Raw genomic sequence first — 576,716 nt, forward strand, 5'->3', positions numbered from 1 at the left:
AGGTGTAATGTCTGTCCCTAGGTATCACAAAATGCTGGAGTAACTCAGCAGGTCAGGCAGCATCTCAGGAGAGAAGGAATGGGTGACGTTTCGGGTCGAGACCCTTCTTCAGTCTGAGAGTGGGGGAGGGAAGGGGTGGAGAGTGGAGGGGGGAGGGAAGGGGGGAAAGTGGAGGGAAGGGGGGAGAGTGGTGGGGGAGGGAAGGGGGGAGAGAGTGGTGGGCAGGGAGGAGAGTGGAGGGAGGAGGGAAGGGGGAAGAGCGGAGGGAAGGGGGGAGAGTGGAGGGAGGAGAATGGAGGGGGAGGGAAGGGGCGAGAGTGGAGGGAGGAGGGAAAGGCAACCTGAAATATCACCTATCCATGATCTCCACAGATGCTGCCTGACCCGCTGAGTTACTCCAGCACTCTGTGTCCTTTTGTTTAACAATAAAGGAATTAAAGGAATGTCTTCAGTCTGAAGAAGGGTCTCGACCCGAAACGTCACCCATTCCTTCTCTCCTGAGATGCTGCCTGACCTGCTGAGTTACTCCAGCATTTTGTGATACCTTTGATTTGTACCAGCATCTGCAGTTATTTTCCTCCACATCTGTCCCTACATCTCCTCCCTCGCCCTCATTCAGGAACCTAAACAGCTCTTTTATATAAAACGGGCTTGATGCACCAACTCCAAATTCATTTATTGCAGTTACTCATAATGTGGCTCCTTTAAACGCAGACTTTCCTGAGCACCTGTGCTCTGCGGCAATCTGGATCTGGTTCCAGCCATTGAGTTCTGCAATCTCTTGTACCTCCAATTTTTAGCCATTAATTCTTTTCACTTTCAACCGTTACCTGTGCAGCTGTACCTGGGACTGAGGAAGAGTGGTTCAAGGTGTTGAATGTTTCCAGTGTGCACAAGCTTTGTGACACAGTGCTGAAGTTTAAAGTACAAATTGAATAGAAACTGCAACTTCCCCTCGATACACGGATGAGGAACTGATTCGGGAAAAATACACATTTGACTTTGTTTACCACAGCCAGTTGAATCCAACAGCCCAAAACGTGGACATGGGAGTATTGTGAACAGTCATGGATCAGTTTTCATAGCCATTACCATAAATTAACTAAGGATTAAAGGAATGTCTGAAGAAGGGTCTCGACCCAAAACATCACCCATTCCTTCTCTCCCGAGATGCTGCCTGACCTGCTGAGTTACTCCAGCATTTTGTGAATAAATACCTTCGATTTGTACCAGCATCTGCAGTTATTTTCTTATACTAAGGATTAAAGGAATAGGATTCAGCAGCTGCCACCAACCAATGCTGCAGAGACAGGCTGTTTATTAATCAAATGTAACTGGGAGAGCAAACTCTGTTTGAGGACAGACACAAAGTGCTGGAGTAACTCAGCAGGTCAGGCAGCATCTCTGGAGGACATGGATAGGTGATATTTTGGGTCGCGAACCTTCTGACCCTTAGGACAGCAGGACAGCAGCAGAGATGCTGCCTGACCCACTGAGTTACTCCAGCACTTTGTGTCCTTTTCTGTAAACCAACATCTGCATCCCAACTTCAAATAAGTTTGTTGTGTGTAATGGGACGGCTTAATTTTTTCCTTCACTGCCATTGATCTGCCCTCAAATACATATCCAATTGTTTAGTTTATCGTCATGTGTAGCGAGGTACAGTGAAAATCTTATTTGTTGCAATCTATTCAATCAGCAGAAAAACTATACATGATTACTATCGAGCCATCCACAGTGTACAGATATATAATAAAGGGAATAACGTTTAGTGCAAGGTAAAGTCCGATTAAAGATTGTCCAAGGGTCTTCAATGAGGTAGACAATAGCTCAGAATCATATTCCTACTCTAGTGCTCAACGAGATCTGGTGTTGGGTCGACAAAGGAGAATGTGGAAACAAGGAGCATCTGGCAAATTGATTTGTAGGTATGTTTATTGTGCCTGACCTCTCAAATAAAGGAGCCACCTAATTCAGCTTTCAGGGAAAAGTATCAGGACCCTTTCCAGCCAGGCCACTCTTCCTTTGTTGTCTAATATGTATACAATGACAAATACTCTGGATATGTCTCTAATGGATTGGTGCAAATCTTTGTCAGATTAATTAGGTAACCATTTAGTGGGTGTGATTATAGTTTAATTGCTAGGGTCCTTTACTGTTCTAAAATGCCTTAATCCCATCCGCTAGGAAGGTGTACCTAGAAATAAGTCTCTGATTTCTCTCCTTCAATATTTGTCTACTCTGAGCAATGCCCTTCCCATTCCTTCTCTCCAGAGATGCTGCCTGACCCACTGAGTTACTCCAGCTTTTTGTGTCCATCTTCGATTTAAACCAGCATCTGCAGTTCACTGGGGTACACTGGAATTTAGAAGGATGAGGGGGGATCTTATTGAAACATATAAGATAATTAGGGGATTGGACACATTAGAGGCAGGAAACATGTTCCCAATGTTGGGGGAGTCCAGAACAAGGGGCCACAGTTTAAGAATAAGGGGTAGGCCATTTAGAACGGAGATGAGGAAGGACTTTTTCAGTCAGAGAGTGGTGAAGGTGTGGAATTCTCTGCCTCAGAAGGCAGTGGAGGCCAGTTCGTTGGATGCTTTCAAGAGAGAGCTGGATAGAGCTCTTAAGGATAGCGGAGTGAGGGGGTATGGGGAGAAGGCAGGAACGGGGTACTGATTGAGAGTGATCAGCCATGATCGCATTGAATGGCGGTGCTGGCTCGAAGGGCTGAATGGCCTACTCCTGCACCTATTGTCTATTGTCTATTGTCTATTGTCTATTGTTCCTTCCTACACCCTTCGCATTCTGATGGCTTTCAGGATGGGACATAAGTGTTCTCCACTTTTTCTAGTAACCTTCCCAGTCTCCAAGGCTTAAGTAAAGTTAAAATGTATCCCATGTTTTTGTCCATTCGTACATCCTTGTAGAGTAGGATATTTTGAAGGAAAGGAATAGATGATGTTTCGGGTCGAGGCCCTTTTTCAGTCTCGACCTGAAACATCATCTATTCCTTTTCTCCAGAGGTGCTGCCTGTCCCACTGAGTTACTATTTTGAAGGAAAGGAATAGGTGATGTTTCAGGTCGAGACCCTTTTTCAGTCTCGACTCGAAACATCATCTATTCCTTTTCTCCAGAGGAGAAGGGTCTCGACCCGAAACGTCACCCATTCCTTCTCTCCCGAGATGCTGCCTGGCCTGCTGAGTTACTCCAGCATTTTGTGAATAAATACCTACATCCTTGTATCTGTTTATTTTGAAGGAAAGGAATAGGTGATGTTTCCGGTCAAGACCCTTTTTCAGTCTCGACCCGAAACATCATCTATTCCTTTTCTCCAGAGATGCTGCCTGTCCCGCTGAGGTACTCCTGCCTTTTGTGTCTGTTTTCGGTTTAAACCAGCATCTGCAGTTCCTCCCTACACACTCGGTTTATTTTGTATTCCCCAGCAGATGGCGCACATGATCCATCAAGATTCTTCACCCGACCCGAATGAATTACCAGCATTCAGAAGTGTGGAAAGGAAAATACAAAATGAAAACACAAGGAGCTTTCTCAGGGATTTTCAGATAAGACAAATTTTTGAAAAAGATTGTAGGAAATCTTAAATAAATCATGTTAGCAAGTTATATGCTGATCCTCTGCCCTCTGAGAAAATACAGTGGCACTGTGTTTTGATCTGACGGATTATGAAATATCCTGAATTATGAGCCTCCTGGTTTCAAATTCTATCCCACATTTAATGTTATGCTGATTTCTTGTGTTTAATTGCTGGAAAAAACCTGAATGTTACATTAACAAATATATTTTCTTGCAATCATGTATCTGTACGCTGTAGAAGGCTTGATTGAAATCATATATAGTCTTTCCCCTGACTGGTTAGCATGAAAGAAAAGTTTTTAACTGTACCTTGGTACGCGTGTCAATAAACTAAACTAAACTAAACACAATCAGCTATCTGATTTTCTATTAGGATCAGGGAAACATCAGCTGCCAGGATTTTATTAATCTCCTGTATGGAGGAGGACTTGCCCATTCTCATTTTCATTACATTAGGTCAAAAAGTGTCACCTTCATTCAACCAGCTGGTTAAAATTCAAGTAATCACTGTTCCGGACAACTGATGGTCTTCATTCAATGACCAAACAAGGTCAGGGCCTAATCTGTGGCACCAAAGGGCTATACTTTAGACTAGACATACAGCACGGGAACAGGCCCTTTGGCCTACCGCGTCCACGCCGATCAGCAATCACCCCGTACCCTAACATTATCCTACACACTACGGACAATTTACAATTTTAACAAAGTCAATTAACATACAAACCTGTATGTGTTTGGAGTGTGGGAGTAAATCGGAGCACCCGGAGAAAACCCACAAGGTCACGGGGCGACTGTACAAACTCAGTACAGTCAGCACAGAACCCGGGTCTCCTCAACTGTAAGGCAGCAACTCTACCTCTGTGCTGCTGTGCCTCCCCAAACCAGTTTAAATATTTAAATGTGTCATTATGCAGCTGATATGAGTCTGTGTACCTGGAGGCTTTCTTTTTAATGGGAGGACAACATTCAGTAGTTGCCACGTGTGTAAGTCTGAATAAGAGTCACGACCCAAAACGTCACCCATTCCTTCTTTCCAGAGATGCTGCCTGTCCTGCTGAGTTACTAATTTGTGTCTGTCTTCTGTGAGTATAACATGACTGCCTTAAAACTCAAAGTTCCAGCCAATTCAAGGATATTATTTTTTTATTGTTACACACAGCCAGCTCCTACAAGCCAAATCCAAAAAACACCTTCAGGGTCGGTGGACTGGTCAAGCCAGATGCTGAAGAGCATCCTTCCCATGGTTGACTTTCTTTCCTGAGACCAGTGTGGATTGACCTTAGACCTGAGGTAACATCGTCCATGTACAAGGTGGCATTCATGTACAAGGTGACTCCACCACTCATCAGCTAGCCAAGTATAAATCATTCCAGTCAGGTCTATAATAGTCACTATAGATCTGTCAAGCAATGGATTGGGTTTATTATTGTCACAGATAATACCATACATAAATACAATCAAGTCAAACTCAAGTACAGTAACAAAGCAAAGCGGAAGATACAGAGAGCAGAATATATTTTCAGCATTGTAGCACATCAGTTCTATAGACTATTGACCAACATCTACCACAAACCTACTGACTCCCATAGCTATCTAGACTACATTTCTTCCCACCCTGCTTCCTGTAAAGACTCTATCCCCTACTCTCAATTCATCCGTCTAGGCCGCATCTGCACCCAGGATGAGGATTTCCAAACTAGATCATCAGAGATGTCCTCATTCTTTAGGAAACGGGGGTTCCCCTCTTCCATTATAGATGAGGCTCTCACTAGGGTCTCCTTGATATCCCGCAGGTCTGCTCTTGCTTCCCATCCCCCCATTTGCAACAAGGACAGAGCCCCCCTTGTCCTCACCTTCCACCCCATCAGCCGTCGCATACAGCATATAATCCTCCAACACTTGTGCCACCTCCAACGATATCCCACTACCGGCCACATCTTCCCATCTCCACCCCTTTTTGTTTTCCGCAGAGACCGTTCCCTCCGCAACTCCCTGGTTAACTCATCCCTTCCCACCCAAACCATCCCTTCCCCAGGTACTTTCCCCTGCAACCGCAGGAGATGCAACACCTGTCCCTTTACCTCCCCCCTTGACTCCATCCAATGACCCCGACAGTCTTTTCAGGTGAGGCAGAGGTTCACTTGCACCTCCTCTAACCTCATCTACTGTATGCACTGTCCAAGGGGTCAACTTCTGTACATCGGCGAGACCAAGCGCAGGTTCAGCAATCGTTTCGCTGAACACCTCCGCTCAGTCCGCCTTAACCTACCTGATCTCCCGGTTGCTCAGCAATTTAACTCCCCCTCCCATTCCCAATCTGACCTTTCTGTCCTGGGCCTTCACTATTGTCAGAGTGAGGCCCAGCGCAAATTGGAGGAGCAGCATCTCATATTTCGCTTGGGTAGCTTACACCCCCGCGGTGTGAACATTGACTTCTCTAACTTCAAATAGGCCTTGCTTTACCTCTCTCTCCATCCTCTCCCCCATCCCCGTTCTCCCACCAGTCTTACTGTTTCCGACTACATTCTATCTTTGTCCCACCCACTCCCCTGACATCAGTCTGAAGAAGGGTCTCGACGCAAAACGTCACCCATTCCTCCTCTCCGGAGATGCTGCCTGTCCCGCTGAGTTATTCCAGCATTTTGTGTCGACCTTCCAGTTCTATAGACAAAGTCCAATGTCCTCAATTGGGTAGAGGTGAATCAGACAGTACCCTAGTTTATTGAAGGACCATTCAGATGCCTGATAACAGAGAGGAAGGAGCTATTCCGGAGTCTGGTGGTATCTTCTGCCAGATGGGAGCAGGGAGAAGAAAGAATGACCAGGGTGGGGCAAGTCTTTGATTATGTTGGCTGCATTTTCAAGGCAGCGTGAGATGTAGATGGAGTTGATGGTGAGAAGTCTGGACTGAGAAATGGACTGGGCTGCATCGACAACTCCTTGCAAATGACCTTGGCCTTGGGCAGAGCTGTTTCCAAACCAAGCTGTTATACAATCCAATAGTATGCTTTCTATCTGTAGAGGTTTGTAAAAGTTATTGAATACATGCCAAATATCCTTCTTGGTGCACCTTCTTGGCTATTGCTTCATTATGGTTGGTCCATGACAGTCTGATGACACCAAAAAGCTTGAAGCTCTCAACCACTTCCACATCGGCACCATTGTTGCTAAAGCGTGTGCTCCACTCTGCTTCCTGAAGTCGACAACTTGCTCTTCATCTTGCTGACATTGAGGGAGAGATTATTGTCCTGACATCATGTTAATAAGTTCTTTATCTTCTTCCTGCACTCTGTCTTGTCATTGTTCATGATGACACCATCCCAGTGCTGTCACCTGCAAACTTGCAGATGGAGTTAGAACCAGATTTGGCTGTACAATTGTGAGTGTACAGGGAATAGAGTAGGGGACAGAGAATGCATCCTTGCAGGGCATCAGTGTTGAGAATTACTGTGGAGGAGGTGTTATCACCTATCCTCCCTGATTGACTGTGGGTCAGAAAGTCAAGGATCCAGTGGCAGAGGGGTGTTGTTGATTCCTTGGTCCAGGATTAATTCATTGCAAAATCTTGAACATGCAATGATAATTTACATAAATCATGTTAAAGGTACTGTATTCTCCAAGATCATTTTATTATATTTTGTTTAATTTTGCATTGTTCCTTTTTGGTAGGATTATTGACATTGCAAATATTTCCATGCAAATATTTATCATTGGGGCGGCACAGTGGCGCAGCGGTAGAGTTGCTGCTTTGCAGCGCAAGGGGCCCGGGTTTGATCCTGACCACGAGTGCTCTCTGTACGGAGTTTTTTACGTTCTCCTTGTGACCCGCGTAGGTTTTCTCCGGGTGCTCCGGTTTCATCCCACACTCCAAAGCGACAATTAGACAGGACAGGTTTGTTGGTTAATTGGGCTGTAAATTTTGGGGTGGCACGGTGGCGCGGCGGTAGAGTTGCTGCCTTACAGCGCTTTTAGCGCCGGAGACCCGGGTTCGATCCCGACTATGGGTGCTATCTGTATGGAGTTTTTACATTCTCCCAATGACCTCGTGGGTTTTCTCAGAGATCTTCGGTCTCCTCCCACACTCCAAGGACGTACAGGTTTGTTGGCTTTGTATAAATATAAATTGTCCTTGGTATAGTGTTAATATGCGGGGATCGCTGGTCGGTGCGGACTCGGTGGGCTGAAGGACTTGTTGACACGCTGTATCTTTAAACTAAACTAAACTAATTTAGTAGAATGCAATTTATTTCATAAAATGCGTTGCTATTTAACAATGAAATAAAAACCGTGATAACATGTGTCAATGTCGGTATCACACTAGCAGGAAGCTTAATCACCATGACATGCTGTTTGCATTTCATAGCTCTTCGTCCCCGAAATGTCTTTCCAATCCTCCAGCTGCAGCTTCATAATTTTACTTCAATTTTTGCCACTGGAGACCAATGTAAATGTAAGCAGACATTAAATCCTTCAATATGTTCCTAGAAATAGTTTTTAACATCTCACATTGTATGATTGAAACACTCCTAATAAAAGAGAATTATGTAAAATAAATAAACCATAATAAATTTCTCTTTGAGAATACAGTACTTTTAACATGTTTATATTTATGTAGATTCTTATTGTATGTTGAAGATATTTTTGAATGTATTGCAATGAATTACTTTTGAAGTATGATCTTTTCATATATAGATACATAGACAATAGGTGCAGGAATAGGCCATTTGGCCCTTCGAGCCAGCACCATCATTCAACGTAGTCATGGCTGATCATCCACAATCAGTACCCTGTTCCTGCCTTCTCCTCATATCCCTTGATTCCGCCGCTAGCCCCAAGAGTTCTATCTAACTCTGTTTTGAATGCATCAAGTGAATCGGCGTCCATTGCTTTCTGAGGCAGAGAATTCCACAAATTCTCTGGGTAAATTAGTCCAACATTTGGACCCAGTCCCTAAATCTTTCAACTTCCTACCCAACAACAGTTTGAGATTGTCAAGACTAGAATTTCAAAAGGAGGCTCCCCATCATTTTATCAGGAACACTTCGTGATGGCCTTGCCAGTGATGTCCAAATTCTGTAAATGAATATTTATCTAATTAGTCAGCTAATGTATATGGTGGACAACATGATCCTAAAAGAACATCTGAATGAAGGATCTATTATTCAGTTTTAGTATTTTTAATGTTTCGTTTTTAGTTTTAAAGATACAGCGCAGACCAGCAATCCCCGCACATTAACACGATCCTACACAGTAGGGACAATTTACAATTGCACCAAGCCAGTTAGCCTACAAACATGTACATCTTTGGAGTGTGGAGGGAAATCAGAGATCCTGGAGAAAACCCATGCAGGTCGCGGGGAGAACGTACAAACTCCATACAGACAGCACCCATAGTCAGGATGGAACCTAGTTCTATGATATCCCACTTTCTCATCCACTCCCAACACATTGGGGCAATTTCACAGAGGCCAATTAACCTACAAACCTAGATGTCTTTGGGATATGGAAAGAAACTGAAGTACCCGGGAAAACCCACGTGGTCACGGAGAGAACATGCAAACTCCACACAGGTCAGGATTTGAACCTGGTATTCTGGTGATGTGAGGCAGCAATTCCACCAGCTGCACCACTGTGTCATCCATTTTACAAGATCACCCTCTGCAAACGATCCTTTGGATTATATATGCCTACCCAATAGATTTAAGGTGAGCTAGATAGAGCTCTAAAGGATAGCGGAGTCAGGGGGTATGGGGAGAAGGCAGGAACGGGGTAATGATTGAGAATGATCAGCCATGATCACATTGAATGGTGGTGCTGGCTCGAAGGGCCGAATGGCCTACTCCTGCACCTATTGTCTATTGTCTATTGTCTATAAGGTGAGGGTGGTAAGAATTAATCTTAGTAGGGTAGAAACCTGAGGGGCAACTTTCTTTACACATAGGGTGGTAGGTATATGGAATGAGCTGAATGAGGTAGTTGAGGCAGGTACTATCACAACGTTTAAGAAACATTTAGACGGGTACATGGATAGAATAGGTTTAGGGGGATATTGGCCAAATGTAGGCAGGTGGGACAAGTTCAGATGGAGCATTTTGGTTGGTGTGGGCAAGTATGACCGATGGCCCTGTTTCCATGCTGTATGACTATATGAATTTATGACTAATAGGTAAGGTGGACTCTGGTTTGATTCATTGTTAAGTCTAAGAGGAAACAACTCAATACTGCATTGATATTCCAAATTCCTGAAGATTACAAAATGTGATCAAAGATCCAACTCGAACCATAATCTGCCTCTCAACACAGATGTCAAATGGCCCTTTCTGCACTTCATATTTTTTTGTTTTATAACCAAACAATATCATTTCACTTAATTCGAACATCACTCTGATTGTATTCAGATGTGAAGGTGCAACAGAGTTATTAAGATTAATAGGATGGTTAAAAAGATATATATTTTCTCAATCCTTCAGTGTCAGCTTTGCATTCTGCTCCTACTTCAATCACCAGTGACTGACATGATTTTGGACAGCAAAACCGATTGTGGAAATAGTTCTAACAACTTGGAAAACTCAGGTAATCTTAATAAAAGTAAAAAATACCAAGTTAGAGGGGTGAAATGAGCACGTGTCAGAAAACCTTTCAGCTAAATGCTTGTGGTGTGTAACTTTCACAGAGCCATGTAAGAATAGACTGGAGTGCAGATGGCAGGAAGAATGGATTCGATTTTCAACTGCTTCCTTAGAAGGTTTTCATTGCATTCCATCCACTTTCTACATGTAACATGCATCGGACAGATTTGAGTTTACTACTTTGAAATAGAGACTATATTTCAAATAATATAATCGTCTGTAAAGCACTTTGGGATATCCTTAGAACACTTCTGCCTTTACATTTTATTTTTAATATTGAAAACAGGGTTTCACAGTGCTTCACAGATATTCGTAAAGAGAATGAATGGTACGTCAGGACAACGTATAAGAATCTTTGCAAGTTGGATTTAGTTAAAGAGTCTTGAATGTGCTTGTTTAAAGCAGGAGAGAGATAGAGCCATTTAGTGGGCAGCTAAAGTACAGGGAATGAAAGGGCAAGGAGAGAGGCCACGTAACAAGCCAATCAGGAGAGTAGAAGAAGGGACATAGAGGCGAAGATGATTGCAAGGGATTTGTAGACAAGCATTAAGATTTAGCATTTGATGAGTTGGGAAAGTAGAGCCAGGCTTTCATCAATCAGGATAATAATCGTGAGGGACATGGCTGAGAAATGGATATATGTTGCAGAGTTTCAAACAGGTTGTTGTTTAGAGACAGGGCTGTGCATTGGTAATCTGATGAAAGTGTAGATGAAAGTTTGTATAAAGATTTCAAGATTATGTTGGAAAATGCAAGTTATGGTAGGAGAGAGAATGTGGACATCTAAGCGGCGCTCTAATTAGGCCTACATTATAAGTGATCAACCCTAAGACAATTGCAGAGGAGGGTAAAGACAACCAATTTCTAGTTTAGTTTAGTTTAGTTTACTTTGGTTTAGTTTATTGTCACATGTACGAGGTACAGTGAAAAGCTTTTTGTTGCATGCTAACCAGTCAGCAGAATGCCAATACATGATTACAATCAATCCATTTAATAAGGAATAATGTTTAGTGCAAGGTGAAACTAACAAAGGCCGGTCAAGGATAGTCCGAGGGACATCACAGAGGTATAATAGTTAAAGTAGGAAATGTTGCTGTTGGAATACAGATTTAAGAGTGTGGAGAGATTGTAATGTAAGTTTATAGATCTGCTTCTGTGGCTAGCACGCAAATAATCGCCTGTGTTGGGTACCAACTTGGAAGTGTCAAAAGTTTAACCTGAGATAAGTTGCGCAGGTATCCCAATGTTGAGCTGGAGTAAGTTGTGAATCAACCAAGAACCAATTAAACAAATATGACAATCAAGAAGGCATCGAGCTTTGAGTGCTACGATGGAGAGGCAGAGCTGGTTGTCATATGGAAATATTTGTACCAATGAGTAATACCCCTGACATTCACCATGGGATAGTGGAGAGCAGAGAACTGAGGATCGAAATGTAATTTTGTTTAGTTTAGCAATACAACGTGGAAGCAGGCCCAAGATGACAAGGACAAAGCGATGACGGACAGGACAATGCGGCAGCTAGTGAGAGGGAAGGGAGCTTCACGGTGACCGAGTGCATCCTGTCACTGTCAGCGGCTTGAAGAGAGAGCCAAGGATTACAACGTGAGCCGTAACAACAGTGGCATCCACCCACCGGGCCGTGGGGTAGCTGGTGAAGAAGGGCTCGCTGGTGCAGTCCAGCAGCTTCAGCACCTAGTTTAAGGTGAAACGATACAAAGTGCTGAGTTACCTCAGCCGACTGAAGCAGTCTGAAGAAGGGTTGCAACGTCACCTATCCAGAGACGATGCCTGACCCATTGCATTACTCTAGCACTTTGCGTACTTTTGTGTATTAACCATCATCTGCAGTTCTTTGTTTCAACTACATACAATGGTAATGCCATACTCAGTTATAGCAGACCATCGGCAATAACAAACACCATCCCCCCCCTTCCTATGGTTCATTATAATGAGGATTTACTGTGCTCTAAATGTATTCATGTTTTTTTGGGGGGCCCCTTTTTTCTGAGGAAGGATGTGCTGATGTTGGAGAGGGTCCAGAAGAGATTTATGAGAATGATCCCAGGCATGATTGGGTTAACATATGATGAGCGTTTAAAGACACTGGGCCTATACTTACTTGCTGGACATTAGAGGATGAGGGGAGACTTCATTGTAACTTACTGAAGAGTGAATATGGAGAGGAAGTTTCCATTAGTGGGAGAGTCTAGGACCAGAGGTCATAGCCTCAGAATAAAAGGCATGCTTTTAGAAAGGAGATGAGAAGGAATTTCTTTAATCAGAGTGTGGTGAATCTGTGGAATTCATTGCCACAGGCAGCTGTGGAGGCCAAGTCAATGGATATTTTTTAAGGCGGAGATTGACAGATTCTTGATTAGTAAGGGTGTCAGGGGTTATGGGGAGAAGGCAGGAGAATGGGGTTGAGAGGGAAAGATCGGTCAGCCATGATTGAATGGCGGAGTAAACTTGATGGGCCTAATGGACTAATTCTGCTCCTAGAACTTATGATTTTATGAACTTATGAATGGAGTTTGTTAGAAACTAATATCAAATAATCAACTTCTGTAGTTTTCAGGTCCCAGTTATAAACTAGTATAGGTTTATTTGTGTAAGGCACAGAATATACATGTAAATGAGTGAATGGATAATTAAAAGTAATAATTTTGAGGCTGGGAATTGGTAGATAATCAAACAATTTAAAATAACCAATGTTCAACATTGAACTTGTTTGCCCACTTACTTTAATTTGCATTTGCAAAATTTCAGGATGGAGTCATTAGCTGTCTTGGAATTTATCAACATTCATTACACATTGGAATGTTACAAGGAGATAATGAAATAACTCCCAGAATTGTACAAGCAACAACAGCAATGCATGGCATCTGTAAAATTGACTTTCTAAATCAGTTTTTGTTTTATAGAACTGGGGTTTTTTCCGCCTCTGTTTTTTCTCAAGGTTGCAGTACAGTTCCATGGGGAATAGTCAGCCCCTGATGCTAGCCCAGGTGCTTATTTCACTTGTCAGAGCCAATTCAAAGTGTCTGTTAGTAACATCCCCCAGTGTTAATAATATCCCCCTACCTTCCCCTCACCCTCCCATACAGAAATATACCGAAAAACACACAGGCAAACCCACACACAGAAACCTAAACAACCTCAAACAACCACGTAACCCACAGACACTGGCAAACAAGTACACACACACTAAGTACACACACAGAAAGATGTTTGCACAAATGCACAAACTTCTCCACTCCACAAATTAAGTTGCCAGACATAAATACAAAGTAACTCAGCAGGTCAGGCAGCATCTCAGCAGGTCAGGAGAAAAAGGATGGGTGACATATCGGGTCGGGTCCTTTCTTCAGACTGAAAGTCTAGGGGACAGAACAGGAGGTAAGAAAAGCCAGAACAAAGCAGGACCGGCAACAGATGACCAAGGAAGGGTAGAGCCCATAATGATCCACCGTAGGCCAGGGATTACATAGGGAGACAAGTAAGCGAACAGTGAAACTAGTAGATAGACACAAAAAGCTGACAGATAGACACAAGAAGCTGGAGTAACTCAGCGGGACAGGCAGCATCTCTGGAGAGAAGGAATGGGTGATGTTTCGGGTTTCTGAAGAAGGGTCTTGACCGAAACGTCACCCATTCTTTCTCTGTAGAGATGCTGCCTGTCTCGCTAAGTTACTCCAGCTTTTTGTGTGTTTTTGGTTCAAACCAGCATCCGCAGTTCCTTCCTACACAGTGGAACTAGTAGGATGACTAGGGTTGGGGAGGGAGGGAATGCAAGGGGTACTTGAAATTAGGGAAATCAATGTTCATTCGCTGGGTTGACAAGTTCTTTACTGCAAAATGGATGCTTTGTACTAAAATAACCTTCAGCATAGTAGTGATGACACATTAATGACTTACACTTTATTTGAGAACAATAATGGTATTCCAGAATCCAAATACTACTGGCAGATTACTAAAGTAATCTTCTTTTTAAAACATTAGAACATGAGTATTATTATTACTTCCGCATCACTCTTGTACCAGCACCTTACGTTGCAAGACGTCACTGGATCCGACCATTCTCTGAGTGATGTTCCAGAAGATGGTCTATTGTACTCATGTTCCAGTATGACTTGACTGGATGGCCTGCAGAACAAGCATTTCACCGTACATGTGTACACAGAATAATAAATAAACTAAACCAACCAAATGATTGCTGAATCTAATGAAAGTCTGTTTCATAATATACTTTGAGTCAAAGGATAGAGGAGGAGGCCAGAAGTGGGCAAAGAATCCATCAAGCCCAGTGATATCCTGCCAAATTTAAGGGTTGGACTACTTGGATATTTCTTCTATTATCGACCGCAAGAATAGCCAGGCCAATGGATGGGGGCAAACAATACCAACTGGAAGCTGCAGATGGGATGTCCTGGAATGGGTTTAAAATAATTAGTAAATGGTTGGACAGTTCACAAGTTGATGAGTTCATAAGTGATAGGAGGGGAATTCGGCCATTCGGCCCATCAAGTCTAGTCCGCCATTCGATCATGGCTAATCTATCTTTCCCCCGTAACACCTTTCTCGTGCCTTCTCCCCCTAACCCCTGACACCCATACTAATCAAGAATTTATCAATCTCGGCCTTACAAATATCCATTGATGGCCTCCACAGCTGTAGGAATGAATTCCACAGATTCACCACCCTCCGACTAAAGAAGTTCCTCCTCACCTCCTTTCTAAAGGTACGTACTTGTACCATGAGGCTCTGGCCTTTGGCCCTAGACTCTCCCACTAGCGGAAACATCCTCTCCACATCCACTTCATCCAAGCCTTTCACTATTCTGTAAGTTTCAATGAGTTCCCCCTTCACCCTTCGAAACACCAGTGAGTACAGGCCCAGTGCCGTCAAACACTCATCATATGTGAACCCAATCATTCCTGGGATCATTCACGTAAAGCCCCTCTGGACCCTCTCCAGAGCCTGCACATCCTTCCACAATTATGAAGCCCAGAACTGTTCAAATACTCCACATGCGGTCTGACCAGGCCTTACAAAGTCTCAGCGTCACACACCTGCTTTTATATTCTAGTCCTCTCGAAATAAATGCCGGCAGAGATTGTCCGCAGTTGAAAGAATCATGAGCTGCGAGAGATGTTGAAGCTGGCAAGTGGTTGGAAGTGTCTGAAAGCGTCCTTGGGATTTCCTCCCCCACCTCTTCCAGTCCGTCGAGATTTGGTAAATGCTGGCATCACTGATTTCTCAAGCAGAAAGTGAGTATAATTATTTTTCATATTTATTTTGCTATTGGAATAGTTCACTGGTTGGTCAATCACTCAGTTAATAGCTTGCCCAATATGGCACCACACAAATAGACCCTTAAAAGAATATATAAGAATAGAGTATAAAAAAACTGTGAAAGGCATAGATAGCGTAGAAAGTCAGAACCTTTTCCCCAGGAGGATTAAATCCTTTGGCCCACAATGTTTGTGCCAAATATGAAGCCTAGACCCTCCATGCCCTGCATATCCATATGCCTGACCAAAAATCCCTTAAATGCCACTGTTGTATCTGCCACAATCTCCATCCCTGGCAGCGTCTTCCAGGCACTCACCACCCTCTGTGTGAAAAACGTGCCCTGCACATATCCTTTAAACTTTGTTCCTCTCAATTTAAAGCTATGTCCTCTGATATTTGACTGTTCCATCTCAGAAAAAAATTCTGACTGTCTATCCTATCTACTCTTCTCAAAAAACGCACACCTCCAGATTCAGGGGCAGTTTCTTCCTAGCATTTAGACAATGGACAATGGACAATAGACAATAGGTGCAGGAGTAGGCCATTCGGCCCTTTGGCCCTTCGGCCCTTCGGCCCTTCGAGCCAGCACCACCATTCAATGTGATCATGGCTGATCATTCTCAATCAGTACCCCGTTCCTGCCTTCTACCCATACCCCCTGACTCCGCTATCCGTAACAGCTCTATCTAGCTCTCTCTTGAAAGCATTCGGAGAACTGGCCTCCACTGTCTTCTGAGGCAGAGAATTCCACAGATTTACAACTCTCTGAATGAAAAAGTTTTTCCTCATCTCTGTTCTAAATGGCCTACCCCTTATTCTTAAACTGTGGCCCCTGGTTCTGGACTCCCCCAACATTGGGACCATGTGTCCTACCTCTAACGTGTCCAACCCCTTAACAATCTTATATGTTTCGATAAGATCCCCTCTCATCCTTCTAAATTCCAGTGTATACAAGCCTAGTCGCTCAAGTCTTTCAACATACGACAGTCCCGCCATTCCGGGAATTAACCTAGTAAACCTATCCTGCATGCCCTCAATTGCAAGAATATCCTTCCTCAAATTTGGAGACCAAAACAGCACACAATACTCCAGGTATGGTCTCACTAGGGCCCTGTACAACTGTAGAAGGACCTCTTTGCTCCTATACTCAACTCCTCTTGTTATATAGGCCAACATTCCATTGGCTTTCTTCACTGCCTGCTGTACCTGCATGCTTCCTTTCAGTGACTGATGCACTAGGACACCCAGATCTCATTGTACTTCCCCTTTTCCTAACTTGACACCATTCAGATAATAATCTGCCTTCCTATTCTTACCACCAAAGTGGATAACCTCACATTTATCCACATTAAACTGCATCTGCCATGCATCCGCCCACTCACACAGACTGTCCAAGTCACCCTGCAACCTCATAGCATCTTCCTCACAGTTCACACTACCACCCAGCTTTGTGTCATCTGCAAATTTACTAATGGTACTTTTAATCCCTTCATCCACGTCATTATCAAGGAACTGAACCATCCTACCACAACTAGAGAGCATCTGAACTATTATCTAGCTCATTGGAGACTCTGGGACGATCTTTGATCAGACTTTACAGGCTTTTTCTTGCACTAAACATTATTCACGTAATTCCCTTTATCATTTACCTATACTCTGTGAATGGCTCGATTGTAATCATGTATTGTCTTTCCGCTGAGTGGATAGCACGCGATACAAGCTTTTCACTGTACCTCGGTACATGTGACAATAAATTAAACTCAAACTCAAACTCAAACAATTCTTTCAGGTCTCCCCACAACCTCCGAGTGTTCCAGAGAAAACAAACCACGTCTGTCCAACCCCTCCCTGCAGCTAACACACCCTAATCCAGACATCATTCTGGTAAACCTCTTAACTACATCAAGAATACCTTGTAGAAATTATGTTTCTTTCTGTAAGAAAAGATGCTAATCCATTAGAACCGGTCGGTCAGAGAAGGTTTCCTGGACCGATGCCCAGATTGTCTTATGCGGAAACACCGACAGGCTAGACCTGTACCCGCTGAAGCTCAGAAGAGTGAGAAATGACTTTATTGAAATATGCAAGATCCTAAGAGAAAATGACAGGATTTTATCCAACCTTTGCAGCGTCTGGAGATTCTTTCATTGTTTAGATCTAGAGATACAGATTTAGATTTTAGATTTAGAGATACAGCGCGGAAACAGGCCCTTCGGCCCACAGGGTCCGCGCCGCCCAGCGATCCCCGCACATTAACACTATCCTACACACTCTAGGGACAATTGTTTTTTTAACATTTTGCCCAGCCAATTAACCTACATACCTGTACGTCTTTGGAGTGTGGGAGGAAACCGAAGATCTCGGAGAAAACCCACGCAGGTCACGGGGAGAACGTACAAACTCCGTACAGACGGCGCCTGTAGTCAGGATCAAACCTGAGTCTCCGGCGCTGCATTCGCTGTAAGGCAGCAACTCTACCGCTGCACCACCGTGCCCATTGTAACACTCTTTCTTTTCGATCACAATGTTTGTGCCGAACGATGCCAAGGTAAACTGGTCTCATCTGCCAGCACATGATCCATATCCCTCTATTCCCTGCACTTCCACCTGCCTGTCCAAGAGCCTCTTAAACACCCTTATCATATCTCCCTCCACCACCACCCCTGGCAATGCGTTCCAGGCCTCCACCACTCTCTGTGTAAAAAAACCTGCCCCGCACAGCTGAATGAAACTTTTCCCCACTCACCTTATAGCTATGCCCTCTCATGTTGGACATTTCCACCATGAAAAAAAGATTCTGACTGTCTACCCTATCTATGCCTCTCATAATTTTATATAGTTCTATTAAACTCCAACGTTTCAGAGAAAACAATCCAAGTCTATCTGACTTCTCCATGCAGCTGAGTCCAGGCAAGATTCTGGTAAACCTCCTTTGCACCCTCTCCAAACCTTCCACATCTTCCCTGTAACGTGGTGACCAGAATTGTACATGGTACTCCAAATGTGGCCGAAACAAACTGCTGTAAAGCTGCACCACGACTTCCTGACTCTTACATTCAATGGCCCCAGCAATGAAGGCCAGTGTACCATACGCCTTCTTACCCACCGTACCTACTTGTGCTGCCACCTTCAGTGAACTATGAACATGGGCTCCAATAACATGGGATATAAGAATAAAACATGGACAAAATATTGATTGACTGCAAATCAAACTTTCGAGTTCACCAAGTTTTATCAATCAGATAAAGTAAAGTTCTGTCAATTCATTTGGTTAAATTGCTCATTTCCATTAAACAATATTTACAATAGTGATATATCATTAACATACAATCTAAGAAGCTGAAATATTGATATTTTATTCTTTTCATGTGACACTTGTAAAATTAGAGTAAAAGCTATCGCACAGAACAAAATGTCAATGTACCAGTCATACCAGGCAGACTGTACTACTCAGCACATCTCAAACAGCATCCTAAAGTTTGCTGACGACACGACCATCTTGGGCCTCATTACAGACAACAATGAGATGGCCTACAGAGAGGAGGTAAAGGCACTAAACAGCTGGTGCCAGGAAAATAACCTCTCTCTCAATGTCAGCAAAACTAAAGAGATGATGGTGGACTACAGGAGACAGTGGGGGAGTGGACACCTCCCCATCCACATCGGTGATGCTGAGGTTGAAAGGGTCAGCAGCTTTAAGTTCCTCGGTGTGCACATCACTGAGGACCTTTCCTGGACACTGCACACGGACACAATAACAAAGAAGGCCCACCAGCGGCTCTTTTTCCTGAGAAGACTGAGGAAGTTTGACATGAACGCCAGCATCCTCACAAACTTCTACAGATGCACCATTGAGAGCCTGCTGACAGGCTGCATTACAGTCTGGTACGGGAACTGTTCTGCCCACAGCCACAAATCACTACAGAGCGTGGTGAAGACGGCACAGCACATCACTGGCAACTGTCTCCTGGCCATTCCGGACATTTTCTACCGGCGGTGCCTGCGGAAGGCACGCAGCATCATCCAGGACCACAGCCACCCAGCACGCAGGCTGTTCTCCTTGTTACCGTCAGGCAGACGATACAGGAGTATGGCTGCGCGTACCACCAGACTTAAGAACAGTTTCTACCATCAGGCCATCAGGCTTCTGAACTCATAAACACATTTCAAATCATATATGTTGATTAATTTTAATATTGTCTTTTTGCCTATTTTTAATATTGTCTTTTTACCTTACTAATGTCATTTAAAAAATCTTATTTATCCTTGGAATATTACTGCTGAGGTGACCTGTTGTCTTGTCAAATACATTTCATTGTACCATTGACCCTGTGCCAACCAACATGTAACAAATAAAATTAATTATTATTATTATTATTATTATTATTATTATTACAGAAATATACAGAAAAACACACAGGCAAACCCACGCACAGAAACCTAAACAACCTCAAACAACCACGTAAACCCACAGACACTGGCAAACAAGTACACACACACACACACTAAGTACACACACAGAAAGATGTTTGCACAAATGGACAAATGCACAAACTTCTCTACTCCATAAATTAAGTTGCCGGACATAAATACAAAGTAACTCAGCAGGTCAGGCAGCATCTCAGGAGAAAAAGGATGGGTGACACATCGGGTCGGGACCTTTCTTCAGACTGAAAGTCTAGGGGACAGAACAGGAGGTAAGAAAAGGCCAGAACAAAGCAGGACCGGCAACAGATGACCAAGGAAGGGTAGAGCCCATAATGGTCCACCGTAGGCTGGGGATTACATAGGGAGACAAGTAAGCGAACAGTGGAACTAGTAGATAGACAAAAAAAGCTGACATAGACACAAGAAGCTGGAGTAACTCAGCGGGACAGGCAGCATCTCTGGAGAGAAGGAATGGGTGACGTTTCGGGTCGAGACCCTACAGTCTGAAGATGGGTCTTGACCGAAACGTCACCCATTCTTTCTCTCCAGAGATGCTGCCTGTCCTGCTGAGTGACTCCAGCTTTTTGTGTATCTTCGGTTTAAACCAGCATCTGCAGTTCCTTCCTACACAACTAGTCCATGCCAAGCAAGATGCCTCATCTAAGCCAGTCCCATTTCAAAGGTTTCATATCATATCATATCATATATGTACAGCCAGGAAACAGGCCTTTTCGGCCCTCCAAGTCCGTGCCGCCCAGTGATCCCCGCACATTAACACTATCCTACACCCACTAGGGACAATTTTTACAGTTACCCAGCCAATTAACCTACATACCTGTACGTCTTTGGAGTGTGGGAGGAAACCGAAGATCTCGGAGAAAACCCACGCAGGTCACGGGGAGAATGTACAAACTCCTTACAGTGCAGCACCCGTAGTCAGGATCGAACCTGAGTCTCCGGCACTGCATTCGCTGTAAAGCAGCAACTCTACCGCTGCGCCACCGTGCCGCCCACAAAGGTCTTTTATTGTCACGTGTACCAATTAAGGTACATTGATATGCAAATTACCATTAAGCCACACAAAAAAAAAGCAACAAGACACACATCTACATAAAAGTTAACATAAACATCCACCACAGCGGATTCCCCACATTCCTCACTGTGATGGAAGGCAATAAAGTCCAATCTCCTTCCTCTTTATTCTCCTGTGGTCGGGGCAGTCGAATATTTATTCCTAAGGAATATTTATTCCTTAAATATCATTAATTCCAACTCAATTTACAAGTTCGCAGACGACCACACCGTTGTGGGCCGAATATCAAACAATGATGAAACAGAGTAGAGGAAGGAGATTGAGAACCTCATGACTTGGTGCCAAGACAACAATCTCTCCCTCAATGTCAGCAAGACAAAGGAAATTGTGAATGACTTCAGGAAACAAAGCGTCACACACAGCCCAGTATACATTGATGGCACCAACAACAATCACCAAGTTCTACAGATGAGCCGTAGAAAACATTTTGTCAGGATGCATCATACCAAGGTTTGGGAACAGCTCCATCCAAGAATTCAAGAAATTGTAGAGAGTTATGGATGTAGCCTAGACCATCACGCAAACCAACCTTCCTCCCATTGACTTCATCTACACTTCACGCTGCCTCGGCAAGGCCACCAGCATAATCAAGGACCAGTCTTTCTATGGTCACTCCCTCTTCTCCTCTCCCATCAGGCAGGAAGTACAGAAGATTGAATATGCACACCTCCAGATTCAGGGACAATTTCTTCCCAGCTGTCATCAGGAGACCGAACCATCCTCTCATCAGTTACAATGCGGTCCTGTCCTCCCATCTCCCTCATCGGAGACCTTTGAACTATCTTTAATTGTACTTTATTGGACTTTATCTTGTACTAAATGTTGTACCCTTTATCCTTTGTCTGTAGACTGTGGATGGTTTGATTGTATTCATATATAGTCTTTACTTTGACTGGATAGCATGCAACAAAAAGTGTTTCTCTGTACCTTGGCACATGTGACAATAATAACTAAACTAAACTAAACTAACCTAACCTATAAACTAAACATAAATATTTCATACTATGAAGAATACTCAAGAATTTCCTTGCTTAAATATATATTTGTGCTGATTTCTTATTAATTTATTGAGATCTAGGCATTGTTGATTTATTTCCCATCCCTCTCTGTTCGTGAGAAGGTAGGGAATCGCCTTCTTGAACCACTGCAATTCTTCTAGTGAAACACAATTGGCTAAAAGGAAAGAAGTAACTGAATTTGATTCAGTGGCAACATATTTCCAATTCCTGTGCAGTGCATCAGTGGGGAAGAATATACAATCGTGGTACTTCCACGTGCATTCAGAAGAGAAAGAGGACATGCCTTAGCAAATGCTACCAAAATTGGGTTGATGATAACTGCAGTGCATTTTGTAGATTGTACACTACACCCACAAAATACCATGGTGAAGGTAATGACTCTTAAGGTTGTGGACTGGGTGTCAGTTCAGATCATGTCAAGCTTCTGTGTATTGTTGGAACAGCACCCATTCAGGTAAGTGGTGCTGTGGGACACTGTGCCCTCCTGTTCCCTCAAATATTGACTGAAAAACTAACTGGCATTCCTCTCAAATGCAAATCAACCGTTCTGAGATTATTTTTTGCCACATATTGCACTTAAATCACACTAGTAAATTACCCTATCAATTGGATGGAAGCTGGATGCATCCAGTGGAAGCCACACAATTACAGGGGGTAGACACAAAATACTGGATTAACTCAGCGGGTCAGACAGCATCTCTGGAGAGGAGGAATGGGTGATGTTTCGGGTCGAGACCCTTCTTCAGACTGATGTCAGGGGAGAGAGCGATACTTAGATAACTCTCGTCAAAGAGAGGAGTAGAACTTCTTCAAAGTAGACATACCTTGTGGAGATTTCGCAGTGGAGCAGACGAAATGTGTAGGAAGGAAATGCAGATGATGGTTCAAACTGAAGATAGACACAAAATGTTGGAGTAACTCAGTGGGACAGGCAGCATCTCTGGAGAGAAGGAATGGGTGATGTTTCGGGTCGAGACCCTTCTTCAGACTGATGTAAGCAGGGGGAATGTGCAAACTTCCCGCAAGGAGTTTCAATCCTTGCCTGAAACTGTGAGTTAGTGATCTAACTGTTGCACCACCATGATCTCGTTGTTATCCAGAATTCTACGTGATGTTTAACAGTTGATTAAAGATTATCGCCTGGCTTCTAGTTGGTAAAAATGTTCTAAGGTGATTGACTGCTCAGCTACCCTGAAAACATTACAAATGCTGGAGAGTTGTGATCCTGTTGGACTAATGTTCTGACCACAGAGGTCACTAGACCATTGTGCCAAAATGGCTTTAAGTTGAATGGGAACTGTTATCAGTTTGCTCATGACCATAAGTTTTGCATGATTGATTTCATAAGTTCTAGGAGCAGAATTAGGCCATTTGGCCCATTAAGTCTACTCCACCATTCAATCATGGCTGATCTATCTTTCCGTCTCAACCCCATTCTCCTGCCTTTTACCCATAACCCCTGACACCCTTACTAATCAAGAATCAGTCAATCTCAGCCTTAAAAATACCTGGTGACGGCCTCCACAGCTGTCTGTGGCAATGAATTCCGCAGATTCACTACCCTCTGACTAATGAATTTCCTCCTCATCTGTTTTCTAAAGGTGCGTCATTTTATTCTGAGGCTATGGCCTCTGGTCTTAGACTTTCCCACTAGTGGAAACATCCTCTCCACATCCATTCTATCCAGGCCTTTTATCCGGTCCATCACCTGAAAATTAAGTATAGTCGGATTTCCAACTACTGCAACTTTCATCTTATTATTACTGCACAAAAATGAATAAAATGAGCGAATGAATGAATAAGTTTATTGGCCAAGTATGTGCATATGTGTAGAAATCTCCCTCTTTTTCATTCTCTTGCAATTCTCCCCAGGGCCGTAGCTGCTATGAACTGGTCCTGCTGAGCCGGATGGTCACATCGCACAGTGAACCGGCACAGATCTACTTGCACTTTATTCTGTTTTTAAAACTGTTCCAATTTGTTTCATTGGGTTGTTTAAATTAATACTGACTAGCTAATTACTTTATTGCATCCTACGGGAGGCGCATTCCCAATCTTGTTGTACCCCTGTACAATGACAATAAAGATGTATTGTATTGTATTGTATGTTAATCATTGTAAGTGGCTTCACTATTCGTTAATATGTATGACGTCCATATATCGTATATACAAGGTGCTTTATTCGCCTACCCCGTGAAAACAATGAACAAAGTAAGCACATATTCTTATGTCAGAATGTACAGATTATTTTTCTGTAATTTTGCACCTCTGATGTCAGTTCTCTTTTGTGTTGTCGCACCTGGGATATTGCAAGTGTTATTCTTCATTACCATTGACCTCCCTCACCTGTGCTCACAACTCATCGTATCCTAAAGCTAAGATATTTTTTATGAGTTGGAAAATAACAGATGGCAAATGTGAGAATGAGTGTCTGACATGTACAGTATTCATCCTTCTTTCATTTGAGACACGTCTATGTATGGGCAACATTAAGGGAGAGCTGCACAGACCACCTACACATCAATACGTCGCATAGACCATCCATTATTCAGTACCTGGGGACAGCACAGTTAGAAACATGGGATTATGAAGCCTAACCTGAAAATTAAGTTGATGAACTAACTGCTTGTGATAACTATCCATTACCCTCGTATCTCATTTAGTAAATGCCTTGTCTGGAGTGAGTCAAAGGGGTGGTGTAAGTGCCTCTCGCCACTCCAGTGACCAAGGTTCAACCTTTGATCTTTGATGCTACTTGTGTGTAAGATACATGTTTGCCTTCTCACTACACGGGTTTACCCCGGTGATCCAGTTTTCTCCCACATCTCAAAGATATTTTAGGTTACTTTAAATTACCCATGGCATTGGTGGACCGTAGGAGAATCGGGAGTGAGGCTGGGCAATGACGGACGTTTAAGAGAAAATGGATTAGCGGAGAATAAATTGGGGAAATAGTTTTTTTTGTGTCGGGGATAGGGGTGGCACGGTGGCGCAGCGGTAGAGTTGTTGCCTTACAGCGAATGCAGCGCCGGAAACCTGGGTTCGATCCCGACTACGGATGCTGTCTGTACGGAGTTTGTACGTTTGTACGGAGTCAGGGGGTATGGGGAGAAGGCAGGAACGGGGTACTGATTGAGAATGATCAGCCATGATCACATTGAATGGCGGTGCTGGCTCGAAGGGCCGAATGGCCTCCTCCTGCACCTATTGTCTATTGTCTATTGTTCTCCCCGTGACCTGCATGGGTTTTCTCCGGGATCTTCGGTTTCCTCCCGCACTCCAAAGATTTCTAGGTTAATTGACTTGGTAAAAGTAAAAAATTGTCCCTTGTGGGTGTAGGATGGTGTTAATGTGCGGGGATCGCTGGTTGGCACGGACCCGGTGGGCCAAAGGGCCTGGTTCCGCGCTGTATCTCTACACTAAATATTTGTTTTCCAGAGCGCCAGCTGAGTCTCAGTGGGCAAATGGCCTTCTTCTCTGCAATGAGAAAATATGAGAAAATAGAAAAACATCCTCCAGTTGTCAAGCACTATGGTCAGATCATAATTTGAGAAATGTTTCTCCATGTGTCCCCCATAATATAGCAAAGGCATTCAAACACAGGAGGCAGCTTAAACGACAACAAGACTGATTCTGGTAGACATCAAAAACTGCGAATACTGGTCTACAAAAAAAGATACAAAGTGCTGGAGTAACTCCACAGGTCAGGCAACATCGCCGGAAAATGTGGATAGATGACAGGTCGAGCGGGGTTTCGATCGACAAATGGGTGGACAAAGACCAGAGATGGAGACAAGATGCTGTGAGATAAGCAGAGAATTGGCGTGAAATGTGAAGCCAGAGAAAAGTATACAGGTGGAAGGGTTCAAGGAAAGGGAAAGAGGGGGTGGAACAGTGGGAGAAATGCTTGTGCATCCAGGTGGGACACAGCGTAGCAAGAGGGGGAAAAAGGGGAGCGGGAGTGTAGCTGGTGAGATGTAAAATTAGAGAATTTAATGTTCATACCATTGGGTTGTAAGCTACCGAAGTGGAATATGTGGTGCTGTTCCTCCATTTTGCATGGCACTCTGGCAAAGGAGGAGGCCCAGGACAGAAGGGTCATAATGGGAATGAGAAGTGGAGTTAAAATGGCTACAGGGGAAAGTACCTGGGGACGGGTCGGTTTGGATGGGAAGGGATGAGTTGTGGAGGGAGCGATCTCCACAGAAAATGGAAATGCATAGGGATGGGAGGGATGTGACCGGTGGTGGGATCATGTTGAAGGTGGCAGAAATGTTGGAGAATGATGTATTCAATGCGGAGTCTAGATATAGATTCAAGGAACTACAGATGCTGGCTAATGCAGACACGGACACAAATTGCTGGAGTAACTCAGCGGGTTACAGAGGCAGCATCTCTGGAGAACATGAATAGGTGACATTTCAGATTAGGACCTTTCTTCAGACTGATTGTAAGGGGAGGAAGAAAACTGCAAGAGGGGAGAGGCAGGACAAAGCCTGGCAGGTAGTAAGTAGACACGAGCAGAGTCTAATGGGATGAAAGGTAAGGACCAGGGGAACTCTATCCTTGTTCTATCTGCTGGGAGGGGGGAGTGAGAGCAGAATAAAGGGTCACACAGGAGATGCAGATGAAGAATTCATCTCTGACAGCATGGGGTAAAATACGTTTACTAAAGGACTGGAATATCTCAAATCCCCTAGAGTGTAAAGCCTCATGTCTGAATGAGAAACCTAGATAAAGATGAGCCATAACAGCCACAGGATGTTAAATGAACACCAACTTGGGACTGTTACTATAATCTGTCATCAGGGGTATTAAGCAAACACTTGGACAAATGTGAGACCAAGTCAGCAGGAATTAGCGAAGAAAAGGTCATGTCCAAGCAAATGTTTTGCTTTTTGTTCGTTGGTCGCCATGGTGCACAGAGGGACCTGGGTGCCTTTATAAATAAATCACTGAAAGGCAACATGCAGGCTTCACAAATGGTTTTGCTTTCCCACTTGATTGCAAGAAATGAGAAAACGAGAATGCAGACATTTTGCACAATCATAGGAATCATAAAGCCGGAACAGTAGGCTATGTTCCGTTGATGGAGACGATAAGTGGTGTTGCGTACAGTTATGTACTGTGGCTTTATCGTTTCAACAAGTCTATTAATAACGACATAAAAGAATAGGAAGATTTTAGTTTAGTTTGGAGATACAGCGCGGAAACAGGCCCTTCGGCCCACCGAGTCCACGATTCCCGCACACTAATACTATCCTACATACACTAGGGACAATTTCCAAATTTACCAAGCCAATTATCCTACAAACCTCCACGTCTTTGGAGTGTGGGAGGAAACCGAAGCACCCATGGGAAACCCACACAGGTCACAAGTAGAATGTACAAACTCCGTACAGACAGCACCCGTAGTCAGGATTGAACCCTGACACCTCTATAAGATCACCCTTCTTTTATACACCTCTATAAGATCACCCCTCATCCTCCTGTGCTCCATGGAATAGAGACCCAGCCTACTCAACCTCTCCCTGTAGCTCACACCCTCCTGTCCTGGCAACATCCTCGTAAATCTTCTCTGAACCCTTTCAAGCTTGACAATATCTTTCCCATAATATGGTGTCCAGAACTGAACACAATATTCTAAATGTGGTTTTACCCAATGTCTTATACAACTGCAACATAACCTCCCAACTTATATACTCTATACTCTGACTGATGAAGCCCAATGTGCCAAAAGCCTTTTTCTAAATGAATATTCCTTATAATAGGAGTATTCTTTCTCACTAGTTCTCTTCTTTATTTGCCTTGATGACCAATCTATGAATATCTGATCCACAGAAAATTTAAAGGGGATTGAAATGGTCGTACGATAAAGGAATCTATAGCTCTTATACTCATTGCTGGTTAACATTTCATCACCACATCCCAAAGTGATCTCAGCACTCCATGGGCAATGCACCACCTCATATTACCAGGAAATATTAACTCAATGAATACAGCATCTGAATATTTTGTAAGATAGGCAGACCCACCAGCACTGCTTCTGAGATGGAATATGAGAACACAGTTGGCTTATGCAAAACCAGTATTACATGTACCTCACTGATAGAACATTAATAGTTAGATGCAAAATATATTAATTGAAAAATATATTCAAAGTTTATTATAAAATAAATAAAACATGCCGAGATGTTATTTGAGGCCAAAATAAGTTTGGGGAGGTTGTATTAATACAACTGTCTATATGAAATTTAAAGGCTTTTTATACAAATGTGTGCAGTACAGGTGTGGTGTACCAGTGTTCAGAATTAATAAGAGCTCAGCTTCTCTGGGTAATTGAAGCTCTACCAGGGCTATTAACTTAATGAAGTTAGAAGCCCGGTACGGTGGCGCAGCGGTAGAATAGACAATAGACAATGGGCAATAGACAATAGGTGCAGGAGGAGGCCATTCAGCCCTTCGAGCCAGTACCACCATTCAATGTGATCATGGCTGATCATTCTCAATCAGTACCCCGTTCCTGCCTTCTCCCCATACCCCCTGACTCCGCTACCCTTAAGTGCTCTATCTAGCTGCCACACGATGCCTCAGAAAAGCCACCAGCATCGACAAAGACTCTTCACATCCCTGCAACAGTCTGTTCGAAATTCTACCATCGGGCAGACGATACAAGGCCTTCTACGCCCACACCTCCAGACTCAGGAACAGCTTCATCCCCAGGGCCAAAGCTGCTATGAACCGGTCCTGCTGAGCCGGATGGTCACATTGCACAGTGATCCGGCACAGATCTACTTGCACTTTATTCTGTTTCATTGGGTTGTTTAAATTAATACTGACTAGCTAATTAAATTATTGCATCGTATGGGAGGCGCATTCCCAATCTCGTTGTACCCCTGTACAATGACAATAAAGATATATTGTATTGTATTGTTACAGCGCCAGAGACCCAGGTTCAATCCTGAGTATGGGTGCTGTCTGTACGGAGTTTGTACGTTCTCCCCATGACCTGCATGGATTTTCTCCGGGTACTCCGGTTCCCTCCCACACTCCAATTGGATTCGGTAAAAATGGTTAAATTGTCGCTAGTATGTAGGGTAGTATTTAGTGTGCGGGATCGCTGATCAGTGCGGACTCGGTAGGCCGAAGGACCTGTTTCCATGATGTATCTCTCAACCAAACAAAAAATAGCTCGTTGAGATTCTCACTCATTGCGTTCCCCATAATGTTAATGTGATGTTGAAGACTGTCCCATTTCCAACATTTGAGCATTGATATTAGTCCATGCTGGGTGAGTCCATGCTGAATATGTTATTTTCTAAGTGTTTGTCAATTATTAGAGTGTTTAGAATTGTAATCTGAAGAAGGGTCTCAACCCAAAACATCACCCATTCCTTCTCTCCGGAGATGCTGAGTTACTTCAGCATTTTGTGTCTAGCAACAGATTGATGTGTTTGCACCATTCATACATGAGAGCTAGAAAATATTGCCAAGGTAATTTATCTTAAAAGATTGCAGTTTGGATTAATCGCAATTAAAGAAAGAAGAAAATGTGGTTTACCTCAGGTTTAAGTTCACACTTCCGAGACAATCTGTATTAAACTCATAAGTAGCATCTTTAATGTTTCATATATTCAGTTGCTGACTAAAAATTGACAAACTTGTAATATATTAAACAGGATGCATATCATGGTTATATCACTGAATCAGATGATAACTGTTCAAAAGAGAAGTGAATAAGGATGAAAGAAGAACATATATTGAATAAGGAAATGGCAGGAAAATGGCATCAGAGTGAATTGAGTTGGATGATGTTGTTGACAAGCTTGCCACACACAGTTGAGTTCGTTCTTTAACTCATTAGATGCAAGTGGTGTGGAGCACACCCAATGGACACAACCTATCATGACAGCTGAAAACATGAAATAATTCTGCCCGAGAAATGTACTACCATACTATCCAACTCCTGTATTTTTAACTGTTTCATACTGAGCATTTGCTTCTGTAAACGTGCAGTTGAAGTATTTTTTTAGTTGTAGTTTGAAATTATGAGGATCCCACTCCACTGTTAGAAACATGGGAGGAGAGTAAGGGTGGGGCAGGGGACACTTTACATAGAAACATAGAAAATAGGTGCAGGAAGAGGCCATTCGGCCTTTCGAGCCAGCACCGCCATTCATTGTGATCATGGCTGATCGTCCACAATCAATAACCCGTGCCTGCCTTCTCCCCATATCCCTTAATTCCACTAGCCCCTAGAGCGCTGTATAACTCTCTCTTAAATCCATCCAGTGATTTGACTTCCACTGCCCTCTGTGGCAGAGAATTCCATAAATTCACAACTCTGGGTGAAAAAGTTCCTTCTCACCTCAGTTTTAAACTTTAATCAGTACATGTACAGTACAAACTTTAATCAGTACATGTATCTCAGGGACATGGGTAAATTTTAGAATGGGTCCATTGCAGCAAATACACTGGTGTGTCCAAAGACCCAATTACCTAAAATGTGTTTCATTGCTGTTATTTCACTGGTTTGCTCATTCCACTTTTGACTTTAGAATTTAGAGGTACAGTGCAGAAACAGGCCCTTCGGTTCACTGAGTCCACGCCGACCAGCGATCACCCCGTACCCTAGTACTATCCTACACACTAGGGACAATTCACAATTTACAGAAGCTAATTAACCAACTCCATCTTTGGAGTGTGGGAAGAAACCGGAGCACCCATTGAAAACCCACGTGGCCACAGGGAGAATGTACAAACTCTGTACAGGCAGCACCTGTAGTCAGGATCAAACCCAGGTCTCTGGCAGCAACTCTATCACTGCACCACTGTGCCGCCCATTACTGTTTACAATGTCATAATGGACACCCTCAGAATTCCTGTAGGGAAATAATACTTGTTCCACAGCCATGTTGGAATGATAACTAATGAGATTTGTGTGAACATTGTATTAATTGACAGCTCCACGTTAACTAGTGCCGCTGGTGTTGTATAACTAAAAGCACATGATCTACCATCCCTCAAACAAAATCAATTTACCCAGGGAACTAAAGAGTGGAGGAATCCAAAGCCACATTAGATTCTGATAAATGCAGGCTAATTTTCCCTTAAAGCTCCCCTGAATGGAGGATGATCACAAGGAAATTATTTGCATACAATTACACAGTAGCGTACAGAGGAGGAACTTGATTGAAACTGAAACATTAACTATGTTTCCCCTCAATACTATAATGTATTTTCCAGCATCTTCAGCAGATTCGTGGCATTTGCAATATTTTGGATTACTGTTTACCTCACTGCTATCTTTCTTCCAGAAATGCCAATCACAAGTTCACAAGGTATAGGAGTAGAATTAGGCCATTCGGCCCATCGAGTCCACGCCGCCATTCAATCATGGCTGATCTCTCTCTGCCTCCTAATTCCATTTTCCTGCACCTCTCCCCATAACCCTTGACACCTGTTCCAATCAAGAATTTGTCTATCTCTGCCCTAAAAATATCCACTGTCTTGGCCTCCACGGTTCTCTGTGGCAATCTTGAAGGTTCCCTGTTCCTCTCTCCAACAAAATTACAATTTGTCTCTTTTACCTTGTTCACCTTCATTAGTTTCCGTTTTTCTTCTTGTTCTTAATATTTTAGAAAGCGTTCACCATCTTTCACTGGCTCCATCATTTTATCTATCATTACGTCTTGCCTGCCATCCTATCACATACTCAAAAGACACTCCCTTCTGTTCTCTGCGCCCCTCCCCTGTCTCTGCATCTTATAACTTGTTTTACCTCCAGCATTTCCCAATACTGATGACAGATCATAAATTTGAAATATTAGCTCTCGTTGTCTCTTCAAGGACAAATATTTCCAATACGTTCTGCTTTACCTTTTGGTTGCCAAAAGAACAATCCAATGAACTCTGCTTGCCTATGTTTTTATTGCTATATGGAACTTTCTAAGAAAACATGGTTCACATTTGCTCTGCTTCCAAAGTAGGGATACACTTGAACGATTGAGGGTGGGCTGGGTGTGGGGTGGGTGAAGGGGTGCATAAAGGGTGCAGAAATGGATTCTGGCCTCTGCACACACAGTGCCAGATTTCAGCCTTCTGAAATACTGGTATTTCTAACAAATCACATTTAGAATGCAGTTTCTGCCTCACACATTTTTCTTGCATATTCAAACACATTTGTCCAGTATCATACAAAACTTTCAGTGCCTCAACTTAAAGAAACATAAAAAACAAAAGACATTTTACTTAGAAGTAAAATAGATAACAAACCAGTGCTAACCATGCAGCCTGCAGTTAGATAATAATTAAAGTGTGACCTCATCCATCGTTTGGTTAATTGTTATTAATATTTATGTCAGTAATGACAAGATCAGGCAAATTCCAGTGCCTGACATAATGTTCTTGTGAACACAAAAGCAGTATATCATCTGAATTGAATCATGCATAAATTATTTTTTGCTGTTGTGAAAAGTAGACGTTAGTTAGCAGATCGCCCTTCTGTCCTACACAATGCCCGATTTGCCTTTCCGTTTAATTCAAAAAGCTGCAATGAGCCAGAAATTGGATAGCACTAGCCTGCTAGCACAAACTGAGAGCACAAAATAATCCGTACACAAGAATGATTAGGCCTGAAGCCTAACTGCAATTAGGCTTGAGGCTCCAGTTTAATTAGATGGGGACATAGTGACCACCTGCTTTATGTATCTGAGCTGATTGCCAGCAAAGCAGTCATCAATTTTTATTTCTGCAGCAAAGATTACATCTATCAGGTAAGTCCTAAGACAGGACGGAGAAGTTTTAGTTCAGTTTTAGTTTAGTTTAGTTTAAAGATACAGTGCAGAAACAGGTCCTTTCTGCCCACCGGGTCCGCGCCGACCAGCGATCCCGGCACATTAACACTATCCTATACTCACTAGGGACAATTTTTACATTTACCAAGCCAATTAACCTACATACCTGTACGGGTCTTTGGAGTGTGGGAGGAAACTGAAGATCTCGGAGAAAACCCACGCAAGTCACGGGGAGAACGTACAAACTCCGTACAGACAACACCCGTGGTCAGGATCAAACCCAGGTCTCCGGCGCTGCATTCGCTGTAAGGCAGCAACACTACCGCTGTGCTACCGTGCCACCCTCAGGTTAATAACTACTTCCAGGAGGTTGGACAAACAAGGATTGTTTTCTCTGGAATGTTAGAGGTTGAAGGAAGACCTGACAATTATGAGAAGCATAGATAGGGTAGACAATCAGAACCTTTTCCCCAATGTCAAAGACTAGAGGGCACAGCTTTAAGATGAGAGGGGCAAAGTTTAAAGGACATGTGCAGGGTTCATTTTTTTTAACACGGAGAGTGGTGTGTGCCTGGGATGTAGAGGTGGTGGTGGAGGCAAATACAATCGAGGCATTTAAGAGGCTTTTATACAGACACTTGGATATGCAGGAAATTAGAGATGTTGATCATGTGGGTGCAGAGATTAGTTTAACTGAGAGTCATAGAGTCAGACAGCATGGAAACAGACCTTTGGCACAATGTGTCCATGCCCACCAACATGATCCATCCAAGCTAGTGCCAGCATTTGGTCCATATCCCTCTCAACCTTTCCTATCAATGTATCTGTCCAAGTGCCTTTTAAATGTAGACTGGACCAAGTGTACCCATTGGGCCCAAACCTCTCATGCATTGGTTCAGCACCCCCTTCTCTCCCCCTCCCCCCCTCCCCCACCCTACCCCCCTCCCCTCCTTCCCTCCCCCTCAACCCCCCTCACTCGCTCCCTCCTCCTCACCCCCCTCCCTCCCCCCTACGCCCCTCCACCCCTCCCCCTCCCTCCTCCCCTCCCCTCCCTCCCCCCTCCACACCCCACTCCCCCCACTCCATCCCCCTCAACCCCCCTTATCCTCCCTCCCTCCCTCCCTCCCTCCCTCCCTCCCTCCCTCCCTCCCCCCTCCCTCCCTCCCCCCCCCTCCTTCCCGAGGAGATAGATTTAAACTTTAAAATGTTAATAATTAAAAAAATATAACACCCATTTCAATGAAACTTCTTCCATTAACACCAAAGGGACGACGGCGAGTAAGGTGGGCCTAAAATTGTTGCGCTATCGTGTGCCATTTTGGCTGTAGTTCAGGAACAAACAAACAGACAAACGAGGGTTTTAGTATATAGATATTGTACCTGCTTGAACTAACTTCTCTGGCAGCTCATTCATTCCATATACCCACCATCCTCTGAGTGAAGAAGTTGCCCCTCAGTTTCCTATTAAATCTTTCCTCACTCACCTTAAACCTATGTCCCCTGGTTCTTGATTCTCCTACCCTGGGTTAAAGACACTGTGCATTCACCCTATCAATTCCCCTCATAATATTAAACACCTTTGTAGGATCACCGCTTACCGTCCTGTGATCCAAGGAATAAAGTCCTAGCTTGCCCAATTTCTCCCTGTAGCTCAGACCCTCAAGTCCTGGCACCATCCTTGTATATCTGCATTACACCTTTGACACTAATGACATCCCTCCTATAGCAGCATATATAAGACCAGCTTCTTCCAAACACCCATCAGGATATTGAACGCCACAAACTCCAACTAAAATCCAAACTGTCTTGGTTGCTTTATGGACTTTGGGCTTTGTTTTGTTTTGCACAATATTGTTTTATTCAATTTATTGAACTTGTTTTGTTTGTTTACTATGTTATCTATTGAGTACGGGGTTTACAATCTTGTTGTATTGCTGCAATTACAAATTACATTGTTCCGTTTCAATACATATGACAATTAAACACTCTTGACACTTGACCAAAGCTGAACACAATACTCCAAATGCAATCTCACCTGCAACATCTTGTACAAAAGTAACAGAACATCCCAACTTCTATATTCAATATCCTGACTGGTGAAGGCCAATGTACCGAAAGCCTTTTTTATTTATAAGAAGGAACTGCAGATGCTGGTTTAAACCGAAGATAGACACAAAAAGCTGGAGTAACTCATCTCTGGAGAGAAGGAATGGGTGACGTTTCGGATCGAGACCCTTCTTCAGAAAGCCTTTTTATATCACCAATTTATATCTATCTGTAACGCCATTTTCATCGAAATGTGCACCTTTACTCCGAGATCCCTCTGTCTACAACACTCTCCAGGGCTCTACCATTCACTGTGAAGGTCCTTCTCTGGTTTGACTTCCCAAAATGCAACATCTCACACTTATCTGCATTAACCATGCCTCAACCCATTTGCCCAACTGATCAGGATCCTGTTGTAATTTTTCATAACCATCTTCACTGTCCACGATACCACCCACATTAGACATCTGCAAACTTACCAATCATGCCGTGCACATTGCCATCTAAATTGTTACCATAAACTACAAACAACATTTGGCACAGCACCAATCCCTGAGGCACATCACTAGACACAGGCTTCCAGTCCGTAAAAACAACTTTTCACCACCACCCTCTGCTTCCTTCCATGAAGCAAATATATCCAGGCAGCTAGCTTTTGGATGCCGTGTGATCTAACCTTCCAGAGCAGCTTACCATGTGGACCTTGAACCATTTCCATACAGAATGTTTCATAAGGTCATGAGTGATAGAAGCAAAATTAGGCCATTTGGCCCAACAAGTCTACTCCGCCATTCAATCATTGCTGATCTATCTCTCCCTCCGAACCCCATTCTCCTGCACCTGTACTAATCAAGAATCTATCTAACTCTGCCTTAAAAATATCAAACTCTGCCTTAAAAATATCAAATTGACGGCCTCCACAGCCTTCTGTGGCAAAGAATTCGACAGATTCACCACCCCCTGACTATAGAAAATTTTCCGCATCTCCTTCTTAAAGGAACATCCTTTAACATCCTCTCTACATCCACTATCCAAGCCTCTCACTATTTGATACTTTTCAATGAGGTCCCCCTCCCCCATCCAAAAGTTTCATGAGTTTGTTACAGCCTAGTGCCGTAAAACCTCATCATATGTTAACACACTCATTCCTGGGATCATTCTTGTAAACCTCCTCCGGACCCTCTCCAGAGCTCCATCCTTCCTCAGATTTGATGCCCAAAAGTGTTCACAATACTCCAAATGAGGCCTGGCCAGGGGGTATGGGGAGAAGGCAGGAACGGGGTACTGATTGAGAATGATCAGCCATGATCACATTGAATGGCGGTGCTGGCTCGAAGGGCCGAATGGCCTCCTCCTGCACCTATTGCCTATTGTCTATTGCCTATTGTCTATTGTCTATTGTCTATTGCCTTATAGAGCCTCAGCATTACATCCCTAATGAGAGGAAAGCCATAAAATGCTGGGATATCTCAGTGGGTCAGTCAACTTCCCTGGAAAACATGGATATGTGATGTTTAGGGTCAGAACTCTTCTTTAGACCTGAGTTTGAAGTAGGGACCCAAACCAAAACATCCACCTATCCATGTTCTCCAGGGATGCTGCCTGACTTACTGAGTTACTCCAACATTTTGTGTCTTTCTTTGATAAACCAGCAGCTGAGGTTCCTTGTTTCGAATGAAATGTTGTCAATTAGAAACTTTAATGGTTCTCTCTTAACAGATGAAGCCTACCATTTTATTTTTAGCTCAGTTTTCCAGCATCCACAGTTTTTTTGCTCTTTTGGATTGATGCTCAAAGCAGAGCACTGGGTAAGCAATGATTCCTCTTTGCAGATGAACACCACTACTACACTCCTGACTGAGTGAATATCATCAGAGCTCTGCTAATACATAAAGGCATCCGTGAATGGATTCAGAAGATCATTATAAACTGTTTCATTTTCTCTTTGTCCGTGGTTCGCCAAGTCATTTAAAACTTCCTAGATATTCGCTTCTGTTGTATTTCCATTTGATTGATGCTCCGTGTACTTCTGTCCTCCCTGTCCTGAAAATAATGCTCAAGTATCATGATGGTTCTCTCAGCAGAAGGAGGCTTTGGGTCCGCAGCCAAATAACAATTGATATTAGCAACCATTCAATAACTTAGGGCAGTAGGAATAACAGGACAGTAGGAACATGGATGAATTTCACCAGCTGCACACATACATTTTCCAGTAGGGGTCACTGGATGGCAATCAGGAGTGGGAATTCTGGCTGAGTTTTATTTCACCCGTTCAATGGATCTGGAGACACTTACTGCCATTGACCTGGAACAACTAACCTTGGGATCCAAGTTACACTGCAGTGCAAGTATTTATTGCATTAGTTTCTCTGTCCACCCTGAGATTCAACAGTGGTAAAAGACTGAACAGCACTGGTTATATCATTAGCTCAACAGCTACAGAAGTGGGAACAGACTGATCAGTAACTAAATAGCTGGTTGTATCATTAGCTCGACAGCTACAGATCACCAATGTGGGCTATTTATGTAACAAGATGTATAAACTTTGATTAGATTATCACAAGACATCAGATTTGATTTTGCTGACAGCAATCTAATTCGAAGCAGTTTGTACAGATTCCCTGTCAAGTCGGGAGCTCTTGTACATCTGGCATTGTTTATCACAGTAGCTGCGCCCTGTCTTTATCTCCTGCATATATATCATATTTAGTCAATACAAATACAAACTCAGCGAAAGCGGCTCGTGTTAATTACTCAGGCAGCGGCCAAACCTGTTGCGTAATGAAGTTTTTTTTGTGCGGTGTTGGTGGCAGCGAGCTGTTTATTTTCGACATTCAATTCGAAGATATTTATATAACTCTGTGAAACAAAAAAAAAACCCATCTCCAGTCGCAGCGATTTTACAAGGGGCACTATTTGACTATTCCACCCTTTATTTTGCTTCGTTGGTTACTGTCAATAAAACAAACCCCATCTGTTTTCTGCATTTCTAAAACTCGCTGAATGTTTGATGTTTAAATATCTCAGCTTCCTGCCCCTACCGATCTCATACTTTACAAGCCCCAACCACACCCAGCGCTGTCGGTGTAAATTTCCCATATGTTGAGGGATCAATAGGTTTTACGGCTGTCACAACCTACCTACCCACCCACCCCCAAGGCCTGGCACTCCCTGATATTATATATATATATATATACACAACAGATACAATCCATTACTGAGCCTCAGAATCTCAACTCTACAGAACAATCGCTGTATGGGGAGCTTCTGATTGCAACTATATCGCGGATGCATGTTTCCATCCTTGACATAAGCTTTTGTCCCAGTTACACTGATGTTAGTACATTGATGTGTATCTGTGTCCTGAGATTGGTGTTGGGGGTGGGTGCAAGGGATGGTGAGGCGACGTGGGCATGAAGTTCTCTCCTCTCCTCTCCTGCTCAACACTACCTGGTCCCCTCCCCTCCCCTCCCCTCCCCTCTACCCCTGGCTGGCAACAGCGAGAGAGGTCCGGCAGTCGCCGGCGTACCTGCCGCATTTACTGCCAACCGACCGCTTTGTCCCCGAACTTCACCTGATGTCAACTCTTTGCCAAATAGCCTCCGCCTCCAGAAATGACCAGCAAACAACCAACAAAAAAACAACCCTCTGCACATTTAAAGGGGGGGGGGGGGGTCAGATTGCACGCCGATGCACACGGGAGATTAGTAAGAGATGAATCAAGTGAGACGAGGGTGCATTTCCCCACAGCGCTCTCTCTCTCTCTCTCTCTCAGTCTCTCTCTCTCAGTCTCTCTCTCTCAGTCTCTCTCTCTCAGTCTCTCTCTCTCAGTCTCTCTCTCTCAGTCTCTCTCTCTCTCTCTCACTCTCTCTCTCACTCACTCCCTCCCTCCCACCTCAATAAGACCGCTGCCGCTTCTATTTATCAACAAATTGACGTGTATTTAGCAAATGGGAGCAGAGGTCTGGTTCTGTCAGACCAGGTTACGCAAGCGCCCCAGCCACTTGTTGCAATCCGAGGCCGATATTTAATGGTTGGCAGCAATATACGTGTGTATACTAACACACACACACACACACCTCTGTTTTTGTATGCATGTTAAATGGTCTAAGAGAAAAGGAGAGAGACCCGAGAGGGATTACTTCGGGGATAACGAAATCAATAAGGGAAACCTATGCTTTCCGAAGGGATTACACATGTGGATAACGAGCGAGGAAAGTAAAACATAGCAAGAAACAAAACTAATACATAGATCATGGTTGACAACGCGAGTGTAGTGACTAAAGCAGCGATGGTGAGGGTTTATTTTTTATTATTATTTATATGATATGCATTGTTTAAATTTTACTCTATCGCGCTCTCTCTCTCTCTCTCTCTCTCTCTCTCTCTCTCTCTCGCTCTCTCTCTCTCTCTCTCTCTCTGGTCTCTGATCGCCCGGAGGCGTAACTCGGCAGCTCTCTCTCCTTCTGTAAATATTTTAATCAGGTTTGGCGGTCGAGGGAAGCGATTTTTACAGAGATAAAGTGTTACTAAACAGGAGTCGTGACAGGATCTGCAAATCCTCAGAGAGGAGAGAGAGAGAGCGAGCGAGAGAGGGGAAGCAAATACAAAGAAAGATTGTTTAATCTGGGGGAGGAATACAACCGATTTGGAGATTGCATATGTATATATATAATATCTATATATATATATATAACAGGAGCCGGATTGTGAGAAAATAACATCAGATAAAAGCCGAGCGTTTTGTTTTGTTCGACTTGGTTCCAGCCTTGAGTTGTTTTTTTAAGCGAAGGTAAATTTTGAGACAACGTTCACATTCTTTTAAATTAAATAAAAGTCAGCGGCGATAAAACGATGAAGCTTGTGATCAAAGATCGTGGGACACAGGGATTAATTGTGTGAAAACGACCGGCAGCGAATTGAATGAATGAATGAATGAATGGAGGGGAAAGTGGACGTTCTCTGCCCCTCCCCCCCCCCCCCCCCCCAAAAAAGAGAACATGATTGATAAAAACAGGCCCATCTAAAAGCAAGTTTAGCGGCGATACAACTAATCTGACCCCTATCCCTTTTTAAAAGCAGTGCTGAATGGGGCTCGATAAACTTCTGGGAAAGAGTAACTCTAACGTGGGGACAGGGGAAAAGGTTAGTGTTTGAACATTCAAGAAAACACTGGCAGGAGTAGCCTTGCGAGGATAGTTCTGTTGATTGCAGAAAGATCACGGGGAGAGCAAAAATATATAAAAGCTTGGTAAGTTATTTTTGAAAAAAAAAGACACTTCCTGTAGCTGGGGAGAGGCGAAGTCGCGGTGCAACCGATTCTGGGATTCGTAGATAGGAGTTTCCACTTTACAAATGAAGATCTATATCCTGTAGTGTGTTCCTGGAACACTTGGAAAAAGAAGACTGTAGTCTTTGCAGAATTACATTCTGGAAGGGCTTTGGGGCAGGTTGCAATATGCTGGAGTCACGGTTTTTAAAGATAGGGTTCCTTTGGGCGGTGCACATTGACTCAGGTAATATTTAATTTGGCAATTCAGTATTTGCTTTGATTGGGGTTGCCGACGAACAAATATCCGATTAACAGATTGATCAGCGATCGCTCGTTGTTTGACGATCTCACCCGCCCTTTTTTTCCCCCCAAGGAGTGGACAACCAACTTCCTAATTTAAAAAGAAAAGATACACCAGGCGAAGCAAATCTTAATCTGTTGTGCGGGTTGTGCTGAGAATTTCATTCGGCTAAATTTTGGATTTCAGAACAAACTGGTGTAACGAATCGAACAGTTGCGATTTGTTTCTTTAACAAAAAATATTGACCCAAAGAAAGTACGACCCGTTTTTAAGCTCCTGTTAAAAAAATAGCAGCGAGGGAGCAGGGTTTAAAAAAAAAAAAAAGGCCATCTATGCATTTCTAAATAAGTTTGCAGGGTTTTTAATTCGCAATCTGGGAGATGCAAACAATCGCGTTCTGCAATTCGGATTAAGTTAACAATACAGTAGAACAAAGTTGAGTCGGTTTCCTCTCTCTGAACGTATTGCAGTTTATTTGTGATAAACAGGGGGCGATTGTCGGACACAAACGATCAGAGAGCAAGTGGGCTAAGGGGAGTTTTGTTAAGTTTTTTTGCTGTATGACTTTTTTTGGCCTTCCCCTTTACTTTTATTATCTTGTAAGCAGCAAGGCTTGGCGGTCTCCTCTAATGGACTCAGCCTGATCTCTTCTGGAAGTGCACACTGCCAGACTCCCCACGGCATGAAGCTAGAAGCGGTGATGGAAAACCTGCAGAGGCAGCAACAGGCCAGACTGGACATGGAAGAGAGGCAGAGGAAAGAGAGGGAGCGGGATGCAAGACGAGCCGGCGGCGACACACAGCAGCAGCAGCAGCAGCAGCAGCAACAGCAGCAGCAGCAGCAAGCCATGACCGCAGCTGTTCACCAGCAGCTGGCTGCAGCCCAACAAGCCGCCGCACTGGCAGCGGTCCGAGCCGCGGCCATGGCCGGTCTAGGGGACGCGGGGCTCGGGTCGAGTGGGGCCACTCGACCGCTCATGTCAGCGGAGCGCCGCCGCCGCCGCCGCGTCCTCTCAGGGCTGTCTGGATCCGAAGAGGAGGCACTGGGAGGCGAGCCTGACCCCGGGGAGGACGCGGGAGAGCTGCCAGAAGAAGAGGAGGAAGAAGAAGAGGAAGAAGAAGTAGAGGAGGAAGAGGAGGAGGAGGAGGAGGAGGAGGATGAGGAGGAGGGAGTAGTGATGGACGCCGGACAGATACACCGCTCTGCTGGGCTGCCTAACCCCGGACACTCTCTCAAAGGGACCGCAGCGCAGCTCTCCAGATTCGGACAATGCCACTACCACCTCCCCGGCCAATCTCACTCTCCAGTCGGCATCCCCCAGCAGGCACAGTCCCAGCAACAGGAGTGGACCTACGAGGAACAGTTCAAACAGGTAGGAGAGTCTTCGGGCTCCTGTGTGTCTTGCATTTGGATAACTCACCTGTATCTTCTACTGTCTGTCGCCGGCTGCAATAGACACAGGGGCAGGCAGGCAGCAAGGTCGCTTCAGGTGCCTTTAGAGTTTCTCTCCTCAGCATGTCTTGGTGTGTAGTTATTTTGGACTATTGTAGGCAACAGGAATTTGATGGATACCCTCAATACCTAGAGTTTATGTGATGTGCTTCATTATAGATATATCTACCCTTCACAGAGTAATGTGCTACATTGTACTTTTTGATATTTGAAACGATATTGAGGATATGGAAAATTTGGTTATAAATATGCATTCGAATGGAAAATTTGAGCCACGATTGACAAGTCAATATTAACAGATTGATGTGAACATGTATTGGTGAAGTGTGAGCACAGACTTTTAACTGCTCTGCTCTGTACATCATGTTACTTTATATTGCATAATCAACCGCTAGTCACTTGGTTAAAACACGGGTATCATGTACATTGCAACAGGTAGCTTTATTTCATGTTCCCTTTCACCTTAACAGTTTCATACTGTCGAACATTTGTAATGCGTGTTACATTCAGCAAAACTGGGGACAGGGTTTAAGAACGTATTATCCTGATAATAAAGCTCATTATTAATTACTTCATTTTTTTTACCTCTAAAAGTCAAACCAACTTGTAGTCAATTTTCTCTCATCGATTTTCTGTCACAAGATGTCGATAGCATGCATCACTAAAGCATTCCCTTCCAGTCCTATGGTGTGGTGTTAATCAAATGTGAGAAATGGATCTGATGGCAGCAAGAATTTATACAATATTCTAACATTTACGATTTCAAAGTTATTTTTGGTGCCTTTATATTCAGTGTTTTAATGTTAACTTCTTATACATAAGCAAATTAATTAATTTGCTGATTCTGAAAAGATTGAAATTGTTACAAACCTATTGTTGCTATCTGTCATTACAAAAACTGTTTTTCAGTTAAATGATACTGCAGTTTAAATCTCGATTTGGCCAAGACTAAGAGGATGATTTCTAGTTCAATCACAGGGAAATCTAATTCACTCAGATATGTGCTATGTTTTGGTATTTCAGGCCAGGATAAAGTTTGCAGCAATTTGCGAAAGCTTGTTTGGAAACTCGGCAAATTCATCAGAAGAGTCAGTAAGATGATGATGTCTGGAGGTTTGAAACCAGGGTCTACACAGAGCTAAGCAGAGTCTGATCAAGTGTGTTGGGTCCACTACATTTAGTATTCCAGTGCCAGGAACCAGAAGATTGTCCAAACTTGGTGCATACTTTCGATTGAAATCCAACAACTATTGATGGAAGTAAACCTGCATGGACATGCTGTGAGGCTGGAATAACATTTTATTCTGATGCCTTAATTAAATAGCCTGCCAACCATGCCATTGGCACATGGAGAGTTGTAGCAACTTAAAAGATGTAGTCGTTAGTGACAATGTTTGTGGAACGCTGATGCTGCAATTCAGAAAAGGAATTGAGGGGGAAAGCAGGCATTTGGGAAAGAGAATACAATTATTGTGTATTTTATCAGTCCTACTATGATTGTTGTATTTTATCATTACCTTTTTAAGCAGGTCTGTTTAGTTGTTATCCGCCACGGAGATAGTTTAATTGCATCAGATGAACTCCAATTTTGTTTACATGCATTTAGTCTTTAAAACACATTAGGGAAGATTGTATTCTATTAGGACGAGTTAATTTAACTACCTTGTTGCCTTGATTTGTCACAGTATTACTAATCAAACTTAATTGTACAGGTTTAAAAAGTAAGACGATACTGTATATGCTAACCTTTCAGAATGATAATACACTGATACTCAACTCTTTCATTGTACATGATTTCCTGTTGTGACCAGGATTTGTCTTGTCATGGCTACTTTAAATGTGTAAGAAGGAACTGCTGATGCTGGTTTACACAGAAGACAGACACAAAATGCTGGAGTAACTCTGCAGGATGGGCAGCATCTCTGGATAGAAGGAATGGGTGACGTTTTTTCAGTCTGAAGAGGGTCTCGACCAGAAAAGTCACCCATTTCTTCCATCCAGAGATGCTGCCTGTCCCGCTGAGCTGCTTTAAATGTTCTGTATTCAATTCTCTATTGTGTGTTGTATATTTTATTGATATTGGTTTATTAATGTGAGGTGAGATGCAGTGAAAAACTTTGTTTTGAGTGCTATGCAAGCAAATCATATCATCAGGTAGTGCAAAAGAGAAAATAAACAGCGTGCAGAATATGCAGCTTGGTTTGAGAACAGCTCTGCCCAAGAACACAAGAAATTGAAGAGACTTGTAGAAGTAGCCCGTTCCATCACACAGATCAGACCTCCCACCATTGACTCCATCTACACTTCACATTGCCTTGAAAAAGCAACCAACATAATCAAAGACGTCCTATCTCGGTCGTTCCTCCTTCTTCCTGCTCCCATTCGGCAGAAGATACAGAAGCTTGAAAGCATGCAGTACTCAGAAACAAAATTTTCCCCTCTGTTATCAGGCTCTGCATGGTCTTTCCGTAGGCTGGGCCGCTTTCTAATTCACCTCTACCATTGCAGACATTGGACGTTGATGTGCTACAATGCTGAGAACTATATTCTGCACTCTTCCCCTTTGGTCTAACTATTGTACATGAGTTAGACCTGATTGTATTTATATATAGAATTATCTGATATAATTATATAGCATGCAAAAACAAAGCTTTTCACTGTACCTCAGTACACTTGATAATAAAAAAAAACTAAACCTAAAAAAATACTTAGCTAGTGTTACAGCTACAGAAAAGTTAACCAGGTATTTAGACAGTTGCTGTCTCACTGCACCAGAGACCAGAGTTTGATCCTGACCTTGGATACTGCCCGTGTTGAATTTGTATATTCTCCTGGTGACTTGTGTAGGTTTCCTCCGGTTTCCTCCCACATCCCAAAGATGTGGCCGGTTTGTAGGTTGATGGGCCTCTGTAAAATTGCCCCTGATGTGCATAGAGTGGATGAGAAAGTGGGATAACATAGAACTGGCGTGAATGGTTGATCGATGGGGGGGTCGGTGTGGGCTCGGTGGGAAGAGTCTGTTTCCATGCTGTATCTCTGAAATAAACTAAACTAAAAGGATTAGATAGATACAATTGGGATTAACGTAGATATTCGCCATGGTCAGCATGGAGGAAGGGGGTTTGTAAGAGCTTCTTTTATATGTTGTACATTTTATGAATTTATGAACATTCTAAGAACAGTTTACTGTAATTCTTAACAATCATTATACATTTTTGTCCTCTTGTTTATTTTGTTGCTTGTATGCTCCTTGTTCAATAACATCGACATTATCTGTATAATTAAGTCAATATGAAGAAAATACCGTGAAAATTAATACAAAGAAAATACTGAAAACTATTGGGTAGCAGTTACATTGGGCAACAATTTTTAAAAGCCATCGCTGCAAGCAAAGTAAATGGACTTTAGCTTAGTTAACAAGATAACTAACAAGATATTGCTCTTTTCTACAATTTTAGTTATTTCGCTTATTATCAGTTAATCCTTTTGCAGTTCAGTTTCACAAGATTTAATATGAACTGAAAATAGACAGTTTCAGTGCAGTATTTTGCATTTGATGACCACAATTCAAATTTGTTTGAAAGGAAGGCAAGATGGGAAGTGAATTGTTTTGAAATGAGAAATGAGAACTTTATTTAACCAACCTATCCAGTTCTGGGAGTTTCAGAAAAATATAGTAAAAATCTTTCGCTGTACCTACACGGACAATAAAGTAAACTGAACTGAACTGAATGAAGTATTCCTGCAGGGAAATGTTATCTAATCTTAAGATTCAGATAGTCGATGTGTAATCCCTTCTGTTATCTTTATATGTGCACTAATTCAATTTATTATTTTTGTTTATCTCCACTTATCATGTACAATAGAATTTTTAATTATCTTTGTGCTTCGGCAAATGAACATAAAACATAGAACAAAAAATTGCTCTGCACTTCTGCAAACATTGCCCCTCTCACCTTAAAATTGTGCCTTCTAGGATTTGATGTTTCCATCCTCTATCATTATTTTGTTATACTTCTATCAGGTTTCCTTGCATCCTCAGGCATTCCAGAGAAAACAATCCATAAGAATACAACCAACAATCTAAAATTCTCCAAATTTGACCTAACGAAAATCATATTAAGCTGCATCATGACTTCCTGACATATACTCAATCCCCCAACCAATGAAGGCAAGCATATCATATGCCTTCTTTACCACTCTACATACTTGTGTTACCAATTTCAGGGAGTTATAGACTTGCACCGCAAGATCTCTCTGTAGAACAATGCTGTTAAGGGTCATGCCATACACTCTATATTTTCCCCTTATATTCAACCTCCCAAAGTGCAACACTTCTCACTTGCTCAGCTTAAACTCCTTGTGCCATTTCTCCGCCCATTTATTTAGGTGATCTATAATCCTGCTGTATACTTTGACAGCCCACCTCACAGTCCATGACCCCAACAATCTTGGTGTCATCTGCAAATTCACTAACCATCCCGCCTATGTTTACTTCCAAGTCATTAATATATATCACAAACAGCAGAGGTCCCAACAAAGATCCCTGAGGAACTACACACATAACAGACCTCCAGCCTGAATATCAATCTTCCACCAAAACACTTTCTTCTATCAGTAAGCCGTTGCTGAACCCATATGACCAAGTCACTGTTAATGCTGCACACTTTAATCTTCTGGATCAACCTGCAATGCGGGATTTTATTAAATACCTTGCCAGAATTAATGCAGGCAACATCCACTGGCCTACCCTCATCAATCACCCTTGTCATCTCCACAAAAATCTTGATCAAATTAGTAAGACACAATCTGCCATGCACAAAGCAATGGTTTCTGATCCTAATTTACCTGTTCTCCTCTGAATGGAAGTAAATCCTATCCTGAGGAATCCTCTCCAATAGCTTCCCTACCACTGACGTGAGGCTCACCAGCCTATAATTCTTCCACCTTTACATTCCTCAAAGTTCCTGTCTGATTCTATCATCTGAAACCGTGCATGCACTTCATTTTCATTTTTGACCAAATTTACAACCTCTTTGGTCATCCAAGGTTCCCTTACTTTGCCATCCTTATCCCTCCTTCTCACTGGAACTTGTCGGTCCTGAACCTTGATCAATTGCCCTTTAAACAACTCCCACATCAGATGTGACCTTACCCAAAATTAACTTCTCCCAGTGTACCTTCCCAAGCTCCTGCTTAATAATGTTGTAAATTACCTTACTCCAATTTAGTATCTTCCCACAAGGTCTACCCTTCTCCCTATTCAAAACAATTATGGAATTGATCACTATCCCCCAAATGCTCTTCCACTGAAACACCAGTCACCTGGTAGGGCTCATTTCCCAATACAAGGTCCAATACATTCTCTTTCTGAGTTGGACGACCTGCATACTGTTTAGAGAATCCTTCTTAGATACACTAAACACATTCTGCACCATTGAGCAAGTCCCAGTTAAGATTGGGGAAGTTAAAGTCACACACCAAGACTACCCTGTTGCTTTGACATCTTTTTGTAATCTATCTACATATTTGTTCCTCTATCTCCAACTTTCTATTGGGGGGGGGGGGGGGGGGGGGCCTATAGTAAAATCCCACGAGAGTGCTTACACCTTTCTTATTTCTGAGCTCTGCCCATATCGCCTCATAGGATGAACCGTCTAATATGTCCTCTCTGAGTGCAGCTATGACATTCATAGTCCTGATTAGTAGCGCAACCCCTCCACCTCTTTTGCCTCTCTCTCTATCACATCTGAAACATTAATATCCCAGAACATTGAGCTGCCAGTCATATCCCTCCTGCAACCATGTTTGTGCAATGGCCACTACATCATAGTCCCAAGCACGTATCCAGGCTCTAAGTTCATCTGATTTCCCCACAATATTTGCATTGAAATAAAAGCATTTCAGCCCATCAGTTTCACGATATTCCTGTCTGCCTGTCCTTCCTACGAGGATTACTGCAGCTATCCTTCACCTTCCCATCACTCTGTCTATTTTCTGACCTACTAACCCTGGTTCCCACCCCCCTGCTTCTTTCCATTAAACCCTCCCATGTACACCAGCAAACCTTCCTGCAAGGATATTGGTTCCCCTCCAGTTCAGATGCAACCTGTTCCCCTTGCACAGTTTAGTTTAGATAAGTTTAGTTTAGTTTATTGTCACGTGTATTGAGGCAGAATGAAAAGCTTTTTTGTTTTCAAGTCACCTCTGCCCCAGAAAAGATGCTAATGGTCTAAAAATCTGAATCCCTACCCACCGAATAAAATGAATGGTACAAAACAGTAATCGCAAGGACAGATATATAGAGTTGCCCGCAGCTACAAAGAACCTATAAATTCTTTGGATTACAAAAGTCCATTGACATTTTTTATACACCGAATGCAAAAAAAAACAGTCAGTTGTTGCTTATACTGTGTGATATCAAGCCATGCACACCAACAAGTCTAATGCTTGATAAGGAGTTTGCAGATCTCATACAACCAGATCCTGTGGTTGGAAACAAGGGGAAATAAGCCAAGATTTCTGTTTCTGATCATTATCTAGCGATCCTTCATGGAAAATGATCAGTGATCAGTTTATGAAAGGATTGGAATTAGCTGCCATGCCTCACATGACCAAATTGTTTGCTGTCACTGCGAAGAACAGTAATTCGAACAGGATTTCCAGGTAGCTTTGAATTATCATTCAGCGCAAGAGAGGAGTTTCAGGAGAGCAGGAGACAAAATGGAAAAAAAAATAATACTTCCACTTTTACCTTTCAGTTCCCATGGCTGTAAGAATACAACGAATGATGTAACAATAAAAGTATACACTTAAAAAATAGCTGTACATGAATTAGAGTGGATGTATTCATGAATTAGTGTTGCACATTTTTTATCTTTTAAATTATTAGGTGAAGGAGGAACAACCAAGGCTATTAACCACAGCTATCAAAAAATAGTTTCCAGCAGTGAGGAACTGCTTTGCCATCTGCTTCTAATTTGCAAAGTACCAGGTATCAATTATAGGCAGAGCTTAATTTGACATGGAAAATAGAAGCACTAACAATCTCTGATCATTAGGATTATTTTGCAATAGTTTTCCCCCTGACCTCTCCTTAGTATGCATTGTTCATCAGGCTCATTTGGAATTGCTTAGGACTATATGTGAACAGTTGCTTAAATGTGAGTGTAGCAGGAGGTAATTGTTAACAGAGGTTTGGCTTTTGTATGAACATATCTGCTCCTCACACAAGAAAAGAAAACGATTGGACTTGGAATACTTGGAGGTTGATCTGCAAAGCATAAGATAAGGACTGTCTGAATTACGCCTTGGAAGTAATTTGATTCAAATGATCAAATATAGACAGAAGTTAGATTGATTACATTGCAGTAATTATGTCTTTATTGCAGTAGAAATTCTGATATCAGTATTCATTTTAATAAAATGCACAATTTCTGCTTTGAAATCATGCTCGTTTGAGGCAATTCAGACATTTGGCAATTGTTAAAATAATTTATGTCTTAAATGTCTTCCTGAAGCCCATTTATTTGATAGATAATTGTTCGATCGGATTTGATTACTTTACGACACCTTGCCCATGTGGCCATTCTTTTTGGATCAAAACGTGCTCACCTCTGGCCTATGGTTCCTCGAGGAAGAGTAGAGATATCCACCTCTCAGGTTGGATAGCTTCTCCATGCCTGTGCATTGCATTGGTGTCAGATCAAGGTAGAGGTCAGAAGCCAATGCATCTGTTTTCTGAGCCCAAGAGCAGGTGTACAAATTCCCTGAGCTGAGAGACCTGATGCACCATGTATACAATCCCTCAGTTTATATCGTGACTTATTTCAGTAGCGCAGTCATTTATAGAGTGCTGGAGGCGAGAAAAAAAAGTGAGTGCGGTTGGCAGACCAGTTCAAGTGTAATCTAAAAATGAGCCGTGGTGGTAAAGTTAGTGACTGTATAATTAGTGGTGGGCATCCTCAAGAAGGTAATCTGCTGCAAATGCGATCCTCATAGGAGAAATAAAGTCAAGTCAAGTCAAGTCAAGTCAATTTTATTTGTATAGCACATTTAAAAACAACCCACGTTGACCAAAGTGCTGTACATCTGATTAGGTTCCAATGGAAAAAAAATGAAACATACAGTAGCACGCAAACAGTTCACAGTGCCTCCTCAATGAGCCTCAAACGCTAGGGAGTAGAAATTGGTTTTGAGTCTGGACTTAAAGGAGTCGATGGAGGGGGCAGTTCTGTTGAGGAGAGGGATGCTGTTCCACAGTCTAGGAGCTGCAACCGCAAAAGCGCGGTCACCCCTGAGCTTAAGCCTAGACCGCGGGATAGTGAGTAGCCCCAAGTCGGCCGACCTGAGGGACCTGGAGTTAGAGAGGGGGGTTAGAAGATTTTAAAGAGCAAAAAGCACGGAGTACTAGAAATTAGGAAGTTGAAAAGTGGCTTCTAACACCATAGACAAACTATGGATTTGAATGAGCTCTGAAACCTTGTTCATTTTTGTCTTATTTCTTGTCATTCGATAATATTAAAGAATGGACGTAGATATTTATTTTTCCTGCACCAGATTTATTGTGGCCATTGTGAATCGTGAATGAAACTAACATAATTTCTCGTTCAAGCACTACCATAGACATAAAAAAACATAGACAATAGGTGCAGGAGTAGGCCATTCGGCCCTTCGAGCCAGCACGGCCATTCTATATGATCATGGCAGATCATCCAAAATCAGTACCCCGTTCCTGCTTTCCCCCCATATCCCTTGATTCTGTTAGCCCTAAGAGCTCTATTTAACTCTCTCGTGAAAACATCCAGTGCTTTGGCCTTCGCTGCCTTCTGTGGCAGAGAATTCCACAGATTCACAACTCTCTGGGTGAAAACGTTTTTCCTCATTTACCATTGCCACTGATTCAAGATGAAGGAAATGGCATGAGCAGGTTTTGACAGTTTTCACAGAAATCACCTACGGATAAATACGGATAACTGAAAAATGAACCATTTCACTGTGCCAAGGTAGATGTGATAATAAAATATCATTGGAGTGAGATGCAGCAACTCTGATACACAGTTGGAAGAAGCATTACTGCTCTTAACTGCTTTTTCCGTATAATGACCGCGTGGGTGTAACCTTGCAGTCTAGTGCTGCTCTCGGGAAATGAGGAATGATTAAATTGGGAAAAGCATCAAAATGCAAAACTGGTGAGACACAAGAAACTCCAGATGCTCGAATCTTGAGCAAAACACGAAGTGCCAGAGGAACTCAACAGGTCAGGCAAATTTTCTGGGAGGGATTGGATGGACAACCAGTCTGAAGAAGGATCCCGACTCTCTAATCCAGGCATCGTTCTGGTAAACCTTTTCTGCACCCTTTCCAAAGCCTCCACATCCTTCCTGTACTAAGGCAACAGAACTGCACACAATACTCCAAATGCAGCCTAAACGAAGACCTATAAAGCTGTAGGAATAAAGAACTGCAGATGCTGGTTTATGTCAAAGATAAACACAAAGGTCTGGAGTAACTCAGCATCACTGGAGAAAAATGATTTGTGACATTTAGGGTTGGGGAACGAGCCTTCACCATTTCTGCATCAGTTCTGTAACTGATCTATGTCCCGCTGTATACTTTGACAGCCTTACTAACTTACTAATCAACCCATCTTCATTTACGTCCATGTCATTTATATTTACAGTCTTCCATGCAACATGATGCATAGATCCCAGGACTGATCCCTGTGGAACTCAACTGGTCACAGACCTCCGGCTTGAATATTGTTCTTCCATCACCAGCCTCTTCCTGTAAGCCATTTCTGAATCCATATGACCAAGTCACGTTGAATCCCATGCATTTTAATCTTTTGGACCAGCCTACCGTGGGGGATTTTTTTCAAATGTCTTAGTAAACTTGACATAGTGACATCTAGTGGCCCAGCCCCATCGATCATCTTCATCACCTCCTTAAAAACTTGATCAAGTTAGTAAGACGTGATCTGGTGTGGACGTAGCCTTGCTGACTGTCCCTTAATTAACCCATGCTCTTCAAATGGGAGTAAATCCAATCCCAATGTATCCTCTGCAATAGCTTCCCCACTAGTGTCTTGAATGGCATTAGCTCCTTGCCAGTCCTCTTGGGACCTTGCCTGTGAGTAGAGAAGATACAAAGATCATAGTCAAGGCTCTCACAATCTTCTCTCTTGTCTTTCTCAATAACCTGGGGTAGATCCTATCAGGTCCTGGGGGTTTATCCACCTTAATGCTCTTCAAGAGCCCCAACACTTCCTCAATGTTAATCTGCACTTGCATTTTACTATTTTCCACACATATCTCACTGTCCTTCATGTCATAGAGTCATAGAGTGATACAGCTTGGAAACAGGCCCTTCGGCCTAACTTGTCCACACCGGGCAACATGTCCCAGCTACAGTAGTTCCACCTGCCTGTCCATATCCCTCCAAACCTGTCCTATCCATGTACCTGTCTAACTGTCCTTCCCCTTGGTGAATACAAGAGCAAAGTTCTCATTTAGTACCTTGTCTACATACTCTGACTCCAAGTAGTTTTCCTCCTTTATCCTTGAGTAGTCATGCTTTCTCCCTGGTTATCCTCTTGTTTTTAATGTATGTATAAAAAGCACTGAGATTTTCTTAAATCCGATGAACCATAGAATGACCTTTCTATGTAACTCTGCCTCTCTTATCTGCTTCACCCCACCTCTTAAGGCTGTTTGTATTTTCTATGTTTTTGAGAAATAATAATCCCTCTGTGCATGGTGGCGCAGCAGTAGAGTTGCTGCCTTCCAGCACTTATGGCACCAGAGACCTGGGTTCGATCCCGACTACCAGTGCTGTTGATATGGAGTTTATACGTTCTCCCCGTGACTGCGTGGGTTTTCTCTGAGATCTTCGGTTTCCTCCCACACTCCAAATACATACAGGTTTGTAGGTTAATTGGCTTGGTATATATGTAAATTGTCCCTTGTGTGTGTAGGATAGTGTTAATGTGTGGGGATTGGGAGTTTGGCGTGGACACGATGGGCCAAAGGGCCTCTTTCCATGCAGTATCTCTAAACTAAACTAAGGCACAGCGGGCCACATGGCCAGATGCACAGAAGACTTGGCGGCCGCAGCCTGTAGGAGGGAAGCTGCCAAACCAGCCTCTGCTCATCCCCCACGACCAGAGACCAGAGAGGATGGAGCTGGTGATGATGTATGCGAGGAGCAAGGCAGGTAGAGGAGGGAACCGGTGTCTGGCCTACTGTGCCCTCAAGGTCGACTGCTTGAGGCACCCTCGGGGTGAGGAGAGGGACGTCAGTTCGCTGGTCGATCCCGATGCCCAAGGAAGTCGATGGCTGGAGGCCCTGCAGCAACCTGAAGTTTGCCTCCAAAGGGCACCACTCGAAAGACCTGGAGCATGGGCTGGACTTTGTAAAAGGCACCAAGACCTGGAGCCTCTTGCATGTGGTCTCAGTGGACTATTTCTTTACACTTTGCTAATCGGGGACTGTGCTTAGGTATGGCAATACTTTACTGGACCGTGTGTAAGAAAATAATGTCACTATGCACGTGACAATAAAGCACCATTGAACCATTAAACCATTGAACCATTCATTCTTCTCTGGGTCTACATAACGTTCAGGCTGAATTTTATTCCCTGAAGCACCGGAAGGTCTTTTTCTTTCTGTATATTATGCACAAAATAACTGCAAAATAAATAGAGATAACAATAGAAGTAGTAAGTCAGACAGTATCTGTGGCGAGGGCAGAGGAGTTGCTGTTTGGACTGAGTTTCCTCTTTCTCCAGCTGACTCCGGCACCAGTGGCATCTTGCTTTGTGGCTGGGTTACAGGATATCTGTGCAGGCCAATCGAGTTTTGTTTCAAGCCAGTCAGGAAGTCACAGCAACAAAACATGGCTGTAAATAATGATTCTCAGGCAGTTGTGGATGTGAAAAGTTGAATGTGGATAGTTAGATACGGAGGGCGGCAGAATCCATGCCATGTCATAAAAAGGAATAGAATTAATCGCACCGGTAGATTTGGCCAATGTTGCAGAACCAATTCAGAAAGCAGTTGAGTGGTACAATGATAGCATTAATCTATCTCAGTACCACATAAAATATAAAGAGGGCATTCAATCAATATCAAGAGGGCATGAGATCAGAGGTAATTGATCTCAGTGCTAAATGCTGGTGTAAAAATATCTCTGGAGGAACAAATGGATTTAAACAGATTAATTCAGTCATCTGTTTCCTTTTGATATTTTTTAATATTTTAAGAAAGTACTTTGATCCAATTCCAGGGGAGTTTTGCATCATTATGCCTTTCCCTCCCATTTTAACTGTGGACTTCTTCTTCTTTCTTGTCTGCAACCGTTGATTTGATCAACTGTTTCTCTGCGGAATCCTGCTAAATAGATTTATCGCTGCCTTTGCTTGCAGAAGAATTATAGAGTCATATTTTTGTGCCTCTGCTGTGACGTTTAGCTTGTTCAATATTTTACATAATTCCTGGTCAGGCAGCATCGTTGGAGAAAAGGAATTCAGGTGTTCTTTTTCATCTTTTCTATTCCTTTTCTCCAGAGATGCTGCCCGACCTGCTGAGTTACTCCAGGATTTTGTGTCTGTCTTTGGTGTAAGCCAGAATCTGCAGTTCCTTCCTGCAGTTTTGCATAATTATGACCTCCCAACATGCAGAAAGGTATCTTGTAGATTTTACATTCACAGAGAAAATAATATGGTGATGGGGGCCAATTGGTACAAAGATAGCATTAATTAATCGATTCACATTGGTTGTGAGATTAGGGTGGGAAGATGAAATGCACTATTAAAATAGAAGAACAAAAGAAATGGTCTAAGAAACTCTGGCTTGGAGGGAACAAGGCGATGGTCAATGCTGTCTGCTTTGTGTTTGGAAGAAACTCCTAAGCATATGATCTTGACTGCCTGGAAAGAAAGGAGCAATATGGGAACACTGCCACAAGCAACTCCCTCATACTCACCCACCATGTTGAAAATGGACAGGTGTATGTTGGGCATTTCACAGAGCTAAGGTGCAGTGGTCTCAGTAATAGGACAGAGGTGACGCCATGGCAAAGCCCATATTAAACTAGTAGAAGATAGCCATAGCACACAGAGGCTAAGGCGATCACTAAGATAGATAGATAGGGAAGAGACCCAAAATGGATTTGATGGTGAGAATGAGGTTGAATAGGAAAAGTTTGGAGGGGTATGGGCCAAGCGACAAGGAGAGCAACCGGTTTTCATTGCATATAGTCAGTTACAATGAACAGGAATAGACATGTGAACGTCAAGGCTGTGAACGTTGCCTCAAGACTGTGAAGGGATCTGAATTTAGCGGGAAGGCGCACAGTGGGGGAAGGAGGATGGGTGCTTCACAAGCAGACAGAACACCGAGTGCACCCAACACCTACAGATATAGGTTCATCGTAGATCAGTGGATGGTGACCAAGAGAAAGGGACGACTGGATCGTTGTCATGGCCATTGCTGGTGATGTGATTTGAAATTCAGCAATGATCAAAAGGCCATTATTGGACAGGTGCTGATGTTTAGGGGTGTTTTGTACTGCGGCAGCAGTGAGGTTGTTGGTTTCCACAGCCTTCTGTGGCAAATGATTCCACACATTCACCACCCTCTGGCTAAAGAAATTTCCCCTCATCTTCCTAAAGGAATGTCCTTTAATTCTGAGGTGATGACCTCTGGTACATGACTCTCCCACTAGTGGAAATATCCTCTCCAGGTCCACTCTATCCAAGCCCTTCACTATTCGGTCAGTGGAGGTTCCCCCTTCATTCTTCTAAACTCCAGCGAGTACAGGCCCAGTGACGTACTGTTTGAAAATAAAAGGTTACTCAATTCAGACAGAGATGAAGCAAATATTTTCTGCCAGAGGGTCATGGGTCTTTGGAACGTTCTCCTTCAAAGGTCGGTGGAAGCAGAATGTTTGAATATTTCTAAGGCAGAGGGAACTAGAAATGCAAAGGGGTGAAAGATTCTGGCGCCCTGGAGCTGTTTCAGTACTGTGATGGGTGAAGTTTCAATACTGTAGCACCGTGTGTTGTTTCAGTCGTAGCAGATTTGTGGTTGTTTTAGTGCACTGGCAGGGGTGGGTGGGTGGGGTTGTTGTAGTATTGTTGCAGGGATGGGGCTGTTTTATTTCTATGGCAAGGGTGGACCTGCATTATTACTGTTGCAGGGATGGCGCTGTTTTATTACTCTGGCAAGGGTGTACCTGCATTATTACTGTTGCAGGGGTGGGGCTGTTTTAGCGTCGTTGCAGGGGTGGAACTAATTAATTACTGTGGCAGTGGTGCAGGTTTAGTTCTGTGGCAGGGCTGGTGTTGTTGTATTACTGAGGCAGGGATGGTGCTGGTTTGTAGTGGAGTTGTTATTGTACTGTAACAGGGATGGGACTATTTTATTACTGGAGCAGTGAGTGTGCTGTTTAAGTACTGTGGCAGGAGCGAGATTGATTTTGGTGCTGTGGTGGGAGTGAATTAGAATTTCATATTTTCATAAGTTATAGCAGCAAAATTTGGACATTCGGCCTGTCAAGTCTAGTCTGCATTCAATCGTGGCTGATCTATCTTTCCATCTCAACCCCAATCTCCTGCCTTCTCCCCATAATCAGAACATAGAACATAGAGAAAGTACAGCATAGCAACGGGCCCTCTGGCTCGTAATGTCGAACTAAACTAATCTCGCCTTCCTGCATGACCCATATCCCTCCATTCCCTGCACATCCATGTCACTTTCGTGTATGAGTGCACCACCATTCCCAGCAGCGAGTTCTAGGCACCCATCACCCTCTGTGGGAACATTTTATTACTATGGCAGGGATGGACTACGTTAGTATTGTGGCAGGGACAGTGCTGTTTTAGTATTGTGGCATGGGTGGGGTTGTTTTAATGCTGTAGTAGTGGTGGAGTGTTTTATCACTGTGGTTTAATTTTGTTGCAGTGTTTGGGCCATTTTAATACTATGGCAACAGTGAGGTTGTTTTAGTACTGTGACAGGTGTGAGTTTGTTTCATTACAAAAGCAGGGCTGGGGCTGTTTTAATACAATGGCTGGGGTGGGAATGTTTTATTGACAAGTGTGACTTGAAACTTTAGACTTTGGAGATACAGTGCAGAAACAGACCGTTCGGCTCACCGAGTCCACACTGACCAGCGATCACCCCGTACGCTAACACTACCCTACGCGCTAAGAACATTTTACCGAAGCCAATTAACCTACAAAGATGTATGTTTTTGAAGTGTGGGAGGAAACCGGAACACCCAGAAAACCCCCTGAAATCACGGGGAGAACATACATACTATCTATCTTTCCATCTCAACCCCATTCTCCTGCCTTCTGGCCTTCAGCCAGCACCTGATGTCAGGATTGAACCCGGGTCTTTGGTGCTGTAAGGCAGCACCTCGACCATTGCCCCACTCCGCATTCCCAGTTTGAGTACTGTGGAGGGGTTGGGATTGTTTTAGTACTGTGACAGGTATGGAGCTGTTTGACACTGTGGCAGTGGTGGTACTCTGCTTGTTAACAGTTCTCAACAGCTAGTAGTGACACATTCAAAGCTTAAGATCAATGCACTCAAATGACCTGGAAAACATCTTGGTGCCAAATCCCTCCATCGTGGGAAGATGCAGGCAAGACTTTTTTTCTGGCAAGAAAATAGGAAATTTCATTGGGAAATGCTGTGTGATCTGGCTCGAACCCAAGAAAATTAAATCTCAAGATGTCCCACTTCAATGCTTTCTGATAACTGGAATTCTCTGCCACAGTATGTAGGTTAATTGGTTATTGGTATGTAGGTTAATTGGCTGGGTAAATGTAAAAATTGTCCCTAGTGGGTGTAGGATAGTGTTAATGTACGGGGATCACTGGGCGGCACGGACTTGGAGGGCCGAAAAGGCCTGTTTCCGGCTGTATGTATATGATATGATATGATATGATAGTAGGCAGTTGAGGCCAATTCACTGGATGTTTTCAAGAGAGAGTTAGATTTAGCTCTTAGGGCTAAAAGAATTAAGGGATATGGGGAAAAAGCAGGAACGGGGTACTGATTTTAGATGATCAGCAATGATCATATTGAATGGTGGTGCTGGCTCGAAGGGCCGAATGGCCTACTGCACCTATTTTTCTATGTTTCTATGTAACTGTATTAAAATAGTAGATGCATGCTAATCAGTATAATGGAAGAAATGGATTTTAAAACATATTTTTTTGAAGTTTGAATGCATTAATGGTAACAAGCTCTGTATAACACACATTTAATGTTAGAAAGTAATAAAAATTAAGAATAGCAGACATAAAATAAGTGCTTCAATCCCACTTTACCAAATATTTCACCTTTATGCCGTGCTCATATGTGAGAGAGTTGCACTGAAACACAAATATTCGATGTACTTACCAAGATTCCAACATTCAAAGCAAAGTATTGGCAAATTATTGTACTGACAAAACCATCTCAGCTTATTTTAAAATTTGTTAAATTTGCGGTTAAAATCACCAAATGCTGGAAACACTCAGCAGATCAGACTGTAACTACTGAGAGGGAAGTCGTGTTTCAGATTAGTTTAGTTTTTAGTTTAGTTTAGAGATATAGTGTGGAAACAGGTCCATCGGTCCACCAAGTCCTCGCTGACCAGCGATCACCCGTACACTAGTTCTATCCTACACACATAGGGACAATTTTACAGAAGCCAATTAATCTACAAACCTGCACATCTTTGGAATGTGATAGGAAAAAGGAGCACCTGGAGTAAACCCACGCGGTCACAGGGAGAACTACCAACTCCATACAGATCGCACCCGTAGTCAGGATCAAACCCAGGTCTCTGGCGCTGTAAGGTAACAATTCTACCGCTAAGCCCTTGTGACGATGGGTTTCATTCATGGCTTGAAATATTATCTCTAATATACTCTCTTCGCAGATTTTGTTTGACCATTGTTTCCAGCATACCTTGTTTTTACTTCAGATTCCCAGTATTTGCAGTAACTTTTCTTTTCATCTCTGCTACCAAGTTGCACAGTGGAAGGCCAACCCTCTAACAGATGGAAAAAGGGAACAGGAACAGTTTTTTTCTGGGAAAGTACTGGGGAAAGAAAAACAGAATTTCATGAGTGGTAGAATCCATTGCAATGTTTTGCACTATTTTGAAGAGGAGCTGGGGAATTGGCCAGTGTCCTGGCCAATGTTTATCCAGCAGTCAACAGCATCAGAAATAGATTGTCTTGTCACAAACACATTGCTGTTGGACCTTTGTCTTCACGAAAGATCTTCAGCCTGAAACGTTAACTCTGTTTTGGTTCCATGAGAAGCTACCTGTAGCTTAGCTAAGACATACTACGTGGAAACAGGCCCTTCGACCCACCGAGTCCACGCCGACCATTGATCACCAGTAGTTCTATTCGACACACAAAGGACAATTTACAGAAGTAAATAAACCTACAAAGCTGCACGTCTTTGGAATGTGGGAGGAAACCGGAGCACTCGGAGAAAACCCACGCAGTCACAGAAAGAGCGTACAAACTCCCTACAGACAGTACCCATAGTCAGGATCGAACCAGGGTCTCTGGCACTGTACGGCAGCAACTCTACTACTCCGCCACTGTGCCACCCACTGTACTGCAGTTTATTTCATAAAGTCAAAGAAGTTTAATACACAGAAGTCCATCCAGCTCATCCTGTCTATTTTTGATGACTTGAAGATCTGTCATCCTACTTCTCTCCCATAACCTGCAGAATATTCACCATCAGGTGCCTGTTTAGTCCTTTGAGGACTCTGACTGGTTCAGTTTCCTCCACAGGTAATTCACTTCTGATCAAGGGTTATTGCCTTTCTTATTCTGGAGGGACCCAGCACAGGGAGAGACCTGGGTATCATAATCAAAGAGAGAAGGGGAAGTAGGACCCAGAAAGGACACACGCTGGGATTGTGACCTCAACCTCAGAAGAAGAAACTTTCCGTTTTAAAAAAAAATAATCTTTTAAAACACACAATGTGTGGGCGAACATAAAGTTACATCGAAGGGGAAACAAACCTAGAGTCTCTTTGCTTCACACGCCAGAGAGACCAAGGTTCGACCCTGACCTCGAGTGCTCTGTGTGTGGAGGTTGTACGTTCTCCCTGTGACCGCGTGGGTTTCCTCTGGGTGCTCCGGTTTATTCCCACATTCCAAAGACGTGCAAGATTGGTCACTGTAAATGTGCAGGGAGTGGATGCAAAAGTAGGACAAGATAAAACTAGTGAGATGATTGGTGTGGACTGGAATGAGAAGGTTTATTATTTGTTGTTTTCAGGCAACTTACTCCCAAAACTTTAAAGGAACACTTTTTGTATCCCTCGTCTACAAACACTTGTTGGCACAAAGTTCGAACTTGCAGAAATTACATTTAAGTACCCCGTGCATTAGTTTCTGAACAGCATCAGTGATGAGAAAACCAGTTCTGCCAAGTAAATGAGGTAAATTCCAAAGTTTCAATAATTGACTCCAATGCAATAAATGAATATGATGGTTTAACCTGGTCACTGCTCTTCTTAATCTGGAATGTGTGGGTCAGTGGTCAGGGCATTGTAGAAATTTATTTCCACTTTGTTTGAATGGTGGAATCTTACCTATCGCCCTTCCCTAATTGTGTGGTCCGGCAAAGAATGGCCCTTTGTCAGGACTAATTAGCCCCAAGCTGTGATGATGTGTGGTGGAGTTTTGTTGAAGTCATGCCAAGGTAAATATTCACACGACGACCTACTCACCATCCCCTTGTGTCTCTTGTCTTGTCTTGTATCTCAGGTACCAGGCAATATGCCAAGCCTTTAAAAAAAAAAAGAGAACTTCTTCTTGGTACACAGGTTTTTGGGGAATATTTTCCCAAATTATGATTGCAGAACATTTCTCAAAAGCAACAATTTTCTCACTAAGGTCAGGTACCTACGTGAGGAGCTGTTTAGTCTTATGATACAAAAAAATAGGTTAAATAGTGTCAAGAGTCAAGAGTGTTTTATTGTCTTATGTCCCAAAATGGAACAATGACATTCTTACTTGAATCAGCACAACAGATAGGTATACATAGTGCTCTGTAAACACCATAATAAACAACAACAAAAGTTCAATCAATCAAACAAGCAATATTAGTGGAAAGACAAAAATAATGCCCCCACGTCTATATAGTTCACAGTCTATTTGGAGATTGTAGCCTCATGGTTGTAGGCTAGAAGCTGCTCCTGAACCTGGACGTTACAATTTTCAGGCTCCTAGACCTTCTTCCCAATGGCAGAAGTGAAATGAGAGTGTGGCCAGGATGTGTGGGTCTCAGATGATGCTGGCTGGACTTTTGAGGCAGCAACTCTTGCAAATCTCTCCGATGGTGGGGAGGTCAGAACCTGTGATGGACTACGCAGTGTTCACCACTTTTTGCAATCTTCTTTGTTCCCGGGCATTCGAGTTGCCGAACCAGGCCGTGATGCAACTAGTCAATATGCTCTCCACTGTACACCTGTGGAAGTTCAGAAGAATATTCATTGACATACTGAATCATCCCAATCTTCTATGGAAGTAAAGGTGGTGATGGGTTTTTAAAAATTCAACTAATTGTTCAAGCACTCAACATGGGGATGAATTGGCTATTTTATTAATTTATCATCACTGTAACCTCCACACTCATCACCTTTGCATCTACTGTTTTCAATATCAATACCTCAACCCTCACCCCTTTCACAAAGTGTTGAAATAACTCAGCAGGTCAGGCAGCATCTGTGGAGAACATGGATAGATGATGTTTTGAGTCGGAACCTTCTTATGTCCCAACCCAATCTTTGTGTATTTGTTTGTAAATCAGCATCAGTAAGGGGTGGCATAGTGGCATAGCAATAAAGCCACTGCCTTTATTTTTTTAGAGATACAGCGCAGAAACAGGCCCTTCGGCCCACCGGGTCCACACCGCCCAGCGATCCCCGCACACTAACACTATCCTACACCCACTAGGGACAATTTTTTACATTTGCCCAGCCAATTAACCTACAAACCTGTACATCTTTGGAGTGTGGGAGGAAACCGAAGATCTCGGAGAAAACCCACGTAGGTCACGGGGAGAATGTACAAACTCCGTACAGACAGCACCCGTAGTCAGGATCGAACCTGAGTCTCCGGCGCTGCATTCGCTGTAAGGCAGCATCTCTACCGCTGCGCCACCGTGCCGCCCTCTACAGTACCAGAGATGAGGCTTTGATCATGACTATGGGTACCGCCTGTATGGAGTTTGTACGTTCTCCCCGTGATCGTGTGGGTTTTCTCCGGGTGTTCCCATTTCCTCACACATGTTTGTAGGCTAATTGGGTTCTGTAAATTGTAAATTGTCCATGGTGTGTAGGAGAGTGCTAGTGTGTGGCAATCGATGGTTGGTGTGGACTCGTTGGGCCGAAGGGCCTGTTTCTGTACTGTATCTCTAAACTAAACTAAACTAAACTAAAACTGCCAAGTATGCAATGTTGAGGTATATTAATGGAACCGAGCGAGCTATTTGAGTGAGACACCACAGGTGCTCATCACCTATGCAACTGCCAAGTAATTGGAATAGTCAGGAGAGGATGGACAGGCCTCCAGCAATAGGTTATAAATGGGCAGTCACACATCAATGGAAGTGGAACACGATTGGTGCAAGCTACTTCTCGTCCATAATACAACATGGAACACTACTTCAACAACCAGAATCAGCTGTGTCCATGTTTCCAGAGATTTATCTCCACTATAAAAAGTGGCTGGTATAAATACCCTTTTGGAGGGAGATATAGAATATTAATCAACTGCCAATATTAATTTCATTATTGCTGTATTAACAAGGTTCATATTCCTCAATGGGTCAGCATATTTAATGTAATCAAAGAGCAAATTGCTGCTTATAAGATAACATTACAGGGTCCCTTAAACTGGAACTGGAAGCAGAATCATTTTACAAGCAGCAAATGATGCCACCTGATACTACTTGCATCTGCCAGATACCAGATGCTCGGTGTCCAATAACCTCTATCTTAATCTCAAACAGCGGTGTGAGATGCACGGACCTGCAACACACTTTGAATAAAACGGCTCAGAGTACGCACTGCGACTTGTAATTACCATTTTACCTCCACTTTCCCAATGTGTTAACAGTATTCTTGCTTACTGCATGCTCTTCTTTCAGTGGCTGGTTAGATTGTAAAGTGAAATCTATTGGCAAAGTACTTGTAGCCGAGAAAGCCAGCAGGCTTATTTTGTGCTTAAAATGAATGGGTGGCCAATGTCATCAAGAGATGGAAAGGTGGTTTTTAACTTCCCCTATCTGTCAGAAACACAACTGGTCTCTTTCCTGTCCGCACATGGGAATCAACATCAAGTGGTTGGACTTGTCACTGCCTTCTTTTCTGCCCAAAATTTAACACAATTGGTCCATACTGGCAATGAGGAAGAGATTTAATTTAAAACACGCTACGATTAATTAATTTACTACATACCGCAAGAGAGACCAATATCATTTTATTGTCAAATAGATAGAGTACTCTGCTCAATTAATATTTTTTCTCATGCAAGAAAAAGACATACATGTATGTAGGTTAATTGGCTGGGCAAATGTAAAAATTGTCCCTAGGGTGTAGGATAGTGTTAATGTGCGGGGATCACTGGGCGGCACGGACCCGGTGGGCCGAAGGGCCTGTTTCCGCGCTGTATCTCTAAATCTAAAAAAAAAATCTAAAAAAAAGAAAAATCCTGAATCTGTTTTGGTTCAGTTTAGAGAGAGAGTGAGGAAACAGGCCCTTTGGCTCACTGAGTCCACGCCGACCACCGAACACTATCCTACACACTAGGGACAATTTACAATTTTACCAAAGCCAATCAACTACAAACCTGGTACAGTGCCCTCCATAATGTTTGGGACAAAGACCCATCATTTATTTATTTGCCTCTGTACTCCACAATTTGAGATTTGTAATTTTAAAAAATCACATGTGGTTAAAGTGCACATTGTCAGATTTTAATAACGGCCATTTTTATACATTTTGGTTTCACCATGTAGAATTTACAGCAGTGTTTATACATAGTTCCCTCATTTCAGGGCACTATAATATTTGGGACACAACAATGTCATGTAAATGGAAGTGTCATGTTTAGTATTTTGTTGTATATGCTTTGCATGCAATGACTGCTTGAAGTCTGCGATTCATGGACATCACTTTGTTGGGTGTCTTCTCTGGTGATGCTCTGCCAGACCTGTATTGCAGCCATCTTTAGCTTATGCTTGTTTTGGGGGCTAGTCCCCTTCACTTTTTCTCTTCAGCATATAAAAGGCATGCTCAATTGGGTTCAAATTGGGTGATTGACTTGGCCACTCAAGAATTTACCATTTTTTAGCTTTGGAAAACTCCTTTGTTGCTTTAGCAGTATAGAAACATAGAAACATAGAACATAGGTGCAGGAGCAGGCCATTCAGCCCTTCGAGCCAGCACCGCCATTCAATATGATCATGGCTGATCATCCAGAATCAGTACCCCGTTCCTGCTTTCTCCCCAAATCCCTTGATTCCATTAGCCCCAAGAGCAAAATACAACTCTCTCTTGAATTAGTGACTGATGGCCGGCATGGACTCTGTGGGCCGAATGGCCTCTTTCCATGCTGTATCTCCAAACTAAATTAGGCTCCCCACCCACCCCCTAACAAATTCTACCACCCGTTCCTGAACGAGGGACACTTCAGCAGTGAACCAAGCAACCAACCCTGACGTCTTTGGGCTGTGGGAGGAAACTGGAGCACCAGAGGGGAAACCCATGAAGCCGCAGGGATAATGTGCAAACTCCACACAGACAGACAGCAGTGACGGTCAGGATTGAAACTGAGTTGCTGGAGCTGTGAAGCAGGAGGGCAACTGGACTGCGAAAACCTTGACAAAGGGAACGCGGGAAATGAAAATTTATTTTAGAATTTTAAAACCATATAATCAAGGATGATTTAGATTTAGATTTAGAGATACAGCGCAGAAACAGGCCCTTCGGCCCACCGTGTCTGCGCCGCCCAGCGATCCCCCCACACTATGCGATACCCACTACGGACAATTTTTACATTTACCAAGCCAATTAACCTACGTACCTGTACGTCTTTGGAGTGTGGGAGGAAACCGAAGATCTCGGAGAAAACCCACGCAGGTCACGGGGAGAACGTACAAACTCCGTACAGACGGCGCCCGTTGTCAGGATCGAACCTGAGACTCCGGCGCTGCATTCGCTGTAAGGCAGCAACTCTACCGCTGCGCCACGTATAGGGAGAGGGGAACAGACTAATTCACCCACTACATATAAAGTCCTTGATTGCTGGCAGATAGCACAATTGGAACCTAGTCTGTTACATGTCCAGAGGCAGTGGATATGCGTTAGAGGCAGGGGAAATAGGACAGGAGTTGATCAGGATTGAGTCGATTTGGGATCATTGTCTTGCTGCAGAATGAACCGTCGGCCAATGGGTTTTGAGGCATTTGTTTGATCTTGAGCAGATAGGATGTGTCTACACACTTCGGAATTCATTATGCAACTACCATCAGCAGTTGTATCATCAATGAAGATAAGTGAGCCAGTGCCTTCAGCAGCCATACATGCCCAGGCCATAACACCCCACCACCGTGTTTCACAGATGAGGTGGTATGCTTCGGATCTTGGGCAGTTCCTTCTCTTCTCCATACTTTGCTCTTGCCATCACTCTGATATAAGTTAATCATCTGTTCACAAGACCTTTTTACAGAACTGTGGTTATTCTTTTAAGTACCTCTTGGCAAACTGTAACCTATCCATCCTATTTTTGCGGCTAACCAATGGTTTGCAACTTGCAGTGTAGTGTCTGTATATCTGTTCATGAAGTCTTCTGCGGACAGTGGTCATTGACAAATCCACACCTGACTCCTGAAGAATGTTTCTGATCTGTCGGACAGGTGTCTGGGTTTTTTCTTTATTATAGAGCGAATTCTTCTGTCGTCAGCTGTGGAGGTCTTCCTTGGCCTGCCAGTCCCTTTGCGATTAGTAAGCTCACCAGTGCCCTCTTTCTTCTTAATGATGTTCCAAACAGTTGATTTTGTTAAGCCTAAGGTTTGGCTGATGTCTCTAACAGTTTTATTCTTGTTTCTCAGTCTCATAATGGCTTCTTTGACTTTCATTGGCACAACTTTGGTCCTCATGTTGATAAACAGCAAAAAAGGTTTCCAAAGGTGATGGAAAAACTGGAGGAAAGACTGGGTGCTGAGAGCTCTCTTATACCTGCATTAAGGAGGCAATTCAACACTGAGCAATTACAAACGCCTGTGAAGCCATGTGTCCCAAATATTATGGTGCCCTGAAATGGGGGGGGACTATGTATAAACACTGCTGTAATTTCTACATGATGAAACCAAAATGTATAAAAACGGCCTTTAATAAAATCTGACAATATGCACTTTGACCACATGTGATTTTTTTCTACTACAAATCTAAAATTGTGGAGTACAGAGGCAAATAAATAAATGATGGGTCTTTGTCCCAAACATTATGGGGGGCACTGTACATCTATGGAGTGTGGGAGGAGGAGAACACTTGGAGAAAACCCACATGGTCACGGGGAGAACATACAAACTCCGTACCGACAGTACCCGGAGTCAGGATTGAACCCGAGTCTCTGGCGCTGTAAGGCAGCAACTCTACCGCTGTGCCACCATGCTGCCCTGACCCCGAGGTCCTGTGGAGCCCACAAATAAGTCTGGAGTTCAAATTGCTGGAGGAACTTCAGTGAGTTGGGCAGCGGCCGCGAATGTGGGAGCTGTGGAAGGAGCTGCGGCTGTGGCGGCGAGTCTGGATCAGAGTAGGAGTGACGGAGGGGAGGGGAGAGAGAAGGTCTCATGGTGGGGAGAGAACTTCCTCATAGGAGGCACACTTTGAGGAAGTTCTACAGTGGAGCAGATGCTGGCCGAAAAAGGGCCTCGACCTGAAATGCCGACTGTCCGTCCTCCATTCTCTCCACAGCTGCTGCCTGAACCATTGAGCTTCTCAGCTTTTTGTTTTCTATTCAAGAATCTAGAGTCTGTAGTTTCTTGTGCCCTACTATTTTAATAGTGGAGCTCCTTTCAACAATATGCTCACCCTCCAACTCCGTAGCTTCCTACTCAACTGAGTCCTTGGGCTCTACTGTTCTAATTCCACTAACCCCCATCCCACCCCCACCACTCCTTTCCTATGTCATGATCCTGCCAACAATGTGCTCACCCACTACCAATCCCATGCCTTCCTACTAAACTGACTATTGTCAACCAGTCTTTATTTTTGGGCATGAATCTCAACTAAAATTAAACAAAATGAGCTAATGTGGAAAAGGTCTCTTGGAGAGATTATCAGGTGCCACCTACCAATGTCTAGTTTAGAGATACAGCCTGGTTTAGATTAAAGATTCAACGTGGTTTATTTTAGAGATATAGCGTGGAAACAGATCCTTTCGGACCATCGAGTCCGCGCCGATCAGCGATCACCCTTACACTAATTCTATCCTACAAATTCGGGACAATTTACAGAAACCAATTAGCCTACAAACATGCACATCTTTGGAATCTGGTAGGAAACCGGAGCACCCAGAGAAAACCCACACGACCACAGGGAGAACATGCAAACTCCACACAGATCAAACCTGGGTCTCTGGAGCTATAAAGCAGCAACTATACTGCTGTGCTCTCCTGTTGTCCAGGGAGGCTGCCTGATCCACTGAGTTCCTCCAGCACTTTGTGTCCTTCAGGAGCATTGCCCACATGTTCCCTAACTTGCACTGAAGTTAAAATTGCAACAACATAGATCCTGGGGAAGAAATTTGAAGACATGTGAATGTCACTGTTGTCAATTCTCGCATTCAGTTCCAATGACCACTGTAGAGTTGAGCTTATAGGACTTGATATTACAATCCCTACTATAATTGGCACCTTCTTAATATTATGAGTGGGGGTAGGGGTAAAGGAATATACACACATGCTCAGCAGAAGTTACCAAACAATAGATTGCCACTTATTTGTCTGAAGAAGAGTCCACACACAAAACTATGCCTATCCATATCCACCAGAGATGCTGCCTGACCTGCTGAGTTACTCCAGCACTGTCTTTTTCTGTTCTGGCTGATATTTGGAAATCTCCTTAGTTTAATAATAAACAAGATTTTGCAAAGTTGTAGATTTTTAGTGCCATTTCTGAATTTATGCAATATTTTAGAAGGGCGCCCTTTATTTTCCATCCCCATCTATCAAAATCTTTCCCTTTTCTCTTTTTTATTTTCACTCTTTTATCTCATTATCTCCCAATTTATCTGAGGGTGAAGCCTTTGATCCAAAGACATGAGTCTGAAAGTTTGGTCAGTTGCTCATCTAAAACAAATTTTACAACCGAACTCCTTTCTATTTTTGCTTCCCTCTTACACTTTTAGTTTTAGTTTTTAGTTTTAGAGATATAGCGTGGAAACAGGTCCTTCAGCACACTGAGTCCATGCTGACCAGCGATCCCCGCACACTTACACTATCCTACGCACATTAGGGACAATTTACAATTTTTGCGGAAGCCAATCAAACTACAAACCTGCACGTCTTTGAAGTGTGGGAGGAAACAGGAGCACCCGGAGAAAACTCCCACAGGTACAGATTCCGTACAGACAGCACCCGTAGTCAGGATCGAACCCGGTTCTCTGGCGCTGTGAGGCAACAACTCTACCGCTTTGCCACCATGCCGCATTTGTAATGGATAGTCAGGAACCATATTTAGTTGTTCCACTTAGCCCGAGATGAAACAACAGCATCGAGTTGGATAGAATAACGTTTTGCCGCCTAATACCCGTTTATAAGTGTAGTTTACATTAGATAGCCAAGCTATCAGAAACCTTATGAACATTTTTTTTTAATACTACATGAGCCTGCCAGAACTGTTTGTCGGGTCACACTCCTACCAAGAGTTCCAATTCCTTCTGTTCCAATGGGAATTATAATTCTGCTCTTCTCTCTAAGGTAATGACCCAGCTGCCTTTTGGATATCAAATTCTGGGCAATGGGGGAATGCGTTCCAAATACCTCTTAATGGTGCATTCTGTTGAAATGACATACAGGGGCAGAATATTAACAGATGTGGTCTGTAAGATAACTGGAAATCTCAACTGCACAAACATAATCATTTTACCAGGCAGAGTTGGGAAACATTGATGTGCAATGCTGCACATAAGCTATGTGATATTAGCTAATTTGGGCATCGTCTTTGGAGTTTAAGACAGGAGGCATTAGTTTAATTTCCTGAAGAGATTTCAGTCCACGGATTCTCTCCTGGCTCAATTGATTAATGTGGTATTGAAATGGAACTACTGTTCTTCAGTGCAAGTCTATTTTGCTTGGCAGGCTTTTCCTTTGAGGGGTTATTACACATTTGGAGTTGACTCATTGCGAAGAATCTGTGAAAAGGTGACAAAGTATATAGGTATAAAGTGCTTGTTAGATGTTAGATGTAATCCATAAAAAATAATGTAGTAAAGTTGATGAAAGATGAAATGTGCTATCACTTTCAGCATCTCTCAACCCAACAGCCCTTCTCTTAAGGCTTTATGTTCAGTTAGCTTTCTTTGGGTAGGCATGTTGTTTGATAATCTAAAAACAGATTCCTGAAAGAGATGCAATATTTTGATCTCAGCTATGGCCAGAGACGACCAAGTGGACAAGAAAACCTCAATTTAGTACCCACAGAATTGGGCAGGAAGTGAGTCATCCCTGTTATGGAGTGGCTGCTTCAGGAGATTCATGCATTTAACTAGTTATCTACTTTCATTTTTATAATCATGTCTGGAAGAGTATGCCGTTAATAAGAAGTCATGTCTCTTTGTGAGCCTTTGACTTTTGGAAAATGGAGGAAAAAAAAGATAATCTAGAAAAATGACACAGAGAGCAACAGGTGGCTGGGAATATGTTTGAAGAATTCAACAATCAAGGAGTGCAGATGATATCATAAATCACAAACGTGTAACTTGAGCAAAGTACTAATGTCATCCGAACCTCAAGAGCCTATTATAGCTTTGAACATTGGTTAATTAAAAAAAAATCATGTATTTTCTTTCTTCCTTTCTCAGCCTTCATTTATAATCTTTTTCAGATTCAGATATTATTAACAAACTCGCAGTTGTACAAATGTATAACAACTTGGGCATTAAACTTCTGATTTTGTACAGTTGACTGTGGAATGGACTCAATATAATTTATGCAATTTACACCCCTGGACTATCATTGATCAGACTTTACTGGACTTTATCTTGCACTCAATGTCAATCATGTTATTCCCTTTATTATGTATCTGTTCGCTGTGGATGGCTCGATTGTAATCATGTATTGTCCCTCCGGTGACTGGTTAGCATGCAACAAAAGCTTTTCACTCTACCTTGGTACACGTGACAATAAATTAAACTCATTAAACTCATTACTCTCTGCACATGCTGATTCAAGTATGGGCTTCAAACCTCCTTGAAAAAATGCAACCTTCTCATTGACTCTTGGAACTCTCTGATCCTTGCTTTAGCAACACAAAATGGAGGAGAGAAATATTGAAAACTCCAATCTATGCAATGGGGTACACAGAAAGACCCATATAAATATCAGAATGAACCATATAAATTATCAATCACCTGCCCGTCTCATTAAACACCTCCAGCCCCATGTGTGAAAGAGTCCTCAGTTCACTCAGAAACCGCAAACCCAGAGAGGAGGCAAATCCCAAGAGAAAATGTGTAAGATGAAGAAGTATGAAGAAACAATATTGTGGGAGTTGTCTGAAGTTCCTCTTTGTGTTTTCCCTTCATTCTTTTGAGAAGAGCCATGAGATAACGTTCCACTTTTGAGATGGTATATAGATTGTAATTGCGATTCTGGAAATGTCGTTCAAATGCTTTCCGCTGTAGTTTGGCAGTGGATGTGGTGTTGTTGGATTGATTTTGCGTATTATTGCTTCATTTTATTGGTGGAATGCCAATTGTTATCTGGTACTAACTGTAGTATATTCACTAGTGGTATTAAAGATGTGGGAAACATATTAAGCACAGGGTCATTTTTTTTCCCACCTGAAATAAAACAGGAATAAAGAAGAAACGAAGTAAATTTACTGTATATCATGCTTTTCTTATTCTTTCTTGGTCCCAAGCACTATACAGCTAATGAACTACTCTTAAAATATAATCATTGTTGCCTTGCAGAAAATGGTGCAGCCAATATGTCTTTGTCAAGGTCCTTCAAACAACAGGGTGATCTTGATGAGATATTCTACATTGAATAATGTTGAGTGAAGGACTAATATTCCCAAGACCATTGAGGAGACCTCCTGTCTTGGTGCTTTTAGGTCCTTTGCTTCCATCTGAGAGGACAAATAGATCCCCTCAGTTTAATCTCTGACCTAACAGCATTCCCTTAACTATGCAATGAATTGTCAACCTATGTTACATGACAATTGTCATGTATGTTACATGACATACAGTTCAGTTGGCAGGTTAGGCTGGAGTTTGCCATCTCAACTAAAAGAAGACACCTTCAACATTGCAACGCTCCTTAAGATCTCAACTGAATGTTCTGATTATGTATTTTCAACCTGGATCTCCTCATTTCTGAGAATAAGGGATCAGGAAAATGCAGGACATTTAGCTTCCTGATGATCTGCAACTTAACTCCAAAGCTATCTTTTCTCTTCCATGTCATTTTAATATATTTGTTCAATAAACTTGTTCTGAATGCCACATTTAAAATTAAGTTGATCGAGCATCAGTAGTTGTTGAAACATGAGTTCAAATCTTCAACCACATTCTGCTTGTTGAGAATTGCTTCCAAACTTCACTTCTGAGAAGCTTGGCACTAACCTTTAACTCGACCTTTTATTTTCGACTTCCCAACTACTGGGAATAGTTTCTATTCATTCCATTCTATCACTTCTTCATAATATCCGAAAATGTTTGGTGTTAACATAATTTAATCTTTTAAATTTCAAGCAATAGAACTGGTTTGTATAATTGTTTCTTGTAACTTAATCCTCATGTGCAGTATCATCCTGGCAATTATACATTCTGCTCTCCTCAAGGGCAATATATCCTTTTCAAGATGCGCTCCATTGAAATAGTGTAGTTTTCAGTTTAGTTTAGAGATACAGCGCGGAATAAGACCCTTTGGCCCACCAAGTCCGTACCGACCAGTGATCCTCGCACACCAACACTATCCTACACTCATGAGGGACAATTTACATTTATACCAAGCCAATTACCCTACAAACCTGTGCTTCTTTGGAGTGCGGGAGGAACCGAAAATCTTGGAGAAAACCCACGCAGGTCACAGGGAGAACGTACAAACTCTGTACAGACAGCACTCGTGCCCAGGATCGAACCCGGGTCTCTGGCGTTGTAACGCAGTAGCTCTACCGCCAGGCCACATACTGCACGCCTTAGTATTAAATAGTTTTGGTATTTCAAGTGTCCAACCAAGGATTTGAATAGCTGTGCTGTAACCTCTATTAATTTGCTATTGTGCTCTTCTCCACTGCATTGGCTGCACTTTAATAATGCGAAAGTTATAAAAAAGTGATATGGGAACTACGTAAAGATCGATGAATGCTCCCTGAATTCAAGATTCCTCTTCGGTTTCTTTGCTTCATTTCACAGCCACCTACCTACCTGCTTATTCCTATGCACCATGATCAGGTCAGGTTATTTTATTCACTGTAAAGAGCCCGTTGTCAAATTTACGGTGTTTTGCATTTTGTCCGATCATCAATAATGTAACAATTTGCAAACACATGCAAATTTTAAATTAACTGAAATTGAAACGTGGCACTAATAGGGTGTAGGACAGTATTTGATGAGCCAATATATGTTTTTAATCCATTTCAATATTCATCTAGCATAGGAAGTGCTAGAGTGGAGGAGGGGGGGGGGGGGGGGGGGGGGGGGGGGTTGTATAAAGCACAGAGGTGGAGGTAAGGACCAGGACAGGTTAGGTCAAGTGGATGGTAGTGGAGTTGGTCTCTTGGCACCAGCAGGGGTTGTAACCCCTTACACAGGGGTTACATGTCAACCCATATGTAAAGGCTGGGACAGCAAGTCTCTCGGGTGGCAGGAGCAAAGGTCAGCTGTTGGGAATTGATAAAGAGGATTAGATGAGAGTCAACCATGGAGTTAGTGAGGTGGAAGGACAATTGAGTGTTGGATAAGTAGCTGAGTGGGGTGGGACGAGGCAGCCAGTTGTCTGGCTATGAATGGGAGATTCTAGGCTGCAGGGCAGAGAGATGTGCGTGGGTCAAGATTGGAGAGAGAGAGAGAGCCAGGACACATTCATTGCGGGGAGATAGGTTTGTTAAAATTGTTACATACATTGCAATGCTAATGGAGGCTGAACTGGGCAATTAGCTGCTGTAGGGACTATTATTTGTCTTGTGGAAATGAGCCAGGCTCTGATTTTCAGATAAGAAATAATAAAATGCTTCCATAGAAACATAGAAACCTAGAGAATAGGTGCAGGAGGAGGCCATTAGGCCATTTGAGCCAGCACCGCCATTCATTGTGATTATGGCTGATCGTCCACAATCAGTAACCTGTGCCTGCCTTCTCCCCGTATCCCTTGATTCCACTAGCCCATAGAGCTCTATCTAACTCTCTCTTAAATTCATCCAGTGAATTGGCCTCCACTGCCTTCTGTGGCAGAGAATTCCACAAATTCACAACTCTCTGGGTCAAAAGGGTTTCTTCTCACCTCAGTTTTAAATGGCCTCCCCTTTATTCTTAGACTGTGGCCCCTGGTTCTGGACTCCCCCAACATTGGGAACATTTTTCCTGCATCTAGCTTGTCCAGTCCTTTTATAATTTTATACGTCTCTACAAAATCCCTTCTCATCCTTCTAAATTCCAATTTTTCCAATCTTTCCTCATATCACAGTCCCACCATCCCACGGATTAACCTCGTGAACCTACGCTGCACTGCCTCAATAGCAAGGACGTCCTTCCTCAAATTAGGAGACCAAAACTGCATACAATACTCCATATGTGGTCTCACCAGGGCCCCATACAACTGCAGAAGAATCTCTTTGCTCCTATGCTCAAATCCTCTCGTTATTCATAATGGCCAACATGCCATTAGCTTTCTTCACTGCCTGCTGTACCTGCACGCTTACTTTCAGTGACTGGTATACAAGGACACCCAGGTCTCGTTGCACTTCCCCTTTACCTAATCTGACACCATTGAGATAATAATCTGCCTCTTTGTTTTTGCCACCAAAGTGGATAACCTCACATTTATCTACATTATACTGCATCTGCCATGCATTTGCCCACTCACTCAACCTGTCCAAGTCACCCTGCAACCTCCGAACATCCCCTTCGCAGTTCACACTGCCACTCAGCTTTGTGTCATCTGCAAACTTGCTCGTGTTACTTCTAATTCCATCATCCAAATCATTAATATATATTGTAAATAGTTGTGGCCCCAGCACCGAGCCTTGGGGTACTCCACTCGCCACTGCCTGCCATTCTGAAAAGGACCCGTTTATTCCTACTCTTTGCTTCCTGTCTGCCAACCATTTCTCTATCCATGTCAACACTCTACCCACAATACCATGTGCTCTAATTTTGCTCACCAATCTCCCATGTGGGACCTTATCAAAAGCTTTCTGAATGTCTAGATACACTACACCCACTGGCTCACCTTCATCCATTTTATTTGTCACATCCTCAAAAAATTCCAGAAGATTAGTCAAGCAGGATATCCCCTTCATAAATCCATGCTGACTTGGACCAATCCTTTTACTGCTATCCAAATGCACTGTTATTACCTCTTTAATAATTGAATCCAGCATCTTTCCCACCACCGATGTCAGGCTAACTGTTCTGTAATTCCCCATTTTCTCTCTCGTTCCTTTCTTGAAAAGTGGGATAACATTAGCTACCCTTCAATTCACAGAAACTGATCCTGAATCAATTGAACATTGGAAAATGATCACCAATGCGTTCACGATTTCTAGAGCTACCTCCCTGAGTACCCTGGGATGCAGACCATCAGGCCCTGGGGATTTATCAGCCAGTCCCATCAGTCTATCCAATACTATTTCTTGCCTAATGCAAATTTCTTTCAGTTCCTCTGTCTTCCTAGATCCTCCGTCCTCTAGTCCATCTGGGAGATTGTTTGTGTATTCCTTAGTGAAGACAGATCCGAAGTACCTGTTCAACTCTTCTGCCATTTCCTTGTCACCCATAATAATTTCACCCGTTTCTGCCTTCAAGGGACCCACATTTGTCTTTACTACTCTTTTTCTCTTAACATATCTAAAGAAGCTTTTACTGTCCTTCTTTATATTCTTGGCCAGCTTCCCCTCGTGCTTCATCTTTTCAGCCCGCATTGCCCGTTTTGTTATCTTCTGTTGTCCTTTGAAAGTTACCCAATCCTCTGGTGCCTGCTAGGATCCTTTTCCAGTCGACCTTGGCCAGCTCCTCTCTCATGCCTTCATAGTCCTCTTTGTTTAACTGCAACACTGACACTTCTGATTTAACCTTCTCTCTCTCAAATTGCATTCTGTTTTCTTTAGTAACCTTTGAATCTCAAAACAATACACCAAGGATGGTGATTCAAATCTCATGGGGAAACTCAGTTTATTAATTCACAAAAAAATGTAATAAATCCAAAATCTTTTGGATTTCAATCTCTAGTCTGGTGGACCTATGTTCCAAGCCCATTCCTATAAGTGCAGAATAAATCCCTGTGTAGACTTAAACTTGGTGATATTTATGGCAAATAGTTACATTTCTTTTTAAAGTACTTCCCTTGGAATGATGAATGTACTGAACAATACCCATTCGTACTCTAGAAAAGTATCCTCTTTGTTTTCAATCACAATATTGTCAGCTAAGTGGTATTTCACCAAGCACAAACAAATAATCTTCACCCTTCAAGACCACTCCGTCATTTAACAGCATGGCTGATCCGATTGTATCTTCAACTCCTTCATTCCTGTCCACCTGTGGTAAACTTTCATCCTAAGCTTATCACATATCTATCTACCTACCGCTGCCTTAAAATATTCAAAAGCTCTGCTACCACCTCCCTATAAAGAAGAACGTTGAAAGTCTCACATCCCACTGGAAGAAAGAGTTTTGCTTCTAAGGACATAGTGCTGGAGTAACTCAGCGGGTCAGGCAGCTGAGTCTGAGGAAGGGTCTCGATCTGAAACGTCACCCATTCCTTCTCTCCAGAGATGCTGCATGTCCCGCCGAGTTACTCCAGCATTTTGCGTCTAGCATCTTTAGAGAACATGGATAGGTGATGTTTTGGGTCGGGTGCCTTAATTAGACTGAATATGACTAAGGGTCCCGACCCGCAACGTCACCTATCCATGTTCTCCAGAGATGCTGCCTGACCCACTGAGTTACTCCAGCACTTTGTGTCCCTTTTGTGTAAACCAACATCTGCAGTTCCTTGTTTCTACAGTTTTGCTTCTTCTGTATTAAATGGGTGACGTTATATTGTTAACTGAAGACATGTAGTTATTTATATTCTTGTGTTGATCACTTCCTCTGCTGAAGGTGCTGATTATGTCAATGAGATATAGTATAATCAGACCTCTGGTATCTTGCCAAAGAGCCCCTTCTTCATGCAATAAATTGCAAAAATGTGGAGATATAAGAATAACTTGAGAATGCCTTCACCTGTTATCCAGTGGGTGATAGGAAATAGAAGTGCTGCAGTTCAAGAAATCAGGTCCCCTCCCCCGACCCCAAACCTTCACAAGGGCATTCATGGACAGGCAATTAAATGCTGGCTCAGACTATGAAGCCCACATCCCTGGAATGAATGAAAAAAATCTTTTGTGATACTGTTGAGGTCAGCTCTGATCCATTTTGGAAAAGATTAGCCAGCTTAGAATCACAGAATGGTTACAACATGGCTATTCTGCCCTTTAACTTTGTGCCGTCTCTTTGCAAGAATCATCCAGTTAGTCCAGTTCCGCTCACCTGCCATTGCCCAACAAATTATTTTTGTCATTTACCTACTCAGCGCCCTTTCTGAATGCTGCAGCTGAATCTATGTCCCCTTCCGTCTACATTCCTCACCCTGTCACTCTGAGTAAAACAAAAATCTTCCTGTCTTTTTCTTTGCCAGTTGCCTTTTTCTATGACCCCAAGTTCTTGACCTCCCTGCCAACGGGAACAGTTGCTTTCTGATTTCTCTGTCTATACCTTTCATGATGTTACATACCTCTATCAGATAAACTTTTTTTTTAGTGATACAGCAACGAACAGGCCCTTTGGCCCACCGTCCGCGCCAATCAGCGATCATCTCGTACACTAACCTACACACACAGTAGGAACAAGTTTACAACTTACCGAAGCCAATTAACCGACAAACACGCATGTCTTTGGAGTGTGGGAGGAAACCGGAGCACTCGGAAAAAACCCACGCGGTCACAAGGAGAATGTACAAAATTCCAAAATTCTAAGCAACACAATCCCAGATTAGCCCGTCTAAACAAATAACTAAAGTCCTCCATCTCTAAAATCATTTTAGATTTAGATTTAGATATACAGTGCAGAAACAGGCTCTTCGGCCCACCGGGTCCGCGCCGCCCAGCGATCCCCGCACATTAACACTATCCTACACCCACTAGGGACAATTTTTACATTTGCCCAGCCAATTAACCTACAAACTTGTACGTCTTTGGAGTATGGCAGGAAACCGAAGATCTCGGAGAAAACCCACGCAGGTCACGGGGAGAATGTACAAACTCCGCACAGTACAGCACCCGTAGTCAGGATCGAACCTGAGTCTCCGGCGCTGCATTCGCTGTAAGGCAGTAACTCTACCGCTGCGCCACCGTATTTTTAACAAAACACGTCTGCAATCTTTCTATGGTTTTCAATATTTTTTCAGGTGTGAATCCCAGCGCTCCAGTTGTGGTTGAACTAGCATTTTTGTAGTTCATTATAACTCCTTGTTATCTTATGCATAGAATCATCTGTCACGTTAACGACTTTCCAGATCTGCCCTGCCACTTTAACGAACTATGTACATGTTCTCCTCATCTCTCTCTTCTTGTGCCCCTTTCAGAATGGAGCCCTTTGATTTAGACTGTCTCTTAATTTCATCTAATTTACGTGGGATTTATGAATCATTAATGTATACTTTATATTTTGTGTGTTTTCTGAGAATTTTGTGCTGTGGTGTTGCGACAAGCAAGTCTTTTGTTGCTTGTTTATGACAATAAACTTGACTTGACTTGATTTGCCACACACATCCATTCTCTCCATAAACCGATCCTTGAAATTTATTATTATCCTCTTCACAGTCTATTACACCAACAAGTGATGTGCCATCTGCATATTTGGAAAGATGGCCTTGTGTACCCAGTGCCATGTCATTGATATGTATCAAGAATGGCAAGGCAATTAAAGTTCAATGGCACTTTATATCTGTTACATGTACCGGGGTACAGCGACATTCATTTTTGTATACAGTTCAGTAGACGTATCACTATACATAAACACCTAGATACATCTCAGAAAAGCATCTCAGATACAGTACGTGTATGGTAGTCGTGCACAGAGACAGTATACAGAGTCGCCAGATTTGGCAGCATTTTCAAGTCCCAGTTGTTTTCGGTGTGTGGTTTGTAACCTGACCATGATCGCCTGTTGCCCTGGTGGCGTTGCAGGGTCGGCCTGGCCATGGGTGGCCATTGGTGTCCTCCATTGCTCCGTGGCGCTGCAGGCCGCGTCCGGTCCACACACTCGGCCTCTTGCAGTGGCGCCTGTCTCTGGCGAGCCCCAGGTTGCTGCAGGGCCTCCAGCGGCCCATGCGACCTCCAGGCGCCGAGTGTGTGGGTCTTGTGCACTGTGTTCCGGAGCCGGCCTGCAGAAAAGTGATGAGTCTTGCGCCGACCCCAGGAAATCCACTGGGCATTTGCCTTCAGATCACAATATGGCCTTCAATCTATGACTTCTTCACACCTGCGATTCTGTAATCTGTACGAGAGCAAAATAACTGCAGGTGCTGGAAATCTGAAATAAAAACAGATGATGCTGGCAGTACTCAGCAGATTATACGGCATCTGTGGAGGCATAATCTGAATTGACATTTAAGTTCAACTAGACCAAGTGGACCCGTTGGGCCCAAGCCTCTCCTGCATTGGTGCAGCACCCTCTCCTCCCCCTCCCCTCTCCCCCCACTCACCCCTCCCGTCCCCACTCCCTCCTCCACTCCCCACTCCCCCCCCCACTCCCCCCTTCCAACTCCCCCTCCACTCTCCCCCCACTCCCCCCTCCCCTCTCCCCCCCTCTTCCCCTTCCCCCCTTAACCCCTTCCCCTCCCCCTTCCCCTCCCCGAACTCCATTCCCCTCAACCCCCCTTATCCTCCCTCCTTCCCCCCTCCCTCCCCCCCCCCTCCATCCCCCTCCCTCCCTCAGAGATAGATTTAAACTTTAAAATGTGAATAACTTAAAAATATATAACATCGATTTCAATGAAACGTCTTCCATTCAATGTGATCATGGCTGATCATTCTCAATCAGTACCCTGTTCCTGCCTTCTCCCATACCTCCTGACTCCGCTATCCTTAAGAGCTCTATCCAGCTCTCTCTTGAATGCATTCAGAGAATTGGCCTCCACTGCCTTCTGAGGCAGAGAATTCCACAGATTCACAACTCTCTGACTGAAAAAGTTTTTCCTCATCTCAGTTCTAAATGGCCTACCCCTTATTCTTAAACTGTGGCCCCTTGTTCTGGACTCCCCCAACATTGGGAACATGTTTCCTGCCTCTAACGTGTCCAACCCCTTAATAATCATACGTTTCGATAAGATCTCCTCTCATCCTTCTAAATTCCAGTGTATAGAAGCCTAGTCACTCCAGTCTTTCAACATATGATAGTCCCGCCATTCCGGGAATTAACCTAGTAAACCTACGCTGCACGCCCTCAATAGCAAGAATATCCTTCCTCAAATTTGGAGACCAAAACTGCACACAGTACTCCAGGTGCGGTCTCACTAGGGCCCTGTACAACTGCAGAAGGACCTCTTTGCTCCTATACTCAACTCCTCTTGTTATGAATACTGAAGGGGATGCTGATTGCTGTTTGTTTTTTTGCCTTTGCCAAGTAATGATACAGTACCCACAGGGCGCAGTAGTTGGAAGTTTGGGCACGGCATCAATAGTCGCATGCAGCTCACTATACACACTGCCGTCAGGGGACAAACCTCAGGATATTGGATGATGAAGACCACACGGCTGTTGTGCAACCCACTCTGCATTCATCTGATAAAAATACAAGACTGAAAATACTTACCCAATATAGACACCACAAAAAGCTGGAGTAACTCAGCGGGAGAGGCAGCATCTCTGGTGACGTTTTGGGTCGAGACCCACTTGCCCAATATCCTGATTTGCACTCGTAGCTCATGAACCTTTACGCAGTGAGGACAAGCGTGAAAGGTTTACCCCTGCATTTAACGGGTAAAAACTCCCCTGGAGCCTGCCGACCTCCGCACCTGAATTCCTGCTTTGTGTTTCCTGTGGGCAAATCTCGGGTCAGGAGCAGAAAGCTGCAAGAATCCCCCTGCGCGTATGTGGTCCTTCAAGAACAGCTACAATATTTTTCATACTTTCTAAACACAATCTTTCCCATACTATGAGTTCATACATGTATTTGTTTTGTTAAAATTTAAATAAAATTTTTAAAAATTAAAAAAAAGAACAGCTACAATACGAGGGCAGCTGTAATTGGTACGGAATAGTTGATGAGACCCCTAAGATTCACAGAATGTCAGCAAAAACACAAAAAAATGGTCTCAGAGAGCAGTCTTACACAAATAAAGTTTTCATATCCTCTTTCAGCCAAGTCTGCTTGATTTATGCACTTTAATAAATAGAGAAATAAATTGATGTGCTCTCTATATTTAGAGCATTGCAAGTATGCAAAGTCTCAACAGTGCCAGTTGACATTTTCTATTTAGGTACTGAATGAGAACTATCAGGGCCTGTCATGTATAATTTAATTCACAGATGTATACAAGTGCATTTGGCGTTAAGATCAGATTTCTGGCTTTTAGATTCCTGGCCCATGCTGTCATATATAGGAAATCTCCCAGCTCATCCGAACTCAGAGATCATTGTTCCACGCAACATTGGAAACGCCGTTAATTTCCTACATGGCCTTAAATTAGCTGAGAATGGCAGCTTGAAACTGTAGCTCGTGACAGATTAAAGCACAAAAGCTTTCCTGTATTAACCCTTACCTCGCCAAGAAGTGCGCTATTGTGCACATTGGGTTCCTGTTTTCCCTTTGTTTCACGGGGGGTTTTATCCATTACAAATTAAGTAAATTTCATGCTATCTGAGCTCTATACACACCCCAGCCTCATTAGTTTCTGGGGTAACTCAGCGGATCAAGCAGCATCTGGAGAACATGGATAGTTGACGTTTTAATCCAAGACCCTTCTTCACCACTGATTGTGGTGGAGGAGGGGGGGGGGGGGGGGGGTGGAAGAAGGCTGGAAGAGAGATGCGGGCAGGGCAAAGCCTGGCAAGGAATAGTTAGATATAGGCGAGGGTGGGGGGTGGGGGAGGTTTAATTGAATAAAGATAAGAGATGAAAAGACAGGTATGAGACAAAAAGATTGAAGGGTTGCGAATTGTGAAGCTGAATGAAGGTACTCCCATTGAGGTGACCACACCTGATATGTGGGAGTAGCTTAAAGGCCAGTTGATCAAAATTCAGGAGTGTGAATGTGGAGAGGATATTTCCACTAGTGGGAGAGTCTAGGACCAGAGGCCAAGGCCTATAGAAAGGAGATGAGAAATAATTATTTTAGTCAGTGGGTGGTTAATCTGTGGAATTCATTCCCACAGATGGCTGTGGAGGCCAAGTCGATGGATATTTTTAAGACAGAGATTGGCAGATGCTTGTTTAGTAAGGGTGTCAGGAGTTATGGGGAGAAGGCAGGAGAATGGCATTGAGAAGGAAAGATAGATCAGCCATGATGGAATGGAGGAGTAGACTGATGGCCTAATTCTGCTCCTATCACTTATGAACTGACTGTCATGTCCTAGTAAGAAGGAAGGATAATGATAGTAAGGTAGTGGTCCGAAATGTCCTGTTCCTGTGATATACTGTTCTATGTTCTTTGAGCAACCATTTGGAAGACCGGCTGGTGTGGATTTGCAGGCCTCCTTGCAATATTCGAACTGGAATTTTGTTAATCGAACTAAAGAAGAATACTTTCTAATCAACACATTGATGTCCATTTTGTGGAATTCCATCTAGCCTTCGGAGTAAAAGAATATTATTTTTAGCTTGAAATAGGTTCAAGCAAAATTTGTTGATATTAACTTTCTTATTAAGAATAACAAAACGAGATTTAAAATGCTTCTCCAAATTAACCATTTCTATGGGACAACCCACATCGGCAGGCATCTTGTGCCATGTTCAGTGGGTTCCCTGGTAAATGTTGATGAAAACAATATGGCGTCCACAGATTCCACCTTTTGGGGGACCTGCAATCTGCAATCTGCAATCCCATTCCGGTTTTCTCCTACACTCCAAAGATGTACAGGTTAGTAGGTTAATTGGCTTCTGTAAATTGTAAGTTGCCCCTAGTGCTAGTACACGAGGTGATCGTTGGTCAGCGCGAACTCGATGGGCCGAAGGGCGTGTTTCCATGATGTATGTCAAAAATCTAAAGTGACGTCAATGGAGTCTGTTGGTTATAATTGTGAGATCATGTTTTGGAAACCACTCCAATGATTTTCAGGATTGTTAATTTGCAATTTTAGGTATCACAGGGATAAAACTCCATCCTGAGACTGGAAACTTCCTGTGGCTACATGTGCAGGATCCTTAAGAAGTAACTTCTAATTGCACTGCATCACTTTGCCCTTTTTCTTGTCTGCCCCCCCAGTCACTTTGAAAATGTTAAAGTCCGAACTTTATCTATAATGTGTGACATGCTTTTTTAAATTTTAAATGTGTGACATGATTTTTTAATTTAAGAATATAGTCATGATTTGGCACTCTCAGAAATCATATTTCCTGGAAAAGTATTCATGAATTAATAATTGGAAGGAAATATTGGTTTGCTGAAAGAGAAATTTCACTTTAACTCAGCATACTTGGGGAAAAAAGAAACCTGTTATATGTACTAACAAAGAACTGCAGATGCTGATCTACACCAAAGAACGATACAGAAGTGCTGGAGTAACTCAGTGGGTCGGGCTGCATTTCAGAAAAAGGATAGGTGATGTTTTGGGTCAGGACCTTTCCTCAGACTGAAAGTAGGGGGTGGAGAGGGAGCCGGGGGGAGGGGGGGGGAGGGTGGGGGGGGTTGGTGTGGGATGAATAGCTGGAGGTGAGAAAAGACCAGGACCAATTAGGGCCAGCAACAAATAACCTCAGGCAGGTTGGAGCCCTGGTAGGCCAATTGTTGGAGAGGGAAGGTGTGATCTTAAGAGGGATACAATGTGGTGAACTTTGGAACTGGTGAAACAACTAAGGTGGAGGAAGGGGGGAAGGGAGGGGAGTTTTTGTAGGTTACTTAAAATTAGAGAATTCAACTTTCATATCACTAGTTTATAAGCTACCCAAGAAAAATATGAGGTGCTGTTCCTCCGAGACCCAAGACAGAAAGGTTAGTATGGGAATGGAAAGGGAAGTTGAAATGGATGACAACCGGGAGATCCTGTAGATCTCCACAGAGTGACCGTTATGTTCAGTGTAACAGTCGCCAAGTCTACATCGATCACAATGGCCGGATAATTTTAAGGATGTAAGAAGTTCACTATTTTGAATTTTTTTTCTTTCATTTTCATTTCTTTGTAAGGAAACACAAAGAATAGCTAACCAAAAAATGAAAACTGATCAACATAATTCCATTTAGATCAGCAATTTGGCATACTTGATACTATTGCGACTTGGTCAATGGAGAGAATAACAATCATTTCATTTTATACATAAGGAATTCAACATAAGGACTGAAGAGATAGTAAATAGGGAAATGCTCAGCAGATCATGCAGCTCGTATGACTCCAATGTTGTAGAATCATACGGTCCACTGAGTCCATACTGAACATGCTCTAAACCTACACCAAACACATTTTATTCATCCCACATTCCCATGAATATCTCCCGGATTCTGCCATTCGCCCACACACTGGGGACATTTTACAGTGGCCAATTAACTTAGCTATCCACGTTTCTTCGGAGTGTGGGAGGATACTGGAGCATCCAAAAGAAACCCACATGGTAACATTGTGTGCGAACTTCACTGTCGGTCATGACTCTACACTTGGTCAGTGTGACGCAGTGGCTCTACTGACATCCCCACTGTGTCTCTTCTGTGGACTGAGAAACAGGGTTAACATTTTCAAATGAATGAGGTTTTATCGGAACTGGGAAGATATGGAAAAGGGACACGTTTTAAGTGCAGAGAGGGGTAAGGGGTAGGTAAACAAATAGCAAGAGAAAGAAGCAAGATGAAAGAGGTAATGTAAATTCATTACAGAAGTATTGCATGTACATCTATAGGCTGTAAATTGAGGTATATAATGAGACAGATAAAGTCATGTGAATATATAATGATTAGGTTAGAGATACAGCGCGGAAGCAGGCCCTGTGGCCCACCGAGCCCACACCAACCAGCGATCCCCGCACATTAACACTATCTTACACACACATACCAAACCAATTAACCTACACCAAACTGGGCAATCGTTTTGCGGAACACCTTCGCTCAGCCCATGTGAACCTACCTGATCTCCTGGTTGCTGGACACTCTAATTCTCCTTCCCATTCCTACACAGACCTTTCTGTCCTCGGTCTCCTCCATTATCAGAGTAAGGCTAAATGCAAATTGGAGGAACAGCATCTCGTATTTCGCTTGGGCAGCTTACAACCCAGTGGTATGAATATTGATTTCTCTCACCAGCTATCTCCGGCATTCCTTCTATCTCTATCCCCGTCCCAAGTCACACAAGCTTCTCATTTTCACACTGCAAACAGCTTACAATGGCCAAAACGTCACCCATTCCTTCTCTCCAGAGATGTTGCCTGTCCCGCTGAGTTACTCCAGCTTTCTGTGTCTATCTTCAGTTTAAACCAGCATCTGCAGTTCCTTCTTACACAATTAACCTACAAACCTATATGTCTGGAGTGTGGGAGGAAACAAAAGATCTTGGAGAAAACCCACGCAGTTACGGGGAGAACGTACAAACTCCATACAGACAGCACCTGTAGTCGGGATCGAACCCTGGTCTCTGGCGCTGCAAGCGCTGCAAGGCAGCAACTCTACTGCTGCGCCACCGTGCCACCCTGACATTACATGTAATGTAATAATAATAACAACAATAACTTTATTTGTACAGCACTTTTCATACAATTTGAAGGCAACCCAAAGTGCTTTTCACAAAAACCCATGTCTAAACAAAAATACAATTTAAAACAGTAAGGACATAGACAGTTAATAACATAAAAAGCACAGATTTATATAAAAATATAAAATTGAGAGTGTATAAGGACAAAAACAAAAACACTGAGGTCAAATACAGAGTCCCATATCATTATTTGAATATAATATAAGCACAGAGATTTTGGGCTGAAATAAAATACAAGGAAAGCTCCTGAAGTCTTGTAGAATTATTGCGATTAGATCATTCATAGTATTGTCCAAGGACTGTCCAAAAACCCATTACAGCGTGCCATTGAAGAAACCCATTCTCGGCAGAGCAGAGAAGCTTGGCATTCCAAGGGTTAACATTATCGTGTGAAAATATGGGGATTTCAGGTCTGAATGCAACCAGACACCTGTTTTAATGAGGGTGGGGCTGGCATTAATAACATGAAGTAAGGGACAATTTAATCCATAGGTGGGGAGGAATTTCAATTGAGACACTCATCCATGACTGATTTCCTTTAAGCAGATCCTGTTGCGGGGCATGTTCTCATGTTTTGATTCTCAGGCAACTGTTTCATGTGATTTGTAGATGCTGATGAAGCATTTTATGATCCAGTGATATAAATGGGTTCTCCTTCCGATGATTGCCATTTTATTTTTATTTGATGGGAAGAACTGAATCTCTGACCCATATATCCAGGCCGGCTAAAGAGCTTAAAGTCATACAAATGATTCGACATTGGTTTAAGGAGAGAGGGAGAGATTTGATAGGGATCTGAGTTGGCAACCTTTTCGCAGAGAGGGTAGTGGGTGCATGAAATGAGGTGCCAGAGGAGGTAGTTGAGCCAAAGATAGGCACAAAAAGCTGGAGTAACTCAGCGGGTCAGACAGCATCCCTGGAGAATAGGAATAGGTGACGTTTTGGGTCGAGACCTTTCTTCAGATCTTTCTGAGGTCTCGACCCGAAACGTCACCTATTCCTTGCCTCCAGAGGTGCTGTCTAACCCGCTGAGTTTCACTCTAGCTTTTTGTGTTTATCTTTGGTTTAAACCAGCATCTGCAGTTCTTTCCTACACAGCTAGTTGAGCCAGTTATGACAACAACATTTAAAAGATATTTGGGCAGGTACATGGACAGGAAAGATTTAGAGGGATATGGTCCAAATGCGGGTAGATGGGGTAGTTGAGGCATTTACTACCACAACTTTCAAAAGACATTTGGACAGGTACATGGACAAGAATAATGTAGAGGGATATGGGGCAAAATGAGGGTAGATGGGACTAGTGTAGATGGGGCACCTTGGTTGGCACGGGCAAGTTGGGCCAAGTGGCCTGTTCCAGTGCTGTATGACTGTGTGACTTTAATAACATAAATCATTCATAAATGTGGCATCTATAATTGCCTCTCCAAACAAACAATTGACAGTTTGACATTGAAAGGTAAGGTGACAGATTAACTGATTAAATTGTAGCCTCAGCAGAGGTTCCAAATAGAGTTGCTATCTAATATGATGCTTTCAGTAAATCTACTGATATAAGATTTGTTTCGCGGAGCCCAATGTTTCTTTCCTAGTTATTATTTTAGAGGCTTTATTGTCGTCTGAAGAAATCCCATTAAGAGTCATACTGATTTTGCCCAAAGACATCTTTAGCCACCGGCTTCCATGCGCAGAAGACCAAGAATGCTCACATCTTCACAGCTACCTATTAGGCAGTTCAATTGTGCATTTATTTCGTTTAGTTTAGAGATACAGCACGGAAACAGGCTCTCCAGCCCACCAAGACCACACTGACCAGCGATCCTCATACACAAGCACTATCCTACACACCAGGGACAATTTATAACTTATACCGAACCCAATTAACCTACAAACCTGTACGTCTTTGGAGTGTGGGAGGAAACTGGAGCACCCGGGGAAAACCCATGCAGTCATGGGGAATGAATGAATGAATGAATGAATGAATGAATGAATGAATGAATAAGTTTATTGGCCAAGTATGCATATACAAGGAATGTGCCTTGGTGCTCCCCTCACAAATGACAACACAAACATACAGTTAACAATTGAGAATAAAGCATAAACACATCAAAACAATAAGGATACACCATTACGGTCTAAACATGTGGGTGAAAATAAACCAGAGCAAAAAAGAGACTACAGACTTTGGTTATTGAGTAGAACTATCACTCGTGGAAAAAAAGCTGTTTTTATGTCTGGCTGTGGCTGCTTTGACAGTCCGGAGTCGCCTTCCAGAGGGAAGTGCTTCAAAGAGTTTGAGGTCAGGGTGAGAGGGGTCAGAGATGATCTTGCCTGCTCGCTTCCTGGCCCTTGCAGTGTACAGTTCGTCAATGGGGGGAAGGTTGCAGCCAAAAACCTTCTCAGCTGTGCGAACGATCCATTGCAGCCTCCGGATGTCATGCTTGGTGGCTGAGCCAAACCAGACCATGATGGAGAAGGTGAGGATGGACTCAATGATAGCAGTATAGAATTGGACCATCATTGCCTGTGGCAGATTGTGTTTCCTCAGTTGCCGCAGGAAGTACATCCTCTGTTGAGCCTTTTTGACTGTGGAGTCGATGGTGGCCCTCCATTTAAGGTCCCTTAATGTACAAACTCCTTACAGACAATGCCCGGAGTTAGAACCAAACTCTACTGCCGCACCACCATATATTTGGAGGGTTCATTTAAATGGGGCACTCAGATAGTTGGGATTCTGCAGCAGACATTTTAAAGGGTGTTGATGATGTTTAGCGTGCACTGTTCGTGTAATGACGGTAAGGGTCTCTGTATGCTGATGTTGCCACACATCCAAATGCTGATTACACATGAATTCTCTGCAGGTCTGCTGCATACGTCCTCATGGTGGACGTCTTTTAAGTGTATTGATGGCAAGTGCAGAGACTGTGGTTTACTGTATATATGTGCAAATAATAGGGTGGTTGTACATCCACAAACAGATTATTGATGATTGCTGCATTTGGGATGGTAAAAGTAAGAGGTTTATTTTGTCATTTGGAAACTGGATTTCAACAGAAATGGGAAGTAGTCCAGTTTCCAGATGATAGGTCATTGAGTGGAGCCGCACGCATTGTCCATTAAACTAGAGCAAACCTGAATGCAGCGTGGACATCTTGTGCGGTGGGCTATTTATATATGCTTTAACCAGGAAAACTGTAGACAGTGTATTTTTAAACAGCCTCTAAAGAACTATTTTCTTTGAATATGAAATCATTGTATTTATCAAGTTCTACCCATTTTCCTGTTTCATATAGAATCAGCCTAGCAGTCAAAGGCATCACTTTGTGTAGGGAGAATCACTAAGACTCAGAAGGTCCCAGAATCAATAGAAGATAGACACAAAAAGCTGGAGTAACTCAGCGGGTCAGTCAGCATCTCTGAAGAAATGAAATAGGTGACGTTTCAGGTCGAGACCTTCCTTCAGACTGAATCGGGTATGGCTGAGTTTGGTGATTCTACCTCTCGCAAAGCCAACTTTGCCTCTCTTATCTCTGAGAAGAGAAGCTTTAGTCAGCATGGCCAATTCCTGAATGCTCTCCATATGCCTGGAGAAGTAATTAATATTCATCTTTGCAGAGCTTCTGTGGATCAAACTGCAGGAGTAACCTGAACTTCCTGTTTCTTGTCACTTTAATTGCCCATTCCACTGTATCTTGGAGTCATTTAGCACAGAAACAGGCCCTTCAGCCCCATTCATCCATGCCCACCAACGTGCCTTTTTGAGCTCAGCCTAATTATCTGCATTTGATCCAAATCACACTAAATGCTTGCTTTCCCTCTCTCTCTGTCCCTCTCTTTCCCTAGTCCTCTGACTAGTTTCACTGCCCTCCTGATTAATTTTACTGTTTGCCTTGTTGTCCCCTTCCCCTCAGCCAACAATGAACCATTCTACATTTCCTTGATCATCGTCTGTTTTGATCTGTCCTTTTCACACCCTACATTCACTTTGTACCCTTCCATTCTCTAGTTTCCCTCTCCCCAGACTCTCTGTCTGAAGAAGGGGTCTCAACCCGAAACGTCACCCAATCCTTCTCTCCAGAGATGCCTGTCCTGCTGAGTTACTCCAGCATTTTTGTGTCTATCTTCGGTGTAAAGCAGTATCTGCAGTTCCTTCCTTCACTCTAAATCATTCCTGGATGAGCATTTTGATTCCTTACAATGGGTTCTCGATAGTAAATTTAATTCACTCAGGTAACCTTTTTTTTCCTATTTGCGTCAGTAATGGTAAATTCTATAATAAAGTAATCTCTTTGCAATATTAACTGTTAGCTTTGCTCTCTCCACAAACACTGCCTGATCTGCTGGGCATATCCAGCATTGTCCTTTTAGTGTCATCAACGGTTCTACCTTAACTTTTGCAACATTAATATGACCCTTTATTTGCCTTTTATCTCTCTAACAGTCCTCATTAATTTATTAATTTAATGTTTCTGTAAACTTCAGGATTACCATGCCAACTCAGGTCTCAACCTATCAGAGTGATTCTCTTTGTTTTGTTCTCTCTGCAATTTACAATTATTTTTTTCTTCTGTTATTCCCTGTACTGATGAAGGATCATCGATCTGAAACATTAAATGTTTCTCTTTCCACAGTTGATGTCTGACTGGCTGAGTGTTCCCTTTGTATTCTGTTTCTGAGCCTAGATGGGTGACAGGATATGTTTTGGGCTCTGATGCTCCCTCAGAGTAAATTATTTGCCCAAATTCAAGGGAAGGTGTCTGTGTTCACTGTGTGAAACAGGGCAGCAACAGCAGGCCCATAGTGCAATAACAGTAGCTTGTATTTACACAGCACTTTCAACAAAGTAATGCATGTCCAGGGTAACTTGGCGCAGTGGTAGAGTTGGTGCCTCACAGCGCCAGAGTCCAGGGTTCAATCCTGACTATAGGTGCTCTTTGTGTGGTGTTTGCATGTTCTCCCTGGGTGAGCGCATGGGTTTTCTCCGGGTTCACAGATTTCCTCCAAGATGTGCAGGTTAGGAGGTTAATTGCCTTCCGTAAATTGCCCCTAGTGTGTAAGATGCAAAAGTGGGATTACATAGAACTAGCTTAGGGGTTCACAAGTTCACAAGTGACAGGAGTAGAATTCGGCCATTAGGCCCATCAAGTCTACTCCACCATTCAATCATGGCTGATCTCTGCCACCTAATCCCATTTTCCTGCCTTCTCCCCATAATTCTTAACACCCGTTCTAATCAAGAACTTGTCTATCTCTGCCTTAAAAATATCCACTGACTTGGCCTCCACTGCTCTCTGTGGCAATGAGTTCCACAGATTAACTACCCTCTGACTAAAGAAGTTCCTCCTCACCTCCTTTTAAAAGAGCGGCCTTTAATTCTGAGGCTATGACCGCTGGTCCTAGACTCTCCCACCAGTGGAAACATCCTTTCCGCATCTATCTATGCCTTTCATTATTCTGTAAGTTTCAACCTTCTAAACTCCAGTGAGTAGAGGCCCAGTGCTGTCAAACGCTTATCATATGCTCACCCACTCATTCCTGCATTGAGGTCGGCATGGACTCGGTGGGCCAAATGGCCTCTTTCCATGCTGTATTTCTAAACTAAACTAAACTTTATAGAAGCAAGAATCAAAGAGAACCACAAATAGAAACAAGTAGACAAAAGGTTGGTCAAAGGGGTAGATTTTAAAGAGTCATTGGAAGTTTAGAAGTAGAGAGCTTTGTTGGAATCTCTAGAGCTTAGGAACTTGTCTGATACACCACAGTCTTCTTTTAGATTTATGCTAAAACTGATGGCCTAACTTAGATTTCCCCTTCCTATTATGTTTTTTGAATGATGGCTTTGTCAGGATCAGCCAACGTATTTTTTTCTCTGACTGATAGTCAGTCTTCTACATTGCTGCCTTAATGGTATCAGAGCAGAGCTTTGGATGTATATTCTCATAACCAGGTTCAAATCCACAAGGCGCATTGACCATGAATTATTTCTTGAGTATTGTGCAGTGAAATGTCATTTGCTAACTCTCTTGATGAAAAGCGATATAAACGTTGGTAACATTTAGACTCATAGAGATATACAGCACAAAACAAGCTCTTTGGCCCAACTCGTCCGTCCCGACCAAGTTGCCTAACCAAACTAGTCCCAACTTGTTCATGCCTGGCCCATATCCCTCCAGGCCTTTACTGTCCATGTGCCCATCCAAGTGTCTTTTAAAATTCTCATTGTCATTTTCATTTCAAAATCTCTGCAGCTCTGATTCCAGGTCACTCCAGTTCCTTCATTATTGTTGGTTCTGAGATCTGGAGCTTCTTCCCTCGCCACACTGTGAAAGTATTTGTGGCTCAAGAAGGTGGTTCACCTCTACTTTCCAAACGTCAGTTATAGACCGACAATAAATGCTGCCTTTGCCAGCAACATCCTGAAAACGGAATAAATAAAAGCAATGATTTTTATAAATGTTTTTCATAAAACATTAATACAGTAAAGATATTATATTTTATTATATTAATACAATATAATGCACCGCAGCGTATTATATTGCATTATATACACTGCGCACAGTGGCACAGCGGTAGAGTTGCTGCCCTACAGCACCAGAATCCTGGGTTCGATCCTGACTACGGCTGTTGTCTATACGGAGATTGTACGATCTCCCTGCGACTGCGTCTGTTTTCTCTGGGTACTGCGGTTTCCTCCCACATCCCAAAGACGTGCAGGTGAATTGGCTTCTGTATATTGTCCCTTGTGTAGGATAGAACTGGTGTGCGGGTGATCATTGGTCGGCACGGACGCGGTGGGCTGAAGGGTATGTTTCCACACTGACCTAAACTAAACTAAACTAGATTTGAAGCCATGGTCCAACAAGAATTGAATTCCGGAAATGAGAAGAATAAAATGCCAAAATAAATTATGATTAGTTACATCAATCGTAACTTGGGTTGCACCTGCGTTTACAAAAACAATGAAAGGTTTAACTGCCCAAACTAAGAAACTTCATAATTGAATTTTCCATGGAGGATAATATATTTTATTCAGATCTTGATCAGTTGTTCAATGCATCAAAGCTTCATGAAGGTTGAAGCTCAATGTTGAAGTAAGTGATGAAAAAGTGGAATTAAAGAGCCATTTTGTACTGGTGTGGCCATGAGCAGCTTCATCAGTGGATCCCAATCCAGCAATAACCCTGACTCCTGCAAGTCGAGGAAACATTTTTAGTCTCTAAACTGTCTATTTTAACATATATTTGATCTTTTACAGTCTTGATCTTTTACAAGATCTGTTATTTCAATATGCGAATCTCCAGTGAATAGGACGTCAAGTACACAGAGATTTGTTTCACAGCAGAGCCGGGGGACAGCTGTTATTTAAGCAGTAAGTTCCCCTTTGGATTTTATATTGCTGCTTTTGGCATATCACGAACATTCTTCGCTTTAACTACGATCTGAGTACTGGACGACAGTTTAATCAGTGATTTACTTTTGACTTTGTTACATAATGGGAGACACACCCTCCATTGAAAGTGAAGTGGCAGTGAAGGGAGAGTGGTTGTGCATCCATCCTCCTCTGCCTCACATGCATCATCAGTCTTTGATGTGGACAGCAGGGGAGCGCACCAGGTCACATGCTCATGACTGCCGTTTCCAGCAGCGATCAGTGAATGATCAGGAAGAATGATATGTAAATTAGAGGCACGTACGCCAAGAATAGATGTTGTTATAACGAACGGTTGTTAATTAAATGGCCGTACATTGAGAAATTCATTGCACCTTCACAACAGCAGAATATCCCAAACCCACTTTTCACCTCACGAAGTGCTCAGGTAACAGCTGTCATGTCAGGAAAGAAAACATCAAATTTAAACATAGCAACCTCCCAGCAAAATATTGAGATCAACAGCATACGGGTTTGTAGGTTACAGATTGGCCTCTGTAAATTGTGCCTAATGTGCAAGGAATCGATGAAAAAGTGGGATAACATTGAATCCTTGTTCATTCATTCCTTTCCCACCCACACCACCCACTCCCCAGGAATGTTCCTCTGCAATTCCATAGGAGATGTAATACCTGTCCCTATACCTTCACTCTCACACCCATACAGGAATGATAGCAGTTCTTCTGTTCACACTAGCTTTATGCTATCCCACCTTTTCATCTACTCTTTGCACACGAGCAGCAATTTACAAAGCCGCACGTCTTTGGGATGTGGGAGGAAACCGAAGCACCCGGAGGGAACCCACACCATCACAGGGAGAACATGCAAACTCCACTCAGACAGCACCCAAAGTCAGGATCGAACCCGGGTCTCTGGAGTTGGGAAGGCAGCATCCTTGTGCCGCCCACTAAATATTATCCCGTAATGCCGCACAACTAAATATTAACGGGCAGATTATGTAGAGAAATTGAGTTATTTGCACACATGTGTGAATTTATGATCCGGGCAAATTCATTTGTTACCTGGGTCACTGCACTGCGATCTGAAAATTGGTAATTTAGGGGGATTAGTATTCAAACACTTGGCGAGTATGTTGGAAATTCCTTGCGCTGCTAACAAAGCAGACATAACAAAATCACTGGTGTAGGAAGGAACTGCAGATGCTGGTTTAAACTGAAAGACACAAACAGTCAGAGTAACTCAACTGGTCAGGCAGCAGCTCTAAAGAAAAGGAATATTTGACGTTTTAGGTCGAGATCTTCTTCAGAATTCATATATTACCATTCCTTGATGTAACTGCAGTGGATAATTTTGAACTTACTGGTGATAATAGAGTTATCTTTAACACGGTCATCCCGAGCAGACTGGTCACCAAACTTTCCGACCTTGGATTTTCCCAAACCATCTGCCAATGGATCAAGGACTTCCTGACCAACCGCCCCCAGACCGTCAAAATAGGCCCTCACCTCTCCTCCACCATTACACTGAGCACCGGCTCACCACAGGGCTGTGTGTTGAGCCCCATCCTTTACTCCCTCTACACTCACGACTGCGCCCCCACCCATCCCACCAACACCATCATCAAGTTCGCGGATGACACGACTGTGGTTGGACTCATCTCAGAAGGAGATGAGACAGCCTATAGGGATGAAATCCAAAGGCTGGCAGCATGGTGTTCAGTGAACAATCTGGTCCTGAACTCTTCCAAAACAAAGGAACTTATAATTGACTTTAGAAAAACCAGTGGAGATTACGACCCACTCTACATCAATGGGGTCTGTGTGGAAAGGGTACCAGCTTTCAGGTTCCTGGGTACGCACATCGCAGAGGATCTTACCTGGTCTACCAACACCATCACCACAGTAAAGAAGGCACAGCAGAGACTCCACTTCCTGAGGATCCTCAGGAAAACCAACCTGCAGGAGAAGCTCATGTTGTCCTTCTATCGTTGCTCCATCGAGAGTGTGCTGGCATACTGTATAACCACATGGTATGCCAGCTGCTCAGAAAAGGACAGGAAGGCCCTTCAGAGGGTCATCACGATGGCCCAGAAGATCATCGGCTGCTCACTGCCCTCCCTGGAGCACCTGTTCAGCCTACGCTGCCTCAGTAGAGCAGGCAAAATAATAAAAGATCCATCCCACCCCGGCCACCGTCTGTTTGTTCATCTGCCCTCTGGTCGACGTTTCAGGTCGATCAAATCCCGAACAAACAGACTTAAGAACAGTTTTTACCCCAGGGCCATACGAGAACTGAACACTACCTTTGCACTAGGCAACACCGTTAAAAAATCTTGTTATTAATATAATTGTATTTAATTGTATTTATGTATTTATTTGTTTTTGCATTTATTGCATATATGTTTGTACGCACCGTCAGGATTGGCTATTTTTTTAATTTCGTTGTACTCGTTGCAATGACAATAAATGAATATTATTATTATTATTATTATTATTTACTGTCATGAGTACCGAAGTACAGTGAAAAGCTTTTGTTGCGTGCTAACCAGTCAATAATAAGATCATACATGATTACAATCAAGCTATCAATGGTGTACAGATACATGATAAAGGGAATAATGTTTAGTGCAAGGTAAAGTCCAGTAAAGGTAGTCTGAGGGTCTCCAATGAGGTAGATAGGAGCTCAGGACTGCTCTGTAGATGTGGATAGGATGGTTCAGTTGCTTTGTTCACGAGTTGCCTTAAAAGAAAAATATCTGTCATGATAGCATTTAATGAACTTTAAAAAAAAATGAAGCTTTGGATTTATATTTGCTCCAATGTCACAGTGTGCATGCAACAGGTTCTTCTTGAGGTGTGCACTTGTAAAAACATGATTGAGTGAACAATTCGTATTGATAACATTTTCGCACCCTTGGAAGCATTTGTGACTGGCTGTCTGTCGAGCTGCCAGACTGTCAATGGATTAAAAAAATCCCATTCATGTTGTGTTGGAAGCCACAGGCAGTCTAATGGGATGCCATCATAGCTGCACAGTTGCACACAGTGCCCAAGACAAATAGTTGTGCAGTGGATGTGTCAGCTGCATGCTCAGGAGACCGACTGACAGCAAAACACATCTACAGTGCATTTGTTCACTCTCACCTACATATTGTCAACAATGACCCATGTTAAGAGAGACAATGGCAAGTGAGGTATTAATGACCCAGAAATGAAGCAAGAATAGAATTGGTCTGTTTTATGCTGTAAACCCATCACAAATAGGTAGTGCAGTTAATGCAGCTTAAGAAGTTGTTATTGGTAAGTTGGTAAGTTGTAAAGAAGGTTATAAAGTTAAAAGGTTATGGGGCGGAGACAGAAGAATGGGGTTTGGAGAGAGAGATAGATCAGCCATAATTGAATGGCAGAGTAGACTAGTTGGGCCAAATGGCCTATTTCTCCCCTATCACTTATGACCGACATGATGGGCCGAATGGCCTAATTCTGCTCCTATCACTTATGAACATGAATAATAGCTGCATTTGAATTTCCTTCATTTAGTTTTATTCCACTCCAGTAAATGCTTTGAAAGTAAAGCTTCCCTTTTTGATGCTTGAGGTGCAGTACAGGGGCATGGGTGTGATGTCTGGGCTGGAAATCAGAGCCAGTCAGAGCTGGCTTTGTCAGGTCAGCGGAAAAGTCTTGGTGATATCTCAGGATTCTCCCTTTTGCAAATCAAAACATCAAGGTTTTCATGCTCGGGACCGAGCTGTGCGTTCAGCAGGCTGACGTCAAATCATGATAACTGTATCCGAGCTGATCCACACACTCTGGAGAGAGGTTGAGCAGGCTAGGACTTTATTTTTGGAGTGCAGGAGGATGAGGGGTGATTTTATGGAGGTGCACAAGATCATGAGGTGAATAGATAGGGTAAATGCACAAAGTCTTTTTACCCAGAGTAGGGGAATCAAGAGCCAGAGGTCGTAGGTTTAAGGAGGGGGGGGCGAGATTTAATAGGAACCAGAGGGGCAACATTTTTACATAAAAGGTAATGGTATACGGAACAAGCTGCCAGAGGAGGTAGTCAAGGCACGCATTATCACAACATTTAAAAAACATTTGGACAGGTACATGGATAGGATAGATTTAGTGGAATATGGGCCAAACGCAGGCAGGTGGGACTAGCATAGATGGGGCATGTTGGTTGATGTGGGCAAGTTGAGCTGAAGCACTTGTTTGCATGCTGTGTGACTCTATGACTCTGTGACTCTATCTGCTCAACAGGCATAAGAGCATGTGTGCATTTTGCCAAGTATGAAATGGACAATTTTTATATGTCCTCCCCCGAAAAATGTTGATGCAAATGTTCAGTTATTGGGGAACTGGGGAAATTTTAACTCAGCTTATTCCACCACCTTGAAATAAACAATGGGGGAGATCTTTGAACAGGTGGGTGGGTTTGACTGTGTGTTCATTTTCATCTAGTTTCACACTATTGAATAAATCGTGACTCTACGGGGAACTACGTAGAATATAGAACAGTCCAGGAATAGGCCCTTGGACCTATAATGTCTATGCAGGACATGATGCCAGGTTAAACTAATATTATCCACCTACACGTGATCCATATGCCGCCATTTCATGCACATCCATGTTCCTATCTGAAAGGCTCTTAAATGTCCCAATCTTATCTGCCTCAACCAGCACCCCTTGCAGTTCAATCCAGGCTCTCACCACTCTGTGTAAAAAAAAAACTTGCCATCTGCTTTAAACTCACCCCTCGCACCTTAAAACTATCGCTGCTAATCTCATTTCCACTCTGGAAGAAAGATTCTGACTGAATACCTTATCTATGCCTCTCTTGCTGGTAAACACATGCCAAGGAAAGATTTTCAAATGCATCTGTAATCTGTATTTTGCACCTAAACATCCTGCATCCAGTAGCACCCCTCAGCTCAGGAGTCCAGGCAACTCCCAGGTTATGTAAGGATTCCATTCCTGAGAACTCGTCCTATACCGATTTCTCCATGTCAGAAAAATATGTTTTCTACAGCTATCCATGTCATATCGGGGTGTCATGGTGGCACAGCGGTAGAGTTGGTGTCTTACAATGCCAGAGATCCGTGTTCGATCCTGACTATGGGTGCTGTCTACATGGAGTTTGTACGTTTTCCCCCGTGACCGTGTGGATTTTCTCCAGATGGTCTGGTTTCCTTCCCACACTCCAAAGACGTGCAGGTTTGTAGGTTAATTGGCTTGTTAAAATTGTAAATTTTTCCTAGTGTGTGTTGGATAGTGTTAATGTGCAGCGATCGCTGGTCAGTGCGGACTCGGTGGATCGAAGGGCCTATTTCTGCACTGTATCTCTAAACTAAACTAAACTAAACTAATGTCACTTGCTGTAACTCTTTCAAGTCATTGAATATTTATCTTTATGTTACCCATAATTAAACAAGTAGAATATGTACAGTATCCATTCATTAATGAACGCCACAAGACATTTTACTATTATGATTATGATTATGAAAACGTCTTTAAAAGTTAATAGGTTAACTTGTGTCGTGTTGGATTTCCCTAAGTCAGGTTATCCGTAGGCCAGGAGACCCCTGTCTACCCCTAAAGGGCACAAAGTGCTGGAGTGACTCAGCGGGTCAGGCAGCATCTCTGCAGAACATGGATAGATGAGGTTTTGGGTCGGGCCCTTTCTTCTGTATATGAAGGTAGATGGAATCGATGGTGGGGAGTCTGTTCTTTGTGATGGAGTGAGCTACATCCACCACTGTCTGCAATTACATGCGGTGTTGGGGAGGAGCTGTTTCCAACCCAAACTGTGATGCAACTTCATTTGTTGTCTATCTGCAGACGTTGGTACAAGTTATTGGATATATGCCAAACTTCCTTAGTGTAAGAAAATAACTGCAGATGCTGGTACAAATCGAAGGTATTTATTCACAAAATGCTGGAGTAACTCAGCAGGTCAGGCAGCATCTCAGGAGAGAAGGAATGGGCGATGTTTCGGGTCGAGACCCTTCCTTAGTCTCTTGAAGAAATCGAGGCATCAATGTGCTTTTATGGGCTTAGTTTTGGTGTAGTTGGTCCAGGACAGATTATTGGTGATATTTATGGTTCTGAACTTGAAGTTCTCGATCATTTCCTCTTCAGCACCATTGCTACTGATTGGGGCATGTAATGCACCACACGTCCCAAAATCAGTAGCTTGCTCCTTCGTCTTGCTGATATTGAGGGAGATGTTATGGTCTGATATTTTGCTGTTCAGTGAGCCTGAAGAAGGGCTTGGGGGGGGGGGGTCTAGTTTAGTTTGAAGCTTGCAGATGTGAGGTATGAGCTCTCACTGAGGGAGTTAGTTGGGAAGTAAGTGATGAATTTTGCAGTGCCTCTGGTGTTTGGTGACATTGGTAAGAAGTGAAAACACATTCATCAGCCTTGAATAATTGGTGAGTCCATTTCATTGAGGTTAGGGTACTTCATTCAACGCCTTAATAATTGGCTCCCAACACTGTCCGCCTCAGGTATCTACTCCCACTGCCTTTTGAAGTCTGGAAGACTTCCAGATTCTCAAAGCTTCTGGCTTAGTGTGCAAAAGCCATTGAGATTGAGCATTGTGCCATTCTTCTAAACTTTCCAGTCAAATTTGCTCACTGCACAACCACAGACTCCAGTTCTTGCTGCAATGCACACCCTATTGAAGCAGTGATGTACACAGCCAAACACAGTTCGGTTCGTCCTGACTGCCTCTTCGCGACCATTGAAATCAACAAGGAACATGAAATTCTTGTGCCACCAGCCTTTCAAGTAACGGGCTCAGGTTAATTGCACATCAGTGTCATTCGATTCTGTAGTCTATCAGATTTAGCTGCTATCTCTTCAACCACAATAATACAAGATAGTTTCTGCCTGATTGCATCAAGCCAGCTGGTTAGAAGAGTGGGTGAAGCCAGTGCTGTTTGCTGGACTGGATCCAGTCACTCTGTGTTAGTGTAATTCCCTGGCATCTAGCCAGTGCTTACAGAAGATCTGTATTTCACTTCGCTTGCCTCGAGGTTTTAAAGATTACAGGACCGATGTTTTGCTTAACAATCTGTCCCGCTGGCAGGCTGCCTATGTCCTAATCCATTGAGTCAGCTCTTTACCACATAATCAAGGGTTTGTGCATGCAACAAATACGAGTCCATTCAGCCAGAAATTATTAGAAAGATGTTTTTGTATGGCTGAACTTCTGATCAAGCAAGTGTGCCAAGGCACTGTATTTTTTTAAAATCTTTCTTTTCAGTATCTGAGCATCACTGGCAAGGCTAATATTTGCAATCCAAGCCTAATTGTCCTTGAACTGAGTGGTTTACTTGGCCGTTTGAGCGGCAAGTACCTGAGGAAGGTCCAGACCCAGGTCCAATCACATATAAATTTGGCAGTTTTCTCCTGAAGGGCATTAGTAAACCAATTTTCCAATAATGCAGTCATTTTTTTGTGGCCTTCTTTACCAAGGCTAGTTGTTATTTTCCAAATTCCAGATTATTAAATTAATGTAAATTGCACAGCTGCCCCAGTGAGATTTGAACCCTGGACGCCAGATTGCTAGTCTAGCAATTAACTGCAGGACCCACCTTACTGCAAGAAAACATTGTATTCTCTTTTTTGGTTTAGTCAGTTTATTTTTCTATTATTGCTCCCTGCTCATGCCACTTCATGTTCGCAAACTGATACTAATAAAGTAAAAGGAGTACAACCACCCATAAACACAAGCTAAAATGCTTGGATTATCGGATTAGGTTCTCATAGAATTCAAACAATCAGGCTACCATCACTGGAGTCTAATAGAAGCACTTAATACCTTAGCCGGGCCGACACTTAAGAGCTTGAGTGTAAAACCAGGCAAGGACAAAGACACTATTGGCAGGAGAATTGATAAATTGATAAACCTGCCACGGGTTTGGCCAGATCGCCAGTAATGGATGTAAAAAAGGGCAAAAAATCTTCAATCTAAAATTATCAGAAGGTTAATTTCAAAGGATAATAACTTTTTCCTTTGTTGAGGATGGATGATATTAAACTGTGAGCCATGCCCCATAGAACGCAGCATGGTGCCACACCCAACTAAGCAAACCATGAAGTATTTATCTGGTGGTGGGAAGGGGGAGGGGGAGGCAGAAGGGAAGAGAAGGTTGATTGTTTAAATGAAGACTGCACATTCTTTTTTGTGTCGACCAAAAAAGTTGTACTGCGCAGAGAGTGAGTGAGAGAGAGTGAGAGAAAGACTTACAACACAACAATCAATAGATTTTTTGAATATTAAGGGAATATGGCACTGCGATAAATGATCAGCCATATTCTTATTAAATGGTAGAGCAGAAAGTGAGGAGCTAAATAGCCCATCCCTCCATCTATTTCATGCCCTTATCTTCTTTAGCTGTCTTTATATTATCTCCTCAAGCTGCTGGCTGCTGCCAATGAGTCCCCAAAGGAATGGATTTTGGAAAGGAGAGGATATGTCAGAAGAAATAACCGAGATGCGAGGAGGGGGGGAGGGAAGTTTTGCTGAGGTTGATTTTCAAGTTAGGAACTAAGTTTAACAAGTAGACACAAAGTGCTGGAGTAGCTCAGCAGGTCAGGCAGTATCTCTGGAGAACATGGATAGGTAATGTTTCGGGTTAGGACATTTCAGACCCAAAGCATAACCTATCCATGTTGTCCATGCCGCTTGAGCCGCAGAGTTACTCTGGCACTTTGCGTCTTTTTTGTAAACCAGCATCTGCAGTTCCTTGTATCTACAACTTTAAAAAGTGGACACTTAATACAGACCCTCGAACCCTTCCGAATTTGGCGGAAAGTTTCCGCTTTCTTATTTCATTTCCGCCATTCCGATCTCGCCTCACATTTTTCCACAAAACATAAGCCTCGCTGCTCACCCCGCCCCGCCGCTCGCCTGGCCTGGCCCCACCGCTCGCCCGGCCTCGCCCTACCGCTCGCCTGGCCTCACCTCGCTGCTCGCCGGGTCTCGCCTGGCCTCGTCGCTCTCCGGGCCGGGCCTCATTGCTCGCTGGGCCTCGCCGCGTAGCGTGAGGCCCGTTGATGTTGAGAGGGGATGGGGTGGGTGAATGCAGGGGGGTGGGGGGAGGGGGGGGCAGGGGAGGGGGAGGGGAGGGGAGGGGGGAACGGGAGTGGGGGTGGTGGGGGGTGGAGGAAGAGAGGGGGAGGTGGGAGTGGGAGATGAGGGGGAGTGGAGGTGGGGGGAAAGGGGGGCAGGGGAGTGGGGTGGGGGGAATGTGGGGAGGGGTGGGGGGAGAGTAGTGGGGGGGTGGGGGAGGACATGGACCGTTGTGATTTGTAGTTGAAGACCACTGGAGCAAGTATGTCTTCAATTAAATTAGGTATGTGCAGTTTTAAATGAAACTCTTTCTTCATAACTTAGTCATACATTTTATGACCATTGTTTTATTGGGATTGAATTGGGATGTGTAAGGAAAAAGGAAAATAGTACAAAATTGAAACAAAACAATATTTTCTTTGTGTTGTAAAAAAATATTTCTATTCAATAACCTTTCTATAAATAGACAATAGACAATAGGTGTGGGAGTAGGCCATTCGGCCCTTCGAGCCAGCATCAACATTCAATGTGATCATGGCTGATCATTCTCAATCAGTACCCCGTTCCTGCCTTCTCCCCATACCCCCTGACTCCGCTATCCTTAAGAGCTCTATCTAGCTCTCTCTTGAATGCATTCAGAGAATTGGCCTCCACGGCTTTCTGAGGCAGAGAATTCCATAGATTCACAACTCTCTGACTGAAAAGGTTTTTCGTCATCTCCATTCTAAATGGCCTACCCCTTATTCTTAAACTGTGGCCCCTGGTTCTGGACTCCGCCAACATTGGGAACTTGTTTCCTGCCTCTAACGTGTCCAACCCCTTAATAATCTTATATGTTTCGATGAGATCCCCTCTCATCCTTCTAAATTCCAGTGTATACAAACCTAGTCGCTCCAGTCTTTCAACATAGGAATTAACCTAGTAAACCTACGCTGCACGCCCTCAATAGCAAGAATATCCTTCCTCAAATTTGGAGACCAAAACTGCATACAGTACTCCAGGTGCAGTCTCACTAGGGCCCTATACAACTGCAGAAGGATCTCTTTGCTCCTATACTCAACTCCTCTTGTTATGAAGGCCAACATGCCATTGGCTTTCTTCACTGCCTGCTGCACCTGCATGCTTACTTTCAGTGGCTGATGCACTAGGACACCCAGATCTTGTTGTACGTCCCCTTTTCCTAACTTGACACCATTCAGATAATAATCTGCCTTCCTATTCTTACCACCAAAGTGGATAATCTCACACTTATCCACATTAAACTGCATCTGCCATGCATCCGCCCACTCACACAACCTGTCCAAGTCACCCTGCAAACTCATAGCATTTTCCTCACAGTTCACACTGCCACCCAGCTTTGTATCATCTGCAAATTTGCTCATGGTACTTTTAATCCCTTCATCCAAGTCATTAATGTATATTGTAAATAGCTGTGGTTCCAGCACCGAGCCTTGCAGTACCCCACTAGTCACTGGCTGCCATTCTGAAAGGGACCCATTTATCCCCACTCTTTGCAACCAATTTTCTATCCATGTCAGTACCCGACCCCCAATCCCATGTGCTCTAATTTTGCCCACTAATCTCCTATGTGGGACCTTGTCGAAGGCTTTCTGAAAGTCGAGGTACACAACATCCTCCGGCTCTCCCCTGTCAATTTTCCTAGTTACATCCTCAAAAAATTACAGAAGATTAGTCAAGCTTGATTTCCCCTTCGTAAATCCATGCTGACTTGGAACGATCCTGTTACTGCTATCCAAAATGCTCTGCAATTTCTTCTTTTATAATTGACTCCAGCATCTTCCCCACCACTGATGTCAGACTAACTGGTCTATAATTTCCCATTTTCTCTCTCCCTCCTTTCTTAAAAAGTGGGATAACATTAGCTACCCTCCAATCCACAGGAACTGATCCTGAATCTATAGAACATTGGAAAATGATCACCAATGCGTCCACAATTTCTAGAGCCACCTCCTTTAGTACCCTGGGATGCAGACCATCAGGCCCTGGGGATTTATCAGCCTTCGGTCCCATCAGTCTACCCTACACCATTTCCCGCCTAATGTAAATTTCCATCAGTTCCTCCGTCACCCTAGGATCTCTGGCCACTAGAACATCTGAGAGACTGTTTGTATCTTCCTTAGTGAAGACAGATCCAAAGTACCAGTTCAACTTGTCTGCCATTTCCTTGTTCCCCATAATAAATTCCCCTGCTTTTGTCTTCAAGGGACCCACATTTGCCTTGACTTTTTTTCCTCTCCACATACCTAAAAAAGCTTTTACTATCCTCCTTTATATTATTGGCTAGTTTACCCTCGTACCTCATCATTTCTCCCCGTTTTGCCTTTTTAGTTATCTTCTGTTGCTCTTTAAAAGAGTCCCAAATCCTCTGGCTTCCCACTCTTCTTTGCTATGTTATAATTCTCTTTTATTTTTATGCTGTCCTTGATTTCCCTTGTCAGCCACAGAAGTTCTAGAGCGGAAAAGAAATTAAGGGCAGGGCCAATTGTGAACGATGTGAGAGGGGAGGTAAATACAGAAGTTAAAGTGTTGTACTTAAATGCGCGTAGTATAAAAAATAAAGTGGATGAGCTTGAGGCTCAGTTAGTCATGGGCAAGTATGATGTTGTAGGGATCACTGAGACATGGCTACAAGAGGACCAGGGCTGGGAACTGAATATTCAGGGGTACACAATGTATAGAAAAGACAGACAGGTGGGCAGAGGGGGTGGGGTTGCTCTGATGGTAAGGAATGATATTCATTCCCTTGCAAGGGGTGACATAGAATCAGGAGATGTTGAATCAGTATGGATAGAAATGAGAAATTGTAAGGGTAAAAAGACCCTAATGGGAGTTATCTATAGGCCCCCAAACAGTATCCTCGACTTAGGGTGCAAGTTAAATCAGGAGATAAAATTGGCGTGTCAAAAATGTAATGCTACGGTGGTTATGGGAGATTTCAACATGCAGGTAGACTGGGAAAATCAGGTTGGAAATGGACCCCAGGAAAGAGAGTTTGTAGAGTGCCTTCGAGATGGATTCTTAGAACAGCTTGTACTGGAGCCTACCAGGGAGAAGGCAATTCTGGATTTAGTGTTGTGTAATGATCCTGATCTGATAAGGGGACTAGAGGTAAAAGAGCCATTAGGAGGCAGTGATCACAACATGATAAGTTTTACTCTGCAAATGGAAAGGCAGAAGGGAAAATCGGAAGTGTCGGTATTACAGTATAGCAAAGGGGATTACAGAGGCATGAGGCGGGAGCTGGCCAAAATTGATTGGAAGGAGGCCCTAGCAGGGAAGACGGTAGAACAGCAATGGCAGGTATTCCTGGGAATAATGCAGAGGTTGCAGGATCAATTTATTCCAAAGAGGTGGAAAGACTCTAAGGGGAGTAAGAGACACCTGTGGCTGACAAGGGAAGTCAGGGACAGCATAAAAATTAAGGAGAGGAAGTATAACATAGCAAAGAAGAGTGGGAAGACAGAGGATTGGGACTCTTTTAAAGAGCAACAAAAGTTAACTAAAAAGGCAATACGAGGAGAAAAGATGAGGTACGAGGGTAAACTAGCCAATAATATAAAGGAGGATAGCAAAAGTTTTTTTAGGTACGTGAAGAGGAAAAAAATAGTCAAGGCAAATGTGGGTCCCTTGAAGACAGAAGCAGGGGAATTTATTATGGGGAACAAAGAAATGGCAGACGAGTTAAACCGTTACTTTGGATCTGTCTTCACTGAGGAAGATACACACAATCTCCCAAATGTTCTAGGGGCTGGAGAACCTAGGGTGATGGAGGAACTGAAGGAAATCCACGTTAGGCAGGAAATGGTTTTGGGTAGACTGATGGGACTGAAGGCTGATAAATCCCCAGGGCCTGATGGTCTGCATCCCAGAGTACTTAAGGAGGTGGCTCTAGAAATAGTGGAAGCATTGGAGATCATTTTTCAATGTTCTATAGATTCAGGATCAGTTCCTGTGGATTGGAGAATAGCAAATGTTATCCCACTTTTTAAGAAAGGAGGGAGAGAGAAAACGGGTAATTATAGACCAGTTAGTCTGACATCAGTGGTGGGGAAAATGCTGGAGTCAATTATAAAAGACGAAATTGCTGAGCATTTGGATAGCAGTAACGGGATCGTTCCGAGTCAGCATGGATTTACGAAGGGGAAATCATGCTTGACAAATCTACTGGAATTTTTTGAGGATGTAACTAGGAAAATTGACAAGGGAGAGTCAGTGGATGTGGTTTACCTCGACTTTCAGAAAGCCTTCGACAAGGTCCCACATAGGAGATTAGTGGGCAAAATTAGGGCACATGGTATTGTGGGTAGGGTACTGACATGGATAGAAAATTGGTTAACAGACAGAAAGCAAAGAGTGGGGATAAATGGGTCCCTTTCGGAATGGCAGGCAGTGACCAGTGGGGTACCGCAAGGTTCGGTGCTGGGACCCCAGCTATTTACGATATACATTAATGACTTAGACGAAGGGATTAAAAGTACCATTAGCAAATTTGCAGATGATACTAAGTTGGGGGGTAGTGTGAATTGTGAGGAAGATGCAATAAGGCTGCAGGGTGACCTGGACAGGTTGTGTGAGTGGGCGGATACATGGCAGATGCAGTTTAATGTAGATAAGTGTGAGGTTATTCACTTTGGAAGTAAGAATAGAAAGGCAGATTATTATCTGAATGGTGTCAAGTTAGGAGGAGGGGGAGTTCAACGAGATCTGGGTGTCCTAGTGCATCAGTCAATGAAAGGAAGCATGCAGGTTCAGCAGGCAGTGAAGAAAGCCAATGGAATGTTGGCCTTCGTAACAAGAGGAGTTGAGTATAGGAGCAAAGAGGTCCTTCTACAGTTGTACCGGGCCCTGGTGAGACTGCACCTGGAGTACTGTGTGCAGTTTTGGTCTCCAAATTTGAGGAAGGATATTCTTGCTATGGAGGGCGTGCAGCGTAGGTTCACTAGATTAATTCCCGGAATGGCGGGACTGTCGTATGTTGAAAGGCTGGAGCGATTGGGATTGTATACACTGGAATTTAGAAGGATGAGGGGGGATCTTATTGAAACATATAAGATAATTAGGGGATTGGACACATTAGAGGCAGATAACATGTTCCCAATGTTGGGGGAGTCCAGAACAAGGGGCCACAGTTTGAGAATAAGGGGTAGGCCATTTAGAACGGAGATGAGGAAGAACTTTTTCAGTCAGAGGGTGGTGAAGGTGTGGAATTCTCTGCCTCAGAAGGCAGTGGAGGCCAGTTCGTTGGATGCTTTCAAGAGAGAGCTGGATAGAGCTCTTAAGGATAGCGGAGTGAGGGGGTATGGGGAGAAGGCAGGAACGGGGTACTGATTGATAGTGATCAGCCATGATCGCATTGAATGGCGGTGCTGGCTCGAAGGGCTGAATGGCCTACTCCTGCACCTATTGTCTATTGTCTATTGTCTATTGCCTCTAACTCCCCTTAGAATCTTTCCACCTCTTTGGGATAAATTGACCCTGCAACTTCTGCATTATTCTCAGGAATACCTGCCATTGCAGTTCCACTGTCTTCCCTGCTAGGGCCTCCTTCCAGTCAAATCTGGACGCTTGGCATGACAGCCTCGCAGTAGGTCCTGTCCAGGAAACTCTCGCATTCCCAGATGGCCCTGAGGTCATCCAGCTGCTTTTCCAACTCCACCACACGTCCATTCAGGAGCTGCACCTGAAGTTCTTGCAGGTGTAGCTCCCAGAAGCTCCAGCGGTGTCCCTACCTTCCCACATCTTGCAAGAAACACACTGTACCAACTTGTCTGCCATTACTTTAATGACAAAAAAAAAAAAATCAGGCTCCAAAACAAGTGTATCCTCCTCACCTCAGCCTCCTCGCAGCCAAAGCCTTGCACTTTTCTCACAGGGCACTTTTCTCACAGGGCACTTCCCTCGACAGGGCCGCACCCCTTGTGCAAGCCTTGTCTATGTAAGTCACTAAACTAATTGGCCAATTTACCAAGCTTCTAATTTAATTGCTCAGCCAATCCCCGCACTCACTCCTATCCTGCCTTCCTCTGACGAGCTTGGAGGTATGCGCTTCACTGATTGACTGCTAGCGTCCCTTTGGCGCTCTTCTTTAAACGGACTTTTACCTGCAATTAACACTTACTTTCCTTCAGCCAACGGTCGTCCTTGCTCCTGCTGCTGTTCTCCCGACCTTTACTGACTGACTGCTAGCGTCCCTTTAGCGCTCTTTTTTAAAAGGACTTTTACCTGAAATTAACACTTACTTTCTTTCAGCCAACGGTCGTCCTTGCTCCTGCTGCTGTTCTCCCGACCTTTACTGACTGACTGCTAGCGTCCCTTTAGCGCTCTTTTTTAAAAGGACTTTTACCTGCAATTAACACTTACTTTCTTTCAGCCAACGGTCGTACTTGCTCCTGCTGCTGTTCTCCCGACCTTTACTGACTGACTCATATACTCAGAAATAGTAGAATATACTCATGATAGGACTGATATTGTACATGTAGTCCAAGAACTACAGACTATTGGAAATAATAGTAATTTTTCACACATGAATGTAGCGCAACGTGTATGCGCATTTGGCGTGCATACTTTTTTTTTTGCTGAAAAGTTACATTACGCGCCATATTATGAATTTTGTTGTAAAATTCTGAATTTTGGACATCAAAATTATGAATTCGTAAAATCAAATGTTCGGAGGTCTGACCAGGATTTAGTCCAGTTTCTTAGTAGATCATGCTCTTAGTGCAAACTCTCCATGCCTGACATTGTACTGCAGTGTACACGGGAGAATGTGCAAACTCTACACAGACAGCACCTGAGGTCAGGATCAAGCCCGAGTCTCTGGTGCTGTAAGGCATCAGCTCTACTAGCTGTGCCCCTGTGTCAATCTGCCTCCAACTGGTTAACACAAAACAAAAACTTTTCACTGTACCTCGGTACAAATGACAATAAATTAAACTGAACTGATGTAAAATGTATTGCAGCTGTAAATTAAAGGTAGAAATGCATGCATATTAAGACAAAGAATATATAATATATTCTATCTTAACATGCATGTTTTTTTTTTTTGATTTATAGTTACAATATACCTACACTGGATATGGGTTCCTAATTCTACTTATTCACGTGAAGCAGCAAAAAAAATAAAATTATGAGTAAGTGTTCTAGGTTGTAAGCTTCTTTCATGAGCTATGATTTCTGCTGTCAGTAGAGGAAACATGCATTGTGCAGCCCTGTGACGAGATGTATAAGTGATGCCGATGATACATCATCAGCAGATAGACACAAAAGGTGGAGTAACTCAGCGGGACAGTTAGCATCTCTGGAGAGAAGGAATGGGTGATGTTTCAGGTCTCGACCCTTCTGGTCTGAAGAAGGGTCTCAACCTGAAACGTCACCCATTCATAAGCTCATAAGATCATAAGTGATAGGAGTAGAATAAGGCCAATCGGCCCATCAAGTCTACTCCACCATTCAATCATGGCTGATCTATTTCTCCCTCCTAACCCCATTCTCCTGCCTTCTCCCCATTACCCCTGACACACCGGCACGGTAGCGCAGCGGTAGAGTTGCTGCTTTACAGCGAATGCAGCGCCGGAGACTCAGGTTCGATCCTGACTACGGGTGCTGCACTGTAAGGAGTTTGTACGTTCTCCCCGTGACCTGCGTGGGTTTTCTCCGAGATCTTCGGTTTCCTCCCACACTCCAAAGACGTACAGGTATGTAGGTTAATTGATTGGTTAAATGTCCCTAGTGGGTGTAGGATAGTGTTAATGTACGGGGATCACTGGGCGGCACGGACTTGGTGGGCCGAAAAGGCCTGTTTCCGGCTGTATATATATGATGATATGATATGATGATGATAATCAATAATCTATGTATCTCTGCCTTAAATATATCCATTGACTTTGCCTTCACAGCCTTCTGTGGCAAAGAATTCCACAGATTCTTCACCCTCTGACTAAAGACTCTTCTCTCCTTCTCTCCAGAGATGCTGCCTGTCCCGCTGAGTTACTCCAGCATTTTGTGTCTAAAATCAGTTTAAACCAGCATCTGCAGTTCCTTCCTAAACATCATCCACATCAAGGTGTATCAGGGTGGACACTCAATGGCCAGTTTGGTCACTAATTGATGCTTAAATTGTCAATAAGGGCAAAAAGGCTTTGATGTACAAATTCCACGTAAACTTAAAGTGCATGTAAAGTGTGTCCGATTCCTAATATCAGATATTGCAACAACTTGTGGAACTGCAGGAGAGATGGAACTACCCATCGCAAGGTATAATATTTAGAAAAGATAGTGTGGGAATCAGGGAATGTAGTGTATCTTATTATAGATAGCATGGTGGCTGTAGCTAAAGAATTGAAGCAATTATCAGAAAAAAGAAAGGTTATCTTTGTGGTAAAGATTAGGTCATACTATAAGGGGCACCTTTTACACCATCTGCTTGTAGAAAGGAGGCGGAGGAAGAAAAATGTAAGGGAAGCACAGTATCGAGGGGATTTCATTTCCTTAAAACATTTAGTACTGTTTCATTGTGGGTTTTAGCCCCAATTGTAGAGACTTTAGTAGAAAAACCTAGGCTGACACTTTTTGCTGACAATTGCAACTTCTGCTTAACCACAGTGACAAAATAAAACCATCGCAGTTCAACTTTCCAAATTGTATTTATAAATCCAACAATGTTGGGGTGGCACAGCGGTGCAGCGGTAAATGCTGATGAGAACAATGAGGTGCCCACAGATTCCATCACCCATGGGCAGGATGAGTTTGCCAGGTGTTTGGGAGCAGCACAGTGGCGCAGTGGTAGAGTTGCTGCCTTACTGAGCCAGAAAAGCTGGGATCGATTCTGACTACGGGTGCCATCTGTACGTTCTCCATGTGATCGCATGGGTTTTCTCCGGGTGCCCAGGTCTCCTCCCACACTCCAAAGATGTATAGGTTTGATGGTTAATTGGCTTTGGTAAAATTGTAAATTGTCCCTGTAAGTGTGTAAGATAGTGCTACTGAATGGGAGTCGCTGGTCGATGCGGACTTGTTAGGCTGAAGGGCCTGTTTCTGTGCTGTATCTCTAAAGTCTAAAATATGTATCAACCATATAAACATCAACGTAATGGGAACCGAAGAGTAGGGGTTAGATTCTTGCTCTGAAAATCCACTGCCTTTCTCCTGGAGCAACTGCTCAGCACCATTAGTCATCTGCTGGACCTTGAACTGGTGCAGCCCACTCACAGGTCTGGCCCCTTGATCATGCACTAAGACATTCAGTGGAACAGGTCAGTCTGGACTGGCTGCTGAACTCATTCAAATGAATAGACAGGACTAATTTCATGCATGGCCGATGCTGGGTTGAATGGGCAGGAACTAATTGCACATTGGGATCCTAGTACCTGCCATTCACCACAATATACTGTACCATGCATGTTGTTGAGGCTGAAAACGGAAAACATCCTATTTTTTGGGGTCAGTCATTACCTTCAAGGAAAAAGGTGCAAGTTTTATCGAGGGATAAAAAGTAAACCGCATTCCCTCTCTCTCCGTCCCGCCTCACCCTTATCATCGTACTAGTTTTACTGTCATCCTGTTGAATTGCACTATCTGTATTACAATACAATACAATACAATACAATATATCTTTATTGTCATTGTACAGGGGTACAACGAGATTGGGAATGCGCCTTCCATACGATGCATTATCATTATCATCTATCCCACAGACAACAATGGCCCATTGTGGATTCCACATATTCTTGATTATTGATGCTTTCTGTATATCTTCCATTCATTTGTCCTTAGTACCGTCTATATCTCTCATTCCCCTTTCCCCTGACTCTCAGGCTGAAGAAGGGTCTCGACCCGAAACGTCACCCATTCCTTCTCTCCAGAGATGCTGCCTGTCCCGATGAGTTACACCAGCTTTCTGTGACTGTCTTTGGTTTGAACCAGCATCTGCAGTTCCTCCCGACACAAAGTAAACTGGTGTAAGTGCAAAATAACAGACAAAGCAATATTAACTTGGATAATGAACAACGATGATTATTTTCCCTTTCTCTGCTGCTCCCTGTAGATGATACAATGCAGCAGGCTTTTAATAATAATATTAATTGAAGTATTTGCTGGAGGCTCATTTGTATTGAAAGACTCTTGTTATGAGGTACACAAGACTGTGAGTCTGCCCTCTCTGTGTTTATGGTTCGCCAGCTGCTGCCAAAATCCTTGCTGATATCAGGGAGTGTGACTGTCAGAGTGAAGAAACTGGTGGGTCAGGGAGGTTAAATTGAACAAATCCGGTCATTGACTTTCTGTCTTTTTCACCTTCGATTAATATCATTATCCCAAATCAGCAGCCTACAAACTTATTTGTTGTGGCAGGTTGCTGGGACTGAGGGAGGGGAGGGGAGGGGAGGAGGTGGATGTTGGATGTTGGGATAGGGGGAAGGAGGCTTGAAGAAGGAGGGGGATGGGGCCTTTTCTTAAGGCAGACCTCCCACCGAGCAAGCTTTTTGTTTCTCTCTCTGAGCTATTGTGAAGTGGCTAACTCTGGGGCCAAGGATCAGGAAGCCTTTGGTACAGTGAGGAGTTCAAAATGACTGAAAACAAACAGAAGCTTAGAGGCCTGATCTCCCGAGACAGGAATGGTGGTGTTGGCCAAAGTTGTTATAACAGTGGCTCAGAGGAGGATTACTACATATGCAAAGACATGTAAAATTGGTCAAATTAGATAACATTATCTGTTATAGTTCATGTTATGACCCTTCTAATGACATATCTTTGTTAACTGCTTGCAGTGTGTTTTACTCCTTTGAGTTCCCTGCTGTTTCGAAGGGAGTGGCACAATTGCTGGCTTGGCCCTTAACATGTTATGTGACCCAGATAGTGACAGTCAAGGAGCAAATCATTCCCTGTCCCCTCACCATCCTTGAGGATGTAGTTGCATCACCGCAGAGTGATTAGCAGCATAATCCTGGCTAATATTGTTTTCTTATCAACCCGAGGACTGTCAGACATTTTATAGTATTTTATCCGAATCTGTGTAGTTCAGATTAGAGTCATATAGCACGGAAACCCCAACAAAGATACCCCTTCTACACTCGTCCCACCTACCCACTTTTGGCCCTTATCTCTCTAAACCTTTCCGATCAATGTACCTGTCCAAATGTCTGTTAACTATGAGGAACTGAGATGAGGAAAAACCTTTTCAGTCAGAGAGTTGTGAATCTGTGGGATTCTCTGCCTCAGAAGGCAGTGGAGGCCAATTCTCTGAATGCATTCAAGAGAGAGCTGGATAGAGCTGTTAAGGATAGCGGAGTCAGGGGGTATGGGGAGAAGGCAGGAACGGGGTACTGATTGAGAATGATCAGCCATGATCAGATTGAATGGCGGTGCTGGCTCGAAGGGCCGAATGGCCTCCTCCTGCTCTAAAATAGATATATACAGGTAAATCAATACAGGTACATGAATACAATTGTCTACAATTGTCTACTATAGTTATTGTATCTGCCTCATCTACCCCTTATTGCAGCTCATTCCATATATCCACCAACCACTGTGTCAAAAGGATTGCCCCTCGGATTCCGATGAAATCTTTCCCTTCTCTCCTTAAACTTATGTTCTCTGGTTCTTGATTCCCCTGCTCTGGGTAAAAGACTCAGTGAATTCACTCCATTCCCCTGATGATGTTAAACTATAATATCACCCCCATCCTCCTGCACTTGTGGATTACTTTGCATCGAAAAGGATTCTAAATATTCCCAATTTAAATACCACCGAGTACGCACTGACCAGCGATCCCCGCACATTAACACTATCCTACACACACTAGGGACAATTCACATTCATACCAAGCCAATTAGCCTATAAACCTGTACGTCTTTGGAGTGTGGGAGGAAACTGAAGATCTCGGAGAAAGCCTCAGAAGGCAGTGGAGGCCAATTCTCTGAATGCATTCAAGAGAGAGCTAGATAGAGTCTTAAGGATAGATGTGAGATGTGAGGCGAGGCGAGAGGGGTAAGGGAACGACTGAGGCCGGGCGGGCGGCGGCGCTGCCGGCGGCCATCTTGTTTTGGTGAGTGAGGAGCAAATGAAGTAGAACGTGGCCGATTGTGACGTCATACGCTGCGGACTTTCAGGAAATGGGTTAGAAAGTGAATTTGTAAACTTTAAAATGTCTGTAGCTTTTAAAATGTAGCTTCAATTTGAATGAGAGTTGTTAGACATTATGCCCAGGATAATGGTGAGTCACATGGCGCAAAAATTCTTGATTAGTACGGGTGTCAGGGGTTATGGGGATAAGACAGGAGAATGGGGTTGAGAGGAAAAGCTAGATCAGTCATGATTGAATGGCAGAGTAGATATGATGGAATGGATGGCCTGATTCTGCTCCTTGATCTTATGAACTTATACTACTTTTTGAAGATGTTCAGAATTGACGCATTCAATATCTGAAAATCTGAGTTGATGGATCTGTTGCTGGATCAAAGTGTTCACATGGATGGTAGAAGACAGCTGTGGGAGGGTGCCTTTAAAGCTACCGAATGACCGTGAGATGATACTTTTACAGATACAAAGCTCGAGTGCTTTATTAATATTACCTGAACTCTCAGATCAAGTTACAGCTTCTCACTTAATCCCTCAATCTGTTCCTCTATGCGTTGCCACCATGTTTCTCATTATTATTTGCAGCAAGGGCTTTATCCCAATTGTTAATGCATCGCCACATTTCCAAGAAGTGATAAATTGCATTCAGGTGGTCTGTGTGCTTGTTTGCGTGTATGTGTGTTATGTATGTGAGTATGTGTGTACATGTGTCCACACATGTGCGGTCCTTGTGAACTGCTTTGCAAATTTAGTTTAGTTTAGTTTAAAGATACAGCGCGGAAACAGGCCGTATGATCCATCGGGTCCACGCTAACAAGCGATCCTGGCATATTAACGCTATCCTACACACACTAGGGACAATTTTACACTTATACCAAGCCAATTTACCCACACACCTGTACGTCCTTGGAGTGTGGGAGGAAACCGAAGATCTCGGAGAAAACCCACACAGGTCAAGGGGAGAACGGAAGAAAACTCCGTACAGACAAGCAGTACGTAGTCGGGATCTTTCAACTCCATCCCCTAATCCCACCAAGCTCCCACCTTAAACTCCAGGGAACTGAGTTACTGCTGCATTACATTCTCTCGTGACATCCAATAATTCTCTGAGCATTGTTCCTAATCATGGTTGTTTTATCTGAGTAAAGTTTCCCTGAAGGTATTCTACCTTTCCTGGTGCTCTCCAATCCATGCAGCTGAGTTGACAGCGGTTTAGTGGTAGGTGTGCCCTTCAGGGCAAGATCATCTGGAAGCTGTTGCTAATTAATTTCAAACCAGAAACCAAAGGAGCTTACTTCATCGCACTCCCATTTCTTGATAGGCCAGTGAGAGAAGATTAAAGCAATTGTGGACAAGTTTAGTTCAGTTTTGTTTAGAGATACAGCGTGGAAACAGGCCATTTGGCTAACACTATCCTACACCCACTAGGAACAATTGACACATGGAGCCAATTAACCTACATGCCTCTACGTCGTTGGAGTGTGGGAGGAAACCGAACATCTCAGAGGCAACCATAAGTGATAGGAGCAGAATTAGGCCATTCGGCCTATCAAGTCTATACCATTCAATCATGGCTGATCTATCTCTTCTAACCCCATTCCCCCCATAACCCCTGACACCGTATTAATCATTAATATATCTATCTGCCTTATCTATACTGATCTATCTATCCATTGGTGCCCTACCCTAATTCCCCATTTATGTGCGCCCTACCCTAATTCACCATTTATGTGTGCCCTATCCTAATTCCCCATTAATGGGTGCCCTACCCCAATTCCCCATTAATGGGCGCCCGACCCTAATTCCCCATTTAAGGGTGCCCTACCCTTAATCCACCATTTACGGGTGCGCTGCCCTAATTCTCCATTTAAGGGTGCCCTACCCTAATTCCCCATTTACCGGTGCCCTACCCTAAATTGCCATCCGGACCAAACTCAGATCCTGGGGGGACAGGGCTTTCTCCATCGCTGCTCCCACCCTATGGAACTCACTACCTCAAACCGTCAGAGACTCCTCCACACTCACCACATTCAAAACATCACTGAAGTCTCACCTATTCAGTACTGCCTTCAACCACTGAAGGTCACCCCACCTTCTGTCTCCTTTCTCTGTTCGTTTACTTATTTATCTATTTATTCCCTATGTTCTCTAAATCCCTGTAAAGCGTCTTTGAGTATATGAAAAGCGCTATATAAATGTAATGTATTATTATTATTATTATCTAAAAGACGATGCTGAAATCTTGAGCAAAACACGTGCTGGAGGAACCCACGCGGTTATGGGGAGAACGTACAAACTCCGTACAGACACCACCCGGGTCTCCGGCACTGCAAATGCTGTAAGGCAGCAACTCTACCGCTGCGCCACCAGGCCGCCCAGTTGTAGAGAAAGAAAACTCTGTAAATATACTAAGAAGAATTATGCATGCACATGGTGGACATTACAGCGACACAGTTGGAGGAGCCTTACTGCACCAGAGGCCAGGGTTCGATTACAACAGGTGCTATCTTTGCGGTGTTTGTATGTTTTCCCTGTGACCACATGGGTTTCCTCTGGGTGCTCTGGTTTCCTCCCACATCCCAGACTTGAGGATTTGTAGCTTAATTGGCCTCTGTAAAATGTTCCTAGCATTTGGTTGAGAAAGTGGGATAACATGGAACTTGTGTGAATGGATGATCGATGGTCAGTGTGGACTCGGTGGGCTGGAGAGCCTGTTTCCATGCTGTATCTCTAAATTAAACTAAACTAAACTAAGCTGAACTAAATTAGACTAAACTAAACTTATTTCTGTGGTACAGTGATGAACCAAGCAGATTCACATCAGTTACTGTTGCCATGTCCATATCAATAACTTGCTAAGCTGTGCCCTTCCCATCCCCACCACAGAGACAGGGCAGTGGGTTTACAGTGTGCATTGGTAAATGAGAGGCCACATAACAGGGGAAGGAGAAGATGCAGGGCGGGAGGAAGGGCACTCAACAGCATACTGTTTCTGACTGGGGTATTCGGGAAACTGTCCTCCTATTTTAGCTCTAATGAAGATCAATGTATGGGGCATGTGCACTCAGTGAAGTCTTTTAATTGATAATTGCCATCAGCCACAGCTTCAGGACAAGAGCTGTGTTGTGAATGGCCATCACGGACATCCTAGAGCTGGAGATATTTCTAACATTGTGTAATGTCTGATCCACGAATGCACAAGAAATTCCCTTGTCAAAGAGAGATAACTACGTTTCAATCCCCACCACCAGACATCAGTGGGCAGAATGAGCCGTTGTCTTTTCTAGGAATGCAGGAATCTACATGGTACAGGGTACCGTTGATCGCATGTGTAAATAAGGAACTCGTATCAAAGTGTAATCTTTGCTACAGAAGAGGATTCCAGTTCCTGAATGCTCGCTCAGCTGGTGTGAGGCTGAGACAGTGATTCAGGCTGGTCAGTGCTGAGTTACCACCCACAAACATGACATTGTGCTTCTGCAATGGTCCCCCGTCCCTGCAGTCCGTCAGCCAGTGGAGAGGCAACCATGGCAGTAAGGGCTGATCACCTGCTTTGTTGTTCTCTGTTCTATCTTCTATGACTGCCAGCATTTTATTTACCTGTCATGAATTTCCACTTTGAGAGAAGCAGGTTTGTTTTAAGGAGTGTAGGAAGGAACTACAGATGCTGGTTCACACCGAAGATAAACACAAAGTGTTGGAGTAACTCAGCGGGTCAGGCAGCATCTCTGGGAATAAAGGATGGGTGACGTTTCGGGTCGGAGCCCTTCTTCAAAAGTTGGGCTGGCGATCTTTATTTTGTAACAACGGGTTAGGATATTTCATTCCTGCTGACTCATGCATCTGTAACAACAGCTTTGGCACCGTCTGTTTGCAGGAATTATCATAACGATCAAGCACCAGTGATCTGGCACACACTCTCTGTGTGCACGTATCAATCAAGCACCACAATCCCTCGCACCTATTTTTATGATATCCAGCGTAGACGTACATTTCTGCAGCGATTCTCAATTGCAATGCTGCTTCCAACACCATGACAGTGAGTAATGAGCCACAAAGACACTTGCTTTCCTGGGTCATTCTGGAGTCAATGTTGAGTTGTCTAATTCTCCTGAACGACATCAGGTCACAAACCTGGATCACCGACTTTGAACTTAAATCATGTAGAGTGTAATACTTTCATATTATACAGCAACCATTAAGCGGTACTTCCTACAGAGTTTCCAAAGTCCACAATATTTCTTCTGACTCCTGTGTGCAAAGCATGGGATAATACCTCGAGACAGCCAACCATGCACAAAGGAATTAAGTAGCAGACAGCAGGTGTCTTAATACCATTTCTGCAACGCACTGTGTGGCCGACTCTTTGAGAAGCAAATGCTCGATATAACTGTTGGGTCCTGCTTCAGAACTAGCACATATTGATGTGAATCTAACTGAGCAGTTCCCACACTCTGGAGTGTGGGTCTGAAAACCAGCTTAGAGCGGGAGCCCTTTGACTAAGAATCTCTTGCCCAGAGTAGCTGAATCGAGGACCAGAGGACATAAGTTTAAGATGAAGGGGAAATATTTAATAGGAATCTGAGGGGTAACTTTGCTGCAAGTAAGAATTTCATAGTTCTGTTGTTGGTACATTGGACAATTAATCACTGTTGACTCCTGACTACAGTAAGGTTCATTACAGGGCATTTAGATTCTGGAATCACACATCTCCAGAGAGGTATTGTTTTGCTTTGGGTTGGAGATGTTTCAACACTAACTGAAAATAACTGGTGGATCTAAAAATAAGGAGCAGACCAACAATATTTCCAACCCTTAATAGCATGCGATGCTGCCAACCTGCTCCTGACATCACATCATGCCTGATTTTGTCTCCACACCACCCTCTTTTCCTCTCTCTTTTTTTCTTTTTTTCTTTTTCAAAGACTTTATTCAGCACAAACGCATGATACATCACATCAAAACCACATTCAGAGGTTACAATACATCAAGTAATCATTATAATACAATGTTGCCTTCATTATTTACAATGCTCTCAACCCCCCGCGGTTTTCTCTCTCTCTCTCTCTCTCTCTCTCTCTCTCTCTCTCTCTCTCTCTCTCTCTCTCTCTCTCTCCTCTCCTCTCTCTCTCTCTCTCTCTCTCTCTCTCTCTCTCTCTCTCTCTCTCTCTCTCTCTCTCTCTCTCTCTCTCTCTCTCTCTCTCTCTCTCTCTCTCTCTCTCTCTCTCTCTCTCTCTCTCTCTCTCTCTCTCTCGTTTTGATGTGTTTATGCTTTATTCTTAATTGTTGACTGTATGTTTGTGTTGTCATTTGTGAGCGGAGCACCAAGGCACATTCCTTGTATATGCATACTTGTCCAATAAACTTATTCATTCATTCATTCATCTCTCTATCTATGGTCCCCTGTTCCTGCAGTCCATCAGCCAGTGGAGAGGCAACCGTGCAGCCATGGCAGTAAGGACCTGCTTTGTTGTTCTCTGTTCTATCTCTCTCTCTCCATCTCTCTATCTCTCTATCTCTCTCTCTCTCTCTCGCTCTCTCTCACACACACACACACACACACACACACACACACACACACACAGGATGCTGAGGAAATTCCCATTGTAACTGAAGCCAGGAAATTTATTTAATTTTCTCTCTTGTTTTAGGTGGTGGTTTCCTTTGGTTTATTCTGGTCTCAGTTTATTAGCAAATAAAACATTTTCAGCTCATGTGAGATGGAAAGTGGGGGAGGGGAATCTTTGCTGCTGTTTGCCAAGTGTGAAACGGATCTCTGCAGCTAATTGTTTAACTGGAGCATCGTTGTCCTTATGTTCATCCTCGAGCTGAAAAAGACATGCATTAATTACTTCTTCATTGTTCAAGTCATGCCAAGGCATTCTGCAGACATGTAATTGGAGAATTGAATAACATAAGCAGGACGATTACTCTTTGTCTAAGGAGGCCGGTGGTGTGGAGGAGAAGGGATATAGTGAGGACACTACAGCCATTTGGCCTGGACAGGATAACACCATTGGGAGGAAAGGATATTCCTGCAACCAGGCATGGCGGATACAATTTTCTGAGATTTGTTTGGTATTTATGCTGGAGAAATGAGCATTGCCGGCAAAGAATAAACTACTTTGGTGGGTCTGGAATCAGAATTCATTGACTTGGCCTCCACAGCTTTAAGGTCATAACTGATAGGAGCAGAATTAGGCCATTCAGCCCATCCAGTCTACTCCGCCATTCAACTATGACAGATCTATCTCTCCCTCTCAACCCCATTCTCCTGCCTTCCCCCATAACCCCTGAATTAGGCCAAACAAATTAAGTCAGCAGATTTCATAAGTGACAGGAGCAGAATTAAGTCATTCGGCCCATCGCGTCTATTCCGCCATTCAATCATGGCTGATCCATCTTTCCCTCTCAACCCCAATCTCCTGCCTTCTCCCCATATCTTTTGACACCCTTACTAATCAAGAATCTATCAATTTCCTGTTATAAAAATACCCCAAGACATGGCTTTGTCTGTGGCCGTCTGTGGCAATGAATTCCACAGATTCACCACCCTCTGACTAAAGGCATTCCTCCTCATCTCCTTTCTAAAGGTACGCCCTTTTATTCTGAGGCTGTGCCCTCTGGTCTTAGACTCTCCCACTAGTGGAAACACCTTCTCCACATCCACTCTATCCAACCCCTTTCACTATTTGGTTGGTTTCAATGAGGTCCCCCCTCATCCTTCTAAACTCCAGTGAGTACAGGCCCAGTGCCATCAAACACTCATCATACGTGAATAGGGTTGCCAACTGTCCCCTTATCAGCCGGGACATCCCGTATTTTGGGCTAAATTGTTTTTCCCATACAGGGCCACCCTAGTCCTGTATTAGGCCTGGGGGATGCTGTAAGTCGGACGCTGTAGGCCCTGACGCTGTAGGTCCAGTTGCTGGAGGCTCGGGGACCGCTGTAGGTCCGGAGGCCCGGGCGCTGCCTGGCGGAGGTTGCATAGCAACCTGCCTCCCGGCCCGGGCGGCCGCCATTGGTGGAGCAGGAGCACACGGCCGCTGGCTAGGTGAGGTCACGTGGGGTGCGGGGCGGTGACGCCACCTCGTCCCTTATTTGGGAGTGAGATAGTTGGCAACCCGATACGTGAACCCAATTATCCCCGGGATCATTTAAAAGACAATTGGATGGGTCCATAGATAGGAATTCTTTAGAGGGATATGGGCCAAACACGGGCAGTGGGACTAGCATGGATGGGACATTTTGGCTGGCTTGGGCAAGTTGGGCCCAAGTGCATGTTTCCATGCTGTGTGACTCTACGACTAAGACCTGAATCACTGTTGCTGCCTTACAGGGCTTACAGCACCAGAGACCCTGACAACCATTTTTTTGCGACAATCCAGTAGTTTCATGTTTATCCCCCCGCGCCGTTGTGTTTGGCTGCCTGCCACTGTATGTTTCTTTTTTTCCTAGTCAGATGTGCAGCACTTTGGTCAACGTGGGTTGTTTTTAAATGTGCTATACAAATAAATTGACTTGACTTGACTTGACCAGTTCTTTTTTGGGGGGGGAAACGATTCACTTGATTGAATTTTAATGACTCAGTTGACATGATGGGATTCAAACTCTTGTCTCTGTCGAATTGAAAAAGACACACAGTGCTGGAGTAACTCAACCAGAACCAGAACGGTTCAGACAGCACCTCTGGAGAGTATGGATTGGTGACATTTTGGGTCGGAACCTTTCTTTGGACTGATCCTTCAATCTTCCCACTGCCCGTCTCTCACTCATAGTTATTTCCTTCCCATCTTCTCTCCCTCTGCCTCTGCACTCGTTCCACTCCACCTTTCTTTTACTATTTTGTTTTACAAATCCCCACCTTCCCTTATCCCTTGTCACTCGCTTGTCATCTGCTGGCTGCACACACTCTCTCTCAGTGTGAAGTGACTCCTCAACTCTATTTGTGTAGGAAGGAACTGCAGATGCTGGTTTAAATCGAAGGTAGACACAAAATGCTGGAGTAGCTCAGCAGGACAGGCAGAATCTCTGGAGAGAAGGAATGGGTGACGTTTGACGTCGAGACCCTTCTTCAGACTCAATTCTATTTGACGACTCCTCTCTGTGAGTGGGTGCTGTTTTCAGGACGGTTTGACACAGACCGAAGGGGTGCTTGTGAGAGACAAACAACACCCACAGGATGTACTCCAAAGACGTACAGGTTTGTAGGCTAATTCGCTTCGTAAAATTGTAAATTGTCACTCGTGTGTGTAGGATAGTGTTATTGTGCGGGAATCGCTGTTCGGCGCGGACTTGGTGGGCCGAATGGCCTGTTTCCGCACTGTATCCCTGAACTAAACAAAACTAAACTAAGGATGAATCCTCAACTATTGCCCTCCTCAACTATTGTTTGGTTGCAAATTTTAGGAGGCACAGTTTGGCAGTAATAAGCAGATTTAGAGAGGAGAGTCTATGAGGAGCTGATGTTGCACAGTGATTTCCAATACTTATAAGTTTTGCACCATATTTTTGAACAAGGTTTTGCTCTTTGAATTGAACAAGTGAAGATGAACGAAGTCGTGATATGGGGATTAAGCAAGATTAGGGAGAGGAAAGAAACCTGAAAATAGGACTCTGAATATTTGCCGGCTCACTGTCATCAGATCATCTGTCATCAGGCGGCACGGTAGCGCAGCGGTAGAGTTGCTGCTTTACAGCGAATGCAGCGCCGGAGACTCAGGTTCGATCCTGACTACGGGTGCTGCACTGTAAGCAGTTTGTACGTTCTCCCCGTGACCTGCGTGGGTTTTCTCCGAGATCTTCGGTTTCCTCCCACACTCCAAAGACGTACAGGTATGTAGGTTAATTGGCTGGGTAAATGTAAAAATTGTCCCTAGTGGGTGTAGGATAGTGTTAATGTACGGGGATCACTGGGCGGCACGGACTTGGTGGGCCGAAAAGGCCTGTTTCCGGCTGTATATATATGATATGATATGATATCACATTTTAAATATTATCTCTCTCAATTGGCAGTATGGTTTACTCAGAGATTAAATGTGACTTCCTTGAACTTACTAGAGAAAATAATTTCCATTTACATGGCACCGTTCATGACACGGACTTCATAATGGATATAACTGCTATTAAAATAATTATGGATTGTAGTCACCCTTATAAAATGTCAATGAATTTGCATTTAGCAAGATTCCAGATTGTAAGAATATTAATGATGAAATAATCTGATCTTTACTGACTCCAACTGAAAGAAAAATAGGCACCACTTTTCCTCTGACAGCAACAGGTGTGATCTTTTACATCCCCGTGAGAGAGCAGACTCATGTTAACTTGAAAACCATAATATGGCATTTCACATGTCTCTCATTACCTCACCAAAATAGTGTTGACATTTGTCTTTTTTGAATGTTGCTTTTTGACTGGGTTTATTAATTATTATCCTTGTCACTTCCTCTTTTAACTGAGCTCCTTCAGCGCTATTTGTGGACTGTATGTTTTGCCCTTTTTTTCCATGTCCATATTTGTTGATACTGAATTTCAGTGGTGGGCGCTACTACAGACTGGATCTGAATTCAGTTTGCACTTTAAAAACTGGTTTATTCGCATTTCCCTTTCCACTGCATTTTAGTTTTTATATCTGCATTGAGGTCGTGTAAACGATATATTGGGAAGAAAGAGCATTTAGTGTACATATTAAATTGCTGCCTTAACTGATCCATTGGTGAAATCTAGAGCATGAGACTTTTGGAGGGCATCCTGTTCCCTTTTAACCAGCTTTCTATAGACTAGAAACAAGTGGTTAACCATGTGTTTCCTTTAACATTCATCACATGGCTGTCAGTGTTTCAGCCATGTTCAACAGAGAGAATGACAGTAAGCCTTGAAATAACTGCTTTTGTGCAGCTGCTGACAACGTGATTTAGGAAACCACTCTTGGCATTAACGTCGAGTCCCTCGCTCCATTCTTAGCTTCGTACCAGTCACTTCCTTAATCAGCCGAATTAAACCAATCTGATGAGTTGCTTAAAGCTGGGTTACATTTCCCTCGTTTACCATAGAAGCATTTTGGAAACAGGTAGCAAATTGAACTGTTGAGCCCATGTCATTTGCAAGTCAGGTTGCCACATTCCCTAATTTGCATTGGTAACTGCTCTCCAAAAATATTTTATTAGCTTTAGGTATCCTAAGGCCTTAAACACACTTCATCTGCTCCCTTGACTGCTACTGTTTATAGATTGTGTTAAGTAGCTCAAACTTCTTGATCTAGTTCATTTAAAAAATTGAAATATTTCAATACCATTTGCAGACTGGATGTTTAAAGTATGTACGTTATGAGATGACCTTATATGTTTGATTGATTCCCTCCCCTTTTTGTCCAGTGTTATAACTTTTGTGGAGTCCTGCAACTGCAATGTAACAATAAAGCAGCTCTATGTCGATTAAATAACCACTGCACCATTCTTGTCGAATACAAATTACTTTTTTATGCAGAGTTTCTGTGCATGTATCAGGATTTGCAAACTAATTAAGTGGAAAAGTACAACTCATACATAAAGAACATTACAGGTAGTCCTCCAATTACTTCATAGCCACTGCATAGTTTCACAGAGCAATCGCTTTATCAATGTAAGAAACAAGGTAGCTAGTTTAGACTTTAGACTTTAGAAATACTGCGCGGAAACAGGCCCTTCAGCCCACCAAGTCCGTGCCGGCCACTGATCACCCTGTACACTAACGCTACCCTACGCACGAGGGATAATTTACAATTTTACCTAAGCTAATTAACTAAGGAAGCTAATTAGCTAAGGAAGCGGCAAACAGGACAAGGTGTTAATTAAGAGGGGGGAAAAAACATGAAAGAAAGCTCGTGGGGAATATAAAAACTGACTCTAAAAGCTTCTTTAGATATGTAAAAGGAAAAAAGATTAGTGAAGACAAATGTAGGTCCCTTACAATCAGAGACGGGTAAATTTATAATGTGAAACAAAGAAATAGCAGAACAGTTAAACAAGTACTTTGGTTCTGTCTTCACTAAGGAAGACACAAACAATCTCCCAGAAATACCTTAGGGACCGAGGATCGAGTGGGAGGGAGGAACTGAAGGGAATCCGCATTTGTCAGGAAATGGTGTTGGGTAAACTGTTGGGACTGAAGGCAGGTAAATCCCCAGGGCCTGATGGTCTGTATCCCAGAGTACTCAAGGAGGTGACCCCAGAAATCGTAGATGCTTTGGTGATAATTTTCCAATGTTCTCTCGACTCTGGATCAATTCCTGTGGACTGGAGGGTAACCAATGTAACCCCACTTTTAAATTTTTAATTTTAAATCTGCAACTGCATGCATGAGGGACTGCACGTTTATAGCCCAACAGCAGTATCAACAAGACAAGAAAAGACCACTTTTTAAGAAAGGAGGTCAGAGAGAAAATGGGGAATTATAGACCAGTTAGCCTTACATCGGTAATGGGGAAGATGCTTGATTCAATTGTTAAAGGTGCTACAGCGGCACATTTGGAAAGTAGTGACAGGATCGGTCAAAGTCAGCATGGATTAATGAAGGGGAAATCATGCTTGACTAATCTTCTGGAATGTTTTGAGGATGTAACAAGTAGAATGGGTAAGGGAGAGCCAGTGGATGTGGTGTATCTGGACTTTCAAAAAGCCTTTGACAAGGTCCCGCACAAGAGATTAATGTGCAAAATTAGAGCACATGGTATTGGGAGTAAGGTATTGACATGGATAGAGAACTGGTTGGCAGACAGGAAGCAAAGAGTAGGAATTAGCGCGTCCTTTTCAGAATGGCAGGCAGTGACTCGCGAAGCTCGGTGCTGGGACCCCAATTATTTACAATGTATATTAACGATTTAGATGAGGGAATTAAATGTGACATCTCCAAGTTTGCGGATGGCAAAGCTGGGAGGCAGTGTGAGCTGCGATGAGGATGCTATGAGGCTGCAGGATAACTTGCATAGGTTGGGTGAGTGGGCAGATGCATGTCAGATGCATGGCAGATGCAGTATAATGTGGATAAATGTGAGGTTATCCACTTTGGTGGCAAGAATTGGAAGGCAGATTATTATCTGAATGGTAGACACAAAATGCTGGAGTAACTCAGCGGGGCAGGCAGCATCTCAGGAGAGAAGTAATGGATGACATTTCGGGTCGAGACCCTTCATCGGATTATCTGAATGGTGTCAGATTAGGAAAAAGGGAGGTACAACAAGACTTGGGTGTGCTTGTACATCAGTCACTGAAAGTAAGCATGCAGGTAGAGCAGGCTATGAAGAAAGCTAATGGCATGTTGGCTTTCATTGCGAGATGATTTTAGTTTAGGAGCAAGGAGGTCCTACTGCAGTTGTACAGGGCCCTGGTGAGACTGCACCTGGAGTATTGTGTGCAATTTTGTTCTAATTAACCCAGGTTAGTTCCTGGGATGGCGGGACTGATATATGATGAAAGAATGGGTCGATTGGGCTTGTATTCCCTGGAATTTAGAAGGATGAGAGGGGATCTTATAGAAACATATAAACTTCTGAAAGGATTGGACAATGTTCCTGATGTTGGGGGAGTGCTGAATCACGACAAACCTCTACATATTTGGAGTGCGAGAGGAAACCAGAGCACCTGGAGAGAACCCACGTGGTCACAGGTAGAACGTACAAATTCTGAACAGACAGTCCCCATAGTCGGGATCGAACTCAGGTCTCTGGCGCTGTCAGGCAGCAGCTCTATCGCCACGACACTGTGCTGAACAATGTTTGAGCACAAGAAGCTTTCGCAATGATACTGGAAGAAGTCGGAGCAGGTGGAGGCCATTAATGGATGATCCAAAGTTTCCTGAAGTCCATTTTTCTGTCCATTTCCCGTAAGTGCTGTTTGGAAATCAGCAATGTACTACTTGATGCTTAATGTTGAGGGACAAGTATTAGATAGGACATCAGAGAGAACTCGTCCACTTCATGTTAACATTCGCCTGAGAGAGCAGGCATGGCTTCAGTTGTTTCACTTTGTACCTTTTTCCATATAATATTCATTGAGCAAATCAACCAAGAAAGCTCTCAGGTGTAAGCCTTGGTCAATGTTGGCCTGTTAGCTGAGCGGTAGTAGGAAACTGCATTTGACTTTTGAATCCCAGGCCATTCAAGGGGAAACCAGTGCAAACATAAGAAATAGGAACATAATCTTTCCCTGAAAGATTCCTGAAATAATTCCCTGAAAATGTTGTCATAGGTAGAAAGGATGGTAAAGAGGTATTTTGGGTCATTGGCCTTCATCAGACAGGGTACTGAGTATATAATTTGGTACAGTTTTACAAGACGTTGGTAAGGCTGCCATTGGATTATTGTGTTTACTTTAGGTCAGCGTGCTGTTGGAAGGATAATGTTAAGCTCTTCACGGAAGATTTATGAGGATGTTGCCAGGATTTGTGGACCTGAGCTATAGGGAAAGATTAGGGTAGGCTAGGACTTTATTCCTTGGAGCACAGGAGGCTGAGGAATGATCTTGTAACAATGTATGAAATCATGCGAGGAATAGATAGGGTGATGGCTTGTCTTTTACCCAGAGTAGAGGAATCAAGAACCAGAGGACATGGGTTGGAGGTGAAAGAGGTAAAAATTTTAATAGAAACGTGAGTGAGTGGCAACTTTTTCAGAGAGAGGGTGGTGGGTATATTGAATGAGCTACCAGAGCATGTAGTTGAGGCAGGTACTGTAACAGCATTTAAAAGATACTTGGACAGGTACATGTAGAGGGAAGGTTTTGAAGGATTGGGGCCAAACCCAAGCAAATGGGACCAGTTTAGTTAGGGCCTCTTGGTTGGCATGGACATGTAAGGTTGAAGGCTCTATATCCGTGCAAACCAACTGTGATAGGATAGTTCTGAGAACCAGAATGGATTTGATGGGCTGAATGTCCTCTTGCATTGTGGGGAAAATGAGGCTGAGTGTTAGTGGATAGTATGAGATCTCAGATTTCATACTTCCCATTTGCCCTTAACTCGAGATCATCAGCCAATGATTCCCAGACTGTTACTGACTAGTGTAGATGGGACATGACATGTGGGCAAGTTGGGCCGAAAGGCCTGTTTCCACACTGTAAGACTCTATGACTCTTCTTTGCCCATTTGTCCAGGGCCCCTCACTTATTTCAAGGAGATCTCTTGTGCCTTCTGCCATTTTTCACTGTTTCCAGTTCTCTGATGCCAACTTTCTCCATTATTCCAACCCACATGGGGAAGTCTTGACGTTCCTTTGCTTCTTCCCTGAACAGACGTCCTCTTCTCCTCCACTGCCCTTCTTTGCCTGGCTGAATGCTCTCATATTGTCTGAGACATCGCATTGTCTGTATCAGGTAGCTGCCATTTTGCACTGATATCTGTTCAGTATGGATTCCCAGGGATTGACGTCTAGGTGCCCACAGTTGTAGTGGTGAATCCAGTTTCCAGTTTTGAAACAGTGTGCAGGAGTAAGTCAATGGAGATAGAGTATTTTTTCCCCTCTCTAATAGTGGACAAAGGAATAAGTAGCAAAGGGAGGGGAAAGGTGAATGAGGGTGGAAATTGATTTAAGAAAGTGACCAGGTATGTCCGTATATGTTATTTTAAACTTTAGACTTTAGAGATACAGCATGGAAACAGGCCCTTTGGCCCACCTGGTCTGTGCCGACCAGCGATCACACTTACACTAGCACTATCCTACACACTAGGGACTATTTTACAATTTTTACCCAAGCCAATTAACCTACAAACCTGTACATCGTTGGAGTGTGGTCGGAAACCAGAGCACCCGGAGAAAACTCACGCAGTCACGGAGAGAACATGCAAACTCTGTACAGACTGCACAAGCGGCCAGGGTCAAATCTGGGTCTCTGGCGTTCTGAGGCAGCAACTCTACCGCTGTGCCACCGTGCACTAGTAGGCACCAGGCACCTGAGGGGCTTGGGAAGGGGTTGAAATTAATTGAAGATTGATACAAAATGCTGCAGTAACTCAACGGGACAGGCAGCATCTCTGGATAGAAGGAATGGGTGATGTTTCGGATCGAGACCCTTCTGATTGAAGTTGCCTTTAGAATATAATATCACGCTGCAGTCAAATGTAGGCTAGATGCACAGAGAAGTCCAGCCACAGATGAAAGCAAGAACTGGGCATGGTCAAGAGATAGACACAAAGTGCTGGAGTAACTCAATAGACAATAGACAATAGGTGCAGGAGTAGGCCATTCAGCCCTTCGAGCCAGCACCGCCATTCAATGCGATCATGGCTGATCACTCTCAATCAGTACCCCGTTCCTGCCTTCTCCCCATACCCCCTCACTCCGCTATCCTTAAGAGCTCTATCCAGCTCTCTCTTGAAAGCATCCAACGAACTGGCCTCCACTGCCTTCTGAGGCAGAGAATTCCACACCTTCACCACTCTCTGACTGAAAAAGTTCTTCCTCATCTCCGTTCTAAATGACCTACCCCTTATTCTTAAACTGTGGCCCCTTGTTCTGGACTCCCCCAACATTGGGAACATGTTTCCTGCCTCTAATGTGTTCAATCCCCTAATTATCTTATATGTTTCAATAAGATCCCCCCTCATCCTTCTAAATTCCAGTGTATACAAGCCCAATCGCTCCAGCCTTTCAACATACGACAGTCCCGCCATTCCGGGAATTAACCTAGTGAACCTCAGCGGGTCACGAGGCATCTCTGGAGAAAAAGGATGGGTGACATTTCGGGTCGGGACCCTTGTCGTGGCCATAAATGTCATCTGTGTAACACCTGCTGCATCCTCCTCAAACTGACTAGTTAAATCCTTTGTAGAGTTATATTGAAGTTGTTCCTTGCTGCCGTCAGAGTGGCTGACGCATGATGCTCAAGGGGTGCTGCTTAAAGAGTGACAGGGTCCGAGAATCAGTTTTTGTTTAAACCATTGAAAGGGGCACGGTGGGATATCTGAAGAGTTCCAGAACAATTCTGCTGCTCCTGGGTTAAAAAAAAAAGCATTTTATTGAAAATCTGCGCATCACTTTGTGAACAATTTTACACTGTCCCTGCTTTTATCTTGTAAAGAGGCTCTGCTGTAACTGTAGAGGTGAACAGTTGCTGTCTGCATTGACCTTGTGCCCTTGCCATAAATACGCTGTAAATGAGATTTGGCAACCACATCACATTGGTCAGAAAATAATTTGTACAAATAGCTGATTCAGTTTGTATCGTCGAGCGATATCAGCAATGTTGTCTATATTTTACATGAAGTACTTGCGATTGAGCAACAGTATGAAATTTGCAATGTTGGAAGCTGATTGTGGGATTACTTTCCTCTTCGCTCCGTGTTTCATGGCAGTAATAACACGGTCTTTTATATAAACCCTCTGACCTTCACTAAGCTTTGCCCCTTCCCCCCCATTCCTCTCCCCTTCCTGCTGCCCATCATCAGAAACTGGCCCACCTTGTCTTTTGTTTCCTATTCTCCCTTCCCGCATTTTTGACAGGATCGTTTTCCACAAGTGCAGACACTATGGCATCTCACTCAAGTAAGCATGGGCAGTAAGCTTTGGCAGAACGCATGAGGCACCATGACCCAAGCATGACCTTCCCTGGTCGTCACATGTGCATTCTTTGTGTCAGGAGTCACTAGGTGGTAATCAGAAGCAGGAATCCTGGCTGACTTTAGTTCCAAGCATACACAGGGGTTGCTGCGACCAACACTTCCAGGCCTTTCATCATCCTATTTGAGTGGAACTAATTCAAAGCAGGACTGTGGTTCAACTGAAGCCTTTACTCCATATGTGGCTCACCCTGCCATAAATTTTGTTTTTCCATCTATTTATCATTTGGGATCTGGACATTGCTGTCTCGGCCAGCATTTATTGTAGAATCTGAATTGGTCTTAGGAAAGTGGCCACGAACTGTCCCTTGAACCACTGTAATCCTTTTGGTGAAATAACTTCCATAATGCTGTTGGAAAGGGTGTTCCAGGACTCTTGTTACGTTGAAGGTGATGGACTGGCAATTCCTTTCTAAACCAGATGGTGTGCAGCTTGGAGGGGAATGTGCAGGTTTTAATGGCCCTGCTGCCCTTGCCTTTCCTGGTAGTAGATTTTGTGGACTTGGAAATGCTGTTAGAGCATTCTCAGCAAGTGGCTGCATTTTATAGTTGGTGCACACTGCAGTTACGTAGCACCGGCGATGAAGGGGGAAATGAATGCTTAGGGAGATTGAAAGAGTGTCAGTCAAAACTGATGCTTTGTTCTTGTTGGTGTCATTTTTTGAGAGTTGTCACGAGTTGTTTTCCAGGCAAGCAAAGTATTCTTTCACACTCCTGACTTAAGCCAGGATGGTAGAATGACGTTTGATTGCCAGGAGGTGAATCATTCACTGCAGGATATCCAGCCTGTGATCTATGCTCTGGTTACCTAGTATTACTGGTCATTAACTTTTTATATTATTAATTATTGTATATTTATTTGTGTGATATTGTGTTAATGAGCCTGAATAGCTGCAACAAGGAAGAATTCCCTTGTCAATCCAAGTCAAAGGATATTTTTTAGGTGGAGACTGACAGATTCTTAGTAAGGGTGTCAGGGATTATGGGGATAAGGCAGGAGAAAGGGGTTGAGAGAGAAAGATAGATCTGTCATGATCGAATGGCGGAGTAGACTTGATCATGGCCTAATTCTGCTCCTATAACTCATGAACTTCTGAATTTCATTGTTCCATTGCCAGTACATAAGGCCATTACATATTCTTGATTCTTCACTCATGAGTCTCTTGCTTCTGTAGACATGGTATATATTCACTGGTCCAGTTGGATTTTTGGTTATTGGTGAACCCTGGAATATTGACGGTGGAGGGGTTGTTAATGGTAATGCCCTTGAGTTTTAAGGATAGGTGGTTCGTCTATTTCTTGTTTGGGATGATCACTAATACTTGCCGTCACAAAGTTTGCTTGCCATCTTTAGCTCATGCCTGAACATTGTCTAGGTCTTTCTGCTTCTCATTTACTGAAGAGTAGCGAGTAGGGCATTGAACATTGCGGAGCAATATTTTTTAGCATGGCGAGTTTTTAACACAGAGGGCGTTGAGTACCTGGAATGCTCTGGTTTGGTGGTTGAGACAGATACGATAGTGACATTTCTGAGACTTTTGGATAGGCATTTGGATATGCAGGGAATGGAGGGATATGGATTATGTGCAGGGTGATATGAGATGGTCTTATGAACTTCTGAATGGCTGTGCTGAAGGACCTGTTCTTGTGCTAAGCTCATCTATGTGCTATGTTCTATTGTGCAATCATAGGCAAACATCCCGCTTCTGATTTTATGACGGAAGAAATGTCATTGTTGAAGAAACTGAAGATGAACTTAGTCCATGAACTCTCAAACTCTGAAAACATAATCTCACAAATTATGACAGGTTTTATGCGATTGAAAACCAATTGGCCACCAGTTTCCTGAAAAGCCTTTGTCCATCGCCCTGGCTTAAAGCAACAGCCCAAGCGATCTTTTGTTCTGTTATGCTTACTCATTATTTTCCTCTTTCCCCGTCCTTTTTTTTCATACGGGCTTTCCCACTGATACCCTATTTGATCAAAATTACCTCCCTTTGTTCTTTATAAATGCATATTGTAATAATGCGACTTATGTACAGAAACGGTGCAGTCAGTGAGATAAGCTAAATTTGCGTAACAATGCAGTTCTAGAAGTCTCGTACTGCTGTGAATGATCACGCTGCCCTGAGTACTGATGCGGGGAGTGTTGGTGTCGACTGCTTATTTTGCCTGGCCGGTTGTATAACTTTTACCGAGCTACAGTTGAATAACTTGACAAGGCTTGTCATAGTTTTCATTTTTGAGCCCTTGTTCAATACAAACTAATTGACAAGCCTCCTGGGAACCCAGCTGACTGAAAGTAAGATGAGGGCAAATAAGTTGGAAAGATGCCATGTTTGTTTCTTGGTCAAGTTAAATGATTTCACTCAGAAATTGCCCAAACATGCCAGGTATATTTTAGAAGCTCTCGGAGGAAGTGGTAAAGGAGACACTTGGACATGTACGTCGATTTATACAGCACAGAAACAGGCCCTTCAGTCCAACTTGCCCATGCTGACCGTGATTCCCTATCTATGCTCGTCCCACATGCCCCTGTTTGGCACATTTCCCTCCAAACCTTTCCTATACAAGTGCCTGTCCAAATGTATTTTAAATGTTGTTATAGCACCCTCCTCAACTACCTCCTCTGGCAACTCGTTCTCCCGATCTCTTCCCCTCATCAATTTATACATGTCTATATGATCACCCCGCATCCTGCAAAATAAAGTTCCAGCCAGCCCAACATCTCCTGTAGCTCAGGTCCACAAGTCCTGGCAACATCCGCGTAATCTTCTCTGCACCGTTTCCAGCTTAATAACATCCTTCCTCTCGCACGGTGAACAAAACTGAACACAATACTCCTAGTGTGGCCTCTCTGACTTCAATCCATCTATGAACGCTGTGGTGGAGCTGTACACACAGAATGAGCGATGGGATGGGGTTCCTTTCGTCCAGCGTTGCAGTAAGGCGTTAAATGAGAGCAAGACGGAGGTGCAGCAACAGTTTGCGGCTTAAGGAATAATGGAGCTATATTTCAAGCTGATTATCACTGCTCTTAGATTGCCATTGGAAGGAACCGTGTGTAAATAAAGGGGTCGCAGGATCTCACAAAGACATTCTCCCATTTTTACATAATCATTTGAGTTATACAAAGAAATATCCACTCAGTTACTGAAATATGATGAAATACAGTCCCAGGTCTAGTTTAGTGTTGAGGTGCAGCACGGAAACAAGCCTCTGGGCCCACCGGGTCCACGCCATCCGTGGACCACCCATTCACACTAGTTCTGCGTTATCCCACTTCCTCATCCACTCCTGACACACTCAGGGCAATTTACAGAGGCCAATTAACTCTACAAACCCGCATGTCTTTGGGATGTGGGAGGAAACCCATGCGGTCACAGAGAGAACGTGCAAACTCCATGCAGACAGCACCCGAGGTCAGGGTCAAACTCAGGTCTCTAGCGCTGTGAGGTAGCAACTCTACCGCTGCACCACTGTGCCGCCCCTATGTTTGCACTGCCACCACTGCACCCCACCTGTTCCCCCCACCCCTGGCCCACCATGAAAACTCTGTGGCTGGCCAAGCTTTTGGGCCTTAGAAATTATTGTGCAAATTATTCATGGGGTATAATCCTGACCCTCATCAACATTCTCCCCATGGTCATAATCCATGCTTTTCCTGCAGTTTCTTCCCAAAGTACACATTCCCATTTCCTGCTCTTTTATCCAACAGTATTTTTTATCCAACATATCCAAATGTCATATGTACACAATTATGTAAAAGTTACGATATTTAATAATGTGTCAAATGCTGCAGCTTGACGTAAACCCAAACGTGACACCTAAATAGAGTCATGGAGTCAAACAGTGTGGAAACAGGCCCTTTAGCCCAACTTGCCCTCACTGGCCAACACGTCCTATCTACACTAGTCCCAATTGAAGACTTGTAAATTTCAGCCAGGGCTCCCACAATATCCTCTCTAGTTTCAGCCAGGGCTCCCACAATATCCTCTCTAGTTTTCCACTACAGTTGGCTTATAAAAGTGTGTGGCTTTAGTTTCAGTGCTAGCATTTTTTTTCCCTAGTGAGGGAATACAATGATACACTAATACTGCACAGTCAGTATTAGTGAAATTTCCAGCCCCAGCACAGTTAATAATTTAATTTGTGTTTTACGTTGCTCCAATGAAATGAATTCATCAGTACTGTCGTGGCCTTGGAAGGTTTATCTTTTAATGGCCCTTTTTTTTGTTGCAAAACCATCATCCTGTTGTCTGTCAGTTAGCCAGTGTGTGATGTGCTGGTTCTCTGAAAGCCCTTTGCACTCTTCCACTCAGTGGGGGTTTTTTTTTTTGAACGCATCAGCGTTTTGCCAGTTAGTGACTGCTGAGTAGCATTGTGATCACAGCCCCTGGGCTGCTGCAATTAAACCAGTCACTGGTTTAACTATCAATGACATCTGACTATTGTTTGACATTCATGCAGGTCACTGGGCATGCCGAATGGAAGGGGACAGGGCTACCCGCTCACAGTCACCTGATAACTGTGTCTTTTTAAAGAAGGATGCTTTTAAGGGAAAGTTGACACCTGTTTGGACAAAAAACTGGTCGGGCTGTAGTTGCACTTAGGGTTGATGATCTGCAGTGTCCTGTGTAACTCGAGTACTGTGAGGACATTCCCTGTTTAAACATTAACCCTTTAATCCTTTGAAGACAGTGGTATTGTTTTGATGCCACAAACAATAACAATACAAGATTTAAGAGTTTCCCATTTTCTGCAGGGTATTGCAGAGGTATGGTCCCAACAGTCTTTGATCTCCTGATGTTGGGTCCTATATAAAGTTACATTCTCACTCTGGGGAGGGCAACAGGCAAGGTGTTCCAACCAAATGTTCCTGAGAGATGATTACACAGAGCCTCAATTGTTGATCATCTTAGGACTCCAGAAGTACCTTTCCATTTATTTTCCAATTAGCATGTTCTTCCTTTTTCACCCTACCCATTTAATTGGGATGTCAGCCACCTGGTTGTTATAAACATAGAGTCATAGAGCCATAGAGTGTGGAAACATGCCCTTCAGCCCACACAGACCAACATGTCCCACCTACACGAGTCCCACCTGCCTGCGTTTGGCCCGTATCCTTCTAAACCTGTCCTTTCCATGTACCTGTCTAAATGTTTCTTGAACGTTAATAAAATATTTGAAGTATAAACTGAACACAGACCATTCTGCTGTTTTAAAACGGTTAAAATAAGGAAATAATCCATTCAACGTTTTGATCCCATACCAGCCCTTTATGGATGCACTACACAAAGCATACTGCCAGGTTCCATCACAGCTAAGCTGTGGGAACAGCTCTGCCCAAGACTGCAAGAAATTGCAGAGATTTGTGGATATAGCCCAGTCCATCACACGGACCAGACTCCCCACCATTGACTCTATCACAGTTCACACTCGGAAAGCAGCCAAAATAATTAATAACCCACCCCCGGTCATTCCTTTTTCTTCCTGCTCCTGTCAGAAAATGCAGAAGCTTGAAAGTGTACACCACCAGACTCACCTTCATCCCTTCTGTTATCAGGCTTCTGAATGGGCCTTCCATAAGCTGGGGTACAGTTCAATTATGCAATACAAGACTATAGGATAGAACTTTATTTATCCCAGGAGGGAAATTGATCTGCCAACAGTCATAAAAGCCAAGATACATGAAACATGAAATTAAAGCGATGAATGGAAAGGGTTGGGGATGTGCAAAGATTGGGGCGAGGAGAGGGGGAGAGTCAGTCGACCCCACGACAGAAGGGGGACAGTTGTCCAGTTTGACAGCCTCAGGGAAGAAGGATCTCCTGTGGCGTCCTGAACTGCATCTTGGTGGAACCAGTCTGTTGCTGAAGGTACTCCTCGGGTTGACCAGTGTGCCATGGAGGGGGTGAGCTGTATTGTCCAGGATGCTCTGCAGTTTGAGGATCATCTGCCCCTCCAAGACCACCTCCCATGAATCCAAGTCCGCCCCCAGGACGGAGCCAGCCTTCCTGGTGAGCTTGTTAATGCTGTTGGCGTCCACAGCCTTCGTCCTGCTGCCAATTCACCTCTACTTTATTGTGACATTGACCTTTGTCTCTGGCACTGGTGCACCACAATGCTGAGGATTATATTTGGCACCCTGTATGTTTCCCCAGCACTCTGTGTCTTTTCTATTATACTTGTTTGGCATGATTGTATTTACGTATAGCATTATCTGATTTGATTGATTAGGATGCAAAGAAAGCTTTTCACTGCACCTCAGTGTACACGACAACAATAAACCTAAACTTAAACTTGCGTCATTTAGGCAGCAACAGTCTTTTCCCAAGGGGCAATTGATATTTTACTCCCTCACATTCATCCAGTTCCCTTTTGAAAACAACAATATAATTTATTTCTAGCAGGTGGTGAACATCATGTTTTTATTTTCACTTAACTTTGTCTTGCCATTCAGAATCTGGTATGTGGAGACATTCATTCGTAAGGAATTTAATGAAATAACATTAGAACTGAAACAAACTTCAAGCTCCATCCTGGCGGTTCCTCCATTTGCTGTGAGCTGTGAGTGCAGGACTGCAAGGATAAGACTTTGGTGGGTGGAAGGAGAAGTTGTACTGGCTCTGATACATTGGACAGTTTGTTGCATGGATAGAGTCACAAGATGCTTCAGATGGTGGAAACATAAGTGAGAAACAAATTGCAGAAGAACTTAGGGTGGCGCAGCGCTAGAATTGCTGCCTTACAGCTCTAGCAGGTTTGATCCCGACTACGGGCGGGGAGTTGTACGTTCTCCCCGTGACCTCATGGGTTTTCTCCAAGGCTCCGGTTTCCTCCCACACTCCATAGATATACAGGTTGCGGGTTAATTGGCTTGGTGTAATTGTAAATTCTCAGCAATGTGTGTAGGAGAGCATTAGTGTGCAGGGATCGCTGGTCAGCACGAACTCGGTGGGCTGAAGGGCCTGCTTTTCTGTGCTATATCTCTAAACTAAGCTAAACTCAGTGGCTCAGGCTGCATCCTCCTCCAGCAGTGTTTCTTGAATATAGATATAATCTGATATCCCCACTCGCTTTCACCACTTCCAAATTGTTTACCGTTTTGAGACTAACAGAGGGCTGTTCCGTCTGTAGGTGAAAGACATTTATCTCCAACGTAAATTCTGATCAATGTTCAATAAATACGTGAATCTCACTCATTGCCAGTAGACCATGGAAGATTGCAGGAACACCAAAGGACATTTTCTGCTAGATATTTAGTTTAGTTTAGAGATACAACATGGAAACGGGCTGACCGTTGATCACCCATTCATACTCTCTCTCTGAAGTAGGCTTCCAACCCGAAATGTCACTTATTCCTTTTCACTGGGGATGCTGCCTGACCCGCTGAGCTACTCCAGAATTTTGTGTCTATCTTCAGTGTAAACCAGCATCTGCAGTTCCTTCCCACACAATTTCTATGTTATTCCCACTTTCTCATCCTTTCCCTACATACTAGGGGAAATTGACAATGGCCAATTAACCTACAGGCTTTTCGGATGTGGGAGGAAACCAGAAACCCACACAGGAAGGATCTGCACACTCCACACTGACGGCACTCAAAATTAAGATCGAACCCAGCACAGTGAGGCAACAGCTCTACCAACTGCACCGCTCTGCTGTATTGGATGAGTTTTCTTCCTTTTAGAAGGGGGACACTAAAGATGAGATTCTACTCACTTGGGACTGATAATAAGAATTGCCAAGCTTAAGGCTAATCAAGAGCCAGGCTTCACAAACTGAAAATCAGATGATTTAGAGTTCAATGGTGTCAGCGTCCCGTGTTTGTGTAAAATTATATGTTGTACTGTGGAATCATCACCATAGCACCGGGCGGCACAATGGCGCAGCGGTAGAGTTGCTGCCTCCCAGCGCCAGAAACCCGGGTTCAATCATGGGTGCTGTCTGTACGGAGTTTGTACGTTTTCCCTGTGATTGTGTGGGTTTTCTCCGAGTGTTCCAGTTTCGTCCTACACTCCAAAGGCGCACTGGTTTGTAGGTTAATTGGCCTCTGTAAATTGTAAGTTGTCCCTAGTGCGTTGGATAATTTCTTGTGTACGATCTAGCGATCGCTGATCGGCATGGACTCGGTGGGCATGTTAACAAAGTAATTTGGGCATGTTAACAATGTAATGAGTGTGAGGTTTTGGGACTGTTCTGCTCTATGCTAACTGCTCTGAGAATTGAGATTAATTTGCAGCAAATCACAAACCAGGAATATTGCAGCATAATTCTGCGATTACTGTCTAAGCCCACAGTTAATCTTCTCAAAGTTCTTGGGCTTTGTTTTACTTGAAATTTTACGGGATTTGATTTAGGCTAAACGCTCAGCTTATTAAATGCATGGTTAAAAAAAAATCAAGAATTACTGTTATTGTAAACTGTTGGTCTTTTATTGATAATTTACAAAATTGATACAGGATAATAAAATTTTGCAGCAATGGCTAAATCGTTAAATGCATTGTCTTCTGTGGGACTAATCCATACTGATCAGAATAGAACATAGAACATAAAACAGTAAACCACAAGGACATACCCTTCGGCATACTATGTCTATGTCAAACAGGAGACCAGATTAAATTGATTCCTTCTGCATGCAGGAGATGGCCTCAGCCTTGTAAATTATGGAGGTGCAGAGTTATGGGTACTTAGCTTCACGTTAATTTAATTGGAAAAGGATTGAACTAAGACAATGTGCTCCCTTCGTGATATGGGACACATTGGTAGAAAGAATGAACTACCATGATTCATGGAGTACACAGCATCTCAGTAACTCGTTTGTGGAGTCAATATGCATTCTGACAAACATGTGAACATAATTTATGTTAAATATAAAACACAAAATGCTGGAGGAACTCAACGGGCCTGGGAATCGAATGGATAAAGCAATGTTTAAGATGATGACCCTTCTTCAGACTGAAATGTTATTTGTCGATCCCCTCCACAGATGCTGCCTGACCTGCGGAGGTCCTTCAGCACTTTGCGTTTTGTTCAAGTTCTAGCATCCGCAGTTTCTTGTGTTTCTTCTAGAGAGTGGTCCTGAGCTACTATCAACCTCATTGGAGACCCTCGGACTATCTTTAATCAGATTTTCTGGACTTTATCTTGCACTAACAGTTATTTCCTTTATCATGTATCTGTACATTGTGGATGGCTCGATTATTATCATGTATTGTCTTTCTGCTGACTGGTCAGCACGCAACAAAAGCTTTTCACTGTACCTCGGCACACGTGACAATATACTAAACTAAACTGAACAAATCTTTGCTATTTTGGACCCATGATGGGAAGCTATTCAGTTTTTTCTTTCAAGAAGGTTCACCATGTAGGCGACCCATGTGTTCATGGATCGCACTCCCATATCCCTTGATTCCTTTAGCCCTAAGAGCTAAATCTAGTTGACACAGTTTAAAACATTTGGACAGGTACATGGATTGGAAAGTTTTAAATGGACATGGGCCATATGTGGGCAAATGGGACTGCCTTGGATGGGCCCTTTTGCTCGGCATGGATAAATTGCGCTGAAGGGCCTGCATCCTACTACATGACTCATTGTCTCTATGGCTCTATGTTAGAGATGAGAGTTAAAAATGGGATTGGGTTATTGTACATTATCATCACCTGTTTGGTATTTGAATAAACCCATTATTTCTAAGGCATGACCTGATGGCTCGAGTTCCTGAGTTCGCTGAGCCTTTAAGAAAACGTAAAAAATTACGTTACATTTACAGCTTGTTCATTTACCAGGATTTATTGGCAACAAGCAATATTTTACAGCCCTTATAATTATCAGTTATAAAAGTTAATGATTATGGCATTAAACTGTGCTGAAATTGTATACATCAAGGGGTTTATAATCTGGGTAGACACAATAAGACGATGGACATAAACCTGAAAGCATTTTACCTCTGGGTTTATTTGGCAAGGAATGTGCTGAGGTTACCAGTTTTTCCAGTCTGGGTGCAGTGATTGCGTAATGCCATTAGATCAAGTTTATGTGTGTTTGCAGGGCAAGGCATGGGAGGATTTTCATGTGCGTTGCAGATTCTGTCAATATAAGGTGTTTGGAGGGAGTAGAGATCATCTGCTGATCTGAACCGAAAAGCCCCGAACTTGAATGAAAAATGTTGTCATATTTTAATTCATTTTAGTTTATGGTTACGTGTACTGAGGTACAGTGAAAAGCTTTTTGTTGCATGCCATCCAGTCAGTGGAAAGACTGTACATGGTTACAATTGAGCCATCTAAAGTGTACGGATACATGATGAAGGGAATAATGTTTAAAGATCTGATTCAAGATAGTCCGAGGATCTCCAATGAGGTAGATAGTAGCTCAGGACCGCTCTCTAGTTGTCCAGCCGTCCAGTGCTTGTCTAACTGGAGATGCTGGTGGGTGAAAATTGAAGGGGATCTCAAAGCACAGAGTATTAGAGAGTCAACACGGGCAGGTTAGCTGAGAAATGACGGCATTGCCAGTGGCAGATTTAACTCCAGGAGTAGATGACATATTAAAGGCGTAGGAGTGGACACCCATATTCAATGTATAGGACACAGTGGACAGCAGGATGGCACTGCTAGTGGAGCTACTCTCTCTAAGGTCTAGCGATTCAGGTTCAGACCTGACCTTTGGTGCTGTCAGTGTGAAGTTTACATGTTCTATCTCTGCCTTCAAAATATCCACTGACTTGGCCTCCACAGCCTTTGTGGCAAATAATTGCACAGATTCACCACCATCTGACTAAAGAAATGTCTCCTCGTCTCCTTCCTAAGAGAACGTCCTTTAATTCTGAGGCTACGATCTCTAGTCCTAGACTCTCCCACATTAATCATGTTGTTCATATTCAATACTCAAATAGCTCTCCTTCATATCAGAACACATGCACAATAATTTTTTAGATCATAAACTTTAAGAGTTTTTACCTTCGGATTCAGCCGGGCAAATATTTTGCTGAATTTACCTGCTTTTCCAGCAGATATATTGGATGTTAGGTGCTGTTCTCTTCCAACATGTGTGTGCGTTTTCTAGGCAGTGACTTACACAGTGTTGATGTCCAATACGAAAGGCATTGGTATTTGCTATTGGTTTATTACTGTCACTTGTACCGAGAAACAGTGAAAAATATGGTCTTGAGTGCTATCCATATGAATCCTTCTTTCTATACATCAGGTTTTCAAGTCGTGGTGTCATAGAACTATGCAGTACAAAACAGACCCTTTGAACTACCATATCCAGTCTGACCAATACTGAGCTCGTCCCATCGACCTGCATTTGGCCCAAAGCTCTCTTCCTATCCACATATCTGACCAAATGTGTTTTAACAGTCGTTCCTGATTGCCTTCCAGTGATTCTTGGGAGCATGTCTTGGATCATGACAGAGGTGAATTTGACTGTTTGCATTTGAGCAAACAAAATGTAGAAATAAAGAACTGCAGGTGCTGGTTTACGCCAAAGGTAGGCACAAAGTGCTGGAGTAACTCAGTGGGACAGGCAGCATCTCTGGAGAAAAAGATGGGTGATGTATCGAGGACCCGAAATGTCACCTATCCATTTTCTCCAGAAACGCTGGCTGACCCGCTGAGTTACTCCAGCACTTTGTGTCTATCTTATGACTGTTTGCATTAACTGGTGAAATAGCTTACAAGCACGGTTAAAGCTCACAGGTTCATTATGAACACCTTGCTGAGGTACTTGGCCCTCAGCATCAAATGAACTATTCATGTTTAAGGGCAATGGAGCAAAACAATAAAATGATTCAATACCAGTAGAATTAGTCACAAGTAAGTTAAAAACAAATGACATTGAACTAAATCTAATTCCTTAGCTGGTTTATTTACATGAATGTAATTGAGCTTATCATTGAAGTTGCCACATATCATTTTTGTTTGACCAATAAAATAAGGTTCAAGAAGTTCAAAACCTTGAAGTTCTCTATCAATGTCACAATGGTGCTCGGTTATCTCTTTAACACATCTAGCAGACTACTCATGTTAATTGTGGCAGGTAGTTCTGTCAGTATTCCAGAGTTTCTTTATCAACTGTTTTCGCATCCACTATACGATAAATCAAGGATAAATATATACAAAGTATCCATTGGGTCGGATTTGCTGAATGTGATGTAGGTAAGAATACGAGGGACACATTTGACTTCTTGTTCGGTCCCTGGACTCAGTGATGAGCCCTGAGCCGAACATCCAGAGAGGCGTTGTATCTCTGCTGTCAGCATTATGCCAGCCGTGGCTGATGCAGCCAGCTCAGCACCATTCCTCCAGTCATCAATCTCCACTAAAGTAGTATGTTGAGGTAAGTGATTTTCTTCTTTATTGTAATTAAGGTGATAGAGTCATACAGGATGGAAACATGCCCTTTGGCACAACTGATTCATGTTGAACAAGATGCCCATCTGAGCTACTCCCATTTGCCAGTGTCTGGCCCATACCCATTTAAACCTTTCCTCTCCATGTAGGTGTCTAACGTTCATTTGAATGTTGTTGTTGTACTTGTCCTCAACCACTCCTTTAGACTTTAGGGATATAGAGTGGAAACGGGCCCTTCAGTCCACTGTGTCCACGCCGACCACAATCACACTGCACACTAGAACTATCCCACATACTGGGGACAATTCACAATTTTTACCAACGCCAATTAACTTAAAAACCTGCACGTCTTTGGAGTGTGGGAGGGAACCGGAGCACCTGCAGAAAACCCACGTGGTCGCATGGAGAGCGTACAAACTCCGTACAGACGGCACCCATGGTCAGGATCAAACCTGAGACTGGCTCGATAAGGCAGCAAGCCCAAATGCATACAACCCTCTGCATGAAAAAGATGCCCCCCAGAATCCGACTAAATCTTATTCCTCTCACCTTAAACCTTTGCCCTCTGATTCTTTATTACCCAACCCTGGGAAAAAGATTGTGTGCATTCACCTAGTCTATGCCCTTCATGATCTCCTGCACCTCTATAAGGTCAACCGCCATTCTCCTTTGCTCCAAGGAATAAAGTCCCATCCTGCCCAATGTCTTCTGCTAACTCAGTCCCTCAGGTTCTAGCAACATCGTCATAATTTTTTTCTTTTCTCGTTCCAGCTTAATGGCATCCTGCCAGAGTGACAATTCAATCAGACACAATCTCTCACAGTGCTGACTATGCCTCATCATCCCCTGTCTATCCAAATGCATCTTTATTTTATCCCTCAGAATTCTCTCCAGTAACTTACCTACTACAGATCTCAGACTTTCTGGTCTACAGTTCACAGGCTTTTCTTGGCAGTCTTCTTAAATAAAGGGTAATTATTTTCCAAAACATAGTATGTTTTAAAGTAGACAATAATTTATATTTATATTTTTTCTAAAATAATTGTTTGCATTGTCCCTGATTATCAAATACATTTAGAAAGAATGGAAAAAGTCTTTGACAGTATGAGCTATCGAAGGTTTAGCGGGGTGGTTTTGCTTCAGCTAATTCACTTGCCATTGATACCTTAGAAAAATAGGTGCAGGAGTAGGCCATTTGGCCCTTTGAGCTAGCACCGCCATTCAATATGATCATGGCTGATAATCCGAAAATCAGTGCCCTGTTCTGGCTTTTTCCCCATATCCCTTGATTCCCTTAACCCTAAGAGCTACATCTAACTCTCTCTTGAAAACTTACTCCACATTGTGGAAGGGCATGGCTGCAGAGAGGTCCTTGAGAATCTCACAACACAAGGTCCTTGAGAATCTCACAACACAACATGTGGAATGTTAACATGTGGAATGCCAGACAAAGATGGAGTGCAGGACAAGTGCAGTGAGATCCAACTGTTCCTTTATATGTCTTACTAACATAAATTCGGCAGCAATGTATCAAAGTGTTGTGGAGCTGCATTTGACCAATTGGCTGAATTGCTCCTCCGCTTAGGAGAAATGTGATATCCAAGGTTTTGTTTCTCATGTGAACAAAAATCAAAAAGCTGCAGATGTTGGATATCTGAAATAAAACCAAACATTCACACTATGGGTGGTGGGTGTATGGAACAAGCTGTCCGATGAGGTAGCTGAGGCTGGGACTATCCCAACGTTTAAGAAACAGTTAGACAGGAACATGGATAGGACAGGTTTGGAGGGATATGGACCAAGCGCAGGCAGGTGGGACAAGTGTAGCTGGGACATGTTGGCCAATGTGGGCAAGTTGGGCTGAAGGGCCTGCTTCCACACTGTATCATTCTATGACTCTATGCCCAACTCCCAACAGCTCATTTGGCCTTTTGATGGAAAGAAAAGCAGAATTCATGTGTCATATCAAAACAGCCAAAGGGTTTTTGATTTGAAACATTAACTTTGTTTCTCTTTTCTACAGATAGCACCTGATTTGCTGAGTGGTTCTAATATATTTTTATTTTATTTACAATTCTCACTTCTGCCCAGTTTACACGATGTTGGACATCGACATGAATTACTTGACATTCCCATAATTGGGAAAATTAATCTTAATCTACAGTTTCTGGCTTCCCACCTGTTACATGCTAGGAAAAATACAATGGGAATGAGTGTGAGAAGTTGTAATTAACTCTTTGTCTAACCACGGTCCTTTTTTTAGATTGAGATTGATTGTCCTTGTTTCAATTCCTTTAATATATATTTTTTTTCTAATGTGTTTCCATCTTTGTTCTCGAATATTCTACTTTTGTGTGTTGATCTGCAGAGGATTCACTTTACATCATCAGCTAGCATGCGGTTCTGACCTCCCATCTAGCTCATAGGAGGCCCTTGAACTATCTGTAATCGAACTTTATCTAGCGCTAAATGTTTTACCCATTAGCCTTCATCTGTAATCGTGTATAGTCCTGTCTGTGACTGGATAGCATGCAAAGGAAAGCTTTTCACTGTACCTCAGTACACGTGATAATAATAAACTAAACTAAACCTAAACGAATATAGTCCCCAATATACATGAGGGAACTTACTGTGGGTAATAAAACATGCCAATACCAGCAAGGCAATGACACTCTGACTGCAGTGACATACAGTGCTCCACCCCTCCATCTCCTTTATTAAGCCTCAGTGTGAATGTTTCAGCATGCAAGCCACCAAACTATCCATTCCCCTAACATTCCTGACCCCAGCTCTGACCGCAAGCCGACTATTAATATTTCACTAGATGCCAGCAGATCAAATGTGATGCATCACGTGGAGTACAGGACTCACCAGCCACCACATGCGAGGGTACTAGAGGAAGATGCTATATTTTCCAACACTCCATGTAAGACATGACCAACCTCTTGTCTACCTGCACCTGCAGATAGTAAGTCAAGAGATAACATGGACATAATACATTAATACATAACCTTTGTCCTTTTCTTCCTTTGCTCAATCATATCGTTAGAAGGAGGGGGGTGGGGGAGGAGAGATTGCAGTGGAAGAGCTAATTTATGTGTTACAACTTGATTGGGTAGTCAATGACAACCAGTGTTCACAATGAGTTCAACGTCCATAAAATATCTGGGGTTGATCAATGTTGCCTGCATTTGATGTTGTTTGCCTTTAACTGGACTCTTTGACTTTAGGGTCAGCAGTCAGGTCAGTTTATCAAACATACAGGTTTCTGAAAGTGACTTCCCAATATGTAACTGGCTGAGAAATCCTGGGTGGAACAGGAATGATTCAGAGCATTTTTACATGTTCTGCAGAGATTTTTTAGAGTCCGCCAAAGGAGCCTGCAAGGTCAGTGAGGGAGAGCTGATTCCCAGTGGAGCATGGCACACTGCTATTAAAGAGTGAGTCACGGTTGAATGGATCACACCACCAGACAGCATCATGTCTGTGGTGAGTGCAGAGGAAAGGCGAAAAGCCAAATGAGCAGTTCAGCCCATCTAGATTTTTCTATTTCTAAAAGCGAAACAGAGACACAAGTACAAAATCATGAGAGGAATAGATTGGGAAGACGCACAGCGTCTCTTGCCTAGAGTAGGGGAATTGTGAACCGTAGGGCATAGGTTTAAGTTGAGGGGGGAAAGATTTAATAGGAACCCGTGAGGTAACGTTTTCACATCGAGGGTGGTGTGTTTATGGAACGACCTGTTGGAGGAGATAGTTGAGGCAGGTAGCATTGCAACGATTAAGAAACATTTGGACAGGTACATGGATAAAACAGGTTTAGAGAGATATGGGTCAAATACAGGCAGGTGGGATTAGTATAAATGGGACATATTTGTTGGTTTGGGAAAGTTAGGCCGAATGGCCTGTTTTCACACTCTACGGCATAACTTTTCAGAATGTTGTGGTGCTAGTTTGAGGTGCGAAAATGTCAGATCACAATAGATATTTATAAAAATGTTAAGGAGAATTTATATACTTAAGAGAGAGGAAGCCCCTTGGATGCTGGTTTATACTGAAGATAGACACAAAGTACTGGAGTAACTCAGCAAGTCAGGCACCATCTCTGAGGATGGTCCGAGGAAGGGTTCCGACCCGAAATGTCACCTATTCTTTTTCTCCTGCTGAATTATTCCAACACTTAGTGTCTATCGTACCTACCACCTTGATAGGACACGAGCTCTGTTATTCTTTCAGAACAGCTGTACTTACTTTGCTGCTTTTATGTTTCTTTGTGAATGGATGCTAATATTTGATATGTATGGAGGAGACAACTATAACCTTATAAAGCACTAAGCTATCAACACCACTGCTTATCAGGAAAAGACCAGGATGAGCGAAGGCATTACGCCTCCATTCCCAGGAAAATCAGGCAAGTGTGGGAATGAGCGCATGGTGACTGAGGTATTGTGGGGTTGGATGCTCCGTTCTGTGTTCAAACAAGACATCAACGTTTTGCATGGTCTGTTTCAGTCAATATCCGAGGAGTGTGTTAGAATTAGTAGCAATGGATTAAAGTTCATGGTGAAGACCTGAGATGGCAACGTTCTGCTTCTTAATAGAGACAATATTTGCCTCTAAATAATGTTTGATGGATAAGAAGATGGATACGAAGAGGATTAAATCAGACACTAAGCAGTTATTTGTTATTTTCTGTTATTTTCAAGTTATTTTGAATTATTCAGATCTACATAGCAACAAAACTGGCCTCTCGCCCGAATGAATCCAAGCCAAACATTAGTCACCCATTTACACTAATCCCACATCAATCTCATTGAGTCTGAAGAAGGGTCACCTATTCCTTTTCTCCAGAGATGCTGCCTGATCCGTTAAGTTACTCTATTTTTTTTTGTTTACCTTTGATATAAACCAGCAGCTGTAGTTCCTTCCTACACATTTATTATTCTCACTTAATCTTCATCTTATGAAGTGATTTCAATTCTGATCACAGTTGTAACATAGGAAAAACAGCGACTGGCTTGTGCAGAGCAACCTCTTGCACACAGGAACGTGGATTGCCATCAGATCTAGGGTTGCCAACTGTCCCGTATTAGCCTGGACATCCTGTATTTTGGGCTAAATTGCTTTGTCCCATACAGGACCGCCCTTTTCCCGTATTAGACCCAGACAGCACTGTAGGCCCAGACACTGTAGGGGCCGCTGTAGTTCCGGACAGTGTAGGCCCGGGCGCCGCCTGACGGAGGTTGCATAGCAACCCGCCTCCCAGCCCGGGTGGCCGCCGTTGGTGGAGCAGGAGCACGTGGCCTCTGACTGGGTGAGGTCACGTGGGGCATGGGGTGGCGACATCACCTTGTCCCTTATTTGGGAGTGAGGAAGTTGGCAACCCTAATCAGATCATTTGTTTTATCAAAGCTCTTTGGCACCTAACACATCCACCTAACAGGTTAGATTGAGACTCAGTCAACATCTCGTTCTAAAAAAAGGCAGTGTCACTGCAACATAATACTCCCTGTAGCATTCCCTCGTTACTACTGTGAAGTGTCAGCCAAGACCACATGCTCAAGTCTATAGAATAAGATTTGAATACATAGCCTCCAGAATTAGAGGCAGGAGAGCCACCTCCAAGCTCTCCACATTTAGCCGCGCAGAATGTAAATTAACTCTAACATTTTAAGTTAAAGTTCACCTGCTAAGTCACTGCGTCACTTGGAAAACTGCAGTTTGCTAGCACTGCCAGTTTAAAGCTATCACTTTCCATGAGTGTGGCCCTAACTAAAGGAGTCTATAACTGAGAGAATTGCTGGAGGTAGCTTTTACAGAAGTCAAATCTGCTTTTAAGCCACCGTGAAATAAAACAATTATTATTTGTAACAACTGGATAAGAGAATGGCTCTGTTGCAGTCCAGCTTGTCTTGGTAATACTGGAGCGAGAATTGGTATGATTCTGTGGTGTCAGCATGAGAGCAGATTGGGTAACTAAGTTTAACACTGTGGCCCCCTCAAATGTGCAACATCAAAATTGCCCCACAGAAATACCAACATAATATATTTTACACTTTTTTTAAACTTAGAGAGTCATAGAATCAGAGCGTGATACAGTGTGGAAAAAAGGCCCTTTGGCCCAACTTGCCGACACCAGTCAACCAGTCCCAGCTATACGAGTCACTAGCTACTAACCTGATCCTCAAATAAAAAAGTAGGAAGAGGTGTTGAATGAAATAAAGGATTTTTTTTCCCCACCGGAAAGCCGCAAAATGCTGGAGTAATTCAGTGGGTCATGCAGCATCTCTGGACAACATGGCTGGGTGACATTTTGGGGTCAGGCCGGGTCTGAAGAAGGGTTCTCAAGTCAATTTTATTTGCATAGCACATTTTAAAAACAACCCACGTTGACCAAAGTGCTGTACATCTGATTAGGTACTAAGGAAAAAATGAAACATACAGTAGCACACAAACATAACAGCACATACAAAACAGTTCACAGCGCCTCCTCAATGAGTCTCAAACGCTAGGGAGTAGGGTTCTGACCCGAAACATCATCTATCCATGTTCTCCAGGGATATTGCCTGACCCGCTGGGTTACATTAGCATTTTGTGTCTTTCCTTGGTAAACCAGCACCTGCAGTTCCTTGGTTCTCACATTTTATTTCCATGCACCATCTTCTATTCTTTCCACAGTAGCTTCAAAAGAGTGTGACAGTGTAATGATTATGTTACTGTTAATATCTTAGCCTAGAATGAACAATCCACAGACTGTAAGCACAAATCCTGCATGCCACTTTAGACCATAGACCATAAACAGTGCAGCACAGGTACAGACCCTTGTTCTGCGCTATCCTTGTTGTTAAAATTAACGTCTTGAGAATGAATATAAGAAGCAGTAAAGCTGAACTCCTCTTTAGGATCCACCATATGTTTTTTCTTCTTGGTGCTTGAGATCAGCTACAGTTGATCTCATTGGATTATTGTGACTATTTCACAGTGAAATCCACAGTGTCTTCTACAGACATCGAACTGACAATCTACCAATCATTAGCATTCATGAGAGTAATTTTACCTATTTACACTCCTGCCCAGAGCTTATGTGAAAACTTTTGATACGATTTCCACAAACTTTTCCAGTCATTGAAAATAGTGATAATAAAATTACGTATAAAATTATAAAAGGACTGGACAAGCTAGATGCAGGAAAAATGTTCCCAATGTTGGGGGAGTCCAGAACCAGGGGCCACAGTCTGAGAATAAAGGGGAGGCCATTTAAAACTAAGGTGAGAAAAAACTTTCTCACCCAGAGAGTTGTGAATTAGTGGAATTCTCTGCCACAGAAGGCAGTGGAGGCCAATTCACTGGATGAATTTAAAAGAGAGTTCGATGGAGCTCTAGGAGCTAGTGGAATCAAGGAATATTGGGAGAATGCAGGCACACGTTACTGATTGTGGATGATCAGCCATGATCACAATGAATGGAGGTGCTGGCTCGAAGGGCCAAATGGCCTCCTCCTTCTATGTTTCTATGTTTCTAATACGATGAAAGAAAGTTTTGATGGAATGCGTGCGTCTGATGTATATTCCTGGTGGATGAAAGAGCAGAAAGTGAAAAATTCTCTGCTCGAAGGTATCACAAAATGCTGGAGTAACTCAGCGGGTCAGTCAGCATCTAGGAGAGAGGGTAATGGGTGATGTTTCGGGTCGAGACCCTTCTTCAGACTCACTACTCAGTCACTTCAAACGCCACCCATCCATATTCTCCAGAGATGCTGCCTGACCTGCTAATTTACTCCAGCACTTGTGTCTATCAAAGAACCTTTAGGTATGCATAGGAATATGCGGCATTGCCTGACCTCTGGGTATTCTTCCACCTTCAGTAATTTATTATTTGTGGAAAGAGCATCAGCATTTAGAGAATTCTTTAAAGAATCTTTAAAGATTATTGGGGTGGCACAGTGGCGCAGCGGTAGAGTTGCTGCCTTACTGTGCCAGAGACCCGGGTTCGAGCCTGATTAAGGGCGCTGTCTGTACTGAGTTTGTACATTCTTCCTGTGTCTGTGTGGGTTTTCTCCAGGTGCTCCGGTTTCCACCCACACTCCAAAGACATACAGGTTTGTAGGTTAATCGGCTTCAGTAAATTTGTAAATTGTCCCCAGTGTGTAGTATGGTGCTAGTGTACGGGGTGGTTGCTGGTCGGCATGCATTCGATGGGCCAAAGGGCCTTTTTTTCCTGCTGTAGTCTAAAGTCTAAATCTGCATTGTAGAATATCTGCTAAACTGAAGTAGGGCCTCCAACCCAGCAATTGCCTGACACTCGACAAAATGGATGTGCACAGTATCTGGAATGTGTCAAGAATCTTCTTTTATTAGTTTTTTTTTGTGGCTGTTTATTTATCTGTAAACTGCAATTCCTGGTGTGGATGCTCATACAAGCCCAAACTGTGATATGAGGTTGGTGCACTCACACCCTCTGTGTTCAGATGTGTGTGATAATAAATGAATCAACTGTAAAAACACGGAGGCAGCAAAATATCCTCATTGTGTGTTTCAATACCTCTCAGGTAGATATAATAAAGATTACCAACTAAGTAGTTCATTTTATGACCTCAAGATATCCATTGTGCTTTACAGCTGGTTAAGTATTTTAATGATCTCGTCGTTGATATAGTTTACCAATTTGGCAGCCAGCTTGCTCACTGGAAGTATATATAAACATCACTTTAGTTTAGTTTTGTTTAGAGGTACAGCGCAGAAATAGGCCCTTCGGCCCACTGCACTGACCAGCGATCCCCGCACATTAACATTATCCCACACACACGGGATAATTTTACACATACACCAGGCCAATTAACTGATATACCTGTACATCTTTGGAGTGTGGAAGAAAATCGAAGATCTAGGAGAAAACCCACGCAGTCATGAGGGGAATGTACAAACTCCATACGGACAGCACCAGCAATCGGGATCGAACCCAGGTCTCCGACACTGCAGGCGCTGTAAGGCAACAAATCTACTGCTGCGCCACTGTGCCGTCACTTGTGAAGAAGAGTATTTAACCTTCTTTGATGAGAGACAATTATGCACTTTTACTCAGTGGAAAATATTTTAAGTGGCATCACCTGATTTATTTTACAGTTATAGCTGCCGTATGAATAGTAAAATTGTTGAATGTATAGTTATGCCCCTGTGCTTTATTAAAGTTTGAGATGCAGCAATTAAATATTCAATAGAATACTCTTTATCTTTGTGCCACCAAGTGCATTTACTTACCCTATTGCTGTTAGTCTGTCTGAACATGAACATGCACACAAACATGTTTGCATTAATGATTGATTGCCCATGAATTTATGATTTGCTGCTTTTGCAGAGGTGGAAGATTTTGATTCCAGAGTTCCAACGTCCATGGATTTATCATGCAATCTGTTGCATCAACTTTAAGCTCACAGCAGAAACCTATCAGCAAGAATTTTCAATTTGCTTGTGTCTTTTGGATGCCGATCTTGGTGAAATAAATGCCAAAGCTTCCGACAAACGACTCGCCATTCCACACAAGCTACATTGTGGATTGATGTCTCACTGAGGACCAAGACTCTAACAGTGCAGCAATTAGTCTGGACATAACAATGAAGTCAATGAGCAAAGCAAAAAGTCAACAAAGTAGAGGATGATTTAAAATAGTTATTTAAACAAAATGTACAATTATGGACACCAAATGCTGGAGTAACTCAGCGGGAGAGGCAACATCTCTAGATAGAAGGAATGGGTGATGTTTGCGGTCAAAGAAGGGTCTCGACCTGAAACGTCACCCATTCCTTCTCACCAGAGATGCTGCCTGTCCCGCTGAGTTACTCCAGCATTTTGTGTCTATCGTCGGTGTAAACCAGCATCTGCATTTGTAATGTGGTGTGCAAAGAGTAGGAATAAACGGGTCCTTTTCGGAATGGCAGGCAGTGACTAGTGGGGTACCGCAAGGCTCAGTGCTGGGACCCCAGTTATTTACAATATATATTAATGATTTGGACGAGGGAATTGAATGCAATATCTCTAAGTTTGCGGATGACACGAAGCTGGGTGGCAGTGTTAGCTGTGAGGAGGATGCTAGGAGGCTGCAGAGTGACTTGGATAGATTAGGAGAGTGGGCAAATGCATGGCAGATGCAATATAATGTGGATAAATGTGAGGTTATCCACTTTGGCGGCAAGAACAGGAAAGCAGAGTATTACCTGAATGGTGACCGATTGGGAGAAGGGGAGATGCAACGTGACCTGGGTGTCATGGTGCACCAGTCATTGAAAGCAAGCGTGCAGGTGCAGCAGGCAGTGAAGAAAGCGAATGGTATGTTGGCATTCATAGCACGAGGATTTGAGTATAGGAGCAGGGAGGTTCTGCTGCAGTTGTACAGGGCCTTGGTGAGACCGCACCTGGAGTATTGTGTACAGTTTTGGTCTCCTAATCTGAGGAAAGGCATTCTAGCCTTAGAGGGAGTACAGAGAAGGTTCACCAGATTGATCCCTGGAATGGCAGGACTTTCATATGAAGAAAGACTGGATAGACTAGGCTTATACTCGCTGGAATTTAGAAGACTGAGGGGGGATCTTATTGAAACATATAAAATTCTTAAGGGGTTGGAGAGGCTAGATGCGGGAAGATTGTTCCCGATGTTGGGGAAGTCCAGAACCAGGGGTCACAGCTTAAGGATAAGGGGGAAGTCTTTTAGGACCGAGATGAGAAAACATTTCTTCACACAGAGAGTGGTGAGTCTGTGGAATTCTATGCCACAGAAGGTAGTTGAGGCCAGTTCATTGGCTATATTTAAGAGGGAGTTAGATGTGGCCCTTGTGGCTAAAGGGATCAGGGGGTATGGAGAGAAGGCAGGTACAGGTTACTGAGCTGGATGATCAGCCATGATCATATTGAATGGCGGTGCAGGCTCGAAGGGCCGAATGGCCTACTCCTGCACCTATTTTCTATGTTTCTATGAATAATTCACATACATCATTAAACACCTGCTTCCTACGCAAAATGTAAATTATGTTTCACTTTAATCATCTAGTTCATATGCAAATAATATAGTGCATTAGGTTTAAATTGTTATATTCCTGATTTCAATGGCACAATATTTAAACTGAAGAACAAAATTAGTGAGACGAGGGAGGTACAAATTTTTCTGAACATTAATGTTAGTCTCAAGTTAAACTGCATTTGTTCATCTGGCTACAATGGGTTAATGGATAGGGTTAATGCATTAATTCAGTGGCAAGAATCACAAGATACGGCGAATGGTGTTTAATGATGTATGTGAATTATTCGCACACCACATAACAAATGCAAATTATGTTGGATTAAACTGGATATATCAGAGTTTGTTAAAAATTAAGCAGAGGATTAATGAATGACATCACGTACTAAATGCACAACTTTGCGCTTGGATGCAAAAGATTTCAGTCATTAAGTTCACCTGAATAAAAGCAACTAGTACGTGACCATATTAAGTATAAAATCACATTCAAAGGTTACTGGTAAAATAGTACAGCTTAGAGTATAAACATTGATTCAAATTTAACAATTTATAAAGCAGTTTTGTGTTAAACAGGCCTCCCGTTCTTCTTTTGAGGAAGGGCCCCAACTCGAAATGTCATCTACCCATTCCCCCCGCAGATGCTGCCTGGCCCACTGAGGTGCTCCGGCACTTTCTAGTTATGTTCAAGGCTCCATCATCTACAGTCCCTTGCATCTCCTCTTCTTCTTCCAATTTTTATTCTCCTCTCCTTGGGTAATGATTTGTACAATTTTAGGAAGAAATTGCAGATGCTGGCTTACACTGAAGATAGACAGAAGGTCCTGGAGTGACTAATGCACTGTAGATAGACACAAAATGCTGGAGTAACTCAGCGGGGCATGCAGCATCTCTGGAAAGGTCCTTCTGCAGTTGTACAGGGCCCGAGTGAGACCGCACCTGGAGTACTGTGTGCAGTTTTCGTCTCCAAATTTGAGGAAGGATATTCTTGCTATTGAGGGCGTGCAGCGCAGGTTTACTAGGTTAATTCCTGGAATGGCGGGACTGTCGTATGTTGAAAGACGGGAGGCGACTAGGTTTGTATACACTGGAATTTAGAAGGATGAGAGGGGATCTTATTGAAACATATAAGATTATTGAGGGGTTGGACACGTTAGAGGCAGGAAACATGTTCCCAATGTTGGGGAGTCCCGAACCAGGGGCCACAGTTTAAGAATAAGGGGTAGGCCATTTAGAACGGAGATGAGGAAAAACTTTTTCAGTCAGAGAGTTGTAAATTTGTGGAATTCTCTGCCTCGGAAGGCAGTGGAGGCCAATTCTCTGAATGCTTTCAAGCGAGAGCTAAATAGAGCTCTTAAGGATAGCGGAGTCAGGGGCTATGGGGAGAAGGCAGGAACGGGGTACTGATTGAGAATGATCAGCCATGATCACATTGAATGGTGATGCTGGCTCAAAGGGCCGAATGGCCTACTCCTGCACCTATTGTCTATTGTCTATTGAGAAGGAATGGGTAACGTTTCGGGTCGAGATCCTTCTTCAGCTCAGTCTGATTCTGCTCATTCTGAAGAAGGGTAACGACCAGAAACGTCATCCATTCCTTCTCTCCAGAGGTGCTGCCTGTCCCGCTGAGTTACTCCAGCATTTTGTGTCTATCTACAGTGCATTGGCCACTGGAATATCTCACTAGTGCTTGTTACACATACAAGCCTAGACATTGAAAGTTATTTGACAATGGGATTACCACTGAGGACTTTATCTGATGCTAGTTCATATGCACATTGCAACATCAACCAACATAAATCACATTGTGCTTTCCCCTTCGTAGTCATGTAGCATGATTTTTGAAGTGTGGGCGCCAGCATCCAGGACACTGATTTTGAATGAACCAGGCATCCAACCTGAGTCCTCTTGGATCTGTGCACATTTGTTCCATTTTACTCACTGTACAAATCATAAACAAAATGTTCATCACTGAAATTGTCAAATGATAAAAATAATGTTTCCATTGGATCCGGGGCTTTGTCCTGTTGTACATAAAGCTTACTTTCAGTTTAAGGTAATACTGGATCACATAGACTGGGAAGACTGGGAAGTTATCAGGCTAAACCTCTGCCCTGTGCTTTCATATTTTTATACTTCCCAATGATATTGAAGATGAGAATGGGGTTAGGAGGGAGAGATAGATCAGCCATGATTGAATGGAGGAGTAGACTTGATGGGCCGAATGGCCTAATTCTACTATCACTTATGACCTTATGAACATGGATCGCTGGCAGAGTGAGATAGCAGCACTACATGCTGGCTGAGTGACTGCTGTAGGATACAGACGTTAGTCTATCCTGGTTAATTTCCCATTAGATGAGTTAGATGAAAGTGCGTGCGACAAATCAGAGGACTGACTGAGGAGTTCTTCAATCTAAATCGAATCAACAAGATAATGAAAAGGGCATATTAGATTGGATAAAGGGCTGCAAATGCATTGAATAAATAAATTATGAATCACAGTGAAGTTCCCTATTTTTTAGCAAAGACGATGCAGTCTCAAGTGCACAACCACGAAGAGGCTGATCCAGTGGAGTCTCTTCATGCTTATCTTCCATCACAATACATATACCTCAGCCTTCACATTTCACACATGTACTAATTGCACTGAGCAGCAAGGACAGTTTAAATCCTCCTAGCTGGAGGCCCGTACCAGTGGCTAAATCACAAAGATTGAAATTCTTCTGACAATGGATTCTGTAAAGAAATAGTCCAAGACAGCAGTTTTCCATGTAATTGTAAGCGTGCGAGCCCAACACACACCTTAATCCATGACCCCACCGTCTCACTCACACACGCACAAGCACGCACACTGAGCTGTCAATTGACCATACTGTCGTAACAGAGTCTCCCTGGGAGATTACTGCAGAATAATTGGATGTTAAATCTATGCTTGTGGAGGTGCAAATCATTTGAAAATTGCTCCCGTGACCAGAAGCCATGAAGTCACTATTTATTCAGTGAGTTGATAACAAAGGAGGTCCCATGCCTCGTTTTAATTGACTGCAGTGTCGCATTTTAGTTGAAATAACATGGCACTAAACAAGAGCTGATCTTTGACTACTCTTTACATCTGGGGTATTTTGTTGTGCAATGGGCAAGTCGGTTTGGGTTGTGGAAAACAAGTGGCTGATCCAGCATCAAAGTTCATCGTAAAATTTGACTTGATCCAGGTAGAATTCCTCAATCAAACATGCTGTACATGTTACGAAAGGCCACTGCAAGGAGTATTTCAGGAACAATTGTCTTCTTCAGGGATGACAAGAATGTCATGTGATGAGAAGATAGATTATTTTTTTAGATTTGAGTCATAGAGTGATACAGGCCCTTCAGCCCAACTTGCCCACACCGGCCAACATGTCCCAGCTACACTAGTCCCACCTGCCCGCCTTTGGTCCATGTCCCTCCGAACCTGTCCTATTCATGTACCTGTCTAACTGTTTCTTAAAGGGTTGGATAGTCCGACTCAACTACCTCCTCTGGCGGCTTGTTTCATACACCCACCTCCCCTTTGTGTGAAAAGGTTACCCCTCAGATTTTTAGTAAATCATATGCCCTTCACCTTAAACCTCTGTCCTCTTGTCCTCGATTCCCCTACTCTGGGCAAGAGACTCTGTGCACCTACCCGATCTATTCCTATCATATGTTTCTTTTTCCCTTATGGTAAAAGCATTATTGAAAGACAAGTTGTAGTTCTTGCATACGTCACTGAGTGATGGTATCCCGACAAAGAATTGGGCAGCTGGATATGTTTGGAAACAGATAGCACGTGTTGATATGTCATTTTTAATATTTCCTGCCTCTGAGAAAAATATCTTTCACAGGTTAGGAAAATTGTTGATCCAGAAATTGAGTTTAGGTCATTTTTGGTGCACCTACCAAAAACAATTGTTGAAATGGAGCATACCAATTCTCCTTTCTGCCTGTGAGACGTATCAAAATTCAAACTATGCAAATGGGTAGCTTCAATCTCTTGCTCAATAACATCATGGGCTGCATGGTGGCACAGTGGTAGAATTGCTGTTTTGCAGCGCCAGAGACCTGGGTTCGATCCTGCCCATGTCTGAACAGAGTTTGTACGATCTCCCCGAGACTACGTGAGTTTCCCCAGGGTGCTCTGGTTTTCTTCCTCACTCCAAAGACGTACAGGTTTGCAGGTTAATTGGCTTTGGTAAAAATTGTAAATTGTCGCTAGTGTGTAGGATAGTGTTAGTGTACGGAGATCGCTGGTCGGCGTGGACTCTTTGGGACGAATAGCCTGTTTCCTTGTTGTATCTCTAAACCGAACTATAATGAAACTTCAGGTGCATGAAGTATACTTATGTAAATGGCACTAGTGTTAGGTTTATCGTCCAGCTTCCCAAAGACTGGGACTTCAACACTAATGAGTACAAATCCTTCAAAGTGTGCAAAATGATTTTCTTGCATGATTTACACATTCAAAAATAATTGCAAATGGGTTTAGTCTTCAGGAGGAGTATCAATTTTGAGTAACTATTCAGATCAGTTACTCCTTCTGACTTAGCCCATTTATCATCCCCTGCTCTGCAGTACTGACTGAATGCCATAAACAGGGGAGGGAAATAAAATTAGAATTTGAGTTGGATTTTTGTTTGTCAGCACGAACAGTTCCAGTTCTCCACCTGTCAATGCATCTCAGTTCCTTAATCTTGTGTGTGCCTGTCACACTGCAGATATAGAACATAGAACATAGAAACATAAAAACATAGAAAATAGGTGCAGGAGTAGGCCATTCGGCCCATCGAGCCAGCACCGCCATTCACGGCTGATCAAGCAAAATCAGTGCACCATTCATGCTTTTTTCCCCCATATCCCTTGATTCCTTTAGCCCTAAGAGTTAAATCTAACCCTCTCTTGAAAACATCCAGTGAATTGGCCTCCACTGCCTTCTGTAGCAGTGAATTCCACAGATTCACAACTCTCTGGGTGGAAAAGGTTTTTCCTCATCTCGGTCCTAAATAGCATACCCCCTATTCTTAAAATGTGGCCCCTGGTTCTGGACTCCCCCGACATCGGGAATTTTTTTCCTGCATCTAGCCTGTCCAATCCAGGTAATTCAGGATTCAGGTAATAATCTGCCTTCTTGTTCTTATAGAATTGTACAGCACAGGAACAGGCCCTTTGGCCCACAATTTTGTGCTGAAGATGATGGCAAGATAATCTAATCTCAACTGCCTGCGCATGAACTATATCTCTTCGTTCTCTGTATATCCATGTGTCTCTATAAAAGTATTTTAAATGCCATTATAGTATCTGCCTCTGCCACCACACCCAGCAGCATTGTCCAGACACACACCACTCTCTGTGTATTCTCTCTGCCCCACAGCTCTCCTTTACATTTTGCCCCTTTCACCTTCAAGCTTTGCCCTCTTTGACTTTTAATTCCTGGGAAAAAGGTTCTGACTGTCTACCCTATCTATGCCTCTCACAATGTTATATTCTTCTATCAGGTCTCCCCTCAACCTCCGGTATCCAGGGAAAACACTCCAATTCTGTGCAACCTCTCCTTGTAGCTAGTGCCGGATATCGTGCTTCTTCGTGTTAAAGTATGAAAAAAAAGCCTGTCGGTGACAACTGGTTAATTTTCAATAAGAGTTTCACAAGTGTCTGCAAATCTTTCCCACCTGCAGCAATTAACCTTCAATCGATGCAGCCTTTGGCCTTTGAAACTTAAAAGTCCTAAAGCACGCAGAATTGGAATAAGGTATTGTGCAATTCTAAATGTCCAGCTTTGTTTTGTCTTACCTATTGTGATCAATGTTGCAGGAGTTCACTAGTCTAGAATGAATTATATTTATTTTAAAAAACTATTCTTAAAATTGCTATTAGAATCCACCTAGGCCAAAAATAAATCCTAATTGCAATGTCTAACGGAATTGGAGTCAAAGGTGTCATAGATTATAGAACAGTATCGCGGAAGTACAGGCCCTTCGGCCCACTATGTCGAACGTGTCAAACGTGATACTAACACCAATTCTTACCTGCCTGCACATAATCCATATCCCTCCATTCCCTGCATAGGCGGGGAATATGCATGCCTATCCAAAAGTCTGGTAAATGCCACTATTGTATCTGCTTCAACCACCACCCCCCACAACATGTTTCAGGCACCTGCCACCCTCTGTGTAAAAAAACCATGTTCCGCACATCTCCTTCAAACTATGCCCCTCTCACCTTAAAGCTCTGCCCTGTAGTATTTGATTTTTCCATCCTGTAAAAATGGTTTCGACTGTCTCCGTTATCTATGCCTCTCATAACTTTATATACTCCCCATCAGATCTCCCTGCAACCTCTGGCATTCCAGAGAAACAATCCAAGCCTGTCCAACCTTCCCAATAGCTTGTACTCCCTAATGTAGGCATCATTTTGGTGAACCTCATCTGCACCCTTTCCAAAAGCTCCACAACTTTCCAGTAATGGGGAGACTGGACCTGCATTCAATACTCCAAATGAAGCCTAACTGATGTCCAAAAAACCTGTATCATGACTTCCTGACATTTATACTCAAAATGCCCTGACCTTTGAAGGCAAGCATACCATATGCCTTCTTTACCACTCTATCTATTTGTGTTGCCCCTTTCAGGGAGTTATGGACTGGGTCTCCAAAATCCCTCTGTACCTCTGTCTGAAGAAGGGTCTCGACCCGAAATGTCACCCATTCCTTGTCTCCAGAGATGCTGCCTGACCCGCTGAGTTACTCCAGCTTTTTGTGTCTATCTTCCCTCTGTACACCAATGCTGTTAAGGGTCATGCCATTAATTGTATACTTTCCCCTTACATTTGACTTCCCAAAGTGCAACACCTCACACTTGCTCGGATTAAACTATATCTGTTATTTCTCTACTCGTTTCTGTCATTGATCTACATCCTGCTGTATAGTTTGATTTCCTTCGTCATGGTCTGCAACCCTAGCAATCTTGGTATCATCTGCAAAATTACTACCTAACCCATCTACGTTTACATATATAATATAGATATAAGGTCATAGCCTCAGAATTAAAGGGCGCTATTTTAGAAAGGAGGTGAGGAGGAACGTCTTTAGTCAGAGGGTACCTTATCTGTGGAACTCATTGCCACAGAAGGCTGTGGAGGCTAAGTCAGTGACTATTTTTAAGGCAGATATCGACAAATTCTTGCTTGGAACAGGTGTCAAGGGTTATGGGGAGAAGGCAGGAAACTGGGATTAGGAGGCAGAGATCAGCCATGATTGAATGGCGGAGTAGACTCAATAGGTCGAATGACCTAATTCTACTCCAAAAACTTGTGAACTTGTGAATATTATTCAGGTGATCCCACATTTGGGCAAGGAATGCTTTCTTATCTAAAGATTTGCAAATTGAATGAACCGTTATGCAATCTTTGGCAAACGGCGCATTTCTGACCTGATTGATGAATCATTTGATGGTTGGTTCTAAGAGATTTGCCAGACGGACTCCTGCAATGTCCTGTAATGAGGATGATAAGATTCCTGCCGACAATGCTCTTTGTGCTGGGTATCACACTACCCTCTGCAAAGTTAGTTCCCTAAGCCCCATTAAACAGACTCATTAAAGTTCCGGTGTCTCACGATAAATGTTATGTAGTCAAGTCAAGTCAAGTCAAATTTATTTGTCACATACACATACTGTGCAGTGAAATGAAAGTGGCAATGCCTGCGGGTTGTGCACAAAAAAGAATTACAGTTACAGCATATAAATAAAGTTAATAAGTTACTATTAGTGTCGACAAAAATTTAGTCTCTGGGGTTATAAAAGTTGACAGTCCTGATGGCCTGTTGGAAGAAGCTCCGTCTCATCCTCTCCGTTTTCGCAGCGTGACAGCGGAGGCGTTTGCCTGATCGTAGCATCTGGAACAGTCCGTTACTGGGGTGGCAGGGGTCCCTCATGATCTTGCTTGCTCTGGATCTGCACCTCCTGATGTATAGGTCCTGCAGGGGGATGAGTGTAGTTCCCATGGTGTGTTCTGCCGAACGCACTACTCTCTGCAGGGCCATCCTGTCCTGGGCAGAGCTGTTCCCAAACCAGACTGTAATGTTGCCGGACAGGATGCTCTCTACAGCCCCAGAGTAGAAGCAATGAAGGATCCTCAGAGACACTCTGAATTTCCTCAATTGTCAAATGTCAAGAAAGGAGACTCCAAGTCACTTAAGTAACAACAGGCATTTAGCTTACATGCATAACTCCTATTAGAAATGCTGCATTATGACCAAGCATGGTTGACTCTTCAAATGTTAATTGTAAGGATACTGCACCCTTCTCCTGTCTGCACCCTCACCGACCACGCACCCCAACTATAATTAGCTTAATTTGCCCATAGAAATTTTCCCAGAAAGGTGTTAACATTTGAGGAACAGAGGAAGTGAAGGAACTTGACAGGTTTAAGCCTTGGACAGGTTGTGTCCCCTATTTTCCTGATACTGTAATTACTCTACAGTTAACAGCTCTTTGGAGACAAGCTATCTCAATATAAATTGGGTTTTGTTGGCAACCAGACACAGCTCTAACAGCTCATCCATATCTGGCAGATTTCCAAATAAGTGTGTCGGGACAAGGGCAATTTGTTTCTGCTTTGTAACCAAATACCACAAGGTGATATGCTGCACTTACTAATAAGTATAAATAGACAATCATTTCCTAACAGACTGATTGACCCACTTGTTACTCAGCCTTGTAGTCCATTAAATAAAATAACAAACACAGCAGTTTGAAATTTAGCCTGTCCTGATTGTCTTTATTATTTGCAGTTTCTTTGAGCTTGAGTTTGTCAAAAATGTATCAGTAAGTGAGCAGTCCTTCACAAATCTTCAAGTATTTATTCTGTTCTGGGACTTGAAAACAGAAACTATTTCCTCTTCTTCTAACCTCGTCCTTTAGTTCAGTTTAGTTTAGTTTATTGGCACCTGTTCCGAGGTACAGCTTTTTGCTGCATGAGGCAACCAGTCAGCGGAGAGGCAATGCACGATTACAACCGAGCCGTCCACAATGTACACATACACGATGAAGGGAATAACGTTTCCTGGCCAGTCTATCCGTTGATAGACACAAAAAGCTGGAGTAATTCAGCGGGACAGGCAGACTTTCTGGAGAGAAGGAATGGGTGACATTTTGGGTCCAGACCCTTCTTCTGAGACAAGCTATCTTAATATAAATTGGGGTTTGTTGGCAACCAGACACAGCTCTAACAGTTCATCCATATCTGGCAGATTTCCAAATGTGTGTCGGGACAAGGGCTATTTGTTTATTCTGAAGAAGGGTCTCAACCCGAAACGTCACCCATTGCTTCTCTCCAGAGAGGCTGCCTGTCCCACTGTGTTACTTCAGCTTTTTGTGTCTATCTGCGGTTTAAACCAGCATCTGCAGTTCCTTCCTGCACATTAAGTCTGCCGTTGACCTCATCTTTTGTCCTCAGTGTTTCGGACTTCTCTACCTGTGTAGCTCCTTCCACCAGATTTCCCTAAAGACTGTAATTCTGGTGGGGGTGGAGGATAAGTAGTGCTGAATTGCCTCTTCTTCTATACTCTTCCCAATTCTCTCTAAACTATCAGTGGATTCATGCCCACATGTCTGTTGCAGCATTAACCTCCATGATGTTTCCTGAGCAGGATGTTTTGCTGCCGGTCTTTCCAAGATTAAGGCAGGGTGCCATTCCTGGGAGCTCTTTGTAACCTGGATCATCAGAAAGTTGGAAATGCGACTGACCAGCGATATATACAGTTAAGTTTAGTTTAGTTAATAGACAATAGACAATAGACAATAGGTGCAGGAGGAGGCCATTTGGCCCTTCGAGGCAGCACCGCCATTCAATGTGATCATAGTTGAGAGAAACAGTGTGGAAGCAGGCCCTTCGGCCCACCAAGCCCACGCTGACTCATGATCAGCCATACACCAGTTCTATCCTACACACTAGGGACAATTTACAGAAGTCAATTAACTAATAAACCTGCATATCTTTGCAATGTGGGAGGAAGCCGGAGCACCCGAAGAAAACCCACATGGTCAAAGGTTTCAAAGGTCTTTTATTGTCACATGTACCATTTAAGGTACAGTGATATTCGTATTACCATACATACAACCATACTAAAATAAAGCAACAAGACACACAACTACATCAAAGTTAACATAAACATTCACCACAGCGGATCCCACATTCCTCACTATGATGGAAGGCAAAAAAGTCTAATTTCCTTCCTCTTTATTCTCGGGGCAGTCAGACCAGTTAGGGCAGTCAGACCTTCCGCAGTTGGGGCGATCGAAACCTCCCCGTCGAGGCGATCGAAGCTCCTACGTCGGGGCGGTCGAAGCTCCTGCAGCTTGGAGCTCCCGATGTCAGTTTCTAACCAGAGACCGCGAGCTCCATGATGGTAGGTCCGCAGGCTCCCGCAGTCGGAGCTCCAAGGTCGATCCCCGACAGGGATTGTGAGGTCCGCGATGGTAAGTCCACAGGCTCCTGCGGTTGGAGCTCCCGAAGTCTGTCACCAGCAAGAGCCCACCAGCTCCTCAATGTTAGGCCGCAGTGCGGACCGAGATATGATAGGGAAAAAAAATAATTGCATCTCCGTCGAGGTAAGAGATTAAAAAAAAAGTTTCCCCATCCCCCCACCAACCCCCCACATAAAACAAGCTAAAGAGCACTAAAAACATATATTTAACACATACTAAAAAACAACAGAGAAGGAAGGGACAGACAGACTGTTGGCGAGGCAGCTATTGCTGGCGCCACCCGGTGGTCGAACAGGGAGAACATGCAAACTCCATATAGACAGCACCCGTAGTCAGGATTGAACGCAGGTCTCTGGCGTGGTAAGTCAGCAACTCTACCACTGCGCCACTGTGCCACCCCAATTTAAATAGAAACACAGGTTAACCAAGGGCAACGTGCAGTTAAGGGCTGAAGAAGCGTCTCGACCTGAAACGTCATATGGTCACAAACGCGCTCAGTCGCATCTTTGGGCTGTTTATAAGTTTGGCCTTTGTAACCTAGCGAGGAGCTGTACCTAACTCAGAATGGCTGCCTTTGCATTTTGCACTGTGACCATGATATATTTTTGCATTAATTTTGTTCCTTTTGAAAAAAAGATAAATCTGTGGTGATTATCGGTTTGTATTGCATTACAGTTCATTGTGTGTAATGCATTCAGAAATGTATGAAAAGTAAGGTCATGTTTGATCCTACCAAAAATCATGATAACGGTCAATATTTGCAGGTGTACAGAATCATTGAAGTTCTAGACCAGGAGGAAGCTGTTCAACCCTTGTGTGCAATGGGAATGTCAGTGGAGACTAAAACGAGAACCTGTATTTAATTGGCAGCAGATGCCATTGGTTAATGTAAAAAAAAAACATATATATATATATACACACACACACACACGTTATATATATATATATATATATTATGCATGTGCGTGCGCGCGTGTGTATACATATTTAAAATATTGAGATATTTTTACTTTAACCAATTGCATCTGCTTGGCTGGCAATTAAGCACATAATGTATATAACATATATACATTATATATATATATATATATATATATGTGTGTGTGTGTGTGTATGTATCATAATCAGAATCATAAGCATACTTTATTAGCCAAGTATGTTTTGTAACATACGAGGACTTTGATTTGCCATACAGTCATACCAATAGAAAGCAACAAAACACACAAAATACATTTTAACGTGAACATCCACCACAGCGACTCCTCCACATTCCTCACTGCGATGGAAGGCAAAAAAAAAGTTCAACTTCGTCCCTTTGTTCTCCCAAGGTCGGGGGCCTCGAGCCTTCCGTTGATGGGATTATCTTGGCTCCCGTAGCTGGCAGTCGGGCCCTCCGCGTCGGGGCGATCAAGCTCCTGCATCGGGGGGGGGGGGATCACAGCTCCCCTGCGCCGGGAGATCAGACCCGGGTCGGGGCTAGTCGAACCTCCTGCGACTTTGGAGCTTCACGACATCAGTCTCTCCCCGAGACTGTGAGCTCCTCAATGTTGATATCCGCAGCGTCGATCCCCGCCAAGGGATCGCAGGCTCCGATGGTAAGTCCACGGCCCCACAGTGGGGCTGAAAGTCAGTCTCGAGCAAGGCCGCCAGCTCCATGATGTTAGAACGCAGAACGACCGGAGATACGATCCGGAAAACAATCGCATCTCCAGCAAGGTAAAAGATTGAAAAAAGTTTCCCCCGACCCCCTCCCCCACCCTCCACATAAAACAAACCAGAGAACATTAACACCATTTTTTAAAACACATTAAAAATAACAAAAAGATGAAAAGACAGACAGACCATTAGTGAGGCTGCCACACACACACACACACACACACACACACACACACACACACACACACACACACACACACACACACACACACACACACACACACACACACACACACACACACACACACACACATATGCAGCCAATGACCATTAGTGCCTCAGCCAATTCAGCAAACCTGTCTGAGTTTAAGTTGAGACTTTAAGCCATTCAATATACAGCGCAGTGTATTCACATTGATCTTATCTTTACTCGATCTGGCTCGTGTCTGTGCCCATCGACCCATTTAGATGAGGCTGCTCTGAAATCTGGCCTAAAAGAGTTCTGGTTAGCGATGAGTAGAATATTGCAGTCTTTAGCAGTCTTTGAGTGCAGGTTGGCAAAGTAGCATCAAGAACGACCGTTGGCTGGACTTGGTGAGTCACAGGTAGAGCAGTTATAAAAAGGGTGCAAACGGCGCTTTAGCAGTCTTTGAGTGCAGGTCGGGCAAAGCACATAACTTCAAGCTGATCAGAGGAAGGAAGGTGAGGAGTGAGTGTGGGGATTGGCTGAATAATTAGATTGGAAGATTGATAAATTGGAGAATTAGTCAATTTAGCATCTGATATAAGCAAGGCTTGCTTAAGGGGTGCGGCCCTGTCGAGGGAAGTGCCCTGTGCGTAAAGTGTGAGTCTTTGGCTGCGAGTCTTCGATGGGGAGGCTGAGGGAGGACGCCACACCAAACGCTGGAGAGGGTGAGACGCAAGAAGGAAATGCTAAGCAAGCTGATTCAGTGTGATGCTTGCAGGATGTGGGAAGTCAGGGACACTGCTGGTGCCTCTGGCTGCTACAAGTGCGAGAAGTGTATCCAGGTACAGCTCCTGAAGGACCGTGTTGGGGAACTGGAGAAGCAAGTGGATGACCTCAGGTTCATCCGAGAAACTGAGTCGTTCCTCGACAAGTCCTACAGTGAGATTGTTACACCGAAGGTACTGGAAGAGAGAAGGTGGGTGATGGTGAGAAAGGGAAGGAAACATGGAATGCAAAGGTCCCCGGGTGTTGTACCTCTTGAGAACAGGTTCACCCACTTGGAAGCTGTCGGGGAAGAAGACGTTACCACACTGAGCGGCAGACTGGTCTGCGAAGCAAAAAGTGCTGTTGAGCCAAAACCAAAGAGGACGACGTCAGGCAACGCCGTGGTAGTAGGAGACTCCATTTTGAGAGGTACGGACAGGGGTTTCTGTGGCAACAGATGGGATTCGAGGATGGTGTGCTGCCTCCCTGGTGCCAGGATCCAGGATGTCACGGACAGACTGCATGAAATCCTCAAGGGCGAAGGTGAACAGCCGGAAGTGGTAGTGCATGTTGGCACAAACTATGTCGGAAAGAAGGGGATGAATATTCTGCAGCGTGACTTTAGAGAGCTCGGAAAAATGCTGAAAAGCAGGACTTCCAGGGTGGTTATCTCCGGTTTGCTTCCAGTTCCTCGTGCTGGCGAGAGCAGGAACAGGGAGATACAGGACCTGAATGTGTGGCTGAGGAAATGGTGCAGGGGTCAGGGATTTAGATTCTTAGATCACTGGGATCTGTTTTGGGGTAAGGGGGAATTGTTCAAAAGGGACGGATTGCACCTTAACAGGTGGGGGACCAGCATTCTGGCAGGCAGGTTTGCCACTGCTTCACGGGTGGTTTTAAACTAAATAAGGGGGGGAGGGTGTCAAATGGGATAGTCAAGGATGGAGTTAAAGGGAAAGAGAGTAAAGGGATAGTTAATGACCCCAGAATTAACGGGAAAGAAAGCTCACAAAGGGATAGGAGAGTATGGCCAAGTGTAATAGGGATCGATGTGAAGGGTGAGATGAATAAGGAATTAAAAGTATTGTATATGAATGCGAGAAGTATAAGAAGTAAAGTAGATGAGCTTGAGGCTCAGTTAGAGGTTGGTAGATATGACATTGTGGGGATTACAGAGATGTGGCAGCAGGAGGATCGGGCCTGGGAACTTAATATTCAGGGTTATTCATCCTATAGAAAGGACAGGCAGGTGGGCAGAGGCGATGGGGTAGCTCTGCTGGTGAGGGATGAAATTCAGTCCCTTGCGAGGGAAGACATAGGGACTGACGAGGTAGAGTCACTGTGGATTGAGTTGAGGAATTATAAAGGCAAGAAGACACTAATTGGTGTTATCTGCAGACCCCAAAATAGTAGCCCGGATATAGGGTGTAAGATGCAGCAGGAGTTAAAACTGGCATGAAAGAAAGGTAATGCCACTGTGGTGATGGGGGATCTCAATATGCAGGTAGACTGGGAAAATCAGGTTGGTTCTGGACCCCAAGAAAGAGAGTTTGTAGAGTGCCTCTGAGATGGATTCTTAGAGCAGCTTGTAATGGAGCCTACCAGAGAAAAGGCAATTCTGGATTTAGTGTTGTCCAATGAACCAGATTTGATAAAGAGAACTCGAGGTAAAAGAACCGCTTCGAGGTAGTGATCATAATATGATTAGTTTTAATCTGCAATTTGAGAAGCAGAAGGTTAAATCGGAAGTGTCAGTGTTGCAGTTGAACAAAGGGGACTATAAAGGCATGAAAGAGGAGCTGGCCAAGGTAGACTGGAAAGGGATCCTAGCAGGATTGACGGTGGAACAGCAATGGCAGGAATTTCTGGGCATAATCCGGAAGAAGCAGGATCATTTCATTCCAAAAAGGAAGAAAGATTCTAAGGGGAGTAGGAGGAAACCGTGGCTGACAAGGGAAGTTAGGGATGGAATAAAACTAAAAGAAAAGATGTATAACACAGCAAAGAGTAGCTGGAAGCCAGAGGATTGGGAAACTTTCATAGGACAACAGAAGGTAACAAAATGGGCAATACGGGCTGAAAAGATGAAGTATGAGGGGAAGCTGGCCAAGAATATAAAGAAGGACAGTAAAAGCTTCTTTAGATATGTTAAGAGAAAAAGAGTAGCAAAGTCAAATGTGGGTCCCTTGAAGGCAGATATGGGTGAAATTATTATGGGTAACAAGGAAATGGCAGAAGAGTTGAACAGGTACTTCGGAACTGTCTTCACTAAGGAATACACAAACAATCTCCCAGATGTACTGGAGGACAGAGGATCTAGGGGGGGGGGTAGAGGGACTGAAAGAAATTTTCATTAGGTGAGAAATAGTATTGGGTAGACTAATGGGACTGAAGGATGATAAATCCCCTGGGCCTGATGGTCTGCATCCCAGGGTCCTCAGGGAGGTGGCTCTAGAAATAGTTGATGCATTGGTGATCATTTTCCAATGTTCAATAGATTCAGGATCAGTTCCTGTGGATTGGAGGATAGTTAATGTTATCCCACTTTTCAAGAAAGGAGCGAGAGAGAAAACGGGGAATTACAGACCAGTTAGCCTGACTTCGGTGGTGGGAAAGATGCTTGAGTCAATTATTAAAGAGGTAATAACGGTGCAATTGGATAGCAGTAAAAGGATAAGTCCAAGTCAGTATGGATTTATGAAAGGGAAATCATGCTTGACTAATCTTCTGGAATTTTTTGAGGATGTGACAAGTAAAATGGGTGAAGGGGAGCCAGTGGATGTAATGTATCTAGACTTTCAGAAAGCCTTTGATAAGGTCCCGCGCGGGAGATTGGTGACTAAAATTAGAGCACATGGTATTGGGGGTAGAGTGTTGACATGGATAGAAAACTGGTTGGCAGACAGGAAGCAAAGAGTAGGAGTAAACGGGTCCTTTTCAGAATGGCAGGCATTGGCGAATGGAGTGCCGCAAGGCTCGGTGTTGGGGCCGCAACTATTTACCATATATATTAATGATTTGGAAGAGGGAATTAGAAGCAACACTAGCAAGTTTGCGGATGACACAAAGCTGGGTGGCAGTGCAAAACTGTGAAGAGGATGTTAGGAGGTTGCAGGGTGACCTGGACAGGTTGAGTGAGTGGGCAGATGCGTGGCAAATGCAGTATAATATAGATAAATGTGAGGTTATCCACTTTGGTGGCAAAAACAAGGAGGCAGATTATTATCTCAATGGAGTTAGGTTAGGTAAAGGGGACCTGCGAGACCTGGGTGTCCTTATACACCAGTCATTGAAAGTTGACGTGCAGGTACAGCAGGCAGTGAAGAAAGCTAATGGAATGTTGGCCTTCACAGCAAGAGGATTTCAGTATAGGAGTAAAAAGGTTCTTCTGCAGTTGTATAGGGGCCTGGTAAGACCACATCTGGAGTATTGTGTACAGTTTTGGTCTCCTAATGTGAGGAAGGACATCCTTGTAATTGAGGCAGTGCAGCGTAGGTTCACGAGATTGATCCCTGGGATGGCGGGACTGACATATGAGGAATGATTGAAAAGACTAGGCTTGTATTGACTGGATTTTAGAAGGATGAGAGGGGATCTTATAGAAACATATAAAATTATAAAAGGACTGGACAAGCTAGATGCAGGAAAAATGTTCCCAATGTTGGGCGAGTCCAGAACCAGGGGCCACAGTCTTAGAATAAAGGGGAGGCCATTTAAAACTGAGATGAGAAAAAACTTTTTCACCCAGAGAGTTGTGAATTTGTGGAATTCTCTGCTACAGAGGGCAGTGAAAGCCAAATCACTGGATGGATTTAAGAGAGAGTTAGATAGAGCTCTAGGGGCTAGTGGAATCAAGGGATATGGGGAAAAGGCAGGCACGGACTATTGATTAGGAACGATCAGCCATTATCACAATGAAAGGCGGTGCTGGCTCGAAGGGCCGAATGGCCTCCTCCTGCATCTATTTTCTATTGTTGCAGGTAAATAAACCTGCAACACACTTACTTGCGAAAACGATTGGGTTAATTTGCAAACATCCAAGGTATTTTAAGTGATGGACCTGTTTTCTAATATTCATTTGTTAAACCCACATAATTGTAATTAATATGTAATAAATAGGACAATGAAAATAGCTGCGTGGTTGAAACATTCCAATTGGTGGGTTGGCTAGTTAACCTTGAACATTTTGGTTAACTGCTTTTAAAAAGACTGCAGCTGATGTCATAATACAACCTGATTAGCCACAAGTAGTCAAAAAATCTCTTTTTAATTCCTTTCAAATATATTTCCAGTGGTTACTAAGTAGCTCAAATTTAAATGCCGTGACCAATATATTCCATTATATTAAGAAATTTCCCATTGTATCGGAGCTCTTTAGGATATGAAGCTACCACATCAGATGACCTTGCAGCTTTTGTACTGGCACAGGATGTCAATGTTGACCTCTTGCCCTTGAGCAGTAATGTATCTCTCTTCCTTCTGCCTGTGCCTTCATGCTGTAACACTGTTGTGGATTGCTCCTTCGTGTTTCCCTTTGCAAGAAATTTTATCTGTGACTCATCCACTTTATAAACGTCTCATCCACTTTAGAAACCTTTCTTGAATGAAAAGAGAAGGTTGGTTGGGAATCAATTCTAAACACCATAGTTACATTACTAGTCTAGTACCCAGAGACCTTAATATCCCCCCTAACAACCTCCCTTCCGAAAAAAAGCTATCTGGGGATTTTAAATTAAAGTAGTAAGCCAGAATCATAATTTGGCTTTGTAACAATAGACATTAGACAATAGGTGCAGCAGTAGGCCATTCGACCCTTCGAGCCAGCACCACCATTCAATGTGATCATGGCTGATCATTCTCAATCAGTACCCCGTTCCTGCCTTCTCCCCATACCCCCTGACTCTGCTATCCTTAAGAGCTCGATCTAGCTCCCTCTTGAATGCATTCAGAGAATTGGCCTTCACTGCCTTCTGAGGCAGAGAATTCCACAGATTTACAACTCTCTCAGTGAAAAAGTTTTTCCTCATCTCCGTTCTAAATGGCCTACCCCTTATTCTTAAACTGTGGCCCCTGGTTCTGGACTCCCCCAACATTGGGAACATGTTTCCTGCCTCTAACATGTCCAACCCCTTAATAATCTTGTACGTTTCGACAAGATCTCCTCTCATCCTTCTAAATTCCAGTGTATACAAGCCTAGTCAATCCAGTCTTTCAACATATGATAGTCCCGCCATTCCGGGAATTAACCTAGTAAACCTACGCAGCACGCTCTCAATAGCAAGAATATCCTTCCTCAAATTTGGAGACCAAAACTGCACACAGTACTCCAGGTGCGGTGTCACTAGGGCCCTGTACAACTGCAGAAGGACCTCTTTGCTCCTATACTCAACTCCTCTTGTTATGAAGGCCAACATTCCATTGGCTTTCTTCACTGCCTGCTCTACCTGCATGCTTCCTTTCAGTGACTGATGCACTAGGATACCCAGATCTCGTTGTACATCCCCTTTTCCTAATTTGACACCATTCAGATAATAATCTGCCTTCTTATTCTTCCCACCAAAGTGGATAACCTCACACTTATCCACATTAAACTGCATCTGCCATGTATCCGCCCACTCACACAACCTGTCCAAGTCATCCTGCAACCTCATAGCATCTTCCTCGCAGTTGCCACCCAGCTTTGTAACATCTACAAATTTGCTAATGGTACTTTTAATCCCTTCATCCAAGTCATTAATGTATATTGTAAATAGCAGTAGAAAATTCCAGTAGATTAGTCAAACATGATTTCCCCTTTGTAAATCTGGCCACTAGAACATCTGGGAACGACCGATTTTTGTTGAAAACAACCTGAGTTGTTTACAGTGCCCTCCATAATGTTTGGAACAAAGACCCATCATTTAGTTATTTGCCTCTGTACTCCACAATTTGAGATTTGTAATAGAAAAAAAGCACATGTGGTTAAAGTGCACATTGTTAGATTTTAATAAAGTTCATTTTCATACATTTTGGTTTCATCATTTAGAAATTACAGCAGTGTTTATAAATAATCCCCCCATTTCAGGGCACCATAATGTTTGGGACACAACAATGTCATGTAAATGAAAGTAGTCATGTTTAGTATTTTGTTGCATATCCTTTGCATGCAATAACTGCTTGAAGTCTTCGATTCATGGACATCACCAGTTGCTAGGTGTCTTCTCTGGTGATGCTCTGCCAGGCCTGTATTGCAGCCATCTTTAGCTTATGCTTGTTTTGGGGGCTAGTCCCCTTCAGTTTTCTCTTCAGCATATAAAAGACCTGCTCAATTGGGTTCAGATCTGGTGATTGACTTGGTCACTCAAGAATTGACAATTTTTTAGCTTTGAAAAACTTCTTTGTTGCTATGGCAGTATGTTTCGGATCATTGTCTTGCTGCAGAATGAACCGCCGGCCAATGTTTTGAGACATTTGTTTGAACTTGAGCAGATAGGATGTATCTATACACTTCAGAATTCATTATGCTACTATCATCAGCAGTTGTATCATCAATGAAGATAAGTGAGCCAGTACCTTCAGCAGGCATACATGCCCAGGCCATAACACCTCCTCCACCGTGTTTCACAGATGAGGTGGTATGGTTTGGATCTTGGACCGTTCCTTCTCTCCTGCATACTTTGTTCTTGCCATCACGCTGATATGTTAATCTTTGTCTCATCTGTCCACCTTTTTCCAGAACTGTGGTTGCTCTTTTAAGTACTTCTTGGCAAACTGTAACCTGGCCATCCTATTTTTGCGGCTAACCAGTGGTTTGCATCTGTATTTCTGTTCATAAAGTCTTCTGCGGACAGTGCTCATTATCAAATTCATACCTGACTCCTGAAGAGTGTTTCTGTTCTGTCGGACAGGTGTTTGGGGATTTTTCTTTATTATAGAGAGAATTCTGTCATCAGCTGTGGAGGTCTTCCTTGGCCTGCCAGATCCTTTGCGATTAGTAAACTCACCAGTGCTCTCTTTCTTCTTAATGATGTTCCAGACAGTTGATTTTGGTAAGCCTAAGGTTTGGCTGATGTCTCTAACAGTTTTATTCTTGTTTCTCAGTCTCATAATGGCTTCTTCAACTTTCATTGGCACAACTTTGGTCCTCTTGTTGATAAACTGCAATAAAAGTTTCCAAAGGTGATGGAAAGACTAGGTGCTGAGAACTCTCTTATACCTGCATTGAGGCAATTAAACACACCTGAGCAATTACAAACACCTGTGAAGCCATGTGTCCCAAACATTATGGTGCGGTGCCCTAAAATGGGGGACTTTGTATAAACACAGCTGTAATTTCTCCATGGTGAAACCAAAATGTATAAAAATGGCCTTTAATAAAATCTGACAATGTGCACTTTAACCACATATGATTTTTTTCTATTACAAATCTCAAATTGTGGAGTACAGAGGCAAATAAATAAATGATGGGTCTTTGTTCCAAACATTATGGAGGACACGGTTGGTTCCAAAGGGAAAGAATTAAGCCTTCCTTGCCAAGTCTGGGCAGAATGGTGATTACGGAGCACAGCATTCTGAATCGACCCTCAAGCCTGTAAGACCAACTAGAGATGGGCAGTGTATGTGGGCAGACCAGTGTAGGAAAATGCCCGTGAACATATAGAACAATGTCATGTCAATGTTAGCTTACACCCCAGCGGTATGAATATTGACTTCTCTAACTTCAAGTAACCCTTGCCTTCCCTCTCTCTCCATCCCCATCCCAGTTTTCTGACTCGTCTGACTATCCTCATTTACATTTTAATCTCCATTTGCTTTTGTTGTTACCTTCTCCTAGCTAACAATGATCTATTCTACATTTTCTTTGAATTCCAGCCCCTTTGTAGTGTGAACTGTGAGGAAGATGCTTTGAGGTTGCAGGGTGATTTGGACAGGTTGTGTGAGTGGGCGGATGCATGGCAGATGCAGTTTAATGTGGATAAGTGTGAGGTTATCCACTTTGGTGGTAAGAATAGGAAGGCAGAGTATTATCTGAATGGTGTCAAGTTAGGAAAAGGGGATGTACAACGAGATCTGGGTGTCCTAGTGCATCAGTCACTGAAAGGAAGCATGCAGGTACAGCAGGCAGTGAAGAAAGCCAATGGAATGTTGGCCTTCATAACAAGAGGAGTTGAGTATAGGAGCAAAGAAGTCCATCTACAGTTGTACAGGGCCCTAGTGAGACCGCACCTGGAGTACTGTGTGCAGTTTTGGTCTCCAAATTTGAGGAAGGATAGTCTTGCTATTGAGGGAGTGCAGCGTAGGTTTACTAGGTTAATTCCCGGAATGGCGGGACTGTCATACGTTGAAAGACTGGAGCGACTAGGCTTGTATACACTGGAATTTAGAAGGATGAGAGGAGATCTCATCGAAACGTATTAGATTATTAAGGGGTTGGACACGTTAGAGGCAAGAAACATGTTCCCAATGTTGGGGGAGTCCGGAACAAGGGGCCACAGTTTAAAAATAAGGGGATGGCCATTTAGAACTGAGATGAGGAAAAGCTTTTTCAGTCAGAGAGTTGCGAATCTGTGGAATTCTTTGCCTCAGAAGGCAGTGGAGGCCAATTCTCTGAATGCATTCAAGAGAGAGCTGGATAGAGCTCTTAAGGATAGCGGAGTCAGGGGGTATGGGGAGAAGGCAGGAACGGGGTACTGATTGAGAATGATCAGCCATGATCACATTGAATGGCTGAATGGCTGAATGGCCGAATGGCCTCCTGCACCTATTGTCTATTGTCTATTGTCTATTTGCCTCGTTTTCACACATTACTCTTCCTTATCCCTGTATCTCCCTCTCCCCCTGACTCTCAGTCTGAAGAAGGGTCTCGACCCAAAAGGTCACTCATTCCTTCTATCCGGAGATGCTGCTTGTCCAGCTGTGTTACTCCAGCATTTTGTGTCTATCTTCGGTTTAAACCAGCATTTGCAGTTCCTTCCTAGACCAATGTCATTGCATTCGGACAATGTGGAGGTCATTCCACAATCTGTGACCATCTTTATTCAGAGGGTGGTGAATCTGTGGAATTCTTTGCCACAGAAGGCTGTGGCAGCCAAGTCAGTGGATATTTTTAAGGCAGAGATTAGATAGATTCTTGATTAGTACAGCTGTCAGAGATTACGGGGAGAAGGCAGGAGAATGGTGTTAGGAGGGAAAGATAGATCAGCCATGCTTGAAAGGCAGTCGGAGTAGACTTGATGGGCCGAATAGCCTAAATCGAAACCTGTCCCTTATGACCTTATGATCAGTACTCCAGTGGGGAGTGGAGGCTTTCTGGCAGCCATTTCAAAAAGCCACTGGGAACTCCGCTTCTACTTTTCATCCATTTATTTCCAGACATCATAAAAATAGTAAGTGCCGTTTTGCAGCCAGTAAGAGCCCCCAACAAAAACACGCTGACTCTTCGACCAAAGGAGAAGCTGCCATTTTGACCAAAGGAGGAGCAATTGTCAGGACACCAGGAGAACACTCTGTCTTTCTCCCACAATGCCGCAGGGAAGCGATGTTCCCCAGCGACCGGTGCTGATTCCACTTGCATGAATTATTTTGACTTATGAATTGGAAGCACTAGATTTTTTAATTTATAATTGACCTGGAATTACAGTGTGGTTAGCATTGAGAAGGGCAACAGGAAAATACAAGGTGACCTTTACTTTTTATCTTTCTTACCACAGCACACAAGGCCCTTCAGCCCATGTTTGCTGGCATCCAATTCCATTTACTTATTCCTCTGTACTTTTGCATTGCCTCTCATGTTGGTCCAAAAACTCCCATCCCTTGGTTCTTCTGCTGCTTACCTACACGAAGGTAGCCAATTAATTTACATTAGCCAATTAACTTACAACACATCCTTTGTACTATGGGAGGAAACCAGAGAACCAAGCCAGTCACAACGAGACCCTGGAAACTCCACATAAACAGCACTTGAGATCAGGATCTAAACCAGATTATTGGCCATGCAGCAGTACTACCCACCGCATCACCTTGCTGCGTGCTCTAAATGAGAACCGTGGCACAGTCATACGAGGTCGGATTATGTCAATATGCATTCATTCCTCTGCTCCACACAGAGAAAGTGCGCACCTCTGTATCTATTTCAGAAACAAAGTTGGCAGCTGGTGAAAACACATTTAGCAGAGACAAACGAGATTGAGTGACACGCAGCTTTGAAACTGAAACCATAGAACATTTCCCATGGACTTAGATAGCCCGGTGGCAAAGTGCCCAAGTTCAGTGTGTGTATCTGATGCAATTGTAACAGTTTTGCCAAGAAGTTATTCAGCACTTTGAAAAATTGAAGGGGGGAATTTTTGCGAACAAATGTAGGCACTAAATCAACTGGAATACCGTTTAATTTGCACTTGCCACAAAAATACTAGTTTAGTAAAGGAAATGGAGCCAAAACCTTGGAATAGCTATCAGGAAGCCCGTTAAGCCAATAAGTCCTGGTTACGTTAATAAGTCCCTTCAGTGTTTTAGTGTCCAGCACTTTAGTTTCAGTTTAGTTTATTGTCACTTGTACCAAGGTACAGTAAAAAGCTTTTGTTGCGTGCTAACCAGCCAGCGGAAAGACAATACATGATTACAATCGAGCCATTCACAGTGTACAGTTACATGATAAGGGAATAACGTTTAGTGCAAGGTAAAGCCAGTAATGTCCCCGATGAGGTAGATAGTAGTTCAGCACTGCTCTCTGGTTGCAGTAGGATGGTTCAGTTGCCTGATAACAGCTGGAAAGAAACTGTCCCTGAATCTGGAGGTGTGGGTTTTCACACTTCTATACTCGATGGGAGAGGGGAGAAGCGGGTGTGGTCACGGTGTGACTCGCCCTTGATTATGCTGCTGGCCTTGCCGAGGCAAAGTGAGGTATAAATGGTTTGTATGATGGTCTGGGCAGTGCCCATAATTCGCTTCAATTAAGGTACACTGATAATCAAGGGATGATGGGAGAAAGCAGGAAAGCCATGATCATATTGAATGGCGGTGCTGGCTCGAAGGGCCTACTTCTGCACCAATTTTCTATGTTTCTATAATGCTGCTTGGGAGTAAACACGTTGTTCAATGAGATGCCAATATCTGCAGCATTTCATGAGTAGGGAAGAAAAATAGTGACATTTATGGAGTATTTCCTCAAGACAGCCAACACTTGGTAGATTCGTATTTGTCGCATAAATACTCTGAGGACCTCACTTAATAAGAACTGCTGTGCTGTTGTACATCATAGGAGATAGGGTGTCCTTGGATATAAGCATCTTGATCAGGAACTACTTGAAGTGGGCAAAGAGAATGGCCAATGGCTTAACGTTGGAGAGAAGACCAGGAGGGTGAGATGATCTCTGCCCCTCTTATGGGTTCTGGATATTTCTGTTCCCTGAGGTTCCTCCATTAAGACATGCAGCCAACATCTTGATTAGAATAGGGTGTCAAGGGTTGTGGGGAGAAGGCAGGAAAATGTGATTAGGAGGCAAAGATCAGCCATGATTGAATGGCGGAGTAGACCAGATGGGCCGAATGACCTAATTCTACTCCTATAACTTGTGAACGAGTGACACCATATGATGAGCATTTGGCGGCACTGGGGTCTCTACTCGCTGGAGGTTCGAAGGATGCGGGGCCTCATTGAAACTTACCGATTAGTGAATGGCCTGGACAGAGTGGATGTTGAGAGAATGTTTCCACTAGTGGGAGAGTCGAGGACCAGAGGTCACAGCCTCAGAATTAAAGAACGTTTCTTTAGGAATGGGATGAGGAGGAATTTCTTTAGTCGGAGGTCGCTGAATCTGTGGAATTCGTTGCCACAGATGGCCGTGGAGACCAAAGTCAATGGATATTTTTAAGGCAAAGATAAAAATATTCTTTATTAATATGAGTGTCGGGTTATGTGGAGAAGGCAGGAGGATGGAGTTAAGAGGGAACGATCAGCCATGATTGAATGGCAGAGCAGACTTGATACTCTTTCCATGGTCTGTAAGACATTTGCAATGAGCCAATTGCATGCCAGTTAGAACAATTCACATCTTCAGTAAACCTGGGTGTAAAGAACTTGCATCATTTCCAGTTTCATGAGAATTGCATTCAATGAACATTTGTGTGCTAAATCTGCAGAATTCTGGTTCAAAACTCCTCGCTCGTTCAAGTTAATCATAATTATCAACAGTCCTGTATATTGTGTGTGCTGCATCTGGATTTTTATCACTAAAGCAGCCATTCGGTTAGTATTTTGTTTCTTTTTGACAAAATAATCCCACAAAGTCACCGCATTACTTTAACTCAGAACATGCAGGTCAAGAGATTCTTTCATCTGCATGTGGCAGGCTATGTGTACGCTTTCTCTGAGAAGCCGAGGCCGGATCCTCGTGGCCCGGGCCTCGTAGGCCGGCACTGGAGCCTCGCGGGTTGGAGGTGGAGCGTTGCAGGTCGATGAATCCCGTGGCCAACAGACCCTGGGTCTGCGGAGCCCACGGCTGGGGATTGGGTCGCGGGGCACCACGGAGGCGTCCAGAGAGGACCCGGCAGCGTTGGTGGAGAGGTTGGTGCGGTGGTCCACGATGGCGCCGAACGATGGACGAGGACGGACATGTGGAAGTGTGGACGCCGTTGCCGTGGGAAGGAATATAGGAGGACCCAGCGTGGGGGGACCGCCGTGAGGGAGGGGGAAGGGGGGAAGAACAAAGGAGGACCTGACGCGGGGGGCGAATTTGTAACTTTGTACGCGCCCTTTATGGGCCCTTTATGTGCGACTATTTGCATACCTTGGGTTCACTGTGTCTTGTCACATGTGACAATAAAGTATTCAATTCAATTCAATATTGAAATTTTGTGAAATTACTTTTTTTTCAAAAAAAATGAGGATTGTGAAATCTGTGGTTTTCCTTATTGGGTTTGTTACTGTGTGTCGGCTGCATTAATGTATAGAGGTGAATTCATGGCATGTGTGGGCTGCTTGGATTCGTGGAGAGCTTAATTGAAAAAAAGACTAGCCTGAGGAGGTTCCTGGCAGCAGTGGAGACACAAGAGACTAGGGACCCAAAATATCTATCAACCTTTTGCTTCCACCGATGCAGACGGAGCCTTTGAGTTCCTCCAGCAGTTTGTTCTTCACTCTGGTGTTAACAACCTGCACCATGTAATGTAGTTAAGTGCGGACATGCTGTTTAGATTTTTAGATTTAGAGATACAGCGCAGAAACAGGCCCTTCGGCCCACCGGGTCCGCACCGCCCAGCGATCCCCACACATTAACACTATCCTACACCCATTAGGGACAATTTTTACATTTGCCCAGCCAATTGACGTACAAACCTGTGTGGGAGAAAACCGAAGATCTCGGAGAAAACCCACGCAGGTCACGGGGAGAACTTACAAACTCTGTACAGACGGCGCCCGTAGTCAGGATCAAACCTGAGTCTCCGGCACTGCATTTGCTGTAAGACAGCAACTCTACCGCTGCGCCACCGTGCCGCCCTGTTCTCCCCAGTTTTATGAGTGCATTATAATGTGATCTTAATTGGACAAGAGAGTAATATGCTTGCTTGCTTCACAACAATGTCATAATGTCAGCATCTTGTAGACTGAACATGTAAATAGTTCAAAACGAAGGTAGACACAGAAAGCTGGAGTAACTCAACGGGTCAGGCAGCAACTCTGGAGGAAAGGAATAGGTGATGTTTCAGATCGAGAGCCTGCTTCAGACTGAGTCAGGGGAAACGAGAGATACAGATGGTGATACAGAGAGATTTAGAACAAATGAATGATATGCAAAAAAGTAAAAAAAGGAACGATGATCAAGGAAAGGTAGAGTACACAATGGTCCATTGTTGGCTGTGGGGTAGGTGATAACAAGTTATACAGACAATGAAACTCAACAGGACGACAGTGAAACTAATGCGATGACTAAGGTGGGGGACGGACAGAGAGAGAGGATGCAAGATTTATTTGAAGTTAGAGAAATTAGGGTTCATACTGCTGGGTTGTAAGCTGCCCAAGTGAAATATGAGGTGCTGTTCCTCCAATTTGCGTTTGGCCACATGCTGATAATGGAAGTTAAAGTATTTGGCAACCGGGAGTTCATATGTGGTACATTGAAAATAAATTTCCTCTTTGCATATGCTTTGGCTTAAATCATTATTTTAGTAGATGTATCCAAAGACATAAAGCGGAAAGAAAATTTCCTTGAAAGTGTCGTCGCAGGTAGATAGGGTGGTCAAAAAGGCTTTCAGCACATTGGCCTTCACCAGTCAGGGTATTGAGTATAGAGATAGACACAAAAAACTGGAGTAACTCAGTGGGCCAGGCAGTATCTCTGGAGAGAGGGAATGGGTGACGTTTCGGATCAAAACCCTTCTTCAGATTGAAAGGAATAGATAGGGTAAACGCACAGTGTCTCTTGCCCAGAGTAGGGGAATCGAGAACCAGAGGACATGGGTTTAAGATGAGGGGGGAAAGATTTAGTAGGAACTGGAGGGATACCATTTTTACACAAAGGGTGGTGGGTGTATGAACCGAGCTGCCGGAGGAGGCAGTTATAGTATAGTCAATTTTATTTGTCACATACATATAAATGGACAGTGAAATGAAAGATTACCCACAGTCCAACAATAAGAGCAATAAAAATAAGCAATAACACACACAATCATAAACCAACACCAACAAAAAGAAACAGATACTATCGCAACATTTCAGAATCATTTAGACAGATACATGGATAGCATAGGTTTAGAGGGATATGGACCAACAGAGACAGGTGGAACTTTTGTTGATGGGACATGTTGATCATCACTGGAGAAAAGGAATAGGTGACATTTCGGATCGAATCTGAAGAAGGACCCGAAACGTCACCTATTCCTTTTCTCCAGTGATACTGTCTGACCTGTTGAGTTACTCCATCTTTTTGCGACTATAAACAAGCATTGGTTTGCCTGCAGTTGATCAAAGTACACCTTGCTCTACTTTGCAGAGCTCATGTAAACCTTTATAAGCCGTAGAGTTCCAGGTGGGAGTAAATTGTCAATTAGTCGGCTGCTCTGCAGTGTGTTTTGGATGTGTTCCAACATCTCCTTGGTCCACAAACAAGTGTTCTGTAATTCATAGGGAGGAAAATTGCTTGTGACATTGATATAATTTTTACCTGATTCAATATGACCCAAGGTTTAAATGAGTGATGGTATTGATCAGCTTTGATTCATAGTTTCGTTCTCTGACTTATCATACCATGCTAAATATTTTGGAGTTGTTAATGTCTTTTTTAGTTTATGCCATTACTCAAATTAAAATGATTTGCTCTTGAGTCTTTAAAGGCACTGAATGTATGGTCTAATATAGATTTGCTGCTTTGGAGGCCAAGTCAATGGATATTTTTAAGGCAGAGATAGATAGATTCTTGATTAGTACAGGTGTCAGAGGTTATGGGGAGAAGGCGGGAGAATGGGGTTGGGAGGGAGAGATAGATTAGCCATGATTGAATGGTGGAACAGACTTGATGGGCCAAAAGGTCTAATTCTGCTCCTGTCACTTAAGAACTTATGACTTTACATAGGGCAATAACACTTTAGAACAGTTCTGATGCAGGGTCCTGACTCAAAACTTTCACAGATGATGATTAGATGATTGGACGGTGCTTTTATTGTCACAGGGAGCCCGTTCTTGCAGGGAACCCTGAGCTCAAAGTCACATTTGCACTATCGGGTATGTTCACTGACAGCTTGCTTGTGGGGGAAGGTAGGATCTCGTCAACTGAAAACATACATTTCTCTTAATAAGCTTGTAGTATCCCTCTAAAGACTATTAGTTAGACACTCATGGCTCCATTCCAGGTGGTGAGCAGAGTGTCAAAGAGTCTTTAATTGTCATATGTACCAGGAACGGAACAGTGAAATTCTTACTTGCTGCAGCTTTGTAGATCCATTAATGAGGTATAGATTGTCATGGAATCAAATAGCATGGAAACAGGCCCTTCGGCCCAACTTGCCCACGCCAACCAACATGCCCCATCTACACTAGTCCCATCTTCCTGTGTTTGGCCCATATCCCTATAAACCTATCATACTCATGTCCCTGTCTAAATGCTTTTTAAACATTATCTGCCTCAACTACCTCCTCCGGCAGCTCGTTCCATACACCCACCAACTTTTGGGTAAAAAAAGTTACACCTCAGGTTCCTATTAAATCTTTCCCCACTCACCTTAAACTGAAGTCCTCTGGTTCTTGATTCTCTTACTCTGGGCAAAAGACTGTGCGTTTACTCAATCTATTCCTCTCATGATTTTGTAGCATACAATTACATAACAAATATATATATATATATATATATTTTAACCAATAACAATAAATCAGTACTCAGTAATACTACGAAACCAGACCATAATGGTAAAGTTAGACACAAAAGTCTGGAGTAACTCAGTGGATTAGGCAATGCCTGACCCGTTGAGTTACTCCAGCATTGTGTGCCCACCTTTGGTATAAAGCAGCATCAGCAGTTCCTTCTTATTCCATATTTTCTGTGTCCTCACAACATATTTTAATTACATGGCTACTTTTGGTCAGGATTGGGAAGTTGTAGATGTCTCTGGTCTTGACCATCTCCCCTGAGCCCACAGCCTGGCTTTCATTGTGCACCACATATTGTTAGGGAAACAGGGCATTGACAATGTGCGGTTGGTTGTGGGCACAATTGCGCTGTGGTTGTTAAGCTAACAGATGGCAGCTGGGGCTCTGGAAATGAAGCTGTCTCTGAGTAACCTCTCGCATTCTTAGCATTCCACATCCCTAACTTGTTATATGGTCGGTCACCTGTTTCATGCCACTAGCCACACACGCAAACAAACATCTGTGCACTAATGTACTGGGCTGTCACTTTCACCTGATCTTCTCAGGGGACCCATCAGAAGGAGCAAAAGAGTAACTCTTGACTTTGGCTGGTGAGTGTCACATGGTGGTAGTTTTGATATCATGCAGCGATCTGAATCTCACGTCCATTGGTGCTCTAATACAGTAACTTTATAAGATATTCCAGGGCAAATTTCCAAGCCCATTAAAAGTTCATTAGACTTTAGACTTTGGAGATACAGTGCGGAAACAGGCCCTTCGGCCCACCAAATCCACGCTGAACTGTACATTAGTTCTATCCTGCACACTGTGGACAATTTACCACAGCTAATTAACCTTCAACCACATCGTTGGAGTGTGGGAGGAAACCGGGGCACCCGGAGAAAACCCTCGTGGTCACCATGCAGTAAGGAAGCAACTCTACCGTCGCGCCACTGTGGCGCACTATTCATGTTGGGCGAAAACCAGGAATATCAATACTTAAACCTTACAGATGGGTGGATATCAAGCAAGAACAGGAATAGAATCAACAATATGAAATGCTCAATGTCAAATGTTGATATCCTCTGAGCATTCTTCCTGATACATGAACAAAGTTCCCTGGCTGTGACATGGGAAGAGTGCATGGGACGAGGTGCGCATGACAAAATAACTCAGGCAGATATAAGTTTGTTGAGGAACACTGTTTCCTTCACTGCTGTGTTTGGGGATGTGGGCTCATAATAGGGTTAGGACTGAAGGCCATCTACCCAAGATGTCTTAATACTACACTGTCCTGTTAATCTTGACCCCGAAGGGCATGCAATTTGAAATTCAACTACGTGACAGTTGTTCAGCACTATACAATTATCAGGCATTTTTTAAGGGCCAAATGTGATACGGACGATTTTTCAAATTATTTCTCCTCACTCAGAAATAGTGCAGATGATTGTGAGGCTTCATTCTTGTACCCTGAGAGTTTTTTGATGTCAAGGTTTCAAAGACATAGAAAAGCACAGCATAGGAAAAGGCCCTTCGGCCCACAATGTCAGTGCCGGACACAAAGCCAAGCTAAATTAGTCTCATTTACATGCACATGATCCATATCCCTCCATGCCCTACATATCCATGTGTCTATCTAATAGCCTCTTTAGCATGAAATTTCGAACAGCACGGCACAGAAACAGGGTTTTCAGCCCACTATCTCTGTGCCAACCATGATGCCAAACCAACTCTTATCTGTCTTCACATAACCCATATCCCTCCATTCTGTGATACTCACCACCCGTCACATCTTCCTTTCCTCACCCTTTTCCACCTTCCACACTCCCTGTAACTCCGTGGTTCACTCATCCCTTCCCACAAAAATCACCTCCTCTCCAGTTACTTTTCTTAGCAACTGCAGGAGTTGTAACACCTATCTCTCCTCCATCACCTCCATCCAGGGAGCCAAGCAGATTTTCCAGGGAGACTGCATGCAGTATTCCCGTTGTGGCCTCCTGTACATCGAGAGAGACCAAATGTAGACTCGGCATCCGTTTTGTCGAGCGCATGCGCTCGGTCCTCCAAGGCATATGGGATCTCCAGTTGCTATCTATTTTAACATCTCTTTCCATTCCCACTCCCACACTGACCTTTCCATCCTGGGCCCTCTCCATTGCCACAGTGAGACCACATGCAAACTGGAGGAACAACACTTGATAACTGACCTATTTTTGCCAATTCTGTATATCTGAAGTGTCCTGACCCAAAACGTCATCCATCCTTTTTCTCCAGAGATGCTGCCTGACCCACTGAATTACTCCAGCACTTTGTGTCTATCGTCAATATAAACCAGCATCTGCAGTTCTTCATCTCTGGAGAACATGGATAGGTGACATTTCGGGTTGGGACCCTTCTTAACACATTCAGAATTGGTAAAAATAGGTCTGGTGAACTTAATTGATTGATTGATTTAGACTTTATTATCGCATGTGGCATGTCACAGTGATTTTTTTTGTTTTGCATATCATACACAAAGTATGCAAAGAGTCACCATGTATAGGGCGCTGACAAAGTTACAAGTGTTCAATGGAGTCCCAAAGGAAGGATATTCTTGCTATTGAGGGCGTGCAGCGTAGGTTTACTAGGTTAATTCCCGGAATGGCGGGACTATCATATGTTGAAAGACTGGAGCGATTAGGCTTGTATACACTGGAATTTAGAAGGATGAGAGGAGATCTTATCGAAACGTATAAGATTATTAAGGGGTTGGACACGTTAGAGGCAGGAAACATGTTCCCAATGTTGGGGTAGTCTAGAACAAGGGGCCACAGTTTAAGAATAAGGGGTAGGCCATTTAGAACTGAGATGAGGAAAAACTTTTTCAGTCAGAGAGTTGTGAATCTGTGGAATTCTCTGCCTCAGAAGGCAGTGGAGGCCAATTCTCTGAATGCATTCAAGAGAGAGCTAGATAGAGCTCTTAAGGATAGCGGAGTCAGGGGGTATGGGGAGAAGGCAGGAACGGGGTACTGATTGAGAATGATCAGCCATGATCACATTGAATGGTGGTGCTGGCTCGAAGGGCCGAATAGCCTCCTCCTGCACCTATTGTCTATTGTCTATTGTCTATTGTCTATTGTCCCTCTTTGTTCTTGGCACCCTCCCCCCCACATTGGGCCTCCCTTTTGGATCTCTCGATGGCTTACCCCATGCCGAACCCCTCTTTATTCTCATGTACTCATACCAAGGCGAGTGGTAACATTGAAACATAGAAAATAGATGCAGGAGTAGACCATGTGCACCTTTGAGCCAGCACCGCCATTCAATATGATCATGGCTGGTCATCCAAAATCAGTACCCCGTTCCTGCTTTCTCCCCATATTCCTTGATTCTGTTAGCCTTAAGAGATATATCTAAATCTATCTAACTCTCTCTAGAAAGTGAATTACTCTTCTCTCGAATTACTTTCACTCCTTGTCTAGGCTGTAGCGTTTAAAGGACGTAAAAGGATTCATTGTAAGAATGATGCCATGTCCTGCTTCAGTCTCAGTTGGCAATGTGTGAAACAACAATCACAGCCCGAGGTCCAAGAGCTTCACTTTCGGTCCCACTAAGAACATGCTGCAATTGGAAGTTTAAAAATGATGAGGTTAATTCTGTTTTTAAGGGAAAGGTGCGGCAGAAGGGACAATTTGGATAATGGAAGTATCATTACGGGCCAAGAGATTACTTGGGTTTACCAGTCATCCAAGCCAAAGAAACGGGCTCATGTTTCACAGCTCCTCTAATTTGAAGCAGGTCATGTCCAAAAAGGAGATGATAAGGCAGTGAACGGAAGCTTAATCTCATAATTTGAACCAGGCCATTGTGGTGTGAACCCAGGAAGTATTTTTCACTGGTGTGCCAGTGAAAATCAGTAACAGGTTTGTAACTTCGTTTCCACTTGAATGTCAATCCGGTTTCCATATCCCGCAAGTAGCATTAACAGAACACGGATTAGAAAGACAAGGGAGAGAGTAAAAGATGTATCTGCAGACAGGGGAGAAGCAAATTTAAATTGTTTTTTTTTAAAAGGGCTCATTGTTTCTTTATCTCTTGCCTTTTGCATTCAGCTGCATTCATGTCTGGAAACCACAGCAGTTCTACGTTTTTATTTCCTCTCTGTTTACAGCACTCATTCCCGCTGTCTTAGTGGGCCTAAAGTGTGCATTGGGATGGGGTGGGTTGGGGTGGGGGAGGAGGGGAGGGAGTGGGGAAAGGCTGAGGGTTGTTAGAAATTAACAGACCATTTCCACCATTACCTCCCCGCCCCCCCCCCTTGCGTACCTAATACCAACATAAATGCTGAAATTCCACTGTTCTATTTTTGCTCACTGGATATTGTCACTGGGCAAGTCAGTTTATTTAATCATGTCATTAACCTCTTTGATTTAGCAACTTCCATGCCTTCCTTATGCTAGCAAACGTGAGAATTTGTATCAGAGTGCGAACAAAAAGTTTGGTTTCGTTTTTCCATAGCATAGGGTGGACGTGAGATGTGTGTGCGTGTGCGTGCGTGTGCGGGTGCGTGTGTGTGCGCGTGTGCGCGTGTGTGCGTGCGAGTGTGAATACTGATGCACGACCCGCCTAATACTAATCAATTCAGACAACAAACAAGTATCGCCTTTATTTTCAGCAAGAGCATTCTCCATCCCTGCCTTCTGTCTCCTGACACACTTTTGGTGAACTCTTTTTCTTTGTTCGGCTTTTTTTTCCTCGGGAGCACGAAAAGAGAAAGAGAGCCCTGCCGTATAACCAGCAGACACATGAGAGTTACTCACGCCATAGAGAACACGTGTAAAGACTATCAATCACCAAAAGAATGTCTGCAGCCTCCCACCAGAGAGACCAGACAAACCAGCCAACATTTATTGGGAGGGTGGGGTGGGACAGGGACACAAAAGCTTGGCTTTCAAAGTGCAATTGTTAATAAAACTTTTTTCAGACATTGCATTCCTTAAAGAGGCAGCATCACTTAGTTGACATGAAAGGGCTGAAGCTTGACCTTTCCTGTTGTGCCTATTCAGTGGCTACAAATACTACACTGATCCTTATTGCTTCTTTGTCTGCCTGTCTTCCATCCCCCACTAATTTAGTTTTTTTTGTGTGTGTGAAACCACTGCCAAACTCTCTCGATCTTCTGTGCACTCTTGTCCTCAGAACACGATTTTGTGCTGAAATTGGAAAAGGTACGCAGCCACAAAAGCTGTGCCCTGGAACCATTTTATCCCTCACCTGCATCCACCTATTACTTTCCAGGCTTTGTTCTGCCCCCCCCCACCCCCAATCCTCTTACAGCCTTGACGACAATCGGCCTGAAGAAGGAACCTGACCTGAAACGTCACCTTATCCATGTTCTCCAGAGATGGTGCTTGACCCATCTTTATACCAGAACTTGGTGTTTTTATTTTTCAAACCAGCCTCTGCACTTCATGGTAACTGCGTTTTATTGAAAGGTTTGTTCTGCCAAATCTTGTTGTTCTCACTATTGGTTTGCACATTGGTTACGTGAAAAATGCTATGCTATGGCTCAGTCGATGGCACTCTCTTCTATCTTAGGCAGCCCCATAGAGTCAACGAGGTCCTAGTTTCATTCCAGTTTTGTGAGCTTCAGGCAGCCAATGTGCCAGCGATGGGCCGCAAAGGGGGCAAGAGGCTTTTGATGGGATGGATGGATGGATAGTTTAGGAGTCATTGTGATCCTTCTACCTTTTACGTGTGTTCTGTGCGCTCCTGATAAAGGAACTTGAGGTTCCCTACACCATCTCGAAAGCTCCTTCCCCATTTTGGGGGATCATGAGTCAGTGATTCCTGCAGGAGGCTTTGAGAATACCCATAGATAGACTCAAAAAGCTGGAGTAACTCAGCGGGACAGGCAGCATCTGTGGAGAGAAGGAATGGGTGACGTTTTGGGTCAAGACCCTTCTTCAGACCTCCAGACAGATAGCATTAATATCCATGATCCATTTTCTCTGCGTCTGGTAATCTGTCACAAGGGGAGAGTGTCAGAACAGAGTGTCTATTTCTGTATTCTGGTGTCAGGCATGGAAATGACATACCTTGCCCTTCAGAGCCAAGACTAATTAAGGGCTGAATGCTGGGGATGCCGCATGGCACTGTCGTGATGAGTCGTACGAATGTTTAATTCAAAAGCCAACCAACAGGAACGTAAACACAAAATAAATAGACGCTGATGTTTCTGTATGGATTGGATGGGATAGTTTAGTTCAGAGATACGGCATGAAACAGGCCCTTTGGCCCACCAACCAGCGGTCCCTGCGCACTTACACACACACTAGGAACAATTTACAATTATACCATGCCAATTAACCTACAAACCTGTACGTGTTTGGAGTGTGGGAGGAAACCGGAGATCCTGGAGAAGACCCACGCAGGCCACGGGGAGAACGTACAAACTCCGTACCGACAGCGCCTGTAGTCAGGATCAAACCTGGGCCACTGGTGCTGGAAGGCAGCAACTCTACCGCTGCACCACCCACGTCGCCTAAGATGCCGAGATGGTAAACCAAGGATCGTCCTGCACTCACAGTTGAACATAAAAGACCCCATTTTACAATCCAAACGAGAGCGAGTGTGTTATTCATCAGTAAAATACATCACAGGCGGTCTCCAGGTTATGAATGCCCGACTTGCAGACACCCCTACATATGAGCAAGCTCCCATCATATTGTTCAATTCAAAAGTCCGATATACACAGACAGATCTGAACCTCTGAACAGCAGAACCTGTTTCCTCTCCCTCTCTCCTTGTTCAGTAACTGTACTCTCCGATCTGTCCTATGTGCGTTTGAGGCTATTCATAACAATACTATGGAGGCACAGAGATGCAGTGTGATAACAGGCCCTTCGGCCCACTAGGTCCACACTGACTAGCGATCACCCCCATACACTAACCTACACACTAGGGACAATTTACACTATTTTTTATGGAAGCTAATTAACCTACAATCCTGTACGTCTTTGGAGTGTGGGAGGAAACCGGAACGACCAGAGGAAAACCCACGTGGTCATGGGGAGAACGTACAAACTCCATACAGACAGCACCCGTAGTGAGGAACGAACCCGGCTCTCTGGCGCTGTAAGACTGCAACTCTACCATTGTGCCACCGTGCTGCCCCACCGTATCGTAAAATAGTATTTTCTGACTTATGAACAAAGTTGATTTATGGACATTTGTAAAAACGGAACCTGTTCATTACCTGGGGATGGCCGGTATCTGATTATTATCTTACTGCTAGTGTGGGAACTAGGTATGCATAAATGGGTGTTGCTCATTCCCAATATTACAACAACAGTGGCATCAAAAGCATTTAATCAGTTGTAAAGTGCTTTGGAACGTTCCAAGATCACTATAAAAATGCAAGTTTTTCTTTTTATTGTTATGAGAAATGTTTCAGGTGCAAATTGTTGCATTTCAGGATGGGTCACTTGCATTTGGGGGGTTATGTTCCAACTTGTTTTCTCTGATAAGCTGGGTGGAATTATCAGCACGAATTATCAGAGAAATCTAAGCAAAAGTGAGTCATGTCCCAGACCTCTTGACATTTGAGTTTTCTGTGATCAGTTCCATTTCACCAGATCAGTCCACGCCTGTAAACAAAATTGATGGTAAATGAAGAAGGCTGCACAGAGGGTGTTGAATCCATGCAAAAATGACTGGGATAAAGTAGTGTTACAATTAAGTAGCTTAGCCTGGGCGTTTTAAGTCTTTTCAGTGATTTTAAATAAGGTTTGCACGTAGAAATTAACTAAGTTGGTTTTCAGTAGGGAACTCAGACAGCTCAGTATTGACATCAGGTCACCGTTTAAAAAAAAAAAAATTCTCAAGTGGTTTTTAATAAAAAGAAAAGTGAAAAGAAAGTCTGAAGAAGGTTCTCGACCCGAAACGTCCCATTCCTTTTCTCCAGAGATGCTGTCCGTCCCGTTGAGTTACTCCAGCATTTTGTGTCTACCATTTATGTTAGGCTTGGTTTGACTCTTGTTAGGCTCCTGCAGGGGAGGTGAAGTTGTGCTGTGCTGTGCTGGCCTGACTCAGAAGGTGAACCCAGGTTGTAATAATTTTCCTCGCGTTGCCCAATTATTTTGCAATTGCCTCTGTGTTGGGTTAGATTGGGTCGGGTATGAAAAAGTTAAACTGGATCAGGTTTGAGTCAAGCTTTAATTTCATATCCAACCATAGCTACATCTACCAAAACAATTAATTGGAATGTAATCTAACTACAACTTTGAAGGCAGGAACTTACTAAATGGGTCAATAACATAAATTATTTTCCAACTAAATATTTCCATCCTTCCACAGTTCATTTTTAAGAAAATGGTGGATTTGTTTATTCAGATTATTAACATCTTACAAAGTTTTCTTGTTTTGAGATTGTATTTTAATGTATCAATATATTGCTTCCTCTGATTGCTCTGAAATCACAGGTGCTTTCCAGGGCAGCACAGTGGCACAGGGGTAGCACAGTGGCACTGCCTTACAGCGCCAGAGACCCAGGTTTGATCCTGACTAGGGGTGCTTCCTGTATAGAGTTGTACGCTCTTCCAATGACCACTTGGTTTTTCTTGGGTGCTCCGGTTTCCTCCCACACTCCAAAGATGCCCAGGTTTGGGGATTAACTTGCAAATTATAGAAACATAGAAACATAGAAAATATGTTTCAATATGAGGCAATTCGGCCCTTTGAGCCAGTACCACCATTCATTGTGATCATGGCTGATCATCCACAATCAGTAACTCGTGCCTGCCTTCTCCCCATATCCCTTGATTCCACTAGCCCCGAGAGCTCTATCTAACTCTCGCTTAAATCCATCCAGTGATTTGGCCTCCACTGCCCTCTGTGGCAGAGAATTCCACAAATTCACAACTCTCTGGGTGAAAAAGTTCCTTCTCACCTCAGTTTTAAATGGCCTCCCCTTTATTCTAGGACTGTGGCCCATGGTTCTGGACTCCCCCAACAGTGGGAACATTGGGTGCTGGTGTATGGGGTGATCGCTGGTCAGCGTGGACTCGATGGGCTGAAGGGCCTGTTTCTGCGCTGTTTCTCTAAAGTCTAAAGAATGGAATGGCCGGGGCTCCTTTTCCAGAAACATCCTTTCCCCACACCACACCTCAGCACCCCCCATCGCACAGCCTCTCTCAGACACCCTCTCAGCGAAGGACAATAATTTATTAACCTTACCGATGACATCCACATCCTGAAAATGAATAAATACAGTTCCCATTTACTGAGCGAAAATGTCCCCGGGCACTTCACAGGGGTGTTATCAACAACAAAAAAAAAGATTGACAGTGGATCACATGAGGAGATTTTCGAGCAAAAGCTTGGTTGAAGTGGTACACTGGGTCATTTAAGAATCAAAGTTAGGATGCCTGCAGTGAACACCTGGTCGGACTTCAGAGTGGTATCTTACTCTGTCACCAGCAGGCCTTTTACTAACTAAGAATAGGACTTCAAAAGTAATTGATTGGATGTAAGGTCCTTTCTCATGTCCTAAGGACATGATGCATAAAAGCAAGTTCTTTTTTTTCTCCTTCTGTCATTACACTAAAAGCAGCTGCTACTTCAATGGGAGCGCTCTAAGATAAATGGACTGAGAGGGTGAGCAGGATTTGCTGGGATGCTCATTTCTGCATGTAGCCCACCTGTACAGGCCAGCAGTACATCTCCGCACCTTGGGCCATAGCCCTGTAGTGATCTTCCTCAACTATGTCAGGTGGTTCAGAAACCGGAAAGGAAGAATGTTAACCAGCCACACAAAGGCAGATTGGTGTAAGAAGGTACTGCAGATGCTGGTTTAAACCGAAGATAGACACGAAAAGCTGGAGTAATTCAGCTGGACAGGCAGCATCTCTGGAGAGAAGGCATGGGTGATGCTTTGGGTCGAGACCCTTGGTCGCAGAACAAATGCTTGTTTGTTGCTTGACTTTTTTATTTCAAAAGTAAACTTTTATTCATCAGAATGTATTCAAGAAATACAAAAACTGTACATGGGTCCCTTTACATTCAGCGTGTTGTTCACAGTGTGGTTGGGTGGCACATTGATGCAGCGGTAGAGTTGATGCCTTACAGTGCCAGGGACATGGGTTCGATCCTGACTAGGGATGAAAGAATGGGTCGACTGGGCTTGTATTCACTGGAATTTAGAAGGATGAGAGGAGACCTTAAAGAAACATATAAAAGTCTTAAAGGATTGGACGGGCTACATGCAGAAAAATGTTCCCGATGTTGGGGGAGTCCAGAACCAGGGGTCTCAGTTTAAGAATAAGGGGTAGGCCATTTAGGACTAAGATGAGAAAAAACATTTTCCTGAGAATTGTGAATCTGTGGAATTCTCTGTCACAGAAGGCAGTGGAGGCCAATCCACTGGATGTTTTCAAGAGAGAGTTAGATTTAGCTCTTAGGGCTAAAGGAATCAAGGGATATGGGGAAAAAGCAGGAACGGGGTACTGATCAGCCATGATCATATTGAATGGCGGTGCTGGCTCAAAGGGCCGAATGGCCTACTCTTGTACCGATTTTTCTATGTTTTCTATGTTTTCTCTTTGGAGTTTGTACGTTCTCCCTGTGACTGTGTGGGTTTTCTCCAGGTCCTCCGGTTTCCTCCCACATTCCAAAGAAGTGCAGGTCTGTAGGTTAGTTGGGTTCTGTAATTGGGTTATCCTTAGTGTGTAAGATGGAACTAGTGTACGGGTGATTGTTGGTCAGCATGGATTCAGTGGGCCGAATGGTCTGTTTCCACGCTGAATGTCTCTAAACTAAATTATAATATACATTTGTAGTGTTAGTATGTTCTCTGTGCAAGGCACCTTTGCCATTCTTTGGATGATGCAAACTTAAAAGTGTTTCAGAACCTCAATATCCAGTGGTAACAGGATCCTACCTGCAGTCCTTCTGCACAAAGTGTCTGCACTGCTTGTTGAACTTATAATTGACTTTAGGAAAACCAGTGGAGATTACGACCCACTCTACATCAATGGGGTCTGTGTGGAAAGGGTACCAGCTTTCAGGTTCCTGGGTACGCACATCGCAGAGGATCTCACCTGGTCTACCAACACCATCACCACAGTAAAGAAGGCACAGCAGAGACTCCACTTCCTGAGGATCCTCAGGAAAACCAACCTGCAGGAGAAGCTCATGTTGTCCTTCTATCGCTGCTCCATCGAGAGTGTGCTGGCATACTGTATAACCACATGGTATGCCAGCTGCTCAGAAAAGGACAGGAAGGCCCTTCAGAGGGTCATCACGACGGCCCAGAAAATCATCGGCTGCTCACTGCCCTCCCTGGAGCACCTGTTCAGCCTACGCTGCCTCAGTAGAGCAGGCAAAATAATAAAAGATCCATCCCACCCCGGCCACCGTCTGTTTGTTCATCTGCCCTCTGGTCGACGTTTCAGGTCGATAAAATCCCGAACAAACAGACTTAAGAACAGTTTTTACCCCAGGGCCATACGAGAACTGAACACTACCTTTGCACTAGGCAACACTAAAAAATCTTTGTACTTAACATAATTGTATTTAATTGTATTTATGTATTTATTTGTTTTTGCATTTATTGCATATATGTTTGTACGCACCGTCAGGATTGGCTATTTTTTAATTTCGTTGTACTCGTTGCAATGACAATAAATGAATATTATTATTATTATTATTATTATTACCAAGTCTCAGAGCATCCCTTAGCATGAACTCCTGCAGCCTGGAGTCCAATGTGCTGGGTGGCAGCATTCCCTGACGGACTCGATTTGTAATGGAAGAAGAAAGCTAGATTCAGGCAGATGAAAGAGTGTCGTTCTACCATCATCGAATCTTCCAATAGCACGATATCTGTCTCCGAGTGCATCCCTGGTCCCTGGGAACTGCCCGTGGATCAGATAGTCTACTGTTACACAGGTGCTTGGGATGAACCTCAACAAGGACCCTTGTTTCCATTTTCAGAACGACTTTGTGAATCCACGATCCACAAAGAGGTGGGCGATCATCTCATTAGTCATGAGGTATTAGAGGTACTTAGAGCAGTCATGAGGTATGGTATGAAGAAGAGTTCCGACCCGAGATTTCACCCGTTCCTTTTCTCCAGAGATGCTGCCTGGCCCGCTGAGTTGCTTCAGCACTTTGTGTCTATCTTCAGTATAAAATCAGCATCTGCAGTTCCTTCCCACACATAGTTTCGTTTAGAGATACAGCGTGGAAACAGGCCCCTCGGCCCACCACGTCCGCACAGACCAGCGATCACCACACATTAACGCTATCCTACACACACTAGGGACAATTTTACACATACATCAAGCCAATTAACCTACAAACCTGTACGTCCTTGGAATGTGGGAGGGAACCAAAGATCACGGTGAAAACCCACGCAGGTCACGGGGAGAATGTACAAACTCCGTACAGACAGCACCTGTGGTAGGGGTCGAGGGTATGTTACGTATGTTACGTTTGTTACGTTTTCTCAAGGAGGCTTTGAAAACATCCATGAATCCTTCCCACTGCCTACCTTGGGATCTCTTCACATCACAGAGCTTGGAATAGATTGTCAATTCTACAAAGCTGTGTCGGGCACCTGAAAAACTTGGCTTGCCCAGTGGGGTTGACTGTGTGCAATTGGTGCTTCAATGAACATAGAACATAGAACAGTACAGCAGAGGAACTGGACCTTCGGCCCACAATGTTTGTGCCGAACATGATACCTAGATGAACTGACCTCCGTGTGCCTATCTAAAAGCCTCTTAAACACCATTATCATATTTGCCTCCATCACCACCTCTGGCAATACTGGAACATTGGCTGTGAATAATGTACATGAATCCTTCAAAATGATTTGGAGACTTATGTGGACATTGATGAAATGTTTCCAGTGCCTTGAGGTGTTTTCTGTCGGTCTTCCAAACGTAAGAAGCATTTAAGGGTGCAGGGATCACTTGCACGGGTAGACCATGAGTTTGAGATCTTAATCTACTTTCTTTTCCTCATTCACTTGAAGGCTGTGCTAGTGGAGTGTTGAATTTCATCACTGATGTCTGCTTCACAGAGAGATGTCTTCTGAGATAAGGAAAGCAGTCTTCCCTTGGCTATTTTTTGTTGGAGAGATTGGTAGAGGGCTTGAGTTTTCGCAGACGTTGAGTGTAAGGCGCTGCCTGCCATTCACCGGGATCTCGCCCGGAGGACCCCGTGTGCTGCGCGCCAGGACGCACCATGTTCCTGGGGGTGGGGGGGTGGTGGCCGGACTTGTAGTGGGGTAGCTGGGGAGCTCGGCCACTGCTCGTCCCCTGAAGACCAGAGTACCGGAGCGTAGGAAGCCAGCGATGATAAGGAGCACGACCAGTAGGAAAGTGAACCAAGGCACCCCTGGAACACAAATGTGACTGGGAAAGAAGAGGAACGTTGGCACGCTGAACGATCCAGGGGCTCGCCTCCAGAAGACCTAACATGCAGACCAGACTTTGGAAACGGCACCAAATCAGGTTATTTCGAGAAGAATATCGCCGCACTTTTCACATGTGATAATAAAGCACCATTGATGAACTCAGGAGGATTGTTTGAACATTGCAAATCGACTAGTGAGGTTGGGGTAACCTTAATCTTGACGTACAGGTGCCTTAGGTTGAACATTTCCCAAAAGTTGTTCAGTAGGTTGGCTGCATTCCAATGGGACATTTGTTGAAGATGAGGAATAACATTTTGCAACTTGAAAAAAAGTGATTTTTAGGGGAGTGACTCAGCCTTGTTTGACGTTGCTGATCACAGCAGTCGGTTGTACTATGGATCAGTTAGTTGGGATCTCAGCTTGCATGTCACCATGAAGCGAAAAGCACGCATTTCTGCGGCTGCTGAATTGAAGGATGAACAACACCATTGCACCCAGGTAAACAGTACCAGAGCCTGCGGTGAGGTAAAAAAAGACCATGTTTGGGGGAAGGTGAGGCTCCCTGCATTTCACTTGAAGCTGGTGTGCAAGAAAGGTCATGTTGACTGTGCCTCAAGTGAAAGGAAACCTACAGCAAATGCAACAGTAAGCTCGTACACAGGAAGATCCCTCAATCATTTAGCTGACCTGATGTAGTGATGTTGGCTGAAGAATAGATGTTTTTCAGGGCACCGGAAATAACTAAGTTTGACATGCTTACTGGATTTACAGATAACGCAGACAAGAGAACAAAATATCAATTGTTGGGATCACTCTTGGAAACAATAGTTTGTGTAAATTATGACTATTTTCCATTTACTCTTTGATGTTAAAGAGGTTTGAAATCAATTCTAGTCAGAAGTAAACACTTTCCATTATACACCACTTTAACTTGAGAGCTAACTTACAGCTTGTCATGACATACTCAGCTGGGTAATAATTCATATTTCGGTGGATTTGTATCATTCTACACCATGTGCTGACAGCCTGTTTGTAAGTTTGAATGCCGAAGTGCGGTCATTCATCTTTCCATAATATTGCTTTCAGTACAGTATTACAATCCGATATATGAGAGCATACTGTGAACAGTGCCTGAAGAGTAGTTAACGTGCTTATTTCAAGGTAAGTGTCACCCTTTTGTTTGGCTTTTGTGAAGCTGATTTTTAAAAATATAGCACATAGCGCCAAGGCAGTCTAACTACTTCCATTGTATAGCAAATGGGAAATACTCTATTTACACTGGCGTAACATGACACTGTGCTAAAAATAATTCATCTGTGGATTGTATGGTGTCAGCAGTGGAGTATTTCCAGAATGACTGAAGGCAGGGGAATTAGGTCGTGTGGTGGCACTTCTGGCAGTATCTGTAAATAGGTGATAGAATGTGTACAGTAGATACAGTATCATTCGTCATCCCAAAATGGGAATCGCTTCTTTGGATTGGAAAATTGCTTATGCCACGCTGGGATATAAGTGAGTGTAGCAAAGAAAGCTAGAAGATTCTAGACCAGTTAGCCTAACGTCTATTGTTGGGAGATTAGTAATCTATAATTAAAAACAGAGTGTATGATTACCTTGCACGTTTTGAATTAGTCAGAAAGGTATGTGTGAACAATAAACCATGCTTGAAGAAAATTTTAAAGAGTTACTTAATTAGTAGACTGGGGAATATGTGTTATTTATCTGAACTTCTAAAAGACATTCCACATCAGTTCTCATAAGAGAGTGTTTACCATGTTGAAGCTCATAGTTTTGATGCTCGATTCACTGTCCTGACCAGAAAGCAGAGCAGACTTGATGGGCCAAATGGTCTAATTCTGCTCCTATATCTGGTGAAATTGACTGAGCACTTGAATACTGATATTGCAAAGTTTCAGTTTTGAGGAGAAATTATAGGCTGAGTATCTTTTTCTAGGAGCAGAGAATGTTAAGACAGATGGGTAATGTAGGAAAATAACTGCAGGTGCTGGTACAAATCGAAGGTATTTATTCGCAAAATGCTGGAGTAACTCAGCGGGTCAGGCAGCATCTCAGGAGAGAAGGAATGGGTGACGTTTCGGGTCCTGAAGAAGGGTCTTGACCCGAAACGTCACCCATTCCTTCTCTCCCGAGATGCTGCCTGACCCGCTGAGTTACTCCAGCATTTTGTGAACAAAGACAGATGGGTGGTACACAAAATTATGACAAGGGTCGATCGGTTGGATAATGAAGAACTTTTCTCCTAAGCAGAAGTGCCCATACCAGGTGGCATGAGCTCAAGTTAAGTGGTATAAGATTTAAAGGGTTTTTAAGCAAGAATTTTGTCACCCAGAAGGTGGTTGGAATGTGGAATATACTCCATGAAGGGTTGGTTGAAGCAGGTACTCTTGCTGCATTTGAGAAGTATTTTGAAGAGCACTGGGCTACAGGCCAAGCGCTCTCATTCATCCTGAAGAAGGGTCCTGACCCAAAACGTCACCTATCCATGTTCTCCAGAGATGCTGCTGGACACGCTGAGTTTCTCCAGCACTTTGTGTCTTTTGTAAACCAGCATCTGCAGTTCCTTGTTTCTCCATTTACTGCGAGAAAATGGCATGTGTTGATAGGTAGTTGACGGCTGATAGAGGCACAGTGGTGATGTTTCTGTGGTGTGACTCTATAACTCTCTGTGCCACTAAGACCTTGTCAAAAGACATGCTAAAATCCACACACGTTCCCTCCATGAATTTGCAATTAAATTAGTCTTTATAAATCAATGTTGAGTGCCCCCGATTAATCTGTGCCTTTCTAAGTGAAGGTTTTATAGTTCAATAATTTGGGCACCTGAAGTGAAACAAACTGGCCTTTTTTCAAAATTCAAAATTCCTTCAACCTTTTTTACATAATTGTCCTCCAATCCTTTGGCACCACTTCTCTCGCCAGAGAAGATTGAAAAATACAATGTCTTCATATTTTCTTTTATTTAAACCTGAAACATTTCATCCAGGCCAGACGATTTATTAATTTTCAAAGATGACATACCATTTAACCCTTCTTTTAATGTGTTTAACTCGTGTTATACTTCACACTTGTTCTCCATAACAGCAACATGATTAATATTATTAATGTACACCCCCCTTCACAGATTACCTTTGTGGTCCTGAATAGGGTCCATTCTCTTCCAAATCATTCTTTTGGTCTTTAGCAACTAAAAAAAACCACATGAATTGTCTTCGCTTTTACTTTGAGTAACCTGTCTTTGCTTTCCAAAGTTCTCATAATAGATGTAAAAGGACATTGTATAAATGGAAACATCTAATTTCAAATTTACACCAATTGATTAACATGATTGTCCATTGCCCGCTTTGTCCCAGTGTACCTCTGTATACATGACAATAATAACTGAACCAAACTAAACTACACAGGCCAATCGAATTTCACTGTACCTTAACTGGTACATGTGACAATAAAAGACCTTGAACCTTGAGATGAGCACCCAGATCATGATGGCTTCAAATCCCTTTGTTAGTTGTTTTCTGCCCAAACTTAGCTCTGGAGTAAGAATTAATATGGCCTGGTGGGACAGGTTTGGATAATACACTGTGTATGAAGCACCTGCTGTCGTCCACAGTAAATCACCTCCACAGTATCCCAACATTGTTCAGAATAATCACGGAAGTGCCATTGGAGAATTAGTGAACTTGTTTGGTTCCTTAGGTACACATTTGAAAACATATCATGGAATCATAGAATTGCAGTAATACAGAAAGTGACCATTCGGCTCATTAAATCAATGATAGCTCCATGGAAGACAATTTCATTCCCCATCTATTTCCTTTATAATGACTTTGCCCTCTACTTCCATTTAAGTGAAAGTAATCGTTTTATGCTCCAACCTTTCACTTGCCCCCACATAATTTCTGATTATTAGGATGTCTTTTGTTTATTCTTCTATGAAGACATGCAACATATTTGTTCTCAGTCTCTGCCATTTCCTGCTTTCCCAACACTAATTCCATACTCTCATCTGGTAAGAAAGCTGAGCAGATCTTCCTGTTTTTTAACTTATAGAATCTTGTCCTGTGTTTTTATATTTTTTTGCTGGCTTACTCTCATTATATTTTAATCATCCCTTGCTGCTGCTTTCCATACCATTTTTTCCCAATCTTTCCCAAACTTTTCCTAGTCTTCTTGCCCCCAATAAATTTTACACCATTGTATGCATTCTTTTTTCTGACACCTTAACTATCTTTTGTAGCCACAGATCTATTCATTCTCTCACAGAAGTTTTATATTTCAGTGGGAAAAAAATTGTGAATTAGCCTTTTAAACATCTGCCACTGCTTATCTACCATATGTCCCTTTAATCCATTTTCCTGAGTCCATATCCTGAGTTCATAATTGTTCTTTGAATAAACTGTTTTCCAGCTTATTCCTTTCCTAAATTTAAATTTATGCTTGTTGGTCTTTGACCACCTGCTGAAGAAGCAACTATCTTTTAACCCTGAATTAGTCATAATTTCATACAGCTCTATCAAGTGTCTTTTCCCCCTCTCGTGTGTATGCAGAACACTGGCCTCTCGTGTCTAACTTTGTAGCTGATTTCCCTTATCCCTGGAGATTATTGTGAAGGGGAGAGGAAGAAAACAATTTGTCGCCCACTAACCAGTAGCTTCTGCTGGAAGTTACCTCTGTGCAAGAGGCAGGCAAGGACCATTTAATGTGGCTGTGATACAACTAAAAGTATGTCATGAATTACTGCTAAGACACATGTTTTGAGAATGACAATGTGACTGCGATATTTGAGGTCACAGGAGGTGTGCAGGCTAGTGGGATAAAAGCAATTTCACAATCTACTATCGCAATGTTTAAGAAACGTTTTGACATGGATAGGACAGGTTTAGTGGGATATGGACCAAACGCAGGCAACAGGGACTGGTGTAGATGGGACATGTTGGCTAGTGTGGGCAAGTTGGGTCGAAGGGCCTGTTTCAACACTGTAAGACAGTATGACTATGACAAGAATATAGGTGAAAAATAGAAAATAAACAGTAAATGACAAAAGAAGAATGTCATGCTTTTGGTTTTGCGTTGAATACTCGTGAGCCAATTATCGTGTGCACACTCTATTTATAACTTCCCATGATACTGAAAAATGTAAAAAAATCTGTTGATGCTAAAAATCTGAACTTAAAAAAGAACATGATGGAATCACTCAGCAAGTCAGGTGTTAGCTGTACAAAGACAGGCAGAGTTATCATTTCAGCTCCAAGCCTTTCATTAGAACTTGGAGTTGAAAGGTTGGCTTTGTTTCTCTTCCAGAAGTTGCTGCCTGACCTGCTGTGTATTTCCAGAACTTTCTGTTTCTAACATGATACGGTAGTGACCATTTTATGCAATACTGACATAAAGCATGCGACATGCATGGTCCTCGTTATTTCTATCAACAAATAAACCGGTATGAAAATTCATTTCCAATTGCGGATTACCACCAATGAAGATATTTCGAGATTTCAGTTCCTGTGTTAATAAGAAGGTCAAAGTGTATTAATGTCACGTGTGCGAGGTACAGTGAAAGGTTTGTTTTGCATGCTATCCAAACAGATCAGATATACTGCACCTAAATCAATCAAGTCAAACTCATGTACAACAGATAGAGAAAAGGGGAACATACAGTGTGTAGAATATTGTTCTCAGCATTGTTGCACATCAGTTCCATAGACACAATCCAAAGAACACAATGGGCTAGAGATGAATCGGACAGTACCGTAGCTTACGGAAGTCCCGTTCAGAAGCAGGTTATGTTGGCTGTATTTCCGAGGTGGCATGAAGAGTAGATAGTGTCACTGGTGGGAAGTCTGGTGCGTATGACGGGCTGGGCTACATCAACAAGTTTCTGCAATTTTTTACGATCTTAGTCTTAGAGCTGTTCCCAAACAAAAGCAGTGATGTAAACCGACATTATGCTTTCTACGTTGCACCTGTGAATCCATAAGAGTCACTGGAGAAATGCTGAATGTCCTCAGTCTCCTCAGGAAGTGGAGGCATCGGTGTGCCTTCTTGGCTGTTGCATCAATGTGGTTGGTCTACGACAGATAATTGGTAATATTAATGCCAAGGAACTCGAAGCTCTCAACTGTTTCCACTTCTGCACTATTGATTATGATTGGGAGATGTACTGCACCACACATGCACTTCTTGCAGTCAATAACTAGCTCCTTCATATTGCTGACATTGAGGGGGAGGTTATGGTCCTGATACTGTGCACTGAGTTCTCTATCTCCTTCCTTCACTCCATTCCATCATTGTTCGTGATTCGCACCCACCATACTGGTATCATCTCCAAACTTGTAGATGGACACAGAATCCTCTTCCAACAGAAAGGAGGTTCCTGTGTTTTTGGTCTTGTTATATTGCGATGCTTTTGATGTGAATTTGAAAGAGCCACCCACCCTGGTGCAACAAAAAACCCATGTAATGAGGACACCAACAGCATTTTGCCATCCTTTTGTTTCTTATTGCTAATTAAATGACACCATGACTGCAATTAAATGACTACATCAGATGCCTCGTCTTGAGCAAGAATGGTGTTCATTTTATCTCCACTTTTTGCCTGTGGAACTGAAGCTATTATTTGACAGTTTCACCATTCATAAAATACAATTTGCTAATTAGTCACATATTTTAAAGGCTGACAAAATGTTGTCATTTCTTGCACTGATTTTTCAAAGTGGGAACTTAAGTCTGAAGAAGCGTCTCCACCCCAAAACGTCAGCCATTCCTTCTATCCAGAGATGCTGCCTGTGATGCTGCTGAGCTACTCCATCATTTTGTGTCTATCTTTGGTGTAAACCAGCATTTGCAGTTCCTTCATCCACATTCTGTTGTTTTGTGCCACCCACCATACAGTGCAATAGCAATGGAGCCTTTGGGGTCCTTTTTTAATGATGTTTGTCCCATACTAAGTAATAGAAGCACTCTGCTTGTACCCAGAATGTTCTCAAAAAACAAGGCTTCAACTCGTATCTGAAGAGACTGAAACACTATTTACTGCGTGTTTACTTAAGGAGCAAGAGGCTCCGCCATGAATAATGCAACAAAACCAAGACTTTCATTCACTAGTTTGATTAAGAAAAACTGGGCTTGTCATGAGGAAAAGGCCAGTTAATGGGTTAGCGATTACACATGATTCAGTGAGTTTGAAGCAAAGATTTCTATCTGAGATCGTTCCATACCAATGACCCCCTGAATACCAATGAAAACCTAGTTCTGTAAAGTCACTGGTTTGTCTGCACTAATAGCAAATGGCAGGCAAAGGCATGGAGCTGGAACATGGAAATAACTGCAATATATTTCTGGGTAACAAAGGTTTTATACAAGGGGCATTGAATGACGAAAGGGCAAATGAATATATTTGACATAAATGAAAATAAATTGCATAAATTGTTTTGAATTTAAGCTGATATTTCTATTCACTTAATCAATACTTACCCTAAATGATTTAACTTTATTTTTAAGGAAGGTTTAACAATTTATTGCTATTGATCTTTAACATACGGCTTGAATTCTGGTTCCATTATGGAAGGTGCAGAACAACTCCATCGCAGGAAACTAGTTGCACAAGTGCAATAATTTTGTTTTATTTGACTGTTGTGATCAATAGAAATTAACTCTACTTCAGAAAATGTAAAAAAAAAGAAAACAGTGTTTTAAAAGATGCTACTTTGGGATGATTTGGGGTGCAGTCAAACACATCACATCTCACTGTGATGGGATGTGGATTTGTGCTTTTGGCTGTTTTTACTTTGCTTTTAATGGGCTTTTGGACTCAGCAGAGTCTGACGTGTGGATCTAACATACCCAGAGCAACCCTGGTATAAACTTGCTGCATTAGCTAAGGGTTACACTGAATTCACTATGTTTGAAGCATGAATTTCGATCTCAGATTGTTCCAAATAAAGTCACTTCCAGAATACCATTGACATTTAACTCTACAGTTACCTGATTCAATGGTTCTTTATTATCACATGTACCGAGGTACACTGAAATGATATTATTGCACACAGTTCAATAAATTATTACTACATATAAACACAATCCCAGATTGAATACCAAGTGCATAGAATTAGCCCATTGAGACCATACACAAGAGTTGCCAGAATTTGGTGCAATTTTTAAAGTCTGAGCTGCAACTGGTCAGAAAGGCCCTGTGCAGCCATTGCCCCCATCCAGCTAACCATCGTCGCTCTTTGGTCTGGCCACCATTCTGCCTTGTGCTCCAGGGGCGCCTCCCAAAACCCACCTTACTGGCCCTTTGTTCTCGTCGTTATTGGAACGTTATTGGACTAGAAGTTATTGGATGGCATGGACTAATATGGCACTCACCTGCAAATTTAGCAAACTGAAGGCTGGATATAACATGATAAAACATTAAGTAGGAAGGTTATTGAAGAGGGTAAGTCTCTCAGGAAGAATAATTTTAATTATGATTTTAGGACTATTCCTAATCTAAAAAAATCTACGGTGAATTCTCTCCTTTGAATTATATTATCATAGAGCAATTAAGGAGAGGTCAGCTGCACACTATAGCAAAGTCAAGAAGGGGGTAGGACAACCCTGCCCCTGCTACTAAATTTATCATCATACATGTTTTACTTTAGTGAAGTTATATATTCTTAATTCTAATTGTTTTTTCAATATCTTATATTTTTCCCTTCCTCTCATTTTCAGTCATCTTTTCCGGAGCATCCCGACTCATGATGCATTCAGTTTCCTCCAACCAGCTGAATATAGAAGTCAGTCATGTTGCAGTTGTATAAGACGTTGGTGAGGCCGCATTTGGAGCATTGGGTTCAGTTCCGGGCACCATGTTACAGGAAAGATGTTGACAAGCTGGAAAGGGTGCAGAGAAGATTTAAGAGGATGTTGCCAGGACCCGTGGACCTGAGCTACAGGGAGGGGTTGAGCCGGCTAGGATTGTATTTCTGGGAGCGCAGGAGGATGAGGGGTGATCTTATAGAGGTGTATAAAATCATGAGAGGAATAGATAGGGTGGACGCACAGAGTCTCTTGCCCAGAGTAGGGGAATCGAGAACCAGACGACGTGGGTTTAAGGTGAGGTGGTAAAGATTTAATAGGAACCTGAAGGGCAACTTTCTCACACAAAGGGTTTTATGGAATGAGCTGCTGGAGGAGGTAGTTGACGTGGGTGCTATTGCAATGTCTAAGAAACATTTAGACAGGTAGATCGATAGGATAGGTTTAGGGGGATATAGGCCAAAGTAGGCCGGTGGGACTACTGTCGATGGGATATGTTGGTCAGTGTGGGCAAGTTGGGATAGACAATAGGTGCAGGAGTAGGCCATTCGGCCCTTCGAGCCAGCACCACCATTCAATGTGATCATGGCTGATTATTCTCAATCAGTACCCCGTTCCTGCCTTCTCCCCATATCCCCTGACTCCGCTATCCTTAAGAGCTCTATCTATCTCTCTCTTGAATGCATTCAGAGAATTGGCCTCCACTGCATTCTGAGGCAGAGAATTCCACAGATTTACAACTGTCTGAGTGAAAAAGTTTTTCCTCATCTCCGTTCTAAATGGCCTACCCCTTATTCTTAAACTGTGGCCCCTGGTTCTGGACTCCCCCAACATTGGGAACACGTTTCCTGCCTCTAACGTGTCCAACTCCTTATATATGTTTCGATAAGATCCCCTCTTATCCTTCTAAATTCAAGTGTATACAAGCCTAGTCGCTCCAGTCTTTCAACATACGACAGTCCCGCCATTCCGGGAATTAACCGAGTAAACCTACGCTACACGCCCTCAATAGCAAGAATATCCTTCCTCAAATTTGGAGACCAAAACTGCACACAGTACTCCAGGCGCGGTCTCACTAGGGCCCTGTATAACTGCAGAAGGACCTCTTTGCTCCTATACTCAACTCCTTTTGTTATGAAGGCCAACATTCCATTGGCTTTCTTCACTGACAGCTGTACCTGCATGCTTCCTTTCAGTGACTGATGCACTAGGACACCCAGATCTCGTTGTACGTCCCCTTTTCCTAACTTAATGATGAAGGGCCTGTTGATAGATTAGAATCTATGACCCTAACTCCTCATGCTCAGGTGATCATCCTCCTTGTGTGAGCTCTGAATGCAAGAATCCGACGTGTTCAGTCATACAGAACACCATCACCTTCCCATTCATGCACTAATATATCACCTCATCACCATTGGGTCAAACTCCTGGAACTCTTGACCCAATGGAACTGAGTTAGCATCTTTCCAACACAGATTGTTGTAGTTCTTCTTAAGGATACCTGGAGATGGACAATAAATGTTATCATTGCTCTAGATGTTAATGCCATGAGAACATTCCCACATATATCCTGCCCTGTAGGATCACTGAATCCTGATTAGGGAGGTAACTTCTCCGATTTATTTTATCTTTAGTTGAAGGGCACTCTTGCCAGTTATAGGTTTTCTGATAATGTAATAAAAATGAACTGCAGATGCTGGTTTATACCAAAGGGGCAGCAAGGTGGCGTAACTGTGGAATTTGATCCTGACTATGGGTGCTGTCTACACGGAGTTTGCACGCTCTATCCATGACCTGCGTGAGTTTTCTCCGAGATCTTCGGTTTCTTCCTACACTCCAAAGACGTACATGTTTTGTAGGTTGATTGGCCTGATATAAAAATATAAATTGGCCCTCGTGTGTGTAGGATAGTATAAATGCGTGGGGATTGCTGGTCGGTGTGGAGTCGGTGGACCAAACTAAACTAAACTAAACTTAATTAAACTACACTCAAAATGCTGGAATATGGGGTCTGAAGAAGGATCCTGACCTGATACATCACCTGCACATTCTCTCCAGAGATGCTGTCTGACCCGCTGAGTTTTGTGTCTATCTATATCATTACTCCAACATTTTGTGTATATATCATTACTCAGTTGGCAACATTTGAAATTAGTCATCTCAGTGGAGACCGGATTCACAACTTGAGACCTTCCTGGTCTGCTTAGCCTGAGGAGGAATTGGCAGTTGGCTACAAAATTGGAAAAGGCTTAAAATATTTTGATTATGCATCCTGACAAATATTTTTTTTTTAAACCGCTTGATCATCCAGCAATATAATAGTTTTCAAAAATTATTGTATAATTATGTTTTAATGACCCGAGTTATTTGACTGGTAATGGTTCTCTTCCTGCCCGCCCTCCTTACTGCCACCAAGTGAGCTGCTGTACAGGATATGGAGCTCACTGCCCCAGTGCTCAGGAAAGACTTTAGAAACCCAGGTCAGACCACACATGATAGGCCTCATCTTTGTGAGTTTATCCACAGGAAAAACAGCAGCTGTGTTTGGCTTAAGATGGAGATAATTTAGTCTTGAAAAGTTAGTGTGCGAGTGAAATGCCAATGTTCCATCATAAATATTTAATTAAAATTTATCTATGTTACCAAAAGTCAGCTTTCAAAAATGGCTGTCAGCTATGTTAGTAAAATTGTTATACGGCAATAAAATAAAGGCAATCTGACATTTATGTACCACTTCTCACAACCTCGAGACCTCCATATGAGGCTTGCTGATAGTAAGGCTCAACACCATTGGAAAGTAGGAAATGAGGCAGTGAAACACGTGTAGCTGTATCACCTTTAGTTTTATAGAGATACAGCATGGAAATAGGCCCTTTGGCCCACCGAGTCCGTGTCGACCAGCGACCCCCTTACAGTAACGCTATCCTGCACACACTAGGGACATTTTCACCATTTTACCAAGCCAATTAGCCTACAAACCTGTATGTCTTTGGAGTGTGGGAAGAAACCGGAGCTTCCAGAGAAAACCCACCCAGGTCACGGGGAAAAGGTACAAACTTTGTACAGACAGCACCTGTAGTCAGGATCGAACCCAGGTCTCTGGCGCTGTAAGGCAGCAACTCTACCGCTGCGCCACCATGCCGCCCGTAACAGCTGGATTATTTAACGATCCCGCTGTGTGGCACATGTTGGCCAGCACACTGGCAAGGGTTTCCTGTATCTTTTTATCCAAAATAATGCCGTGGTTACTCAGAAAGACGGTTTGCCCTTGAATTTATAGTCTCATCTGAAAGGCAGAGTAGCTTGATGATTGACTCATGGTAACCATGTGACACCTATGGTCAAACTGTGTTTGACCAGTGTTATTTGCTGAAAACTTGATGTTACAGATGTTACGAGATCATACGTAGGTCCTTGTTAATAATATGATATCACAAACTAAATATAATATTGTTGAAAACAACATTTGAAGCCAGCTTTGGCTTCCACCGTAGTCATTTCACTTTGATTTTTTCATTTTGGCTGGACTTTGGCTATTTTGTCTCTTTTTCTTATCTCCCACTATCAATCTCAAATAAACTTTTTTTTCCACCTTTACGGGATTCAATACCAAAAAAGTAATTTAACTTGAAACTGACACATGCTAAGTTAATAAAGAGCTAGAGACTTGGCCTTATCATATCCATCAGAGCAAAATCAAACAATGACATTTCTCAATACATGGCCATAAACACAAATGTACTCTTGAGCTTATTCAGCTAACAGCATTCATCAAAAAGAATTGTCTCCGTGTTATCTTTATCCCTCAATTTTAATAGTGATAATGATTTATTTTTTATAAAGTTAACGAGCGTAACCTTCTAAACACAGCTGTCTCTCGCTAAATTGAGAGCTGCAGGAGCCAGGAACTATTTGACATACACCAATAAGGTGGGAAACAAGCTGTAACTATACATTATTGATGGCAAAGCGACATAAAGAAATTGCTTTTGATCGCTATGCATAATTCATGACAGCACATGGTGATTTTTTTTAAAACTTCCACCTCCATTTTCCGATAAAAGATTTTCCCATTCAACTCTCCACTACACCACCCACAATCTGGATAAAAATAACATAATTATATATTAATAAGCTAATACTCTCATATGAATTTAGCGTTTCAGTCAGCAGTCTGTCAAGTTACCTCCAGCTTCTGGTTAGTCAGCTCTGAAGATTGCTTTTACGGGGGAAAAAACACCAAAACTCATTTGAAGTGTTGCAACTGAGACATATAATGAGAAATCTGTGCACATGTGACATCTCCCCATTGCAACTTCAGGGGGCAGAAGGCATTTTCAAAACAAAACTGTGCTATTAAAGAGAATGTTATACACCTGGGAGTGATTACTAGGCAGGAATCTAATTGAGGGTTTGAATGGTTTCTATTGCAAATAATAGATACCTGGGGGTGATTATTGGGCAGGAAGGGTTCAGTTGACATACAGCAAATTATATGTAGCTAAGAGTGACTGCTCATCAGGAATCTAATAAAAGCCTTCATATAACACCATAGCACCATAAATGTTGGAGAGAGTGATATCTGAAGAATTCCTTACTGTTTGTTGAACCCTGTCTTCAGATTAACACTTCAGAGTTACTCTCCACTAATTCTTACACTACGACAGTTTTCAATTGATGGGGGAGTGGGTTGTTTATTTGATTTTCTGTGGCAGCAGTGACATGAAAACAGATCAGATTTGTTCCATGTTTCTCCAACACATGCCGATAGTAACAGAAAATGTAATCAATGACTGCAAAATCATTACGGGGCTTTATTGAGAAATGTTCGCCAGTTGGTTAGTCGTATGATGCATGTGGAGTGTGTGCAAGAAGCCACTGGAGCAGCAATTTTCTTTCTTAAATAACTTGTCTTGAGAGGAAAATCCACATAACCTGCTGTAAGACATAAATATATTAGTTCTATAATCCTTCAGGCTTTCCTGGGCTTTTTGAGCTTTAATAGCATTTAACAATGAAATGGATTTATCAATGAAACTAAACTGGCAAAGAACATTAGTTACAACATAGAAATGCTAATAAGCAGATTCTAGCAGCAAGGACAGGAACCTTCTGTACGTTGTATTAAATTGGTCTTCTGTTATAGAGTCATATAGTGTGGAAACAGGCTCTTCGGACCATCCTGCCCACATCGACCAATATGTCCCATCTACATTAGTCCCACCTGCCTGCGGTTGGTCCATATCCCTCTTAACCTGTCCTATCTATGTACCTGTCTAATTGTTTCTTAAACGTTATGATAGTCCCAGCCTCAACTACTTCTTCTGGGAGCTCATTCTATACACCCACCCCGCTTTGTGTGAAAACATTACCCCTCAGAATCCTAATAAATCTTTCCCCCTTCACCTTAAATCTATGTTCTCTTGTTCTCGATTCCTCCACTCTGGGCAAGAGACTGTGCGTTTACCTAATCTATTCCTCTGACCTACAAGATCAGCCTGTCTTTGGGCCATATCCCTCTAAATCTGTCATATCCATGTACCTGTCTAATTGTTTCTTAAACGTTATGATAGTCCCAGCCTCAACTACCTCTTCTGGCAGCTCTTTCCATACACCCACCCCCTTTGTGTGAAAAAGTTACCCCCTCAGAATCCGATTAAATCTTTCACCCTTCACCTTAAACCTATGTTCTCTTATTCTTGATTCCCCCACTCTGGGCAAGAGACTGAGCATCTATCTGATTTACTCCTCTAATGACTCTACTAAATTTATTCCAAAAGGCTTCTTTGTCCACTTTTCTCTCCACCCACCGATTAGTCTAGCTCCCTTGCATCAGCCACTCATGTTAAGATATCTTCCATGGTCTGTGGACAATTTTACCCTCAGATCTTTTGTAAATTCCTACCTCTCACCTTAAACCCAAACCCTCTTGTTTATCGAGTGACACAAGGAACTGCTGATACTGGTTCACCAAAGAAAGACACAAATTGTCGGAGTAACGCAATGGGCCAGGCAACATCTCTGGATGTTTCAGGTACCTTCTTCAGACAGATTGTGATGGAGATGGTGGGGGTGAGCAATAGTCAGAAAGAAAGGTGGGGTGAGACAAACCTGGCGAGTGATAGGTGGATACAGGTGGATACCCTACAATGGGAAAAATAATGTAATTACTATTTTTTACCATATACTTCTCTCAGGTCACTCCTCCACCTCCTTATGCTCCAGAGAAGACAAGCCTATCTGGTTTTGGAAATGGTGCAGAAGAGGTTTACCAGAATGCTGCCTGGGTTAGGGGGAATTAGCTTTAAGGAGAGGTTAGACAAACTTGAATCGTTTTCCCTGGAATGCCAGAGGCTGAGGGGAGACAGGATAGAAGTACATAAAATTATTAGGTGCATAGATAGAGTAGACTGTCAGAACCTTTTTACCAGGTGGAAATATAAAAAGGTAGAAGCCATAGCTTCAAATTGAGAGAGGCAATGTTTAAAGAAGACTAGCGGGGCATCATTTTCACAGAGTGGTGAATGCCTGGAATGTGCAGCCAGGGATAGTGATGGAGGCATATATCATAGTGGCGTTTAAGAGGCTTCTAGATAGGCGCATGGATTTGCAGGTAATGAAGGAAACTAAGGAGCTTAGTTTCACTTGGCATCATAGTTGGCATTGGAAATATTGGGCCAAAGAGGCTTGTTTCTGTGCCGTTCCGTTCCATGTTCTATCTAATCTCACTCCAGGCAACAACCCGGTGAACCCCCACAGCACTCTCTCCAGCACAATCACATCTGTAATGTCTTATCCTTCATTCCCATTCATAAATACCAACTAAAGACCAACTATACCGCGAATAACGAACTGTCTTGATTGTACTAGGGAAGCTGCTCATCTGTTCGTTCTTAAGGAAAATGATGATGTGTTGCAACGTAACTCCCATCAAGAAACATGCTGGTGCTTGGACAGGCTATTAGGGTTGGTGAGATGAATGGAAGGCAAGGTCATTAAGAGAGCACCGATGCTCCATTGACATTGTGAAAATCCCACTGTTTTCCATCCAGTGGAAATTGCAAAGCTGTGATGTTGTGAACCCTTGGCGAGGTAGTACATCAGCAGGCTGGCCAGCACACAGGCATGTCATCACCAACCATTTTATGTCTCTACAGAGTTCTGAAAGCCACAAGGAAATTTCTTCAAAAATAGAACTAAAGACGATCGTGGGTTTCAACTCTATTAGAGCTGCAATAAGCGGAGCTCACATCTCACTATTGTTGTTTTGTGTGTGCGTGTGTGTGTGTGCGGTCCTCTGAAGTCAGCAATATTAATCAAAGAAATTAGTTGTATAAAACAGCGAACTCACATTTCATAACCTGGTGTGGGTCTTGCACACACACACACACACACACACACACACACACACACACACACACACACACACACGCGCACACACGCACACACCCAGAGAGACACACACACACACACACACACACACACACACACACACACCCAGAGAGACAGACACACACACAGTCTGACACACACACATTCAGTCAGTCAGACAGGCTCATCAGTCAGACAGACACAAAGATACAAACAAGCGCACGCGCACACATACACACACACATACACACATACACACACACACACACACACACACATACACACACACACACACACACACACACATACACACACACACACACACACACACACACACAAACATACACTTCAATGTTTCCATTGATACTTTGAATTCTGTTTTGCAATCTAAACTGGACAAACACAAAAAACAGCAGTCAAGATTAATATATGTAAAGCATAAATTGTTACACTCAGCAGTAACTATATTAAGGGCTGTGCTAAATTTAGATTGACCCATAAGATTTAACTTTAATTGAAGATTTTTATATTAGAGCTGTTAAAGTGGGCAGAGCCCCTTTAAAAGTCTTTCACCATTTGCATCATCTTATTACTGGTTATTTGAATGCGGGATTGACTGCGACATGGAGGTTGCTTGGGGCTAATAGTACATGCTAGCTGCAATTTGCATTAAATATTGATTGTATTAGCTGTCAGGAAGCTAATGCCCTGCAGTCCCTGATATTTGGTGAACAGTCTTGACCGTTTAGTCCATCAGGGCTCATTAGAGGATGGAAAGACTGAAGCATTGAGCTGATCGATAGGTGTCTTTTGGGCTTTAGGAAGATTGGGTCAGGGAAAAAAATCAATTTTCTTTTTATGGATTTGAAAGATACATACCATCAAATGGAAGAATTAAACATCAGTTTAGCTGATGTTAAAATCCAAGACATAAAGTTCCATCATCCACAGGCATCATAGATTTTGTATGTACATCTTTATTTCTCAACAAAATGCCGGGAAGGATTCATTCATTGTGATTTACTTAGGGAGTCTACTTATTTTTCGAAATGCTCAGCATGCTGTGACCTGCCTGACCAGGTGCGTTTATTCTTTCCATTATCTCACCTGGGCTGAAAGATCACTCAGCCCAAAGGATTTTCACTTTGGCCATACTTGCAGATTCCACACAGGGGGTCAGTGCAGACATTGGGCTTTGTTTTCCAACAGTGCCTTTCGAAGATAAGCCAGTTTTATTATGACAGCAGAAGTAGGCTCAACCATGCTCTTACAACAAGCTCACCTGTTTCACTGACAAAAGCGTGTCGCAGAGATAGACACAAAAAGCTGGAGTAACTCAGCGGGACAGACAGCATCTCTGGAGAGAAAGAATAGGTGACGTTTCGGGTCGAGACCTTTCTTGGTGTCGCAGAGATCCTGGTTTGGAATACTCTTGGTTTGGGGTTGTAGAGGCTTGCGAGTAGACATTCAGAATCTTTTTCCCAGAGTGGAAATGTCAAACACCGGAGAACATAGCTTTAATTTAAAAGGGGGGAAGTTTAACAGAGATATGCAGAGCAAGTTTACTACACAGAGGGTGGTGGGTGCCGGAAACACACTGCTAGGAGGGTTGGTGGAGGCTGATATGATAATGGTATTTAAGAAGCTTTTAGATAGGCACATAGGTATGCAGGGAATGAAAGGATATGGATCATGTGCAGCCAAAGAAGATTAGTTTCTCATGTTGGTATCATGTTTGGCATAGACATTTTGGGCCAGGGCACCAGCTCCTGTGCTTACATTTTAAGTTCTATGTTCGTGGTCGACAGTTATTTCAGCAGCATATTAGTGGACAATATAAATATGGAGCAAAACAATGACCTTAAAGGACACAAAGTGCTAGAGTAACTCAGCAGGCCAGGCAGAGCATCACTGGAGAACATGGATAGTTGACATTTGTCCAGACCTTTCTTCAGACTGATTGTAGGGGTGGAGGGGGGAGGGGGGGCGGGGGGGGGGGAGAAGAAAGCTGGGAGAAAGATGAGAGACAGGACAAAGTGTGGCAGATAATGGCTTTTGTATTTTAACCAGCACATGCAGTTCCTTGTTTCTACATTTTCAAATTACCGTGACTTCCGAAAGTCAATATATGAACCATTATAGGTACATACACATGTATGTTAGCATGGTCCTGATGTAAACTAAATCTGATGGCAACACCTCTTGTGGGTGGAGAAATCTGGGATGTCAGCCAGAACTACTCACATGTTATGAGAGGGTTTCTTCTTTGTGTCAAATCAGCTATGGATGCAAACACGAGCTTCGGTCCTCCAAATATAAAATCGCCATTCTTCCCTCTTCCAAACTATGGACAGCATTCGGCATGTTGAAAAGGGGGGCTTCTTCATGTTTTATTGGTTATGATGATAATTCTGTGGCCATTGATTGTACAGATCCTTTCCATTCTCAGTGGCAAGTAAAATGAACATGAAGACTAGATTAGTAAAAGTAAACTGCCAGCTTCACAGTGCTTGATTAGAAGCAAGGTCTGAATGTTAATTCTGGTTGCTCACTGCTCTGCACTTAAGGGAACATCACTCCCTGGTAAAAACTCTGTACCTTTTACCTTGTGTAATTGATACTTTATTATGAGTCACTAGCTTATGATTTGCTTAATGCAGTGAGCAGATTATCTCCTGTGTAAGTGTCTTGAGAAGCTTCAGGGGCATGAATTCTTCATAGAGTCATTGAGTGATACAGCGTGGAAACAGGCCCTTCGCCCCAACTTGCCCATGCCGACCCATATGCCCCATCTACATGAGTCCCACTTGCCTGTGTTAGGCCCATTTCCCTCCAAACCCATCCATGTACCTGTTCAAATGTTTTTTAAACGTGTGGTAGAAAAGTAACCTTCTTGTATGGGAAGAGTTGTGCCTATTGCAGTTATAGAGTCATGCAGCTTCAGCTCAACTTGTCCATGCTCACTAAGATGCCCCATCTAAGCTAGTCCCACTTGCCCGTGTTTGCCGCATATACCCTCTAAGGATTTCTGATCCATGTACCTGTCTAAGTTTCCGATAAGTGCCTTAATTACGTCTTCTGACAGCTCGTTCCATATACCCACCACATTCTGAGTGAAAAAAGTTGTCCCTCAGGTTCCTATTAAATCTTTCCCATTTAACCTTAACCTATGTCCTCCGGTTCTTGATTCCCCCGGAACCACCGTGAAGGGAGAGGGGGGAAGAACAATGGAGGACCCGGATTGGGGGGACCACCCTGGGGGAGGGGGGAAGAACAATGGAGGACCCGGCATGGGGGGACCGCCCTGGGGGAGGGGGGAAGAACAATGGAGGACCCGGATTGGGGGGCCCTGGGGGAGGGGGAAGAACAATGAACAATGGAGGGGGGGGGGATGGGGGACTGCCGTGAGGGGGGAAGAACAATGGAGGACCTGGATTGGGGGGACCGCCCTGGGGGAGGGGGGAAGAACAATGGAGGACCTGGATTAGGGGGACCGCCCTGGGGGAGGGGGGAAGAACAATGGAGGACCTGGATTGGGGGGACCGCCCTGGGGGAGGGGGGAAGAACAATGGAGGACCCGGCATGGGGGGACCGCCCTGGGGGAGGGGGGAAGAACAATGGAGGACCCGGATTGGGGGGATCGCCCTGGGGGAGGGGGAAGAACAATGAACAATGGAGGGGGGGGGGACGGGGGACTGCCGTGAGGGGGGAAGGGAGGTGCCGGAGAGGGGGGGAGAGAGGGTGGGGAGAGGCGGGGATGCTTTGTAACTTTGTCAGTGACATATGTGGCATCTATTTGCATGCCTTGGGTATGCAAGCAAAGAATTTCACTGTGTTTTGTCACATTTGACAATAAAGTATTCCATTCCATTCCCTACTCTGGGTAAAAGACTCTCTACGTTCACCCTATCTATTTCAATCATGATTTTATACACCTCTGCTTAAATGTAGGCCTTAACTTAGCCGAGAAATGCTGATCTGTGTTGCTGAATTATTTCACATTTTCTCATGTCCTCAAATAAACCTTTTCTAACAGAGCTGTTACTTAGGGAATTGCAATAGTCGAACATCTTGTGAGATATTTTCTACATCCATATTTGCACAACAGGGGTCAATTCTGTGGTGCTTTTCCAACTAAATTATTAATTGCACCCTGGTGCTACAAGCTCATTATTTCTTAACATAAGTTCAGTTTGTCTCTTGAAAGTTTAAAATAATGAAAAAAAATACTTTGCCACTATTACCGGATCAATAACAGCCAGAAGTTCAGGCATGAGTAAATAATTGACAGAAATAGCCAATTGCGGCAGAATGACTGGAGAAAAAAACATGCTGGATCCTTTCACGAATTCCTGCTCAGTGTTCAAGCCTTTGCAGTTCCTATACAAGAACTACATGAACCAACAATGTTGTCAGGTCGGCTATGGGCGCAGGTGGCTTCCAGTTTTGTTTCAATTCTAACAGGGATAGGTGTCACAAACAAGTTCGCCAAATGTAATGTGATGTCCTTTGAGTGGAATTCTTTGCCACAGAAGGCTGTGGAGGCCAAGTGAGTGGATATATTTAAGGCACAGATAGATAGATTCTTAATTGGTATGGGTGTCAGGGGTTATGGGGAGAAGGCAGGAGAGCGGGGTTAGGAGGGAGTAGGGTTTCCAACTTTCTCACTCCTGAATAACGGACAGAAGATGACATCACCGCCCTGCGCCCCACGTGACCTCACCCAGTCAGCGGCCACGACTCCCGCTCTACCAATGGCAGCCGCCCGGGCTGGGAGGCGGGTTACTACGCAACCTCCGTTAGGCGGTGCCCGGGCCTCCGGGCCTACAGTGTCCGGGCCTACAGTGTCCGGGCCTACAGTGTCCCCCGGGCCTAATACGGGTCAAGGGCGGTCCCTTACGGGACAAACCAATTAAGCCCAATATACGGGATGTCCCGGCTAATATGGGACAGTTGGCAACCCTAGGAGGGAGAGATAAATCAGCCATGATTGAATGGCAGAGTAGATTTGATGGGCGAATGGCCTAATTTTTCTCCTGTCACTTATGGTCTTATGACCTTATGATTGTACACAGACAAGGTCTGATTGGCCAGATACACTAAGGAGATGCGTTGTTAACAAGGAGTGCCGGCTGGAAAGAGCTGGAAAGTTACTCCTAAATTGTACCAACGTTCCAGGGGCTGTTGAGGTGGCTATAGTTGGACTGTGAAGGTGAACTGGTCGGAGTTCTGAAATGCAAGTGATGATAGAGGATTGTGGAAGGAGTAGTCTCCAGGTAACACATGGCTGGAATGCTTTGGAGTTAGGGGAATGGGAGTGAAACTCAATCCAAATGAGGGCAGACTTGTAGTCCTTTTAGAGCCTGGAGATAGATTTGCATTCTTGCTGCTCTCTAAGGAAATCAGTCAGAGTCATACAGCACAGAAACTGGTCCTTCAGCACAACTTGCTCATGCCAACCAAGGTGCCCCGTCTACATTAGTCCCACCTGCCCAAGTTTGGCCCATATCCCTCAAAACCTTTCTTATCCATGCACCAGTCCAAATGTCAAATATATTTTTATGGGTTGTTGCAATATTGTGTGATTAATGGCATAGAGCATCTAGGACTTTGAACAGTACAGCACAGGAAAAAGCCCTTTGGCCCACGGTATCTCTGCTGTTCTTGACATTATGACCAATCCTTATCTGACTGTACACAATCCATATCCCTCCATTCCCTGCATATCCATGTGGTTATCCAAAAGTTTCTTAAATGCCATTATCGTAGCTTCCTCCACCATCACACCCGGCAGCACATTCCAGGCACTCACCACCCTCAGAATTAAAAAAACTTACCCTGCAAATCTCCTTTAAACTTTGCTCCTCTCACCTTAAAGCTATGGCCTCCAGTATTTGATATTTCCTTCCACGGACATACGTTCTGACTATCTGCCCTATGTATGCCTCTCATAGCTTTATATACTTCCATCAGGTCTCCCCGCAACCTCTGGTATTCCAGAGAAAACACTCCAAGCCTGTCCGCCCTCTCCCCGTGGATAATACCCTCTAATCCAGGCATCTTTCTGGTAAACCTCCACTGTACCTTTTCCAAAGCCTCCATATCCTACCTGCAACGGAGCGGCCTGAAGTACATGAACTTACACTTGAATTTTGAAGGATGAGAGAGGATCTTATCGAAACGTATAAGATTATTAAGGGGTTGGACACGTTAGAGGCAGGAAACATGTTCCCAATGTTGGGGGAGTCCAGAACCAGGGGCCACAGTTTAAGAATAAGGGGTAGGCCATTTAGAATGGAGATGAGGAAAAACTTTTTCAGTCAGAGAGTTGTGAATCTGTGGAATTCTCTGCCTCAGAAGGCAGAGGAGGCCAATTCTCTGAATGCATTCAAGAGAGAGTTAGATAGAGCTCTTAAGGATAGTGGAGTCAGGGGGTATGGGGAGAAGGCAGGAACGGGGTACTGATTGAGAATGATCAGCCATGATCACATTGAATGGCGGTGCTGGCTCGAAGGGCCGAATGGCCTATTCTTGCACCTATTGTCTATTGTGTATTGTCTATTGTCTATTGTCTATGAACAAAGCCACTCATCGTGATTGTTAACCTCAATTAGAAGGCTTCCAAATGATGCAATAAAGTTTAGGTGTGTAAATACTAATTATGTCTCCACTACCCTTTTTTTTAAAAAGCTGGAGATTTGGGAATGCTTTGGGTGTGTGTAGCCACAATTGTAATCATCCTCCTGTTCCATTTCTGACCAGCACATGGAGTTAAAATTGCCCCTTAATATAACTTTGAACAAGATGATAATTTCTTTCACACACTTGGCAACGTAATAGTGGATCCATGAGCCCATAGGCATTATTATAATTGAAAAATACAACTTGGTTGCTTTGAGGAGTAGAATTTGCATATTGCAATGGATTAATGTTCCCTGGACTTCCGTTGTTAAATAAAATAACCTACTTCCCTGTTGGCCAAGCGGCTAAATGTAAAGTGTGCTGGTAAAATGAATTTTATCTTTGTACGTTAATGTGATACATTGAAGCAATTGGAAACAATAATTGGGAGATATGTAAAATGGACTCAGAGTTCACTCTGCTTAAGTCTGAAGAAGGGTCCCAACCTGAAACATAGTCAGTCCGTTCCTTCCACAATTGCTGTCTGACAGGCTGAAACCCTCCAACACATTGTGTTTTGCTGAAGATTCCAATATCTGCAGTGTTATTGTGCTTCACAGTTCACTATTACCTGGTAGTTCACTAGAACCTGGTTGCTCACTATTATGTAAAAGGGTGTAAGAGAGCCAGAGCCACCTAATGGAAAAATTACCACATTTTGTTGTATCGGCTTGCTGTAGTAGTTTAGGGAGATCGTGTTTTTTTTCAAGGCTTTTTGTGCTGTGGTCCTTCATGATGAGCTTTATATCCATGGTTTTATTGTCTACTAACTCACTTATAGAGTCACAGCATGGAAACAGGCCCTTCAGCCCAACTTGCCCGTGTTGAACAAGATGCCCCATTTACACAAGTCCCATCTGCCTGCTTTTGGCCCAGAGCCCTCTAAACCTTTCCTGTCCATGCACCTGTCTAAATGTCTTTTAACTGTTGTCATAGTACCTGCCTCAACTACCCCCTCTGGCAGCTCATTCCATATATTCTTCACTATCTGTAAGAAAAAGTTGCCTCTCAGGTTCCTATCAAATCTTTTCCCTCTCACCTTAACACTATGTCCTCTGGTTCTTGATTTCCCTACTCTGGGTAAACGATTCTGTGAATCCACCCTATCTTTTCCTCCCATCATCTTATACACCTCTATAAGACCACCGCTCATCTTCCTGCGCTCTGAGGAATAAAGTCTTCGCCTGTCCAACATCACCGAATAGATCACCTTATAATCACACTGATGATCATCATGAGAAGACAATACAACCATGGTTCACATAACAATGTGTAGGAAGGAACTGCAGATGCTGGTATATACCAAAGATAGACACAGATTGCTGGAGTAACTCAGCAGTTCAGGCAGCATCTCTGGAGAAAAATGATGGGTGATGTTTCAGGTTGGGATCCTCGGATCTGGACCCGAAACATCACCTGACGCATTGAGTTACATGTTCATGTTCATAAGTGATAGGAGCAGAATTAGGCCATTCGGCCCATGAAGTCTACTCCGCCATTCAATTATGGCTGATCTATCTTCCCCTCTTAACCACATTCGCCTGCCTTCTCCCCATAACCCCTAACACCCATTCTAATCAAGAATCTATCTCTACCTTAAAAATATCCATTAACGTTTGCACTTTGTGTCTATGCTCACATAACAATACTGCCCTGACCCAACATCCACAAAAGTGTACTGATCGTGAAACACCACAGAAAGCAAGCACGAAAAAAATCCTAATGATCACCGATTCAGTGTACATGAAGGTATCTAGTGAGTCCAGCCCCAGCTGTATTAGAGGAAATTATTAAATCGAAAGGACAAAAATTAAATGTAACAGTGTTAAACCTGGAGCTCCACAAATGAGAATGTTGTCGCTCATTATCTGGAACCAGAACCTGAATCGTTCTTGCTTGGAAGCCCTTCAGGGAATATCATGAATAAATGATGTTCTTCACTTGTGTGCTCTCTAATTTATCCTTTTGACATTCAGAATTACAGAATCAGTGGAGAAATATACAGAGGGCAGTCTAAACAGTGGCTTAGTGCCAAGCTGATTTACTCCTTAAAGACTCATCCATTTTACTCAGTTAATTATTGTTACAAAAACCCTCCACTGGAATTACCTGACTTTTATTGTTGCAATCTCATAACGAGCAATGCCTTCAAAGTGAGCTTTATCCACGGCTTTATCCGTGGATATTTTGGACAGAATACCAACAAATTAACCGGTTACTCATTACACTCTGCCTGCAAACCTTGTTTCATGCAGAGTGCTTGAAAATCAAATTGGAAACAATTGGATCAAATTTGCAATGGAGTCTGGGGTCAAAATCTGCTCCCATGATCTTCCTGGGGGAACACGTCTCTTAGCTTTACCACTTCCTTTTGAACAATATTTCGACAGATTAGTTTAGTTTTTGAGATATAGCATGAAAACAGGCCCTTCAGCCCACCGAGTCCACGCCGACCAGCAATCCCCGTACACTAGCACTATCCCACACACGAGGGACAATTTGTACCAAAGCCATTTTTCGAAAACAAACCTGTATGCCTTTGGAATGTGGGCGGAAACGGAGCACCCGGAGAAACCCACGCAGCAACAGCAAGACTACCGTTGCACTAAGGCAGCAACACTACCGCTGCACTAAGGCAGCAAGACTACCGCTGCACTAAGGCAGCAACACTACTGCTGCACTAAGGCAGCAAGACTACCGCTGCACTAAGGCAGCAACACTACCGCGGCACCACCGTGCTGCTCAAAATTCCTTTTGGATTTATCTCCTGAGGCACAGAGTACACACTTGTGTTCTGGGCAATAATGAAACAGATTGTCTTGGTCCACAATTGAAGTTTCCTGATCAGCAATTCTTATCTTATCCAGTGACGACGTGAACAGTTTAAGTAATCGTTCCCTCATAATTCCTCCTCCATTCCCAGTAATCATTACCCTTAGCACGCAACAAAAGTTTTTCACTGTACCCGTGACAATAAACTAAACTGAAACTGCTTTGCCGCATCCAATCATCACTTGAAATGCAATTGTTGTGAACCCTCCAGAATAGTTGAGATGCTGAGTGATTTTCTTACATTTTTCCAGCATTTTCTGATTTTTGCTGCAAGATTGAGTTATTTGGATCCAAAAATTCCGCGGCTTGGGCGGCGCAGTGGTGCAGCGGTACAGTTGCTGCCTCACAGCGCCAATGACCCCCGTTCAATTCTGACCACGGGTGCTGCCTGTACAGGGTTTGTACCTTCTCCCTGTGGCTGCGTGGGTTTTCTCCGGATGCTCCGGTTTCCTCCCACATCCCAAAGAAGTGCAGGTTTGTACGTTAATTGGCATCTGTAAAATGTCCCTAGTGAGTAGGACAGAACTAGCGTGGGGTGATTGTTGGTTGGTGGGGACCATAGGGCCTGTTTCCATGCTGTATCTCTAAACTAAACAGAATGCCACTGGCCTTTTTGTTCTTTAGACCCTTCGGTTGCATCCGAAGATACGGCATCGCACATTTTGCAGATGAAAAAGGCACATGTTGATGCTCTGGTTCAGTCTGCGCCCATGCTGTGGATGTGTGTTGTGAGGGTCGGGGTGAGTTTCAGCATCAACCGCCTGGCACTGTCCAGGATGGGTCGTTGTCATGTATTGCTCCAGAAAGAATTGATTTCCCGATGCACAAACAGCACCACACCTGTCTCCTTAAGCCACTCGTGAATGTTGTTGCAATGCTTCACTGCAAGGGGCTGGGGAACAGGTCTGTGAAAAGGCACTGTCCAGAAAACAGACCGGGGATATAACTCATGAATAAGTTATAAATAATATGCGACACGGTGGCGCAGCGGTAGAGTTGCTGTCTTACAGCGCCAGAGACCCGGGTTCATTCCTGACCTCGGTTGCTGTCTGTACGGAGTTTGCACATTCTCCCCGTGACCGCGTGGGTTTTCTCCGCGTGCTCCCGTTTCCTCCCACATTCCAAAGACCTGCAGATTTATAGATTAATTGGCTTCGGTAAAGGAAATTGTAAATTGCCCTAGTGTGAAGGATAGTACTAGTGGACAAGGTGATCGTTGGTCGAAACGGACACAGTGGGCATAAGGGCCAGTTTCCACATTGTATCTCTAAACAAAACTAAACTAAATAGGTTGGTGGGCATCTTTTGCTATTAGTTATTTACAACTAGCGGTCATTGAAACCTTGCACTATCTGAGCAGCTGAGGCTGCCTGCGAACTCAAGGTGGCAAAAACAATGTCCTTGCTCAAGCACAATAAATGCTTAAGGATGAATCTACACAAATCCAGCATCTGCAGTCTCTTGTGCCTCTGCAAGGTCAGCCTCCACTGGACAAAATGTGTTGATATCTGACCATCTTCACTTGTGCCCCAGCCTGTTACTCTCTCTCCTGAACTGCAAACAACTGGTCTGCACATTGTTTGCTATCCACCAAAACTGATTAGAAATTTATGAGTTGGAACAACTAAAAAGATTGTCAGCCGCAAGCCATAAACTCTACCTTTCTCAGGTTACCTCGTAGCTTGTTACGCCCAGTCCTCTCTCCTTATCAACAGCCTTTTTTTTCCTTTTCTCCTTTTTGTCTCCTTCAGTCCCCTTTTGTCAGCCTCATCTTTAGCCTTTGTCCACCCATCAACCAATCACACCCCCTCCTCAGCTGTATCCACCTATCACTTACCAGGGGCATTCCGTTCCTATCTCTTTTCCAGCTGTCTCCCCCCCACTTCAATCAATCTGAAGAAGGGTTCTGAAACAAGATGCCGCCTAACCATATCCTCCAGAGATGCTGCCTGACCCGCCGAGTTACTCCAGCACTTTGTGTTCTACGTTAAATTCCAGCACCTGCAGTTCCTTCTGTCTTGGTCTATTCCCTGCATATTATTTTTGTCACCATGATAACTAAATGTTCTTTTTCTGGTACTTGAATAATTGGCCTTAAAACGGAGGCCCATGGTGGGGGGGGGGGGGGGGGGGGGGGGGGGCATGCTGAGGAAGTGAGGATTACACAAGGCTTCACAAAATGCTGGAGTAACTCAGCGGGTCAGGCAGCGTCTCAGGAGGGAAGGAATGGGTGACGTTTCGGGTTGAGACCTTTCTTCAGACTGATGACACAAGGCTTAATCACGTAATGCCTTTCCGCTGACTGGAAGCACACAACAAACAAGCTTTTCTCTGTTCCTCGGTACACGTGACAATAAACTAAACTAATCTAAACCCGAGGTCAGTAGTGAACCCTGGTCTCTGGAACTGTAAGGCAGCGACTCTACCGCTGTGCTGCCTCCACATGGTGTCCACATTTAATGTAGTAATGTTGAAGATATTGGACAGAACTCTTGCTGTGAAGCGTTGATGCAGGTTCAAACTTGGATGTGATTTTCCTTCCTCTCCCTTCGTGGGTAATGAGACTGCTGACGTTCATGAGATCGCAAGACTCATGCATGAGACTGACCCCACAATGAGGAACAGGTGGGCAGCCGACATCCCTGGGACCCTCTCTCTGCATGAATCAGCACTTCTACGAGCAGAGATTAAAAATAGAAATCCAACAGGGAATATCAAATTCAGGTTCTCCCATTGAAATCATTCTGCAGTATTTCAAATCAATGAATGAATGATACTTTATTGTCACATGTACTGTACCGAGGCACAGTGAATTGCTTTGTTCTGTCGAGGCTGTACACAAGTATCGTCATGTGTCTGGTGCCGACAAAGTTACTACAGCCCAAACTACTGCCTGCCGCTGCACCTGGCAGAAGGCCTCACCCCTCCCCCAGCCGGTTCCCCCTTCCTTCTCCGACGCCCCATCCTCACTGGGCCCCCCTTCATTCTGTTTGCTCTCGGTGCCCCAACCTCCGAGTCCCTCATAGCCTTTGGTGGTGGGTGTATGGAACGAGCTGCCAGGGGTGGTAGATGAGGCCGGTACTATCACAATGTTGAAGAACGATTTAGACAGGTACATGGATAGGATAGGTTTAGATGGACATGGGCCAAAGACAGGCAGGTGGGATTAGTGTAGATGGGTTGTGTTGGGTGGTGTGGGCAAGCCGGGCCGAAGTGCCTGTTTCCATGTCTCTATGAACCTATTTAACAGGGGTCCACTTCAGTGCTGCATTATTGAAACATGGTTGGTCCATATGTGCCCAGCACTGATTGCTCGCAGGGCAACTCCTTAAGTTCCCTCGCACTGTTCTAAAAAGCGATGCACAGGAAACATCATCATGTTGTGCATGACTGATGCAGAAATTACATTGAGGATGCAAAGAGGGTTCACGCTGGGAAATGTCCAGCCAGATTCCTGGACTGCTGTAAAATGACAGGGAAATCATTGTTCTTACGTGCACAATGTAAAAGAAAAACATATGGACTCTTAATTAACACAACAGTATTTGACAAAATACCGTTGTGTTCCAAATCTAATTTTCTTCATAATCAAAATCCGATTAACACAAGCAAAATTTAAGACTTATTCTGTAACTTCAAAGGATGCTCTAAATACCACTTGTTTAATGACTCATGTACTCTATCCCTTGACATTACTTTGTGAAAGAAATTGATCAAATTTGTCAAATTCCACTCCCATAGTCTTCATAGAGAGTGCATTTCATAATTTCTGCTCTTCTGTTTTAAACAATATTCCATCAGTTTAGTTTTAAATTTATCTCTTTAAACACAGGCTACACATTTCTGGACAAAATGAAACATTTGTCATGGTCCAGACTCTAGAATGTTTAAGCGGCAGTTTATTTCCAGCGAGAACATGCATAATTTAAGTAATTGTTGCTCATAATTGTTCCTCTGTCCCTGTAATCATTTTCCTTTACTTATCAGTTTTTTTCTTGCATTCATTAAAAAAAATGTTTAGAGTCATAGAGTCATAGAGTGATACAGTGTGGAAACAGGCTCTTTGGCCCAACTTGCCCACACCGGCCAACATGTCCCAACTAGTCCCAAGCTGCCATATCCCTCCAAACTTGTCCTATCCATGTACTTGTCTCAGTGTTTCTTAAACATTGGGATGGTCCCAGCCTCAACTACCTCCTCTGGCAGCTTGTTCCATACACCCACCACCCTTTGTGGGCAAAAGTTACCCCTCAGATTCTTTTCCCCTTCACCTTGAACCTGTGTCCTCTGGTCCTCGATTCCCTGACTTTGGGCAAGAGATTCTGTGCATCTACCTGATCTATTCCTCTCATGATTTTCATTCTTGATAATCATGATTAGAGATACGATATAGAAACAGGTCCTTCGGCCCACAGAGTCCACGCAGACCATCGATCACCTGTTCATATTCGCTCCATGCTATCCTTCTTTCGCATTTAATCTCTACATATCAGGGGCAATTTACAAAGGCCAATCAACCTTCAAACTCACATAAACTGTGATGAGTTGTATTTGGCAGCCTTGCTCAGTCAGGATGGATTTCCCTTGAACTCACTACTTATGCTTGTAATGGTTCATTGCATATAGGAATGTTTATTCATAGTTTTGATGTTCGCTTAATCTTATTAAAACTTGATAAGCAAGTTTATCAGCAAAACTGACATTCAATGAGATGAGACTAAAGGTGCTTTTCCTCATTTTATTCAAAAGAATGTGTGCAGGACTCCGTAATTTTGATATTTCAACCATGCAGCGATATAATTATCAACTCCATTTACTTAATAACTGTACATCCATAGAATTAGTTTAGGTTAGTTTAGAGATACTGCGCGGAAACAGGCCCTTCGGCCCACTGGGTCCACGCTAATCAGCGATCCCCGCACATTTTCACTAGCCGACACATACGAAGGACAATTTTTTCATTTACCAAGCCAATTAACCTACAAACCTGTACGTCTTTGGAATGTGGGAGGAAACCGAAGATCTTGGAGAAAACCCACGCAGGTCACGGGGGGAATGTATAAACTCCGCACAGACAGCACCTGTAGTCGGGATCGAACCCGGGTCTCCAGCGCTGCATTCGCTGTAAGGCAGCAACTCTACCGTTGCGTCACCGTGCTGCCCTAATTCTGAGGAAGAGAATTATAATCATTTTACTGCCCTCTGCATGAAAAGAATTCTTGTAATTTCTGTCATGAATGGATTCCATTTCTTGAAACTTAGCCATGTGGTTGTAAACTCTTCAGCGGAAGGATGTAGCCTCTTGACAATTACTCTATTAATCTCTCTCAAAATCTTGAATGTTACATCAAGACACAGTAGTCCATTCAGAAGTGCAGCACTGCAGAGCAAATAACTCAAAACAGGAAGTTTGCAAACTTCTTTATTATGAAAGATGCATTGCTTGAGCAAAAGATATCTATCATCACGGTGTCATAGAGTCATACAGCATGGGAGCAGGCCCTTCAGCCCAACTTGCCCACGCCGACAACATGTCCAATCTACAATAGTCCTACCTGCCTGCGTTTGGCCCGTATCCATCTAATCCTCTCCTATCCTGGGGGTGGCATGGTGGCGCAGCGGTAGAGTTGCTGCCTTACAGCGCTTGCAGCACCAGAGACCTTTGTTTGATCCCGACTACCGGTGTTGTCTGTACGGAGTTTGTACGTTCTCTCTGTGGGTTTTCTCAGAGATCTTCGGTTTCCTCCCGCACTCCAAAGATGTGCAGGTATGTAGCTAAGTTGGCTTGGTATAAGTGTAAATTGTCCTTAGTGTGTGTAAAATTGTGTTAATATGCGGGGATCAGTGGTCGGTGCGGACTCGGTAGGTCGAAGGGCCTGTTTCCGCAATGTATCTCTAAACTAAACTATCCACGTACCTGTCTAAATGTTACTTAAGCGTTGTGACTAATGCATCTGCCAATTAAATAAAGTGAACCTGGAAGTAATTTTTTTCATGCAACTACTTTCTCGAGAGGCATGGATGATACTGGAGGGTGAATGTAACTTGGAGAATCGGGATTGAACATGCATTAATGAGAATGCACCAATCGTTTCACTTTTGCAGTGTCTTGATATTTTACATTGCCTTGAAAATGTTATTTTTCAAAACAAAAATTAAGCAGATCGACAAATTTTTTAAAATCAAATTGTGATCCCTGTGATCCTGGATGGACTCCAGCACCTGCAATGTTCATCAGTCCTGATGAGGCAACCAACTTCAAATGCAAACTCTGAGGCTCGGTCATATTCTCAGAAGACACGCCGGTAATTGGCTCAGAAAATGTGACCCCAATGTCAGTTCTGGTGACGATCTAGACAGAATGAACCGCAGATGCTGGAATCCTGTGTAGGATATGGCACAGTGGCGCAGCGGTAGAGTTGCTGCCTTGCAGCGTCAGAGATCCGGGTTCGATCCTGACTATGGGTGCTGTCTGTAAGGAGTTTGTATGTTCTCCCCGTGACTGCGTGGGTTTTCTCCGGGTGCTCTGGTTTCCTCACACACTCCAAAGACATAAAGGTTTGTAGGTTAATTAGCTGCTGTAAATGGTAAATTGACCCGAGTGTGTAGGTTAGAGCTAGTGTATGGATGATCGTTGGTCGACACAGACTCGGTGGGCCGAAGAGCCTGTTTCTGCACTGTATCTCTAATCTAAACGAAACAAAACACAAAATGAAGGATTAACTCAAGACCTTTCTTCAGACTGATCATACTGGTGACAATCTATAGGGTTGCTTTGCATATTCACTGTAATGCAGAATTCTGTGGTACATTTGAGCCCAAAGGGCAAACTTGTTTGAATGGAAAAGAAAAACGAAGTCACTGAAAAAATATGTATTTAGTATTTTAACCATGAAGACTCCATTGCTTGATACATAATTCAGAGTCTAATAAAGATGGAATTGCTGAGAGTTTTTATTTAGATGCACATGTTAAAACCTTTATCACTGTTGAATTATTCTTGGTGCTGTTATGGACTGGCAATGCTGGGTTTGAGAAGAAACATGAAGGTTTTCAGCAAGTCATTGGTGTACACTTCTACGCTGACCTTATATGTCTGCCTTAAGATGGGAAGTGGGCAAGTTAGCTGATAATTCCACAAAGTTCAATTTAGTTTAGTTTAGAGATACAGTGCGGAAACAGGCCCTTTGGCCCACTGAGTCCATGCCGACCAGCGATCTCCCTACACTAGCACCATCCTACACACTAGGAAGAATTTTTAATTTTTACTGAAGCCAATTTACCTACAAATCCGTATGTCTTAGGAATGTGGGAGGCAACTGGAGCTCCTGGAGAAAACCCACACAGTCACGGGGAGCACGTACAAACGCCGAACAGACAGTACCTGTAGTCAGGATCAAATCCGGGCCTTAAGTTAGCAACTCTACCGCTAAGCCTTGATCTAGTTCTATTTATAACTCCTCAAAAATGTCCCAGTGTACTACTGCTATACACATGTGCTGTATCTGAGATGCTTATCTAGGAGGTATCTAAATGCTTATGTATAGTGATACCTGTACTGAACTGTATACAAAAATGAATTTCACTGTACCTCAGAACATATGACAATAAAGTACCACTGAAAGTCAATAGACCTGTGGCCTCCAGCATAAACATGATGGAGATCATTATTGACCCAGAATTTAACTGGACAAGCCTCATAGATGCCATGGTTTCAAGATTAGATTTGATGCTCGGTAAGCTGTTATGAGTGACTCGTTAACATTTTCAAAGCCTTTCCACTATCATCATAAATGTGCAGGTCAGGAGTGTTATATTATACTTTCCTTTGCTAGATAGGTGGAGTGCCAATAGAACAAGAAGCTTGATAACGTTCAAGATAAAGCATTTATCTCGCACTCTTCAACACCCTAAATGTGCACTCTCTCCACCAGTGGCACACTGTGGGTGCAATGTATTCCAGGTAGAACATGCATTATACCAATTTACCAAGGTTTTGTCAACAATATTCTTATAAACCTGTACCCCTAGAAGAACAAAGGAAACAAAAACATAAAAATGTTATTTCCTCCAAATTCTCTTCCATATTGTGTATCAGCTAGAAATAGAACATTTGGTTGCACAAACCTTTAGAATGAAATGTTTTGCCTTTTTGAATCGCTCATCATTATGACAATACTGCCAATTGCTTGGTCCATATCGATTTTGATTTTCCTCACTAAGTATTCAAAGTTTACAAATTTCAACATGCTATATTAAATACAAAGATCAATATAATCTTGTACAAGTTCATGCATTTCAAAGCAGAAGTAAGATTTCTGAAAGAAAGATAATTAAACTGAGTACAAACATATACAGGGGATTCAAAGCCATTTCTTAAAAAAAACAATTCAAAAATAATCAATGGAGGACTAATTAAATCCAATTAATTAGAGATAATACCAGATTGTGTTTAACATGATGATGAACTTTTTTTTTAGAAAGGTTGAGAAATGTATGTGTTAAAAGCATCAAGGAGATAAACTAAAACCTCATTGTAGGCATCTGCATCCTATTAAACTAGATTTGTGAGGTTGAGTTGGGAAAGAAACCTGATCTGTTGTGTGTTAATTAGCAGTCTGAACCCTTTTTTTCCAAGTGAATGATCATTAATAGGCACAGTATCAGCCTCAGCAGGCTACTAAATATTGCATTATTCATTTAGATCTGCAGCAGGTGTATTTGGCTTGTTTTATAAACAAAGACAATGACTTGTTTATTATGCTGTGTATAAATGATGAATTGTCTTGTTGTTCAGATAATTCAATTCTCGCGTTGTTAGAACTAGGATTGCTAATTCAAGAAACAAAAACTGTATTTGCATCCATTTAATTGGGACAGTTGTTTCTGTGGGTGAATTACAGAATTCAGTGCAGAAATTAAGTTCAGTGATGCTGAACAAATAGATGTTACAGAAATATAACTAATAGTCGGTGGCATGGTGGCATAGCGGTAGAGCTGCTGCCTTACAGCGTTAGAGACCCGGGTTTGACCCTGACTTCAGGTATTGCTTTCTGGAGTTTGTACGTTTTCCCCATGATCTGCGTGGGTTTTCTCCGGGATTTTTAGATTTAGATTTAGCGATACAACGCAGAAACAGGCCCTTCGGCCCACCGGGTCTGCGCCGTCCAGCGATCCCCGCACACTAACACTATTCTACACCTACTAGGGACAATTTTTACATTTGCCCAGCCAATTAACCTACATACCTGTACGTCTTTGGAGTGTGGGAGGAAACCGAAGATCTCGGAGAAAACCCATGCAGGTCACGGGGAGAACGTACAAACTCCATACAGACGGCGTCTGTAATCAGGATCGAACCTGAGTCTCCGGCGCTGCATTCGCTGTAAGGCAGCAACTCTACCGCTGCACCACCGTGCTGCAAGTTTCCTCCCACACTCCAAAGAAGTACTGCTTTGTAGGTGAATTGACTGGTAAAATTGTAAATTGTTCCTATTGTGTGTAGGATAGTGTTAGTGTGTGGGGATTGCTGGTTAAAAGATTTAATAGGAATCTAAGGGGCAACTTTTTCACACAGAGAATGGTGAGTTTATTGAAAGAGCTGCTGGAGGAGGTAGTTGAGGCAGAAACTGTAACAACATTTGCAAGACATCTGGACAGGTACATGGACAGGAAACATTTAGAGGGATTGGGGACAAACACATTATAGGTGGGGCACCCTGGTCAGCATGCTCGTGCTGGGCTGTAGGGCCTATTTCCGTGCTGTGTGACTCGATGAAATGTTGGGGTTGCTCCGCACGGAACCTCAAGAAATAGATAGTATTGATGGAGTGAGAATATCGTGGCATAAGTAAATCTTTAAATTATAGGTGATCTAACCACCCACGCTCCCTTGTGCTCCCAGAATTATGCCGTGTTGGTTGTGGAGAAGGGGGAACCCGATGTGGTCGCAACAATGTGTTAATCCTATATCTTGGTGAGAAAATGCTTAGTTCTACGTGGCGCTGCATTCCAGACTTAAATGATGTTAGCTAATCTCTCCTTTATCCACAGTATCTGAAGCAAGGTCATAACAATACGGTGCAAAATTTACAGTTCACATTTTTGTCAGAGTAGTTTAATGATATGTAGACGTGGTTCTCTGCAAATTAACAACCTGGGCAACAAAGAATTGGCGATCAAAGCTGCAGGAAGCAAGAGGTTTCTAATTCCATTCCACGATTTAAAACATCGTGGGTGTAATTTTGCAATTGGAACTGGCAGTTAAGAATTAATTCAGCCTTCAAGAGACAAAAAAAATATTTGTGGACAAATGGTAAAATAATGAGGGTAACTGGCTGCTGAGGTGAAGCATTTCTCCTGTGGATCATTTGTTCTCTTCAGTACCATCTACATTTGAGTGAACAATTTGACTTCTGTTCCTCTAGGGTCTAACTGCTGTTGTAATGTAGCAAAACACTTAGTGCTGCCAATACAGCATCAACTCATTGCCACTTAATCCAGCCTATCAACTCAAGTAGCCACAAAGCCTATTACTGGAGCTATTTCATCAAGTGCGTTGCTTCATGTTAGCTTATTCATCTCATTATGTCAGCTCCCTTGCTATAGCTTCTGGCTAAGGATTGAACCAGGAGTTGGCAGCCTGCCATTTGGCTCAGTACCAGCTAGATGTACGCTGTGCTCTAATTAACTCCCTGCTCCTGAGTATTCTCCCAGGCTGCGTAGGTTTGTACCGATAATACCGTCAGAATCAGAATCAGAATCAGAATAACTTTTATTATCATCCAAAAAAACAAGTCTTTTGGACGAAATTCCATTACCCACAGTCCAACAATAAGAGCAATAAAAATAAGCAATAACACACACAATCACAAACCAACACAAAACAAAAAAAAGAAACATCCATCACAGTGAGTCTCCTCCAGTCTCCTCCTCACTGTGATGGAAGGCCAGAATGTCTTTTCTCTTCCCCTGCCGTCTTCTCCCGCGGTCAGGCTGTTGAAGTTGCCACGTTCCAGGCCGTGCCGGACGGTGAAAGGTTCGCAGCAGGCCGACCCAAGCCCAACGATCCGGGGCGGGCAAAGACGCTGCCGCTGCATGTCAGGGCGGTCGTGGATCCCAATATTGAAGCCCCCGCCGGGCAGAGAAAAATCCCGTGGCCTATTTCAGGCCGCGCCGGACGGTGAAAGGTCTGCGGCGGACCGACCCAAGCCCCACGATTCGGGGCGGGCAAAGACGCTGCCGTTGCCGGAGCTCCCGATGTCGGCCCCCACCCAGGGGTCTGCAAGCTTCCGATATCCACGTGGCCCGCGGCCGAAGCCTCCGAAGGCGAGTCGCAGCCGCTCTCGCAGCGCCACCACTGCCTCCGAAGGCAGCCAGCTCCGCAGATGGCAAGCCCGGTCCACGGGCTCTGCGAACCAGAGCCCAGGTGGTCCCAGCTGGACGCCGCCAGCTCCAGGTGTTTGGCCGATGGTAGGCCGCAGCGGGAACGGAGACACGACCCAGAAGTAAAAGGTCGGGTCTCCGTTCGGAAGAGACATTTTTACAGTTTCCCCCCACACATAGTACACAACCACAAAGAACACCACATCACATCTAAACACTACAATTAAGACCAAAAACAACAAAAAACACAAAAGACAAACGGACTGCAGGTGAGCCGCAGATGCTGCGCAGAGCCGCCATGAGCATTGAGTGGCAAATGCTAGTGTTAGAACAGATGAATACTGCAGTCAATATTGCACATAACTGTTGGCAGGATGCATAATCATGTGTGTAGCTAGAAAGACTCCCCCATACTAATCAAAGTCACCAAAATCAATTTTGTTTGAGATTTTCATAATATTAATTGTGATTGTGTAGTGTTTATCTCAGTAATTTGGAGGATATCCTGTTTATAAGGAAAGGATAATTACACTGCATATCACACAATGTATCAGTCTGCAGCTCAAGTATAATTGCATGTAAATAGTGTATCCTTTTATGTACTTATATCTAATTACTGATCCTTTTGAAGGCCAGTTAGAAGCTACGTTTTTTTTAATTTTGCAGATTCAGAGGTCAGTTCGAGGTCAGAATAAACTGGCAGGAGTTAGCTAATTTTTCTAATACATTTCATTGCGAAGTGTGACATCTGAAACATGTTGACTCATTTGAAACCTTCGTACCTGCTGGCAGATGATTTCAACATAGCTTTTGGCAACTAGTATCTACCCCACTGCTTTATCTATTGAACTTGAGTTTGGCATGATTGTATTTATATGTATAGTTCATCTGATTAGATAGCTGCAAAATGAAGTATTTCACTGTACCTCAGTACACATGACAATAATAAACCTCACATAACTTGCTGCTAAACCGTCTTGATGTGTTTATGAAAGCACAAAATCCAGTGGTAGTTAAGCACAGATTCAAATCCAGCAATGTTTAAATGTTATAACGAGGAACTGCAGATGCTGGTTTATATCAAAGATAGACACAGAGTGCTGGAGTAAATCAACGGGTCAGGCAGTATCTCTGGAGAATAAGGAAAGGTGACTTTTCTGGTCACAATCCTTCAGACTGGTTGTAGGGGGTGAAGGGGAAAGAAAGCAGGAACAGAGAAGGGGCAGGACTGGGGAAGTCGGCTTCAGAGTCCATATTTGGGCAAGCTCAAGATAAGGGGTTTGTGTAGCATGCTTGGTCCATATTCTTTCATTCATTCCCCCCCCCCCCTCCCCAACTCTACTTTCAGCCCGAAGAAGGGTTCCGACTCGAAACGTCAACCATCCTTTTTCTCTGGAGGGGCTGCCTGACCCTCTGAGTTACTACAACACTTTGTGTCTGTCTTCATTATAAGCCAGCATCTGTGGTTCCTTGCTAATAAGGTCCATTAGGGAGATTGCTGACCAGACTCCAAATAGGTCCCAATACTGACAATCCAACTCACGTAGGGTCCTCTCCCCATGATGCGCGACAAAACCTGCTCCAATCATCTACACACTGAACGAAGTCCACATTGTACGTGGGAGATCATGTCTCATGAATCTGATTGAGTTTTTTTGAAGTTGTGACCAAAAAGTTTGATGAGGGCAGAGCTGTAGCAATTGTTTACATGGATTTGATTGTAGGCAAGGTATTTGACATGATTTCACATGGTAGGCTGCTCTGGAAGGTTAGATCACATGGGATCCAAGGAGAGTTACCTGACTGGATAGAAAATATAATGGAACTTGAGGAGCAAATTCTTTACACAAAGGGTGGTCGGTATATGGAGCGAAGTGGGGAAGGTGGTAGTTGAGGCAGGTATGATAACACGTGTACAAAACTTTTGGATAGGTTTAGTAGAGGGATATGTGGCAAACGCAGGCAGGTGGAACTAGTGTAGATGGTGCATGCTGGTCAGCGTGAGCAAGTTGGAAAGAGGGGCCTCCTTTCATGGTGTGTGGCTCTAGACGTATCTCCACAATTCGCTTGTTTTCCCAACTTACAGCCCCTCTCAACCTGATTCAGAACTTCCCCAGACCATCTCAGACCCTGGCCTACAATTGTTCTTGGTCCTTATCTATATCCCACAATAATAATAATAATAATAATAATAATAATAATAATAATAATAATAATAATAATAATAATAATAATAATAATAATAATAATAATAATAATAATAATAATAATAATAATAATAATAATAATAATAATAATAATAATAATAATAATATATTCCTTTATTCATCCCACACCGGGGAAATTTACAGTGTTACAGCAGCAGCAAAGTGGATAGCAAGAGAGCAAGAGATCATTCATTATAAATAAAGATACATAAATTGTCATCAGTTTCCATGTGTTCTTAGCTGTTATTGTTGACTCGTCTGCTGGGAGCAGTGCTGGTTGTGCAGTCTCACAGCAGCGGGAAGGAAGGACCTCCTATAACTCTCCTTCACTCACTTGGGGTGAAGGAGTCTGTCACTGAAGGAGCTACTCAGTGCAGTGACAGTGTCCTGCATGGGGTGGAAGTCGTCGTCCAGCAGTGATGTTAACTTTGCCATTATCCTCCTCTCTCCCACCGCCTGCACTGAGTCGAGGGGGCAACCCAGGACAGAGCTGGCCTTCCTGACCAGCTTGTCGAGTCTCTTCCCTTCCGCCGCTGAGATGCTGCTGCTCCAGCAGACCACTCCATAGAAAATGGCTGATGCAACCACTGTGTTGTAGAAGGTCCTTAGGCAAACCTGATGCCATTCCTGGAATGACCTACTATTTATTCTGTACATTCCATCATGTCACACCCTAAGAAGGAAGGTGTGTAAGGACTTTAGGCACGGGGTCATAGTCATACAGCATGGAAACAGGCCCTTAGGCCCAACTTGCCCACACCGACCAACATGTCCCATCTACACTAATCCCACTTGCACCATATCCCTCTAAACCTATCCCATCCATGTACCTGTCTAAATGTTTCTTAAACTTTGCGATTGTACCTGCCTCAACTACCTTCTCTGGCAGCTCGTTCCATACACCCACCACCCTTTGTGTTTAAAAAATTACCCCTCAGGTTCCTTTTAAAACTTTACCCCCTCACCTTAAACCTATGTCCTCTGGTTCTCAATTTCCCCAAACTCTGGGCAAAGGACTGTGCATTTACCCGATCTATTCATCTCATGATTTTGTACATACTTCTGAATGTTTAAGCAATGGGCCTACATCCCAAACAGTTGTTGCCACATGTGTAAGAAGGAACTGCAGATGCTGGTTTAAACCAAAGGCAGACACAAAAAGCTGAAGTAACTCAGCGGGACAGGCAGCATCTCTGGAGACAAGGAATGGGTTACATTTCGTGCCGAGACCCTCCTTCATGTAAAATGTTGACTTCGCAGATCGCTGTTGGTGCTGGAGGATTTCTTAGCTGGTGCATAGAAAGTTGAATGGAAAAATTGAAAATTGATGCCTAGTGTCAGAGTTTAAGCTCGCCCTTGAGCAACAGCCACTTGGATGAGGCAGCAGAGGGCAGCCATATTTCTGGGCCTCGGTACATTGAATGAAAATCTCATTTCCACCCTGTGCTTGTCTGCCCTTTTAGGCATGAGTTCATTTATTTTCGGAAGCAGTATATCATCATGCTCCAACTCACCAAGAATCTTCATAAAACATAGAGCCTTTGACATGCTGCAAATCCAAGGCTGGATAATAATCTAATTCTAAAATTTAACTGTTCGTGTTGAACTGTCACAGTAATCCAGGTAATTATTTCTGGCAATTGTGAGCAGTACTAGTATAACATAAACATTTGTGAAAGCCAGCTTGGAAGAAAGATCTCATGCAGAAGTCTTGTGAGTTCAACTTTCTATTGCATCATTTGAAAGTTCATATTTAAAAATCAGTTTTATTTTTAATTGGAGAAAAGGGACTGAAAGTATAAAATTCTCTATTCTTGAATGAATGATGTTTAGGATTACGATTTTTTTTTTTGAATGTGCTGAAGTTACAAATTGGTTGTAGTAACCCTACAATTGAATTTTTTCTGAAAAGTTATAATTAATTTAGTAAAGTGTAGAATTTTAAATATAAATAACTTTTTGCACATTCTGAGTTGCATCTTTTGTGCTAATTTAAAGAAAGTTGCAGTAGAAAGCCAGTTTTGATAAATCATAATCGGATTAGTCACTGATGACAGATTGACATTGTGATGAACCTGTTTTCAACTTTATTGTGCAACAAGTTCACAGTCTTAAAATATCAAGGCACATTCAGATTCAAGGCATATATTTATTAAAACTACAAATTTTTAAAGTTGCATGGACTTGCATTGCATTGGCCGCTGGACTTAACATCGTCAGCGCTGTTCGGCCGCGGGACGTTTCAGTGCCCGGTGCGGCTCGGCCGTTGGACTTAACATCGCCCGGTGTGGCCGCGGGACGTTTCGGTGCCCGGGGCGGCTCGGCCGGGGGGCCTTCCATCCCCTTGCGGGGGCTGTGCGTGTCGTTTGCCTCGGTAGGGGTCGAGCTGCCTGTCCGTGGGTGCGGGGGGAAGAGAGGGGAAGTTTTGTTGCCTCCATCACAGTGAGGGGGTGTTTGGAGTCACTGTGATGGATGTTTGTGTTGGGGTCGGGTGTCCTGTGTTCTTTTCTTTTTGCTGTATTTTGTGTGACTGCTGAAATTTCGCTCGGTGTTGTGCCGAGTGACAATAAAGTGTTGTTATGTTATGTTATGTTATGTTAAATGTGGTCTGATTTTGCTAGTTCGCATCAGATTTTGCATTTGGTATTAATGGACTATGGTGAGTCGTAGGCGAAGTACGTTGAAGTAGCCGTTTATTATAACATTAACAACCGTGACAATCAACGCATCAAACGACAGACAACCATAAATCTTACTGTCTCCGCTGGAGGACTAAACGAGACTGCCTCGTTCCCTTTACCTGCGTACCACCTCACTCGGTCTACCAATCAGAGGGTTCGATGGCCTGGACCAATCCCTGTGTCCCTACATGACCCCCCCCCCCAGAACCCTCGGTGCGGTACCGGGCAGGTGCGGACCACCCGACCGGAGCGGGTGCGGAGAGGAGAGGGGGGCCTTGCCGGGGGTGGGGACGGGGAAACCGGCACGGCGGGCGAAGGTGAAACTGCCGGAGCCGGAGGGGGCGGTGGCAAGGAGACCGGGGGAAGCGGGGTCCCGAACGGGGGCAGCGAGGGGGAAAACTGCTGTACAGGAGCCGCGGCCGGAGGGCGGCCTCTGCGAGGAGGTTGAGCCGCTGTGACGGGCTGGTCTGGGTCTAAATAGGCAGGCTTGAGGCGGGACACTGAGACGACCTCTTGTCTTGTACCCACTTCTAACGTGAAGGTGACTGTGCCTCTCTTCACTACCCTGAACGGACCCTGGTAAACTGGTCGGAAAGGGGGGCGGTGGGCATCGATGCGCCGGAAAACGAACTCGCAGTCGCCCAAAGCCGGCGGGACGTGTGAAGGGGGATCCCCGTGACGAGAAGCAGGGACCGGGGCTAGGGACCCCACCCGCGCTCGGAGTGCAGCTAAGAGTGCTGTCATGGAGGGAGGGAAAGTGGAACATTGGGGGAGAACGTCGCCTGGTACCCACAGGGGCGAGCCATAGACCAGGTCTGCCGAGGAAGCTCCGAGATCGTGCTTTGGAGCCGTGCGGATACCCAGGAGAACCCATGGGAGCTGGTCGGCCCAGTCGGGGCCGGACAGGCGGGCAGTGAGGGACGCTTTAAGCTGCCTGTGGAACCGCTCCACCATCCCGTTGGCCTGGGGGTGATAGGCGGTGGTTTGTTGTAACCGGGACCCGCACAGTTGAGTCAGAGCCACCCACAGGGATGAGGTGAATTGGGCGCCCCGGTCGGTAGTGATGACGTCCGGGACGCCGAAACGGGCAATCCAATTTAGCGCCAGAGCCCGCGCGCAGGAGGCTGCTGAGATGTCGGACAACGGGAGCGCCTCTGGCCACCGGGTGAACCGCTCGACTACCGTGAGGAGGTGGGTGTAGCCCCTGGAGTGGGGTAACGGGCCGACGAGATCCACATGGATGTGGAGGAATCGGACTGCGTACCACCTCACCCGGTCTACCAATCAGAGGGTTCGATGGCCTGGACCAATCCCTGTGTCCCTACAGACGTTGGTTTGAACTAGAGCTCAAGAAGATAAAATGCTCCTGAATATTGGAGCCATTTAAAGTGTAAACTGCACCAGAATACTGAGTGTGTTGGCCGTGGGAACTCAATGGTGCTGAGTTAGGTATGTAACTGTCGCTCGGCATGTTTAACTGTCAGGATCGGTCAAAGCATACAATCAAATGTGTCAGCGTACAGAAATCTCTAAATCTCAATTTTAAATTAAATTTCAATGTAACCACTAAATTATTGTTCAACTCTGTGCCACGTATTATTAGTTGGTGACTCTCTTACCCAGAGAGACCACTCAATCTCTTGATTTGTAAATCCAATTAGTCAGGTAGGAGATGAGCTGCACCTCAAACTAATTTACCCACAAAGCCTCTGATTCCCTTGATTTTTCTTGGCTGTTATAAATCTGGCAATCACTTTCTGGAAGTTTACAATTGGACCAACATTTGCGGCCTTTTAAGAGAGAGGGCTCCACATTTCTATCAGCCTTCAACCAACCATCACTAAAACAAATTGGTCATAACACCATTGCTGTAGGAAGGAACTGAAGATAGACACAAAAAGCTGGTGTAACTCAGCGGGACAGGCAGCATCTCTGGAGAGAAGGAATGACGTTTCTGGTCAAGACCCTTCTTCATGCTGCCTGCCCACTGAGTTATTCCAGCTTTTTGTATCTATAATACCTTTGCTGTTTGAGGGGATTTGCTGTGGGCAAACTAACTGCTGTACATTTCTCTCTTAAAACAGTGACTTTTGCTTCTTTTTCACGAATGTTCGAAGTGAAGCCTAAAGTTGCGAGAGCTACAACATAACTCTAAGTTGAGACGGGCTGCTCTGGATAGAAGGAATGGGTGACGTTTCGGGTCAAGACCTTGAAGGGAAGGGTCTCAACCCGAAATGTTACCCATTCCTTCTCTCCAGAGATGCTGCCTGTCCCGCTGAGTTACTCCAGAATTTTGTGTCTATCTCCAGTGTAAACCAGCATCTGCAGTTCCTCCCTACACATATATATATCTAAGTTGTGCTTTATCAATTATTTTGTGACCTTTGCATTAAAATATGTGCTCCTTGATGGTTGCTCTGTTTTGGTCAATCTCACGTTTTGCTATTGTCGTTACATATATGCCATACAATTTATAATTGAATGTGTGCATTTGATTGTTGTTCTCCTGCAAAACGATAGGGTCAAGGTCCTTTTGAGGATTCATCTTGTGTTCGAGGTCCATTTTGATTTTTCCTTGAAAAGCTTGTGTTTGCAGACAAATGCTGTCAGTGTGCTAGTAGAAAACAAATTAACTTGACATATGACAAAACTCAGATTTGACCTTTGTGTATGTTAAGTTAAAATATTTGGACAGAGAGGAATATTGTTCCCAAACATGAGCAGGACCAAAAATAAACACTTTTTCAACAAGGGACAGGGGGGGGGGGGCAGAAAGGTCAGCTTTAAAAAAGTAGCAGAGAAGTGAAAATGACTACAATAGACTTGATTGCGGCATCTATTTATCAAAAACACAAAAAAGAGGAATATTGCGAGGCACTGTTATATTTCTTTGCAACAAACTAGCTTGTGAAGAAAATAAACAGAGGTCTTTCCTAATTGATTGGATGCAAATTCTCCAATTTTAGGTACCTCAAACTAACCCCCCTCCCCTCATAACCCCTTCCTCCCTTTCTCCCCATCCCCCCCCCCCCCCACCCCGCCTGCTCTCCGCTCCCTTTCCCTGTGGCCATCCGCTCCAGCACTTTGTGTTCATTTGTGTATCACCCAGCATCTGCAGTTCCTTGATTCTACAATTCTGAAATGGAACAATGAAATTATTGCCTGCTGCAATTCATTGGGAAGAAGTAGTTCCTGAAGCTGAATGTTAGTTTTAAGACTCCTGTACCTATATACAAAAATTGTGCCATTCTGTGGTGACATGTTGCCTGCGTACAATAGCAAAGAATCATCCTCTATCAGTTTTGGCTTGGTGGGAAAAAACTACTCAGCCTGATCTCAGTCTTGAAAATTCTAATTTTTTCCAAACCTATATTCAGCAGCAGAACACTTCTGGATTTTGACCATACTTGTGTGAAAAAATGGAATTACTTCTTAAATTTAATTTGCGTTTCATTTAGTTTAGAGGTACAGTGTGGAAACAGTTTAGGAAGGAACTGCATACGCTGTTTTAAACTGAAGATAGGCAGAAAACGCTGGAGTAACTGGAGTAATTCAAGTTAAGACCCGAAACGTCACCCATTCCTTCTATCCAGAGATGCTGCCTGCCCTGCTGAGTTACTCCAGCTTTTTGTGTCTATCTTCAGTGTGGAAACAGGCACTTCAGCCCACTGAGACCATGCCAACCAGCGATCTTGCAGTCCTACACACTGGGGACAATTAACAATTTTTACCAAAGCCAGTTAATCTACAAACCTGTGCGTATTTAGAGTGTGGGAGGAAACTGGAGCACCTGGGGAAAACCTACGCGGTCACGGGGAGAATGTACAAACTCCATACAGACAGCACCCGCAGTCAGGATCGGCGCTGTGAGGCAGCAACTCTATCTTTGATCCATTGTACCGCCCCATTTCATGAAGCAGTGTCACATTTGTATTGAAGGGATGGGTAGCCTATACATTGGCATATGCACTTTGATTGTCATACTCTTGAAGAATTTATTTTGTCTCTCTTGCCTCATACATAGAAACAAAGAAACATAGAAAATAGGTGCAGGAGGAGGCCATTTGGTCCTTCGAGCCAGCACCGCCATTCATTGTGATCAAGGCTGATCATCCACAGTTAGTAACCTGTGCCTGCCTTCTCTCCATATCCCTTGATTCCACTAGCCCCAAGAGCCATCATTCTACTTGACAATTAATATTTATTTTATTTCATTGGCACTGGATTGCATATTGTTTGGGAACAGAATATCAGCATGAGAACTCTGGCTGTCAATAGTGTAGCCCACCACCATCTATGTTATGCAACAGTGGTTGACCATTAATTAATGCCTTCTAAAAATCTCATCCAGACCACCACCGGTTTGAAAGCAAACAGCGTAATATATTGCACTGAGCAATCCACTATCAGATTACATGGTTTTGGACTGCATCCAATATAACCCATTGCTTTGTATTATATCAAGGAGAATATGCACTTTTGGAGTGTGTCCATTGAAATCTACTGCCATGTAGTGGCTGTGTTTGATTCTTTTGTTCAGGATTATGGATATTGTATCACTTGCCTTGGAATATATCCAGTTAAATACATTTATTTTTGGATCATGTCCAGTCTAGTGAATTGCATTGGAATACATTGCTCTGGGGAATGTTCACAGCAGTACATTTGTCTTGGTGTGAGCCCATTGAAAAGAACTATCAGCACTTAGGTGCCAGATGTCAAAAGTCGAGATTTCAAATAATATAGATGTCTTTTGAAACTGGGATGGGGGCCATGTGTGGTAATGTGGGCAAAGCTCTCCAATGGCTGGAGTCATACCTGGCACAATGGGAAACATTGCTTTTGGAATCCAGTCATTTAAGACTCTGGTCATCACAGAGGATGTTGTTTAAAGCAATGGCCTAAGCCCTTACATTATTTGCCTTATCAGGGCACTTCACCATCATGTCAAAGCAGGGGCGGCATGGTGGCGCAGTGGTAGAGTTGCTGCCGTACAGTACCAGACACCCGGGTTCGATCCTGACCGCGGGTGCTGTCTGCACGGATTTTGTACTTTCTCCCCGTGACCTGTGTGGGTTTTCTCCGGGTGCCCTGGTTTCCTCCCACACTCCAAAGATGTACAAGTATGTACGTTCATTTGCTTTGGTAAAAGTGTAAATTGTTCCTCGTGTGTGTAGGACAGTGTTAGTGTGCGGGAATCGCTAGTCGGCGCGGACTCGATGGACTGATGGGCCTGTTTTCACGATGTATCTCTAAACTAAACTAAACTAAACTAAGCTAAATGATCTTCATCAATAATGTAATTCTACCTAATTCATAAATTCTCGGGTGATCAAATGTTTTGTACTCGCATACCAAACAAATCTTAGCTTTATACACACTTGATCAATTTGTGCATGGGAACATGAATATACTAGAACTGCAGATGTTGGTTTACAAATAAATCAGATGCCGGTTTACAGACACACGTTGTGTCTTTTTTTAACAAGAATATGCTATTTACTTTGTCCAGCTTATTCCAACATTTAGTGTGTTCCCAGACTCTGCATGACCTGACCCCAAATACCAGCCTTGCCCCATACCCATTTGCTTAGAAAAACGCAAACTGAGATTTAAAAAACAAGACTTGAACAGTTCTCGTAATTTGAGAAAGCTCTACCTTTCTGCCACCTTATTGTTATTATTCCTAACAACACTTCTAAAGACCTGCTTCTAATTTTAGCATATAGTTCTAGACTTCACCAACCAAAAGATATACTTTCCCCATAATATTCTGACATCTGTTAAATTTTCACATAATCTTCCAAATTCCAAGGAAAACAACCCGAACATGTACCGTAGGACTTGTACCACACCAGGAAAACTACGTAAGGTTTGGTCTCCTTGCCTAAATAAGGATGCATTTGCCATGTTGCAGCAAAGTTTTACAGATTGGTTTGTTGTACGAGGAGAGACTAAGTACACTACACATGAGAATGGGAGGTAATATCAATTTACAAAATGGTTTTGACAAGGTGGATGTAGGGAGAATGTTCCCACTGATTGAGTTTTAAGGAACCAGGGATCCTAGTCTCAGAACATGGCCATTTTGTTCAGAAATGTAAAGAGGTTTCTTCACTCAGAAAGATGGTGAATCGTTGGAACTTCTGACCCGAGAGGGATGGAGGTCAGTCATTGATTCAAAACAGAGATCAATAGATTTCTGGATGTAATAGAATCGAGAGATGTGGTCGTAGTGGAAGGAAACGGTTTTGAAGTAGATGATAATCTTGACGAATAGTGGAACAGGCTCAATGGACTAAATGTCCTATCCTTGCTCCTTTATATTTTCTAAAGAAATTGTGTAAAAATGTCTTGAAATTTAATACTTGCAGTCCAGGTATGGGCCTGATAAAACTATGCGTCATTTTATCCTGGGATAATATGTTCTTCTTAAACCATTCGCAGTACTCCAGCTGTTTCTGTCAAGGCCTTTGAAAGTTATTATGTGAGTTGTGAAACAAAAGCACAAATGCTGGAAAATCTTTGTAGGTCGTACAGCATCTGTGTAAAGAAAAACGTTAATGGGACTCTTTGTCTGAATTGAGAAAGAGAGAAGCAAAAGTCAGCTTTGTTTTTGTGAAGATGGTGGTGGGGAGGAGAGGGGGGGGGGGTGGAATTAGTGGAACAAAGGGAATTATGGGAGTTTTACTGTAAAATAACTTCTACCCATTCTAGATTTCAAGGTCAGCGTTACTTCAGTTCTTTTCATGACATTATAATGGTCTGAGGACAAGGCTGCCAAAAGTCTTTAGCCTCTAGATCTCCCACACTTCCAATTTTTTGCCAATTTGAAAGGATTGTCCTCAAGGTTAAAAAAGGTGAAAGAGGACAGGAGGCTTGATTGAAGGTCCATGATGGGTTTAGATAGGGTAAATAGAAAGAAGCTGCATCCATCAGCAGAGATCATGAAAATTTAAAGAGGGGCAAAGAATGCAATGGGGAATTTGAGGATAATATTGAAGATGTCAATTGTCTATTGTCTATAGTCTATACAGAGCAATGTTGATCTGAAGCACACAGCATGTAGGAGTGGTGGAAGCAGAGAGAACCAGAGGTTTCAAAGGAATTAGGAATGTGAGAGAACAGTATTTACAAAGGAGAAAGACTGAAGGATTGTGAGTGAATAGATTTAGTGAATCAAAGCTGGCATTGCTTTAAGGGGCTGAATGGCCTCCCCCTATAACATTATGATTATTATTTATATTGTTTTTAGGTTAAAAAATGTACTCCCATTCCTAACTTAAAATCCATTTGGCTTGTCGCTTTGCTTAACTATTAATAACTTTTTGTTTACTTACATCCTCAAATAGTTTATGTACTGATCTGGAACATTCAAAGAGAGTTAATTATAGTTGACACAGCATTCGCTCTTTAATAAGAGATTCATAAATTGGGGAAAAGCAGAAGATGGCAATGGGGCTAGTGCTTGGGAGGCTCTTCACCACCGAAAGCATAAAGAGATTTTTGAGTTATGTGTAGGCTTTGACTCCAATTAGAAAGCATTAGGTCCTTTAGTAGAGCAATTAAATTCAGGGGGCCCAAGAGGCTAGAAATGGAAAAAAGGCAAAAATTACAGAGAGATGTAGGATTGAAGAATGGAGATTAAGAGATGGAGATGGGCCAGGCTATTAGAGGAATTTGAATACAAGAATGAGGGCTTTAATATCAGTGCATTATTTAATTAAAAGTCGACACTAGTTAACAGGCAGTAGGTGAACAGAATTTAGACAATAGACAATAGGTGCAGAAGTAGGCCATTTGCCCCTTCGAGCCAGCACCACCATTCACTGTGATCATGGCTGATCATCCACAATCAGTACCCCATTCTTGCCTTCTCCCCATATCCCCTGACTCTGCTATCATTAAGAGCTCCATCTAACTCTCTCTTGAAAGCATCCAGGGAATTGGCCTCCACTGCCTTCTGAGGCAGCTACACAACTCTCAGAGTGAAAACGTTTTTCCTCATCTCCGTTCTAAATGGCCTACCCCTTACTCTTAAACTGTGGCCCCTGGTTTGGGACTCCCCCAACATTGGGAACATGTTTCCTGCCTCTAGCGTGTCCAATCCCTTAATAATCTTATATGTTTCAATAAGATCCCCTCACATCCTTCTAAATTCCAAAGTATACAAGCCCAGTCGCTCCAGTCTTTCAACATAAGACAGTCCCACCATTCCGGGAATTAACCTCGTGAACCTACGCTGCACTCCCTCATTAGTAAGAATGTCCTTCCTCAAATTTGGAGACCAAAACTGCACACAGTACTTCAGGTGTGGTCTCACCAGGGCCCTGTACAACTTGATGCAAATTAGGATGTGGGCAGCAGGGTTTGAATGACCTTGTGATTATGGAAGACAGAACGAGACTGACAGTGGAGCAGCTGTTAGATCTGCCATATCTCAGCGCCAGAGACCCGGGTTTCCTCCTGACCTCAGGTGCAACTGTGTAGAGTATGCATGTTCTCCCTGTGACCACGTAGGCTTCCTCTGTGTTTCCCGGTTTCATCCCACATCCCAAAGACTTGCAGGTTTGTAGGTTAATTGGTCTCTGAAAATTGCCCTTAGTGTGTTGGGAGTGCATGCGAACATCGGGTAACACAGAACTAGTGTGAATGTGTTATCGATAGTCAATGTGAAATTGTTGAGCTGAAGAGGCTGTTTCCACGTGTGCATCTTTTAATCAATCAATCAATCAATCAGTTGCAAAATGCTGGAGTTACTCCAGCATTTTGTGAAATAAACACCTTCGATTTGTACCAGCATCTGCAGTTATTTTCTTACACAATCAGTTGCAAAAGGTAATATACATAAAGTATTCAGCAGCAGAAGACAGTGACACATATAATTCATAGTTAGTGAACACCTGGTGTAATCTCTATTATTAGTTAATAGTTTTCACTGCAGCTGCAGAACACATGGCTTTGGAGCAGATGAAATTCCTGTTGAAGTACTGAAAAAGTTTTTTTATCAATTACTGCATTTTTGTGTTCTGGACATTGCCGGCATTCATTGCCCATCTCAAATCGGTGGTAAAATGCCTCCGGGAAGCCTCGCAAATCTGCGGCCTAGCGGATGGGTTGGCAAGGGGCAATATTTCCCATCAAGCTCCATGCAACTGAATCACGGAGACCTGCAACTGGTACCTAAATCCCCCTGGGGAAATACCACCAAACACCGCAAAGCCTTACAGACTGATTGGCGTGATTGGCGAATCAGTGCCATCATTCTGTCCTGGCTGACAGCCCCGACATCAAGGATCTGGTCACTCAGCCAGCTCCAATGGGCAGATTACATCACCGACATACCCAACATCAGAATCCCAAAACAAGCACTCTGCTCCAAGCTCCCTTTTGCCAAGAGATTTTGCGCAACATAAAAGCCCTTAAGTATCTTGTCACTTCACGCTGCCTCGGCAAGGCCACCAACATAATCAAGTCCCACCCGGTCACTCCCTCTTCTCCCTTCTCCTATCAGGCAAGAGATAAAGAAGTGTGAAAATGCACACCTCAAGGTTCAGGGACAGTTTGTTTTACTAGATAAAACAAACGAGAGTGTGCTTTCACTGTATCTCGGTACATGTGATAATAATAAACTAAACTAAACTAAACTAAACCAAAGTGGCTACCCGAGAAGCTTTGTACAGTTAACTTGTTTAACTGCAGCTAATGAACCATATAACCATATAACAATTACAGCACGGAAACAGGCCCGTTCGGCCCTACCAGTCCACGCCGACCACTTTCTCTGACCTAGTCTCATCTACCTGCTCTCAGACCATAACCCTCCAATCCCCTCCCATCCATATACCTATCCAATTTACTCTTAAATAATAAAATCGAGCCTGCCTCCACCACTTCCACCGGAAGCTCATTCCATACAGCCACCACCCTCTGAGTAAAGAAGTTACCCCTCGTGTTACCCCTAAACTTTACCCCTCATGTTACCCCTAAAGAACACTTGTACTTGTGGATTATCATTTTTTAATGCCTGGAAAAGAAGTCCAGGCCATTATGTTGCGTCTCATGAAAGGCGGTGCAGTCTTCCCTCTGGAATGTTCTGAAGCTTCCGTCCACATCTCTGTAGTGTGGCGTGTATCCACTTCACAAGTGAACACGGAGTGCCAGAATTTTCTTGTTGCTATAAAATCTTAGTTCCTGCAAAGCCCGAGCTATATATTAAATCACTGAGTATTTAGAATATAGAAAAGCTTTTCACGGTGACACATGACAATAACTAACTAAAACTAAACAAACTAACCTTATAGTATTGTCATGAAATTTAACAACTCTATCGTGTGATTGGAAAGGACACAATATAATACAAAATTGGAAATTCTCAGCTGATCAGGCAGCAACTGTGGAGAGAGAAACAATTGACGCTTCATCGAATCATAGTGTCATCGAGTAATACAGCACCGAAACAGGCTCTTCGGCACAACTTGCCCACACCAACCAACATGTCCCATCTACACTAGTCTCATCTGCCTGCATTTAGCCCATATCCCTCTTAACCTATCCTATCCATGTACCCGTCTAAATCTTTCTTAAATATCACGATAGCACTTGTCTCAACTATCTCCTCCGGTAGCTTGTTCCATACACCCACCACAATTTGTGTGAAAAAGTTGCACCTCAGTTTCCTATTAAATCTTTCCCTCATCACCTTAAACCTATGTCCTCTGGTTCTTGATTTCCCTACACTGGGCAAGACACTGTGTCTCTACCCGATCAATTTCTCTCATGATTTTGAACAATCTGCTTCAGGTTGATGATGTTTCATCTGAACTAGGAAAAGTTGGAAATCAAATGTATTTTTATGTTGCGGCGAGAGTGAAGGAGTGTGGATAACAAAGGGATCTTTGTGACAAGATGGAAAACAAGTGAATTTGAATGACATAAAAGATATCGGAGCCATGTGAGAGGAGGGAGTGAAAGCTTGTCTGTGGATTTGCAAAAGGAAGGAGATAAATTGAAAGAGGAGTGTGCAGAGGAACCATGAGATTAAACAAGAACATAGCCATTGCTGGAAATTAGAAATGAAGGAAAATATAAGAAATCTGTAGCATATCAGGGAGCATCTGAGGAGAGGGAGAAAGGAAGTTAATATTGCAAATTTATGATCTTTCATCAGAAACTTAGCATTGAATTCAATAATTTCAGATAACTGGTCTTTCCATTTTGTATCATATCATATCATATATATACAGCCGGAAACAGGCCTTTTCGGCCCTCCAAGTCCGTGCCGCCCAGTGATCCCCGTACATTAACACTATCCTACACCCACTAGGGACAATTTTTACATTTACCCAGCCAATTAACTTACATACCTGTACGTCTTTGGAGTGTGGGAGGAAACCGAAGATCTCGGAGAAAACCCACACAGGTCACGGGGAGAACGTACAAATTCCTTACAGTGCAGCACCCGTAGTCAGGATCGAACCTGAGTCTCCGGCGCTGCATTCGCTGTAAAGCAGCAACTCTACCGCTGCGCTACCGTGTATCAGACCTCTTTCTCATCAGTCCGCATTAATTTTCTTCTTTCAGACAGATTGTCAGTGATTATCAAGCCTTCATCGCCTTCTCACAGCAGACACCATCACATTTTCTCTCATTTAATCTCCCTTGATCACCATTCTCCAGCATTTTGTGAATAAATACCTTTGATTTGTACCAGCATCTGCAGTTATTTTCTTATACCATTCTATCACAGCCATTCGCTTTATTTGCTCTAACACTGCCCCTCTACTTCCCACACAGTGTGCACCCTCAATGCAACATAAAAGGTCTGAAGATGGGTCCTGACCCAAAACGTCACCTAACCTTATTCTCCAGAGAAGCTTCCTGACCCACTGAGTTACTCCAGCACTTTGTGTCTTCTTTTGTAAACCAGCATCGGCAGTTCCTTGTTTCAACATAAAATGTGGTTGCTTTCTAAAACACTCATGGTTCTGATGAAAGGTCATCAACCAGGAATGCTAACTTTGGTTTCCACCGTACAATTTCGATCTTCTCTATCTTTTGATCTGATGAATATTTCCAGCATTTCTGTTTTTTAAATTTTGGGTACCAATATCGGCAGATTCTTCCTCACCCATATAAAAAGACGGTAGTGTGTAAAGTATGCATTTTAAAACAGAATACAAGCCAATTATTGTGCACTTAATATGCTTGGAAATTCCTCACTGATCAGTGGCATTCATGTGCAATGTTGTAGTGACGATGTGTTCTCTGCTTCTGAAATTGATCCATTGAATTGAAAGGGATGAAGCCTGGAGGTGGAAATGCTGATCCCACAATATAACCACTCTGTTTCGCACTTAGGACCGGAGATGAATATCTACACAAATTTTTGCAGTTGTTCGTTAGAAATGTATTGTCACTAAGGCATTGATTGAGTTCCCTCGATTTCTTCTTCATTGCTTGTCTCAAGGGAGTAACTGGATAAAGGAAATATATTGCATGCCAAAAGGTTCCTGTTAAGAAGTTTCTATTTTTTATGCAAACAGTGAATCAGTAACATCTGACCACTTACATTTATAAGGCATTTTAGTGACCGTTTTGCTACTACATCTTGATGTAATTTTTTTTCATTTTGCAACACTTATCCCAGCACTTTCTCTATAATTCCATGGAATTCAACATATGATTTTTTACCTATTTCCGTTCTGACATTCAGAGCCCATGAAACATCTTCTAGGTGAGGCGGTAAAATATTTATAATTCTTTACACTCTGTATTTATTGCATTATGACGGGTCTCCTCCACGCTGAGAAAATCTAGAGCAGATTCTGGGGCTGCTTTGCCGAGCATTGCTGTTTTATGCAGAATTATGATCATTGGAGATTGCAATTCTCCGTTTAATTTTCATTTTGACCTCCCTGACTTTGGTCTCCTGTGCTATTTTAATGAGATTCAACCCAAGCTTAAGGAATAATGCTCCACCTATCAATTGAGAATGTTATTTCAACATTGCTAGCACTCAAAATGCAGATATGGCCTTAATAACTATAGGGTGGCACAATGTCACAGCGGTAGAGTTGCTGCCTTAAAGCGCCAGAGACACGGATTTGATCCTGACTACGGGTGTTGTTTGTATGGAGTTTGTACATTTTCCCTGTGACCATGTGAGTTTTTGCCGGGAGCTCTGGTTTCTTCCCACACTCTAAAGACGTAAAGGGTTTGTTGGTTAATTTGGCTCGGGTAAAAATTGTAAATTGTCCCAAGTGTGTAGGAGAGTGGTAGTGTATGAGGATCGCTGGTCAGCATGGACTCCGTGGGCCAAAGGGCCTGTTTCCGCGCTGTATCTCTAAACTAAACTAAATTAAACTAAACTAAACCAACTAAACCAGGCCCTAGAAATTCTTCCTATTTTCTCTTGAATAGCTGGATATGCTTCTGGAATTGTAGAGGTAGGGGTTGGTGTATACAGATGACAAAATGGCACAGACCGCTGGTATCATCTGCCTTCACTGTACACTTCGATCACTTGTGCCCTTGGCCTGTGCCAGGTTTCCCTTAATACAAGTCAAGTTTATTGTCATATGCACAAGTACAATGCAATGAAAAACTTGCTTGCATGGTGGCGCAGCGGTAGAGTTGCTGCCTTATGGTACTTACAGCTCCAGAGACTCGGGTTTGATCCTGGCTATGGGTGCTTGTCTGTACCGAGTTTGTATGTTCCCCTCGTCACCTGCGTGGATTTTCTCAGAGTACTTTGGTTTCCTCCCACACTCCAAAGACGTACAGGTTTGCATGTTAATTGGCTTGGTATAACTGTAAAAATTGTCCCAAGTGTTAATATGCGGGGATTGCTGGTTGGTGTGGATTCAGTGGGCTGAAGGGCCTGTTTCCGTGCTGTATCTCTTCAACAAAAAAAAACGAAAGTAGCATCGCAGGCATACAGACTCGGCCAGCAGAGTGAAAGGAAAAGACTGTGTCACGGATTTCTTACCTCTTATTACCTCTTTTTGTTCCTCAATTATCAATTCTGTTATTTAATTACTTCTAGTAATTCACATTATCTTTTTTTAAATCTCCTTTTCTTTGCAACACTTTTTCTCATGAAAGCATCTGTGCTTCTCAGTTCTCAAAGACTATCCTAAAGACACACCATTCCAGACACCATTCTGGTAAATGTCTTCTGTGCCCTTTCTAGCCTGGCTTAATATAATGACTTTCAAGGAGACCTACTCTTTCCTTTGCTACTTTCTTGCTTCTAATATTTCCATTTATTTATTTAAAAGTTTTTGAATTCTCTTTAATTCAGTTCAGTTTAGTTTAGTTTATTGTCACATGTACCGAGGTACAGCTAAAAGCTTTTTGTTGCGTGCTAACCAGTCAGCAGAAAGACAACACATGATTATAAGGGAATAACGTTTAGTGCAAGATAAAGCCAGCAAAGTCCGATCAAAGATAGTGCGAGGGTCATCAAAGAGGTAGATAGTAGTTCAGCACTGCTCTCTGATTGCAGTAGGATGATTCAGTTGCCTGATAACAAACAGCTGGGAAGAAACTGTCCCTGAAACTGGTAGTGTGCATTTCCACACTGTCATGAAATCTGCTGCGAATTCCTGATTTTCCATTCAGAGGCACCAAATGACAGTCCTATAAAGGATAGCGAGGTTAGTGAAATGCAATCAAAACAATCGAGCTCTAGCCTTAGCAATTTGACTTGGAGTTGTATCAGCATAGGTGACATGTGGTCATGTGGAAGGAAGATGTATGTGCACTCAAATGTGGGAGAATGTAATATTTATATTGTCTGTTGCCATTGTAAGAGAAAATGTCCCCTCATGTACAGTAGATTAATAGTTGCTGTTACTCAAAATCAGCAGGTGTGTTATGATATTTATATGCTATTGTGAATGTGATTTCCACAAGAGGATATGAGGCTGTTCAGTTAAAATAGAGAATGATCTACAGGAAACTTTAAAGGACAATAAACTCGTTGCTTTTTTACGCATTAGCCTCGGGTAATACATATTATTGGATATAACTTGCAAAAAAAGCGCTCAACATCTGTCTTCTCAAAGTTTATTGTCTGTTTAATATTAATGTATGGTCCTTATATTTCCATTGATTGAGCTGGAAGTGAGAAAATTACAGAGCATTTTTTACATCCAATACATTACATGATTAATTCCTGGAGGATGTCAATTTGCTGTGAATTTGTAATAACCTCCTACAGTCAGTATCGGTGTTGGTTTATTAGTGTCACTTGAATACAGCGAATAATTTTATTTTGTGCGCTATCCAGTCTTAGAGACATAGAGCCATTGAATACGGAAACAAGGTCCTTTGGCCCAACTTCCCAATGCCAACCAAAATGCCCTATCCAGGCTAGTCCCACCTGCCTGCGTTTGACTCATATCCCTCTAAACATTTTCTATCCATGTACCCCTCCAAATGTCTTTTAAATGTCGTTATAGTGTCTGCCTCAACTACCCCCTCTGACCGCTCATTCAATATACCAACTACCCTCTGTGTGGAGAGAGTTACCCCTCAGGTTCCTATTAAATCTTTGCCCTCTCACCTTAAACCTACGTACTCTGATTCTTGATACCACTACTCTTGGTAAAAGAACCTGTGCATTTACCCTATCTATTCCACTCATGATTTTATTGAACACCATAAGATCACTCCTCCATTTCCTATGCTCCAGGGAATTAAGTCCTAGCCTGCCCAACATCACCCTATAGCTCAGGGCCTCAAGTCCATCTTTTCTCTGTTTGAGGCCCAGCCCACTGCTGTTGTGTCATGTGCAAACTTGTGCATGGAGTTAGAGCAGAATTTGGCTACACAGTTTAGTTAAATTTAGAGAACTAGTACAGAAACAGGCCCTTAGCCCACCGAGTCCGCACTGACCAGCGATGCCCACACGTTAACAGTACCCTGCACACACGAGGGACAATTTTACACTTTGACCAAGTCAATTAACCTAGAAACCTGTACGTCTTTGGAATATGGGAGAAAATAGACAATAGACAATAGGTGCAGGAGGAGGCCCTTCGGCCCTTCGAGCCAGCACCACCATTCAATGTGATCATGGCTGATCATTCACACTCAATCAGTACCCCGTTCCTGCCCTCTCCCCATACCCCCTGACACTGCTATCATTAAGAAGAGGAAACCGAAAATCTCTGAGACAACCCACGCAGATCACGGGGAGAACGTACAAACTTTGTACAGACAGTACCCGTAGTCGGGATCAAATCTGGGTCTCTGGCGCTGCAAGCACTGTAAGGCAGCAACTCGACCACTGCTCCGCAGTGCCGCCCTTACTAGTAAAGGACATAGTGCTGGAGTAATTCAGTGGGTCAGGTTCTCTGGAAAACATGGATAGGTGGCATCAGGACCCTTCCTCAGACTGATTCAGTCTGAGTTACTACAGCACTTATCTAATTGTTTTTATTTGTTAATATCTTTGTGATCTTAATAATTATTTGCTTCCAGGTAAATCCTTAGTTTAGAAGGATGAGGGGGATCTCATTCAAATCTACTAGATTATGAAAGGTCTAGATAGAGAGGACATGGAAAAGATGTTTCCAGTAACCAGAGAGTCTAGAACCAGAGGGGACGGCCTCGTAATAAAGGGACGTACCTTCAGAATGGAGATGAGGAAACATTTATTTAGCCGGAGGGTGGTGAATTTGTGGAATTCAGTGGCACAGTGGACACCACGACTTGGGGGTATTTTTAAGGTGGAGGTTGATAGGTTCTTGGTTAGGAAGGGCATCAAAGGCAGGAGAATGGGATTGAGAGGGAAAAATAGATCAGCCATGACTGAATGGCAAGATAGACTTGATGGGCTGAATGGCTTAATTCCCCTCCTATGTCTTTTGGCCTTATCGCCTTGTCACAGATTTTTTTTTAGATCATGTAATTTCAAGGAGGAATGGAATTTTTTGTTATATTGTAACTTTATTGAATTTCTTGTAGCTTGGAGGTTTGTTCTAACATGTGCAGATGAATGGAAAATTATTGCAGTGCACCAGATAAAGTAAAATAAAGAATAAATGCAAAATGTGGTTCATCACAGCATCCGTAGAGATGTGTTACTTCCAGTCTTCACTTACAAATACTGCAAGTCGTTCTGCGAAGGAATTTGGTCTGGTGTTTGTACATCTTTATTAGTTAAATTATGAGCAAACAGCTGAAATTCTTGTCACTTACTGGTGGAATTTCTTAAATGTGTAGCAAAGAGTAGCAAAGAGACAGGGATTCCAGGATTGACTGCTGTTGGCTAGGATCAGGCCAGCAAATAGAATGGAGACGAAAGGTTTGGGTTGAGTTGAGGCTGCTCCCAATTCATTTTACTCAGAGCCTTGTCAACTGATCAAATAGAGAACAAACTGATTCAAACAGAATTTGTTAAGGATAAGTAGATTGGTAGCATTTATTCCAGTTTGAATTCAGCTCTGGGGGACAGGTGTGGAGCTTGCCTTTTGCTCATGGATGTGAGTCCCATGTCCAAATTGGATGTGTATTTGCTGATAAAGTGTCCGCAGTGGCGCAGCGGTTTAGTTGCTGCCTTACAGCGCCAGTGACCCAGGTTTGATCCTAACTATGGGTGGTATCTGTACGGAGTTTGTAAGTTCTCTCTGTGACCTTATCGGTTTTCTCCAGGTGTTCTGTTTTCCTCCAACGCTCCAAAGACGTACAGGTTTGTAGGTTAATTGGCTTGGCATAATTGTAAATTGCCCCTCGTGTGAGCAGGTGTATGGGGATCGCTGGTTGGCTCAGATTCGGTGGGCCGATAGGCCTGTTTCCGCGCTGTATCTCTAAACAAAAAAATAAACTAAACACACAGATGGGTTTAATGGCAAACGACATTTTACTTTCCAAACCAAGTCCAACCAAAATTAGCAAAAGCTACTGAATAGATTCAAAAACGGAGACACTGCCTCAACAAACTGCCTCATAAATTCGAAGTGCCTGGAAATCAGCTTTATCTGTCTATGCCTGATTCTTCAGAAAAAGACCCTACCAATAGACAATAGACAATAGGTGCAGGAGTAGGCCATTCGGCCCTTCGAGCCAGCACCACCATTCAATGTGATCATGGCTGATCATTCTGAATCAGTACCCCATTCCTGCCTTCTCCCCATACTCCCTGACTCCGCTATCCTTAAGAGCTCTATCAAGCTCTGTCTTGAATGCATTCAGAGAATTGGCCTCCACTGCCAATGTGACCTATTAAGTCACATATAAATTAGGCACCATATTCTGATGTCTTATTACAGAAGCGTAAAATATAAACAAAATTAATTAGAAGTAAGCCATTAAGTCATTCGTGCCTGCTCCATCGTTCAATATGACCATGGCTGATCATCCTAATTCCATAACCAGTTCCTGATTTCTTCCCATATTCCGTTATCTCTTCACCGATCAGTATCAAATCTAACTCATTGAATATATTTAGCGGTTTGTCGTCAGCTGCCTCGTGGCAGTGAATTCCACAGCTTTACCACTCTGAGAGGAGAGATTTCTCCTCATTTCAGTCTTAAGTGGTTTACAATCACATTTTTGGGCTGCGATCCCCTGTTTCTGGACTTCTCTACATCAAGAATATTTGTGCGATTCCATATTCCATAATTTTACAGGCTGTTCCTGAGGAACAGAATCAGTTTTTATAGGCTTCCATAAGACAATTTTATCGCAAAATACACTAGATATGGTAGCCATATCTCTACAGTATTGTAGTGCACGACATCAAAAGCATTTAGGACTGATAAGAATGAACAACTACTAAATGTGGAGAGAGAGAGAGAGAGAGAGGAAACTAATAATCAGCCATCAGCTGTGGGTCGGACTTTTGAATTTGATAATATTATGGTTTGTTTGCAAGGGTGTCTGTAGGTTAGGTGTTTGTAACCTAGGTGCACAATACTACATGTATTTAATGCCAGTCACAATCTTGCAAAACATTTCATTGTTTGTTCCTGGTTCTTTCAACACGATGAAACCTCATATATTTTCTTCACCAGCTTTTCACAGCTGCAACTTTTACTTCCTGGGGTTATTTAATCAACTATAGTGCAAGATTCACAGTTTGCTCTTATAATTAAGTGGCAGGTAACACAGCTCCAACAACTAGGCTCAGTCCTGAACTCTGATGGTCTCTGTGTAGAGTTTACACAATAAGTTCATATGTGATAGGAGCGGAATTAGACCCATTCTGCCCATCGTCTACTCCGCCATTCAATCATGGCTGATCTATCTTTCCCTCCCAGCCCCATTCTCTTGCCTTCTCCCCATAACCCCCGACACCCTTACTAATCAATCTCCCTGTGATTACATAGGCTTTCACAGGATGCCCTGGTTTCCTCCCAAAGAGGTCTAGGTAAATAAACCACTGTGAATCACCCCTCGTGTACAATTGAATGGTAGAATCTGGGGTGCATGGGACCAGAATGGGAATATGGTGAGAATAGGTTACAGGGAAATTCAGAGGTGGACGAGATTGTTTTAGATTTGATGGACCAACATAGTCTCCCACCTCCTCGGGAAATATGGAGTTGTAGACTGTAATATCATTTAAAATAATTATTTATGTCACAATACATTCAGGGTGGAGGCAATTTGAAAGGAGTGGTGCCTTTGGTTAGGGTGTAGGTGCAGTCTGTGAGTGTCAGGCCTGGGGCTGAAAATTGGAACAATGTTTGTGTCAAGTGAATAGCAGGACCTTGGGGAGTGTTGTAGAGCAGAACGATTTGGGAGTGCAGATGCATAGTTTTTGTTGAAAGTCACAGGTATTTAGATTTAGGGTGGTTTAAAAAGGCTTTGGGTACACTGGCCTTCTTTAATCAGGGTACTGAGCATAGAAGATAGACACAAAATGCTGGAGTAACTCAGCGGGAGAGGCAGCATCTCTGGAGAGAAGGAATGGGCGACATTTTGGGTCGAGACCCTTCTTCAGTCGAGACCTTTAATCCAGCATTTTAGACAATAGACAATAGGTGCAGGAGGAGGCCATTCGGCCCTTCGAGCCTGCACCGCCATTCAATGTGATCATGGCTGATCATTCTCAATCAGTACCCCGTTCCTGCCTTCTCCCCATACCCCCTGACTCCGCTATCCTTAAGAGCTCTATCTAGCTCTCTCTTGAATGCATTCACAGAATTGGCCTCCACTGCCTTCTGAGGCAGAGAATTCCACAGATTCACAACTCTCTGACTGAAAAAGTTTTTCCTCATCTCAGTTCTAAATGGCCTACCCCTTATTCTTAAACTGTGGCCCCTTGTTCTGGACTCCCCTAACATTGGGAACATGTTTCCTGCCTCTAACGTGTCCAACCCCTTTATAATCTTATACGTTTTGTGTCTATCTTCGATTTAAACCAGCATCTATAGTTCCTTCCTACACATACTGAGTATAGAAGTTGGGATGCTATGTTACAGGTGTACAGGGCATTGGTGAAACCGCATTTCGAGTATTGTATTCAGTTTTGGTCACTCTGCTATAGGAAGGATGTTGTTAAGTTGGAAATAGTGCAGAGAAGATTCACGGGGATGTTGCCAGGACTTGAGGGTCTGAGCTATAAGGAGAGGTTGGGCAGGCTAGGACTTGAGTAGGAGAAGGAGGCATGATCTTTACTTTAGACTTCAGAGATACAGCACAGAAACAGACCCTTCCGCCCACCGAGTCCATGCCGACCAGCGATCACCTCGTACACAAGCACTATCCGACACACACTCGGGACAATTTACTATTTTACCAAAGCCAATTAACCTACAAACCTGTACATCTTTGGGGTGTGGGAGGAAACCGGAGCACCCGGAGGAAACCCGGGGGTTGCAAATTAAACCAACCCCCGCTGCCTGCAGATGATCTGTATCTCCCCTTTCCCTGCATAGTCATTCATGTGCCTGTCTAAATGCTATCATGTCTGCTTCTACCACCACCCTTTGCAGCATGCTCCAGGCAGCAACCACTCTCTGGTAAAAACAAAACAAACTTGCTTGCCCTGCACATCTCACTTTAAACCTTCCCCCTCTTAATCTTAAAGGTATACTCTCCAGAATTTGATATTTCTACCCTGGGAAGAAGACTCTAATCCTCTCTCTATGCCCCCCATAATTTTGTACACATCTATTAGATCTCCCCTCAGCCTCCCATGCTCCAAGTTCTCCATATAGCATATACCAAACAACCATGCAATATCCAGGCAAATTCCTGGTGAAACTCTTCTGAACTTTCTCCAACGCTTTCATATTGTTCCTGTAATGAGGTGACTAGAATTGCACACAAACGTGGCCTAACAACGTTTTGTAGAGATGTAACATGAGTTCCTGATTCTCCAGGCAGGAAAACCATATGTGTAGGAAGGAACTGCAGATGCTGGTTTACACTGAAGATAGACAGAAAATGCTGGAGTAACTCAATACGACAGGCAGCATCACTGGAGAGAAGGAATGGGTGATGTTTTGGGTGGAGACCCTTCTTCAGACTGAAGAAGTCTTTAGAAGGGTCTCGACCCAAAATGTCACCTATTCTCTCCAGAGATACTGCCTGTCCCTCTGAGTTACTCCAACATTTTTTGACTATTTTCAAGCATACCATATCCCTTCTTTCCCTCCATATCTACTTCTGTTATCACTTTCAGAGAACTATGGACTTGGACCCCCAGGTTGACGTCATATACCAGTGGTCATCGGGGTTCTGAGATGTACTGTATACTTTTCCCTTGCATTACTTGAACAGATTTTAAGTAAAAAGGCTCATATATCAAATAACTAAGTCTAAGAACATTTGAGTCTTGTTTGCAGGAAAGGTGCGACTGCAACACCACTGTGTCAGAGCCATAAATTCAGTAGTTTGGGATGTTTACAGAAGTGTTTGGCTCATCTCCACTAGAAGCTATAAACCACATTCAATTCTGTGGTAATTACATAATCTAATTATACTCAGACTGGATGAGTTCCAGCAATGCTGGATGTTAGCCAGTATACACAGTTGTTAGAATTGTAAACTGTGGAAAAGTCAATAAGTTGCTCTTAATGATTTCAATTTTGATTAGTATTCTTGTATAGTCGTAGAACAATAAACCTGTTATCATCCTCTGTTGCATTGTCCTGCCACGTATATCCTAATTACTTATTGGTCAAATCTAAGATTGTTTCCTTAAAATCTGTTTGTGTGCTATCGGCGGCCTGTGTCTAAACTTGTCACATGTCTGCACTCTTTGACAGACACTGCCTGAAGACCTATGTTTGTATTTGCTGTCACTCCCGAACTGTTCTTTATGTGCTATTTTCAACACTGCTCACGTGAGGCCAGACGATTCATTTCCGCTTCTCACATAGTTCATATGTCAAATATTATCCTTTTCCTAATTTCCTCCTGTCGTTTTCTGACGGTGTAACTTCTAGTTGGCCATTCTTTTGGAGATAGCCCTGGCAGTGAGAATCACTAAGGCACGCGGATGTAACAATAAATCTCAGACGAATTATGCCAATTCAGGCCTTGCTGATTAATTCAAGAACATATAGTTTGCATTTTGGGAGTTTGCCAAGTCTTGTCTTGAAACCTCCCTGAAACAGTGATTGGTCTGCTATTTAAGATTGTCTATCCCAGCATAAGACAACTGGCAAAGTTAACAAATTTGTACAAAAGAAGGGTCCTGACCCAAAACGTCACCCACTTTTTCTCGAGAGATCTGCCTGACCTGCTGAATTCCTCCAGCACTTTGTGTCTTTTTAGTAAACCAGCCCTTGTGGTTCCTTGTTTCTACCGACCACAGGTGTGTGGCTCACTGGTTTATGGATCCCAGGCATTCACCCTGCAGCCATTCTTAAATGGAGGCACAACATTAGCCACCCTCAAGTCATCAGCCATCTTACCCGTGTCTAATGATGATTCCAATATCTCAACCAGGGCACCTGTAATTTCTTCTCTAGCTTCCCAATATCCTTGGATATATCTGATCAGGCCCAGAAAATTTATCAACCTTCAAACGCCTTAGGACGTCCAGCACCTCCTCAACCTTAACATGCACTGTCTCGGACCAGAGGTTATAGCCTCAGAATTAAAGGGCGCTCTTTTGGAAAGGGGGTGAGGAGGTACTTCTTTAGTCAGAGGGTAGTTAATCTGTGGAACATTACCACAGAGGGCTGTGGAGATCGTCAGTGGATATTTTTAAGGCAGAGATAGACATATTCCTGATTAGAATGGGTGTCATGGGTTATAGGGAAAAGGCAGGAAAGGAGGCAGAGATCAGCCATGATTGAATGGCAGAGTAGACTCGATGGGCTGAATGGCCTAATTCTACTCCTATAACTTGTGAACTGTCCTCAAAACATCTCTATTCTCTGTCCCGCATTCCCAATTTTGAAAAACAAAAGTTAGGATTATCTTGAAAAGAGTGGAAGATGACAGGAAACCATTTTTGACACAGAGGCTTGTTATAGAAACATGATGCAGTAAAGGAGCTAAGGAACCAAACACAGGGTATGGAAAAATAGCAGGACCATTGATTTGAGTAGCGTTGTATTTCAGTGGAGCAAGTAAGATGGTTCATATTGCCTGTGCTATTTCGAACAATTCTACATTTCTGTGAGCTAATTGATCATCGTAACTCAGAGGTCGAAGTGACAGCAAAATCACATTAAACAACTGGCCAACTCTACTGAGAATAAGCACCATTAAGCTTTTGCCTGTGGCACATGATTAATCCATTCATTTATGGGCTGATGCTTCCGGGGTAAATGGATTGAAAAAAACGGAAAAGTGTAGAAGGAAATGCTGATCACTTGAGCACTTTAGGTCCATTGGATTTCAGTGGTGACTAAATGTGCAAGATTAAAAACACTGTATAACTGAAGGTGACATGTGTCATATTATAACAGAAAATACATGACTTTACCAAGATGTGTAGAGAAAACTATTTTTGATAACAGCAGATTAGGGTGAAATGGGTGATTTTCAGTTGCGTTTTTGTGAGTAAAGATGTAGTTTATAGCATCTGACTTCATTGCCTTTATTTGGTGGCAGCGTGATTACCACGACAACAGGGATTTGGTGCAAGACTTTAAGAAGCTTGTGGATAAAACAGCTGCTCTCAGTTTTACAATACATCTGTTCTGGGATGCTCATCCAGTGGATGAAAATAGTTCAGTAAAAAAAACGGCTTGAAGATTGTTATTTCAATGACTGAGGATTGCAGCTGGGAATTTCAACGCAGAAACCAGAAGCTGCAGAAGATAATAAACCTTGAAACCTTGGCAAAAATATAATCTGCACTATTTTTTAATGTTTAACTAGTGCATCAAAAAAACAGCCTGCACATATTTTGAACAACATACACTAATTTCTGCTAGAAATCCTGCCCATCGGGAAATACGATAGAACGGTTGGACCTTTTTCCCCCTTGAGAGGGCATTTTATCCCTGTTATGTTTTGCATGCGTAGTTCAAAGGTTTCAAAGGTCTTTTATTGTCACGTGTACTAATTAAGGCAGTGATAGTCGAATTACCATACAGCCATATTTTAAAAAAGACAACAAGACAAACAACTACATAAAAGTTGACATAAAAATGCACCACAGCAGATTTCCCACATTCCTCACTGTGATGGAAGGCAATAAAGTCCAATCTTCTTCCCTCTTTATTCTCCCGCGGTCGGGGCACTCGAACCATCCGTCGGGGCGATCGAAGCCCCCACAGTCGGCGATCGAAGCTCCCGCGTCGGGGTGATCGAAGCTCCCGTGGGATGATGTCATTAAAATGTGCTGTGTGTATTTCTAACAAACGGAGAGAAATCGGATCAAATGTATGTGAATACAACCTCCATTCTTTACTCAAAGTAAAACAAGGAGCACATCAAACATGAAGTCAGCAGCCACGGGCAACTGAACTTGAAAAGTATTTTTCTTGACTTTCCTCGCTCATACTTACAAGTCCTACCCTTCTGCACACAAGCAGCATGGCTGCAAATCGCTGAATCTGTGCACTTGACACTGTGATGTGGAGTGCCACTGGTCATTGTGGATTGGGACAGCTCCAATTGAGTTACTCTATGCATCGGCGAAACCAAGCGCAGGCTCGGCGATCGCTTCGCTGAACACCTGCGCTCGGTCCGCATTAACCAAACTGATCTCCCGGTGGCCGAGCACTTCAACTCCCCCTCCCATTCCCAGTCTGACCTTTCTGTCATGGGCCTCCTCCAGTGCCATAGTGAGGCCCACCGGAAATTGGAGGAACAGCACCTCATATTTCGACTGGGCAGTTTGCAGCCCAGTGGTATGAACAACGACTTCTCCAACTTTAGATAGTTCCTCTGTCCCTCTCTTCCCCTCCCCCTTCCCAGATCTCCCTCTATCTTCCTGTCTCCACCTATATCCTTCCTTTGTCCCGCCCCCCTGACATCAGTCTGAAGAAGGGTCTCGACCCGAAACGTCACCCATTCCTTCTCTCCCGAGATGCTGCCTGACCTGCTGAGTTACTCCAGCATTTTGTGAATAAATCGATTTGTACCAGCATCTGCAGTTATTTTCTTATACTCTGTGCCATGCCGGCTGTTCAATCAACAGCCTTCTGTAGCCCCACATTCCTGCCTGTCCCCATTAAATTTCTTTCACCTTGGTGAGACCTCCTCCTTCTGTATTTTTCCCTCGTACTCCCGGGTGCCTATGTGGCGGTCATGGAGGGACGTAGACTGACAGCAACGGCCTCCCAGCAGAGCGAGATGTCTGTCGGGGAATGCGGCCGACCAACCCATTCCAGACTGCAGGAGTATGTGCTGAGGGACTCGCTGAAGCTTGGTGCAGCCAACACCAAGTCTCTGTGGGGGAGGACCACATACTAGGGTCCTTCTGCTGCTGGAAATTGAGGGGCAGGATCTGGTGGAGGCACTCCTCAAGCAAGGGAAGGGATACTTCCCCAGGGGGCCACTTAAGTGGCAAGTGTACTTGATTCAAGGATAGTTTACGAACACTCCTGCATATCACACTAATGAAAGTATAGAAGCTGAGAATGTCAGAAGAGTTTCTGCACTATTCTTGTTTTGTATGTGTTTTGTAGATATTTTTCATTCTGAATAAAATATATTTTGGGGAAAAAACCCCTCAAAATGAGCAGCATGTGAATTAGACATCTTGCACATGAAATGCACAGATTTTTTTTTGTGATACCCAATTTGGCTTCAGTGCACTGTAAATGGGTAAAAAAAGAATAATGGGTCATACTGAGATGAGGAAAAACTTTGTCACCCAAAGAGTTGTGAATCTGTGGAATTGTCTGCCACCAAAGGCAGTGGAGTTCAATTCACTGGATGTATTCAAGGGAGAGTTTGATATAGCCCTTAGGGCTAACGGACTCAAGGGATATGGGGAGAAGGCAGGAACGGGGCACTGATTTTGGATGATCAGCCATGATCATATAGAATGGTGCTGGCTCGAAGGGCCGAATGGCCTACTCCTGCACCTATTTTCTATGTTTTTATAATCTAATTTTAAGTGCCTCGCTGCATTTGCAATGACAGTCAAAAGAAGTAGAAAGGTAGTAAATCTTCTCAAGTTTTCATTACGCTCTCTCTCGGCAGCTTCTATGGCTTTTCTCTGGGTGAAAGTGGAATTCGCCATGAAAGTTCATCCACCTCGCTTGTGCATTGTATGATAAAGCCTGATACCATCCAACTCTGGAAAATGCCAGATTTGATTTGCTTACAGGATTGCTTCTCAGGGCTAACAGTACATCTATATACTAAAACTCTCGTTTGTTATCTTGTTTGTGACTGAACTTCAGCCAAAATGGTACACAATAGCGTGACAATTTTAGGCCCACCTTACTCACCATTGTCACTTTAGTGATAATGCAAGTAGTTTTATTGAAATCGGTGTTATATTTTTTAAGTTATTCACATTTTTAAGTTTAAAAGGAGGGGAGGGGAGGGGAGAAGGGGGGAGTGGGGGAGAAGGGAGAGGGTAGGGGGGGTTGAGGAGAGAGGGAGGACAGGGTGCTGTACCAATTCAGGAGAGGTTTGGGCCCAACGGGGTCCACTTTGTCTAGTAATATTTAAAAATAAATGAATAAATCTGCCCTCTGTGTGCAACTAATAGGTTAGTTGATCTCCATCGGGCAAGTGGTGCGGATAGCACGGATAGCCTTAACTGTTCTGGACTAAAGAGTGAGTTTATGCAGAAATTGCACACATACAGGCCCTGGACAAGGCCAAGATCTGATGGCAATGCTGAAAACAATTAGCATACTTCAGGAGTGACCACCAAGGAAGGATTTTTTGGACTACTCACCCTGCCCCAGAAAGAAGCCGAGTTCCTATTTCTTTAATGATGTGTAAAGGACCATTTGGTCTGTTGGGTTTATGCCACAGAACAATCCAATTCCCCCACTAATTTTTATTGTAATCTAGTTTTCTTACAATACACTCAATTCTAGCACCCACACTGGAGACAAATTACAGTTGCCAATTAATATACTCACCCAAGTATCTTTGGGCTGTGCAAGGAAACCAGGTGAAAATCACGTCATAGGGAGAATATGCAAATGCAATACAGCACTGGAGGTCAGGATTGAACCCAGGTCACTGGAGCGGTGAGATAGCAGTCATATCAGCTGCTTCAGGGGACAAGAGGGAGTAAGCTTATTTTAAATGACAGGGCTAGTAGCATATAATATTTCAAAATCCAGCAATTCTGCCAATTAATCAATCTGCCTTCTGTGTGAAACTAATAGTTTTGTAAGGAAATAAAATTTCTAATATTAATAAAACTAAATCCATGCTATGTAACTCATGTTTGTTAATGCAACATAGGATTGGCCTTTGTACCATTTTCTTCCATTAAATATAAATCTGACAGGGCTGTCAAAAGTGGCTTCCCAGGCAAAATACACATTTCCTGTTTCGTAGATTGTCGGGGAGCGAGTATTTTGGGAAGGCAGTGCTTCTTCCATTTTATTTTAGAGATACAGCACGTTAATAGGCCCTTTGGCCCACTGAGGTTGTGCTGACCAGCAATCCCCGTACACTCGCACTATCCCACACACTAGGGACAATTTACAATTTTACCGAAGCCAATTAACCGACAAGCCTGTACGTCTTCAGAATGTGGGAGGAAACCGGAGCACCCGGAGAAAACCCATAACAGGTATAACAGGTATAACAGAGCTTTATTTGTCGTTCGGTACCGAAGTACCGAACGAAACTACATAGCAGTCATAGAAAAAAAAAAAGAACACAAGACACATAACCCCAACACAAACGTCCATCACAGTGACTCCAAACACCCCCTCACTGTGATGGAGGCAACAAAACTTCCCCTCTCTTCCCCACGCCCACGGACAGACAGCTCGTCCCCGACCGACCCGCACAGTCCCCGCACCGGGCGCTGAAACGTCTCGCGGCCGAACCGGGCGATGAAAGGCCCGCGACCAAGCCTTGCGCAGCTAAGTCCCGCAGCTGAGCCGCACCAGCGGTGAAAAGTCCCGCAGCCGAGCCGCACCGGGCGGTGTTAAGTCCCGCAGCCGAGTTGCACCGGGCGGTGTTAAGCCCCGCAGCCGAGCTGCACCGGGCGGTGTTAAGCCCCGCAGCCGAGCTGCACCGGGCAGTGTTAAGCCCCGCAGCCGAGCTGCACCGGGCGATGTAAAGTCCCGCAGCCGAGTTGCACCGGGCGGTGTTAAGCCCCGCAGCCGAGCTGCACCGGGCGGTGTTAAGCCCCGCAGCCGAGCTGCACCGGGCGGTGTTAAGTCCCACAGCCGAGTTGCACCGGGCGGTGTTAAGCCCCGCAGCCGAGCTGCACCGGGTGGTGTTAAGTCCCGCAGCCGAGTTGCACCGGGCGGTGTTAAGCCCCGCAGCCGAGCTGCACCGGGCGGTGTTAAGCCCCGCAGCCGAGCTGCACCGGGCGGTGTTAAGTCCCGCAGCCGAGCTGCACCGGGCGGTGTTAAGCCCCGCAGCCGAGCTGCACCGGGCGATGTAAGTCCAGCGGCCAAGCCGCACCGGGATGTAAAGTCCAGCGGCCGAGCCGCACCGGGGGATGTTAGGCCCCGCAGCCGAGCCGCACCCCGCGCCGTGAGGAAGAGAAAAGTTCCCCACACCCACCCACCCACACCCACCCCCCACACACCCACACCCACCCCCCACACACCACCACCCCCTCCCACACATACACAACCAAAAAAATATATATAAAAATCATCCCAACACCGACACTCAACAAAAAAAAGACGGACAGACTGCTAGTCAGCCGCTGCCGTTAGGCGCCGCCATATGTTCACAGGGAGAACAATCAAACTCCGTCTAGACTGTACCCATTGTCAGGATGGAACCCTGGTCTCTGGCACTGTAAGGGAGCAACTCTACCGCTGCACCACCATACCGCACTAATTCACTACGGTTTTGGCTTGAATTTCAGAGACTGCGTCAAATCTCAGTGTCAGCAGGTCGAGCAGGTCCAGCCTTAACCTGCAAGCAAAGACAAGGACCGGGGATTCCCTTCAAGGTGCTCCATTCCACCTGTCCAGCAGTGCAGCACAACCCCCTCAGATGAGTAGCACGGATCCCAAACCACCACCTGCAAAGTTCTGGCATCATCTTTCAATAGACAATAGACAATAGGTGCAGTAGGCCATTCGGCCCTTTGAGCCAGCACCGCCATTCAATGTGATCATGGCAGATTATTCACAATCAGTACCCCATTCCTGCTTTCTCCCAATACGCCCTGATTCCACTATCATCAAGAGCTCTATCTAGCTCTCTCTTGAAAGCATCCAGAGAATTGGCCTCCACTGCGTTCTGAGGCAGAGAATTCCACAGTTTTACAACTCTTTGAGTGAAAAAGTTTTTCCTCATCTCCGTTCTAAATGGCCTACCCCTTATTCTTAAACTGTGGCCCCTGGTTCTGGACTCCCCCAACATTGGGAACATGTTTCCTGCCTGTAGCGTGTCCAATCCCTTAATCATCTTATATGTTTCAACATGATCCCCTCTCATCCTTCTAAATTCCAGTGTATAACAGCCCAGTCACTCCAGTCTTTCAACATATGACAGTCCCGCCATTCCGGGAATTAACCTAGTGAACCTACGCTGCACGCCCTCAACAGCAAGAATATCCTTACTCAAATTTGGAGACCAAAACTGCACACAGAACTCCAGATGTCACCTATCCATGTTCTCCAGATATGTTGCCTGGTCCGCTGAGTAATTCCAGCACTGGGTTTATTTTTGTCAGTTTAAGTTTGTTAAAATCAGAAGGCTAACAAAATATGTTAGCTGTCCCAGCTAAGAAATACACCCCTGAAACATTAAAAAAAACAACGTTGAAGATACCCATGATTGAAGTAAGATTGAACTAGAACTGACCTGGAATAAGATTTTTAAACAGCTGTGGGGGCAGGAACTTTTCTAAGATTTTTCACGCTTATTGGTTGCAGGCAATGAGGATTCTCCTGATGAGATGGAAAAATCTGTCAATGTGATTATGGCAACTTGAAAAGGGTACTACTGTACCATAGTGCTCTAAACCTCTGAGATGCCAGTGTGTCTGTTAAGTTTTGTACATACCAAGCCATAAATTCTAGTAGGCTGGATTGCATGAATCCTACCTGTGAATGGCATGTGAGAAGTTTCTAGGCCCAGGATTTTCAATTAGGATAAGTTTATAATCAAGAAACATAAATGTAACTCTGACTATAATCTATCTGGTGAAATCATCAACTAGGGAAAAAAAATTGCAGATGCCGGTTTAAATTGAAGGTAGACACAAAATGCTGGAGTAACTCAGCGGGTCAGTCAGTACCTCAGGAGAGAAGGAATGGGTGACGTTTTGGGTCGAGACTGAAGAAGGGTCTCGACCCGAAACGTCACCCATTCCTACTATCCTGAGATGCTGCCTGACCCGCTGAGTTGCTCCAGCATTTTGTGTCTACCTGTGAAATCATCAACTAGTTTTTAGCTAAAAGTTAAAAGCTGTGGCTGTTAACTATTAGACTCTATGAAGAATAGAAGCATCTTTGTCCAAGGCTAAGCTTACAATTGGCTTCATTAATTTTGATGCATTTGTTAAGGTGACAAAAACCAATTTTGTTCTTAGTTGTTAGTTTCGAGCAGCTTGCTTGAAGGAGCACCCAAGTCATTAAATTCAAATACAAATACACTGCATGATTTATTCAGATATGTGTCTGATTGGCAATTTTTTAATGAATTTAGCGAAGAGTTATTTAAATAATTGCTTGGCTCTACTTACTATTTTCAGGGAGATTTATTAGTCTCCTTTTCCAATCAATGAATTCGATCAGGAGTCTTTGAATGAAGATTGGGTGATTGGAACCTCTGCAGAGAATAAGATAAAGCAGACAAGTTCTGTAGTTATTGAGGGAAACTACAAAATAACCCGTAAGAGATAGATTACAATTATAAACCATTTATTATTTTCTACTTATATGATGCTAATATTGAATAGCAACTACAGTAAATCCATATGATGCTTCTGTTACAGTCTGCTTCCTCTCATTGTCTGAAAAGTTGTTTTACGCTTTCACTGCCAAACTAAGGTATTGTGCAATGTTGCTATGTTTTTTTTTAAAAAGACACAAAATACTGGAGTAACTCAGTCTGAAGAAGGGTCCCGACCGAAAATGTCACCTATCCATGTTTTCTAGAGTTAATGCCTCATCCACCCGTTGAGTTACTCCAGCACTTTATGTCTTTCTTTGTAAACCAGCATCTGCAGTTCCTTGCTTCTACACTCTTTTGTTTTAGTTATTTGAGCACGATACCAGGACAGGTACAAACATGCTGAAGGACAGAGGGAATTGGTGCTCATTTGTGGGATGCGTCTGAAACACTGAAGTGAAAAATTAACCCGAGGAGAAAGCCTAAATGACCTTTAAAATTTCACGACTCAAAGCGACTTGCATTTTTTAATCAATTTGATCCGTTCACATTTTTTTTTAAACTAGCTTTGTTGAATTCTAGCAGTTTATGATGTGGTTTTGATCTCTTTTTTTAGAGAACAATAGATTGGTTCAACAGAAAAATCTAAGTGGTTGACGTAAAATATTGAGGAGGAAATGGCAGTGTTCCTCATGTCCCGTGTATTGTGTTTCCTCTGCCATATGGAACCTCATTCTCTGTCATTTGGGGTTTGATATGACGCTTCCTGTCAAGGCAACAGCTGGTGGAGATGTATCACAAAATTCCCATATTTAAATTCACCACGTTTTCTTTGAATTTATGATGGGAACTTTGTAAAACAAAATAAACTAACAGTCGGTTTTGTTATTGTGATACGATTGTACATGTAGGTTGTTTATAACAAGTGGTTATTTTCTGATGTATATATATTTTACTGTTCATAGTTAGCATTTTTACGGGCTGTTGCGATATGTTAATGGGTTGGAGTTAATAAACCACAAGGGGAATCTTTCACCTTCACCAATTGGGCTGTTATCTCGTGGAGCAAATTGCCCACTAGTTGATGTTCAGCCCATTGAAATTAATGGGATGAGAATTAGACATGTTCAATAAAGTGTTATACAACCACCAGGAGGGGTAGGCAAAAATGTACCACTTTCCTCCCAGTGGGAGAATGACTGGTTTCAATCTTTTAGTTTCTTTTAAAGTAATTTTACATATGATGCACCTACAAATGGTATCTACATACCAACATCCCCACGTTAACATTGTTCGAACGAGTTCCATCATCCTGACAGCAAAATTAGAGAACTTTTATAATTCTACAATTCTGCCATCATGATGATAAAGATTGTGAAGGCAAAGATTGATGCTATTGAACTATGTGCTGTATGTCAGCATTTCCTCTTTGCCTCTCCATCTTATTCTTTCTTTTTTCCTAATCTTACTTTGAAATGAAACTATCATGAAGTGCAAATATGTAGGTACAAGAAACGAACTCATCAGTCAGGGTGTTGAGAATAGACATTGGGATATTTGTACAAGATGTTGGTGAAGCCATATTTGGTGTATTGTGTTCAGTTTTCATCATCCTGATACAGGAAGGATATTATTAAGCTGGAAAGAGTGCAGAGGTGATTCATGAGGATGTTGCCAAGACTCGAGGAATTAAGCTATCGGGAGAGACTGTGCAGGCTAGGACTTTGGATGGCAGGAGGCCAAGCGGTGTTCTTTTAGAGATGTATGAAATCTTGAGGGGAATTAATAGAGTGAATGCACAGTCTTTTACCCAGGGTAGGTGATTCAAGAACCACAAGATGTAAGTTTAAGGTGAGATGGAAAAAATTTAATAGGAACTTTTCCACTCAAAGGGTTGGTTAGATAGAATGAGATTCCAGAGAAGGAAGTTGGGACGAGTACAATTATTACATTTAAAAGACACTTAGATGGTTACATGGATAGGAAAGGTTTGGAAGAATATGGACTAAATGTGGGCAAATGGAATAGTTGGGATGGGACATCTTGGTCGGCATGGAAGGGCCTTTTACCGTGTAAATGACTCTCTTCTTTCTCAGAAATGTACACTTGACAATAGGGCGACATGGTGGCGCAGCAGTAGAGTTGCTGCCTGACAGCGCCAGAGCCCCGGGTCCCAGGTACGATCCTGACTACGGGTACGGAGTTTGTACGTTCTTCCCGTGACCTGCATGGGTTTTCTCCGAGATCTTCGGTTTCCTCCCACACTCCAAAGGCGTACAAGTTTGTAGGTTAATTGGCTTCTGTAAATTGTACATTGTCCCTAGGGTGTGTAGGATGGTGTTAATGTGCGGGGATCGCTGGTCGTCCGGACTCAGTGGGCCAAAGGGCCTGTTTCCGCGCTGTATTTCTAAACTAAACTAAAACTAAACTAATGAGTTAACTCTTATTTAGAAACCTCTCTGCAGACTTTAATGTTTCAGCGGACAGTGGAATTTGCCAGCTCCGCCCATGATTTTGACAGGTCGTCACCATTACAAAGCAACATTTTTCTTGGACAAAATAAAAATGCTTAGGGTGTTGAGAATTTGACAGAAATGTTGCGAACCCTCAAGCTCTTTAAGTTTTTTTTATTTGTGTTCACCATCCTACCAGTGTCTCAGTTGCTGCCATATTTACATCAGAGTAAAAGAATGCGGAAACAAATCAGCCTGTCGTAACTGAAGTCTTGTGACGAAGATGAGGTGATAAATTCACCACCCAGTTCCATAAAATATCTGGATTTTAACAACCCATTAACCAGTGGATTTTATAACAATATATATAATTTGTACCAGCATCTGCAGTTATTTTCCGACATATAAAATATATATATATAAATATATCATTCAAAGAACAGAATAACAAACAGAAGGATGTCCCATATACAGTCTATCTCTCTTAACTTCTACCCAACCATTTAATCTCCTGAGATCATGCACAACATAAATTCTTCCTGGCCCCCTAAGGAAATCAAGCAAAACTCCAGTGCATTTATCATATTTTCACCAACCTTCCACCCTCTAAAGGGAACATTCCTTTCCTATGTCTTCAAGAACAGGAATCACCATAATGCCCATAGAGTATTTAATCATTTCTGGGTGAACTCATCCCAATAAAGTTTGATGCTGTTCCCCATCAGATATTTTACTGACTGTTCATTGACACAACTGCATGGCTGCCGAAATTCCTTGAGAATCAAGCTTTTTTTTTTAAACCAAAAAGTAATCAAACTGTATATTTTTGAATCCCAGACTGGAGCATGTAAATGTAAAACGATGCCATTAAGTTGGTTTCAAACTGAAAAATGCAGGTGAACGGTAAAGGGTGTTAAATCCACACATAACTGCATTTTACATTTCCAATCTAATTGGGTGCCTCTTGCAATCAACTAATTGAAGAACTCTGGTCATTAAACGCCTTCAGTGTTTACTGGCAATCCCAGTAATTACCTGGAGGCATTGAACACAGGCTTATCTGTGCAGTTTTAAATTAATGATGTTTCCATTTTCCTTGTTTATGCAATGTCTGCTTGTTCCATCTCTGGAAAACCAACAACTGGGACCAGGTGCAGGAACAGCAGCTCAGCTGAGGTTGTAGCATTACAGCACAAAGGGAGAAGTGAAGGTTTGATTGCATCAAACATGGCAATGTTTCCAGAAAGGCACAATTTCCCTAAGCAATATTGTATGGTTTCAATTTTGGGTTATAGAATTACAACAATTCTTACATGTATTGACAGCTTGTGCAGAAAAATAACTGCAGATGCTGGTACAAATCGAAGGTATCACAAAATGCTGGAATAACTCAACGGGTCAGGCAGCATCTTGGAGAGAAGGAATGGGTGACGTTTTGGGTCGAGACCCTTCAGACTGATGTCGGGGGGGCGGGACAAAGAAAGGATATAGGTGGAGACAGGAAGACAGTGGGAAAACTGGGAAGGGGGGGAGGGGAAGAGAAGGACAGAGGAACTATCTAAAGTTAGAGGTCAATGTTCATTCCGCTGGGCTGTAAGCTGCCCAAGCAAAATATGAGGTGCTGTTCCTCCAATTTGTGGTGGGCCTCACTATGACACTGGAGGAAGCCCATGACAGAAAGGTCAGAGTGGGAGGGGGAGTTGAAGTGCTCAGCCACCGGGAGATTAGGTTCATTAAGGCGGACTGAGCGAAGGTGTTGAGCGAAATGATCGCCGAGCCTGCGTTTGGTCTCGGCGAGACTTATGCTGTAAGGCAGCAATTCTATCACTGTGCCATTACTTGGTAATGCACTGCCTTATCTGAACAAGCAAATCACAGGATACATTTTGAGATTGCAAAATGGTAAATGATTCAAGAAGATTAGAAAAACCTCAGTTTTGATCCCTACCACACATGACATATTTAATATTGATTGGAAACAATCATTGCTGTTTGAAGACTTCAGGCTGTCACTGAGCAAAGAGCGGGTTCTGTTATTGCACACCTCCTGAAGTTGATTTTGTCCAAATTACACAAAAGTCTCTTGATATGGTAACTATAATCCCACAATATTGCAATAACGAGCAATAAAAATGCATTGCTTTAGTTTAGAGATACAGCATGGAAACAGGCCCTTCAGCCCATCGAGTCCACACCGACCATTGATTACGCAATAACACTTGATCTGTGTTATCCCACTTTCTTGTCCACTCCTTACACACCAAAGGGCAATCTACTGAGGCCAATTTACCAACAAACCTGCAGGTCTTTGCGATGTGGGAGTAAACAGGGGCACCCAGAGGAAACCCATGCAGTCGCACGGAGAGCGTGCAAACTCCACACAGACAGCATCCAAGGTCAAGATTGTACTCTGGTGCTGTGAGGCAGCAGCTCTACCAGCTGTGCCACTATGCCACCTGAAAAACAAAAATCTACTATTAAATCTTAAAAGTTCTCTCTAACTGTTTTCTGTGATGTTGCAATATTGTTTATTGTGGGAAGTTCCAGAATATGTCTCTGTGTAGTAGGCCACAGTAAGAAATAGTGTTCTGATATTTGTTGTAAGCTTTTCTTTCATATAATAATGTCACTATTTTGAATTACTGATTATTATCCTAATTGCTGAGAGATTCCTGTGGGAGCCCTGGTTGAAATTTACTAGTCGTCCTTAAATAGAGGAGAGACACCAGAAGACTGGAGGGTGGCAAATGTTGTGCCTCTATTCAAGAAGGGCTGTCAAGAAAATGCTGGGAACTATAGGCCGGTGAGCTGAACATCTGTAGTTGGAAAGTTATTGGAGAGTATTCTGAGGGATAGGTTACACAGGCATTTGGACGGGCAAGGGCTGATTAAGGATAGTTGGCATGGTTTTGTACGTGGGAGGTCGTGTCTCACAAATCTGATTGAGTTTTTTGAAGGCGTGACCAAAGAGGGCAGAGCTGTAGATGTTGTGTACATGGATTTCAGTAAAGCATTTGACACAGTTCCACGTGGTAGGCTGCTCTGGAAGGTTAGATCGCATGGGATCCAAGGCGTGATAGCTGAATGGATAGCAAATTGGCTCCAAGGAAGGAAGCAGAGGGTGATGGTGAAATTCACAAAATGCTGGAGTAACTCAGCAGGTCAGGCAGCATCTCAGGAGAGAAGGAATGGGTGACGTTTCGGGTCGAGACCCTTCTTCAGACTGATGTCAGGGGGGCGGGACAAAGGAAGGATATAGGTGGAGACAGGGAGATAGTGGGAGAACTGGGAAGGGGAGGGGAAGAGAGGGACAGGTTGCTTCTCAGACTGGAGGCATGTGACTAGTGGTGTGCCTCAGGGTTCAGTGGTGGGCCCGTTACTGTTTGTCATCTACATCAATGAGTTGGATGAGAACATACAAGGCAAGATTAGCAAGTTTGGGTGGTTTGGCAGATATCTAATCTATCTATCTCTGCCTTAAAAATATCCATTGACGGCCTCCACAGCCACCTGTGGAAGTGAATTCCACGGATAAATTCCTTCTCACCTCCTTTCTAAAGATATATCCTTTTATTCTGAGGCTGTGCCCTCTGGTCCTAGACTCTTCCACTGGTGGAAACATCTTCTCCTCAACCACTATATTCAGGCATTTCACTATTCGGTGAGCTTCAACGAGGTTCCCCTGATGCTGAGTTGTCAAAGGCTGTCACTTTCCCCATATGGACGATGAAATAGTCTGAAGGGGCGGCCGGTATTTAAGTGGTAAGATAGGGAGAGACCACAGAGTGGGACCCCTGTGCGCTCCCCCCCCCCCCCCCCACCATGTTGTCATCTCCAAGAATAGTATAAAATCCTCCAATCCTAGATGCAACGCGAATAAAATGAGGAGAACACAAAAATATTTTTTAATGTGGATGGTTTTCAGAACGTTATAAGCTAAATTATGCACCATGAAAAAAGCTTCTTGTGCTTCCATTCGGCTTATCACAGTGACTTCAAGCAATCTGGCGCAAATACATTTTTTTTTTAAACTGAGGTAACAATACACATATCAGCTGCCTGATGTCTGATGTGACCTGATGTACGTGTGGATTAATTCACTGAGAAATTATGTTGCACAGTTCATATGCCAAGCCCCAGAGTGATGCCCAGTATTGAACTGTTTGAGTTCCAAGATTGATGAGGTCTAATACACCACTAACTGTTCACTTATTATCTCTGGGGCCTGATTTCTGGTGCCCTGTTTTTCAGAAGGTCATTCCCGTATATTTTCTTCGCTGGCATTGATTCTGTGGCATATTTAGTGATGTCCTTTCACTACTGTGTAGCACTTTAGATAGATAACATCAGGCATTTACATGGAATGTTTAAACTTTTTTCCTGTTTGATTATGGGTACATCGTTAGTTCTATGGAAAAAATGACCACAACTGACACTCAACCTGCCACACATTGAAGTGAATGCTCTCTGAATTGCGGGAAAGTGAATCGTCTACTGTAGATATTCTACACTTTACGTTAGACTTTAGAGATACAGCGCTTTCCTTTGGCCTACCGATTCCGGGCAGACCAGCTATCACCTCGTACACTCGCATCATCCTACACACTGGGGTTGATTACTAAAGCCAATTAACCTAGAAAACCTGTATGTCTATGGAGTGAGAGGGGAAACCAGAACACCCGATGAAAACCCATGTGGTCACAGGGAGAACATACAAACACCGTGCAGACAGCACCTGTACATGGGATCTACCACTACACCACTGTGCCCCCCCCCTTCAGTTGCAATTCGATCTTGCAGTGAACATTTTTCATCCACTTTGAATCTCAGCATCTTGAGGTACACGAGCGCATATATAATATCTACTACTGCATGTTTTTATTAATAAACATTATTGTTCAATGCAAGTGTAGAGCAAGAACCACAGTAAAGAAAGATTGTGCTTGTAAATAATTGATGGGTACTTTGGACAACTAATATTACAGGTATTGCAACTACTACTGAGATATTGCAAAACCTGTTTACAGTATCACTAATCTCGTGAACGTATTAAACATACTTGCTGAAGTTCACAGGCTCATTTGTCACAGTCTGTCCCTTACAAAGGCAGATTAGCATGCATCAATAATGGTGATTTTGTTATTTAAACTGAAACCTTTAGAACACATGATCCATTTAAAAAATATTGAATTTTTCTGAACTGGGGTGGAATTCTGGAAATAACACAGGCCAACCCCGATGGTCAAACGTTCTTCTGTGAATATTTTTTGAAATCTGAGAAGCAGGCTTTTCATACAGAGAGCGGTAGGTATATGAAATGAGCCACCTGTGAGGTTGTGGATGCAGATACAATGACAAAAGGTGTTCGGATATATACTGGAAGGGAAAGGCATGCAGGATTTGGGCCTTATATGGGCAAATGGGATTAGAATAGAGAGGCAGCAGATGGCAAAAAGGGCTTGTTTCTGTGTTTTGTTTAGATTACTTTATTTTAGTTTATTGTCCCGTGTACTGAGGGACAATGAAAAGCGTTTGTTGTGTACAAAGTACCTGTGGAAAGACTACAGATGATTACAGTCGAGCCATCCACAGTGTACAGCAACATGATGAAGGGAATAACATTTTGTGCAATATAAAGTCCAGTAAAGTCTAATTAAAGATAATCTGAGGGTCTCCAATGAGGTAGAAAGAGGCTCAGGACAGCTCTCTAGTTGTTGTTGGGATGGTTCAGTTGCGTAAAAAAAGCTGGGAAGAAACTGTCCCTGAATCTGGATGTGTGCATTTTCACAAATCTTGGCTGATGGGAGAGAGGAGAAGAGGGAGTGACCGGGGTGAGACACGTCCTTGATTACGCTGGTGGCCTTGCCAAGGCTTGTGAAGTGTGGATGGAATTTAATGCAGAAAAATGTGAGGTGTTGCATTTTGGGAAGTCTAACATGGGCAGGACCTACACAGTGAGTGGTAGAGCTCCGGGTAGTGTTGTAGAGCAGAGGGATCTAGGAGTGCAGGTTCCTTGAAGGTGGCGTTGCAGGTAGATCAGGTGATCAGGTGGGAGTATTGAGTATAGAAGTTGGGAGGTCACGTTGCAGTTGCATAAGGACGTTGGTGAGGCGACATTTAGAGTATTTGTGTTCAGTTCTGGGCACCGTGTTATCGGAAAGGGTACAGATGTTGGAGGATGTTGCCAGAACTAGAGGGTTTGAGCTAAATGCAGAGGTTGAGTAGGCTGAGACTCTATTCCTTGGAGCGCAGGTGGATGTGGGGTGATCTTATTGAGGTGTATAAGATCATGAGAGGATATAGATCGAGTAGAATCTCTTACATGAGAGTTGGTGAATCGAGGACCAGAGGACGTAGGTTTAAGGTGAAGGGGAAAATAATTAATAGGAATCTGAGGGGTAACTTTTTCATATAAGGGATGGTGGATGTATGGAACAACCTGCCAGAGGAGGTAGCTGAGGCAGGTACTATCCCAACATTTAAGAAACAGTTAGACAAGTACATGGATAAGACAGGTTTGGAGGGATATGGACCAAATGCTGGCAGGTGGGACTAGTGTAGCTGTGGGCAAGTTGGGCTGAAGGGCCTGTTTTCATACACTATCACTCTATGACTCCATGAGTCAATGGAAGAGAGTTTGGTCTGTGTGATGGTCTGGGCTGCATCCACAATTCTCTGCAATTTCTTGTGTCTTGGATGTTCCCAAACGATGTTGTGATGCATCCTGATCAAATTCATTCTACAGTGCATCTGTAGAAGTTGGTGAGAGTTGTAGGGGACATCCTGAACTTCCTACGCCTTCTAAGGAAGTAGAGGCGTTGGTGTGCTTTCTTCGCCGTTGCTTTGACATGGCTAGTCCAGGACAAGTTGCTGATGATATTTACTTAAAAAAACTTGAAGCTTTCAACCATCTCTACTTCGATGCCATCAATGCATTCTGGGGTATGTGTATACCACTTCTCTTTCTAAAGTCGATCACTGTCTCTTTTGTCTTACTGACATTGAGATTGACATTGCTGTATATTTCTATGATTCTTTGAAATGAGTGTTTGATTGAAGTATCAAATGTATTATTTAATAAAGTCATTGAATACCTTTTATATGTTGTCATTGTATTTGCCTCTTCGACCTTGTCCGCTGGCTCAGTTCATATACCTACTACACTCTGTATGAAAGACCTGCTCCTCTGATTTCAAATGAAAGAAATATTCACATAATAACCTTTTGCCATAGGGGTTGGTCTATGTTATTTCCAGGAAATAGGCCTTTTGACTGTCAAGCATTTATCTAGTTTAGTTTAGTTTAGTTTTTTTATTGGCACATGTACAGTGCCCTCCATAATGTTTGGGACAAAGACCCATCATTTATTTATTTGCCTCTGTACTCCACAATATGAGATTTGTAATAGAAAAAAAATTGCATGTGGTTAAAGTGCACATTGTCAGATTTTAGTAAAGGGTATTTTTGTACATTTTGGTTTCACCATGTAGAACTTACAGCTGTGTTGAGACATAGTCCCCCCCATTTCAGGGCACCATAATGTTTGGGACACATGGCTTCACAGGTGTTTGTAATTGCTCAGGTGTGTTTAAATGCCTCCTTAATGCAGCTCTCAGCACCTAGTTTTTCCTCCAGTCTTTCCATCACCTTGGGAAACTTTTATTGTTGTTTATCAACATGAAGACCAAAGTTGTGCCAATGAAAGTCAAAGAAGCCATTATGAGTCTGAGAAACAAGAATATGTTGAATACCTTGATTATGCTGATGGCTTTGCTGAGGCGGCGTGAAATGTAGATGGAGTTCTTCTCTAACCCCACTTAATTCTTCCCATGTTCCCTTCAAGTTCTTCTACCTATCTATATATTAAATTTACAATTTACAGTGGACAACTAACCTTGCATCCCACATATCCTTGGGATGTTACGAGAACTGGAGCACCTAGAGGAGACCCAGGCAGCCAAAGGCAGAATATACAAACTCTATCCAGACAGTGCATGAGGTCAGGTTTAGACCTGGAGCTGCGAGGCAGTGCATCCACAACTGCATCACTCTGTTCATAAGGTCATAAGTGATAGGAGTAGAATTTGGCCACTCAGCCCATCAAGTCTATTCCGCCATTCAATCATGGCTGATCTATCTTCCCTAACGCCATTCTCCTGCCTTCTCCCCATAACCTCTCACACCTGTACTAGTCAAAAATCTATCTATCTCTGCCTTAAAAAGATCCACTGACTTGGCTTCCACAGCCTTCTGTTGCAAAGAATTCCACAGATTCACCACCCTCTGACTAAAGACATTTCTCCTCATCTCCTTCCTAAAAGAACATCCTTTAATTCTGAGGCTATGACCTCTAGTCCTAGACTCTCCCACTAGTGGAAACATCCTTGCTACATCCACTCTATCCAAGCCTTTCGGTATTCTATCTGTTTCAATGAAGTCCCCCCTCATTCTTCTAAACTCCAGCAAGTACAGGTCCAGTGCCGACGAACGCTCATCATTGGTTAACCCACTCATTCCCCTTGTCCCTTGTAGCAGAATTTATTTTTATTTATTTGTTCCCAGGATGTGAACATCATTGGAAATCTCTAATTGCCCCTGATATAAGAGGGTGGTTGAGTCAATTAAATTAGTGGATGTGGAGTTGCAATGTAGGTAGGACCAGGTGGAGAGAGCAGATGTCCTTCCCTTAATGACCCAGATGCTTTTCTGACAATCAGGTAATTTCATGTTTACCGATACTGAGACTATTTTCTGAAAAATTCCAGGTTTATTTAATTACTTCCATTTAAATTCCCCAGCTGCCGTATTGAGATTCGACCACATGTGCCTGGATCAATGATCCTGAACTGCTGCTGCTATTCGAGGAACATAACTACTTTGCTACCGTGTCCTAACTAGAACAGCTATAAAATGTAATAAAACAACTATAAATATTAATAAACCAGAGAAAATGAATAGCTGGAACAACATTGCTAAGCAATAAGCATTCCAATGTAAATTTTACATCACGTGAATTCTCCTAACCTCTCTGCCTCCATTTTACTTTTTATCTATTCTTCTTTGCTTGTTACTATGATTTCCTTAATGCAACCTCCAAATAGATGTTTGTGGAAGTCAGATAGTAGTTAAGGCATGGAAAGAGCCGTTTGGCCTATTACTCCATGCTTGGCTCAATGGTAGAGTAATCTTGCCAGTTTCACTCCCCTGCTCTCTCCCAGAAAATCATTTTCTTTGCAGATAATCTTTAATCCACTTGACGGTCACCTTTTATCCATGTCCTCTGGGTTCTTAGTTCCTAAGCAAACAGGAATAAGGGCAGCACAGTGGAACAGCAGTGGAATTGCTGTCTCGTAGCGCCAGAGACCCGGGTTCGATCCTGACTACGGGTGCTGTCTGTGCGGAATTTGTATGTTCTCCCTGTGAGCGTGTGAGTTTTCTCTGGGTGCTCCAGTTTCCACCCACATTTCAAGGACATGTAGGTTTGTAGATTAATTGGTTTCTAGGTAAATTCCCCCTATTGTGTAGGAAAGTGGGAAAATATAGTAATGTGCGGATGAACGATGGTCAGCGTGAATTTGGTGGGTCGGGAGGCTTGTTTCCACGTTGTATTTCTAAAAATAAAAATAATAAACTTCCCGCTATCTACTCACTCCACGTCCTTCATAATTTTAGCCACCTCAATCAGATCACCCTGGAGATTGGAGGCCAATTCTCTGAATGCATTCAAGAGAGAGCTAGATAGAGCTCTTAAGGATAGCGGAGTCAGGGGGTATGGGGAGAAGGCAGGAACGGGGTACTGATTGAGAATGATCAGCCATGATCACATTGAATGGTGGTGCTGGCTCGAAGGGCCGAATGGCCTCCTCCTGCACCTATTGTCTATTGTCTATTGTCTCCCGACAATTTCCTCTATTCCAAGCAAACACCCACTGCTTTCACACCCCTAGAATTCTTATAGAAATTCACCCTGCAAACTCTCCAAAGCCCCTTCAACCCACATCATTTCAAATGTCTATTGTTGGAAACAGGGCACAATTGTCCAGTAGTTTCATCTACATTTACTATTCAGAACCGGGGGTCACAGTTTAAGAATACGGGTTAGGCCATTTAGGACTGAGACGAGGAAAGACTTTTTCACCCAGACAGTTACGAATCTGTGGAATTCTCTGCCACACAAGGCAGTGGAGGCCAATTCACTGGATATTTTCACGGTAGAGATAGATTTAGGTCTTAGGGCTAAGGGAATCAAGGGATATGGGGAGAAAGCAGGAACGGGGTACTCATTTTGGATGATCAGCCACGATCACATTGAATGGCGGTTCTGGCTCGAAGGGCCGAATGGTTTACTCCTGCACCTAGTTTCTATGTTTCCATGTTTTTCCCTTTCTTGTACTGATTCCAGGATTGGACATCCTCCTGCTATTTTCAATGGCACGAGTACGCTGTATGGGTACCCCGTACTAGTACACATTTTCAGAATGGTGCTCTCTAGTTTATATTTACTCTCATTCTTTCTACTAATATGTAGCCGTTTACATTCTTCAGCACTGAATTTCATCTGCCACCCATCTGCCCATTGCATCCGCTTGTCTTTATTTTTTTGAAGTCTATTAGTCATAGAACAGTCATACAACACAAGAACAGGTCCTTTGACCCTTCATGCCTGTGCTAAACATGATGCCAAGACCATCACGTATCTACCTGCACATGATCCATATTCCTACATTTCCTGCATATCTACATGCCTATCCAAAAGTCTTTTAAATGGCACTAATGTATCTGCTTCAACCACCTCCCATGGCAGTGTGTTCCATGCACTCACCACCCTCTGTATAACAAATACTTGCCCCATGCATATTTAAATTTTACCCCCCTCACATTAAAGCTATGCTCTTGTATTTTATTTTTCCATCCTGAGAAAAAGATTCTGACTGTCTACCCATTGCATGGCTCTCATAATTGTATATACTTCTATTGGGTGTCCCTGCAACCTCTGACATTCCAGAGAAACCAATCCAAGTCTGTCCAACCTCTCCTGTAGCTAATACTGCCTAATCCAGGCATCATTCTGGTAAACCTCCTCTGCACCCTTTCCAAAGCCTCCACATTCTTCCTGCAATGGAGTGACCAGACCTGCACACAATGCTTCATATGTGGCCTAATCAAAGTCTTATAAAGCAGCAGCATGACTTCCTTACCCTGACACTCAATACCCCAACCTGTGAAAGCAATCAGAACAAATGCCTTTTTTACACTCTGTCTACCTGTGCTCCACTTTCAGAGAGTTATGGAGATTTAGTTCTCCGCAACTCAGAGTTTGATGCCACCTTCAGTATGGTTTGTTAAAACACAAGGCAAGCATTTGTGAAATGGGCCATGGATGGTTTACCATGGGGAAAGTATTCTCATGAGCCCAAGATGGCATGCAAGTTGCTTCTCACTTTTAGATGTTTTTTGACAAAGTGTTTTGGAGAAGTCTGTTTTGTCTCCTTTAAAAGTATTTCTATTTCATATTTGAATCCACTTATTAAGGTCTTGATTAAAAATAATAGCAAGGGCCTCAAAAGGTTGTGGTAGGAATGCTGCTTTCCCAAATGAAGGCCTTCTTGAAATTCATTTGTTTGACAGATGAGCAATCTTCTTGCGTTTGAGGCAACAGAAATTATGTAACTCCCTCCAGGCGCTGTAGCCAGTGCAATGTGCTGTTGTCGAGGGCCGTGAGGTCTACCCTTCCACCAGGGGGACGGAGGACAGTGCAGTCAAAAATGACGTACTGCGCTGTTTGCTGGTCTGCTCCACACACGCAGGCTGCTGATGAATGCAACCCCCAACGATGCATGTTGGCGTTGAACCGGCCGACCCCTGTACGGAGCCGGTTCAGGGCGACCCACTCTTTGTGGGGCATGTCCGAGCCGGGTGGGGCTGTGGTGTTTGTGCGACAGTGAATTGAGGAGGTCGCGATGTCTGGTCCCAGTTGGTTCTCCATGCTCCTAGTATGTTGAAACCGGAGCCACAGAGGGTCGCTGCATGACGGGAGAAAGGGTGACGAGATGACAGGCGTTGAGGTCCCAGTTGCTGTGAATCCTGGGCGAGGTGGTGCAAAGGATGTTTGGCGTCCGATGGGGCCTTGCACACCAGCCTATGAGTGAAGAACTCTCTGCGAAGCTTGGCGGGTGCGATACCTGCGAGCACCGGCAGGAGATCCGTCGGAGTAGGGCGTAGGCAGCCGGTGATGATCCGCATGGTGTCGTTGAGGGTGGCATCTAGCTTGCTGGTATGAGCGCTGCGGCACCATGCTGGGGCGCTGTACACGAGTGCAAGAGCACTGGTTCGAAGAGTAGATGGCCTGGCGCCCCATGACGATCTGGCCAAGCAAAGCAGGAGGTTGTTCCGTGCCGAGACTTTAATTATTGATTTTTTTCTCATTTATCTTCTAACGGCGCACCTTCAACACTATGGTGCACTGTTCCATGGGCATTTTTCATGGAAAGCAGATTTTGCTTTTCAATTTGACTGCCTCAGAAAGGACAATCTCCCTTCTTTTTTACATCATTCATACCTCTGCCTTTTGGTCAGCACCTCTGAAGATGTATTTTGCAACTTTATTGGCTGCATTGTTGAATAACACATAGGGTCTCGAACTGAAGCGTCCCCAATCCATGTTCTGTAGTGATTCCACCTGACCCGCTGAGTTACTCCGGCACTTTGTGTCTCTTTTGGCAAACCAGCATCTGCAGTTCTTGTGTCAACATATGGAGCAGCACAGTCACTCTGCTAGATGAGCCAGACGAACTCACATTTATCAAATTGGACAAGAGTAATTTCATCCTGAATCAATAAAGAGGCAATTCCCTTTCTTTTTTTTTTTCAAATGTTGCTTTGAATAATGAGGATAAAGAAACAAAGTCATGAAGAAACGATAAATGATAGTCAGAAATGTCAGAATTTATACAGTATGTGGCTTTTGTCAAATTCATTTGCAGACTTAGAAAGCTCCAAAGACCAATCTGCTTCGACAAGGTCAAATGTACTGGACATAGGTCGTGAAGAGGTCGGTCTCCAATTAATTTCCATGCAGATAGTTTACCAATATTTGATAGAAACTGATACAACGTATTTTTAAAAAATTGAAATTTTTATGGAAAAATGCAGGGTCACCTGATAGAAGCATGGGGAACGTAATAAATTCATAAACTTAATTTTAAAGAATAGATTTTAATTTTTACTAATTGTGATAGGACAAGAACTTAAACAATAACTTGTCTTCTTGTTGACACAAAATGCCTGAGTAACTCAGCTAGCCAGGAAGCATCTCTGGAGAAAAGGAATAGGTGACGTTTTGGGTCGTCACCTATTAATTTTCTCCAGTGATGCTGCCTGATCTGCAGACTATTATTATTATTATTATTATTATTATTATTATTATTATTATTATTACACTACTATTGTTTATTTTTTGAGTATGTGCGTATGTGTATCTATATATATGTTCATGTATATATACATATATATATATATACAGATATGTGCGTATATATATACGATATGTATATATATATATGTATACAGATATGTGTATATTTGTATACAGATATGTGTGTGTACTTGTGTACATTGTTTACGTATACTATGTTTACATATTCGGTTGTGCTGCAGCAAGTAAGAATTTCATTGTTCTATCTGGGACACATGACAGTAAAACTCTCGTGACTCTTGATCTTCAGTTTAAGCCAGCATCTGCAGTTCCTTCCTACACACATGTATTCTTATTGTGCCTGAATATCGTGCATTATCCCAAGGTGCCTAACAAATTAAGTTGTATTATGGGACCTAGATACAAGCAGAGTAATGTTGAATTATGATGCCATTTTTTTCTCTATTAGTAATAAATACAGAGATAAATTTCTCACTTGCTCCATGAGTGTAAATTTGGCCACCATGCAGCAACATCTTATTTTAATTATCATTGGGTTTATTGGAAGAGTAAGTGGCTAAGTCAAAGTGTAAGTTGAAAGTTTAATCACATAATCTTCCTTTTCCGATTAAGTCATTATTTCATGTGAATGATTATTCCCTCTTGATAGTTGATGGCATTTTTTGAAAATTGGACATCTGGATCCAAGGTGGATTGCTGCCCTGAGTAGTTTCAAAACCAGGACTTAAGAGGAAAAAAGAGAGAAATTTTGATAAAAAATGAAAACATCTGTTCCAAAGGATGACAAAGGGTTGCAAGAGTTGTAATTTGTCCGTTCAATATTTATCAAAAATTTATCAATGCATTCCTGTCGAACAAATAGGTTTCATAACATTTGATTTGCTTTTACCTACTGAAGTTAATATAAAATGGCACTGCTTTTAATAATAGTTGAACTAAGATAATTATTTCATTAAAGTTATATACTAGTGAATCCCTCACGGGAATCCAATGGAAAAGCACTTAAAGCTTGTTTTAGAGATTTGACCATGTTTAGTTTAGTTTAGAAATACAGCGTGGAAACAGCTCGTTTGGTCCACCGAGTCCACACCGACTAGCGATCCCTGCACATTAACACTACCTTACACACACTTGGGACAATTTTACATTTACACCAAGCCAATTAACCTATAAACCTGTACATCTTTGGAGTGTGGGAGGAAACCGAATATCTCGGAGAAGACCCACCCACGCAGGTCACGGGGAGAAGGTACAAACTCCGTACAGAAAAACACCCATTGTCAGGATTGAACTGGGATCTCTGACGCTGTAAGGCAGCAACTCTACTGCTACGCCACCGTGTAATCTAGGCCAACATTTTAGTATGGTGCTGAGAGAGTGCTGCACTGTCAGAAGTTTTCTTCATGAATGATATGTTAGGGCAAGGGAATAAAAAAAATTATATCATCAATGTATAAATTATTACAAAAATCTAGTCCAAAGATAAGAATTCAAAAATCAAGACAAAGATGGGAAACAGATCTTAATATTATTATTGATGAACCAAGTTGGGAAAGACTGTGTTTAGATAGTATGAAAAATACTATTAATGTGAGATATAGTTTAGTACAATATAATTTTCTACATCAACTATATTTAACCCCGAAAAAATTTAACAATTTTAAACCAAACTCATCTGAAAGTTGTTTTAGATGCAACCAAGACGTGGGTAATTTTTTACACTCTACATGGGCATGTCAGAAGGTAACTCCTTTTTGGAAAGACCTAAAAAAAAAATTTGAACAATTGATGAATAAGATCATACCAATGGATTCAAGGTTGTTTTTATTGGGAGACACAAAAGGAATAGTACCAAAGCTAATTTTAGATAAACATCAGGAAAGATTTCTCAAAATATCAATAGCAGTAGCAAAAAAATGTGTAGCGGTCACTTGGAAAGATCAAAATGAAATAAGATTTGAAAGATGGTATGCAGAAATGCGTAGTTGTATCCCATTAGAAAAAGCAACGTATAATCTGAGAAATAGATATAACTTCTTCTTGAAGGTGTGGAACCCATTCATTTTAAAGCTAGGATTAAGAATTGGAAATATTTAAATTCAGGATTGTTTTGTTACCTTTAATAAGAATTTAATAAGAAAGTACTCGGAAGTGACTCCCTCGGGACTCCAGGTTCCTCTCTTTCTCTCTTTCTTTTGCTTTTTCTTTTTCTTTCTTTTTAACTGGGGGGTGGGGGGAAGGGGGGGTGGGGGAGGGGAGAAAATACAGAACAATACGTGTATAATCGAATTTATAATGTAGTTATTATTGTTTATTATGAAATTTAAAATGTATGAGTTCTGTTAAAACTTAAATAAAATATTAAAAATTAAAAAAAAGAATGATATGTTAAATTGAGTTGCTCATACAGATCAGTCTGAAGAAGGGTCTCGACCTGAAACTTCACCCATTCCTTCTCTCCTGAGATGCTGTCTGACCTGCTAAGTTACTCCAGCTTTTTGTGAATAAATACCTTCGATTTGTACCAGCATCTGCAGTTAATTTCTTACACTGCTCATACAGATCGATGAGTTAAAATCTCTTAGAAGCCATTGCAGCAAAAGAAGTGAGTTGTGCTATTATCCTGGCCAAGTTCTATTACACTGTCAACATCATTTACAGTTTATCCATTTATCCCTCTGTTTGTGTGTAAAATGGATGTAATTTTCCCTTATTTCATTAGCAACCGCACTTCAAAAAGTACTTCATGAGCTGTTAAATGCCCTGAGACATCAGGAAAGATTCTGTGTGCTCTTTCATCTAATTCATGCAATTTAGGCAGTTGTAAGCTGTAGATTATATGCTAGAATTAAGCTTTGGTAGTTTTATCACAGCTTTTTCCCTGTGCATTATCGAGCAGCTTCAACTGAGAGGAATTGGCTAGGTGCCCGGGTTGTCAGGAGGGAGGGTCATAGGTTAAGGCATGCAGTAAAATAAACTGTGACATATAAATTGCTGTTTGACTATACAATTGTGTAAAGTGACTCCTTGATGGTTTTACTGTTGGTTAGTGAATGTATGTGAATTTAACAAGACCAGAATGTAACTTCAACAATTTTCTTCAACTGGACAACTAAACCTTAGATGAGCTTTTTTGGGGGGTCTACGAGATCTTTGTTGACCTAAAATTGAGTCCACATTGTCACACTGTTGGTGAGGCTGTGATTTGACACTAGTGTTTTATTTGGAATTTCACTCTTCTATGAACGCCTGTGTTTATACATACACACTCACACTGTATACACACCTGTATACACACACACATTCACACTGTATACACACCTGTATACACACTCACCAAATGTGTCCATCAGTTGAACAACTCCCCAATAGGGCTTTATTAAATGGATCATCAATTGTTAGCTATTTGCTGGCTGATGTTATTCTTGCTGTTGCTGCAAGGGGAAGATACTGGAAGACTTTGTCCTGACAGTAAAGTTTCTGCACAACCTACTGTACCCAGGCACTTCCTTTCCATGTTTGGGAGAATGAACAGAAGCATGCAGAGCCGAATGAGGAGTTGTGTAATAGAGTAGGATTGCCATTCACTCGTTGAATTTTAGAAGTGCGAGATGACCTCTTCTAAACATATGTTCAGAGAGGAGCCGACAGGGTAGATATGAGTCAGTTGTTTCCTCTGGGTGTGGAATCTAGAGCTAGGAGACATCATATCAGGAAAAAATTTTTACCCACCTGGAGGGGGATTAAGGAGATATTTCTTTGCCCATGAATTATAATCATTATAAATCCGGAAGACTGTTGTTGTCTAGCTATTGGCAATATTGATGTAATGTTTTAGATCAAGGATATGAGGCAGCATAATAGCCACAAGGGAGAATAGATAGGTAGCAAGATTGATAGTGTGGGTAACAGAATCCTTTTCCCATCATGGAAATATCAAAGACTAAAAGGCATAGCTTTAAGGTCAGAGGGGGAAAGTTTAAAGGAGATATGTGGGGCAAGTATTTTTTGTGGAGAATGGTGGGTGTCTGGAATGCACTGCCAGGGGAGGTGATGGAAGCATACAATAATGGTGAAATATTTCAATAACTAATGTGTTTTTGAACTGATAAAATATCACATGGATTGTGGTCCACATACAAAATGGTAGCCTTAGTTTCCTGACCAGTGTTATTTAAAATGATCATTAAATTATTTATTTCACAAAATGCTGGAGTAACTCAACAGGTCAGGCAGCATCTCAGGAGAGAAGGAATGGGTGAAGTTTCGGGTCGAGACCCTTCCTCAGACTGAATTAAATTATTTATAATAATGGTGTTGAGGTGCTCATCAGAAAATCTAGACACTCAGAAAAAGCATTTGATAGAGTTCCTCAAGAATGATACAAATAGTCCACTTGCAAAGCAAAGCCTGGAAATGAACAAGAGGAAGCAGTAACAATGTCAGGAGCCTGTTATTCAGATATTATTTGAGTTCATTTAGTATTTTCGTTTTGTAATGTTGACTCTGAAACCCTGCAAAATATGCATGATTTTCATGGATGATACCAGGGAGGTGACGTTGGATGGAATATTCAGAGATCTACAAAAATGTGAAGAGGAATGATAAATGAAATGTAATGTCTAAATAACTGATGGCTCTAAATTATAGAAGAAGAAATTAATGACATATTTTATAAAGTGTTGAAACTGCTGCAGATGAGACAAAAAAATGGAGTGATTCATTGCCACAACATTCACTGAAAGCAATACATTATAAAGGACAAGAGAATGTGGAATCAAATTGCCACATTGCAGACTACAATGGAAATAAAGTTTAGATGAGATATAAATGGGCCCCAGATTTACAGTCACATATTTTACACTTTCATCCAGTTGAAATATTACATCAAGTTGGGCATCAGGTTCCTAAGTTAACTTCCTTTGATGCAGTTTTTTGTGCACAGTTCCTTTTGAATAAAATCATCAAATTTTAAATCAATAGGTTAATAACAGTGTGTAGATGGAATAAAATGGAGTAATACGGATGGCGCAGCGGTAGAGTTGCTTCCTGACAGCACAGGAACTCAGTTCGACCCTGATTAGGGGGTGCTGTGAGTATGGAGTTTGTACGTTCTCTCCTGTGACCGCGTGGGTTTTCTCCAGCTGCTCCATCTCCTCCCACACTCCAAAGATGTACAGGTTTGTCGGTTAATTGGCTCCGGTAAAGATTGTAAATTGTCCCTAGTGCTTAGGATAGCATTAGTGTACGTTATATGGGGATCAGCATGGGCTCAGTGAGCCGAAGGGCCTGTTTCCGCGCTGTATCTCTAAATGAAACTAAATACGTGTACTCATTGAGCAATATGATAGGAAAGAAACGTGAACTGCTAGACAGACAGAGCTGAAGGGGAGCTATCCCTAGGGTACAAGCATGAATTTGTGCCATGCAGAAAGTTGAAACCATGCCCACACACATACACAAATACACATGTGCATACATAACAAATAGAAGCCAATATTTTGTGGGAGATGCCCATAACCTCATATTTACATGGAGTGGTGTGGATATTAGCGGATTAATGAAAGAAACAAAATGCATCCAACTGATTGAAATCAGGTTGTAAATGCCTCCTTTCTAATTAAGATGCACACTTTCATTTGCAAAGAAAAAAAAGACCTGTCTTGGTTCATTGTAACATTTAATTATAGAGAACATGACCTTGTGCCACAAGTTATGATTGCACTCCTCCTTCACATCCTCCTTTTCATAGGTTTTTGCCATTTCAACTTTTAAAATGATTAACAGTACACAACATCAGGAACCCATTGTGGACCCATGAGATCCGAAGGATTAGAATCATCTGAGAGGAATACTGATCAGAAACTCCTCTGAATGATGGAGGAATAATTTGCAGTTGGATGTAAAGGTGCTGCTGATGCTTGTGTTAGACGATGCATGCAGTGAAAAATCTGGTACGATAGGACGTATCAATTTTCAACCACAATATTTGTCATGTTGTAAGACAAGACCAGGTCTTATTTATTTGATGACTTCTCTCTGATCATCTGATAGTGGGTGTATAGCATCCATTTAAGAAGTCATGAGGAGAAGCAGCAGTATTCAGCAGGATATGAATCATTTGGAGATGCGGAGAAATTGCAGATGGAGTTTAATCTGGACAAGTGTGAGGTGGGGTACATTTGGAAGGTCAAATGCAAGAAGAAAGTATATAGTAAACTACAGGACCCCAAGGAGTATTTATGTACAGAGACATCTTAGGTTGCAAGTCCATTTCTCCCTGAAAGTGGTAACTTGGATAGGTAGTAAAGAAGGCAAACAGCCATGATTGGTTAGGCCATTGACTGCAAAGGTTGGGAAGTCATGTTGCAACTGCATAAACCCTTTATGTGGCGACTCTGTGCATACCTTGGGTATGGAAAACAAAGAGTGACAATAAAGTATCATTCTTTCATTCATTCATTCATTAGGCCCACCATGTGATGCCTATCTATGCCAATCTAATTTAACAACAGTGGACCATATCCCTCATGTTTTTCCTATCCAAGTGCCTGTCCAAACCCCTTTTTAAACATTGTGATTATATCTGCCTCCACCATCTCCTTTGGCAGTTTTCTCCAGATCGTCAATGTGAAACACTTAGATCTCAGAACTTATTTAAATTTCCCCCCTCTCACCTTAAACCTGTGTACTCTCATTCCAGACTTCCCTGTCCTGGGAAAACAAGTCAGTCAGATTTGTGAAACATGATCTATCCTGCACAAAATCATACTGATTCCACCTCATCAGTCCCTGCCCATCCAAATGAATATAAATCCCTGTCCCTCGGAATCTTCTTCAACAACCTCCCTATCACCGATGCAAGGCTCAACCAGCCTATAGTTACAGGCATACGTAATAGGCGACCTATGCAAACTCGCACTTACGTAAGCAATTCACTGACGCCCACATAGTCTCCACATCGGAGCTGGCACCCCGGCTCAACGTTGGAGTTCCCACCTGGTCTCCACATTGGAGCTCCCACATCAGAGCTCCCACCCAGTCTCCACATCAGCGCTTCTGCCTAGTCTCTACGTCAGAGCTCCCACCTAGTCTCCAGGTTGGAGCTCCCACCTGGTCTCCACATCAGAGCTCCCACCTGGTCTCCAGGTTGGAGCTCCCACCTGGTCTCCACGTCAGAGCTCCCACCTGGTCTCCAGGTTGGAGCTCCCACCTGGTCTCCACGTCAGAGCTCCCACCTGGTCTCCAGGTTGGAGCTCCCACCTGGTCTCCACGTTGAATAGTAAATTTGTGGGTGCGCAGTAGCACTTCCGTTTCCGGTTTACGTAACATCTGATTTACACAAGTGTCCGCGTATACTTGGTTTATCTCTAAAGCCCTTTTGAAGAGGGGTCAATGTTAGCTTTCCTCCAGTTTTCTGCTATCTCACGTATGGCTAACGCGGCTATAAAATATCTCCATCAGAACCCCAGCAATCTTCTCTCTTGCTTCCATTAGTATCCTTGTGCAGACACTGTGAAGCACTGGATGTTTATCCATCCTAAAGTGCTCCAATACTCCTAACACTTCCTCCTTCCTGGTTGCAGATGTACACCTAAATACCACAACAAATACCAATGTGGTCAATAATTGTGTTTTTCAGTAATGTAGTCACTGCTCTTAGGTAGACAAGTACAGCAGCAACTACACACACATCAAGGATCCAACAAAACAACGTCGAAGGAGGCCGATCAGCCCCTCTTGTGCTCCAGCATTTTTTCTGATAACCCAGCAAACCAATCTATATCAAATACATGCTCAATTGTTATTCCAAAAATGTTGAGGAATTTATTGGAAATTCAGGAAATGAAAACAGAGTCAGGTTTTTGTGTGTGTGCATAAATCAGTGGGTGATGGAGAAATCAACATCTTGTGTTGGTATTTGTTGAGGGATAATTGTTCCCTTAATCTTTGTAACTGAGGCCTGCAATGTAAACGATCCACTATTGAATTAGTTGCTCCTTTTGGCATTTTAACTAGACTTCCTTGCCGTCTAAGTCAGTTGGAAAGAACGTCGAGCGGAGACTATAATGGACACCATATTTCATATCATTGCACAAAATTGATCAAGGACTGACAGCACAGAAACAGGCTCCATGCCAGCTGTCAAGTACCTATATATATATATATTAATCCTATTTTCCAACACTTGGCCCAGAGCCTTCCATGCCTTTGAGGTTCAAGAATGTGCCCAGATCGTTCTTAAATATTTCAAAAGTACCTGGTTTCTCCAGTCCCTCATGCAAAATGTCCAGCTTTCAAATATCTTTTAAATAAAGGAAAACTAAAATCAAACCCAGCTTATTCAGTCTCTTTTCATAACTGAAAACCTCCATCCCAAGCAAGTGGTGAACTTACTGTGCATCACATCTAGGTTTGACACATAGTTCCCCAAGTATGGCCTAACCAAAGCTTGCCACTCTTATATTCTATGCCCCAGCTATTAAGGCAAGTATCCTGTATGTCTTCTTAACCATATTATCTAACTGTGCTGTTGCCTTCATTCATCCTTGAAAATGTACATCAGAACAGTACTTACTAGGGCCCTTTTCATTCATTGTGTATGCCCCAGCCTTATTAGTCATCCAAAATATGCATTATCTAATAGTTTTACAATTAAATTCCATCTGCCATTGCCATACACATCTTACCCACTCACCAATATTGCCTTGTAGCCAAGGTCCTTACTATCAATAACACTACCATTTTTACATCAAACTTGCTAATCATATCCCCAGCTTCCACATCCAGATGATTAATACATATTTACCAAATTTAAGGGCTCCAGCCACAATCCCAGCTGCACATCTCTGGGGTACAATGGCAAACACAAGCATTGACCATCATCCTCTACCAAGCCAATTTATGATCCAATTTACCAAATTACCCTGGATCCCATGAGCTCTTATATTTTGGATCAGTCTCCCAGTTGGGATCTGATCAAGGGCCTTATTGAAATATATGTCGACGATATGAACTGCATTACGGCCACTGACACAGTGAGTTCCACAGGGTAACGTTAAAGCAAATTCCTCAGACATGACCTACATTTATCAAGGTGGAGTGTGAGGAAGTTGTTACAGTTGATTGGGATGGGGAAGTCTGCAGTAAGGAACCCTTTGTTGATAATCTGGGACCAGTAGTGTGATTGGCTGGTTATCTGTGGTGGGCTGTCTTTCTGTGACAATAGACAATAGGTGCAGGAGTAGGCCATTCGGCCCTTTGAATTGAGTCCCTTGTTGGAGTGTCCACCATGGGTTGTCCGTACCAGACTGTCTGAAGCAGGATGGCCATGTCAGGGAGTCGGTGTGGGCATCCAAGGCAGATGTTACCTGTGGGGTATCTATGATGGGTTGTTTAGTCAGGGAGTTTGTACTTGGCTGTTGTTATCAGCATGCCCATTTGTGGTCTGCCTGTGGCTATCTTCCATTTTTTTTTTTTTTTTCCATATTTCATATTTCAGATACAGCGCGGAAACAGGCCTTTTCGGCCCACCAAGTCCACGCTGCCCAGCGATCCCCGCACATTAACACTATCCTATACACACTAGGGACAATTTAAAAAAAAACATTTACCCAGTCAATTAACCTACATACCTGTACGTCTTTGGAGTGTGGGAGGAAACCGAAGATCTCGGAGAAAACCCACGCAGGTCACCGGGAGAACGTATAAACTCCTTACAGTACAGCACCCGTAGTCAGGATCGAACCTGAGTCTCCGGTGCTGCACTCGCTGTAAAGCAGCAACTCTACCATTGCGCCACCGCAGCGTGTCTCTTGTTGGACTGTCTGCGGCTCAATGTTGGAGTTGTGCGTCACAGAGGTGCTGTCTGCTGCAACCATTTGCCTCCTTTGCGCCGGGTTGTTGGCAGAGGGTTAAATCCTCACTGGAATGCCTAAATCTGTTTAGTTTAGTTTATTGTCACATGTACTGAGGTACAGTGAAAAGCATTTGTCCTGTTGCGAGATAGACCGTGGATGGGGCAGAGGTTAATACCAGGTCAGCCATGATCCTATTCAAAGATAGAGCAACTTCGAGAGGCCAACATTCAGAATGGTGATTTGAGGAATCGGAGGTGCAAAGTGACTTGGGACTGCTCGTGCAGGATTCCCAAAAAGATTAATGTGCAAGTCAAACAGGTAGTAAGGAAGGTACGTGAAATACTAGCATTTATTTTGAAAGGAGTAGAATATATGAACAGGGATATAATGAGGCTTTGTAAGTAAGGTACTGGTCAGACCATACTTGGAGTATTGTGAGCAGTTTTGGGCCCTATATCTGAGGAGGGATGTGCTGGCGTTGGAAAGGGTCAATAGACAATAGACAATAGGTGCAGGAGTAGGCCATTCAGCCTTTCGAGCCAGCACCGCCATTCAATGCGATCATGGCTGATCATTCTCAATCAGCTCCTACCATCACAAAGACCATCACAACTTGGCCTGATGGTGCATCTCAGCAGCTGCAGGACTGCTTCGACAGGACCAACTGGGATGTGTTTGAACACCGGGACCTGGAGGTGTTCACAGACAGTGTACTATGTTACATTAAAAACTGCATGGACACTGTCACAGTGGACAAACGCATCCGGGTCTACCCCAACCAGAAGCCCTGGATGACCCGGGAGGTCCAGCGGCTGTTAAAAGAGAGGAACACTGCTTTTAGGTCTGGCGATAGGGCTTTATACAGCATGGCCCGAGCTAACCTGAAGAGAGGCATCAGAGAGGCCAAATTAGACTACAGGAGGAAGATAGAGGACCACCTGGACAGTAACAACAGCAGGCAGGTGTGGCAGGGGATCCAGTATCTAACCAACTATAAGACCAACCTTGGAGCTGCTGAAGGTGACGCCTCGTTGGCAGAGGAGCTGAACCTCTTCTTTGCTCGCTTTGAAGTGGAGCCACCCGAGACAGCCATATCACACCACATGGTCCACAGCAGCCTAACCCTCAAGATAGAGGAGCATGAGGTGAGGCGCACGCTGCGGGCCATCAATCCAAGGAAGGCTACTGGACCCGACGGCGTCTCTGGACGCGTGCTGAAGGACTGCGCTGACCAGCTGGCTGGAGTCTGTACGAGGATTTTCAACCAGTCTCTGGCCCAGTCCACTGTTCCATCCTGTCTGAAGTCCGCAATCATAGTCCCCTTGCCCAAAAAACCCCACATTTCCAGCCTCAACGACTACCGGCCAGTCGCACTCACACCAGTGGTGATGAAGTGTTTTGAAAAACTGGTCCGGGGTCATATCACATCACTCCTGCCCCGAAGCTTTGACACCCACCAGTTTGCGTACAGAGCGAATAGATCCACAGAGGACGCTATAGCCACAGCCCTCCATGCTGCACTGTTCCACCTGGAGCAGCCGGGGAGCTACGTGCGGATGCTCTTTGTGGACTACAGCTCTGCCTTTAATACCATCCTTCCCCATAAACTGGTGGACAAACTGGGGGACTTGGGACTTCCACACTCCACCTGCATGTGGATAAATAGCTTCCTGTCAGCTCGCAGCCAGAGAGTCAGAGTGGGCCATCACACATCCACGGCCCTCAGCCTCAGTACCGGCTCTCCACAGGGCTGCGTGCTGAGCACCATCTATACACATGACTGCACCCCCGCCCACCACAGCAACACCATTGTCAAATTTGCGGATGACACTACGGTGGTGGGACTCATCACCGGGGGGGACGAGTACGCCTACCGGGATGAGGTGGAGCAGCTGACAGTGTGGTGTGGAGAAAATAACCTGCTCCTCAACACCTTAAAGACAAAGGAAATAATAATAGACTTCAGAAAGAATAAAACGGACATGTTACCATTAACTATCAGAGGGGACTGTGTGGAGAGGGTGGCGGATTTCCGCTTCCTGGGAATCCATATTGAGGAGGACCTGACGTGGAGCGTGAACACCTCTGCGCTGCTGAAAAAGGTCCAGCAGAGACTGCACTTCCTGAGGGTGCTCAGGAAGAATAACATCACTCAGAGACTGCTGTTGTCCTTTTATCGGTGCTACATTGAGAGCATCCTAACATACTGTGTATGCGTATGGTACACCAGCTGCACAGCGGCTCAGAGGAAAGCGCTCCAGAGGGCCATTGACAACGCCCAGAGGATTGTCGGCTGCCCTCTACTTACCTTGGAGGACTTACACAGTTCCCGCTGCATCAAAAAATCCCAGAGTATTATAAAGGACATTTCCCACCCCGGACACTCCCTGTTTGAACTGTTACCGTCAGGCAGACGGTACAGATCTACAAGGACAAGGACAAACAGACTTAAAAATAGTTTTTACCCCACTGCTATAAAGGCACTAAATGTAGCCGCCAAGGAACGCAGGGGCGATACATAATAAGAGACTGTGAAATCGACAGAAGGATGTAGGGTTGGGTGTTTATGCGTGCTATTTTCATGATATTTATTTTAGTTGTTTATCTTTTTTAAAATATTTTACCTTGTATGTATCGTTAGCTTTTAGAAATGTTTGAATGGTGCACTGACTGGCTGACATTTTACAATTTCGTTGTACATGGCTCATGTTACAATGACAATAAAGGAACTATTCTATTCTATTCTATTCAGTACCCCGTTCCTGCCTTCTCCCCATACCCCCTCACTCCGCTATCCTTAAGAGCTCTATCCAGCTCTCTCTTGAAAGCATCCAACGAACTGGCCTCCACTGCCTTCTGAGGCAGAGAATTCCACACCTTCACCACTCTCTGACTGAAAAAGTTCTTCCTCATCTCCGTTCTAAATGGCCTACCCCTTATTCTTAAACTGTGGCCCCTTGTTCTGGACTCCCCCAACATTGGGAACATGTTTCCTGCCTCTAATGTGTCCAATCCCCTAATTATCTTATATGTTTCAATAAGATCCCCCCTCATCCTTCTAAATTCCAGTGTATACAAGCCCAATCGCTCCAGCCTTTCAACATACGACAGTCCCGCCATTCCGGGAATTAACCTAGTGAACCTACGCTGCACGCCCTCAAAGGAGTTTTACGAGAACGATCCCAGGGATGATTGGTTCAATAGTCAATAGTCAATAGTCGTTTATTTGTTACATACACATAAATGTGTAGTAAAATGAAACATTACCCGCAGTTGAACAATAAGACCAATAAGATTAATCAATAAAAATGCAATAACACATACAATCACAACTAACACCAAACAAAAAGAAACATCCATCACAGTGAGTCTCCTCCAGTCCCTCCTCACTGTGATGGAAGGCCAAAATGTCTTTTTCTCTTCCCTGCCGTCTTGTCCCGCGGTCAGGCTGTTGGATTTGCCACGTCGGGGCGGTCGGGGCTCCTGATATTGAAGCCCCCGCTGGGCGGTGAAAGGTCAACGGCCTATTTCAGGCCGCGCCGGACGGTGAAAGGTCCGTGGCGGGCCGACCCAAGCCCCGCGATTCGGGGCGGGCGAACACGCTGCCTCTGCCGTTGCCGGAGCTCCCGATGTCGGCCCCCACCCAGGGGTCTGCGGGCTTCCGACGTCCACGCGGCCCGCGCCGGAGCCTCCGGAGACGAGTCGCAGCCGCGCCCGCAACATCCGCAGGCAGCCAGCGCCGCAGGTGGTGAGTCCGCGCCGCGGGCTCTGCGAACCAGAGCCCCAGGTGGTCCCAGGTGAATGGCCGGTGGTAGGCCGCAGTGGGAACGGAGACACGACACAGAACAAAGGTCACGTCTCCGTTCTGGAGAGAGAATGTTACAGTTCCCGTTCCCTCCCACCCCCCCCCCCCCCAAAACATAACATACAACACTACATCATATTAAACTACAATTCAGACAAAAACAACAAAAAACACAAAAGACAGACGGACTGCAGGCAAGCCGCAGCTGCGACTTGTATGATGAGTGTTTAATGGCACTAGGCCTGTACTTGCTGGAGTTTAGAATGATGAGGGGGCACCTCTTTGAAACTTATCGAATAGTGAAAGGCCTGGATAGAGTGGATGTGGAGAGGTTTTTTCCATCGGTGGGAGAGTCTAGGACCTGAGGCCATAGAATAAAAGGATCTACCTTTAGAATAGAGATGAGGGGAATTCATTGCCGCAGAAGGCAGTGGAGGCAAAAAATAATGGATATATTTAAGGTGAAAATTGACAGATTTTTGATTAGTGTGGGTGTCAGGGTTATGGGGAGAAGGCAGGAGAATTGGTTTGAGAGGGAAAGATAGATTAGCCATAATTGAATGGCGGAGTAGACTTGATGGGCAGAATGGCCAAATTCTGCCCCTATAACTTATGAACTACCTTGTCTCATTTGGATAAAAAATGATATTGACAATCATCTGCTCTGGAGGGCTGTATTTTTTCGTGAATTATTACATTATCTTAAGTATTATGCATTACCTAAAACCAATATGCTTCTCCACTTCAGGTATTAGTAGACCAACATATCTCCCAAAAAGAAGATAGACACAAAATGCTGGAGTAACTCAGTGGGTCAGGCAGCATCTCTGTAGAAAAAGGATGAGCGGTGTCTTGGGTCTGAATCCTTCCCAACCTGAAACGTTGCCTATCCTAATTCTCTAGAGATGCTGCAGGACCTGTGGAGTTACTCCAACATTTTGTCTCTATCTTTGGTATAAACCAGCATCCACAGTTCTTTGTTTCTATCTCCCATAACGGCTCACTGCTTTCCCATGCTAATAGGCGACCAATACATTTGGATAGTTGATTGATTGGCTCCTCATTACAGGTAACCACCCACTTTTCCTTTGTCCAATAATTATAAAAATAAATAACTCAAAAAAGTTTTTTTTTTCAATACAATGTGGTTTTACATTGTTTATGCTACTCTTATTCTCTCTGAATCCTATTCTCTATCTTGTTGAGACTGCAAAACCGTCCTTGAAACATTCACAACAATGATCATCGAAAAGACCACAACCTTTTGCTTGGGGCCTCCTTAGCCCTCTAACTAAAAATGGCATTTAATGGCTTTGAATCCACAGGATCAAAGAAACAAAGAAACCTGAAGAAGGGTCTGAAGAAGGGTCTCGACCCGAAACGTCACCCATTCCTTCTCTCCCGAGATGCTGCCTGACCTGCTGGGTTACTCCAGCATTTTGTGAATAAATACCTTCGATTTGTACCAGCATCTGCAGTTATTTTCTTATACTATGGATCAAAGTAATTAGTACCCTGGAGGCATCCCCTGCACTTCAGTTCAGTTTTCTTTCACAAGCTGTGGGTCTATCTGCCCGTATCAAATGTAAGTGCACTGGATCTATCCCATTTCATTTGATATACATTTAACATGATTTCAATTATTTTTGTCTTTCAGCTGTATGAGCTGGATGATGATCCAAAGAGGAAGGAATTTCTGGATGACTTATTCAGTTTCATGCAAAAAAGGGGTGAGTGCGCTTGTGCAAATGCAAAGTCAGTGCATTTTAATCTCATTCTGTGACTTGGGTGTTTTAACTTGGGTGTGACAAGAATGCTTATTTTTCTAGATATAGCCAATCCCTAAAAATATATGTATATTTCTATATCATGCGGTGAGTGACAATGCTGCTTTGCACCTCCAGCCTCATTCTACCTCTATCTCGGACCGACCGGTGGGAGGCAGATTTCTGCCTCGCAACCCCAGTGCCCACATCACCTCATTGTATTCCCGTGACCTTGTTTCTCACTGATGAGCCTCGTATTAATAATTTAGGCAAGCACTTGTTGGGGTTCATGCAAGAATCAACAAGGGAGGGGGAAATATTGTGGAGACATTTACTTCAAAATATATTTTATTTGCCAAAACCTGGACAGTAGAAGTCCACCTGTGCCTCTTCTTTAAAATTTGAATACCACTTTGCAAGCTTTTTGCAAATCAAATGAATGAAACACGAGTCAGTAAATGTTCATCTGTAACTTTGTTCCACAGCATTTCTACCAGTTTCTTTGTTTTAACTTATTTAAGTTTCCAGCTTAAAATTCATTAGGCTGGAAAACAGTCAGCCAGATGGGTAGTGGTCAAGACCTTAAACTCTGGTTGATTTTACCATTAGCTGTCCAGAGGCATAGAGACCATTGTTGCAACTCAATTGCTACCTGAGCTGAAATAGAACAACAAACATTTACAGCATAAAGAAACATTCAGTGCAATATGGCTGTGGCAGAGGGTTACAGGGCAAGCTAAGACTGATTCCATTTGTCACTCCTTGAAGCCACAAGCCATAAGTTTACAAATAACATCACAGTCATTATCATTAAACTACATGCACATTCTAACATTTTTTTTACAAATAGATGTCAAATGTACAAATATTGGCAAAGATAAGATGGCAGCTGAAAACTTCATTGACCTCTGCTGTCTGGATTTCCTGAGGAAAAAATACACGTCACTTTGAATGTCCAAAGTTAATTTACTGGGAGAAATAATCATTTGTCAAAAAGTGGATATCAACTAAGAAAGTATTTGAACATAAGTTTCACTGATAGTTGCAGCGAATAAATATTAGGTTCCCCATTAAGAATGTTTTTTGTCACTCCTCTTCTGCTGTCTCGTTGCTGAAGTAATATTTGAAGGCCAGCGATTGTCCTCCACTTCTGTTCTTCACTTGCAGTCTTTTAAAATGTTTGCAACATATTTGACATTCCAATTGAGCTCATGTTGTCTACATCTTGCATTCATATATTTAAATTTCCAGTAGGTATTGGCATGGAACTAAAATTCATTAAGCTTTAAAACAGTCAGCCACATAGGTAGTGATCAATACCTGAAAACACTGGTTAATTTTACCATTAGCTGTCCAGAGGCATTGAGACAATTAGAAACATAGAAAAAAGGAGCAGGAGCCATTCGGCCCTTCGGGCCAACACCACCATTCAATATGATCATGGCTGATCATCTAAAATCAGTACCCCATTCCTGCGTTTTCCCCATATCCCTTGATTATTTTAGCCCTAAGAGCTAAATCTAACTCTCTTGAAAACATCCAGTGAATTGGCCTTCAATGCCTTCTGTGGCAGAGAATTCCACAAATTCACAATTCTCTGGGTGAAGAAGTTTTTCCACATCTCAATCCTAATTGGCCTACCCCTTATTCTTAAACTGACTGGTTCTGGACTCCCCCAACATCAGGAACATTTTTCCTGCATCTAGCCTGTCCAATCCTTTAAGAATTTTATATGTTTCTCTAAGATCCCCTCACATCCTTCGAAATTCCAGTCGACCCATTCTTTCATCATATGTCATATATTTAAATTTTCAGTAGGTATTGGCATTTGCTGCAACTCAACTGCTACTTTAGCTAAAATAGAACAACAAACATAGAGCCATAGAGTCATAGAGTGATACAGTGTGGAAACAGGCCCTTCATCCCAACTTGCCCACACCGGCCAACATGTCCCAGCTACACTAGTCCCACCTGCCTGTGCTTGGTTCATATCTCTCCAAACTTGTCCTATCCATGTACCTGTCCAACTGTTTCTTAAACTTTAGGATAGTCCCAGCCTCAACTTCCTCCTCTGGCAGCTTGTTCCATACACCCACCAACCACCTTTGTGTGAAACCGAATCGTATCGTTTTGTAATCAATTGCCCTCATCTGGCACCAAAGCTGGAGCTTGACTCCAAAATGGCTGCTCTCTATTTCAAACAATATCTTTAAAGGCTTTAAATATCCTCCTCCTCCCACAGTCTTTAATATCCAAAAGCAAAGCAGTGCAGACACTAGAAATCTGAAATGACAGAAAATGCTGAACCTACTTAACAAGTTACACAACATCTGTAGAGACAGAAACAGAGTAAATGTTTTAGGTTAATCACTCTTCATCAAAAAAGTTCACTGTTTCTGACTGACCTGCTGAGCACTTTCAATCAGTTTCTCTTTTTATTCCATTTTAATCACAATGAGATCCAAATATCACATGTTCATTATTTATAGATGAATGTCTATATATTCATAGATATGGATCTATGAGGGGTGGGGACATGCTTTAAGGAAAAGTTAGGTAAATACAAGAAGCAGATGAAAATACTTGTGGCTTCAGGGAGTGACAAATGGAATCAGTCTTAGCTTGCCCTGCAACCCTCTGCCACAGCCTCATTGCACTGGATGTCTCTTTATGCTGTAGATGTTTGGCCAGGACTAGAGGATCTGAGCTATAGGGAGAGATTGAGTAGGCTGGGAAAGGACAAGTTTGTAGGGATATGAACAGTTAGTCAGTCTACTCCACAAAAGAAGTGGGAGGAGTTGTACAGTTTGATAGCCACAGGGAAGAAGGATCTCCTATGGCGTTCTGTCCTGCATCTTGGTGGAACCAGTCTGCTGCTGAAGGTGCTCCTCAGATTGACCAGTGTATCATGGAGGAGGTGAGCTGTATTGTCCAGGATGCTCCGCAGTTTGAGGAACATCCTCCCCTCCAAGACCACCTCCCATGAATCCAACTTTGCCCCCAGGACGGAGCCAGCCTGCCTGATGAGATTGTTAAACGATTAGTACAGGCGTCAAAGGTTATGGGGAGAAGGCAGGAGAATGGGGTTAGGAGGGAGAGATAGATCAGCCATGATTGAATGGCAGAGTAGACTTGATGGGCCGAATGGGCTAATTCCGCTCCTATCACTTATGATCTTATGAAATATGATGGGTTTTTAACATCTGGAGTTTGAGAGATTAAGGGAGTGAGAGAGGTGAAATCTCAGCACCAGGGATCAAAATAGTGAAATATTTACCTTTTCTTCGATTTACACGATGCTTGGATTTGATTTTGCTCTGAGGCAATGAAGACGTCCTTTATCTCAGTCCAAAGTTGTGATGCAGATCTGCAGCAGCTATTAGTTGCCATGTTTGCTATGCAGACAGGGTCAGGCCTGGATGGAGGATGCATCTTCCTTGACCTTACCCAATACATTGCAAATTGCATGCAGACATTTTTGCGGACTTCCTCCTTGCTATTTTCTCAGGCTGTGCAGCACCTGAGTAAATGAGCGATGCATGTTTAAAGATGCAACCAGTTCCACTGGTGAAACCCTCCCTGCTTCAGTTTGGTAGGGGCTCCAACTGGGAAACAACCTGTAGTTAACACATGGGTCGTGGGTTAGTGAACGGGAAGACAGGTGACCTAGACTGGAAGCTACTCACTCTAATGCCGTAGCATTGGTAAATATACCAGTGCCTCAGCTCCGCCCTCCTAACAGTGATTAAAACATTTATTTATCTTTCCATCGTTAAACTCAAGCAATCAAAAAAATCTGAGTTGAGCATTCATGGGCATTGTTCCTCCTTGTCAATACTACATTTGGTTTTACATGATGTGGTGGAAAAAACATTTCCTTGTATGCTAGCACAATGATAGCATTCCATTTTAATCCCCAATACAGACAGAATGGAAACCAACCCCTCCTCTGTCCTGTAGAAACAACTGTAGAAGCTAGTTTACAAAAGAAGACACAAAGTAGTGCAGTAACTCAGCGGGTCAGGCAGCATCTCTGGAGAACATGGATAGGTAACGTTTAGAAATGAATTGCAGATGCTGGTTTACATCGAAGATTGACCCAAAATGTTGGAGTAACTCCGCGGGTTAGGCGATATCTCTGGACAAAAGGAATAGGTGACGTTTCGGGTCGAGACCCTTTTCTGAGGCTGAAGAAGGGTCTCAACCCGAAACATCACCTATTCCTTTCCTCCAGAGATGTTGCTTGACCCACTGAGTTACTCCAGCATTTTGTGCCTATGTATAAATAAGTGACATATTGGGCGAGGGATTCCTAGCCCTGACCTGAAACGCCACCTATCAATGTTCTCCAGAGTTGCTGTCTGACCCGCCGGGTTACTCCTGCACCTCCCTGGTCATATTTGCCACCCCTTTGCTGACACACAATTTCAAAGAACCATGCACTCGAACCCACAGTTAATTTAATTTAAACAGTTAAATCAAACTCTTGAACGTGTTCTCCATTCCTTGCATTTAGTCACAAAATGTGTTCCCTCATGGCATCCATATTAAATTCCATTTGCCACTCATCTGCACACTGTCGTAACCCATCTGTGTCTTTCATTTCTCCTTATTGTTTGCCAAAGCAGCTTGTGTTACCAGCTAATTTTTAAATTATGCTCCTACAAACAGATCTAAATTATATGTAAAGAGAAGTTAACTAGTCCAGTGTGTGGCGCAGGAAGCAGTCTGGAGATCATCATCCTGAAGGCCTTTTTAGTGCCAGGTTCCTTAAACTCTCTCTGTAAGATATCAAACATACTTCTATTTTTGCCATTGACTGCAACGGGATCATGATTTATGACTGTTTCTCCTCCCTAAAGACCTCTCTCCTTTTTCTATTCTTAGTAAGCAGTGTTGGTGACCTAAAGATTTACTCTCAGTCCTGAGTGCCATTTCACACCATGGAGAGAGGCTTTGTGGACCTTCGCTGTGTCTCGTGTGTAGGAATGAGGAGGATATTTAGTCAGTGGGGAGCGAGGGTTGGCAGCTGTGAACTAAAGATCAGGTAGATTAAGTAGAGTTGATGAACAAGGTATGCGGCCAAGAAATGGGACAAGGGTGTTGTTAGGGAATCTAGGGTTGGAGATGAGGTGCAATCGGTGAAGGAGAAAGTGATGAACGGAGATCAAGTGAGTGGGGGGTTTTGATCATCAGATCAAATGAGACTGAGGTTTGAGACAGTGAGCTCATGAAGACTCTAGGTACATACATGGAGGCTTGTGGACTTTGCCAGTCATATGGACAAGTGAATCTGTGGAATTCTTTGCCATAGAAGGCTGTGGAGGCTGTCAGTGGATACATTTAAGGCAGAGATAGATAGGTCTGCCATGAATGAATGGCGTAGACTTGATGGGCCAAATGGCCTAATTCTGCTCCTATCACTTCTGATCTTATGGACAGTTCCGGATTGAGACGGAGTGGGGGTGTTTCCACTAGGATCAGTGGATCAGGGCTGAGATTGGAGGATAGATTAACACGGAGATCACTGTGATGAGGTGGAAGTGGTAGCCCTGTGGATCGGGAGGGAAGTCAGTGGGTCTCATCTCTCTTTCTTTTGTGCCTTCTTACATTGTAAAAGGAGGCCATTTGACCCACTTTGTCTATGCCAGCTTTCATAGCAGTCCCATCAATCTGATACCCTATATCTCCCTGCAATCCCTCCTCTCTCACATGTCTATCAACTCCACCCTGATTCTCCCACCACCCCTTAAACAGAATGCAATTTACGGCACTAATTGTCCTACCAACCAGCACCACTTTGAGGTGTGGAAGGAAAGTGGAGCACCTGGACTAAACGCACTAGGTCACAGAGAGAATGTGCAACTAACACATAACAGTGCTGGGGAAGGGGATTGAGCCGATGTCATTGGAGCCACGAGGCAGCAGTGCTACCTGCTGCATCTTTGTGTTGCCAGATTGAGTGGGATTAAGAGCTGCCAGGAAGTGTTGAGGAAGGAATCGCAGATGCTGGTTTACACCGAAGATTGATACAAAATGCTGGTATCACAAAATGCTGGAGTAACTCAGCAGGTCAGACAGCATCTAGGAGAGAGACCATTCTTCAGAAGTGGTAGGAGCATGCTCTCTCCTAGATGCATTTTGTGATACCTTCGATTTGATGCGATTCAACAAACGTCCAATCACGTCTCAGTCTGGTAAAATAGTTAGTTTCAAATGCCCAGCACTGAACAAAATAGTACCCTGCATCATCAATGTGCACAAGTGCCTCCAATATCAAAAATAAAACTTCATCAACTGGTCTCAAGACAGAACTCAACAAACCTTCGCAATCCTTTGACCCCTTGCAGCTTGGAACATAAAATGGAGATTAACTGGAGATTTAGGAATGGCCTTTAACCTTCCTGATCTGTGTGCCTCGGGTGCTCATTACACTAAGCAAGGACTAAAAGGAGCATAGTGTTAATATGAATTTTAGTGCTTTTCCTTTTCAATTTGCACTGCCTACACAAATATTCAAGTAAAACTGCCATAATATCTTCTTCTAAAGTATATCTGACTCCGAATCTGTTAACTGTTACTTACAAGAAGATAACTCTTGTGGAGGGAATTTATTTTCATCAAAGGTATGACACTGTTACCCAGTTTGGTTATTTTCTGATGATCTTGAAACAATCTAAAATCTTCTCAGGATACAAATATTTCATCTTAATTTCTTGATGTATCTGAAGTTGTTATTGGGTAAGTCCACATCTGACATGTGGGAGTTGTGAGAGGCCAGTTTGTCAAAGTTCAGAACATCCATGTTGTGGTAAGTAAGAGGGATGAGGATGACAAAGTAAGGGGACCTTGGATAACTAAAGAGCTTGTAGATTTGGTCAGAAAAGGGAAAGGAAATGTATGCAAGGTGTAAGAGGATGGAATCGGAAAGTAAAAAAAAGGAGGAAAGAATTCAAGAGGGCGATGAGAAGGGCCAAAATGAGCCACAAAATGCTTTTGGTGAATCAGATCAAGGAAAATCCCAAAGTGTTTTATATCTACGTAAGAAGCAAGAGGGTAACCAGGGAGAAGGTAGGGCCACTCAAGGTTAAATGAGGGCATTTGTGCTTGGAGTCTGGGGATGTAGGTGAGGTACGAAACAAATACTTTGCATCTGTTTTCACCAAGGAGAAGGACATGGAGGACAGTGAGATCAGTTTGGAGAATACTAACATGCAAGGACAGTTTGAGATTAAGAAGGAGGAGATGTTGGGGTGCTCACAAAGCATTAAGGTGAATAAATCCCCACAACCTTATGGAGTTTATCCTAGGTTATTGAGAGAGGCAAGAGAAGAGATTGTGGGAGCCTTGACAAAGATCCTTGCATCTTCTCTAGCCACAGGTAAGGGATAATCCAGGGAATTATAGGAGGTCATGATGCAGAGCATTTGGAGCATTGCGCGTGGTTGTAGTCATCCCATTGCAGGAAGGCGGTGGAGTCTTTGCAAAGGGAGCAGAAGAGGTTTACCAGGATGATGCCTGGATTAGCTACCGGGAACGGTGAGACAGACTTCAATTGTTTTCGCTGGAACACCAGAGGTTGCAGGGAGACCTGATAAAAAAATGATAGTGGATAAAATTATTAGAGGCATAGACAGTGAGAAACTTTTTCCCAGGATGTAAATATCAAATGCTGGAGTCCGTAGCTTTAAGGTGGGAGGGCGGTTTATGGAGATGCATGGGGCACATTCTTTACACAAAGGGTGGTGAGTGTTTGCAATATGCAGCTGGGGGTGGGGTTGAGGCCAATATAATAGTGGCATTTAATAGATAGGCACATGGATATGCAAGGAATAGAGGGATATGGATCATGCGCATGCAGATAGGAGTTGGTCTTGGCATCTTGTTTGGCATAGACATTGTGGGCTGAAGGGCCTGTTCTTGTGCTGTACTATGTTCGATCTCTATATTTTACAAATAGTCATTTTCAGTGTAAATTGGGTCAATGTTGACTTATCATGAATTTTGTTTGGTGCCTTTTGCTGAGACATTGTTTACCCCCCCATCCATCAAAGCCTCTACCTGCAGCCCTCTCATAGTTCAGTCTCTTCTGTGCTAAAAACCATGCCATGGACTAATGTGTAATGGCCACGTACTGGTTAACAATGGCCGGCTTTGCTTGTGAGTCAGGTTGGTGAGGTCCTGCCAGGTGTAAATACAGAAGGCTATTCATCAACAGAGGATATTGGAGCCAAGCGGCATACTGCTCTTGCACACCCACATGTAGCATTAGACTTCCGGGGTTACGTCGGTGGCTGGGTGGTTTTTAGAGAGGGACTGTGCGCTCTTAAGGATAGTGGAGTCAGGGGGTATGGGGAGAAGGCAGGAACGAGGTACTGATTGAGAATAATCAGCCATGATCACATTGAATGGCGGTGCTGGCTCAAAGGGCCAAATGGCCTCCTCCTGCACCTATTATCTATTGTCCACGGGCGCCCTGGGGGGTTTCCAGGACCGCTGGGCACTGCGGGGGGTGGAATGCATCCTTGACAAGGATGGTGATATAGTTGTATAATAGTTTATTTAGTATTAAAGAATATTTGTTTAACTTGTATTATGGTGGTGGGTTTTGTTTTGATTTATTCCGTACTGTACATATTATTGTAAATAATTGAATACTTTTTGTTTGGTTATTAAAAAAAAGTAGTAAATCAGACAATGTTTTCTGTTGCATCACATGTGCTTAAGTATATCTGACATAGACACAAAATGTTGGTGTAACTCAGCAGGACAGGCAGCATCTCTGGATAGAAGGAATGGGTGACGTTTTGGCTCGAGACCTTTCTTCAGCCAGCTTCTGTGTATCTGACACCGACCGATGTGATAAAGAAACCATTTGATACTTGACTGAGGGACACATCAGAAGCGTGGGTTAATGTAACTCGAACACTTCACTGAGCTGAAAACCACCTGAAGCAAAGAGCATGAGTAAATAAACAAACTGCATCTGGGACATGCAATAGAAATAACACTGCTGATGAAGGTGGCTACTGTGTTTTAAAGCAACGTCATTCATGAGCTGTGAATTTGATTGCATTTTCCCTCTCCTGACTCCAAATGTTGGGCAGTTTGCAGCCCGGTGGTATGAACGTCGACTTCTCCAACTTCAGATAGCTCCTCTGTCCCTCCCTTCCCCTCCTCCTTCCCAGATCTCCCTCTATCTTCCTGTCTCCACCTATATCCTTCCTTTGTCCCACCCCCGACATCAGTCTGAAGAAGGGTCTCGACCCGAAACGTCACCCATTCCTTCTCTCCCGAGATGCTGCCTGACCTGCTGAGTTACTCCAGCTTTTTGTGAATAAATCCAAATGTTACCTTTTCGTGCAAGTTTTTAGCAGCAAAGCCTCCCCAGACCCTGCCTTTTAAAATGTGTTTGTCTAATCTTTTCTGCTGGAGGGCAGGCTCAGAGCAGAGAGGAAGGCAACATCCTGGAATTATGTTCCTTTGGCAAGGTGCAATTAATTTTCAGTTTTATGGTGCAATAGACATATTTTCTCTTTTCCCACAGTGTTAGCATCTGTTACATTTGACTGCTCCGCACTCGAATAGATTGTTAAGCTTATCTCAATGAAAGCTACAACTCTTACTGAAGAGTTGGAATTATGTATCAGGGCTGTCAGAACATTATAGAAAATCAATTGAAATATTGGTGTTGCAGGTAAATTATGACATTATGGTTTTTTTTTCCCCCCCTTCTGTTTGTTGTGATGTTTCCAGTTTCTTCATCTGGTAGCAGTCAGAATGGGTACAGCCAGTCGATAGATTCCATCCTGTTGCTGCACAAGTTTACAAAGGCTCAGTGACTGTTATCATTGTAAGCATATGGCTGACTGGAATAACGGTCCCACCGATATTTTTAGTAGCATGTTTATATTAAAAATTCATGATTAAGATTCTGTCCGCTTACTTCCCCTCATGCTGGAAAAGGCTCCTGGTATGCCCAGCCAATAATGGGCTACTATGGACTCCATCCTTCCCGAGGTCATCTGTTGCCGGCCCTGTTTTGTTCTGGCCTTCTCTGTTTCAGTCTGACCCATAAATGTCACCTATTCCTTTTCTCCAGAGATGCTGCATGACCCTCCAAGATTTGTCGCTCCAAAATTTGTCACTCCAAACTTTTGTGCCTATCTTTGATATAAACCAGCATCTGCAGTTCCTTCCTACTTACGACGTACGATGTAAGTTACATTGCCGACCTTTATAGACTGATGTGTCAACTGTGGTTGAAGATAAAGTGCCAGGTTTGAGAGTAGGTGGACCACTGATATGAAGGCAGCAAACAGTGCCAAGAAATATACAAGACAATGGCACTGCAGGAGGAGTAAATTGAAAAAAAACTGTTTCTAACAGCAGAAAGGTAGATAATTAATGGGTGTGAATTTAAGGTGAGGAAAGACATGATTACACTGGAGGGGTTGCAGAGATGTTGGCTGGATTAGGCCATTTCAATTTTGACAAGGAAATGGAATGGCCTAGTTTGTTTTATTTGGAGCAGAAGAGGCTAGGATTGCAGGTGGTGGGGGTGATGTGGTGGAATCTGATAGAGGTAAACAAAATGATGTATGCCCACACACTTACATAGAGAGTGTAGATAGCAGGCAAACAGACTGTCCCCCTTTGAAATGTGTCTAAAAAGGGCAAGATTTTCAGGTAAGGAGTAAGAATTGACAAAAATGCTTTCTCAGATCCCCTCTTCACTTTTTACTCCTTACCTGAAATCTATGCCCTCTCATTTTAGATACCTAAGGGGAAGAGTCTCCTGCTATCTACACTATCTATGGCCCAAATCGATTTGTACCAGCATCTGCAGTTATTTTCCTATCTATGGCCCAAATAATTTCGCACAGTGGAACAGTGGTAGAGTTACTGCCTTACAGCGCCGGAGACTCAGGTTCGATCCTGACTACGAGTGGTTAGTTTTTTTTAGTTTAGACATACAGCGCGGAAACAGGCCCATCGGCCCACCGAGTCCGCGCCGACCAGCGATCCCCGCACATTAACACTATCCTACACACACTAGGGACAATTTGCACTTACACTATGCTAATTTACCTACATACCTATACGTCTTTGGAGTGTGGGAGGAAACCAAAAATCTCGGAGAAAACACACGCAAATCTCGGGGAGAACGTACAAACTCCATACAGACAGCACCCGTAGACGGGTTCAAACCCGGGTCTCCGGTGCTGCAAGTGGTGTAAGGCAGCAACACTACCGCTAAGCCAGCAGCTCTACCACTGCGCCACCATGCCGACCAGTGCTCTCTGCACAGAGTTTGTATGTCCCCCCTGTGACCACATGGGTTTATCTCCAGGTGCACCAGTTTTCTACCACATTCCAAAGATGTATAGGTTTATAGGTTAATTGATTTTGGTTAAAAAAAACTGTAAATTGCCCCTAGTGTATAGGATAGTGCTAGTGTTTGGGGTTGATCGCTGGGCAGCGCAGACTCAATGGGCCAAAAGACCTGTTTCCACGCCATATCTCTAAAGTCGAAAATTGGTTTACCTCTATCAGCTTTTTCCATATTGTTATCAAAAGACAATAGACAATAGGTGCAGGAGTAGGCCATTCGGCCCTTCGAGCCAGCACCACTATTCAATGTGATCATGGCTGATCATTCTCAATCAGTACCCCGTTCCTGCCTTCTCCCCATACCCCCTGACTCCGCTATCCTTAAGAGCTCTATCTAGCTCTCTCGAATGCATTCAGAGAATTGGCCTCCACTGCCTTCTGAGGCAGAGAATTCCACAGATTCACAACTCTCTGACTGAAAAAGTTTTTCCTCATCTCTGTTCAAAATGGCCTATCCCTTATTCTTAAACTGTGGCCCCTGGTTCTGAACTCCCCCAACATTGGGAACATGTTTCCTACCTCTAACGTGTCCAACCCCTTAATAATCTTATACGTTTCGATAAGATCCCCTCTCATCCTTCTAAATTCCAGTGTATACAAGCCTAGTCGCTCCAGTCTTTCAACATATGACATTCCCATCATTCCGGGAATTAACCTAGTAAACCTACGCTGCACGCCCTCAATAGCAAGAATATCCTTCCTCAAATTTGGAGACCAAAACTGCACATAGTCTATCAGTCTATCAGTCTGCTGAGTGGACCTCTCACAAGCTGATGTTGCAGTTCTGATTTTTGTAGTTGTAATAACATGGAGTCATTATCACAGTCATTTTGTACAATGTTGTAGTTCTGATTCAACCTACCTCATTTCAGCCCACGCACTTATAAAAAATACTTCACTTTCTCCATGGCTGTAACACTACATTCAATACTCTTGTTATTTTTCTCTTTGTGCTCCAGTTGCAGTGATAAGTAGGAGTCAGGGAATATTCTCATGTCATAGGAGCAGAATAAGGCCATTTTGGCCCATTGAGTCTACTCTAATGTTCAATCATGGCTGGCCTATCTTTCCCTTTCAACCCCATTCTCCTGCCTCCTCCCCATCCCATATACTCAAGGGATTTGCTTAATTGTTTCTGCAACAAAACAGCTCATTTTAGTACAATCCTCCTGCAATAGTGAAAAACTTTCTCATGGATTGGTGGATGTAACTGCTTTCTTAATGAACCAGTTTACTCTTGCCTATTAAATGATGAGTGTCAATAGATTTTTTGATGGACAATAATTGTAAGCTGTCAATCATTAGCAAAGTGATGACAGGAATTGTGAACAATTCTGAAATTTAGCAAAACTTTTGACAAAATCCCGCATGGTAGGCTAGTCCAGAAGGTTAGATCACGTGGGATCCAGCGTGTGCAAGACAATAGGACACAAAATTGGCTTGGTGGAAGTCATTAGACGGTGGTAGTAAAGGGGTGTTTCTTGAAATGGAGGCCTGAGGCCAGCAGGGAACTTGGGCGGGAGTCCTTTTTCTGTGCTGTATGCCTCTACAATCTATCAGACAAAAGCTGAGTTCCAAAATGGGGTGTGAGTTTTTTTGCACATAGCATTAAAGCAGCACTTGGTCAGATGTAGTCCTTGTAGTGATGAGCAGAGAAAAGGGTCGATGGTAGGAAACTGAGATGAGGAAACATCTGTTCATTTCTCAGGTCTGAAGGAGGGTCTCTACCCGGAATGTCACCTATTCCATTTTCTCCAGAGATGCTGCCTGACCCGCTGAGTTACTCCAGCACTTTATGTCTATCTTTGATCCCAAATCACAGTTTTTTTCCAGCCAAGCAAAGGCATAATGACATCCCTACCTCCAGATCTCCCTCCGAATCGCACACCATCACAACGTGGAAATATGCAATCAATCTTTCCTGGTCAGTTGGCCATAAATTAGCGGTGAAAGTACCTTCACTGCATGGACTGCACCAGTTCAAGAAGGCCACTAACCACCTTCCTTACGAGGGTCATTATGAATAAACACTAAATGGTGGCCTTGCCGGTAATCCACACATCCTGCAAACAAATTAAAAAAATATGTGCTTTACCGTGCATGTAAAAGGGTCACATCATTGGGATAAACATAACAATATCTGCACACAAAAGCTAATCAATTAAGTAATTGTATCTAAAGCAATTAAAAAAAATGTATATGGGAGAGAGTTAGCAAGTTTAATATCTGTACATTCTTGCTGTGCAAGAATGATCATCAACCTATTCAACAGTCGTCACTGAAAGCATAGCTCTGTGGATATGACTGTCTGGAGCAGGGAGAGAGCAGAGGGGGACTATTTATCAAGCCTGCAAATGGCACACTAATGAACAATAAATTGACCGACATTGTGTCGGAGACTGTGATTGTTTAGTGTCTGGAATTTTCTGGGTCAGTTCCTGAGACCCAAATGGCCAGCAACAATGCAAGAAAAGATGGTCTATGATAAAATAGCGAACCGGTAAGCACAGGACGTAATAAAAGAACCCTTTGCTGGCAGAGCGAGAGAGAGAGAGAGAGAGAGAAAAGCCACAAGACTGTGCCTATTCCTGAGGAAGCAAGCAGAAGAGGCCCTTTTGATATAACAAGGCAATGCAAAGAAAGGAAGTCATAAATGTGGCTGGGAGACTTTATTTCAAATGAGGAAAGGCTGAGCCGACCATTTTTTAACCACTCAAAGCCTGTTTTAGATAATTAAAGGACGTAGATATGCATGGGAAAAAAAGCTGAAAAAGGCCACACATTGCAGCTGTTGCTTCTGATAAAAAATATTGTTTACATCACAATGTAATAAATAGTCTGAAATAAAAGTCAGAAATGATCCTGTTAACATGACTAATGGCATAAGATTGGTTTAGTACCCAAAAACAATGAAGATACTTGTATCACGGCCGTTAACATGTGGAGGCCTTCTTATGTGTAATACATTTTATTCAAACCTATTCACTGCTTGGTTAATTATTGGACAGCATATGTCTCAATCTCCCATACCAGCAACATCGATTTTGCTTAAAATCCTTGAGCAGAAACTTTGTTTAGAATTGAAGTTCAAATCTGCGCTCTTGCAAGGGATGAAAATTATTTTGTGGTACTTTAATGTAACAACGTCGCACTTTACTGAACACATTTGGAAAATATTCAAGGCAGCTACAAAATGAAAACAAGTCAAAAAAATTATCAGACGTAAAAGGGATCAACTTGCTTGCTTGTTTTTAGCACATTGGTGTGTAAATACCTTAGGAAATGGGTATAGTCTTAGAGTCAAAGAACAAGGAAACAGGCCCTTCAGCCCAAATCTTCCATGCCAACCAAGATGCCATATCCAAACTAATCCCATTTGCCTGCGCTTATCCCACACCGTTCTAAACCATTCCTATGTACCTGTCCAAATTTATTTTACGTTTTGTTATTGTACCAACGTCATTTGGCAGCTCATTCCGTATACCCTTCACCCTCTGTGTCAAAGGTTACCCCTCAGGTTCCTATTAAATCTTTCCCCTATTCCCTTAAACCTATGCACTCTTGATTCCCCAACCCAGGGAAAAGGATTCTGTGCATTCTGTGCATCTATTCCCCTAATGATTTTATACACCTTTATAAATGACAAAGATTGGGTGTGATTCATTTCTGCAAACTTGCTGTAAATTTATTCACTGAGGTTCTTTTCTTAATCCTCTCAATCTTCTCCGTGTCCCACAGCAATTAGGGCCTCTGTCTTTCAAGCTAGACCCAACACTCCTTCCACCCATGATAACAACTCAGTTCGGGGCTCAAATCAAGTACAAGCTCATTGGACTTCCAAGTACCAGACCAAAGTTCCATCCGGATCATTGGGGTGACAACACTTTGGGATCCATCTATCGATATGGGTGGGATCTTGAACTGGAGACTGGTCAGCAATATCCCTAATGGACCTGTAGAGGAAGAAATTGCAGATGCAGGTATATACCGAAGATAGACGCAAAATGCTGGAGTAACTCAGCGAATCAGGCAGTATCTCTGGAGAAAAAGAATAGGTGACAACTCGGGTCAGAACCCTCTTCAGACTGAAAGATAGAGGGTCTAAAGATAGTCTGTCTTTCAGTCAGAAGAAGGGCTCCAACCCAAAATGTCACCTATTCTTTTTCTCCACAGATACTGCCTGACCCGCTGAGTTACTCTAGCATTTTGTGTCTATCTTCCCTCATGGACCTGTTCATCAGCCCAAAAATTAAGTTTCATAGATATGTAGATACATAGACAATACATGCAGGAGTAGGCCATTCAGCCCTTCAAGCCAGCACTACCATACAATGTGATCATGGCTGATCATCCACAATCAGTACCTCGTTCCTGCCTTCTCCCCATCCCCTTTGATTCCGCTAGCCCTAAGAGCTCTATCTAACTCTCTTTTTAATGCATCCAGTGAATCAGCTTCCACTGCCTTCTGAGGCAGAATTCCACAAATTCACAACTCTCTGTGTGAAAAAGTTTTTCCTCATCTCATTTCTAAATGGCCTACCCCTTATTCTTAAACTGTAGCTCCTGGTTCTGGACTCCCCAACATCGGAAACATGTTTCCTGCATCCAGCGTGTCCAATCCCTTAATAATTTTATATGTTTCTATAAGATCCCCTCTCATCCTTCTAAATTCCAGTGAATGCAAGCCCAGTCGCTCCATTCTTTCATCATATGACAGTTCCACCATCTAAATGTTGTTTAGAATTGAAGTGAGCCTACGCTGCACTCCCTCAATAGCAAGAATGTCCTTCCCCAAAGTAGGAGACCAAAACTGCACACAATATTCCAGGTGTGGTCTCACTAGGCCCCTGTACAACTGCAGAAGGACCTCTTTGCTCCTCTTCTCAACTCCTCTCGTTATGAAGGCCAACATGCCATTAGTTCTCTTCACTGCCTGTTGTACCTGCATGCTTACTTTCAGTGACTGGTCTACAAGGACACCCAGGTCTTGTTGTACTTCCCCTTTTCCTAAACTGACACCATTCAGATAATAATCTGCCTTCCTGTCCTTGCCACCAAAGTGGATAACCTCACATTTATCCACATTAAACTACATCTGCAATGCATCTGCCCACTCACACAACCTGTCCAAGTTACCCTGCATTCTCATAGCATCCTCCTCACAGTTTACACTGCCACCCAGCTTTGTGTTATCTGTAAATTTGTTAATGTTACTTTTAATCCCTTCATCTAAATCATTAATGTACATTGTAAATAGCTGCGGTCCCAGCACCGAGCCTTGCGGCACCCCACTAGTCACTGCCTGCCATTCTGAAAGGGACCCGTTCGTTAATTCCCACTCTTTATTTCCTATCTGCCAACCAATTCTCTATCCTTGTTAATAACCTACCCCAAATACCATGTGCTCTAATTTAGCGCACTAATCTCCTGTGTGGGACCTCATCAAAAGCTTTCAGAAAGTCCAGGTACACTACATCCACTGGCTCTCCCTTGTCCATTTTACGTTACATCCTCAAAAAATTCCAGAAGATTTGTCAAGCAAGATTTCCCCATCGTAAATCCATGCTGACTTGGACCCATATCCAAATGCGCCACTATTACATCTTTGATAATCGACTCCAGCATCTTCCCCACCACTGACTATAGTCTATAATTCCCTGCTTTCTATCTCCCTCCTTTCTTGAAAAGTGGGATAACATTCGCTACCCTCCAATCCACAGGAACTGATCCAGAATCTACAGAACATTGGAAAATTATCACCAATGCATCCGCGATTTCTAGAGCCACCTTCTTGAGTACCCTGGGATGCAGCCCGTCAGGACCTGGGGATTTATCCGCCTTCAGTCCCATCAGTCGACCCAACACCATTTCCTGACTATGTGAATTTCCTTCAGTTCCTCCATCACCCTAGGTCCTCTGTCCCCTAGCACATCTGGGAGATTGTATGTGTCATCCTGAGTGAAGACAGAACCAAAGTACCTTCAACTCGTCTGCCATTTTCTTGCTCCCCATAATAAATGTACCTGTTTCTGTCTTCAAGGGACCCACATTTGTCTTAACTAATTTTTTCCTCTTCACATACCTAAAGAAGCTTTTACTATCCTTCTTTATATTCTTGGCTAGCTTACCTTCGTACTTTTCTCCCTGTATTGCCTTTTTAGTTACCTTCTGTTTTTCTATAAAAGTTTCCCAATCCTCTGGTTTCCCGCTCATCTTTGCTATGTTATACGTCTTCTCTTTTATTTATCCCAATAATTTATTCAGTCCATGCTTATATGATTGGAATCAATAGTTTGCTCATTGTTTAATGTTTCAATATCAGTCATCAAAATTCATGAAAATGAAGACTTCACAAATCTAGTCTGAAAATCACAAGAAAAGACACAAAGTGCTGGAGTAGCTCACCGGGTCAGGTAGAATCTCTGGAGAACATGGATAGGCATTGTCACGTATCCATGTTCTCCAGAGATGCCGCCTGACCTGCGGCACGGTGGCGCAGCGGTAGAGTTGCTGCCTTACAGCGAATGCAGCGCCTGAGACTCAGGTTCGATCCTGACTACGGGCGCCGTCTGTACGGAGTTTGTACGTTCTCCCCGTGACCTGCGTGGGTTTTCTCCAAGATCTTCGGTTTCCTCCCACACTCCAAAGACGTACAGGTATGTAGGTTAATTGACTGGGTAAAATGTAAAAATTGTCCCTAGTGTGTGTAGGATAGTGTTAATGTGCGGGGATCGCTGGGCGGCGCGGATTCGGTGGGCCGAAAGGCCTGTTTCCGCGCTGTATCTCTAAATCTAAATCTAAATTACTCCAACAATTTGTGCCTTTTTTTGGAAACCAGCATCTGCAGTTCCTTATGTCTACTTAAATCACAAGATCTATTTGTGGTGCCCAATGACACATATATTTTGCAAACGTACTTTGCAGTAATCAGGACTATTTATTTTCTTCCAAGATTCATCACTGTAGCTACTTCTGAAGGTCTCTCGTGGCATTGTAACCAATGGCAAATTTAACAAAGGCCATGTAATCCATGAATTTCATTCGATTACGTGACCTGAGCCATCAGGCAATTCTTTTGAAGGCCGTTTAAATGGTGCATTGAAGAGTCCATTAGTTAAAATTGAAGCCAATTCGGGGATAACGGTGACTTCAATTGTGGCAATCCAGTTATTTTGTGAGAGTTATGATTATGTTCCTGTTTGTGTCAAGTTCAGTTTCGCAGCCATCAGCAATGTATCTTTCTAGTTATTAATGATGTTGTGGCTATTGCGGAAACGTGACTGTGAGAGGGACACGACCGGCAGCTCAATGTTCTGGGTTTTTGAGGTTTCAGACGTGATCGCGAGGGAGATAAACCAGGTGGAGGTGTTGGGTGAGTAATCAGGGGGACTGTCACAGCGATGGCCAGAGGGGACACATTGGAGTGTTCATCTGCTGAGACGATATGGGTGGAGCTTAGAAGTAAGAAAGGTGCAAGCATTCTAATGGGATTGTACTATAGCCCCCCCCTCCCCCATAGAAAGTGGGAGATTGAGGAACAGATATGTTGACAGATTACCGAAAAATGCCAGCAGCAGGGTTGTCTTAGTGGGTGACTTTAACTTCCCCAATATTGACTGGGACTTACTCTGTGCCAAAGGCTTAGATAGGGCAGATGGACCAAAATTGAGGGCGTGCAGCGTAGGTTCACTAGGTTAATTCCCGGAATTGCGGGACTGTCGTATGTTGAAAGACTGGAGCGATTAGGTTGTATGCGCTGGAATTTAGAAGGATGAGAGGGGATCTTATTGAAACATATAAGATTATTAAGGGAGTGGACACGTTAGAGGCAGGAAACATGTTCCCAATGTTGGGGGAGTCCAGAACCAGGGGCCACAGCTTAAGAATAAGGGGTAGGCCATTTAGAACGGAGATGGGGAAAAACTTTTTCAGTCAGAGAGTTGTAAATCTGTGGAATTCTCTGCCTCAGAAGGCCGTGGAGGCCAATTCTCTGCATGCTTTCAAGAGAGAGCTAGATAGAGCTCTTAAAGATAGCGGAGTCAGGGGGTATGGGGAGAAGGCAGGAACAGGGTACTGATTGTGAATGATCAGCCATGATCACATTGAATGACGGTGCTAGCTTGAAGGTCCGAATGGCCTCCTCCTGCACCTATCGTCTATTGTCTATTGTTCAAAAGCGAAATTCTTAGTTCCTCCTACAGGCTGGCTTTTGATCCATGTTTTAGCAGAAGTTCATCTTGATATTTCTAAATTGTGATCAAGATTTCAGGCAGAGAGTTCCAAACACCTAACGTTTATAGAATGAACATATTTTCATCTATTCCCACCACAACCTTCCACTTCTTTGCAAAAAAAAAGGATTGTTTTTACCCTGTTCAGGCCATAGTTTTATATGTCTTAATTAAATCTCCCTCTAAATATATTCCAGAAAAAATCACCCTCACATCTCCTCACATCTGAGGGTGTCAGGGGTTATGGGGAGAAGGCAGGAGAAGAGAGGGGAGGTAGATCAGCCATGATTGAATGGCGGAGTAGACTTGATGGGCCGAATGGCCTAATTTTGCTCCTATAACATATGAACATCTGCAATGTTCAAACCAGGATAATGAAATTGACAGGAAATTCTGGACATTGAAGAAGAGAATTTGTCTTCCAAAAGTTCGTATGAGGGATTTACCCAAATAAATGAAGAAGAAAGACACAAAATGCTGCAGTAACTCAGCGGGTGACTCTGGAGAAAAGGAATAGATTAACTTTTGTGTCAGAACCCTTCTTTGGGTCGGAACCATTTAGACTAAATGAAGAATCCTTGCAAACACATGATTTGCTGCTACAGGGATCTCGGCATTCATGGATGTGGCTCTTTCACAGAGAGTTAGGTCTTGCTGCACAAAGTAAATTTGGTCCAAACCTTTGGGCTGGTTGACAGAAAAATTCTGTTTGTGGATTCTTCCTTTCTGATTTTCAGTTGTTTATACGTCACATCTCCTGATAGCTAAAATGTTAGTTTTTCAAAGCCTGGTTTAAGTCAATGGGTGTTGCACTGACCAGAGTTGAATTTACCGATGGGCCTCAGTTGAGCTAGAGACAGGTAGAAGGAGGCTATAATTTCACTTTGGCCCTACCAGAATAGGTTTAGCATGCTATGGGCCAAACATGGAACTATCTTAGATGGGGGCATGTTGGTCAGCATGGATGAGTTGGGTCAGCATGGACTCTTATGACACTATAATTCCTGCTGCCAAAGATTTCTCTGGGCATGCCAATTCCTAAAATCCATGGACTCCCTCTGATATATACACAAATAGCCCAATCTATACTGGGAAACGCCAATTGTCAGATTTATATTAATTTTGGTTTTGTGTCAAATAGTAGTCAGGGAGAAAAGATGGTTTTGCTGAGAGGAAATAAGACAGATTTCAGAACAGTCTTATCATACATCTCTATCTCCATTTTCACTGTTGTAGCAACAACACGAATGAGGTTTCCCTCATTTACTTGACTTGGTCTATTTTCACTCCTACTAAGCAAGCACTCTAAAGGATCTGATCACTCTCAATACTTTATGCCAAGTAGCCTGTTTTGAGCTAGGCATATGGGCAGTGAGTATTGTAGCATTAGGCTGCAAGAAAGCTTTACTTAAACTGCAAGACTTTCACAATCAAATTGGCTTTTGGGTATTGGTATTCCATTGACACCAAGGGATATATACCAAACACAAGAAAATGGGACGAGGTCAGGTGGACATCATGGTTGACAAGGACAAGTTGAGACAAAAGGGCCTGTTTCTATACTCTGTAACTCTATGGCACCTCATCTGAGGTCAGTTAACTTTGCACAAAACAAGAACATATTATAGAGGAACTCATGATCATGGATGTGTTATAATTAGGTGTCACTTTGGGTAACAGTGAGATTTATCTCATTGTTTGTGCTGTTGTATGTGTTTCATGGACATTTCCAATCTGGTGCCGTTGTCTGACACTTAGTAATTTCAGGTTGAGTAATTTAGAGCATTTAATTTTATGTTTTATCTTGGGAAAGGATAAAATCTTCAATGTTATATGCGGTTGGAATGCAGGGTATGGGTTATGTGGTGATCGATGACAGCCAGGAAAAAGGAGGTGCTGATCCAGTTAGACCCCAGGAATATGTGGCCACACAGGCATTAACATTATGACATTTAATTTCCAGTTACTGTATAATCAACCGGTCTCACTTCTTTTCTTAGGCACTTGATGTGAGCAGGAAGGCATAGCAATGCTTTATTATAGAATTATAGAGCCATACAGCATGGAAACAGGCCCTTTGGCCCAACTTGCGTAGGCCAACCAACATGTCACATCTAAACTAGACCCACCTGCCTGCATTTGACCCATATCCCTCTAAACCTGTCCTATCCATGTACCTGTCTAATTGTTTCTTGAACGTTGCGATAGTACCTGCCTCAACTACATCCTTCGCCGGCTCGTTCCATACACTCACCACCCTTTGAGTGAAAAAGTTACTGTAATCATGCTGTTACATTGTTAAGGCTGCCGTCACAGCACCGCGACATGAATGCACAATGTTTACATTAGCACCTTTTTATCTCGTATGTCTTGTATGATGTAATTTTGAGCAGTTGTCATTCACATGGAAGAATAATCCAAATTATTACTTTCACTTCACAAAACGTCATTATTGGAATGTCAACACAAAACATAGAACAGTCCAGCACAGGAACAGGCCCTACGGCTCACAATGTGCTGAACATGATGCTAAGTTAAACTAATCTCATCAGCCTGAATGTGATACATATCCATCCATTCCCTGCATATCCATGTGCCTGTCTAAAAACACCATTAAAAGCCACGATCATATTTGCTAACACCACCACCTCTGGCAGCGTGTTCCAGGTAACCATCTCCCTCTGTTTAAAAAAAAACTTTTCCTGCACATCTCTGTTAGACTTTCCACTTTTGACCTTAAAGCTAGACATTAAAGTTATGCCCCCTGGTGTATGACACTTCCACCCTGGAAAAAAAAGTTCTGACTGTTGATCCTGCCCATGACTCTTATAATTGTGAAAACTACTTTCTCAGGTGTCCCTTCAACCTCCAAAGTTCCAGAGAAAATATTCCAAGTTTGTCTGACCTGATATTCCAAGTTTGTCTGACCTGCTGTATTGATATCTGACAGGACTACTGTGGAAAATTGTGCAACAGTCCAGTTTGGCAAGGGTGAACATGTTGATAAATTAGTAAAATGGACAAGACTTTTTCAACTAATGTGCATCCTTATAATTTTCATTAACGCCAATTGAAGTGAAAATTGGAAAGATGAACATCAGGCAGCTGAATCAATATTGCACATTTTATGTTGTCCTAACAATCCTAACAATAGACAATAGGTGCAGGAGTAGGCCATTCGGCCCTTTGAGCCAGCACCACCATTCAATGTGATCATGGCTGATCATTCTCAATCAGTACCCCGTTCCTGCCTTCTCCCCATACCCCCTGACTCCGCTATCCTTAAGAGCTCTATCTAGCTCTCTCTTGAAAGCATCTAGAGAATTGGCCTCCACTGCCTTCTGAGGCAGAGAATTCCACAGATTTACAACTCTCTGACTGAAAAGGTTTTTCCTCATCTCCATTCTAAATGGCCTACCCCTTATTCTTAAACTGTGGCCCCTGGTTCTGGGCTTCTGGGCTCCCCCAACATTGGGAACATTTTTCCTGCCTCTAACGTGTCCAACCCCTTAATAATCTTATATGTTTCGATAAGATCCCCTCTCATCCTTCTAAAACCTTGGGGTGACCTGAACTAAATGCAATAATCCAAATGCAGCTGAACCAAAGCTGTATAAAACTGTAACATGACTTCCTGACTCTTATACTCAATGCCCCAACCAATGAAGGCAAGCATACAATGTCTTTTTTACCCCCTCTATCTAATTGTGTTATACTTTGACATACTTTGACAGGCTTCCTCAATGTCCACAACTCCACCAATATTGTTGTTGTCCGCAGGCTTCATAACCAACCCATCTACACGTTCATCCAAGTCATTTATTTCCATTGCAAAGAACAGAGGTTGCATCACAGATCCCTACAGAGCTCCATTGGTCACAGACCTCTAGCCAGTATTCCAGGCCTACCCTCTATCTTTTATGGGAAAGCCAACTCTGAATCTAAACATCTAAGTGATTGTGAATCCCATGCTTTTTAATCTTCTGGATCAGCCTACCATGATGGACTCACCATGGAAGACAATAGTAGCGCAGCAGTAGAGTTGCTGCCGGGGTTCGATTCTGACTACAGGTGCTGTCTGTATGGAATTTGTACATTCTCCCTGTGACTGTGTTGGTTTTCTCCAGGTGCTCCCGCTTCCTCCCTCATTCCAAATATGTGCAGCTTTGTAGGTTAATTGGCTTCTGTAAATTGCCCCTCGTGCGTAGGATGCGAAACTGGGATAACATGGAGCTAGTGTATGGGCGATCGTTGGTCGGAACGGATTTGGCGGCTGCCTGACCTGTTGAATACTTCCAACATTTTCAGATTTATTCTGCATTTTTTCATGCTTTCTCAAACCGTACTGATCGTCTGAAGAAGGGCCCCGACGTGAAAAGTCATCTGTCTATGTTCTCCAGAGCAGTTGCCTGACCCGTTAAGTTACTTCATTGTGTATTTCTTTTCTCTTCTCGTCCACTGATCACTTGACTGAGCTTGAAATCTACTTCAGTTACTATATTAGGTCATTTTTTTGAATTCCCAGCTGCACCAGAATTTCCAGTGCTCGGTTTAAAATACAGTGCAATATTTGATCTTTGCAAGGTCAGTTCACTATACAGCTAAATAAGACAAAACTGTCTTTGCTAATGTAATCAGTCCAGTCTGCGCAACAATAAGCTGTGTATGGTCTAAAATGTAATTCAGCCATGAATGTTAAGTTGCTTCTGGAGGAAATTAATGATTTCCACAGTGTTGATATTTGTGTACCTTTTCAAAAGCTGCCTTTAGCTTTTGGGCCATGCATGTTCTTCATGCTATACAGGGAGACTTTGGTAAAAAGGGTTGAGACCTTTTTACTTCACATTTCCATACACAGAGCTGTGGTTTGTATGAACACTGGATGCTGTAGAATTTAACTTGAACTGACAAGCCTCATTATTTACCACTGGCAAGAAGATGTGTTTGAAATCAAAAGGCAATGCAGTGGAGGCAAGGATTTTCTGTTGGCAATAAGGGTGAATGAGGAATTTTACTTCCTTTGCTTAATTGATATTACAGCTTGGAAGTTAGAAATCGGCATTATATATAGCCTGTGATAAGGGGATTAAGCAACCGACACACATGGCACACACAGGCAGTAAACAGTGGAAATAGACAGAAGCTGTCTCTATTTTAATCCTGTCACACTGAAAAGACCCAGGCAAAAAGGTCTCACTCAGCTTTCAGTTTAAATGAACCAGTCATGAATGTGTGAACGTATATGCGAAGGTGGGGGAGGGGAATGTATTCAAGAGAGAGTTAGATATAGCTCTTAGGGCTAACGGAATCAAGGGATATGGGGAGAAAGCAGGAACGGGGTTTGATTTTGGACGATCAGCCATGATCATACTGAATGGCAGTGCTGGCTCGAAGAGCCGAATGGCCTCTTCCTGCACCTATTTTCTATGTTTCTCTGGTCAGACATAACAATACCGATTAATGAAGTCACTATCACACTGCCTTGTACTGCAGACTTGTTTTAATTCCTCTGAGCTACTGCCCAAAGTGTAGAATACTGAGAATGATAGTAGTGTAGAAAGGAGGCAGTTATGACACCCCAGTCATACTATCACCTTCTCTGGAACCATTTCCACAAATCATAGTTATGTCCTATTTTCCTGATTTTTATTTTTGCAAATATAGATCTTGTTTTACAATTTCTGTTGACATTATCACTTGCTATCCCAAATTCTTCTATCTTTCAATTTTTGTTTTTTCCCAGTAATTATCCTCAATCAATCTTGTTACCAATTCAACACCGTTTGGAAAGGTGATTTCATTGTTAATTGTCTAAAGACCATTTGTAATTCCTTACTCTTGAGGATTTCTGTGTCCTCTGATTCTGGTCCTCTATGCATTCCTACTTTTAATTCCTCTATCATTGGCCGGCCACCCGAGACCACAGTAACTTCAGCGACCCGAGCCTTAGTTTTTCCACTGTGAACTTCTCCACTGCTTTTCTCTGGCCTACATTCAAACTCCTCTCTTCTTGAAATCTACTTCTTTAACCAAGCTTATGCGGCATTGTTTCGAAGTTGTAGTCACTGTTGTAGTCATTGAGCTTAATAGAGTCAGTCATATAATGTAGAAACAGGCCCTTCGGCCCAACATGCCCACCCCGACCAACATGTCCCATCTACATTAGTCCCACTTGCTTGCATCTGGGCCATACCCCTCCAAACCTGTCCTATCCATGTACCTGTTTAATTGCTTCTTAAATGTTGTTTTAACGTTGCTTCTCAAATCGTAATGTCTAACAAATAACTTAACTAGCTGATTGTTAGGAAGTTATGATGCAGCTCTGTAGGACTTGGGTTCGTCCGTATTTGGAGTATTGCATGGAGTTCTGGTCGTCCCATTACAGGAAAGATGTGGAGGCTTCGGAGAGGGTGCAGAGGAGGTTTACTAGAATGCTGCCTGGAGTAGAGGATGAACTGGGATAGACTTGGATTGTTTTCTCTGGAATGTGGGGGGTGGGGTGGGGGGAAGTTTAATGGAGATGTAAGGGGCAAGTTTTTTATATGAAGAGTAATGGAGGTCGGGAACATATTGCAAGGGTTGATGGTGGCTGATGGTGGGCTGATACAATAGTGACGTTTAAGAGGCTTTTAGATGGGTACATGGAAGTGAAAGGAATAGATGAATATGGATGGTAGACACAAAATGCTGGAGTAACCAACATTTTGTGTCTACCTTCGATTTAAACCAGCATCTGTACTTCTTTCCTACACAGATGAATATGGATAGAAACATAGAAAGATAGGTGCAGGACTAGGCCATTCAGCCCTTCAAGCCAGCACTGCTATTCAACATGATCATGGCTGATCATCTAAAATCAGTACCCCGTTCCTGCTTTTTCCCCATATCCTTTGATTCCATTAGCCCTAAGAACTAAATCTAACTCTCTCATGAAAACATCCAGTGAATTGGCCTACACTGCCTTCTGTGGCAGATAATTCCACAGATTAACTACTCTCTGGGTGATTTTTTTTTCTCCACATCTCAATCCTAAATGGCCTACCCCTTATTCTTGAATTGTGGCCCCTGGTTCTGGACTCCCCCAACATCGGGAACATTTTTCCTGCATCTATCCAGGAAGTGAATTTAGCCTGGATCGTGTACAGGCAGATGTGATCAGTTTAACTTGACATCAGGTTTGGCCCAAACATAGTGGGCCGAAGGGCCTGTTCCTGTGCTGTTATGTATGTTGTGTATATTTTTTTTATCAGCTTTGTTTCTGATGACTTGCATCGAATGGGAAAGTGATTGGAAAGAAAGCAAGTGATTGTTTCACCTCTGACAAGTTCCACGTTTTCCTTTTCCTGACTGATCTATTATCTAAAGGAATTTGGAAGACCCTAAGCCAATTCTTAGTCATTTATAAAACAAACACCTGTTCATAATTGACACAAATTGGTTGCAAATTTGCAGCCTTACTGAGAGAAAAATTATGATGACTGATGTTGGAAATAAGATTCATCTTCTTTCTCAAATTGGACACAGAAATAAGAATTTTGTTGGTTGGTTGCTTAGTATCTTAGTGTGTGTGTGTGTGTATATTCCCTGGATTCTGTAGTTTTACCACAATTGTAAACAGTTTATTTAGTTTATAGACACTGTGGAAACAGGCCCTTCAGCCACTGAGTCCACACTGACCTGCAATCACACATACACCAGTTCCATCCTACACCCTATGGACAATTTTAAGAAACCAATTAACCTACAAAGTGGCACATCTTTGGATGGGTGGAAACCGGAGCACCTGGAGAAAACCAACACAGGTCACAGGGAGAACTTACAGCACCTGTGGTCAGGATCGAACCCTGGTCTCTGGCGCTGTAAAGTTGCAACCCCACCGCAGTGCCACTGTGCTGCCCAGACTGCTCGTAAAAGGATATGTTTATGATTCTGCAAAAAATAGGGAGTAGAGGAAATTCTCCTAGCAAGGTTTATAAAATTGCTGTATATAGCAAAGATACTAGAGGAGCAAGATGAACCACTCCGCCGAAGCCGCCGATACTGAAGTGTAGTATGCAAAGGAGCGTAACGTTCACCGTTTTAGCAAGCAAGTTCGCCGTTCGCTGAGCCTCTCGCAGTGTAATCAGTGTTTTGGAGGAACAGTATGTGTGATGATACCATAAAAATGCAGAATTTATCTCATCTATCAATTCACAGATTTTTGGTATTTTTCTTATTAAATGTTTCTGCAAGTTTCCGCCTACTAAAATGGCGCCATGGCATACTGCGGTTTTGAGGGTCGAATCTTGCTCTGCTCTATTATCTATGGTATATAGTGAGCCCAGGAGTTGGTACACCACAGTTGAAGGGAACAAAAAGGAAGCTTCTATGTTTTCATTATCTTCCAGATGTAGGTCGTACTGCAAGATGTGAGGTTATCCACTTTGGCGGCAAGAACAGGAAAGCAGAGTATTACCTGAATGGTGACCGATTGGGAGAAGGGGAGATGCAATGTGACCTGGGTGTCATGGTGCACCGGTCATTGAAAGCAAGCATGCAGGTGCAGCAGGCAGTGAAGAAAGCGAATGGTATGTTGGCATTCATAGCAAGAGGATTTGAGTTTAGGAGCAGGGAGGTTCTGCTGCAGTTGTACAGGGCCTTGGTGAGACCGCACCTGGAGTACTGTGTGCAGTTTTGGTCTCCTAACCTGAGGAAAGACGTTCTTGCCTTAGAGGGAGTACAGAGAAGGTTCATCAGATTGATCCCTGGGATGGCGGGACTTACATATGAGGAAAGACTAGATAGACTGGGCTTGTACTCGCTGGAATTTAGAAGACTGAGGGGGGATCTTATAGAAACATATAAAATTCTTAAGGGGTTGGAGAGGCTAGATGCGGGAAGATTGTTCCCGATGTTGGGGGAGTCCAGAACCAGGGGTCACAGCTTAAGGATAAGGGGGAAGTCTTTTAGGACCGAGATGAGAAAACATTTCTTCACACAGAGAGTGGTGAGTCTGTGGAATTCTCTGCCACAGAAGGTAGTTGAGGCCAGTTCATTGGCTATATTTAAGAGGGAGTTAGATGTGGCCCTTTTTGCTAAAGGGATCAGGGGGTATGGAGAGAAGGCAGGTACAGGCTACTGAGCTGAATGATCAGCCATGATCATATTGAATGGCGGTGCAGGCTCGAAGTGCCGAATGGCCTACTCCTGCACCTATTTTCTATGTTTCTAAGTTTCTAAGATGATTGATAACTGATACCAGCCTATCTTAGTCCCAGATCAGTTTCCTTTTCTGTTAATCAATGAAAAAGAATATCAGACAAAAGAAGTAAAGGAAACAGGTCCCACACCCTATGTCCATGCTACCACGCGAAGGACAGCAATTTGTCCTAGTGTGAAATTTATGTAACATACAGCGTTATTTTCTCTCGCCTGTGCCAATATTTATTTTCACCAATAAGTACAAAAACAAATGTTCAGTGTCGTTGCACATTATTATTTTCCAAATTAAATTTAAATGGAACCGAATTCTGTTTCTCAAGGTTTTCAATAATTGATTCATTATCAGTTATGCAGAGAAGAAAGGAAATGTAATGCTTAGAAAATAACCTTCAAATTTCTTTAAAATTGATTAATAACTGAGCAAATTAGTTTCAGAAAGACTGAATCCAATACTGGTCAAAATGTCAGGCCTTTGTCCAACCATCTGCCTATGAACCCCCCCCCCCCCCCCCCACCCCCCCCCCCCACCCCCACCCCCACCTCACCTGTATCTGTTTATCCCTCATCATGCTTTCTCTTGCCCCTCCTCTCTTCCAGTTTTCTTCCGCACCCTTGCATCTGTGGTTCCTTGTTTTCTATTTCTTTATTTACTGGACTTCCTAACCCATACACTGCATTCAGTAAGGACAGGTGAATAAACATAATTATCAATATCGGTGCCCCACAAAGCTGAGTTCTCAGCCCCTAACTAAACGCCCTAAACACTCACGACTGTGCGGCCAAATTCTGCTCGAATTCCATTGGCAAGTTTGCAGCTGACTCCACCATAGATGAGAGAGAATACAGGAAGGGGATAGAGAGCCAAGTAGCATGGTGTTGAAATAACAAACTCTCCCTCAATGTCATTAAAATAAAGGTGTTGGTCATCAAGTGTAGAAAATCATGAGAGGAATAGATCGGGTAGATGCACAGAATCTCTTGTCCAGAGTAGGGGAATCGAGGACCAGAGGACATAGGTTCAAAGTGAAGGGGAAAAGATTTAATAGGAATCTGAGGGGTGACTTTTTAACACAAAGGGTGGTGGGTGTATGGAACAAGCTGTCAGAAGAGGTAGTTAAGGCTGGGACTATCCCATTGTTTAAGAAACAGTTAGACAGGTACGTGGATAGGATAGATTTGGAAGGGTATGGACCAAGCGCAGGCAGGTGGGACTAGTGTAGTTGGGACATGATGGATGTGGGCAAGTTGGGCCGAAGGGCCTGTTTCCACGCTGTATCACTCTATGACTCTATCTACTTCACGAAGCAGGCTGGAGTCCATGTCCCAGCCTGTATCTGTGGTGCCAAAGTGGAGATTGTCAAGAATTTCAAGTTCCTAGGTAAATATCATCAATAATTTGTCCTAGTCCAATGACACTGATGTTGCAGTCAAAAAAGCATACCAATGCCTTTACTGCCTCAGAAGTGTGAAGAAATTCAACATGTCTCCAACTAGTTTATTTTAGAGATACAATGCGAAAACAGGCCCTTCAGCCCACGCCACCCAGCGATCCCCGTACACTAACATTATCCTACACACTAAAGAGTGTGTTATAATTTTCACCAAACCCAATTAACCTAAAAACCTGTACGTCTTTGGTCTGCAGCAGGAAACCAAAGCATCCGGGAAAACCCCACGTGGTCATACAGCACCCGTAGTCAGGATCTAACCCAGGCCTCTGGCGCTGTAAAGCTGCAACTCTACCACTACGGCACCATCCCGCTCATTTACTGATTACTTTTACTACAGTGCACCATATAAAGCATCTTTTTGGAATGCATTGTAGCTGGGTATCAGCCATGATCACGTTGAATGGTGGTGCTGGCTCGAAGGGCCGAATGGCCTACTCCTGCACCTATTGTCTATTGTATCTCATTGCTCTGCCGAAGACCACGAGAAATTGCAATGAATTTTAAATTGAGCCCAGTCCATGGTGCAAACCTGCCTCCTGCACCCCCACCACCCCCACCACCCCACCATCAATTGACTCCATTTATATTACACATTGCTTTGAGAAAGTAGCAAAAACAATCAAGGACCACTCACACCCCAGTCATTCTCTCTGCTACCATTTCCTGTCAGGCAGGAGATACAAACATTTGAAAGCCTGCACCTTTAGATTCAGAAACAGCTTCTTCCCACTGTTAAACAATTTATTTTCTTCGGTATTCACCGAGGAGAAGGATATTGAATTATGTGAGGTCAGCGAAACAAGTAGAGTAGTGATGGAAATTATGAGGATCAAAGAAGAGGAGGTACGGACACTTTTGAAAAATATAAAAGTGGATAAGTCTCCAGGTCCTGATAGGATATTCCCTAGGACATTGAGGGAAGTTAGTGCAGAAATAGCAGGGGCTATGACGGAAATATTTCAAACGTCATTAGAAACGGGGATGGTGCCGGAAGATTGGCGCATTGTGCATGTTGTGCCTTTGTTTAAAAAAGGTTCTAAAAGTAAACCTAGCAATTATAGACCTGTTAGTTTGACGTCTGTGGTGGGAAAATTAATGGAAAAGATACTTAGGGACAATATATATATAATCACATGGATAAACAAGGCCTGATTAGAAACAGTCAACATGGATTTGTGCCTGGAAGGTCATGTTTGACTAATCTTCTTGAATTTTTTGAAGAGGTTACCAGGGAAATTGATAAGGGCAAGGCTGTGGATGTTGTCTATATGGACTTCAGTAAGGCATTTGACAAGGTTCCACATGGAAGGTTGATTAAGAAGGTTAAATCGTTGGGTATTAATAGTGAGGTTGCAAGATGGATTCAATAATGGCTGAATGGGAGATACCAGAGGTTAATGGTTGACAACTGTATGTCAGGTTGGAGGCCAGTGTCTAGTGGAGTACCCCAAGGATCTGTGTTGGGTCCACTGTTGTTTGTCATTTACATTAATGATCTGGATGATGGTGTGGCAAATTGGATTAGTAACTATGCAGATGATACTAAGATAGGTGGTGTCGTTAATAATGAAGTAGATTTTCAAAGTCTACAGAGAGACTTGGGCCTTTTGGAAGGGTGGGCTGAAAGATGGCAGATGGAGTTTAATGCTGATAAGTGTGAGGTGCTGCATTTTGGTAGGACAAATCAAAATAGGACGTATAGGGTAAATCGTAGGGAATTGAGGAATGCAGTGGAACAGAGGGATCTGGGAATAACTGTGCATTGTTCCCTGAAGGTGGAATCTCATGTGGATAGGGTGGTGAAGAAGGCGTTTGGAATGCTTGCCTTTATAAATCAGAGCATCGAATATAGAAGTTGGGATGTAATGTTGAAATTGTACAGGGCATTGGTGAGGCCGAATCTGGAGTATGGTGTGCAGTTCTGGTCGCCAAATTATAGGAAGGATGTCGACAAAATGGAGAGGGTACAGAGGAGATTTACTAGAATGTTGCCTGGGTTTCAGCACTTAAGCTACAGAGAGAGGTTGAACAGGTTGGGTCTTTATTCTTTGGAGCGTAGAAGGTTGAGGGGGGACTTGATAGAGGTTTTTAAAATTTTAAGAGGGACGGACAGAGTTGACGTGGGTAGGCTTTTCCCTTTGAGAGTGGGGAAGATTCCAACAAGGGGACATAACTTCAGAATTAAGGGACAAAAGTTTAGGGGTAACATGAGGGGTAACTTCTTTACTCAGAGGGTGGTGGCTGTGTGGAATGAGCTTCCGGTGGAAGTGGTGGAGGCAGGCTCGATTTTATTATTTAAGAGTAAATTGGATAGGTATATGGATGGGAGGGTTATGGTCTGAGAGCAGGTAGATGAGACTAGGTCAGTGAAAGTGGTCGGCGTGGACTGGTAGGGCCGAACGGACCTGTTTCCGTGCTGTAATTGTTATATGGTTATATGGTTATCTAACTTTTGAATAGGCCTCTCATATGCTAAAGATGTATTATTGATCTTTCAATGCCTCTGGTGGTTTTATAAACTTCTAACAGGTCTCCCCTCACCCTCTGGTGTTCCAGAAAAAAACATTCAAGTTTATCCAACCTCTCCTTATGGTTAATTCTCCTAAATCTCGGCAACATTCTGGTGAAACTTTTTCTCATCCTCTCCAAAGCCTCCATATCCTCACTGTAATATGGTGGCCAGTAGTGTAAGTACACCTTTTTTTTATCACCCCATCTACTTGTGTAATTACTTTCAAGGACCTATGGACTTACACCCCAAGATCCTTAACATCACTGCTGTTAAGGGTCCTGCCGTTTACTCTATCCCTTTCCCTCACATTTGATCTCTCATATTGCAACACCTCGCGATTGTAAGACCTTTCACTTTTCTGGGTTAAACTCTCTCTGCCATTTCTCCATGCACAACTGCTGTATTCATGGACAACCTTCATTAGCCATTACTCCACCAGTTTTTGTGTTGTCTGCAAATTTACTAATCAGCCCATTTATATTTTCATCCAAATCATTTATAGACACACAACAAAGGTCCTTGAACTGATCCCTACAAAATAACACTGGTCACAAACCTGAAAATAACCCTCCATTACTACTCCACTACTACTCTCTGTGGTCTAAGATCAAGCCAATGTTGAAACCAATCTGGCAATTAACTGTGTCTTAAGACCCACATGTCTAAATCAGTTGGATCAGCCTACCATGAGAGGCCTTGTCAAATGCTTTATTAAAGTCCATGTAGACAATATTCACTGCCTTATCAATCATTTCACAACTTTTCATGAGCATAAATACTTCCATCATTCAGTATTCTGATTGAAAAATACTACTTTTAACCTGAGGAAATGAGATTTGATGAAGGCCCACTCTAAGGACTCCACATTAGAGGAAGTACAACATTTAGGAACTGTTGAATTGCAATCAATGGATAGTGAAATGGCAGACAATTTCCAGTGAGCAAGGTCAACAACCAATGGTGAAATAATTCACATTATAATACCCGGTGTTCTGTGACCCGATGAATTAGATCATCTCAATGTGAAGAGACCAAAAGGAACAAATGGATCATAAGTAACTAAGAAACTGAAGGACGGGAAAATGGAAACCAGAAGTTTGGTTATCAAATATCTTTGAAAATAACTCTACGTTACTGAAGGAGGTGTACAGATCAGGGTTGAAGGATGCTTAAGGACAATGAAATACTTGCTTTGAGCTTCACTGGACAAGCATACAAAGTCTATGACAGAGAGATTGACGCAGGCATGAGTGGTGTTAAAATGACGAACAGCAGGTACTGATAATTAGACGCATTGATGTAAAGAGGCAAGCCTTTAGTTAGGAGAAGAATTTGGGGGAGTTCAGGCAAGAAGTTTATTAATTATAAATTTATTTTGGTGTAGTTTAATGGGAATTATTCTGAAAAGTTGTACTAGCTTATGGTCAAATCCGTTGGTATTTGAAACTTTGGATCTACAAATGAGATTCAACGCTGATGCAGAGAAGCAGAGAAACATGAGAGGGAGTTCAGGAAATGTTTGTCAGTTAAACCTTGCCATTGACATTTTTTTGGTGTCAGATTGTTTTTCATATGGCTAGGTAAGAACATCAAAGAATAAGATCCAACTTTTATGTAAAACATTCAAGAGACATCTATCAAATGATTTGATTGATGGGGCTGTCATGGTATAACTGATAAGTGATGACATTTAGGTAACCTTCGACATAAAATCAAACTTAATGTTGCCTCATATTTCAGTCAATCAATTAGCACAATACGTTTAATTTATTTTCTCACGGTAATAGTACAGCATTCACTCATTAACATAATGTAAACCCTTGGTTTAATTAAGATAGAACCAGACATGTATATATATATACACTCACACACAATAAGCATTCAGTATCTGTTAACCAACTCAACTACATAGTACATCAAAATATTTCTGCTGATATAGAAACAAGAGCACAAATAGGTGCTCCATGTAGTTACCTGGATTCATGAAGAACTTATGCATGAAAAACAAAGTTGTTAAAGAAAGATCTCATTCCCATACCTTCATTTCGGTCCTTCATCTGCCACCCTCAGCAAACTTAGATATTATTCCTTTAATTTCTTTAATTTTGGTAACATGTGAAGTAAGAGGGACTCATTCTATCTTTCATATTAATTATTTTCAATTCTGAGTACTGTTTTTATACCACAGCCACAGCACATGCAACACGGGGTTATAGGGAGAAGGCAGGAGATTGGGGTTGAGAGGGAAAGTTAGATCAGCCATGATTGAATGGCGGAGTAGACTTGATTGGCCAAATGGCCTAATTCTGCTCCTAGAACATATGAACCTATATTTGTTTCACTCTTTTTGGATATGCTTGATTTGCCATCATTCCAAATCCAACCGATGATGTATTGCTAAATCATTTTTGTTTTACAATTAGTTCTATTCGTTTACTGCAGGCTTCCTATATGTATGCAGTTGCAGCTGTCAAAAGCTTTGGTCTTTCTAAAAGTATAAATAAACTAAAGCATTTCTTTAAGTCATTATATTTGTCCCTGGAGTTAATAAACAAGATCTTCATTTAAGGGAGGATTAAACTAGGTGGCTAATTAGATGGTGTTTTATTAGTATGTATGTTATTCTCTATTGGTGCTGTAACAGCTGCTAATCACAACAAAAAAACTCCAGACACCAACCAACTAAACTATCGAACCCATTTATGCTGTGCTCATGGAAGAAAATTGGGCTCTATAAATTCATGAAGTGAGGAGACTGAGAGATAATACTGAAGAAATGTTTCCGAAGGTTGCCTCACCAATTATTGCCAAGCTTGAGTGAACGTTGATCAAGATAAGACTGCTCTCGCAGCAATAGTATAAGCTTCTAATTCCTCTCATGCTTAATGACAGTAGCTTTTGTCAACCTTTCTGACCCCACTAATTAAGGTAATATCGCCAGGGAGAGGGAAACAGATGCAGCAGTTTAAGAAGCTGCGATTATATGTGGTTGCAGAAAGTATTTTCTCAGCTGAAATCTACTGCACTATTTTACAGTCATGGTTTTACTTCTGCAAGTGTACAAAATAATCTTAAGTATACACCTGTCCTAATGTGTGGCGTTACTTGATATATATATATATATATATATATATATGTATATATACCCTGGTTTTATATATAAAACCATCCATTGCTGTTGACTAATTGACAGGCTACTTAGTCATCGTTTCCAAATGAGGCATAAACCATGTTATCTCATCACACTTAAGGCACAGGTTTATCTTATCACTGCTCAAGAAAAACTGAAGCAACTTCCTTTATATTAATAGCAAAAGTTATCGTGTATTAAAGATTTTATGTAAAATTGTTTATATTTTATATCACCTTTCTTGTGGTGTCCTCTTCCCTCAATCCTCCAGCTGAATTCCACAATCAAGGGATTAGCATGATGGTGGTACATGACTGGACTCTACTTCCTCTTTAGTCCTCGACGTCACTTAATAAGTTCGTAAGTTATAGGAGCAGAATTAGGCCATTCAGCCCATCAAGTCTATTCCGCCATTCAATCATGGCTGACCGTCACTTAATGATCCCGAGTGGTACAAGAAATTTATTTACAACTTTAGCAAAGCCATCACGAATGCCACGAGGGAATTCTAGACCAAACAAAAGTCCCAGGATAACCACAAATTCACCCATCCATGGTGGCAAAGCTTGTATGCTATAACAGGCTACAAAGTGAAGTTGGGCCTTATCGCTGGCAACAACATTCTCCCCTCGATGAGCTCAATCCATTCTACACTCATTTTGAACAGAGGATCAATGGAATTATGTCATCTGCCTCGACAGCCTCAGCTCGCCTGTACCTACGGTCAGTGTTGAGAATGTCTGATCGGCCTTCCTGAGGATGGACCTCTGAAGGCAACCTGCCCGATGGAGCCTGCAGCCATATCATTGGTGGCTGATCCTGCGGGACCATGTTACACTAAACTCTCTATCTATCTCTCCCTCCTAACCCCATTCTCCTGTCTTCTCCCCATAACCCCTGACACGCGTACTAATCAAAAATCTATATATCTCTGCTTTAAAAATATCCATTGATCCATTGACTTGGCCTCCACAGCCTTTTGTGACAAAGAATTCCACAGATTCATCAACCTCTGACTAAAGAAATTCCTTCTCATCTCATTCCTAAAGGAACGTCCTTTATTTCTGAGGCTATGACCTCTAGTCCTAGATTCTCCCACTCTGCCATGTTAGAGCGGGAAATGGTACAAGCACCAAGGAAATCCTGTCCCCTCCGTCAGATCATAGCATGTGAATCGAAGAATTAGAAGCAGTTCAGAATCAGCCTTTTGGATAAAGAAAGTCAGCAGATTTTCTTCCCTAAAGGAAATTAGTCAACCAGATGAGCTGTTACAACGATCTCGTAATGTTGTTGTTACCAATACTGCAGGTTGTTGTTTTTTTAATCAATCGTTGCCTATTTAAATTTCGCAGCAGCAAAGGTGTGATTTGAACACTTGCATCTGGATTGTTAGTTCAGGCCTCTGGTTTGCTGGTCTAGTAATTTGCCCACTGCATTTTGTACCAGTTCTTTATCTACACTGTTCTGGTTGACTGATTGTTCAGTCATTGGGCTATTACGACCCAATTCAATCCTGTCCTCATTCAATATCCACACGCAAGCATTCTCCAGCATCATTCATTGGAGAGTTATCAGATGTGGAACCCTCATCGGATATCGTGTTGGAAGGAACTGCAGATGCTGACTTACACCGAAGATAGACACAAAATGCCAGAGTAACTCAGCGGGACAGGCAGCATCTCTGGATAGAAGGAATGGGTGAAGTTTCAGGTCGAGACCATTCCTCAGACTCCATCATTTTCTGTCTATCCTCATCAGATATCATTTTTCTCAAGTGCAGGGATAATTTATCATTCCACTGTTGCCTCAGCTGAAAGCTAAATGGCAGCTGTGGTGCCTCCATCACCTCCTCCTCCTCCTCCTTAGAGAGATAAATTAGCACGGTAAAGCATGGCATAGAATTTATTCGTCTTTATCTGCATTGCTTAATGTCATCCACATGTAGTAGTTACTCACCAGTACTTTGTGCCTAATTAGCAATTGGACCCAGCACTTCTTGCTGTTGTGATCCAATGAGCTTCATTTGATTTATTTATCCATTAAAATCTGCACATTGCACTGACCAGGTAAGACAGCAGATCTCATTTCCTCAGTTTGGATATTACACATATGGATCCATGTGATGCTGCTTGTTACTGAGCTCGATGTGATGGTGCTTAATATGGTGTGACAATATGGCAGCCCATGTGAATAGAGTGTTGGGAGGTTAACCAAAATAAAACCCACAAAGTGCTGGAGTAACTGAACGGGTCAGGCAGCATCTCTGGAGGACATGGGCACGTGGTGTTTCAGGTTGGGACCCTTCTTCAGACTGAGGTAGCAGTGGGGGGAAAAGGTGGAAAAGAGGTGCGGGTGGGACTCTGGCGAGTGATAGGTGGATACGGGTGAAGACCGTTTTGAATGGCAGATGGGTGGACAAAGGCCAGAGATGAAATCTCTAACAACTTTCTCTGATATATGTACTGAACTTGTTTTTGTTGTTTATTATCGTGTTTACAGAGTGCTTTGTTTGTTGTACTGCTGCAAGTAAGAATTTCATTGTTCCGTTTAGGGATATATGACAATAAAACACTCTTGGCTCTCTCTGGATAATCATGGCACAATTTCTTAAAACCTATTCAGGGATCACAGGAGTATATTTTTCAAAGTTCTCTAATAGTTGTGAAATAATTCAATCCAAATATGTCGCCACTTCTTTCTAAACACAGCACAAAAAGTAAGGAAATTTGTGTTTGGTAGATTATTTCTTTGTTGTAACAATGCTTCTTGGCAATAAATCTTATACCGTTGGAAAGCCTGTTTATTTCCCTTTTAAATGGTGCCACATTTGTAAGGAACATGCATTTGTGGGATGAGCAGCAGAGCTGAGTATATGGGTTGCGCCCATGAAAAATTTGCCAAATCTCTGCCAATGCCAAACAGCTTATTCTGCTGTTGCTATTGACTCTTGTTTTGAGCTTCTGGTACCTCCAGGTGCTGACAAGAATGGGATGCCATCCCACAACAGTGTGTGACCAGGCTGGTGACCAGCATGAGGAGGAGGTGCCAGGCTGTTGTGGCTGTGTATGGTTCTTCCACACGCTACTGAGGCTCCTGTTTATTAAATGAATAAATTGTTAAATTGCCAATATGTCTTGTTTCTTCAGACTTCAATCATCCAATCCACCAAACAACACCGAACAAGAGTCAATGGCAGAATAAGCTGTTTGGCATTGGCAGAGAAGATTTGGCAGATTTTTCATGGGCGCAACCCACATACTCAGCTCTGCTGCTCATCCCACAAATGCATGTTCCTTACAAATGTGGCACCATTTAAAAGGGAAATAAACAGGCTTTCCAACGGTATAAGATTTATTGCCAAGAAGCATTGTTACAACAAAGAAATAATCTACCAAACACAAATTCCCTTACTTTTTGTGCTATGTTTATTTTTATCTTCCCAGCACATTCATGTTAATATGAACAAACAGAATATACTTCCTAATGTGAGCTGAGCAAAAATGTGAGATGATAAAGCCAAATCAAAAAAACCTGCAATGACATGTGTTCTTCAATATTTCCTGAGTTATGACAAGAAAGTTGTTATTGCTGAAAGGTATTTCTGATTCTATGAGTCAGCTTAGCTAACGAGGAACTAATGAAAGACACCTGATCGAACAGTACCAAGCGCAAGAGCTGAGCTTGTGACTGAGGCATTGCTGTTCCGGTGTGATCTGCTTTGAATCTTTCAAGCTGTGTTGAAATCTGGCTAAGGACATTCAAAACATAGTGTAAAGTAAAAAGGGTATTTGTTAGGAGCAAATAGAAGAGCTCTTAAAATAGTAAGTTTGAAATTGTTAGTTTAGTTTAGTTTAGATATACTATGCGGAAACAGGCTCTCTGGCTCCCCAAGTCCGCACCGATCAGCGATCCCCTAAGATCCATGTGTATCTTATACACACGAGGAACAATTTACAATTTTACCAAGCCAATTAACCCGGTATGTCTTTGGAGTGTGGGAGGAAACTGGAGCTCCCGGGGAAAACCCATGCAGGTCAGGGGGAGAACGTAATACTCTGTACAGGCACGTCGTCATGATCGAACTTGGGGCTCTGGCGATGTAAGGTAGCAACTCTACTGCTGAGCAACAGTGCCACCAAAACCATCTTTAGACTTTAGAGATACAACGTGGAAACCGGCCCACTGAATCCGCGCCGACCAGTTTGTGTTGCAGAGGTTTCATTTATTTTTCAAGTAACCTTCAAATATTTGGTACTTTACCTGCAAGATGCCCTGATAGAAGAACTTAAAGGATGACCATTCTTGTAACGGACCTTGTGATGCCCCCATGGGTTATCACCTCATTGAATCAAAAGTACTCATTATGTGGATAGCTCGGGGATAACATTTAGATCAAAGTCGTACCTCCTTCAGCAACTGTAGGACCAGCAGCTCGGATATTTCCTTGTTCTAGTTCTGCACAATAGGACTGTAAAATATATTCATGTAAGCTGGAACTTAACAAAAAATGACACTGCCAGTTATTACCACAAGAGCCTTTCTGATATGCTACCATAATTTCATAACCAGAAAGTCTCATGGATCATATCTACGACTGTGCCAGTTAAAACATTATATATATTCCATACTTCTTTTCCTTTCCTGAGATACATTGTGTCCAACATCTTTCAATGTACTGGATTTGGTCCAGCGTCTAGGGAATTTTCAAAGGTAATGACTAATGAATCTACTATTCCTGCTGAACATCAGGTCCAAGACACCTACTGCCTTTTAGCCCCTTCAATTTATTTATTTAGAGCTTATTCTTCACTGATATTGTTTATTTTAAGTTCACCACTCTCGCCTATTCACCATACTTCACTACGCTGACAGTCTTTAACCGTGTCTCGGTGATTTCCTTATTCTGCTTTGCAATTTCTCTTGTCTTATCCCCCTAAAACACTGACATTTTTGTTACTCTCTTTCCTTGTAAATACTTGTAGAAGCTCCTTAAATAGGAGGAAATAGCAGCTCATCAACGACTGGATTTTGAGCGAACTGCCCGGCAGCACAGAGGCAGTACTTGGATCGAGAAGACTACCATAAAGCTTTAAAGAGGTTGTAAAGTCTGTCAGTCCAGTCAGTTCTTAACCTCTAATGAAGCCTATTGCAGAGGCTACAGGTCTATAGATTGAAGACACAAGGATCTCAGAGGAGAGGTGTGCAGTTTATTCAAAGGGGTTTTCACAGACTCCTTCAGGAACATTCCATGCACTTGTTTGCAGCCAAGAGAGCAGTTTGTCCCATGACACTCTCTTGAAAGTGGTGAAAGCTTAACGTAATAATCAGTGGTCATAACTAAAACTACATACACTGCCTCCTCTAATTAGAGAAACATAAAACATTGAACATATTTACAAATATAATGGTTTATGCAGTCTCTGTGATCTTTGGGTGACTTGATTTAACATGAAAATGCACCATTTTCATCTCTGCCTTCAAAACAGTGTCTCATTTTGAATCTTGTGGTAAACATTCAGCATAAACAAGGAACCGCAGATGCAGGACACTTACACTCGCTCTGCCAACGCCTGCTGGATCTCCCGGTTGCTAATCATTTGAACTCCTCTTCCCATTCCCATACTGACCTTTATGTCCTGGGCCTCCTCTATTGGCAGAGTGAGGCCACACGCATACTGGAAGAACAGCACAAATTCTGCTTAGAAGGATGAGAGGGAATTTTATCGAAACGTATAAGATTATTAAGGGGTTGGACATTTTAGAGGCAGGAAACATGTTCCCAATGTTGGGGGAGTCCAGAACAAGGGGCCACAGTTTAAGAATAAGGGGTAGGCCATTTAGAACGGAGATGAGGAAAAACCTTTTCAGTCAGAGAGCTGTGAATCGGTGAAATTCTCTGCCTCAGAAGGCAGTGGAGGCCAATTCTCTGAATGCATTCAAGAGAGAGCTAGATAGAGCTCTTAAGGATAGCTGAGTCAGGGGGTATGGGGAGAAGGCAGGAGCGGGGTACTGATTGAGAATGATCAGCCATGATCACATTGAATGGCGGTGCTGGCTCGAAGGGCCGAATGGCCTACTCCTTCACCTATTGGCTATTGTCTATTGCTTGGGCAGCTTACAGCCAAACAGTATGAATATTGATTTCTCCAATTTTTAGTAACTTGCTAAACCCCTTCCCTCCCCCCTCCCCCTGTACTCTCCCCTCTCTTCCTTGTGCCTCATCTGGACTCACACCAATTTCTCCCCTCCCTTTCCCCTTCACTTACATTCCTTCCTCTGGCTTCACAATTCACATCTCTTCTATCCTTATCTCACACCTTTAGTCTTTTTCATCTCTGGCCTTTGTCCAACCATCTGCCTATTCAAAAATCCCCTCACCTCTGTCTGCCAAGCTTTGTCCTGCTCCTCCTCTCTTCCAGCTTTCTTCCACCCACCTCCCTACAACCAGTCTGAAGAACGGTCCCAACCTGAAACCTCACCTATCCATCTTCTCCAGACTTGCTGCCTGACCCGCTGAGTTACTCCAGAACTTTGTGTCTTTTCTTTAATATTCAAGATACTGATTTGACAATTGACATAGCAATCGCAGTAAGCAATGGGTATGATCAGACATTCAGGAAAACAGCATTAACAAGAAATGCTTTAAAATTGAAATGATAGTCTGGACAGATCCTGCGTACACTGAGTTACTCCAACATTTAGTGTCCTTTTTTTTGGAAACCCACATTTGCAATTCCTTATTTCTACAATCTTGAATATTAATCTTGATTACTAATTTTGAATAGCTGAATTTGTTCCTATTACCACTGATTCCACGTATGCTATCCAAAATATCCTCTTTAATTTTCTGTCCTCCACAATATGTAAATACCTTATATGTGTATTTTCGTGTAATTGTTCCCTTTCCGATAGAACACTGCTTGATTATCCCCACTTTGGCTTGCAAAACTCTTCATAGCACTGCATGCTGAGAATATGTGTTGTTGCTATCTGTATTTAAAACACCTTGTGATTTCAATTCTTATTGCAATGGTGGCGGAGATTCCTGCCATACAGGCTTAATGCACCACCCACACTTGCGTCCCCTGGACTCCATGTTGTAGCCCTAGAAAGACACAAAATGCTGCAGTAACTCAGCGGGTCAGGCAGCATCTCTGCAGAACAGGAATAGGTGACTTATCGGGTCGAGCCGTCATCTATTCATTTTCTCCAGAGATGCTGCCTGTCCCGCTTAGTTACTCCAGCATTTTGTATCTATCTTCGGTCTAAACCAGCATCTGCAGTTCCTTCCTACATGTTAAGCTCTCCCATTGCTTCCACTGTTGGCCTGCATTCCAAGTACACGTTCACATTCTTCACTGACACAAATTCATTTTTATTATTCAGGGTCATGTACATAGATATGGCTATCTTGCATGTCCGTTAGAGTGTCCAATAACTTAGACTGTAGGTACTCATTAGTTAGTGCACACATATTCCTTATCACACAGCACATGATCCAAGGAAGTACCAAAGGGAGGCACGGTGGCGCAGAGGTAGAGTTGCTGCCTTACAGAGCTTGCAGTGCTCTGTACGAAGTTTGTGCATTCTCCCCGTGACCGCGTGGGTTTTCTCCGAGATCTTCGGTTTCCTCCTACACTATAAAGACTTACAGGATTGTAGGTTAATTGGCTTGGTTTAAACCTACATTGTCCTTAGTGTGTGTTGGGTAGTGTAAATGTGCAGGGATCGCTGGTTGGTGCAGACTCGGTGGGCCGAAGGGCATATTTCCACGCTGTATCTCTACAACTAAAACTAAAAAAATGCAATGTCTGTAATCACTAATTGTCTATCCTGATCGCTGTTTATCGTTCCAAATTTATAAGCCTCTGTAATTTCAAACTGCTGGATTAACATGGTTCAGCAGTGTTTTTTGTGAACATATTAAAAGCAACAGGGAGCAGAGGTATTTGGCCCTACTTCTGCTCACAAAATAAAATTCTTGCATTCCTGTGTGGCTTCATACCACGCATTTTTGCTGTCATTCTCCAACGTAATTTGCCCTTAACATAGTCCCGTCAAATTGATCTATGAATTGGAGTGCTCCGTCCGGCACTTTGTCATGCTCAGCGAGATTGCCAGTGTTTGGACTGCCATTTTCAACAATTCAAAACTTTTCATTCATCACAAATTCTGCAGGTGCTATCCTTAATGCCTTATGCTCCAGTTTGAGAATCAGACTTCTGTGATTCATTGTGAGCTTCTCGCATTCACCAAACCAACACAGTCTTGCAGTCACTCATTGTTGTCAGCAGCCACGTCATTTTTTTGTGGCTGTGATTCTGTACCACCCTCATCTAAACTATTTGTGCTCAGTCAGCTCTTAATGTTAAACAAAGTCCCAGTACTTTGGGCAACACAGTGGTGCAGCGGTAGAGTTGCTGCTGTACAGCACCAGAAACCTGGGTTCGATCCTGGCTACGGGTGTTGTCTGTATGGAGTTTTATGTTTTCCCTGTGACTGTGTGGGTTTTCTCCGGGTGCTCCAGTTTCCTCCCACATTCTAAAGACGTGCAGGTTTGTAGGTTAACTGGCTTCTGTAAATTGTCCCTAGTGTATAGCATAGAACTAGGGTATGGGAGATTGCTCATCAATGTGGACTCAGTGGGCTGGAGGCCTGTTTCTAAACTAAACTAAACTATTGAGTGTACAATCTTATACATGTAGGACACTAGGAGCTTAAATAAAGAATACAGTTTATTCCTCACCTCTTCAAAGAATGGATCTTTCTAAAGACGTTATTGCAGACAAGAGCACTAATCCCAGGACATGACTTTAAACGGGTGACAGCCTTAAAATAGCCATTATTGCAAATGATGCACATCTGCTATCAGCACGTGTGGAATCCAACCACACAAATTTAAACGCCACTGATAAGACATTTTATTGAGGGTAAGCAACAAACAAGCTTGGATCCTTGAAAATTGCAAGGGGATAGGTGCAAGAGCAAGGAACAAGGCTATGGCTGGAGATGCCGTAAGTTCATTTTCAAATAGGACAGTATATCGAATGAGGATGGACCTGCTGCAGCAAACAATGGAGGAAAGGCAACAGTGTAGGAATCCCTGAGCTCTTGGCATTTGTTGATTAATTAATTGTTGGGGGAGTCCAGAACCAGGGGGCACAGTCTAAGGATAAAGGGGAGGCCATTTAAAACTGAGTTGAGAAAAACCTTTTTCACCCAGAGAGTTGTGAATTTGTGGAATTCTCTGCCACGGAAGGCAGTAGAGGCCAATTCATTGGATTAATTTAAAAGAGAGTTAGATAGAGCTCTGGGGGTTAGCGGAATCAAGGGATATGGGGAGAAGGCAGGCACGGATTGTGGAAGATCAGCCATGATCACAATGAATGGCGGTGCTGGCTCGAAGGGCCAAATGGCCTCCTCCTGCACCTATTGTTTCTATGTTTCTAATTATGGCAGAAAATGCAAAGATATTTATAAAATTACTTCCAAACCATTATTATATTCTTTTTGAGCTTGAAGACATGCTGCAATAATGCTTTGCCTCATCAAACTGTGGCTTTGCTGATGGTTGACTCTTTTTTTGCTTGTGCAAGGGGAAAAGAAGTATTCAGCACTCATCTAATTCACAGCACCAGTTCAATTGTAATTTCTATCCTTTTGTTGCTTCCTCACTTGCATTGTCAGGGTGTACAATGTGGTGTTTCAAACATTCACTAGTTTGACGAGGAACGTTTAGTGCCATGGGTAAGGGGGATGCTTCTGATTGATTTCCCTAATGTGAACAGCGTTTGAATAGCATTCACATTATTCACTTCACACTTTGTTCAAGACTTGCAGGGTTGTGCTGGTGAAGGGGAGAGCGGAGTCTGTTGAACACCGCTAAAACAATTACACTGAGTTGTAAGCAGGGCCTCTGGTTGAAAACCGCAGTGTCCCAAGGAGAAATTGCCTTGCCTTGCACTGCTAGTTTTTGGCAATGAAGTTACGTCCCAGCGTCACACGTCCAGGCTTGATTGTTCCTCAGAAACAAACTACAAGATTCAAGATCTCGATTGGAAAAGATGTCCTTACAAAAAGGAGGAAGCAGATCCTCCAGCTGAAAAAGGAGGCCATTTAATGACTGACTAGAAATTGTTTAAAAACAATATGAAAGTAAAATCAAGGGCCACAATTTTTATAAAGCACAATGCAAAATAACTAAGAGAAAGAGTACACAAAATGAGATAGCAGCAAAAAAGACCAAGTCAGAAAGCATTAGAGGAATTAGTCTCTTCACCCTCTCGCACTTTATATATTTATTAACAATCAGTGTCATAGACCAGATATGGTGAAGTTCAGAAAATGGAACATTTTAAATTAATTCTGGGCATCTCAAATCAAGCATTGGACACATTTCAGTTCCAATAATTGTGGCACATGTGCTCATGATCAATAAAACAGGTTCTATTAAGGAGGTCTGGAAGTTCAATGGTTATTGGCACCTGGTTAAATTGAACGCAGCGCAGTATCTGCAAGGAAAAACTGGAGAACCTCGATGGGGTTTGTTTTTCAATATTGTGAGGACTTGGACAAGTGCTGGTGATATAGATAGATCAAAGAAATATGACTAAAAATGAGACATGAACGCAGAAATTAGTCAGATTTGGTCAATAAATAGGAAAGGTTTCTTTAGAGTGCATAAGCCAATGAGGATAACTTATTGATTGAGAAGTGATATTGCACGCCTCACAAATTTGATTAAGGTTCTGAATACTTATCTAGATTTGTGGGTAAGGGATGCAGAATGGATAAAATCTATTTTGATTTCAAAACATCTTTATTAAAGTTTCAACTAGGAAGCTTTTAAAAGCGAATTGATTAAAGCTAGATTGATTGAAAATTGGCATGAGACTGTAATATAAATCCAAAGATCATGAAACAGGGATAAATCACTATACTGGGATTTCATATTAAAATTATGGGTAAGATAGATGGAAGAATTACATGCAATGATAAAGTGTACTATTTAATGGCAGCTTTGTGCTATAGAAAAAAAATTAAAGTCCACTAATAGTAGTCAATATTATACAACAGTGGGAATGACTGGATGACTATTAATAGAAAATTGCTATGTATTTGCTTGGAAAATATTTATCTGCAAGAATTAGAGTCAAAGCATCATAGAGCCATTTAGCAAGGAAAGAGGCCCTTCGGCTAAACATGTCTGTGCTGATCAAGTTGTCTAAGGGAGCTATATTAATGATTTGGACGAGGGAATTGAATGCAACATCTCTAAGTTTGCGGATGACACGAAGCTGGGTGGCAGTGTTAGCTGCGAGGAGGATGCTAGGAGGCTGCAGAGTGACTTGGATAGATTAGGCGAGTGGGCAAATGCATGGCAGATGCAATATAATGTGGATAAATGTGAGGTTATCCACTTTGGCGGCAAGAACAGGAAAGCAGAGTATTACCTGAATGGTGACCGATTGGGAGAAGGGGAGATGCAACGTGACCTGGGTGTCATGGTGCACCAGTCATTGAAAGCAAGCATGCAGGTGCAGCAGGCAGTGAAGAAAGCGAATGGTATGTTGGCATTCATAGCAAGAGGATTTGAGTTTAGGAGCAGGGAGGTTCTGCTGCAGTTGTACAGGGCCTTGGTGAGACCGCACCTGGAGTATTGTGTGCAGTTTTGGTCTCCTAACCTGAGGAAAGACGTTCTTGCCTTAGAGGGAGTACAGAGAAGGTTCACCAGATTGATCCCTGGGATGGCGGGACTTACATATGAGGAAAGACTAGATAGACTGGGCTTGTACTCGCTGGAATTTAGAAGACTGAGGGGGGATCTTATAGAAACATATAAAATTCTTAAGGGGTTGGAGAGGCTAGATGCGGGAAAATTGTTCCCGATGTTGGGGGAGTCCAGAACCAGGGGTCACAGCTTAAGGATAAGGGGGAAGTCTTTTAGGACCGAGATGAGAAAACATTTCTTCACACAGAGAGTGGTGAGTCTGTGGAATTCTCTGCCACAGAAGGTAGTTGAGGCCAGTTCATTGGCTATATTTAAGAGGGAGTTAGATGTGGCCCTTTTTGCTAAAGGGATCAGGGGGTATGGAGAGAAGGCAGGTACAGGCTACTGAGCTGAATGATCAGCCATGATCATATTGAATGGCGATGCCGGCTCGAAGGGCCGAATGGCCTACTCCTGCACCTATTTTCTATGTTTCTATGTTTCTATGTTTCTACTCTGATCTTCCTGTACCTGGTCCGTTTATATCCAAACCTTTCCTATCCATGTGCTCGTCCATTTTATTTTAAGTTATATTGATGAGACTGCATTTGGAGTATTGTATCTAGTTCTGGTCATCCTGCTGCAGAAAGGGTATCATTTAAGTGGGAAAGAATGCAGAGAAGATTTACAAATATGTTGCCAGTAACTCCGGCCCTGAGCTGCAGTGACATGGTGGGCAGGCCTCAGTGCACAGGAGGCTGAGGGGTGATCTTATAGAGGTGTATAAAATCACGCGAGGAATAGATAGGGGGGGATGAACAGAGCCCTCTACCCAGCGCAGATGAATGAAGAACTGGAAGAAAATAGGTTTCAGGTGAGAGGGGAAAGATTTTATAGGAACCTGAGGGGCAACCTTTTCATTCAGAAGGTGGTGGGTATATGAAATGACCTGCCAGAGAGGTTAATTGAGGCAGGTACTACAACAGCCTTTAAATGACACTTGGACAGGTACAGTGAAAAGAAAAGGTTCTGAGGGATAGGGTCAAACATGGACAAATGAAATTAGCTTAGATGGGGCATCTTGGTTAACATGACCAAGTTGGGCCAAAGGGCCTTTTCTCTTAATGCCCTAATTGTACCTGATTCTGTCACTTTCTCCAGCAACGCGTACCATATCTTTCCATCTGTGTGTACAAGCTGATCCTCAGATCACACTTAAACCCTTTCCCTCTCACTTTGAACCTATTCATTCTGGTTTAAGAATCTCCTATCCTGGGGAAGAGACTGTGGCTATTCTTCTTATCTAAGTCCCTAATGAATTTATTAACCTCTGTAAGGCCATCCATCAGCCCCCAATGTTGCAGGGAAAAACGACCTAGTCTATCCAGCCTCTTCCTCAGCCACTAACAAATCTTTCAGGCCCACAAATATCGATGTAAATCCTTTTTTGCACCCTTTCCAGTTTAATGATATCCTTCCTGTAGCAGAGCGTCCAGAACTGTGCGCAGTACTCCAATGTGACCTTGTCAACCCTTGTACAGGTGTAACATGATGTTCCAATTTCTGTGCTCAGTACCCTGACCATGAAGGCAAGCATGCCGATTACCTTCTTCACCACCCCTCGGTCTCCTTCCCACCCCTCAAAGCACTACCATTTACTGTCCTGGTTTGTCTTAGTAAAATGCACCACATCACATTTTGTCAGAATTAAACTCTACGTGCTGCTCTTCAACCCATTGGAAGCCCACTGAATGTGCAGCCATTTTTCTATTTCCCCTTCCACTCACTCATTCCCTTCCTCCTGTATTCCTTCAATTGGTTTCAGATATTGTGCCTCTACTATCCCTTAATTCTTATCTCACACTTTTTGTCTTCTCGTCTCTGGCCTTTGTCCAACCAGGGTGGCATGGTGGCACAGTGGTAGAGCTGTTGTCTTACAGCACTTGCAGCGCCGGAGACCCGGGTTCGATTCTGACTAAGGGTGCTGTCTGTGCGGAGTTTGTACGTTCTCCCCATGACCTGCGTGGGTTTACTCTGGGATCTTCGGTTTCCTCCCACACTCCAAAGACTTGCAGTTTTGTAGGTTAATTGGCTTGCTATAAATGTAAATTGTCCCTAGTATGTGTATGATAGTGTTAGTGTGCAGGAATCGCTGGTTGGCATGGACTCGGTGGGTCGAAGGGCCTGTTTCCGCGATGTATCTCTAAACTACACTACACTAATCTGCTAATCAAAAACTCCCCCCATCTGTATGCACCTGTCCCTATACTTCCCACCTCACCTCCATGCAGGAACCTCGGCAGTCCTTCCAGGTGAGACAGAGGTTCACGTGCACCTCCTCTAACCTCATCTTCTGCATCCGGTGTTCCCGATGTAGCCTGATGATTCGCTGAGCACCAACCATTTTATCTCCTTTTCCCCTTCCCATACTGACCTTTCTGTCCTGGGCCAGAGTGAGGTCCTCAACACACAGCACCTCATATTCCACTTGAGTAGCTTACGACTCAATGGCACAAACATTGAATCCTCCAATTTTAAGGAATACAACCCCCCCCCCCCCTCCTCCCCATTCTTCTCCCCCCACACCTCCCCATTCTCAACCCTCCCCACCCCCCACCCCACCCCCTCCACCCACCTCTAGTCTGTGGGCAACATGAGCTTGCATCTATTTCTCCCCTCCCTTTCCACCTACATTTCTTCCTCTAGTTTCACAATTCACAACACTGCAATCCTTCTGCCTTTTCATCTCTGGCCTTTGTCCAACAATCAGCCGATCTAAGATTGGCCTCACCGCTCTCCACCTGTTACCTGCCAGGTTGGCCACAGGCTCACTAAGATTGGCCTCACCGCTCTCCACCTGTTACCTGCCAGGTTTTTCCTTTCCCTCCTCTCTTCCACATTTCTTCCACACCCCCCCCCCCCCCCCACCCCAAACAATCAGTCTAAAGAAGCGTTCTGACTCGAAATGTCTTCAATTCATGTTCTCCGGCGATGCTGCCTGACCCGCTGAGTCTTTTTTTGTAAATCAGTTTGTGTCAAAATTCCTGTGAATCTTTTCAGTTCAGTTTAGTTTATTGTCACGGGTACCAAGGTACAGTGAAAAGCTTTTGTCGTATGTCGATCAGTCGGTGGATGGGTTTCTGCACCTTCTCTAGCTTAATCACATATTTCCTTTGGTGCAGTGATCAGAAATGCACACGGTACTCTAAGTGCAGCCTAACCAATGATTTGTACAACTGTAAGTGACACCCCAACTCCTATACTCATTGTCTTGACTGATGAGATCAAGCCTTCTGTCTATCAGTGTTTCTATTAGCAGCATATCATGCCAAGAAAGAAGCTATTAAAATTATCAGCCTCACTTTTAATAGATTTTAAATGTCTCTGAGTCAGATATGGTGAAGCCTTATAATTTTGTCCACATCAACTCAAGGATGTCAAGGGCTAATAAGATCATCTGGCCCTGGGGAGTGTGGGCATTGCCCAATGGTAATTCCAGACGCACAGCTGATCCTAGTCGGAATGATGCAGGCCATTTGCTTTTTTCCCCCATCACTGATGCACTGCCATTGACTCTGAGTTATGAATGGGAACAATATTCAAATTACTATCAGAGCATAACCTGTGTGATATGGATTTTGTGGCCATTATATGAGCTGCTTGATTTCCCGTTCCATTAATTTCAATGAAATGGAAAATATGGTGTTTCTGTAAGAGTCACCTAATGTATACTTTTACACTCCAATGGTAAAATCAAATTGTTTTATTCACCTGCCATTCATTATATATTAGCACACGTAAAGTAGACAATCTGTTAAAAACAATTATTGTTTTTCATGGATCAACATATATAATTTTTGTAGTACTATATAACATTTAAAATGTGCGGATAGTTATTTTCCAAACCAACAGGAGAGATGGGGGCTTACCTTGTGCCACGTTTGATCTTGTTGGATAGCATTTTGGTTGCTCTGTGTAAGGGCTGTATCTATGGACATGCATGTCCAGGCAGAACGTAGACTCTGCCTTCACTGCATGTGAAGACGTAAAAGTCAGATGTGGTGACTTTCAAAATGTCCGCTGCAGTGCTGCAAGAAATTATGGACTAATTTGGTCATCTTGCCAGGGCACAATTATTGTTATTGGTAGACATAAAATGCTGGAGCAACTCAACGGGACAGGCAGCTTCTCCGGAGAGAAGGAATGGGCGACGTTTCGGGTTGAGACCTTTCTTCAGACTGGCATTGTTTTATTATTGTCACGGTTAAAGTTATACACTCTACTAATGTTTCTGCCCAATAACTGCAATGGAACGAGAATCTGATCTACATGATGGCTGATTTATGTGATTGTTGTTCTAACCCCCATTGAAGTTGGAATCAGTCAGGATTTCCTACCCATTGAAATTGATGGAAAAAAAGTCAAGGAGTATCCATAATGTCGCAAAATCATTTACACATGCTGAGAACTGGACAGAAGGAAAATATAGAAGGACAAATGTGGCGTAATTCTCAGTTATCATTGAGAGCCAGCAGTGGATAAATTCCCCTGGCTATACACACAACAAATAAGACTTCACGTAACAGATTCTAAAGAGGACAAAAATAAGGAATTGAATCCCATGCATGAATTGTTATGGAGGTCTCAATTCTGAGCCAAGGCATAAAATACAAGACCAGATTACATTACAATGATTAAGTATTGCATGCAGTTCTGGTCATCCAGATATAGGAAGGGTGTGATTGCATTGGAGAAGAAGGAGAGAAGGTCTCTCAAGATCATACCAGGAAGAGAAAGTTCCTGCTATTGTAAAAGATTGAATAGGTTGAGGTTGTTTACATAATTTCATAAATAATAGGAGCAGAATTAGGTCATTCAGCCCATCAAGTCTACTCCACCATTCAATCATGGCTGATCTATCTTTCCCTCTAAACACCATTCTCCTGCCTTCTCTCCGTAACCTTTGACACCCTTACTACTCAAGAGCCTGTCAATCGCCACTTTAAAAATACCCATTGACTTTGCCTCCACAGCCCTCCGTGGCAATGAATTCCACAGATTCACCACCCTCTCTGACTGAGCGGCACGGTGGCGCAGCGGTAGAGTTGCTGCCTTACAGCGGCAGAGACCCGGGTTCGATCCTTGCTGTCTGTACCGAGTTTGTACTTTCTCCCTGTGACCGTGTGGGTTTTCTCCAGGTGCTCTAGTTTCTTCCCACACCCCAAAGCCGTACAAGTTTGTAGGTTAATTGGCTTTGGTAAGAATTGTAAATTGGCCCTAATGTGTCGGATATGCTAGTGTACGGGGATCACTGGTTGGCACCAAAGGGCCTGTTTTCACACTGTATCTCTAAACAAAACTAAATTCCTCCTCATCTCCTTTCTAAAGGTACGTCCTTTTATTCTGAGGCTGTGCCCTCTGGTCCTAGACTTTCCCTCCAGTGGAACCCTCCTCTCCACATTCACTCTTTGAAACAGAAGAGTTTATATTTGAAACACAGAGGAGGTGCATAAAATTAGGAGGGGTTCAGGCAGGATAAATAGGAAGGAAAATATTTTCACACTGGGAGTGGTATGAGTCTAAACTGCAGCGACTGTCGGGGGTTCAAGAAAAACCTTGCACATTTAAACAATATTTGGATGTGCAGCAGGAGGGGGATATGGACGCAGTGCTGGAATGTGGGATAAAGAAAAACTCTTTTTTTTAAATAGAAACAACAGGGTCGACCAGCCTAGTTCATGTTCATAAGTTCTAGGACCAGAATTAGACCATTCAGCCCATCAAGTCTACTCCGCCATTCAATCACGGCTGATCTATCTTTGCCTCTCAAGCCCATTCTCCTGCCTTCGCCCATAACTCCTGACACCCCGAGCCCGTCTGGAATAAGCCAAGTCTTCCGGCCACTTTTTGGAATCAACACCTGGAACCCGTGAGCAGCAGAGACTTCTCATATGTTCCCACTAAATTACAATTCAGATCCTAGATGCTTAATGAATCCTGTCATGAAATCTGCCTACCACTGCTGACAAGAGAACCTCAGAGTCAGGCATAGGAAGAATCCTTGTAAAGTGACAGCAGCCTGAGCTCTAACATCTATCTTCCAGCCACAAATGCTCTTTTATATATTCAGGCACTGTAGAGCCTCTAAAGCAGATTGTTCTATTTATATGCCATTCATTTTGAATTGTCTTAAATTCCCTTGTTAGATTTAACCTACATTCTTCCTTCTCAGTTGGTGATGTAACATTTATATCATATTCATCAGCAAATCCATTGGTTTATGATTTTACATTCAACTGAGGTATAGCAGAACCAATATCAATTTAATAAATAATTGCAATCTTTCAATAGTCGCAACTGACTTCCCCAGTGGTACAACCTTATAACATTGGATTGTAGTACCTTACCCCCTACTGCTCAATTATTAATTGTAATTGTTTCCAGTGAACAATTATGCTGTGGAAAATGCTTCAGATTCAGGTGGTTATTGTTAACCCCCCACCCCTCACCCGCCCACGGAGGGCCAAGTGCATTGCAGAGTCTGATGAGATTTTCATGATTTGGGCTAATTTATTTAGCTCCCTTTGCTGGTTAGGCTATATCCGATGATGGCCGATATGTCTTTTGAAAGGTTTTTTTTAAATGTTGATTGAGGATCAGATTGAACTTGCTTTGACTTTCCCTGGAATTGAATTAGATTCATTTGCTGGATTTACACATGAAGATGGCAACTTCAGCAAGTGATCAGAGTGCTGACCCAGAGTTAGAAACAATGACCCAGAGTTAGAAACAATGCCCCAGTAAGAAATTGTGTCATAAGACGGAAAGTTCGTAGTGGATTGCAGAATAAAATTAGATTGAAATGAGTACTTCGGGTTAACACCTTTTGAGCTAGCTACAGTTTCGAAACAGGATCTTATCTGACCACAGAGCGAACCGTGATCTGTGGTTACCTGGAGAAAGCCATATTTAAAACATGCTTCTTTCAGCGGTCTGTGCTGTGGTTGCTGTCTTTCAGCCAAAGGTAAACATTTCCAACCACAGCACCACCTGAGGAAATGAGGATGATCAGAGGGTTTCACACTGTTAATTTTCATTGTTCAAACCTGGTTGGATTTAAATAAAAGCATCCTCTTAGAATCAGAGAAACCACAGTATTAAAGAAGGTACTATAAACCATTAAAGCTGTGAAGATAACTAATTCAGTTGCCCCCAATTCCCTGTCTCTTCCAGCTATTAAATGTATAACCAATTCAGATTTAAATTGTTGTGTCTCTGCCACAAAGCTGCTTGCGGTAAGGTCTTTTTACTTCCCCCTATGAGAAAACTTTTCCTTTATCTCCTTTTGATTTTTTTCAGTGACTGCCATTAATCCAGGAGGATAATTTCAATTTATAGCAAAATGTGATATGCAAGACACATTGTTCAACTGCACAATTTTGTTTTATGTTGGTGCCTGTAGATCGGTTGTAGGGAATGCTTTTAGGAAGAGATGAGGAACAAATGTTGATAAGGTGCAAGCAAAAACATTCTCTTCAAGCTTTATAACCTGATAAGCTACACAATTATAGCCTCAATGATAGACAGAAAAAGCTGGAGTCACTCTGCAGGTCAGGCAGCATCTCTGGAGAAAAGGGGAGTCTCTGAGACTCTCAGTCTGAAGAAGGGTCTCGACCTGAAACGTCACCTATTCCTTTTATCCAGAGATGCTGCCTGACCCGCTGAGTTACTCCAGCATTTTGTGCTTATCTTTGGTGTAAACCAGCATCTGCAATTCCTTTGTACACATTTACTGCCTCCCTCATCTATTCAGATGAGGCTGTCAATGCCCTGCTGAGATAGGGACTCTGGTTGGTTTGTGAGTTGGTGTCAGTAGCCAGGGAAGGAGAGGGACAATCCTGGTCCTCAGGCAGTTTTGACATTGAAAAGATTCAACAGTTCAGTTATGGCGATAATGACATTGCCATTCATGCTTCCGGGAAACATGCCATTGACCGTCAAGAAAAACCTTCTGATGAGCCACAGCCATGAGCAAATTGAAAGCACGTAAGTGTTTCCTGTAGATGAAAAGTTTGGGCTATTGATGGGAGCTATTATGGGGTGTCTGCATTATGGCAGAACCCAGTATCCAAAATGCCACCTGCTCGTAACTGGTGAAAGTATGTGTGAATAAAAAGCCTGGGTGACATCAGTCATGTTGCTTTGGACATCAGATTGCGAGACAATGCAAATGTACTATGTAGTCACTTGGAAAGGCCCAGTGACAAGGAAGATGTGTTAAGTGAGAGATCAGTCCTGACATGATCACATGGTTGAAAGTCTTTCCACAGCATTTCACATATTTCAATAACGTTCGCCTTAGAAAGTTCGAAGCTGCAAACACATTTGTTTTATCGGAGCATATGGTGACATGGAACATTCTGTGGGGGTCGAGTGCTTGCAGATCAGCACGTCTTTGCTTCCTGTCCCCGAAGTCCCCGACTCACCCTGTGTGGCCAATCGTTGCCATGACAACCCTTCCATTAATGATGTGGTGCCTGTGGTGTCACCACTGGGACATCCATGTGATGAATATCTGAGCAGCTAAACACTGCAAAAGGAACCCTCCGTTAGATTAAGCTCCATCCTATGAACTTTGGAAGATGGTCAAACAGCCTGTCGGATCTTCTGATATATATATAAAATCATGAGAGGAATAGATCGGGTAGATGCACGGAGTCTCTTGCCCAGAGTAGGTGAATCGAGGAGCGAGGACATAGGTTTAAGGTGAAGGGGAAGTATGAATCTGAGGAATAACTTTTGCCCGCAAAGGGTGGTGGGTGTATGGAACAAGCTGCCAGAGAAGGTAGTTGAGCCAGGGACTATCCAAACATTTAAGAAACAGACTGGTACATGGATAGGACAGGTTTGGAGGGATATGGACCAAACGCAGGCAGAAGGGAGTAGTGTAGCTGGGACATGTTGTGGGCAAGTTGGGGCGAAGGGCCTGTTTCCACACTGGATCACTCCATGACTCTACGGCTCTATTTCAATGGAATATTCCTTTAAATTGACATAATGCAACAACATGGCTCATTGCATTCCTGATTATATCTGATTGGTCAATAAAGATCATAGGTTGCAGCCAAATGCTCCAACTTATGAGAGAAAGGAAGGAAATGTCAATAGATAATGACATGTTGTCTGGTGTGAGCAAGTTGGGCCAAAGGGCCTGTTTCCACACTGTATCACTCCATGTCCCCATAAATGACTAATGCTGGAGAAGTGTCTGGTACAATAAGATGAATTGATCCACACTGATCCATTTCTGCACCACTGGAAATGCCTAAGCTAATGCCCATTGGATGGATGCAATTTGACTAGAAAAATAATATACAATTTAACTTGGATTCAAAAATAAATGAAAATAAATAAAACCAGTGGAAATTTGAAACAAACAAAAGCAAAAATGTTGGCGACATTCAGCAAGTCAGAGAGCATCTGTACCATGAGTTCTTTCATGGTTACGCTGCTCAGATACCCATTCCACAGGTATCCCATTATTCTAAGATCATAGTTTTAGAAATGTTGTCAAGGCAATAACTGGTCACACATGGTGAGTTCATGTCAGATATCAGCTTTGTTTCTCTATCCACTGATGCGCCCTAACCTTAATTCAAATGCTTTTATTAGGTACTAATGGATGCCGTTTCAGTGCGATAGAACTAAGTTACCTAGAGCAGAGCTCCTGATCTTTGGTAGGCGAACTGGTATCAAGTCAGGCAGAATAGAGCACTGGCTTCCATTTTCCCAGGCCAGGCATTTTCCCCATTCTCCAAGATTCAGTGATCCTGTTGTAAACTACACATTTCAAGTGAGAGAGTCTAGGACCAGCTGGCACAGCCTTAGAATAAAAGGACGTACCTTTAGAAAGGAGGTGAGGAGGGATTTCTTTAGCTGCAGGGTGGTGAATCTGTGGAATTCGTTGCCACAGATGGCAGAGGAGGCCTTGTCAATTGATATATTTAATGTGGAGATTGATAGGTTCTTGATTCGTAAGGGTGGCAAAGGTTACAGGGAGAAGGCAGGAGAATGGGGTTGAGAGAAAAAAATCAATCAACCATAATCGAATGGCGAAGCATACTCAATCAGTTGAATGGCCTAATTCTGCTCTTATATTTTATGAAGTTACGAACTTATGAGAGCTAGTTTATAAACAAAAGAAAACTGACAAATGGAGATATTATACTCTTAAACAATGCAATTTTAGAAGAGCAAAGCAAAGTACAGCAGATGAAACAGTTACTGAAAGTGACTGGGCTCATTCATAAAGAATGCAACCACACTGTGAGATGTATTATGCTTAGCAAGGAATTAGCACAGTCCATAATGAATGAAGAAAATAGAATGAAATGAGGACAACGCAGTGACATAGCTTGTGGGACTGGTGCCTCATAACCCTCTAGAGATCTGATTCAGTCCTGACCTTGGTTGTTGTCTATCTAGTGTTTGCACGTCTTCCCCGTCTCTGTATGGATTTTCGCTGGGTGTCTGGTTCCTCCCACATCACAAAGATCTGTGGGTTGGTAGGTCAATTAGAATTGTCCACAGTGTGTGGTTGAGTGGCAATATATAAGAGCAGTTGATTGGAGTGTGATGGAAAAAAAAGGACTAGGATAGGACTAGTGTGAAATTAGATCTTTGATAGTTAGCACAGACTTGATGGATCACAAGCCTGCTTCCTTGCTGTATCTCTCCTTAACACTCTATTTAATTGGGCCAAAAATTTGCTTTCTCTATTGCCTTTGTAAAAATGCAGGGCCTAGATTGTTGATGTCTAATTTTTTGTATTATACCTCTATTGATGTTTGACTTTAAACCTTGGCCTCGAGTAAACTCCTGGACTGGTCCAATTATGGCTGTTTTATGCAAATATCCATCTTTCAACTGTTTGCCTTTCTTTTTTTCTCTCTGTTCAAGATTCTTCCCCAAAAGATAGACTACATTTGTCTGTTTTCTTCCAGGTGAAGTAGTTAATTCCAATTACAATGGAAGAGTCCCAGTTGTAATCGAAGAGCAATGTCACGGCCTACAATTTTATTACAATTCAAATTTAAAATAAAATAATGACCACTGCAAATATAAAACTAATATGATTATCTGCGTGTATGCTGCTTAATCACTAAGTGATTCAGAAAATATAATGGGTAATATTCTCCTTGAGTAAGTGTGAAGTCGTGCTTTCAAATGATCTCAACTGTATCTGTTCTTTTTACAATGGAATTATAACAGTAAAAATGGCCGAAAGGAGAAGGCAACTCCATATCCTGAAAGGAAGGAAAATAAGGGAGCTGCCATTTTATGAACCTCGCCCAACAAAGCAGCGCATGCAAGCTTAGCGATGTTAATATGATGTTTTCAGCTTCGGTTCATTATTGTCACATGTAGCAAGGTGCAGGGAAAAGGTTTAGATTGTGTGCTAGCCAATAAAATCAGATAATACTATACATGAACACAATCAAGCCAAACTCAGGTACAAAAGGTAAAGCCAACAAAAAGAGAAAGAGTGTAGAATATAGAATTATATAAATAGATTTGTTTTTCTGATCTTAGGACATAGTTGGTGATTGTTTACATGATGTTGTGCAGCCTTTTGGATTAGAACTTGCTGGAAAACAGCGGCAATTCAGGATGAAATCCTTCTCACCCACACCTAAAACTTTCATGTGGACCTGAAAATCCCAACCATGCTGGCTGAACTCTGCTGGGAGTTTTTTATTTAAGATCCAAAACAGTCACCCTGGGTACCCAGCAGCATAGCACAAAGATGGATCTTATAGAAACATATAAAATTCTTCAAGGATTGGTCAGGATGATGCAGGAAAAATGTTCCCGATGTTGGGGGAGTCCAGAACCAGGGGTCACAATTTAAGAATAAGGGGTAGGCCATTTAGGACTGAGATGAGGAAAAACATTTTCACCCAGAGAGTTGTGAATCTGTGGAATTCTCTGCCACAGAAGGCAGTGGAGGCCAATTCACTGGATGTTTTCAAAAGAGTTAGATTTAGCTCTTCAGGCCATCGGAATCAAGGGATATGGGGAAAAAAGCAGGAATGGGGCACTGATTTTGGATGATCAGCCATGATCATATTGAATGGCGGTGCTAGCTCAAAGGGCTGAATGGCCTACTTCTGTACCTATTTTCTATGTTTCTATGATCACCACAGCAGTGATACTGGGAAATTTATTCACTGAATATACAAGCACAGCAAACCTGTTCATTTGACTGAAGTGGAACATATCCAAAGGAATGAGCATCAAATTGATTTGAATTACTTAAGTCTGCTTTAGTGTTTTCATTAAGAGTGTGCTTAAGAGATATAATTTCTCAAGTGTTTATTCCCAATTCTTTGAAACTATTTAACTCATTTGTGTTTGTTTTTGATAATTTTTATCAAAGGGTCAATGTAATTATAACAGTAAAATGTACTGGTTATTTTATAAACGCACTTGGTATTTCACATTTATTTGGAGGTATTCAAGGCCTTTCACAGCTTCGACAGGGAGCAGAGCCAGATGTCATAGGTCAAAGTTAACATTGATGGCATTTCTCCAGTAGGCTGGTTGGCCTGATGAAGGAGGAATACAGATGGTTCGGGACCACTGCTGCCCAGTAGACTATGAACTTTCTGCTGGGTTTGAGCACATCAAACACAATTTTCCTCAGACAACCAAAGACGATAGTGAATTATATCGTAGATTTCTGCCTTCATTGAGACGCTCCTGAGACGTGGGAGGTAATCCACAATTTCCAGTTCCCTCATTGTCAACAGTAGTATTGTACTGATAGAGGTTGGTAGGGATCCATTGTTTTGCAGAGATTAAATATGAGTAGACTAGGCATGGAGATGAAGCACTGAAGACTGCCAAATATAATGAGAATGGTCCACAGTTCTCTTCAGTGAGGTAACAAAAGCTCTGTAAAGATATTGATGCTACTTCCTTCCACTCCCAGGAGGGAGGGGGACAGTAGCAAGACTGAGATTGGGGGCAGGAATTATCTAATGATCCATCCAGTCAACCAGCCATGAGTAAGTCACTCACAAGTACAGTCAATAGACAATAGACAATAGACAATAGGTGCAGGAGTAGGCCATTCAGCCCTTCGAGCCAGCACCGCCATTCAATGCGATCATGGCTGATCACTCTCAATCAGTACCCCGTTCCTGCCTTCTCCCCATACCCCCTCACTCCGCTATCCTTAAGAGCTCTATCCAGCTCTCTCTTGAAAGCATCCAACGAACTGGCCTCCACTGCCTTCTGAGGCAGAGAATTCCACACCTTCACCACCCTCTGACTGAAAAAGTTTTTCCTCATCTCCGTTCTAAATGGCCTACCCCTTATTCTTAAACTGTGGCCCCTTGTTCTGGACTCCCCCAACATTGGGAATATGTTATCTGCCTCTAATGTGTCCAATCCCCTAATTATCTTATATGTTTCAATAAGATCCCCCCTCATCCTTCTAAATTCCAGTGTATACAAGCCCAATCGCTCCAGCCTTTCAACATACGACAGCCCCGCCATTCCGGGAATTAACCTAGTGAACCTACGCTGCACGCCCTCCATAGCAAGAATATCCTTCCTCAAATTTGGAGACCAAAACTGCACACAGTACTCCAGGTGCGGTCTCACCAGGGCCCGGTACAACTGTAGAAGGACCTCTTTGCTCCTGTGGGGTTCATATTGTAGAGACACAAGAAACAACAGATGCTGGGTCGGCCCGCTGCGGACCTTTCACCGTCCGGCACGACCTGGAACGTGGCAAGTACAACAGCCTGACCGCGGGAGAAGACGGCAGGGGAAGAGAAAAGACATTCTGGCCTTCCATCACAGTGAGGAGGGGACTGGAGGAGACTCACTGTGATGGATGTTTCTTTTTTTTGTGTTTTGTGTTGGTTGGGGTTGTGTAATTTGCTTATTTTATTGCTCTTATTGTTGGACTGTGGGTAACGAAATCTCGTCCAACACACTTGTTTTTTGGATGACAAATAAAGATATCCTGAATCCTGAATCCTAAAAAGACACAAAGTGCTGGAGTAACTCAGCGGATCGGACAGCATCTCCTGAGAAAATGGATAGTTGGTGTTCACTCAGAAATCTTCTTCAGACTGATGGGTGACGTTTCGGGTCAGGACCCTACTTCAGACTCTGAAGAAGGGTCCCGACCCGAAATGTCACCCTTCCATGTTCTTCAGAGATGCTGCCTGAGCCACTGAGTTACTCCAGCACTTTGTGGCTTCATATGGTAACCTTGTCTTTTAGAATTCATCTTTTCCTAGTGGTTCCCTTTTTTGATTAACGATTGGTGATATCTTTTCTCCTGTTTTTCACTGTTGTGGTGTGAACTAAAACAGAGATCAAAGCTGTTTGCTTCTGACAAGGTCAGGAATGCAGGCATTCATTATTGGCCCATGGAACATGCAAAAGGGCTTCGTTTGATGGATAAATATCCTGGTTAGTCAAATCCCCTAACAATACTTTCAGAATAAATTAAATTTGAATAAACTTACTGCAGCATAATTTCAGGAAGTCCTGATGTATTATGTTACACCACACTATTTCCAAAGGCTCTACTAAAATAAAAGTTTCAGCAATTAAGTATTAAGCACTAAGAACAAATGTAATGAAATCTGAACCTCTTTGGCATCAAGAATGCTTAATAATGTTTTTACAATTAAAATAGGTTTGTGGATATTTTGCAAAATAATTATCTGCACATCAGTATTGAAATCAATGTGTCATTGAAGATTCCAGCTGTGTACCGCTTAAAAATGAATTTCTGTTGTATGATTTCGAATCCCATTAGACAGAGCTAGCTGAGAGGTCAGTGACCTTTACTTTGCCCTCTGACTTTCCCAATCATTAATCATAGCCTGCCAAATGGCAATGATTTGTCACAGAAGCCTCAGAGTGTTAAATGTAGCTGGAGTGGATAGTCCACTGTCAATAAGTCTTTGTTATTAAATCATCTTTTTGCAAGTGGAGTAAAACTGACCACTTTTCATTTTAGGCCAATTCTCCAAAGTGTTGTGGCTTAATTTCTCTAATGTTATGAAGGCCAGAGTTTGCGAGGAGGGGCTGTGTGTGAAAGTAGGTGGGGGATACAGAGGCAGTGCTGCAGAAGTACGGAGAGAATAGCATGTGATTAATAGGATTCTACAGGCTATTAGTATAAATTGATTATAGTTTCCATCAAGATCAGCATTCTCCTTTGAATTAACCTGGTTTTGTTTCCTTATAATTAACCAAAACACAAGCACAGTAAAGCATTTTAGAGCGACTTCAAAGACAAAAACCTTTGGCATGTTTCAGTCATCGCTCAACTGAAAGTCCCTTAAAAAATGTCTTTGCAATTCGATCCTTTGTTTCTGTGAGGAGATATATAGTGTTCACACACTTACAGATGAGCAACATTTTCAACTAGTGTTGCATCTGTCGATGTTAATGAAATTTTGATTGCTTTTCACAAAGTGCTTCCGATAAATAATTAAATATTTGTTTTTAAAGCAAATTCTAATTCCCTCCCTCCACTTTTTTAAATATTATTCTTTGGCAGGCAAGTTCTCTCTTTTCATGTTTATAGATAAGGAATTCAAAGTTAAACATTTAATGGAGTAGTACCTTGCCTGGACAGCCATATTGGAACATCATTAAGCTCGCAAAAACTACTGAAGTGTGAACTTTTAAATCTGGTTTCAATTCTTTTGGCTGTTTTTATTAAATGCGCCACGGGAGTAGATCAAACAGTTAAGTGTTGGGAGACAATTCCCTATGATGGCACCAGCTGCCCCTCTCCTCTTTCACTCCCTTTCCCATAAAGGAATCTAAGATCTGGTGGTTCCATAATATCCTGCTGCCAGTGACTATTCATCTGGTGAAGACTTTACCACACACATTGCCCCACTAGAGTCATAGAGTTACAAAATCATACAGCATGGAAACAGTCCATTTGACCCAACTTGTCCATGCTGACAAGTGGATATCCTTAAATAGACACAAAATGCTGGAGTAACTCAGCAGGACAGACAGCATCTCTGGAGAGAAGGAATGGGTGACGTTTCAGGTCGAGACCCTTCTTCATCCTCCCTTCTTTATTAACCCCATCTTCTACCACTTCTATACCTAGATCTCTATCTGTATCTCTAAATCTAAAAATCTAAAAATCTAGATGATTTATGTACCCATCTTGGCACTTTTTAAATCCTGTCAGCAGTCCAGCTTCAACCACTCTCTCAAGCAATGCATTCCAGGTACTTACTACTCTCTGGGCGAAAGAGGTCTCCCACATAAATCCTCCATATCTCAACCCGCTTATCCTAAATGTATGTCATCTAGTTTTATATCTTTCTGATATGTGGAAAGGTTCCCTGTAGTCTTCCCTATCCATAATCTTATCTTCATAATCTTATAAATATCGCAATCATGTTCCCACTTAAATTCCACTCCAGAGAGACCAGCCTGAGTGTTTCCATAACTGAACCGCTACATCCCAGGCAACATCCAGGTGAATCTCCCCTACACTCACTCCAACACTCACATCTTTCCTGATCCATGATGTCCAGAACAGCACACAGCTGAGGTCTGACCGAGGTTTTATAAAATTAGAGCATAATCTTCCTACTTCTGGATTTGATGCCCCAAATGATGAAAGACAATATTCTATATCCCTTCCCTACCACATTATCTACATGTTTTGTAATCTTCAAGAATCTGTGGACTTCTATTCCAAGGTACTTCTGTTCCTCAATGTTCTCTAAGACCCTACCATTCATGGTGTATTTTCTAGTATCATTTGCATCCCAAAATGCATAGCCATATCATTTGTCTGGATTCAACTCCATCTGCCACTTTTCAGCCTATTTCCCCTGCAGAATGAGATCTCTCCGCAGCCTAAGATTGTCTTCAACGCTATTAATTATTCACACATATTACAGTCCCCGCACTGATCCATTTCTGCACCACTGGTCTCAACCATCCAATTACAACAATAACCCTCTACCATCACCCTCTGTCCCACATTGCCAAGAAAATTATGGATTCAGTTTGCTAACATGCCCTGGATCCCATGGGCCCTAACCTTTTGAACCAGTCTCCCATGTGAAACCATGTCAAAGGGTTAATAAAGTCCTTAGAGCCATAGAGTCTTACAGCCTGGAAGCAGATCCTTTGGCCCAACTTGCCTACACAAGACAACATGACCCATCTACACCAGTCCCACCTGCCTACGTACGTTTGGTCTATATCCCTCTAAACCTGCCCTATTCATGTACCTTTCTTAATGTTTCTTAAACATTGCGATAGTTAATAAAGTCCTTGTAAAGTGGGTGGTATTGTAGAGAGTGAAGATGGTTATCCAAAATTACAGCAGGATCATGATCAGCTGGGGAAGTCGATTGAGGAATGGTTAATGGAGTTTAATGCAGATAAGTGAGGTGTTGCATTTTGTGAAGTCAAACTAAGGCAGTGAATGTTGTGGAGCAGAGAGATCTAAGAATACAGCTACATAATTCTCTGAAAGTGGCATCACAGGTAGATAGGTTGGTCACGAAGGCTTTGAGTACATTGGCCTTCATCAGTCAGGGTACTGAGTAGACAATGTAATAAAAAAGGAACTGCAGATGCTGGTTTAAACCAAAGATAGACACAAAAGTTGGAGTAACTTAGTGGGTCAGGCAACATATTTGGAGAAAATGGATAGGTGACGTTTTGGGTCGGGACTGAAGGAGGGTCCTGACCCAAAACATCACCTATTCATTTTCTTCAGAGATGCTGCCTAACCCAATGAGTTACTCCAGCATTTTGTGTCCATCTTTTTTATACTGAGTATAGAAGTTGAGATCTCAACAAAAAGCTGGAGTAACTCAACGGGTCAGCTGGAGCCTGACCGCGGGAGAGGACAGCAGGGGAAGGGAAAAGACATTCTGGCCTTCCATCACAGTGAGGAAGGGGACTGGAGGAGACTCACTGTGATGGATGTTTCTTTTTTTTTGTGTGTTGGATGGGGTTGTGTAATTTGCTTATTTTATTGCTTTTATTGTTGGACTGTGGGTGACTAAATTTCATCCAAAAAACTTGTTTTTTGGATGGCAAATAAAGATATCTTGAATCTTGAATCTTGAGCAAAGGAATAGGTGACGTTTTGGGTCAAGAAGGGTCCCTGAAGAAGGGTCTCGACCCGAAAAGTCAGCTACTCCTTTTCTCCAGAGATGCTGTCTGACCCGTTGAGATACTGCAGCTTTTTGTGTCCATCTTCAGTTTAAACCAGCATCTGCAGTTCTTTCCTACACATAGAAGTTGGGATGTTATGTTACGATTGAACAAGATGTTGGTGAGGTTGCATTTGGTGTATTGTGTTGAGTTTTGATCTCACTGGTATGAGATGTAATTACAATGAATGCAGAGAAGATTTATAGGGATGTTGCCCGGAGTCGAAGGCCTGAATATATTTTTTACAGCACAAGAGACTGAGGGGGTGATCTTATAAAGGTGTATAAATTCATGAGGGGAATGGTTAGGATGAATGCACAGAATCTTTTATACGAATCAAGAACCAGAGGACATAGGTATAAGTTGAGAGGGAAAGATTTAATTGCAATCTGAGGGACGGCTTTTTCACACAGAGAGTGTTGGGTATATGGAACGAGCTGCTAGAGGAACTAGTTGAGGCTAGTAAATAACATTTAGAAGACATTTGGACAGGTATATGGATAGGATTGTCCCCAGTGGGTGTAGGATAGTGTTAATGTGCGGGGATTACTGGGCGGCGCGGACCCGGTGGGCCGAAGGGCCTGTTTCTGCGCTGTATCTCTAAATCTAAATCTAAAAAAAAAATCTAAAAGAAAGGTTCAGAGGGATATGGTCCAAATGCAGGCAAGTGGGGCTAGCATGCAAGGGGCATCTTAAATGACATGGACCAGTTGGGCCAACTGTGCTGTATCTGTGCTATATGACTCAATTGCTGTATAAATGTAATGCCCTGGTCTCATTGATACTCTTCACTTTCACTATACATCCCATGGCATGTGTAGTGAAAGGAGGCTAATCCCTCAAAAGAGAAAAAGAAATGCATACATTTAAAGAATGACTTTCACAACTGCAAGATATCCCAAACATGTTTTAAAACAAGAAGAGTCAAGAAGATTAGATCTTTGTCATTTGCAAACTTGGAGCTCTTAATATGCAATGAATAGATATTGTGCTCCACTGTTATCTCACAGAGGGCAGATGTTACAAAAACATAAGATGGAGCCTCAAAATTGAATGTTTAGGTTACACGTGCATCCTCAGGGTGAAGGTGAATGGTGTGGTTAGTCTTTGAAAAAGTAACCAAGACGTTTGATGAGGACAGGGTCGTTAACATAATCCAAATGTTTTGATAAGTTTCCGTGTGGTAGGCTGCTCTGGAAATTGTGATTAGCTAGCCACATAGGTACAGATTTAACTTTCTGGAAGTGATAAGAGGGTGATGGTAAAAATTTGGACTAGTCACCTGTGACTAGTGGTGGGCCTCAGGGATCAGTGCAGGGCTCATTGATATTGTCAATATCAGCAATAGAATGTACATGTAAGTTTGCTGATGACACTAGAATAAGTGGCATTATAGACAGTGAAGATCGTCATCAAGAGTTAGAGTGGGATCTTGAACAGCTGGGCGGGTAGGCTGAGGAGTGGCTAAGGGAGTTTAATTGAAATAAGTGTGAGTGGCTGCATTTTGGGACATCAAACCAGGGCAGAATGAATGGGAGGACTGTGGAGAGTGTTGTACAGCAGAGGGTTCTTGGGATACACGTACATAGTTCCCTGAAAGTGGCATCTCGGGTAGATAGCGTGGTGAAGAAGGGTTTGGTATGCTGGGCTTCATCAGTCAGGGAATTGAGTGTCAAAGTTGGCTATTATGTAATGGTCATGGAAGGCGTTAGTGAGGATGCACTTGGAGTATTGTGTTCAATTTTGGTCACCCTGCTATAGGAATGATGCCATTAACCTGGAAAGAGTGCAGAAAGGGTTCTTGAAGATAATTATGAGGCCCTGAGCTATAGGGAGAGGATGTGCAAGCGAGGACTTTATTCCTTAGAAGGCAGGAAGCTGAGAGATTTTATAAAATGAGGTTGTATAAAATCATGAGGAGAATTGATAGAGTGAATGCACAGAGCTATTTTACCCAGGGTAGGATTTCAAGAACCAGAGGACATAGTTTCAAGGTGAGAGGAAAAAGATTTAATAGGGACCACAGAGTGGGTAGTGAATATATGGCGCAATATGCCAGAGGAAATAGTTAAGGCTGATATAATAATATTTAGAAGATATTTGTACAGGTACATGGAAAGAGATGGTTGAGGGGATATGGGGCAAATGCAGACAAATGGGACTAGCTTAGATAGGGTATTTTGGTCAGCATGGACAAGTTGGGCCTCAGGGTCTGTTTCCGTGCTGCATGACTCTGAGTAGGAGAGTGATTTTACACAGAAGGTGGATCACTGTTGAGGACCTGAATGTTTGCTTCTCAATATTGTGGTAATGCATTTGGGGCCGATCAGCAATGCATTAATGCATTCGGGTCCTAATAGGTAATTAAAGGAGGGGCCTATGGACCATGCTCTTTTATTCCTAACACAGAAATCGTACTTCCTGTTCTGCCTTATGCCTGGATTCACTGACAGACCCAGTCCTACGTTTAGCTGCTGCATTCAGCAGTTAGAATGGGGGGGGGGGTCAAGGTTCAAAATAATGTCAACAGACCACAACCATTTCCAGCTCCTTAAATGTTAACAAAATGATAATCACTCCATATGGCCAGTGCTTTTTTAGGTATCCGCTAACATTTGTCTTCATCTTTATTAAAATTAGGATGGTCCCAGAAGCTTCTGCAGAAGCTTTTACATTCATCCAATTAGATGGAGTATTAAGTTTGAAGCATCTGCCTCCCGCTGGGTCCAAACAGGTCCCTGGATTTTGACCTTACAGGCCTTGAGTTTTATTGCATTGACTTAATTACGGTTGGTTGTCAGGTTGGGGGTGAGTTTATGGATGGGCCAGCATGCAATACATAATAGATGCTTCACCTAATTGGGGCAAAAGACAGAAAAGAGGTTGAAGGTTCATTATTCATGGACAAGATGTTTAGTTTAGTTTAGTTCAGTTTAGAGATACAGCGCGGAAACAGGACCTTCGGCCCACCAAGTCCACGCCGACCAGAAATCCCCATACACTAGCACAATCCAACACACTAGGGACAATTTACAATTGTTACTGAAGCCAACCTACAAACCTGTACATCTTTGGAGTGTGGGTGGGAAACCGGAGCACCCGGAGGAAACGCACGAGGTCACGGGTAGAATGTACAAACTCCGTACAGACAGCACAATCGAATCCAGGTCTCTGGCGCTTTAAGGCAGCAACTCTACCGCTGCGCCACTGTGCAGCCCATTATGATCGAGAATACTCTGCCTGAATAAATGGTAAATGCGGAATTAACAGCTGTTTTCAAATGGAATTAGATAAGTCGTCAAAGGAAAAGAATTACAGGATAGTGGAAGGGAAAGTAGGAGGGTGAGCAAAATGACAGACCACGCGCACAATTCAAAGGTATTGCATCTATTCTTGTAAATGAGTGTCAATTGTCACAGGACCTATGAATAGGTGAGGTGAATTCCAAATCGCACAGTTTACAATGGTTCAAGAAAGCATCTCTTCAAGAAGGCAACTATTTAAAAAAATGTATTTGCTCACAGGATATTGAAGCAATAGACAAGGCCAGCATTTATTATTACACATTCCTGATCTACTTGACTGATTTGGGAAAGCTTTGCAGGAAGAATGGGAAACTTTGGAGTGCGTGCAGAAGAGGTTTACTGGAATGCTGACTGGAAATTAGGGTTTTACCTATAAAAAGAAGTTGAACAAACTTGGATTGCTTTCTCTTTGAGTTCAGAGGCTGAGGAAATACTGATAAAAGTACATCAAATTATGAGCGGCATAGAGAGGGTTGACAGAATATTCTTACCAGGATGGAAATGTCAAAGACTCACGCGCATAGCTTAAAGATGAGTTGAGATTAAAGGAGATATACGGGCCAATTTTTGTTTCCATACAGAGAGTAGGAAATGCCTGGAACACACTGCGGGGGGTGATAGTGAAGGCAGATATGATACTGGCATTTAAAAGGCTTTTGGATCGGCCCATGGAGGGAAATGGATCATGTGCATTCAGAAGAAATTAGTATAATCTAGCATAGGCATTGCCGGCCGAAGGGCCTGTTCCCGTGATGTACTGTTATATTTTTAAAAGACACTAAGTGCTGGAATAACTCAGTGGATCGGGCAGATCTTGACACGAAACATCACCTATTCATTTTCTCCAGAGATGCTGCCTGACCCGCTGAGTTACTCCATCTTTCTGTGTCTATCTCTGGAGAACATGGATAGGTGACATTTCGAGTCACTGCCCATCTTCAGACTGATTGTGGTGGGGGCGGTGGGCTGGAAGAGAGATGGGGGCAAGACAATGTCGTGCAAGTGATAGGTGGATACAGGTGAGGAGGATTTTTGATAGACAGATAATTGGACAAACTCTCCCACTTCTCCCCTTTCCCCCCCCCATTTCTTCTGTTTGCCCCATGCACATTTGCTCGCCATTTCCCCCTCCCCACTCCCCACCTTTCTTCTGACTTTCTCCCACCTCCCTCCTACCACAATCATTGAAGAAGTGTCCCGATCCAAAACGTTACCTATCCATGTTCTCCAGAGATGCTGCCTGACCTGCTGAGTTACTCTAGCATTTTGTGTCCTGTTTTGTAAACCAACATCTGTAGTTCCTTCTGTCTCCTCTGTACAGTTCTATGTTCTATATTCTAATTCAGAGTAATTTGTATTACCTGGTCTGGAGTCACATACTGTGTATGTTATTTGTTTCTTGAAGAACATCAGTGACCCAAATGGCCTTTTCCAATGATCAGGCAGCTTTGGGGTCATCAATTGTGATCCAGATCTTTAGTCCAAGTTTAATTAACCATTTAGCTAGTTTGACAGGATTTTGAAAGCAGATAATTGCAGATTAGAGATCTGAAATAAGAGAAAATAGTCAGCAGGTCAGGAAGCACCAGTTTCGATTCAAACACAATTTAATGGATGAATCATTCAGAGTGCTGGATGCAAGCTTAGTGACAAATACAGTTAAACTTTAGTGAACAACTTCAACAGGGTTATAAACAAGTAATTTAACTACATAATAAAGATTTCTAATTTAATGTTCACTAGTTATGTATTAGCCCAGTTATGATTTTAGATTTAGTTTTCTGCTGTTCCTATCAAAATGAAAAATAAGGCCATTCACACCTAAAATGTGTTTTTTTAGAACATTGAACATAGAGCAAAATAGTTAAAATAACCATAATCCAGGGGCTTATGAAACAAACATTTGTTTAATTTTTGGGGATATGATGATACCCGCTTTTAAAAAAAACACATCATATCAGATATTCAGATGCTCTGTACTATGTCCCAGAACCTTTTTAAAGAGCAGGAATTTCCTCTCCACCAATATATCCCGTAAATGTAAGGCAAATGATGGAAAACGTCCTGCATGAGTAATGGTAAAGGAAATCTTTGTAAGCACAGTCAAAGCTGACTCAGTTTTGGAGTTAAAAATCAGAAAAACAATTTTGCAGTTGCAGCCAATTGCTTGAAAAAGAATAACAGAAGAATCTGTGGAGGCTGTTGGGGGAGCACAGTCATTTAATTTTAAATCCAGTGCCCGCCCCACCTCCACATCTCCCGCGGCACACATCACGCACTCACATGCACGCCCACACACACGCACATGCACACACATACATAGATGTGCACACACACACGCACACGTAAACATATAAACTGATGGAGGTTTACCTTTCTTCTGTTGCCCAATGATGGTCAGTCTTGACCCTGTTCCCTCCAGACGTAAATCTGCAACACAAACAAGCAGTAATCTAACACTAATTGGCTCGCCTGCCCTCTGTAGCTCAATGAATTGATAGTGAAAGTGATGGAAATTTCTCCCCAGTTGCAGCAGTGAATAATCTTTGGAGCTTTTAGAACAAAACAAGGAGAAATAGCACCCAAGAATGCAGAATTATGTTACTGATACAAAAAGGCTTCTAGATAGCCCAAATGGAAATGCAGGAAATGGAGGAATATGGATCAAATGCAGGCAGAGGAGATTAATTTAAACTAGCATCATGTTCAGCACAAACATTATGTGCCGAATGACTTGTTCCTGTGCTATACTATTCGATCTTCTAGGTTTTATGTACAGGCAGCAAAGAGTTGCGCACAAGAAAATTTGGTGGCTCTGCCCCTGGATTATGGTTATCTTAACTATTTTGTTCTATGTTCAATGTTCTAAAAAAACACTTTTTAGGTGTGAATGGCCTTATTTTTCATTTTGATAGGAACAGCAGAAAACTAAATCTAAAATCATAACTGGGCTAATACATAACTAGTGAACATTAAATTAGAAATCTTTATTATGTAGTTAAATTACTTTATTGAAAACTTTCAAAAAGCACTGGTCATTGATTTGCAGTTATATTGGATCAGACAAGGGGAATGTGTTGCAGCTGAGTTTACATGCTTGGGGAAATGATTTATATTCCATATTTGCCTTGACCTGATTGTTCAAAAGTTATAGCAAAAATATATCGAATGAATATTTCCCTACATCCGTTTTTTACACTTATTTGGATAAGCATTCAAAAGTTTCATAAATTCTAATGGCATTGTTCAAGTCAGGTTTTGGATCTGGAAATCAGCTTAATAACCTTTAGCTGAAGAAGGGTCACAACCCAATACGTTGCCGATTGGGTCTGAAGAAGGGACCCAATCCGAAACGTCACCTATCCATGTTCTGCAAAGATGCTGCCTGACCCGCTTAGTTACTTCAGCACTATGTGTGTTTATTTTTTGTAAGCCAGCATCTGCAGTTCCGTTCCTTCTGTCTGATGGAAGAGCTCAGCGGGTCCGGCAGCATCTGTGGAGGGATTGGATGGATGAGCGTTTCAGATTGAAACCCTTCTTCAGACTACCTCTCAGAAAGTTACTCACATAGCCTTACTCCTGCCAATTTGCTGGGGCCGAAGTGTGTGCAGATATTCTTTTATTGACATGGTGTGGGTAGTTTGGAAGATAAAGAAAGAGCATTTTCTGCTGAGATTCTGGCACCAGAACAAACCATCTTGAGCAACAGCTCATTTATTAGCAAAAGAACCCTCTTATACGTTTGTGATATGTGGAGCACCATGTTAATTCCCAGGATGACAGGATTGACATATGATGAAAGAATGGATCAACTGGGCTTATATTCACTGGAATTTAGAGGGATCTGAGGGGATCGTATAGAAACATATAAAATTCTCAAAGGTTTGGACAGGCTAGATGCAGGAAAAAATTTCCCGATTTTGAGTGAGTCCAGAACTAGGGGTCACAGTTTAAGAATAAGGGGTAGGCCATTTAGGACTGAGATGAGGAAAAACCTTTTCACCCAGAGAGTTGTGAATCTGTGCAATTCTCTGCCACAGAAGGCAGTGGAAGCCAATTCACTGGATATATTCAAAAGAGAGTTACATATAGCTCCTAAGGCTAACAGTATCAAGGGATATGGGGAGAAAGCAGGAATGGGGTACTGAATTTGGATGATCAACCATGATCATATTAAATAGCGGTGCTGGCTCAAAGGGCCGAATGGCCTATTCCTGCACCTATTTTCTATGTTTCTATGTATATTCCTTACAGGTTCATAAATTCATAAGTTGTAGGAACAGAATTAGATCATTCAGCCTATCAAGTCTACTCCACCATTCAATTATAGCTGATCAATCTTCTCTTAACCCCATTCTCCTGCCTTCTCCCCATAACCCCTGACGCCCGCACTAATCAACTGCGCTCCCTCAACTAGGATGGATTGCAGTGCCACCAATTGCCAAGACTTCTTTGACAGCAAAGCCCCCTGCTCAATCCATGACTTCCATATATGGTATGGTAAGCTTGCCTTGAGTGGTTGGTGCATTGAGTAAAAGAGTCCGAAAGTCATGATACAGCTTTACAGGACTTTATCAGACTACATTTGGAGTTTTGCATGCAGTTCTGGTCGCTGCATTGCAGGAAGGATGTGGAGGTTTTGTAAAGGTTGCAGAAGAGTTTTACCAGAATGATGTCTGCATTAGAGGGTATCAGCTACAAGGAGAGGTTGGACATAATTGGACTATTTTTTTTCTGGAACAGCCATGGTTGTGAGGGGAGACCTGATGGAAGTTTTAAAAAAATGATGAGAGGCACAGATAGGGTAGACAGTCAGAACTTTTTTTCCCCCAGGAGGGAAATATCAAACACTATAAGGCTTAGCTTTAAGGTGAGAGGGGCAAATACTATAGGGCCTGGCATTAAGGTGAGAGGGGCAAATAGTATAAGGCCTGGCATTAAGGTGAGAGGGGCAAATACTATAGGGCCTGGCATTAAGGTGAGAGGGGCAAATAGTATAAGGCCTGGCTTTAAGGTGAGAGGGGCAAATTAGGGCCTGGCATTAAGGTGAGAGGGGCAAATAGTATAAGGCCTGGCTTTAAGGTGAGAGGGGCAAATTAGGGCCTGGCATTAAGGTGAGAGGGGCAAATAGTATAAGGCCTGGCTTTAAGGTGAGAGGGGCAAAGTTTAAAGGAGACTGGGCCAAGTGGACCCGCTGGGCCCAAACCTCTCCTGCATTGGTGCAGCACCCTCTCCTCCCCCACTCCCCCCTCCCTCCCCCTCCCCCTCTCCCTACTGTAGATCCATGTCTGGTTTTACTTTTGTGCACCCGGTCCATAATCCAGGCCGGGTTTTGTACTGGGTTACACTGGAATCAGGCGGGAGACTGGAGGTAATGGAAGCCAGCATCTGTACTGTAAGGCCCTGCTAATAAAGGACTTATATATATACCTGAGTGCCTCTCAATGAACACACTTACAAACACCTACCTCCCCCCTACCACCCTCCCCTCCCTCCCTCCCCCTCCACCACCCTCCCTGCCCCCTCCCTCCCTCCCCCCAACCCCTCCCCCCAACCTCTCCCCCTCCCTATCCCCCCAGCTCCCTCCCCCTCCCCTCCCTCCCTCCCCCACTCCCCCCCACCCCCTCCCTCCCTCCCCCACTCCCCCCCACCCCCCTCCCTCCCTCCCACCCCCCCTCTCCCTCCCACCCCCCCTCTCCCTCCCTCCTCCTCACCCTCCCTCCAGCTCCCTCCTCTCCATCCCCCCTCCCCTCTCTCTCTCTCTCTCCCCCCTCCCCTCCCTCTCCCCCTTCCCTCTCTTCCCCCCTCCCCCTTTCCCTCCCCCCGACCTCTCCCCTCCTCCTCCCTCCCCCTCCCCTGGGTTGCAGACAGCCCCACTCTCAGCCCGGGTCTGTTTCTGTCCCAGTTTTAGCGGGAGGTCACCCCCCACCACAGAGTGAAAGAGCAGCCGGCAGACACACACCGCGGGTGGGCATGGTTCCCCACGCCTCGGCTCTCGGCGCTGCCCACCCACACTTCACCGTCCCCACACCCACAGCCGCGCCCATGTGACTGACTGACTGACCGGCTCACAGGAGCCCTGACACGGAGCGACAATCTGGTGGCATTCCACGCTCTGCGGACACAGCTTCCTGGCTCACCCACGCTCTTAAGTCATATCTCACCAACACAGCACTCCACAACACCCTCCCTCCTCCCTCCCCCGTCCATTCCACTTCTAGCCAGCACGCGTTAATCGATACAACCAGCAGTTTAACTCACAGTGGTGCTCGCTCACTTCCCGATTCCCTTGAAACTTTTACATCATTGACAACCAAAGCTCCAAATAACAAACCCATCCACCCACAATCTCTATGCGTGAGACTCTTGTGTCCCGGCCATCTCACGTATCAGACCAACGGGCCCCAACTGCGCAGGCGTGGCCCCATTTGTTCTGCGCACGTGTGGATCCCGCAGCCATCTTACGTAAGTATCAGATCAACGGGCCCCAACTGTGTACGCACGGTTTTTTAAACTTTAAAATACGAATAACTTTTAAAATATAATACCAATTTGAATTAAACTTCATCCATAGCACCCCATGACAATGGAGAGTAAGGTGGGCCTAAAATTGTCACTCTATCGTATACCGTTTTGACTGTAGTTCAGGAACAAACAAACCAACAAGATGAGAGTTTTAGTAATATATAGATGTGCAGAGCAAGTTTTACACACAGAGGTTCGTGAGTGCCTGGGACACAGTGGTGGTGGTGGTGGCAGATACGACAGTGGGATTTAAGAGACGTTTAGATATTTACATGGATATGCAGGGAATGGAAGGATATGGATTATGTGCAGGCTGATAAGATTTGGTCTTGACATCATGTTTGGCACAGACATTGTGGGCTGAAAGGCCTGCTCTTGTGCTGTCCTGTTCTTTATTTTATGCTCTATGTTCTAATACAGAAAAAGAAAGCAAGTGCATGGGAACCTCACCATCTGAAAATGCACTTCTTTATCAGAGACCATCTGACTTTTATGGCTGTTTCTTTGCTGTGGTTGTGTCAATGTTAGAGCTTACTATTCAATAGCACTGTGGGAATAGTAAGATAAAACAAACTGCCGTGATTCATGAAGAGACTATGCTGCACTCCCTTGAGAAACCATGAATGGGCAATAATTTCTGGTCTTTCGGGAAGTGCAGATCCTGAGAATGTGTGATATAGGGCAGGGCTTTCTACCCATTGGTGAGAGTAAAGGGGCTGCAAATTACAGTAAGGAATTGCCAATTTTTACAGAGAAATCTAGGAGGGATTAGAAGCTGTAAATTAATGATCAGTGCTCAGTATACAGTGAGAGGGTGTGGTAGGTTTCAGCAACAAGGTTTTGGATTGAACCCGAATCTCTTGTGAAGTGGGGTGGTGACTTCACCAGCTGTGCCAGTGTGCCAGCCTCTGAATTTTTACCTCAACAATAGTGCAATATGCTCAATCTGGAATAAAATTGGGCATATTATTGAGTCTACAGCAATGACTTCATGATACAGCACGTACCACAGACTCAGGAATAGCTCCTTCCCCTCTATTATCAGGCTTCTAAATGGTCCTTCCATCAGCTGTGGCACTGTCTCAATTCTCCAATCTACCTCATTGTGGATATTGGCTTTTTCTCTGGCAATGTTATATTACAATGCCGATAACTATATTCTGTACCCTGGTATCTTTATCTTTGCTCTACCTATAGGAATAGGAATACATTATTGTCACATGTGACTAGGCACAGTGAGATTCTTTGCTTGCATACACAATGTATACAAATATATTGAGTATGCTTTGTGCTTGAGTCTAGCTTCATTGTATTCATGTATAGTATTATCCGACTTGCTTGGGTAGCATGCAAAACAAAGCTTTTCACTGTAACTTGGTACACGCGACCATAATACACCTAAATGTAAACCTAAGCAGTCAACAGCAGAGCAGATCTGTTAATCGGAAGGGGTTAAGAAATGGAAATTTTTTAAATGATCCCCACCTTTGGAACTAGAGAAAAGAAAGCTAAGATTGGACATTCCCCCTTGTGAACAGCTTGATATAATTCTACAATAACACAAGCTGGAAAATGTTACTGGATTTTCTAGATGACATGTTGCCGTCTAATCTATTGATTAACTTTTGTCACTGAAAGAGCATTGAAGGAAAAACCCTGAAGTTTACAATCTGAATCTGTCCCTCCACCTGTCACTTAATTAACTATCTATTTATATCTGCACCTCCGCCTGTTGCATATCTGGGGAATTTGAAAAGAGTCCAGGGTTTTGACTATAATAAGCTTTTTGTTTTACATCATTTGCAAATCACACCATATTCTCACTTGGCATTCCTTTGCAGCAGAAAACGGAGAATAACCTATGGTATGCCTTTCCATACGAAAGATGGATAAGTGAACAGAAGTAATGGTAATGAAGATTAGCAGTGGTTCCAAACTTAACTCACCTGTTAAAATGTAACTGGTGGTACGGTGGTGCAGCGGTAGAGTTGCTGCCTTATAGCGCCAGAGACCCAGGATCGTTCCTGACTACGGGTGCTGTCTGTAGTTTCACCCCATGATCACATGGGGTTTTTCCTGGGAGCTGTGGTTACCTTCAAAGAAGTACAGGTTTGCAGGTTAATTAGCTTCAGGAACAATTGTAAATTGTCCCTAGTGTGTAGGATAGTGCTAGTGTACAGGGTGATCACTGGTCAGCGTGGACAGAGTGGGCCAAAGGGCCTGTTTCCATGCTGTATCTCTAAACTAAACTAAAAATACTAATCAATGGTAGACTATAGATTTTGCAGTAGTTGCAAACTTAACTCACCTCAGATTCAATGGGAAAATAATTAGGAATCATGTGCTCTGTGCTGGATTTTCAGCTGCAAAGCCTGGCCAACATTTCCGTTCTGCAGCTATTGAAACAAGACCAGTCAAATTGTCTGATCTGGCTGTTGACCACTACTGTTCTACTACAGAAAGAAAAATATATGATAAAGTTTTGACAAAACTGATTCATTTGTGTCACAGCTGGTCCCAACAAATCTACTTCATGTTTTTAACGATCATTGGCATTGCTTCTCTGAGCCATCTTAATGGAAGTAAAAGAGATGTTTATTTTGCAGAACCTAAGTTCCCGAACATAAACTGAAAGGATCTGGAAATACCAGAACGAATATTGTTAAGGGCAACTGTATAAGTTCAAAAGCTGATAAAGAGGGCAGTGAAACTTCTGAGGGTTATTTCTCAAGTAATATAATGCAAAAATAAAGAAGTAATTTGACATTGGTGTGTAACTTTGATTAGAAAACATAAGGGAGTGGAATAACAATTAAAGCATTTTACCAATAAATGGCAGGATCCAACTCACTGAAAAATATCGACAGACCAGAAACCTTTTTATTTGTAAAAGAGAAGACTAAAAATATATCTCACAGAGGTCTTTGAAATTATGGATGCATCATTCATTGAAAAATGTATTCACAGATGAATTTTATTGATAAATTAAATTGCACAAAGCCTTTTCATTTCTATATTTTTGCAGTATCTGAACTTTATAAGAGTTTACTCAAAATAATACATCATTATATTTCATCTTTTTTCTCATGACATGACTTTGTGTCTTTAAATGCATTCTTTAATTCAAGGACCCAATTTATTACAGTCACAGGATAAGCCAAGCTCGAAACAGTTTACTACAATTTGCAACCATTGTGTATCTTCAAATAACCTACAAACCTGCACGTCTTTGGGATATGGGAGAAAATCAGAGCACCCGAGAAAACCCACAGTCTCGGGGAGAACATGCAAACGCCACACAAACAGCATAGGAGGTCAGGATCGAAGGTCACGTCTCTGGCGCTGTGAGTCCGCAGGTGTACCAGCTGTGCCACTGTGCCACCCAAATATTGCAGTCTTCAGTTACGAGTTAAAGATGCCACCTGAGCTGCCTTGCATTTCCCACATTCTCTGGTTTTATTTTAGATTTCCAACACCTGTAGGGTTCTATTTTCACAGACTTTAAACTGTTACATGGTGCAATATTACATGTGATTCATTCCAGATCTTGCAACATTGTTCACTCCCTTACATCTCAAGTCAATAAAGGGCTTGCAGTGGATGCTGAACTTCTATCAGCATGATGTAGACATGATAGATGCAGGACAAGCTTAACAAATCAAGTCTCTTTGTTTATTACAACACTATGTCTGAGCTGATGATGGTATATGGTGAATGAGATAGTGGTGTAGATGCATTGATAAGTAATTTGTGAGAACCTGGGCAAGAAAAAATTGTCCCTTTTGCTTCTCATGGTTTCACGAGGATAGAGCATAATCTTGCACAAATCAAGGAGGAAGCATACCGATCGGTGCCGGTGGCCGGTGGTGTAGCAGTAGAGTTGCTGCCTTACAGCACTGGCAGCGCCGGAGACCCAGGTTCGATCCCAACTACGGGTGGTGTCTGTACGGAATTTGTACATTCTCCCCGTGACCGCGTGGGTTTTCTCCGAGATGTTTGGTTTCCTCCCCCACTCCAAAGAGGTACAGTTTTTTTTAGGTTAATTGGCTTGGTATAAAGACGTACAGGTATGTAGGTTAATTGGCTGGGTAAATGTAAAAATTGTCCCTAGTGGGTGTAGGATAGTGTTAATGTACGGGGATCACTGGGCGGCACGGACTTGGAGGGCCGAAAAGGCCTGTTTCCGGCTGTATATATATGATATGATGATATGATAAATGTATATTGTCCCCAGTATGTGTAGGATGGTGTTAATGTGTGGGGATTGCTGGTCGGTGCGGACTCCGTGGGCCGATGGGCCTGGTTCCACTTTGTACCTCTAAGCTAAACTAAAAATTTGCACTGTCATCAGACTCGTGACCAATAACCTGTTTCACACCCCTTTCCTAGAGGTGCTGCCACATACTCTTAACTTATTGATCTTGAGTATTTTTTTTGCAATAATTCGGATTGTAGATACTTCAGATTCCATGTGACACACATTCCGCCATTTTGTTGTTGTCATTGTATTTATTGTATTTATTGTATTTATCATTGCTGTGTATACTGTTTACTATGAGCTTCATATGAACAAAAAGATTCATTGCACCCTGGTGGATGTGACAAAAATTGATCTGATCTGTTGAACTCTACTTGAAGAGAAAATTGAGAATCTGTGAGCCTTGTTAAACCAGAGTAGCCTCCCAGAGTAAAACAGAAACAAGTTAGTCAAAAATGCACAGTGATTCAATTCAAAACAAAACAAATTTCAAACATAACAACAATTATTAAGGTCTTTCTCACCTGCCAAGCCCAGCCCACAGGAATGGGAGGTAGGAACCAGAGTTGTTGATTTGTGGAACTAGAAGATATTTGATTGAGATTGTTTAGTTTAGTTTAGTTTATTGTCACGTGTATCGAGGTACAGTGAAAAGCTTTTGATGCGTGCTAACCAGTCAGCGGAAAGACAATAGATGCTTACAATCGAGCCTTTTACAGTGTTTAGGTACATGATAAGGGAAAAAAGTTTAGAGCAAGGTAAAGCCAATAAAGTCTAATTAAAGATAGTCTAGCAGAATCTGAACTTTGTATGTTGAACAACTGATCTCCACACTCGCTGGTGAGGCTGTGTCTGCATTAAAGCCTGTGAAAACTTTGTGAAGTGAAAGATTAAATCCAAGCAAGTCCGACTAACTAATTGAAACCACTTTGAATTTGGATCCAGAACCAAATAATCCCCAAAAGATGGTTTGACATCAACGGCTGTAGGGAGAAAAGAACGATTCCCCAAAAGGTTTTAGATTTATAGTGTAGGAAAATAACTGCAGATGCTGGTTCAAATTGAAGGTAGACACAAAATGCTGGAGTAACTCAGCGGGTCAGGCAGCATCTCAGGAGAGAAGGAATGGTTGACGTTTCGGGTCAAGACCCTTCTTCAGACTGAGTTATTAGTTACTAAACGTGTTGGTTACTAAACGAAAATTGACAGTGGTTCGAGAAAAGCCAGTCTCACTTCAAGAAGAAGGGCCACTGTGGTGTATCTTTTAACATGGACATGTTTTTTGTCCTTTTCATTCCCTGGTCATACAGTGTTTCTGATAGAACGAGAATCATAAGGAACATGTGGCCTGCAGCAATGCAACATTGTCACAGCCATGTACAGTTTTAACCAATAGGTGAAAGACCATGTCAACCAACTGTTTATGTAAACCGTTTGCATGTTTGGCTGGACAAAATTGCCACCTTTATTTATTTACAGATGTTATCATGTCTTCATGATTTTGTGATTACATGTGAAATCAAACTTACTCCTGTTGTGCAGTGCCATGAAAGCTGGATATGTGTATATATGATATGTAGGTGAAAACAGAATGCATTTGGACATAATTTACTTTATTCCTCGAGTAAGGCTGCATTTAATTCTGATTTAAGGTGTGTTCCTCAACATTTGGGGTGGTGAGTCTGTGGAATTCTCTGCCACATAATGTAGTTGAGGCCAGTTCTTTGGCTATATTTAAGAGGGAGTTAGATGTGGCCCTTGTGGCTAAAGGGATCAGGGGGTATGGAGAGAAGGCAGGTACAGGTTACTGAGCTGGATGATCAGCCATGATCATATTGAATGGCGGTGCAGGCTCGAAGGGCCGAATGGCCTACTCCTGCACCTATTTTCTATGTTTCTATGTTGTCTATTCTGGTGGCTGGCAATCTTACTTCAGCTCCATATCCTGGAAATGGGCAGCATAGCCTTGTTAAAGTTGCTTGGTTAGATGAGAGTTAATGTGGGTTGTGAGCTCTGATCTTCTGCTGCTTTGTGCTGACAGGGAAATTTTAGTCTTATCAATGATTACTCTCAATGATACATGACCCATCACTGCTGGCATCTGCTGACAAAAGTTATACTGACCATGGAATTCTCTCAGTTTTTATTGTCAGTGCATTTCAGGTAAAATACATTTGATTGAATATTGAAAACCGATAAATCTCTTTTATCAGAGGCTGGCAATGCCGCTTCGTTCTATTTTTTTTGTTCACATTGAGCCACTATTCTTTGAAAAGAAAACTTTTTTTTCTGAACAATGAAATTAGAGACACCTTGCTTTTGCTTGCTTTTCAGCCTTTTGTTGAGCCAGGTATACAGATAACTCTTTCATCTTAAGGATGAAAATTTCAATATGTTTAATCGTCTCAAGACAAAACATCCAGTCAGCACGCTTTGTGTTTTTGACTAATGTAGCTGGCTATCTCAAAGCATCCTCTATCACTTTGCTTCATTCCACATTTGTTTCAACTGGGTAACAATTAAAAGATTAGAGTGAATTGTAAGATATTGGTTATGCATTTCAGGTCATTAATCTGATTTTGCCTTCATTTATCTTGTTGTTAGATGTTTTGGTTTGAGAGGTTAATGATCATACCAGGCAATTGCTTCCATCTGCACCCTACACTCATAATGCAAGATTAACATACGTACTAGATCTCAGTGAAAAATGCATTCACATACTGAGGAATGTCTTCTAAATCTCCTAATCATGAGGTGTAAATTGCTCGATTGTATGTACTGAAAATTAGTCTCTAAAACCATGTATGGTTGTGATATACAGGAATGGCAATATGATAGATATTCCTGAAAACTCTTGATAAACCAGCACCTTTGCAGCCAAACTAACAGGCTTTCCAGACTATTAGATGTTACTCCTATTTACACAAGGATGAGAGGAGATCTCATCGAAACGTATTATTAAGGAGTTGGACACGTTAGAGGCAGGAAACATGTTCCCAATGTTGGGGGAGTCCAGAACAAGGGGCCACAGTTTAAGAATAAGGGGTAGGCCATTTAGAACTGAGATGAGGAAAAACTTTTTTAGTTAGAGAGTTGTGAATCTGTGGAATTCTCTGTCTCAGAGGGCAGTGGAGGCCAATTCTCTGAATGCATTCAAGAGAGAGCTAGATAAAGCTCTTAAGGATAGCGGAGTCAGGGGGTATGGGGAGAAGGCAGGAACGGGGTACTGATTGAGAATGATCTGCCATGATCACATTGAATGGCGGTGCTGGCTCGAAGGGCCGAATGGCCTACTCCTGCACCTATTGTCTATTGTCACCCAAACATTTTTATTTCAAAAAGTTTTAAAAAAAGGAACTGTGGATGCTGGTTTATACCAAAGATAGACACATAATGCTGGAATAACTCAGCAGGACAGGCAGCATCTGTGGAAATCATGGATAGGTAACATTCTGGATGCTTCGTCAGACTTTTCTTTCATTTTAGTTCCCATGCGATATAATAAATTATCCAGTCAAGGATATATTTCCTCTAATTTTTTTTTGCTCTATATTTTTTCACATAATTTCTCATTCCTTAGCAAACAAGGTGACAGCACATCAGATATTAGTGGACCTGCCCGCTATCCGGACTCTCCATTTATAGTAGAAACAAGGAGCTGCAGATGCTGGCTCACAAAAAAAGACACAAAGTGTTGGAGTAAATCAGCAGGCCCGGCAGGATCTCTGGAGAACTTGAAGAGGTGACATTTTGGGTCTGTGGACCTCCCACTCCCCTGACATCAGTCTGAAGAAGGGTCTCGACCCGAAACGTCATCCAATCCTTCTCTCCAGAGATGCTGCCCATTGTGCTGAGTTACTCCAGCATTTGGGTTCCCACCCAAACGTCACCTATCGATGTTCTCCAGAAATGCTACCTGACCCACTGAGTTACTCCAGCACTTTGTGTCTTTTGCTCCACATATGGTGTTCTCTTTTGTGGAATGAACCTCTGGATCAGAGATGCATGCCTTAAGGTGCAGCGTCCTCCGAACGTTGACTGGATTAGAGGTGGAGAGCTGCCGTGGGCCAGTCCGCAGGCCACCTGCCTGCTTGACATTGTCAACTGCTATGTTTTTATGGAGACAAAAAATACTGGAATCACAAGCAAAGAACAAATTGCTGGAGAATCTCAGCGGGTCAGGCAGCATCTGTGGAGGAAAATGCACTGAGGCAAAGCCATTCCCTCCACAGATGTTGCCTGACCCCCGCTGAGTTTCTCCAGCACTTTGTTTTTTACTTTGTTATTATATTCATTGAAGGGATTGGACAGAGTGGATGTGGAGAGGATGTTTCCACTAGTGGGAGAGTCTAGGACTAGAGATCGTAGCCTCAGAATTAAAAGACATTCTTTTAGGAAGGAGATGATGAGGAATTTCTTTAGTCAGAGGGTGGTGAATCTGTGGAATTCTTTGCCACAGAAAGCTGTGGAGGCAGAGTCAGTGGATATATTTAAGACAGAGATAGATATATTATTGATTAGTACGGGTGTCTGAGGTTATGGGGAGAAGGCAGGAGAATGGGGTGAGGAGGGAGAGATAGATCAACCATGATTGAATGGCAGAGCAGACTTGATGGGCCGAATGGCCTAATTCTACTGATATCTCTTATGACCTTCTGATCGATGATCTTACGATCTGCCCTTCGCAGGCTGAGCCAGCATTTAATTGCCCATCCCTAATTGCTCTCGAGATGATGGTGGTGACTTGCCTTCTTGAACAGCTGCAATCCTTGACGTCTGGGTATTCTTAAAATGTCGTTAGGGAACCACACCAGAATTATAACCCAGTGACGGTGAAGGAACTTGGAACAAGATGCTGTGTGGCTTGGAAGGCAACTTCCAGCTGGTGGTGCTCGCAGACTTGTGCTTCTAGCCGGTGGAGGTTAGAAACGTAGCCCAGTGTTCCACCCCCAGCTCCGAGTTTATAATTTTATACGGGCGGCACGGTGGCGCAGCGGTAGAGTTGCTGCCTTTACAGCGAATGCAGCGCCGAAGACTCGGGTTCGATCCTGACTGCGGGCGCCGATCTGTATGGAGTTTGTACGTTCTCCCCGTGACCTGCGAGATCTTCGGTTTCCTCCCACACTCCAAAGACGTACAGGTATGTAGGTTAATTGGCTGGGCAAAATGAAAAATTATCCCTAGTGGGTGTAGGATAGTGTTAATGTGCGGGGATCGCTGGGCGGCGCGGAACCGGTGGGCCGAAGGGCCTGTTTCTGCGCTGTATCTCTAAATCTAAATCTAAACTCTAAGTCACGGCATAATAAAATGCCCATTCATTTTGGCCACCATCACCCCTTCAGGCAGTGACTTCCAGACTGATTTTGTTTTTGTTCCTCATTTAATTTTACCCTTTAAGCATTCTCTGTGTAAATAACTTTCCGCTCATATCTCCTTTAAAACTCCTTCCTCTCACATCAAATCCATGTCCTCAATTATCCTATTTAAAACTTCTAAGAATCATCTTGAATCTAAGTTTTTTAAATCGTTTTATATACTTCTATCAAAACCACATGCAGGAAAAATATATTTAGCTCACTCTACTAAATCAAGAATCTATCCATCTCTGCCTTAAAACTATTCACTGACTGGGCCTGTATGGGTTTTCTCTGGGTGCTGCAGGTTCCTCCCACACTCCAAAGATGTGCAGGTTTGTAGGTCAATTGGCTTATGTAAATTTCCTCTGGTATGTAGCACAAAATGCTGGAGAAACTCAGCAGGTCAGGCAGCATCGAGGAGAGAGAGAATGGGTGACAGTTCGGGTCGAGACCCTTCTTCAGACTGATATGTAGGATGCGAAAATGGGATAACATCGGACTAGTATACGGGTGATGGATGGTCAACATGGACTCGGTGGACCAAAGGGCCTGTTTCCATGCTGTATCTCTAAACTAAAGTGAACATGCATTAAATTTGGTTATTTCATATCTCTGCTTCTGACCACATGCTCCAATCAGACTCATAAACCACTGTCCCCCTCCCCTCCATGTTAGATTCCAGGTCCAGTTCAGTTGAACCTAAAGCCTTGGGCCTGTGGTGTTAGGAGCGACTGAAAATTCTCACAGACAGCCCCTAGGTAAAACAGTTATTGATGTGCTACTGCTAAAAACATCAGGCCACCTCCACAGCGTACTAGCATCATTAAGACCGCATATGCACCCTTAACCTTATCATTGCTCTTTTATGCAGGGATGTGTGGTGACCTACACAACAATTCCACTCTCTCTATATTCTCCAAATCCTTTCACATATTATGCATTCTCAGTGTTTCCTGGTGCATTTATAAATAGGTCTGAATAATTGTTTTTCATAAGTACAATGCCCACCATGTTGGGTGCAAATGGTGGCTCAGCGGTAGAGTTGCAGCCTTACAGCACCAGAGGCCCTGGTGCTGTCTGTGCTGAGTTTGTACGTTCTCCCTGTGACCTCGTGGGTTTTTTCCCCGGGTGCTCCGGTTTTCTAACACACTGTACAGGTTTGTAGCTTAATTGGTAAAAATAGGAAATTGTCCTTAGTATGCAGGAGAGAGGTAGCATATGGGGATCGCTGGTCGCTGCAGATTCGGTGGGACGAAGGGCCTGTTTCCTCACTATATCTCTAAAACTAAAACTAAAACAATGCAGATTGTCAAAATTCCCTTAATACAAAGATACCTTAATACAACCAAGAAATCCAGACATTTTCACCTCTTATTTCAATGCTACCTTTGGCCAATTTTAAACTTCCTGACGGTTTTCTACTTTGGAACTGATGGAGCAACTGATCAATCAGTTTGATCGATCAATCCACTTGTGAGTTGGAGGATTGGGGGGGATGGAGCGCTCCAAATTAACAGAGCGGCAAAGTGGCCACCTCACGCCAGTGGGGATTTATGTTTCTAATTTATGTTAATGGTTTGCATCGAGAAGCTCATTATGAAATGTGCAGACAAAAGCAAACGGGAGATAGTTAAATCTGTAGGGACAGCCAGGCATCTACAGAATTAGTTAAATGTCTGTGCATCTTGCTGCATGGAGTTGGAGACTAAGTCAAGAGAGTCAAGAATGTTTTATTGTCATATGTCCCAGACAGAACAATGAAATTCTTACTTCAGCACCACAACAGAAGTGTAAATTAGTACTCTGTAAACAATATAATAAACAAGAAAAAACAGTTCAGTGTATATATATATATATATATACACACACACACACACGCACATACACACACATAAAAACGAACAAACAAACAATATTCGTGCAAAAAGACAAAACCAATGCCCCCAAGTCTATGTATTTCAGAGTTTATTTGGAGGCTGTAGTGTTTAACAGCCTAATGGCTGCAGAGAAGAAGCTATTCCTGAACCTGATCACTACAGTTTTTAGGCTCCAAAACCTTCTCCACACTGTCAGGAGTGAAATGAGTGTATTGACAGGGTGTGACCTATGTTTAAATTGTGGTACACAGATCCATCTGACTTGTTCTTGCAGCTAAAACACATAATAAAGTCAAAGCAGAAACACGTTATATTGCAATAACAAGGAACTGTAAATGCTGGTCTGTACCAAAGATTGACAAAAAATACTGGAGTAACTCAGCAGGCCAAGCAGCATCTCTGGCGAAAATGGATGGGTGATGGTTCGGATCGGGATCCTTCTTCAGACATTTGTCATCCAACGAGTTATATTGCCCCTGGAATCTGATTGTCATTCATTAAGATCATGGTTGATCTGATCTCTTGGCGCATATCCACTTTTTCTGTTTTTCCCCTGTAACCCTTGATTCAACAAAAGATCAAAGATCTCTTCTGTTCAATATCTGATCTGCTTCCACAGCTATCTGAGATAGAGAATTAAAAGAGTTCATGACCTTCATGTACAAAGAAATTCCTCCTCATCTCTGTTAATCGTGACCAATGACCTTTGGTTCCAGATAAGGCAACCAGGGAAACCATCCTCTCAGCATCTCATTGTTCCTCTTCAGAATTTGTTATTGTTTCAATAAGAAAACCATTCTTTTTAATACTCCTGAGTACAGAGCCGACTAGCTCAACCTTTTCTCAAAAAAGCACCCCAGTGTTCAACCTAGTGAACCTTCTCCAAATGGTGTCTATGTGTATATAAAGCCCTCTTACAAGAGAAATCAAAACTGCACAGTGCTCAAAATGAGCTCAATAGTCAAGTGCTTCACAGCTCAGAGCCGCCTTAATTTAAAATTGTCAAATTCAGAGAGTTGGACTGCACAGAAGCAGGACCTTTGACCAACCACAGTGGAAGTCTCTCTAGAAGGAAGCCATCCACATTTACATCAGGGTGGAGAGTGTTGCAAAAAGCAATGGTGTGTAATAAGTTTTTAAGTCAGTTGACGGACTCGCCAGCCTGTGTACCACATGTACATGGAGTGTGAGAGGCTGCGGCTCCTGGTTGAGTATCCAAAGGGGCTAATCTTCACTGGGGGGGGGGGTGGTGGTGAGGGTGGGTGGGGGAAATCTTTTTTTTTTTTTAGGTCTCTTCCGCGGGGCCTTCCATCGCCCGGCGCGGCTCGGCCGCGGGACTGAACAGCGCCCGGTGCGGCGCGGCCGCGGGACACCATTCTGCTTTAGTTAAACATTTTGTTCAAGATGGCCGCGCCGTTGTGTTTGGCTGCCTGCCACTGTATGTTTCTTTTTTTTTTTCCTAATCAGATGTGCAGCACTTTGGTCAACGTGGGTTGTTTTTAAATGTGCTATACAAATAAAATTGACTTGACTTGACATCCATGCAGACCTGGTTGCTCATCCACACCAACCACTTTTGTAGATATCAGGCTGGTATCCTTCCATGCACTGTCTCTTTGAGTGTCTGCCTAAATATGTCTGACTCCAGCATCGAGTGACGGATACCAACCTCCCAGATTCACATCCAATTCACATCCATGTTAATATATTAATAAAATATTATTACAGTTCACAAACAGCAAGGGTTCTATTATGTGCACTACTGCCCACAGATCTGCAATCAGAAAGCATCTTTCCACCACTACCCTCTGCCAGAGATAGCATAACATACCTCACTAATGTGATTGAGTTTTTTTAAGGAAGAGACCAAGGAAAGTATCTTTCCACCACTACCATCTGCCTCCAAACTCCAAGCCAATTTCAGATCCAAATACCCAGTTCATCTAGGGTCTCATATGCTTTAACATTTTGGACCTGGCTAACATGTGGGAACTTGTCAAATACCTTACAAAAGTCCATACATACATTGTTTACCATCCTGCCTTCATCAATTTTCTTAGTCACCTCCTCAAAAAAAACTCAGTCACATTAGTGAGGCATGTTATGCTATCTCTGATCAGTCACAGACTTTCAAAATGTACATAAATGCTATTCCTTGGCATTTTCTCCAATAATTTCCCTACTACTGACATAAATTTCAACGGTCGGCAGTTATCTTGCAGCCCTTGTAAATAGATTTTAATTTTTTTTTTTAGAGATACAGCGCGGAAACAGGCCTTTCGGCCCACCGAGTCCGCGCCGCCCAGCGATCCCCGCACATTAACACTATCCTACACACACTAGGGACAATTTTTACATTTACCCAGTTAATTAACCTACATACCTGTACGTCTTTGGAGTGTGGGAGGAAACCGAAGATCTCAGAGAAAACCCACGCAGGTCACATGGAGAACGTACAAACTCCGTACAGACGGCGCCCGTAGTCAGGATCGAACCTGAGTCTCTGACGGCGCTGCATACGCTGTAAGGCAGCAACTCTACCGCTGCGCCACTGTGCCGAGAATAAAGCAACACTATTTGCATTGGGAAGCCCACTGGTGCAGCTGCTGTCCTACAATGCCAGACACTGGGTTTGAATCTGACCTCAGCTGCTCCTTGTGTGGAGTTTGCACATTCACCTTGTGACCATGTGTTTCCTCTGGGTACTCTGGTTTCTTCCCACATCCCAAAATTGTAGGTTAATTGGGCATGTATTTAGCCCCTAATGTGCGTGGAGTGGATGTGAAAGTAGGATAACATGGAACTAGTATGAATGGGTGATCGATGGTCAGCATGGACTTGCTGGGCCGAAGGGGTTGTTTACACACTGTATCTCCAAACTAAACTAAAACTAAATTAAATTAGCACGCCACCAGTCTACTGACACCTCACCTATGGCTAACAATGATGCAAAAATCTCCTCCCATGCTTCCCAGTATATCCAGGTTTTGTTCCAAGATCAATCATGCAGTATTGCTGATTGGATAACTGCTTGTCTCACTCATGTGATTACCATTCTACTTCACAGGTTGATAATATCTATCACTAGTTACTGAATCGGGCGTTTAGAATGTCTGCTCCTGACTCACTCATCTGCAGATGGATAACATATGAAATCATCGGTGCTGTTCATTTGAGCAATCTGACTCTTCATAATCACAATCAAAGTTGAATGCAAACAGCGAGAAAATGGGCTGAGTTGAGTTGAGTTTATTTTATTGTCACATGTACCGGGTTACAGTGAAAAGCTTTTGTTGCATGTTAACCAGTCAGCATTAAGATATACATGATTCTCGGCTGTCATCAGGCAACTGTATCATCCTACCATAACTAGAGAGCAGTCCTGAACTACTATCTACCTCATTGGACCCTTGGACTATCTTCGATCGGACTTTATTGGTTTTACCTTGCACTGAACATTATTCCCTTATCATGTATCCATAAACTGTAAATGGCTCGATTGGAGAGAGGGGACCTTGCATGCAGAAGCATTGAATCATAGTCTGTCATAAAACTAATGGATTTGTAGAATGGAACTGTAGGTGCTGGTTGTTGTTGTTCATCCTTCGGGTTCGAAGATGACCATGACTTCACTTTCAATCTTATTATTTCGACCGCTGATTGGGATCCCTGCCAGCCCCGCGCGGTATGCTGGCCGAGGTTGTAGTCATGACCTGCGCTTGACTTGGATTTAAGTGAGGGGGAGTTGCGCAGATCGTCGGCCTCACTCTCTCGTCCTGCCCTATCGGGTTCCAGCAGCAAGTCATAGTCGGGACGGCTGGGGACAGGTCAGGATGCAGTGGATGGTCAGAAGTGTCCTACGTATCTCCCTCTGCCCTGTTTGCGCTCCACGACGCTTTGCTGGGATCGTCTTTCTGCCCGTTGAACCTTCTGGTGGTTTCCTCCACGCAATCCGCCGAACCCAGGCTTCACATGCTAGGTAGACAAGCCCCAAGCCGCTGGAACCAACGACTTGCCGACTGTACTTGTGGCATGCACACAAGACAGTGGAGACATCGTGGGGGCGGGGGTAGTCCTGCGGCTGATCCCATGGCTTGGGGGGACGGTCAAGACCGGGGTGGTTCTCTCCGGGCGGTGGTCCGCAGCCCCACGGGCGGGGAGCTCCGTCCGCTGGCTGCTGCTGCTCCTCAGCCCCCGGGTACGGGCCCCAGGCCGCCGGCTTGAGTCTCCCTGCGGTGCCGGCGAGGCTTCTGTCCCTGGCCCAGGAGACCCGGCCTCCAGTCGCCTCCAACCCGGCCGTGCTGCCCCCGGGAGGCAGGGTCGTCCTAGCCCTGGCCCTGCCCGCCCGCGTTGTACGAGGGGTGGCGGCCGTGGCAGCGCGGCGGGGCCATGCTGGTGCTGGTGCTGGTACATACCGAAGATAGACACAAAGTGCTGGAGTAACTCAGCGGGTCAGGTAGCATCTCTGGAGAAAAAAACAATGGAGTCTGTTCTGCCATGTCAGAGCTAATTTACATCTTCACCCCATTTATCTGTATTTGTTTTGTTGTCACAGATTACCCTCATCTATAAAACAGAATTCAATCTGATATTTAAAGTTTCAATTGTCCCAGCATCTGCAGCTGCTTGAGGCATACATTCAAATTCTCACTTCTTAGTTCTTGGCGGCACAGTGACTTGGTGCCTTACAGCACCAGAGTCCTGGGTTGGATCCGGACTAAGGGTGCTTGTCTGCACGGAGTTTGTACATTCTCCCCATGATCTACTTGGGTCTTTTTCCAAGACCTTTGGTTTCCTCCCACACTCCAAAGACGTGCAGGTTTGTAGGTTAATTGGCTTGGTGTAAATGTAAAATTGACCCTGGTGTTGTAGGATAGTGTTAATATGCGGGGAACGCTGGTCGGTGCGGACTCAGTGGGCCAAAGGGCCTGTTTCCGCGCTGTATCTCTAAACTAAACTAAACTAAACTAAACTAGTGGCATATGCTTTTGATTCATGGAACATAGAACTGTACAGCACAGGACCAGACCGCTTGAAGCACAATATCTGTGCAGAACATGATGTCAAGACTAACTCTTATCTGCCTGTACGTAATCCATATCACTCCATTCCCTGCATATCCATGTGCTTATACAAAAGTCTATTACATACCACTCTCATACAGTATCTGCTTCCACCCCTGGCAACGCATTTCAGGCACTCACCGCCCTCTGTGTAAAAACATCTCCTTTAAACTTTGCCTCTATCGTCTTAAAACTATACCCTCCAGTATTTGATATTTCTATTTTGGGAAAAAAGTTCTGACTATCTCGCCTATCTATGCCTTTCTTAATTTTATATACTTCCATCAGGTCTTCCCTCAATCTCCGGTGATCCATAGAAAAAATTCAAGTCTGACCAAACTCTCCCAAAAACTAACACTCCCTAATCCAGGCATCATTTTGGTAAATTCTGATAAATTCAGAATGGCAGGCAGTAACTAGTGGGGTGCTGCAAGGCACAGTGCCGGGACTGCAACTATTTACAATATATATTAATGATTTAGACGAAGGAATTAAAAGTAACATTAGCAAATTTGCAGATGACACAAAGCTGGGTGGCAGTGTGACCTGTGAAGGGAATGCAGGGTGACTTGGATAGGTTGGATGTGTGGGTAGATGCATGGCAGATGCAGTATAATGTGGATAAGTTTTAGGTTATCCTCTTTGAAGGCAAGAACAAGAAGGCAGATTATTATAAAAGGAGAAATGCAACGAGACCTGGGTGTCCTTGTACATCAGTCACTGAAAGTAAGCATGCAGGTGAAGCAGGAAGTGAAGAAAACTAATGGCATGTTGGCATTCATAAGGAGAGGATTTGAGTACAGGAGCAAAGAAGTCCTTCTGCAGTTGTACAGGGCCCTGGTGAGACCACACCTGGAGTATTGTGTGCAGCTTTGGTCTCCTAATTTGAGTAAGGACATTCTTGCTATTGAGGGAGTGCAGCGTAGGTTCACCATGTTACTTCCCGGGATGGTGGGACTGTCATATGATGGAGTGACTGGGCTTATATTCATTGGAATTTAGGATGAGAGAGGATCTTATAGAAACACAAGACCAAGTGGACCCGTTGGGCCCAAACCTCTCCTGCATTGGTGCAGCACTCTCTCCTCCCCCTCCCCTCCTTCACCCTCCCCCTCCTCCCCTCTCCTCTCCCCTCCACCCCTCCCCTCTCCGCTCCACCTCCCCCCTCCCCTCCACCTCCCCCCGCCCTTCACCCTCCCCCCCTTCCCTCACCCTCCCCCCCTTCCTCTCCCCCACTCCATCCCCCTCAACCCCTCTTATCCTCCCTCCTCCCCTCCCCCTCCCCCTCCCTCCATTCCCCTCCCTCCCTCCCTAGGAGAAAGATTTAAACTTTAAAATGTGAATAACTTTAAAAATATAACACCGATTTCAATGAAACTTCTTCCATTAGAACCAAAGGGACGACGGTGAGTAAGGTGGGCCTAAAATTGTCCCACTATCGTGTACCGTTTTGGGTTTAGTTTAGGAACAAACAAACAAACAAACGAGAGTTTTAGAATATAGATATAATATTATTAAGGTATTGTACAAGCTAGATGCAGGACACATGTTCCTATTGTTGGAGGAGTGCAGAACCAGGGGCCACAGTTTAAGAAAAAGGGGTAGGCCATTTAGAACTGAGATGAGGAAAAACCTTTTCACCCAGAGAGTTGTGAATTAGTGGAATTCTCTGCCTCAGAAGGTAGTGGAGGCTGAATCACTGGATGCATTCAAAAGAGAATTAGATAGAGCTCTTAGGGCTAGCAGAATGAAGGGATATGGGGAGAAGGCAGGAACAGGGTACTGATTGGGGATGATCAGCCATGATCACATTGAATGGCGGTGCTGGCTCGAAGGGCCGAATGACCTACTCCTGCATCTATTTTCGATGTTTCTATGTTTCTAAATCTTCTTTGCACCCTTTCCAAAGCTTCCACATCCTTTCTTATTGGGTGACCAGAACTGCACGCAATACTGCAAATGCCATGACCATTGAAGGCATGCATACCATTTGTCTTCTTTGCCACTCTATTTACTTGTGTTGCCACTTTCAGAAGTTAATATAATTGCACATTATAATAAACAGATATAGCTTGTCAAAAACAGTCTCCTGGCTATTTGCAGCTTTGATGGCGTTGACATGGAAAATATCAGGAGTTGGTAGGATTGGGAAATCACTTCTAGCACTGCAGGAGGAATGAAAGCAACGAGCCAATTTAAAGTCTGAAGAAGGGTCTTGACCCATCACCCACTCCTTTTCTCCGGAGATGCTTCCTGACCCACTGAGTTACTCCACCTTTTTGTGCCCATCTTAGCCAATTTACATGTTGTTGGGCCAAGGATTGATAGATTTGCTGCTAGGGCAGATTGTAGAAACATCACCAGTAGGAATTGATCAATTATTTTTCTACAAGGAGCTTTGATTCCAATATAGCTCTGAATACAACAAAACATCCACCAAAACACATTTGTGAAGTGCTTTTGTCATTTATTAATGATGTAATTATTTTATTGACCAGTCAATATGCCAGAGAAATCCTAATTTAAGATTTACACTTTTTCATTAGAAACAGATAAACTTGGATAATGGTATAAGGGAAATAGAATAAATAGATTATTTTAAGGAAGCAAAATTGATGTTAGCACTGAAAGTGAATTGGTTAAAATAAAAATGTATTACTTTCAATTAAAAAACTGTTAGTTTGAGTAAAAAGTGCAGTTTCAATTCGGTAAAAGTACATCCATTTCAGTGAAGTATTGATTTTATACCACTTGCTTTCACACATTCAATTGGATTTATCTAATGCATTTGCACTGAAGAACAGAAGTTAAAGAATACTCTGCAAACATGGATTTCCAACTAATTTCTGCATGTGGATCATGTCATTTTAAGAATTTATTCTCAATTGACCCATTGAGCCTGAAAACAAAAACCCAGTTTGAAATCTCCTGCAAACTGAAAATGACACCACCTTGTTTTACTCAACATGCCAGTGAGTTTAAATTTGGATGATCTGAGTCCATTGAATTAAGTATAATTAGCATATCCAAATCACTACAAATAGTGTAAATCAGCTTCATTAACTGCTTCATCCTAATAGAGTTTTACAATTAAATACGATTGGATTACTAGGATCACAGACAGAGCAAAGCAGATTATTCTGCTCGCCATGGTTGTGCTGGATCTTTGAAGAGTTGCCAAGTTTGGTCTTTAGACCTTACTTTAAACTTTGAAGTTACAGCGTGGAAACAGGCCCTTTGGCCCACCGAATCTGTGTCAATCAGCGATCACCCCATACACTAGCACTATCCTACACACCTAGGGACAATTTACAATTTATTTCGGAAGCCAACAAACCTACAAACTTGCTCATCTTTGGAGTGTGAATGGAAACCTATGTGGTCACAGGGAGAGCATATAAACTCTATACAGACAGCACCCGTAGTCAGGATCGAACTCGGGTCTCTGGCAATATAAGGCAACTCTACTGATCTACCTTTGTGCAGCGTAGGTTTACTAGGTTAATTCCCGGAATGGCGGGACTGTCATATGTTGAAAGACTGGAGCGACTAGGCTTGTATACACTGGAATTTGGAAGGATGAGAGGGGATCTTATCGAAACGTATAAAATTATTAAGGGGTTGGACACGCTAGAGGCAGGAAACATGTTCCCAATGTTGGGGGAGTCCAGAACCAGGGGCCACAGTTTAAGAATAAGGGGTAGGCCATTTAGAACAGAGATGAGGAAAAACTTTTTTAGTCAGAGAGTTGTGAATCTGTGGAATTCTCTGCCTCAGAGGGCAGTGGAGGCCAATTCTCTGAATACATTCAAGAGAGAGCTAGATAGAGCTCTTAAGGATAGCGGAGTCAGGGGGTATGGGGAGAAGGCAGGAATGGGGTACTGATTGAGAATGATCAGCCATGATCACATTGAATGGCGGTGCTGGCTCGAAGGGCCGAATAGCCTTCTCCTGCACCTATTTTCTATTGTCTATTGTCTATTGCTGCCTGCTTACTGGTCCCATTTGCCCATTCTCTGTCCAGTACCCGATAGTCTTGAAGTACCTTTTAAACTATTTAAGATACTGTATTCCAGACCACATAATGTTCTTGAGTGAAAAAGTATTCCCATTCCCCTTCCCCCACTCCACTTTGCAACTAAATCTACAGCCGTTAGTTATCACCAGCCAAAATCACTCTTCTCCATCAATTAAACCTCTCACCATTTTGAAAGATGGATTCTTTATTCTCCAATCTACCTTATTGTGGCCCTTGCACTTTTTTCATATCTTCACTCTCTCTATGGCTGTAAGGCTATATCCTGCATACTCTTTCATTTCTCTTTGTGCACGACCTGCTGCACTCATGTTTGATATGATTTACCTGGATAGTATTCCAAACGTTTTTCATTAAATCTCAGTAGACGCGACAATACTAAACCAATAGCTGTATTAGCTCTCTTTTTAATCCGCGTCACAAACAGAACAGTGCTAACTTTCCTAATTTCACTTTTTGACTGCAGCCATCCAAAACCAGTCAGTGGGAAGAGAACTTCGATGTGAACAGTTTGAGTTAATGGTTGTCTGTAATCTCGTTTGTTATCCTTTGTAATTGAATATTGCTGCTGCAATAAACTTCTTTAACAAAGTACAAGCCTCCAGACTCGCCATAACCTGACACAAAGAAAGATCATTGTGAATGCAAGAAGTCAATTATTATACCCCAGGACAGCCCTGCGGGAGTGGCTTGAGGTAGTGTCCTCTTTCATTACACTAGAGTGGTATTACATGCTAATAATTCCATTTTCATTTCAACTTCGCTGGTAACTTGGTCTATAGTGGGACTTACACAATATCCAAGCTTGACCTGATATTTGTCAGCCATAGGCTTGAAAGGCCAAATGCCTTCCTTCTATATCAAAAGAAAATAAGGAAAATTCCAAAGGTATAATTTTGCAGATGCTGTAAATTTGAAATAAAATCAACTGAACCATCCTACCAACAAGAAGAGAACAGTCCTGAGCTACTATCTGCCTCATTGGAGACACTCGGAATATCTTTGATCAGACTTTATTGGACTTTATCTTGCACTAAATGTTATTCACGTTATTCCCTTTATCATGTACAGTATCTGTCCACTGTGGATGGCTTGATTGTAACCATGTATAGTCTTTCCACTGACTGGTTAGCATGCAACAAATGCTTTTCACTGTAACTCGATACACGTGACAATAAATAAACAAAATAAAGCTAAACTAAATGGTCAACGTTAATCAGCATAGGTGGAGAAAGAAAATATTTTGTCAATGATTCTTTATCGAAAAAAATATTTAATTGTTTCTCTCTCCACAGATGTTAAATGATATGTGCTCATTTCTAGCAATATCTATCTACAATTCCCCTGAGTGAGGTTTTAGCAAGGACAGTTAATCCTTTAATTTTAAACAGATCAAGAGCTCCACTAAATAAAGAGGTGAATTTGATAAAATAATTTAATGCCTGTATTCTAACATTACCTAGTTTCATTAAAAGGTCAGTTTTGTTAGGTCATCTTGGTGGGAGCTAAATACAAATTTACATTTGAAAGCATGAAGGAAGATGAAAAAAATTGGTTTGGCTTGTTTCTTATCTGTTTATGAAAAATAACATTTAGTTTTCAACTTTGCATCGTAGAAACTTCATGGAACTTCATAGAATGGCTTCACGATGTGTCCGTTTTTTTTTGTATGATGTGAGTTGGATACAGGTATTATTTTTTAAATGTCTAGAAATTGGACCCATTTTGCACCAAAAAAAGTGTGTAGAACACAATGATCATCTTGGATAGATTACGGAATGGGGAATTTTCAGGCATGTTTTGCCTCAGTGAAAATATTATTTTCCCAGCATCAATTGCATAAAAAATTACGTTGTGGCTCGCACCAAGTCTATGTCCTTTTTCTGCGTGCCACATTGTTCTCTTGATTCTATGGCAACCTTTCTTGTGCCTGTCCAGGGCTTCCCTTGGGGAAAATGCATCAAGCTCTCTGTTGCTTCCAGTGACCATCGCAACAAGAGCACAGCAACCATGATGGCAGCATAAAGCTCCTGATGAGAACTGCTGTGTCCCACTCACAAATTTGTGTACAAAGTGCTATTGCAGCTTTTGGTTACTTACGTGATATTTTTCAGGAGATCTTAAAAGCGGTTAGCATCAATCAAAGCACGTGTGCAGTGGAGCTAAAGAGCATGTGCCAATTTCTAGACAGTTGTTTTTTTCGCATAGTGGATTCTGGGATTGATTTGAGTATGGAAATGGTCAGATGGAGTTCATTCTGAACAAGTGTGAGGTGTTGCACTTTGGGAGGTCAAATGTAAGGGGAAAATGTACAACTACTGGCATAACAGCATTGAAGTACAGAAGGATCTTGGGGTCCAAGTCCATAATTCCCTGAAAGTGGCAACACAAGTAGACAGGTGGTAAAGAAGGCATATGGTATGCTTGCCTTCTTCGGTCGGGACCTCGAGTATAAACGTAGGACACCCTGTTGCAGCTTTATAGGACTTTTGCTAGGCCGAATTTCGAGTTTTGCACGCAGTTCTGGTTGCCCCATTACAGGAAGGATTTGGAGACTTTGAAAAGGATGCAGAGAAGAACATAGCTTTATGCTCAGAGGAGCAAAGTTTAAAGGAGATGAGCAGGGAAGGTTTTTTACACAAAAGGTGGTAGGTGGAACCTGCTGACGGGTCGTGATGGAGGCAGATACCATAGTGGCATTCAAGAGACATTTAGATGGACATGCAGGCAATGGAGAGACTTGGATTATGTGTAGGCTGATAAGGGTTGGTGTTGGCATCATGTTCGGCACAGACCTTGTGGGACGAAGGGCCTGTTTCTATGCTGGACAGTTCTATGTTCTAGGATCTATGAATGACGTCCTCCTGTGCAGTATTAATTCTCTGACTCTATTAGCTGCTTGCGAGTAAGAGGAATAAATAAATCTCCAGCAGGAACAAATGCCATCAATCAAGTGGACAGTGCAGCAGTAGAGTTGCTGCCTTACAACGTCAGAGACCCAGGTTCAATCCTGCCTGTACAGAGTTTGTATGTTCTCCCTGTGACTGTGTGGGTTTTCTCCGGGTGCCCTAGTTTCCTCCCACATTCCAAAGGTTTGTAGGTTAATTGGCTTTGTTAAAATTGTCCCCAGTGTGCAGGATAGTGCTAGTGTACGGGGATCTCTGGTCAGCGCGGACTCGGTGGGCCAAAGGGCCTGTTTTCGCGCTGTATCTCTAAACCAAAACTAAACCAAGTCCCCAAAATATACAATCTAATCTAAATGCATTTCTCCATTGTTGGTATTTTGAGTGCCAAAAACAATACATTAAGTTGTAAGAAATGCAAGTGAATTCCTTCTTCACTTGAAAAGGGTTACTGGGTTCCTTAATATTGGTCTTCTTTCGTGTCAATCATTCAAATGTAACATCACTATCATCCTCTGTCCTGAAAAGGGCGCAAGCTTCTGGCGACAATCAATGGGAGCCTCACTTGTACAGTAGACGATGGTGGTAGCAGAATTAGACAATAGACAACAGGTGCAGGAGGAGGCCATTCGGCCCTTCGAGCCAGCACCGCCATTCAATGTGATCATGGCTGATCATTCTCAATCAGTATGCTCAGGACACTTAGCTCAGGACACTTCCAGCTTCCAGCCCCGCGACGTGGAAGCTTCTGCTATGGGGCCTTGATATTGGTGAAGAAATAAAAGGGCAGGTATTGCATTTAAAATTACATGTAAGTTGTTCTTGTGATCACTGGGAAGACGTGGATATGAATCCATCTGTAGAGTTCAATCAAATCTGTAGAGTTGATGACCTGCTGCACTAGCAGCACCCTCTCACCCTGATATCATCACACTCTAACCCCACTCCCCCATCATCACTACCACCCCAGGGCCGTCTTAACGCATGGACCTGATGGGCACTTGCCCGGGGGCCCACGAGCATAGGGGCCCCATGCTGATCTGTGTATGTTAAGTGACTTGCAATAAATAAATACTACTTTAAAAATCTAGGTTCAATAAGTGCTTTTTTCACAACATTTTCGGTCACTAAGTGCTTCTCACAGCGATCTGTAAGTGCTTTTCACAACAATGTAGCACCCTAAGTCCATCGCTAAGTGCTTTTCGGTAAGTGCTTTTCGCCGGCACGACAGGGGGGAGCTGGTAGGGAAAGGGGGGTGGGGGAGACTAACGGTAGGGGCCCCAGTACACTGCTTTGCCCGGGGGCCCAAAATGCTGTAAAAACGGCCCTGTACCACCCCCAACATATTGAAAACTCACAGATAACTAGAGCCAAAAAATATGGGAATTTACTTAAAATAGCAACATGTATATCAGCTGATATCGGAAGGTTCATTTTCTCTGAACAACTGTCAATAATGTAAAATATATGAAGCAGATAATTAAAACCCCCTAAAATTTCATGTTTCATTTTGATTCACTGTGAAATTTGAAACATTATTAAATCAAAAAGAAATCACTTCCACGACAGTGTGATTTACAAATTCTCCTTTCAGGAAACCCCAGCGAACATGAAGAATTATAGAGCCAGACATATATTTAATGAACTCGTCTTTACACTATTATCATAAATCCACAGCTTACAATAGGCTGCTCTCAGCTAAACTCAGGTTAATTAGAAAGGCCAAGTGTACAAAAGAGCCACTTACACACACATTATCAGGTTCAATAATCTGCTTTCGGCATTGATATATCATTCCATATCTCATGATATTTGCAGAGCAGTTTGAGCAATGTGAAGCGGTTATTCAAGGTCTGAAGCAATAGATCATTGAGTTCTACTTGATGTTGGTGTGCTGAAGCATTGCACTAATTAGATTGTTGGTCCCACTTGATACTACCATGCCCAACAATGAACTAATTAGGGGAATGAAGTGTGTAGGAAGGGACTGCAGATGCTGATTTACACCGAATGGGTGACGTTGCGGGACTTCTTAAGAGTCTGAAAAAGGGTCTCGATCTGAAACATCACCCATTCCTTCTCTCCAGTGATGCTGCCTGTTCAGCCGAGTTTCTCCAGCATTTTGTGTCTATCATAGGGGAATGAAGTGTTGTTTCAATGCATTAGTAAAAACAACATAGTTTAAATTAGAAGTAACGGTTATATTGTGCAGATACCAGCTTTAGTTTTAGTTTTAGAGACACAGTGCGGAAACATGTCCTTCAGCTCACTGAGTCCATGCCGACCAGCGATCCCTGCACACTAACACTATCCTACACACACTAGGGACGTTACAATTTTACCAAGCCAATTAGCCTACAAACATGTACGTCTTTGGAGTGTGGGAGGAAACTGGAGATCCTGGAGAAAACCCACACAGGTCACGGGGAGAACGTACAATCTACGTACAGACAAGCATCCGTCAATTTCCCTCCTGGGATAAATAAAGTTCTATCGTATCATATTGTATCGTAGTCAGGATCAAACCCAAGTCTCGTGCACTGTTTTGGCTGTAGTTCGGGAACATACCATATATATAGTATATATATATAGTGCACGATATCATGACGATTTTAGCACCACCTTAATCACCATTGTCTCGTGGTTCAAATGGTTGTACCGGGCCCTGGTGAGACCGCACCTGGAGTACTGTGTGCAGTTTTGGTCTCCAAATTTGAGGAAGGATATTCTTGCTATGGAGGGCGTGCAGCGTAGGTTCACTAGGTTAATTCCCGGAATGGCGGGACTGTCATATGTTGAAAGGCTGGAGCGATTGGGCTTGTATACACTGGAATTTAGAAGGATGAGGGGGGATCTTATTGAAACATATAAGATAATTAGGGGATTGGACACATTAGAGGCAGATAACATGTTCCCAATGTTGGGGGAGTCCAGAACAAGGGGCCACAGTTTGAGAATAAGGGGTAGGCCATTTAGAACAGAGATGAGGAAGAACTTTTTCAGTCAGAGGGTGGTGAAGGTGTGGAATTCTCTGCCTCAGAAGGCAGTGGAGGCCAGTTCGTTGGATGCTTTCAAGAGAGAGCTGGATAGAGCTCTTAAGGATAGCGGAGTGAGGGGGTATGGGGAGAAGGCAGGAACGGGGTACTGATTGAGAGTGATCAGCCATGATCGCATTGAATGGCGGTGCTGGCTCGAAGGGCTGAATGGCCTACTCCTGCACTTATTGTCTATTGTCTATTGTCTATTGTTGTTATATTTTAATTTTTTTTCACTTTTTAAACTTTAAAAATCACCTTCAGGATTTCAGTATAGGAGTAAAGAGGTTCTTCTGCAGTTGTATAGGGCCCTGGTAAGACCACATCTGGAGTGTTGTGTACAGTTTTGGTCTCCTAATTTGAGGAAGGACATCCTTGTAATTGAGGCAGTGCAACGTAGGTTCACAAGATTGATCCCTGGGATGGCGGGACTGTCATAGATTGAAAAGTCTCATTGAAAAAGATTGAAAAGACTAGGCTTGTATTCACTGGAGTTTAGAAGGATGAGAGGGATCTTAGAGAAACATATAAAATTATAAAAGGACTGGAGATGCAGGAAAAATGTTCCCAATGTTGGGGGAGTCCAGAACCAGGGGCCACAGTCTTAGAATAAAGGGGAGGCCATTTAAAACTGAGGTGAGAAGGAACTTTTTCACCCAGAGAGTTGTGAATTTGTGGAATTCTCTGCCACAGAGAACAGTGGAAGCCAAATCACTGGATGGATTTAAGAGAGAGTTAGATAGAGCTCTGGGGGATAGTGGAATCAAGGGATATGGGGAGAAGGCAGGCACGGGTTATTGATTGTGGACAATCAGCCATGATCACAATGAATGGCGGTGCTGGCTCGAAGGGCTGAATGGTCTCCTCCTGCACCTATTTTCTATGTTCTGTGTTCTATGCTTTATGTTCTAAGCCGCTATGTACCCATACTCCTGGATCCCTCTGCTCTACAACACTGCCCAGGGCCTTGCCTTCACTGTGAAGTTCCCACTCTGGTTTATCGCACTTACCTGCATTAAACTCTAATGGGAATTCCTGAGCCCACTTGATTAAGACCCTGCTGCCATTTCTGCTGACTATCTTCACTATCTTCCATCTACTTTAGTGTCATCTGCAAACTTACCAATGACGTTTCGTACATTCTCATCCAAATCATTGATATTAACTACAAACAGCAATGGGCTCAGCTATCTGTGTAATGGTTAACGCATCATTTTAAAATATTTAATTGAAAAACGAAATGCAGAATGCAGGCAGGTTTGAAGTTACTCACCCACCGTGATGAGCAGAGGATGTAATCATTCATTTCTAACAAAGCAGTCACTTTTCTTTTGAATTTCATCAAGACTTAAGCTACTACATTTTGGGCCGATCTTTATTAACTTTTTATTTGCTTACTAGTAAGAGCCTTGTTCAAAAAGCTGGCACTTGTGCATAGTATAAGACCAGACAAGCTTTATCTTTCCTGATAACATCAGTGGAAAGCTCAGACTAATACCGATAGATTTGAACAGATTAAAAAGGTATTTTCCATTTTGTTTATGCGTATGTAACAGTTCCAATGAGGGATGCTGGTGACCTGTCAGGTAATGGGATTTCACCCAAGATTATGACCCAAAAATTAGAGATAGGAAATAAAATCTCTTTTGCAGAATTTCTGTGAAGTAAAGTATTTTTTTTTTTCACCTCGTGCCAATAAACAATAGACAATAGGTGCAGGAGGAGGCCATTCGGCCCTGCGAGCCATCACCGCCATTCAATGTGATCATGGCTGATCATTCTCAATCAGTACCCCGTTCCTGCCTTCTCCCCATACCCCTGACTCTGCTATCCTTAAGAGCTCGATCTAGCTCTCTCTTGAATGCATTCAGAAAATTGGCCTCCACTGCCTTCTGAGGCAGAGAATTCCACAGATTCACAACTTTCTGACTGAAAAAGTTTTTCCTCATCTCCGTTCTAAATGGCCTACCCCTTATTCTTAAACTGTGGCCCCTGGTTCTGGACTCCCCCAACATTGGGAACATGTTTCCTGCCTCTAATGTGTCCAACCCCTTAATAAGCTTATATGTTTCGATAAGATCCCCTCTCATCCTTCTAAATTCCAGTGTATACAAGCCTAGTCGATCCAGTCTTTCAACATATCACCATTCCGGGAATTAACCTAGTAAACCTATGCTGCACGCCGTCAATAGCACGAATATCCTTCTTCAAATTTGTAGACCAAAACTGCACACAGTACTCCAGGTGCGGTCTCACTAGGGCCCTGTACAACTGCAGAAGGACCTCTTTGCTCCTATACTCAACTCCTCTTGTTATGAAGGCCGACATTCCATTGGCTTTCTTCACTGCCTGCTGTACCTGCATGCTTCCTTTCAATAACTGATGCACTAGGACACCCAGATCTCATTGTACGTCCCCTTTTCCTAACTTGACACCATTCAGATAATAATCTGCCCTCCTATTCTTACCACCAAAGTGGATAACCTCACACCTATCCACATTAAACTGCATCTGCCATGCATCCTCCCACTCACACAACCTGTCCAAGTCACCCTGCAACCTCGTAGCATCTTCCTCACAGTTCACACTGCCACCCAACTTTGTATCATCTGAAAATTTGCTAATGGTACTTTTAATCCCTTCATCCAAGTCATCACAAGTGCAGATGATATAATTTTGTGTTACGGGAATTCACAATACTGTCAGTTTTCTTAGTAGGCAATCTCTCCCCATAATGCAGAGCTCACTTGCATGGGATTTCCAGAAGAGAAAATATTCAACAATGATGGAACCAGAATAATAAAATGGAGCTATATATCTTGGCAGCATTTGGCATGGTTTCTCCCTCTCATTCTTCCAACAAATATTTCCAGATTTGTGTAACCTCATCACACCTTTGTTTATCTTTTCTAATTTGGCGAACCTTGATCCATGACCTTTCACTTAGACTTTGCAATAAAATCAAATGCAGGGTAAATATTCTGTGTTTGCTCCCCTTTTAAATTATTTGAAACCAAATGCAGCAGAGATTGTTTCATTTATTAACTCTGTAACATCAATACATTGGGAAGAGGAATAAATAGGTTTTTTTCCCCTTTTTGACAGAAACTGAACAATTAGGTGCTTTACTTAATCAAATTAATTAGCCTATAACTGTGGGACGTCTGTCGATTTGTTGAAGCTCATGTAATTGATTGTGGATATTTTATTTAATTCACACAGGGACTCCAGTGAATCGGATTCCCATCATGGCCAAGCAGGTGTTAGATCTCTACAGTCTGTACAAGCTCGTCACTGAAAAAGGTGGCTTAGTGGAAGTTATCAATAAGAAGATCTGGCGTGAAATCACCAAAGGCCTCAACCTTCCTACCTCTATTACCAGTGCTGCTTTCACCTTGAGAACCCAGTAAGTAAAGGCAAATGTGTCTTATGGTCAATATTACAATCAAACATGTTTGTAATTGATTCAGGGTACAGAAAGGGCAGCAGTAGAGTGGAATGACCTTTTAATGTGCAATGTGATCAGATTGTGTAGCTTTCTGTCTCTGCAATCCACTCCGAGTCCCTTGCCTCTGGTGTCACGGGTGTCTGGGGTTATGGGGAGAAGGCAGGTGATTGGGGTTAGGAGGGAGAGATAGATCTGCCATGATTGAATGGTGGAGTAGACTTGATGGGCTAAATGGCCTAATTTTGCTCCTATCACTTATGACCTCCCTCATTGGGATCAAGGGAAGGCAGAAAGCCAAGAATGTTTAATTGTCATATGTATCGACAATGAAACAGTGAAATTCTTACATAGAGCAGCGTTACAGGCAAGTAAACTCAATAGACACACATTATATATAATAAACAAACAAAAAAAATCAATAAATTAATAACCATAATACTAGTACAAAAATGCCCAAAGTCCTTTATTTGACCTAATACAATCCATAGAAGTTTAGAGTTGTGTTAATGTTGTGTCCTGTTTGAGCCTAATAGTTGTTGGGAAGAAGCTGTTCTTGAACCTGGTGCAAATGGATTTTCAGATTCCTATATCTTGTTCCTGAAGGCAGTAGTGAAATGAGAGTATGGCCAGGGGATGTTTGATGATATTGGCTATATTTTTGAGGCAGCAACTCCTATATATCCCTTCGATGAAGGGGACATCAAAATGATTTTCATTTTGAGAGAAAAAGATGCACACTTTCTGAAAGCCATTTGAAAGTGGCTTTTAACAAACTTTGCTGACAAAAATAAACTTTATTCAGAATAAAAATGTATACAATACAAAAACTGTGCAAAACTCTTCAAACATTCTCATTGTCTATACACTCAACAGTGCCATACCCAGTAGTGTTCACATCGAGAGTCATAGAGTCATAGTGTGGAAACAGGCCCTTCGGCCCAACTCGCCCACACCGGCCAACAATGTCCCAGCTACACTAGTCCCATTTGCCTGTGCTTGGTCCATATCCCTCCAAACCTGTCCTATCCATGTACCTGTCTAACTGTTTCTTAATGGGATAGTCCCAGCCTCAACTATCTCCTCTGGCAGCTTGTTCCATACATCCTTTGTGTGAAAAAGTTACCCCTCGGATTCCTATTAAATCTTTTTTCCTTCACCTTGAACCTATGTTTTCTAGTCCTCGATTCACCTATTCTGGGCATTGACTCTGTGCATCTACCCGATATATTCCTCTCATGATTTTGTATACCTCTATAAGATCTCCCCTCATCCTTCTGTGCTCCATGGAATGGAGACCCAGCCTGCTCAACCCCCACCTTTAGCTCACACCCTCTGGTCCTGGCAACATCCTCGTAAATCTTTTCGGAACCCTTTTAAGCTTGACAATATATTTCCTATAACATGGCGCCCAGAACTGAACACAATATTCTAAATTGGTCTCACCAACGTTTTACACAACTGCAACATGACCTCCCAACCTCTTTTCTCAATACTCTGACTGATGAAGGGCAAAGTGCCAAAAGCCTTTTTGACCACCTTATCTACCTGCAACTCGACATTCAAGGAACCATGCACCTGTACTCCTAGATCCCTCTGCTCTACAACACTACTCAGAGGTCTACCATTTACTGTGTAGGTCCTGCCCTTGTTCAATGTCCCAAAATGCAACACCTCGCACTTCTCTGTATTAAATTCCATCAACCATTCCTCCACCCACCTGGCTAATCGATCCAGATCCTGCTGCAATCGTTCATAACCATCTTCACTATCTGCAAAACCACAAACTTTTGTATTATCAGCAAACTTGCTAATCTTGCCCTCTATGTGCTCATCCAAATCGTTGATGTAGATGACAAACAGTAACGGGCCCACTGAGGTACACTACTAGTCACAGGCATCCAGTCTGAGAAGCAACCTTCCACCATCACCCTCTGCTTCCTTCCATGGAGCCAATTTGCTATCCATTCAGCTATCTCTTCTTGGATCCCATGCGATCTAACCTTCCAGAGCAGCCTACCATGCAGAACTTTGTCGAACGACTAACTGAAGTCCATTTAAACAAAACTCCCTTGCCACTCATGTGGCCGCTGGCATAATATCTCTTTCCTTGTTTGAGGGGGCCATCAGACTCTGCCCCTCAATGTCGAGCAGCAGAAGGACCCGAGATTGATAACAACAAGAGTTGAGTATAGGAGCAAAGAGGTCCTTCTGCAGTTGTATAGGGCTTGAGTGAGACCACACCTGGAATATTGTGTGCAGTTTTGGTCTCCAAATTTAAGGAAGGACATTCTTGGTATTGAGGCGGTGCAGCGCAGGTTCATGAGGTTAATTCCTGGGATGGCGGGACTGTCATATGTTGAAAGAATGGAGCGACTGGGCTTGCATACACTGGTATTTAGAAGGATGAGAGGGAATCTTATTGAAACACATAAGATTATTAAGGGATTTGACAGGCTAGAGGCAGGAAACATGTTCCTGATGTTGGGGGAGTCCAGAACCAGGGGGCCACGTTTTAAGAATAATGTGTAGGCCATTTAGAATGGAGATGAGGACAAACCTTTTCCCCCAGAGAGTTGTGAATCTGTGGAATTCTCTGCCTCAGAAGGCAGTGGAGGCCAATTCTCTGGATGCTTTCAAGAAAGAGTTAGATAGAGCTCTTAAAGATAGCAGAGTCAAGGGATACAGGGAGAAGGCAGGATGATCATCTCTCCCGAGATGCTGCCTGACCTGCTGAGTTACTCCAGCATTTTGTGAATAAATCGATTTGTACCAGCATCTGCAGTTATTTTCTTATAGGCAGGATGATTATGGATGATCAACCATGATTACAGTGAATGGCAGTGCTGGCTCGAAGGGCCGAATGGCCTACTCTTGCACCTATTGTCTATTGTCTACTGTGGTCCTCTCCCACAGAGCCTTAGGGGTTGACTACACCAAGCTTCAGTGCATCCCTCAGCATATACTCCTGCAATCTGGAATGGACCAGTCGGTAACATTCCCTGATGGACATCTATCTCACTGTGCTGGGACTGCAACAAGTTTCGAGCAGACCAAAGAGCGTCTTTCACTGTGTTGGTGATCTTCCAGCAGCACTTGATGTCCATTTCCATATGTGTCCCTGGGACTGGCAAGGCCAACATTGGTTGTCCAGCCCTGACTATGCCTGGTTAGAGTGGCTACCTTGGGCATTCTGAAAGGCAGCTAAGAGCCAAACACACTCCTGTGAATCCAGGGTCACATTTCAGACAGACGGCAGGTTTTCCTTCTCCAACAAACAGTTGCAAACCATTTGGCTCTTTTTACAACAATCTGTTCGCAGTTACCGATAAAAGCTTTTTAATCCAACGCTATTTAATTGACTTTAAATTGCATTGATTTGAACATATTTCTCTGTACTCATTAGGAAGATTGTGTGTTGCTTAAATTCGAAGGAGGAGGTGCTAATTAAAAACACTGCAGATTGGAGTAATCATCCATTATATAATGTTCCAACCCAAAACAAAGGGGCTCAATTTAAATCTGAAATATAAAGCCCCTAATGGAGCCAAAATGTAAAAGAAGTATCTATGCTGAATATTTTCTCCATGGTTTTCTTAAAGGAAACCAGAAAAATAATTACCATATCCTTTTCTTTCAGATGCTGTGAGCTTTCAATCGTTCCTATTTATATTACAGTATGTTAGATGATTTTTGTTGTTTAATCTAAACTGGAAGTGCTAGGTTAGTCTACATTACCCCACATTCAAGCAAGACTAAAGAGTGGGGATCTGTATTTTCAGAAATATCTCTCTATATTAGGGAGGAAAGAGGTTGGGTGGAAGATGTAGGGGTGAGAAGTAGATTGTAAAATATCAATCAAGATCTAGAACATAAAACATAGAACAGCACAACACAGGAATGGGCCCTTTGGCCCTCAATGGTTGTGCCAAACAGATTGTCAAGTTAAATTGATCTCATCTGCCCATACACGATCCAAAATCCGTCAATTCCCTGCACTTCCATGCACCTATCAAAAATACTTTTAAATGTCACTACAGTACCTGCCTCCACCACCACAGCTGGCAGTGCGTTCCAGACCCTTGCACTCTCGGTGTAAAATAGTTGCACCGCACATCTCCACGAAACATTGCCCCTCTCACCTGGTAGCTGTGCCCTCTAGTGTTGGATATTTCCACCCTGGGGAAAAGAGGCCCTGTCCATCTTAATGCATTCAAGAGAGAGCTGGATAGAGCTCTTAAGGATAGCGGAGTCAGGGGGGTATGGGGAGAAGGCAGGAACGGGGTACTGATTGAGAATGATCAGCCATGATCACATTGAATGGCGGTGCTGGCTCGAAGGGCCGAATGGCCTCCTGCTGCACCTATTGTCTATTGTCTATTGTCTATTAATGACAAGCTTTCATTCCAATGACCATAAACACAAACAGCTGGAATAACTCAGCGGGACAGGCAGCATCTCTGGAGAGAAGGAATGGGTGACGTTTCGGGTCAAGACCCTTCTTCACACCCATTCCTTTTCTCCAGGGATGCTGCCTGTCCGGCTGAGTTACTCCAGCTTTTTGTGTCCATCTTCAGTTTAAACTAGCATCCACAGTTCCTACCTACGCATTCCAATGACCAGTTGCACTTCCCATCCCGACAGATATAGTCACCCAGAGAGTTGTGAATCTGTGGAATTCTCTGCCACAGAAGGCCATGGAGGCCAATTCACTGGAAGTTTTTAAGAGGGTTAGATTTAGCTCTAAGAGCTAAAGGAATCAAGGGATATGGGGAAAAAGCAGGAACGGGGTACTGATTTTAGATGATCAGCCATGATCATATTGAATGGCGGTGCTGGCTCGATTGGGCCAAATGGCCTACTCCTGCCCCTATTTTTCTATGTTTCTAGAGAGGAAAAGCTTGGGCCATGGGCAGAATTTGGGATTACAGTTGGATGCAGGGAGGCTGTGCGATCAGGCCTAAAATCCATGTGAGCGGTTGAAGTCGGAGCTTCAGTTAGGCTGAGGTTGGTGCAGAGAGGATATCAGGTGGCAGGAGAAAGCGATGAGGTGAGGCATGGAAGGGGAAAGTTAGAGGTCAGACTGTGAGGTAGGGGTGCAGTCTGGATGATAATGGCCAACTTGGAGATGGGGGCTGCAGTCCAGGCGGGGAGGAGGCCGTGAGTGGGTGTAGTTTCATTGTGGAGGGGAGGCTGTAGTCTACAAAGGGAGGAGGCTTGAGGTGGAGTCTGTACTTGGGGAAGCAGAAAACAATAACTGGAGATTGGGGACGTTGGAGCAAATAGTCAGGCAAGTACATTGGTTAAAAAAAAGATACAAAGTGCTGCCAGACCTGCTGAATCTCTCCAGCACTTTGTGTCTTTTTTTGTAAACCAGTATCCGCAGTTTCTTGCATCTCCTATATTTTGATGTATGTGCTTTCCTGTCATATGTTTTCAAGTCATTTTGTAACTGGATGTTATCTCCAAAACACTGCCAGTTATAGTGGCACAAGAGAGTTAGATAGAGCTCTTAATGAGAGCAGAGTCAGGGGGTATGGGGAGAGGGCAGGTACGGGGTACTGATTGTGAATGATCAGCCATGATCACATTGAATGGCGGTGCTGGCTTGGGGCCGAATGGCCTACTCCTGCACCTATTGTCTATTGTCTATTGTTTATTAAGCAACATTCAACAGCATCTCCAGCTATGATAACCTGCATGGAAAGGCAAATTCATCAGTGGATATAATGAATAATGTGTTTTAAATCTGTTTTATAACCCTGGTAAAGTTCTGGTCATGATAAGAGTAGAGAAGGTCCATCAAATCAGAATAGAGGCACAGCAGTTGGAGCTACTGACATCTCATTAGCTAAAGATAAATTCCCAGTTTGCCAATCTACCTCATCTTTGTCCTTGCACTTAAAAAAATGTCTACACTTTCTTTGTAGCTGTAACACTATATTCTACACTACACTTTATTTTCCATTTTGCACTGCCTGACGTTCTCACGCATGGTATGATTTACCAGAATTGTGTACAAAACAAAGGTTTTCTCTGTATCTCAGCACACATGACAATAATGAACCAATACCAAAACTGCCTCAAAGATACAGGAAACGGGTCCTGGTTGTGACCTTGGGTTCTGTCTGTATGAAATTTGCATGTTCCCTCTATTTTGGTATGGGTTTACACCAGGTGCTCCAGTGTCTTCCCACGTCCCAAGAAGTATTGGTAGCTAAATGCGGTCCTGTAACTTACTCCGTAGTGGAGGCGAGTGGCAATTGACTCAAGTTGCAGAGCTAGAGGGAAATAAGGAGGGAGAATGGGAGCAATGGGAATGCTCTGTTCTGAGTCATAGAGTCCTGCAGCACAGAAAGAGGCCCTTTGGCCCATCGTGTCCGTGCCGCCCGTTACCAAACACAGTCTAATTTTAATCCCATTTTCCCGCATTTGGGCCGTAGCGCTGAATGTTGTAGCATTTCAAGTGCCCATCCAAATGCCTCTTAAACGTTGTGAGTGTTCCCGCCTCCACCACCACCCAGGCAGTGAGTTCCAGACTCCAACCACCCTCTGCGTGAAAAAGTTCTTTCTCACATCCCCCCGAAACCTCCCTCTCCTTACCCTGTATCTATGTCCCCTCGTTGTTGAACCTTCCACCAGTGGAAGAAGTTCCCCGCCATCTACCTTATCTATGCCCCTCATGATCTTGTACACCTCGATCATGTCCCCTCTCAGCCTTCTCTGCTCCAGGGAAAACAACCCCAGTCTGCTCAGTCTCTCCTCATAGCCGAGGCCCTTCATCCCTGGCAGCATCCTAGTGAATCTCCTCTGTACCCTCTCCAAAGCTATCACATCCTTTCTATAATGTGGTGACCAGAACTGTACACAATACTCCAGCTGTGGCCTCACCAGTGTTCTGTACAATTCCATCATTACCCCCCTACTTTTATATTCGATGCCCCGGCTAATGAAGGCCAGTAACCCATATGCCTTTTTGACCACCCTGTCCACCTGTCCTGCTGCCTTCAAGGACTTGTGTACCTGTACTCCAAGGTCCCTCTGTACCCCTGTCTTCCCTAGGGTCCTTCCATTCATGGTGTATTCCCTCTCCAAGTTATTTCTGCCAAAGTGCATCACCTCGCACTTTTCAGGATTAAATTCCATCTGCCACTGCTCCGCCCATCTGACCATCTCATCTATATCTTCCTGCAGCTTGCAGATCCCTTCCTCGCTATTCACTCAGCATGAATCTGATGGGCCAAATGGGATTCTTCTGTGCTGTATACTATGTATTCACATAATCCCTTTTGTGTATTTCTTATATTCCTGAATTGGATGGGCTGATTAGAGGAAATGGTTTTTTTCCCCCTGAAATGCATTGATTTTTCCTGTTCCACTGGCTGGCCAGTACACGGTTCTATGTACTTCATTTTTTTTTAACTGATAAGAGTCATAGAGTCATACAGCATGGAAACAGGCCCTTTGGTCCATGTCGGTCAAGGTGGCCCATCGACACTATTCTCAATTGCCTGTATTTGGCCCATATCCCTCTAAACCTTTGCTATTGAGGGCGTGCAGCGTAGGTTTACTAGGTTAATTCCCGGAATGGCGGGACTATCATATGTTGAAAGACTGGAGCGACTAGGGTTGTATACACTGGAATTTAGAAGGATGAGAGGAGATCTTATCGAAACGTATAAGATTATTAAGGGGTTGGACACGTTAGAGGCAGGAAACATGTTCCCAATGTTGGGGGAGTCCAGAACAAGGGGCCACAGTTTAAGAATAAGGGGTAGGCCATTTAGAACTGAGATGAGGAAAAACTTTTTCAGTCAGAGAGTTGTGAATCGGTGGAATTCTCTGCCTCAGAAGGCAGTTGAGGCCAATTCTCTGAATGCATTCAAGAAAGAGCTGGATAGAGCTTAAGGATAGCAGAGTCAGGGGGTATGGGGAGAAGGCAGGAACGGGGTACTGATTGAGAATGATCAGCCATGATCACATTGAATGGCGGTGCTGGCTCGAAGGGCCGAATGGCCTCCTCCTGCACCTATTGTCTATTGTCTATTGTCTATCAGTGTACCTGTCCAAATGTCTTTTAAATGTTGTGAGAGTACCTGTCTCAACTACTCCCTCTGGCCGCTCATTTATATACCCATCACCTTTTGTGTGAAAAAGTTCAGGTTCCTATAAATCTTTCCCCTCTCAGTTTAAACCGATGACCTCTGGTTTTTGATCCCCCTACTCCGGGTAAAAGCTTCTGTGTGTTTACCCTCTCTATTCACCTCATGATCTTGTACACCTCTATACGATAACCCCTCATCCTCCTGCACCCAAAAGGAATAACCTTAAGCCCTCGTGACCTGGCACCATCCTCGTAAATCTTCTCTGCACCCTTTCCAGCTAAACAACATCAGTCTGAAGAAGGGTCTCGACCCGAAACGTCACCCATTCCTTCTCTACAGAGATGCTGCCTGTCCCGCTGAGTTACTCCAGCATTTTGTGTCTAACATCTCTCCTGCAATGGGGTGACCAAAACTGAACACAATACTCCAAAAGTGGTCTCACCAATGTCTAGTCCAAGTGAATTATTGAGTAAAAAGTTTGCTTCTGAATTTCTTAGTTAGCTGAATCAAGGCGATGCTCCAGGCACACTCTGTTGACTGCTGCCAAATTGGCAAGCAGCTCACTTCTCTGCAGGTGGAGGGAGGGAAGCGCCAAGCTTGAAGAACGGCACTAAAATCTATTGCTCATCCAGAAGATATCTTCGTCCAATTAGCCCGCCCAATCAGAGGAGTACAAATCCTAATTGTTTCTGCAGGTCTGATATAATTTCCCACAGAAGGCAACATTACAGCCTCAAGGAAATTGTCCAGATGCACAGTCTCTTGCCCAGAGTAGGGGAATCGAGGACCAGAGAACATAGGTTCAAGGTGAAGGGGAAAAGATTTAATAGGTATCTGAGGGGTAACTTTTTCACACAAAGGGTGGTGGGTGTATGGAACAAGCTGCCAGAGGAGGTGGTTGAGGCTGGGACTATCCTATCATTTAAGAAACAGTTAGACGGTACATAGATAGGACAGGTTTGGAGGGAGATGGACCATGAGCAGGTAAGTGGGACTAGTGTAGCAGGGACACAGTTGGCCGGTGTGGGCAAGTTGGGCCGAAGGGCCTGTTTCCAAACGGTGTCACCCCTTGGCTCTATGACTCTAATTGATATCTCGAAGGCCAGGATAATGGCTTAACGTTGTGGAAGTGTAATAAAACATTTTAGTATCATGCTTATGTTTACCTGTCTCCAGGAGCTTGGAGTTGAATGGATGTTAAAACATACTGCAAGCCCTGTATTGTCATCCCAGAAATGAATGAAAATGGAGGAATATGATTAGTTTGAATTGCATGTCCTCCCCAGGATATGAATGTCCAACTCATGGCCATCCGTACATACCAACAAGCATTTGGGAGAGCAGCAGAATGCATGGGCATGGATTTGCTGGTGGTTCGGTACTGCAGGGAGGAAGTGGGGCATTTCTGCGTGCCCTCTCTCCTGAACTCCAAGTCTCTCCTTCCACCACCGTTTCCACTGAGCCTCGATCTTCAGGAACTTGGTCTAGTTGAGCAGAGCTTGGAACGTTGTCCAGACTCACTCACTTATTCACCGAGTCAGTGAGGCTGCTCTTCCTGCATCCACTCACTCGCTCCCCTAGATGTACTTTCAGAAAGGAGATAAGGAATCTCTTTAACCAGTGGCCGGTGAATCTGTGCAATTTATTGCCACAGACGGCTGCGGAGGCCAAGTCATTGGGTACCTTTAAAGTGAAGATTGACAGGTTTTTGATTAGTATGGGTGTCAAAGATTACAGGAAGATGGCAGGCGAATGGGATTGAGCGAGAAAGATAGATCAGCCATGATTAAACGGCGGAGAAGACTCAATGTGCTCAATAGCCCAATTCAGCTTCTGTTTTTGTGGCCTTCCCCCACACAGTGTTGCAGTGCTAATTTGTTTAGGTTCCGGAGCTGTCACTGGTGCCAGAGCGGCAGCTGTTAACTTCCCCGCTAGTTAAAATTCCCGCTGTTTATCTTGGCTTTTTTTTACAGAGGTGCTGGAGCGGCGCTCCGGTGAGCTCCGGCAGCACTGCACCTCTGCCCACACAGTACTTTTGTTCATTTCCATAGAGACGGTTTTGCATTGCAAACTGTTCTCGGGAATGGAACCCTGTTGTAACCAAGGTACGGCCTCAAACATCCTGTCATTATTTGTTACTTAATTAGTTTTTTTAATTGCCTTCCAGATACATGAAGTACCTATATCCATACGAATGCGAAAAGCGAGGTCTGAGTTCACCTGGAGAGCTCCAGGCAGCTATTGATAGTAACCGACGAGAGGGCCGGAGGCAAAGTTATGGATCTACATTGTTTAACTACTCCCCTGTGGGGACACCAACTATCTTATCCTCTCCTAAGATACAGATGCCAACCATAGCTATATCCACTCATAATGGTGGCCACATTAGCCATGGGCATTCTATAAAAAAAGGTATTCTGTTTTGATTTTTACACAAATTTAGCTCTGTTACAATAGATTGATGAGATGTTTAAAAGTTAGTGTTGAAATATTGGCTTGTAAATTTGTTTCCAAATTGACATGGTGAAAAATCCCATGCGCTCTGGATTATCTGTTCCTTGAGTTAATCATTTTAAATGTGTTTACTGATATGCAATGGATTTACTCTATGGACTTTTGTGTACCTTTTGAGCCCATTGATGAAGATGATTCAGGGCACGAGAGTGCACATTCGTAACAAGGGTTCTTGGCATAAAAACTGCAGAACTTGGATCATGTTTTTTTTTCTTTCCCATGGTGTCAGCCATTTTAGTTACCTTCCTTCCTTCCTGTGTGATGGGGAGATTTAAGTATTTTCAAATGATGGGCAAATTATTTTAAGCCAAACTGTGTTTTGTTAAAATTATTGTTGCTGATAAGTGGTTTAAAGTTTCAATTTCCAGAGAGTAAGAAATGAAAAGTATTGAGGGGAGTCTCAGATATTATTATAAGCAATAACAGCAGGTGGATATAAAGCTTAAAATTTATATTAAATATATATTAAATTAGGTTAATAACCACGATAGCATCATAAAAGGAAATAACAATTTAACATTAGAAATTTAGCAGTCTAATGCCAGAAGTCGATTAAGAATGACTGGAAGCAAAATTCATAGAAACTGGAAATCTGTAATGAAAACAGAAATTGCTGGAGAAATTCACCAGGTCAGTTCTAATAAGAGATCACCAACCTGAAAGCTTTTCTTTCCACCGATGTTGCCTAACTTGCTGAATATTTCCAACATTTCTGTTTTCATTTCCAATTCCTTGTACAAATTGGGGAACAAGTGCATAGCCTCCTGAGAGTGGCAAGACAGGTGGACAAAGTGGTGAAGAAAGCATACGGCTTGCTTGCCTTCATCGGCCGAGGCATTGAATTGAGGAGTTGGGACATTGTGTTCGTGTAGTATAAATCATTAGTTAAGCTGTGTTGGAATATTGTGTTCAGTTTTGGTTGCCACACGATAAGAAGGGTGTGATTAAATTAGAGAGTGAGCAGAAAAGATTCACAGGAATGCAATAGTCAATAATAGTCAATAGTCATTTATTTGTCACATACACATAAATGTGTAGTGAAATGAAAAATTACCCGCAGTTCAACACTAAGACCAATAAGAATAATCAATAAAAATGCAATAACACATACAATCATAAACTAACACCAAACAAAAGAAACATCCATCGCAGTGAGTCTCCTCCAGTCCCTCCTCACTGTGATGGAAAGCCAGAATGTCTTTTTCTCTTCCCTGCCGTCTTCTCCCCAGGGCTTGAGTTTTAAGGAGACATTGATGGGCCAGGACTATTTTCCACTTTGTAGAAGTTTATAAAAATAATGAGGGTCGTAGATGGTGATAGTTAGGGAGGGGGTTCCTAACACTAGAGACCATGTGCTTAAGATGAGAGAAGGGAAAGATTGAAAGGAGTTCTGAGGGGCAGAGTTTTCCCATGAAGCATGGTGTGGAAATGGAATGGGCTGCAAGCGGAGGTGATCGAGGAGGATACAATGTTTAAAAGGCATTTGGACAGGTATGTGAATAGGAAAGATTTAGAGAAATATTAGACCAAGTGGACCTGTTGGGCCCAAACCTCTCCTGCATTGGTGCAGCACCCTCTCCTCCTCCTTCCCATCTCCCCCCCTCCCCCCCAAACCCCACCCCTCCCCCACTTCCCCTCCCTCCTCCCCTCCCCTCTTCCCCTCCCGCCCACTCAAACCCCCTCAACCCCCCTTATCCTCCCTCCTCCCCCTCCCTCCCTCCCTCCCTCCCCCCTCCACCTCCTTCCCCTTCTCCCTCTCTCCCTAGGAGATAGATTTAAACTTTAAAATGGGAATAACTTTAAAAATATAACACTGATTTCAATGAAACTTCTTCCATTAGCACCGAAGGGACGACGGTGAATAAGGTGGGCCTAAAATTGTTGCGCTATCGTGTAACGTTTTGGCTGTAGTTCAGGAACAAACAAACAAACAAACGAGAGTTTTAGTATATAGTATGGGTTTATGAAAAATGTCCCGTCCCAATGGCACTGCCTCGGAGCATGTTAAATCGGATATTGTCCATTTGTGTGGGACAGTGCTGAACCAAGCTCACAAGGGTGCTGAATTCAGCTGCATTCACACAAACATTTTTTTTAGCAGGGACTCATCAGCCAAGATTGTAACTGTGTAGTGCCAGCCAGCATGCACTAAATTAGCAGTAAGTTAGAACTAAATCAAATAGAGCCTGGGGCTTTCCTCATCTGTATAGTGCAGTGCCTCACCAGAATAGTTTCCCTCTGCCACTGCACATTAGAAAGATAATTTGTCCCATCTTAATGCAGTCATCCAAAAGAGTGTTCCCTCTCCTTTAAATCTTTCCTCCCTGTGCGAAGTTTTTACCAAGTCCAATCTCTTTTAGTAGCAGGAGAAGATGATTTCAATTAAACCTTCTTCTTACAATCCCAAGCGTGTAAAGACTGCCAGGCCGTGCATGGAAGTGATAGAGGATTGGCACCAGAGGAATATTCACCCTTCTTTGCTTCAAGTGGCAACAATGTTTAACATCTATATTGTGGTAGTTTTTTTTGCAACTTACTGTTGTTGCCTGTTCCTGTTACAAAACAGTATTGCATGTGTCTCTTGAGGTACATTAAAGAAGACCGTCATTATTGTAATGTTAAACACAAAGTGCTGGAATAAGTCAGCATCTCTGGAATGGGATGAAGGAAATTGTCAGAGTTGCTGTCTTTCAGATCATATCAGATCAGTCAGATATTGGGACTTCCAAATAACTCCAAATTATTGGAGTTTTACTGCACTGTCTTTCATTAACTCGAGTAACACCAAATCACTTCTTCATCAATAACGGGCAGCTAATTCCACAACACAGACATGGAGAAAAATTTTGTAGCTAGCAAAGTCTTACAATCAGTACTGTTTAGGGCATATAAGAGTTTATCTAGCTATAAGAGAGACAGGAAAATAAATGGTCTGAATGTCCCTGTTTGTGACAGAATAAAAACCATCAGGAGGATAAGAGCAGCACCGACAGCATTTTTCAATGGGTGCTGAGAAAACAACACATCAAATATGGCTTAACCAAAGTCCTATAAAGCTGCATCACAACTTCCTGATTCCTACTCAATGCCCCGACTAATGAAGGCAAGCACATAACATGCCTTCTTTACCACCCTATCTACTTGTGTTTTCAGTTTCAGAGTTATAGTCTTGGACCCCAAGATCCCTCTCTACATCAACGCACCTCTCTATATCAATGCTGAGAAGGGTCTTGCCACTAATTGTAAGCTTTCTCCTTACATCTTCTTCTTATCGAGTGCACCCCCTTACATTAGAAAGCCAACGAAAAACAAATTCCACACCCTGTGTCTAAACCAGTATGTGTCGGTAGGGTGAGGGGAGGAAGGCAGAGGGGGAGGTGAGAGTAAATGGGGGTGAGCGGAGGGGGGGCAGAGGAGGGGTGGGGGTGAGAGGAGGGGGCAGAGGGGGGTGAGGGGAGGGGAGCAGAGGGGGGTTGAGGGGAGGGGGGCAGAGGGGGGGGTGAGGAGAATGGGGCAGAGGAGGTTGAGGTGGTGGGTGGTGAGGGGAAGGGGGCAGAGGGAGGTGAGGGGAGTGGAGCAGGGGGGGTGAGGGGAGGGGGCAAATGGGGGTGAGGGAAGGGTAAGGGGAGGGGGCAGAAGGGGGGTGGGAGGGGGCAGGGGGGTGAGATGGTGGAGGGGTGAGGGGAGGGGGACAGATGGGGGGTGAGGGGAGGGTGGCAGAGGGGGGTGAGGGGATGTGAGGGGATGGGGACAGAGGGGGGATGAGGGGGGTGGGGGAGGGGGGCAGGGGGGGTGAGGGGAGGGGGGTGGTGAGGGGGGGCTGCGGGATAAAGTGAATGTTAATGTTTGAACTAGGGTTGCCAACTGTCCCGTATTAGCCGGGACATCCCGTTTTTTGGGGAAATTAGTTTGCCCGTATGGGACCGCCCTTGTCCCATATTTGACTGCTACCAGCAGTGTTCAGGGTTGGACCGCCAGGTGCTTGTGGGTTTTCATTCTCCGGGTTAGTTTCCCCCCGCCCTCTCTCTCTCTGGGAGTGGTTTTAATTTCCACATTTTAATTATTAAATCTCTTTGGCATCTCTCAACCGCCCACCCCACCCCCACCGCCCACCCCACCCCCACCGCCCACCCCACCCCCACCGCCCACCCCACCCCCACCGCCCACCCCACCCCCCACCGCCCACCCCACCCCCACCGCCCACCCCCACAGCCCACCCCACCCTCACCGCCCACCCCACCCCCACCGCCCACCCCACCCCACCCCCACCGCCCACCCCACCCCCACCGCCCACCCCACCCCCACCGCCCACCCCACCCCCACCGCCCACCCCACCCCACCCCCCACCGCCCACCCCCACCGCCCACCCCACCCCCACCGCCCACCCCACCCCCATCGCCCACCCCACCCCCACCGCCCACCCCACCCCCACCGCCCACCCCACCCCTACCGCCCATCCCACCCCCACCGCCCACCCCACCCCCACCGCCCACCCCACCCCCCACCGCCCACCCCACCCCCACCGCCCACCCCACCCCCACCGCCCACCCCCACCGCCCACCCCACCCCCACCGCCCACCCCACCCCCACCGCCCACCCCACCCCCACCGCCCACCCCACCCCCGCCGCCCACCCCACCGCCCACCCCACCCCCACCGCCCCTGTGTGGTCGGAGCGCTCACAAATTCCCTGGGCACCGACGCCCCTTAAATTTCCCGAGTGCCAGCCCTCCCCCGCAGGAGTGAACACCTGCCGAATTGTCACAACAGGTAGCAGCTCTGAGATTTTATCAACCAGCTCATCAGATCTGTTGCCGTTCGATGTCCATCTCGCCTCCTGCAAGATTCCTCACAAGTCCCTCCCTTGTCGCTTCCTCCCACGGAAAGGCTAACATGGTTCTCTTATCTCCTGCAAAATCTCGCCGGACGCCAGCCTCTTCTTCGGTCCTGAAGCTCGCCTCTTCTGTATCCGCTGCACGCTTTCTCAATCTCTCTCTCTCCAGCCTCAGCTCAGATACCTCGCATACAAAACAGCTGACACAATCGACCCGTATTAGGCCCGGGGGCTGCTGTAGACCCGGACAGAGTAGGCCTGGGTGGCCGCCATTGGTAGACTGGGAGCACATGACCGCTGGCTGGGTGAGGTCACATGGGGGGGTGGGGCGGTGACATCACCTTGTCCCTTATTTGGGAGTGAGACAGTTGGCAACCCTAGTTTGAACCCCCATCAAGCATCTGAATTAGGATCCAAAAACAGATATTGGAAATTTGAAAATACAGCAAAACACTGGAGATTCTCTACAGGTCAGACAGCATTCTTGGAGAGAGAAATGGACTTAATGTTTCAGGTTGATGATCTGTTCTCCGTTCTGATGACCTTTTGCATTTTCTCTTTTTCTCCCTCCACAGATACTGTTCATTGAATGAGATAGCCTTAGTTTAGTTTATTATTGTCATGTGTACCGAGATACAGTGTATAGCTTTATTAGTTGCTTGCAATCCAATCGGCAAAAACCTCTGTCCCTCCCTTCCCCTCCTCCTTCCCAGATCTCCCTCTATCTTCCTGTCTCCACCTATATCCTTCCTTTGTCCCGCCCCCCTGACATCAGTCTGAAGAAGGGTCTCGATCCGAAACGTCACCCATTCCTTCTCTCCCGAGATGCTGCCTGACCTGCTGAGTTACTCCAGCATTTTGTGAATAAGGCAAAAAATACTACATGATCACAATCAAGTGATCCACTGTGTACAGATACAGGATAAGGAAATAACGTTTTGTGCAAGATAAAGTCCAGTAAAGTCTGCTAAACGATAGTCCGAGGTTCTCCAATGAGGTAGATGGTAGGTCAGGACAGCCCTCTTGTTGGTGACAGGTTGGTTCAGTTGCCTTATGACAGCTGGGAAGAAACTGTCCCAGTTCTGAAGAAGAATCTTAAACCGAAACGTCACCTACACATATTATCCAGAGATGCTGTTGAGTTACTCCAGCATTTTGTATTCCTTTGTGCATTAACCAGCATCTGCACTTCTTTGTTTCCACATTAGTTTAAAGATCCCTGATTTGATTTCTATTAAATGTAGAAGAAGGAACTGCAGATCCTGGTTTACACTGAAGAAAGACACAAATTCTGGAGCGTCTCAGCGGGTCAGGCAGAGTCTCTAGAGAAAAAGAATAGGTAACCCTTCTTGAGACTGACTCGAAACGTCACCATTTCTTTTTCTCCAGAGAAGCTGCCTGACCTGCTGATTTACTGCAGCTTTTTGTGTCTATATTTGATTTCTATTACGTCTATTGTTAATTTTTATAAAATGGCCCAAAAGGGAGTTCAAAGCGAAGAATCCTCCTGCCCCAATTATAATTCTGTGATTTATTGTCTTCTTCTTGTAAACCTCGTAGTTCTGACCTCCACTAAGGATGGAAGTGGGGGAGCCAGTCTCGTGTTTTGGCGGACCTTTGCTGACTTTCTTTGACCTTCTTCCCCTCCCAGAGGACTCTGCGCTGTCGACAGCGGGGCACAATCGGATAGCCATCCCGCTCAGCATCGCCGGCCACCACATCAGCACCAGCCAGGCCCTCGCAGCGCAGGCCACAGTGTCGCAGATGGCAGCCGCGCAGGCGGTGGCCCTGGACCAGCTCCGAGAGAAGCTGGATTCAGGGGAGCCACCAGAGAAGAGGAAGCTGGCCATGGCTGAGGAGCAGCAGCGGTTCATGCAACAGGCGCTGCAGCAGAACCTGCTGGCCATGGCATCGCAGATCCCCATGAACATCAAAATCAACAGCAGAGGTAAGGCGAGTGGACGCAATACGTGAGTGCCAGGTTCGACCTAGGTTTTCCCGTTGCTATTGAGGAAGTGCAGCGTAGGTTCGCCAGGTTAATTCCCGGGATGGCGGGACATATGATGATAGAAAGGGTCGACTCGGCTTATATTCACTGGAATTTAGGATGAGAGGGGATCTTATAGAAACATATAAAATTCTTAAGGGATTAGACAGGCTAGATGCAGGAAAACTGGTCCCCATGTTGGGGAGTCCAGAACCAGGGGTCACAGTTTAAGAATAAGACGTAGGCCATTTAGGGCTGAGATGAGAAAAAACCCTTTTCACCCAGAGAGTTATGAATCTGTGGAATTCTCTGCCACAGAAGACAGTGGAGGCCAATTCACTGCGTATTTTCAAGAGAGAGAGTTAGATATAGCTCTTAGGGCTAACAGAATCAAGGGATATGGGGAAAAAGCAGGAACAGGGTACTGAATTTGGATGATCAGCCATGATCATATTGACTAGCGGTGCTGGCTCCTGCACCCATTTTCAATATGTTTCTATATGATACTCTACTCAGTTTGTATCACTGTTATAGAGCTCTGCGTTATCTAGTAGATGACATTTGTAGTGTCGAACTGCAAGGAACTGCAGGTTTACACTGAAGATAGATACAAAGTGCTGAGTATCTCAGCGGGACAGGCAGCATTTCTGGATATAAGGAATGGATGACGTTTCGGGTTCAGACCCTTCTTCAGACTCTTCTGAAGAAGGGTCTTGACCTGAAACGTCACCCATGCCTTCTATCCAGAGATGCTGCCTGTCCCGCTGAGTGACTCCAGCATTTTGTGTCTATCTTTTGTAGTGTTTAAATTCTCTATCACAGCAAAATGAGATTTTGGAACCAGGAGCAAGTCATACCTGAGCTTATCTTGCCATTTAACTCATGTTCATATGTTTTCCAAGCAGAATTAGGCCATTTGGCCCATCACATCTACTCTGCCATTCAATCATGGCTGATCTATCTTTCCCTCCCAACCCCATTCTCCTGCCTTCTCCCATAGACAATAGACAATAGACAATAGGTGCAGGAGTAGGCCATTCAGCCCTTCGAGCCAGCACCGCCATTCAATGCGATCATGGCTGATCACTCTCAATCAGTACCCCGTTCCTGCCTTCTCCCCATATCCCCTCACTCCGCTATCCTTAAGAGCTCTATCCAGCTCTCTCTTGAAAGCATCCAACGAACTGGCCTCCACTGCCTTCTGAGGCAGAGAATTCCACACCTTCACCACTCTCTGACTGAAAAAGTTCTTCCTCATCTCTGTTCTAAATGGCCTACCCCTTATTCTTAAACTGTGGCCCCTTGTTTTGGACTCCCCCAACATTGGGAACATGTTTCCTGCCTCTAATGTGTCCAATCCCCTAATTATCTTATATGTTTCAATAAGATCCCCCCTCATCCTTCTAAATTCCAGTGTATACAAGCCTAATTGCTCCAGCCTTTCAACATACGACAGTCCCGCCATTCCGGGAATTAACCTCAGACACCCATACTAATGCAGTTGTTTAGGGCCCTGGTAAGACCACATCTGGAGTATTGTGTACAGCTTTGGTCTCCTAATTTGAGGAAGTAATTGAGGCAGTGCAGCGTAGGTTCACGAGATTGATCCCTGGGATGGCGGGACTGTCATATGAGGAAAGATTGAAAAGACTAGGCTTGTATTCACTGGAGTTTAGAAGGATGAGAGGGGATCTTATAGAGACATATAAAATTATAAAAGGATTGGACAAGCTAGATGCAGGAAACATGTTCCCAATGTTGGGCGAGTCCAGAACCAGGGCCACAGTCTTAGAATAAAGGGGAGGCCATTTAAAACTGAGGTGAGAAGGAACTTTTTCACCCACAGAGTTGTGAATTTGTGGAATTCTCTGCCACAGAGGGCAGTGGAGGCCAAATCACTGGATGGATTTAAGAGAGAGTTAGATGGAGCTCTGGGGGATAGTGAAATCAAGGGATATGGGGAGAAGGCAGGCACGGGTTATTGATTGTGGACGATCAGCCATGATCACAATGAATGGCGGTGCTGGCTCGAAGAGCCGAATGGCCTCCTGCTACACCTATTTTCTATGATTCTATGTTAATCAAAAATCTATCACTCTCCACTTTAAAAATATCCATTGACTTAGCCTGTACAGTCTTCTGTGGCAATGAAGTCCACAGATTCATCATCTGACTAAATAAATTCCCCCTCATCTCCTTTGTAAAGGTATGTCCATTTAGTCTGAGGCTGTGGCCTCTGGTCCTAGACTCTCCCACTAGTAGAAACATCCTCTCCACATCTACTCTATCGAGACCTTTCACTATAATTGGCTAATCCTCACAACTCTTAATCAAGAGTTAACCCAGCAATAGGAAATTGATTTCTATTGTGACTATGTATTGCTTTGTCTGTGTGACAAATGTCTGTTTTCATCTAATCTCCACTTTGTCTCCATTGAGTCCCAACTACGCCATCTTCCTTGCAATTCTCATTGTATTGAAAGCAAGACATCGGCTGACTTATTCATTTAATTCATTTTTTTCCCACTGACCTTAAAAGGAATGCTTTACATCCCTCAGACTTCGCCCCCTCCTACAATTCATAGTTGCTCAAATTCAAATCGATCTAAACATTTCTCACTGAATTAGTCTTTATTTTATTCCTATGAACTTCTGTACCAAATAAATAAAATGGATTTTCCTCTAAATGTGCTGGTACATTCTCCATACAATTAAATTTAAGCTATTTGTCCAAATAATCATATAGCAATTTACACTAAAATCCACCCTGAATGTCAATTAGTTTTAGTTTTTTGTTTAGTGATACAGCGTGGAAGCAGGCCCTTCGGCCCACCGAGTCCACGCTGCCAGTGATCCCTGCACATTAACGCTACCTTACACACACTAGGGACAGTTCTTTACATATAGCCAAACCAATTCACCTACAAACCTCTACATTTTGTGGAGTGTGGGAGGAAACCGAAGATCTCGAGGAAAACCCACGTAGTCACGGGGAGAACGTACAAATCCCATACAGACAGCACCCGTAGTCGGGATCGAACCTGGGTCTCCGGCGCCGCTAGCGCTGTAAGGCAGCAACTCTACCGCTGCGCCACCGTGCCGATGTGACTCAAATTACATTTGACAACGTTGTATAACCCCTATCTTTCTTGCTTTTCTGTGAAGTGGTTTGCAGATTTTATTATATTATTTATGTTTGAATTTCTAACAAGGTGAGAGAAAAGCTTTTCATAGAACCTCGGGTACATGTGACAATAAACTAAACTCAACTCAAGATGTAGTTCCTGCAGAACTAAACATTTCCCCACATTTCATACCGGACGTGAATTGATAAGATATACCACAGGCCAAAGACAAGGCAGGTCCTTAGTGGTTTGCCCTAGGACTGCCTTAAGCACATGAGACAACAGCTGTTGCAAAATGTTATCCAGATGCCAGCTAGATGAACAAAGGATCACATGTCCAGAGTCAGCACCTACTATGATTGGGCTGTTGACAGGTCAACAGCTGCTGTTCCTCATCTTCAACTGATGTGAGCCTCCACCTGATTGGGGTGCGATGTATGCTACATTTTTTTTATTCGAAGAAAGGCAAGTAGGACTCAGACAGCTTATGATGGCTGTTCTGTTTGCTGTGTCCATTTTGAAGAGCTTCATCCATGTGTTACCTTTCTAATGTTTAAACAAACCAGTACTTGGTCTGTAGTCATAGAGTCGATGGAAACAGGCGCTTTGGTCCAACTTGCCCATGCCAACCAACATATCCCATCTACACTAGTCTCACCTGCCTTTGTTGCAATAGTACCTGCCTCAACTACGTCCTCCGGCAGCTTGTTCCATACACCTACCACCCTTTGGTAGGCAAATAGTTGTAACAAAGGCCAGAGATAAAAGCAGAAGGTGTGAGCCAGGGTTGAAGAGTTTGCGAATTGTGAAGTTAGAGGGAGAAATGTAGCAGGAGGGGAGGGCGGAGTGGGAGGGGAGAGATGCGTGGGAGTCTAGGCAGAGTGCAGGGGAGGAGGGGGAGGGGAGAAAAAGGTGGGCTGTGGGGGAGAAAGTGGAGGGAGGGGGGTTATGGGGGGTTTAGTAGGAGGTTACATTGAATTGGCACACATTAAACTTAGTTTCATGGAGTTAGGTTCCTTCATATTTATATACTTTCCCAGTAAAAATAGAAGGATTTAGAAGCTGATAAAAATCTGATAGACTTGAAAAGGTCATTAAATCAAGTGATCATTATCCTTGATACATTGATATTGAAGGCCCATTGTACTGAAAATAGACATTTTAAGTTGGCCCTTTAATGCTGATAGTCTGGTCTGGGCCAGAGAACAGCCAGTCTTTTTGTAACTGAGATTAAGATAAGTAGAGGAAACCCCTATTTAAAGATAAATAGTGTGCAAATCAAAAATGGAAAATGAATCAGGTAAAATGAAAATGTAATGATTTGCCTTTAGAAATTATGTTTTAGTTATCCTTCACATTGAATCATAGTCCATTAGAAGAAGCATTTTATCTGAAATGACTGATATCTACTGTTCCCTGTATTAATGGTATCAGGTCAAAAAACAATACAATCTAAGGTGTTAGATGTCATGTAGGTTTTGTCCATCACACTTTCAATAGCACATTTGCACTCTCGCTGATAATAACAGTAAAGTGCCTCAATGATTTTCAGTTTGTAGTTCTTCTTACACATTACTCTGTTGCAATTTTATTCATGAATGCCTCTTCACTTTAAATCACAGATTAATTCATATTTTCCCTCGTTTAGCTTTATGCAGTCATCATCTGCCACAGAAACACATCATCACTTTTCAAAAAAACAAACAAATTTGACCCCAGTCTGTGGTCTTTTTCTTTAGCTGAATCACTTACATTCGACGTAGAATCATAGAATTGTTGCAGTACACAAGGAAGCTATTGGGTACATTGCGGCCACATTGGCTCAGAACAACTCAGCAGTTGCAGCCCCTGGTATCCTTGCAAATATTTCACCACCGTATGTTTATTCAATTCCCCCTTGAAGACTGCATATAACCTGCTTCCACCACATCTGCAGGCAGTGCATTCCAGATTGCTTCCAACCACATGCTTAATTTAAAAAAAATGCTTTCCTCGTGTCACTCTTAATATGTTGCCTTTATTTTATACTTGTCCTCTTTACTCCTCAACCCTTCCACCAAATTTTTTCAGCCACCACCATTTTATATGCATTCTTACAACTCACTAGGAGGCCATTCGGACTCAATGAGATTGTAAATCTTCTCTGCATTCCTTCCAGCTTCACCATATCTTTCCTATAGTGGGATGACCAAAACTGGACATAATACTCAAGTGCAGTTTCACCAATCTCTTGTGCAACAGAAATGTGAAAAAAGGTGGGGGGGGGGGGGTTCACATTGTTGTTCTTGAAATACTTCCAAGGCAGGCAATTACAGCAACAACTTGTATTTATGTGGCACCTTAAGAGAAGGGGTTGCAGAGGCGACGTTTTAATGTGTTTGGGACAAAGCCTTGCAATCGCAAAATTTGGATTGGCCATTTACAAAGATATGGAGACATGTCTTCACCTAGGTCTTCTTGAACCTTTGGGATTTTGAATCCAAGGGGGCTGAGAATAATCCGTTTTGCAGTCTTCAAGTCTCCATCAATGGATGTTGTAGAATCTAAAGGAATCAAGAGAGATGGAATTGGTATAGGAAAGTGGTAATAAGGTAAAAGAAAAGCCATATTCTAATTGAATAAAGAAGCATCGGTTCAGAAGTTCAGAAGTTATAGGAGCAGAATTAAGTCTAGTCCGTCAAGTCTACTCTGCCATTCAGTCATGGCTGATTTATCTTTCCCTCTCAACTCCATTCTCCTGCCATCTCCCCATAACCCCTGACACCCATACTCGGAGTCACTGGAGTTTAGAAGGATGAGAGGGGATCTTAGAGAGACATATAAAATTATGAAAGGACTGGACAAGCTAGATGCAGGAAAAATGTTCCCAGTGTTGGGGGAGTCCAGAACCAGGGTCCACAGTCTTAGAATAAAGGGGAGGCCAATTAAAACTGAGGTGAGAAGGAACTTTTTCACCCAGAGAGTTGTGAATTTGTGGAATTCTCTACGACAGAGGGCAGTGGAGGCCAAATCACTGGATGAATTTAAGAGAGAGTTGGATAGAGCTCTAGGGGCTAGTGGAATCAAGGGATATGGGGAGAAGTTGGGCACAGGTTACTGATTGTGGATGATCAGCCATGATCACAATGAATGGTGGTGCTGGCTCAAAGGGCCGAATGGCCTCCTCCTGCACCTATTTTCTACGTTCTATCTATGTAATCAAGAATCTGTCAATCTCCGTCTTAAAACTATCCATTGACTTGGCCTCCACAGCCTTCTGTGGCAATTAATTCCACAGATTCACCACCCTCTGACTAAAGAAATTCTGCCTCATCTCTTTACTGAAGGTGTGTTCTTTTATTCTGAGGCTATGGCCTCTTGTCCTAGACGCCCACACAAGTGGAAACATCCTCTCCTCATCCACTCTATGCAGGCCTCAAACAGGCATGGGCTTTTGCCTTGAAATCATTGACAAACTGACCCTTTTGTTGGTTACAGTATGGGCCCCATTCTTCCTCAGCAAAGCCAGCTCTCAACACTTCACGTGGCCTAGTGCAGAATTAAAGGACGTTCCTTTAGGAAGGAGATGAGGAGGAATTTCTTTAGACAGAGGGTGGTGAATCTGTGGAATTCTTTGCCACAGAAGGCTGTGGAGGCCGTCAATAGATGTTTTTAAGGCAGAGATAGATAGATTCTTGATTAGTGCTGGTGTCAGGGATTGTGGGGAGAAGGCAGGAGAATGGGGTTAGGAGGGAGAGATAGATCAGCCATGATTGAATGGCGGAGTAGACTTGATGGGCTGAATGGTCTAATTCTGCTCCAATCACTTATGACATGACCTTATGACTATCTATTCCATTGGACTCCATGAGAGGCAGCTAGAGCCAGTGATGGAACCCCAACAGATGGCACCTTAGGTTGGAACTGGTACCTGAAAGTAGATCTTCTAAGGGGATAACTAACCAAGTCATCTCATTGATAATGGCGTAACCTGCCATCGTTTGCCCCTCTGTCTCTCTCAATAGACAATAGACAATAGGTGCAGGAGGAGGCCATTCAGCCCTTCGAGCCAGCACCGCCATCCAATGTGATCATGGCTGATCATTCTCAATCAGTACCCCGTTCCTGCCTTCTTCCTATACCCCCTGACTCCGCATTCCTTAAGAGCTCTATCCTGCTCTCTCTTGAATGCATTCAGAGAATTGGCCTCCACTGCCTTCTGAGGCAGAGAATTCCACAGATTCACAACTCTCTGACTGAAAAGGTTTTTCCTCATCTCAGTTCTAAATGGCCTACCCCTTATTCTTAAACTGTGGCCCCTTGTTCTGGACTCCCCCAACATTGGGAACATGTTTCCTGCATCTAACGTGTCCAACCCTTTAATAATATTATACGTTTCGATAAGATCTCCTCTCATCCTTCTAAACCTTTGAGCTTGCTATCTCTATCTTTTGCCTTTACTTCAGGTTTGGTGCAAAGAAGGAGAACAGAGTTTGTTAACCATGTTCTGTAATGCTCTGCTTTAAAGTGTAGTGGGAGTACTTACAAAAATAATGTCCAAAGGAGGAGGAAAGCATCAGCACTGACATCGTGGGCCAAATGACGTGCTTCTCATAAACTATCCTGTAATTACACTTTATGTTTAGTTTAATTTAGTTTATTGTCATGTGTATCAAAGTACAGTGTATTTAGGGTCAGGTCCTGCAAAGGTGTAAAGTTTCTACATGACATTCAGGTACTGGAATGCAGATGCCACTGATCCCTTAATTGCATTAAAGTATCAGTGTTGTTCTAAAGCTGTGAAAGCCATCAGCTCACACTACGAAAGTATTCTCAGGCTTTGGGCCCTTTGCTGATTCTCCATCTTCCAGCAACGGGATATTTCATGTTCATAAGTTCTCGGAACAGAATGAGGCCATTTGGCCCATCGTCTACTCCGCCATTCAATCATGGCTGATCTATCTCCCCCTCCTAACCACATTCGCCACAAAACCCCTGATGCCAATACTAATCAAGAATCTGTCAATCTCTTCCTTAAATATATTCATTGACGGTCTCTACAGCCGTCTGTGGCAATGAATTCCATAGATTCACCACCCTTTGACTAAAGAAATATCTCCTCATTGCCTTTCTAAAAGTACATACTTTTTTCCTGAGGCTGTGCCCTCTGGTACTGGACTCTCCAACGAGTGGGAACATCCTGTCTACATCTACTCTATCCAGGCCTTTCAATGAAGTCCCCTCTTAACCTTCTAAACTCCAGCGAATACAGGCCCTGAGCCATCAAATGCTCATCACACGCTAATCCAATCCCTGGGATCATTCTTGTAAACGTCATCTGGACCCAATGCCAGCATATCCCTCCTCAGATATGAGGCCCAAAACTGTTCACAATACTTTAAATGCAGTCTGACCCGGGCCTTATAAAGCCTCAGCATCACTGCCCTGCTTTTATATTCTAGTTAGTGTGGATTGCATTATCTGTAATTAACTAAAATATTGCTTTTTATTTAGCATTAGTAATTCTAATCTTAAGAACAAATAAGGTAAGAAGTGCAAGACTGTCGAAGCATGAGAATTAGATGCTACCATTCCGAAGTCATGAAAAATACTTTCTAGAGGCTAGAGATAGACACAAAAAGCTGGAGTAACTCAGCAGGTCAGGCAGCATCTCTGGAGAGAAGGAATGGGTGACGTTTCGGGTTGAGACCCTTCTGCAGACGATCTTATAGAAATGTATGAAATCATGAGGGGAATAGACAGGATTAAAGCACAGTTATTTTCCAAGGGTAGGGGAATCATGAACAAAAGGGCATAGGTTTAAGGTAAGAGGGGAAAAGTCTGAAAGAAATCCGAGGGGCAGCTTTTTCACGCAGAGGGTGGTGGGCACCTGGGATGACCTGGCAGAGGAAGTCATTGAGGCCAGTACAACAACAACATTTAAAAGGCATTTGGACAGCTACATGGATAGGAAAGATACAGAGGGATATGGGCCAGGCACGGACAAACGGGACTGGCTTGGAAGAGGCATCTTGGTCGGCTTGGATGAGTTGGGACGGAAGGTCTGTTTCCATGCTATATGACTCTATGTCTTTATTGTAGGAGGAATAGAAGATAGAAGGTAACGATTTCTACACATGGGACCCAATTACCCCTTAATAGATAACACTTCCAGAAAGAGAGAGAAAAATAACGCATTTCCATTTTATTTGCTAAGAGAAACTTGGAAATCAAATAGTCTAGTGCTACCAGCTCCCAAGAGTCAGCTTATCATTTCTAGTTTACTCTCTCAGTTATCTTGCTTTTTGGCACTCATATTGGTATTTTCTTCTTTTTGCTTTCCCTAGCAGATGACAGACAAGAAACTGCATTGAACCTGTCTACAAATGGCATTAGCAGCATCAACATGTCAATAGAAATAAATGGAGTTGTCTACACAGGTAAATAGAATGCTGTTTTCCGATGTAATTGCGAGACGGAAATCCAATAACTTATAGCAATGCAGTGGCGTTAAGTTCCATACACAATTTGATGTCTTTACTATAAAATCCATTCTAATGAAGTGGCAGTCCAATGCAGTTAAAAAAGTTAAATATCTTGAAATTGCCCTTGTTGATTTGTGGTCGATTGTGCTCATTGTCGTAGATTGAGAAACAGACTGCTGAACCTAGACCATGTTGTTGAGCTGAAGGTTTAATTACCACTGAGTAAGCACTGGCCGTTCAGAGCCCTCTCTCCAATGTTAACTTGCCCTTTAATTCTGGTCTGTTCCTAAGGGAACAGATGTAACATGGAATTAAACAGGATGGGATGGTAAGGGGAGGGGGGAATGGAAGCATAATTTAGATAGAGACACTGAGTAAGGAATGTTGTGCTAAACATAGAAGGTAATAAGAATGAAAATTAGAACTAAGACAGCTGTTAGGAACACCACATAACAGGTGTCTGGACTATAAAAATAATAAATAGCATATGAAAGAGTTGTAACAAATTTACTGACTTTCATGACCAGAGGTACTGTCTCTGTGGAATGCTGCAAGTGATCTGAATCTGTGCTAATTATAATTGACTATATAAATATCATACATACATATGCAGTGACTTTTCTAAAATGTAAAATACAGGTTGGCTCAGGCCATCTGTGATATGTTGAAGCAGTTACACACTATCCAGATTGCACAACCATAGAAAGGCCCTAATTGCAAGTTTAATACCATTTATACATATATTTGCATTCATGTTGTTTTCAATTGAGGTTTTATGTGATCTGCATTTTCCTTCTTAGCTTGTGTGGATAGAGTGGAAGCTCTGAAATGCCACAGGCAAACAAAAGAAGCAGCCACTTCCCAGTAATCATTAATATTACTCATTTAGTCATAGAGTCATACAGCATGGTAACAGGCCCATTGGCCCAACTTCCCCACACCAGCCAACATGTCCCATCTATACTAGTCCCACTTTCCTGCATTTGGCCCATATCCCTCCAAACATATTTTATCCATGTACCCATCTAATTGTTTCTTAAACGTTGCAATAGTCCCTGCCTCGACTACCTCCTCTGGCAGCTCGTTCTATACACACACCACCCTTTGTGTGAAAAAGTGACCCCTCACATTCTTATTAAATCTTTCTCCCTTCACCTTAAACTGATATCCTCTGGTACTTGATTCCCCCACTCTGGGCAAGAGGCTGTGTGTTTGTGTCATTTTTAAACTGGAGATGGCTTCTGACCTTGTGAAGTTACCTAGCTTCTCACACAAGCTGTCTCTTTTTGTGGTATGTCCATAGCACAACTTAAGGAAATGGTCAAAGCTGCACCGTAGACTGAGTGGAAGGCAGAGTACTAACCCTGATACTGCTCGAGGAACATCTGGCCGAGAGTGTCTTCTTTGCCTTACATGGTGTCTCCCATGTGCATTATGCATGATGGTGCTGCTACTGAATACACACTCAGCATTGGCACTAGGGCTAAATGAGTTTACTCAGCTACAGTCAGTTCTGAACTAGTTTAGTCAACAGTATTCATCATGATGATGAACTCTGTAAAATTCAGCCCAGTGGTATGAATATTAATTTCTCTCACTTCAGGTAGCCCCAGCATTGCCTCAAAGGTATTTATTCACAAAATGTTGGAGTAACTTAGCAGGTCAGGCAGCATCTCAGGAGAGAAGGAATGGGCGACGTTCTATCCCTCTCTATCCCTCCCCCATCCCTCCTCCATCTCTCTCTATCCCTCCCCCATCCAAGTTGCACTGGCTTCTCGTTTTCACCCTTTTCTGCTTTAGTTAAACATTTTGTTCAAGATGGCCGCGCTGTTGTGTTTGGCTGCCTGCCACTGTATGTTTCTTTTTTTTCCTAATCAGATGTGCAGCACTTTGGTCAACGTGGGTTGTTTTTAAATGTGCTATACAAATAAAATTGACTTGACGACTTGACAAACAGCTAACAATGGCCTCTTTCCTTTATCATCGTAACTTTTTTGTTTATCTTTTATTCATTGTTCTTTATCTCTCCACGTCGTCTATATCTCTCGTTTCCCTTATCCCTAACCAGTGTGAAGAAGGGTCTTGACCCGAAACGTCACCCATTCCTTCTCCCCAGAGATGCTGCCAGTCCCGAGTTACTCCAGCTTTTTGTGTCTGTCTTCTGTAAAATTATCTGTCCTGGTGATACATACCATGTAGATCTGTGAGTCGCACTCTTGACTCTGAATTAGAAGATACCACTTCAGGGGTTTGTGAACAATAGTCCAGGTTGGCACTTGAGTAATGTGGAGGCAGTGCCTTCCATCAAATGTGAAATTTAACTGAAACTCTGCTGGATTCCTCAGCATGAGGAAAATGATCCCATGACACATTCAAAGAAGAGCAAAGGAGTTATATCCAATACAATGCAGATACAAGGTGCTGCAGATGCTATAATCTTGAGTAAAAAGCAAACTGCTGGAGGAACTCAGTATGCCAGGCATCCACAGACAGACGGTTTTTCAATTCGGGACCCCACTTCATTCCACTGCCTGAGATGTTGTCTGCCCATTTCCCTCCAAAGGTGCTGCCTGGCCTGTTGAGTTCTTCCAGCAGTTTTTGCTCGCATTATCTCAAATATTCAGCTAGAATATAGTATGGGTGTCAGGGGTTATGGGGAGGGCAGGAGAATAGGGTTAGGAGAGAGAGATAGATCAACCATGATTGAATGGTGGAGTAGACTTGTTGAGCCGAATGGCCTAATTCTTCTCCTATCACCTTATCACCTTATGAACACACTTGGTTTTGGGAACAGCATGTGGCTAGCTATATGGCTATGTTTTTATGGTAATACACCTAATAGTTTAACTAGTTTTAGCCACTCAACGTGTACTCAATGAGACGTTTCAACAGCCCTACATCACAGGAGATGAGCCAGTGACGGCATGGTGCAGTCAGTATCTGCTAAACAGAAAAGTGATAGATTGAATTTTGTAGTCAGCTCAATGTAAACTGAAAATAAAATTCCCCCAGAGACTTTTTCACCAGCTAATTAATGCTTGCAAGCCAAACATTTTACCCTGGATACAGTCGGAAATAGAGATGATGGAAACCATCCAATTGTACCTGTGAAGGTTGATGGCAATCTTTTGGGATAGATTAAAATGTTTGTACTTTAAATAATGATTTTTGATTCATGTTACTATGAGATTCTCAATAGATTTAACTCATTTAAGAATGCAAAGTAGTATTTAGGAAACATAAGACATGAAAACAAGCCTTTCAAGCACTTATCTAACTGAGTTATTTTTTCTTTTTGCATTCCCCATCAAGTAATGTCCCTGCCCTCAATTCTTGTTCTGGTTTAGAATTAATCCTCATGTGCATAGTGAGCTGGAGTATGAATATGTAAAATCATCAAAATATTCCAGACATTGAAATTACTGCATGCATTTGATATTAATGATGTTTTGTTGTTATTTATAGGCTCTTTTTAAGCAAGAGCGTTCCTGTTAAAGGTGCTGTTCTACTCTTGGGTCAATAAGCCACTTATTTTGCATAGCATGGGAAATGCATTCAACAAATTAAGAATTCTTGCCTTTGCACATTTGCAAGCTGTACAATAATCCCAGCTCATTTTATTTAGGGCCTCTGTCTGATGGGCAAGCAGTCCTCATCTCTGCTTTTATACCAGTATTGTAGGTCTTACATTTAAAAGAGGTCCAGTGTTATTAATAGAGGGCCTTTGTAATTGCTACAAGTATTGAGACGCCCCCTACATCCATTGGATACAGCGAGTGATTGTAAAATAAAACATGTGGAAGTGTCACAGATAATAGATTTTTGAAGAACGAATAAGTGCAATCAAAGGAAGAACATAAAAGATGATCGGGTGAACACACGGTGTATTTTACCCAGGATACCAGAGGACATTGGTTAATGTGAGAGGGGAAAGATTTAATACAAACCTGAGGGGCAACTTTTTCACACAGAGGCTGGTGGGTGTGTGGAATGAGCTGCCAGAGGAGATAGTTGAGGCAGGTGCAATAACAATATTTAAAAGACTCTTGGACAGGTACATGGTGGATAGGAAAGGTTTAGAGGGATATGGACCTATATATGGGCAAATGGGACTAGCTTAGATGGGGCATTGAGGTCAGCATCGACAAGTTGGATGGAGGGGCCTGTTTCCATGCTGTATGACTCTATGACTATAAAAATAAGGACAATGTAAAATAATTAAAAATAATAGCATTGGTTATCACCATATAGTGGGCACAGCCTGACATTTTTGCCTTGCATGTGTTTTTGGAATCATTATATAAGTGAGTTACTTATTCCAGAACCGATCATTTCCCATCTGTGATGGATCTGATATTGACAGCTCTGCGCACCATGTTAATTTGACTTATGGAAAATATAATCAGCTTCTGTGTGGTTTTAGATACAAATGGGAAATGCAACCAAGCAATTCAACTGATGAATCATGAACTACATTGAATGTTTAAAAGTCCAGATAGGTTAAAGATATATGAACTGATGATTGATTAAAACAAAAGGGAAACGCTTTGGGTGAGGGATAAATTGCTGATAAATCTTAAGAATAGCCATGTAATCTAGAATCCAGACTTGACAATGCCATCAGTTTGTTGTCACACTTTACTCACCAGGTCATCCCAAACCTTTGAGCACTCAATAAAATCACTGGTGTTTTGTTTTAAATAAGCTTATTGGCAACAGCTATTTGCGACAATGGATTTAACAGATTTAAAAGGTGACTGTGCAATTAGCCTCCATAGTTGCAACAATTCTACCAGATTCACTTTAATATGAATATTATATATTTTAATTCTGTAAACCCGCCCATGCTTTGTGCCGATCTAGCCCAGGATTTGATCAGATTTTGTTCATTACCAGACCAAGGGCCCAAACCTCTCCTGCAATGGTGCAGCACCCTCTCCTCCCCCTCCCCTCCCCCCTCCCCCCTCTCCCCTCCCCCCTTTCCATCTCCCCCCCCCTTCTCTCCCCCCTCCCTTCCCCCTCCCTTCCCTCCCCCCTCCCTCTCTCCTCCATGCAGGAAAAATGTTGGGGGAGTCCAGAACCAGGGGTCACAGTTTAGGAATAAGGGGTAAGCTATTTAGGACTGAGATGAGGACAAACCTTTTCACCCAGAGAGTTGTGAAGCTGTGGAATTCTCTGCCACAGAAGGCAGTGTAGGCCAATCACTGGATGCTTTCAAGAGAGAGTCAGATTTAGATCTTAGGGCTAACGGAATCAAGGGATATGGGGAGAAAACAGGAACGGGGTACTGTTTTTGGATGATCAGCCATGATCATATTGAATGGCGGTGCGGACTCGAAGGGCCGAATGGCCTACTCCTGCACCTATTTCATTTATTTATCTACGTGTGAGAATATAGAGGTGAAATAAAGTGTAAAGGTTGCCATTGACCCATTGATTCCCATTGTCTCGTGTTTCACTGCTGTTTCTTGATATTATACACAATCTGATGATCATCTAGAGTTGAAGGGCAGTCATCTCACCTCGCCTCTGGAATTTAGATCATTAAATTAAATAATTATTATAGTAAAGCTGCAATGGGGTTGCGAAAGCCAAATACAATTTTGAAATTATTTCGATCGGGCATTAAATGACACGAGTTTTAAATGGTAACATTGTATTTGGCTACTTAATCATCTGTTACACTGCATCTGGTTTGTTTGGTTCTGACCCACTTTTATTGTCTGGTTCTGGGCACTCAGCAAGTTTGGTGCCATTCACAAAATTGGAGTGGACAACAATGACTCTAAAAATGACTCCTGTGTGACTACATGACTCCTTCCTGTCATGTATTAATTTTCAGATAGATACAAAAAGTTGGACTAACTCAGCGGGACAGGCAGCGTCTCTGGAGAGAAAGAATGGGTGATGTTTCGGGTTGAGACCCTTCTTCAGACGTTAATTTTTGTTGATTATCTGTCTGGGTGTCCTAGTGCATCAGTCACTGAAAGGAAGCATGCAGGTACAGCAGGCAGTGAAGAAAGCCAATGGAATGTTGGCCTTCATAACAAGAGGAGTTGAGTATAGGAGCAAAGAGGTCCTTCTGCAGTTGTACAGGGCCCTAGTGAGACCGCACCTGGAGAAATTTGCAGTTTTGGTCTCCAAATTTGAGGAAGGATATTCTTTCTATTGAGGGCGGGCAGCGTAGGTTCACTAAGTTAATTACCGGAATAGCGGGACTGTCGTATGTTGAAAGACTGGAGCGGCTGGAATTTAGGATGAGAGGGGATCTTATTGAAACATATAAGATTATTAAGGGGTTGGACACGTTAGAGGCAGGAAACATGTTCCCAATGTTGGGGGAGTCCAGAACAAGGAGCCACAGTTTAAGAATAAGGGGTAGGCCATTTAGAACGGAGATGAGGAAAAACATTTTCAGACAGAGTTGTAAATATGAGGAATTCTCTGCCTCGGAAGGCAGTCGAGGCCAATTCTCTGAATGCATTCAAGAGAGAGCTAGAGAGAGCTCTTCAGGATAGCGGAGTCAGGGGGTGTGGGGAGAAGGCAGGAACGGGGTACTGATTGACAATGATCAGCCATGATCACATTGAATGGTGGTGCTGGCGCAAAGGGCTGAATGGCCTACTCCTGCACCTATTGCTTATTGTCTATTGTCTATTATAGAACATAGAATGCAGAGCAGTACAGCACAAGACGTCACTGTTCATTCTCTTTAATTTCTGAGCTCCCATGACCTTCTCCTTGATAAATACAGATGAAAAATATTGAGTTACTACCTCGCCCATGTCTGTGACACAGATGGACAACCACATTAATCCTTGAGGGGGGACTAATCTCTTCCGAGTTACCATTTTGCTCTTGATATAGTTGTAGAAACTCTAATGATTCTCCTTTACACTATTTGCCAAAGCTGCCTTATGTCCTCCTTTTGTTCCCCTGGTTTCTTACCTAAGTGTGTATGTACACTTCCAGGCTACCTGACGCCTCTTTTTCCCTGATCTATGCCTCATCAACCAAACTTCCATAATCTTGTCAACATTGCTCTTCGCTCCAACAGAACCGTGCTGGCCCTGAACTCACCCTATCTTACTTTTAAAAGCCTCTCACTCACCAGATTTCCTTTAACCTGCAAACAGCCTCTCCCAATCAGTAAGGTTGTTATGCAATTCCTTCAAAATTTGCCTTGCCCCAATGTAAAATAAAATTTTTAGACTAATCCAATTTTTCCATACCTAACGGAATTATGGTCACCGGCCCCAATGTGCTTCCCCTTAAAGGTCAGACGGGTGATTAAAGGGGGCCTATAAATATATGGGTGTCATTCACCTGCCACTATCACCTGGCTGGCAAGAGTCAGTTTAAATGTGCAAATTAGTGCTTTACAGACCATTGACATTTTTAGGTACCAATGAGCAGAAAGTGAACCATAGACATGGTTTACCGACATGTATCTGGTGAGGGTGGACTTAAAAGAACAGTTGGATGATGTTTAGTCAACAGTCCAGGAACATTAATGATTCAGCACATCAGGGAAAAAACAAAAGAAACTCGTGTCTCCTTGCAAACCCTTAAAAACTTTCCCACAATTTATGTTGGATCAAATATTGTAAAGGGCAGAAATTAAGAAGTGTATACATATAATAAAAAGGGTGGCACAGTTGGCCACATGGGAGAACTGCTGCCTCAGCGGAAGAGACCCGGGTTTGATTCTGACCCCGGATGCTGTCTGCGTGCAGTTTATATGTTCTCCCTGTGACTGTGTAAGTTTTCTCTGGATGCTTCGGTTTCCTCCCACATCTCAAAGATTGTACGTTAATTGGCCTCTGGGAAATGGTCCGACTGTGTAGGCAATGGATGTGAAAGTGGGATGACGTAGAACTAGTGTGAACGGTGGTGGATGTTCGGCATGGACTCGGTGGGCCAAAGGGCCTGTTTCTAAACTAAACTAAAATAAGAATGCGTAAGCTTGTGCATGCACATTGACTATCGTGCTGTTGCATGACCAACATTTACTTTTCCTGCAGGCGTTCTGTTCGCACGGAGACCAGTCATTCCTGTGATGTCTGGCAGCAACGGGAACAGCAGCAGTTCTCAGGGTATACCTAGTCCAGCAATAGTACCACAAGCCCAGCCTTCCTCTTCCTCATCTCACAGTCACACTCCGACCAGTTCTGCACCTTGAAGCCTCACCTACAGACAGAAGACCACATGAGACAGTCCGCCGAAGACTCTGGTGTTTTTTTGAGAGTGTGATTTTTTGCAAAGAAAGTTTGCAACAAGGATATTGATAACTTTGCTGGTGAAGTGATGGAAACAAAACTCAATTATGCATGAGGGTCACATTTACTATATTGTACAGTTAATCACTGTTGGACTGAACTCCACTTACTTTTGTGTAAAAAAAACCCCAATATCAGTGATTTTAACTTGTGTAAATCTGTTGCTTTCTGTACGTGAGTCAACACTTATGTTTTTTAGATGGGCATCCACCCAACCATAGACTCTTCAATGAAGATGGCGATGAGATTGTGGATGACCAATTTGGTTGGACAAATGTGTCCATGTAAAACTAGTTTTCGTTGTGTTCTGCAGAGGGGTTCAATTTTTGGAAGATTTATTAGGTGAGGCCAAAAAGAAGGGGATACATGGCGATATGGATTAATTACATTTTCATCTTAATAATGCTTCACAATCGAAGGGAATTGATTACTTTGTTTTAACAATTGGTTGTTTTCAGGAAAAAAGAACAAGTACCATATACTGTAACTCAGCTTTTACCAAAGAGAGAACTAGTTTATCAGGATATATGGCGTCATATCACAGGGCTGAATTCAACTATAAAATAAACATTAATGTGAGAATGAACACCTTGCAATATTGAAGAAAGGGAACAGTTTTTCAAAGGTGTGTGTGAGCAAAAGAGAATCATTAAAATAAAGTGCTTCTTCGTAAGGCCACAGAGAGAGAAAATAGCTTAGGGATTGTTCATATGGTACTGGACCTCAATAGGAAATTGCCGCATCAGGCAAGAATCTTGGGAATACATCTGGGCCCTGACCTTTTACAAAGCTACAACTGTGTTACAGGGATCAATTCTGTCTTATCATCCACGTCCTGTTGTTCACAATGATGGCTGCACGTCTGTCCCTGTGCAGTGATAGTATGGAGATTTATGATTAAGTGCACAAAAAGAAAAGAAAAAGAGCAGCAGGGCAGTTTTATCAATTAAGTGGCTTTATTGAATAGGGCCAGATGATAATGTTGACAGTGATGCACTGACCCAGGCTGTTGAACGGAGTCAAGGGGGAGGTGGAGGTGTGGCTGTGCAAATTAATGCTGTCAGAATCCAACAACTCATTGCAAAGGCTTGTCAAGTCTATAGAATTTAGTCTGAAAGAAGCATCTTGCTGTTATATTGATTTTTCTTTTCCTTGACTTCTGATGTACTCAAATGGCAAACTCTGCCTCTACCCCTGTCCATTTGCTATTCACAGAAGCAGCCGAATACCTCGTGAATCTTCTAATTAACATTTAATGAGAAAGAAAAAAAGAGAGATGCTCATAATATACCTCATAGAAGTCATTTTATTTAATTTGTATTTTTATTGTAAAGCCACTTGTGAAGCATTTATTTTCACCAATTACTGTTTTTTTTATTTTATATTGTTGTACCAAAGAAGGGAATATTCTATTGTACACCTACCTCATTATTCTGAATAGCAGATTGTCAACTCCCAGTTGCATTATTAAGATCTTTGCAGGGTGTTAGGAAGGGAACAAGTTGCCATTAGCTGGAATTTTAGCCGCCTGTGAACCAGGTTTAATGGTGGCTTTTTTTTGCTGTGCACCAAAGATCAAGTAACACATTTCACAAACTTCGTTGAACAGTAGCACAGTTCTGATAAATATTACTTATGTCCAATACGTGTTATTCACTTTGTTTAGGCTTTTTTGCAATGCTAATGCTGTAGGACTTTAGATTCTAAAATGGCTTACTAGCTGTGTATGAAATTTTATTTTATTTTTTTTCTTGACTAATCCAGTACATTAAGTGAAAGCTGGATTGTGGTGCTCAGGGTTATCAAACTAATTAAAATAAAGAAAATAACGTGATTTTTATTGCCATTTTACTTCTAGTACACTTTTAGAAAATGCTGCTTACTTGGAGCACAGATGATATTTCTCTCTGAATTAACGTTCATGGAAAATGCACAATTGGAAATGTGTACTACCAAACAGTAAGCCAAACAATTTCTTTTAAAAGGTTCCATACATTTGGATTTTCTACCAGTAAAGTATGTGACTACTAATCATTTTCATCAGCAGCAGCACAATTTTTCTTAACAAATAAAATTTTTCTATCCATTCATAGGAAAAATATTATTAGTCAATTATTATTAGGGTTGTCTTACTTTTCGGGAAATGAAACAATTGATCAATATCAATTGAATCACCCGAGTTACTTTACTCCCCTCTCTGCCCTTTCCCTCCATCCCATTGCTGGCCCACCCAACTTTCTGAATGAATTTACACTTGCATCTATACTATTCTTACTCAGTAAAAAAACAAACAGTTTTCAATAAATCCTGAAACCATCTTCTGGATTAGAATTTTAGAAAGGGAAGAGATGCTATATAAAAAAATACATTGTCGAGAGTATGTTTGTGTTAAAATGGTGTTTTGCTTTGGCATTGGAGTTATTCTTTGTAAACCAGTCAGAAATTAAACTGTAAATTGAAAGCAAGGCTTTAAAGTGTGATTTTTTTTTACAAGCAATCATTCAACATACAAATGGATTTCCTGTAGCTGTTGAGGATCAGCTCTTCAATCAGTGTGCAAAGATTTGCAAATGACAAGTGGCAATTGTGTAGGAAGGAACTGCAGATGCTGGTTTAAACCGAAGATAGACACACGAAGCTGGAGTAACTCAGCGGGTCAGACAGCATCTCTTGAAAAAAGGAATAGGTAACTTTTTGGGTCAAGACCCTTCTTCAGACAGGTCTTCTGAAGAAGGGTCTCGACCCGAAAAGTCACCGATTAATTTTCTCCAGAGATGCTGTCTGACCCACTGAGTTACTCCAGCTTTTTATGGCTGACTTCAGTGACAATTGTTTGTTTAACTAGTTTTTGAAATTTTGCTTTTGTCCACCGAGATTGTGGGATTCAGATTCATCACGAGGACTGAATTTCAGATATAAAGTTCAGTCTGCATTGTTGCACCATCAAGCAGTTAATGTGTCCAACAAAGGATAAATTCTTGCCCCAAAATCTTTGCTGAAATCATTCAAAAGGCATGTACATCATGACTGAAACTAGGCGCTCTAAATGAGAAACGGGGAAGAGCAGAGGTTTATTTTTTCACATCAGTTGACAGTAACATAACAGGCAGCAAATCCATAAATAGTGGTCAAGAACTAGAATTGTTATTTCTCTTTACCCCCATGGTAATTTGGTATTTTAAACGATAATTTCGTATTTCAGGTAAGATCACTTACATCAGTGGACACAATAGATTATTCTTAGTATTTTTGAAGTCTGCAACACTTATTTCTGAACAGAAAATTACATTTACTAAGTAAGATATGCAGTGACTGAAACTGATAATAAAATCAAGTCAGATCAGTGTTCCTTTAAGATGATCTATTTCAGCCATTTTTCTTAATTCAAGGGCCATTTGCTCTGAGCTTAAAAACAACTCAGTCAAAACCTTTTTTTTTAACATCATTTCTGAGATTTTTTTTGTTAACAGATAAGTTTACAATTCAGAAGAAGAATGTGGTTTGTATTTTCTTTTCCAATTATGTTGTCCAAATGCTTTTTGACTTAGGAATTGAATGCATCACTTTTTGCAAAGAATCCACCGTATCAATTTTCTTTTTATCAAGACTTGAATCTTTGTCAGAACAAGATTTCCCTATTGTACACATTACATTGCCTCTCCAGCAGGTGTGACCAGAGGAGTTTAAGTCAGTAGAAAGAGTCAACCTGTTACTGCTGCAACCTAACCACCACGGCCTAATCTTATGGGTCATAGAGTCATAGAGTGAAACAGTGTGGAAACAGGCTCTTCGGCCCAACTTGCCCACATCAGCCAACATGTCCCAAATACTCTGATCCCACCTGCCTGCGTTTGGTCCATACCCCTCCAAACCTGTCCTATCCATGTACCTGTCCGCATGGATCTTTTGGTAAAAACTTCACCAGCCGGCTGCTGCAGAATTATAATGGAAACTATTGGGTGAGTGCTTCAGATATTCTGATATGCACAGGGAAGACTCCCTACAAGCAATGCAATCATAAAATGGCATCTGCATTGTCTTAGCTATGATATTGCTTGCAAGTGCTAATGGTGTGTGGTGAGTAGATTTGAAATTTGACAGCATTTTAACTTTGGAGAAGAGGGCAAATAAAATGGAGGTCAGTCCAAAACTGATTAATTGATTTAAATGTTTTTCCTACTAAAATTGTAGCAACATGGAGGCTGCCTATCGTAGACAGATAGAGGCCTAATTTCTATGGGGACATCATCACCCAAAGTATCCTGCTGTGATCCAGCCTTTACTTGTTACTTCACATTAACAAAGCCTTGTGCCTGCCTGCGGCACAAGAAATTTGAAATTCGAATATGTAAATCAAGAGTCTAAAACCTATTTGAAGCACTCAGTCAAGAACAGTGGTGCAGCAGGAGAACTGCTACCTCACAGCACCAGAGGTCCCAGGTTCGATCCTGACCTCAGGTGGTGCCTGTGTGGAGCTTGCACATTCTCCCTGTGACCACATGGGTTTCCTCCAGGTGCCCCCACATGGTATGTGGCTTAATTGGCCTCTGTAAGTTACATCGATTGTGTAATAGGAGAAATAGTGTGACCGGTTGATCAATGGTCGGTGTGGACTCAATAGGTTGAAGGGACTGTTTCTATGTTGTATCTTTCTAAACTCTAAACTAAGTTTAGTTTAGTTTATTGTCACATTTACAGAGGTATAGTGAAATGTTTTTTGTTATGTGCCATCCAGTCAGTGGAAAGATTGTACATGATTCCAATCGATCCGTCCAAGAAAATCCGAGAAGGAACCTTGAACTATCTCTCCAGTGCTTCACCTATCTGAGTTAATAGTAGTTGATGGGCTTGCTGGAGGATGCCAAAGCTGGGTAGTGTAAGGGGTTTCTGCGCCGAGCTTTCGCCCGACCTAAGGTCCCCGTGCCTTGCTCTGATCCCTTGACCAGGCCGCGCACACTGGTTCCCCGTGAGTGGTTCGACCCACTCACCCCCTACGGTTCTAGACACTGGACTTAGATGCAGGAGCGTTGATAGTGCAGAAAACTTCAACCAGACCAGATTTGAAGACCAGGGTTTAAATGGAAAAGGCTTTTATTAAGCACTCGGGACTATTGTACATGAATGCTCTTCACAGTTCTATAAGACATATCTATAAGACACATACCGAATGACATGAATACCTTTGACTCTGAATCATAAAACGCACAGTTCTACAAGACATATACATGAATACTTTTGACTCTGAATTATAAACGCACAGTTCTACAAGACATATACATGAATACTTTTGACTCTGAATTATAAACGCACAGTTCTACAAGACATATACTGGATTGTAAGATGGGGAACATACGACACATCGCAAAATTGGCCAACACATCTTTACTTATACACCCACGTTAATTAAACCACCCTCCCCTCTACACTGAAACTATGTCCAGGATGTGCAGGATCGGGGTACATGCTCACCATGGGGCTATTACTGGGGTTACTGGCTGTTCGGGCTGCTTCTCCGCTGTTTTCCGTTCTCCGTGCCATCCGACTTGCTTGCCTTGCGTCCCTCCTGACTTGCTTGACTCTTTTTCTTCCTTTCTTGCGTCCGTTTTTCGTGCTCTGACTTGCGTGCCTTTCGTCTCTTTCAAACCCAAAAATCGTGGCCAGTTATACTAATTCTGACCCGTCCTATCTCCCGCCAGATCTCGGGATCTCTTTGATTCAAAGATGGGTATTTGAGTTTTCTCTCTGTTCTGCGTTATGTCCGGGGGTACCGGTGATGGCTAGACGGTCTGTTAATCTATTTTCCGTTAAAAGGTGATGGGTGTAAATGGTTTCCCATCACCTGCCAGGTATGTTTCTATGGGCTATTGTGCCCCCTTAACGGGATTAACTGTGTAGGTCGGCTTGGGGCATTGTGAATATGCTGATGTCAGCGCCCCAGTGTCTGGACTTCGACCTGGTTTCGCGGGTTTCTGCACGGCCAATATCCATCCAATGTTCTGGCCGTGGCTTTGCAGAAACCTAGAGACTGGGCTGTAAGGTTTTTGCTTTTGTGGCTGGTCACGAGGTCCCGCGGCCATCTTAGGACCCACGGATTGTGACATCCCTTGTTAAACTGACCGCAGCCTTTCTCCGCTATCAGCCCCAGTCTCCCGTGTAAAATGTCCAAACTGCAGCTCTTTGGTTTGGTGTTGATTGCAGAATGAGGGAAAACTTCTCAAATCTTACAGTAGGTAAAGCATTCCTTAAGTAAACCCTCTTGTGGAGCCAGCAGAATCTGCCAGTCCATGTTTCCATCTCTTCTTGTTGCCTGTCCCTTCCAATGCCTCACCACCACCATCATTCTTTCCTCCATAAGACCCATGCACACAGGAATTGGTTAAGGACCACCGGTGATTTGCTAACAAGGCAGTCAGTTCATTTAGTGCGATTACCAGTACAATGAGCAAGCATGGGATACTTGTCAGATGCAGTTGCTCAGGCCTTTTGGTTCAATTATGACACCAACTTGAAGCAGACCATCAGCCATAAGTTCTGAAATCACACTGTGACAACATTTGGGCACTATATCTGGGCTGGCCCAGGAGAGGGTCCAGAGGAGGTTTACAAGATATATCCCAGCAATGAGTAGGTTAACCTATAATGAGCCTTTGTCGGCACTGGGCCTGTACTTGCTGGAGTTTAGAAGAGCCAGTGGATGTAGTGTACCTGGACTTTCAGGAAGCCTTTGATAAGGTCCCATATAGGAGATTAGAGTGCAAAATTAGAGCACATGGTACTGGGCGTAGGGTATTAATATGGATAGAGAACTCTTTGGCAGACAAGAAGCAAAGAGTAGGAATTAACGGGTCTCTTTCAGAATGGCAGGTAGTGACTAGTGGGGTGCTGCAAGGCTCGGTGCTGGGACCGCAGCTATTTACAATATACATTAATGATTTAGATGAAGGGATTAAAAAAAGTAACATTAGCAAATCTGCAGATGACACAAAGCTAGGTGGCAGTGTGAACTGTGAGGAAGATGCTATGAGGATGCAGGGTGACTTGGACAGGTTAGGTGAGTGGGCAGATGCATGGCAGATGCAGTTTAATGCTGATAAATGTGAGGTTATCCACTTTGGTGGCAAGAACAGGAAGACAGATTATTATCTGAATGGTGTCAAGTTAGGAAAAGGGGAAGTACAGCAAGATCTGGGTGTCCTTGTACATCAGTCACTGAAAGTAAGCATGCAGGTACAGCAGGCAATGAAGAAAGCTAATGGCATATTGGCCTTCATAACAAGAGGAGTTGAGTACAGGGGCAAAGAGGTCCTTCTGCAGTTGTACAGGCCCCCGGTGAGATCACACCTGGAGTATTATGTGCAGTTTTGGTCTCCTAATTTGAGGAAGGACATTCTTGCTATTGAGGGAGTGCAGCGTAGGTTCACGAGGTTAATTCCCGGGATTGCAGGACTGTTATATGTTGAAAGAATGGAGCGACTGGGCTTGTATACACTGGAATTTAGAAGGATGAGAGGGGATCTTGTTGAAACATATAAGATTATTAAGGGATTGGACACGCTAGAGGCAGGAAACATGAATTTTGTTTCACCCAGAGAGTTGTGAATCTGTGGAATTCTCTGCCTCAGAAGGCAGTGGAGGCTGATTCTCTGGATGCTTTCAAGAGAGAGTTAGATAGAGCTCTTAAAGATAGCGGAGGGATATGGGGAGAAGGTAGGAACAAGGTACTGATTGTGGATGATCAGCCATGATCACAGTGAATGGCGTTGCTGGCTTGCAGGGCCAAATGGCCTACTTCTGCACCTATTGTCTATTATCTATAATGAGGGGGACCTCATTGAAACATACAGGATAGTGGAAGGCTTGGATAGAGTGGATGAGGAGAGGATATTTCCACGAGTGGGAAAGTCTCGGACGAGGTCATAGCCTCAGAATTAAAGGACGTTCTTTTAGGAAGGAGATGAGGAGAAATGTCTTTAGTTAGAGGGTGGTGAATCTGTGGAATTCTTTGCCACAGAAGGCTGTGGAGGCCAAGTCAGTGGATATTTTTAAGGCAGGAATCGACAGATTCTTGATTAATACAGGTGTCAGAGGTTATGGGGAGAAGGCAAGAGAATGGGGTTGGGAGGGAGAGATAGATCAGCCATGATTGAATGGTGGAGTAGACTTGATGGGCGGAATGGCCTAATTCTACTCCTATCACATGACCTTAAGCCCATAATGTAATGTTTTACCATAATCTCATGAAATCTTTCTTGCAACAGGAAAGGGAAGAAGTGTAGCAGTTCATGCGGACAATGGATGTTAAAAACCATATTAAATGTTTGATATTGAACATCATACACAGACTGGGATTCCCTGATTTGCTTCTTCATAAAATAAAAAATATTTTTTTATTTCTGGACAAACAAAACAAATGGTACATGGTTTATTTCCTTCCCCCCAAAAAGAACAAAGCATTATGCAGTGAAACGACTACCCCAAATTGTAATTTGTTTGAATAAAATGTAAATGCATTAATAGTTTGCAATGGCAATAATGATAAAAAGAAAACTTTAAAGGGAATGTAGAGGAGAAAACACTGACAGAAGCAAAGTGCCATAGGTAACAGAGGGAATAGGAAGGCAAGGTATTGCAGATAATAGTTGTAACAGATGGGACATTAAAGAACAAAATTAGATACAATAGAAAAAATGGATAATCTGAAAGATGAGAGCACATTGAGGTCCTTCAACTAATTCGTTTCATCAGTATTCACAGGAGAATATGTGCCAAAATATGCCAGAGGCAGTGAGCAAATTCTCCTGGGGCAGCCATGTATCTAATAAACTTAGAGATAAGAAGGTTATTAGAAGGTTAGGAGCTTTCTGCACAAATGTAGCCTTAAAAAACGTCTCCGGTAATTCATACTGAAATACTAGAGAGGAAATAGAAATATGGCAATAAATGTCCTGATGTTTTCCGCTCATAGAGGTTAATGAGCCAAACATTTGAGGCAGAATTTGGTTATCTTCTTTGGAGTCAGCTTTAAAGTCCAGTGGATGTTCAAATATGTCTGACACTCCTCTCTGCAAAAGATAGACACAAATAGCTGGATTAACTCAGCGGGACAGGCAGCATCTCTGGAGTCTGAAAAAGGGTCTTGACCCAAAAAGGCACCCATTCCTTCTCTCCAGAGATGCTGCCTGTTCTGCTGATTTACTCCAGCTTCTTGTGTCTTTCAACCAGCATCTGCAGTTCCTACACACTCCTCTCTGATAAGCTGGTTTGTCCGACTGAGTTTTACCTTTCAACATCTTCCTACTCCAATGGGGGCTATTTTGACAATTTTTTGCACCAAAGAAATACAAATGCTCCATTTTGTTCAGAAGATTTAAAGGGGTTGATGGGACAAATCTTTGCAACCAAAGTGACAAGGTGCCTTAGCAATGCAAATAATCACACACCCGAGGGTCGGAATGGGGTGACAATAGACAATAGGTGCAGGAGTAGGCCATTCAGCCCTTCGAGCCAGCACCACCATTCAATGTGATCATGGCTGATCATCCACAATCAGTACCTCATTCTTGCCTTCTCCCCATATCCCTTGACTCTGCTATCATTAAGAGCTCCATCTAACTCTCTCTTGAAAGCATCCAGGGAATTGGTCTCCACTGCCTTCTGAGGCAGAGAGTTCCACAGCTTCACAACTCTCAGAGTGAAAACCTTTTTCCTCATCTCCGTTCTAAATGGCCTACCCCTTATTCTTAAACTGTGGCCCCTGGTTCTGGACTCCCCAACATTGGGGACATGTTTCCTGCCTCTAACATGTCCAACCCCTTAATAATCTTATATGTTTCGATAAGATCCCCTCTCATCCTTATAAATTCCAATGTATACAAGCCTAGCCGCTCCAGTCTTTCAACATACTACAGTCCCGCCATTCCTGGAATTAACCTAGTAAACCTACGCTGCATGCCCTGATGGCCAGCAGGAGGTACTAGGACCTGGTGAATCCTTTGAACTTATGAACCAGAAAGAAGTGATCATTGAACAAACTGCACAGACGGAGCATATATTCATTTGAGCCATCACGTCATACAGCATGGAAACAGGCACTCTGCCCATGCCGACCAAGATCCCCCATTTATGGCAGTCCTGCCTGCATTTGACCCATATCCTTCAAATCCTTTCCCACCCATATACCTGTGCAAATGTCTTTTAAATGTGGTTACTGTACACGCCTCAACAGCTTCCTCGGGCAGCTCATTCCAAACACACATCACCTCTGAGTGAAAAAGTCGCCCCCCAGGTTCCTATCAAATCTTTCCCCTGTCAATCTAAACCTATGTCACGTGGTTCTTGATTCCCCTTCTCAGGGGGAACAAAGATTCTGTTCGTTCACTCGATCCCCGTCATGATTTTATGCACCTCTTTCAGATCATCCAATAGCCTCCTGTGCTCCATGAAATAATGCCCTGGTCTCCCTTACCTCTTCCTTTAGCTCAGGACCTCGAGTACTGGCAACATTCTCACAAATCTTCCCTGCACCCTTTCAGCTTAGTGGCATCTTTCCTATTGCAGGGTGACCAAAACAGCACGCTATGTTCCAAGTGTGCCCTCATCAGCATCCTGTATGACTGTAACATAACATCACAACTTCTATATTCAGTGTATTAACTGATGAATCCAGGCAAGCCAAATGCAAGTACAGCAGGTAGAGCAAAGGGAGGCAGAAAGCTTCGCAGATGGCAGGATCTGATTAGTGTTAGGATCACGTTGGAGGTGATGGAAATGGCGGAGGATGATGAACTACTATCTACCTCATTGGTGACCCTCGGTCTACCTTTGCGGGACGGGCAGCATCTCTGAAGAGAAGGAATGGGTCCTTCTTACACACTCGGTCTACGTTTAATCGGGCTTTACTGGATTATCTTGCACGAAACATTATTCCCTTATCATGTATCTGTACACTATGAATGGCCCGATTGTAATCATGTATTGTCTTTCCGCTGACTGGTTAGCATGCAACAAAGGCTTTTCACTGTACCTCAGTATTTGGGGAGAAGGCAGGAACGGGGTACTGATTGAGAGTGATCAGCCATGATCGCATTGAATGGCGGTGCTGGCTCGAAGGGCTGAATGGCCTACTCCTGCACTTATTGTCTATTGTCTATTGTCTATAGTACACGTAACAATAAATGAAACTGAACTGAACTGTTGGGGTCAGGGGAACTGTGTTCTTGTTATGTCTGGGGGGAGACAGAGTAAGAGCTGAACTACAGGGCACTGAGGAGACATGTGTGAGGGACCCATCTATGGTGTTTATATAGAATCTATGATGTATCTGCATGCAGTTAGTTTGCTCTCCCTAGATGCCATGCAATCTAACCTCCAGAGCAGCCTACCATGCAGGATCTTACAAGGGCCTTGTTAAACTCCATGTAGACTATGTCTATAACCCTGCACTTATCACCCTTATTTATTAGTGTAAGAAAATAACTGCAGATGCAGGTACAAATCGAAGGTATTTATTCACAAAATGCTGGAGTAACTCAGCAGGTCAGGCAGCATCTCGGGAGAGAAGGAATGGGTGACGTTTCGGGTCGAGACCCTTCTTCAGACCCTTCTTTATTACGTCTTCAAAAAACTCTATTAGATTTGTGAGACATGATCTCTCATGCACGAAATCATGCTGCCTATCTCTAATAAACCCCTGTTTTTCCAAATGAATGTATATCTAAAACGTCAGAATCCTCTTCAATAACTTTGCAACCACAGATGTTGGGCTCACAGGTCTATAGATGCTAGGCTTTTCCTTCCAGCCCTTCTTAAATGGAGGCACAATATTAGTCAGCCGACCGTCCTCCAGCACCTCCTCATTGTTTATTAATGATTCATACACCTTAGCCAGCAACTTCTTCCTTAACATCTCACAATATCCTTGGATATCTGATCTGACCAAAGTTCAGTATATAAGAACTAAACTATAATAGTGCAAAGACAAAACAGTTTAAAAAAAAACACCCCCCTGACTTAGTTGGAGGCTGTAGTGTTTGATAGCCTGATGGTTGTTGGTTAAATAATTTTAATTTCCTGCTATTAATTTCATGAATATAAATATAAATTAAGTGGGTTTGATCCTCAGAGGATATAAATTTATATGGATGGAAGCAGATCTGCCAGTCCAATTGAACTTCATAGAATATCACTCTTCCATTGAGATTCTTTTTGTACTCCTCTTTCAGATAATTACCACTTAAAATTTTCTAAAGAGAGGAACTACTGTAAATCTTTAGTAAGTCAGGCTGCATCGCTGGAAAGAGAAACAGAGTTAATGTTTCAGGTCAAAGAATTTGGAAAGAGGCAAAATAAATTAATTTTGACTTGCAGAGAGCATGCTCCTTTGGTGCAAGTTAAAAGCCATTTTTCCATGGAAAAATAAACTGATGAAGAGTCTTCAACCTGGTGAAGGGTTTAGGACCTGAAATATTAACGTTGCTTCTCCTTCCACAGATGCTGACCTGCTTTTGCTTTAGATTTCCAGTGTCTGTAGATATATATATAAATATATATATAATACACACATATATATACACATACACACACACGCGCGAAGGTAGAAGCAAAATGCTGGAGTAATTCAGCGGGACAGGCAGCATCTCTGGAGAGAAGAAATGGGTGACGTTTTGGGTCGAGACCCTTCTTCAGACTCAAAATATATAGTGATTTGAATGTAAACAATGTAAACTTTTGGCCGAATACCATCAAGGTCTAATTAGGTGTTAATTCTGTGTGGAACTTTATAAAAAATGAGCAAAACATTTCCAGCCTTAACACTTGTAGGCTTGAAAGAAAATTGCCTGACTAACATTGGGGCATTCGTAAACTTAGAAGTAGTTCTCTGAAATCATTTTGATCATTGAAATTATCATTTAGTTGAAGTCAAGAGTAGAGTGCCACGAGTAGGAAAATTCTGCACCTCTGAACGCAGCAAATTATTGTAAGTTTATAGAAGACCCTTGCCAGATAAAGGTTAAGTTAAAGCTACTGACTTTGCCCTAGGGAACTGGGCAGAGCACAATGTGGCTGATTAGTAATGAAGAGATAGCTGAATTGGAACATCATTTCGTGACAACATTTCTCAGAAACTGATTATCTGATCAACAAGGCATGTTGTTAAATACGTTTGTAGCTGTTACTGCATCAACTGAAATGGACAAGAGAGCTTAAGGCGATAAGCTCCGTTGCTATTTTTGCAGGAGATAATTGGCAAACTACTTGACATTTGGATCCTTCGCTAAAGACACAGATGGGCTGATATTTCACCTTTTAGTAAGGAAAGGGAAAAGCATGTTTTCGTGCATGCACAGCTTTCTAAATACATTCTGTATTAATTAGAGTTTATTAGCCATAATAAATAAAATCACAATAAAGATCTTATAATGCATTTTAAACTGGAGAAAATATCTGAACTCCACCGGTTTAATGGCAGAGCCATTTGAGATGTTAGCAAGTATGACGATGAAACAATGCACATATATTTTGAGAGTCCTCAGCGTGATGCAACAAAAGGGAATTTATTTACAACAGCAATGTTCCTTGGGAGTAAGAAAACTGTAGCATATTAGTTTAGGACACTGGTTAAATTCGTGTTATAATTTATAGAAGCAGAATTAGGCCATTTGGCTCATCAAGTCTACTCCACCATTCAATAAAGGTTTTTAAATGATTAAAAGTGCTATATATGAATGCGCGAAGTAAAATAAGTAAAGTGGATGAGCTTGAGACTCAGTTAGAGATTGGTAGGTATGACATTGTGGCGACTACAGAGACGTGGCTGCAGAAGGATCAGGACTGGTAACTGAATATTCAGGGTTATACGCCCTATAGAAAGGACAGGCAGGTGGGCAGAGGAGGTTGGGTAGCTCTGTTGGTGAGGGATGGAATTTAGTCCCTAGCGAGGGGTGACATTGGGACTGATGATGTAGAGTCACTATGGATAGAGTTGAGGAATTGTAAAGGTAAGAAGACACTAATGTGAGTTATCTACAGACCCCCAAACAGTAGCCTGGATATAGGGGGTAAGTTGCAGCAGGAGTTAAAATTGGCATGTAACAAAGGTAATGCGGTTATGTGGGATTTCAATATGCAGGTAGACTGGGAAAATCAGGTTGGTTCTGGACCCCAAGAAAGGGAGTATGTAGAGTGCCTCCAAGATGGATTCTTAGAGCAGCTTGTACTAGAGCCTACCAGAGAGAAGGCAATTCTGGATTTAGTTTTGTCCAATGGACCAGATTTAATAAGGGAACTCAAGGTAAAGGAACTGCTTGGAGGTAGTGACCATAATATGATTAGTTTTAATCTGCAATTTGAGAGGGAGGTTAAACCAGGAATGTCAATGTTGTAGTTGAACAAAGGGGACTTTGAAGGCCAAGGTCGAATGGAAAAAGATCCTAGCAGGAATGATGGTGGAACAGCAATGGCAGGAATTTCTGGGCATAATCCAGAAGATGCCAGGATCATTTCATTCCAAAGAGGATGAAAGATTCTAAGAGGAGCAAGAGGCAACCGTGGCTGACAAGGGAAGTTAGAGATGGAATAAAACTAAAAGAAAAGATGTATAAGATAGCAAAGAGTAGCAGGAAGCCAGAGGATTGGGAAACTTTCAAAGGACAACAGAAGATAGCAAAAAGGGCAATAGGGGGTAAAAAGATGAGGTATGAAGCAAAGCTGGCCAAGAATATAAAGAAGGACAGTAAAACCTTCTTTAGGTATGTTAAGAGAAAAAGATTAGTAAAGAAAATGTGGGTCCCTTGAAGGCAGAAACGGGTGAAATTATTATGGGTAACAAGGAAACGGCGGAAGAGTTGAACAGGTACTTCAGATCTGTCTTCACTAAGGAAGACACAAACAATCTCCCAGATGTACTAGAGGACAGAGAATCTAGGGAAACAGAGGAATTGATGGAAATTCGCATTAGGCAAGAAATGGGTATTGGGTAGACTGATGGGACTGAAGGCTGATATGGATGGGAGGGGATTGGAGGGTTATGGTCTGAGAGCAGGTAGATGAGACTAGGTCAGAGAAAGTGGTCGGCGTGGACTGGTAGGGCCGAACGGGCCTGTTTCCGTGCTGTAATTGTTATATGGTTATATGGTTATATGATAAATCCCCAGGGCCTGATGGTCTGCATCCCAGGGTACTCAAGGAGCTGGCTCTAGAAATCGTGGATGCATTGGTGATCATTTCCCAATGTTCAATAGATTCAGGATCAGTTCCTGTGGGTTGGAGGGTAGCTAATGTTATCCCACTTTTCAAGAAAGGAGCGAGAGAGAAAATGGGGAATCATAGACTAGTTAGTCTGACATAGAACAGTTAGTCTAAAATTAGAGCACATGGTATTGGGGGTAGGGTGTTGACATGGATAGAAAATTGGTCGGCAGACAGGAAGCAAAGAGTAGGAGTAAACGGGTCTTTTTCAGAATGGCAGGCAGTAGTGAGTGGAGTGCCGCAAGGCTCGGTGTTGGGGCCGCAACTGTTTACCATATATATTAATGATTTGGCAGAGGGAATTAGAAGCAACACTGGCAAGTTTGCGGATGACACAAAGCTGGGTGGCAGTGTAAACTGTGAAGTGGATGTAAGGAGGTTGCAGGGTGACCTGGATAGGTTGAGTGAGTGGGGAGATGCGTGGCAAATGCAGTATAATATAGATAAATGTGAGGTTATCCACTTTGGCGGCAAAAACAAGGAGGCAGATTATTTTCTCAATAGAGTTAGGTTAGGTAAGGGGGAGGTGCAACGAGACCTGGGTGTCCTTGTACACCAGTCACTAAAAGTTGGCGTGCAGGTACAGCAGGCAGTGAAGAAAGCTAATGGAATGTTGGCCTTCATAACAAGAGGATTTCAGTATAGGAGTAAAGAGGTTCTTCTGCAGTTGTATAGGGCCCTGGTAAGACCACATCTGGAGTATTGTGTACAGTTTTGGTCTCCCAATTTGAGGAAGGACATCCTTGTAATTGAGGCAGTGCAGCGTAGGTTCACGAGATTGATCCCTAGGATGGCGGGACTGACATATGAGGAAAGATTGAAAAGACTAGGTTTGTATTCACTGGAGTTTAGAAGGATGAGAGGGGATCTTATAGAAACATATAAAATTATAAAAGGACTGGACAAGCTAGATGTAGGAAATATGTTCCCAATGTTGGGGGAGTCCAAAACCAGGGGCCACGGTCTTAGAATAAAGGGGAGGCCATTTAAAACTGAGATGAGAAGGAACTTTTTCACCCAGAGAGTTGTGAATTTGTGGAATTCTCTGCCACAGAGGGCAGTGGAGGCCAAATCACTGGATGGATTTAAGAGAGAGTTAGATAGAGCTCTAGGGCCTAGTGGAATCAAGGGATATGGGGAGAAGGCAGGCACGGATTATTGATTGGGGATGATCAGCCTTGATTACAATGAATGGCGGTGCTGGCTTGAAGGGCCAAATGGCCTCCTCCTGCAACTATTTTCTATATCTATCTATGACATTGGTAGTAGGGAAGATGCTGGAGTCAATTATTAAAGAGGTAATAACCGCGCATTTCCCTCAACTCCATCCAAGGACCCAAATAATCTTTCCAGGTGAGGCAGAGGTTCACCTGCACCTCCTCCAACCTCATCTATTGTATCCGCTTTTCCAGATATCAACTTCTCTACATCGGCGAGACCAAACGCAGGCCCGGCGATCGTTTCGCTCATCACCTTCGCTCAGTCCACCTTAACCAACCTGATCTCCCGGTGCCTCAGCACTTTAATTCCCCCTCCCGCTCCCAGTCTGACCTTTCTGTCATGGGCCTTCTCCAGGGTCATAGTGAGGCCCATCGCAAATTGGAGGAACAGCACCTCATATTTCGCTTGGGCAGCTTACAGCCCAGCGGTATGAACATTGACTTCTCTAATTTAGATGGCTCCTCTGTCCCTCTCTTACCCTCCCCCTTCCCAGTTCTCCCACTGTCTTCCTGTCTCCAACTATATCCTTTCTTTGTCCCGCCCCCCTTGACATCAGTCTGAAGAAGGATCTTGACCCAAAATGTCACCCATTCCCTCTCTCCAGAGATGCTGCCTAACCCGTTGAGTTACTCCAGCATTTTGTGATACCATTGATTTGTACCAGCATCTGCAGTTATTTTCCTACATAAATATTGTGTGACTTCTTCAATGAAATTTTCTCTCATTCTTCTGAACTTTAGAGAATCCAACCCCTCTCTACTCAGTCTTTCCTATCTTGGGTTCCACCATCACAAGATCCCTAATCAGGTGATGTTTGTTTGATGCGTTTCCTGCATGTCGAGTACATCCATTAATTAGTCAGCACAAAACTATACACGGTACTTCTGTTGTAGTCTCACCAAAGTCCCATATAATTGCAGAAATATATCTTCATTCTGGTAGTCAAATATGGTTTGGTAAAAACTTGGCCAATGATAAGAACTTGATGGATGGCTGGATTTTATTTACATTCAACTCGTACAAGTGCAGAAGGGATGGGCAGCTTGCCATTGAAAATCAAATGAGTCAGGTGACTAAAGAGTGTGCCACTAAGGAACTGGACTGATAGAGGGTGAAGAGATTAAAACTATTATTGAAAGAAGTTAGGATAATCATCAAAATCATTGACTTCATATTCATTTCCAGTCGATGTTGTCAAAGGCATTATAATAATGGTATCAAAATGTTGTACTCTCCCTCTCAACATCATCTGATTGAAAATTCAATGAGATAAAGTTCAGAGGGAGGTTAGAGAGTGATGATACCATTATAGACAATAGGTACAGGAGTAGGCCATTCGGCCCTTCGAGCCAGCACCACCATTCAATGTGATCATGGCTGATCATTCTCAATCAGTACCCCCTTCCTCCCTTCTCCCCATACCCCCTGACTCTGCTATCCTTAAGAGCTCTATCTAGCTCTCTCTTGAATGCATTCAGAGAATTGGCCTCCACTGCCTTCTGAGGCAGAGAATTCCACAGGTTTACAACTCTCTGACTGAAAAAGTTTTTCCTCATCTCCGTAAAAAAAATGGCCTACCCCTTATTCTTAAACTGTGGCCCCTGGTTCTGGAGGACATTTGGCACTACTCCAGGTAAATATGTTTGGTTTTTTAATCTTTGTTTAGAATAATTTTAAGGGCATTGCATTATATTTTTTCATAATGAGCTTTCGTGATTTGGACTTTAGACTTTAGAGACACAGCGTGGAAACAGGCCCTTTTGCACCGACCGGTGATCACCCAGTACACTAATCTACACACTAGGGACAATTTTACAACAAATTACCAAAGCCAATTAGCCGACAAACCTGTATGTCTTTGGAGTGTGGGAGGAAACTGGAGCACCTGGAAAAATCCCACGTGGTCATAGGGAGAACGTACAAACGCCATACAGACAGCACCCATAGTCAGGATCAAACACAGGTCTCTGACGCTGTAAGGCAGCAACACTACACTTACCATGGTGCCCCAAGCATGATGCATGTAAATCTGCATAAAGAGGTAATTTAATAAATACAGCTCTGGATTTTCTTACACTAGAGTTATATGCTTTCCCTTTGACCAATATATTTTAAAGATTACAATGTAATGGATGTTGAAGCCAGTGATAGAATTGCATTGAGCTCTTGAGCCTTACAGAGTGGCTGCCTTATTGTCTGGCAGTTAGTTGCCTCACAGTTACTCATTCGTTCACCTATTACTCGTCATGTGATCAATAGTATTCACTGTTTTCTAATGAACAACAAAAAAGGAAAGTCCATTCATCAAGTCAGCAATAAATGAACGGAGACCACTGCTGTCTATATCCAATTAAAAAAAAACTAAGACTTAAAATAATTATGATTAATTTTCCAGTCCTTTTCCAGAGTTGATTATTTTAGAAAGTCTTTACTTAAATGATGAGTACCAGTGGTGGAAAGTTACAGAGTGAAGATGAGTGCAGCAAGCAAAATAACAAAGGCTTGAGTCTTCAGGCTTGCTGATGCAGTCCAGATTATTATGGATTTAATTGCTAGTTAAATCCATGAAACTGTGGGTATCAGCAAAAAGCTGATGAAAATTGATGTAGAAAAGCAAAGGAAACTTTGCTGTGCACTGGTGACCCCACCACTTGGAAGATCCATGTTTAACACTGGTAGTTATTTGGAGTGAACAGATGATCATTACCATCCCCACACTCGCAACAAGGACAGGATCCCCCTCGTTCTCACCTTCCACCCCACCAGCCAGCGGATCCAACATATCATCCACCAACATTTCCGTCACCTACAACAGGACCCCACCACTGGCCATATCTTCCCATCCCCTCCCCTCTCTGCGTTCCGCAGAGACCGTTCCCTCCGCAACTCCCTGGTCCACTCGTCCCTTCCTACCCAAACCACCCTAACCCCGGGCACTTTCCCTTGCAACCGCACGAGATGCAACACCTGTCCCTTTGCCTCCCCCCTCAACTCCATCAAAGGACCCAAACATTCTTTCCAGGTGAGACAGAGGTTCATCTGCACCTCCTCCAACCTCATCTATTGCATCCGCTGCTCTAGATGTCAACTTATCTATATCGGCGAAACCAAGCGCAGGCTCGGCGATCGCTTCGCTGAACACCTGCGCTCGGTCCGTATTAACGCAACTGATCTCCCGGTGGCCCAGCACTTTAACTCCCCCTCCCATTCCCAGTCTGACCTCTCTGTCATGGGCCTCCTCCAGTGCCATAGTGAGGCCCGCCGGAAATTGGAGGAGCAGCACCTCATATTTCGCCTGGGCAGTTTGCGGCCCGGTGGTATGAACGTCGACTTCTCCAACTTCAGATAGCTCCTCTGTCCCTCCCTTCCCCTCCTCCTTCCCAGATCTCCCTCTATCTTCCTGTCTCCACCTATATCCTTCCTTTGTCCCACCCCTGACATCAGTCTGAAGAAGGGTCTCGACCCGAAACGTCACCCATTCCTTCTCTCCCGAGATGCTGCCTGACCTGCTGAGTTACTCCAGCATTTTGTGAATAAGATGATCATTACCATTTCTCTGTACCACACAAGTCAACGTTAAAAGCCTGACTTGTAACTTTTAGTGTGTATAATATCATGAGGGGCATCGATAGGATGAATGTATGGCCTTTTCGCCAGAATGGGGGCATCAAGAACCAGCAGACTTAGGTTTAAGGTGAGAGGGGAAAGATTTAATAGGAATCTGAGCGGCCATGTTTTCATGCAGAGGGTGGTGGGTGTATGGAATGAGCTGCCAGAGGAGGTATGTAGGAAGGAACTGCAGATGCTGGTTTCAACCGAAGATAGACACAAAATGCTGGAGTAAACCCAGTCTGAAGAAGGGTCTGGACCGGAAATGTCACCCATTCCTTCTCTCCAGAGATGCTGCCTGTCCCGCTGAGTTACTCCAGCATTTTGTGCCAGACGAGGTAGTTGAGACAGGTATTACAACAACATTTAAAGGACATTTGGACAGGTACATGGAAAGGAAAGGTCTAGGGGCATATTGGCCAAATGTAGGCAAGTGGGACTAGTGTAGATGGGCATTTTCGTTGGCATGAGCAAGTTAGGCTGAAGAACCTGTTTCCGAGCTCTAGGACTCCTATGTTTCTTTTTCTCAGTAACAAGACAATAATCAAATAATAATTAAGTCCCATCATCTTTAGGACAGCTATGAATAAAGATAAGTATGGACCTCCAGGGGAAGTATTAGAATGGAGTAAGGAGGATTGCAATATTATTAGGCAGTTGTTAGGGAGAGTAAATTGGAAGTAGCTGTTATTGGACAAGTGCACATCAGACATATCGAAATAGCTTAAAAACCAGTTAATCAGAGTTCAGGACCGGCACATTCCAGAAAGGAGGAGGGATAAAGATGGCAAAGTAAAGGAATCTTGTACGGCCAGAGAAGTTTTAAACTTAGTCGAAAAGAAAAAGGTTTAGGGAGATGGAATCAGACAAGGCCTTTGTGGAATATAAAGCAAGCAAGAAAGAACTGAAGTAGACAATTAGAAGGGCCAAAGGGGGCCATAAAATTCATCAGCAAGTCAGATTAAAGAAAATCCCAAGCCTTTTTATACATATATTAAAAAACTTTGCGTCTTAATTTGAAAGGTGCCTCATGGCAGGGTGATCCAGATGATTACAATGCATGGGATATATACGGTGTCTTAGTGATTTGGAATCAGAATTGGCTTACTGATATAAGGGTAATGGAGGAAAGGTGTTATTCTGGCCGGAGATCTGTGACCAGTGATGTTCCACAGGTATTTGAGCTGGGACCTCTATTGTTTGTGAAATATATAAACAATTTAGAAGTAAATGCATGAACAAGGAACTGCAGATGTTGGTCTACAAAAAGAGCCACAAAGTGCTGGAGTAACTTAGTGGGTCAGGCAGCATCCTTGGAGAACATGGATAGGTGATTTTTCGGGTCGAGACTCTTCTTCAGAGTCAATTTTTTTACCTTCGTACATGTGATAGTAATAAACCTCTACCAATACCAATTTAAAACTCACATACAAGCTAAGTAAAAGGTTATAATTTTCTAATTATAATGAATTAGCATCAATTGTAATTTTATTTTTTCAATTTATATCTCTGTCATTCACCATTATATTGGGATTGAATGTATTTAGTATGGAGTTTAACTATCTTGTAGAGAATCTCAGCATTCAAGTAAGTTGATGCACATGTTGATGCACATTCTAGGGAGCAATCTAACCTCCAGATAAGGTGACATGTTTTCCATTCCAGTTGAATTAGCACATGAAAGGTCTGAATTACACCCCAGCAATCCACCTGGGGGTGAAAATTATTTTTCACTCGTGAGGAGTCCTGTTACTTCAGATTCTAACTATTGTCAGTGATGTAAAAGAAGTTACAGACAAATGGAACATTTTCTTTATCTTTCTTTCTCTTTTATCTTTGTTCACCATTGACTGCTGCTTGGGGCTACTGAAATCTGACTTAAATCAACTGGGTATCCTGACAAAAGTAAGGATTTTGTTTTAATTTTGAATATTATACAAAAATCGCCCCTGGCAGATGAATTAGAATGAACATTTTAAGGTATAATTGATGCAAATCTACCTACAAGATATAGATTAACTCCTGTCGGTTTTATGGAATAGTTTTTTGTTGGTGTACAAAATTAGTTTTGTAATTGGATTCATTCGTAGTTTTCACATGCAAGTCACACATAATATTGGTTTAACATCGGGGAGATAATGCAAGTTACAGACTTCAGGAGGAATCAGACTGCCAACTTAATGCTCCAGAGTCCATGTGCAACAGGGGAGATAGAGGTGGGGGTAAAAGAGGAGGTGGATTTTCTTTACTGATTAAGGAGAAAGTCATGGCAGTAGTCTGAGATGACATTATTGATGATTCGTCCAATGAGGCTATATGGCTGGAGCTGTGAAATAAAATTAGTTTACAATTTAGAGATACAGCGCTGAAACAGGCCCTTCGGTCCACCAGTTTAAGTTGGTTTAGTTTAGTGTAGTTTAGTTTATTGACACGTATACTGAGGTACAGTAAAAAGCTTTTTTTGCATGCTAATCCGAGTCCACGCCGACAGGGATCCCCGCACATTAACACTGTCCTACACACACTTGGGACAATTTTACAATTATACAAGCCAATTAACCTCCAAACCTGTACGTGTGGGAGGAAACCGGAGATTCTGGAGAAAGCCCACACAGGAGAACGTACAAACTCTGTACAGACAGCACCCGTATTCGGGATCGAACCTGGGTCCCTGGGATGCAAGGCAGCAACTCTACCGCTGTGCCACCGTGCTGCCCCCAAAATGGGGATGACCACCTTTTCTCGGAGTGCACTATAGGCCCCAAATAATCAATTGAAATTAGAAGAACAAATATGCTGGCAGATTGAAGGTGGCCGCAAGACTAATAGCATTGTCATAGTAGGGGATTTTAACTTTCCCAGTATAAACAGGGACTGTCATAATGCCTAAGGCTCAGACGGGGTGGAATTGTCAAATATGTTCAGGAAAGTTTCCTCAGGAAATAAGTAGAGGGGCCTACATCTGTGGAGGGCCCTACAAGGGAGAGGGGAAAGCTTGACCTCTCAAGGTATGCTGAGCCTCCAAGTCAGATGACAGAGGCTTTGTGCTGTCTGAAGCCCATAAGTTCCTGGGTATCTTCCTCCGCCATCAGTCCCTCTACCCCAGCGTCAGAATCTTTCATTCCTGGAGTTAAAGTTATGCAGATGGTACAGTTGCTGCCTCTCCACTCCACCATTCCAGGGCTTCGTCCCCACCTTGGCTGCTGGCTATTTCCTCCAGGTGTTCCACTTCAGCCCCCCGCCCCCCACCCCACGTCAAAGATGTGTGGTTTGCAAGGTTAATTAGCTGCCATAAATAGATCCTAGTGAGTGGGTACACGGTAGAATTGGGGGGGAAAGCAAAGTGAATGTATAGAGAAGGAAATGAACACAATCTAGATGGGCCCTTGGATGTTGGTGTGGACTGCAAGACAAAGACTTTGTGACCATCTCCAGCTTACCTGTACTAATGGTAAGAATAGATCTATTAGGACATCAGAACCAGAAGCATGATGGTCTATTTGGCTCATTGGGCCTACTTCACTATTCAATAAAATCAAGATTCATCTCTAAATGCTCAACTTAGGGCGGCACGGTAGCGCAGCGGTAGAGTTGCTGCTTTACAGCGAATGCAGCGCCGTCGACTCAGGTTCGATCCTGACTATGGGTGCTGCACTGTACGGAGTTTGTACGTTCTCCCCGTGACCTGCGTGGGTTTTCTCCGAGATCTTCGGTTTCCTCCCACACTCCAAAGACGTACAGGTATGTAGATTAATTGGCTGGGTAAATGTAAAAATTGTCCCTAGTGGGTGTAGGATAGTGTTAATGTGCGGGGATCACTGGGCGGCACGGACTTGGTGGGCCGAAAAGGCCTGTTTCCGGCTGTATATATATGATATGATGATATGATAACTTTCCCACACAATCCTCCCATCCCTTGATACCCTTGAAGAGCTTGAAGATTTATGGAAACCAGCCTTGAATATCCTAGAGACATGAGGAACTACATCCAGGTTAGATCCCATGGTTTATAACACTATCTAAACCATTTAGCTTTTTACTGTACTAACCTCACCTAATGCCTCCGGTGTTCCCAATGTGGATTCCTGTAAATCGGTGTGACCAAGCGTAGACTCAGCGACTATTTCGCTGAACATATGCTTGGTTTACCAAGGCCTACTGGATCTCCTGGTTGCAGGAGTCATGGGTTCACATGCACCTTCTCTAACTCCATCTACTGCATTTGGTGCTTCCGATCTGGCCTCTGTTACATTGATGAAACCAAGCATGGACAGGATGACCATTTCTTTGCACATTTGCGCTCGATCTGTCAGGGTCTGCTGGATCTCTCTGTTGCTAATCAGTTTAACTCCCCTTCCCATTCCCATTCTGACCTCTATGTCCTGGGCTTCCTCTCTTGTAATATTTAGCTTGGGTAGCTTACAACTCAATGGTATGAACGTTGTTTTCTCCAATTTTAGGTTACTTCTACAATTACCTCCCTCCCCCCCCCACCCCATCCTTATTACCCTCCCCCCTCCCTCAATCAGTATTTGCGCTAAAAGTCTGTTAACCAGTTTGACTGTTCAATACTATACGATACGATACAGTAGGACTTTACTTATCCCAGGAGGGAAATTGATCTGACAACAGTCATGAAAACACATCACTCTGTCCAAAAATAGGACTAACAGAAAACCTCATATTTCGCCTGGGCAGTTTGCAGCCCAGTGGTATGAACGTCGACTTCTCCAACTTTAGATAGTCCCTCTGTCCCTCCCTTCCCCTCCCCCTTCCCAGATCTCCCTCTATCTTCCTGTCTCCACCCATATCCTTCCCTTGTCCCGCCCCTCTGACATCAGTCTGAAGAAGGGTCTCGACCCGAAACGTCACCCATTCCTTCTCTCCCGAGATGCTGCCTGACCTGCTGAGTTACTCCAGCATTTTGTGAATAAACCTCCTGGCCTGATTATTATCCTGGTTTTTTTTTTGCTTCCAGCTTTTTTTCCTCTCTCTCTCCCTACTACAATCAGCCTGCAGAAGGGTCCCGGCCCAAAATGGAACCTGTTAATTTTCTCCAGAGATGCTGCCTGACCCGCTGAGTTACATCAGCATTTTGTGTCTATCTTTGCTGTCTTCTGGATCTCTCTTACAATCCACCATTGTACATATTTAATCAGCCAACTGGCGAGGGTTATGTCCTGCTTATATAAACCAGTATAAATTGGTTTACATGTGATAATTTGTGGAGGCACCATGCCCTTGTTGTTTATCAGTCTGCAGATTACTTAATAATTGAGGCCCCAAATCCAAAGGAAATAAAGCAATTAATCACAAGTGTGGGAGGTAATAAAACAGCCAATTAGTGTAAACACAGTTAAAAGCTTTGCACGACAAGAGACTGATTCCCAGAAAGCACTGCAGGCAATTAAACTAATGATGTCAAGACTGTTCCACATTAATCTGCTAAAATGAAAATAAAGATAGTTTAATTAAGGGATGATAGTTGTGTTTAATTAGGAGCAGTCAATATTTGTGAGCAAGGATGTTTGCTTAGTAATAGAGTTATTATTGAGTTTGAAGACTGCTACATTACACCACAGAATAAACAAAAACAAATTAGCTGTATTTCTCTGTAATGAGCTGTCCTGCCATGGTTAGATTAATTCTCATCTTAAAATTGCAGTGTTAATTTTATGCCTCACTGCTGCTCACAGCAAAAATCAATGTGACCACAATAAACTAGTAAAATCATCAATTTGCTTATTTTGGAAAATCACAGTTTAGCACTTAATGGTTTGGCCTAATGCTGTCCCACTAATAAATAACTTATTTTGATTTTATGCTGATTAATTTTGAAAGGCTAATAAATGTTGCTTCTTACTAAGTCCAAACTGGTTTGAGGAATCAGTATTTGCAATAGAACGAGCCTCCACTGGCAAATTATGTTGATAGCTTGGTTCCCTTCTTAAAATAAAACTTTTATTGGAATGAAAGGAGCAAAACATATGAAATCGCCACAATATTAGAGGCTCACGTCTGTTACTATGGTGTCTTAAATTAATTATCTGAAGTAGCAAAACTAATTCTGTCCAGTGGCCTCATTGCAGTACAACTATTGGGCAGAAGTTATAGTTGGTGTGTTATGAGATCTGCATCACCTGTTCCAAACTGATTACAGGCATGAAAAGCTGGTAGTCAAGATCCTTTGACTGCTTATTAAATCTCAATTATAGATAGCAAAATTCCTAATCACACCAACATTTATTTCTGGGATAGCATAATAAAAGGAATCCTTGCTGAACTTGCATAACTACTGGCTTTGGGCTACCATTTTTAAATGCGAAGTCCAGATTAAGCCATTATAAACTAGAGGGCAGACTCGGTAACGTTATGGAGTCAGATTCGTATAGCATGGAAACAGGCCCTTCGGCCCAACTTGCACACACCGACCAACATGCCCCATCTACACAAGCCCCACCTGCCTGTGTTTGGCCCATATCCTTTTAAACCTATCTTACCCATGTACTTGTTCAAATGTTTTTTAAATGTTGTTATAGTACCTGCCTCAACTAACTCTTCTGACATCTTGTAGCATAACCTTTGGTGTGAAAAAGTTGCTTGGCAGGTTTCTGTTAAATATTTCCCCTCTCCCCTTATACCTATGTCCTCTGGTTCGTTATATCCCTCCTCTGGTTTTGAGGGGTCCATGCATTTACCTTATCTATTCATCCCATTATCTTATATACCTCTATAAGATCACCACTCATCCTCCTGTGTTGCAAGGGATAAACTCCGAGCCTGCTCAACCTCTCCCTGGAGCGTTTTCACACTACTATACCTCTTGCCTGATGGGAAAGAGAAGGAGTGGTTGGGGTAATAATGAGATGCCATTTTATTCATTCAGTATAACGTTACCTTATTCTGGAGCATACTGTATAAAACAAAAGTGCTCTGTGCAGATTGGTGAACTTTAAATTAAATGATTCTGAAATATTCATAAAATGCCCAGATGAATATCTGGATATGGGCAGGGGCAGCTCTGGACGAGAGGGAGATTCTGCTCTGGCAGAACACCTCCAGTGAATGAGCAGAGCATTTCTAGAGAATCACTTCACCTCAATTTAGAAGGATGAGGGGGGATCTTATTGAAACATATAAGATAATTAGGGGATTGGACACATTAGAGGCAGATAACATGTTCCCAATGTTGGGGGAGTCCAGAACAAGGGGCCACAGTTTGAGAATAAGGGGTAGGCCATTTAGAACGGAGATGAGGAAGAACTTTTTCAGTCAGAGGGTGGTGAAGGTGTGGAATTCTCTGCCTCAGAAGGCAGTGGAGGCCAGTTCGTTGGATGCTTTCAAGAGAGAGCTGGATAGAGCTCTTAAGGATAGCGGAGTGAGGGGGTATGGGGAGAAGGCAGGAACGGGGTACTGATTGATAGTGATCAGCCATGATCGCATTGAATGGCGGTGCTGGCTCGAAGGGCTGAATGGCCTACTCCTGCACCTATTGTCTATTGTCTATTGTCTATTGTCTATTGCAGATGCTCTGTTGAATTATATTGATGAACAAAAGTGCATTCAAGGAGACCAACAGACCAGGAACCAAATAGCTAGCCCCTCAAACCTTTTCTCCCATTCAGTCAGTTTATGATATTTAGCTTCTATTTCTATTTCTTTAGATTTCTATTTAGCTTCCTTTGCACAAAAGCTTAACATTTTAAATCAGCTTCTTCTGATCATTTATCAAGCTTATGATGGGTCCTTCCTTAAGCTAAGGTACAGTCTGACTCACAACTACCGCATTGCAGACATTGCACTTTTTCTATGGAACTGTTGCGCTGCAATGTGTAGGAAGGAACGGCAGATGCTTGTTTACACAAAAGATAGACACAAAATGCTGGAGTAACCCGGCGGGTTAGCCTGAAGAAGGGTCTTGACTCGAAATGTCACACATTCTTTCTATCCAGAGATACTTCCTGCCCCGCTGAGTTACTCCAGCATTTTGTGTCTACGTTTGTTGTGCTACAATGTTGAGAACTATATTCTGCACTCTGTATCTTCTCCTTTGGTCCACCTATTGTACTTGAGTTTGACGTGATTGCACTTTATGTACAGTGTTATCTGATCTGTTTGGACAACATGAAAACAAAGCTTTTCACTGCACCTGGGTTCACAGTACACAATAAGAAAGCTAAGCCTAAACCTAATTATTTTTTCCTCACACTCCACCAGTCATGACAAATATAATCATCCAGAACTCAGAGGTTATTATAGGGATGTGAGTTCTGAGTTCTCACAACCCCTTGTATGAAGTTGTGCTTCCTGATTTCATGTCTGAGCTGCTGATTATAATGTTGTGTATTTCCAAATTTCTTACTCTACATTTTCTCATGAGAGAATATAATTTCTCAGTGGCAGCTCTATGGCCTTCTTTTGTCACTTGAACCTCCTCAATGAAATCACTTCACAAACTTTACCAACTCTGACCCCCATAGTTGAATCATTTAAAGACAGTTATCATTCTTATGATTCTACAGTATTAAGGGATCTGCAGACTTCTATTAAACTTCGACCACCAGTTCCTAGCTCACACCCATTCTTCCTGAGGTGCCGTGCCAGGAATGGACATAGTACGCCTGATAGGGAAGGAAATTAGTAAGCAGAACTTTACACTCTGTCTCGTCTTAATTGGTGTAAGAGTCAAGCAATTGAAGATAAAATCTTTAAACATGCCTTTCACTTAAACGTACTTACAAACAAAAATAAGGATGTAGATTTAACAATGAGTTCTTCAGGATGAGGTTGATGCGAGGTGTTGCCCCAGAGTGTTTCTTTGAAGAGTGCAGAGAGCTAAGTGGAGTAATGTTAAAATCTCAACACCTTCATCAGCTCAAATCACCGCAAATCATTAATGCTTCAGGAGCAGACAGTAAACGTTACAAATTGTGGTGCATTTTCTTGGTTTATGGAGAGACAAGAGACTGCAGATGCAACAAACAAGCTGCTGGAGGAACTCAGTGGGTCAAACATTTAATGCAGGGCCACAACCCAAAAAGTAGACTATCGCTTTGCTTCCACAGATGCTGCTTGACCCCCTGGGTTTCTTCAGTTAAAGATGCAACATGGAAACAGGCCCATCGGCCCATTGAGTCCACACCTACCATTGATCGCCCTTTCACAGTAGTTCTGTTACCCCATTTTTGCATTCACTCCCAAAACATTACGGGCAATTTACAGAGGCCAATTAACTTACAAACTGGCTCATCTTTGGGATGTGGGAGAAAAACGGAGGACACTGAGTAAACCCACATGGTCACCTGCAAACTCCACATCGACAGCACCAAGAGAGATTGAATAGCACAAATGACACAAAAATTAGAGAAACAAGGAACTGCAGATGCAGGTTTACAAAAAAAAACACAGCGCTGGAGTAACTCAGTGGCATCCCTGGAAGAATGGTCCTAACTGAAACATCACCTATTTGGAATATCGTGAGCAGTTTTGATCCTCATATCTGAGGAAGGGCGTGTTGTCATTGGAGAGGGTTCAGAGGAGGTTTCCGAAGATGATCCCAGGAATGATTGGGATAACATATGATGAACTGGATAGAATGAATGTGGAGAGGGTGTGCCCACTCCCATACTGATGTTTCTGCCCTGGGCCTCCTCCATGGACAGAGTGGGTGGGGGCCCACGCAAACAGGAGGAACAGCCTCTCATTTTCCGCTTGAGTAGCTTATAACCCAATGGTATGAACATTGAATTCTCCAATTTTAACTAACAACAAAACCCTGCCCCTCTCTCTTCTTCACCCAACACCCTCCGCAACTGGTGCCCCATCTGGACTCCAACCTATTTCTCCTCTCCCTCCCCACCCCCCTTCCACCTACATTCCTTCCTCCAGCTTCACAATTCTTCAATCTTTTGAAGCTGCTATAACTTCTGCCAGGTCGGAATGGGGGGAAGAAGGAATGACCAGGAAGTAGAGGCATTAGTGTCTTGGCTGTCACATCAATGTGGTTGGTCTACAACAGATCATTGGCAATATTAATGCCAAGGAACTTGAAGCTTTCTACCATTTCCACTTCTGCACAATTGACGCTGATTGGGGCAAGTACCCCACCATGCTACTTGATGGCGATAATTAACTCCTTTGTTTTGCTGACATTGAAGGAGAGGTTATAACACCATGTCACTAAGTTCTCTATCTGTGCTCTGTCTCATAATTTTTTTTGATTCGGCCCATCAAAGTGGTGCCGATTTGCTAAATTGCCGATGGAGTTAGAGCCAAATGTAACCGTACATCTGCGACTCAACAGATGTCGGAAATGCAGCTATATAGTATTGAAAAGTGTGGGCTATGGAAATGATCTATAAGAATACCAGCAATGCAAGTTATCCAGCATAAATTCAGATGACAGCATGAATTGCTTATGATGAACACCCACAAATCAATGGCCCAATGAAAACTGCTACTCTATCTTCAGCCGCAGATGGATTTATCTTGGGCGCAGTGGTAGAGTTGTTGCCTTACAGTGAATGCAGCGCTGGAAACCTGGGTTCGATCCTGACTACGGGTGCTGTCTGTACGGAGTTTGTATGTTCTCCCCGTAACCTGCGTGGGTTTTCTCCGAGATCTTTGGTTTCCTCCCACACTCCAAAGACATGCAGGTTTGTAAGTTATTTGGCTTCTCCCTAGTGTTTGTAGGATGCAGGGATCGCTGGTTGGCGCGGACCTGGTGGGCCGAATGGCCTGTTTCCACGCTGTATCTCTAAACTAAGCTAAATCTTCACAGGACTTCTGGTGAGCAACTTGCAAATCTGCTGATGTGCTTATTCCTGTTTTATACTGAAGTTTTATACTGTCTTTCCTTCTACCTATATTTGTTATGTATGGCGTTTCCCCTGAAAGAATGAAATAAGTAACATATCTCTTTCTGCCACACTTTACTATCTTGAAGGTGAGACACATTAACATTATAAGATATGAATGCTATAATGTCGGGAAATGCATTTAACAACACTGATAACAGAATCAGGAACTTTGATCGTATCGGTCTCTTTATGAAATTCACAACAAAGGGAAAGCTTTTCCAAACCGGACAGATTTTATATGACTTCGCAGTATGCTGAAACAGTTGATAAGGACCAAAGGAAAATATCTATGGAAATCTGTAACAAGGAGCAGACTACATGGGTCAGAGCTGGGACTGTTGTTACATATAATGCATATCCATATATTATATGACTTGAATAAAAATGTAAGGGCTATTATTTGCAGACAACACAAACATGTTGGTACAGTTACACAGCTGTAGATTTGCTGCATTATAATGCCAGAGATGCGGGTTCGATTCTGACTGTGGGTGCTGTTTGTGCGGTGTTTGTACGTTCTCTCTGTGACCACGTGGGTTTTCTCCTGGTGCTCCCATTTCCTCCCACATTCCAAAGAAGTGCAAGTTTGTAAGTTAATTGACTTTAGTATATTGGTGTGTAGGATTCGAAACTGGGATAGCATAGAACTAGTGTAACGGTGATTGTTGGTCAGCTCAGACTCGATGGACCAAAGGGCATGTTTCCACGCAGTGTCTCTAAACTAAAATAAAAACAGAACAGGTGGTGAAGGCGTAGATAGTGATAAAAGGATATTTTTCAAGAAAAATCTTTAAAAAGATACAGCAGGACCTAGATCAGGTGGAAAATTGGGCAAAGTTGTAGCAGATGAAATTTAATCCAGACAAGTGTGAGATAATGCACTTTGTGAGGAGAAATTCTTGGAAGATATATAGAGTAAATGACAAAGACTTTAGCAGAGTTGACATACAGAGCACTTTGGAGTGTAAGTCCACAACTCACTGTACGTGGTGATCCACACAGGTGGTTAAGATCGTGAAAAAGACATTCGGCAATATATAATTCTAGGATTGTCTCAAGCAATAATAGACATAAAATTGGAGAAATTCAATAGTTTAGTTTAGTTTAGTTTAGTGCTTTAGTGTGGAAACAAGTCCTTCAGTCCACTGAGTCCTCGCCGACCAGCAATCTTGCACATTAACATTATCCTACACACACTGTGGACAATTTACAATTTTATCAAGCCAATGTCCAGTACAAAATCAGAAATGCCAAAACTTAATTAAAATCTCTAGGGACTAGAAATCTGGACAACATGCTCACTAATAACCATTTTGTCAGCTCCTGTGTTTAAGTAGGAAGGGGAAAGAGAATAATATTGAATATTATGTGCTATGAACATATTAAACATTACCTGTTTTCCCATTGACCCCAAGAATCAGAAAATTAAACAAATGAATTATTTAACAGAAAATGTTGAAAATGCTCAATCGTTCAGGCAGTGTCTGTGGAACCTGAAGCATTAACTTTGTTCCTTTGTCCTGTTGAGTGTTTCCAATATTTTCTATTTTTTTATTTCAGATTTCCGGCATCCGTGGTTTTAACATTCACAATTATGACTGAATTATCCAGTTACTATTTTACAGAACTATAACTGACATGTAACTGATATCATATGGATAGGGTGTGATTGCAAAGTAAATGATGAGCCACACTGAGGTCTCCAGCTGTTTTCTTTCCCCAACAATCATTTAACATCTGCAATTTCAATAAAAAACGATTATATTGAAATTAAATTATAGCTTGTTGCAGCCTTCAATCTATTCAGCAACTGTTCTCTTACTACCAATAGGAATTAAAAGACTGCACTTGTCATCTTTTTAATGGTATGTTTGCATCATACAAACATTATTTAGTTTACACTTTGCTGAATTTAAATGCACAGCATAATGTAATGAACTCAGATGAGCCATTGTTGACAAACCAGCATGTACTTGAATAAAAGTGTATATATTGATCAGAATTTCCACATGTTTTTAAAAAAAAATCTTTCAAGATGGCTTACTTCGCCGTTTGTTAACAAATACTTTGCCCTGCAAAAAACTGGATTTGGTGAGAAGCTGCCCAATGTTTGAATATTGTATGTTCTCGGGGGACGTTATTTCAGTCGTTGTGTTCGTTCTTGAATAAAACGAGGGAAAACATACTTGAAGCGTGGTTCTGATTTCAGCACATAGCCCTATTTTCTACCATTCTGGCATGCAACGCGGGGAAAAAAAGAAACTTGTGTTTACACAATACCTTTTACAGCCTCTGGGCATTCAGAGCATTTATCATAAATCATAGAATATATAGACAATAGACAATAGACAATAGGTGCAGGAGGAGGCCATTCGGCCCTTCGAGCCAGCACCGCCATTCAATGTGATCATGGCTGATCATTCTCAATCAGTACCTCGTTCCTGCCCTCTCCCCATACCCCCTGACTCCGCTATCCTTAAGAGCTCTATCTAGCTCTCTCTTGAATGCATTCAGAGAATTGGCCTCCACTGCCTTCTGAGGTAGAGAATTCCACAGATTCACAACTCTCTGACTGAAAATGTTTTTCCTCATCTCAGTTCTAAATGGCCTACCCCTTATTCTTAAACTGTGGCCCCTTGTTCTGGACTCCCCCAACATTGGGAACATGTTTCCTGCCTCTAACGTGTCCAACCCCTTAATAATCTTATACGTTTCAATAAGATCCCCTCTCATCCTTCTAAATTCCAGTGTATACAAGCCCAGTCGCTCCAGTCTTTCAACATATGACAGTCCCGCCATTCCGGGAATTAACCTGGTGAACCTACACTGCACGTCCTCAATAGCAAGAATATCCTTCCTTAAATTTGGAGACCAAAACTGCACACAGTACTCCAGGTGCGGTCTCACTAGGGCCTCACTGCAGAAGGATCTCTTTGCTCCTATTCTCAACATGGACAGGCATTTGGCCCATTATCTCAGTGCTAGTCTTAATCTACCTTCTCGCCCTGCAGGTCATGGCTCTTCATGTTTACATCTAAATACTTTTTTAAATGTGATGAGGGTCTCAGACCCTACATCACTTTCAGGCACGGATTCCTGACTGTCACTATTCTCTGCATGAAAAATATTTTCACCCCTCCAATATTTATAATAGTAGCTTTAAAGCTTTTTGTTTTCCTGGGGATAAAATATTTGCTCTGAACTTATGAATTTCTTTCTTGGATGCCTGCCATTGCTCTGAGATAGATTGTGTGTTAAATATCTGTTTCCAGAATGCTTTTACTAAATCACCTATGTTTGGTGAGATTGACTTTAATCAAGTTCAGAACCCTTTTTATTTTTGCTGCTTTCCATAACTATGGTAAATTCATAGTAATTATGATTTACTACTAGAAAATCTGGAATTCTTTGCTACTGCAATTTTCTGCCACAGAGTGCAGTGGAAGCCAAATCACTGGATGGATTTAAGAGAGAGTTAAATAGAGCTTTAGGGGCTAGTGGAATCAAGGGATATGGGGAGAAGGCAGGCACGGGTTATTGATTGTGGACGATCAGCCATGATCACAATGAATGGCGGTACTGGCTCGAAGGGCCGAATGGCCTCCTCCTGCACCTATTTTCTATGTTTCTATGTTTCTATGTAAAATTACCCCTTTACTGATTCTCCTGCCACCTGCCCTGTCATCAGCGGTCTTAACGACTACCGTCCGGTAGCACTCACACCGGTCATCACAAAGTGCTTCGAGAGACTGGTCCTGCAGCACATCAAAGCCAGCCTCCCACCCACCTTCGACCCACACCAGTTTGCCTACAGAGCAAATAGGTCTACAGGGGATGCCATCGACACTGCTCTTCACACTGCACTGACCCACCTTGAACACCAGGGGAGCTATGTGAGGATGCTCTTCCCGAGCAGACTGGTCACCAAACTTTCCGACCTTGGATTTTCCCAAACCATCTGCCAATGGATCAAGGACTTCCTGACCAACCGCCCCCAGACCGTCAAAATAGGCCCTCACCTCTCCTCCACCATTACACTGAGCACCGGCTCACCACAGGGCTGTGTGTTGAGCCCCATCCTTTACTCCCTCTACACTCACGACTGCGCCCCCACCCATCCCACCAACACCATCATCAAGTTCGCGGATGACACGACTGTGGTTGGACTCATCTCAGAAGGAGATGAGACAGCCTATAGGGATGAAATCCAAAGGCTGGCAGCATGGTGTTCAGTGAACAATCTGGTCCTGAACTCCTCCAAAACAAAGGAACTTATAATTGACTTTAGAAAAACCAGTGGAGATTACGACCCACTCTACATCAATGGGGTCTGTGTGGAAAGGGTACCAGCTTTCAGGTTCCTGGGTACGCACATCGCAGAGGATCTTACCTGGTCTACCAACACCATCACCACAGTAAAGAAGGCACAGCAGAGACTCCACTTCCTGAGGATCCTCAGGAAAACCAACCTGCAGGAGAAGCTCATGTTGTCCTTCTATCGCTGCTCCATCGAGAGTGTGCTGGCATACTGTATAACCACATGGTATGCCAGCTGCTCAGAAAAGGACAGGAAGGCCCTTCAGAGGGTCATCACGATGGCCCAGAAGATCATCGGCTGCTCACTGCCCTCCCTGGAGCACCTGTTCAGACTACGCTGCCTCAGTAGAGCAGGCAAAATAATAAAAGATCCATCCCACCCCGGCCACCGTCTGTTTGTTCATCTGCCCTCTGGTCGACGTTTCAGGTCGATCAAATCCCGAACAAACAGACTTAAGAACAGTTTTTACCCCAGGGCCATACGAGAACTGAACACTACCTTTGCACTAGGCAACACCGTTAAAAAATCTTGTACTTAATATAATTGTATTTAATTGTATTTATGTATTTATTTGTTTTTGCATTTATTGCATATATGTTTGTACGCACCGTCAGGATTGGCTATTTTTTAATTTCGTTGTACTCGTTGCAATGACAATAAATGAATATTATTATTATTATTATTATTATTATTATTTGCTAACATTAAATCCAGAATTGCATCCCTCCCTCTCACCCACCACCTTGTTGGGCTTGGCTGAAAAAGGTTCTTCTGAATGCAGTTTGGAAATCTTGCACAAACTGTATCGTTAATATGAGGATAACGTAAATCTCCCACTCGAGATGCAAGAGACCGCAGGTGCTGGACTCATGAGCAAAACACAAGTGCTGGAGGAACTCAGCAGATCAGGCAGCATCTGTGGAGGGAATGAACAGATTAGAAACCTTCTATTACTGTCACAAGTACTGTCTTACTTTTACTCCTTCCATTATTACTGTCTTGATCCTTTTGCATATGTCAGAAATGTTGCTCCTTTATCTTCCTTGGTCTATTTGGATATGCATCGTACTCCGAACAACAAACTGCCTTGGTTGCACTAGTGACTTTGGGCTTTGTTTCGTTTTTTTGTACTATATTGGGATTTTATTTATTGAACTTCTGTTTTTTTATGTTTGCTCATTATATTATCTATTGAGTACTGTATCTACAAACTTGTTGTGCTGGTGCAAGTAAGTATTTCATTGTTTTGTTTTGCTCCAAATGACTATAAAATACTCGTGTCTCTTACGGTCCTGTCCCAGTTAGGAGTTTTTTAAGGCGAGTGCCGGCGACTGTCATAGTCGTAGCAGGTCGCTGAAAAAACGGTGACTGGACCTCCCCACACCAATGTCTACGACAAGCTACAACAACTTACCACCTAGTCAACGTCAAGCTACGGCAAGCTACCGAAAACCGGCAACCCAATTGTCACAAGTAGAACGTCCACCTACGACCGCACCTACGCCAACCTACCATCACAGAGGCGACAACCAAAGTCATCCTACGCCCAACCGCGACAAGCTACGACAAGCTATGACCCTGAAGACTGAAGACAACTGAAGACAATTCACGTTTCACCCACTTTCCCTATAAAGGGGGGTGTACAGTAGGGTTTCCAATCATTCTGCATCATGACTATTTCAAAGTGATGTCATGATAAACTACTCTGAAATACAATAGCCATACATCAATTTTCCGTAAAAAGATCAAGAATTTCCTTTATTGATATAAAAACAAATTTTTTTAAGAAGGTTGATAAGAACATACAACGGTGCATACAAATAATATTGTAATAAACTTCAATAAATTTCAATAAACTTCAAATTTCATACTTTAAAATTCAAACTTTAAACAGAATTCAAGTGCAAAAACATACAAAATCTAACATCATTTATGGACATATTACACTGATGGATGATCGGATCAAGTCCACACTCGGAATTTGCCGAAGTCAGCACCGGCGACAACCTTAATCACCTGCTGACAACCTGGCGACAACCTACTTCACCGGGCGACAACCTACTTCACCGGGCGACAACCTACTTCACCGGGCGACAACCTACGACAGCGCCCACGTCAGGAGGCGTCAAGCTACGCTCATTGGCGTCAAACCAACAGTCGCCGAAAAATGTCAAGCCTTCACAAAATCCAGCGACGTCCAGAAAAACGCTATGACCCTTTGGAGACTACTCACAACCATGCCCGTGACACCCCGGCGACAACCTAGTCACCTGTAGTCATCTAAAAAATCGGTGAACTGGGACAGGGCCTTTTCTCTGCATTCTCAATAAAGTGATTATACAGTTCAACATGTATAGCTTCATTTGATGATACTTCCAATGTATCATCCCCCGTCTGGCCCATTGTACATGTGACAATAACGTACCATTGAAATATTGAACTATTGTACTCATCCATACCAACCAAGATGGCCTGTCTAGGCTAGTCCCATTTAATTGTGTTTGGCACAACATCCCTCAAAACTTTCCCTCTCCAAGTTCATGCACCTACCAGACCCTGAATGGTCCTTCCATAAGCTAGGGCAGTCTGTTTCTCCTCTGCCTCATTTTATCTCTGCAACTTGTGCTGTAAAAGTACGAATTACATTCTGCACTCTGTATCTTTCCATTTACTCTACCTATTGTACTTGAATTTGGCTTGATTGTATTTGTACATTGGATTATCTGTGCAAGGACCTGCAAATGCTGGTTTACACCAAAGTTAAGGACAAAATGCTGGAGTAACTCAGCGGGTCAGACAGCATCTCTGGAGAAAAGGAATAGGTGATGTTTTGGGTCAAGACCCTTCTTCAGACAAGTCTCCAGAATAGTATTATCTGATTTGATTGAACAGCACGAAAAACAAAGTTTTTCACTGTACATCGGTACATATTTGGAAAGCAGTGACAGGATCGGTCAAAGTCAGCATGGATTTATGAAGGGGAAAAATGCTTGACTAATCTTTTGGAATATTTTGAGGATGTAACAAGTAGAATGGATAAGAGAGAGCCAGTGGATGTGGTGTATCTGGATTTTTAAAAAGCCTTTGACAAAATCCCACGCAAGAGATTAGTGTGCAAAATTAGAGCACATGGTATTGGGGGTAGGGTATTAATATGGATAGAGAACTGGTTGGTAGACAGGAAGCAAAGAGTTGGAATTAACGGGTCCTTTTCAGAATGGCAGGCAGTGACTAATGGCGTGCCGCAAGGCTCGGTGCTAGATCCCCGGTTGTTTACAATATATATTAACGATTTAGACGAGGGAATTAAATGTAATATTCTAAGTTTCCAGATGACACAAAGCTGGGTGGCAGTGTGAGCTGTGAGGTGGATGCTATGAGGCTGCAGGGTGACTTGGATAGGTTGGGTGAGTGGGCAGAAGCATGGCAGATGCAGTATAATGTGGATAAATGTGAGGTTATCCACTTTGGTGTCGGGAACAGGAAGGCAGATTATTATCTGAATGGTGTCATATTAGGAGAAGGGGAGGTGCAATGAGACTTGGGTGTGCTTGTACCTCAGTCACTGAAAGTAAGCATGCAGGTACAGCAGGCAGTGAAGAAAGCCAATGGCATGTTGGCCTTCATTGCGAGAGGATTTGAGTTTAGGAGCAAGGAGTCCTACTGCAGTTGTACATGGCCCTGGTGAGACCACAGCTGGAGTGTTGTGTGCAATTTTGGTCTCCTAATTTGAGGAAGGACATTATTGCTATTGAGGGAGTGCAGCATAGGCTCGCCAGGTTAATTCCCGGGATGGCGGAGCTGAAGTATGATGAAAGAATGGATCGACTGGGCTTTTATTTGTTGGAATTTAGAAGGATGAGAGGGGATCTTATAGAAACATATAAAATTATTAGAGGATTGGACAGAATAGATGCAGGAAAAATGTTCCCCATGTTGGGGGAGTCCAGAACCAGGGGCCACATTTTAAGAATAAGGGATAGGCCATTTAGAAACTGAGATGAGGAAAACCTTTTCACCCAGAGAGTTGTGAATCTGTGGAATTCTCTGCCACAGAAGGCAGTGGAGACCAATTCACTAGATGTTTTCAAGAAAGAGTTAGATTTAGCTCTTCGGGCTAAAGGAATCAAGAAATACAAGGAAAAAGCCAGTATGGGGTACTGATTTTGAAAAAGCCAGTATGGGGTAATGGTGCCAAATCTGGAGACTCAAAAAGATGTTTTGCACATGTGATAATTAAGCTCTATTGAACCCAGTCTCTCTTGCCTAAACTTGGTATTACTCTATTGTGCGTGTGGGCAATATGGAGTGAAAAACCTTTTCTTTTGAAGTTTATTTTCGATCTGTTAGAGTCCAGGTAGGGATCATGCAATCTTCCCAGCTCTTGCTTGCCTGTTAATGTTTCACAGGCAATGGTGGGGTGAAGTATAGGGCTTCTATTCTCTTATTGGGTTTGCCAGCAGGTTTGTGAACCAGATCACCAGGGTGTGATATATGTACACATCCTCTGACTCATATGAGTGAAACAATCTCTCTAAAAATAAACACTGTTGATTTTGCTGAAACCATTGGAGACAAGAAGATTAAATTTACAATGGGCCTGAAGGCAGTGAATATCAAAAAGTAGAGTTTGTTTAAAAATATAAGAAGCCCCTTCCTGATCGTTTTGTTGCTGTCGCCTGCAGCTTTATAAACCTGCGCAAATTCTACTTTGTTTAATTTACAATAGTTAAATATAATACATTCCTAAGTCAAGTGCAATAAGACAATTATCTGGAATATCAAGGAGGAAAGTTTGGCGAACAGAAATAGATCCTACTTTGCATAATGTGTCATGCAATGATGCAATAAATTAAATTTAAGGCATATGTTTCCCATTGATTAATGTCTAAGTCAAATTGTGGTGTTCGTGTGCAGGTGCTGGAATTTTTGTAAAACGGATAGATTAGTAAAAGTCTATGTATAGAAACATATTTGTGTTTGACGTGTGCCAATGATTCTTGAGATATAGTTCTGTTTTCATAACAGCAGTGAAGTTCATTGGTTCAATGGTGCTTTATCTGTCACACTGCACAGTGAAATTATTTTTGTATATATTACACATGCAGGCCCCACCATGTTTTGGCACCAATTCCAATGTTCAAAGTCTGGTCAGCACGCTAACTCCATGTACTGGAGCAGTTTAGTTTAGTTTAAAGACACTGCACGGATACAGGCCCTTCGGCCCTTTCCACTGAAAACCTCATGCCATATTAGTGGGAGGAGAAGCAGAGCTAACATTTCAGGTCAAAGATCATTCCATCAGCACAATTTTGAGCGTCATTATCTTTCATTTGGAAAGCAAAGCGAGGCGTGTCCTTTATGGATTGTTCTGTAATTCTTTGCATGCTGAAAATAAAAACTTGATTGAAACTTGATCAATGGCATGCTATAGTTGAGGCATGTTATTATAATATCACAAGAGAGTACTTACTGAATAACACGGCAAGCATAAAACAGTACCTTTATAGTACACTAGACCAGATGGACCCGTTGAGCCCATAAGTTGTTGGGTTCCCATTGTGACCTAGGAAAATCGAGTTTTTTCTTTAAAATAAATGGCTTTAAAAAAATAATTAAATCAATCTCAATGAAAATTGTTATTTTTCTTTAAAATGTTCTTTTTCTGCATTGGTCTAGCACCCTCCCCTCCCCCACTCCATCCCCCCTCAACACCCCTTATCCCCCCTCCTTCCCCATCCACTCACACCCTTCCCCTCCCACCACTCACCCACTCCATCCTCCCTTATCCCCCCCCCTCCATTCTTAGGGGCTCTCTGGCGGCACCGTTATTCCTGCCCGTCGGCTTTCCATTGTGACGTCGTACACGGAGGTATTACTGCGCATGCGCGACTGACTGGCACAGCAAGTGGAAAAGGGATTTATTAAAGTTTAAAATGTGAATAACTCAAAATATAACAACAATTTGAACGGTAAAGATGAGATTTATTATAGTAACTTGTCAGTTTTTATTTTGCATTCTTTCTCGTTGATCGACATGTTCAGTTCTTTCTTGTCGCGTCTCTTATTTCCCTGTTTTGCGTTCTTTCTCGTTAATCCTCGACATGTTCAGTTATTTCTTGTCGCCTCTCTTGTTCCCTTCTGCTCCTCAGCGCCTCTCGATGTCTCTTTGTGGCGTTCCTTCCTTGACTAGGCTGTGACTCGTTTGCTCCCTCCTGTTGTCACGATGTAAAACAGAGATAGATATTCATCAGGAAGTATATATTTGGATAATTGTTGAGTGTTGATCTCAGCCCTCGTCAGCAAAACAACAACCAAATCTCCCATTGCACCGGGGAGTCTCGTCGTCTCAGCATCTTCCATCGTCTGTTGCCAATGGTCGTCAGTTTGCAACAAACCTCTTTCTATGCAGACGTTGGAACGATGGAAGAATATGTCCGTCATGTGTCCTCGATGAATCGAATGATACTGGCCCTTTTACGTGATGGAGATGCAGTCTCGAGTAGTAGAGGTCACCACATCTTGGAGAAAGGGTACACACTCATCCCAGAACATTGGCTTCAAAAATACCTGGAAGACCTTCCACTATCTTCCCAACCTTCTTTCTTTGCCAATTCCTATTGTTCCACGTGTAAAATCAGGGTACATCAGCGTAGTACAGTGTTCTTGCAAATTGATCTCAAGAACACAATTCCATGAATTCAGTTAAAGTTGTTCTCGCGATATTATCATTTCCCACCTGCCGAACACATCTGATAACAACTCGTTCTTGTGGTAGATGTACCTGGAGTCGAATGACAGCGGGGTGTCTCTCATGAGTTGGAAATCCAAGAATTGATCCCACTGCTTCCGACGGACCAATGTATCTGCCAGTCAAGTACCGTGTAATTTCGTCATCCGTGTTAACTCCAAAAATTGCTTGACCACTCCCCGTCAAGGTATTTATTCACAAGAATGCTGGAGTAACTCAGCAGGTCAGGCAGCATCTCAGGAGAGAAGGAATGGGTGACGTTTCGGGTCGAGACCTTTCTTCTGACTGATGTCAGGGGGCGGGACAAAGGAAGGATATAGGTGGAGACAGAAAGTTAGAGGGAGAACTAGGAAGGAGGAGGGGGGGGGGGGGGGAAGAGAGGGACTGAGGAACTATCTAAAGTTGGAGAAGTCAATGTTCATACTGCTGGGCTGCAAGCTGCCCAAGCGAAATATGAGGTGCTGTTCCTCCAATTTCCGTTGGAAGTTGACATCTAGAGCAGCGGATACAATAGATGAGGTTGGAGGAGGTGCAGGTGAACCTCTGTCTCACCTGGAAAGACTGTTTGGGTCCTTGGATGGAATTGAGGGGGGAGATAAAGGGACAGGTGTTGCATCTCCTGCGGTTGCAGGGGAAAATGCCCGGGGATGGGGTGGTTTGGGTAGGAATGGACGAGTGGACCAGGGAGTTACGGAGGGAACAGTCTCTGCAGAATGCAGAAAGGGGAGGGGATGGGAAGATGTGGCCAGTAGTGGGGTCCCGTTGTAGGTGACGGAAATGTTAGAGGATGATTTGTCGGATACGCTGGGTAATGGGATGGAAAATGAGAACGAGGGGGATTCTGTTCTTGTCTTAGTCAGACAGAATAGTGACTGACATCTACTATTAACCCACTGACTCGCATAGCTATCTAGACTATACTTCTTCCCATCCTGTCTCCTGCAAAAAGTCTATCCCCTACTCCCAATTCCTCCGTCTACGCCGCATCTGCGCCCGGGATGAGGTGTTTCACACTAGGGCATCAGAGATGTCCTCATTCTTCAGGAAACGGGGCTTCCCCTCTTCCATTATAGATGAGGCTCTCACTAGGGTCTCTTCTACATCCCGCAGCTCCGCTCTTGCTCCACCTCCCCCCATTCGTAACAAGAACAGAATCCCCCTCGTTCTCACCTTCCACCCCATCAGCCAGCATATCCAACAAATTGGCTCAGACATCAACTACTAAATAAAATAATAATCCAAGATCACTATTGCCTGTTCAGTTAGATAAACAAAATTCCAAGGCAATAGCCTTGGGCTTGCAGTTCAACAATAGTGTAATTGCCAGTGTTAGCCTTTATGTACTCTGAAACTACAGAAATGTTGAGAATATGCAGACATGAAGTGAAAACCAATGCCACAGAAGGCAGTGGAGTCCAATTCACTGGATGTATTCAAGATACAATTAGATATAGCTCTTAGGGCTAATGGAATCAAGGGATATGAGGAAAAAGGTGGACCAGGGTACTGATTCTGGATGATCAGTCATGATGATATTGAATGGCGGTGCTGGCTTGAAGGGCCGAATGGCCTCATCCTGCACCTTCTTTCTATGTTTTTATGTTTCTATCTTTCTAAAATGTAGATACCCAGAAAAGTCTGACAACAATTCCCCATTTCTTCATAACTTTATCTTACATTATCTCCTGAAATAAGTGAAATAACAAAAACTTCAATGCCTAGAAACTTATCATAAGTCAGTGGCAATAATGCATCCAAAATTCAATGCATTGACCAGTATATAATAAGTTTAGCATTACTGACTGGGAATGAATTTCCAGACACTTATTTATAATTTACTTACATTACAATTGCTCTGAAAATGTCACATAATGTTGCTTTATGTGGGCATTAAATGGAATATAAAGTTCCAATTACAGCCTGGGAATATCTCTGGTTCATAAATGTGTGGATCATAATTACTACAGAAAATGTTCGAATATATAAATTTGTAACTTAAAATAAAATGTCTTCACAATATTTCAAGCTTGATAATACTTCATGTGTTGAAAACAAATTTACTCGGCACACCGCACAATGTTTCACATTTTAATGAAAAAAGCCATGCTTTTTAATGCTTGGTTTGGTGTCCATGCTGTGATTGGCGATCCCAGTAGCTCAATAGTATATCTAACAGCAGCCCTGTTTCTTGGTACTAAACTAATGTTTTGGCAATAATGGAATCAGACAAGATGTCCACTCAGTCTGAAGAAGGGTCTCGACCCGAAATGTCACCCATTCCTTATCTCCCGAGATGCTGCCTGACCTGCTGAGTTACTCCAGCATTTTGTGAATAAATCAAGATGTCCACTCATACTTTGAGAACAGCTTTCCTTAAGTTCAACAACATTGCACGGTGGCACAGTGGTAGAGTTGCTGCCTTACTGCGCTAGTGACCCGGGTTTGATCCTGACTACGGGTGGTGCCTGTACAGAATTTGTAAGTTATCTCCATGACCACGTGGGTTTTCCCCAGGTACTCTGGTTTCCTCCCACACTCCAAAGAGGTACAGGTTTGTACGTTAATTGGCTTTGGTACAAAGTACAAATTGTCCCTGTAGGATAGTGCTAATGTACAGGGATTACTGATTGACTTGGACTTGGTGGGACAAAGAGCCTGTTTACGCACTGTATCTCTCAACTAATCTAAAAACCAAACTAAACTAAACATTGCTTTACCAGTAATGATAAAATCCAATTGAATGTTTGACAAGGATCCACGTGTTATCTCTGCTTATGATCAATGTTTATCCAACCTGATCTCCCGGTGGCTGAGCACTTCAACTCCCCTTCCCACTCCCAGTCTGACTTTTCTGTCACGGGCCTCCTCCAGTGTCATAGTGAGGCCCACCGGAAATTGGAGGAACAGCACCTCATATTTCGCTTGGGCAGCTCACAGCCCAGCGTTATGAACATTGACCTCCAACTTTAGATAGTTCCCCTGTCCCTTTCTTTCCCGCCCTCTTCCCAGTTCTCCCACTGTCTTCCTGTCTCCACCTATATCCTTTCTTTGTCCCGCCCCCCTGATATCAGTCTGAAGAAGGGTCTCGACCCGAAACGTCACTCATTCCCTCTCTCCTAGATGCTGCCTGACCTGCTGAGTTACTCCAGCATTTTGTGATACCTTCAATTTGTACCAGCATCTGCAGTTATTTTCCTACACAATGTTTATCCTGTAGTCACATTATCAAAAAGTTTAATTGGAAAGTCACCTCACTTACTGTAAATGGCACATTGTCTGCTGTGAGGGGCAGCAATTTAAGAGTAAGGCTTGTCTGTGAAGACCATTTTGAGTTATCCAAATGACCTACTATAGCTGCGTAAGCTGCAATTTTTCTCTTGTCTCTACACTGCTATTATTTATTTGCAAGACTTGATCCAGTGAAAGAAACATGTTTGTGACAATATTTTAAAAGCCTATATAGATTCATCCCTTAATTATTCACTTGTTTTGTAATGCTTGAAATAAACTCTTCTATCCATAGCTCAACACTGTAGATTCGAAATAGCATTTGAATAGTCAATATTTCAATGATGATTTATCTGATTTATGGTCCACTTGTAATTCACTGCATCACAGGGATTTACTAATAGATTGTAATTTTTGAATTTGAAAGTAATTTATTATATTATAAATTGCCTTCATTATTACAGTTTAATTAAATTAATGTAATATAGTTAATTTAATTAGTTTAATATCATAAATTTAATTACTTTACAAGGATTATTAATATAAACCTCCCTTTTAAATTGTCATGAAACATGACAAATTGGAAGATTTTGTTATAAAGATAAACAGTAGTTTGAGTTGATCTCCTTGGAAGAAAGGTTGCAGGGGGATATGCTGGAAATGTTTAAAACCTTGAAGTATCTGGGCAGAATAGGACATGTTCCCATTTCCATGAAGGGTCAAGAACCAAGGAGGTGTAAAAAGAAAGTGACTGGTAAATAGCCACAATCTGCATGAGAAAAGCTATTTTATTAAAAGTGCTTAGGCTCTGGACAGTAATTGAGGCAGATTTCAATCGTGCTTTTATTGTCATGTGTGCAAAATGCAAATGCAGAGTGAAATTATTTTCTTACAAACAGTCCAGTAGAGTATTGCCATACACAAGTACATCCCCGATTAGCAAGTGTACTGAAATAGTCTACTGATCCCGCGTGCAATAGGCGCCATGTTTGGGTGCAGTTTTCAAAGTCCAGTCCGCGCTCTAGTTGTTATGAGCCTTACCTGTTCCAGGCGAGGCCCAGGTTGCTGCAGGCTTCCAGCCTTCACATTCCTTGGACGTGGGGATTGACCTGCGAACCAACGTCCCTCTCCTCGCTCGTCCACCTTTGTTCCCCATGGGCACCTTCCGGAACCAACCTTGAGGGCACGGTAGGCCAGACCCCAGCTCCGTTTCCTCTACTACAGGTCTCGCTCCTCACCGGATACATTTTGATTATCGCATTCCAAAGCAAGCTAAACAGGTATATGGGAAGTGAAAATTGGAGAGTGGAGATGTGGGATTAGCTGGATCGCACTTACCAAGCAGGTATGGACCCAACAGACCAAATGGCAATTCAATAACAATTATACAATTATGTAAAAAGCTTATTCTTTATGGCCATGTCCTTGCTAGATGGCCTGTACCATTTACACCATCATGAAGCCTGCCTGGGCCGAATGGAGCCTCGATGACAGTGGTGGGGGCTTGGCAGCATTGGGGCCTCGGCAGTGGTGGGGCCTTGGCAGCAGTGAAGCCTCGGCAACAGTGATGGGGCCTCAACAGTAGCGGTGAGGACTCAGCAGTAGCGGTGAGGCCTCCACGGCAGTGGTGATGCCTCGGTGACGGTGGTGGAGCCTCGCGGTGATGGGGCTTTGGCGTTGGTGAAGCCTCAACGTGGCAGCGGCACCACGTTGGTTGACCCGCGATCGACAGTTGATGAGAGGGGAGGGGAAGAACAATGGAGGGTCCGGCGTGGGGGGACCGCCATGAGGGGGGGAGGGGGGTAGAACAAAGGAAGAGCCGGCATACTTTGTAACTTGGTAAGAGGGTAAACTAGCCAATAATATAAAGGAGGATAGTAAAAGCTTTTTTAGGTATGTAAAGAGGAAAAAATTAGTCAAAGCAAATGTGGGTCCCTTGAAGACAGAAGCGGGGGAATTTATTATGGGAAACAAGGAAATGGCAGACGAGTTGAACCGGTACTTTGGATCTGTCTTCACTAAGGAAGATACAAACAATCCCCCAGATGTTCTAGTGGGCAGAGATCCTAGGGTGACGGAGGAACTGAAGGAAATCCACATTAGGCAGGAAATGGTGTTGGGTAGACTGATGGGACTGAAGGCTGATAAATCCCCAGGGCCTGATGGTCTGCATCCCAGAGTACTTAAGGAGGTGGTGCTAGAAATTGTGGACGCATTGGTGATCATTTTCCAATGTTCTATAGATTCAAGATCAGTTCCTGTGGATTGGAAGGTAGCTAATGTTATCCCACTTTTTAAGAAAGGAGGTAGAGAGAAAACGGGAAATTATAGACCAGTTAGTCTGACATCAGTGGTGGAGAAGATGCTGGAGTCAATTATAAAAGACGAAATTGCGGAGCATTTGGATAGTAGTAACAGGATTGTTCCGAGTCAGCATGGATTTACGATGGGGAAATCATGCTTGACTAATCTTCTGGAATTCTTTGAGGATGTAACCAGGAAAATTGACTGGGGAGAGCCGGTGGATGTGGTGTACCTTGACTTTCAGAAAGCCTTTGACAAGGTTCCACATAGGAGATTAGTGGGCAAAATTAGAGCACATGGTATTGGAGGTAGGGTACTGACATGGATAGAAAATTGGTTGACAGACAGAAAGCAAAGAGTGGGGATAAATGGGTCCCTTTCAGAATGGCAGGCAGTAACTAGTGGAGTACCGCAAGTCTCGGTGCTGGGACCGCAGCTATTTACAATATACATTAATGACTTGGATGAAGGGATTAAAAGTACCATTAGCAAATTTGCAGATGATACAAAGCTGGGTGGTAGTGTGAACTGTGAGGAAGATGCTATGAGGTTGCAGGGTGCCTTGGACAGGTTGTGTGAATGGGCGGATGCATGGCAGATGCAGTTTAATGTGGATAAGTGTGAGGTTATCTACTTTGGTGGTAAGAATAGGAAGGCAGAGTATTATCTGAATGGTGTCAAGTTAGGAACAGGGGACGTACAACGAGATCTGGGTGTCCTAGTGCATCAGTCACTGAAAGGAAGCATGCAGGTACAGCAGGCAGTGAAGAAAACCAATGGAATGTTGGCCTTCATAACAAGAGGAGTTGAGTATAGGAGCAAAGAGGTCCTTCTGCAGTTGTACAGGGCCCTAGTGAGACTGCACCTGGAATACTGTGTGCAGTTTTGGTCTCCAAATTTGAGGAAGGATATTCTTGCTATTGAGGGCGTGCAGCGTAGGTTTACTAGGTTAATTCCCGGAATGGCGGGACTTTCATATGTTGAAAGACTGGAGTGACTAGGCTTGTATACACTGGAATTTAGAAGGATGAGAGGAGATCTTATCGAAACGTATAAGATTATTAAGGGGTTGGACACGTTAGAGGCAGGAAACATGTTCCCAATGTTGGGGGAGTCCAGAACAAGGGGCCACAGTTTAAGAATAAGGGGTAGGCCATTTAGAACTGAGATGAGGAAAAACCTTTTCAGTCAGAGAGTTGTGAATCTGTGGAATTCTCTGCCTCAGAAGGCAGTGGAGGCCAATTCTCTGAATGCATTCAAGAGAGAGCTGGATAGAGCTCTTAAGGATAGCGGAGTCAGGGGGTATGGGGAGAAGGCAGGAACGGGGTACTGATTGAGAATGATCAGCCATGATCACATTGAATGGCGGTGCTGGCTCGAAGGGCCGAATGGCCTCCTCCTGCACCTATTGTCTATTGTCTATTGTAACTTTGATAGTGCCGTATATGGCTGCTATTTGTAAACTTTGGGTACACAAGCAAAGAATTTCACTATGCCTTGTCACATGTGATAATATAGTATTCCATTCCATGAGCTCTTCTCAAACAGATGATGTGAAAGAGCTGAGGAGCTGTGGTAGAAAACTTGTAGATTAAATTACCAAACTACAAACCGCAACTGAGTTAAAGCCGAAATAATATCCAGACATTGCAGTTTACATTATCCCACTTTGTTTTTACAGATCGCATTTCATAGCCCTCTAGTGAATTTGTTCTTCAATCTTGATTCATCCATCTCAGTTTCCAACGTGAATCTCAAGCACTGTATCTATTTTTCCTGATAAGAGCTTATCTGTCAAATCAAACATTTTTTTTAGATCAGCACTCCTGGAATGGAGTTTTTTTTTGGATGAAATATAGATCAACAGATAATAAGGGAAGAAACCTTATCATTTCCAATGGATGAGGCTCAAAGCTAGCAGTGTGATCCCACTTTTGTGCACTCTGTGGGAAAATAATCTCCAATAATGCTTGAGGCCTTACACTAAGTCTTCAAATATATACATTCTCCACTTGGGGTTAGGAGGGAAAGATAGATCAGTCATGATTGAATGGCAGAGTAGACTTGAGGGGCCGAATGGCCTAATTCTACTATCACTTATGACCTTCACCTGGCAGAACTGGTCCTCACCCTCAACAGCTTCTCTTTTGAGTCTGAGCAAAGGTCCCCACCCGAAATGCAGCCATCGTTTTTCTCCAGAGATGCTGCCTGACCCGTTGAGTTACTAGATGCAGAGAGGATGTTTCTACTAGTGGGAGAGTCTGGTGCGAGAGATTATAGCCTCAGAATTAAAGGAAGTTCTTTTTGGAAGGTGAAGAGGAGAAATTTCTTTAATCAGAGGGTGATGAATCTGTGGAATTTCTTGTCACAGAAAGCTGTGGAGGCCAAGTCAGTGGATATATTTAAGGCAGAGATAGATTCTTGATTAGTAGGGATGTCAGAGGTTATGGGGAGAAGACAGGAGAATGGGGTTCGGAGTGAGAGATAGATCACCCATGATTGCATGGTGGAGCAAATGTGATGGGCTGAATGGCCTAATTCTACTCCTATCACTTATGACCTTATGATCTTATGACTCCAGCACTTTGTGTCTATCTTCGGTATAAACAAGCATCTGTAGTTCCTTTCTGCGTAACCTATCTTTTGACTCCTCTCACTTTCTTCCAGTTAAAGGTATAGCCATGGGCACTCGCATGGGCCCCAGCTATGCTTACATTTTTGTTGGTTGCAGCGAACAGTCCTTGTTTCAAACGTACACTAGAACTGTCCCCCAGCTCTTTCTCTGCTACAGGGATGACTGCACTCATGCAGAACACATTGATTTCATTAACTTTATCTCTGACTTCCACCCTGCCCTCAAATTCCCTTGGATTATCTCCGACACCTCTTTCTTGATCTCTCTGTTTCCATCACAGGGCACAGACTATTAACTATAAACCTACAGACTCCCACAGTTATCTGGTCTACACCTCCTGCCACGCTGCCTCTTGTTAAAAACACTAACTCCTACTTTTGATTTCTCCGTCTCCACCGTAATTACTCTCAAGGTGAGGTTTTCCACTCTGTGATGTTGTAGTGACCATAGGGATTGGTCCTGAGAGTCGAACCCTCGGATTGGCCAGCAAGGTCACATGGTGGTGCGACCATAGGGTTTGGTCCTCAGAGTCGAGCCCACTGATTGGCCAGCAAGGTCACGTGGTGGTTTTGGGGCCCAAAACCAGTCAGTGGGAAGAGAACTTCGATGTGAACAGTTTGAGTTAATGGTTGTCTGTTATCTCGTTTTTTATCCTTTGTAATTGAATATTGCTGCCGCAATAAACTTCTTTAACAAAGTACAAGCCTCCAGACTCGCCATAATGTCCTCTTTCTTTAGTAAACATGCTTTCCCCCAACATGCTGTTGTAGATGGATCCACCACCTGCATTTCCTCAGTATGCCCTTGTTCAGATCTCCCGACTTTACAAAGATGGAAATCCTCTGCTCCTCACCTTCCACCCCACCAGCCTCCGCATTCAACATACCATTCTCTGACATTTCCGCCACCTTCAAAGGGATCCCACCACCAGTAACATCTTCCCATCCCCACCCCTTTCCAGTTTCCACAGAGACTGCTCCCTCTGCAACTCCTTGATTCACTCATCCCTTCCTACCCACGCCATCCCTTCCCCAGGCAAGTTCCCCTGCAGGCGGCGGAGGTGTAACACCTGTCCCTATATCTCCTCCTTCACATCCATCCAGGGACCCCAGCAGCCCTTCCAGGTGAGACATGGGTCCACATGCACCTCCTCGAACCCCATCTACTGCATCTGGTGCTCCTGATCTGGCCCCTGTTGTATTGACGAGACCAATCGTAGACAGGGTGACCATTTCATTGAACATCTGCGCTTGGTCCGCCAGAACCTGCTGGATCTCCCGGTCGCTAACCAGTTTAACTCCCCTCTCCACTCCCATACTGACCTTTCTGTCCTGGACCTCCTCTATTGCCAGAGTGAGGCCACACGCAAACTGGAGGAACAGTGCCTCATATTCTGCTTGACTGGCTTACAACCCAATAGTATGTTAATGACCTAAATTTCGAGAACTAAGCTACAAACAGCCCCACCCTTTCATTGTCCCCCCACCCCCTTCTCCATCCTATGCCCTCTTAGATATGCACCCATTTCTCCCTTTCCCCTTCCTCAATTCCCATTCACCTATGGCACCGACCAATAATCCCAGCACATTAGTCTGAAGAAGGGTCTCGACCCGAAACGTCACCCATTCCTTCTCTCCCGAGATGCTGCCTGACCTGCTGAGTTACTCCAGCATTTTGTGAATAAATCCCCTTCACCTATATTCCTTTCTCTGACTTCACACCTCACACCCACTCCTTCCTTATCTCCTTTTAGTTTAGTTTAGTTTAGTTTGGAGAAAGAGTGCGGAAACAGGCCCTTCAACTCACCGAGTCGGCACCGACCAATAATCCCAGCACATTAGCACTATCCTACACACAATAAGCAGTACAGTAGATATGCTGTGGACGTTATCTAACTGAATGTTAGCAAGGCCTTTGGCATGGTATCACATGGTCTGCCTGCTTGTGAATTATATGCCTCCATTCTCTGCATATCCATGTACCCAGCTAAAAGCCTCTTCAATGCCACTATAGTATTTGTCTCTGCTGTCACAACTGGCAGAATTCCTAAGCAATAATGATTTAAGTAAAATTAAATCCCTGATTTTAAGACAAAAATCGGGAGAGGCAGGGTGAGGGGATTTTCTCAGAAGCCTTATTCGCAAGCCCAGTCTAACGTCCATCTGAAGCCAACAGGAATATTGTTTACATTGCTGGATAGAGACTGTCTCGGGCAAGGTAAAAATATAAGATGAATAAAATCAACTCAACTCGTCTTTCTCAATTCTACTGCTCTCCGCCCTCTTACTCATCCATGTCCTGAGAGCCACTGATGGTACAGCAGCCCAATTATTCATTTTGCTGCCTGTGTAAGTTGCTTATGCACGCCTGCCAGTCCCTGATACAATAATAGAACATAGAACAGTACAGCACAAGAACAGCCACTTCAGCCAACAATGTCTGTGCTAAACATAATGCCAAGACCAACTCTTATCTGCCTGCACATAATCCATATTCCTCCATTCCATACATATACAATTTTAAAAGTCTCTGAAATGCCACTAATATATCTGCCTCAACCACCACCCCTGGCAGCGTATTCCAGGCACTCTCCACCTTTAGATTTTACTTTAGACTGGACTGTAGAGATAAAGGGTGGAAACAGGTCCTTCGGCTCATCAAGTGCACGCTGATCATCCCATACACTAGCACTATCCTACACACTGGAGACAATTTACAATTTTACCGAAGCCAATTAACCTACAAATCGCTACATCTTTGGAGAATGGGAGCAAATCGGAGCACCCAGAGAAAACCTATGCGGTCGGTCATAGGGAGAATGTACAAATTCCGTACAGACAGCATCCTTGGTCAGGATCGAACCCGGTTCTCTGGCGCTGTAAAGCAGCAACTCTACTGCTGCACCTCTGCATAGTGCCACCCCTTACACCCTCTTTGTAAAAAATGTTTCCCTGCACAGCTCCTTTAAACTTTGCCCCTCTCACCCTACGTGAGAGAGGCAATGTTTAAAGGAGACATCTAATGCCCAAACTCAGTTGAGAGTGACACTAGAAATGATGCATTTATGGAATATCTGAGAAATTTGACACCAATAAGCAAAAAGAACTTTGATAATATTTACGTCATGATGCTGTTTGACTTGGATAGGAACATGGATTGGGACTAGATTTGTTTATGTAGAACAAGTGCAGAAGACCTTAAACAAACATAAATTGGCACCTTTGGGAAAGAAGTATCCCTTGTTGGCTGGCTGATATTATCAAATGAGCCCATTCCAAAGGCAATTTAAACTCTGTTCTTTTGTCAGTTCCCCTGTTCAATAGCCATTGATTTTACTGACTTTTGACCTGCATAGTGAATACTCACACCCCAGACAACTATATGTCACAGAATATTTCTGTCTTTTTTGTAGTGTGGACAAGTGGTCTGTCAATATTAATTACCGATACTATTTTTTGTTACCTCATTCTTTAACTATATCACAGATACTGTTAAGTTAGAGTGTTTAAATCAAATGGTCCCTGAAGGAGTAGTTCAGATTAACGATATGAGATAATGAATCTCTAAGAAAGGTTTTATTATAACTCATGGAACAATTCAAATGCCTAGGGCTATGTCACAAGATAAAGCTAAACAGGACCATAAATAACTGATGGATGTGGCTTATGTTCAAATCTTTGCAAATACAACTTGACAGTTTCTTGGGTTCATTGTTAAACAAAACATTAATTTGAACCAATCCAGTTTTGCACATTTTAATTAAGACAAAAGAGTAGGAATTGTTAATTTGCAGCAAAGTTGTGTTGGATATAACTCTCATGCATAAAAGTAATTCAACAAAAGCAACTTCAAATAAACAGCAGAATTATTTTTAAAGCTGCATCCAACTATAAGAAATGAAATATTATGCAATATTGAATTTCACCTTTGTCTTCTTGACTTCCATTTCAGATGTTTTCTCTATTTTTTTCTATATCATAGACTTTTAGATTACTTTTGCAATGGCAAATATTTATGTTAGTTCATTATTTCCATACCTGCTTACTTGGTTCAATTGGTTAAAATTCTCTAGGTCTCAGAATCTGAAAGTTCTGAAGTTTAAAATAGGACTTAAATTGAAATTGTTAAAATTTCAAAAAATATATGTTTTGTGATAAAGTGATCACATTTATTGATTTAATTTATTTCTGCAGCATTGAATGTATCTTTACACAAGTTGTGTATTTTTCAGAATCCTTTGAATAAACTTCTCAAGGAAAATATAATTGGTTCAGCACGATGAAATTAACATTGAACGTTTTCTATTTTGATAAAATAATATTTAATGTGACTTGTTCAAGGTGCATTTTTTAAAATCGCAGTCAGCTTGTCTATTTTAAGAAAATAAACAATGGGCTACTTTTCTTATTTACATGTTCAAAAGGTCTAATATGTGTGTGGGAATGCTTCCAATATATAATTAAAAGCAAACAGTGGGGCATTTTCTGACCACTATATTGACACTGAGATGTCCATATTGAATCTGAAAAAGCATCCATTTTCCAAGCTTAACTTAATGTTTTTTTCATTTAACATGTAAAAATAAAGTAAAGGCTGCTGATAAATTGCATCAGGGGTATAAACATAATCTCTTCCCTTTCTATATTTTTAATATTTCTTACATCCAGCTATAATGTAACTTCTCTACACAAATTAGTATTGATATTGGTATTGGTTTATTATTGTCATGTGTACTGAGATACAATGAAAAAATTGTGCTTGTGTGTTATCCAGTCAAATCATGCCATACATGAGTACAATCAAGACATACACCAGTACATCAGGACGTGCAAAGAGAAAAATGTACAAGACTGCAGAATATAATGTTACAGTGTTGTAGCATTACAATTACAGAGAAAGTGCAGGTTAAAAAAAAGTGTAAGGGCCACAATGAAGTTGGTTAATAACCTACTTTAGCTTATCAAAGGACTGTTCAATAGTCTGATAACAGGGGGGATAAAGCTGTTCTTTATTCTGGTGGTATGTGCCTCCAAGCTTTTGTATCATCTGCTTGGCAGGAAGAGAAAAGGGAATTTAAAATAAAATTGTTTTGGTGTAAATTGTCATTGATAAATGCTTCCTTGGACCATATGGGAAGCAAAGAAGAAATCTGCAGAGGCCCTTTCAGAGATATTTGCATCATCGTTAGCCACGTGGGTGGGTGGGGGGGGGGGGGGGGCTGTTTTGTCTGATGTACTGTGCAACATCTACAGCTCTCTGCAATTTCTTGCTATCTTCAGCAGAGATATTGCCAAACCAAGCCATGATGCATCCCAATAAGATGCTTTCTGCTGTGCATCTGCCTAAGTTGGTAGGAGTCGTTGGAGACATGCCAAACTTCCTTTGCCTTCATTGCAGGACTCTTGAGGACGAATAATATGTAATTAAAGCCTTCCAGACTCAGGCCTTACAGAAAAACAGCAGAGGAAAATCCATTTCCAGACTGAAGAAGGGTCTCGATCCGAAACGTCACCTATTCCTTTTCTTCAGAGATGCAGCCTGATGCGCTGAGCTACTCCAGCTCTTTGTGTCTAACTTCGGCGTAAATCAACATCAGCAATTCCTCCCTACAGATTCCTTCCATTAGTTATGTTTTGATTTCAGCACAATGTGCCAAACTAGAGCAAAAATGTTGGTGCATATTTAATGTGAGTTATATTCCAAACGACGTGGTTGTATTTTTCATGATATTCTAAACAAATTCAGAATCCAATTGACCTGAATTGATCCCTGCATGTTGTTTTTTTAGTGAGATAGTTCTGGGTATAAAATGGCTGTTAAGCTTGCCCATATATGTTATAACTGTGACTATACTTGAATAATGTTGCTCACTCTGAACTGCACAGGATGTGCTAAGCTCCTGAAAATGGCTAAATATATGCATTTCTAACTATATATTTTTTCCAAACAATATATGACAAAAGTCTAATGTGTTAAGTCGTAGAATACTTTAGCACAGCAGCATAGTGGAGCAGCAGGTAGAGCTGCTGCCTCATGATGCCAGAGACCAGAGTTAGATCCTCACCTCAAATGCTGTCCGTGTGGAGTTTACACGTTCTCCCTGTGATCATGTGAGTTTTCCTCAGGTCACAGTTTAAGGCCATTTAGGACTGAGATGAGGAATTTTTCTTTCACCCAGAGAGTTATGAATCTGTGGAATTCTCTGCCACAGAAGGCAGTGGGGGCCAATTCACTGGATGTGTTCAAGAGAGAGTTAGATTTAGCTCTTAGTGCTAAGGGAATCAAGGGATATGGGGAAAAAGCAGGAACGGGGTTCTGATTTTGGATGATCAGCTATGATCATATTGAATGGCGGTGCTGGCTCAAAGGCCCAAATGGCCCTACTGCTGCACCTATTTTCTATGTTTCTATGCTCCTGTTTCATTCCATATCTCCTCAGATATGATGGTTTGTAGATTAATTGGCCCCTATAAAAATTGCCCCTTAAGTGTAGGAAGTTTGAGGAAAAAGTTGGATAACATAGCACTAGTGTGAATAGGCGATTGACGATCGGCATGGACTCGTGGGCCAGAGGACCTGCTTCAATACTGTATCTCTAAACTAAACTAAACTAAATATCAGTTTGAAGAAGGGTCTCGATCCGAAACGTCACCCATTCCTTCTCTCCTGAGATGCTGCCTGACCCGCTGAGTTACTCCAGCATTTTGTGTCTACCTTCGATTTGAAACGGCATCTGCAGTTATTTTCCTACTAAACTATTTATGAAAGATTTTAATTTGAGAAGATTCCTGCACTTGTGTACAAGAGAAAAATCAGGATATTTAAGGATAAATATTAATACTGTAAAAGGGAATACAAAGGCATTGAATTTAACAAGAGTTCAAATGTGGGACTCGCGGTTATAAAAAAAATTGTTGGGAAAAGTCATGCAGATACATTTAAGGGGGAGAAAGAAATAGAGTTTGATCAGCTAAGTTGAAGGGGAGTGGGAGTTTATTCTAGTGGAACAGTAACACGAGTGGTTGGGCTGAATGGTCCGTTGCTGTATATACTCTTTATTTTTTGTATAATTTTACTTCAAATTCCAGAAATCAGATTGGAAGCAATTAGAGAGATTTGAAAAAAAAATGATATGATGTTATAAATATAGAAGATTATCTCAGGTCATTTGTATTTGATTAACCACTGTGGAGAATTATCTGATGCCTGAGCAATTATTCCCAGTCAATGAATGCTTCATTAATATGGTTCAACTGGCCTCCAGTAGAGCATGAATATGAACAGATGCTTTATGTCATCTACCAAAATAAAGATAGATTCCCCCATTAGACAGTCCATTCTACGATAATATTGTGTTTATGGAAAATGTATCTGTCGGAGGAGGATTTCATCATTAAACATCACATATATGAGTTATTGCCAAATAACAATGGATATAAATGCTAATGTATAATATTGAGTATAAGTCCTGTGGGATTCAACTGGGCTCGCCACTATATGTATGATGTAACTGTAATATAAATATCTAGGTTAGGAGAAAGGTGCTATTAAGTTTAATAAAAATGCAAGCTGGTTGTCAACTGTCGAGATTAATTATGCGTATTAACATGAAGATGCATTGCGTGGCAATATCACCGAATCATATTAACGTACTTATGATATTGTGCTGGGCAATAATTTAAAGAAGGTGTCAAAACAATTTGTATTGTAATTTGCTGACATGCTACATGACACATTGCAGCCTCTCCCCATGGTACCTTTGCTTTCAGCCATTGCCCCCCAATCAAATAATAAGACTGAAGGTGATGTAAAATGAACATGTTGATAACCAATTTGCCAATATTCAAACTTTACGACTGAGTGCTTCAGGGTGTCGGCAATATGAAGTACAACAGCCTGCTTGACAACTGGTGAAATCTCTCACAGACCTGGATGGATAATTTAAAAATAAGTTAGCGATAAAGCACACGAGTATTCGTGGAGTCCCCATGGAGTTACTTGTAATGTTGCGGGATGCAGGAAGGCATCCACTGAAACTGAGCTGCTCATCATTTATGAAAGTGAGGTGAACACAATATTTTGGTTATGCTTTTCCGCAGAGGAAAATAATGATAGAGGATTTCCTTATCTTGGATAACTTTCCTTTCCAGCATGGTTAATTTACAAGAATGTTCCCTCATTAGAACCAAGTCACAGATAAATTGAAAACCAATTATATGATGGATAGTCCTGACTACGGGTGCTGTCTGTACGGAGTTTGTACATTCTCTCTGTGGCCACATGGGTTTTCTCCAGGAGCTCTGGTTTCCTCCCACATCCCTTTGTGACATGTGACAATAATAAACTAAACTCACCATTGATGATTTCCATAGATAACGTCTCAGCTGTACAAATATACTTGATGTCCAGTTCCCCTTCAAACTGGGTTTTCAGCATCCCATCTTCTCCATTAGAAAGAAATAATTGTGTTTTGTTACATCTCCATGATTTTGTTTGCTTCCGTCTCAACCTTAAGCCACATGTTAATGAAGCCCTTACCAATTTCAATGGTCACACGGTCAACTCCTAGAAAAGTTTGTACAAAAATCAACCATTGAATTCCAGAACAGGCACAGAGGGAATAAAAGTAACCAAAATTCTTCCATCGGTATTTTCTAACTCACTATTACAGACCTAAGCTGGCCCACAGTCCCTTGTTACCTTAAATTAAAGTTTCCAATTTCCGATTTTAACTTCTTACATGTCCTGGCTCCATTCTGACTGTGTAATTTACTCCAACCTTATAGTCCCCTTCGAGACCTGGCCTTCAGATTCTGACATTTTCTGTCCCATAGCCTTCACCCTGGAGACCTGGTTCGTTCCTGACCTCGGGTGCTATTTGCGTGGAGTTTGCACGTTCTCCCTGTGACTGCGTGGGTTTTCTCCGGGTGCTCCGGTTTCCCATTACATCTCAAAGACGTGCGGGTTTGTAGCCTCTATAAAATTGCCCCTAGTGTGTATGAGTGGATGAAAAAGTGGGATCACATAGAGCGAGTGTGAACGGGTGATCGGTGGTTAGCATAGACTCAGTGACGTCGAAGGACATGTTTCCATTCTGTATCTCTAAAACCTTTCCCTCCATTTGGACAAGGGACTTAGATAGGAAAGGTATTGAGGGATATGGGCCAATGCAGGTAGGTGGGACTAGTGTAGATGGGCCACGTTGGTCGGCATGGGAAAGTTGAACTGAATAGCCTTCCACCAACGACTGGAGAACAGCTCGAGAGCAGTCCTGAACTACTATCTACCTCATTGGAGACTCTCAGGGTATCTGATCAGACTTTGCTGGCTTTACCATATACTAAATGTTATTCACGATATTTCCTTTATCGTGTGTCTGTACACTGTGGATGGCTCAATTAGACAATAGACAATAGACAATAGGTGCAGGAGGAGGCCATTCGGCCCTTTGAGCCAGCACCGCCATTCAATGTGATCATGGCTGATCATTCTCAATTAGTACCCCGTTCCTGCCTTCTCCCCATACCCCCTGACTCCGCTGTTCTTAAGAGCTCTATCTAACTCTCTTTTGAATGCATTCAGAGAATTGGCCTCCACTGCCTTCTGAGGCAGAGAATTCCACAGATTCACAACTCTCTGACTGAAAAAGTTTTTCCTCATCTCAGTTCTAAATGGCCTACCCCTTATTCTTAAACTGTGGCCCCTTGTTCTGGACTCCCCCAACATTGGAAACATGTTTCCTGCCTCTAACATGTCCAACCCCTTAATAATCTTATACGTTTCGATAAGATCTCCTCTCATCCTTCTAAATTCCAGTGTATACAAGCCTAGTCGCTCCAGTCATTCAACATAGGATAGTCCTGCCATTCCGGGAATTAACCTAGTAAACCTAGGCTGCACGCCCTCAATAGCAAGAATATCCTTCCTCAAATTTGGAGACCAAAACAGCTCACAGTACTCCAGGTGCGGTCTCACTGCCTGCTGTACCTGCATACTTCCTTTCAGTGACTGATGCACTAGGACACCCAGATCTCGTTGTACGTCCCCTGTTCCTAACTTGACACCATTCAGATAATACTCTGCCTTCCTATTACCACCAAAGTGGATAACCTCACGCTTATCCACATTAGACTGCATCTGCCATGCATTCGCCCACTCACACAACCTGTCCAAGTCAACCTGCAACCTCATAGCATCTTCCTCATAGTTCACATTACCACCCAGCTTTGTATCATCTGCAAATTTGCTAATGCTACTTTTAATCCCTTCATCCAAGTCATTAATGTATATTGTAAATAGCTGCGATCCCAGCACCGAGCCTTGCGGTACCCCACTAGTTACTGCCTGCCATTCTGAAAGGGACCCATTTATCCCCACTCTTTGCTTTCTGTCTGTCAACCAATTTTCTATCCATGTCAGTACCCTACCTCCAATACCATGTGCTCTAATTTTGCCCACTAATCTCCTATGTGGAACCTTGTCAAAGGCTTTCTAAAAGTCAAGGTACACCACATCCACCGGCTGTCCCCTGTCAATTTTCCTAGTTACATCCTCAAAAGAATTCCAGAAGATTAGTCAAGCATGATTTCCCCTTCGTAAATCCATGCTGACTTGGAACAATCCTGTTACTACTATCCAAATGCTCTGCAATTTCGTCTTTTATAATTGACTCCAGCATCTTCCCCACCACTGATGTCAGACTAACTGGTCTATAATTTGCCGTTTTCTCTCTCCCTCCTTTCTTAAAAAGTGGGACAACATTAGCTACCCTCCAATCCACAGGAACTGATCCTGAATCTATAGAACATTGGAAAATGATCACCAATGCGTCCACAATTTCTAGCGCCACCTCCTTAAGTACTCTGGGATACAGACCATCAGGCCCTGGGGATTTATCAGCCTTCAGTCCCATCAGTCTACCCAACACCATTTCCTGCCTAATTTGGATTTCCTTCAGTTCCTCCGTCACCCTAGGATCTCTGGCCACTAGAACATCTGGGAGATTAGTTGTATCTTCCTTAGTGAAGACAGATCCAAAGTACCGGTTCAACTCGTCTGCCATTTCCTTGTTCCCCATAATAAATACCCCCGCTTCTGTCTTCAAGGGACCCACATTTGCCTTGACTATTTTTTTTCCTCTTTACATACCTAAAAAAGCTTTTACTATCCTCCTTTATATTATTGGCTAGTTTACCCTCGTACCTCATCTTTTCTCCCCGTATTGCCTTCTTGGTCATCTTCTGCTGCTCTTTAAAAGAGTCCCAATCCTCTGGCTTCCCACTCTTCTTTGCTTTGTTGTACTTCTGCTCTTTTATTTTTATGCTGTCCTTGACTTCCCTTGTCAGCCACTTCCCTCTTACTCCCCTTGGAATCTTTCCTCCTCTTTGGGATAAATTGATCCTGCAACTTCTGCATTATTCCCAGGAATACCTGCCATTGCTGTTCCACCGTCTTCCCTGCTAGGGCCTCCTTCCAGTCAATTCTGGCCAGCTCCTGCCTCATGCCTCTGTAATCCCCTTTGCTATACTGTAATACTGACACTTCCGATTTTCCCTTCTCCCTCTCAATTTGTAGAGTAAAACTTATCATATTGTGATCACTGCATCCTAATGGCTCTTTTACCTCGAGTCCCACCATTGTAATCATGTATTGTCTTTCCGCTGAATGTTCAGCATGCAACAAAAGCTTTGAACTGTACCAAAGTACATGTGACAATAAACTAATGACTAATGTTTCCGAACAGTATGACTATGGCTCTTTGACTGAATAAGTAAGTAATTTGAAATACCTATGGGGATTTTCTTTATTTATACCACTCAATGCTGCATAAGCCTCAAATGGCTCTCATTAATCCACCTCTAATTTTTAGCTTATTTTAGTAAAACATTCTTATTGGCACATCTCTTTTAAAATGGAGGCCTCTCCACATTCCTTGAAAAAAACAGGTTGTTTGGTGTCATTTTGCAGATCCCCTGAAAGCTGTTCAAAGAGGCTGTTTCAATGCCTTAACATTTGTTTTGAAGAATGATAATCAACAACTAACACAGCAGGGTCGATTTGCAACTTCACTGCCCATACAGTAACAAGTAAAACTAACTATATATAAGAAAATAACTGCAGATGCTGGTACAAATCGATTTATTCACAAAATGCTGGAGTAACTCAGCAGGTCAGGCAGCATCTCGGGAGAGAAGGAATGGGTGACGTTTCGGGTCGAGACCCTGAAGAAGGGTCTCGACCCGAAACGTCACCCATTCCTTCTCTCCCGAGATGCTGCCTGACCTGCTGAGTTACTCCAGCATTTTGTGAATAAGTAAAACTAACTGACCATTTTACCATTTTACGTCTGAAGAAGGGTCTCGACCCGAAACATCACCCATTCTCCTTCTCTCCAGAGATGCTGCCTGTCCCGCTGAGTTACTCCAGCATTTTGTGTCTATCTTTGACCATTTTACAACCCGCTTGATCTTCAGGGTGAAAATTCATGTCTTATCTGCAATGTGGAGGTGATGCAAGGGTCAGATAACTTCATATTTACTAGATGATGTGGCAATAAAAGAAAAATGGCACAAGTGATCACCTGTATGATTTTCTTAATCACTGGATCTCTGAAGCAATACCGGTGGGAGCTCAGAGAACACTGATCACACAAACGTTTTCAAGTATAACATTAGGAGTGTAACCTTTGCCCTGTTGGGCGATGTGTACAGGTGGTTGTGAAGATTAGGGTGGCTTGATCTGCTGAAGAGCATGTCATCAAATTACCAGGATTTCAAAGCTAGACCTCAATTGCAGGCGGTAATAACACGGCGTTGACACTGTAATCTCAAGTTTTGAATGATCTCTAGTCTTTTATGGCTACTTGAAAGCCTTTTAGTATATAATTAGATTTGCCGATGTCATTCATTGGATGAAAAGTATTATTTTAAAGACAGGATTTTTTTTTCTCTCTCATACAATGTAATTATTAGTCACTGGGCTAACTTGATTGTTTGATTATGGTCAAGTGCACAATGGTAACACCCAGTGACAGTCACTGAGTGAGTGCAGCAGCAGGAGGATGGGGCTGGCAGTGGAATTCACTGATATTCTTCACTTATTTTTCTTCTACAAACGGTGACATCTGCCAGAAAAGCATACGTAGCAATCCTACTCGTATCTCTTCAATTCTAAACTTGACAGAGTTCATGTGCTCAGCAAAGGATTTCAAAGTTGCATTGTGTAGGAAGGAGCTTCAGATGCTGGTTTAAACCGAAGATAAACACAAAATGTTGGAGTAAATCAGCGGGACAGGAAGCATCTCTGGGGAGAAGGAATGGGTGACGTTTCAGGTCGAGACCCTTCTTCGGACTGCATTGAATTGACTGGGTGCCTGCACTAATCATAAGATCATAAGTGATAGGAGTAGAATTAAGCCATTTGGCCCATCAAGTCAGCCCCACCATTCAATCATGGCCGATCTATCTCTCCCTCCTAACTCCATTCTCCTACCTTCTCTCCATAACCTCTAACATCTATCCGTCCATGCCTTAAAATATCCACTGACTTGGCCTCCACAGCCTTCTGTAACAAAGAATTCCACAGATTCACCACCCTCTGACTAAAGACTAATAAGCGTGCAAGTCTGATGCCACCAGTCTCTCAACACACACGCCACCCCATCCCACCATTATTTACTGCTGAACTATGAGTATTTACACAACACCTAATGAGGGGGGACCTCATTGAAACATACAGAATGGTGAAAGGCTTGGATAAAGTGGATGTGGAGAGGATGTTTCCACTAGTGGGAGAGTCTAGGACTAGAGGTTACAGCCTCAGAATTAAAGGACGTTCTTTTAGGAAGGAGATGAGGGGACATTTCTTTAGTCAGAGGGTGGTGAATCTGTGGATTTTTTTGTCACGGAAGGCTGTAGAGGCCAAGTCAGTGGATATTTTTAAGGCAGAGGTAGATAGATTCTTGATTAGTACATGTGTCAGAGTTATGGAGAGGCGGCAAGAGAATGTGGTTGGGAGGGTAGATCAGCCATGATTGAATGGCGAAGTAGGCTCAAATGGCCTAATTCTACTCCTATCTATTAATACCTAAGCTGAGTGTTCACTATATACTGAATAGGATGGAAATTCAGACATTTACCAGTCTCAGGTTGCATCCCTTACTTGAAGCCACCTGGTGAGCATGTACAGCTCTCTGGAGGCTCCTTCCTATTCCCATACCCATACCGGCCTTCTGCCCTGGGCCTGTTCCTTTAGCAGAGTGCGGTCACACATAAACTGGAGGAACAGCGCCTCATATTCCACTGGGATAGCTTACAACCCAACAGCGGGTCAGGCAACATCTCGGGAGAGAAGGAATGGGTGATGTTTCGGGTCGAGACCCTTCTTCAGACCTTACAACCCATTTTACGTAAACAAGCTATAAATTACTCGCCCTTCCCTCCACCCTTTTTCCCCTCTCTCTTCCTTATTCCCCACCTGGATAGACACCCATTTCTCCCTTTTCCCTTTCCTACATCCCCATCCACCTATATTCCTTCATCTGGCTTCACATTCTGAGCCTCTTCTATGCTTATATCTTTATCTCACATTTTTTTGTCTTTACTTCTCTGGCCTTTATCCAACCATCTGCCAATCAAAACCTCACCTCATCTTTATGCACCTATGATTTGCCAGAGTCTGTCATTCCCCCCCCCCCCACCCCCGCACCTTTCTCATCCCCTACTACGATCAGTCTGAAGAAGGGTCCTAACCCAAAACATCACCTATCCATGTTCTTCAGAGATGCTGCCTGACCTGTTGAGTTACTCCAGCACTTTGTGTCTTTTTTTAAAATCCAAAAGCTTTGACAGCGCACTTCACTCAACAATATCCACATTTCACCTGAACAAGAAAAATGGGCCTTGGGATCACACAGAGGCAATAATGTTATCCTTGGAAAACAGCAGGAACAATATAAGCTTATTGTCTGTTAAACATCTCTGATTTTCATTTCCTGTGAGGGAAAGGGCACAATAGAGAAGGAAGTTCTGAACAACATTTTCAGCTGTGTTAAATTACTACCAATCATGTCAAGGCTGAGCAACACACGACAAATCCCTTATCAAAAGTGAAGGCAAAATTGATCATGCAAAAGTTACAGGCTTCATGAAATAGATTGGTATCCCTAGTTTAACTGTAGGCATTCACTGCAGCCTATGACAGTTCCAATATTACTTAGCAACATGTTTCCTCTGAGGAGGAAATAATTTTGACCCTGAGTCCATTTTTCCTGACTTTGAATACTCAGCTGTTATAATGTTTGGTCCAATTGTAACTGGTGACTCAGCCTTGCATTGGACTCTCTCCACATCTTGAGGCTATCTCCCCACTAGCCTACAGAAGCATTTGGTATGTGTGGTTAAGTCAATGTTGTCTTGGGTCTTTCGAGGCTGTCTTGGAATCAATGTGTTTGGCAGCCTGGCTTGACGTTATTGGTATTCTACTTTTGACGTAGAAATCATATATAAAGTGTGGTGTTCTCACATCCTTTTACGATGCCATCATGCCGAATATCCTTGTTTCCTTGTGTGGGTGGAAGGATTCAAATGTTAGTTGTGCAGGGTCATTTTTCTAATCAGAGGCTTGGGACGATTAGAGCAGCACATTGATCAATGCTAAGTTAACATTGCTCATACATTTGCAGATGAAACCAAAATTGGTGCTAAACTGGACAATGAGGTAGGGTATCCCAGTTTACCACAGGATCTAGCTCAGTTGGGAAGGCGGGCACAGGACTGGGAAATGGAATTTAACTCTGATAAGTGTGAGGTGTTGCAGTTTACTATTTCAAACCAGGACAGAACTTATACATTAAATGAAAGAGCACTCGGGGAGAGTCACATAACAGAGAAATTGGCAGGTTGGGCGGCACAGTGGCGCAGCAGTAGAGTTGCTGCCTTACAGCGCCAGAGACCCAGGTTCGATCATGGCTATGGGTGCTGTCTGTACGGACCTGTGTGAGTTTGCTCCGGGTGCTCCGGTTTCCTCCCACACTCTAAAGTAGTACAGGTTTGTAGGCTAATTGGCTTCAGCAAAATTGTAAATTGTCCCTAGTGTGTGTGTAGGATAGTGTTAGTGTGCAGGGATCACTGGGCGATGCGGACTCGGTGGGCCGTGGGGCCAGTTTCCACGTTGTATCTCTAAACTGAACTAAAAAACATAGAAACAGAAATATAGAAAATAGGTGTAGGAGGAGGCTATTCAGTCCTTCGAGCCAGCACTGCCATTCATTGTGATCATAGCTGATCGTCCCCAATCAATAACCCGTGCCTGCCTTCTCCCCATATCCCTTGATTCCACTAGCCCCTAGAGCTCTATCTAACTCTCTCTTAAATCCATCCAGTGATTTGGCTTCCACTGCCCTCTGTGGCGGAGAATTCCACAAATTCACAACTTTCTGGGTGGAAAAGTTTTTTCTCACCTCAGTTTTAAATGGCCTCCCCTTTATTCTAAGACTGTGGCCCCTGGTTCTGGACTCGCCCAACATTGGGAACATTTTTCCTGCATGTAGCTTGTATCCTTTTATAATTTAATATGTTTCTATAAGATCCCCTCTCAACTAAACATGGTTCCTTGAAAGTGGCAAGTCAGGTGGGAAATATGCTGAAGAAAGCAGTTGGCATGCTTGCCATCATTGGGAAGGGTACTTAATACAAAAATCGGGACATCATAATACAGCTGTACATCATTGGCGAGACCACACTTGGAGTACCGTGTACAGTTCTAGTTGCCCAGCTACAGAGAGGATGTCATTAAGTTGGAAAGGGTGTAGAGAGATTTCCCAGGATGTTACTTTGAGTTACGGAGAAGTTGGATAGGCCAAGACTATATTTTTGGAACATAGGAGGCTAAGGTGTGTCCTAATTGAGATGTGCAAGATCATGAGGGACATGGATAAAGTGAACGTTCACAGTCTTTTCCCCAGAGTAGTGAATTCTAAAGCTAGAGCGTATAGAGTTATGGCGTGTGGGAAGAGATTTAAGTGAAACCTCAAGACAACTTTTCAACCAGGTTGTTGTCCTTATCTGGAATGAGCTGCTGGATAAAGCGAGAGAACACGTACACTTAAGACTTCTAAAAAACATTTGGACAGATATATGGTTCCGATAAAACCATCCGAACCATATATCTGTCCAAATGTTTTTTAGGGGTTTCGAACAACTTCAGGCAAATTGAACGAGCCCAGTATGCCAACATGGACAAGGTAAGATGAAGAGGATTCCAGAAGAGGTTAGAAGGCAATGCAACTGGTTGTGTTTCTTTGGAGTCTTTTAGAAAACTAATGAGGTGCAGTTCAAAGGATTGATGATGGTGAACAGAAGACAGCAGGAAGATAGTTAATGGGGAAGAACAAAAAAAAGAATACTAGAGGAACTCAGCAGGTCAAGCAGCATCTATGGAGGCAATCGAACCAAAACGTTCAAGTCGACGTTTCCAGTTGAGACCTTACAGTAGGACCAAAAGAAAAGGGCTGGATACATGAAAATATTATTGCAATATAAAAGAAAAAAAGGTATAATAATTTAAAATGTTGTATTTTACATTTCAGTTATTGCAGAAAAGAATTATAGGTAGTGGAGAAAAAAATGAGATCATATTTGATAGATGATGTGATCATTTCAATTAACTGACACTCGACAGTTACTTCAGACATTTCAACCCATAAAGATTTACATCATTTCTCAAACATCTATTCAGCAAATAAGACTGAATGAGTTACTGCTTTTCCAGTGTTGTGATCAAGTGGTCATTGTTCTAGTATCAAAGGAATTTCATTATTAAAAAAAAACTTTTATGCCACCTGTTCCTTAAGATGACTTGGTGTGACAGAGGATGGTTTGAGACTTGAGATGTGACTGGCAGGCACATGTTAAATTCACGTCTCCGTACTACAATCAAACCATGAAAATTGGACACTTGGAATTTGAATCATGCTCATTATTTCCAAATGCAAATACTGCTTTTGTATTCATTAAACACCAACTTCTGTGCTTTTGTGTCTGAGCTTACATAAAGATTAAATATTACTTTTAAAACATTGCTTTGCAGATGGTTGACTATATACTCAACTTGAAATAAAGCTGAAATGGTGAGACACTGCCTTCTGGAGGTTGTTTAACACCACTTACACAAAGTAAATAATTTGCCCAATCCTAAAAAAAAGAGAAAACTGCATTGAAAGGTTCATATTGTAATGTGACTGACTTATAAGAAGATATTACATGAGATATGTTGCTCATTTAATCACTCTTAATGGTATTTTTTTTAAATATCCAGCATAAAATTATGTGCTTGTCTGTACAGTGAATTCATGTGTAATTTTACATATGTCTTGTTTTTATGTTGGGATAAAAAGTGAATTTGATTATTTAGTCAACTGCATTTTTTAAAAACGTAGTATTTGCACGTTGTAGGATTCATAGCTATAATTAACAATTAATAGATAATACAGTCAAATTAGTGCTCTGCTTCTGTTTTTTCAATGGTGTTCAATGGTCCAATTACATTTTTTCACATTTACATTGGTACAGTGAAATTCCTTCTAGGCATACAATCAGTAAAGATTTTACTGTACATCAGTACAATCATACTTAAGTACAAGAATGTAAGACTAGTGAATTACACAGAGGCAGTACTCAGGAGGTGCCACATTTCTGGTGCCATCTTGTATCCTTCAAGTTTCAAAGTTTTTAATAATATAGGGTCTTAACTTGACCTTAAAGACCAGTAGTCGTATTGGCGGCCCTGGGTCAGGGCTGCAGGGGTTGGCCTGGCTAGGCAATGTTATGATGTCCTTCACTGCTCCAACACTCAGCAGGTCGCTTCCAATCTACACATCCAATGGGCTGTGCACATCCTAATATCACCAATCCAGTGGAGCACTGACTATGCTCCTACTGTTATCCAGCACCATGTGTCTCCTATTGCAAACATGCATCAGTTTATTTGGTTATTCAGAATTGTCCTGACCCCATTTATGTTTTACATGGTAACAAAGGTTAAAATAAAAATTCCACGAGACACGCAGTCTGCTGCTCGGATTGCATAGACTTTGTCAATTTTTAAAAATCTGTTAACCCTCCAGGGAAAGTTATTTTCTGTTTCTAAAAATAGAATCATAGAGTCATAGAGTCATGCAGCGTGGACCCAGGACCTTCAGCTCAACTTGTCCACACTGCCCATCTACATTAATCCCACCTGCCTACATTTGGCTCATATCCCTCGACACCTATTTTATCCACGCACCCGTTGAAATGTTTCTTAAATGTTGTGATAGCACCTGTGATAGTAAATCAGAGAAAATTTCAAAATACATATTTCGGAATGCATACAACATCATGCTGCAATTTTAAGAGTAGTATAATCTTCGGAGTGTAATCCAGCAGAAATCAGTTAAATTTCTGGCTCCGATAGACTTTCAGATTGTGAACTGCTTCTGTAAAACTAATGGATGATCGTAAAATAAAAATACATACAGATTGATTTATTACTTGAGTTTAAATTGACTTTAACTCAGGTGTCCCCAGGTTTATCTGCAGTTCCTTCAGATTTTCTCACGGTACTATTCATGTCGCTAAATTCACAACTTATTAACCTTTCTAACCAGACAACTACAGACAAAATATATTGGGTTGAATCAAGCCATTTAACATGGTAATAAATGATGGTCTGCCCGCCATTTGTAGCTCAACTTCAAAAGCACTTCCAGGCTTACTTAGCCGAATTAAGATGTCTGAAATGACCTGAAATCACCCGATTTCACACTCTGCCACTGGACTCACTGCTGAATGAGGCACGGATGTGCTAGAGAGCGGGACAACATGCACTTCACATCTGGCCCCTCAGCTGTATGTCAGGACCAGATGATATACCAATGGCAAGCCCATTTATTTGATTGTAGAAAAGTGTAAATGTTTGAGTTAGCAATGTAGCAATAGATCTTTGGGCATTTGCAATCTTCAGCTGTTATTGAAGTAACCCCTCCATATTTATTTGAGATGCCAAGACGTGTGTCCCCAGACATCACAGTTAGCTGGTTTGTAGATTCCTCAGCACCTAAGTAAACAAAAGGGGGATATACGCACCTGTAGTACACTGTAATGTAGCACAAGTGTGAAAGTGAACCTCCGTGATTTGTTACAGTTCCCTTTATCCAGTATACATGTGGATGGTTTAATTGTAATCATGTTTAGTCTATTCCCTGACTGGATAACACGCAACAAAAAAGCTTTCCAGCGCACCTCAGTACACGTGACAATAAACTAAACCAACAAAAATAAGTGTGGCACGGTGGCGCAGCAGTAGAGTTGCTGCCTTACAGTGCTTGCAGCATCGGAGACCCGGGTTCGATCCTGTCTACAGGTGCTGTCTGTACGGAGTTTGTACGTTCGTCCCGTGACCGCGTGGAATTTCTTTGAGATCTTTGGTTTCCCCCCACACTCCAAAGACGTACAGGTTTGTAGGTTAATTATACTTGGCATAAGAGTAAATTGTCCCGAGTGTGTGTTGGCTTGCGTTAATGTGCGGGGATCGCTGGTCGGCGCAGACTCGGTGGGCCGAAGGGCTTGTTTCCACGCTGTATCTCTAAACTAAACTAAAAATTAAACTAAACTAAATGGAATTTATTTTATTTGTCTATTAATGTTTTGGTTTCCCATGTCTTTAAACCAAAATTGCTATATCAAATAGATATTTGAAAAAGAACAGGGTAAATTTCAGTGTTCTGGCTAAAACTGATCCACTTTCTCTTGATTTCCGTTTCTGTCCCTTAATAGCAATGATGTACACTGGGATCCCAAGGTGCAAGGTGGCAATACAAGTAGATAGGGTAGTAAAGTAGATAGGGTGGTAAAAAGGTGTTCACCAGACTTACCTTCATCGAGTCATAGTCATAGTCGTATAGCATGTAAACAGGCCCTCGGGCCCAACTTGCCCACACCGAGCAACATGCCCCATCTACACTAGTTCCACCTACCCATGGTTGACCCATAACCAATCTTCAGCTGTTATTGTTCCCATAATGTTTCTTAAATGTTATCATTGTATGCCTCAACTATCTCCTCCGGCAGCTTGTTACATATACACCACCCTTTGTGTTACCCCTCAGGTTCCTTTTAAATCTATCCCCCCTCACTTTAAACCTATGTCCTCTGGTTCTTGATTCCCCTACTCTGGGCATTTACCCAATCTTTTCCTCTCATGATTTTGTACACCTCAATAAGATTACTCCTCAACCTCCTGGGCTCTAAGGAATAAAGTCCAAGCCTGCTGAACCTCTCCCTAAAGCTCAATCCATCGAGTCATGGTAACATCCTTGTAAATTTTCTCTACACCCTTCCCAGCTTGACTAAATCTTTCCTATAACACGGTGACCAAAACTAGGTTTTGCTTGTGGTACATTGGTTGTGATATTGAGTACAAAAAATGGCAAGTCATGCTGCAGCTGTTTAAAACTTTGGTAAGGACACTTTTGGAGTATTGTGTGCAGTTTAGGTTGCTGTGTTTCCATAAGGATGTGGAGACTTTGGAAAGGGTGCTAAGAAGGTTCAACGGGATGTTGCCTCAATTAAACAGTATTAGTTATAAGGAGAGGTTGGACAAATTTGGATGTTTTCCTTCGGAGTATCCAAGCCTGAAGAATGAACTGTTAGGAATATATAAAATGGTGAAGATACATAGATTAGATAGAAGGTATCACAAAATGCTGGAGTAACTCAGCAGGTCAGGCAGCATCTCAGGAGAGAGGGAATGGATGACGTTTCGGGTCTCGACCCAAAACGTCACCCATTCCTTCTCTCCTGAAATGCTGCCTGACCTGCTGAGTTACTCCAGCATTTTGTGATACCTTCGATTTGTACCAGCATCTGCAGTTATTTTCCTAGATTAGGTAGAAAGTCAGAATCTGAGTCAGAGTCATAGAAGAGCATAAGTTTATGGTAAGAATGCGAAAATTTGAAGGAAATTTATGAGGCTTTTTTTTGCACAGAGAGTGGCAGCGGACTGGAATGCACTGTCTGGGGAGGTGGTGGAAGTATAAATGACATTTCGACAGGCACATGCAAGGACATACAAGGACAAGTACAAGCAGATAGGATTAGATTAAATTAATATCATAGTCGACACAGACATTGTAGACCAAAAGAACTGTTTGCTGTGCTGTACTGTTCACTGTTCTATGTTGTTATTTAATTGATGAAAGTGGGATCTATCTGTACGCAAATTGACTGCTTTCATTCATAAATTATAAGAGAGAAAGAAAGACACATTTTAATTTCCTTACATTTCTTTGATTCATTGATTGAGAGATACAGCATGGAAAACGGTCCTTTGGCCCACCAAGACCACATGTTCACTCTAGTTCTATGCTATCCCACTTTCACATCCACTCTCTACACACTGGGAGCAATTTACAGACGCCAATTAACCTACAAACGCACATGTCTTTACGATGTAAACGAAGCACCTGGAGGAAACCCATGTGGTCACAGGGAAAACGTGCAACATCCACAGGCAGCACCCGAGGTCAGGAATGAACCAGGGTCTCTGGTGCTGTGAGGCAGCAGCTCTAACCCTTTTTAGAATAAGGGGTAGGCCATTTAGGACTGAGATGAGGAAAAACGTTTTCACCTAGAGAGTTGTGAATCTGTGGAATTCTCTGCCACAGAAAGCAGTGGAGGCCAATTCACTGAATTGTTTTCAAGAGAGAGTTAGATACAGCTCTTAGGGCTAACGGAATCAAGGGATATGGGGAAAAAGCAGAAACGGGGTACTGATTTTGGATGATCAGCCATGATCATATTGAATGGCAGTGCTGGCTCGAAGGGCTGAATGGCCTACTACTGCACCTATTTTCTATGTTTATATGTTTCTTTCAACTGCCCTTCCTGATACGCTTTTCAACCTTTTCCAAAATACACATAGCTAAGCCTTAAAAAAACAATAAAATAATCTTTTATTGGCAATGGCCTAAGGATAAAAGTTTCCCAGGACGCTGTGGAAAGCTTCTTTGAACCAACGCCATGGAATTCTCTATTTCCTGCTAAAAGAACAGATGGTGCATCAGTTTAGCATCTCATCGAAAGCAGAATTCTTCCAATCCTACAATGGACAGTTAGCCTCAATGACAGGCTTATGTCTTTGGAGTTGCACTTGTGCATACAATGTTTGGATGGAAGTATGAAGGACACCAACTGAGCCACACCTCCAAAGTGAGTACATGTAAAAACGTTTTTCATTAGTTTTACATCACTTTGGGATAGGTCATGAAAGTTGGAAGTCTTTTTCTTAATGGAGTGGAGGGATATGATCATGTGTAGGCAGATGAGAATAGTTGTTCTTGATGTTATGTTTGGCTCAGACATGTGGGCCTAAGGGCCTGATCCTGTGCTGTACTGTTCTATGTTCTATGTTTTGGAGAGTCAGATACTTCTGAAGAGATAAGTTTCATGCATGGACCATTGAAATTATCAAGCCTCGGTGGATATTTTTAAAGCAGAGATAGGCAAATTCTTGATTAGAACGGGTGTCAAGCGTTATGGGGAGAAGGCAGGAAAATGGGATTAGGAGGCAGAGATCAGCCATGATTGAATGGCGGAGTAGACTCGATGGGCCAAATGGCCTAATTCTACTCCTATAACCTGTGACCTTGTGAACTTGTGACACAATAGGCTGCAGATGCTGGAATCATGAACAAAAAACAAAGTGTTCGAGGAACTCAGCGGGTTAGGCGGCATCCATGGAGGGAAATATACAAACAATATTCAGGGTTGAAACCCTTCCTCAGATACCCTAGCAGAACTTCTTACCCTCAACATTCTAAAGAAGGGTCCAATCCAAAATGTTGTCTGCCCATTTGCTGCCTGGTTTGTTTTGTTCCTCTGAAGTCAAAGATTATATCCATTGAATGAAAGGAAATCATAAAACAGTACTGAAATAAGGTTTTCAGTAAAGATAATAATAAAAAATGAAAGAGAGTATAAACTTTTAGGCAGAAATTTGAACGCCCTACAAGCAAAAACCCGAAAATGAGTTAAGCGTCAAACTGAACAAAATATGGCATAATGTAATACTGTGCTAGCTTCACTAGTGAAATTTAATTTTTCCATGCCTAAGGACTGGCTGCGGAAGAACGGATCAGGAGCACATATTGTATCACATCCGTAACAAGCCAATATTGCTGAAATTACACAATGGATTAGCTGCATGAAATAGAGTCATAAAGTCATAGAGTCATAAAAAAATATTTTAAAATATTTTCAAAAAGAGATATTCTTGCTCAGTGAAGTCAATGAGAACTAAAAAAGACTTATTACCGAGATGGAAAAGTTTGAAGAACATCTTGCCATCATGAAAAATGGGATTAATGAAAGTGTGAATTGAAGCAAAGACACAAAGTGTTGGGTATCTCAATGGGTCAGGCAGCATCCCTGGAGAACATGGATAAGCGACGTTTCAGGTAGGGACCCTTATTCAGAATTGAAAAATACAATTTTCATACTGTTGGATTGTAGATCTTTGGGTGGTAAGCAGTTGAATGAAAGCAACTGGTTTGCGTGATTCAGGTGATCCTACTGTGACCACCAGCCCTATTGACTAGGAATTGTCAAGCATACAGACAAGAAAATGAACTACAGCCGGTCAGTCAGATCTCTGGAGAAAAGAAATAGGTGACGTTTCGGGATGAGACCCTTCTTCAGACTGAGAGTGAAGGAAGAGGGAAACCAGAGGTATGAAAATGTACAGACCAAACCAGAGCCCGCACTGATATCCAAGGAAAGGTGGAGCCCACAATGGTTCATTGTTGGCTGTGGAAGAGGTGATAATGAAGGGATATGAACAGTGAAACTTGCAGGATGACAGTGAAACTAGTATGATGACTAGGGTAGAGGAAGGGCAGAGAGAGAGGGAACACAAGTGTTACTTAAAATTAGAGAAATCAATATTCATACTGCTGGGTTGTACTATATATCGGCAAGACCAAGCGCAGACTGGGCGATTGTTTTGCTGAACACATACGCTCAGTCCGCCTTGGTATGAATATTGATTTCTCTAAGTCCAAATAAACCTTGCATTTGTTGCAAAGTTGTTTAACTCGACACAGACTGGGGTTTGAAGCAAGTCTATTCTCGGGCAGTGCAGCTCAATATCACGCCAGCAGTTGCAGCATTTACCAATTTATTATTGAGGTAGAGGAGAACAATTTCAGACAAAATATTTCACCTCTGATTTGTTTACTGATATTTCAGTCACCAAACTCTCTGAAATGCATCAGTAGTTTTGGAAAATTATTTATCAGTAGTTTTAAAACACAATATTATTGACTTAAAATCAGACAATTAACTGTACAAGACAGCAGTTCTCATCACTGCTTCATTAAAAAGAATTGTAGTCTTATTTTACTTGTACCTTTGTCCAGCTGCCACCTTCAAAAGGTTAAACGACAAAATATCCTTCACTCTGTAAAGGTTAGAAGTGTTAAATCAGCGTTTTAAAAAAATAATTTGAAGTCTAAATTTCAGGCAGACATAGGGTGCACTCCTGATCAATAAAGTGTCAGAATAGTCATTACTGCTAAGAAGAGAAAAATTGCGGGATTCAAAAACCATGAAAGGTTCCATTATCCCTCCACAATAAATGGTGACCTTTGGGCTACAGGTTTGTTTATTTATTGTGTATCCCTGTTTTAATATGTTCTGTATTTGTACCTCTGTGGATAGCCGTCATTTTATATCTCTATCAATTTAGGTTGAATTGACTGCTGATGTCTCTCTTTATTTTGAACGCTCTGTTCCCAAGCTTGTACCATGGCAATGTTGTGAGATAATGCTGAGTGCATTTTATTGGCTGGAATTCAGGTCATTGACCCGGGAGTTGGACAGTTGCCAGACATGCAACTAAAGCTGAGTTAGACTATCTCCCTAAAGGGTAATTACTGCAGGTTTCCTGCATCTGGAGGCTGATTTGCATTATGTTATGTGCTTATTTGAGAAATCTCCACTGACAAGTTAACATACCTGTTGAAAACTGTTGTTGACTTAATGTCTACAATTATATTATTAGAAATAATATACATATATTATGTTTGCTTCGGTTTATGTTTGAAGTCCTAATAATATTGCTAAACAGTTATGTTGTTAAAGCTTTTGGAGAAAATTATCGGAATTAAGCTCAGTTGAGAGACAAATGGAACGATTTGATCAGGCATCTGGCAACACAGTCATGCACCAAGGGGAAAATTAGAGAGTTAGACATAATGAGGAAAGTTTTTCTTTTACCACAGGAGTAAAGTTTTGGATTATATTGCTAAGAAAAGCCTGACAAGAATGCAGGATGAATGAATGGTTCCCTTAGACAATGAGATATATTTGTTGATGCAGGGAGGAATTAGAGATGAAGCAAAAAAGGAGAATGGTTTCCATATCTGGCAGCAGACACCATGTGGCGATGCTAGTGGTTACTAGAAAAGTTGATCCATTTTACCATTAGTTATTTTTATCTATAAACAGCACACTATCAGGTTCACTGATTTATGGTGAATGAATAAACCATGTCTGTTTTTATTCATGTTTATTGGGATTTGGGGATTGAATTCCATACCTATTGATTTATTTCTTACAACAATATGTCGGTGATTATTTTTATATTTACGTTAATTTTTTGTATAGTCTTTTAATGTGTTATTTCAAAGATATATGCATTATTCATTGCTTTGTAAGAATAACGAATAAAGAATAACTTTGCACTCATTGATGAGCTGGAGAATTATGTTAAAGTTCTCATCATGTTCAAATGTCTCCATTTCCTCATTCCTCCCATTCTCTGTAACCTCTCCAGCTTTACAACCCTCCTGGTATCATCCGGTCCCCTGGACATTGCCCATTTCCTATAACTCACTAGTGACAGCCTTGCAGCTCCAGTCAAGTCCTAAACTCTGGAATTTCCTTCCTTAACCTCTTAGCCCTTACCCCCTTTTTCACTAAATGTTCCTGAAAGCCTGCTTCCTGACACAAGAATTTGATTACTTTTTGTAATGTCTGCTTCTTTAACTGGGTACAAATTCTTGTCTTATTATGGTTGAGATGATTTTGTACATAGAAACATAGAAACATAGGAAACAGGTGCAGGAGTAGGTCATTCGTCCCTACGAGCCAGCACCGCCATTCAATATGATCATGGCTGATCATCCTAAATCAGTATCCCTAAAAAGGTTCCTGCTTTCTCCCCATATCCCTTGATTCTGTTCACCCTAAGAGCTAAATCTAACTCTCTTGAAAACATCCAGTGAATTGGCCTCCACTGCCCTCTGTGGCAGAGAATTCCACATTCACAACTCTCTGGGTGAAAAAGTTTTTCTTCATCCTAAATGGCCTACATTGAATATGCCAGATAAATGCTTTATTGGGCTATGCTGGGGAAGATTCTCGTAAATTGTATATAGAATAATATAATAACATATGGTATTGTTATAATATATTATTCTATATTATAATATTGTGCATATAATAATTATATTATATTAGATATTGTATATGTAGAATCCAAATCTATTCTTTTCTGCTGGGATGTTTTCTCTTCTACCCTAGCTCAACATGAGAAATGGCCTTTGACTAAAATGGTGTTGGTAAAGTAGTGCCCAGAATGAAACAGCCTTCTGGAGAGGAGGGAAGAAAATATAAGAAATTGGTTAGGATTGGGATGATGGTTACGGAAATAGAAAATAAGCAGTATTGGCATGCAATAATTAACCAGGATATTTTATTGATTGTATGGTGCGTGTATGTTAATTAAATCTCTTGCTCTGCTGGGGTCAGTAACTCATCGAAGCCAATTATGTCGTCACCATTTCTGTATAAATAAATATTCATTAATCACTGAAAGAGGCAGAAAAGATGCTAATGTATCTTGGAACGAATCACAATTCTCTGTGACTTTTTTAATAGGAATTCTGATATCAACTCTTCCTCTAAATCATTACTTTAATCTGTTCTGATTAATGCTTAAAAATTATAAACATCTGAATGCTGGATTTTCTTGCTGGATTTTTTGGTAACTATCAGCAGTTGAAAGAATAAATGAATATTTGTCCAAAAATGCATATGCCTTTGATGTTAAGTAACTGTCTCCAATTCTTTATTTCTTCTGCCTGTCTGATATTTAAAGAGCAGAGCAGGATTTGTCGATTCTTCAGCATGTTCTTAATTGACAAAATCTTTAAAACTTGGTGGACAAGTGGATAATTACAAATAAGCATGCTGGATTTTAAGGTGAAGCATAAAATAGAAAAGCTGAAAAATGTCACAAGTCAATTGAAATAATTATTTAACCACTGTCAAAATATTAGGGGATGTTTTCCTGAGCTTGTGTCTGGGCATGCTTCAAAATCTGAGAAAATATTTAAACAAAATATCAAGCAGGAAAATAGACACAAAATGCTGGAGTAACTCAGTGGGACAGGCAGCATCACTGGATAGAAGGAATGGATAATGTTTCAGGTCGAGACACTCCTTCAGATTGAGCAAGAAAAGACCAGCTGATGAATGAATGAATGAATGAATGAATGAATGAATGAATGAATGAATAAGTGTATTGGCCAAGTATGAATCAAGCCTCACCCACTCTCAGGGTGTCTGGGGCAATAAGACTGGATAATTGTTCTTTGACTAAAAGTTTCCTCAAAGTTGCTTCAACCCTGTCACTGTAATTTCTTCATTAATGCAGGAAAAAAACTCTGGAGTTAATTTAATCTGGTACCCACTGGGAGATTGGCTGTGGTAAAATTCTATCTTCTACTCGTATCAATCCATTGGCAGGATTAGCAAACCAAACAAGGTCAACTTCCTTTTCTGAGCCATGAGACTGTAATTATGGTCAGCCAGCTACAATGGGCAGCCTTCTCCTCCTTATTACTGATTTAAAACATCTTGAATAAGATCCCTTTTCCTAACTGTTTCATGCCAAGAGTTTTCCAGGAGAACACAGATTTTCCAAAGCCTTTTTGAACTCACTCTTCAAACTTCTGCCTCAAGCCCCAAGTATCCTAGCAACATATCCTCTCCTTCAAGGACCTACTTTGAGAACTGTGGTAGTACCTGTGGATTTTCCACATGACTCATCAGTCACCTCAGAGTTGACAGAACTAGGGACCAAGTCGTCCTAAACCGCAAGTGATTGCAAAGGAGGAGATGTAAAAAAATCGGTCCCTGTTCTTAAGTGCATCTTAACACAGAACAGTAGACCCATGGGAACCACAATGATCCACAATGTTTAAGTTATAGGAGCAGAATGAGACTATTCGGCCCATCAAGTTTATTCCACCGTGTAATCATGGCTGATCTATCTCTCCCTTTCAACTCCATTCTCCTGCCTGCTCCCCATAACCCCTGGCACCTGAACATGATGCCAAGTTAACCTGAACTCATCTGCCTGCACATGATCCATATCCCTCTACTCTCTGCACTTCCATATGCCTATCCAAAAGCCTCTTAAACACCACTATCGTACCTGCTTCCGCCACCATCCCTGGTAATGCGTTCCAGGCTCCCACTGCTCTCCGTGTGCTCTATGTGTTAAGTCATTATCTTGTACTTAATAATGACTTCATCCCAGGCTAAATACCGTGATACAGAAGCTTTGTGCAACTCAGACTATGCAGAGCTACTAAAAGTTTATCCGAAGTTTTAGGTTCAGAAAGAAACAAAAGTGTGACTCTGAGTCTGAGCTTGAGTTCTGTTACGGGCTTAAAGCTGGTGAAATGAATAGCATGCTCACCTCAGCCTGTTTCCATCTGCATTTGATGGTAGCAAATATGGCTGTTTGCCCAAAACCTTCAGGAGTGGAGAATTGTCAATTCTAATATTCTTACACGGAATGATGTTGACATGATGGGCTAGAAATTCACCTAATTCAGCATTTTTTTAAATGCACTATAAATTTGTCAGTGCAAATAATTCCTAACTGGTACAGGGACTTCGGTGGATTGAAACATCAGTGCAAAATACCCCTTCACAAGAAAGATGCTGACAGTTATGATGTCAATCAAGATGCAGTGCATTTTTATCCCAGTGTGGAATAGTTACATAGTGACAAGATTGGAATGAATTAGTAGAGATTTGTCATAAACAAACTGTCAATAACAGAGGGAGTGTGTAGAAAGGAAATGCAGATGCTTGTTTACACTGAAGATAGACACAAAGTGCTGGAGTAACTCAGCTGGTTAAGCAGCATCTCTGGATTTAGATTTTTTTTTAGATTTAGAGATACAGCGCGGAAACAGGCCCTTCGGCCCACCGAGTCCGCGCCACCCAGCGATCCCCGCACATTAACACTATCCTATACACACTAGGGACAATTTTTATATTTACCCAGTCAATTAACCTACAAACCTGTACGTCTTTGGAGTGTGGGAGGAAACCGAAGATCTCGGAGAAAACCCATGCAGGTCACGGGGAGAACGTACAAACTCCATACAGACAGCGCCCGTAGTCAGGATCGAACCTGAGTCTCCGGCGCTGCATTCGCTGTAAGGCAGCAACTCTACCGCTGTGCCACCATGTCGCCCATCCTTTTACTCTGGAGTAAAAGGATGGGTGACATTTCAGGTCGGAATTCTTCTTCAGACTCGTTTAACTCATAACAGATGAAAGTAGACCAACCCCTGTTATTTAAAAGAATACATATTACCAGCACCTTTGACACAAGACATTGTAGGGGTCATCTACAATCCATTGATACATCACAAGCCATCTAATATTATGCAAGGCCTCACCCCACCCCAATCGTCCAAACCTCTCTCCAAGTGTCAATCTCTGCCATCGAGAAATCTTGAATTCCTTATGAGAGAAAGAGATCTCCATTCACAAATGTACCTTGGGACTCTTCCACTTTCCCACCTCTTGCAATGACAGTCTCCTGCATAAGGAGATCCCGCCGTAATGGGGCACGGCATAACTGGCTTGTGATGTGCACCTGACTCCCAAATTTATGCAAATTTAACATATGCAACTGTGCAAAAGCCTGCTAATCACACCAGTTACATGTACAATTATTAGTCTTATGGTCCCAGAACTAGGATGGTTACCCAGTCTATCATTATTTTATTGTGTTTTAAATGAATCATGAATTTATGAGTAGGAAAGAACTGCAGATGCTGGTTTAAATCGAAGATAGACACAAAATGCTGGAGTAACTCAGCGGGACAGGCAGGAAAGGGAGACGTTTCGGGTCAAGACCCTTCTTCAGACATTTAGTGTCTACCAGACCAAGTGGACCCATTGGGCCCAAACCTCTTCTGCATTTGTGCAGCACCTTCTCCTCCCCCCCTCCCCCTCCCCTCTCTCCCTCCCCCCTCCCCTTTCCCCTTTTCTCTCCCCCCCGCCCTCGCCTCCCTCCCTCCTCCCCCTCCCTTCCCCTCCCTCCTCCCCTTCCCTCCCCCTCCCACCTCATCCGCCCACCTCCCCCTCGCCCCCTTCTCCTCCCCCTCTTCCCCCTTCCCCTCCCCCCTCACTCCCCCCCCCCACCATTCCCCTCAACCCCCCTTATCCTCCCTCCTCCCCCTCCCTCCCTCCCCCTCCTTAGGAGATAGATTTAAACTTTAAAATGTGAATAACTTTAAAAATATAACCGATTTCAATTAAACTTCTTCCATTAGCACCAAAGGGACAATGGTGAGTCCTAAAATTGTCGCGCTATCGTGTACCATTTTGGCTGTAGTTCAGGAACAAACAAACAAATGAGATTTTTAGTACATAGATGAATTTATGAGTCATTGTTTTCACATTAACATTGTCCCAATGGGTTTAGCGGTCTCGTGAAACTTGCAATGGAGCTATAACAAGGAAGGTGACAATTAAGAACACTGAATCAAAATTGGTCAGAAAACAAAGACATATTTTCTGTTCACATCTGCTATATTGCTTGCTAAACTCACTAGTCAGAGTTTTTGATAGCTTTACAAACTGGCTAACACAATGACAAGGTCACAAAAATACGGGAAGGATGTGGAGAAGAGGTTTATCAGAATGCTGTCTAGATTGGAGGGTATTAGTTAGGAGGAGAGGTTGTATAAACTTGGATTGGTTTCTCAAGAATGCCAAAGATTGAGGGGAAACCTGATAGAAGTATATGAAATTATGAAAGACATAGACAGTATACAATCAGAATCTTTTTACCAGGGTGGAAATGTCAAAGGCTGGAGGCCATAGTTTTAAGGTAAAGGGAACATAGGTTAATGGAGTTGTGCGGACCAAGGTTGTTTTACACAGAGGATGGTGGGTGCCTGGAACGTGCTGCCAGGGGTGCTAGTGGAAGCAGACATAAAAGTGGCACCAAAGAGACTTTCAGATAGGCACTTGGAAAATGCAGGGAATGAAGGGATATGGATCATGTGCAGGCAGATTTCATGTTTGTCCAACCTTGCCTTGTATGTAATACACTTTAATCCAGGCAGCATTCTGGTAAACCTCTTCTGCACCATCTCCAAAGTCTCTACATCCTTCCCGTAATGGGTTGACCAGAACTGCACACAATCCTCCATATGTGGCCCAACCACCTATAAATTCTTGACTCTTATACTCAATGCCCCAACCAATGAAAGCAAGCATACCATATACCTTCTTTACTACCCTATCTGCTTGTGTTGCCACTGTCAGGGAGAATTGAAATGGACTAAATCTAATGAATTGTTCAAAGTCATAGCATAAAGTAAACTTGGAATCTCAAAAGGTTGAGAGAAAAAAGAGTAATGCTGAATTAATAATAAACCTGAGGCAAACAAAAAGCATGTCGATGCATGGGGCCATAAAGTCAGGAGGGAGTCCATAGCTATCAAAATATCATTTCACATACCAACAAATGAAAGAACAGTTGACAAGGGCAACGAAGAGAAAATTCTGAAGCTATGCATGACTTAATTATAATTATTCTCAATGTGTGATATATTTTCTAAGTGTAACCTATGGTATCTTCTCAAGCTCTTAATGATAGGGGAGTCAGGGGGTATGGGGAGAAGGCAGGAACGGGGCACTGATCGTGAATGATCAGCCATGATCACATTGAATGGCGGTGCTGGCTCGAAGGGCTGAATGACCTCCTCCTGCATCTATTGTCTATTGTCTATGTAGATCAGGATATATGTGGGGTCTAAATCAATACAACTATGTAAGTGTCACTATTTATAATCAAAATGACTGGAACACTTTTAGATGAATTAATTTTTCAATACTTGTTCAATGGATTCCCTTGATTTATGAAAATAAAACAATTTATATTCAGTAAGTGAACCACATCCATTTAAACTTTAACAACAAACGATACGCTGAAGGAACTCTGTGGGTCAAGCAGCATCCGTGAGGGGAAAGCTACAATCAATGTTCCGGGTGGAAACCTTGCATCAGGACTGAGAGCGAAGAGAGAAGATCGTAGATAGAGGAGACCGTGAAGAAGGGATCAATAGGTGATTGTGGACTGAGAAGAGATGAAAGTTATGGGCAGGTGGAGCCAGGTCAGCGAGGCATATGGGTGGAGTTGGGAGCCTGAAGCAGATAGATGGCAGATACGATACAATAGACAATAGGTGCAGGAGTAGGCCACTCGGCCCTTTGAGCCAGCACCACCATTCAATGTGAACATGGCTGATCATCCCAAATCAGTACCCCGTTCCTGCCTTCTTCCCATATCCCTTGACTCCGCTATCTTTAAGAGTTCTATCTAACTCTCTCTTGAAAGCATCCAGAGAATTGGCCCCCACTGCCTTCTGAGGCAGACAATTCCACAGATTCACAACTCTCTGGGTGAAAAAGTTTTTCCTCATCTCCATTCTAAATGGCCTCCCCCTTATTCTTAAACTGTGGCCCCTGGTTCTGGACTCCCCCAATATCGGGAACATGTTTCCTGCCTCTAGCATGTCCAATCCCTTAATAATCTTATATGTTTCAATAAGATCCCCTCTCAACCTTCTAAATTCCAGTGTATACAAGCCCAGTCGCTCCATTCTTTCAACATATGACAGTCCCGCCATCCCGGGAATTAACCACATGAACCTATGCTGCACTCTCTCAATAGCAAGAATGTCCTTCCTCAAATTTGGAGACCAAAACTGCTCACAATACTCCAGGTGTGGTCTACCCCACGACAGAAGGGGGAGGAGTTGTAAAGTTTGATAGCCACAGGGAAGAAGGATCTCCTGTGGCGTTCTCAAGATTCAAGATTCAAGATAGCTTTATTTGTCATCCAATATTGGACGAAATTCAGTCACCCACAGTCCAACAATAAAAGCATTAAATAGGCATTAAAATTACACAACCCCAAAAACACACAAAAAAAGAAACATCCATCAAAGAAACATCCATCACAGTGAGTCTCCTCCAGTCATCTCCTCACTGTGATGGAAGGCCACAATGTCTTTCCCTTCTCCTGCCGTCTTCTCCCGCGGTCAGGTTGTTGTGGTTGCAGGCCGCGCCGGATGGTCCGCAGCGGGCCGGCCCAAGGCGAGTCCCAGCCGCTCCCGTAGCCTCCGAAGACGGCCGGCTCCGCTGATGATAAGTCCGATCCGGGGCGGGCGAACACGCTGCCGCTGCTGCTGCATGTCGGGGCGGTCGTGGCTCCCGACATTGAAGCCCCCGCCCAGCAGAGAAATATCCCGCGGCCTATCTTAGGCCGCGCCAGACGGTGAAATGTCCGCGACCCAAGCCCCGCGACCCCGGGGCGGGCGAACACGCTGCCGGAGCTCCCGATGTCGGCATCCACGCAGCCCGAACCTAAGGCGAGTCGCAGCCGCTCCCGCAGCCTCCGAGGACGGCCGGCTCCGGTGATGGTAAGTCCGATCCGCGGGCTCAGCGAACCGGAGCCCTGGAGGCCGCCAGCTCCAGGAGTTGGGCCGATGGTAGGTCGCAGCAGGAACAGAGACAACACCCAGAAAACAAAGGTCGGGTCTCCGTTCGGAAGGGACACCTATTTACAATTTTACAGTTCCCCTCTCCCCCCCACATACACACATAGTACACAAACACAAAAACACCACATCACAACTACAATTAAGACAAAAAAACAACAAAAACACAAAGACAAATGGACCGCAGGTAAGTCGCAGCTGCTATGGCAGCGCCGCCATTTTGAGATAGTTCCTCTGTTCTGCACTGCATCTTGGTGGAACTAGTCTGTTGCTCCTCAGGTACTCCTCAGGTTGACCAGTGTGTCATGAAGGGGGGGGGGGGAGCAGTGCTGTTTGAGGAGCATCCTCCCGTCCAAGGCCACCTCCCATGATTCCAACTTTGCCCCCAGGACGGAGCCAGCCTTCTTGATGGGTTTGTTAACGAAGGCAGACATAATAAAGGCCTAGCACCATCTCTGGCAGCACGTTCCAGGCACCCACCACCCTACCAAGCACACGTTTAAAAGCCTCCTACATGCCAGGTATTCCTTTACCTGTAAACAGCATCTCCCAAACAAACTCTACAAGTCCTGAATAAATCGATATGCTGCCTGACCTGCTGAGTTACTCCAGCACTTTGTGAATAAATCGATTTGTACCAGCATCTGCAGTTATTTTCTTATAAGTCCTGTCATAATTGGGCTTGCCCTAATTTAGGACTTCAACTTGAGGACCAGTCCTTTTTTTGCAATAACTATTCTAAAACTCTTGATTGTCTACCCTATATATGCCTCTCATGATTTTATATACTTCTGTCAGGTGTCCCCCTCAGACACCAACGCTCCAAAGGAAAACAATCCAAGTTTTTCCAACCGTTCCTTATTGCTAATGATTTCTAATCCAGGCAACTGCCCTCATCTGAATACACCTGTTACTTGTGTGGTTTCTTGCCCCAACCCCCCACCACGACCATCGGTCTGAAGAAGCATCACGACCCAAAACGTCACCAATCCATGTTCTCCAGAGATGCTGGACCTGTTGGGTTACTCCAACGCGTTGTATCTTTTTTTGGAGCAAAAACGAGTTGAGCTCGACACATGGGGGAGTTCCTTAGCAGGAGAAGAGAGGGAAAACCATCAGGAACAATTTTTGAAATTAGATCTAGCACAATGGCAAAACTAGTTTGTTTTGTCCTTCATCATTCTTTCCCCTTTTATCAAATACTAGAAGGAATAATTTTAAGGTGAGGGGAGAAAGTTTAAAGGAGATGTTCAGGGGAAGTTTTATTTAGGGAGAGACTGGTAGGTGCCTGGAAAGTGCTGCCTAGGGTGCCGCTGGAAGCAGATAAAACAGTGGCATTTAAGAGGTTTATGGATAGGCTTGCAGAGACTGGAGAGAAATGGATCAGGCAGATACGATTTATCTAGTTTTCAATCATGTTCAGCACAGACATTTTGAGCTGAAGGACCTGTTCCCCTACTGTACTGTTCTATCTTCTGTTATTTTTCCACAATTTCACATGCCTTTTGAGTTACGATGAGTTCAAGGATGAAATGGAAAACAAAGCTATGGCTACAGTTGGATGCACTCTCAGGGTTAATGCCATGTTTAAGATTTGGGTGTTGCTTCAGTCTAATACTGTCAGGAGATAGTTAATCTCATTCCGTTCGCACAAAAGCGTAAGTACTGAAGAGCACAGAGAAAAATAAATTGCCCAATATCCGTGTTCGGAGTCATTCCCCAATGACCCTCACTGGATGGAGCTCGTATAGCAGGTGTGAGCTGGGTTCGACTGCTGTGAGGCCATTCATTGCCGAGCTGTTTTCAGAAATTCATGACAAATGGCTATCTAATCGACATGCGTGGTAGTCCAACATGAGTCAGGATCCTCAGGGTGCCACACGAAGGATCTGGGGTGGGAGGAATAAGGAACACGATTTCTCATGCACAGAAAATAACACAATAGAAGTGAAGGTAGACACAAAAATGCTGGAGTAACTCAGCGGGACAGGCAGCATCTCTGAAGAGGGCCTCGACCCGAAACGTCACCCATTCCTTCTCTCCAGAGATACTGCCTGTCCCGCTGAGTTATTCCATCATTTTGTGCCTGCCTTCAATTTAAACCAGCATCTGCAGTTATTTCCTACATAAAATATAAGTGAGATGTTCTGACTCCAGAAAGAAACAGGAGATGTTGCCATCAAAGGAAAACAAAGCCTGACACTAAAGACTGCACAACTGCCCAGGGCGAGCAAAAAAAAAACGCAATTGGATAGTTACAATTTAAATGTATTGACCTAAACAAGTGAACCGAGTTATAGTACAAGCATCAGGATTGATCTTGCACGGTGAAATGGATTGGACCAGCTGGATGCATATGCTTTGTGACAGCTGGTCCAATCAATTTTACAATTCCTTATTGGTTTATTAAAATAAGCTACTGTTTTTGAGCTTTCCTCATGCAAACACTGCACTGTCCAGATTGCATTTGCTAGGTGCACAGCTGTGTGTTTCTACAACAGTTGATTCAATATGTTTTATGCTTCAGGTTGAATCAATCTTTTGAATTGAATAGGCTCATCCTGAAATGTAAAAAAAAATCTATTGAACCAACTGCTGCGCAAATGTGAACTTAGTGCAGTAACTCAAGGCCAACTGTGCAAGTCTTTGGGTAACGAAATGTCGTGAAACCATAAGGTCTATCTCCGGGACACTTCGATTTGCCTGGTTACTCAATCCCTGTGTGAACTTTGCAGATATATTTTGGATGTCATCAGGTTTCAGGACACAGCCACAGTGTGTGGGCAAACATTAAGAAGTTATCGTTCATTTTATTTTATTGTTATTTTGTTTTGTTTTTATCTTTTTTTTGTTTTACATGTTTGAAATAAAATATAAACGATAAACAACAATAAACAATAAAATCGAAGGGATATGTGTAGGAAGGAACTGCAGATGTTGGTTTACACTGAAGATAGACACAAATTGCTAGAGTTACTCAGTGGGACAGGCAGGTCTGAAGAAGGGTCTTGATCTGAAACGTCACCTAGTACTTCTCCCCAGAGATGCTGCCTGTCCCGCTAAGTTGCTCCAGCATTTGGTTTCTATCATCACCGAAGGGATAGATGTTTAAATTCAGGAATGTGATCAGGTTTTGCAGATTGAAGAGAGAAGCAGCAGAAACAATAAGGCTGAGAATGTCTGCTTGGTTGATCTTAGCTGGAGATGGAGATAGAATGCCCTAGGTTAGTCAAATAAACAAGTCAGCATTGTGATCATTTTTTTTGCAGTGCAAAAGGGAGTGAGGTTGCTGCAGAATTAGGCTCAGTCTTCACTCCTACGATGGAATAACTTGTCAAAGTTTCCAACTTAAGATGAGGAGCATTCAAGTAAGTGACTGGACGATGACTGATGTCTTACACAAGCAGCGAATTGTGGATGCAGCCCAGATCATCACACAAACCAACCTCCCTGCTATTGACTCAATTTATACCTCACGCTGCCTCGGCAAGGCCAGCAGCATAATCAAGGATGCGTCACACACCGGCCACTCCCTCTTCTCCCCTCTCCCATCGGGCAAAAGGTACAGAAGTGCGAAAACACACTATTTCCATATTCAGGGACAATTTCTTGCCAGCTGTTATCAGGCAACAACTGAATCATCAACAAGAGCGCAGTCCTGAACTACTATCTGCCTCTTTGGTGATCCTCGGACTATCTTTGATCGGACTTTACTGAGTTTATCTTGCACTAAATGTTATTCCCTTTTCATGTATCTGTACACTGTGAATGTCTCGATTGTTATCATGGATAGCAAACGACAAAAGCTTTTCACTGCACTTCAGTACACGTGACAATACAGTAAACTGAACTTACACCTAAACCACAATAAGAAAATAAGCAATTTTGCTGGGCATCTCAGCTACTGATATCAGTTTTGGATTGTTTCCAATCATATCAAGCATTACCTAATATCAAATTAATTTAAAATTTATGAAAATGCAAGCACTGGGTATAGATAAGATGGATTGTAAGAATTTTTGCCGATGATGGATACGACTAAAACCAGAGAGCCTACATTTAAAAATGAGAAGTAAAATGTTAGAGGGGAGCTGAGGAGAAAAAGATGTTCGTCTAAAGGATGTTCGCATTTGTTAAACATTGCCTGTGAAATTTGTGGAGTCAGGGAGCCTCACAAGATTTAATAGACACAAAGTGCTTGAGTAACTCAGTGGGTCAGGCAGCAATTCTTGAGAAAAAGGATGCAGACCTCCCAACATTTGATTTTACAAATTCATAATTTTGATGTCCAAAATTCATAATTTTACATCAAAATTCATAATATGGCGCGTAATGCAACTTTTCAGCAAAAAAAGTATGCATGCCAAATGCGCGTTGTGATACATTCACGTTTTGAAAATAGACAATAGAGGCTTAGTTTCTCATTTCGGGGATCTCAATAGACAATAGACAATAGACAATAGACAATAGACAATAGACAATAGGTGCAGGAGTAGGCCATTCGGCCCTTCGAGCCAGCACTGCCTTTTAATGTGATCATGGCTGATCATTCTCAATCAGTACCCCGTTCCTGCTTTCTCCCCATACCCCCTGGCTCTATCTAGCTCTCTCTTGAATGTATTCAGAGAATTGGCCTCCACTGCCCTCTGAGGCAGAGAATTCCACAGATTCACAACTCTCTGACTAAAAAGGTTTTTCCTCATCTCTGTTCTAAATGGCCTACCCCTTATTCTTAAACTGTGGCCCCTGGTTCTGGACTCCCCCAAAATTGGGAACATGTTTCCTGCCTCTAACATGTCCAACCCCTTAATAATCTTATATGTTTCGATAAGATCCCCTCTCATCCTTCTAAATTCCAGTGTATACAAACCTAGTCGCTCCAGTCTTTCAACATATGACAGTCCCGCCATTCCGGGAATTAACCTAGTAAACCTACGCTGCACGCCCTCAATAGCAAGAATATCCTTCCTCAAATTTGGAGACCAAAACTGCACACAGTACTCCCGGTGCGGTCTCACTAGGGCCCTGTACAACTGCAGAAGGACCTCTTTGCTCCTATACTCAACTCCTCTTGTTATGAATGCCAACATTCCATTGGCTTTCTTCACTGCCTGCTGTACCTGCATGCTTCCTTTCAGTGACTGATGCACTAAGACACCCAGATCACATTGTACGTCCCCTTTTCCTAACTTGACACCATTCAAATAATAATCTGCCTTCCTATTCTTACCACCAAAGTGGATAAACCTCACACTTATCCACATTAAACTGCATCTGCCATGCATCCGCCCACTCACACAACCTGTCCAAGTCACCCTGCAACCTCATAGCATCTTCCTCACAGTTCACACTGCCACCTAGCTTTGTATCATCGGCAAATTTGCTAATGGTACTTTTAATCCCTTCATCCAAGTCATTGATGTATATTGTAAATAGCTGCGGTCCCAACACCGAGCCTTGCGGTACCCCACTAGTCACTGCCTGCCATTCTGAAAGGGACCCATTTATCCCCACTCTTTGCTTTCTGTCTGTCAACCAACTTTCTATCCATGTCAGTACCCTACCTCCAATACCATGTGCTCTAATTTTGCCCACCAATCTCCTATGTGGGACCTTGTCAAAGGCTTTCTGAAAGTTGAGGTACACCACATCCACCGGCTCTCCCCTGTCAATTTTCCTAGTTACATCCTCAAAAAATTCCAGTAGATTAGTCAAGCATGATTTCCCCTTCATAAATCCATGCTGACTCGGAACGATCGTGTCACTACGATCCAAATGCTCCGCAATTTCGTCTTTTATAATTGACTCCAGCATCTTCCCCACCACTGATGTCAGACTAACTGGTCTATAATTACCCGTTTTCTCTCTCCCTCCTTTCTTGAAAAGTGGGATAACATTAGCAACCCTCCAATCCACAGGAACTGACCCGGAATTTATAGAACATTGGAAAATAATTACTAATGCGTCCACAATTTCTAGAGCCACCTCCTCAGGCCCTGTGGATTTATCAGCCTTGAGTCCCATTAGTCTACCCAAAACATTTTCCTGCCCAATGTGGATTTCCTCCAGTTCCTCCGTCACCCTAGGATCTCTGGCCACTAGAACATCTGGGAGATTGTTTGTATCCTCCTCAGTGAAGACAGATCCAAAGTACCGGTTCAACTCTTCTGCCGTTTTCTTGTTCCCCATAATAAATTCCCCTGCTTCTGTCTTCAAGGGACCCACATTTGCCTTGACTATTTTTTTCCTCTTCACATACCTAAAAAAGCTTTTACTATCCTCCTTTATATTATTGGCTAGTTTACCATCGTACCTCATCTTTTCTCCCCGTATTGCCTTTTTAGTTATCTTCTGTTGCTCTTTAAAAGAGTCCCAATCCTCTGGCTTCCCTCTCTTCTTTGCTATGTTATACTTCTTCCCTTTTATTTTTATGTTGTCCTTGACTTCCCTTGTCAGCCACGGGTGCCTCTTACTCCCCTTAGAATCTTTCCTCCTCTTTGGGATAAATTGATCCTGCAATGTCTGCATTATTCCCAGGAATACCTGCCATTGCTGTTCCACAGTCTTCCCTGCCTCCTTCCAGTCACTTTTGGCCAACTCCTGCCTCATGCCTCTGTAATTCCCTTTGCTATACTGTAATACTGACACCTCCGATTTTCCCTTCTCCCTCTCCATTTGTAGAGTAAAACTTATCATATTGTGGTCACTGCCTCCTAATGGCTCATTTACCTCGAGTCCCCTTATCAGGTCAGGTTCATTACATAACACTAAATCCAGAATTGCCTTCTCCCTGGTAGGCTCCAGTACAAGCTGTTCTAAGAATCCATCTCGGAGGCACTCCACAAACTCTCTTTCCTGGGGTCCATTACAAACCTGATTTTCCCAGTCTACCTGCATGTTGAAATCTCCTATGACCACCGTAGCATTACATTTGTGACATGCCAATTTTAGCTCCTGATTCAACTTGCACCCTATGTCGAGGCTACTGTTTGGGGGCCTGTAGATGACTCCCATTAGGGTCTTTTTACCCTTACAATTCTTCATCTCTAACGACTATTATTTCCAATGTCTGTAGTTCTAGGACTACATGTACAATGTCAGGCCTATCATGAGTATATTCTACTATTATAGAAAGGTTATTGAACAGAAATACTTTTTACAACAAAGAAAAAATTGTTTTGTTTTGCTTTTTCTATTTTGTTTTTTTCTTACACATCCCAATTCTCTTGGTGATGAATAAAAGAACAATAGTCATAAAATGAAGGTATTTATTCACAAAATGCTGGAGTAACTCAGCAGGTCAGGCAGCATCTCAGGAGAGAAGGAATGGGCGACGTTTCAGGTCGAGACCCTTCTTCAGACTGAGGTCTGAAATGTATGACTAAGTTATGAAGAAAGAGTTTCATTTAAAAAACTGCACATACCTAATTTAATTGAAGACATACTTGCTCCAGAGGTCTTCAAAAGCAAACCATGTCCCCCCAGACCCTACTCCCCCCAACCCCCCTCTCTCCACCCCCTACCCCCGCTACTCCCCCCCAATCCCCTACTCCTCCCCACCCCACCCCCCTATTCCCCCACCCCTCCCCTCCACCCCTCCTCCCCTCCCCCCCTTTCCCCCTAACTCCACTCACCCACCCCTCCTCCCCCACTCCCCTCCCACCCCCACTCTCCCCCTCCCTTCCTCGACCCCCCCGAACCCCACTCCCTCCTCCCACTCCACTGCCCCCCTCCCCCTCCCCCTCCCCCTCCCCGCACCCCAACCCCCACCCCCCCCCATGCCCTCCCAACATCAATGGGCCTCACACTCCGCAGTGAGGCTAGGCCAGCGGCGAGGCGAGCGGCGAGGCTGGGTGAGGGGCGAGAGGCGAGGCCGGGCCAGTGGCGAGAGGCGAGGCGAGGCTAGTGGCGAGAGGTGATGTGAGGCTGGGCTAGCGGCCAGCGGCGAGGCGAGGTGAGGCGAGGCCGGGCCAGCGACAAGGCCAGGCCGAGCGAGTGGCGAGGTGAGGCGAGGCTAGCAGCGAGGCTGGGCCAGCGGCGAGGCGAGACCAGCGGCGAGGCCAGGCCAGGCTAGCGGTGAGGCAAGTATAGCGGCGAGGCCAGGCCAGCGGCGAGGCAAGGCGAGGCAAGGCGAGGCCAGAGGCGAGGCGAGCGGCGGGGTGAGGCGAGTAGCGGGGTGGGGCGAGGCGAGCGGCGAGGCATGTGTTTTGTGGAAAAATGTGAGGCGAAATCAGAATGGTGGAAATGAAATAAGAAAGCCGAAACTTTCCGCTAAATTCGGAAGGGTTGGGAGGTCTGAGGATGGGTGATGTTTCGGGTCAGGACTCCTCTTTCGACTGAAGGTTTGGGGGGGGGGGGGGGGGGTGGGAGGGAGCTGGTGGTGAGAAAAAAGACCAGGATCGGTCAGGGTCAGCCACAAATGATCTCAGGCAGGGCGGTGCCTAATAGGTCGATTATCAGCTTGGGAAGATGCGACCTCGAGAGAAACAATGTGGAGAATTCTGGAAGGTAGACACAAAATGCTGGAGTAACTCAGCGGGTCAGGCAGCATCTCAGGAGAGAAGGGACACAAAATGCTGGAGTAACTCAGCGGGTCAGGCAGCATCTCAGGAGAGAAGGGACACAAAATGCTGGAGTAACTCAGCAATGCAAAATGCTGGAATAACTCAGCGACACTGGCTAATCGCCAAAGCATGGAAGGATACATACCACGTGCTGGTGAATGGTATTAGTATAGATGGGCACTTGGCATGAGAACCAGAAATAGTGACTTATTGGTAAATAAATAATCATAGTTATCGAACATAGAACTTAGAACAGTACAGCTCAGGAACAGGCCTTTTTGCTCACAATGGCCATGCTCAGCATGAAGCCAAGACCAACATTTTTCTGCCTGCACATAATCCATATCCACCCATTCCCCGCATATCCATGTGCTATCTAAAAGTCTCTTAAATGTCACAATTGTACGTATCTGCCGCCAGCACCACAGCCAGCAACATGTTCTTGGCATCCACCACCCTCTGTGTAAAAAAACTGGCCACGCACATCTCGTTCAAACTTTGCCCCTCTCACCCTAAACCTCTGCCCTCTAGTATTTGATATTTCTATGCTGGGATAAAGGTTTTGACTGTCTACCCTGTCTATGCCATAAGTAGTGAGAGACAGATTGGAGAAATAGATGCAGGAGACGACTCAGCCTCTCATAATTTTACCTACTTCTCCCTGGTCTCCACTCAACCATTGGCATGCCAGAGAAAACAATCCAAGTGTGTCCAACCTCTTCCTTTAGCCAATATTCCTTAATTCAGGCATCATTCTGGTTTAAAAAAAGGACACAAAGTGCTTGAGTAACTCAGTAGTTGTCACAATCAGTCTGAAGAAGTGTCCCGACCCGAAACGACGCCTACACATGTTATCCAGAGATGTTGCTTGATCCGCTGAGTTCCTCCAGCACTGTGACTTTTTTGTACACCAGCATCTGCAGTTCTTTGTTTTTTGATCATTCGGGTAAATCTCCGTTGAACTCTTTCCATAGTCTCCTGTGTTGGGGTGACCAGAATTGCACACAACATTGCAAATGCCGTCCAACCTAAGCTGTATAAAGCTGCATCACGACTAAAGTAACGACACACTTGCATTGGAGGTGGTGCAGATCAAGTTTATTAGATTGATTCCTGAGATGAAATTGTTGACAGATGAAAAAGAGTTTAGTAAGTTGGGCCTACATCCATTAGATTTGATCTAATTGAAATATGTAAGATTCTACGTGGGAGTGTCAAGGTAAAGGCTGAGAAGATATTTCCTCGAGTGAAGTACTAGATCAAGGGGTGGCACAGTGGCGCAGTGGTAGAGTTGCTGCCTTGCAGCGCCAGAGACCTGGGTGAGACCAGAGAAATGGTGGCGCTGCCCTAGCAGCTGCGGCTTACCTGCGGTCCATTTGTCTTTGTGCTTTTGTTGTTTTTTTGGTCTTAATTGTAGATGTGATGTCGTGTTTTTGTGTTTGTGTACTATGTGTGTGTGTGGGGGGGGGAGGGGGGAGCTGTAAAATTGTAAATGTGTCCCTTCCGAACGGAGACCCGACCTTTGTTTTCTGGGTCGGGTCTCCGTTCCTGCTGCGGCCTACCATCGGCCAAACTCCTGGAGCTGGCGGCCTCCAGGGCTCTGGTTCGCAGAGCCCGCGGACCGGACTCACCATCAGCAGAGCCGGCCGTCCTCGGAGGCTGCGGGAGCGGCTGCGACTCGCCTTCAGCGCGGGCGGCGTGGATGCCGACATTGGGAGCTCCGGCAACGGCAGCGTGTTCACCCGCCCCGGATCGCGGGGCTTGGGTCGGCCCGCCGCGGACATTTCACCAACCGGCGTGGCCTGCAATAGGCCGCGGGATTTTTCTCTGCTCGGCGGGGGCTTCAATGTCAGGAGCCACGACCACCCCGATGTGCAGTGGCAGCGTGTTCGCCCGCCCCGGATGCGGGCTTGGGTCAGCCCGCTGCGAACCTTTCACCATCCGGCGCGGCCTGGAACGTGGCAACGACACCAGCCTGACCGCGGGAGAAGACGGCAGGGGAAGGGAAAAGACATTCTGGCCTTCCATCACAGTGAGGAGGGGACTGGAGGAGACTCACTGTGATGGATGTTTCTTTTTTGTTTGTGTTGGTTGGGGTTGTGTAATTTGCTTATTTTACTGCTTTTATTGTTGGACTGTGGGTGACTAAATAAAGATATCCTGAATCCTGAATCCTGAATCCTGACTGCAGGTGCTGTCTGCATAGAGTTTATATGTTTTCTCTATGACTGCGTGGAGTTTCCAAGTGCTCTGGTTTCCTCCAACACTCTAGACATACAGGCTTGTAGATTAATTAGCATCTGTAAATTGTCCCTCGTGTGTAGAATAGTGCTGGTGCATGGGCAATCGTTGGTCAGCGTGGATTCGGTGGGCTGAAGGGCCTGAAGGGCCTGTTTCCAGGCTCTATCTCTAAAGTCTAAAGTAAACAAGAGGATATAGCTTTAGATGGAGACGAGGAGGAACTTTGATTCTCAGAAGGTTGTGACTCTTTGGAATCATCTTCCCCAGAAAGCTGTGGAAGGGGTAATGCTGAACATATTTAAGGTAGTGATTCAATTGCAAGGGAATTGGATGAAAGAAGAGATAGATATTCATCAAGATGTATATGTTTATAAACTTCTAAATGAAATACTGTTTATCAATCAACACTGAAGCATTAGATCAAAATGCCATTTTTCTGTTTGAAAAAATAAATCTCAATCAAAATGCTTCTTTATCAACCTGTCAGTTTCTGTTCTGCGTTCTTTCTCGTCAATCCCCGACGTTCAGTTCTTTCCAATTCCCTTCTGCTCCTCACCGCCTCTCTACATCTCTTTGTTGTTGATGAAAAAAAAGACACACAATTTTAATATAGAGATATTACTGATTGGTCAAACTTTAACTTGAAGAAAATGTGAGCATTTACCAAGGAGTCATAGCTCAACGAAGCACGCTTCTAATGACAACATTCTTGGTCGATCTCCCATCCTTCAGGTATTTATTCACAAAATGCTGGAGTAACTCAGCAGGTCAGGCAGCATCTCAGGAGAGAAGGAATGGGTGACGTTTCGGGTCGAGACCCTTCTTCAGACCCTTCCCATCCTTCAGGAATACTTTGACATTTTCCTTAACCTTTCATCGGCTCAGAGCCACATACAGTTGTCCATGCTGAAATACCGGTTTGTCGAGGTAGATCAACACATTCTCCATGGTTTGTCCTTGCGCTTTATGGATCGTCATAGCAAAACTTGACTGAATCGGGAATTGTCTCCACTTAAGGGGAATGTCTTCGCTTTCTGTCAAAGTGAGCGTTATCCTAGGAACCATAACAATGTCATCTTTGAAGGCTCCAATGTTGATTTTTGCAACGATCAGATTTTCATGCAGCTGTTCCACGATTATCCTCATTCCTTTGCAAAGCTTTGGGGGTTCCAGGTTGCTCATTAAAATGATTGGAGATCCTTTTTTAAACTCCAATTTGTGTGGTGGTTATCCAGAGATCTTGACTGAATCGGGAAATTCTGTCGGGAAGTGAATAGCATTCGTTCCCTCAGTCACAGCATTGAAAGAAAAGTACTCCTTCATGATTCCAGGGAAGCATCAGATACATCTAGAATTGATGCTCCTCATCATATCATTGATACAATTGTTGGAGAATAATTTGGCGGGATTGTCAAAAGCGGGATATATAAAATCAATGCAATCCTCCAGTGATCTTGCTGATAAAACCATATCTTCTGGGATTTCAATTTCATCGTCATCATTTTTTGAATTCCTGTCCTCTCCGACTTTCAACAAAAATTGAGAATAGTTGTCTTCTCCGTCTCTCAATCACATATTCCTCTTCAATTGAAATTTGGTGAAAGTTCTCCACAAGTAGGATTTTTTGATGCTGGAATTTTCAACATCAGCATCATTCCCCCTTTCTACAACAGGAAGGAGTTGTCGAAAATTGCCACAACAAATGGTAAGAATGCCACGAAAAGGCTCATCGTTCTTTTCGTATAGATCTCAAAGAGTTCTGTCCACCACTTCAAAGTTCTCCTAATCATCGGGCACTCATCCCAAACAATCAGTCTCACTCTCCTGATCAAAAGTGCTGTGTTGGAGTTCTTCTCAATGTTGCACATTGTATTATCGGTCACATCGAAGGGTATCTTGAATTGAGATTGTGCAGTTCTTCCACTAGGCATCAATGTATCTGCTATGCTAGAGGATGCTACAGCAAAAGCAACATCACCTTGACCTTGAACTTTGGAGAGGATCAAATTGGTGAGAAATGCCTTGCCCTTTCCTGCTAGTAAATCAATAAAAAACATTGAAGGAACATTCCTTTCCAAGCAGCTACACACATGGTCATACACTACTCTTTGCTCAGCTTTCAGCAGAGGTTCCTTCTCTTCAACAAATCGCTGTTGTTCACGTCTATTGTACTGTAATTCACGCAGCAATTCTGGATTATCACCATCAAGGTTCATCCTTCCTTGTCTTGGTAGTGGCAAATGAAAGTATCCCAGTATCTTGTAATTTGTAAGCTTATCTTGAATATACAACAGAGCCTAATCATGATGCCTCTCATCAATCATGATATTTGGATCACCGATTGTTCTCTGTTCTCTTTGACGGTAATCTTCAGACATCGAATTCTTGAAGTGATCCCATAATTGTCGAGGAGTGTTGACCTCAGCACTCGTCAGCAATACAACAAACAAATCTCTCATTGCACCTGGGAGTCGTATCCTCTCAGCATCTTCCATCGTCTGTTGCCAATGGTCGTCAGTTTGCAACAAACCTCTTTCTATGCAGACGTCTTTGTAGGAAGGAAGAATATGTCCGTCATGTGTCCTCAATGAATCGAAGGATACTGGCCTTTTTACGTGATGGAGAAGCAGTCTCAGGTAGTAGAGATCACCACATCTTGGAGAAACGGTATACACTCGTCCCAGAACGTTGGCTTCAAAAATACCTGGAAGATCTTCCACTATCTTCCCAACCTTCCTTCTTTGTCATTTTCCAAATCATCATTATCATTTAATGCATCCGTCAGGCTGTAAGTTGTCGATCTCAACGATCTTGATTCCTGCGAATATAATTGAGCCCATCACTCTCAATCTTAGCTGCCATGGTATGTTGGCATTCAAAGCGAAAAAGCAAATGGTATGTTGCCATTCATAGCAAGAGGATTTGAGTATAGGAGCAGGGAGGTCCTGCTGCAGTTGTACAGGGCCTTGGTGAGACCGCACCTGGAGTATTGTGTACAGTTTTGGTCTCCTAATCTGAGGAAAGACATTCTAGCCTTAGAGGGAGTACAGAGAAGGTTCACCAGATTGATCCCTGGAATGGCAGGACTTTCATATGAAGAAAGATTGGATAGACTAGGCTTATACTCGCTGGAATTTAGAAGACTGAGGGGGGATCTTATTGAAACATATAAAATTCTTAAGGGGTTGGAGAGGCTAGATGCGGGAAGATTGTTCCCGATGTTGGGGAAGTCCAGAACCAGGGGTCACAGCTTAAGGATAAGGGGGAAGTCTTTTAGGACCGAGATGAGAAAACATTTCTTCACACAGAGAGTGGTGAGTCTGTGGAATTCTCTGCCACAGAAGGTAGTTGAGGCCAGTTCATTGGCTATATTTAAGAGGGAGTTAGATGTGGCCCTTGTGGCTAAAGGGATCAGGGGGTATGGAGAGAAGGCAGGTACAGGTTACTGAGCTGGATGATCAGCCATGATCATATTGAATGGCGGTGCAGGCTCGAAGGGCCGAATGGCCTACTCCTGCACCTATTTTCTATGTTTCTATGTTTCTATATCAACGACATATTGTTGAAAGAGTCGTCCTCCTCTCAAAAGGCGGTTTAATTCATTATCACGTTTCATGATCCTATAGGCATAATATCGCATTGCTGTCAATTTCTTGCTGTTACTCATTTGGAGTTGGGGATGCCATCCATCATCTCCAAGCGGAAAGAAAAGGACATATTGAAAACTATCATACGACCTGTGAGACTCTGAAATGATCCGCAGGCATCCTCCTCTTTTGTTCAAGACAATGTGCCGTGATCTCACCTCGGGTTCATCATTGTTTGGTATTATGACGGCAACTTCGTCGGCAATTTGTACGTTAAACTGCATTTCATGTTCAAAAGCTGGCCGACAATCTGGATCAATGACGATTGATGCCTCTGGTAAATCTCTCATTCTTTCCATTGCCATTTGAAGAGAAGAAATGTAAGGGTTGTTTCCTCTTATCAAGTTTTCAAGCATCTCAACAATTTCCCTTTGAATACCAGCATCTCGCTGTATACCCTTTCGCAATTCAATTCTATCTTGGGGGGGTCCATAAAATAGATCTGCAAGAATTGATTCGGCTCGTCTTGGTCAGGCACCAACGGACCAAGGTAATGATGAATGTGCCCTAGAATGATGACTGAAGGACTCCATCCAGGCCTTGGTGGCACCACTTCCTTGGCACAGAATGACGTCATTTGAAAGAGGCAGTTGGAGAGTCTAATATTCTTTCTGAACTCGTTTTCTTGTTTTGTGTCAATTGTTGACCTTACCCTTCATGCAGCAAAAGTTGGTGGTTTCTCCAGAGAAACGGTACGCTCGACACTGAGGGCAAACCTTGGTCATTTCACCAACATCAGCAGAAAGATTTCTCCTTGTGAGCTGTGCATTTCATCTTGTTGGATCTCTGGCCCGCTGTTCAGGCAGTCTTCTAGTTCTTTCATCTCCCATCTCTTCATCCCATCGGGCATCTAGCTGGAAGTGGTAGCTGAACGCAAAATGGTGACCTTCCCCCAACTGCGCGGGATCCGGCAGCCATCTTACGTAAGTATAGGTGTGGAACCGTCGGCCATCTTGCGTAAGTATCGGATCAACTGGCCCTGACTGCGCATGTGCGGTTTTTAAAACTTTAAAATGTGAATAACTTTTAAAATATAACACCGATTTCAATTAAACTTCTGCCATATGATCACGGGACGACGGTGTGTAAGGTGGGCCTAAAATTGACATGCTATCGTGTACTGTTTTGGCTGTAGTTCAGGAACAAGTGAACAAATTAGTGTTTTAGTATATAGATTACAAATTGTTGTTATGGTGTTGAAACCTGGATTCTTTGCACTTTAGTTTAGTGTAGTTTAGTTTAGTTTAGTTTATTGTCACATGTACCAAGGTACGATGGAAAGCTTTTTGTTCTGTGCTATCCAGTCGGTGGAAAGACTATGCATGATTACAAACGAGCCTTCCATGGTTTACGGATAGAGGATAAAAGGAATATTGTATAGTGCACAATAAAGTCCAATAAAGTCAGATTAAAGATAATCCAATGGTCTCCAATAAGGTAGATGGTGGCTCAGGGCCACTCTCCAGTGCTTGTGTGGAAATTTATCTCCATTTTGCAACAAGAATTCTTTGCTGCCTTCCACTTTTTCCCAGCTTAAAACTTGAATAAATGACTTCAATTGTGGTACATCACACAATGTGCATCTGCAGTGATAGATCCACCCGCTCACTATTTTGAAAAGCAACAATTTTTATTACCCGAATAAACAATTAGTTTTTGCTCAGCCCATTTCCCCTGAAGCTGTGCTCCTAAAGGGCCAACATTCCAAACTGCATTCTTTGTCCTCACTGAGATCAGGGATCTCCTTTGATCTCATATTTAACCTGGCTTGTGACCTTGAACGCTTTGATCACGGATTCGGGAACTCGGTCACTCCTAACCTCAGGATCATTCCAGGTTGCCGTTGGTGATCTCTGTGATATCTCACAGCTTTCTGCTTTTGGGAGGTTGCCCGAGATGCAAACTCAAGGAGAAACTTTATCATCATCTCATCATGGAGCAAGAAGGGCCATTTGTCTGCATTAAGGTCATAAGGTCTTAAGGAATGGGAGTAGTATTAGGCCATTCGGCCCATCAAGTCTACTCCGCCAATCAATTATGGCTGATCTATCTCCCCTCCTAACCCCAATCTCCTGCCTTCTCCCCATAACCTCTGACACTTGTACTAATCAAGAATCTATCAATTTCTGCCTTAATAATATCCACTGACTTGGCCTCCACAGCCTTCTGTGGCAAAGAATTCCATGGATTCACCATCCTCTGACTAAAGAAATTTCTCAACATCTCCTTCCTAAAAGAACATCCTTTAATTCTGGGGCTATGAGCTCTAGTTCTAGACTCTCTCACTAATGGAAACATCTTCTCCACATCCACTCTATCCAAGACTTTCACAATTCTGTAAGTTTCAATGAGGTCACCCGTCATTCTTCTAAACTCCAGCAAGTACAGGCCCAGTGTCAACAAACGCTCATCATAGGTTAACCTACTCATTCCTGGGATCATTCTTGTAAACCTCCTCTGGAACTTCTCCAGAGCCAGCACATCCTTCCTCATATATGGTGCCCAAAATTGCTCACAATATTCCAGATGTGGCCTTACAAGCGCCTTAAAGAGCCTCAACATTACACCCCTGTTTTTGTATACAAGCCCTCTTGAAATAAATGCTAGCATTGAGTTTGCTTTCTTTATTACCGATTCGACTTGCAGATTAACATTTTGGGAATCCTGCACCAGCACTCCAAATTCCCCTTGCATATCTGATTTCTGGATTCATTACCCGTTTAGAAAATACGTAGTCTATGCCTTTATTCCTACTTCCAAAATGCATGACTCCACACTTTGCTACACTATATTTCATCTGCCACTTCTCTGCCCACTCTCCCAACCTGTCCAAGTCCTTCTGCAGAGTCCCTGCTTTCTCTATACTGCCTGCCCCTCCACCTATTTTCGTATCATTGCAAACTTTGCCACAAAGCCTTCAATCCCCTCGTCCAAATCATTAATATTCAATGTGAAGAGTAGTGGCCCCAGCACCGACCCCTGTGGAACTCCACTAGTCACTGGCAGGCATTCAGAAAAAGCCCCCTTTATTCCTACTCTTTGTCTTCTGCCATCCACTCATCTTCTTTCGAGAGATTTTGCAGGCAGCTTCCTGCCAGGGAATCTCTCTGAATGTACAATTGCTTCTGCAAGCACAGCTCCTCACCAAGCTTGTTCAGAATCCACTGACCCATAGGAACACTCTCCCAACCCTCCCCACCACTGCAAAACCATTCATTCAGTGGTAACTCTCCCCTGTGACCTGACGAGTTTTGCTTGTAATATTGGTAAGTTCCTGTAAGAGCTTTCTGCAATAATCACACTCAAGGAAAATAGGAAATATTAGAAATACTCAGTGAAGGGGGTGGGCATATTTGTGGAAGACAAACAATGTGTATGTTTTAGGTGGACCTGAAAGGCGCTACAGTGGCGCAGCGGTAGAGTTACTGCCTTACAGCGCCGGAGACCCGGGTTCGATCCTGACCACGGGTTTGTATGTTCTCTCCGTGACCGCATGAGTTTTCTTCGGGTACTCCGGTTTCCTCCCACACTCAAAACCTTTACACATTTGTAGGTTAATTGGCTTCGGTAAAATTGTAAATTGTCCCTAGTGTGTGTAGGATAGTGTTAGGATAGTGTTAGTGCGCAGAAATCGCTGGTCGGCGTGGACTTGGTGGGTCGAAGGTCCCGTTTCCGTGCTGTATCTCCAAAAAAATACTAACAACAATGCCTGTAGTATGAGTTTCAGCATAGCATTACGTTGTTCTATGAACATCTTTCTGTACTGGGGTTAGAGCTCAACATGCACAGCCAAGGTTCCAGGGTATATTCTCTGGGGAAAATCACAGATAGCTCTTCCCCTTTTTTCCACTTTTATAAATAGTGCATGGATGAAGCTGTTTTTAAGGAGAAAAAAAGTTTGCAGCAATTTCTAAGCCCTTGGTCTTTTAACAATTTCACAAGGAAGTTTGTAAATCATTTACCCATACTAATAAATTGCACCCTTTTATAGGAGCCTCTCCTAGCCTTCTCAGGCTGTCTCTTTGATTATGAGCAGAAGTGATTAACCAGCACCTTTCTGCTGAAGGTAGTGCACTACTAACGATTGTTTCCTTTCGCCTTTTCCCAAACATAAATCTCAATTATCGAAGTTTATTACGAGCTTTGGGTGAGCAAAGAAAGCTCGTAAGGAAAGATTGCTTTAGGAAAGATTGCACATGAAGTTGAAAGTGTGCATGAGGACCACTGGCCGCTGAAGACTCGCGCAAATGTAACTTACGACGGAATCTGAATTGATATTTGGGTGAAAAAATCCTCTGCCTTTTTCCGATAGCAGTCTAACAAGGAAGGCCGTCGGACCTGCAGCATACCTTGCCAAGATCACGAGCTAAGCAGCACCGACTGTTTCAGATTGATCTGAGATGTAATTGGGGTCTCACCTCTGCCCATTATTGTGAATCAGATCTTGGCAGGGTTAATAAACTCCAGGGCCTCAGGTGCATGCTTCAAGTCCTGAGCCCAGAACGGAGTGAGCACATTGGCCCCTTAAAGATTAATTAATAATGCCATCCTCAAGGTACAAACACAGGAACTGCACAGCTTTCAGATAAAGTGAAACACCATGGCAGCACTTCATCAATCATGGTCTCTTTTTATGTCTGACAGGTAGCCTAATGAAAGCGAAAAATCTAGAGGTGAAAGACTTTGACTTTTTTTTTCACTCCAGATGATGCCTGCAACATATTTCTATTTAGCTGCAGAGGTAACAACACTGGCTGGATTTCTGTGTTCAGAAACTCCCCACTTCCAATTAAAAATGATTACAGGAGCTGAGCTGCTGTGATATTCTCTTTCATCCATAATAATGTCAAGCTAACTCAGATCTATTTCTTTTCCCACAAGGTTGTGAATTTAGACAATTTTTGATGAACATTTGATTTATGCGGACAAATAGCTGAATACTGAAACGTGATTTTTTTGTTTTATTTTCCTGAACTGTGTCTTTGGTTGATTCTGCGCTAACTAAAGGTGTAGATTACCAAAATGATACGGGAAAAGTTAGATGTGAGGTACTTAGAGTCATGGAGTCATACAGCGCGGAAACAGGCCCTTCGGCCCAACTTGTCCACACCGACCTACATGTCCCATCTACACTAGTCCCATCTTGGACCATATCCTATCCTAACCATGCAACTGTCTAAATGTTTCTTAAACATCGCGATAGTACCTGCCACAACTACCTCCTCAGGCAGCTCAGTCCTTACACCCACCACCCTTTGTGTGAAAAAGTTACCCCTCATGTTCCTAATAAATCTTTTCCCCCTCACATTAAACCTATGTCCTCTGGTTCTCGATTCCCCTACTCTGGGCAAAAGACTCTGTGCGTCTGCCTGATCTACTTGTTTGGAATTCCCTGGCTACTTGTACCCCTAAAAGTAATTCAACATTTTAATTATTAATAGTTGGGCTGGGTCTTAATTCAAGTGTTGCTAGCAATTTCTAAGTGGCCAATAGGCCATCGGTCTTTACGATAATTTAGTTGCGTGATATAATGTCTGTGGTTTGCTCTCATGGTAAAAATAGGGAATGGGGAATGTGTCAGTTACAAACAGGACTTCCAGCAGCTGCTGGGAGCCAATTAGAATTATTGTAAAGTTATTTTATGTGATCGCTTCCCTTTAGATAGACACCGTTAGCTTGCATGTGAAAAACAATTAACCTGTGCTCAAGGTCTGGGTAGGTTTTGGGATTCAGGATCCAAGATGGTAATATTTTAATGTTCTCTCGGATCAAGACAAGAAAAAAATCTATGTTAAGGCAAAGAATTGCAAGAAAGTATATCTCAGTTTTCGAACCAGCAAGGGCCCAGGTTATAGTGGATTTAGTGGATAACTGATTAACCAAAATTTATATCACACTTCTTGTAAATGAGCCTTCTGAAAATAGTGACTCTGATAAGATTTGAGAGGTAAAAGCAAGAGTTGCAAACCAACGTATTAAAATTACTGAAGGCAAACAATGAAGCAAAGAAATTTGGGGTGGCACAATGGTGCAGCAGTAGAGTTAATGCCTTACAGTGCCAGAGACACGGGTTTGATCCTGACGACGTGTGATGCCTGTAAGGAGTTTGTACGTTCTCCCCGTGACCTGCATGGGTTTACCCAGGATACTCTGGTTTCCTCCCACACTCCAAAGACGTACAGGTTTGCAGATTAATTGGCTTGGTATAATTGTAAATTGTGTAGGATAGTGGTAGTGTGCGTGGATCGCTGGTTGGCATGAACTTGGTGGGACGAAGGGCCGGTTTCCATGCTGTATCTCTAAACTAAACTAAAGTAAACTAAAGTAAGCTAAACTAAACTAAATTAAACTAAAATGACTGTAGCAAATAGCTCTGAATTGTTAACACAGACATGAGCCAGTAAAGAGTGGGAAATATTCAATATACCACATTACAAAGCCAGCTTATGAACATGATAAGATACTGCGTCACATAGCTGGTTAATCAATCATTCAGCCAATAATGTAAGAGACAATATTAATACAAGGGATTAGCTGACACAAATGCAAAGGTAACTAGAAATGTTACAGATATGAAAGGCAATAAAGAGCAGCAAAATGATGCAAAGGAAGTTATGAGGTGCAAGAACACAAAGACAAGCATTTATGATAAATACTAGACCAAGTGGACCCATTGGGCCTAAACCTCTCCTGCATTGATGCAGCACCCTCTCCTCCCCCACTCCCCCACTCCCCTCTCCTCCCTTCCCCTCCCCTCCTCTCTCCCCTCCCCCCTCCCTGCACCCCCTCCCTCCCCCCACTCCATCCCCTCAACCCCACTTATCCCCCTTCCTCCCTCCCTCCCCCCTCCCTCCACCCCCCTTCCCCTCCCTCCACCCCCCTTCCCCTCCCTCCCTCCCCCTCCCTCCCTGCCCCTCCCTTCTCCCTCCCTCCCTAGGATATAGATTTAAACTTTAAAATGTGAATAACTTAAAAATATAACACCGATTTCAATGAAACTTCTTCCATTAGCACCAAAGGGATGACGGTGAGTAAGTTGGGCCTACAATTGTCGCGCTATCGTGTGCCGTTTTGGCTGTAGTTCAGGAACAAACAAACAAACAACGAGAGTTTTAGTATATAGATGAACAAGAAAAAGAACTGTAAAGGGGAATGTATTTATATTAAAGTTGGATGAAGACCCTGGTTATAATGGAATGGAATGTAGCAGTTTTGTTAAATGGATAGACTGTTGTTTAAGATTCACTTTTCTGATTAGATAATCACTCCACAATCATTTTTATCATGATGACCAAGGCCATGGAACCATATTCATTACAGCACAAAAGAAGATATTTTAGCCTATTGGGTGCACGTTAACTCTGCAGTGCAACCAGGCTGTTACAACTCCTGCTCAGTCCCCCATCTCCTTTCATTTATTTTCCTCCAGTACCAATCCAATTTCCTTTTGTAATCATCAGTTATTACATCCATCTCCACCACCTTCAGCAGCAGAATTTTTTTGGATCAATATCAGTCAATAGAACAAATAAAATTCTAAATCACACACCTCTCACCTGTATAATTTGCTTTAAATCTTAAGCTGGTGTCCATTGGTCTCTGCACAATCAGCTAATGCAAATGTGCAAACATACAAATTATGAGCAGGAATAAGATGCTTGGTTCCCGAAAGTTGACTCCAACATTTAATGAGATTATACCTCATCTGAACGTAACCTCAGGTCCTCAATCTCATTCAATAATGCTACTTTTTTTTGTTTAGTTTAATTTAGAGATACAGAGTGGAAACAGGCCCTTCGACCCACCGAGTCTGCACTGATCAGCGATCCCAGCACACTAACACTATCCTACACACACTAGGGACAATTTATACAAACACCAAGGAAATTAACCTACAAACCTGTACGTCTTTGGAGTGTGGGAGGAAACCGAAGATCATAGAGTCATAGAGTCATAGAGTCATAGAGTCCTACAGCACAGAAAGAGGCCCTTCGGCCCATCGTGTCCGCGCCGCCCATTACCAAACACAGTCTAATTTTAATCCCATTTTCCCGCATTTGGACCGTAGCCCTGAATGTTGTAGCATTTCAAGTGCCCATCCAAATGCCTCTTAAACGTTGTGAGTGTTCCCGCCTCTACCACCACCCCAGGCAGTGAGTTCCAGACTCCAACCACCCTCTGGGTGAAAAAGTTCTTTCTCACATCCCCCCGAAACCTCCCTCCCCTTACCCTGTATCTATGTCCCCTCGTTGTTGAACCTTCCACCAGTGGAAGAAGTTCCCCGCCATCTGCCTTATCTATGCCCCTCATGATCTTGTACACCTCGATCATGTCCCCTCTCAGCCTTCTCTGCTCCAGGGAAAACAACCCCAGTCTGCTCAGTCTCTCCTCATAGCCGAGGCCCTTCATCCCTGGCAGCATCCTGGTGAATCTCCTCTGCACCCTCTCCAAAGCTATCACATCCTTTCTATAATGTGGTGACCTCGGAGAAAATCCACGCAGTCACAGAGAGAATGTACAAACTCCGTACAAACAGCAACTGTAGGCGGGATCGAACCCGGGTCTCCGGCGCTGCAAGCGCTGTAAGGAAGCTGTGCTACTGTGCCGCCCCTCAGCTAATCTTTCATTCTCTTGCTTATAAAGTATCTATCTACATCCAACTTAAAATATTCAAAGACTGCATCAATCACAGCGAGCTAAAGGCGTGAATTCCAAAAACTCATGACACTCTGAAAGAAAATCATTTAATCTCACCTCTGAGGTAAATGAGCAAACTCATTTTTAAATCTCTACATTCTCCAATAAAAATAAACATCTTGTCACCAAACACTCTGATAACACCCCTCTTACTGATCTTTGCCGTGCAGTAAATGTTATACTGTTTATCTTGTATCCATACATTGTGGACGACTTGATTATAATCATGCATAGTCTTTTCGCTGACTACAATAGCCTGCAACAAAAAGGTTTTTCACTCTACTTTGGTGCACATGACAATAATAAACTAAACTAATCTAGCTATTCCTTCCTTTATATATCAGACATTTTTTTTTGTTTATGTTCTTTTCTATCTTCTGATCTGCCATCTAGTTTCTATGCATTTACTGAGTGTTTCTGGCATTTTCGGGTCCATAACGTGAGTCACGAGCTGTTCATATTAGCAGCAAATAGGGATGTCACATTTTCAAGACGATAGACACAAAATGCTAGAGTAACTCAGCAGGACAGCCAGCATCTCTGGAGAGAAGGAATGGGTGATTTTTCGGGTCGAGAACCTTCTTCAGACTGAGAATCAGGGGAGATGGAGTTTAGAGATATGGAAGGGTAAGGTGTGAAAACGACATATCAAAGGAGACGACGATAAGAAAATGTAGAACGGTTCATTGTTAGCTGAGAGGAAGGTGACAAGGAGGCATACAATCAGTAAGATTAATCAGAAGGATAGTGAAACTTGTCGGAGAAATAGGGTCGTGGGGGGGGGGGGGGGGGGGGGTGGAGAGAGAGAAAGCAAGGGTTACTTGAAGTTAGAGAAATCAATATTCATACTGCTGGGTTGTAAGCTACCCAAACAAAATATGAGGTGCTTTTCCTCCAATTTGAATTGGGCCCAGGAAAGAAAGGTCAGTGTGGGAATTGGAGGGGGAGTTACAGTGTTTAGTAGCCTGTCACATTTCCCAGCCAGGATGGAATTGACTGGGTAATTTGTCTGTCAATCATTGTAGGAGATCACACGCACAGTCACAGAATCTCTGCTCTCTGTGATTGAAATGTTGCAAACAATTTGTATTGTATAAGTATCCTCCACTCTGCAATTTGCTGAAGAAATCACAGTGCTTTAACCATGAATTCAATTTTGCTACATTTCTGGGAGGTTGTTTTTAAACAGATTCTGTAAAAATGGACGATAGACACAAAAAGCTGGAGTAACTCGGTGGGACAGGCAGTATCTCTGGAGAGAAGGAATGGGTGACATTTCGGGTCGAGACCGAAACATTACCCATTCCTTCTCTCCAGAGATGCTGCCTGTCCCACAGAGTTACTCCAGCTTTTTGTGTCTATCTTCGGTTTAAACCTGCATCTGCCATTCCTTCCCACACATTCGGTAAATGGACTTTGTTTTTGTTGATGTTTGCTATAGGCAGCACTGTTGTCAGCTTTTGAACCACACTGCTCCAACTCATAGGCTGACAGCATCATATTGATAGACACTCCTGCTAACAGCATTGAAAAAAAATGTGAAAGTTATTGAACTATTTCACATTGCACCTCTTTACTAAAATGGCCTAACAAATTCATGATGCTACTGTCAATGGAAAAGAAATGTTTGTTAGGAATGTGCAAAATTGCAAGTGAAAGTTAGTGTCATGGTAATGGAAGTGGTTTACAAGGATGAGGAACTGGTACTGTAACTTTCATGGTGCATTTTATTTCATTATGAAGGAATATAATTATTGTAGCTTCATGAAACTTCAAGCTTCATTTTTTTTTAAATGGTCAATTTAATTAGATAAATTGACTGTCATTTCCTTTTATACTTGAGGCCTGATTTTGAACTGTATAACTGACCAAGTGTTGCTTTATCCCCCAACTGATAACTATTGAAAGCAATTGAGCATTACTGGGACAATGTGCAAAATGGATGCCTGAAAGTGCTGCTGGATATTGTCTGCTTTCATGACAATATATTCAAGGGCAGCTATGTTCAGCTGGTTGATTGTGAATGATCAGCCATGATCACATTGAATGGCTGGTGCTGGCTCGAAGGGCCAAATGGCCTACTCCTGCACCTATTGTCTATTGTCTATCTATCTATCTATAGACAGGGAGGGAGGGAGGGGTTGTGGGTCAGCAATGAAATGCTAAGCAGAGCTCCTGCTCTTAATTTCAACGCTATTGGGAACAAAAATACATTTTGGACACCAAGGTGAATGGAAGACTGGGTTCGAATATAATATCTGACGCAAGCATGTCACTTATTTAAATCTTGCCAGATATAGAAAATATCTTGGCTGATGGACTGGAAGGTGGCAAATGTCTCCGGAAATATTTCCCAACAAGAGTGTAGAAACAAGGAACTGCAGATATTGGTTCACAAAAAAAAGCACAAATGCTAGAGTACTACAGCGGGTCAGGCAGTATTTCTGAAGAACACCAATAAGTGACATTTTGGTTTGGGACCCTTCTTCAGACTGATGCACCTATTCATGTTCTCCAGAGAAGCTGCCTGACCCGCTGAGTTACACCAGGAATATGTTCTGCCTCAGCTTTTTACCCCTTTACTTTTCTAAGCAGATTGTGGTTTCTTCAGGAACAGTGTGGGAAATTTAAAAAGCTTCCATTAATGTTCCAGCGTAATTGCTCCTGGTGGGGTATAAAAGGGAGGCAGGCATCACTCGAGCAGTGTGTTAGAGTGGCCATTTTTGGGATGGCTGTGCTGATGTACAAGTACTTTGTTTGAGGGTAAGTGCTGAAGCTTCAGCTCACGGGGGTTTGGTGAGGAAGCTAAGTGGAGGGTGATGGCAAGATTAGGTCGATTTTAGACTTTAGAGTTTAGAGGTACAGCCTTTTCAGAAACTAGCCCTTCGGCCCACTGAGTCTGTGTACTGAAGCTAATTAACCTACAAACCTGTCCGTCTTTGGAGTGTGGGAGGAAAACAAAGCAGCCGGATAAAACCCATGCAGTCACAAGGGCAATGTACAAACTCTGAACAGACAGCACCCGTAATCAGGATCGAACCCAGGTCTCTGGGACTGTAAGGCAGCAACTCTACCGCTGCGCCAGTTTGTTTATTTTATAACTCTTCCTTGGTCTTAGTGTAATGGGGATGGCGGTTAGGTTGGCCAGGTGAGTGGAAAAATGGTTGATGAAATGGATCGATTGGCCAATGGTTGATGAAATTTAATTTTTAAAAGTGTGAGGTATTGCATTTTGGGATGTCAAACAAGGGCAGGGCCTACAGAGTGAATGGTAGGCCTATGGGGAGTGTTGTGGAGCAGAAGAATCTAGGAGTGCAGGCGCATGGTTCCTTGAAGGTCGAGTCGCAGGTGGATAAGATGGTCAAAAATGCATTTGGCACTTTGGCCTTCATCAGTCAGTATTGAGTATAGAAGTTGTGAGGTCATGTTGCAGTTGTATAAGACGTTGGTGAGACCGCATTTAGAATAATGTGTTCAGTTCTGGGCACCATGTTATAGGAAAGATATTGTCAAGCTTGAAAGGGTTCAGGAAAGATTTACGAGGATGTTGCCAGGACTAGAGGATGTGAGCTATAGAGAGAGGTTGAGTAGGCTGGGTCTCTATTCCATGGAGCGCAGGAGGAAGAGGGGAGATCTTGTAGAGGTATACAAAATCATGAGAGGAATAGATCGGGTAGATGCACAGTCAATGCCCAGAGTAGGGGAATCGAGGACCAGAGGACATAGGTTCAAGGTGAAGGGAAAAAGATTTAATAGGAATCCGAGGGGTAACTTTTTCACACAAAGGATGGTGGGTGTATGGAACAAGCTGCCAGAGGAGGTAGTTGAGGCTGGGACTAACCCATTATTTAAGAAACAGCTAGACAGGTACATGGATAGGACGAAGGGATATGGACCAAGCACAAGCAAGTGGGACGAGTGTAGCTGGGACATTGTTGGCTGGTGTGGGCGAGTTGGGCCGATGGGCCTGTTTCCACACTGTATCACTGTATGACTCTATGGCTCGATGACAGATGGATCTTGGGGTCTGAGTCCATATTTCCCCAAAAGTGGCAGCACAAGTAAAAAGAATGGTAAAGAAGACCTCTGGTATTTTTGCTTTCATAGGTTGGGGTATTGTGTATAAGAGTCACAAATCCATGATGCAGCTTCATAGGACTTTGGTGAGGCTGCATTTGGAGTATTACGTGCAGTTTAAAATACATTTGGACAAGTACACGGATAGGAAAGGTTTCAATGGATATTTGCCAAATAAGGGCAAATCGATGGAGCATCTTGGTCAGCTCAGATGAGTTTGGCTGATGTTCCTTTTTCCATGTTTCTATGACTATGACACCTTGCTCAATTTATTTTATTCTAGAGATTAATAAAATTTAGCCACTTGGCTGGTCACCGTGGAGATCGCACTTTAGTTAGTAACCCAGGTTTTCTTGGAGAGGTGATTGAAAGAAACCGGAAAAAGAAAAATAATAGATTTGCTGTTGATATTGATTAAGCCATGTAGTGTGATGGATTATAGGCTTAATCAACATCAACAAGAAATCCATTAACAGTTAAATATTTTATTCAATCATTTTCCTGTTTAAAATAATATTGTCATCACTATTCTGTAGCATGTTTGACCACTTGATGGCCATAGTCTGAAAAAATATACACGATTACATTTATAAAGAAATATGCTCTTTTAGAACAAATCAGTGTCTTGCAGCAGACTCCCTAAAAGCTTTCATTCATTTCTGAATCAGTCACCGGTGTTGTGTGTTTCCAGAAGTGTACAGTTGTAACATTAGCCACACATTATGTAGTTTATTCAGACATTATGTTTCTCTTGGGAGCTATTAAATACTGGCATAACTTATTTAAACAATCATGCATTTTCAACTTCCATTTCCATCAATTTCATCATATGGTATATTTATATGCACGTTTATTCAATTAGGCGGCATTAATTTGTGAGATGGATGTTATATATTAAACCCTGGCGTGTTAAATGTGTTTCATAAATTAAATGATTAATTAAAATATATTGGATTCAGTAGTTGGAATGACTGAATAAATTGATTCTTTCCATTACACAATATTAAATGCTTGAAAATAAAACAGAGAATAAGGAAATAAATCTTATTAGTATGTCAGGTTTTTAAAGGTGGGGGAACAGTTTGACCAGGGTCAGGAGAAGGTTGGAACAGGAGGAGGCCATTCGGCCTCTTGATCTATCCTGTCATTGCTGCACGGATTAGAGGGAATGAGCTGCAAGGAGGTTGGGTAGACTTGGATTGTTTTCTCTGGAATGCTAGAGGTTGACGGGAGACCAAATAAAGAAAAGAAAATTATGAGAAGCATAGATAGGGTAAACAGTCAGAACCTTTCTTCCAGGGTGGAAATGTCAAAGAATGCAGCACAGTGGCACATCGGTGGAGTTGCTGCCTTGCAGTGTCAGAGATCTGGGCGGGGGCGGCCACAGTGGCACAGTGGTAGATTTCCTGCCTTACAGTGCTTGCAGCGCCAGAGACCCAGGTTCGATTCCGACGACGGGTGCTGCCTGTACGGGATTTGTGCATTCTCCCCATGACCGCGTGAGTTTTTCTCCGAGATCTTTGGTTTCCTCCCACACTCCAAAGACGTAAAGGTATGTAGGTTAATTGGCTTGGTGTATGTGTAAATTGTCCCTAGTGTGTGTAGAATAGTGTTAATGTGCGGGGATCACTGGTCTGTGCGGACTCAGTGGGCCGAAGGGCCTGTTTCCACGCTGTATCTCTAAACTAAAACTAAATTTTTGGGTTTGATTCTGATCCTGTCGGTGTGGAGTTTGCACATTCCCCCTGTGACCGCCTGGGCTTTCTCCGGGTGCTTCAGTTTCCTCCCACGTTCCAAAGACATGCAGGTTTGTAGGTTAATTGTGTTCTGTAAATTGTCCCAAGGGTGTAGGAGAGAACTAGTGTATAGGTGGTCGTTGGTCTGCGTGGACTTGTTGGGCTGAACAGCCTGTTTCCATGCTCTACCTCTAAACCCAAGGCCATAGCTTTAAGGTGAAAGGGGCAAAGTTTAAAAGAGATGTGGGAGGCAAGTTTTACACAGAGGGTGGTGGGTGCCTGGCACATGCTGCCAGGGGTGGTGGTGGAGGCAAATGCCATAGTGGTGTTTAAAAGGCTTTTAGATAGGCACATGCATGTGCAGGGAAAGGAGGGATATGGATCATAGGCAGGCAGATGAGGTTAGTTTAGCTTGGCATCATGTTTGGTCTGGACATCGACAAGAACATGGAACTTTCAAGATGGTGCCAAACCCAGGTGACTATTTATTCACAAAATGCTGGAGTAACTCAGCAGGTCAGGCAGCATCTCGGGAGAGAAGGAATGGGTGACGTTTCGGGTCGAGACCCTTCTTCAGACTGACCAGGTGACTATTCGCATGCTAGCCACTGAAGCAGATCTACAATCACATATTACAATCGCTCCACGCTTTTAAATACTATATCTACTGCATACACTGTAAATGGCTCGATTGCAATCATGTATTGTCTTTACACTGACTGGTTAGCACGCAACAATAGCTTTTCACTGTACACGTGACAATAAACTAAACTAAACTAAAGATATTGTGGACCGAAGGGCTAGTTCCTGTGCTCTACTTTATTTTTGTTCTACGTTAAACAAGTCATAATTGATCTGTACTTCATCTCCATCAATCTACAAATTTTCAATATATTTCAATACACTTACAACATCCATATGCATTAATCTATCCACAATGACAATGGCCTTCTCAAAATAATTATGTTAACCTGCCATAATATGCTGATTACAAATTCATGCTAACTCTCTTTGATTATCTTATATCTGTTCACTCAGTTGTCCTTTTGTTGATGGTGGGTCCCAGCATTTCTTCATGCTGTTCTGCAGCAAGCATAATTGTAGAGCATCAGAACAATCACCTCGAGGAACAATTAATCTGGACTTCCCACGTTTCTATCACTTTAGACCTGCAAAGTCCTTGTTCCCTTTCACTAAACATGGCATCAATATGTCACTTCTAACCCCACAAGCCTTGTTGACCAACCTCCAGTTGATGACCCTCTGAGATCTAGTCAAATCTACCCATTTTATAAATTCATAAATTCATGTCATAAATTCATAAGTCAATGGCAGAATTATGCCATTCGGCCCATCATGACGACTCTGCCACCCCCCCTTTCTATTTTTCCAAATACATGACAGTGAATTTATTTTTCATAAATGCATGCTGAATACAGTAATTCTTTTCCAGATTCTATGTTATTACATCCATGATCATTATTACATCCATGATCATAATTACATTGTTCAGATTAGGATTATTGCCCTATACACCAGGATAGACCCTAATTGTCTGTGTCAGAATGTAGTTATCCATGTATTTCTTGATGAAACCCGTGATGACTGAGGTATACTTATTCAGGTGGATGAAGTAGTCTCGAACATGTTCCTGTCCACAGACTCAATGCAATCAATGACCCTTGCTGAAGGAAAATGTAAGAAAGCAAGAAGGAACAAATTTCTGACCATACTTTTTTGCAGTTAGAAGCAATTATTATTATTTTTTAATCTGCAAACTTCAACTCAGTAGCTTGATATGTTAATGTGTTTTTTTTTTCTTTATGGATACTGTCTGGTGAATATATCCAACAATGTCTGGTGTCACAGCTGTAGAGTTGCAGCCTTACAGCATCAGAGATCTGGATCCAATCCAGAATATACTGTATTCCTATCAGGGACAATAATGAAAATTGATCAGGTCCCATCCCTATTATATTTTCAGACAAGAGTCCTGTTGACAAATGTTTAGGTTTATTATTGTCATGGTGCTGACTCGAAGGGCCAAATGGCCTCCTGCATCACCTATTTTCTATTTTCTTTGTGCTGAGGTACAATGAAAAGCTTTGTTTTGCATGCTATCTAAATGGATCAGATGTACCATACATAAATACAATCAAGTCTGGTGGCGCAGCAGTAAAGTTGCTGCTGTACAGCGTCAGAGACCCGGTTTCGACCCTGACTACGGGACTATCTGTATGGAGTTTGTAAGTTCCCCTCGTGGCCACATGGGTTTTCTCTGGGTTTTCTGGTGTTCTCCCACACTCCAAAGATGTACAGGCTTGTAGGTTAATCGGCTTTAAGTTGTAAAAAGAATTGTCTCAAGTGTGTGTAGGTTAGTGTACGGGGTGATTGCTGGTTAGCGTGGACTCAATGGGCCAAACACCCTGTTTCCGCGCTGTATCACTAAAGTCTAAAGTAAAGTAAATCTGCAATGCTTTCTTTTCCATTGAATATACTGCCATAATCTCTTTTCTGATGTGTTATTAGGAGGCTGCCATTTAATTATGGAGTCAGGGTTTGCTCAAAGTAAAGTGACATGTTTGAGAAATGTAAATTCATAAAGGTATTAGATAGGGCAGACTGCAGGAAACATTTCCCCATGTCAGAGGTAGATGATTTCAAGCTTCTGTCCCTTCTGCCAGCTGGGAGCAGGGAGAAGAAAGAATGACCAGGGTAGGACATCTTTGATTATGGTGGCTGCTATTCGTGGGCAGCGTGAAGTGTAAACGGGGTGAATGGTGGAGTGTCTGGTCAGTGTCTTGGACTGGGCTACATTTAAACCTCTGCAATTTCTTATGGTCTTGGGCAGACCTGCTCACAAACTAAACTGTGATGCAACCCGACCGAATGGGTTCTGTGGTTCAAATGTGTTTGAAAGATTAATTTTGTCATCATTGATTGATCAATCCATTGCAATCCTAATTATCATCCAATAATAGACACAAAATGCTGGAGTAACTCAGCAGAACAGGCAGCATCTTTGGAGAGAAATAACGGATGATGTTTTGGGTCGACACCCTTCTTCAGGCTGAGAGTCAGGGGAAAGGAAAACTAGAGATATAGAAGGGCAAGGTGTGAAAATGATAGATCAAAGCAGACGATGGTCAAGGAAATATAGAATAGTCCATTGTTGGCTGAAGGGAGGGTGCCGACGATGCATACAAACGGTAAAATTAATCAAGAGGACAGTCAAACTAGGGTGGGGGGGGGGGGGAACACCACTGCGAAATATCATCTAATGATGTTGCTGATTTAAAACAGTTAAAAGTTATTACTTAAGTTGCATTAACTCCTTTTCTAGTCAGCCAGTCTTTGCATTTTGCAGTTTGCAATGCTAAGTGATCCATTTAGACATGAATTTTATCCTTGATATCATTCAACACTTCAAATAACAGGAAACAGGAGGGCGATTAGGGTTGCTGGGGTCCAGGTTCTTGTGAAACAGCTGATCCTCTACATTATACGTGGTTGTATGCACATTGCTCTCTAATTTAGAAAATCATAGTCATTTCCTCCTTTTAAAAATGTTGTCTGATGCTCGTAAATCTTTTGTACCTTTTCTGTAACAATTTAAAGAACGTATTTCCTGCTGTAGGATGTAGATTGTGTCTAATTTTCTCACAGGCTTTAATCTATTAATGAACAAGTAGCTGAGCTGTGGTGCTGGGGCTGGTGGTAACCAACCTGACTGGTTCTACAGGTTCAATTGGCGTCGAAGGGCAAGTGTTGGAAAACATTTGACTCAATCGCTGATGATGGCTTTCATCATCACACCAAACTTGTTGCTGGGAAAATACAATTGTTTCTTTATAATGTGCTTGCAGCTTTCTAAACAATGTAAGAATCACCATTATCAGACTACACCAGCAGAACCAACTAATTAGTGGAACAGTGTTGGAAGGAACATCAGATCAAGTCAAGTCTATTTTATTTGTTACATACACATACAATATGTGCAGTGAAATGAAAGTGGCAATGCCTGCAGATTGTGTTAAAACTACAAACAGAATAGATTTTTTTTTAAAAAGTTTAAAAACTGGTTACTGGTTTAAAACCGGAGATAGACACAAAATACTGGAGTAACTCAGCGGGACAGGCAGCATCACTAGATAGAAGGAATGGGTAAGGTCTAAAGAAGGGTCTCGACCCAAAAGGTCACCCATTCCTTCTCTCCAGAGATGCTGCCTGCCTGCCTGGGTTACTCCAGCATTTTATGTCTATCTTTAATTAGTGGAACAAAGTATTAAAACAATTTGGAAGATATAATTTGGTTGGGAGAGCATAAAAAACAGAAAAAGCATTGGTTCTGACATTACTCACAAGAAATGCAATGAATTGTCGAAATGATTTAAGTCCTTGGTTTGAATTCTGAAAAGATTTGCCATAATTAGTTTAGTTTGGTTTATTGTCATGTGTACTGAGCTACAATGAAAAGTTTTTTGTTGCGCATTATCCAATCAGCAAAAAGACTATACATGATTACAATCAAGCATCCACAGTGTACAGGATAAATAGATTTCAAGAGTAAAGAGTGTTTTATTGTCATATGTCCCAGATAGAACTATGAAATTTTTATATACTTATATACATCCATCCTATCTCCCTGCAACCTCTGGCATTCTAGAGAAAACAATCCCAGGTCTGTCCAACCTCTCCCTGTATTTAATACCTACAAATCCAAGCATCATTCTGGTAAACTTCCTCCACACCCTTTCCAAAGCCCTCACATCCTTTCTGTAATAGGGCAATCAGAACTGCACATGCTACCCCAAAAGCAGCCTAACCAAAGTTCAATAAAGCTGAATCATTACTTCCTGATTCTTATACAATGCTCCCACCCTTTGAAAGCAAGCCTTCTTTGCTACTAGCCTATCTACTTGTGTTGCCACGCTCAGGAAGTTATGGGCTTGGACCCCACAATCTTTCTGTACAAATCAAAACATATTATTATATGTTTATCTGTGTGTTGCTGTGATGATGGGCCTGTTGAGCTGCAGGAAGTAAGAATTTAATTGTTCTATTGTCGGTACACATGACAATTAGACACTCCTGAATCTATTTTAATTATATAGTGAACAATACCAGCAGTTTTAGGATTGTTGGCTTGAAACAATGGCTCTGGTGTTGAATATCTGCACCAGGAATATTAAGTACCAATCTGTCCAGGTTACACAACACCAACCTCTGACAATTAAGCTTTCAGTGAAGGAGAACATTAGTAATGAAATTCCGGCTCTCCCACAGTGTAACAGCACAACACTTTGTCTATCTGTATGAACAGATATTCAAAGATCAAACTCATTTAAGATTGTAACTATACATTGTCAGTTATTTAACCTCAAGCTACAGAAGTGGTAGAATCTGCAGACAATTGGATGTAACATATGCTGGAGTGCAGTTTTTTTTCAGTTCCAATGGTGCAGCGGTAAAGCTGCTTCCCTACAGCACCAGAGACCCGGGTTCGAACCCGACTATGAATGGTGTCTGTACAGAATTTGTACATTCTCCGTGTGACTGCATGCGCTTTCTCCAGACCTACATGTTTGTAGGTTAATTGGCTTTGATAAAATTGTACATTTTCCCTAGTGTGTATGATAGTGCTAGTGTACACAGTGATTGCTGGTTTGCACGGACTTGATGGGACGAAGGGTCTGTTTCCGCGCTGTATCTCTAAAGCCTAAAGTACATATCAAGTTTTCACTGGTGAATTTATTTATCTATATGGTGCGCATGGATAATTGTGGGATAACAGATTTCTGGCACATACCATATTTTGTCTTCATTCCAAATGTTTCATTGCTAAATCATGTAAAACTGATCTTTCAGGAGTATTAAGTGGTGGTTAAAACTGACCAATGGACACCAAATGCAATAAGTGATTCAATTGCCAATCCTTTTAATTCCCAGTCCTTTCTCTGGGTTCCGTCTTTGAGTATAACATTTATTTTAAAATAATATCTACCTAATTCTTCATTTGTTGTTTTCTGCAGTTGGTTTCTGTTCAAATTAAATCCATGAAGCTGATCTGCACATTTTAGTTGATTTATGCTTTTCTAACCTGCTAAGGACAATCAGTAGTCAAAGGGTGAAGTGTTATTTTGTGCAAACTTAGGCAGCTGACTAAATCAGTCAGAAAGACATATGTAAATTTGTCCAATGACCGGGAAATGCAAGATATTGCACATGGTGCAAATTCTTTTCCCATTTCAAAGATGAATTGCTGGTCCTCACTCTGATTTATGAACACATTGTCTAACATTGTCCATAGATAAACCAGCTGCCAAGGTAATACTTACCTTGTCTACCTCTTTGTTTAATACTGTTTGCCCTTTACCTTTTGTGCATCTTAAACTCCTAATGAATTATACTATATAATATTTTTAGAAACAATTAATTAATAATATAATCAGAACATAAAATATATTTGTTAATTGATATTTTAGAACATGGAGAAAATATATGAAGAAGTTTGTTTTGTAAAAATACCATCTTTATGTCAAGTGTGATATTAAAACCTTTTTTTAAAATTATTGTGCCTGACCCAAATGAACATGGTTTGGAATTTTGTTATTGCATGCAATTTTAATAGTCTTGTGTAGTTAAAGCAGGCAAATAAAAACAAATTTGGACTGGTAAATAGATAGGACAGGTTTAGAGGGATAAGGGCCATATACATGCAGGTGGGACTAGTGTAGATGGGACATGTTGGGCGGTGTGGACAAGTTGGGCCAAAGGTTTTTTTTCCATACTTTATGAATCTGTGACTCTAAATCAGCTTTGTTGCTTTCTTTGCATAAGAAGGAACTGCATGCAGATGCTGGTTTAAACCGAAGATAGACACATCTCTGGAGAGAAGGAATGGGTGACGTTTCGGGTCAAGACCCTTCTTAAGTAGTCAAAAGGTGAAGTGTTATTTTGTGCAAACTTAGGCAGCTGACTAAATCAGTCAGAAAGAAATTCTTAAGGGTCTTTTACCCTTCTTATGGGTCTCGACCTGAAAAGTCACCCATTCCTTCTCTCCAGAGATGCTGCCTGATCCGTTGAGTTACTCCAGCTTTTTGTGTCTATCTTGTTGCTTTCCTTGTTCAATACTATTCATAATACATCTATAGTACTTATTTTTCCTCTTTTCCGGCTCTTGATTTGTCCATAAAATTAATTTGTCCAACTTATTCTATCTTTACTGTGATATAATTTTCTGACCATCCACTTTGTTATCATCTGCACATCTGACTATTTTACTTTAACGTTCATATATCAAACCATTAACAGTTACTGTGGCAGATGTAGAAATATGGAAACATAGAAAATCGGTGCAGGAAGAGGCCATTTGGCCCTTTGAGCCAGCACCGCCATTGATTGTGATCATGGCTGATCATCCACAATCAGTAACCTGCGCCTGCCTTCTCCCCATATCCCTTGATTCCACTTGCTCCTAGAGCTCTATCTAACTCTCTTTAAAATTCATCCAGTGAATTGGGCTCCGCTGCCTTCTGTGGCAGAGAATTGCACAAATTCACAACCCTGGGTGAAAAAGTTTCTTCGCACCTCAGTTTTAAATGACATCCCCTTTATTCTAAGACTGTGTCCCCTGGTTCTGGACTCCCCCAACATTGGGAACATTTTTCCTGCACCTAGCTTGTCTCGTCCTTTTATAATTTTATATGTCTCTATAAGATTCCCTCTCATCTTTCTAAACTCCAGTGAATACAAGCCCAGTCTTTCCAATCTTTCCTCATATGACAATCCCTCCATCCCAGGGATTAACCTCGTGAACCTATGCTGCACTACCTCAATCGCAAGGACGTCCTGCCTCAAATTAGGAGACCAAAACTGCGCACAATACTCCAGATGTGGTCTCACCAGGGCTCCATACAACTGCAGAAGGATCTCTTTGCTCCTGTAAGATCATCCTACCTGAGAGTGAATCCATAGAAAGCAACTGCCCCAGATGGAGTCCCCAACTGCATCCTCAGGACCAGCTGGCAGAGATATGTACGGATTATTCTCCCAAACGATGTATTATCCAAAAAATAAACAGATTCTTTATTAGTTATTAAAATGTGATTAAAATGTGATGTAGTAGTTATTGAAATATAGTTCTCAGCTTTGTAGCATACCAGTTCCAGAGACAAAGTCCAATGTCCTTATTGTGGTAGAGGGAGTTGGGCAGTACCCTGGCTTATGGAAGGACTATTCAGAAGCTTGAGAACACAGAGAAGTAAGCTATTCCTAAGTTTTGTGGTGGCACTTTCACGCTTCTACATCTTCAGGCCAGGAAGAAGAAGGAATGACCAAGCTGGGACGTCTTTGATTATATTAGCTGGGTTTCTGAGGTAGATGGAGTCGGTGGTGGGTTGTGTGGTCTGTGTAATGGACTGGGCTACATCAACAGTGGGTGTAGTGGGTGTAGGATAGTGTTAATGTACGGGGATCACTGGGCGGCACGGACTTGGAGGGCCGAAAAGGCCTGTTTCCGGCTGTATATATATGATATGATAACAATAGACAATAGACAATAGGTGCAGGAGTAGGCCATTCAGCCCTTCGAGCCAGCACCGCCATTCAATGCGATCATGGCTGATCACTCTCAATCAGTACCCCGTTCCTGCCTTCTCCCCATACCCCCTCACTCCGCTATCCTTAAGAGCTCTATCCAGCTCTCTCTTGAAAGCATCCAACGAACTGGCCTCCACTGCCTTCTGAGGCAGAGAATTCCACACCTTCACCACCCTCTGACTGAAAAAGTTCTTCCTCATCTCCGTTCTAAATGGCCTACCCCTTATTCTCAAACTGTGGCCCCTTGTTCTGGACTCCCCCAACATTGGGAACATGTTATCTGCCTCTAATGATATGATGATATGATAACACAACTCTGCAATCTCTTGCGGTCTCAGGCAAAGTTGTTCCCAAACCAAACTGTGAAACGCACTCTATTCAGCAGCGTGCTTCCTGTAGTGCGTAAGAAGCAGTGAAGACAATGGTAATAAAGTTAAAGTATTTGTGTGTTTCACAGTTTGTGAGTGTGTCAATGTAGCTGTGTATGGGAGTCATCTTTTCACAGCTATGACATTGATCCATTGGATAGGGAGTCACCTCAAGCCTTCTCCTGCTGAAGACTTCGATAGGTGGCTGTGTCAGGCCTCGGAAACCTCCCTAGTGAACAGGACATTGTTCACAGCATGTATCTCATTGACAAGGATTGTGATGTCCCTCACTGAGAATTGCAATTTTCTCTCTTGCTCTTTCTCCATCCTCTGTCATCTATCAGTCTAGGGAGTAAGCATTTAAGGGCTACTGAGTCCTTAAAGGCAAGCAAAGTCTCAGTAGTGGTGATGAATAGAGTGCATTTCGTTCAAGATCGTGCAGCTCTTTCGTTTAAGCCTCTAAGACTTCTTCAGACTGAAGAAGGGTCCCGACATGAAATGTCACCTATCCCTATTCTCCAGAGATGCTGTCTGACTCATTGAGTTACTCCAACACTTTGTGTTCTTTTTTTTGTAAACCATCATCTTCGGTTCCTTGTTTTTACACTATTTCCACTCTTAAGATTCTTTCTAAAAGTTAACCATTTTAATGTTGTCTCTAGTATTTTTTTAATCAACACAATTTCTTCAGAGGGAACTGATCTGACATCTGAACAATTGAAATTAGGTATTAGAAGGCCAAAACAAAACACATGAAATCCAAGTTCTTGGGCGCATATTTGACGATTATGCAATTATACGAATCCATAGTATTCAATTTTGTGACTCATTCTCTTGTGTCTGTACGCACTAAGTATTTACCCGAAGCTCTCAATCTCTTCCTCCAAATCCTGCATTGGATTTGATATTTTTGCCCAATCTGTGCATTGGTTGTGCACCTCAACGTGTGCAGTGCAATGAATTTGCCAACTATATTGCTACCATTCAGTTTGTTTATTGATGAATTTTATATTTAGTTATGCTCAGTTGTTATAATTGTTAAATGATTAATACTTATTGAAGAACTGTTAGATGTCAGAAGATTTATTCATAAAAAGAAATATTGAGGTTTTTTGAACAAGGAGATGGTGTATTGCAAAATAATATTGCAGCTTACAAATGCCATTTGGTCGGATTTTTCTTTTAAATAATGATGTAACCATTTTGTGGGTAACAGGAAATGGAGTCAAACAGACCTTTTGGCCCATTGAGTCCACACTGGTCATTATCTACATTCATTCCATCTTTTTAAATGTTTATTTTTTTATGTTGTTATAGCAGATAGTTCCTGTCAGAATAAAAAAGGGATTGAACAGCTGGCCAATAAAATGCATTAGCTGGCTCACCCTATGTTATCATCGAGGGTTCATTAGTTTTGAAGGTCAGGCCTCATTAATAAATACTCTTAAGGATAGAGCTCTTAAGGATAGCGGAGTCAGGGGGTATGGGGAGAAGGCAGGAACGGGGTACTGATTGAGAATGATCAGCCATGATCACATTGAATGGTGGTGCTGGCCTACTCCTGCACTTATTGTCTATTGTCTATTGTCTATTGTCTATTGTACTCAGAGACCTGACATTCCCAAGATGTGGAAGTTCAAAAACAGAAAATGCTACCACCAGGAAGCAGCCCAGCCAGCTTCCACACACCAGCTAGTAATCTCAGGCATTTTCCAATTTCTGCTCAATTCTTTGTATTGTTGCAAGTTCCATCTTTCGAAGCTCGGAATCAAGAATGGAGGAATGCTTGTGTGATGAGATTTAGTTTTGTTTAGTTCAGTTTAGTTTAGAGATACAGTCCCTTCGGCCCACCGAGTCCACGCCCACCAGCGATCCACGCACATTAACACTACCCTACACACACCAGGGACAATTTTACATTTACACCAAGCCAATTAGCCTACAAACCCGGACGTCTTTGGAGTGTGGGAGGAGACCGAAGATCTCAGAGAAACCCCACGCAGGTCACGGGGGGAACGTACAAATTGCGTACAGACAGCACCCGTAGTTGGGATCGAATCCGGGTCTCTGGCGCTGTAAGGCAGTAAGGCAGTAGTAAGTTACCGTGCTGCATGGTGCAATTATAAATAAACTATATTTAAGGATGCACGGATTTGATTGAATTACTACATAAGATGCATGGAGGTAAAATTCACTGGTGGTACACAATGGTCAGTGGCAGATAGGTGGCCTATCAGTTTGTCTTCCTTCAGAATTCAAGGCCAGAGTAAAAATTCTGATTTGGTTCATCCAAACGTTCCAGGGTATGGGTGTATGCACCGATGACCTTAGTATGTTATTTTATTGTTAGTGAGCTGAAGGATCTCAAAACATTTTTAAAAATCTGCAATGGGGGGCTAGGCTATCCCATTCTTAATGATAAAGATAACATTCCAGAAAAAGTTGCACTCAATAGCTTAAGAAAATAACTGCAGATGCTGGTACAAATCGATTTATTCACAAAATGCTGGAGTAACTCAGCAGGTCAGGCAGCATCTCGGGAGAGAAGGAATGGGTGACGTTTCGGGTCGAGACCCTTCTTCAACACTCAATAGCTTGTCCTTTATACTGGCCATTTCTTGTCTGTCACATGTGGATATTTCAGTGGATATTTAAAGGCAGAGATAGACAAATTCTTGATTAGAATGGGTGTCAAGGGTTATGGTAATGAGGTAAGAAAATGGTATCAGAAGGCAGAGATCAGCCATGTTTGAATGGCGGAGTAAACTCAATGTGGCGAATGGCCTAATTCTACTCCTATAACTTGTGAAGTCGTGAACGTGATCTCGTCACTCAGTGTGACAATAAGGGTCTACTTCCATGCTATATCTTTCAATCAATCAATCAATCAATCAATCAATATCGAAGTCAACATGACTCATTTCTCGAGTTATAATAGTGGAGCAACTTCCAGGGTTTTGTTGCTGTTGTTCTGTTCAATATGAGGTAGGCAAGCACAGCAGCGAGTGGCAAAGGATCCCAAGATGGTTGAAGACCAGGCTCTGCCAGGTGAATATTAATGATCATGCAGTTATTTGCTCAAACAATGTTGATGCTCAGTCATAGGTATCATCCAGTACACATTTGTATGTGTTCACACACACACACAAATACACATAGCCACACACACGTGCACACACACACGAACACAAAGACACGCACACATAGACACATACACACACATGCACATACACACACACAAATACACATAGACACACACACGCACACACACACGAACACACAGACACGCACACATAGACACATACACACACACGCACAGACACGCACACATAGACACATACACACACACGCACATCCACACACACAAATACACATAGACACACACACGCACACACACACGCGCACACACACACACAGATATACACATAGACAAACACACATGCACATACACATGCGCCAAAACTCACACACACAAACACACATGCACACACATATACGCATACACCCACACACACACACACACACACACACACACACACACACACACACACACACACACACACACACACACACACACACACACACACACACGCATGGGCTCAGGAGCAGAATGTTTTGCTCGCTGTTTCCACCCTCGCTTCTCACCACATGAACACCATCCACTCTCCAGCCCATATACTGGGTTGTACTCTGATTTCCAATTCTCCATTCCAACTGTACTCCCTGTCCCTGGCCTCTGGTCGCACATCTGACTCCATTCCCTGCTACATTCCCATTCCCCAGCTCCAGCTGCGAGCCGACCTGCATTCCCACATTCACAATCTGGTTCTGGCCTCACACCTACTCATGTTCCTGCCTCCAGATCCATCTTGCTCCAGTTCCAACCATACATCAGGCACACATCCGATTGCTAAACACTTTAACTCCCCCTCTCATTCCCACCCTAACCTTTTTGTCCTGGGCCTCCTCCATTGTCAGAGTGAGGCCCAGTGTAAGTTGGAAGAACAGCACCTCATATTTCGCTTGGGCAGTTTACACCCTAGCGGTATGAACATTGACTTCTCTAACTTCAAGTAGCCCTTGCTTTCCCTCTCTCTCCATCCCCACCCAATTGTAGTTTTGAGGAGACTGTGTAGGATGTGATTGTTCCCTGTGAAGTAAAGGAGACAGGAGAAATTTAATTGAGGTGTATAAAATAATGGGAGACCTGGATTAGTGTCTGGCATGAATCGAGGATTAAAATAAACCAGTGCTTGAAGGTTGTGCAGACTCAGTGCACTGAAAGGCCTGTTTTGTGTGCTGTGCATCTCTATGACTGTGGAAGAGTTATGGACAGGCATGATCTATTTCATCAGCAAAAAGGACAATAAATAGAGGCATGTATTTAAATTAGATTTTTTAGAGTTAGAGATACAGCGCGGAAACAGGCCCTTCGACCCACCGAGTCCACGCCGCCCAGCGATCCCCGCACATTACACACTAGAGACAATTTTTACATTTACCCAGTCAATTAACCTACAAACCTGCACGTCTTTGGATTGTGGGAGGAAACCGAAGATTTTGGAGAAAACCCACGCAGGTCACAGGGAGAACGTACAAACTCTGTACAGACGGCGCCCGTAGTCAGGATCGAACCTGAGTCTCCGGCACATCATTCGCTGTAAGGCAGCAACTCTACCGCTGCGCCACCGTGTGCATTTGAGATTTTTATTTCGCAACATTTGAAAAAAAAAAATCTAAAATGAAGTAAACTGTTCATGGACTTTTAAAGTGGACGGCATTTTTTACACGGTTATCCCTTTGACTTGATTTGATTATAATTCTCTATTCTTTACAAAGTGGCCAAAGGCCAAACATGCAACAGCTCTGTGAAATTCAATCTGGCCTGGTCAGAAAATAGATTTTTATCTCTTTTAAAAGTTTTGTTCTTACTTGTTAAGTAGACTTTGCGAAGCACTTTTTTTTCTCTCACTTCATTTGTTATCCTTTCTCTCTAGTTGCTTCTACACTGGGTCAGCTCACAGGATGAGACATGATGGATAACATGATGGGGCAGCACGGTGGCACAGAGGTAGAGTTGTTGTCTTACAGCGCCAGAGACCCAGGTTTGATCGTGACTACGGGTGCTGTCTGTATGGGGTTTGTACGTTCTCCCCATGACCTGCGTGGGTTTTCTCTGGGCTCTCTGGTTTCCTACCACACTGCACTGCAAAGAAGTACAGGTTTGAGGGTTAATTGGATTGTTGTAATTGTAAATTGTCTCTAGTGTATGTAAGATAACGTTAGTGTGCTGGGATGGCTGGTCCGTGCGAACTCGGTGGGCCGAAGGGCCTATTTCCATGCTGTATCTCCAAACTAAACTAAATCTGAAATGTAGTAAGACCAACTGCTGGCAAAAGTACTATTACGGCAATATCCACAAAAATCGTTGGCATTTCATTTGTCATCGAGTCTGCGATCCCAAGTATAACATTCTATTAAAGCCAGTGGCAAAAAAAAAAGATTTTTAGTTTCCATTTTCCTGAGGCTGAATTCTTTTGCTTTATTTTACAGGCGTAAATTTAAGGCTCAGATTGTTCTGCTTTGAGAAAGCGTACTAAATCTATCATGATATACTGTAACTGGGAGGCTTGTTCTGAGTTATCAAGAGCTGGGGAATTAGATGAATTAAAATCCAATGGGAATTCAGTCAATTGCATATTTGTAAACTCAGAGAATGCTTCGGAGCTGGTCCTGCCTTGTAGATTTAATTGTATCTTCAGTGTTCTTTATTTTATATTGATGGGACAACACAAAATGTTAATTATTCCTGACTGAAGGGCAAGTAGCTGGCAAGAAAATAGAAGCAGGAGATTGCTGTATGCTTCTGGTAAACAGTAGTGAAGGAGCAATATTTGAGAACAATAATATGGAAGCTTGTAAAGTTTTAAGCTTCATGGTGAAAGAAAATGGAGTGTGGGACTGTAGTGATAACACAATTGTTGATTTTGAATCTTCATATTTTTCCTGTGGAATGGATTGTGGACAACGTGGCTGTAATGACGAGAGTGTTCATTCCATACCATTGATTGGGTTTATAATAACCCCAAACCCATGTGTGGTTGGGGGCGAGGGTTTCCACAAACCAGGCAATGGAGAAGCTGCTCATATTAGAAATATCCTACTGAATCCAACCCAGAATTCAAAACAAAAGCTTCAGTCACTGAGGATGGTGTGAAGGTTTGAATTCTGCACCATCTTGTTCAGTTGGTATTGAACCAACGATTTTCAATTGGGGACAGTTAGTGGAGAATCATATTGAACACGTCACAGTGGAAACACCAGCATAGAAAGAATGCTGGAATAGGTCAAGGTCAAGGTCTGTTTATTGTCACGTGCACCAATTAAGGTACAGTGAAATTCGAATTACCATACAGCCATACCAAAAAAAAAGCAACAAGACACACAACTACATAAAAGTTAACATAAACATCCACCATAGAGGATTCCCCATGTTCCTCACTGTGATGGAAGGCAATCAAGTCCAATCTTCTTTCTCTTTATTCTCCCGCGGTTGGGACAGTCGAACCACCCGCAGTCGGGGCGATCGGAGCTCCCACAGCCAGCGATTGAAGTCCCCGCGTTGGGTGATCGAAGCTCCCGCGTCGGGGCGGTCGAAGCTCCTGCAGCTTGGAGTTCCCGAAGTCGGTCTCTGACCAGAGACTGAGAGCTCCACGATGTTAAAGTCCGCAGGCTGCCGTTGTAGAGCTCAGAGGTCGATCCCTGGAAACGGGATCGCGGGCTCCGTGATGTTAAGTCCGCAGGCTCCCGCGGTGGAGCTCTCGAAGTCGGTCTCCAGCAAAGGCCGCCAACTCCTCGATGTCAGGCCGCAGTGTGGACGGAGATACGATACGGAAAAAAAACGCATCTCCGTCAAGGTAAGAGATTAGAAAAGGCTTCCCCCCACCCCCCACATAAAACAAGCTAAAGATCACTAAAAACATACGTTTAACACATACAAACAAACAACAAAAGAAGGAAGGGACGGACAGACCGTTGGTGAGGCAGCCATTGCTGGCGTCACCCGAATAGTAGCAGGAATCATGATTGGTGCATCAGGAGCATAGGAGAAAATTATTTTTATTATGAAGTATGAAGTTGGTACAATACCCGTGCCTGTGCCTGCGCTGCTGTAGCAGCTGCGGTGTACCTGCAGTCCATCTGTCTTTGTGTTTTTATGTTGTTTTTTGTCTTGATTGTACTGTAAATGTGATGTAGTTTTTTGGGGTTGTGTAATATGGGGGGGGGGGGGTGGCGGGAGCTGTAAATATAAAATTGTCTCTTCCGAACGGAGACGCGACCTTTTGTTCTGGGTCGTGTCTCCGTTCACGCTGCGGCCTACCACCGGCCATTTACCTGGAGCTGGCGGCCTCCACCTGGGACTCGCCTGTGGAGGCTCCGGCCGCGGGGAAGCTCGCAGCCCCCTGGGTGGGGGCCGGCATCGGGAGCTCTGGCAGCGGCAGCGTCTTCGCCCGCCCCGAGTCGCGGGGCTTGGGTCGGCCCGCCGCGGACTTTTCACCGTCCGGCTCGGCCTGAAATAGGCCGCGGGATTTTCTCTGCCTGGCGGGGGCTTCAATGTCGGGAGCCCCGATGGGCAGCGGCAGCGGCAGCGGCAGTGGCAGCGGCAGCGGCGCGTCTTCCCCCGCCCCGGATTGCGGGGCTTGGGTCGGCCCGCTGCGGACCTTTCACCGTCCTGCGCAGCCTGCAACGTGGCAAGTACAACAGCCTGACCGTGGGAGAAGACGGCAGGGAAGAGAAAAGACATTCTGGCCTTCCATCACAGTGAGGAGGTGACTGGAGGAGACTCACTGTGATGGATGTTTCTTTTTGTATGATTGTGTGTGTTATTGCTTATTTTTATTGCTCTTGTTGGACTGTGGGTAATCTTTCATTTCATTGCACATATATGTGTATGTGACAAATAAACGTGACTTGACTTGACTGTGACCCCATGGGTTTTCTAGGGGTGCTCCGCTTTCCTCCCACTTTCCAAAGACGTGCAGGTTTGTAGTTCAATTGGCTTCTGTCAATTGTCCCTAGTATGTAGGCTAGAATTCGTGCACACTGGTGATCACTGGTTGGCGTGGACTCGCTCGGTTTCCACGCTGCATCTCTTAACTAAATTAAACTAAACTAATCCCTGCAATGTAAGGATGTAAAACTAAACTACATTTTCAGAGTAAATTCATTGGAATGTAACAATGTTTACATTGTCCAGGATCTGATGTTGGTGTAAAGGCCAGAATTGGTTACCCATCACTAACTGCCCTTGAAATGAGTAGCTTGCTTGGCTACTTAAGAGTTGACCACATTGGTGTTACACACAGGCCAGGTCTAGCCTATATCTAACTACTAATCTGATGAAGGGTTTCAGATCTGAAACATTAACTATCTTTCTCTTTCTCTTTCCACAGTTGCTGCCTGACCTGCTAAGCATTTCTCGCATTTCTCGCTTTGATTTCAGATTTCAAGCATTTGCTGTTTTTTTCTAATTTTCAAGAATAGTATATTATCATCCCAGCAGCTTGCTTGCTCAAGAGAGGATTTTTAGGTATTACGAATCTAAACATCAATGTGTAGGAAGGAACTGCAGATTTTGGTTTACACTGAAGATAGGCGCAAAAAGCTGGAGTAACTCAGTGGGTCAGGCAGCATCTCTGGGGAAAAGGAATAGATGATGTTTCAGATCAAGACCCATCATCAGACTGAGATTCAGGGGAGAGGGAAACACCAAATTAATTAAAGATATGCAAAAAGCAACGATGATCAAGGAAAGGTGGAGCTCACAATGGTCCATTGTTAGCTGTGGGGAAGGTGATAACCAGTTATGCAAACAGTGAAACTCAACAGGACGACATTGTACTAGTACAATGACTAAGGTGCAGGAGGGATAGAGAGAGAGGGGATGCAAGGGGAAGTTAGAGAAATCAATACTCATATTGTTGGGTTGTAAGCAGCACAAGTAAAATATGAGGTGCTTTTCGTTTGGCCTCACTCTGACAATGGAGGGGGCCCAGGACAGAAAAGTCAGTATGGGAATGGGAAGAGGTGTTAAAGTGTTTGGCAACCAGGAGATCGCATAGGTCTCTCATTTCCGTCTCTCTGACTCTAAATCTGAAGAAGAGTCTCTACCCGAAACGTCACCTTATTCCTTTTCTCTAAATATTGATGTACTTGATTCAATCGGACAATCCAAAATGGTGACACGGCAATACTGATGATGCACTCCCTTCAGTTATTGGGTAAATTGGATCTTAAATACTCAGTTGGCAATCATTACCATTGGTGATTAACATATAGCTCAAAATAAGAGCGCACGGTAAACCTGTCAAAATCTGAATTGCCACATTTCATGGGGTGATAAATCTGATCATTCACAACCATACACTGTAAAATCCAATTCTAAATCTGCAAAGTAAAGCAGCTCAGGAAAGTTTCAGGTATTTGGTGACTTCCAGCAAATAAATTCAATGTCAGTTTATTTTACATTTGCTATTGATGCCTCATTGAAATGGTATTGAAAACATATATTCTCACTGATTCTTGTGTAAAAGTAAATTACGTTTTTCTAACTGCTATTGTAACACATTACAGAGCTGGGTTTCTGGTTGCAGCTTTGGAAACATAGAAACATAGAAAATAGGTGCAGGAGGAGGCCATTCGGCCGTTCGAGCCAGCACCACCATTCATTGTGATCATGGCTAATCATCTACAATCAGTAATCCGTGCCTGCCTTCTCCCCATATCCCTTGATTCCACTAGCCCCTAGAGCCCTATCTAACTCTCTCTTAAATTCATCCAGTGACCTGAACTTTCATCTCAACAATATGTTACCTCTAACCAGTTTTACATTGCCCTTTTATGAATTTGAATTAATTTAATTTCACAAAATTGTGTGGCAAGAGGTTAAAATCAGTAGAGGTTGCTTTCGGGGGAATATGATTTTCTTTAGAGTCTAACACGTGCACAGTCATGAGTTAAACCATGTTAGATGGCATTGTTTAGATATCCTCTTCCCATAGATGTAGATCTCGTTATTCCTTGAAGACTAACCATATCTCCTGCACCAACACACTCTTTCAATTGGCTGAGCTCACTCTCGACTTGGACAACTTCTCCTTCAACTGCGCTTAATTTCTCCAGAACAAAGGTGTAGCTAAGGGAACTCACACAGGATGAAGCCTGTCTTTATGTGAAATATGTGGAATAGGCTTGGTTTCACTTCTGTTCAGGCTCCCTCAACCGCTTATGATGCACTTTGATGACTACATTGGTGTTGCTTCCTGAACCCAGAAGATTTCATTTATGGGGGGTAGGGTATTGACATGGAGAGAGAACTGGTTGGCAGACAGGAAGCAAAGAGTAGGAAATAACAGGTCCTTTTCAGAATGGCAGGCAGTGATGAGTGGGGTGCCGCAAGGCTTGGTGCTTGTTGTTTACAATATATATATTAACGATTTAGACGAGGGAATTAAATGTAACATCTCTAAGTTTGCAGATGACACAAAGCTGGGTGGCAGTGTGAGCTGCGAGGAGGATGCTATGAGGTGGCAGGGTGACTTGGATAGGTTGGGTGAGTGGGCAAAGTAGAGATGGTCGAGAGCTTCAAGTCCCTAAATCCAACTATCACCAACAATGTGACCTTGACCAACTACATTGAAGCTATTTTTTTCTTTGCACTGTTGTACTGTTGTAACTGTTGTACTTTGTATATGGCTTGATGATACTCATTTATGGTATGCTTTGACAGGATAGTCTACTAACAAAGATTTCCACTGTATCTCTGTACACTTGAGAATATTAACCCAATAACACCACGTCAAAGTTGGATGGATTAGGCACCAGGTTCATGTAGGGTACATGTAAGGTCCCTGATGCAGCACAAAATTTCCTGGTAGCCTACCCAATGTACCAAGAATTTCATTGTGCATACAGTATAGGTTCTTCTGTAGTCTGACCTATTCATCCTAAACTGAGTTTTATATATTGTTCCCCAGCAATATCAATAATGTTCAGGTCAGTATCCTCCATGACATTAGGTATGTGTTATTTCTAATTGTGCACTACCCTCTCTCGCGAGGAAGAAATTGTCTCCGATTGTCGTGGGATGTGTTTGAGTGAGGTGCCTGACATGGTGGAATAGGTGAGAATATGATACAGTGAGATGTAGGTGTAGTGTTTGCAGCAGTGCCTTGTTTGTGAGGATGTGTAGGAATGGTATGAAAGTTGGATATAAATTGTGATTGTGATTGATAAATTATTGGTCGGTGCGAAAACACTTCATCTTCCAAGAATGC

At 43.0% G+C, this 576,716-nt stretch overlaps 1 protein-coding gene across 1 annotated transcript; it reads left to right on the forward strand.

Annotated features, from left to right (window-relative positions):
- Nucleotides 1-39,099: 39,099 nt before the first annotated feature.
- On the forward strand, nucleotides 39,100-442,316 carry LOC144598991 (AT-rich interactive domain-containing protein 3A-like). Its single transcript, XM_078409689.1, has 8 exons — nucleotides 39,100-39,197; nucleotides 41,084-41,848; nucleotides 301,260-301,332; nucleotides 406,825-407,008; nucleotides 417,320-417,564; nucleotides 424,151-424,447; nucleotides 433,938-434,030; nucleotides 442,100-442,316. Exons 1-8 carry the CDS (start codon nucleotides 39,159-39,161, stop codon nucleotides 442,255-442,257), a joined length of 1,854 nt encoding a protein of 617 aa, XP_078265815.1. The 5' UTR covers nucleotides 39,100-39,158; the 3' UTR covers nucleotides 442,258-442,316.
- The last annotated feature ends 134,400 nt before the right edge of the window (nucleotides 442,317-576,716 follow it).

The sequence above is a fragment of the Rhinoraja longicauda genome, chromosome 1 (assembly GCF_053455715.1).
Source record: "Rhinoraja longicauda isolate Sanriku21f chromosome 1, sRhiLon1.1, whole genome shotgun sequence".
In the NCBI taxonomy this organism is placed as follows: Eukaryota; Metazoa; Chordata; class Chondrichthyes; order Rajiformes; family Arhynchobatidae; genus Rhinoraja; species Rhinoraja longicauda.

Excerpts from the sequence above, each read along its gene's own strand:
- LOC144598991 (XM_078409689.1), top strand. The coding sequence starts at position 39,159 with ATGGTTGACAACGCGAGTGTAGTGACTAAAGCAGCGATG. Across the intron at positions 41,849-301,259 it reads ACGAGGAACAGTTCAAACAG|CTGTATGAGCTGGATGATGA; the intron begins GTAGGAGAGTCT and ends TTTGTCTTTCAG. Across the intron at positions 407,009-417,319 it reads GCTTTCACCTTGAGAACCCA|ATACATGAAGTACCTATATC; the intron begins GTAAGTAAAGGC and ends ATTGCCTTCCAG.